The 542,211-nt window shown below is 43.0% G+C and overlaps 3 protein-coding genes across 8 annotated transcripts in view; 1 reads left to right on the plus strand and 2 right to left on the minus strand.

Moving 5' to 3' along the window:
* Window positions 1-773, minus strand: part of LOC129034925 (uncharacterized protein encoded by LINC01587) — a 998-nt gene extending 225 nt beyond the window's left edge. Inside the window, exon 1 of the mRNA XM_054484775.1 lies at window positions 611-773. Within this exon, the coding sequence (XP_054340750.1) occupies window positions 611-773 (163 nt within the window). The remainder of the gene's footprint in view (window positions 1-610) is intronic.
* Window positions 774-26,914: 26,141 nt separating this feature from the next.
* Window positions 26,915-470,647, minus strand: STK32B (serine/threonine kinase 32B). 5 transcript variants are annotated; one of them, XM_054484777.2, is made up of 12 exons: window positions 470,121-470,647; window positions 380,791-380,846; window positions 351,838-351,989; window positions 183,916-184,089; window positions 118,871-118,908; window positions 100,305-100,394; window positions 76,824-76,927; window positions 66,585-66,701; window positions 63,307-63,432; window positions 56,475-56,606; window positions 55,254-55,318; window positions 26,915-28,939 (listed from the first exon to the last, which is right to left on the minus strand). In XM_054484777.2, exons 1-12 carry the CDS (start codon window positions 470,170-470,172, stop codon window positions 28,801-28,803), a joined length of 1,245 nt encoding a protein of 414 aa, XP_054340752.1. In that variant the 5' UTR covers window positions 470,173-470,647; the 3' UTR covers window positions 26,915-28,800. The 5 variants fall into 5 exon arrangements, with proteins under 5 accessions (XP_054340752.1, XP_054340756.2, XP_054340755.1 ...); XM_054484781.2 differs by having other exon boundaries at window positions 469,912-470,150; XM_054484780.2 differs by lacking the exon at window positions 470,121-470,647 and adding an exon at window positions 380,934-381,053.
* A 34,280-nt stretch (window positions 470,648-504,927) lies between these two features.
* Window positions 504,928-509,868, plus strand: CYTL1 (cytokine like 1). 2 transcript variants are annotated; one of them, XM_054484782.2, is made up of 4 exons: window positions 504,928-505,133; window positions 507,234-507,278; window positions 507,447-507,575; window positions 509,211-509,868. In XM_054484782.2, exons 1-4 carry the CDS (start codon window positions 504,981-504,983, stop codon window positions 509,292-509,294), a joined length of 411 nt encoding a protein of 136 aa, XP_054340757.1. In that variant the 5' UTR covers window positions 504,928-504,980; the 3' UTR covers window positions 509,295-509,868. The 2 variants fall into 2 exon arrangements, with proteins under 2 accessions (XP_054340757.1, XP_063519567.1); XM_063663497.1 differs by having other exon boundaries at window positions 504,936-505,133; window positions 507,422-507,575.
* Window positions 509,869-542,211: the final 32,343 nt, after the last annotated feature.

Here is a 542,211-nt window from a genome sequence, read left to right on the forward strand (position 1 = left end):
TCCTGAAGGGGCTAAAATATGCTATTTTGGTAGGTTGACTATTTCAGTTAAAGGCACTTGAAAAACAGCAGGTGCAAACAGATCAGTCTGAACTTCATTTTCTTAAAAGCAAAAGATGAAATTCCCATGTGAAAGATGTCCTCCCTACACTAGAGAAAAAGCAAGGTTGTTATCATTAAGGACAAGAAAGTTGAAGTGGAACGAATTTTGTACAAACAAGCCTTGTTCAACTAACATTTGTCATGCTGGCTACTTCTCTATCCAGTTAGCCACCCTAGCCTAAGACCCTTTGCCTGATCACATGTTTACAGTTTATAATTCTTTGTCATATCTGGTAAAGAATTAACTGACTTTGACAGCTTCTTTGTGTCTTTATTTCTTTATGAGGCTCCTATGCTATGTAAAACTTGTGTTGTGCTTTGCTCCTGTTAATCTATGTTATGTCAATTTAATTCTTGGACCCTCCTGGGACCCTAAAAGGGTGAAGGAGTATTCTTCTGTCCCAACAGTTTCTGTCCTAAAAGGCTGAGCACCTTCCGACTCACTCTGGAGCCTGCAGATGGGATCCTGAGGGGCCTAATAAACGATGGAAGAAAGTAGGAATTCTTACCAAGGTCAGCTCTCCTGGATTTCTGTCCGTAGTGTCCAATTGAAAGAAGAAGGTAAAAGTTTTTGCTTGTTCCTTCCTTCCCAAATTCAACTGACAGGAAAAAAATTGTAAAAAATTGATTCTTTGAATTGTGAGTCTTGTGAATTTGCTTCTGGGTGTCCATTGGTAATTGATCCACAGCCTCCTAGGAAGTCCTTGTTTTTCTTATCTCTGTCTTTTGTGTGGGTTGTCATAAGGAGGAAAATTATAATTAATTAGATTTGAGGTAGGAGGCTGGCAGGGCTTGTTTTCTGGTCATAACCCCGCTGATCTGGTTTGAAAGGATATGGTTGAAACAGAATGCAGTGAAGAAGCCAGCCAAAATAAGCAGATGGCCATGAAAGTGACCTGTAGTTGCCCTCACTACTCATTAGCATAAAGACATTCCCGTGGGTGCCGTGACAGTTTACACATGCCATGGCAATGGGCCATAGCAATGGCCTGGAAGTTACCATATATGGTTCTGGACGCTCTCTGCCCCTTTTCCAGAATGTTCTGAATAATCCACCTCTTAATTAGCATATAACTAAAAGTGGGTATAAATACAGCCGCCAACTGCTTATACACTGCTGACTCTGGGCACACTGCTTATGGGTTAGCCCTGCTCTGCAAGGAGCACACTGGCACCATAAACACTGCTTTCTCTCACCACTGGCTCACCCTTGAGTTCTTTTCTGGGTGAAGCCAAGAACCCTCTCAGTTTGATCCCCAGTTTTGAGGCTCACCTGTCCTGCATCAGACTCTCCTTCATCTTCTTTGAAGTCATAAGAGCTTGGCTTTGTAATCAGTGAAAATGTGCTCTTTGGTTTCTATCAGCCTAGGGCCCAAGCTGTTGGGATTGTGCCCAGCAGTTAGCCAGCTCTCCAGGATTCTGAAACATGAAGTGTCTCTTTGTATGAACTGCGCCAGCTCTCAGGAGAGTTTGTCATAATTGTGTCAGCCTTTGTTGCCCTGTTAACAATGAGGGTCTTTACTTTCTTAGGTATCCTTGGAGGAAACTTTGGATCTGGGGGGGTGGGACTTTTGTACCCTCTTTATGGATGCCTCTTTTGTCCATGATTAAACCATAAAAAGATGATCAGTTTTGAGTCAAAACTGAAGTAGGTATACCTTTGAAGATTTGGACTTTTGTATCTAAAAGTATTTTTTTTTTAAGAGAACTCTCATCCTAAGTAACTGTCCTATTGGTACCTATGTGAAGATTTGGCTTAAAAGAAAAAAAAAACTTATATAAATTGTTATCTCAGAAAAAGAGAAACTAACCTAAGTGTTTTTCAGGTTCACGTGGTTTTAGATAATCTTTGGTAAATAAAAACCTACTTAAAGTTTGCTGATTTAATTAAACCAGGCACGTTTTCTGCATTGTCAACATTAAATATAATGCACACATACAACTTCTTATACCTGGACATACTAATCTAAAAGCTTATGTATGTTTAAGAGTGTAAAATTATAAATTCAACCTAAGAACAAAATAATAAATAATAAGTTGCTTGATGTATGAAAAACATGACAATTTAAAAATTGAAAAGAGCCATATGTTGTACCTTTCTTTGTCTTTGTTTCTGTTTTTTTTTTTTTTTTTTTGATACTTGGCTGATTTGTCTATAAGAAAATAAGATAATGACTAGCTTTGTTTAATGTCTCATGAAGTCTTCATTAACAATTCAGACATAATTGTTAAAATCAAGTAGACTTAATAAATGTAAACAGGGCAAAAGTTTATAAATGACCCTTCCAACAATGATTATGTTTTATAAAATATGTGTACTTAAAACTAGTTTCTAAAATATTTTTTGCAAGTTAAAACCTTAAAATTATACGTGGTTAAATTAAATAATTGACATTTGTTGAATATCTTGATCATTTCCAAATAAGATATAATGCTGAAACATTAATTGCTGAACATAAGTTTAAATTTCTATTCTTTTGGCTTCTTATTACAGAATAACAAAAGATATTTGGGTCTGTTAATAAGTATGTCCTGTGCCACACTGAAAAATTGTACAACAGTGAAGCATATATATTTCTAGGAGTAACAAAATAATGTATTCACAAATCCATAGAAGTTTACAATTGCTTATTTCCTGGCTTTCTAGTTTTTACTAGAACTTAAAGTCACTAAGACTTAAGAATTCTAATACAAAAAATGCTAGAAATCATAAAGGAAATACCTCAGTGCGAAAAGCTACAATGAAAGTGAGATGTTATAAGGAATAAAGTTGTGTTTTTTTGCTATCGTTGAGGAAAAGAATAATTTTGTCAGTTTTGAGGTTCAAAAGGTTGTTTCAGGATGAATCAATGAATAAAAGATAAAAACTGGATGCACATAAAATGTTAGAGAGAGATAGAGAGCTAAAGAGAGAATCGTATTTTTAGTCAGTCAAGCTGATTAAACTGAATGAATTTATTATAAGCATTTTAAAAATGACCCTTAATATCATAAGCAAACTGATGCAAAACTAGAATTTTGTCTTCTCAATGAAAACGACAAAATTTTTTGACCATTGATCTGCTCTTGATAAGAGATTTATTAAAATGTTTTTTTTTCTTTTGAAACATACTCTCACTTTGTCACCCAGGCTGGAGTGCAGTGGTGTGATCGCTGTTCACTACATCCTCCACTTCCCGGGTTCAAGCAATTCCCCTGCCTCAGCCTCTCGAGTAGCTGGGATTACAGGCGTGCACCACCCTGCCCAGTTAATTTTTCTATTTTTAGTAAAGATGGGGTTTCACCATGTTGGCCAAGCTGGTATCGAACTCCTGACGTCATATGATCCACTTGCCTTGGCCTCCCAAAGTGCTGGGATTACAGGCGTGAGCCACCGCGCCTGGCCAAAGTGTTTTTCTTTATGCTTGAAGTAATTTGCCTAGAAAACAGAGATTTTGTGTTTAATTAAAATAATTTCCTGTCCTTCATATTGTCTTTTTTTTTCTGCATCTTGTTTTTCTTTTTTTTTCTTTTTTATTTTATTATTATTATACTTTAAGTTGTAGGGTACATGTGCACAATGTGCAGGTTTGTTACATATATATACATGTGCCATGTTGGTGTACTGCACCTATTAACTCATCATTTAGCATTAGGTATATCTCCTAATGCTATCCCTCCCCACTCCCCCCACCCCACAACAGTCCCTGGAGTGTGATGTTCCCCTTCCTGTGTCCATGTGTTCTCGTTGTTCAATTCCCACCCATGAGTGAGAACATGTGGTGTTTGGTTTTTTGTCCCTGTGACAGTTTGCTGAGGATGATGATTTCCAGTTTCATCCATGTCCCTACAAAGGACATGAACTCATCATTTTTTATGGCTGCATGGTATTCCATGGTGTATGTGTGCCACATTTTCTTAATCCAGTCTATCGTTATTGGACATTTGGGTTGGTTCCAAGTCTTTGCTATTGTGAATAGTGCCGCAGTAAACATACGTGTGCATGTGTCTTTATAGCAGCATGATTTATAGTCCTTTGGGTATATACCCAGTAATGGGATGGCTGGGTCAAATGGTATTTCTAGTTCTAGATCACTGAGAAATTGCCACACTGACTTCCACAATGGTTGAACTAGTTTACAGTTCCACCAACAGTGTAAAAGTGTTCCTATTTCTCCACATCCTCTCCAGCACCTGTTGTTTCCTGACTTTTTCATGATTGCCATTCTAACTGGTGTGAGATGGTATCTCATTGTGGTTTTGATTTGCATTTCTCTGATGGCCAGTGATGGTAAGCATTTTTTCATGTGTTTTTTGGCTGCATAAATGTCTTCCTTTGAGAAGTGTCTGTTCATGTCCTTGGCCCACTTTTTGATGGGATTGTTTGTTTTTTCTTGTAAATTTGTTGGAGTTCATTGTAGATTCTGGATATTACCCCTTTGTCAGATGAGTAGGTTGTGAAAATTTTCTCCCATTTTGTAGGTTGCCTGTTGACTCTGATGGTAGTTTCTTTTGCTGTACAGAAGCTCTTTAGTTTAATTAGATCCCATTTGTCAATTTTGGCTTTTGTTGCCATTGCTTTTGGTGTTTTAGACATGAAGTCCTTGCCCATGCCTATGTCCTGAATGGTATTGCCTAGGTTTTCTTCTAGGGTTTTTATGGTTTTAGGTCTAACATGTAAGTCTTTAATCCATCTTGAATTAATTTTTGTATAAGGTGTAAGGAAGGGATCCAGTTTCAGCTTTCTACATATGGCTAGCCAGTTTTCCCAGCACCATTTATTAAATGGGGATTCCTTTCCCCATTGCTTGTTTTTGTCAGGTTTGTCAAAGATCAGACATTTGTAGATATGCGGTGTTATTTCTGAGGGCTCTGTTCTGTTCCATTGGTCTATATCTCTGTTTTGGTACCAGTACCATGCTGTTTTGGTTACTGTAGCCTTGTAGTATAGTTTGAAGTCAGGTAGTGTGATGCCTCCAGCTTTGTTCTTTTGGCTTAGGATTGACTTGGCGATGCAGACTCTTTTTTGGTTCCATATGAACTTGAAAGTAGTTTTTTCCAATTCTGTGAAGAAAGTCATTGGTGGCTTGATGGGGATGGCATTGAATCTATAAATTACCTTGGCCAGTATGGCCATTTTCGCGATATTGATTCTTCCAACCCATGAGCATGGAATGTTCTTCCATTTGTTTGTATCCTCTTTTATTTCCTTGAGCAGTGGTTTGTAGTTCTCCTTGAAGAGGTCCTTCACGTCTCTTGTAAGTTGGATTCCTAGGTATTTTATTCTCTTTGAAGCAATTGTGAATGGGAGTTCACTCATAATTTGGCTCTCTGTTTGTCTGTTATTGGTGTATAAGAATGCTTGTGATTTTTGTACATTGATTTTGTATCCTGAGACTTCACTGAAGTTGCTTATCAGCTTAAGGAGATTTTGGGCTGAGACAATGGGGTTTTCTAGATATACAATGATGTCATCTGCAAACAGGGACAATTTGACTTCCTCTTTTCCTAATTGAATACCCTTTATTTCCTTCTCCTGCCACATTGCCCTGGCCAGAACTTCCAACATTATGTTGAATAGAAGTGGTGAGAGAGGGCATCCCTGTCTTGTGCCAGTTTTCAAAGGGAATGCTTCCAGTTTTTGCCCATTCAGTATGATACTGGCTGTGGGTTTGTCATAGATAGCTCTTATTATTTTGAGATACGTCCCATCAATACCGAATTTATTGAGAGTTTTTAGCATGAAGCGTTGTTGAATTTTGTCAAAGGCCTTTTCTGCATCTATTGAGATAATCATGTGGTTTTTGTCTTTGGTTCTGTTTATATGCTGGATTACATTTATTGATTTGTGTATGTTGAACGAGCCTTGCATCCCAGGGATGAATCCCACTTGATCATGGTGGATAAGCTTTTTGATGTGCTGCTGGATTCGGTTTGCCAGTATTTTATTGAGGATTTTTGCATCAATGTTCATCAAGGATATTGGTCTAAAATTCTCTTTTTTGGTTGTGTCTCTGCCAGGCTTTGGTATCAGGATGATGCTGGCCTCATAAAATGAGTTAGGGAGGATTCCCTCTTTTTCTATTGATTGGAATAGTTTCAGAAGGAATGGGACCAGCTCCTCCTTGCACCTCTGGTAGAATTCAGCTGTGAATCCATCTGGTCCTGGACTTTTTTTGGTTGGTAAGCTATTCATTATTGCCTCAATTTCAGAGCCTGTTATTGGTCTATTGAGAGATTCAACTTCTTCCTGGTTTAGTCTTGGGAGGGTGTATGTGTCGAGGAATTTATCCATTTCTTCTACATTTTCTAGTTTATTTGCGTAGAGGTGTTTGTAGTATTCTCTGCTGGTAGTTTGTATTTCTGTGGGATCAGTGGTGATATCCCCTTTATCATTTTTTATTGCATCTATTTGATTCTTCTCTCTTTTCTTCTTTATTAGACTTGCTAGCGGTCTATCAATTTTGTTGATCTTTTCAAAAAACCAGCTCCTGGATTCATTAATTTTTTTGAAGGGTTTTTTGTGTCTCTATTTCCTTCAGTTCTGCTCTGATTTTTAGTTATTTCTTGCCTTCTGCTAGCTTTTGAATGTGTTTGCTCTTGCTTTTCTAGTTCTTTTAATTGTGATGTTAGGGTGTCAATTTTCGATCTTTCCTGCTTTCTCTTGTGGGCATTTAGTGCTATAAATTTCCCTCTCCACACTGCTTTGAATGTGTCCCAGAGATTCTGGTATGTTGTGTCTTTGTTCTTGTTGGTTTCAAAGAACATCTTTATTTCTGCCTTCATTTCGTTATGTACCCAGTAGTCATTCAGGAGCAGGTTGTTCAGTTTCCATGTAGTTGAGCGGTTTTGAGTGAGTTTCTTAATCCTGAGTTCTAGTTTGATTGCACTGTGGTCTGAGAGACAGTTTGTTATAATTTCTGTTCTTTTACATTTGCTGAGGAGAGCTTTACTTCCAACTATGTGGTCAATTTTGGAATAGGTGTGGTGTGGTGCTAAAAAAAAATGTATATTCTGTTGATTTGGGGTGGAGAGTTCTGTAGATGTCTATTAGGTCCACTTGGTGCAGAGCTGAGTTTAATTCCTGGGTATCCTTGTTAGCTTTCTGTCTCGTTGATCTGTCTAATGTTGACAGTGGGGTGTTAAAGTCTCCCATTATTATTGTGTGGGAGTCTAAGTCTCTTTGTAGGTCACTAAGGACTTGCTTTATGAATCTGGGTGCTCCTGTATTGTGTGCATATATATTTAGGATAGTTAGCTCTTCTTGTTGAATTGATCCCGTTACCATTATGTAATGGCCTTCTTTGTCTCTTTTGATCTTTGTTGGTTTAAAGTCTGTTTTATCAGAGACTAGGATTACAACCTCTGCCATTTTTTGTTTTCCATTTGCTTGGTAGATCTTCCTCCATCCCTTTATTTTCAGCCTATGTGTGTCTCTGCATGTGAGATGGGTTTCCTGAATACAGCACACTGATGGGTCTTGACTCTATCCAATTTGCCAGTCTGTGTCTTTTAATTGGAGCATTTAGTCCATTTACATTTAAAGTTAATATTGTTACATGTGAATTTGATCCTGTCATTATGATGTTAGCTGGTTATTTTGCTCATTAGTTGATGCAGTTTCTTCCTAGCCTTGATGGTCTTTACAATTTGGTATGTTTTTGCAGTGGCTGGTACCAGTTGTTCCTTTCCATGTTTAGTGCTTCCTTCAGGAACTCTTTTAGGGCAGGCCTGATGGTGACAAAATCTCTCAGCATTTGCTTGTCTGTAAAGTATTTTATTTCTCCTTCACTTATGAAGCTTAGTTTGGCTGGATATGAAATTCTGGGTGGAAAATTCTTTTCTTTAAGAATGTTGAATATTGGCCCCCACTCTCTTCTGGCTTGTAGAGTTTCTGCCGAGAGATCCGCTGTTAGTCTGATGGGCTTCCCTTTGTGGGTAACCTGACCTTTCTCTCTGGCTGCCCTTAACATTTTTTCCTTCATTTCAACTTTGGTGAATCTGACAATTATGTGTCTTGGAGTTGCTCTTCTCGAGGAGTATCTTTGTGGCACTCTGTATTTCCTGAATCTGAATGTTGGCCTGCCTTGCTAGATTGGGGAAGTTCTCCTAGATAATATCCTGCAGAGTGTTTTCCAACTTGGTTCCATTCTTCCCGTCACTTTCAGGTACACCAGTCAGACATAGATTTGGTCTTTTCACATAGTCCCATATTTCTTGGAGGCTTTGTTCGTTTCTTTTTATTCTTTTTTCTCTAAACTTCCCTTCTCGCTTCATTTCATTCATTTCATCTTCCATCACTGATAGCCTTTCTTCCAGTTGATCACATCGGCTCCTGAGGCTTCTGCATTCTTCACATAGTTCTCGAGCCTTGGCTTTCAGCTCCATCAGCTCCTTTAAGCACTTCTCTGCATTGCTTATTCTAGTTATACATTTGTCGAATTTTTTTTTCAAAGTTTTCAACTTCTTTGCCATTGGTTTGAATTTCCTCCTGTAGCTCGGAGTAGTTTGGTCGTCTGAAGCCTTCTTCTCTCAACTCGTCAAAGTCATTCTCCATCCAGCTTTGTTCCATTGCTGGTGAGGAACTGCATTCCTTTGGAGGAGGAGAGGCGCTCTGCTTTTTAGAGTTTCCATTTTTTCTGCTCTGTTTTTTCCCCATCTTTGTGGTTTTATCTACTTTTGGTGTTTGATGATGGTGACGTACAGATGGGTTTTTGGTGTGGATGTCCTTTCTATTTGTTAGTTTTCCTTCTAACAGACAGGACCCTCAGCTGCAGGTCTGTTGGAGTTTGCTAGAGGTCCACTCCAGACCCTGTTTGGCTGGGTATCAGCAGCGGTGGCTGCAGAACAGTGGTGGCTGTAGAACAGCGGATTTTCGTGAACTGCAAATGCTGCCGCCTGATCGGTCCTCTGGAAGTTTTGTCTCAGAGGAGTACCCGGCCGTGTGAGGTGTCAGTCTGCCCCTACTGGGGGATGCCTCCCAGTTAGGCTGCTTGGGGGACAGGGACCCACTTGAGGAGGCAGGCTGCCCATTCTCAGATCTCCAGCTGTGTGCTGGGAGAACCACTACTCTCTTCCAAGCTGTCAGACAGGGACATTTAAGTCTGCAGAGGTTACTGCTGTCTTTTGTTTGTCTGTGCCCTGACCCCAGAGGTGAAGCCTACAGAGGCAGGCAGGCCTCCTTGAGCTGTGGTGGGCTCCACCCGGTTCGAGCTTCCTGGGGTCTTTGTTTACCTAAGGAAGCCTGGGCAATGGCAGGCGCCCCTCCCCCAGCCTCGCTCCTGCCTTGCAGTTTGATCTCAGACTGCTGTGCTAGCAGTTAGTGAGACTCCCTTGGCGTAGGACCCTCTGAGCCAGGTGCGGGATATAATCTCCTGGTGTGCTGTTTTTTAAGCCCGTTGGAAAAGCGCAGTACTAGGGTGGGAGTGACCCGATTTTCTAGATGCCGTCTGTCACCCCTTTCTTTGAGTAGGAAAGGGAACCCCCGGCCCCTTGCGCCTCCCGAGTGAGGCAATGCCTCTCCTGCTTCGGCTCACACACGGTGCGCTGCACCCATTGTCCTGCACCCACTGTCTGGCACTCCCTAGTGAGATGAACCCGGTACCTCAGATGGAAATGCAGAAATCACCCGTCTTCTGCGTCGCTCACGCTGGGAGCTGTAGACTGGAGCTGTTCCTATTCGGCTATCTTGGCTCCCTTCCATATTGTCTTTATTGTCTTTGATTACTTAAGTAAATTAAGTTTTCTCAATATTAGGAAAGCTAAAGTTTTTTTTTTTTTTAATAACTATGTAACTTTCTGTATTTGCCTCTGAAATCTTTTGTCACTTTGGTATTATTTCACGATCTATGATCGTGTTTTAATTAATTATTTTAACTTTTTGACATTTTTGATAAACTTTCCAAAACCAAATTCTAAATAAAATCTATTTGACCTTGAGCAAACTTTAGAATTTTGCAGATGGGCATCTGGAGGATTACAAAAGATTTGTTTTCTCTCCTTACACAAAGAAAATTAGTAAACGAATTATGCTTATTTGATATATTAAAGTATATGGAAACATAGTCAAAATGATATTTAACCTTCATGTTATATTTATATGAATGTATGTCATTCATATAAATGTTCTAAAAATTATATAAAATTCCTAGAAATGTGATATGTTCTAATACATTACCAGCAATGATTCTAGTTAACATGTTAAAATGTTGTATGTCGTAGAAGTAACCAAATTCCTTGTCAATTTAATCATCATTTTAGTGAACTCTTATCAGATCCTTAACCATGGCCATTTTGAGTCTTTCATTATTCACAGACAGCTGTTGTTTATTTTCATTCTTCCTGACGGCATTTACAATCAGCTACTGTCTAAAGTTGCTACTCTTTCAAACAGAGTCATAGAAAAAGCCCCTGACAAGTACTCTAAAACACAGGTTTCTAGTAACTTTAAGACCCTATAGCCAGACGGGGTAAGAATTCCCAGAACTCCAATGAAGAAACCAATGGGTTCTTGAAAGTACTTTCACAAAATCAAGCAGAATAAGAGTTAATTACATGGGACTAAACAAACTGATGAAGATAACTTTTTATGACTTTTGTCTGAAACACTGATGATTCTTTAACATCATGCTTTACAGATTTAACAAAAGTTTTCTCTTTTTTTATCTTAACAATGTATAGCTTATAGCAAGTTAGTAAGGCATACCTTAGTAAACATAAAAGAGACATTTATCTTTTTTTCCTACCAGATCCTTCCCAAATTTAGAAACCGTCAGTGAGTATTCTTATTTTCATGGCAATGTGGTTGCCTACATGAGTTCAGTAAGAATCTGTTCTCATTATAACAGGACATAATTGGAAACATAGGTTATATTATTAAGGCTTTGACTGAATATCACATTTCCAGATATGACTAGATAACTTTAAGGAACTAAGGTTGACTTTATGGAGCCAATGCTCATGAAGCTTACTTAGAAAAGCTGGCCTGGTACCTGGCTTTAAAAGACTCTTGGCTTTATAGCTGAGTAAGGAATGTCACTTTCCGACAGGCCCCAAGCCCTCAGGATATTTTGGGAACCTCAAGAAGAGAGGAATTTACCAAATCTACAGGTATCACAGATGAAGTCTAATGCTAAGTCCTGGACTTGGCTTCCTGGCCTTTAGAGGCTTCTAAATGTACAATCTGAGATTCCAGCAAAGTAGACTTTTTAAAAAGCCTAAATGATCCATCACTGTTCTTGCTGCATTTATGTAAATAATCAGGCCAAGTTTAATGAGACTACATTATTTGACTAGCAAATCAGTTTTATGTTGATTACCTTTGGTAAAAATGTGGAAACTATGTTGCAGGACTTCGCCTTAGTTCAGCTAAAGACAGGGGTTCTTATCACATGCCCGTGAAAATTTAAGCTTGCAGACAGATTGAAGGGTGAGCAGGGCAGGGTTTTATTGGGTGAAAAGAAAAAAAAAGGGGAAACAGGGACTCTCTGTAAAGCCAGAGTTTCTCTCGTGTACAGCCAGAGTTTCTCTCGTGTACTTCCCACCTCGCAGCTTGAATCGCAGGTCTCAAACAGGAAGAGGAGGGGCCAGGCTCCTCCCCACTGCAAAGGGCATGAACTTCTGTGGCTCCATGCCAGTGCACATTCCCAGTGCACAGGCCAGTTGGAATTTTTCCAGGGCCCCCGCTCCCACCTGGCTGTCTCAATTTTAGAGAGAAAAAATTATATTTCAGAAGAAAACTATACAGTATCCATTATTAGATGGATACATTAGTCCTACTCATTGTTTTTGAGGTTTTTATTTATCTCTAATAGTGACTAGATTCTAAATTCTTCTAGTTTCCTCCAGTATCTGGCTATTAGTATCCAAACTACTATTTCCAATTTTCTCCCACCCTTCTGACTTGGAATCACTAAAAGTTAAAACTATCCTTTTCTGGAATTCTTGTAAGCTGAAACTGGACCCTTTGATACAGACTTCAGAGAAATTACTGTAACAGCTCATATATGAACAACCATTTCAACATGCAAACAGCAAACCAGGGAAACCTGCCAGATGGTCACTGCCTGTCCCACTCCAGTTGGAGATTCTTTGAACCCACCATCTAGACATCTCAACCACTGCCCTCTGGACTCCAAAACTTAAAAGCAGAAGATGAGATTCCCATGTGAAAAATGTCCTCCCTACACTAGAGAAGAGGCAAAATTCTTATCATGAAGGACAAGATAGGTGAAGCTGAAGGAATTCTTTTTTTTGTTTTTGAGAAGGAGTCTCACGTCTCACTCTGTCGCCCAGGCTGGAGTGCAGTGGTGTGATCTCAGCTCACTGCAAGCTCCCCCTCCCGGGTTCACACCATTCTCCTGCCTCAGCCTCCCGAGTAGCTGGGACTGCAGGTGCCCGCCACCACGCTCGGCTAATTTTTTGTATTTTGTTTAGTAGAGACGGGGTTTCACCGTGTTAGCCACGATGGTCTAAATCTCCTGACCTCGTGATCCACCTGTCTCAGCCTCCCAAAGTGCTGGGATTACAGGTGCGAGCCACTGCACTCGGCTGAGGCTGAAGGAATTCTGTACAAACAAGCTTTGTTAAACTAACCCTTGCCATCCTGGCTACTTTACCCAATTAACCACCCTAGCCCAGGACGCTTTGCTTTATCACATGTTCACAGTTTGCTATTCTTTGTTCAATCTTGTAACTGACTGTAACTGCCTCTGTGGGTCTCTGTTTCTTTATGAAGTTTCCCAGGCCATACAAAACTTGTGTTAGCCTATCTTCTTTCAGTTTAATTCTGGAACTCAGCCAGGCCCTTAAGAGGATGGAGGTGAGTTTTTCCCACAACAGTTCTGAATGGGATAAAGTGAAAAATAAAATCTCCCCATTGCCACTACACTACCTCCAGATGAGTCCTGCAGCAGAAATACTGTTTAACTGTTTCTGCTTTTATTTTTTTCTGATTTTTTTATCATCCAGTTTTATATGTTCATATCTGTGTGCTTTGATAATTATATATACATACTTTTTTGATATTACTTACTCATTCTTTACATTGAAGAAGAACTTGCTCTATAATCTACATTTCCTTCCCTCCTACATTTTTTTTAGTTTTCTTCATTAGGTTTCTAATTGAAACTAGAGGTAGACTGACTGTAAATAGAAAGTTGTTTCAGCTTCAGGACCTTTAATTTCTCAGGCTCCTTCCAATGTTCTGGACCTAATTTCGAATTTGCAATATGTGCACTCATGTTCTTTAAAGAGAACCCCCAAGTTATACAGGCTCCAGCCATTCAAAATCTAGATCTGCCCCCATTAACTTTATTAAGTCAGTATAACAACACTAACAAGATATAATCTCCATAATATAATGGGCATGATAATAAACTCTACTTCTTATTTCATCACCTTGAAAACGTGCCTGTGGACTCCCATTGTGAAAAATGAGTTGGTTAGCACATTGCCAATTCTTTCTCTTTACTCCATACCCCCACTCCTGACTTCCATCAGCTACCTCAGAAGCACATCCTCTTTACTGAATACAAGGAAAGCATCTGTGCTTTGTCCATGGTTTCATTCTAAAATTTTTAAGCCATTAAAAGCTTTTGCAATGTTATGTTTATATGAATATAATTTTTTACTGATGTGGTTTGGCTGTGTCCCCACCCAAATCTCAGCTTGAACTGTAGCTCCCATAATCCCCACATGTTGTGGGAGGAACCTGATCGGAGGCAATTAAATCATGGGGGCGGGTTTTCCCATGCCGTTCTCATGACAGTGAGTTAGTTCTCATGAGAACTGATGGTTTTATAAAGGGCAATTCCCCTGCACACACTCCCTTGTCTGCCATAATGTAAGAAATGCCTTTGCCCCTCCTTCACCTTCTGCCATGATTGTGAGGCCTCTCCAGCCATGTGGATCTGTGAGTTCATGAAACCTCTTTTTCTTTATAAATTACCCAGTCTCAGGAATTTCTTCATAGCAGTATAAAAATGGACTAATACAGTAAGTTGGTACTGGTAGTGTGGGGCACTGCTATTAAGATACCCAAAAATGTGGAAGCAACTTAGGAACTGGGTAACAGGCAGATGCTAGAACAGTTTGGAGGGCTCAGATGAAGACAGGAAGATGTGGGAAAGTTTGGAGCTTCCTAGTAACTTGTTGAATGGTTTTGACCAAAAAGTCCAGGCTGAGGTGGTTTCAGATGGAGATGAGAAACTTGTTGGGAACTGGAGTAGAGGTCACTCTTGCTATGCAAAGAGACTGTGGCATTTTGCCCCTGCCCTAGAGACCTGTAGAACTTAGAATTTGAGAGAGATGATTTAGGATATCTGGAGGAAGACATTTCTAAGCGGCAAAGTATTCAGGAGAAAGCAAAGCATGAAAGTTTGAAATATTTGCAGCCTGAAGATGCAGAAGAAAAGAAAATCCCATTTTCTGGGGAGAAATTCAAGCCCATTGCAGAAATTTGCATGAGTAACATGGAGCCCAATGTTAATTAGCAAGACAATGGGGAAAATGTCTCCAGGGCATGTCAGAGACCTTCATGCCTCCCATCGCAGACCTAGAGGACTAGGAAGGAAAAATGGTTTCCTGGGCCAGGCCTAGGGCATTGCTGCTTTGTGCGGTCTCAAGACTTGGTGCCCTGCATCCCAGCCATGGCCAGAGGAGGCAACATATAGCTCAAGCCATTGCTTCAGAGGATGCAAGCCCCAAGCCTTTGTGGCTTCCATGTGGTGCTAAGCCTTTGGGTGCACAGAAGTCAGGAATTTAGGTTTGGGAACCTCCATCTAGATTTCAGAGGATGTATGGAAACACCTGGATGTCCAGGGAGAGGTGTGCTGCAGGGGCAGAGTCCTCATGGAGAACCTCTGTTAGGGCAGTTGCAGAAGGGAAATGGGGGGTGGGAGCCCCTGCACAGAGTCCCCACTGGGACACTGCCTTGTGGAGCTGTGAGAGAAGAGGGCCACTGTCCTCCAGACCCCAGAATGGTAGATTCACCAACAGCTTGCACCGTGCACCTGGAAAAGCCATAGACACTTAATGCCAGACTGTGAAAGCAGCCAGGAGGAGAGCTGTACCCTGCAAAGCCACAGGACCAGAGCTGCCTAAGACTGTGGGAACCCACCTCTTGCATCAGTGTGACCTGGATGTGTGACATGGAGTCAAAGTAGATCATTTGGAGCTTTAAGATTTGACTGTCCCACTGGATTTTGGACTTGCATGAGGCCTGTAGGCCCTTCATTTTGGCCAATTTCTCCCATTTGGAATGGGTGTATTTAACCAATGCCTGTACCCCATTGTATCTAGGAAGTAACTAACTTCCTTTTGATTTTACAAGCGCATAGGCAGAAGGGACTTGACTCATCTTAGATGAGAGTTTGGACTGTGGACTTTTGAGTTAATGCTGAAACAAGTCGAGATTTTGGGGGACTGTTGGGAAGGCATGATTTGTTTTGAAATGTGAGGACATGAGATTTGGGAAGGGCCAGAAGTGGAATGATATGGTTTGACTGTGTCCCCACCCAAATCTCATCTTGAATTGTAGCTCCTATAATCCCCATGTGTTGTAGGAGGGATCCGGTGGGAGGTAATTGAATCATGGGGGCGGGCCTTTCCCATGGTGTTCTCATGATAGTGAATAAGTCTCATGAGATCAGATGGTTTTGTAAAGGGCAGTTCTGCACACACTCTTACCTGCCACCATGTAAGATGTGCCTTTGCTCCTCATTCACCTTTCACCATGATTGTGAGACCTCCCCAGCCATATGGAACTATGAGTCCATTAAACTTCTTTTCTTTATAAATTACCCAGCCTCCGGTATTTCTTCATAGCAGTATGGAAATGACTAATACTTGTACTGAGCCAAGTAGTTCAGTTAGACCCAAGGAGACGAAGCTGCTGGTGAGAGTAGCAGAGTAGGAAAGTGGCTTAGGCCTAGGTTTGAGATCTGGTGTTTTCCTTCACTAGCTGTGTGAAGGAAAGTCATTCCGCAGTTCTGTGCCTCAGTTTCCTTTTCTATAAAATAGAAATCCTGACTTCATGTGTCTCATTGAGTTGTGAAAATTTTGTGTGTATGTGTGCGCAAAGTGCTTAGTACACTGCTTAGCATATAGTGAACACTCAGTACACCTCACTGTTATTATTAATATTATTGATCTTCTGTGTCTCAATTTCCCAATCAGATTTTTCTCATAGTCCCTTTCTATTTCAACTTTTATTTTAGATACAGGGAGCATATGTGCTAATCTGTTACATAGGAATATTGTATGATCCTGGGGTTTGGAGCATGGATTCCTTCACTCTGGTAGTGAACATAGTACCCAAGGCGTAGTTTTTTCTTTAACTCATCCACTCCTCCACCCTCTAGTAGTCCACAGTGTCTGTTTTTCCCATATTTTATGTCCATGTGTGCTCAACACTCAGCTACTACATATAAGTGAGAACATGCAGTATTTGGTTTTCTGTTCTTGCATTAATTTGTTTAGGATTAGGGCCTCCAGCTCCATCCGTGTTGCTACAAAGAACATGATTTCATTCTTTTTTATGTCTGCATGGTGTGGTATTCCACAGTGTATATGTAGCACCTTTTCTTTTTTCTTTCTTTTTTTAGAGACAGAGTTTTTCTCTGTCTCCTAGTTTGGAGTGCAGTGACATGATCTTGGCTCACTGCAACATCCACCTCCCAGATTCAAGCCATTCTCATGCCCCAGCCTCCGGCGTAGCTGGGATTACAGGTGTGAGCCACCATGCCCAGCTAATTTTTGTATTTTTAGTAGATACGAGGTTTTTCCATGTTGGCCAGGCTGGTCTCAAACTCCTGGCCTCAAGTGATCCACCTGCCTCATCCTCCCAAAGTGCTGAGATTACAGGCATGAGCCTGTACCACATTTTCTTTATCCAGTCTACTGTTGATGAGCATCTGGGTTGATTCCATGTCCTTGCTATTGTGAATAGCACAGCAGTGATATATGAGTGCAAGTGTCTTTTTGGTAGAATGATTTGTTTTCTTGGGTATACACCCAGTAATGGGATTGCTGGGTTGAATGTAGCTCTGTTTTCAGTTTGTTTGTTTGTTTATTTTTTTGAGAAATCTCCAGACTGCTTCCCACAGTGGATATACTAATTTACATTCCCACCAACAGTGAATAAGTGTTCCCTTTCTGCTGTAGCCTCACCAGCAACTGTTGTTGCCTGGCCTTTTAGTAATAGCCATTTTGACTGGTATGAGATGGTATCTCGTTGTGGTTTTGATTTGCATTTCTCTGATGATTAGTGATGCTGAGCATTTTTTCATATGTTTTCTGGCTGTATGTCTTCTTTTAAGAAGTGTCCCTTCATGTTCTTTGCCCATTTTTTATTGGGGCTTTATGTTTTTTGCATGTTGATTTAATTTCCCTATGAACTCTGAATATTAGGCTTCTGTTGGATGTATAGTTTGTGAATATTTTCTCCCATTCTATAGGTTGTCTGTTTGCTATGTTGATAGTTTCTCTTACTGTGCAGAAGCTCTTTAGTTTAATTAGGTGCCACTTGTCTATTTTTGTTTTCATTGCAATTGCTTTTGGGGACTTAGTCAAAAATTGTTTGCCAAGGCTGGTGTCGAGAAGAGTATTTTCTAGGTTATCTTCCAGGATTTTTACAGTTTGAGGTTTTACATTTAAATCTTTAATGTCTTTTGGGTTAATTTTTTAATATAGTAAAAGGTAGGGGGCTTTAATCTTTTGCATATGGATAGACAGTTATCCCAGAACCATTTATTGAATAGGGAATCCTTTTGTCATTGCTTCTTTTTGTCAGCATTCTTGAAGATGATATGGTTGTACTTGTGCAGTTTTATTTCTGAGTTTGCCATTTTGCTCCATTGGCCTATGTGTCTGTTTTTGTACCAGTACCAGGCTGTTTTGGTTACTGTGGCTTTATAGTATAGTTTGAGGTTAAATAGTGTAATGCCTCCAGCTTTGTTCTTTTTGCTTAGGATTGCTTTTGGCTCTTCGGGCTCTTTTTTGGTTCCATATAAATTTTAGAATAGTTTTTTTTCCTAATTCTGTGAATAATGATGTTGGTAGTTTGATAGGAATAGCATTGAATCTATAAATTGCTTTTGGCAGTATGGCCATATTTATACTGAGTCTTCCAACTCATGCACATGGAATGTTTTTCCATTTATTTGTGTGGTCTCTGATTTCTTTCAGAAGTGTTTTGTAGTTCTCCTTGAAGAGATCTTTTACCTCCTTTGTTAGCTGTATTTCTAGGTATTTCATTTTCTTTGTGGGTATTATAAGTGAGGCCATGTTCTTGATTTGGCACTCAGGCTGGACATTGTTGCTGTATAGAAATGCTACTGATTTTTTACATTGATTTTGTATCCTGAAACTTTACTAAATTGACTTAACAATTCTAGGAGCTTTCAGGGAGAGTCTTCAGGATTTTCTAGGTATAGAATCATGTCATCAGCAAAGGGAGATAGCTTTGCTATTTGGATGCCTTTTGTTTCTTTCTCTTGCCTGATTGCTGTGGCTAGGACTTCCAGTACTATGCTGAACAGGAGTAGTGAGAGTGGGCATCCTTGTCTTGTTTCAGTTCTCAAAGGGAATGGTTTGAGCTTTTGCCCTTTTGGTATGATGTTGGCTGTGGATTTGTCATAGATGGCCTCTTATTATTTCAAGGTATATTCCTTCAGTCCTCAGGATGTTGAGACTTTGTATCATGAAGGGATGTTGGATTTTATCAAAAGCTTTTTCTGTGTTTATTGAGATGATTGAAGTTCTGTGGGATTTCTCTTACGTATTCCTTCAGCTCTTTTATTGAATTTTCTATTTTGAAAATAATTGAAAAAACTTTTACTGATGCATAATAGATGTATATAGTCTTTCGGTACAAGTGATAATTTAATACCTCCATATAATTTGTGTGGTTTCTGTTTTCTCCATGTACTCAGGATAGCCATCATCTTTCAAAAATTCCTTCATATTCTTTCATTCTTTTTCAGAGTAGTTTGTTCTATTGTTTTATAGCTGCAATGTCTTCTCAAATCTTTTTGAGGAGATGAATTCAATCTTTTAAAGTTCTCTTCTCTTCCCCAAATCTACTGTGTCCTTTGTGGAGAGCTTCTCTGTGTGTATCTTGCCTGCTCCCTTTCTTTTGTGCTACTGATTCCCCCCAATGCCTGAGTGATCCTGGCCTGTGCTTTCAATTGATCAATAAAGGACCAAGCTGATGAACATAGGTGGCCCCATGGATTCTGCCATGCTTGCGTGGCTGTGTATGGTCTCTCAGCTTCCCCAACAAGGGTAAGGTTGACTGAGTTTTCCACCTGGGGATGGGGCCTCTCAGCCAGCAGGCTTGATGTCAGTCTGTACAGACCAGGACAGACAGAAGGGGTGATGCTTCTCCTTGCACATGTGAGCTCCACCAATACCTACAATTAGAAAGTTTGCCCTTCTCAGTAGTATCTTTCTGTTTCTTTAGAAAGCAGAATTCCAAGGTCAGTCTTAGAAAAAAATGATCCTACTGCTTGGGTGAGGATAGAGGGAATGATGTCAGGGGGGGCTGATGCCAGGCAGTTCTGCAGACATTTTTCAAAAACTTTTTATTTTAAAATAATTTTAGTTTTATCAAAGAGCTCCAGAGATTGCACAAAAGAGTTCTTATATACCCTTCATTCACCTCCCCCTAATTCCAGCGTCTTACATAACCATGGCACATTTGTCAAAACTAAGAAATTATCATTGAGACATTACTGTGAACTAAATTATAGACTTATATGGATTTCACCAGTTTTTGCACTAATGCACTTTCTCTGTGGCATGATCCAATGCAGGGCACCTCATCACATTTAACTATCAGGTATCCTTCGTCTCTTGTCATCTGTGTAATTTCTTGTTTTGTTGTCTTATCTCTCATGATTTTGATACTTTTGGTGAGTGATGGTTAGGTATTTTGTAAAATGTTCTTCAATTGAGGTTTAGCTGATGTGTTTTCATTAAGAGGCTGAAGTTGTGGATGTTTTGGAAGTGTATGACAGAACGGAAGTGCCCTTCCCATCATATCTTTTCAGGGGATAGATGATATCAACGTGACTTTTTCTGTCAGTGGTATCTTTGATCACTTGGTTAGGTGGGGTCTGCTGGGTTTCTCCACTGTAACATTACTTGCTTTCCTTTTCCATGCTCTATTTGTTAGAGGTGAGTCTCTGAGTCCAGCCCATAGGGTTCCAGGATGACTACCATGCTTTTCCCTGTACATCCCCCTGGCAACTCCTGATTGGTAGATGGATTGTTTCCTCAACCAAGTTGGGTAATGAGTGCATTTTCTGAGACTTTGGACATGGAAGACACAGTAGACAGTCTTTCTCTCTCTCCAGGTGCCTAATTTTTAGAATTAGAAACCCACTGAGGGCACTTTTTCAATTCATCATGTACAGAAAGCTACTCTGTGATATGAGAGAATGGGTCTGAGTTTCCTTCTTTGTGAAAAGGAGATAACAATATTGACCTTGCAGAAATCTGAGGATCAAATGAAATGATCCAGGCAGAGCACCTGGCCCAGGGCTCAGCACGTTGTTGGTTCTCAATAAATATCAGTTTCCCTTTGTCCAAGCTCTTCATGGGTCCTCCACCTCTGATGTGCTGAAGCCTGGCAAGTTATAGTCACCATAGAGCATAAATGACTATGAGCTAATTGTGTTCACAGAAGGGGATTTTATGTGATGAAATAATAAGAGAACACAAAGTTATCATTTCTGTGCCTTTTGTCCCTCTTTAGTAAATCAAAGCTAGAAAGGTCTATGTGGGGACCATTGCTAACAGAACTGTAATGATTTCTCTCAAATCCAATGAAGTCTCAGTTTCCCTCTGTGAAGAGCTATGTGTTTAGCCAACATGTCTTCTCCTCTTTCCTTACAGAACTTCAATGTTGGCCACATGCATCTCTCATTTCCACATCAACAGGGGAAGGGGAGCCCCTCTCCTGGTTAAGAGAGTGGATTATAATTGGCATAAAGCAATCATAGCAATCCCAATCCCCACGCCTATGATTGGTTCAGGACGGGCATGTGACCCAAATTTGACCAATGAGTTATGAGGGAAAGTCTGGGGCACTCTGGGACAAACTTCTCTTCTTTGAGAGAGATCCATAGGAGGGCAGAGCCCCTTCTATGTCCCCTGAGTGCCTTTGTGTCTGGATAGTGTGTGCATGTCTGTGGCACCACCTAAAACCACGAGGGCTGCCAGCTTGAAGACAATGCCAGCACATTAAGGACATCACCGCAGTGAGATGGACCAACCTGGGCTCCCATGATGTTGATGTAAACCCCATTCTGTGCCACGGATTTTCCCTCCCTTGGACTCATTGTTTTGTTGTTGTTGTTTGTTCATTTGTTTAGAGATCAGGTCTTGCTCTGTTGCCAAGCCTGGAGTGCAATGACATGATCATAGCTCACTGCAGCCTCAATCTGCTATGCTCAAGTGATCTTCCTGCCTCGGCCTCCCAAGAAACTGAAACTACAGATGCATGCCACTGTGTCCGGCTAATTTTTAATATATTTTTTTTTTTTGTAGAGATGGGGTCTTAATTTGTTGCCCAGGGTGGTCTTGAACTCCTGGCCTCAAGGGATGCTCTTGCCTAGGCCTCCCAACATGCTGAGGTTACAAGGGTTGAGCCATTGTACCTGGCTGGACTCCTTATTAAGTGGGATAACACTTATCCTCCTGTAAGGCAGTCGGAGTTGGGTTTTCCATTGCTTGTAGCAGAAAGCAAATAGATATAGTACACCTTTAGAAAAATCCTCTTGCAAACAAGCAATCTTTTCAGAAGACCTCAGCAGAGACTCTTACTAAGATCTCCTTTCCGCAAGGCTGATGTTTTTGTCTGAGAGGTAAAGTGTGGGAATCAGGGGGTGAAGGGGAAGAAGAGGCAGTGTATGGGTGTTGGGCAGAGAGAAAGTCAACTCCTTAAGAAGAGAAGCAGATAGGAGAAAAGAGCTCAACCCAAAGCTTCTAAAGCTTTTATTGCTCTTGCAAGAGAGATGGAGAGGAGAGGATACGTCTCACAGAGTGTATATTGCATGTCAGGCAATAGGAGCTCGAAATACATGATTTTATTTAATCTGCATGTGGTTTTCTAACATATTATTACTGGGGCTCAGAAATCTCAAATTACTAGTCCAAGGTAACACAGCCAGGTCAGTCTGACTCTAAAGTCCTGCTTCTTTTCTTTATCACCCGAATCCAACCTTCAAGTTCTCCAGAAATGTCTCAAATCCATCTATTTGAGAGCCACTGTGATGTAGTGGTAGCTCACTGTGATGTGCTCTACATCACTGATCCATCTACATCTTCAGGGTTCCCCCCTGAGCCACCCCACAATGGTGTCTCTCCTGGATTGCTGTATCATCCATCCAACTGGTATCCTCCCAGTTTCTGCCCTTGTCCCTACCTCTACCCCTTTGTATTTTGTCTACACAGTAGCCACTCCCCTCCCTAAACAGTTCAAGGGCATCTCATCACACAAATCCAAACTCTTCCACGGGTTTCCCTAGGACTTCCATAATCTGGTCCTGCTTGGCTGAGCGGCCGCCTCTATCACTTTTCACTCAACTCACTAAGTTCCAGCACCTTGGCCTCCTTACTGTTCTTGGAAGAACTGAGGGTAACTCTGAACTCAGGGCCCTTTGCCTGTTGGTCTTCTTTGCCTGGAATGCATCCTCCATCATCTCTTTTCCAACTTGCTGGTCTTGACAAAGGAGGCATTCATTGAGCACACCAAGGTACCTCCCCTCTCTGGGTCACCCTGTTATTGTGCTGGCAGGTGGGCCAGTGTCAAGACCTTAGTAACATTCCAAGATGGAGGCTTGGAGGGCTCTGGGGCTAATACTTCAGAGGATAGAAAAGCATATCTACCAATACATTCTTGTCATGACCACAAAGAGTGAGTGGGGAAATTCTATGGAATAAGATGTCTGGAAGGCAAGTGAATACATTCTGAGTTTATTTGATTTTGGTTTCTGTGAGAGAGCAGGACTCTCTGACAGCTTAGTAATACAAAGAAAAAGGGAATCTTTGCACATTTTCCTCTGCCAGGCATGTCTGCACCCTTACTAATTTCTCCCACAGTGAAAGAGAAATGTCCCTTCTGACAGGTCTGAACCTGAGCCATTGATGGGGTCACTATTACTAATAGATTGGGCTGCTGTGCTTGGCACCCTTGAGTCTGCTGGTGCCAAGGCGAAATTTTGGGAAGATTCCAGGACCTTGCTAAGGCTTTGATATTGTGCTTCTTGCTTTGACTTGACCTTCTAGCCGGGTCGTATGTTGGGGCTTCAATATTGATATAGTCATTTTGATTCCTATTTTGCAGTTTCCCTAACTCTCTTGGGAACATGGTGTGGTGTGGGGAACAGAAGAGAGCCTTGAGAAAGATGGAGAAAGCTGATTGATCAGGCAGGACTCAGATTTCTCTTGGTCTTGGCCAAAACTCTGTTAGAGAACTTCCCAACCTCACTCTCAATTGTCAAGAATTGATTAAAAATATGATGTGTGTCTTAGTCTGTTTAAACTGCTATAACAAAATATCATAAACTGAGTAGTTTATAAACAGCAGATATTTGCTTTTCACAGTACTAGGGGCTGGGAAGTCCAGGATTGTGGCTGATTTGGTGTCTTGGCAGGATCCACTTTTTGGTACCTTTTCCTTGTGTCCTCACATGGTAGAAGGGGCCAGAAAGCTCTCTGGGACCTCTTAGGGCACTATTCTGTTTATGAGGGCTCCACTCTCATAGCCCAATCACCTCACAAAAACCCTACTTCTCAATATCATCACCCTGGAGGTTGACATGTCAACATATTAAATTTAGAAGGACACAAACATTCAGACTAAAGAAATGTGTGAAATTAATTTCTATTTAGAAAATGCTATTGAATTAAGCACAGAAGGTGGTTGCACAAATCGATTTTTAGAATTAGGATGATGCAAGTATGGTAGCTATGCTGCCTGGAAAAGGTTCATGTGTGACTCACCACTCTCCCTGCTGGGTGGAAAGAATTAGAAAACATGTGTTGAGAGAGGCAGGGGATAAACATGAAATGCAGAGACACCGAGAGGGAAATGCATTAATCATGTTTGTCTGTGATCACCCAGGAAGAAACAGAATCTGTTCTTTGTGGCAGTCGCTAATTAAACATGGAAGAGACTGTGCTGTGATTTCATGTTTGAGATTGGAAGAGGAAAGGGGACAGATAGCAAATGATGCCACAGGAGAGGCACAGTGCATGGGCTGAATCATCAAAGTGACGGGTGTTTGCTAAACGTGGCTCAAGCTGGGGGCTGGGGTGAGCGTGTCTGTGCAACTTCTATATCGACTGAGGACCGGCCTTGAGGCAGCTCTGTGCTGGGGGCTGCCTGTGCATAGCCCACCCTATGGAGCCCACAGCCTGCAGTGGGGAGAAGTGGGACACAAAACCATCAACTGGGCAGTGTGACAAGTGCCATGGAAACCAAACTACATGAAGCAGAGATTGTGTAGGACTTCTGGGAGGGCCTGGTTACATGGGAGGAGGGTCACAAGAAGAGGGTGACTGATATGATTTAGATTTATGTCCCACCTGAATCTTACTTATTTATTTATTTATTTATTTTGAGACAGAATCTCACTCTGTCACCCAGGCTGGAGTGCAGTGGTGTGATCTCGGCTCACTGCCATGTCCATCCCCTGAGTTCAAGCAATTCTCCTGCCTCAGCCTCCTGTGTAGCTGGGATTACAGGTGTGCGCCACCACTCTCGGCTAATTTTTTTATATTTTTAGTATAGATGAGGTTTTACCATGTTGGCTAGGCTGGTCTCCAACTCCTGACCTCAGGTGATCTGCCCACCTTGGCCTCCCAAATTGCTGGGATTATAGGCATAAGCCACGGGACCCGGCCCCGAATCTCATTTGAAATTGTAATTCCAAATATTGGGGGAGGGGCCTGGCAGGAGGTGATTGGATCATGGGGGTGGTTCTCCTGATAGTGAGTTCTCTCAGAAGATCTGGTTGTTTAAAAGTATGTAGCACCTCCCCCTTTACTCATTCTTCCTTTTTCTCCAGCCATGTAAGACATGCCTGCTTCCCCTTTGCCTTCTGCCATGATTCTAAGTTTTCTGAGGCCTCCCCAGCCAGGCTTCCTGTACAGCCTATGGAACTGTGAGTCAATTAAATCTCTTTTCTTTATAAATTACCCAGTCTTAGTTCCTTATGGCAATGTGAGAACAGACTAATACAGAGACTTTTAATAATACTGACCTGGGAAGTGTCATTGGTTAATGCTCTAGTTCAGAAAAAGCTCAAGGGTCAACTGGTGAGGGCAAATCGGCCATACATTGCCCTGCAAATTCTTCCCCCTAGGAACCCACAGGACTGAATTGCCAAGCTGTGGGACCCCCTGGCTTTTGCAGGTGAGCGAAGCAAATGTGCATTTGCCATCTACGCACTTAAGTGTCCCAGATGTGTCTTCTAGATCAGGGCTCTGCAACTTGTTCTCTAAAGGGCCAGGTGGTAAATATTTTCGCATTGTAGGCCACAGGGTCTCTGTTGCAGCTGCTCAGCACTGTAGTTGTAGCAAGAGAACAACCACAGATTATATAGAAGTCAACAGGCACGGCTGGTTTGACCACAGGCAGAAGTTCTAGATCCTTGCTACTCACAGCGTGGACCCTGACTCGGTATTGTCAGCATGTCCTGGTGCACCCACTGGTCTACAGCTGGCCCTGATGCACCTGAATTTCCACTCATAAGGTAAATCCTAACACAAATTCTTGCATGGGAATGGATTTCTTTAATCAGATTGCTTTCTTGCCAGTGCTCTACTGGGAGGCGGGGTTCGGATGAGGGAAGGGCGAAACTCATTTGGAACTTGGAGATCATGGAAAGGTGGTTCTGAAGGGGGTGAATGGGGACTGGGCATGCCACTGGAGGGTAGCCCCTGGGAAAACACTGGGACCTGCAGAGGAAAAAGCTCTGGGAAGTGACCATGGAGCCAGGTGGAAGAAGACAGAAGGGTGCCAAAAGTAAGTCGTCCCTAAGCAGAGAGTTTGTTGATTGCTCCTTAGGAGCCAGGCACTGTCAGGACAGGAGGATGGGATGAGGAGATGGATGTGAATCTGACCCGGCTTCTTTGAGGGAGCCTGAAGGTAAGGAGGGTGAGGCATGGGCGAGAGTAACGCGATGTTGGTGCAGTTGTCAGCAAGCAGAGCCGTGAGTGACAGCAAGTGTGCACGAGAGTTCATGGAGGAGGTGGCATCTAGCTTGGGTGGGTGGTGCCATAAGCCCCAGAAGACATCATGGGAGAAATGGAATTGGCCTTTGAGAAAGGGGAATTTTAACAAGTGCAGATGAGAGCTGAAAGGCATCCCCAGTAGAGAGGACAGGACAAATGAAAGCAGGAAAGTAGAAAATCAAGAAGTCTGTATGGAAAGGAAAATACTGGTTCATTTGCACCTGTGTGTGTGCTGTATGAAGGTTTGAGTGGTAATTTGAGGGAATGTTAAAGAGTGTCTTTCTCTGGATGAAGAATTTTCTGTACTTTTTCCTTAGTGAATAGATGGTACCTTAGGAAATACAAAATAGTAACAATAATCATGTAGATTGTGATCAAGTTAGATAGAGCCTTGAATTGCCAAGCTAAGTTTGATTTCATCTGTGGCTTGGTGTCCATACCACCAATCAAAGTGATTCCATCATTGGCTTGGTGTCCACACCACCAACCATGCCCATTTTTGTGTTTCTAATTAAACTTGAGTCTCTTCACGCTAAGAGGAATGTGGCCCATCCCACCCAACCCTGAATTAAGAACAAAGTGGTGAGAAGGAATGTCCAAGAAATAGTTTATTCCAAACAAGAAATGCCAGCTTGAACAGAACCAGGAAATCTGGTGTTCCTAGGGCGACTTCCAGCTCCTGCCCCTAATTCGTGAACTCAGCCCAATAAAAAAAAACATCTTAAGAGCCTCCAGGGTCACAGTGAGGAGAGGAGCAGGCCCCTTATTTCCTGGGGGAGGTGGGGAGCAGGACGGTTGTTGATGGGAACATGAAGTAAAGAAAAGTGTGCAAAACAAGTCAACTGACAAGGAGCACACAATCCAGAAATAGCCTCGGTTCAAAGGAGGAAAACTGACTATTTCTTTTTTAAAAAATAAAAATATAAAACCTAACCATACATTAAAATGTCTTTTAAGAAATCTAAGAGATGACATGGACAGCCCCAAGGATTGAGTAATCATGTAAAAAGTGAAAATGGAAGTCGGATGAAAAAATAAAAACACAATCAAACTTCAGCAGGATGTAACAAATATCAAAGACTCCAGGAAGAACATTTGGAAGAATCCTAAACAGAAGGCTTGTTTGCACAGAAAACTGACCTGCTGGGTGAGTGAAGGAAGAAAGTATCTAAATAATGATGATGATGATGCTCACAAAAAAGGCCATTCAATGAGTCATCCAATGCTTGGGGTTACACACAGGCTCTTATTTAACCCTATAACTCCCCTGCAATGTTAGTTTTATTATCCCTGTTTAAAAATGAGGAAACTGCCATTCAGAGCGATTGCATGCTTTGCCTAAGGTCTCCCAGTTAGTAACCAGCAGGGCTGGATTCTGAACACAAACCTGACTCCAAAGTCTAAGCTTTCCCTGCTCATCCCAACATCTTCCAGTTCAAAGGCAAGCTTCTCCCTGAGCAGATCAGAATGTAGTTTGCTTTTTGTGTGAACCCATTTTCCTTCTGAAATAAACTTTCTAAGCGCCCATGCTTCCTAATGTATAAATAGGGAGCTGCCCCTGGGTACTCTCTGTAAGAAGAATCTGACAAGCTGATTTTACACCCTTCCCAGGAGAGAAAACCCTGAAAGCTGATAGAGTTGGAGAGTTCTGCTGCAGGTCTGGGCTTTCGGGCCAGTTGGATGGGGTGCTGATTACACTCTGCAGGAGTAACCAACGCTCAGTGACCCGACTCTCATCTGAATGGACACCTGTGTGCCATCCCAGCACTGGGGATATGGTGGTGGTGAGGACTGCTGAAACTAAAAGGTAAAGACAGTCTTCTTAAATGAGGGGAGGAGTGAGACCGCAGCGCTGAGACCTTGGGGACAAGGCTGGTCTGCATGCTGCACCATCTTACAAGCTCAGAAGGACTGTGGCCTGCCAGAGAATGCACATGAAGACACTTCAGGTTTTGCTCCAGGATTTGGCAGCGTTGTTTCCATAGAAGGGGCCAACATATCAGACCTTTATTTTGCTGTCAGGGCTGTGTTTTTCGAAAGTGCCCTCTAACAAGCTAGGATATGCCAAATTGCAAAGTCATGACGGTTTAATTGCTTTGGGAAATGGGGGTCACTTCAAATATTAAGGTTATATTTTGCACGTAAAAATGATTTTATAAATATCAAATGTTTTTCATGTTTCCTACCTAATTGGGTTCTCCCCATAATCTTGTAATTTGAAGTGGGGCAGAAGTGTTTAACCCCTTTGGCAGATGCATAAAACTGAGGCACAGAGAGGGCGTGACTTGTCTGAGGTCACACGTGAGTCAGTCATGGAGATGGGACCAGAACCCAGGCTTCCCAGCTCCAAGTCCAGGGCTTTTTCTGCATCTGATGTTTTCAGGGGTGAGACAGGGACCATCAGGGCACAAAGAGGGGCTCTGGGTGGGCAGGGCAGAGACGAGTGCAGTCCTGTTGAGCAGCAACAAGTGTGGGCTTAGCTGCTGCAGCCGCGGGTGCAAGTGTGGGTGAGGAGGTTGTTGTTGCACCCGTCCTGGAGCTTGCTCTGGGCCTGGCCTCCAGCTCGGCTGTCGGTGTCCAAGAGCTGGCTGCCCTGTCCCTGCTGCCTCCTGAGCCTGCAAACAAGCACAGATGTGAGTTAGTGGTGCAGCATGGGGTTGTGGAGGCATGTCCAGGAGAGGCAACTGTGGTGTCTTCAGCTCAAACCTTCCCCTGCCTGGGAAAATTGATTATTAAGGCATCCAGGGTGCTGTGCACTGCAGCCAGCCAGATGGGCCTTGGATCAAAGCACAGCTCAGGCGCACTTGGGTGAGTTACTTAATGCATAGTAATTTCTCTGTCTATAGAATGGAGATAATAATTCCCATCTTGTGGTTCCTTGTGATGTTTACTTGAGATCACATATTTATATTTTTGTATATACTGTATATTTATATTGCCCAAGCTCACAGTCAGTAAAAGTGGTGAGTCCCAGGTATCATTCATTCATTATACATGTATTAAATGCCCACTAGTGTACCAGCCACCATGCCTAGGAGCAGGGGATCCTCTGGCAAGCCAAACAGTCATATTCTTTGTCCTCAAGGAGCTCAATGTCAAAAGGGGAGACAGGCACTAATCAAATAATCCCACAAGTAAATATCCAAACAGTTAAACACAGACTTACAAAATATCCTATTACAAACTATGTCGAGAGAGTATGATTCCGAACATTGCATTTCCTAGCAGTGGGCCACTTGGTCACCTTTCACATGTTGGAAGATGTCAATATCCCTCTGTTTCTGATCTTCAAGTTAAAGTTCATTCACTATACCACAGCTGTCACTGCATGTGGATGGTGGCAGCAAGAACGGAATGGAGACGTTTAAGGAGGCAGTGAGAATTTTTAGAGCAGGGAAGAACTCAACTCACATCCTGGCTCTCAACACTTTCTACTTGAGTTATGTTAGTCAAGTCGCTTTATCTTCTTAGCCTCAGCTTTCTGATGTAAAACTAGGGATTATATTGTTCACTTTGCAGGAGGCTAAGGGGACCATAGAGAACACATGTAAAATATCTAGTATAGGGCTGGGAATAATAATAATTACTATTAGTTCTACCTTGTTCTCAAAAAGAGGTTTTAGCCTGAATTTTAAAACTAGTATGTTTCTTTCCAACAGAACGCAGAGCAGGTTGTCAACACCTGTTGTCTTGATTTAAATGAAAGAGCTGTTTCACCCAGCAAGCCTCTGTATATGCTTGTTATATGCAGGGTCCTGAGGGTTATCCTAAGATGACTGCAACAGTGTATGCCCTTAGACAGGTCACAGTTGTGTGTGTGAATGTGAGTGTGTGCACAGTGGGAATGCCTAGTGTTTGCAACAATGCTGGTACTTGAGTAAGTCCTTCAGATAACACTGAAATACCAGCAGCAACACTGTGTTTCATAAGACAGTGAATTGGTGGTTCCTTCCCCCAACCCTTCATACAAAGGCCCAGGACCAAGGTGGGCAGTTCCTCTGCCCCCACGGCTTGCAGCTTTCCAGGTAGGGCAACTGGGAAAGGTGGTCATGGTTAAAATACATCATCCTAGTGGAGTGGGCAGGAACCAGAGGACAGAGCTGGGAGGCTCCCTTTGGGCTCAGGCCTTGGTGATGGGATATTTTCTCTTACCCTCAGTTGAAGACTTGGCTTATCATCCTTCTTAGTAAATATATACTTTATTTTCTGTCTGTGTTTGCATTTATTTGGACTTTTTGCATTCAGCACTTGTGTTTAATTGGCTTTTGTGTATTTGACATTAGACCAGAACATTCACAAAACAGGGCTCTCAAAATTCAAAGGCATGCCAACATATTTTCTGGGATTCCAGCTGGTAACATGTTCAAATATTGCAGGGATTAGTTAAAGAGTCTGCATTCTTAAAACTGAATTAAAATACCATGACTATAAAATCATGGATTTCAAATAAGATATGATAGCTCACTGATATCTTGAGGCTAAAAAAAAATTGTTCAAAACTCAAAGATTGCCTCATTAGAATATACTGTCTTAAAACTAGTTGAAACTCTTCTCTCTCCAGAGCTCCCCCCATCCTTCTCACAATTTCTTTTCTTTATCCTTCTCTAAGCTAAACTCTCTTTGTCCAAAACTTCTCTAAAACTCCTTAGCTAGTCTGACATAATATCTATGAAGAACACTTGCAAACCAGCAGAAATGAAATAAAATCACTTTGATCTTCATGCTGTTTTTTTTTTAAAGCAAAGAAAAAATTTCCATGTAAAAGACATTCTCTTCATACTAAAAAGGAACAGCAACATTTTGATCTTCAACGACAGAGACTTAAGACCAGGAAAATGGGCCTGGAGCCAAGATGGTCAAATAGGAACAGCTCCAGTCTACAGCTCCCAGCGTGAGCGACACAGAAGATGGGTGATTTCTGCATTTCTGTCTGAGGTACCAGGTTCATCTCACTAGGGAGCGCCAGACAGTGGGTGCAGCGTACTGTGTGCGAGCCAAAGCAGGGCGAGCCATTGCCTCACTCGGGAAGCACAAGGGGTCAGGGAGTCCCCTTTCCTAGTCAAAGAAAGGGGTGACAGAGGGCACCTGGAAAATCGGGTCACTCCCACCCTAACACTGCGCTTTCCTGAAGGGGTTAAAAAACGTCGCACCAGGAGATTATATCCTGCACCTGGCTCAGAGGGTCCTACGCCCACGGAGTCTCGCTCATTGCTAGCACAGCAGTCTGAGATCAAACTGCAAGGCGGCAGTGAGGCTGGGGGAGGGGCGCCCGCCATTGCCCAGGCTTGCTTAGGTAAACAAAGCAGCTGAGAAGCTCGAACTGGGTGGAGCCCACCACAGCTCAAGGAGGCCTGTCTGCCCTTGTAGGCTCCACCTCTGGGGGCAGGGCACAGACAAACAAAGAGACAGCAGTAATCTCTGCAGACTTAAATGTCCCTGTCTGACAGCTTTGAAGAGAGCAGTGGTTCTCCCAGCACGTAGCTGGAGATCTGAGAACGGACAGACTGCCTCCTCAAGTGGGTCCCTGATCCCCGAGTAGCCTAACTGGGAGGCACTCCCCAGTAGGGGCAGACTGACACCTCACAGGGCCGGGTACTCCCCTGAGACAAAACTTCCAGAGGAATGATCAGGCAGTAACATTTGCTGTTCACCAATATCCGCTGTTCTGCATCCTCCGCTGCTGATACCCAGGCAAACAAGGTCTGGAGTGGACCTCCAGCAAACTCCAACAGACCTGCAGCTAAGGGTCCTGTCTGTTAGAAGGAAAACTAACAAATAGAAAGGAGATTCACACCAAAAACCCATCTGTACATCACCATCATCAAAGACCAAAAGTAGATGATAAAACCACAAAGATGGGGAAAAAACAAACAGAGCAGAAAAACTGGAAACTCTAAAAAGCAGAACGCCTCTCCTCCTCCAAAGGAACTCAGCTCCTCACCAGCAATGGAACAAAGCTGGATGGAGAATGACTTTGATGAGTTGAGAGAAGAAGGCTTCAGACGACCAAACTACTCCGAGCTACAAGAGGAAATTCAAACCAAAGGCAAAGAAGTTGAAAACTTTAAAAAAAATTTAGACGAATGGCTAACTAGAATAACCAATGCAGAGAAGTGCTTAAAGGAGCTGATGGAGCTGAAAGCCAAGGCTCGAGAACTACGTGAAGAATGCAGAAGCCTCAGGAGCCGATGCAATCAACTGGAAGAAAGGGTATCAGTGATGGAAGATGAAATGAATGAAATGAAGCGAGAAGGGAAGTTTAGAGAAAAAAGAATAAAAAGAAATGAACAAAGCCTCCAAGAAATATGGGACTATGTGAAAAGACCAAATCTATGTCTGCCTGGTGTACCTCAAAGTGACGGGGAGAATGGAACCAAGTTGGAAAACACTCTGCAGGATATTATCCAGGAGAACTTCCCCAATCTAGCAAGGCAGGCAAACATTCAGATTCAGGAAATACAGAGAATGCCATAAAGATACTCCTCGAGAAGAGCAACTCCAAGACACATAATTGTCAGATTCACCAAAGTTGAAATGAAGGAAAAAATGTTAAGGGCAGCCAGAGAGAAAGGTCGGGTTACCCACAAAGGGAAGCCCATCAGACTAACAGCAGATCTCTCAGCAGAAACTCGACAAGCCAGAAGAGAGGGCCAATATTCAACATTCTTAAAGGAAAGAATTTTCCACCCAGAATTTCATATCCAGCCCAACTAAGCTTCATAAGTGAAGGAGAAATAAAATACAGACAAGCAAATGCTGAGAGATTTTGTCACCACCAGGCCTGAAGATCAAAAGAGCTCCTGAAGGAAGCAATAAATATGGAAAGAAACAACTGGTACCAGCCACTGCAAAATCATGCCAAATTGTAAAGACCATTGAGGCTAGGAAGAAACTGCATCAACTGACGAGCAAAATAACCAGCTAACATCATAATGATAGGATCAAATTCACACATAACAGTATAAACTTTAAATGTAAATGGACTAAATGCTCCAATTAAAAGACACAGACTGGCAAATTGGATAAAGAGTCAAGACCCATCAGTGTGCTCTATTCAGGAAACCCATCTCACGTGCAGAGACACACATAGGCTCAAAATAAAAGGTTGGAGGAAGATCTACCAAGTAAATAGAAAACAAAAAAAGGCAGGGGTTGCAATCCTAGTGTCTGATAAAACAGACTTTAAACCAACAAAGATCAAAAGAGACAAAGAAGGCCATTACATAATGGTAAAGGGATCAATTTATCAAGAAGAACTAACTATCCTAAATATATATGCACGCAATACAGGAGCACCCAGATTCATAAAGCAAGTCCTGAGTGACCTACAAAGAGACTTAGACTCCCACACAATAATAATGGGAGACTTTAACACCCCACTGTCAACATTAGACAGATCAACAAGACAGAAAGTTAACAAGGATATCCAGGAATTGAACTCAGCTCTGCACCAAGCGGACCTAATAGACATCTACAGAACTCTCCACCCCAAATCAACAGAATATACATTCTTTTCAGCACCACACCACACCTATTCCAAAATTGACCACATAGTTGGAGGTAAAGCACTCCTCAGCAAATGTAAAAGAACAGAAATTGTAACCAACTGTCTCTCAGACCACAGTGCAATCAAACTAGAACTCAGGATTAAGAAACTCACTCAAAACTGCTCAGCTACATGGAAACTGAACAACCTGCTCCCGAATGACTACTGGGTACATACCGAAATGAAGGCAGAAATAAACACGTTCTTTGAAACCAACGAGAACAAAGACACAACATACCAGAATCTCTGGGACACATACAAAGCAGTGTGTAGAGGGAAATTTATAGCACTAAATGCCCACAAGAGAAAGCAGGAAAGATCGAAAACTGACACCGTAACATCACAATTAAAAGAACTAGAAAAGCAAGAGCAAACACATTCAAAAGCTAGCAGAAGGCAAGAAATAACTAAAATCAGAGCAGAACTGAAGGAAATAGAGACACAAAAAACCCTTCAAAAAAATCAATGAATCCAGGAGCTGGTTTTTTGAAAGGATCAACAAAATTGATAGACTGCTAGCAAGACTAATAAAGAAGAAAAGAGAGAAGAATGAAATAGACGCAATAAAAAATGACAAAGGGGATATCACCACCGATCCCACAGAAATATAAACTACCATCAGAGAATACTACAAACACTTCTACGCAAATGAAGTAGAAAATCTAGAAGAAATGGATAAATTCCTCAACACATACACCCTCCCAAGACTAAACCAGGAAGAAGTTGAATCTCTGAGTAGACCAATAACAGGCTCTGAAATTGTGGCAATAATCAATAGCTTACCAACCAAAGAGTCCAGGACAAGATGGATTCACAGCCGAATTCTACCAGAGGTACAAGGAGGAACTGGTACCATTCCTTCTGAAACTATTCCAATCAATAGAAAAAGAAAGAATCTGCCCTAACTCATTTTATGAGGCCAGCATCATCCTGATACCAAAGCCTGGCAGAGACACAACCAAAAAAGAGAATTATAGACCAATATCCTTGATGAACATTGATGGAAAAATCCTCAATAAAATACTGGCAAACAGAATCCAGCAGCATCTCAAAAAGCTTATCCACCATGATCAAGTGGGCTTCATCCCTGGGATGCAAGGCTAGTTCAATATACGCAAATCAATAAATGTAATCCACCATATAAACAGAACCAAAGACAAAAACCACATGATTATCTCAATAGATGCAGAAAAGGCCTTTGACAAAATTCAACAACGCTTCATGCTAAAAACTCTCAATAAATTAGGTATTGATGGGACGTATCTCAAAATAATAAGAGCTATCTATGACAAACCCACAGCCAATATCATACTGAATGGGCAAAAACTGGAAACATTCCCTTTGAAAACTGGCACAAGACAGGGATGCCCTCTCTCACCACTCCTATTCAACATAGTGTTGGAAGTTCTGGCCAGGGCAATTAGGCAGGAGAAAGAAATAAAGGGTATTCAATTAGGAAAAGAGGAAGTCAAATTGTCCCTGTTTGCAGATGACATGATTGTATATCTAGAAAACCCCACTGTCTCAGTCCAAAATCTCCTTAAGCTGATAAGCAACTTCAGCAAAGTCTCAGGATACAAAATCAATGTCCAAAAATCACAAGCATTCTTATACGCCAATAACAGACAAACAGAGAGCCAAATCATGAGTGAACTCCCATTCACAATTGCTTCAGAGAGAATAAAATACCTAGGAATCCAACTTACAAGGGACGTGAAGGACCTCTTCAAGAAGAACTACAAACCACTGCTCAATGAAATAAAAGAGGATACAAACAAATGGAAAAACATTCCATACTCATGGGTAGGAAGAATCAATATCGTGAAAATGGCCATATTGCCCAAGGTAATTTATAGATTCAATGCCGTCCCCATCAAGCTACCAATGACTTTCTTCTCAGAATTGGAAAAAACTACTTTAAAGTTTATATGGAACCAAAAAAGAGCCCACATCGCCAAGTCAATCCTAAGCCAAAAGAACAAAGCTGGAAGCATCATGCTGACTTCAAGCTATACTACAAGGCTACAGTAACCAAAACAGCATGGTACTGGTACCAAAACAGAGATATAGACCAATGGAACAGAACAGAGCCCTCAGAAATAATGCCGCATATCTACAACTATCTGATCTTTGACAAACCTGAGAAAAACAAGCAATGGGGAAAGGATTCCCTATTTAATAAATGGTGCTGGGAAAACTGGCTAGCCATATGTAGAAAGCTGAAACTGGATCCCTTCCTTATACCTTATACAAAATTTAATGTAAGATGGATTAAACACTTAAATGTTAGACCTAAAACCATAAAAACCCTAGAAGAAAACCTAGGCATTACCATTCAGGACATGGGCAAGGACTTCATGTCTAAAACACCAAAAGCAATGGCAACAAAAGCCAAAATTGACAAACGGGATCTAATTAAACTAAATAGCTTCTGCACAGCAAAAGAAACTACCAGCAGAGTCAACAGGCAACCTACAAAATGGGAGAAAATTTTCACGACCTACTCATCTGACAAAGGGCTAATATCCAGAATCTACAATGAACTCCAACAAATTTACAAGAAAAAAACAAACAACCCCATCAAAAAGTGGGCGAAGGACATGAAGAGACGTTTCTCAAAAAAGACATGTATGCAGCCAAAAGACACAAGAAAACATGCTCACCATCACTGGCCATCAGAGAAATGCAAATCAAAACCACAATGAGATACCATCTCACACCAGTTAGAATGGCAATCATTAAAAAGTCAGGAAACAACAGATGCTGGAGAGGATGTGGAGAAATAGGAACACTTTTACACTGTTGGTGGGACTGTAAAGTAGTTCAACCATTGTGGAAGTCAGTGTGGCGATTCCTCAGGGATCTAGAACTAGAAATACCATTTGACCCAGCCATCCCATTACTGAGTATATACCCAAAGGACTATAAATCATGCTGCTATAAAGACACATGCACACATATGTTTATTGCGGCACTATTCACAATAGCAAAGACATGGAACTGACCCAAATGTCCAACAATCATAGACTGGATTAAGAAAATGTGGCACATATACACCATGGAATACTATGCAGCTATAAAAAATGATGAGTTCATGTCCTTTGTAGGGACATGGATGAAATTGGAAATCATCATTCTCAGTAAACTATCGCAAGAACAAAAAGCCAAACACCGAATATTCTCACTCACAGGTAGGAATTGAACAATGAGAACACATGGACACAGGAAGGGGAACATCACACTCTGGGGACTGTTGTGGGGTGGGGGGAGGGGGAAGGGATAGTTTTAGGAGATATACCTAATGCTAAATGATGAGTTAATGGGTGCAGCACACCAACATGGCACATGTATACATATGTAACTAACCTGTCCATTGTGCACATGTACCCTAAAACTTAAAGTATAAAAAAAAAAAAAGACCAGGAAAATATGGTACAGGCTCTGCTATAATAAAATAACTTATCTTTTAGGCCTCCTGACATAATTTAGTCACATTATTCTTTGTCCTATTCAGTATATTGGCAACCTAGTCAAACTGCCTTACCCCAAATTTGGTTGACAGCCTTCATAAGACTGCCTGATAGGCCAGGCGTGGTGGCTCAAACCTGTAATCCCAGCACTTTTGGAGGCTGAGGTGGGTGGATCACCTGAGGTCAAGAGTTCAAGGCCAGCCTTGCCAACAAGGTGAAACCCCATCTCTACTAAAAATACAAAAATTAGCTGAGCATGGTGGCACACACCTGTAATCCCAGCAACTCGGGAGGCTGAGACAGGAGAATTGCTTGAACCCAGGAGGTGGAGGTTGCAGTGAGCCAAGATCATGCCACTGCATTCCAGCCTGGGTGGCAGAGTGAGACTGTCCAAAAAAAAAAAAAAGATCTTAAAATTTAGCCTTATCCCTTTCTTTCCAAAAAATAATTTGGATCCAACCATCATTTGTAAACCAGTGAGTTTGTATTACTATCCCATGACAAAATTCTAAAATAAAAACTACAAGATCTTCATTTGTATGTATATATGTCTATCTAGATGTATTTATATATATATACGTGTATTACACTGTATCTTCTGTTTACATAATAAAATCTGATGTAGCCAGCCAGAAATCTCTTAAGAAATTTTATTTTGATTGATTTCAATAAATGAGCACTCATATAAAATATACAGTAATTAACCCATTTTATAAAGTTCATGTCACTTAAGTAAATCTTTGGTAAACTAGTTGGTTGAGGCAGGGGAATCGCTTGAACCTGGGAGGCGGAGGTTGCAGTGAGCCAAGATCATGCCACAGCACTCCAGCCTGGTGACAGAGCAAGACTCCATCTCAAAAAAAAAAAAATAATAATAATAAATAAATAAAATAAAATAAAAATAAAATTGTTAATGAAATAAAATGTAAAATGTCTTCATAATTGTCTACATACTGTTTTTTTGCCTGGGTTTACTTATCAGACAGTTTTATATTTTGCTTTTTCTATATGTTTTCAGATCATAAGGCTATGAACCCAGCCTAAAACAAAATGATCTTCCTGCAATTACTTGATGAATAGAATTAATTTAGTATTGCTAATTTAATCAAAACAGCCATATTTTCTGAGTTATGGACAGGACACCATGCATTTAACTTTAGGGTTCTTGCTTAGGTAAACAATTGATATTTACAGGCTAAAAAATTATTAATAGAGAAAAAACTTGAAATGATGATTAGCTTTGTCTAATATCTCAATTCTTATAGGTAATTTAGGTAAGCTATTAAAAATTAATAAAGCAGATAAAAATAAATTGGACAAATGTCTATGAATAAATTTTTCATGTGATTTGAAATCTTAAGGTCATGTTTAATTAATAGGTACTCATTAAACGACTGGGTCATTTTCAATTAAGGCTTCAAATTATAAACTGGTTCTCGTTCAAAATATTGATACATGACAGACAATTAAAGATCTTCAGTCCTAGAGTTTTACTAAAATTCAAGGTTAACTGAGAGTTAAAAATTTTAATTAACATATAACATTCTGTACATAAAATATAAAAATATGTTTTTAATAAGAATTATAAGACATGAAATATATTTATTGAGAAAAAAATGTTTTGTCTAATTCAGAGGCTATTTAAAGGTGGTTGTAAAACATAGATCTAGCAAGAAAATAGAAACAAGATATAAAAGAACTGGTAAGTAGGAGAGAAAGATGTGAAGAAAGTTATAGATATGAAGATAAATTTTTGGTAAGGAAGGTTGCAAAGAAAAGAGACTAATTTTGAATGAGAAAGAATCTTGTGTGGTAAATTTTTGTCCTAAAATAAAATGACTGAGTTATTTAAGAAGGAGGAGGCAGAAGACAAAGCAGAATATTTAAGGCATGTCATGCATGGTCTGTGTGAGTCACAGAAAGGCTTGTGAAAGGGAAATTTATGAAAGTAATGTTGTGTGTGATCAAGTTGACTACAATTAAAAGGTAATTATTTATAACCTTTCTAATAATTGAGTTTTGATATTCAAAATACATTAGTAAAAAACTAAAAAAAAAAATTCCCTATATTTAAATAAAAAAGATGTTTTTGAAGTATTGATCTGCTCTTAATAAAATTGCAAGATGTTTTGATTTTTAATTCTGGATTCCAAGTCCAGAGTGCTCACCATTACACCATAAAATCTTACATTCATTTTGTTTTCTTTTTCAGACGGAGTCTCACTCTGTCACCCAGGCTGGAGTGCAGTGGCGTGATCTCAGCTCACTGCAACCTTCGCCTCCCAGGTTCAAGTGATTCTCCAGCCTCAGCCTCCTGAGTAGCTGGGATTACAGGCATGTGCCCCCATACCCAGCTAATTTTTGTATTTTTAGTAGAGACAGTGTTTCACCATGTTGGTCAGGTTGGTCTGACATATAAGAATAGGGTTATCGGGTTGTAACTCTGTACATTGTTTTTGAATTCTTGTTATCTGCCTATAGACCAGCCTAGGTCCTAAATTACAATTCTTCAAATTCAGCTTTCTTTTTTAAATAAAATTACTAAAATGAGACTTGCTTTGTTCCTAAAGCCTGATACACTGAAACTAGATATATTTTAAGGAGCAGGTTTCATGCCTCATGTGTAAGCCACAAAGAAAGTTCACCAAGCTTCCTGATGCCATAACCAGAGACATTTAAACTGCAAACCAAAATAAGAAGGGGATGTTTTCCACACTGTAAACAGCTTATCCTAAGGTGTCAGAACGAGACTCCATATCAGAATGAGACTCCTCCCCTCCTCAATGCTACCTTTTTCATTTGGCAGGATAATGCTATAATTCACATTTCACAATAAGTAATTGCTCTAGGCAACTTTGACAATAACCCTAGCACAGCTTTTTGGTCAAGTTGTATTGGTGATTTCTTTTGTCAGTTGACATTTTCTTCTTTAATTCAACCCAGTCATAAAATGCGACTCAATGGCTACAACACGTCTCACCCAGTTTCCTCCACAGTCTTTAGATTTTAGTTTATTGCCCTTAGGCTTCGGCTGTGAGTTCAAAATCATTGTAGAAACTAATTGTATTGTATTGTTGTTAATCATTTATCATATTATAATTGTATTATAATTTTTAAACTTTGCTCTTATTGCCTCTCCAATCTTTGTGATGCCAACTCTCCTAACAGGATAAAGTTAACTCAACACTTCAAGATGATTGCTCATGCCCATGGACTAATTAGATGGAAATCAATACTAGACCACAGACAAACCCATTCTGGGAAGATTTTTCCTTCTGGCCTTTTTGTTACTTTACTGTGGTTTGGGTCCCTGACAAAGACCCACATATCTTCCGCGCAACATGGGACAGAGACAACTGGGACAGATCCATTCTGGTGCTGAGGGATAATTAAGCCTAACTACAGCATGGTTGATCAACAACACTTTCAGAGAAAGAGCTTGACCAAAAAGGGAACTTGTAAAAACCGATATTATGAACCGGGTCATTCTTGTCATACCCAACTGAAATACAGTAAATGACCTGCTGCAATCCTAAGACTGGTTTTGCCCACTGCTATTACTTACCAATCAGAACTTGCCAACTCCTCAACATCTTACTAGTGCCAGTAAACTTTCTCTAAGAGCAATATGTAATATTTCTCCTTCTTATGAAACCTCTAACCTTCTCTTTGTTCTTTGGACATACTTAAAGACCAGCCAGTCTGCATGTATGCCGTGAACTGCAATTCTTTCCTCCCAAATAAAACATTTTAAGGGGGTGGAGCCAAGATGGAAGAATAGGAACAGCTCCAGTCTACAGCTCCCAGCGTGAGCGACGCAGAAGATGGGTGATTTCTGCATTTCCAACTGAGGTACCAGGTTCATCTCACTGGGGAGTGTTGGACAGTGGGTGCAGCGCACCGAGCGTGAGCTGAAGCAGGGCAAGGCATTGCCTCACCTGGGAAGCAGAAGGAGTCGGAGAATTCCCTTTCCTAGTCAAAGAAAGGGGTGACAGATGGCACCTGAAAATCGGGTCCCCCCCATGCGAATACTGCTTTTCCAACAGTCTTAGCAAACGGCACACCAGCAATTATATCCCACGCATGGCTCGGAGGGTCCTACACCCATGGAGCCTCGCTCATTGCTAGCACAGCAGTCTGAGATCAAACTGCAAAGCGGCAGCGAGGCTGGGGGAGGGATGCCCGCCTGCCTCTGAGACTCCACCTCTAGGGGCAGGGCATAGCCAAACAAAAGGCAGCAGAATCCTCTGTAGACTTAAATGTTCCTGTCTGACAGCTTTGAAGAGAGTAGCGGTTCTCCCAGCACACAACTGGAGATCTGAGAACGGACAGACTGCCTCCTCAAGTGGGTCCCTGATCCCCGAGTAGCCTAACTGGGAGGCACCCCCCAGTAGAGGCAGACTGACACCTCACAGGGCCGGGTACTCCCCTGAGACAAAACTTCCAGAGCAATGATCAGGCAGCAACATTTGCTGTTCACCAATATCCGCTGTTCTGCAGCCTCCGCTGCTGATACCCAGGCAAACAGGGTCTGGAGTGGACCTCCAGCAAACTCCAACAGACCTCCAGCTGAGGGTCCTGTCTGTTAGAAGGAAAACTAACAAACAGAAAGGACATGCACACCAAAACCCCATCTGTACATCACCATCATCAAAGACCAAAGGTAGATAAAACCACAAAGATGGGGAAAAAACAGAGCAGAAAAACTGGAAACTCTAAAAAAGCAGGGCGCCTCTCCTCCTCCAAAGGAACACAGCTCCTCACCAGCAACGGAACAAAGCTGGACAGAGAATGACTTTAACGAGTTGAGAGAAGAAGGCTTCAGATGATCAAACTACTCCGAGCTAAAGGAGGAAGTTCGAACCCAAGGCAAAGAAGTTAAAAACCTTGAAAAAAAATTAGACGAATGGCTAACTAGAATAACCAATGCAGAGAAGTGCTTAAAAGAAGCTGATGGAGCTGAAAACCATGCCACGAGAACTACGTAATGAATGCACAAGCCTCAGTAGCCGATTTGATCAACTGGAAGAAAGGGTATCAGGGATGGAAGATGAAATGAATGAAATGAAGCGAGAAGGGAAGTTTAGAGAAAAAAGAATAAAAAGAAACGAACAAAGCCTCCAAGAAATATGGGACTTTGTGAAAAGACCACATCTACGTCTGATTGGTGTACCTGAAAGTGACGGGGAGAATGGAACCAAGTTGGAAAACACTCTGCAGGATATTATCCAGGAGAACTTCTCCAGTCTAGCAAGGCAGGCCAACATTCAGATTCAGGAAATACAGAGAATGCCACAAAGATACTCTTCGAGAAGAGCAACTCCAAGACACATAATTGTCAGATTCATCAAAGTGGAAATGAAGGAAAAAATGTTAAGGGCAGCCAGAGAGAAAGGTCGGGTTACCCACAAAGGGAAGCCCATCAGACTAACAGCAGATCTCTCGGCAGAAACTCGACAAGCCAGAAGAGAGTGGGGGCCAATAATCAACATTCTTAAAGAAAAGAATTTTCAACCCAGAATTTCATATCCAGCCAAACTACTAAGCTTCATAAGTGAAGGAGAAATAAAATACTTTACAGACAAGCAAATGCTGAGAGATTTAGTCACCACCAGGCCTGCCCTAAAAGAGCTCCTGAAGGAAGCACTAAACATGGAAAGGAACAACTGGTAGCAGCCACTGCAAAAACATGCCAAATTGTAAAGACCATCAAGGCTAGGAAGAAACTGCATCAACTAACGAGCAAAATAACCAGCTAACATCATAATGACAGGATCAAATTCACGTGTAACAATATTACCCTTAAATGTAAATGGGCGAAATGCTCCAATTAAAAGACACAGACTGGCAAATTGGATAAAGAGTCAAGACCCATCAGTGTCCTGTATTCAGGAAACCCATCTCACATGCAGAGACACACACAGGCTCAAAATAAGGGATGGAGGAAGATCTACCAAGCAAATGGAAAACAAAAAAAGGCAGAGGTTGCAATCCTAGTCTCTGATAAAACAGACTTTAAACCAACAAAGATCAAAAGAGACAAGGCCATTACATAATGGTAAAGGGATTAATTCAACAAGAAGAGCTGACTATCCTAAATATATATGCACCCAATACAGGAGCACCCAGATTCATAAAGCAAGTCCTTAGAGACCTACAAAGAGACTTAGACTCCCACACAATAATAATGGGAGACTTTTAGACAGATCAACGAGACAGAAAGTTAACAAGGATACCCAGGAATTGAACTCAGCTCTGCACCAAGCTGACTTAATAGACATCTACAGAACTCTCCACCCCAAATCAATAGAATATACATTCTTTTCCGCATCACACCACACCTATTCCAAAATTGACCACATAGTTGGAAGTAAAGCTCTCCTCAGTGAATGTAAAAGAACAGAAATTATAACAAACTGTCTCTCAGAGCACAGTGCAATCAAACTAGAACTCAGGATTAAGAAACTCACTCAGAACCGCTCAACTACATGGAAACTGAACAACCTGCTCCTGAATGACTACTAGGTACATAACGAAATGAAGGCAGAAATAAAGATGTTCTTTGAAACCAACAAGAACAAAGACACAACATACTAGAATCTCTGGGACACATACAAAGCAGTGTGTAGAGGGAAATTTATAGCACTAAATGCCCACAAGAGAAAGCAGGAAAGATCGAAAATTGACACCCTAACATCACAATTAAAAGAACTAGAAAAGCAAGAGCAAACACATTCAAAAGCTAGCAGAAGGCAAGAAATAACTAAAATCAGAGCAGAACTGAAGGAAATAGAGACACAAAAAACCCTTTAAAAAATCAATGAATCCAGGAGCTGGTTTTTTAAAAAGATCAACAAAATTGATAGACTGCTAGCAAGACTAATAAAGAAGAAAAGGGAGAAGGATCAAATAGATGCAATAAAAAATGATAAAGGGGACATCACCACCGATCCCACAGAAATACAAACTACCATCAGAGAATACTATAAACACCTCTACACAAATAAACTGGAAAATCTAGAAGAAATGGATGAATTCCTCGACACATACACCCTCCCAAGACTAAACCAGGAAGAAGTTGAATCTCTCAATAGACCAATAACAGGCTCTGAAATTGAGGCAATAATCAATAGCTTACCAACCAAAAAAAGTCCAGGACCAGATGGATTCACAGCCGAATTCTACCAGAGGTGCAAGGAGGAGCTGGTACCATTCCTTCTCAAAGTATTCCAATCAATAGAAAAAGAGAGAATCCTCCCTAACTCATTTTATGAGGCCAGCATCATCCTGATACCAAAGCCTGGCAGAGACACAACCAAAAAAGAGAATTATAGACCAATATCCTTGATGAACATTGATGCAAAAATCCTCAATAAAATACTGGCAAACGGAATCCAGCAGCACATCAAAAAGCTTATCCACCATGATCAAGTGGACTTCATCCCTGGGATGCAAGGCTGGTTCAACACATGCAAATCAATAAATGTAATCCAGCATATAAACAGAACCAATGACAAAAACCATATGATTATCTCAATGGATGCAGAAAAGGCCTTTGGCAAAATTCAGCAACGTTTCATCCTGAAAACTCTCAATGAATTTGGTATTGATGGGACGTATCTCAAAATAATAAGAGCTATCTATGACAAACCCACACCGAATATCATACTGAATAGGCAAAAACTGGAAGCATTCCCTTTGAAAACTTGCACAAGACAGGGATGCCCTCTCTCACTACTCCTATTCAACATAGCGTTGGAAGTTCTGGCCAGGGCAATGAGGCAGGAGAAAGAAATAAAAGGTATTCAATTAGGAAAAGAGGAAGTCAAATTGTCCCTGTTTGCAGATGACATGATTGTATATCTAGAAAACCCCATTGTCTCAGCCCAAAACCTCCTTAAGCTGATAGGCAACTTCAGCAAAGTCTCAGGATACAAAATCAATGTGCAGAAATCAGAAGCATTCTTATACACCAATAACAGACAAACAGAGAGCCAAATCGTGAGTGAACTGCCATTCACAATTGCTTCAGAGAGAATAAAATACCTAGGAATCCAACTTAAAAGGGATGTGAAGGACCTCTTCAAGAAGAACTACAAACCACTGCTCAACAAAATAAAAGAGGATACAAACAAATGGAAGAACATTCCATGCTCATGGGTAGGAAGAATCAATATCGTGAAAATGGCCATATTGCCCAAGGTAATTTATAGATTCAATGCCATCCCCATCAAGCTACCAATGACTTTCTTCTCAGAATTGGAAAAAACTACTTTAAAGTTCATATGGAACCAAAATAGAGCCCGCATTGCCAAGTCAATCCTAAGCCAAAAGAACAAAGCTGGAGGCATCATGCTACCTGACTTCAAACTATACTACAAGGCTACAGTAACCAAAACAGCATGGTACTGGTACCAAAACAGAGATATAGACCAATGGAACAGAACAGAGCCCTCAGAAATAATGCCGCATATCTACAACTATCTGATCTTTGACAAACCTGAGAAAAACAAGCAATGGGGAAAGGATTCCCTATTTAATAAATGGTGCTGGGAAAACTGGCTAGCCATATGTAGAAAGCTGAAACTGGATCCCTTCCTTACACCTTATACAAAAATTAATTCAAGATGGATTAAAGACTTAAACGTTAGACCTAAAACCATAAAAACGCTAGAAGAAAACCTAGGCATTACCATTCAGGACATAGGCATGGGCAAGGACTTCATGTCTAAAACACCAAAAGCAATGTCAACAAAAGCCATAATTGACAAATGGGATCTAATTAAACTAAAGAGCTTCTGCACAGCAAAAGAAACTACCATCAGAGTAAACAGGCAACCTACAAAATGGGAGAAAATTTTCGCAACCTACTCATCTGACAAAGGGCTAATATCCAGAATCTACAATGAACTCCAACAAATTTACAAGAAAAAACCAAACAACCCCATCAAAAAGTGGGCCAAGGGCATGAACAGACACTTCTCAAAAGAAGACATTTATGCAGCCAAAAAACACATGAAAAAATGCTCACCATCACTGGCCATCAGAGAAATACAAATCAAAACCACAATGAGATACCATCTCACACCAGTTAGAATGGCAATCATTAAAAAGTCAGGAAACAACAGGTGCTGGAGAGGATGTGGAGAAATAGTCCCACACTGTTGGTGGGACTGTAAACTAGTTCAACCATTGTGAAAGTCAGTGTGGCGATTCCTCAGGGATCTAGAACTAGAAATACCATTTGACCCAGCCATCCCATTACTGGGTATATACCCAAAGGACTATAAATCATGCTGCTATAAAGACATATGCACACATATGTTTATTGCGGCACTATTCACAATAGCAAAGACTTGGAACCAAGCCAAATGTCCAACAATGATAGACTGGATTAAGAAAATGTGGCACATATACACCATGGAATACTATGCAGCCATAAAAAATATGAGTTCATGTCCTTTGTAGGGACATGGATGAAATTGGAAGTCATCATTCTCAGTAAACTATCGCAAGGAGAAAAAACCAAACACTGTATGTTCTCACTCATAGATGGGAATTGAACAATGAGAACACATGGACACAAGAAGGGGAACATCACACTCTGGGGACTGTTGTGGGGTGGGGGGATGGGGGAGGGATAGCATTAGGAGATATAGCTAATGCTAAATGATGAGTTAATGGGTGCAGCACACCAGCATGGCACATGTATATATATGTAACAAACCTGCACATTGTGCACATGTACCCTAAAACTTAAAGTATAATAATAATAATAATAATAATAATAAAAGAAAACCTAGGCAATACCATTCAGGACATAGGCATGGGCAAGGACTTCATGTCTAAAATACCAAAAGCAATGGCAACAAAAGCCATAATTGACAAATGGGATCTAATTAAACTAAAGAGGTTCTGCACAGCAAAATAAACTACCATCAGAGTGAACAGGCAACCTACAGAATGGGAGAAAATTTTTGCAATTTACTCATCTGACAATGGGGTAATATCCAGAATCTACATTGAATTCAAACAAATTTACAAGAAAAAACCAACCCCGTCAAAAAGTGGGCAAAGGATATGAACAGACACTTCTCAAAAGAAGACATTTATGCAGCCAAAAGACACATGAAAAAATGCTCATCATCACTGGCCATCAGAGAAATGCAAATCAAAACCACAATGAGATACCATCTCACACCAGGTAGAATGGCAATCATTAAAAAGTCAGGAAACAACAGGTGCTGGAGAGGATGTGGAGAAATAGGAACACTTTTACACTGTTGGTGGGACTGTAAACTAGTTCAACCATTGTGGAAGTCAGTGTGGTGATTCCTCAGGGATCTAGAACTAGAAATACCATTTGACCCAGCCATCACATTACTGGGTATATACCCAAAGGATTATAAATTATGCTGCTTTAAAGACACATGCACAGGTATGTTTATTACGGCACTATTCACAATAGCAAAGACTTGGAACTAAGCCAAATGTCCAACAATGATAGACTGGATTAAAGGCATGTGGCATATATACACCATGGAATACTATGCAGCCATAAAAAATGATGAGTTCATGTCCTTTGTAGGGACATGGATGAAGCTGGAAACCATCATTCTCAGCAAACTATCGCAAGGACAAAAAACCAAACACTGCATGTTCTCACTCATAGGTGGGAATTGAACAATGAGAACACAGGGACACAGAAGGGCCTGTTGTGGGGTGGGTGGAGGGCGGAGGGATAGCATTAGGAGATATACCTAATGTGAAATGACAAGTTAATGGGTGCAGCACACCAACATGGCACATGTACACATATGTAACTAACCTGCACGTTGTGCACATGTACCCTAAAACTTAAAGTATAATGAAAGAAAAAAAATACTTGGTCTCCAAAATCCTTTATCTTAACCTAAACATTCTTTTCCATTGATCCCAAGTCTTCAGATAAACTCAACGAATTGTTAACCAGAAAATGTTTAAATTTACCTATAGCCTGAAAGCTCCCCCACCAACCCTGCTTTGAGTTGTCCTGCCTTTCTGAACCAAACCAATGTATTTCTTAAATGTGTTTGATTGATGTCTCATTCCTCCCTAAAATGTTTAAAACCAAGCTGTACCCTGACCACTTTGGGCACATATATGTTCTCAGGACCTCCTGAGGGCTGTGTCATGGGCCACGGTCACTCATATTTGGCTCAGAATAAACCTCTTGAAATATTTTACAGAGTTTGACTCTTTTTGTGAACAGTGTGTGTTGATTTAAAAAATGAAAAGAAGATAATGTCTGACACAATGCTTAACTGAATGGCAGTATATCGGTCTGATAATTTTGTACATAATTAATATTACTAGCAAACATTGGGTAGTGCTGTCACCGAGGCTGTTAAATGCTTAGCATGTGTGCCATTTGTTCTTACAACAACCCTATGAAGTACATATTAACACCCCATTTTACAATTAGAAAGCTGACGCACTAGTTTGAGGTCTAAGGCCACAAAGCTAAAATCAGGATTTGTACCCAGGCAGTCTGGTTCCAGAGTGTGTGCTTTTAACCATTTACATATCCTGCCTCTCTGTAGTTAAAAAAGAAATGCCCTAAAACAAAACCCCAAGAAACCACAAACACAGAGTTGAAATTACTGGAAAGTTGTGGGAGGACACATACCAAATTGAATGATGGTAATCGATTTGGAAATGGAGGGTGGATATTGAAAGAGAAAAAGGCAAAAGTCATTGAGTTCCATTGTGCATACACTGCAAGAATCCCTTCTCTAGAATCCCTGGCAGAGACCCAGCCAGTCTTACCCAAGCCCTGCTCCCACCTCCCAAGGCAGCCCATCCCATCTGGGAATAGCTCAAGTCCTGAGAAACTTTTCCTTCACATAGAATTGAAATGGAGAAATCTGCTGCCCGAGAGCTCCATCTCCACTCCACCTCCACTGGCCTTAGGTCTGCTTTCTGGAACTAATAAATATTTGGATGATTCCAGTTTCTTTCTCATGGGATATTCCTCCAATTCTTAGAACTCCCCTAGACTAGGCCAGGCATGGTGGCTCACGCCTGTAATCCCAGCACTTTGGGAGGCCGAGGCTGGTGGATCACCTGAGGTCGGGAATTTGAGACCAGCGTGACCAACATGGTGAAACCCTGCCTCTACTAAAAATACAAAATTAGCCGGGCGTGGTGGTGGGCGCCTGTAATCCCAGCTACTTGGGAGGCTAAGGCAGGAAAACTGCTTGAGCCCGGGAGGCGGAGGTTGCAGTGAGCCGAGATCATGCCACTTCACTCCAGCCTGGGTGACAGAACAGGACTCCATCTAAAAAAACACAAAACAAACAAAACAACAACAACAACAAAAAACGAAGAAGAACAAAGAAAAAGAAAAAAGAACTCCCCGGGATTAACTGTCTCCTGCCTCCCTCTAGATCTGCTTTGCACCACCTCCACCTCTTGTCAGCCTGGGAGTCTGACTTGGAGGAGCCATAGCCTAGGTGCCCATGCCTGTGGGCTTCCAGCTGGGCGTGGCCAATGGGAAGCCCCAGCAGAAATCATAGAGAGCAAGCAGTGCCAAGTATGGGCACTGGTTCCCTAGCTTCCTCCCCACACTGCCGCCTGGGGTTGCTGGGAACATTGGAGGTCACTGCTCCAGTCAAGGCAGCCCCGTGATTGAGGCTGTCCATCCCCTCATCTCCAGCCTCCAGGGAGTAACACCTTGGCTTCTATGGAGCCCCAGGGTACTGCAGAGCCTCTGTGGTGTCTCTGTACCCACTCCATGTAAACGATTCTTTGTAAGTAAATTATCCTTTGAGTGTTTTCTCTGGGACTCTAATACAACATCTTTCCAGTCTCCCAGAGATTTCTCTTTTCTAAGTAAAAACTCAGTATAACTGGCAGTTCCACTTTTAAACCTCAACAGTTATTGGGAGATAACCTTGTAGGCAATTCTGATATCACGAATTCAATAACAGCCTTTGGCCAGAAGCATTAAAGTTCTGCCAGTCTTATCAGCTGTTGCCTGAAGCAAAACGCATTTGAGGGAGTCTTTGGTTGGATTCAGCCAAACCCTGGGTGCTAAATGCAGAAAATGCAAAAACGCAAGGGAATCTCTTACCATCTTCTCCTCTCCCTCTCTCTGCCCCTTTGCAAATGAGACCGCTCTGACAGAACTGAAGGGCAGCAGTCTCTGGTTTCTGAGTCATGGGGGATTGATATTCCCTATTTGTTGAGTGTCTCTTCATTCCACAACTTCTCATTTAATACCTACATCCCATCCTTTGGGAGAAAAGTGAACCAGGCCCATTTTTAGGGTGAGAATGGATGGGCAACTGGTAGTAGGTCACATGGCTTTTCAGAGGGGAGTCGAGCGTTCAAATGCAGAACTCTGCTCTTCCCCTCTTCCCAGCTACGCATTCTTTTCACGGCCCCATTCTGGGCACTGGTACCAGTTGATTTCTCCCTAGACTCAGAGGTGAGGCTGAGCTTTTCCACTTCAGCTGGCTTAAGGGTGAAGTTTGCTGGGTCCTCCGTGGTGTGGGTGGGGGCACTGGAAGGACCCGCACTGGGGGCCTGACGGATGGGCAGTCACTAGGGGTCCTTACCACACACTCTGGCACCTGTTCCCAGCACACAGCAGGATTGAAGTTCCGGGCTCCCTTGGTGTTGAGGCCGTGTGACTAGTTCCGGCCAGTGAGCATGAATGAAGTGCTGTGTGCTACCATCAGGCTGGAGCATGTAATTCCCAATGGCAAAACTCCCCAGAGGGCTCTTCCCTCTGTCACAATCACTGCCATACGGAGTGGAGTGAGAAGCAGCAGGAAGATGTAGGAGCTGCACTCCAAGCTGACCTGCCATGGACATACAGCGTGAACAAGGAACACACTTGGTTGTTGTTAAGTCACTGAAACTGTGCGTTTGTACCTGGTTATGTGCTCAGAGAGGGGATCTGGGGATCCAGATGCTGGTGGGTGGTGAATAATGGACTCTGAGCCATTCTGAGCCAGAGCTCCCATCAGGACCTCTAGACTGTGTCTCTAGACAGAAAATGAGGCATTTGAGGGTTTTAAGCCATTTGAGAGGACACAATTCAGTTCAACACAGGGGTCTCAGAGAGTCTAAGGCTTTTTCGTAAGAAGCCAGGGTGTGTGATAACAGCTAGATTAAGCAGTGAAAATCAACTTTAAGGACCCAGAAGAGAAGTTACTAGTTGCCCCTGTGTGCTTATTTCAGAACACCTCACTGCTTGTATTCTGTATTTTACATGAGTTAGCCGTCCACTGTGGGGCTGCTACCTCCGTGCCTGGGCAGCTGGCCCTCCCTGCAAGTTCTCCTTCCCCACACCCCCATCCATCTCTAGTTACTGTGTTCCATCTGCCCAGAGCTGGGAGCAGAGGGGCCAGGTGAGGAGACCACCTGCCTTCTCTCTATTACCTTGTCCAGCCCTCAGCATCTGTCGCTCTCTATTCTTTCATCTCCTGGACACCATGAACCGTACACTAGCATCTTTATTTTCCGAGTGGAGTGGACTGCCATTATTTTGTCTTTCTAACATTGGGTTTAACAGGAGCTGCCACCTTTTCATAGACCTTCCCTTCCAGGTCATAGCACCTCTTCTCTTGTCAGGACAGACACCAGTCATGTTGGATTAGGTGCCCACCCTACTCCAGTCTGACCTCATCATAACTCATTACATCTGCACCCACCCTATTTCCAAATAAGGTCACATTCTGAAGTCGTGGGGCTTAGGGCTTCGACGTATCTTTTTGAGGGACACCATACAACCTGCAGCAGGTGCAGTATCTCTAGATGCTAACAGGCCCTCTGATTACCCCCCTGGGACTGTGGCCCTCCTGTGTGATGTGTGATTTATCTTTGCAGCCTCCACTATGCAGGGAGCCTGCATCCCCCTGCATATTCTGCAGGAGCAATCGGTGTCAGGCTGATGGCCAGGTCTGCAGAGATTGAAAGGAGGCAGAACTGCTGGGGACCAGGGACGTGGTCCAGGCGGAGCACGATGACAAGCCTGGCTTGATGCTTGGCTCCCCCTGACCAGCCCTCGACTCACCACACTGCTCAAGTGGGGAAGAAGGTGCTGATTTAACTTTCCAGCTACTCAAGTGCCAGCAGTGCCTCTAACATGGGATTCCAGACACAAGTGAAGGATAAACAGGTCTCACTTTTTTTTTGATTTAAAGGAAAAATGCTTGTTTTGAGGCAATCATGTGTCATGCATCAACTTCTCATAGGCATTTTTTTTTTTTACTGCTGAGAAACTGCAGCAGGGAGGACTGTGGGTAGATGGAGCATGGCTCTCTTCCCACAAGATGAGGTGGGAATGGGATCGGCTGATGCATCTTGGGGGACACAGCAAAACCCTCTCCTGGACACCTTTATATGGCAGTAAGCCTGCACGCCTGCTGTGACAAGAAGCCTATCAGCCATCAGGGCCGCAGAGGAAGCACTTAGGTAAGCAGAGACAGGATGGAGAAGCAGGAACTGCAGCTCAGACCCCAGCCAACAGCTTCCCCCATGGCCATGCTCTCCGTGGCTCCCCATTGTCAGAAACACATGATGTCTGCCCTCTTTCTTTATTTTGCCGACTCCTGTAAACTATGCCAGCCTCACTTCCAATTCCCGATGCCAAATCTCAAGGGCGTCCATAGGCCAACTGCATTTCCCTCATGAATTCCCATTTCCACGTGAGGAAGAAAACATCTACTTGGTTGAAGCTCCTATATGGTGGGGTTTCTGCTAAAAGCAGCCAGACGCAACTCCTAAATGACACAGGGAAGGATGTCTCATTCTCATTTCCTTTTAAAAGGAAGAATCCAAATTGAAGCATGTTCTGGCACACAGCAAAAGGTGAAATGCGATTGCTGTCTGCTTGGGTCCCACACAGCTTAGCTTTTTGCAGGCTCACGTTTGCCAGCAGCTGCTCTCATTGGACTCCATGGCCCACACACAGAGAATGAAGGCTGCCTGAACCAAAGATCACTGATGCTCTTTGAGCAGAAGTTCCTGGGTCTGGGTTTCTAAGTCTGGGGGAAGGGCCATGAGCCTCAGAGCAGGCAGGACCGCAGGGAAATTGGGATAAGCTCTGAAACCAATCACGATGTCAGCCCCCGTCTTCTCCAAGTCTGATAGGCTGTGGCTGCAGAGGCCCTTCCTGTGTTGTTGGCCAGAGCTGGGAGACCCCCAACATGTGGTCCCCTAGCAGGTGAGGCTTGCTGCCCAAGCCTGGTGTGTGTGTCTGTGCTGATCTGGACACCCATTGGCCCTCAGAGGTATAGCCACTTAGGGTCAGTGAAAGGCTGCTGCCTCCTTTGCCTCCCCAGCGTCGACTGGGACTGGGGCCCTGTCCTGCCCACTGGCCCATGGCTGGAACCCAAACACCCAACCCTGCCCCATCCCTCACCTCTCCCCACTCTCTAGGCTCTGGTAATCCAAGCCTCCTAACCAGCTGCAGGGCCCTGCATCAGCCACGCTGTCTTCCTTCTCTGTGCACTGTTCCCACTCCTGGAATGCCACGTTTTCCCCTACATGTCCCTTAGGACTTGGCCCAGCACGCCACCTAGAGAATTTCCCCAACCACCCAGGCTGAGCTAGGTGTCTGCTGTGACACGCACTGCCCTGGGCAGCCCTTGGCCTTAGCACGTGTCCCCTGCGCTGTTAACATCTGCTGAAAGCCAAAACGGTTGAATACTAGGGGTTGCATAAGGGCCTGCAATCAATGAATTTTTGAGTCAATCAATATTTGAATCTCCTGGAGGGTAGGAAGCCTCTCTGATTTGCCTCTACCAACCCAAAGCCTGGCTTAGTGTGGGTCAAATGGGGCTCATCGGCTGCCCCTGCTGGAGCCCCAGCTCTGACAAGTCAGCCACAGCCACAAATCCCATATATATATATATATATATTTTTTTTTTTTTTTTTTAATTTTTTTTTTTTAGACGGAGTCCTGCTGTTTGCCCAGGCTGGAGTGCAGTGGCGTGATCTCGGCTCACTGCAAGTTCTGCCTCCCGGGTTCACGCCATTCTCCTGCCTCAGCCTCCCGAGTAGCTGGGACTACAGGTGCCCGCCACTGCGCACAGCTAACTTTTTGTATTTATAGAAGAGATGGGGTATCACCATGGTCTCGATCTCCTGACCTCGTGATCCACCCGCCTAAGCCTCCCAAAGTGCTGGAATTACAGGCGTGAGCCACCGCGACCGGCCTCCCCTAGATATTATCATTGGCTGGAACCGAGCCTGAGGTGTCTGCCTGCTTTGTTGACCAGCCCCTTAGAGGGCGGTCCCATGGCCAGGGCACATCCCACCTAGCCCCTCCCAGACTCCCTGTGTCTCTTTTCCCATCCCAGGCTACTGAGGTTCCAGCATCCCCCACCGACCTTACCCAAGTAAATATTAGTAACAATAGTCACCTTCCCGTGTTGAGAACCCCTTCCATACCAGGTGCTGTGGGACAACAGCCTCATTTAATTTTCACAGCCCCGCGTGTTAAGGAAGCCTCTCCACTGGGCTGATGCTGACGAGGAGGCTCAAGCAGGGTAAGGTCACTCTGCAGTGGCAGAGCCAGGACTTGGCCCCAGACAACTTGACCCCAGCGCTCTTACTTTTCATCACAGTGAGGCTGCCTCTCCGCCTGTGTTCCTGTGTGCCCGCGCAGGGATGCTGCAGCCTCCCCATTCTCATGGGAGCTCCCACAGACTGGCTCAGGCCACACAGCAGAGGCAGGATTAGAGCCCTAATTCAAAATCCAGGAGTTTCATCCCCAGCAGGGCCCTGTGTCTCACCTCAGTGATACCTTCCCTTTCATCATCAAGGCTGGTTTGGGGGACAAGGACTGTGATTCTGCCAGGGGGACCTTGGATCACTTAGGACGGGCTTTGCCCAAGGGGTACAGTGTGAAGGACTTACTTCTCTCTGTTGAATATGATGAATTCCTTCCGGACAGTCTCCAAACACTGCTGCAGGTGTCCATTCTGTCAAAGAGCACAGAGAGGTGACTAAATGACAGGGCATGGTCCAGGGACACATGGTAACGGAGCATCGGAGGACGGCAGATTGACCTAGATGGAAACCTCAGATGCTTGGGACCGGGACAAGACAAGCTAAGTGTCTGGGGCTGACCCTGACTGCATGGGTGGCTGTGTCCAAGGGTAGCCTGGTGGACAAAGATGCTTTTCTCCACGTTAAGCCATTAAATCCAACTTAAAAACCATGTTAGAATGGAATATGGGCTGAAATTCAGGAGCTTATTTTCCTGACCACTTAAGGCCCACGTGAGAGGCATGGAAAATTCACAACCATCATGCCAGGGGCTCAACTTTTAATAGACTTTTATAGGGGAGGGGGGTGTTGTGTGTTGAATTGTGTCATCTGAAAGGTATCTTGAGTCTCAGCCCCCCAGTACTTATGAATATGACGTTATTTGGAAATAGAACCTTTACAGATGTAACCCAGTCAAGATGAAGTCACAGTGAATTAGGCCCTAAGCCCAATGACTGGGGTCCTTATATGAAGGCCATATGAAGACATGCGAAGACACAGAGAATAAGGCCATGCAGAGATGGAGGGAGAGACTGGAGGCATGCAGCTGCGAGCCAGCGAAGGACAAGGGGGCTGGCCGCCACTGGAAGCCTGGGGAGCCAAGGACAGCCCCTCCCCTACAGCCTTTGGAGAGAGCTGGGCTCTGTGGAGACCTTGAGTTTGGACTTCTGGCCTCTAGAACTGTGAGAGAATAAATGTGGGTTGTTTTAAGCCACTCAGCTTGTGGCAGCCCCAGGAAACGAATACAGAGGCCCACAGAGGCAAAGTGCCCAGGACCCACAAAAGTCATCGTGCAGCCCTGGAGGCCTCTGCGGTACAAAATCGTTCTCAAGGGTGCAGCAGGACCGCTGGGTCCCTCCCTGTGCCTTAGAGGTACACAAGCTTCCTCCTGTAGGAACAGCGCTCAAGGAATGCCTTACTTCACTCTTTCCCCCTACTTGTTTGATGGTAGCATTTTATTTACTGCAAAATAAGGAAATTGGAAGGGAGAAGTGAAATGTCCCCTTTTTGCTAAAAAGTGGCCTGGCTCAGTCATTTCCCTATGAGCACAGGATTTCTCTCCTGGAACGGCTCCCACGAAGCGCTCACCAGCGGGCAGCTGTCCTTCGTGCCATCCCTGGATCTGTTCTTTGCCAACCGCTTCTTCTTTTTGTGAAGTGGCTTGGATTCTAGAATCATCTCTTCAAGCTCAAATGTGGGATCGCAATTCAACCTCCCTTTCTAAAGGGGAGTAGAAAAGAAAACATGGTCTGTCTGCATTCCACCCATCACTGAATTTTCTTTTCATTAATTCAATCATTCATTCATTCAACAAGTAATGATGAACTACTCTTGTTGGATACACGGGTTACCTTTGTTTCTGTTTTCTGATGATAAAAAGCAACACGTTCTCACTGTGTACATCATTTATTTACACACATGGTCCCCCTGGGGCAACCGCACTCCTGTTAACATCCAGGTATTTCCTGAGGCCCCTTTCTATGCCTGTTTTTCATACTAGGTTGAGTTCAGTTTTCGAATCTGATTTTTTCACTTATTATTTTATCCTATGCACATTGTCCTGTCATTACTATCTTTTTTATAAAAGTCATTCTAAATAACTTAAGAATACAATTTCAGCTCAAAATCTGCCCAACTTCCTGCCCTGGTTCCCTGCTCCGTACCCCCATCTCCCGCCCCCTGGCAGCTAGAGTCAGCTGACCCTCAGGCCTGGCCCTGCTCCTGGCCAGGGGCTCCTCCCACTGTGATCAGGAGGAATTTAGGTCTTCCTGACTTCTGGGCCTTGGACCCAGATTCCTGGTAGCCACTTTCATTCCTCAGCTGTAGCCCAGATGATGGCCCCAGGTGCCAGTCCCCAAAGGCAATGCAGCCCAGTGGCTATAACAGCAGCTTTGGAGCAGCACAGGGGAAAAATCCCAGTTCTGCTACTTCCTGATCTTGTAAGTTTCATGACTTCCTTGGGACTCAGTTCATTATCTGTAAAGTTTGGGTAACAATAATTCCCAAATAGGGAATTAATAATATAATATCTATAAAGTACTTCAAGTAGGGCCTGGCATGAAGCAAGTCCTCCCTACAGTGGTGGTCCCTGGGCCTGTTAGGACCTGGGCCTGCTGTTACTTGGCCAAGAAGGAGAGAGGCGAGGCACAGCCTTGAGGTCAGCCAGCCTTGCCACTGGGCCCTGTGTCCTCTCCTTTTACCTGTGTGATGCTGAGGGAGATTCGTAACCTCTCTCTGCCTCAGTTTCCTCATCATTGTGAAATATGGCAGGCTCAGAGTTTGTTTAGGGATCAGATGATAAGAGTTTGCCAAGCTTCCAGAACAGTGGCTGCCTGACCATGGTGGCCGTTCCACAATTGGCCATTCTCTCTGCTTCTCTGCTGTCCCCTCACCTCCCTAGGATTACTGGCCTTGAACTCAACTTACAAGAAAGGGTCTTGCTACCTAAAGCTGAACTTGCCTTGGCCATGCTGCCTAATCCGCTTGATGCCAGCCAGTGCCTTTGCCATGACCTGGAGGCAGGAGGAAGACAGGGACTTTGCAGACAGAACTGGGGAAAGTCCTGGCTTCCCTAACTCCCAGGAACTCCCTAAACCTCTATGGGCCTCAGTTTCCATATTGTAAGATGAGGGCACTAGTGCAAGTTTGTGAGGCTGACATGAGAAAATGCAAGAAAAGCTCCTAGCCCAGCCCCTGCCACACAGTAGTTGCCCAATAAATGCTACCGAGTTGTCACTGTGTCATTTGTGGGCTGATGGAGTGGAGTCCTATGTCCTTTGCCCCCTGCTTTCTCAGTCCTAGAGCCTGGGCCTCATCCTTTCTGTTGTGACCTGCTGTGGACCCTCCTTGGGTTCGCGGTGCCAGTGGCCTCTCCCTTCCCCTGCCTGGCACTGGGCTTTGTCCATCATCACCAACTCCTGGAACTCAGCTATGATCACCTTCCCTGATTTCACACATCTGTCCTCCAGAAGTTGCCCTCCCCTAAGGAGCAAGTTGAATCTCAGGCCCAGGTCTCTCCAGACCTGTTTTACCTGCCACTCATTCATTCATTCATTCATTCGTTCATAAATATGCAGGCTCTGCCTTGTTTTGCCTGCCACTCATTCATTCATTCATAAAAATGCAGGCTCTGGATCTAGACCATCTGAATTCAAACTCTGTCAATTTCTCACTGAGAAATCTTGGGCAGTTGCCTAACCTTGCTGAGAATGCCATTAACAGGATCCACTGCCCAGGACTGGTGTGAAGCTGACACAAGATGAGGCACACAAAGTTATCAGAACAATGGCAGGTACACAGAACACGCTCAGACCTGTTGGCCATCATCATTCGTTCATTCACATGACAAGCACACACTTAGGCCTTCTAGTGCCTTCTATTGTCACCCATTGTTCTGAGGTCTGGCTCAGGCAGAGGTCAGCCAACACTTCGGGGCCCCCCCCCTCCGAAGCTCCCAGCGGGATGGCAGGCGCACTGTAACAGAGTGTTCTCACCACTGATGTATCCCTAGGCACTCGTGCAGAGGGTTGCAGGAGAGGCTGAGGCCTGCTCTATGCAGGGAGGTGGTGGCGCTGGCTGGGAATGTCCCACAGGAGGCCAAGCTTGGGCTTGTCTTTCATTCAGAAGGTGACATAATTTGCATGTCCCCTGCAAATCTCATGTTGAGATGTAATTCCCAGTTTGGGAGGTGGGGCCCAGTGGGAGGTGTTTGGTTCATGGGTACGGATCCCTCATGGCTTGGTGCTGTCCTCACAATAGTAAGTGAGCTCTTGTGAGAGATCTGGTAGTTTAAGAGCGTGTGGCACCCCCCACCCCCACTGCTGTTCCTGCTCCTGCCACGTGACACACCTGCTCTTGCTTCACTTTCCGCCCTGACTGGAAGCTCCCTGATGCCTCCCCAGAAGCAAAGCAGATGCAGGTGCCATGCTTCCTGTACAGCCTGCAGGACTGTAAGCCAGTTAAGCCTCTCTTCTTTATAAATTACCCAACCTCAGTTATTCCTTTATAGCAATGCAAGAATGGCCTAACACAGAAGGCTTCTGCTGAGACTGGCGACTGGGCCAGTCCTTGCTTTATGCTGTCTTGAAGGATGGGTAGGGGACTGCCTTGTGGACAAGGAGAGGAAGGGATCACCAGAAGAGGAAGTGGCCTGTGCAAGGTTCCAGCTAGGAGACAGCACAGCCAGAGGGGGACTACGGGCCTGTGGGTGGGGCTGAGGCTCACAGCCCTGTAGGTGAGCATGTGGTGGGGAGCTTGCTTGTGTGTGTGTGTTTGTATGGGAGTGTGCCTGTGTGTGAAGGTGTGTGTGGGTGAGTATATATGCAAATGCATGTGTTTGTGTAGGGTGAGTAGGTATGTGTGTGAGACTGTGGGGGCAAGTGTGCATATGCGTGTGTGGGGGAACGAGTGTGTGTGTGTCTGTGTGAGTGTGACTGTGAGTGTGTGAGTGTGCATCAGTGTGTGGGTGTGTGCGGGAGAGGGGCTGAGGAGGAGCAGCAGGCGAGGGTGGTGCAAAGGCAGGCACCTGCCAACAGGCTCAGGCACACAATATGGCAAAGCCACAGGCTGGCCCCAGGTGCCCCCCAGGGCATCCCAGCACACAGCCTCGGGGAAGGCTCAGACACCACGCGAGGAAGCGTTAATTAGGCAATTTGTGCCTGATGTGCAGGACTGCATGGAGATTCCCAGCCTTCGTCAATCTCGCCCTGAGTTTGGCAGATCAGAGCCGGTGAAGAAGGTGGACTGTCCAAAATGCGCAGAAGTCAGCCAGGGTCATGCGCACAGAGCCGAGGCTTTGGAAGCCTCTGGGCACTACTCCCCAGGCTCTGTGAAGGGCCTGGTTTCTCATCTGATCTGTGAAGAATTGGGGTGCAGCTGCCTGAGGTCACAGAGATGGCAGAAGAGACCCAAACTTTTATTCCCGGCTGAGCAGAGCCTGCTGGTCTCCTTCCGAGGGCTCTGCCCTGTGGTTTATTTTCTGTCTTTGTAGGTTTATTGGCTTATGGCTCCACAAAACCCTACCCTTGTGGTTGTCAACTGGGAACAACTTTATCCTCAGGGGATGCTTGGCAATGTCTGGAGACATTTTTGTTTGCACAACAGAGGGGATGCTAATGGCATCTCATGAGTACAGTCCCGGGGTGCTGCTAAACACTGTACAAGGCAAAGGACAGTCCCCCATCCCAAAGAATGGTCCCTCCCCAAAGGTCGACCCGCAGTGGGGGCTGCCTACTGTTGTCTGCCTACTGTTGTCTGTAAGCTCCCTGGCAGCTGGCCCCGGGGCTGTTTTCTTCCCAGGAGTCCAGCTCCTGTGCAGCACAGTGCTGGTGGGTGTAGGTGCTCGGGGGACACAGATGGTGACAGTAAGGTCTGTGCTTTTCACTTTCTCATTGGCCAGCGGAATAGGGTGGGAAATGGGATGGAGACTGCCTGCCCCCAGCATTGAGCCATTGCCCCTGCAGCTGCCCCTGCTGGCCCCAAGGCACACTTGCACACCACAGACACACACAGACACACAGGCACACAGACAAAAAACACAGGCATGCACACACACACACACACACACACACAGATGCACAGGCACACACAGACATATAGGCACACACACAGGCACACGGACACATACAGACATACAGACACACAAGCAGGTACACACACACAGACACGCACACATAGATACACACACATACAGACACAAAAACAGAGGCACACACACACAGATACACAGGCACACACACACAGATGCACAGGCACACACAGACATATAGGCACACACACACGGGCATGCACACAGACATACAGACGTACAGACACACAGACACACGGGTACACACAAATGCACTGGCATGCACACACAGACACACGGAGATACACAGGCACACACAGATGCACAGGCACACATAGACATATAGGCACACACACACGGGTATGCACACAGACATACAGACGTACAGACACACAGACACATGGGTACACACAAATGCACTGGCATGCACACACAGACACACGGAGATACACAGGCACACACAGATGCACAGGCACACACACACACACACTTCCACACATACCCACACAGGCACATACAGCTCCCAGTTGGCCAAGTGAAACCCTAAAATAATTATATTGGGAGAACAGCGGAGAGCTCTACCTGAACAGCCACTCTATGCTAAGCCTGCCCTGGACACTTTGTCCCCATGGCCTGTTTCCACAGCAATCCGAGGGGTGTCTGAAGAGCCAGGGAGCTTTGTGAACTCAGAGGCAGCACCATGTCCACTCCGGGGTCAAGGAAGCCTTCCAGCCAGGCAGAGTCCCTAAGGTCAGGCAGGTCTGGGTGGGTAGAAGGAGGTCCAGGCAGTGGGAACGGCACATGGCCAGGCCTGGAAGACAGGGACAAAGCCCTGTGCGACCTGCCATTCCATAGCCTGTCTGGAGCCCTGCCTGGGAGGGAAGTGGGGAGAAAGGTGGGCTCAGAGGAGAGCAGGGCCAGCCCTGGACCAGGTGTACTGGCTAAGCAGGTGGGGATGCAACGCTGCTCACAGGGAGAGGACGGGAACAGACTAGCGTCAGCCAGGCTTGGCATCGGTTGGATTCAGTGGTGAACACTGGGCAGGCTGTGGGGAGGGTCTGTGTTCAGAAACGTGTGTGTGCACTGCTACCACAGTTTGTGAAAAGGGTCTGGAAGCCTGGCACTCTTGGAGAAACTGATGTGGGGAAACATTATTTTTGCACCAAAAGGAGAGACAGAAGTCTTTAAAATAATCTGACATGAAACACTAGCCGGGGAAGTCTGAGGCTCCCCAGGAACCAGCCTAGAAATCTCTTGCCTTCCAGGCTGGAGTCTCCACCTCTATTCACATAATACGGGGCTGGAACAGGCAACAACAAAGAGCAAATGTTGTGGTCTCTTTGCTGCTCACACCACTGCTACCGGGCAGGGCAAGGACAGGTGAGCGGTTGGGGTGTGCTCTCCTAGGTCACACATGGCAGAGGTGGCTGAACTGGAATGTCACCCAGGATTTCCGTCCCAATTGTCACTATTCCTCAGGTGCTCTCTGCAATTCCTCCAAGAGAAATGCAACTGCTCAAAGGAAGGGACCACAGGAGGCTTCCAGGCAGGTCCAAACTTTCAGCGTCTCTCCTGGAGGACCCAGGAGCCTCCAGATCCTGCCAGAAGCCTCCTTTAAAATGTAAATCCAATGCTTTCACTTCCCTGCCTTAAACACTCCAGTTTCCAGGGGACAAAACCTAAAACCTTGACCGTGGCCTCTGGAAGCCTTTTTGGTGTAGCATGTGTTCCTTCCTGGCCCCATTTCCTATTATATTCCCTCTGGTTCATTCCCTTAAATGCTATAAAATTGTTCTTTGAAACCCAGGCTTTCTACTGCCTTCAAGAGTGTGATCTTGGCGATCCCTTTGCCTGGAAGGCTCAGTGCCCATCCCTGCGGTCCTGGTTCCCTCACTTCACCTCTAGGTCTCTGCCGACCCTCCCTAAAAGAAGCCCCTGCCTCTGCCCCTCCCATCCCACCTCTCTCTCTGCCGAGCTTGTGCAACAAGTACTGACTGCCCTGTCGGGGTAGGTCATTGCCTGTCTTCCTCTACTCAGCAGTCAGCTCTGTGGAGGCAGAAGAGTAGATCAGCCTGCTACTCCCACACCTGGACCTGAGCACCTGGGGGTGGGATTCAATGACAGACAGAAGGCTTGGCACCCCCAAAGGACCTACCACAAAGAGGGAAGCTGCACGGCTGGGACACTGGAAATCAGGCCCAAGTTCACCCCGAATTCCAGGAAGACATAAGCCCTTGGTGCTCAGGTGGCCGTGGCCAGCAGAGGGCTCACTGGCCAGCTGCCAAAGTCTTGCTTTGCACCAAGGCGGGAACCCTGCAGAGGGGTGGCATGACATCAGGTGGGACTTCCACTCACATTGGGCACAAAGCCGGGCATCAGTGCCTTCTCGAACACCGCGTCCCAGTTCATGTCGGCCAAGTAGGGCACGCTCTGTATGTCACGAAGGCTGGACAGGCGGCTCTCAGGATCCTTGGTCAGGAGCTGCAGTCAGAGGGCAAATGAGTTTCTGTGAATTGGGCATCCCTCAAGGTTAGCGGGGACTCTGAAGGAGGGAGTCTCAGGGCAACTAATGTACCTCTGTTCTTCATGCTCTATTGATGTTGTGCCCTGTCTGGGTCGCTGTTGTTGGAAGTGCCATCTGCACTCATCTCTTTATAGCCAGGGAGAAACTGAGAGGTCAGACTGCTTCTGCAAGGTCATCCAGTGAGGGATTGTTAGGGCAGGGACCAGACTTTCAGCCCCCATGTTCCTTTCTGGGACTGGAGCCTGTAACAGGCTGCCTCTCTGATGTCTGGAGAAGCATCAAATTACAAATAGAAAGAATTAGCTGCCTCATCTTAGGATTTCCAACTTGGTAATGGGAAGCACCAAACTGTAATAAAATTTATTCCTGGACAGCTACGAGGTGACCTCTGTGACCTAATGAAGTGGCCTCATTTCTAGCCAAGGGGACACTTTTTAGCTTCTAATTGAGTTTCAGCTAATAAGGAGTGATGTAGCAAAAGAACAGCTGAAGACTATCACCTGGCATCCCTGCAGGGCTCCCAACTTGCCAAAACCCTGTAGCTTATCTCTTGAAAAAGCACAGGGGCCAAGAATGAAAAGACAGAGGCCTGGCCCCGGGACTGCCATTTAACAGCTGTGACCTTGGGCGAGCTGCTGGGTGCCCTGGGCTCATTGCCTCCCCTGAAAGCAGGGGGAATAATGGAGACTTCTCCACTTCCAGCTCATGGTAGGATGAGACCAAATGGGACTGGTAAGGACCTGGCACATACTTAGAAAGGGAGGGGGGCACACCAGGGTCCCCAGGTGGAGCTGGAAGTCAGAGCCCCCTGCCAGTTCACACGTACCTGTCGCTGCAGAAATCTCCCAGCTATGCCCATTGAGTGGCTGGAGTCACAGCCCACAGGGATAGCTAGCAGGAGTTGCATCTGCTGATCATGGCTGCCACTCTTTAGGGGCTGTCCCAAAACAGTGGGTGCCAACTTAAGCAGGTTCCACTTCAATGCCATCTGGAAGTTCACTGTTCAGGGCAGCTGTTCTGAAAACATGCTGATGCCCAGACCCGAGGGCCAGATTCTGAGTCACTCGGGTGGGCTGGGAGGGGCAGGCATTGGTGGTATGTAAGGCTTCCACATGCTTCTAATGAGCAGTCAGGGTTAAGAGACACTGACTTATAAGAACCAGGTAATGGGATGTGAGGGTGATCTGGCTGTGACACCTGTCACGCCATTGATCGCCAGGGTTGATTTGGCTGATCTGGCTGGCTAGGCAGGTGTCCCCTTTGCTCTCTCATAGCTCCATGTGCGTCCCTCCGAAAGCTGTGCACTCGGTCAAAGAGGACGACCATCCCCAATAGAGGAGGATCGGTCTTTGGTCAAGGGTATATGAGTAGCTGTGCTCCCCTGCTAGAGCCTCCAAACAAGCTCTCAAGAACCAGGTGGTGGATTTCCTTTAAAGTAATATAACAGATTAATAATTCAACAAGCCATTATAGCCATGTAGGGATTAAAAGCTGGGACCTGGAGTTAGGAGGGTTTGGATTAAAACCCTACTTCTGCCTTTTAATAGCTCTGTGGCATTGGTTGAATGATTTTGGTTTCCTATGCCTCAGCTTTCTCATCTTTGGTACTGGGATAATGACACTCCCCCTGCTCACAGGGCTTGGGAGGAGTAAGGGAGAAGAGCCATTATATGGCCCAGAACACAGGACCCTCAACAGTGCTGGCTGCTATTGTCATCATTCCTTTAAAAACAACTGGGTGCCAACCTCACGCAAGACTCAGCTCCATGCAAGACTCAGCTCCATGCAAGACTCAGCTCCACGCATCGTGGAGGATGTGAAGGGAGCCTTGAAGGCAGGGCACCAAGATCTCCTGCCCATGCTGGACTGCAGTGCACACCAGAACCACCTGGAGAGCTCATGGAGACACAGACAGTGGGACCCTCCTCAGGCGTCTGATTCAGGTCTGGGTGGAGCCTGAGGATGTGCATTTCTAACAGGCTCCCACATGACGCTGATGCTGGCTGGTCCTAGGCCCGTACCTTGAGAACCACTGCTTTAGTCTAATAGCAACAGTTCCTGCGGAAAGTCAAGGAGATTCCTTCCTTCCTTCCTTCCTTCCCTCTCTCCCTCCCTTCCTTCCTTCCTTCCTCTCTCCCTCCATCCCTCCCTCCCTCCCTCCCTCCTGCCTCGCCTCGCTTCTTTCAGAGTTTCGCTCTTACTGCCCAGGCTGGAGTGCAATGGTGCAATCTCAGCTCACCACAACCTCCGCCTCCCAGGTTCAAGTGATTCACCTGCCTCAGCCTCCAAGTAGCTGGGATTACAGGCGTGCACCACCATGCTTGGCTAATTTTGTATTTTTAGAGAGATGGGGTTTCTTTATGCTGGCCAGGCTGGTCTCGAACTTCTGACCTCATGTGATCCACCCACCTCAGCCTCCCAAAGTGCTGGGATTACAGGCGTGAGCCACTGCACCCAGCCGAGATACCCAATTTCTTAAAGGCCATGGAGTGAAAAGACTATGTGCAGCAGATTTAAAAAACCCACATGCAGGCTGGGCGCAGTGGCTCAAGCCTGTAATCCCAGCACTTTGGGAGGCCGAGGCTGGTGGATCACAAGGTCAGGAGATTGAGACTATCCTGGCTAACATGGTGAAACCCCGTCTCTACTAAAAATACAAAAAATTAGCTGGGCATGGTGGCGGGTGCCTGTAGTCCCAGCTACTCTGGAGGCTGAGGCAGGAGAATGGCATGAACCCGGGAGGTGGAGCTTGCAGTGAGCCGAGATCGCGCCACTGCACTCCAGCCTGGGCGACAGAGTTAGACTCCATCTTAAAAAAAAAAAACAAACCCACATGCATTAAGTATTTCTGTTTATTAGGAGCTTGTAGCAGAGTGACAAGAGCCTAGGGGCTTGCTGTCACAGCCACCACTGTCCTCCGAGGTGTGCTGATCTGCACGCATCCCCATAACAGCGCTTATTCCACGGCATTTGGCATTTGAGCGCAGCTGATTTGATCATTTCTACCTCTGGTATGCCATTTGTATTCTCACCCCTTCGTTTGCTGATATGGCTGTTTCTACACTCATTGTAGCTCCCTGGTGGGGCAGGCTGGCAGCTGCCTCCTTACCTTCCTCAGCAGGGCCACCATCCCCTTGCACCACGTGGAGGAGTAGTGGACACGCTCCACCTTGAACATGTTGAGGATTTCATCAATGGGCGTGGCTGAGTGGATTTCGTACGGCCTCTGCAATCAAAGGACAACAGCCAGAATCAGAGACAGAGAGAGAGAGAGAGCCATTGGAAGGCACCATCCACGCATTTTAAGATTGTATGATTATGAGGGATGGTTTATTCTTCCTCTTCAAGTAACAGTGGGTGCTGCTCTTTCACGGCAGAGCAGGTGGCCCGAACCCATGTGCCAACAGTAACCAGGCCCAGGGGGCAGTGCAGGACCCGGCAGGTGGGTGCTGCTCCTGTGGCCACAGGATGTTAGGGGTGGCTCACCGAGGTCACACAGCCCATAAATGCCAGAGGTAGGACTCATTCTCCGCAGCTTAACACCAGAGTCCCTGCTCCAGTCACAGGCTTGGGGGCTGACTCTTGCCATCCACCAGGCACCCAGGGACACCTCCAGTAATAGCCCCCACCTGCTGGGCCTTGGCCACCACTTTCCCTGTCCTGGCCGAACTGGCCCATGGCTGGGACAGAGCTGAGATGGCCAGTGTCTGGGTGTGGTTGGGGTGAGGGATGGAAGGACTCCAGCCTCGTCCCCTGACTTCTCAACTGTCCTCCCCTCCCCACGGTGAGGATGTGTAAGCTCTGCTCTTCCCCCAGTTTCCAAACTTGGCAGAAAATGAAGCCTCCTGACCACATTTTCTCAACATTGCCATGTGCAGTTTCTTGCTTCTAAGCCCCTCTCAAAGCTTGGGAAGATTTTCTTGACTATGACCCTGGGGACAAGGCTTGGAGTGCTTCTAAGCAGCAGTGCACTCCCGGTCCCCGCTCCCCCTGCCCTGACCCCCATGAACGTATCTCCCGGAGCCTCTCCAGCTGAACTGCGGCCCAAGATGTTTTCAGGTTGGTATTATGGCCACATGCTTTGGGATGACAAAAGCAACAGTTTCCCTGGCACGTGTGGTGGTGCAACAAACTGATCCTGGAGAAATCTGAGCGATGAATTCGTGATTAACCTAAATGAAGTTGATTGCCATTAGTATGTGCCAGTAAAATTATTGCTGTCTGTCTCCTCCACGAAGCTGTGGGTTGCTCAAAGGGGGAATTTGACCATGCTCATTTCTGTGTTCTCGGGGCCCCAGTAGTGTCTGTCATCGAGCAAGGTCCCAGAGCACGGCGACAGTGAACGTCTCAGTCCCTCCGCAGGTACTGAGCGCACGCTGACCCTGAGTCAGACGCCATACTGGGATCCCACTGCCACCTTGGTCCCTGGGTTTGGGGTTTCCAGGTACACACTGTGAAAAAGCACTCACTTGTACTGGCTGCACCTTGAGTTCTTGCTTCAGAAAAGTTCCAAGAAGAAGCCCAGCCCTGCAAACCAGTAGGATCCGGAGATGCCTGAGTTGGGAACTAACTCCCCTTATCTCCATGCTGAAAACCGCACCCGGGGAGGAGCTGATTTCCTACGCATGCAGCGTATATAGAAGCATGATCTCCTTGCACTGACCTTACTGGCCACCCTCCCAGGTTGTGGTCACTGGACTGTCACCCACCATGTGATCAAGCCCACACATTGTGTGGGTAACACCGTGGCACTTAAGGCTCTGGCTCCAACCTCATGGAACCGCAATTCCCACAGGGCTGCTGCAGATAGAAGGCACCAGCCCAAAGGGGAAAGGGGTCCCGATCCCTGGGAGGGCTACAGTTCCCTGGAGTGAAGGGACACCTTTACCTTTACCAAACAGGGGGCCCTGGAGAAGATGTTGGCCCTGAGGGGTGCGCCTGTGCCCCCTCAGATGTGCACACCCAGAAGGGAGCTTTTTTTTCCCGACTGCCACCTTCTCTCTTATCTGTTAATTGAGTGAGGACCTGTCCATTTCACCGTATTAATAGGCAGAGCAAAACCAAAACCCGTGGGCTCTCTAGAAAGGCTAATTAACTTGATACACTAACATTTAAAAAATCTTTCTTCAATTTTTTTTAGTCTAATGCAAAGTGGTTACTTCCATGAATGAAAATTTCCTGCCCACTGCTGCGTGTGTGAGACCCCTTTGCACTTTGCCAGAAACAACTACCATAGTTAAAATGATGAGAGTCGATCTTAACTGAAAATGTCCCTTATGTGACACAGAGCTCATAGAATCTTTATGAGCTGGTGACTGTTAGCATGACCATTTCACAGAAGACAAAACCAAGGCACTATATCCTGGAGCTGGGCACAGAGGTGAAAGGCCAGGCAGTGTGAATCGCCAAGGCTCGCCTCTGACCACTGCTGTTACAGGGGAAATTGTGTCCCCCAAATTCATATGCTAAAGTCCTAGCCCCCAGGACCTCAGAATGTGACCTTATTTGGACACAGGCTCTTTAAAGAAGTAATCCAATTGAGTCATTAGAGTCGGTCCTAATTCTACATAACCTGAGTCCTTATAAAAGGGGGACTTTAAGGCACAGAAAGACATACAGAGGAAAGACAATGTGAAGAAGACAGCCATCCACAAGCCAAGGAGAGAGGCCTGGAACAGTTCCTTCCCTCAGCCTCAGGAGGAACAAGCCCTGCCAACCGCTTCATCTCACACTTCTGGCCTTCAGAACTGTGAGAGAATAATTTTTGTTTAAGCCACCCAGTATGTGGATCTTAGTTACGGCCATCACAGGTAATGAACAGCAGCCCTCACCATCCACACACAGAGCTCTCACTCCAGGAGGTGGCTGACTTTGACTCTGCTCCTGTGATGAACTGGTGCCCTCTGTAGATGGGGCCCGGCATGAGCAGGACAGACATGGTCCCTCCTGCACTGAGCTCGCTGTCTTGGAGGGAGACGGGCAATAAAGAGTGGTCGGGGGTGGAATGAGTGCTGGGGAGGGAATCTATGGGGCTGCTGGGCATGTTTGGGGAAGGGGAGTTCTCTATAATCTCCACAGGTGCAGGGGCAGGAGACCCAGAGCTCAGGGCTACCACTGGGAGATGAGCTGGGGCTGAGTTCAGTTTTGGACATTTTTTTTTTTTTTTTTGAGACAGTTTCACTCTTGTCGCCTAGACTGGAGTGCAATGGTGTGATCTCAGCTCACTGCAACCTCCACCTCCCAGGTTCAAGCGATTCTCCTGACTCAGTCTCCCAAGTAGCTGGGATTACAGGCCCTGCTAATCTTTTGTATTTTTAGTAGAGACTGGGTTTCACCATGTTGGCCAGGCTGGTCTCGAACTCCTCACCTCAGGTGATCTGCCCGCCTCAGCCTCCCAGAGTGCTGGGATTACAGACGTGAGCCACTGCACCCGGCCGTTTTGGACTATTTATAATTGCTCCTTCCTGTCTTTTTTGCCTTTTAATAAAACAGTTCTGCCCAACACAGTCCCACCCCTACCCTGAAAGCCCAGCTGTTGGAGGTGCAAAGACCCTGGATAATGATGCGGCACTTCGTCCCTCATTTCAAACGTCAGGAAACTGAGGCTCGGAGATGAAAAGAGACTTTCCCAATGTCCCCGATTCTCATCCCCTGGTCTTTCTGCGGTGCCACCAGAGACCCAGAATCCAAGCACCCAACTTGAACACCAGCCAGAAACAAATGTAAATGTTTTCTTATCATTTACATTTCATTCCCTGTTTCCTTATTGGTCATTCAAGGTGCTCATCAATTCTGCTTTTCCACTGGACTTCCACGTGAGCTACTCTCTCTCTCTCTCTCTCTCTCTCTCTCTCTCTCTCTCTCTCTCTCTCCCCCAATCTCTGTAATTCTCTCTCCTTCCAGAGGCAACCGGACAAATTACAAAAACAATGATGATAATAATAACTCCAATGCGCTAGGAAGTCAGTGCAGGAAATACATTTAGAAATGAGTTTGGAACATGATGACTAAAACAAGTTCCACAGCTTTAGGCTCCAGGTTCAGCCGTCATCTGTTTGAGTGGTTGTAGAAAAACGTAGGTTCTTTTATAAGATGACTGGCAAATATTAAGATCAATATCCTGTCTGCTGGTACTGATGCTGAGTTCTCTCACTCGCTGGCCTTAGGATGTGCTGCGTCAGAACACCAGGTGGTATTTATAAGGTAAAGTAATTCCATGTACTGCTGGTAAAAGCAATTTTAGCAGTGGGACATTGGATATACTTATTATGGAGTGTGGGTGTGTCTCTATTCCAGGAAACTTGGTTTCCAAAAAAATTTTGCCAATTTACCAAAAAATAGAAGACAGAGGAAAAGAATTGCCGGATGTCTGTCATTTTAACTGTTAAAGTTGAGCTGGGCCTTGAAGACCATCTAATCCAATTTTTTTTTCCCAAAATATTTTTACTCAAAATCCCAAACACAGAACAGATGAAAGTGAAGAACAGTTCCTTCGGCAATTTAAACCTCCAAAGCCCAGAGAAACACTTTCCCTGCCTCTGGAACTATTGAATCATCTCTGCAGGGTCCTAGAGTCTGGGAAACACAGATTGAAAACACTGAAAAATTCACAAAGGTCCTTCCTCCTCCTTTGAATGGAGATCACAGACTCCATTACCTCCCAGGCTTGTGACTCCTGGCACAGTGCTCTACTGGCTCCCTTGGTGAGGTTACATGGTCCTGCTTCTCCAGGTTCAGCCCACCCAAGCCTTGTACATCCAGCGGTACTCAGTGCTGCACTCTCACCTCTCGGGGGAGCTCTGGGCACCCTCTCTCCACTCGCTGGCCTCTCTGTACCCTCAATCTTCTCTGTCTACCCATTCCTAAGGAGAAGTGCTGACTGGGGTCAAAGGCAAGGGTAACACCAGGTCAGGGAGGTGGTTGGTGGGTGAGCAAAGAGGGTAAAGTCCTCATGTCCCCATGGAGTGGACACCAAGAAGCACAGAATGTGGATGGGAACCCATCTCTGCTCATGAAGCCCACAGGCCTTACATGCTAACGGTCAGCAAACAGGTATGATCCAGCCTCTGCTCTCAGTGCCTGTCTCTAGTGCTTGAAGGGTGCTAAAGTGGGAAGGATGCAGGCTTTCAAGCAGGTCCTCCCAGGGTAGAAGTCCTAGGGGGATGTGAAAGGGGCAAGGGGTCCTTGAAAGCCCACTCCATGGGGGTGCAACGCAATGTGCTAATGGCCTCACATGCAGGATCCCACTTAGTCCTCCTGGTTGTTCTACGGCTGTGGTTCTCAATCAGGGACAACTGTCCCCCAGGGGATATTTGGCAATGTTTGGAGTCATTTTGGGTTGTCATAACTGGGTGGGGAGTTCTGCTGGCATCTGATGGGTGGAGGCCAGTGATGTTGCTGAACATCCTAACAACGCACAGGATAGCCCCGCACCACAAAGCATCATCTGGCCTCAAATGTCCGTAGCGCCGAGGTGGAGAAACCTGTGCCATGGGCCTGTACTACTATTCTCCCCATTTTATAGATAAGAAACAGGCTCACTGAAGATGACTGAGAGTCTAGGTGGCAAAGTCAGGATTTGAACCCAGACATACGTGGTTCTATGTATAATATGACCACTGTGCTGTCACTTTCCTGCTTAGGTACCATGGATAGTACCACACTACCTACAGAGTAAAGCCAAATGTCTCCAGCTGGCCTCAGGTCCTTTATAGACTGTCCCCTCACTATCCTTCTGACAGGTGGGTAGGCCAAAATGTTTGTTGAATCAGCCCTAGCTTCCACTTCTCTACCTGCGCTCACACTATTCCTTCCAACCATTCATATGTGACCGAACATCAATGTCTCCTCCCCCTGAAATTCTCCTCTGCTCCTCTAAACCTAAGTCAGCAGAGCTTTAGCTGCATTTACCAGTCTTCTGGAATCATCACTGTGTGTTTATTTACTTATTTGCATAATAATCCGCATGTCTCCTGTGTGCCAGACACCGCCTATGCCCTGATTACATTTTCTCATGTAATCTCACAGTGACCCTGCAGGTGGGCCTGATAAACCTTCTTTTATGAATGAGGAAGCCAGGGCTCAGATGAGGTAAGTGACTTAGCCCAAATCACAGCACCAAGAAGCACAGAGTATGGATGGGAACCCATCTCTGCTCATGAAGCCCATTGGCCTTACTTGCTAATGGTCAGCAAGCAGGTGTGATCCAGCCTCTGCTCTCAGTGTCTGCCTCTAATGCTTGAAAGATGCTAAATCGGGAAGGACACAGGCTTTCCAGCAGGTCCTCCCAGGGTAGAAGTACTAGGCGGATGTTTCCTGAGTGCCAGCCATTCATCAGTCATGGAGCTGGGTAATTAACATAATCAGAATCATTTAATTCTCAAAGCAATCCTATTGGGTAGATATAATTACTAATTTCTTCTTGTTAACACAAAAGGATTCTGAATATTCAGTCTGTTTAAAAGCCTTGCTTAGGAACCCAGATGGGGTACCTTGTTAGAGCCAGGGTTTGAACCTGTGAGATTCCTCTAAGATTATTTTTCTCTATTATAAGGTAGCAGCTTTTGACTGAGTAAGGGGAAAATAATTTCTAGCCATTAGAGCTGTCTAAGAGTGAAAAAGATTCTTTCTGAAGGTACGGCACTCCCTGGATCCTGAGGATAATCAATGAACAGATGGGTGCTCACCTGTCAGAGAGACTTTGAGGTTTGTTGGGACAATGGCTGGCTAAAGATCTGTCCATCTCTTCTCTGTGGATGTGGTCAGGGGAAGGGAGATCTCCTCATACCTCTTTCCATAGTGTTCTCTGGAGAGGCAGTAGTCAGAGTGCCAGGGTGACTGGGGCACCAAAAGGAATTCTGACAAGTGGCACCTACTTGGGCCTTTTTCTTTCACTCAGCAGGCCTGCCAGGATAGCTCTCTTATCAAGAGCTAAGATTCTAGTTTGGCTCAGAGAGAAGTTGGATCCTATTTATGTCTCTTGTCTAGCCTACAAGCTCCAACCAAAAGCACAGGGTTCTCTGCATCAATGATTCCCAATGTTTTTGGCACCAGGGACTGGTTTTGTGGAAGACATTTTTTTCCATGGACTAGGGTTGTGGGGATGGTTTCAGGATGATCCAAGTGCATTACATTTATTGTACACTTTATTTCTATTATTATGATATTGTAATATATAATGAAATAATTATACACCTCACCATAATGTAGAATCAGTGGAAGCCCTGAGCTTGTTTTCCTACAACTAGGCAGTCGCATCTGGGGGTGATGGGAGACAGTGACAGATCATCAGGCATTAGATTCTCATAAGGAGGACGCACCCTAGATCCCTAGCATGTGTAGTTCACAAGAGGGTTCACGCTCCTATGAGAGTCTGATGCTACTGCTCACCTGACAGGACGGGGAGCTCAGGTGGTGAGCCAAGTGTGTGAGTGGTGAGTGACGGGGAGCAGCTCTAAATACAGATGAAGCTTCCCTGGCTCACTTGCCATTCACCTTCACCCCCTGCTTTGCTGTGCGGCCAGTTCCTAACAGGCCACAAGTCTGGTACCCAGCCCCAGGGGTTGCAGAACCCTGGTCTGCACTGTGGTCTCAAACCTGCCAATGGGACTTGGCCCCTCTGCTGTCCATAAAGCGTGCTTGGCTCCTCATGAGGAGAAACAGCTGTTTTCCTGGGTCCCTGGCTAACAAGCCATATTAATATCAATTTTCCACCCCTTATTTTCAATGCGTTCCAACTTTAAGATCCTAGAACAATATTGGGAATTCCCACTATGACCTTTTTATTTGAGACAGAGTCTTGCTCTGTCACACCCAGGCTGGAGTGCAGTGGCACGATCTTGGCTCACTGCAACCTCCGCCTCTGGGGTTCAAGCAATTCTCCTGCCTCAGACTCTCGAGTAGCTGTGATTACAGGCACCCGCCACCATGCCAGGCTAATTTTTTTGTATTTTTAGTAGAGGCGGCGTTTCACCATATTGGCAAGGCTGGTCTCGAACTCCGACCTCAGGTGATCCGCCCTCCTCAGCCTCCCAAAGAACTGGAATTACAGATGTGAGTCTATGACTTTCTTTCCTCTTTTGGACATAAGGAGCTCCCTGGATCCTACCCAAGGATGTTGTCATTGACATCACTGAGGAATTGCAAGAGGAGGGGATAACTCCTAAATTTACATAGTCCATGGATAAATATGAGTGTTTTCCAGCACAGCTTTTTGACTAAATCAACTGTTTCCAGTATGAAAAACAGAGAATAAATTATTTGCATAAACCTGTTGTCCTTTGGGTCAAAGAAGAAGCCAGTCAAATATATCTGGGAGAAAGATTTACAGCAGTACATAACAGGCGGTGTTCTTTCATTCTATTACTTTGTCTCCACGCTAAAGGCCTAGATCCCCCATCATTTGCTTCTTCCTCTTCCAAGAAGCATTGTCCTTGAAAATAGCATCTGGATCTTTCAGCAGAAAACTCAGAAGAATTAAAAAATAAAATAAAATAGTTTATTTGTGAATCAGCAGGGACCACTCCAACCTTGGGGCTTTTTGCGAAGCTATCATCTTTGATTGTACTGACCCATGAGGAATGACTGCCAATATCTTTTCTGTTGGCAGGAGCCCAGTCACGTTTAGGGCAACCGCTCGCCCAGGTCATTGCTGTGATTGATTACATAAGATTAACAGCCTCTGGCGGATGCCTGTGTGCTCTGGTTCCTATGACATCGTGGACCCTCATATTCCTCCTCTGAGCATATATATCAAAGGAAACAGCTGACAAGAAACGAACAGAGCAGGAACACCACACAGGCACCTGTCTTACACAGCCCCGCAGCAGCTCACAGGTAAACCTGTGGGACATTAATTCTCTTCATTCAGTGAACAAGCTCATATTTGCTTTGCATTCTAAGAATGCAATGTATAATAATTATGTTTTTGAGGAATTCAGGGGAAATAATTGAGATCAAGAGCAGAAAATTGTTGCTTAACTACAGGGTGACAATACTTATTTGCACTCACAGTGTTCATGGTGTACAAACTGCTCTCATCACTCATTCATTCATTCATTTATTCATTCAACAAACATTCAGTCAACACCCATTATAACCATACAATGGGACACCCACAATGAATAAGACACCATCATGCCCTCAAGGAAGGTACCTTCTATGGGCATGAATATGCATGTATGCAAATGACTTAAACAACATTATAATTGCAGCCTGTGGGAGAATCTGGCTCTTTGCTTCTGTCAGCTCTGTGCTGGGCACTGGCGCTATGGAGACAAGTCTCAGGCAAACCATGTCTCCCACAGTCCAGGAACCCAGGAATCCTAAAACTCCAGCTCCACTAAAAAGACAGAAAGGATCTTACTATCCCCGTTGGACCAATGAGGAAACCATGGTCCTGAGACATGGTGAAGCGACATCCTTTTCAAATGATACTTGTGCAAAGAAATAACACCTCAAAATGAATTTTAGTCAAAGTTCTTTCTTTTTCTGAGACAGGGCCTCACTCTGTCACCTAGGGCTAGAGTGCAGTGGCGCCATCATGGCTCAATGCAGCCTTGACCTTCCAGACTCAGGTGATTCTCTTGCCTCAGCCTCCCAAGTAGCTGAGACTACAAGCGAGTGCCACCACGCTCAGCTATCTTTTTTTTTTTAATTATTATTATTTGGAGAGATGGAATCTCCTTATGTTTCCCAGGCTGGTCTCAAATTCCTGGGCTCAAGCAATCCTCCCACCTCAGCCTCCCAAAGTGCTGGGATTACAGTGCTGAGCCACTGCGCCTGGCCTAGACATAATACTTTCTGCTCAAATAAAAAAATGTGTTATTACAGCCACCAAATAGCCCCATTAATCATCTTCAGCTAGTAAATTTAAATGCAGTAAATACAAATACGTACTGAATGTCCCATTTTTATAGGACACTGAGTTACATATTCAGGGAAGATGTGAAACAGAAAAAAGAAGCATGGTCTTCACCTTTAAAGACTTCCCAATCAGCTAGAAAATCAGACATGGAGACCTTGTGTTGTGGGTTCAAAGAAGACAGTGTTTGAAACCACGAGGCCAAGGCGCTTTGATGTTTGACCTTGTCACTGATCCGCTGTGGGCCTTTGTGTAAGACCCTCCCCCTCTGGATGCCTCTTTCCCATCTGTACAATGAGAGGGTTGGACCAGAAAGCTCAGGGCATTCATAGGCGGCACACAGGCATCAAGACTGAAACCTGGGGGGCGGTGACTCCACCAGTGCTCCTTCCTGCACTGTGTGCCCTGCCGACTCTGCCTGTCCAGGTACAACTTGAGCCCCCACTGCACAGCCCCTCGTGTGCACCGCACAGGTGCCCGTCTTACCCAGCCCCGCAGCAGCTCATAGGCTGTGACGCCCAGGGACCACCAGTCGACAGGGTACGAGTATCCAGGGCCTCCGTCCATGTACACCTGGAATACTTCTGGAGCTGCCAACGAGAGGACAAAGAGAACATCATTGTGTGTCCCAGTTTATGGCCACCACCCCTTAGAGAGGGGACAAGCAGAGAAATCGAGCTTGGTTATTTTTTTTATTTTTATTTTTTGAGATAGAATTTCGCTCTGTCGCCCAGGCTGGAATGTAGTGGCGCAATCTCGGCTCCTCTGCCTCTTGAGTTCAAGCGATTCTCCTTCCTCAGCCTCCCGAGTAGCTGAGATTACAGGCACCTGCCACCATGCCTGGCTAATTCTGATATTTTTAGTAGGGATGGGGTTTCACCTTGTTGGCCAGGCTCGTCTCGAACTCTTGACCTTAGGTGATCTGCCTGCCTCAGCCTCCCAAAGTGCTGGGATTACAGGAGTGAGCCATCGCATCCGGTCAGAAATCTAGCTTTTTTGGACAGTAAAACCTGTACTTTTTTCACTATGCCATGTGGTTTTTATCCTCAGTAAGCCATGAGCTGTCTGAGAACAAGTTACAGGCATCACAGGAAGCACTGGCGTGACACTGCCGGGTGGAATGCAGATGGGATGCCCTGAGGGGGGCATGAAAGGGCTGTCCACTTGGCGAAAGGGAAGACATGCCCCTGGAGGGGCTAGATTGGTGGAGCATGTTCGCTGGGAGAACTGGTGGGGTAAACCCAGAGTGAAGAAGAGGAGGAACAGAGCCCCCAAGGGGTTGAGAACCTTGATAAATGGACACTTAGAGCTCTCTGTGCCTGGGGCCTATCTCACGGACAACTATATTTTAGCATAGGTGACGTCTAACATGAACTACCCACAATGGGTAAATCCACAAGACAGAAAGCAGATTGGAGGTTGCTAGGGGCTGTGGGTGGGGAGGGGAGGGTGGGTGCACCTCCTTCATGGGCACCGGTTTTCCTTTGGGGTTGATGAAAACAGATGGGTTGGAACTAGACAGAGGTGGTGGTCACACAACATGGTGAATGCACTAAATGCTACTGAATTGTTCACTTTCAAATAGCTAATTTCATCTTATGTGAATTTCACCTCAATAGAAAAAATACAGCGAAGGGGATGGAGGCCCAAGAGTGGTGGACCCTTATTCTTCAGGGTACTGCATTTGTCCTGGGGTCCTTGTCCCTCATCACTCTCCAAGGGGCTGAGTGGTGGGTTATCTCAGTGCCTCACCCCCGCCTCACTAAGCCAGGAGTGCATTGTAGGGTCTAATTGTCTATGTGAGCTTCCAGGAACATTTTGTGAAATGTTGATTATTTCTAGTAAATTAATTTGCAGGCATAATTCCATTTTACAGTTGTCAGAGCAGCCGAAATCTGCCTCGGGGAGCCACAACCTGTTGTGATTAAAGCTGTCTCAACTCAGTTTCTAGATGGGCATTCACTCAGCATGGAAAGAAGATCCAGGATGAGTTGACCTGGGGGCGCTGGCTGGGCAGCTTCACACATAAGTCTGACCAGCAGCCACGTTCTAGTTGCCCCCTGGCGATATTCTCCATTTGCTTCACATTTTCTAAGTGCACTTTCACCCACGGGTTCTCGTTTCCTCTTCACAACAGCCTCTGGGACATGTTTTACAGGGGAGGTTCAGAGAAGGCCAGCAGTATGAAGAGGTCACACAGCCAGGAACTGCAAAGCTGAGATGCACATTACAGGTCTGCTGAATTCCTGTTTGAAGTAAGGTTCATCTCAACATTTCATTCAGCACAAACTACATACTCAGTGCCACATGGTGGAATGGTGCACTTGGGAATTTGAGAACATGTCCCTTAGATTATTTGGTCCTTACAAAGGAACTGACATTGTGCCCTGGGAAACAGGAAGATCGCTGGTGCTGCTGGAGTTACTTGTTAGTAATAAGCTACTTACCTTCTCTTTGCCTCAGTTGTGTAGAATGTAGATAATAATAATGGTTTATTCATTGGGCTGTTGTGAGGATTAAGTAGATTAAATAAGATAATCTATACCAAGAGTTTAGCAGGATGCCTGGCCCGTAGTGAGTGCTCCATGAACACTAGGCATTACTAACAGTCAAATCACTCCAACCTCTGCTTCCTCTGCCATGCTTGGCCTCCCCATCGTCCATCAGTTACCCAAAACAGAAATCTGGGAACCCTCCTAAATGCCATCCTCCTCAGCCTCATGAATGATCAGTCTCCGAATTCTGTGTGTTTTGTATTTTCAGCATCTTTTTGTCTGCCTCTTCCTATCGGTGATAGATCATCCTGGCTCCAAAGTCAGTGATCACACTTGTTCATTAAGCATTGGATGAGTGAATATTTAATGCTTTCCTAGTACATGCTGGGCACTGAGCTGTGCTATTCCGAATCCCACCTGGATCCCACCACTGAGCCCAAAGCTGGGCTTCAGCCTACAGGGACTTCCTTCCCTGCACCAGAGCGTGTGCCTGTTCCTCTTCTCAGTCCTGAGGGCTTGAGAGAAAAGGAGTCCCGTCATGCTGGCCCAGCCCACAAGCTCCAATAGCACAGGGTGCACCCAGCAGTACAGAATGGCTGTGTGTGCCGAGGTGTTCCCCATCAATCCTTGTCATGCCTGGCAGCCCCAGGTCCATTCAGAACTCAGGGTAGAAGCAACAGCAGAATGATCCTGTCCTGGCTGTCATGACCAGTCAAGTGACAAATGTCTGCAGTCCTAGAGAGGGTGACATTCCCTCCTCCCCCATACACTTGGAGCTGATGACAGAACACAACAATATTGATGTCATAATCCCTATGCCACCAAAATGATGTCACTGGCTGCTCAGAATCCCAGCACTTAGACGTGAGAGAACTACACAGGTTTAGAGCTGGAAGGACAGGTATGAGCCACATATCTGAACAACAGCAAACGTGATTTACCAGGTGCCATGTTAAGGATTATATGTGTATTACCTCTTTAATTCCCCCAACCACCCAACAGGATAAATGCTACGATGATCTTCATTTTTCTGATGAGGAGGCAGAGGCATTTGGAGGTGTAGTGGGCCGAATCATTGCCCCCTAAAAGCTATGTTCAAGTCCCAACTCCTGGGACCTGTGAATAGGGCCATATTTGAAAATAAAGTCTTTGTAAATGTAATCAAGTATCTCAAGATAAAATCATCCTGGATTTAGATTGGGCCCTAAATCCAAAGACTGATGTCTTTATAAGAGAAAGGAAAGATCTGAGACACAGAGAAGACGGCCATGTGAAGACAAAGGCAGATTGGAGCGACGTGGCCACCAGCCAAGGAAGGCCTGGAGCTGCTGGAAGCTGAAAGAGGCAGGAAGAATCCTCCCGTGGGGTCTTCCGAGGGCACATGGCCCTGCTGGCCCCTTGATATTGGACTTTCAGTCTCCACAACTGTGGGAAAATGAACTTCTATTGTTTCAGGCCACTCAGTTCGTAGTAATTTGTTTCGCAGCCACAAGAAATGAATACAAGGGGTAAGGAACTTGCCAAGGTCACCCAGCTAGCACAGCAGAGCTGGGATTAGCATCTCTTGGTTTTCTGACTCCAGGGCCCTTTCCCCTGTACTGGGCAACTGCCAGGAGTAATTGAGTTACCCGGGGATTAGTGCCCTGGTGCACCCTTCCACCCTCCTTCCTTCCCTCCCAGGGCCTGGTGCTCAGCCCAGTATACAGAAGGCACTTAATAAATGTGCGGACTGGCTCTTTCACCCTGATGCCACAGGGCTTGTCTGGCTCACTGATGTCTGCATCAGAGGTGGAAACAGCTCATAGCATCTCGAGATGTCAACATCGTAGGGCTGAAGGGTCCCTTGAAACTCATCGTGTTCTCCACACCTCCTTGTTAGAATTGGACATTGGGCCTGAGGAGGAAGAGTGGCTTGCCTCAACCGCCCAGTAGTACCACTGAGGTCAAGTCTAGAAATCTTGGTCCTGACTCCTAGGTTCAGGGAATTCCCATGACTGTCACAGTGATATTCGGCTGCCAATTCTGCATGATTCTACCTCCTAATAACGTGTGTACCCTCCCCTCCTCACCTTTGCTCACATACTGCTCATGTTCTGATGCTCGTTTTCCCTTCTAGTCCCGTAGCAGCAGCATAGCTTCCCAGCTGGGCCTCTGGACCCTGAGACTCCTCCAATCTGTCCTTCTCACTGCTGACCAGGGAGTCAGTTTTCTGACATGCCACAGATGATGGTATTTCCCTGCTAAAAGATCTTCCCATCACGGTGGCTGTTTCATAAACTGTGTTCCTTGCAATGCCACTGGCTCCATGTCCTTCCAGCTCTAAACCTGTGTAGTTCTCTCGCATCTAAGTGCTGGGATTCTGAGCAGCCAATGACATCATTTTGGTGGCATAGGGATTATGACATCAATATTGCTGTGTTCTATCATCATCCTCAGAGCCTTTCGTGTGCTGATGTGCTTTGGTGATGTTCACAGGGGTCCAACTCAGTAGCAGGCATGGCTTGGAAATGTATTTGACTTTATCCTGGAATCTTTCCTATTTTTAATTTTTGGTGGAACACAAGGTACTAGGGCTGGGGACCAGTCTGGCTCAGAGGGCAGTTCAAATCCATGGCCCAGCACTGAGGCCCCAAGCTGTCTTGTGCTGCCCCGCTTGCCTATGGCCACCCTGGCTCCATGCTGCATGCTGTTCCTGGAACACCCTGTCTCTGTCTCTGTTCCTGACACTCTTTCCCAACTCACAGAAGGTGCAGCCCTAGGGTTTCGTCCTCCAGGAACCTACCATGTGCCAGACAAGGCTCTTCACAGGTACAGTGGACTCCTCAGAATAGGTCTCTGCTATTACCACTTCCTTACCGTCTCCCTCCCGCCCAGGCTGGACAGGGGCTTCCTCATTTCCCCCATGCTCTTCATCTCCTCATGCATTTTTGCTTAGTTGTCTCCCTTTTCTCTTGACTCCAAGCTCCTTGAGGGCAGAGACTGTCATGTTCTCTCTGGTGCCTCATCCCCTGCCTGGTACCAAGAGGATACGCAGGAAGAATTTGTTAACTGACTAAATAAATAAATGGTCATAATAAAAATAGCAAACACTTCTATTGCCCTTGTTGTGTGCCAAGCACTGTCTAAGCTCTTTACATCCTGCTAATTAAAACAGTTAATCTTTAAGGAGCATCTGCTCTGTGCAAAGTCTTGTTTTAAGAGTACTGATTCATCTTCATAACATGGGCTTTGAGCTAGCTGCTCAGGATTCTTGCAGAGGAAGGAGCCAGTTGCTCTGGGATGACACAGAAAAGGCTGGGACTGAGGACCCCCTGGGGCACGTGTGTGATAAAGACAGCTCTAGGGGCAGCCCTGGCTTACCAGGGCAGCAAACAACAGATCAAGCAGATAATCGTGGTAGGCTGTGGCCATGCCCAGAAAGGTAGTCCAGGGTCCAAAGCTTAGTTACACCTGCTTAGATTATAAATGAATAAAATTCCCCAAGGCCTTCCATGAAACAACAACAACAACTAAAGCTTCTTCCAATGTTTTGGTAAGGGGAATGGCCAACCCTGAATCTATTTATCAGCCATTGGAAATGCCAACTGTAACTGCCATCATGTCCACAGCATTCGTGCAGGGCTTTGTGGGGAACAGATGCCTCCACATGTCAGTCTTCCCATCCTTGAAGCACCATAGGCCATGGATGAAGAAGCTGAGGCCCACAGAGATTAGGGGGTATGTTCAGGGCCATGGAGATAATGAGTGAAGGAGCCCAGACCGGAATGTCAGTCTTGTAACTTTAAGGCCAGGGCTCAATACAGCTGTTCCGCTATTGTTATGAATAGTGGCTTTATTGACAATGCCAATAGTTGCAATATTAATGTGGCCATTTATTGAGCCTACTATGTGCCAGAAGCTCTTCTTAATTCTTTACATATGCTATTCATGTCTTGGAAAAGCTAACGTTTAGAGAGCACTTCTAGATGCTAGGGACTGTGCTCAGTGTCTGTGTGTTATCTCATGAGGGTCTATGTGTTATCTCGCGAGTGTCTATGTGTTATCTCACAAGGACCTTGTCAGGTGGGTACTACCTCCATTTCAGGAAACAAAGGCTTGGAGAGAGTAGGTACTACATCTGAGATGACACAGCTACTAAGGCTTATTTGAACCCAGTTCCACTCCCCAAGATCAACCAGAATGATGACAACCTAGTTCTGTCTCCTTCAAAGGCCATACATTTTCCAGCAATTATGCCATCTTTATAAACATGCTGAATATAAAAATCATATATCATATATATATATATACATGCACACATACAGCATATACTCTCTATGTTTTATATTCCAAAATTTCCTGATGTTCATAAATATTCTTAGTTTTGGTTGCAACTGAATTAGTCATCTATTAGTTTTGGTTCCAACTGAATTAGTAGATAAAAGAAGGATAATAAATGTGGTTTTACTATTAATAAAAATGATTTAAAATCCTCTTGAAACTGGATCTTGATTCACATTCCCTGACAGTGCCTGCTTTCTTGCCCATTGTCTTTCACTGCATGGGGTGCATGGTGCATGCTCTATGGATTCTTGTGAGTCCAAAATACACTGGGCGGACACTGGGCACCGGGGAACTCTGGCTGCCCTGCAATGGCCTGGAAAGATCAGCCTCACCTCCTGCTAACCATCTCTACCAATGGTTGAGCAATTCTGCCAATGAAAGTTTGAAATGAAAAGTGAGTTTTGATGCCAAGGAGCATTAGGGCATCATATAATGGGCCTTCCAGAAAAGCAGGAACATGGGGCGTGAAATGAGAGATCGCCTTTCTTTCCCTCAGAAATGTAGATGTGCGTGTGGTGGGATTTGCCCCCTCACTAACCACACAGAGTTTACTTCCTCATTAGACTAAAAATATGAAAAGCATACAATCACCTCCTAAAGTATAATTATTAGCCTGCTGCAGTGAGCTCTATGAATATTGCTGAAGGTTTTGATATTTGCGGTGGAGTGTGAAATGCTATTCAACATCTAGCTTGCGAGCTGACAGCCTTCCAGGATCTGTTTCCACAGGTGTTTGCTCTCTTCTTGACTGGGAAAAGAATTACTAAATTTTGGCCTAGAGGGGGCCTTCAAGGTAATTTCCTTCCTCTCTTAAATGTTATAGACAAGGAGGCCAAGTCCGAATGGAGGAGTTAAATGACTTCTGGCCCAGCTGGGACTAGAACCCAAGTCTCCTACCCACTGATACTTTCTTCAAGGCAAGACCATGTCTCTAGCTTGCACATCCTGGCTGGCAGGATGGCCAGATCTGGGTAGCTAACACTCACTGGACACTTACACCTACAGGTCCCAAGGGTATAACTCAACCTGTCTGAAGCAAGCTTTCAAACTGCCCCTTCTCCTGGGTTCTCATTCTCAGTCACAGGGGTCTTTTCAGCAGCACAGTCAGAAACCTGGGAGTCAACTTCGACTCTAGGACTCTTTCAGCCTTTGTATTTGATCATTCGATTGGTCACCAAGACTTATTTTCCCTTCCAGAAACTTCCTCTCTATCCTCTACTCTGGTCCTTTTTCATCTCTGTCTGGTCTCATCGTTGCTCCCTCAACCACTTGCCTGTCTCCAGCCTGGGGCTCTTCAATCCCAACTCCAACTGCCCCTGAGAGACTTGTAAGTAGTAGAATCAGTGAAACAGAGGGGTTACAAAAGTGGTAATTACTCAGGCCTGCAACTGAACCTCAGCTCCCATGCTTACTGGCACAATGACCTTGGGTAAACTGCTTAATCTCTTATATGTACCACAGTTTACTCATCTGTAAGAAGGAATAACAATGTCTGCTACAAAATCTTATTGTGAAGAGAAAACGGCTATGTATATCTTGATTAAGCACATAGTAAGTGCTCAATAAACTGTATCTAGTATTATTGTTGTTATTATTCACATGTTCAAACTACTTGCTCAAAATCATTCCAAGTTTCCTATTTACTATGAATAAAGTTCAAGCTTTTTAGCAGGAAAACTTCCTAAAAACAGGCCCCAGGAACCATCATATTTGGCCACTATTCTTATTACACCCATTGTACCAGCTTCAAAGAATAGGATATACTATATTTTGAATCATCAATGACTTTACCCTGCTTTTCATACTCATGAACTCCTATTCATACTTCAAGACTCAGACCACATTTCACTATGGAATGTTCATCAAGTTCCTTGCTATTCCTGTTTCCCATCTTACCCTCTCTCCTGGCAAACTACTAATACATCAATCTACGGTCTAGATTCTTACTAAACCTTTGCTAGTTCCTTATCATGCTATATTTTAATTAATAGTTACATGTCCATCTCCCCCACTGGGTAGCTCTCTGAAGGCAGAAACATGACTAAGTCAGCTCCAGATTCAAAGGGATTAGCATGTAGCTGATCTAGAAGTAGATGCTTAATGCATCATAGTGGCAAAGAACTTAAGTCACAGAATTCCGGCTTTGAATCTCAATGGCTACCTTTGCTGGCTGTTTGTCACTGGGCAAGCATTTAACTTTGAGTTTCAGATTCCATGGACTAATACTAGCCCTTACCCCATAATGAGACAACTTATGTGACGCATTTACTTCAGAGATTGACACAAAGTAAGTTCTTAACAGATGTGAACTAGTTTTTGTTATAGTAATTCATTATTACTGAATGGACAATGAAATGAATGCATAAATGGAAGCCCAACTCATCAAGGTAATGATTCAAGAGCGCTGTCATAATTCATTGCATTAAAGTGTGCCGAGAAGCTGTGGAAAGAAGAGATAAGTAGCATGCCTGGCCTCTCTCTTAATCCTTTGGGGGGTAATTTATATTTCTTTGGCTCTTGGCTAGTCAAATGAACTCAGGTGTCACATGCTTACATATTAATTTGAGATAACATGAAACCACTGCATCAGTCTGATAATTTCTCTTTTTGGGAAGATGCATTGCTAGCAACAGAAAACTCATTTCACTCAAGTATGCAAGAAACTGTTCAGCTGTTGACCATTAGTATTTCACAGTTATGCACAGGAAGAAGAGGAAAGAACATTTAATTGGCTAATGGGTAAATAGGTAAGCTCTGATAAAGGGCGGAAATAAATGATGCACCAGTATCAGAAAGTTACTTCATGTTAAATGTGCCCGATTCAACCACTAAATTAAAAAAAAAAAAGACTTTTGGAAGTTTTCATGGAGAAATGATGTTCTAACTGAAAGCACAGAATTAAAATCAGTGTATTTTACAGTCAATATGTGAAACTTGAGATGAACTTCTAAATAGCATATGAGATGACAGAAAAGTTAAGTTTATCTAGTACCACTCTCTTAAAGGATTCCAAATTCTCTATTTACCCAAGACAATTAATGTTCTTTAAAATTTTCCATTGAACTTGCTATAAAAAACCAAAAGCTATAATGTAGCACACAGGTAATACATGATCTGGCCCTACACACTTCTCAAGGGTTATCTTTCTTGCTGACTTTGCTCAGGTCACACTAGTTTTCTTTTGGTTCCATGGGCCAAGCTTCTTTTGCCTCAGGGCCTTAGCAAATGCAGTTTCATTTCCCTGCCATGATCCTGGGATCAGACCATTGGTGGTTTCCTATTGCTGGGAGAAAGATAGGTTCAATCTGAAATACCCCTAAGATCCACAAGACCCATTGACACAGAGCCTACCTAAGACAGGCTGAACCAAAGCAGCAGATAACATTTACTCTCCCCACCCTCTGCCACATCAGCAAGTGTCAAGGAACTAGAAACAGAAGCTTATTGCTAGAGAACAGGAGCACAGAGAGAGACCCTATTTAAGGCACAGATTCACAGAGAAACCCTAAGTCAAAGGTGGAACAGGAACATTGAGGAAAACACTTTGGTAACCACACTAAAACCCAACTCTAAAGCTGGTATTTTGAAAATAACCACAGAACAACAAAACTCAAGTCAAGCTCAACTCCTAATTAGATTGACTCAATGCTACCTCCTCCTCCAAAGAAAACTAAATGCGTAGTAGTAAAAGAAACATGTCCATTTCCAGGCATAAACATTTTCCTTTACATCATGCAAAGATTTTAATAAAAAATTATCAGACACAGGACAAAAAAACAAAAACTCACTGTGAAGAGACAAAGAAATTAACAGAATCATACTCAGATATGAACTAGATGTTAGACCTAACAAACAAGGAATTTAAAACATTTCAAAGGCTCTAGTGGAAAGGTGGACAGCATGCATTAACAGACGAGGATTTCAACAGAAAGATAGAAACTATAAAAGCAGATGGAAATGCTAAAAACAAACAAATGCCAAAACATAGTGCCAGAGATAAAGAATGCTTCCAATAGGTTTATCAATAGACTTGAAGATAGGTAAAAAAAAATTGCCTGAAGTGAAACACTAAGAGACAACAGTGTGGTGGGGGATGGGGAGAAGAGGGCATGCAAATATTGTGAGGGAAAATATCAAACATCTCACTTCGGGTTTTGAAATCCCAGAAGCAGAGTAGAGAGAGAATGGGTCAAAAATATATATATTTGCAGAGATAATGACCAAGAATTTTCTAAATATGATGAGTAATCAAACCACATATCCGAAAAGCTCAGAAAACACCAACCAGAGTAAACATAAAAAAAAAAATCCAATAGGCCTTGGTACATCATATCTAAAACCAAAGAGAGGGAGAAAATCTTGGAGTCAGCTAAAGGAAAAAAGCATATTACCTACAGAGGAACAGGGATAGAAATTACAGCAGATTTGTTGTCAGGAATACTACAAATCAGAAGCAATGGAGTGGCAATATTTAAGTGACTAAGAAAAAAAAAAAAAAACACCCTCTTAACCCAGAGTTCTGTATCCAGTTAAAATATCTTGTAATAATATAAGGAAATAAAGATTCTTTTCCTTATATAAGCAAACCAAAAAAAGAAAGAATTCATTACTAGTAGATTTTAATACTCAGAATTGTTAAAGGAAGTCCTCCAGGTAGAATGAATATAATAACAGCTAGAAAATTGAAGCTACACAAAGAAAGAATATGAAAATAGCAAAAAGAAGGTAAATGCAAAGTTTTTTTTTATTTTTAACCACTACAAAATATATTTGACTATTTGAAGCAAAAATAAATTCAATGACTTATAATATTTATAGTAAAAAGAGATGAATAGAATGAATTTGGGTGTAAGATTACACATGCTGTAACAGATTTAAGGTATTTTCTGATCAACTGAAGATGTATATTGTTTTTTAAAGAGGTATAAAAACTAAGCCAATGGAGAAGTTAAAGTGGAATCATAAGTAAGGATCAACTAATCCAAAATAAGGAAGAAAAAGAGGAACAAAGACCAAATGAAACAAATACAAGAAAAGGCAAGATGATAGATTTAAATAAAATTATCTCAATAATTATATTAAATATAAGTGGTCTAAATATCAATGAAAAGACAGATACTGTTAGACTAGATTTAAAAGACTGCCTACAAGAAATGTACTTTAAAAATAAAGACAAAGAGATAGGTTAGAAATAAAAGGATACAAAAAGATATTATCAGCAATGTACTAGAGTAGGGTTATACTGGCTCACAAGAGCATACTGTTAGCATCTCTTCCCAATTCTGTGTTTGATGATGTCTCATTGCTAACTTGAAATCAGTCATGGTGGAGTCCTTATATCATGGAAATCAAAATCTATAAATTAGGGGGATTTGTTTCTTCTTTACCAGAGAACTAGCTGTTAGACATTTACCAGCACACCACTGGATATGTCGTGTAAACACTAACCAAAGGAAAGCTGAAGTGGCTGTATTAATATCAGGCAAAGCACACTTTAGAACAAGGAATAAGAAGGACATTATATAATGATAAATGGGGCAATTTATCAAGAAGACGTAATGATCCTAAATGAAAAGCAAGGAAAAACAGAAATTTACAATCATAGCTGGGAATTCCAACACTCATATCTTAGTAATCGATATAAGAAGTAGACAAAAAATCAACAAAAACATATACAAAACCTGAGCAATGTTATCAAACAACTTGACCTAATTGACATTTATAGAACACAGGAACAAAGAAGACAATACATATTTTTGCAAGTTTGCATGTAATATTAACCAAGATAGATCATATCTAGACCATAAAATAAACCACCAGTTTTTAGAAAAGAAATCATACAAAATATTTTCTCTGATCATGACAGAATTAAACTGAACATCAATGAAAGATATATTAAAAATTCCCAAATATTGTTAGAAAAATGTTTTTTTTTGTTTGTTTGTTTTGCTTTTTTTAGACGGAGTCTCACTCTGTTGCCCAGGCTAGAGTGCAGTGGCGCTATCTCTGCTCACTGCAAGCTCCACCTCCCGGGTTCACGCCATTCTCCTGCCTCAGCCTCCCGAGTAGCTGGGACTACAGGCACCCGCCACCACACCTGGCTAATTTTTTGTATTTTTTAGTAGAGACGGGGTTTCATCGTGTTAGCCAGGATCATCTCGATCTCCTGACCTTATGATCCGCCCGCCTCGGCCTCCCAAACTGCTGGGATTACAGGCGTGAGCCACCACATCTGGCCTAGAAATGTTTTTAACTGAATGAAATTAAAAGCACAATATATATAAATTTGTGGGATACAACTGAAGCTGGACTTAAAACAAAAGTTATAGCATTAAATGCTTATAGTGGAAAATAAGACAAGTCTCAAATAAATTATCTAAACTTCCACCTTAAGAGACTAGAATAAGAAGAATAAATTAAATTCAAAGTAAGCAGAGAGAAGGAAGGCATAGAGATAAGATAGAAGAAATCAGCAAAATAAAAAATAGAAAAATAATAGAGAAAATCAATAAAGCAAAAACTGGTTCTTTAAAAAGATCAATACATTTGATAAACCTGTACTCTGAATGACCAGGAAAACCAGAGAGAAAACATCAATTACCGATTCAGGACTGAAAGAGGGGACATCACTACAGAATTTACACTCATTAAAAGGATAATAAGGGGATATTACACATAACTGTATGCCCTAACATTTGAAAAGTTAGATGAACTAGCGAAATTCCTTGAAAGACATAAACTACCAAATCTTATTTAAATTTACTTAGTTCTTGAAGAAATAAACAGAACAGTCCTATGTCTATTAAAGAAATTGAATCCATAGTGAAAAACTTTCCTTCAAAGAAAACTCCAGGCCCAAATCTCTTCACTGCATAATTCTACAAAATATGTGTAGAAATAATACCAATCTTCGGCATATTTTTTTTAGAAAATAGAAGGGGAGGAAACACTTCCCAACTACGCTGCCAGCATTACTCTAATACCAAAGCACACCAAGTTGTTACAAGAAAATAGAACTACAGACAAAAATTCCTCAAGAACCTAGATGTAAATATTATGAATAAGATATTAGTACACTGATTCAAGGATTATATGTAAAAGATACTACGTTATGATCAAACAGGGTTTCTTCTGGGAAGGTAAGGCTGCTTCAACATTTCAAAGTCAGTCAGCAGTATTTCAACAGACTATAGAAGAGAAACCACAGGATTATCTCGACGGATTTAGAAACACTATGTGACCAAATTCAACATGCATTTACGATTTTAAAAAACTGAATAAATTGGAAGTAGAAGGGAACTTCTTCACCTTATAAAGAACTGCAAAAACCTTATAGTTGACACAAAATGAAACAAAATAATTCAGTAAAAGTTTTTTTCTTTTCCTTTTTTTTTTGTTTAGATGGAGTCTCGCCCTGTTGCCCAGGCTGGAGTGCAGTGGTGTGATCTTGGCTCACTGCAACCTCTGCCTCCTGGGCTTCAGACTCCTGAGTAAGTGGGATTACAGGTGCACGCCACCACACCCAGTTAATTTTTTGTATTTTTGAGTAGAGACAGGATTTCTCCATGTTGGCCAGGCTGGTCTCGAAATCCTGGTCTCAAGTGACCTACCTGACTCAGCCTCCCTAAGTGCTGAGATTACAGGCATGAGCCACCACACCTGGCCAAAATAATCCAATAAATTAACGGGCAAATGATTTGAACATATATTCCACACAGAAAATATATGGATGGCAAATAGGCAAGCGAAAAGATGCTCAACACCATTGGTTACCAGGGATTTGCAAACTGAAATCACGACTGACCTATTAGAATGCCTAATGACCTCAACGGTGGGACAATACCAAGTCCTGGCGAGGACACAGAACAACTGGGTCTCTCATTCGCTGCTTGTGGGAATGTAAAGTGGTCCAGCCATTCTAGAAACCAATTTGGCAGTTTCTTACCAAATGATCCAGCAATCTCACTTCTAGGTAATTATTCCAGAGAAATGGAAATTTAAGCTCATATAAAACCTGTATGCAAATGTCCAGAATGGCTTTATTCATAAATATGTAAAACTGTAAACAACTCAGGTGCCCTCAACTGATGAACAGATAAACACGTGTATGTATATCCAGCAATAGGAAGGGACTACTGATACACACGCCATGAGTAAATCTCAAATATATCATTCTAAGTGAAAAAGCCACATTCAAAAGGCTGTATACAATATGATCTCATGTATGTGACTTTCTGAAATAGGCAGAATCATAGGGGTAGAAAATCAACTGCTGGTTGCCAGGGACTGGGAATGAGGAACTTTTGCAGGGGTGATGGAACCCATCTATATCTTTATAGTGGTGGTGTTTATCTATGACTGTATGTGTTTGTCTGAATTCAGAGAGCTATACACTAAAAGAGTACATTTTATTGCATGAAAATTATTCCTCAAAATTAAGCATCTCAAACTCCATATTTATCAGTTTGGTGATTTTTAAACTGACCGTCTCCCTCACAAACAGCCAAACCAATGAGGGTAGGAATACTTATGTTTTATTCACACATGTGTTTTCAGTCCATAGAACACTGCCTAGCATGTAGAAGGTGCTCAGCAAATCTCTGTTGAACGAATGAATGAATGAATGGTTCTCAGGAAAGATAATGGACATTGGAGCCTCACTGACCTAAGGCCAAATGCCAGCTTTGCCACTTTCTCTGGGAAGCAAACTTCACTTTCCCTGGCCTCAATAACATCTACAAGGAGAGCACAGCACTGCCATGGTGGCCCCACTGTCACAGGATCCTTGGGGTGTTGCTTCACCAGCCGGAAATTTCTGTGGCTGGTGGCACCTTCACCTGCATTTTGCTTGGGCCTGAATGGCTCATTCTTCTCACTTGGCCTGGCAGGCTGCACTCAGCTTGTGCTACTGGTCCAGATCTCAAGCCTGCCAAGGGCAAGCCAGGCACAGAGCCATGAGGGTTGTGTGTGTGAGCGAGCGAGCATGGGGTCCGGCCACTGCACACAGCTAGGCATGCTGGCTGTGGCGGGGTGAACAGCTCTAGGCACTGGCATGAACACCGGCTCCCTGCCAGGCTGCGTCTGGACCAGGCATACCGCAAGTGGCTTCCACTGTGGGCACTGGGGAACTTGGTGGTGCCCAGAAGCTTGGAGATGCCAGGAACTGCAGAGCCCCAAAGAGGGCATCACAGCCCTGGCTTGGGGAGCTCCTAAGTCTGGGCTCCCTGTAGCGCTACAGCTCTTCTCTCCTTCTCCCTTCTCTCCTTCTTGTGTTCACAACGTGGTGAGCAGGGGGGCATATTTCAGCCCTGTTTGTGTTACAGCTCTTTCACTCCCACCATTCGGCAGGTCCCGAGTTCTTGTCCTGTGTCCAGGAAGAATGAGGTACATGGACAACTGGAGGGTAAGCAATGCAAAGAGGTGCTTTATTGAGCTACAGTACAGCTCTCAAGAGACCTGAAGTGGGTAGCTCCTTTCCACAGGCAGATTGTGCAGATGTCTGTTCAGCTCTCAGCTGGGAGGAGACCTACAGCGGGTAGCTCCTCTCCGCAGGCAGGTTGTCCCAACATCTGCCCCAGTCTGGCTCAGTTTGGGGTTTTTATGGGCTTCAGAAGGGAGGAAGTATGTGCTGATTAGTCCCATGGGTGGCCACGGGTGGGCCTGGAAAAAGCATCACAAGTTCTCACTCCAGTCAGTGGAACTGGTGACCCAGCCCCCAGGCTTCAGATCATCCCTGGCTTGAAAGTGGGGCTTCATGGGGACCCACTCATTTCCACCTAGTAGCCTGTCTGCCTCCTGCCACTGTTCATGGTGGCCAGGCTGTTTGTGCTGATGGGCTCCTGCAGGCCAGTTCTGAGCTACCCTCAGCACCCCTTCAGCCTCTCTCTCATGCTTGTTGGTGCCCAATGTCCAAAGGGGGCCAAGGTAGCAGGGGGCTGGCATGTCAGTGCTGCCCTGAGCATGTGCATACCTGGCTGGTATGTACCCAGGATTGGCCACAACCCCACTCTGAAATCCGAGTGGGTACCAGGAGCAGGGAGAGTCCAGGCAGCAGGAACAGGTGCCCCTTAGCCTACGGGGGGAATGGGGTTTCCCTGAGAGCACAGGGATGCCCAGGTCTGCAGCTGCAGCTGAGTAGCTACAGCTGCACCCAGGAGGGCAGGGATCCCGCCTCTCCAACTCAGAATGGGGTGGCGGGGCTTCCACCTGTTCCTGGCTCCTGTTGGCTCTGTGGAGCATGGAGCCCTGGCTGCGCCTCCTGCACTGCAGACAGGCCTCTGCTTCCATCACCACCACCATCCCTCTGGGCTCACTGCAGTGTCCTGGGGGAAGGGAACTGACATTTGGGGAGCGCTGACAATGCAACAGCCCCATCATCTCCCTAGTGCACCCACCATCCCCTGGCCAACCCAGCCCCTGCAGTGAACTGGGATTTGGTTAGTCTGTTTCTGCAACTAGAGTGTGAGCTCCGTAAGGCAGGGGAATGTTGGATTTGGCTCTGTGTTCCCAGTATTTAGCATACACTAAATAATTATCAAACTATTAGCAATCAGAACAACAACAACATTAATATTGGCTACTGGTTGTGAGTAGTTACCTTTCATCAGGCATTATGCTATATGCCTTCTATAATTAATGTCAATAAATCCTCAAAGCAACCTCCTGAGACTGACTGCATAAGCCATTAATCCCATTTCTCAGACGAGGATTCTGAGAGGTCCTGTGGTTCGGCGGCCAACATTTCCTGAGTGTTCATCATGGTAAGTGCTTTATGTGCACTATGTCTGGTAATGAGAATCACCCAGGTTCACTCAGCCACTGAGTGGAAGACACCCAACTGCCCCATGCTGAAGCCCACACTTTACCTGGACCCATCCCCCTTGAGCCTGACCCCTAATGCTTTCCTGTTACTCATCTGTTTCTCCAAGGTCACCACCCTTGAGGCCCTAATCCTATGAGTCTGATCGTAGCGGTCTCCAGCATTGAACCTTCCACTGGTTCCCTGGGCTCTTACCACAGCATTCAAGACTCCTGTGCTTTGCCCTGTCTCCTCTCTCCCTCCCCACCTCCTCTTGTCCTAGAAGCTGTAAAACAATGGAGCTGCCAAGTTCTCCCTTCACACAATGGTGCTTCACTCCTCAATGCCTTTGTATGGGCTGTTCCGTCTGCCTAAATGCCCTCTCTCTATCGTTACCCAACAGAGCACATCCTTAAAGTCTAATTCAGACTGTCACCTTCTCCAGGAACCTGTCTTAAAACTGTCCAAAAAGATCTCATCTCCCCCTCTTCATGCCAGAAGCACCTCCTTCCAATAGCCACACACAGTCAAGGTCCTTGACTGTGACCTGTGTACAACTATGTTCATACAATCTGTGTGAGGACTGGGAGAGCAGTATTCCCCTCTGCAGCCCCAGTGCCTAACTAAGCCCTGTGCCTCCTAAACACTCTGTAAATGTTTACTGAATGAATGCCTTGCTCTTCATTTCACCTCAAATTAATAAACTCTGAAGCCCCACGTGGCTGCTGGAACATTCTGACTTCTAATCTGGCACATTTTAGAGAGATCTTTTTTTTCTCCAATTGCAAATTCCATCTGCTCTTTCAATTAATGAAAATTCAGCCCTATGCAAATTTTTCTTCCGGGATCATCTTTTGTGAGTTACCTCTGGGAGCTTACTCATCAGCCCATTTTCTGAATCTGTGTTGGGAACATTCTGGGAACTTGTTATTGGGCCTTTGAACTGAACAGCTCAAGTGAGTGAAATAAACAAACCTGTCACTTGGCATTAGGAATTTACAGCCTCAGGAGCTGCAAGATTTGACTTTATTGAGAGAGCTCTCCCTTAACCCCATCTTCCCCACTAAACTCCCACTGCCTGGTGCTGTTCCCCAACTACAGTGTCTGAAAATACAACCATTAGGAAAATCAGCTGTGTCCTCTAAAGCCTATAAAAATCTCTTCCATACATTTGGCCACTAAGTCAGGCCTGAAGCTTTTCTAATTGGAAGGACATCAGTAACCCCGACTCTGACATACAGCTGGGACAATGAACTTATTTCTTGGCTGAGAAAGTCGTCTTTATAATTCAGGAGCTCAGTGTCAAAAAGGCAGCTTGGTGTAGTAGCAAAAGCATAGACTTCAGATCAAAATAGACTTGGCTTCAAATTCTGGCTCCTTCACTGACCAGCTGTGTGGCCCTGGGCAGGCTAATTAACCTCTCCAGACCTCCACACATAAAATAAGAGATGTAGAAACGTCGTGTGAATCTTCTGAGGATTAAATGTGAAGACAGGCAGGTAGCGAGGTCCCAATACAGGTCAGATTTCTTCTCCTTTTGAAAGCAGGGCCATGGAGGAGAGTGCCCAGCTGGGTCCCCATGGCTGTGCTTTCCTGGAGACCAAGAACCTGGACTGGGCTGCCTCAGACAGTGTGAGGCAGGAGCAAGGTCAGGAAGCCTGAGTAGAGCCTTTGAGGAGGCTCGGGTGAGTCCGTTAGGCATGGCGCCACGTGCAGGCAGAGACATCAGGGCTGGTAGAAAACTGCCTTGAACTTGGCCAGGTGTGGTGGCTCACGCCTGCAGTCCCAGCACTTTGGGAGGCCGAGGCAGATGGATCACCTGATGTCAGGAGTTCAAGACCAGCCTGGCCAACGTGGTAAAACCTCGTCTCTACTAAAAATGCAAAAATTAGCCAGGCATGGTGGCTCATGCCTGTAATCCCAGCACTTAGGGAGGCCGAGGCTGGTGGATCACGAGGTCAGGAGATCGAGACCATCCTGGCTAACACAGTGAAATGCCATCTCTACTAAAAATACAAAAAAAAATAGCCGGGTGTGGTGGCGGCCTCCTGTAGTCTCAGCTACTTGGGAGGCTGAGGCAGGAGAATGGCGTGAACCCGGGAGGTGGAGTTTGCAGTGAGCAGAGATCACGCCACTGCATTCCAGCCTGGGCAACAGAGCAAGACTCCGTCTCAAAACAAAAACAAAAACAAAAACAAAATACAAAAATTAGCCAGGCGTGGTGGCATGTGCCTGTAATCCCAGCTACTTGGGAGGCTGAGGCAGGAGAATCGCCTGAACCTGGGAGGCGGAGGTTGCAGTGAGCCAAGATCATGCCATTATACTCTAGCTTGGGTGACAAGAGTGAAACTCTGTCTCAAAAAAACAAAACAAAACAAAAAAACTGTCTTGAACTTCTCCAGTGGTCCAGGATCTATACTCCCTGACATCAATTTGCTTTTTGGAAACAGCGTGAAAGCAGTCAGAACGAATCGGTAGGAATACAGAGGAGGCTTCTAATGGGAGCTGCTGCCCTTACCTGGCATCTCTCTTCTCAGCACTCCCCTGTGGGATGTCCCCCTCGGCCTCCACGTGCCCCTTCCAGCACAGCATTCTTGAGCCTCAGAATTGGTTCTCTGCCTTCCTGCATCCTCCTTGAGGGATCCTGTCCACTTCCATGGCTGCGCTGCATCTCAGTGCTGGCAGGTTCTCCATCCACATGTCCAGTCTGCATCATGCCACTTCACAAACCTACTGCTCTTGCTGTGTCCCCTACAGAGTGAGCACCACTCTGCTGCACAATCCAGAGACCTGGGAAGTCGCCTTTGCCCCCATTCTCCATCCCATCAGTTGCTGAATCTCGCCCAGTTGATTCTCTTGAGATTCTCTTGAATCTCAAGGCAGTGACCTCTTTGGTCAGACTTGCCCCAGCTCCAGATCCTTCCAGAAAGGGATCTCAGAAAGGTCGTCAACAAAAAAAGCCTTGTTGGAGTAAGTGTTCAGGCTCCCATGAAGACTACTTGTAAGTGAATGAATTCACTTATATGGATATCTGCTAGTATTTTTGCTAAAAAGGAGTTGGTGTCATGGGAGGCCAGGTTGAGATGTACTTCAGAGCTTGGGTTTTGGAGGCACATTGACCTGGGTCTGACTCTTGCCAACAATGTCAACATGGGGAAGTCACCCAACCTCCTAAGCCTCCATTTCCTTAACTGTAAAATGGAAAGAAATACTTGTGTCTATTTCATGTTCGAGGGCATTAAAAGAAGTTATAGGTTACAGTTAATGTGCCTGTCTTCATGTTAAATGAAATTATAGGTGGAAAGCACTTAGCTCAGTACCTGACATGTAGTAAATACCCAAAAGCAAGTTGCCTATTATTTATACCATTGCAGGTATTTATAGCCAAACTTCATTTATTCAATTTATTTAATAAATGAAAGATTAATGACATGAGTAGTGGATTCTAGGGAGATGATGGTATAGATTTTGAATCTCCCCAAATCTGCATATAAAACAGAGCAAATAGATCGCTAAACCAAAAACTCATGGATGCATTTGCTACAAAAATAAGTTGTCCCCACAACCCTCAAAATACAAGTGGGTAGCAGCAAAACACCAACAGTGAGAAGAAGCGCACGGTAGTGATTTCTACATGGAAAGAAACCAAGAGAAGCAACAAGGCAGCATTCTAGGGACCAGAAAACAAAGAACTCCAAAATATGCAGCAGGTATTCACTGGGAAACACAGATGACCACTTTGAGAACAGCAGCTGAAGCTGGTAGGAGTTTGCCCAGTCTAGTATCGGGGGCATTGAAAGGGCTCTTGATAAATTCTGAAGGAGACGGAAGAGTCTGGGACATCAAAAGTCTATAATCCACCCAGCCACGACTCCTTCCAGGAAAAAGCCCCAAAGAAAAACTGTGTGAAGTAGAACCAAACTGCATCAGGACAGGGACCCTACAGACAAAGGAAAGAGGAACTCCAGATAAAAATGGAGAGGAGAACAAAGCCAGGAAACCTGGATAGCAAGCTGCCTTAGATTTTGGCACTTCACCAAACAACACAAGAGATAGGTCTGTTAAGTTAGGAACACTATCCTGAACCACACCATCTTCTAAAAGTTTAGAAAAACAAAGTTCACATAAAATGAGCAATTTCTACCCCTCTCTCTTGCTGGAGGCCTCTCAGCTGGCTCTATTTTGATCTCAAGTTTAAAGGTAGAATTTATCCTTTCAGGGAAATAGTCATTTTTTTTTTTTTAATCTGTAAGGAAGACAATAAGAAGGTTACAGTGGATCCCCAAAAACCTAGTGTTCATGAAGACAGATTGGAATGTAGGCTTTGCCAAGGGCTCAGGGAGGTCTCTTCTTCCTCAGGCCATGTGGAATTCAAACCCTCCACCAAGTGCAAACTAAGCCTCCTCCCCCACTCCAATACCCACGTGCAACTCTAACTCCTCCAGGCGGTGTTAGGCACTGTTTATGAGGTCGGGGAAGAAAGATTTTGGTTGTTTAATTCAACATACAGTGCCCTATAAGGCACAACCTGGCCAGAGTTAAGTGAGGCCAAACTGGCAACAGGGCATTTTCACTGCTGAATGACAGACAGCAGCAGAGAGTTCAGCCAAGATGGTGGACTTCTCATCCCAGTGGTTAATTTTCTGTGGCAAAAGTTGCACCTCTGGTTTGGTACCGCCTATAAATACTTCATCCAGTTATCAGATGCTATGCTTCCTAAGGCCTCCTTCTTCCATTTGAAAAAGGAAAATAAAAGGAAAACATTAATAGCAGTAACCTTTGGAAGAAAGATATGGAGAAATATGGGCTTTAAATGTTTGTGCACCTTTGTGCAGCACTGATTACATTTTCTAGCCTTAAACATGTATTTCTTATATCATTTGCAATGGTAAATGAGGATTATCTAGGCATAAAACTCATGCATATGATGTATTAATAATCATCAACAATTACTGAAACAAAAGAGCAACAGAAAAGTATCAAAGTCAAATTCCATGCCAAGTTATTATAAGTAAAAGGAGAATGAAGAGCAGAATAACGTCATTGCAATAAAAACACACAGAAAGATGTGCTGATAAAACAGAACGAAACTATAGCCTACGTTTCAAAAGGTCAAAAGACACAGTAATGAGTTGCTTCATTAACGGTTCCCCAGTGCATCAGCCTTCTGATACCCATGCTCCATGCAGTTCCCTTCCACGTGGTTGGCTATGTGACTTGCCTTGGCCAACCGAACATCAGGAAATGTGAAGCAGGCAGAGTCCTGATAAGCATGGGGGAACTGGCTCTACCATCTTGAAACTACATGTGAGGAAGCTCACTCTAGCCACTTTGATGATGAAAGACCACACAGAGAAAGAGTGATATGTTCATCTCAGCTGTCCTAGCTGAACCCAGCTCCCAGCTGACCTACTAGTTGAACGCATCTTCATGAGTGAGCCCAGCCAAACCTGAAGAAAAACCACTTGGTCAACCAAAAGAAATGTGAGAAATAATGTTGTGATTGTCTTAAACCACTATGTTTTGACACAGTTTGTTACACAGTAATTGATAACAATATAGACATTCAGAATTAACACGTAATAAAGACATTAACAAAATTATATAAGACATGAAAAACAACATAAATTAGAATAAAAAACTCAGAAATCGGTGAGAGAACTTAGGGAGAAAGAAATAAAGGGAAAATGATTTCAGAAATGAAGACTTCAGTAGAAAACACACAAAACAAATAAACACAATAGATAATGCCTTGGGAGAAAGAGAAATATAACAATGAGAACATTTTTAAAGAAATGAAGGAAGAGGTAATAAAGATTTGAGGGACAGTGACAAATGTTGAAGACTGGCAAAGAAGATCCAGCATTTAGATAAGAGGCATCCATAACCAAGAAGATAAAAAGCAAGAGAACAGAATGCAAACTAAAAACGGTAATTCCATAAAAATTCCTTAAAAAACCGTTTAAAACTACACATTGAAAGAACATTGTGTGCCTAGGAATATAGACCCAGAATGACCACCACCAAGTTAAATTCTGGAAAATACTGAACATAAATGGAAAAGAAAATACTTGTTTTGTTTGCCACCCTCTCAAGCCTGAGCCATGGCTCTCTGGCTGAGCAGGAGTTCTCTAGAAAACCAAGAGGAGAGGGGTTGTCTAGCAGCGGAGACGGCTTGGAAAAGGTCCAGAGCTTCGAGAGAGTATTGTATCTACTGGGAACTGTGGAACCTCATGTGAGCATGGGAGGAGGGTATGTGGCAGCGGGCAGTGGCAGATGAAACAAGAGAAGGATGCTGAGTCTTAGGCATTGAGCCTGATCACATGAAAAAAAGGGGACTGGAACACTCACCCATGTAGGGCTTGGTGCCAGCCATGGAGGAAGCCCTTTCTGCTCCTTTCACTACCGTCGCTATGTTGAAGTCTGTAATGTGAACATGTCCTGCAAATACAGAAACAGAAACTCCAGTTAGCATGGGCTGCAGGCAGCTGGGTTATTTAAAGCTGTGGTTTGCAAGGTGGGATACCGTGAAGAAAACGTTAGAACTTCTATTTATAATACTATCGTATCTGATACTTTAAAAATGTTTATTTTGTGTGCATGTTTCAGAATGTAAATTCATTTGGTAACATATGCATATTATTTTTACATAAATATATTGAGGGGCAGGATATATTTTTTATGGATTAAAAGTTTGGAGACAGTGATGTGGAGAATTAAAGCTCCTAGAAATAAATGAGACAGGTCACTCCAGATGCCTTCTCTCAGGAAAACTGTAGGTGGGCTATGGCTGGGGCAGGGGTGGGTGAAGAGGATTCTCCCACCCAGAGGACACTGCTTGTTCTGCTGTTTGTCTGCTATGGTCATTGGAGACCTTGGTACTGTACATGAGGAATTTAGTAGGGAGAAGGCTGGGGAGTTGAGACCACCTTCCATCCAGGCTGAAGTGATGGCAGCAGATGGGCATGGATAGGCTGGGTGCACCTACAAAGTAGGTGTTCAAGAAACATGACAAGGAAGGAAGAGGGAAAGAAAAGAAGGGAAGGACACTAAATGAGTGCAGGTAAAAGAGGGAAACAGAAGAGAAGGAAGGAAGGGGATAGGGAGGAAGGAAACACCCAAATGGTCAGTACCTGTTTTTTGGGAAATTTTGGTCAGTACTTGCTTTTTGGGGAATTTGGTATATATAAGACTCCAGCTCAGAGAGCCTTGGATAATAGTTATAACTGCAATTACATTTCTCTCTATTTGTCTGTCATCACATCATGTGAAAATGGCTGGCTGGATTTTCACCAAACCTGAGAGTGGCATTTGGCATGTGGGACTTAAAAGCATAGATGAGTGGCACATGCAAAATTGACTTTGAGGGACTTGGAAGGCATCACCAAGAGATGGGAAAACACATTCTGGAGCAGGTGCATTGAGGCATGCTGAGAAGCCCATGGGACTACATATGGGAGGGGCATGCCTGATGTGAACAGCTACAGTGGACAAAAAAAGCACTAGCCGTTTAACATACAACCCTCTAATCTCAGACTCAACTGCCAGCACTGATGTGTGAGAGTGCTGCTCAGCCAGCTATCTGTCCAGTGATCGTAGGTGAGACGCAGCAGCAAGGTATTTATTCAGTGAGGATCCATAATACTCTTCAGGTACTTGTGGATGAAGTTTAAGTCACCCAGCCAGGTCTTTGCTGGGATGCACAGTATTCCTACATAGGCAACATTCCTAGAACATACCCAGGCTGCTTTAGCCTCTGGGGCTTCTTCAGGCCCCTCCCTGTGGCTGCAATGAGTATGTCTCCATTCAACCATCCACGGTCCTGTCTGAAAAGTGGCAGTGTGTAGTAGTAGTTGGGTGCACACACTCTGAGCCAGACTGCCTTGGTTTGGGCCTCAGCTTTGTTGGGAGTAGCTGTATAACCTTGGGCAAATAACTTAATCTCCCTGGGCTTCAGTTTCCTCACCTATAAAATGGGATGATGATAATAAAATACCCATCTCAGAAGGCTGTTGCAGAAATCAGGGAGTTTCTACACATGAAATGGATAGAGTGATGCTGACATGCAGAAAGTAGGGAAGCTTCTCATAAGGGTTTGCTCTTAGCATTTTATCCTGCCAAGGAGTGGCTCAAAACCCATCTTCTCCAGCAAGGACCAATCTATCCTTATTGGTCTCCTATCCAATCTCCTATTCCCTTATTTCTAATGCCAACAAGAAAGCAAACTCATTACTGTTTTGCACTTTGAGGCATGTGAAGGTGAGTGTATGTTGTAGTCATTGCTGTACCCCACACCCACATAGTTCCAAACAGAGTGGCACATGTCAGCATTGTAAGAGGACTATGAAGCCTTCGAATATGGTTTTTGTTTGCTTTTCTTGCACCTTCTCCCTCTTTCAAAAGTTTGGTATTTTCATTATGAAAGTGACGCCAGCTCATTAAAATAACTGAAAGAATACAGACATGTTTTTGGGTTACCCCTTTAAGGCCCTCAATGTCTCTCCCACTCCCATGTAATCCATCACACAATTCATCTGGCTCCTCCATGATTTCTCTTTGCTTATGCAAATGTATATCCATATATATGGGGGCTTTGGTTTGTTCTTGCAATAATGAGATCATACTTCATGGGTCACTGTAAAAGTTACTTTTGAATTTAGCCATGTATCATGGAGTGTGCCTGAGAATATATACCCAGAATGTCCCCCAATGTCCCCCAAGCTAGTATACATAGGTCTACCTATGACATCCACAATCCTTTATCCTCCCTTCTAAGTCCAATTTTTTCCACAGTTATTTTGGTGATAAGATGTGACCTGAAACATTCTTTTTTAGTTTTATTTATTCCATTTTGGATGAATATCCATGTTTTGCTGTAGAAATATTAATATATTTGATTACAAGGTGTTCTCCCAAACCTGTATGGAGTATTACATAGTATAAAAATATATTACTTAAGATATTATTACATATTGTGTTAAACACATTATTTTATATTATCATATATATTATTTAATATAAATGAATTTTTACATCTGAAAAAAATTCTGAATTATGAAAACATATCTGCCCCAAGGGTTTCAGATAAGAAGCCATGGACCTATAGTTACACAGTATTCCATAGGATGTCTGTATCATACAATGTATCATTTATTCAGCAATTCCCTATTATGGGTATTCAGGTTGTTTCCAATTTTGCTTGCTTAATTGTTTGTCTTGTTACTATAGAATATGTGACAAGAATTCCTGAATATATATCACATATTAGTACTTTTATTTTGACTGAGTAAATCCCCAGAAGTGGGATTGCTGGGTCCAAGGGTACGCATATTATGTTCCAAAAAGTTATAATTCGTGGCACTATAAACAGAATATGAGGATGTGTATTTCTCTGCACTTTGCCAGCACTAGTTGTTATCAGTGATTTTATGTTTTGCAAGTTATATGCTGAGAAATGTTATCTCGCTGCAGATGAGGCTGCCCGTTTCCCACATGATCAGCCTCTCAGAACCTTGGTCAGTTTTCACTGGGAGCTCCTTGTCTTCAAGATACATTTGCCCTTTTCTCTGCTATGTGTATTGCAAATATTTTCTCCTAGCCTATTGTTTGTGTTTTGACTTTGTTTATAGTACCTTTTGCTATAAAGACGTTTTAAAAATGCAAATAATCTGTTAATTTTGTTTTAAGTGTTGTTTCTCTTATAATTTTCCAATTTTCAGGAGCTACCCAAAATGATATTCTTTGTCTTTGGACAGTGTCATGCATGGCTATGATTCCCTAGAACTGCAGAAGCTATTTGCGACCACAAGGAAAAACAGTATAAAGATGTAGGCTGTCCATGGAGAAGGCACAGCTTCAAGTATAGCAGAGAAATGTTGCCAGAGCCTGATCAAACCCTGCCTGAAGGCTTATTCCACTGAACTTCAGCTAAAAAAAAAAAATACCCTTTACTATTTAGGACTGTTTAAGTTGGGCTCTTTGTTCCTTGCCACTGCTGGTATCCCAACTGATGCAGACCCTTACTGACTGACTATGTGACTTAGACAGGTTATTTAAGCTCTGAAAGCCTCAGATTCCTCATCTGTAAGAAGGGGCTAATATTAATAGGGGCCTTGTGGGGTAGTTACAGGGCTAAACAGTATGGTTAGGAACTGAGAACATGATATTTGAGCAAAGATCTGAAGAAGAGGAAAGCAAGCTGTCAACAGAGTTTCTGGAGGAAGAGGGCAGCTGGCAGAGGGGACTGTCAGCACAAGGGCTGTGTGAGGAACCAGCAAAGATGTCAGGGAGAAAAAGGGAAGGAGTAGGAAAGGAGCTCAGGAAGGGAAGGGAAAAATGTGTCAGGCCTTCTGGGCTGAGACAGGATGGTGGCTTTACTCCAAGTGAGAGGGTTTTGATATGATCAGACTCAATTTTGAATACTCTTTCAGCTGCTGTGAATGGATTACAGGGGCAAGGACCAAAGCAGGGAAACTCACAAAGAGGGGGAAAATGCAACCCCTGGCTCCTTTAAGCCACTGTTATTTAGGGTTAATAACTGGTGCAGAATAGGTGTGAAATCTCATCTTAATCCTTCAAGTGCTCCTGAGAGGAGGGTATTACTATCCTTGTCTTTACAGAATAATAACTTGAGGTTCCAGTCACTAGTGTCAGGGCCAAGGTCTCAAGGCTGATATATGCAGAAGCCAGAGTGGAGCTTTTCCCCCGTCCCACTCTCCTCCCACAGAGCTGGGTCAAACAGTCTTGATCTCGTTACCTCCTGGCCTTCAGGGTTGCTCTGGAACAGACGTGCTGTTTCCACCCAGGAATTCAGGTACAGTGGGCAACACCCTGCATGACAGACAGCAGGATTCCACTTCTGCTTTCCCCTGGCTGTGCTAATTGATGAGCTGTGACTTCCCAGTGGGCCTCATCTAATTGGCAACCGAAGATGCAGGAAAGTGAAAATTAGTGCCCAACAAGATTTCCTATGAGTTCCTTCTCAGGAGAATGAAAGTTTACTATAGAATGTGAAAATATGAACTGGTTTACTTTCCATAAACTGAAAACATCCAAAAATCAAAGAGAAGGAGATCAGGACATTGTGTATGACACATTAATACAAATGCTAATGGAGTATCGATAATCAATAACCATGCTCCCAGGACTGTTTATGTATCCTGTACTCCAGACATGCATCTCTCCTTTCTTTGAACACATGGAAATTCATCTCATCTCCAACTCTTTGACACTCCTTGGAATGTTCTTCCCTCTTGACTTCCTGGTAGATTTCCACTAATTCTTCAAAACTGACCCCAGGACTTACACGATTGATAGACTAGCTTTTTCTACTCTAGTTTTTGCGCTCATACTTCCACTACCAGGAAATGCATTACCACAGAGAGTGGTATCTATGTCTTAGTCAGTTTGGGCTGCTACAACAAAATGCCGTTAACTGGGTGAGTTAAACAACAGACATTTCTTTCCCACAGTTCTGAAGGCCAGTAGTCTGAGATCAGGGTGCCAGCATGATTGGGTTCTTGGTGGGGGCTCCTGCTATGGTTTAAATGTATTTGTCAAAATTCCTATGTTGAAACTTAATCACCGATGTGATAAGTTACAGCCATGCCTCAGTATTCACATCAGGAACTGGTTCCAGGACATCCCAGGAATACCATAATCTGTGGACAGTCAAGCTTCTTATATAAAATGTCTTAGTACTTCATTTAACCTGTGTACAACCTCCCACATACTTTAAATCATCTTAGATTAATTATAATGCCTAATACAATGGAAAGGCTATGCAAGTAGCTATTTTTAGTTGTATATATTGTTTGTATTTGTATTATTTCTTATTGTTGCATTGTTATTTTTTGTCTGCTACGAAATCATTTTTGACCATTTTTTTTATCCACAGCTGGTTGAATTGAACCCATGGATACAGAGGGCCAACTACATTAAGAGATGGTGTCCTGGCTGGGCACGGTGGCTCACACCTGTAATCCCAGCACTTTGGGAGGCTGAGGCGGGCAGATCACGAGGTCAGGAGATCGAGACCATCCTGGCTAACATGGTGAAACCCCTTCTCTACTAAAAATACAAAAAATTAGCTGGGCATGGTGGCGGGCACTTGTAGTCCCAGCTGCTTGGGAGGCTGGGGCAGGAGAATGGCGTGAACCCAGGAGATGGAGCTTGCAGTGAGCTGAGACAGCGCCACTGCACTCCAGCCTGGGTGACAGAGTGAGACTCCATCTCAAAAAAAAAAAAAAAAAAAAAAAGAGACCCTTAGGAGGTGACTGGATTATTCACCTCATGAAACAGGCCTCACACTGCATTCACCGTTTTGATCTTCCATCTTCTGCCATGTGAGGACACAACTACAAGATATCAACTTGGAAGCAGACAGCAGCCCTCACCAGACACTGAATCTGCCCACATGATCTTGGACTTCCCAGCCTCCGGAACTGTGAGAAATAAACCTCTATTATTTATAAACTACCCAGAAATGAAAGAGACCTTTGAGCAGTCAAATCCTATCACCTTTCTTCATTCCTTATTGTTTGTAGGGATATCATAATAGTCACAGGAGTATTGACAACATTCCATTTTAACTCTTGACTTTTAATACCGCAGCAACCTGATGGAATAACCCCACGTGGTGTTTATCAAAGGAATTCGAGCCTGGCTGTAGCCTGGTATGGCAGTCTTACTGGGACCTCCAAGGCCACAGCCTGGGAGAATAGGACGTGTGCTTGTAGGGGCAGGCCTTGCTCTTTTTATGAACACTTTTATGGGTGCCATGCTTCCCTAGAAATTCCTGGGAGTGGGTGCAAATATTGCTCCCTCTAGAGGAAGGAAGACCAAGAGTTAGGATGAAAGGGAATCTACACGCGGTCATCTCCTTTCAAGTATTCTCTGGCTGGTTTCACTTTCATCATTCTTGAATTTGGAATAAATCTCAGGTGATCATCTCTCCCCATCTCAGCTGGTTTACAGGACCCAAATTATGCCTAAGCCAGAGGTCAAAGTGGTGCTGCTTCAAAGAAGCAGCTGAAGCCCAAAAGAGATGAGAATCAGGGCTGTGGGCCCTTCAGCTCCCTCCCCTGGTAGGCTCCAGCCGTTTCCAGCAACCCTGGCTCTCTGCTAATAATAATTGCACTTTGGAGCTGTGGGTGCTGATTGTAACACTGGCTGCCGCTGTTCGACACAGGATCAAACATTCTGGGCACCACACAGAACTATTCTTTTCTTCTCATTCATCTTCATGGAGATCACAGCAAACTTATCACAGGACAATGGTAAAAAGAAAAAAGAAACCCAATCAAATTCCATGGCACTAGCTTATCCAAGCTTCTTTTGGCTTATGACAGTAGGAAGACTATGTTTTCAGCATGTGTCTTTGCCTGATAAAGAATAAAATGAGCCTTTGATTTTCTTTCTGTTGCATTTAATTTGGCTTCCTTCTGTACCTTGGTCACCTTGGTGGTGGGGTAGGAATGCAGGGCCTTAAAAAATCATCTGTCTGTTCCAGGCTGCCCCCATGCACAGGTGAAGAGTGGAAAACAACAACCAGTGACAAGAAATGCAACATTTCTGGGCTTTACTGAGCTCCTTCACTGAGATTTGGGAGGGACACTTCCATCCCCAGCTAATTCTGGTGCCCCCATGTCCTGTGATTCCATAAAGCTTGCCAGGCATGTGCCCCCAGTTTGAGCTGATGCTGTACAGAAAGCACGCAGTCCAAGCCTTTTGAGAGAGCTCAGAAATTTTTAGTGTTATTCCACCATTTCTCTATGTCCATGATTCTTAATGTCAAGCCAGTAGCTTTTGACATTCATTAGTGCTGCGGAGCCAAGGCTCCCTGACTAATACACTTCCTTTCTATCTTACAGTATTGAGCATGAGATTTTATGAATCATATTAATCACAATTAGTAACATTTTGGAGAAGTTTTTGCAATGCTTTCCCTACTATGATCTACTCCTTGCAATGACTCCAGGAGGTACCATGCTGGACACTAGATTCTCACACTTAGCATCCTCTCCCACTCCTTTCTTTGCTACCTCCTATATCACAAGAGCCAGAAGGGGGAAAATGCACTTCCTAACTCTCTTGCAGCAAGGGTTCTGGCCGAGATTTTGATTCCGCTGATGAGATGCACTCAGGTGAGAATTCATGAAAGGCAAGCAGAGGCCTTCTTTTTGGTGGCAGAGCAATCTCAATAGATGGAGGAGTTCACTGGGGCAGGGCCTGTCTGAACATTGTCTAGTCATCCCATCCGTGGTGTAAACAGTTGAGAAAGTGACTGTCTCATGCAAACTCCTGCAGCCAGAATTCAAGCCCCAGGTAGGTTTCACTCTGAGCCCCATTGTCTTCCTACTTCTTTAAGCCATTCTCTCTTGAGGGCAATGAAGCTCTGACAAGTAAAATGAACTAAGAATAGGCAGCTGCCCAAGGATGGCACTGCCTCCACCCTGGGTCATGGGGTGGCAAGACTACTGCTTCCTCTACTCTGCTCCTGACTCATTCCATCATATGGGGCTCTTTTCCAGACAGGTGTGCCTCATGAAGACAGGGGCTAGGTCACGTTTCTCCAGATCAGTATCAAATACTGTCCTGGGAACAGTGCATAATTAAGATTATTCTTACCAGGCCGAGCTGGAATTGGACCTAGTGTTAGTAGCAATACAGCAGGGAAGGACTGTCCTTCACTTTCAATTTCCACGAGGAGAGTGCATTAGTTTGTTCTTGCGTTGCTATAAAAGGATACCTGAGTCTAGGTAATTTATAATGAAAAGCTGTTTAACTGGTGGCTCATGGTTCTACAGGCTGTGCAGCAAGCATAGTGGCACCTCCTTGGCTTCTGGAGAGGCCTCAGAAAATGTACAATCATGGTGGAAGATGAAGGGGAGGCAGACAAGTCACATGGATGAAGCAGGAGGAAGAGAGACGGGGGAAGGCTCTACATGCATTTAAACAACCAGAGCTCACAAGAACTCACTCATTCATGAGAACACCCCCAGGCTCTCATCAACTCCCACCAGGCCCCACCTCCAACATTGGAGATTACAATTTGACATGAGATTTGGGGGAGGACACAGATCCAAACAATACCAGAAGGATTTGTCCCAAGTACCTTATTAGCTTCTTTCCAGCCCTTCACTCCCCATCTCAGCCCGTTTGGGCTGCTGTAACAGAATGTCATAGACTGATTAACAACAGACATGTGTTTCTCACAGTTCTGGAGGCTGGGAAGTCCAAGATCAAGGCCCTGACAGATTTGGTGTCTGTGGAGGGCCTGCTTCCTGGTTCAGAGGTGGCAACTTCTTGCTGTGTTCTCACATGGTGGAAAGGGTGAGGGAACTTTCTGGGGTCCCTTTAATAAGGGCACTTATCCCATTCATGAAGGTTCTACCCTCACGACCTAATCACCTCTCAAAAGCCTCTGACATGGTTTAGGTCTGTGTTCCCACCCAAATCTCATGTCTGATTGTAATCATCAGTGTTGGAAGAGGGACAATTGTAATCACCAGTGTTGGAAGAGGGACCTGGTGGGAGGTGATTGGATCATGGGGTTGGATTTTCCCCTGGCTGTTTTTGTACTAGTGAGTGACTTCCCACAAGATCTGTTTATAAAAGTGTGTAGCACTTCTCCCCCACACCCCAAACTCCTGCCAGCCATGTGAAGACCTGCTTACTTCCCCTTCACCTTCTGCCATGATTATAAGTTCCCTGAGGCCTCCCCAGCCATGACTCCTGTACAGCCTGTGGAACTGTGAGTCAATTAAACCTCTTCTTCATAAATTACCCAGTCTCAGGTAGTTCTTCATAGCAGTGTGACAACAAACTGATATAGAAAATTGGTACCAGTAGTGGGACATTGCTATAATGACGCCTGAAAATGTGTAAGCGACTTTGGAACTGGGTAACTGGCAGAGGTTGGAAGAGTGTGGAGGGCTCAGATGAAGACAGGAAGATGAGGGAAAATTTGAAACTTCCTAGAAACTTGTTAAATTGTGACCAAAATGCAGAGTGATATGAACAATGAAGTCCAGGCTGAGGTGGTGTCAGATGGAGATGAGGAACCTACTGTGAACTGGAGCAAAGGTAGCTTTTGTTATGTGTTAGCAAAGAGGTTGGAGGCCCTAGAGATACGTGGAATTTTGAACTTGAGAGTGATGATTTACAGCATCTGGTAGAAGAAATTGCTAAGCAGCAAAGTGTTCAAGATGTGGCTTGGCTGCCTCTAACAGCCTATGTTTATATTTATGAGTAAAAAAGTGAACTGGAAATGGAACTTATATTTAAATGGGAGGCAGAATGTAAAAGTTTGGAAAATACAGCCTGGCCATGTGGTAGAAAAGAAAAACCCATTGTCTTGGGAGGAATTAAAGCTGGCTGCAGGAATTTGCATGAGTAAAAGGGAGCTGAAGGTTAATAGCCGAGACAATGGGGAAAATGCCTCAAAGTCATTCCAGAGAGCTTTGCAGCAGTGCCTCCCATCATAGGCCTGGAGGCCTAAAAGGAAAAACTGGTTTTGCTGCCAGGTCCAGGGCCCTGCTGCCCTGACTAACCTCGAGACACTGCTCCCTGCATCCCAGCCACTCCAGCTCCAGCCATAGCTAGAAGGCCTTAGATACATCTCAGGCCACTGCTCCAAAGGGTGCAAGCCATAAGCCTTGGCAGTTTCCATGTGGTGTTAAACCTGTGGGTGTTCAGAGGGTAAGAGATGAGGCTCGGGAGCCTCCACCTAGATTTCAGAGAATGTATGGCAATGTCTGGGTGTCCAGGTAGAAGTCTGCTGCAGGGGTGGAGCCCTCATTGAGAACTTCTACTAGGGAAGTGTGAAGGGGAAATGTGGGGTTGGAGCCCCCACAGAAAGTCCCCACTGGGGCACTGCCTAGTAGATCTGTGAGAAGAGGGCCCACCATTATCCAACCCCCAGAATGGTATACCCTCCAACAGCTCGCACCGTGCACGTAAAAAAGCCACAATCACTCAATGCCAACCTGTGAAGGCAGCTGAGGGGGCTGTACCATGCAAAGCAACAGAGGCAGAGATGCCCAAGGCCTTGGGAACCCACCCCTTGCATCAGTGTGGCCTGGATGTGAGATATGGAGTCAAAGATTATTTTGGAGCTTTAAGATTTAATGACTGCCCTGCTGGGTTTTGGACTTGCATGAGGCCCCTTTGTTTTAGCTGGTCTCTCCCTTTTGGAACAGTTGTATTTACCCAATTTCTGTAATGCCCATTGTATCTTGGAAGTAACTAACTTGTTTTTGATTTTACAGGCTCATAGGTGGAAGGTACTGGTATTGTCTCAGATGAGACTTTGGACTTTTGAGTTAATGCTCAAATGAGTAAAGACTTTGGAGGACTGTTGGAAAGGCATGATTGTATTTTGAAATGTGAGAAGAACATGATATTTGGGAGGGGCTGGAGGTGAAACAATATGGTGTGTGTCTGTGTTCCTGCCCAAATCTCATGTCTAATTGTAATCCCCAGTGTTGGAAGAGGGTCCTGGTGGGAGGTGATTGGATCCTAAGGGTGGATTTCCCTTTTGCTGTTCTCATAATAATGAATTAGTTCTCACAAGATCTGGTTGTTTATAAAAGCGTGTAGCACTTTCCCTGACTCCTGCCGGCCATGTGCTTGCTTCCCCTTCACCTTCTGCCATGATTATAAATTTCCTGAGGCCTCCCTAGCCATGCCTCCTGAACAGCCTGTGCAATTGTGAGTCAATTAAACCTCTTTTCTTCATAAATTACCCAGTCTCAGGTAGTTCTTCATAGCAGTGTGAGAATGGACTAACACAGCCCCACCTCCTAACACCATCACCTTGGGGATTACAATTTCAACCTCTGAATTTTGTGAAGACACAAACATTCAGACCATAGAACTCCTTCACCAAGGGAGGTGAAGTGATGATGTGAAGGGTGAATTTAGGGTGAGCAAACTGGCCCTACTTAGCTTGGCTTTGCTCAGGTTCCTCTTACCAGGAATGTGACCTCTCTCCTGGTCCTCCAAGCTCTTGGTCTGACTTGGGCAGTCCCTGAATCCACACAGGCAGGGTTGGGGATCTCGGTGGTGAATCTGCCTCTGTCTGAGTCCTGGGCTAGGAAGCCTTTATTAGGTCTCACACACATCCTAGCCTATTTCTTATTTGTGAAAATCCCCACTTTGGGAGGCCGAGGTGGGTGGATCACGACATCAGGAGATCGAGACCATCCTGGCTAACACGGTGAAACCCTGTCTCTACTAAAAATACAAAAACTTAGCCAGGTGTGGTGGTAGGCACCTGTAGTCCCAGCTACTCAGGAGGCTGAGGCCGGAGAATGGCGTGAACCCGGGAGATGGAGCTTGCAGTGAGCCGAGATGGCACCACTGTGCTCCAGCCTGGGTGACAGAACGAGACTCCATCTCAAAAAAAAAAACAAAAAAAAATCGCATACAGAGAACACAGGCAGTTATGAATTTAATTGAGCCCCTTTTCCTCCAAAATTCACATACCAAAGTCTAAATTCCCATTACCATAGAATGTGGCCTTATCTGGAAATAGGGTCATCACAGATGATGAGGTCATTATGCCCCCAAGTGTCATGGGCCCGGAGCGAGGAGGGTAACACGCCTGAGTGGGATGATGATTTCTCGGAGGTTGGTACATTAAGAGACCAAAATATGGAAGGGGATATCCATGTTGATGAGGGTGGATTTGACTGAAATGTGCTATGTCTAGTGAATGAATGAATGTACTATGTAATGTTAAGGATTTTCAGTACTGGTCGATATTCATGTGGGATTGATTTGTATGCAAGTGTATTACAGTTGATTGAGGGATAACTAATACTTGCTTATATACACACATTATGATGAAGTCATATTGCAATGGGGTGGGCCCCAAATTCAGTATGATGGCTGTCCTTATCAAAAGGAGAAATTTGGACGCCGACATGCACACAGGGAAAATGCCACGTGAAGAGCAGAGTTATGCCGCCACAAGCCAAGAAGCTGCCAGAGCTAGAAGAGGGCCCCGGAGCAGAGCCTTTCCCACCCACTTCAGAGGAAGCAGGGCCATGCTGACACCATGATCCTGAACTTCCAGCCTCTAGAACTGTGAGACAATACGTTTCTGTTGCTTAAGCCTGTCAGCTGTGGGGCTTTGTTATGGTAGCCCTAGAAAATACAGGGGCTATTTGCTGGTGTCCTCAGTGTCTCACATACCATGTCTTTAGGACTTTAATACCCTCCCCTGGCACAGTGCTGCAGCAGAAACCCCATTTCTGGCAGCTTGCTGGAAATAATCTCACCACAATCTTCCTCAAGACACGTAGAACAGCTTTAAAGTGCATTACTATGTGCTTATCCTTACAGTCTTGGGACCCATATGGTTCCAAGACATCCACCACTGGCTCCTCAGGCTTAACAGAAACATCTCAGCCTTCCAACTTGTATGACTGGCTTCCTCTCCCTTCCTTCTCAACTGCTACAGTCCTCACATCTGATGCTTCATAAGCAGTACATGCCCAATTTTTTAATTTCCTGGAGTCTCTTCCTCCTGGCATGCTGGGGGTAGCACATACAATGCTTTGACAAGAGAAAAGTGGGTGTCAACATGGCTGGCCATGGCCATTTTGGGGAGCACTCATCACATTTATCAACAAATATGTTAGCAACAGATGGAAAGGCAATTCTTTGAAACGAGTTCAGTTAATGAGTGTTATAAAATACAGTGTATTACTAGAAAATTTGAGGTACAATAAGGCCACCAGATCAGGAGATGACTGATAGTTTGTTACAGTTCCCAAGAATAAGGGGCAGGCTATGTCATGGGCAAGGGAGACAGGGAAGCATCAGGGCCACTCAGGAGGATGGGGCGTGGGGAAATGTGGGCCAGAGCCTTTATTGTGGTTTCCATGGTAAGGAATGGGTGAGGCAAGGTTAGCAGACTTATGATTGACTAGTCTGAGTAATTTCAGTGGGCTCTGGGTTTTAGGGGCTGTCTCTAGTTGTCTGATACCTAGGGGAATTAGGGGAGGTGAAGAGGGGCCCGGAACATAAAATTCCTAGAAGAGCGGATAAAGGAGGTGTTGGGGGTATGGCTCTGGATTGGTTGGTTGGCATCTGAAAAGTGTGCCTTGGGGCAGGTTGTTTACCAGCTCTAGGATTGGCCAGCCCTGGGCAGGGCAGTCCATCAGCTTAGCAAGGCTCCAGAGGCCAAAGCTTCAGAAGACAGAAAATACAAGACATGGAATATTAAATAAAGAAAACAAATCCACTCTGACCACGTGGCTGCTGCATTGCCAGCTGCTGAAGATCCAGGTTAGGTTTCTGAACCCCACTGTACCCATCCCACGGCCACAAGAAATGAATGTGTACCTCTGGAATGCCATCCCTCAAAGGCTCTACTGACCTCTGGCATGCTTCAGAATCCAATGTACATGTCCATTCCTCCAGGAAGCCCTCCTGCACTACTCTCCTGGCCTCAGTGACCTTCTGCTGCCCCACAGCCCCATGCTTGCTCTGTCCTGGCCTTGACCCCAACGGGTCATCATCAACTGTTTACATTTCCACTCCTCCCACAGCCTTGGTTGCAGATTAGATCCACCTGGCAACTGTAAACGATCCCACTACTCAGCACTCTGTCCCGTAAGAGGAATCAAATGAGAGCTTCTCGAGGTGAGGTCTTGGGACCCAGGTGATGTGCCACCAGGACAGAGAACAGCCACCCCAGACCATGAGGTCCTCGACCACAGGGACTCTGCCTTCTGTGGTCACTGGACACAATGCCTGACCATGGCAGGTGTGCAACAAGCGAACCACTTCCCAAAGAGGACGAGGACTACATTCTTTATTGTCATCATAAATGACCTTTGAACCAGGGCCCTCAATGGCACTTAAGGGCAAAATATAGCCTCTTTCTTTCTGTCTCTCACTCTTCTCTCCTTGCCCACCTTTGGGGAAGTCCACCTCCCGTGTGGAAAGCACTAACCCACCGGCCTGTGCCTGTGGCTCCATCCATTCCATTTCCACTGGCCTCTTCCATCATCCTCGTGGTAGGCAACTGCATTAATGGCCTCAATTCTTCACCCCTCTCTGGATCACCCCATTGCCATGTGCCTTTGCAGTGTCTAGTCTCTCTGACTCTAGGTTTGGCCAAGTGACTCGCTTTGTCTCCTGCATTGGTGGCAAACACGACGCAGGTGGAGGCTTGAGTGGCTGGGCAGAGGGTTTAGCCAACATCAACAGTCCTGCCTACCCAACCTTGGTCTTAGGAGCAAACCTAGCCAAGATCAGCCAAGCCCAGCCTAGAGCCCCTCAACCCCAGGATGCTGTGAGCTAACGGGATGTTTTTTGTTTATGCCATTTAAGCTATGTGGTTCATTACCCAGCTTTATTGTACCAACAGAAAATCAATACAATTGCTTCCCCCCTCCCTCCATGTCTTTAAATTCCCCATTGTCTTGATCTCATGATCCTCAGCCTAAAACGCACTCAGCTCTTTTCCCTGCCTTGTTCTGAGATGCTGTATCTTCCTTCACTCTATTTTACCTCAATGCGTGGTATCTCTCTGCTTTTGCAGCTGGCTCAGAGACCTCAAATCTCAGAGCAGAATTAAAGTGTCCATTCTAAGACATAAAACCCTGAAAGATCAGAAAGAAAGGCAGACACTAGGGAAGCAGAGAAGCTTGTGAGAGATGCTTGGATTCTGTGTAACTAGCAGATCTTGGACATCATTAATAAAATTTTAATGCATTTATTTAATTACGTTTATATTTCATTTGAAACATAACTGACCAATTTGTTCTCTGAGAAGGTATTCAATGCAACCAATGATGGAACTCTTGAAATAGCAATACACAGTTATTGGTTTGTAAAAGGTTTTGTCATGCAGTTTACAAAAGGTGCAAGGAGATGCCAGCACGAATGGGGTGCCCTTAGGACTCATTTAGGAACACATACTGTCCTGCTCATCTTATGGCTAGGTCATGTTTCATAGTGAAGGGTTTGAAGGCATAAGATTCACTTTAAATGTTATAAACCTACAAAATAAACTGCTGTTGTATTCCTCAAACAGCCATTTCCCTCTTGTTTCTGCAGTTCTGCCCCACTGTCTCTACCACTTGTCCATCCAGGCACCTTCCTCTGTTTGGCCTTGTCAGGCCTTCAGGATCCCACTGTCATGGGGCTGCCTCTAAGACAACCCCTGCACACACCTTTCCCTCTCCCCTTTGCCCCCGACCTCTCCTGAGCTTCCCCACACTCTCCCCAACACCATGAAACCCACCAGCATTGGGACCCTGTTTGCCTTGTTCATCATTCTGTTAACCAGAACTTGGCACACAGCAGGTGCTCAAGAGATGTTTACTGAGGGAAAGACAAAGGCAAGAATGGCCAGCTTCAGGCTCTGCTCAAAAAGCCTATCAGCTCCCCTCAGAAGAGCAGGTAAAGGAGGGCCGTGGGCACAGACTTCTCTCCTTCTCCTCTCTCCCCAGAAAGGAGACTCCTTTTTCTGAGCGAAATTCCCTGCTCCTAAATTTCTTTTCTGTACCACCTGCAAAGCCACTCATTGAGTGTTGGAGTGGGGAAGGGTTATCAGCCATTCACCTCATAGTATGAAATATTATGTTCAATGCTCTGTCCCACCAGCTAGCAGAGACTTTTCGATGAAATGGGAGGCTGGAGAGGGAGAAGACTGGATGCAGGGGCACTTGGGGAGTGTGTGGGGTGCTGCATAGCCAGAAGGCAGGGCTGGGACACTGTGAAGGCCAAGCAGGGGGTGGCAAAAGATGAGGAGCCCAAGGGGGCAGAACAAGATGCAGAAAGAATGTGGGGAAGGCTGAGGTGGAGGCTGAGAATGGGTGCAGAAAGGGAGGTGGAATGGGATGGATGGAAATCCAAAAGGCAGGAAAGAGAAAACCTAGGGGAGGCTGCCTGGGAGCAGCCCGCCTGCCTGTATCTTTTGTGCAGCAACTTCAGGGGAGCTGTGGCCAAGGTTTGTGAGGATGGAGCCAGAACTATGAAGCCAGGCAGTCCTGGGTTACCCCCATACTCTCTGTGTCACTTTTCCTAATCAGTGCAATGGCTGGCTTATTGCTATTAATGTTTCTGCCTGAATTTTGCTTCTGGACCGCTTTGCAGGGCCTGGAAGTCTCCCCCTAGCAGTCTCTCTTAATCAATAGGATAGAGCCTTGAGGACGCTGCCTGGAACCCAGGCTTCCAGACTCCTGCTTTCCAGACAGCCAAGCAGAACCAGCCTCTGTGTTTTCTCACCTCCTCTTTACCCTGCTTCTGTGATTTGACCTTGCCTGGCCCTGAGCAGAGAAAGCGGACAGGAAGAGGGCGAGTTATCTACCCCTTCCCGAGCACTTGCGTACTGTGATGGGTGGCTGACCTTTGAGTCTCACCCAAGACGAGACATTCATCACCCTGCAAGGTGGGTCAATTACTTCTGCGTCGCTGCTGGGAAGGCTGAGACACGGAGGTACAGCCACTGGCCCAAGGACATTCAGCTGGCTGGGGGCTCAGCTGAGTGCCACATCTGAAGATCCTGACTTTTAGATACAAACTGGAGACATTGCTTTTGCTTCCTTTCCAGCCTTGATTTGGATCCTCAGCTCTGTCCATGCCCCAGGCATCTTGGGGCTGCTGCTGACCTTCCATTCAGGAGCACAGTGAGTTCAATCCTACCACCCCCCAAAGCACTTAGTCTGGTTCCAGCATCTGATGCAGAGATGCAAATGGTCCCATCCACCACTCCTGTACATAGGGATGCACACTATGAGGTTAGGATGCCCCAAGCTATGCTGCTGGCGCATGGAAGGTTCGAGAGGAGCTCTGAGATAGAACCATGACCTCAGCCTGCAGAGGTGGGGAAGGAGGGCGGGGGAGCTGCATAGAAAACGTGACACATTCATCCCTGAAGGCCTCAGCAGGGATGAGAATCCCTACTTCAGAAGAATCCCCACCTGCTCCCTCCAGCCAACCCCATGTTAGGCCCTGAGAGACAGGCCCCTGAAGCAATGCCAGTGAATTTAGTTTTCAAGGCTGTAAGGCTCCTGTTGGCATCAGCCGCAACTGATTGTCAAGTCCACTGAGCATTCTTGGTCTGAGCCCTAGGCTCATGGTTCTTAAACTTTGTGGGCATTCCATCCCAACACAGGACACAGGATCCAGAACACAGGAGCCCAGGCTTGCTGAAGCAGGACCGGGCCTGACCTCTGATTTTTACCAGGTCCCCCAGGTAATTCTGGTAAGACCAGAGTTGGAGAGCCATTGACTTGGTGCCTTGCTACTCAAAGTGTGGTCCATGGACCAGCAGCATCAGCCACCTGGGAGCTTTGCAGACTCTGGACTTTGCAGAGTCTAGTCCCATCTCAGACTTACTAGATCAGTTTGAGAAGATGCCTAGAAGATCTGTGTGCACATAAAATAAATCATCTGACATAGCCGATAGATGAGTAAATGCTTAGTGGATTATCAAGTATTAAGCTCTGCTTGCTAGAAATGAGTGTGTACTCTCATTTCATCCCCATGATCACCCTGCAAGGGAGGTGACTTTTCTCTATTTTACAGAAAATTACACTGAGGCTCAGAGAGGTGGGTGACTTCTGAAGCCACACGTTCATAGGTGAGGGAGCTGGGGTTGGAACCCCGGACCCCATGCTCATCCTCACGGCGGCCCTGTCCTCCTCACACAGGGATATGAACAGCAATGACTTCAGATGCAAACACTTTAAATAACTTTGATTCAACTTACCACGACAGGACATGGACCAGAAATTTACACAGATGTTCATCCACCAGGATTGAAACAAGAGAAGGTTTCTAGCCAATGCTAATGTCCAACTCAGCAAGACCCAACCCCCACCCCCGCACCATTTCCCAGTGCCTCAAACTTTCCACTGAGAGTCCCCGTAAAGGATTAGTAGCAGGCTTACCATGTTCATCCAGCAGGATATTGTCTGGCTTGATGTCTCTGTAAAAGAAAACAAAGAAGCTGGCAATGTGGTTCCTGAGCCCACAGATGAGCACATCGACAAGCACCACATCAGGACAAATGCTGGAACACCCAGGCTGCTCACCTCTCCCTGACCTGAAGCCTCAGACAGGCAGTGGGAGAATAATGGGTAAGATAATGGGACACCTGTGTTCTTATCACCTCTTCTCTTTCCTGGAAGTGCAAGTAGATTGTTTGAATATTTTTTCCTGAATATTCTTCATTTTTAGCCTTTCAGCTCCAGCTGTAATGGTAACAGCAGTGACTGCTCACTAAGCATGTGATCAGCACCAGCAAGGGGAGGCACCTGCCCACCCTGAGGTAGTTGAGCCATCTCGCCAGGGCTCCCTGCAGGTGTCATGGCATCCACTCGAGCTCAATGAGGGTTTGGAAGTTGTCGTGGTCAGAGATGGGCAAACTATGGCTCTTGGCCAAATCCAGCCCTGGGCCAGTTTTTGTATGGCCTGGGAGCTAAGAATCACTTTAACATCTTTAAAGCACTGTAAAAACAAAACAACATATACACATATACACACCCACGGACACACAGAGGAGCATGCAACAGAGATTAATGTGGTCGTCAAAGCCTAAAGTGTTGATTATCTGCCCTTTATGGAGAAAGTTTGCTGATCTCTTTTAAGGGTAACATAGTGACCCACATGGGGCAAAATCTGGGCTGAGGAGTTTCTGGAAAGTTCTGCTCTACATCACCATTACAGCAAAAGGCCTCTCAATTCCAAGTGAAACATTTTGAAGGCTAAGGCTTTGCTTTCTTTATGTCCACATGCCTGTACCTAGCACAGTGCCTGGCACAGTGGTAGACACACGTGAAACACCACTGAGTATAAGGATGGAGGAATGAAAGTGAGAGAACAACAACTTCAACCCCAGCTTACCTATTATTGACATGTATACACTTGGTGAAGCTCTGAATTAAAACCATAGATTTTACAAATGCATAAATTTTCACTCATTTATAACAAATGTCAAATCTACTGAGACTAATGATAGCTTTCTTCAAAATAAAGAGCAACTGCTCCTGAGTTTATCAAATATTAATTCTACCTGAAAACACACTGTGGTAATTTGTAGTAATGCAATGCAATGTCTACGGGTTTGGGGATGAAAGAAGCGCTCAACCTATACATTTAAATTTTTATTTTCATTGTGACTTTTCAAGCCCATGAGTACCGAGGAGCATTGAGTACGTGGGCCCCTGCTGCCGAGGTCACAAAGTCTCCACTGTGAACAAAGAGATTATTGCAGAGACCCATAGGGAGCCACATGGGAGGGATGAACTTGAGAACTTATAAAATTAAAACAAAAGGCAGAAGACCTAGAGTCAAGTGCTTGTGGATGAAGTCAGCAAATGCTTGGTCCCTGCCCAGGGTGGCTCCCAGCAGGGTTTCTCAACAAAAGATGAGAAAAGAGATAATAAAATACATGTCAAGAATGAAAACACAGCAGCAAATGTTCAAGCTTATCTCTTAAGGTATCACCGGGACTGAGATGATTTAATGTGTGGTGTGGGGACCAGGGAGGAGGTGGCTGTGGCCCAGGGAATGTGAGCTACAAAATGCCTACAAGGGCCACAGCCTACAGATAGAGTTAGAGTCAGGACACAGGTGAGGTGAGGGTGGGATGACAGACCCAAGAAGATGTGATCTGGCATACTGTGTTGAATGGTGTCCCTTCAAAATTCATGTCCACCCAGAACTTCAGAATGGGACCCTATATGGAAATGGAGTCTTTGCAGAGGTAATTACTTAAGGATCTCAAGATGAATCATCCTGGATTTAGGGAGGACTCTAAAGACTCATGTCTTTATAGGAGGAAAGTAGGGGGAGGGATTTGGATGCAGGCACAGGAGAGAAGGCGGCCATGGGGAGATGGAAGCAGAGACTGGAGTGATGCAGCCATGAACCAGAAACGCCTGGAGCCACCTGGAGCTGGAACAGGCCAGGGGCGGATTCTCTCCTGAACCTCCAGAGGAAGCACAGCCATGACTCCACTTTGATTTTGGGCTTTTGGCCGGAATTATGAGAGAATAAATTTGTATTGTTTTAAGCCACCAATTTTGCAGTAATTTGCTGTGGCAGTCCCCGGAAGCTAACACAAATGGCACAGTGGAAGGAGAGCTGATAGAGGGGAGGGCAAACCTCAAAGGGCAGCTAGGGCCCCACTAACCACAGCACGGCCTTGGACAAGCCCAGCACCTGGCCACGCCCCCACATCCACATTGCACTGGCGCACAGTGTCTCATATCCTGAGAACAGAATGGGGCACAGATGTGGCCAGCTTGGTCCCTAGACCCCAGAGAGCCAAGGAAAGGGGCTGTTCTGTTTGGGAGAGTTCAGACCATGAGCTAGACAGTCTGGGTTCCAACTCCAGCCTCACTTTTGACTATCTGCATGATCCCTGCCTCTGCCTCAGTTTCCTTTGCTGTGTGGATTAAATACCTGATACATAACACACATTGCTTCTGTGCTGGTTCTTCGCACAGAGTGGAATCTCAAGCATTTGCAGGGTGTCCCCTTTGCGGTCATGAAGGACAAGTCATGAACAAGACAGACCCAACTGAATGGAGCTTGCATTCTAGGAGGAGAGCAGGCCAGGAGGCACATTAATCAATGGCAGGATTGTAAGTTGTGGCAGGTGAAGAAGGCAAACCAGAGTCTAGAAAAAAGACTAATAGAGGGACCCTAGTTTTGGTAGATGCTCAGGAAGACCTTTAAGAAGAGGTGACATTGGGTTGACATCTGAATAGCAAGAAAAGGCCAGCTGTGTACCATCTAGGGAGCAAGTTCTCATTTTGCAGATGAGGAAGTAGGAGGATGACAGAATAAATGATCTGGCCTGTGACATGGTTCTAGTCATGGAAGCTGACAAAGGTGATGGGTGCCACCCCCTTAATTCGGTTATGTTACAGGGCAAAGTTGGTGGGATGGCAGTCCCAGGATTATGTTACATTATATGACTCTGTCTTGGCAGACAGGAGTGAGAGCTCAAGACACGAGCTGCGGTGTGGGAGCCAGCCACACGGTGGGGAATGCAGGTGTCCCTGGAAGGGAGAGTGACTGCTGGCCTATATGTAGCAAGAAAACGGGACCTCAGTCCTGCAGCCACAAGAGCTGAAATCTGCCAACAACCACAAGAGCCTGGGAGAGGACCCCACCCCATGTTCCAGAAAGGAGTGCAGCCCGGTGGGCATGTGGATTGTAGCTTTGTGAGATCCTATGCAGATGATCCAGTTAAGCCCACCTGGACTCCTGGGCCACGGAAATGGACAGAAAATAAATGTGAGTTATTTTAAGTTGTTAAGTTAGTGGTAATTAGTTGCACAACAATAGAAAACTAATTCTCTAGCTATATGATCTTGGGCCACTTACTCTCAGCCTTGTTTTCCTCATTTGGGAAATGGGAACAGCAGCAGCCATCTCACTGTTGCTGAGTGTACAATGAGATGACATTTGTTCAGCACTTCACACAGTCCCAGTGCAGTGTGGAAGAAGTGCTGAAATAAGTCACAGTGATGGGACTGTCATTGCTCTTTCAAAAGGAGCTAGGGAGAACTCAGAGGCAGACTGGCAGATTCTTGAGCCTTTAGCAAATTAGGTCTCTTTCACAGGAGACTGCTGGGCAGATGCCTGCAAAGCTGCGTGGAGGAGATGGAGAATCTGAATCACTTGGGATTTAATAAGAATAGCATTTTATGGGTAAAGCATCTTAGCAGAGCCTTTAGTTTAGCCGGTTTCAGGACCATTTCCTCCAGCTCTATTTTTCACATTGATCGTATCTCAGCTCCAGCGCGTCATCCTGTTGAAAATGGGTTTGAACGTTCAGAAAGGGCATCAGGAGCATTGCATGGATGGGAAGGCGGTGATGATGTTTTCTGAGGACAGGCCCATAATTTCAGAGTTGGGCAAAATGACACTTAGATGGAAAGTATGCATGCAGGGCTATAAAACCCAGTGCTGCTCTTGAATTATTCCCCAGCCCTCAAATAAAACAAAGCATAAAATGTCAGCTGGGATATTTTAAAAAACAGCATAGAAATGGCTCTGATCCAGAGGTTCCCATGCACAGACTGCAAAGCAGGGCCACCAGGACGTTTCTGCATGTGTCTCTTGGCAGGGGGCTTCTCAATATTCTATGCTGGCAATCTTATGCAGCAGTAAAGAGAAATACAAAAACCTGAAGGGGAAAGCTAGACTAAGTGAAGTAAAAATCTGCGGCTATTTTATAACTAGTGAAGGGAATATGCTATCCATATGCATGCAAGAGGGAGAGGGAGGTAGCAAAGGACAGAGAAGAGAGACTTGAGATCCAGTCCTGAGTCTGCCTCTTGCTGGCCATGCAGACAGGAGAACCCTGCCCTGGGTGAGTGATAGGGTTTGGATCCGTGTTCCCGCCCAAATCTCATGTCGAATTGTAATCCCCAGTGTGGGAGGTGGGGCCTGGTAGGAGGTGATTGGATCATGGGGGTAGTTTCTCCTGAATGGTTTAGCACCATCCCCTTGGTGCTATTGTCATGATAGTGAGTTGTGGTTGTTTAAAAGTGTGTAGCACCTCCCCCACTGTCTCTCTTGCTCCTGCCATGTAAGACGGGGCCTGCTTCCACTTTGCCTTCTGCCGTGATCGTAAGTTTCCTGAGGCCTCCCAAGAATCCAAGCAGATGCTGCCATGCTTCCTGTACCGCCTTCAGAACCATGAATCAATGAAACCTCTTTTCTTTATAAACAACCCAGTCTCCAGTATTTCTTTATAACAACATGAGAATGGACTAAGACAATGAACATTAGCTTCCTCACTTATAAGTTGAATAATAATGCCCTCTCTAATGGCTACAGTGAGGATTGGATGAGATGGTTCTTATGACAGCAACCAGCACAGGGCCAGGCACATGGAAAGGCACGATTGTTAATAATAACAGAGTGGGGCAAAGACATTTCAGTAGGAGGTTGAGCCAACAGAACAGGCACTGGGGAAAGATAACCAAAGGCATTTACTGGGGGCTGGGGAGGAATGGGAGGGCTTCACCTTGGCTGTTGACCTATGCCTTAGCCAATTTGAATGGGACTTGGCATCCATCCATCAGCAAGCTGATGTGGGATAGGATGCTTAGAATCTGTCATTGTATTGGCATGGATCATTCTCCTAGAAACTGAGTGACAATTAAGAAATGACAACACATCATCTCTACTCATTAAACATTACTTCTTTCTCCCTTCTGTCTCCTGCTTCCTGTGGAGGTGGGGACCAAGTACAAACAGCAGCCCCCAACACGATGCTTCAGTGTTAATAGCAGTACTGACAGTATTAACAGCTAAACTTTACTGAGTGTTGGTTGTGTGTCAGGGACAATCTGAATTGTGTTATGTGGATTTAGCCATGTGCAGTGTGGCTATTTGTTACCAGGTGCTGGGGAGGTACTCCATATGTCACTATCTTGACACAACTCTTAGAGATAGGTATAGATACTCCTATTTTACTGATAAAGAGAGAACTATTTACAGAGGGTCAGTGATATGTCTGCTTCCTCCTTGTGATTTGTCAAAGGTCAAACACTGGTAGAGGTAAGACCTACTCTCATGTTGGTCTCTAGATCAATGTTCTCCCTCTGTGGGTAGGGAAATGAAAAAAAAAATTAAGAATAAATTAGGGTTCCCAGAATTCTAAAGTAGGCAGTAATAATCTGAGGAACATGCTTATAATAAAGATCTGATTTGATTTTTAAATTAATTAATTAATTATTATTTTTTGAGATAGAGTCTCGCTTTGTCACCCAGGTTGGACTGCAATGGCATGATCTTGGCTCATTGCAACCTCCGCCTCCCGAATTCCAGTGATTCTCATGCCTCAGCTTCCCAAGTAGCGGGGATTACAGGCGTGCACAACCACACCTGACTAATTTTTGTATTTTTAGTAGAGACGGCGTATCACCATGCTGGTCTCAAACTCCTGACCTCAAGTGATCCACCCGCCTCGGCCTCCCAAAGTGCTGGGATTACAGGCGTGAGCCACCATGCTTGTTCTGATTTGATTTTTAAAAATTATGTTACTCACATTTCAGGAAACTTACCATTTATTACACCATCCACGTGCAAGCTTGCATTTCTTTTTTAATATGATTCAAATATCCTTACAAAGCACAAATCTGACCCTGTCCCTTCTCTACATAAATCCTAATGGCCCTGTAGTGCCTATGGTGCTGGTGTGAGACTGCAGATTTGATGTTCCAATGTAATCTCAGAGATGAAAAGTGAACACTGAGATGTGCCTGTCAACTTTAAAATCTGACAACTAAGGTCAACAACGATAACCGCCAAGTGCTACCATCATACATGCACGAGAGGGGAGGCAGAGGGAGCCATTCTAGCCCAGAAGAGTCACAAAGACACAATTTTAGATGGAAGCACAGTTGTCACATGCCCCAGGCCCATTAGGGTCAAGTGTTTAGAAAGCACTGATCCAATGGCCAGACTCCAAAGGCCTTCAGACATTTCCCGATCTGGCCAGTAGGCTTGACCCTCTGCGCCCTGTGGCCCAGCCAGGCCAGACCATCTTGGGTGCTCCGGGTGCCTCAGTCTTTCCCTGGCCTTATCTCCGGATGGCACATCCTTTTCCCTACTGAACTCTGACCCAAGTTTCAGGACACAGCTCAGCTGCAATCTCCTCCTGGGATATTGTCAAGGGTTGCAAAATTCATGTCTACCCAGGTACCTAAGAATGTGATCTTATTTAGAAATACTGTCTTTGCAGGAAAGTGTGTGTCTATATGTGCCAGCAAATAGTGTCTTTGCCGGAAAACTATTACTTTGCTAGTAAGGTAGTTCTGTCTTGCATCTAAGTTAACAGAAGTTGTCCTGGATTAGGATGAGCCCTAAATCCAGTGACTGGTGTCTTTATATGAAGAGGGAAAACAGGCCAGGCACGGTGGCTCACACCTGTAATCCTAGCACTTTAGGAGGCCAAGGCAGGTAGATCATGAGGTCAGGAGATCGAGACCATCCTGGCTAACATGGTGAAACCCCATCTCTACTAAAAATACAAAAAAAATAGCCAGGTGTGGTGGCGGGTGCCTATAGTCCCAGCTACTCCGGAGGCCAAGGCAGAAGAATGGTGTGAACCCAGGAGGTGGAGCTTGCAGTGAGCCGAGATCGCGCCATTGCACTCCAGCGTAGGCAACAGAGTGAGATTCCGTCTCAAAAAAAAAAAAAAAAAAAAAAAGATAGAAAAGAGACACAGGTAGACACAGAGAAGGCCACATAAGGACAGAGGTAGCGTGTGAAGTGATGCATCTAACAGCCCATGGCATAGCACAGATTGCCTGAGACCACTGGAAACTGGGAGAGAGGCAGGGGACTTCTCTCTCAGAGCTTCCAGGAGAACCAATTGTACCAACATCTTGATTTTGGCCTTCTGGCCTCCCCTCCTGAACTGTAAAAGAATACACTTCTGCTGATTAAAGCCATCCAGTCTGTGCTACTTAAAGACCTCCTCTGGCCCCCTGCGCCTCCCTGCTTTCCTATGTCCTGATACTGATGGTACAGCTTGACATTGTCCATTTACTCTCTGCTGCCAGGAGACCAGGTACACACAGAGAAGAAGGCCACACAAAGACAGAGGCAGAGGGACCAGGAGAGCACCAGCCCTCTGAGCAGGGCCAGGCTGATGTTCAGAAAAGGGTTACTGAAAATATGAAAAAATGAAAGACCTTACATAAGGGCTGAACACGGCCTCCTCCAACTTTGAAGCTTGTGAAGCTCCCAGGGTCCTCAACCCTCTGGGACCTTGACTTCACCCTGACAAATGGGGCAGGAAGCATCAATGTGAAAGGGGAAATTCTGCAGCTCCTGCCGATGGACCCTCCACCCAAACTGCCCATTATCACTGGGATTGCTGTGGCTGGGCCATGGCCAGCAGAGCTGAGCCCTACTGAGTGTGTCTTCTCTGCCAATGACTGTTTCAGGCACTTGGCATGTGCTCCTTGTGTAATCCTCACAACTACGCATATCAGGGACTCACCACTGCAGTAACAATCACTACAAATGGAGTGAGTCCAAACAACACACCTTCATTCTCTCACAGTTCTGGAGGGTGGAAGTCCAAAGTGAACCTCAGGGGCTGAGAGTAAACCGGCTGTGTCTCCTCCTTCTGGAGCCCACAGAGGAGCTCTGTTCTTTGCCTTTTTAGGTTCTGGAGGCTTCCCAGGTTCCCTGATTGCTGGCACCTCCTTGCGGCACTTCCTACTCCTTCTCCGACCCTACTACCTGCTCGTTGGCAGGAGGGAGCCTTGTGATTCCATTGGGCCCACCTGGATAATCCAGGAGAATCTTCCCACATCGTGATCCTTACCTAAATCACATCTGCAAAGTCCCTTTTGCCCTGTAAGGTGACACAGGCACAGGTTATGAGGATTAGGACGTGGCATCTTTGTGGGGAGCATTTTCAGTCTATCGCACAGCCCTTCCAGGTAGTGTGATGGATTGAATGGTGTTCCTCCAAATTCCTATGTGGAGGTCCCTATTCCCAGTGTCTCTGAATGCAACCATATTTGGAGACAGGGCCTTTCAAGAGGTGATTAAGGTAAAGTAGGGACATTAGAGTGGACTCAAATCCAATCTGACTGGTGTCCTTGTAAGAAGAGGAGAGTAGGATGCATGGAGAGACATCAGGGGCCTGTGTGCAGAGGAACGGCCTTGTGAAGAGCAGCAAGAAGGCAGCCATCTGCAAGCCAAGGAGTGAGGCCTCAGAGGAAATGAAACCTGCTGGCACCCTTATCCTGGACTTCCAGCTTCCAGAACTGTAAGATTAATTTCTGCTGTTTAAGCTGCCCAGCCTGTGGTATTTTGTATGGCAGCTTTAGCAGACAAACACAGGTAGGCAGTATTGTTACCCCTATTTTACTGGACAATGAAACCAAGGTGAGAGGAGTCATCACGGAGTCTGTATGTGGGACAGCCAGGATATACCAGTTAGAGATCCATGACTTAATTTGAAGGCATGGAAACACTTTTTTAAATGTACACACAGCCTAATAATGTAGTTCTGTCTTATATCTATTGTAAAACCCCATGCTGCTACTCAAATCATTTACTTCTTGCTTTGTCCTTTGGGAGAGAAAATGCATCCAGTCAAGCCATGCTTGGGGGTTGTTGATTTTTTTTTAATCCTGCAAAGAACAAACATTAGCCTGGATGACAATGATTAATTCAGTTCAAAAGCTCTGCCACTCCATGGGGCCTGGATGTTAACTTGGCTACTAAGGTAATTGTATTCAGCTAATTATTCCCAAGTATATCTCAGGGAGATTTCAAAGGTTTTGGGATTCACAGACATGTGCAAGGATGCACCAGGCTCAAGTAATTCCTTCATGAATGGGTGAGCCCCGTGACACACCTCCCTTGGCCCAATGAGGGAGTCATCTTCTTAAGAAGCTTGGACCTTCTCAGTCTACGCAGCCTGCACAGACCCACCCATCTCAGTTTTCTTTCTTTCTACTTCCAACTAGAACACTATATTGCAACGATAGATCCGTGAGTCAGCCTGCTTCACCAGCCCCTGAGCTCCCCAAGGCTGAAGCCATGGTAATAGCATATGGAAAACAATAGAAGGGTGTGGAGAGCTGGGGTCCTACAGTCCTGCAGTGACTGCAAGGCAGCCTGTGAATATGGGTCATGCATTGAAGCCCCTCACACACGAACAGCAGTTCAAATCCTTACTCCAATACTGTGTGGGTCTCAGTTGTTCTCATCTGTAAAATGGGAATAAAATGAAATAATGTATGTCAAGGACTTACTCAGTTCCTAGGATATAGAAGATGCCCAATAAGTGATGATTAGTTCTCCCATCCCCTGCACCCATCCCTACTTAGCAGGGAGTTTAGAAGGAAAAGGAGGTGGCAGAAAGAAACATGGAGGAGTTGACTCCAAAATGATGATGACCATTTGTCACATTTGTGCAGTTTTGCAGTTCACAAAGCCCTTTCCCATACTGTGATTTATTTAATCCACCTGCCAGCCCTAGAGACCCAGCATTATCTTCTTTTTGATGGATGAGGAAACTGCAGCCTGGAGAGGTGAAGCGACTTCTCCATGATCATAGTTAAAAAGTGGCAGAAATGGCCGGGAGTGGTGGCTCACGCCTGTAATCCCAGCACTTTGGGAGGCTGAGGTGGGTGGGATCACCTGAGGTCAGGAGTTCGAGACCAGCCTGGCCAACATGGTGAAACCCCATCTTTACTAAAAATACAAAAATTAGCCGGGCGTGATGGCAGGTGCCTGTAATCCCAGCTACTCGGGAGGCTGAGGCAGGAAAATCACTTGAACCCAGGAGGCGGAGGTTGCGGTGAGCCGAGGTCATGCCATTGCACTCCAGCCTGGATAACAAGAGAAAACTCTGTCTCAAAACAAACAAACAAACAAATAAAAAAAAAACAAAACCGTGGCAGAAGCATGATGTGAGACCAGCTCCTCTGACGCCCATCTGGTGCTCTTCCATTTCCATCCTCTGGGTGGGGCAGAGATGTTAGGGGCAGAGTCGCTTGACCGACCTGTGCATGCTTCAAATACACCAGAGTCCTGTGTCTGCGTGCATGGCTGGAGCGCCCTCCTCCAGCCCCCAATCTCTGCCTGGTCAACTCCTCTGCACCCATCAGCTCTCAGTTTGGGCATCACTCCCTCTGAGAAGCCCTCCTTCAAGCCCTGGGTGCACCAGGTTGCAGTCTGTGTTTTCCCTGTATCTCACTGCATGTCACTGGCCTGGCAGTGAGCACAGGGTATATGTGCTTGTGTGATTATCTGACTGAGGCTTGTCCTTCCCAGTAGGTGCTGAGTTCTATCGAATCAGGGCCCATTCCTAGATTTGCAGCCCTGGCACAGCACCCAGCATCCAGCAGGTGTTCAACAGACACTGGTGGCATTATCCCGTCTGTAAATTTGTCATGAGGCACCCAGAGAGGCCCAGGCTTCCATACAAGGCCAATCAGCATCAGGTCCTGGCTTGGGGCTCAGGCCCTGGTCCAGGCTGGGGTCCCCGAGCGCTTCCTGCTGACAGTTAATCATAGTTAATTGTGAGCCCCAGCTTTCCCAGGGGCCACCGCCCAGCTCTCGTCTGATGTCATTCACTTTCAGCAGCGTGCATCTTGCCACAATCACGTGGTCTCTCATTTTCCTCCTGGATCCGGCCTTCCCGGCGGGCTCCAAGTGGCCGGGCCTGCGAGATGCTGCGACTCTTCCAGAGCTTCCTGTTTCTGAGAAGATGCTCAGGCCACGGCCTCATGTCCCTCATCCAGCTTTCTGAGGACAATGCGGGAAAGATCTCAAGTCCGTATCAAGGCTGAATCCGCCTCTATCCATGTGACTTCTATTGGAATCCGAGAGTTGGACCCAATGGAGGGTCCAGCCACCACCTGGAACGACCTGGTCATTTTCCAGATGAGGGGACCTACGTTTAGATGAGTTAAGTAACTTCCTTTGAGTTGTCTGGGAAATTAGTGCCAGAGCTGGGATTTGAAATTTGCTTTCCTGACTCTTGTAAACTTCTTGACAGCGTGGATTTTATCTGGGTCATTGGGAAAGGTATTTTAGAGCCAAAAGGGATCTAAGAAATAATTGTGTTTCTCCCTCTCCTTACAGATGAAGACAATGAGGCTGAGAGATGTTCAGTTACTTGGTCAAATTACAAATATGTGCGCTTCAAACTGGGCTCAGGTCTGGATCAATCGTTCTCCATGGCCAGTGCTCTTGGACCATCAAGAATTACCTTTTCCTGCTTCTGCCATGGTTCCCAGTGCCCCTCCCTCTGGCCCACCATTTCCACCCTGCACTATGCATGGGCTCTGGACTCACACCAGCATTCAACATACACTTACTGAGACCTGCCTTCTGGAGCTTACCCAGGAGCTAAGAAAACAAGAGACAGTCAAAGATAAAACTGCATAATGTGATATGCTGAGGGAAACAGAGGGGGAGAGTGAGGGTGCTGTGTGAGAGAGAGACAGCTGGGAAGAGTCCAAGGAGTACAAAGGCCAGGAGCTGTGGGCCTAGAGCTGTGGGTGGCGCCTGTGGGTGGAGCTCTGCATGGGAACTCTGGGTAGGGGCTATGGGTGGGGCTGTGGGTGTTGGTGGGGCCTGCGGGTGGAGGCTGTGGGTGGGGGCTCTGGGTAGGGGCTGTGAGTGGAGCCCTGGGTGGGGGCTGTGGGTGGAGCTTTGGGTGGGGGCTGTGAATGGGGGCTGTGGGTGAGGCTGTGGGTGGGGGATGTGGGTGGAGCTATGGGTGGATCTGTGGGTGAGGCTGTGGGTGGGGGCTGTGGGTTGGGGCTGTGGGTGGAGGCTGTGGTTGGAGCTATGGGTGGGGGCTTTAAGTGGAGCTGTGGGTGGGGCTGTGGGTGAGGCTGTGGCTGTGGCTGTGTGTTGAGGGTGTGTGTGGGGGCTATAGGCCAGGAGACGTGGAGCAGCACAGGAGGCTGTGTGGGTTCCATGAGGATGGACTGAGTGCAGGAGCCTTAGATCTCTGCTCTAAGTGCAACAAACGACCTGAAGATCTTTGCAGAGGAGAGGGGTTACACGCCACACCTGTCTTCACAGCAGCCCTGGGAGGAGTGTGGTTATTTCATTTCCCAGGTGATAAAATTCCAACCTAGTAATCTTGCCAGAGCATGCCTGGCCTCTGGAAACACTACCTTTCCTGATGTAGCCATCTCCACTTGTGGGAGCAGAGGGAGCCAGAACCCCCAGCTAAATGCCAAAACCCCCCTCCCTCCAACACTCACATCAACACTCAGCATCGTCACCCACCTTGGGACCATGAGACACATCTCACTCTGCCCTTTATCCCTTTACATTGGGCATGGGGCTTTGGAGCCACTCTTGTCTCCTGGAATCCTGTCCTAAGCACAGGCACATCCCCCAATCTGACTTCTTCCCTCATCTGCCCTGACACCCAAACCTTCTTCTGTCCCCCCGGAATTCATGGTCAGCATCAGGTCCCTCTCTTCAAACATTTCCCCACCCTCTTGCCCTAATCGAAACCCGCCTGTTCTTCTCCCCCATTCTCTCCAGCTCTGGCCAGGAGGGAAAGCGTCACCCTTGCTCCTTCCTACCCAACCCCTACCATCTTTAGAGTTGGGGCCATCATGTCACCCGTCTCTTCCTTCCTTGTTGTGGTCTCCTGTGGACACTCGGAAAAGACCCACCACGCCTCGAGGGTTTCACTCCTGGTCACTGTTGCCATCTGCAACACAGCTCCAGCAATGACCTTGGTGATGGCAACAACCGTGTGACTGGGCATCTGGCCGCTTAGGTTCTTGACTCCTCTTCCTCCCAGGATCTCGATCTCCACCTGCCTCCGCCACTCATTCCATGGCCACACCTGGCCTCTCCTGTCTCCTCAAACATCCCACTCTGGAATCGTCACAGCCCCTTCCTTCTGTTTCCTGCAATTCTTCAGTCCCACGGGCACCCACAATCTACCCACCTTTTACCTCCTTGCTATCCATCAGGGTCACCACCGACTCCTCCAGCCCACACTCCATGGTCTCTCACTGAAGTCACGCCTTCCCACATCCTCAACTCCCTCACCTATTCACCTGGCGGAACCCAAAGCCTGGTTAATTTCTACTTCCTGATGACTCTGCACTGTGCCCACCCAGCTGAACATGGCTGCAGAAAAATACAACCAGGGAAGTGAGTTTCCCTCTAACTAAATCCCCAAACCCTAACAGTGTCTCTGTGGGTCCTTCAAGCTGCCCCAACCCCGGGATATCCTCCTTGTTCATTCATTCTCTATTTTAGAGGGCATTCTCTCTTTTTTCAAACCTCCAGCACCTTTTACTCCTGAAGTCTTGGTGTCACCATTGACTACACTGTCCACACCTGACATCCCCCTGAATAGCAAACCCTGCTGCTTCTACCTGCAGAGCACTTTCCCTTCCAGAGTCCCTGCATCTTCCCTTTCCTCTCCAGCCCATGCTCACCAGGGCAGAGCTATCAGCCTTTGCCCACACCCTTCTCGGGACTTCTCTGTAGAGTAAAACCCAGGTACTCTCAAAGGCTTCCAGGGCCCTGATGAGCTGGGCCTGCCCCCTCCATCCTCCCTCCACTCACTTCGTCTGGCTGCACTGGTCTGCTGAGCCAAGCATTGTCCCACCCTATGGCCTCTGCCTTGCTGTTACCTGGCCTGGAAGGCCCATTCCCCAGATGTGCACAGGACCCCTCCCTCTCTCCCTGTGATGATCGCCCAGCTCCCCAGCACTCCCTATCACCTCCCCTCCTTCATTTCTCTACATGCCCTTATCATGCCTGACGTTGTATCCACATGTTGTGTCTCTCTCCCCATTAGGATGTAAAATTATGACAGCAGAGACTTTATCCCTCCATTGTTGTATCACAAGGACTTACAACAGCGTCTGACACAAAAACATTCAGTAAAGAGCTGCGTGGATAGTTGCATGGATGAATCAGACACAGCCCCAGAAGCCCAGGACTCAGGATGGCCCTGCCCCTGCTGATGCCTCATCACCTGTCTTTTCAGGGTGAGTCCACTGCCTAGCGGTTTCAGAAACAAGGGTCCCTATTACCAGTGCAGCACCCCAGGCCGGTCACAGCCTCCACCTCTGTGTCAGGGCCTGGTACCTGCATTTCCCACAAACCCCTGTGCAGTTCCAATGCCTCCTGGGGACTGAGAGCCCTGCTCTGCTTCTGGGCAAGAAAGATCATCTGAGCTGGCTCACAATGGGATGCTACCAGTCCTGGGCTCGTGTAGGGGAGGATTTTGTTTGGAATTCTTAGTCGCCAACCCCTGGCACACAGGCATAGCCTCATTAAAATATGAAGCTCCAGTGGTCAGCTCGGATTCCTTTGGGAGCCGGTTGGGATGACTGTCATAGCTGTTGAATCCCACGGGTAGGTGGAGCCAGGAGCCAGGCATGTTCAGTTTGACTCGTGTGACAGGGAAGGGGGCAGGAGCATCACCTCTTGAGGCACAGCATGAATACGCATGTGTGAGTCAGACAAGCTGGTGCGGTGGGCACAGATCAGCGGAAAAACATGCACCCTCCAGGCCTGGACACACACACTCACCTACCCACGGCTGAGTGCAGGGCCCAGGGTGGCCCCACAAAACCAGAGATTTCTCTTTCCTGATTTTACTAGAAATGTGGGAGCCCTGGTTTGAAAGCAAAGTCGACGTGGAGACCTTTCCAGTGAATTAATATTTTAAGAATTGCTATTTTTAGGGCCCAATCTCTCTGTAAGTATCCTCCAAGGGGACATGCTGCCAAAACGCATAAGAGTCAGAGAGCCCTGGCTGTTGACACTGGAAGGGACCTTAACTCTGTCTGAAGCAATAGCTCCGGGTCTCTGACCTCTCTGAGCCTCAGTTTCCTCATCTGTAAAGTGAGCTAATCATGTCCATCTGTAACGGCTGTTGTGAGAATTAAACGCAATGATGCATAAAAAAGAATGAGTCCAGGCTTGGCATATGGTGAGAGCTTAATGAATACATCAAACATTTAAACATGTTCAATTTCCAAATACGAAAACCTTGCTCGGGAGAAGAGAAATACCAGACAGAGTCTTACAGAAAGCAGTAAAACTGAGACCGGGATAAAAGCTGGGGTATTTTTACTGAGAACTCTTGGGAATTTTGCTCTTTAGGAAGACCACAGAGAGGGACCCCTGATCACAGAAAGGGACCAGGGGACCTTCTCACACCTCCCTGCATTCCTGCCACCCAAGGGGAAGGAGGACACAGATGAGAGGGAAGGAGCCAATTGCCCTTGGAGGAATGTGGATGACCCACGGCGACATGGTGGCTGTATGGTCCGGCACCGTTCACAGCACTTTACATGTATTATTTCATTTGATTCTCATAGCAGTTTTGTGTGGTATAGGATCTGCTGACTCATTTTATTTATTTTATAGCTAAGGAGTCTTATGCTCAAGGAATTTGAGTGACTTTCCCAGGGTCACCAGCGGGATGGTTAATTTTATGAGTTAACTTGACAGGGCCACAGTACCCAGATATTTGTGCAAACATTCTTCTGCATGTTTCAGTGGGAGTATTTTTGGGTGGGATTAACATTTAAGTCAGTTGACTTTGAGTAAAGCACATTGCCCTCCATAATGCGGGCAGGTTCATCCAACCAGTCAGAGGCCTTAACAGAACAGAAACTGGCCTCTCGCAAGCAAGGGGGAATCATGCCAGCAGATGACCTTTGGATTTGAACTGCAACATCAGCTCTTTTCTGAGTCTCCTGCTGGCTGGCCTGCCTGCAGATTTTGAACTTATACCTCCATGATCGCATAAGCCAATTTCTTAAAATACATCTCTCTCCCTCCTTCCTTCCCTCCCTCCTTCATACGCACACATCCTGTTGGTTCTGTTTCTCTGGAGAATCTTGACTACCACACTCAACTAGTAAGTGCTGGAAGAGCCAGGATTAAAAACCCAGACAGCTGCTTCCAGAACCCATGCCCATTACCATCTTTACAGGGCCCCAAGGACACAGGGTGGGAGCAAGGTGGGGGCAGACATGGCAGAGCCACTTTCAGAAAAAGAATTGTATTACAAATAATCCATGTGCCATTTCCTGAATCCACACCTCTGGGTAGCGAAGGCAAGAAGTAAACAGAGTCCCATATAGGATGGTGGAGGGACAAAGGTGGCCAGCCCCTAGCATGTGTTGACCACATTTTCCATGCCACACTGAACTGGCTACTGCACAGGCATGATCTCATTCAATCTAAAGCCGCTTGGGGCTGTGGGGATTGTTACTGTGCTAGTGCTGCAGATGAGAGGGCTGCTGCTGTCTTAGTTGGTGCTCGGCTGAAGACATCACGAGAAAATGCTCCCTCCAACAGCATCAGAGACACCTGGGTTCTAAGCCTGGCTCTGCCTCTTATTAACAATCTGACCTGGAGACTTAAATCTAAGTCTAGCTTCCTCATCCATCAAACAGGGACAGCAGTTCTTCCTTGAGGTGTAGACCTAAAGAATAATGAAGATAAAGGACCCAAGGTCACAGCACAGTTCCTAACCAGGGAGTCTTGGGAAATCATCTATTTCCATTCATGCTATCACATATTCAGAGCTTACTGTGTGCCAGGCACTACTGTCTACTTAAAATACAGTGGATGAAACTCAGGCAAGTTCTTACTCACATGGAGATTACATTCCAGTAGGGAAAGACAAGGAATGGGAGGAAGACAAATGATCAGCGTGGTCATTTACACTGTGTAACTGCTCTGTAAATTGTTTCCCGGGGGTGGGCCAGAGAGCTGGGAGGACGGGCGGGCTGCTGGAGAGGATGACGATGACGTTGGCACTGACAACTATGATGAGCTGCAGGACCTTGAACAGGCGCCTTCCCTCCTCTGAGTCTTAATTTCTTTACCACACCATGAAGATCTAAGCTCTACCTTATAGGCTGTTGTAAGGATTGCATGATTGTAGGTAACAGCAGGGTCAGCTACATAATGGGTGGAGCCCAGTGCAAAAAGAAAATGCGGGGCCCTTTGTTCAAAGCTTTAAGGATTTCAAGATGGCAAGTGCTGGGCATTAAATCAAACATGGACCGTCCTTCATGTGGGGCCCTGTGCCACCAGCCACCCTGGCAAAGGCGTCTGCATGTCATGGGTGCTCAGTCCCAGCTGCTCCTGTGAGGTGAGACTTGCACTTCCTGCTTTGCACACCATCAGGGGCTTAGCGAGAAGTCGCTGGCTCAAGGTCCCATTAGTATGGTGCTTGGACAGGATTCTTGTCCTGTGAACAAAATATCTGTTCACAAAATTAGACATAGCATCAGGAAAATTCCTGTACCTCTTCAGAGTAATGCTCTTCTATTTCATAGTATAATTTTAAATGCAGAAGCCTGGCCTTTTGCATTCTCTTGGGTAGTGTTGGAGAGGTTCGGGAGGAGGGCTGGGAGGGAAGCAAGGGCCTGGATTAGACAGATCAGGGTGCGCGTGGCCATGGGGATGGGGTTGCTCTGCCATAGCATGTTCAGTTCCATTTTCTTTTTTATCTGCTAAGTGAAGAGATAATGAAATAGCTTACAGCCAGCTGCAGGATGGGTCTGGTTAGGAGCGGCTTCAGCAGAATAATAAACATATTCAAATTGTCCCTGAGAAGCAAGCCTTGGGCTGGGGAGATGCTCTGCGCAGTGAGCATGGCCCCGTGATCCGGGCAGTGGCTTTCCTCAGGGCCTGTCTCTGACGGTGGTGGTTCCAGTTGCAACCCTGGGAGTCATAGTGCCATAGGCTTAAGCTGCTCTGAACTGTTCCCAGGTTGGTAGTCATCGCTAAGGTGATCCCAAAGCAAGGTGATCCCAAAGTTTTATCACATGCAGCAGGAGGAGAACAGAATGCTGCCATATCAAAACACCACGGACCGGGGGTGTAAACAACAGACTTTTCTTTCTCACCATTCTAGAGTCCAAAAGTCCATATCAAGGTGTCGGCAGGGTTGGTTCCTTCTGAGGCCCTTTTCCTTGACTTGAAGGTGGCCATCTTTGCCTTGTGTCCTCCCACAGTCTTCCCTTTGTGTGTGTTTGTCTTCTAATGGCCTCTTGTTATAAGGACACCAGGCATATTTTATGTATTAGGGCCCATCCTAATGACCTCACTTTAACTTAATCACCTCTGTAAAGATCTATCTCCAAACACAATCACATTCTGGGGTACCGGGGATTAGGGCTTCAATGTATGAATTGAGGAGGGGGTGGGCACAATCCATCCCATAGCACTCTCTCACAGGACTTTTATGTGGAGAGATGGGAACCCCATGGACCATAGGGTACCAGGGTGGGGGAGCGTCCTGCTCTGGACACCTCCTGGGGAATAGAGAGCCCAGGAGGAGCTGTGTTTCTTGAAATCAAGGAGGGGAGCGTGCAGTCAGCACAAAGACAAGGCTGTTGGAGAGTGTGGGTCATGTGCTGGATACAAGGGGGCCCGGGTGAAAGTTCTGGAAAGAAAGGGAACGTGGGGAAGGGCAGCCAGGGGTAGCACAAAGGCCGATGCCACAGGCTTTGGAGACCTGGGCTCCAGTCCAGCTCCACTGACAGTCTCATAAGGAATACAGTAAGTGCCCAATCATTCACTACTACCAACCTCACTCATTGTCACTGACCAGCAGGTAGGGAGCAGGGGAGCCTGGTTCAGGGCTAAATTCTGGGATTTCTTTCCTTGGTGCTCCCTTCTCCCTGACCTTAGTGTTGACCCTGGAATCTCTTTCAGAGCTCACCATCAGCACAGCCAGGGCCTGACCTCTCTCCACAGAGCTTTTTGTCAGCCATCTCCTGGGGTCTCACAGAGGCAGGGTAGAAATGTCACCCCTTTTGCAGATGATGCCTTTAATGCTGCAAGGATGGCAGCAGTGTGCCAGGATCACAAGCCCCAGAGCAGTGAAGCCTGGGGCTTCGGGATGGGGCTCCAAGAAACCCTCCCCGTCACAAACTCATCTACCCAGCCAGCGTTTCTCAAAGAAGTTTCCACCAACCAGCAGCAGGTGTGCTGACTAAAATGCAGAGTCCATTCTCCACGATGTGCTTATTTCACACTGCATGTCTGTATCAAAACATCTCATGTACCCCATACATATACACACCTACTATGTACCCATAAAAATAAAAAAAAAATGGGCTTCCAAACCAGTGGAGAAGACAAAGGGCATAACAAACACTATCAATACTATAGAATGCAAAAAAAGAAGAAAACAGAAAGATAAAGGGCATAGGAATTAGAAAAAAACAAGTTCAAATGTATCAGGAATCATGATAATTGTAAATGATTTAACTCACGTAATAAAGGAAAAAAATAAAATAAAATGCACAGTCCAGGGCTACGACCCAGGCACAGGGCTTCAGAATCTCTAGGAGCTTGGCTACCGGTCTGCCTTTTGTTTAAAGAAGGTTCCAAGTGATGGATCTGCAGCCTCAAGTGTGAAAACCGTTACCATGGACTGTCATCCTCGTCCCCTCTCATCAGTTCCCTCCTTGCCCGTCTTCCCTCCCCTCTAACGCCTGTCTTTCATAAAGTGCCTGCTGTCACCAGTGGGTGCTACTGGACTGGACATGAATGAACACTCAGGCAGATGGGGAGGCAGTTACTCCTTTTTCAGTTCTTTTTAATTTTCCTAATTATGTCAGGAAGAATGTCTCAACTTGGTACTATTACGTCTTTAACATCTCAGTAACATTTGCTATTCCCACTACCCTTTTTAATACAAAGTGAGAGTAGAATCCAGCTCAAATCCTTGGTGGACACCCAGTCTAACTAGAATTTGGTACTACTATTTTGTTTTTATTTATTTTTTATGGTTGTATTAGTCCATTTTCACACTGCTCTGAAGACATACCTGAGACTGGGTAATTTATAAAGAATAGAGGTTTAATTGACTCACAGCTCCAAATGGCTGGGGAAGCCTCAGGAAACTGACAATCATGGCAGACAGGGAAGAGGCATGTCTTACATGGCGGCTGGCAAAAGAGAGTGAGCAAGAGCAAAGAAAACTGCCTTATAAAACCATCAGATCTCATGAGAACTCACTCACTATCACCAGAACAACATGGGAGAAAACACCCCTATGATCCAATCACCTCCTACCTGGGCCCTCCCTTGACATGTGGGGATTATGGGGATGATAATTTGAGATGAGATTGGGGTTGGGACATAGAGGTGAACCATATCACTGGATATCTTCTGTGGAAAGTAAGTGAGATTGGTTTGCCACTGAGGATACTGCTATAAAGTCCTCCTTTAAAATAAGTGCATTAAGTGAAAGAAAAAGAATTGACAATGAGAACACATGGACACAGGAAGGGGAACATCACACTTCGGGGACTGTTGTGGGGTGGGGGGAGGGGGGAGGGATAGCATTGGGAGATATACCTAATGCTAGATGACGAGTTAGTGGGTGCAGCGCACCAGCATGGCACATGTATACTTATGTAACTTACCTGCACATTGCGCACATGTACCATAAAACCTAAAGTATAATAATAATAATAAAAAAAAAAGAAAAAAAAAGAAAAAGAATTGACAAAAAAAGTAAGAAGGCGCTTATAGGTGTTGTGATAAGACAGACATTGAGAAAGAGTTTCCTGAATCTGAAATTGGGAACCATTTCTGTAACCATCTGCCAGCCTGGAACACAATGTGGGAAGCGAATCCCTTTGAAGGTAAGTTCTTAATACTTCACCCCTTTTGCTGTTATTTTTGAGATTCTTTCCTGTGCCTCAATTTAAAAGCGTGAATTTTTAATGGAGAAATGTTAGTGTTGGGGTTGGGTATTTTTAAAGTGGAGAATACTTCTAGATGCACCACACCACACCATATAAAAGTCCAATGACTCCCTCTAGAATCAAGATTCCTTTGGCCATAGATAGAGCACTGCAGTCCTCAGGATGAAGTGCAGAGAGCTGCCAGGAAGCTCTGGTGGCTGTGGGGAGAGCTGGGGGCAGGGATGTAGCAGTCGGGCCCTTCCTGGTAGGGAGGGCTCAGAGGGGACTTCCTGGAGCTGGGAACTAACCAGAAATTGAAGCAGGGGCAGAGGCCCTGGGCAGACTGCAGGGCACCATCAAACAGGAGAGCAGGTGGGTATGGCGGAGGTGGAGGCTGGGGCAGGCCGAGGGCAGAGCATGGGGCCAGAGGGGGTGTGGGAAGAACTGGCCCAAGAGGCTAGGCTTTTTGAAGAGAAGCCACTGGAGACTTTCTAACATGATGGTGACCTGTCTATTTGGCATTGGAGAGTGCGGGGTGGAGGTGTGGACACGAAGTCTGACCAACGACCTGAAAAGGGGCTTAATATCCTGGGGGTCCTCTGCTCCCTCCAGCCTCATTTCCATCATCCTGATGCTCACAAATCACCCTATTTTTGACAGTTCCTAGGGATCCGTGTGCCTTTATGGAGGAGTAAAGAGGTAAATCTCAGTAAGTGTTGGCCTTTCTAAGATGGGTAGGGTCCCTGGTCCCTGGGTCTTCCCAGTGCTCTGAGCGGATCCTCTCCAACCTGTTGTCTGGCAGGTGGAAGCCTAGGCCAAAATGGGAGCAATGAGAGGGAGAGAGGGGTCAGGAGAGAGAGAGAGGGAGGGAGGGAGGCGGTGGGAGAGAGAGAGAGAGTGAGAGTGTCCTGGCAGGCAGAGATTTTTGTATTTTTGCTCAGTGCTATCTGAGCACCTGTCATACAGTAAATATTTATTTGGCAATAAATGAGTCCCCTAGCAAGACTGTAAAAGAATAAAGGAAGCATAAATCCACAGGGACAAAGGAGGAACTCCTATAGCACATGTTTAAAAAGCAGAAGCAGATGGAGAACCTGGTCTGGTGGAGTGGAGGAACTCTGATTTTTGGGCTGTCAGAGGGGATCCCAGCAAAGCAGAGCACCCCCACAGGACCCTGGAAAATCTCTAGACCTGGAAGGGGAGGGGACCACTGAAGATGGGGTGTGCTGAGGGCTGGATAGTGGGAACTCTGCATCCAGAGTGTTGGACTCACAAATCTACTCTGCAGTCCTGTGGTGCTGGGACATGCAGAGATGAGGGTGGAGGTGGACATAGGCTGTAAATGGGTAGGGGAGTAAACCAAGGTCTGAACCGTGAGTGGTGTCTCCAACCTCTACTTCCTTCCCTGCCCTCATCATCCCACGGAGGAACCTGCCCTCCAGGCTCTTGCTGCTTGATTCTCCATTGCGGAGCACTCCCCACCCCGGACTGACCCATCAACTTTTTACCGTCTCATTCTTAATATTGAGGAACAGTCATCAGTGATCAGTAGACATTTGAGGAAATCCTTCAAAAAACAGAGGCCAAAACAAAGGGAGAAAAGGACCTCAGAGGAAACAGAAACAAAGGCAGCAAAGAGGAAGCTTCACAATAACTTGAGTTAATATCCTCAGAGAGGTAGGAGAAGATATTGTGTTCATAAAACACAGAAGATGTGATGAAAAAGAAGTAATTTTAGGACAAGAAAGAGCTCTTGGAAATCAAGTATATGTGAACTGAAAAAAAATTCATAGAAATGTTTGGAAGATGAAGTCAAGAAAATTTCTCAGAAAGCAGGGTAAAAAGTCCCAGAGATGGAAAAATAAGAGAAAAATGATAAAGAAAAATAGCAGATTTATCAACAAGTCCACTACCCAAATAATAGGAGTTTGGGGCAGAGAGCACCGTGGAAGCAGAGGGGTCTGTGTGTTCCTGGGTCAGTGTGGGGGCTCTAGGAGCAGGCTGTGTACAGGCATGGTGGAGAATAGCAGAAGGACATGGCTGTGAAATTGCAAGTGAGGTGGAAGGACTGGGGGTGGAACCAGCAGACAGAGTGGGGGACGAGGCTGGACAGCAGTTGGGGTGGCAAGATCACGGAAGGGTGTGCACGGCAGGCTGGGCGCCTGGAGTTTCAGAAGCCAGATGGTGAGACCACCAGGGGTGGGAGGGGACTTATAGGTGCTCACATTGACCTCACTCAGGTTCATTGGTTCCTTGGCTCATGGGAGGAGAAGATTCTTCTCTAGAAACTCCTACTTAATCCTTCTAATTACCTCAAAGAGGAGTCTCATTTGGATTCTAGTACCTCCTTAACTTTGGACGCTTGCTAATCTCCCCTTTGAGGGAAGAAAGACATTGTCAGGCACCCTTGGCAGGCAGTGGTGTTAGCTGGCACTTAACAGCATTTTTCTGGTCTCACTGTATTTATTTTTAGGTTCACTGCTGTGGTTTGAACGTTGGTGTTCCCCCTGGCCAATACTCATATGTTGAAACATGAGCCTCAATGCAATAGTATAAGAGGTGGAACCTTTAGGAGATGATTAAGCTGTGAAGACTCCACCCTCGTGAATGGATTAACACCCTTATAATACCCTTATAAAAGATGCTGAAGGGAACTGCCTTGCCCTTTCTACCACGTAAGGACATACAGAAGCACCTTCTATGGGGAGCAGGCCCTCACCAGACACTGATTCTGCCGGTGCCTCAGTCTTGGACTTCCTCCGTCCAGAGTTGTGAGAAATAGGTTTCTGTTGTTTATCAATGAACCAGTCTAAGGTATTGTGTTATAGCAGCCTGAATGGGCTAAGACATCAATCCATTCTATTATTAGTCCTTATATTTATGACAAAACTCTTTCCTCTTTAAGGGACTGATGTGAAGCGTCTTTTTGAAACACATTTATCTTAGCAAAAAGCATTTTGTCTATTATAGAATGTTATTCAAATAGTAGTACAGATGGTTTCCAGATAAAGCAAAAATCATAAAGATAGAGAATTAGTTTCCTAGGGCTTCTGTAACAAATGACCATGACTGAGTGGCTTCAAAATACAAAGGCCAGAATTTCAAAGTCAAGGTGTTAGCCTGAAGTTCTAGGGGAGAACTCTTCTTGCCTCTTTCAGTTTCTGGTGGTTCCTGGCATTCCTTGGCTTGTGGCTGCATCACTCACTTCCCTGCTTCTATTTCGCACGGCCTTCTCCCCTCTGCATTTCCTTTTCTGTCTCTTATAAGGACATCAGTCATTGGATTTAGGGCTCACTGTAATCCAGTATGACCTCATCCTCATTCTTACCGGCAAAGATCCTATTTTCAATTAAGGTTGCATTTTGAGGTCTCAGGTGGACATTACTTTTGGGGGAACACAATTCAATTACAGTAGGTAGTATTTGATGGTGTGTGGATAGAGCAAAAATCATAAAGGTTGAAACCATCTTGAAAGCATGATCATGGGGGACCCACATACTCAGATTGCAGAGACAGCACTTTGCTGTGTGGAGTGAGAATGGCAGGGAAGACTGCATCAGTCAAGATCTGGAACAAAATTGGTGGGATGGGGAGGGAGGCAGATTCCTGAGATATTTCCTAGGGGCCCCGCAGATGGGAGATAAGGGGGACACAAAGGTGTGTGGGCTGCTATGCAGGTGTCTGGTCCCAGTGATTGCCAGGTGTTTGGATGAGATTCATAATTAAATTGGTGGACTGGGTAAAGCAGGCTGCCTCCCTTAAGAGGGGGTGGGCCTTGTCCGAGCAGTTGAAGGCCTGGCTAGAACAAAAGGTCTGATCTTCCCCTGAGAAAAAGGGAGTTTTTTCTGCCTGACTGCCTTAAAACTGAGATATCGGCTTTTTACTACCTTCAGACTCAAACTGAAATGTGGGGGTTTCTCTTGGGTCTTGAATCTGCCATCTTTCAGGCAGAAACTACACCATCGGCTCACATGGGTGTTGAACCTGCTGGCTCCCACTGTGGATCTTGGGACTTGCCAGTCTCCACAGTCATCTAAGCCAATTCCTCCTGATAAACCTTTCTTCTTACACACACATCCTATTGGTTCTGTTTCCCTGGAGAATCCTAATATAGCTGGGTGAGCTATACACATGAGTGCCTAGAAACCAGAACATCCTTTCCTTACTCTGTTTTCTGTGTGAGTCCCACTTGTGGCCAAATCACAGTTTCAAAGCTTTCTCCCCTCCCCACCCTCAACAAAGCTTTTTCTGGCTTTATAGGCTGACCCCACAGCAATTCCAATCACATCTCCCAACTGCTGTGAATGAAATGCTTGACATATATTCAATATTCAATCTTTACTGACTTCAAATGAATGAAATGAGGATTCCTCATTTGGGTCATGGGTCTTATGTCTTGAAGAGGCTCAACCATGCTGAACCCAATCATAAACTTTATTGGGCTCATGGCAGAAAACTAGGCTTTCATGCTCCATAGCATAAAATCCCTTGCAAAAATCAATCTGAATTCAAGAAAGAAATACTGATGCATGGCAGAAAGGAAGAGCCGGGCCTATTAGTCTGAAATAACTCCCCTCTCCCTTTCTCCTGCTGAGGCCATGAGCTCGAAGTGTGTAGATGCAGTTATTACTGTAATGATAGAGGTGAAGCTGAAATTTTATTAAATAGTCCATTGACCCAGAAAAGATGGGAACAGAGTTGTCATCTTCTCCTTTTTAAACCTTCTGAAATTTTTGGTCTAGTGTGTGATGAAATATTAGATTACTGACACTTTCCTTAATAGGATGGTAATATTGAATAGTAATGGCCGTGCCTCAAATGTGAATGTGTGCTAAGGGAGTGAGGTCGGGAGTCCTTGGCTACCTGAAGCTTCAGGGCTCCTGCACAAAGAATGACAGCACCATCATGGCATTTTCGGTAAATTAACCAAGTCCACCTCCAGCCCGGCTGGACAGAGATGGCAGGACCCAGGGGAGTACCCAGGGCTACAGCGTGATTCAAAAGGTGCTGCTCCTTCTTCACTCATGGGTCAGACATTCATCAGAATCTGCACCTGACTCTCTGCTTCCACATTTACTGTTCTGTTGCTGCTTGCCACAGTCCCCAATCCTTTGACTTTACTTTCTCACATGTAAGCCCTTCTGACTGCAGGTATGCATTCTCCTCCAACGGATTGCTCAGCTGTTGGCTGTTATAGTGTTTGTTCCTTCTGTGCCATCTGCTGTATCTGCTTGCCTGCCTGCAGGCGTGAGTGTGACCAACGCAGCCCACATCCTGGCCTGTTTCCAGGGCTGGAGAGAAGTGGCTTGTGCCCAGAAGGACATCTCTGCAGTCATCTGTGTGTGCTCTGCATGGAGGTGCTTTCAGCCCCATGGGGTATTGCCACCACCTGAGAAATGAGCTTACACAGTACTTTTGTCTGAATTGGGAAAAGTCTCCCTCCAGAGAGAGAGGTCAGCAAACTCTGTCCTGGGGCTCAAGTCTTGCTTTTGGAAATACAGTTTCATTGGAACTCAGTCAATGCTGTTCACAGATGCACTGTTTATTACAGCTGCTTTCTTGTTGCAGTGGCAGGGTTGAGTAATTGTGACAAAGACCGTGTGGTCTGCAAACCTGAAATATTTATGATCTGGCCCCTTTGGCAAATGTTTGCTTGGCGTGCAGAGCACAGCCAGGGCTGGATTCCAGCCTCCCACCTCCCCTTCGGCTGGCTGGGCCTGGTGTTGTCTTTACAACAACCGCGCGAGGGAAATAAGACAAGAATCAGGCTCGGGAATGACAAAGACTCTCTCCTTGACCAAACTTTAGACAGGCTCCCCTGAACCTGCTTTTCTCCTAGGCCTCATCCTCGAGACCCATCTTGGGTTTGCCAAATCCAGTTTTAGCAAGATTCCTGCTAAAACACTTTAGCAAGAAGCCCTCACCTTTGATACTGGATCACCCTCCATACCTGATCAAATTCCTCCTCCCCCACCTTTGATGTATAAGCCCTTGGCCTGTCTTTAGCAGGAATCCTGTTAAGTCAGTTTATTAAGACGCTCCCTACCTTGATGTCTCCTCCTAGTTATTTTCCATCTACTGGTCCCTCCTTCTGCTCATTGGCTGTAATCCCAGCTGTCTTTGCTGTGGTTCTGAGTTAAACTCCACCTCTCTGCGATACTGTGATAATCTTTACACTCACTGCAATAGTCCTGAATAAAGTCTTCCCCACCATTTTAACAAGTGTTAGAATATATACATATATTTTAGATAGTGTCTTGCTTCATCACCTAGGCTGGAGTGCAATGGCATGATCATGGCTTACTGTAGCCTCGACCTCCTAGGCTCAAGTGATCCGTCCATCTCAGCCTCCTGAGTAGCTGGGACTACAGGCATGCACCACCACATCTGGCTAATTTTTTTTATTTTTATTTTTTGTAGAGATGGGATTACTCCTAGGCTCAAGCAATCCACCCACCTCAGCCTCCCAAAGTGCTGGGATTACAGGCATGAGCCACTGTGCCCAGCTGTCAGAATAATTTTTTTAAACATTTTTTTTTAAACAGATGAGGTGAAAACCTCATCTGAGGTCCCATGGCCAGTACACAGCAACACCAGGGCTCCAACCCACGTTCTGTGGCAGTGAAGTCCAGTGATTTTGCTCTGTGTCACCTGCTTCTTGGAAGCATCAAGCCCAGAAGCTTCTTTTACACACTGAAGGCTGGGCTTGAATTTGGGGCTCCCATTTGCTTGAATAAGATTGTTCATCATCACGGAAGTGTAAACAAACCTCTGACTCACTCTTCACAACCATCTTTACCCATTGATGTCATTAGTCACTCTTCAGGATTTACTTCTCTCCAAAGAGTTTCTAAAGAATTTATTCATTCATTTGTTTATTCATTCACAAATATGGTGCAGCTCCAATGTGGCAGGTACCAAGTCGGCCAATGATAATACCACAGTGAACAAGATGTCTGCAAGGACCTTGCAGCCTGGTGAATTGCTCCATATAATTCTGCTTAATGTACTCTTTGATAGCTACCTTGATGATTAATCTTGGCCCATATCTGGAAACTGCACCTAATAGGATCATAATTGAAATCCTCATGTTGCCTAAGAACTGGCCACCAGGCTCAAGGAAGGGATGCATCAAATCGCGGCACAATTGGTTTGACCCCTGGCAACCATTCACCCCATACCCCAAACTCTCATGTATTAATAGAAAGACCATGAGGGCAGAGCAGAAACCAGCAGGCATGATGTGTCAGCATGGAGAAGGAGCTATACCTTTTCTTCCCCTGCCCATGAGCACGCCCACCTTCTGAAGCCAAGAGAGGGGCTAAAGAGTCCCACAGGTAGACATCAGAGCTGCCTGCAAGAACTGATGAGTTGCATTCTGTCCCCTGGCTGCATGGTTTCTTGGGCAGTGAGCCTGCTGCCTGCCCACTGCTGATCTAAGCAGCAGAAGAAAGAATGAAAATGAGATGTAGACAGATGAGCAAGAATTAGTTTTGGCTCCTAGATAACTGTGGCTTAACTAAAGGAAGAAGTTTACGTCTCTCTCACGTAGAAATCTAGAGGTAGCTTATTTGGAGCTGGTCCGTCAGCTGGGCACTGTGAAATCTTTGGGGGAACCAGGCTCACTCTGCCATGCTTAGGGTGTGGTTCTCTACCCACTAGGATGAAGCTCTGGGCCTCATACCTCCAATCCAAGCAGCAAGATGGAAGAATGGGAGGAGAGGCAAAGAGTAAGTGTCAGCCAGATCTTCAAGGAGTTCCTAGAAGCTGCCTTGCCATGTTTCTGCTCACACCTCATTGGCTAGGACCCAGTCACACAATCACAACTAATGCAAGGGAGGCAGGGATTGTGGGGTGCGATGTGGACAGCTGTGTGTCCACATGCCCAGCTATAATTCTAATACTACAGACCATGGGAAGGACAGCTGCTGGAGGACAGTCGCCATCTTTGCCACAGCAAGGAAGAGAAGAGGAGAGTGGGAAAGCAACCCCTCCTCTGCCCCAGCATCTGGTGTGGCAAGGATGCATGAGTTTCCTGCGGAGCATATGAAAGCATTTAGCTGGGCTTGCACAGTGTCCCCAGGCAAGAGGACACCAGCAGTGGATTTCTGGGGTGTTTTTCAGAGGACAGGAACTGCAGGAGGTGGAAGATAGAGGGTTCACCCTGGAATATTCATGCCAAGGAGTCCCTGCCAGCCCTCTTAAGAACTCACTCATGACTCATTAGAGATGAGGCCATCGACCACCAAGGCTACCTGGGTTTACATCCCATATGGCCTTGGGATGTACCTGAGTGCTCTCATTTATAATTAGAAATAATAGTAGACCTAACTCATGTTGTTGTTGTGAGGATTAGTGAGTTATTGAAAGCAAAGCCCTTAGAAGCAGACCTAGCAAGTGGTAAGTTTGCCATTGTGATTATTATTGGGACACCTCCGGGTAGAGGATGTCAAAATACAGTCATCCAACAGCAAAAGGACAAACATGGGTTTTGCTTTCCATTTCCTTTCCATCTCTCCCCTCTTTGACTTACACATTAGAGATGCAAGAAACCCAGAAGAGGTAGAAATCGGGGGTGGGTATCTCAGAGGCAGACCCTGACATCCACACTCACATTTCAACGGGAGAGACAGAGGGAAAAGAAACGACAGAGCAGTGAAGCCCCCTCCCCACCTCAGGTTCCTTAAGCAACCCCTAGGCGGCGATGTGGGCAGGGAGAGGTCTGAATCTTATATGAGGTTGGAGTTTTAAACTGGACTAGATTGGACTTGTAATTATTAAAGTTTTCTGGAATATGATGGAATCCACCCAAGATGGGCTCTGCTATCCAGCAGAGAAAAGACATTTGCCATGGCACAAAGGGGAAAGGATACAAGAAAAATAAAGACTATTTTATTTAAATAGCCCAGTGGCAGAGATCACATAATAAACTGTCCATGCACACATTTTTCTTTTAAAAGTTGACCTGTACTCAGCAGGGTTTAGCAGCCCTATGGGTGGCTTGACTGGGTTGGTATCAACAAGCCAGAGGGAGCTTTAGCATTGAGGCAGCTGAGTCTGCTGGCCTTCCAGCCCTGTGCTCCATCCACATATCCATCCTTTCTACAGCATCCAACTCAGTGATCCCCCAGCCTCCACTGACATGTGGTCAATAAGGAGCAAGCTGCAGTTTTGAAAGAGTGTTGGCTACAGGAATGGATAGCTCACAACCCTTCTCTACCTGATGCAGAGTCTACCCAGCATCCCCGTCACGTTCACCCTTTCGCTCCAGTTCTGTCTGTGCAACCACACATTTAAGCATCTTTCCTCTTCTGTTTGACAAATCAAAAGGCATAAAGAACTATCCTGGAGCTGCCCTGTGGTATTTCCAAACCATGGGGCTAACCGACCTTTCACTGGACAGTGACAAGAGCAACTTCAATGTCTTACAAAAGGCCCATGTGTTACATTTCTATTTTAGCTTAGTTCTAGGGGGAAATGTGAATTCTTTCCAGGAGAAAAAGAAGTTTTTCTTTTTTTTCTTCTGCAATTAAAATCTAAACATGGAGAGAAGGGGAGGTGGAGGACACTGGAGTTGGCAGATGTGAGTTTAAACTCCCTTCTCTACTTACTATCATTTTAATCTTCTACAACCTACTTAACTTTTCTGAGCCTTAATGCTCATAGCTGCTAAATGGGAGGGGTGTGGCTAAGAATGCTAACAAACCAGGTAGTGGTGGGGATTATATGAGAAGGTACACAGGATGCACCCAGTAGAACCCTGTAACACACTGGGTATGCAACAGATGGCAGCTACCATCAGGACCACTACTGATATCGTTTACTCGGATTTGCTTTCCAAACTCAGTAGTCAAGGAATCTGGCATCAAGCTCAACAAAGACAAGGTCAGGATTTTGACCCATGTCTGTTTTTGTGAAATGCCCATGGCTTTCACTCAATGTGATGTTTGCAAAGAGCCCATTAATAAGCCATTTGAGTCATCACCTGGGCCGGGTGACTGGGCCACCCGTGCCTCTTGCCCCCCTCGGTAGGGTTGCTGTGCACGTTTTTCCCTCAAGGGTGTTGCCTTGGCACCTCCAAAGCACCCAGAATCTTCTGTGTTGTCTTGTCTCATCTCCACTGTCAGCAATGGAAAAAAATGAGTATCCAGGAGATTAATAAGCTTGCTCCTGTGACTCAGAGATCAAGTGGCAGAGCCAAGCTCCAAGCTCAAGCTTTACTTAATAAATATTCCACTCTGTTTCAATTTTTCCTCCTTGTCAAACACTTTGGGAAGGTAAGAGAAGGAAGGTGTGAGCAAACAGACTGAACTGTGACGGGACACACCCGAGTCTCAGCACTCTTTCCCTTTATCGCTTTAATCCTCACAGCAATTCTGAGGCTGTCATCCCATCCCCATTTTTAGGGATGCCAACTCTATCAAGGCCCAGGGGATTGAGGCCACTTTCCACTAGGAGCACAGCCAACAGGTGGGGGATCAAGGGCCCTTGGCTCACCACCTCTCCTGCTCTCTTTCCATTGACAGGTTGGCCTAGTTTCTTTTGTAAGTAGGTTCCAGGTAGGCATGCATCCTACAGAAATAAATACACGGCAGGAGGATGTATCCAGAGTCTGCACAACTGTGAGTTGCCCATCAACTCTTCAGGCACATCTGTAAACACTGAGGAGTGTGGAGTGCTGAGTCACAATCTCTAAATCAAGTCCTTTCTCATGCTGCCCTTTAAAATCCCACACCCTCGGCCTGATTCTTAGCAGCACACCTTTGTGACATGCAAACACACACACGCTCGCGTTTGTAACTTCCTCTTCCAAGTGACTCACTCATCAGTCCCTTTTGAAAAATGAGTAACATCAACAGCAAAGACAAGCTCCCAAGTTAACTTTTCAATGCTCCACGGGAAAATGGGTGTTAAAATGCTGAGAATGCCACTTGCTTCCACTTTCAATAGAAATTCTTTGTACTTTCATGCAATTGGTGGGGTTGAAGGTTTGCAAACATGAAAGTTTCCTCTCCAGCCCAGACTCTAATTCACTGCTGTAAAACAGAATGTTATTTGATATGCAGCTTTTTAAGAATGCAGGTGAACAGAATGAATGGTGAGAACATTGACAGACTTCTAAAATAAGAATAAAAAGAGGTTATATTTAGTTTCCTTTAGAGAAATGTTAGAGGTTCTAATTGCTCAATTCCCTCACTTCCTCTGGACATACCAAGAACCTACTGTGTGCCAGGCACTGTGTGACACACTGAAGAGCGCAAAATGCGCCAAACAGTTCAAATGAATAAACCCTTGGTCTGGTGGAGGAGGCAGATATGTAAATAAATCTTTTCTATTACAGAAGTATGCAAAAGTTCCGTGAAAACATAGAAGGGGAAGTAATTACATTGTTCAGTAGAATTTGGTAAGGCTTACTAAAGAGATAATATTTTTTGGCCCGATGCTGTGGCTCATGCCTGTAATCCCAGCACTTTGGGAGGCCGAGGTGGGTGGATCACCTGAGGTCAGGAGTTTGAGACCGGCCAGGCCAACACGGTGAAACCCCGTCTCTACTAAAAACACAAAAATCAGCTGGGTGTAGTGGTGGATGCCTGTAATCCCAGCTACTCGGGATGCTGAGGCAGGAGAATCGCTTGAACCCAGGAGGTGGAGGTTGCAGTGAGCCGAGATCGCACCATTGCACTCCAGCCTGGGCAACAAGAGCAAAAACTCTGTCTAAATAATAATTAATAATAATAATAATAATAACATTTTTTTCCATGCAGGGTTGCTAGAATGCTAGAAGTGAGACATTCAGGCTGAAAGACCATTGTGAACACATGGAGGCCTGAAGGTATATGTGTGAGTTGGGACTGGAGTAGCATGTTTCTTCTGCTTAGCATGATTTCCTGCTCTCTTCTTCTAGCTCCTTTGGGGATCCCTCTCCCTACTGAATATGATTCTAGAGGGGCTGTCCCTGGGGCACAGCCCACCAGAGAGGCGGTACGTGGTTCAACTCATTCAGGGATAGTCACGTGACTCGGGCAGAACCAATCAGAATTTTCTCTAGGCTAGTTGTGTGACTCAAAAATAACCAATCAGAGTCTTCTCTTGGGTTGGTATATGAATTTAGTGAAAGAGAAACCCCATTCCACTGTAATGGCCCAGGTGGACACAGGCAGTGTGGGTTTGCTGGCAGGCATGTTGCCAGCCCACTGAAGAGCACATGTTTGACAAATGAAGCTAGCAGGGACCTGCAAAGCAGGATCTCTCTGTCTCTCTCCCCTTCTCTCTCTCTCTCTCTCTCTCTCTCTCACTGAGGCCCAATAATAATAATATCAGATATGCTAACCTTTATTTTTAAAATAAAATTCTTTTTTCTTAACCTGGCTTGATTTGGGTTTCTATCATTCTGAATTTTTGTGCAAACAATTATGACAAGATGCTGTACCCTGGTAGCTTACAGCACCAGTGGGAAAAATGAGAATTAAGGGTGTCAAATCTTGAAGGATTTGAATGACAGGGCTAAGGCATTAAGACTTTGTCCAGTGGACAATGGGGGGGGGGTCAGTGAATGTTTTTAAGAAGCAAAGTGATATGGTTTGATTTTTTTTTCAAAAGGATGTCTTCAGCAGGGGGATGGATCAATATATCTCTCATAATTCATTAGTTTATGTAAATATTGACAGAGCCTTAACCTACTTAGTAGGGATAGAGAGAGAATACATATTTTGAAACTGCTGATTTCATCTGAATATGCCAGGAGGCAGTTTTCCTTCTCGGTAACTAAGATTATTTAATTAGCAATGAAAATTGGATTCTTCTATGGCAAATAATGGGTAAACACTTCAAAGGAAAATCTCTCACACAGCAGAACCCCCATAGGTAAGAGGACATGTGTCACAATTAACAAGCACATCTATTAATAAAGAAAACAAAAAATAGTCACAATAGGAAGGCTCAAAAATGCTTTTCTCCACTCATAATTCTTTGGCTGATTAGAGCATGTTTGCTCCAGCTGATCTTCATAGTCTTGATCTAGAAGTCATTCTATTGTGGCCTAAAAGCCTCAGTCTTTGACAAGCTGTGTAATTTCTAAAAAAAGCAATGCCAGGCTTAGTAACTGAGCTAAGACATGAACCTAGCACCAAGTCTGGAGTCTGCCTTTAATGGTTAAAATCTGCCCAGAACCCACAGAACACAGCTCATCAAGGCTTTGGACTCTCAGTCACACATCAGTGGCAGGATCTGGTGCCAACCCTGGATCACCCCGTGGCCTTGGCAAGTCACAGCTTCTGAATCTTTATTTTCTACACCTCTAAAAAAAGTGGAATCATAAAATATAGCCAAAGTGAAATCATAGGTGCATAAATTAAATTAAATGATGCAAGACACTTTAAAGTTAAAATTCAAACTATTGAAACATCTATATAAAAGATGTATTTATAAAATTTGTATACTTTCATGACAGCATTCTATGCTCACCCTTTAAACATTCCTGATAGGCACCGTGTTAGGCTTTGGGGATATATTGATGATGAGAACATGGGATAGAAACCTAGTGGGAGAAATGTGTTAAGTGAAGACTGCAGGAGTGTGGTTGTGTATGAGATGCTTTGGCAGCAGAGAGGGAAAAGCACTGAGATCTCCAATGTGTTTCCTGTGAAGTCATGGTACCTATCATGGAGGGCATAATGCCTGAGTTTGAAGTGACAACACAACAATGTTTTTGAGAAATCACCCAGGCAGTATGGAGGTTGAATTGATGAAACCACTAAGTATAACCATAGAGACAAGGTTATGCTAGTCATGTGCCTGGTAGTGATCAGATCTCCAGTGTCCAGGGGCCTTTGCCTCAGGGAAGGCACAGATGGAAGACTAGAGAGTGGAAACTGGAGAGGATTCATGGTATTCACCCCAGCCTTCTTTGGGTATGCCTCTGGAAGACCTGCATCTCTTCCACTGCTGTTTTTCTAGCTTTTATCAGACAGCCCCTGCCTGTGTGGTGGCTACCCGACATTCACCAAGCAGGTCTACTGAAGGTCTAGTTTCCACTGCAGGGACCTGGCTGCTGCTAATCTCAGGGTTGTTCCATCATCCCATTTGCTCTACAATACAGAAGAAAGGCATCTGTGTCACTAATTTCTTGTACAAAGTGCCCTCTGTTTGAAAGACTCATGGTGGTTTCTGTCTTCTACCTGTACCCTTAGTTATCCAAAGGCACATCAATTAGCCCAAATGAGAGATGGTGATGCATTGAGGCAGAGAGGTGAACCAGGAGGGTTTTGAATTTCAGTGGATGTTGGAATGGGAGAGGAAGAATTGGGGCACTTGACAATTTGCAAATAGATCATGAGTGCATAAAGGTTGAAATTTATTCATTCAATGTCTGGGGCTTAGCTGACTGTCTATGATTTATTTGTGCCTTCATATCTGCGATTCCAACTTTAAATCGAGGAACACAAGTAAAAAAATGTCTATTTTCAGCACCACGGAGAGTTCCTTGCTCCCAACATACAATTTTTTTTCCTTAAAAAAGTGTTCTGTACATCTTGATGATGATGAAGTCTCTCATACATTAAAGTAAGCTTGTTTACTATTCCAGAGATAAATTTAATTTCTGCACCAAAACATTTATAATTTGCAAGTCTGTTTCATGGTGGTGAAAAAAGGAAGCAACCTCAATTAGTATGAATATGAAAGGTTAATTCTAATGGTTAGCATCTTCCAAATTGCAATACTGATTTTGAAATTATGTCTTATATATGTATCACATGATATTAATATTTGTAGCCATCTCCTAACGATCTATCCTGACCTAAAATCTTTACCCTCCTAGAATACCTGCTATGTGTGTCTTCCCAGAGTACACCATTGCTTTCCCATGGCCTATATAATAAAATCAGAATTCCTTAGTCCAGCAGTTTAAGCTCTTTATTATAGAATTCTAGTCCATTTTAAGCTCTTTATTATAGAATTCTAGTCCAGACGTTCTTCAAAAAATTTGAAATAGGCCAAGCACTATGGCTTATGTCATTGGTCATTGGTCGGAGGATCACTTGAGCCCAGGAGTTTGAGACCAGCCTGGGCAACATAGTGAGACCCCATCTCTATAGAAAAATTAGCTGGGCATGATGGCACACACCTATGGTTGCAGATACTCGGGATGCTGAGGTGGGGGGGTTGCTTGAGACTGGGGGGTCGAGGCTGCAGCAAGCCATGATCATGCCACTGCACTCCAGCCTGGATGACACCATAAATAAAATAAAAAATAAAAATAGAAATTTAAAATAGAATTACTATATGACCCAGCAATTCCACTTGTGAGTATATACCCAGAAGAACTGAAAGCAGGGTGTCAAAGAGACATCTGTACATTTAAGTTTATAGCAGTATTATTCGCATTAGCCAAAAGGTGAAAGCAAGTCAAGTGTCCATTGGCCAATGAATGGATAAACAAAATGTGATACATCCATACAATGCAATATCATTCTACATGCTACATAGATGTACACATGCTACAACATAGATGAACCTTGCAGATATTATGTTAAGTGAAAGAAGCCAGTCACAAAAAGGACGAAGACTGTATGATTCTACTTATATGAAGTACCTAGTACCCATAGTCAAAATCATAGAGACAGAGTAGAATGGTGGTTACCAGGGACTGAGTAGAGGGGTGAATTGTTTAGTGGGTACAGAATTTCGGTTTTGCAAAATGAGGAGTTCTGGAGATTGGTTGCACAGCATTGTGAATGGACTTAATACTCTTAAAAACTGTTAAGGTGCTAAATTATCTGTTATGTGTATTTTACCACAGCTTTTGTTGTTGTTGTTGTTGTTGTTGTTGTTTGTTTGAGACGGAGTTTTGCTCTTGTTGCCCAGGCTGGAGTGCAATGGCACAATCTTGGCTCACTGCGTCCTCCACCTCCCCGGTTCTGGGGAGCGATTCTCCTGCCTCAGCCTCCCGAGTAGCTGGGATTACAGGCATGGGCCACCATGCCCAGCTAATTTTTAAAAACCTCACATATTTATTCCAGCTTTCCAGCTTCATTCTCTCCCAGCTATAAAACCATCAAACATGCTGTGAACCTCTTGCATCAGTAATGGCCCCAACACCCCACATCTCCAATTATCAGACAACAACCAGCCCCTCACAGCACAGTGCACACACGGTCTATTCCACAAAGGGTTGTCTGATCTCACCTGCACTCCCTTCTCTGGCTGGTCCAGTGACATTCTCTTGACATAGGGCTTTCCCTCTTAAAGCACTTGGCACTGTCTTCCTTGTTATTGTAATCTGTGAGCGTATCTAGTCTTTTCCCTGCTGGGCATGGAGTACTTTGAAGGCTGGCATGGTTCTGCCCCCATGGAGTGCTTTTCAGGTTGGCATGGTTGTGCCCTAATTCTGTCATCCCAGAACGTGGCACTGGGTCTGGCACTTCACAATGGAATTTTTGAAATGGACAAGTGTTCTTTGAGTCTGTCTTTCCAGGCAACTGAACTGTGGCTGGTTTGGCCAAAAGAGGAACACGGTGGGTTATCTGAGCTTCCATTGGAATATTCCTCTGATCTCCAGCAAGAGCCTTGCCTTCTCATCACCTGTAGGTAGAAAGGCTGCTTCACTCTCCTCCTGCCTGTAGTCCATCTTCCACACAGCAGCCTGAATGATCCTCTAAAAAGCAGCCAGTGTGCTCCTCTATCGAAAGCATAGATCGAATCATGTTTCTTCACTGCTGAAAACTGGCAATAGCTTTCCACTCTCTCAGAGTAAAAGCAGAGGCTGATAAGTCCCTATTACCTCATGTCTCACCTTTCCCCCTGGCCTGGTCTCCTACCACTCTCCCAATATTCATGTTGCTCCAGCTGCACTGGTCTGCTTGCTGTTCCTGAAGCAACCAAGCACACTTCCTCTTGGAGCCTCCATACCTCTGCCTGGAAATGTTGCCCTGGATTGTCACACCTCACCCCTCAGTTCTTCCAGCTCTTTACTCACATGTCCCTGTATCAGAGAGGTCTTTCTCTGGTCTCTGTAACACAGCAGCAAAACAGACCCCCTCCTGTGGCCCTTTCTGTGCTCCTATAGTATTTCACAGCACTTATCACTGCTTGACATGTTACATACACAGATTTTTCTTTATTGTTTGCCTTCCTCCACTAGAACATATGCACTAAGATGGCGGAAACTTGATCATTAGTTCACTGCTGCATCATTAGACTGGCATGATGTAGGTGCTTGGTACATCACTATTGAGTGCACAGGTGGATGGATGGAGGGAGGGAGGGAAGGAGGGATGGAGGGAGGGATGGATGATGGATGAGTAGGTGGATGAGTGGATGGATGGGTGGATGGGTAGATGGATGGGTAGATGAGTGAGTGGATGAATGAATAGCTCAGCTTTTCCAAGACTGCACAAGCTGTCAGGTTGAGCAAGAGGAAGAGAACAGCAAGTTCCATGGTTAGTATCACCAACCTATAAATATGGAAAAACACACCATTTTCCTCTTTTATTTCCTGTTCTTAACCCCAATCTGAGTTTAAGGAATGGTTTCAAAAATCCTTGTGGCAATCATTACAAGATAAAGCCCACATTTAATAACCTTGCACTCAAGGTCCTGCACAAGAAGACTTGAAGTGAGCCCACGTAGAACATTTGCTGGTCAATGAATCTGCCAGTCCCTTTCCTGTGTTAATTCCTCCTCCTGAAAAAATGTTCTACACCATCTGTACCTGTCAAAATCCTATTCAGACTTCAAAGCTCAGCTTCTGTATGAGCCCAGGCAAAACATAAAGCATATGTGTTACCCCACTCCTTAGAAGTCTCAGAGCACTTTGTCACTACCTGTCTCTGTTATTATTCATACCTTTTCTAGCCCTACATTTTCCTCACTTTCAAGATGGGTAAAGGGAGGCTGCACTGGATTGCAATATGATATAAATATGTGCAACTGTGTGCCTTTGTGTGTGTGTGTGTGTGTGTGTGTGAATGTGTCCTGGCATGTCCTGGAGGTAACAGCCCAAATATGCTATCTGTTATTACTAATATCCAATGATCTCCTTCCACAAGGATTGAAGCCTCGCAAGGGTAGAGGAGTTTTTTTTTTTTTCCATCTTAATGTGTTTGTTCTTAATGCCCAAGCTTTGAAACGTTCCCATTATTGTGTATTGAGTGCCCAGATTAATGAATGAAAGATTCCACTGGGGGAAGGGATTCAGAGCTGGAGGGACAACACGGGAATAAAGCTTTAACAATCTTACTGTTCTCACTGTGTGCTGACATTTCCAAAATGCTGACCCGATTTACTGATGCCACATTCATTGTCTTGCTTTTGAACATCTTCTGTAAAACAGTTTCTAATTTATTGGATCCTTTTAAAGATTTGTTTCCTGCTTTCATATTCTGCTCTCAGATTTCATTCCAGTTTCTCTGACGTTAACTTAAGACCCAAGTCCCTATTTCCAAAATTTATTACCTAACATAAACACTCCCCACCCAATTGCAGGTACAATTTATACCTAGGAGATGGAACAATCCCTTTAGGGAATAAATTGGATTCTCTTGTATCTCACTTTTCTATCATCACAGAACCATAAATTCTCAAAATGCTAGCCTGCGACATAAGGGAAACCAAAGCTCTGTGCCCAGAAATGACAAAGTTGTGCCTTAAATTGAATTAGAATTTTCATCCTAAATGACACATCTGCATGTCTTCAATTTTTTTTTGTCTGAATACTTCTTTCTAGTTGATATGACCTCTGAACCACAGGGTAATGAAAGAGTGCTGCTTAAGTTGTTCTTTAACCAGATGACAATTGGCAATTTATTTTTGGTACAGTGATGGGAGATGTGGTGGGGAGCTATCTGGGATACAAAAATAGGTTATATCAGTTTTCCCCCTGTTTATTAATTATTACTATCTCATTATTGATCTTATTGAGGCTTAGTATGTGACAGACAAAACTGTGCTATGAGTTCTACATGAATCATTTCATTCCATTCTCACACAGCCCATTTCAAAGATGACAAAACTGAGGCATAATGAGATTAGCTTTCCTATGCTTTCACAGCTGGCTTCAGCGGTGGCACCAGGATTGCAATCCAGGTTGTCTAATCTAAAACTCATGGTTGATAAACACCTTCCCTTTAGGGAGACAGTTAATCATACTTTGAGTTTCTTTGTTAAAAGGATGACGTGCTTATTAAAAAAACCTTAGAAATAAATAAAAAAGAAGACAAGGGAAATTACATGGAATCTCTCTTTTACCCAAATGCATTGGGAAACTGCTTCTTAGTCTTTTTTGGTTTAATAAGCAGACATTTCCTTACACAGTCACACATTTTATAAGCTATAATTTTCTCTCAAGATTGTAAAAATAACCTTTTTCAATATTGCAGGATTTTCATAGTAAGCATTAGAGAATGATGCGTCACGGTCTCATAGTTGCTTAAAAGGATGTATATGACTTATTAAGCAAATTCCTTTCCTTTAGCTTATTTCAAGATTACTGGTTATCATAAACAATGCTGTAATAAATATCCTCATGCTCAAAACTTTCTATGCAGGCCAGACTGGAGCCGTTTGATACATTCCAGTGTTACAGTAGGTAGTTAATCAGGCATAAGGAGGGCAGAAAAGGGCTCACCCCGCCTACACATACACATCAGTAATGGCAGCCAACCGTCAGGTGATGGTCACGGGGTTGTTAACGGTCTCTAAAATAATAATTGATCACAGCTGGTGCCAGAGAACGGCAGTCTGCTAATAGAAAACACCTGAAACCGGTGATCAGTGTTTTCTGATAGGATCTCAGGAGATGGGCAAGGTGGCTCAAGCAAGCACATGCAGACAGCCCACCCCAAAGGAGGAATCCAATTCAGGGAGAAGTAATGCAAGACCCCGGAAGTATGCCAACGTATAAAACCATGAGTCAAAAGATCAAGCCACACACTTGATCTCTCAAGTCACCTGCTTGGCCCTCTTCCAAGTGTACTTTACTTGCTTTCATTCCTGCTCTAAAGCTTTTTAATAAACTTTCACTCCTGCTCTAAAACTTGCCTCAGTCTCTCCTTCTGCCTTCTGCCTCCTTGGTTGAATTCTTTCTTCTGGGGAAGCAAAGAATTGAGGTTGCTGCAGACCTGTATGGATTCACTGCCAGTAACACCAGAAAGTGAAACCAGCAGGTCAAAGCGTGTGAATATTTAAAAAGTACTTGATTCTTATTGCCAGATGTCATTCCAAAAGGGCTGTAACAGTTTCTACTGCCATTAGTAAATATATATTCAGACTGCCCAGAGAACATTTTTTTTTCAGAATGTTTTGTCTTACGAAACATCCCCTTCCCTCAAAATGCAAAACCCAATCTGGGTCATCATCTCCTAAAAGCCTGGTTGATCCTTGATGCCAAATTTTATCCTTGCTCCTTTGTGTTCTGTACTCTGACCTAGCACCTCCCAAATCAACTGTAGTTGTCATCACACACCTGCCTCCCTAGGCCAACTGTGAGCCCCATGGCAGGTACATGGTAGGTGCTCAATGCGTACTCACAGAGTGTCTGGGTTTTGAAGAAAGGAACCGCGTATTTATGCACTGTAGTTTCTACCGCGCTGTCTGGAACACAGTACATTCCAATTAAATGTGACTGACTGAATGTGAACCTGCCATTTGGTTTACTTCAGAGCCTACCAGGGTAGAAAGAACTGGCCGTGTGAGCAAATCCTTTCAATTCCCGGGGCCTCAAGCCTTCACTCAAGGTATATATATATATATATTTATACATGGAGTTTCACTCTTGTTGCCCAGGCTGGAGTGCAATGGCACGATCTCGGCTCACTGCAGCCTCCACCTCCTGGGTTCAAGCGATTCCCCTGCCTCAGCCTCCTAAGTAGCTGGGACTACAGATGTGCGCCACCACGTCTGGCTAATTTTTTGTATTTTCAGTAGAGATGGGTTTTCACCATGTTGGCCAGGCTGGTCTTGAACTCCTGATCCCAGGTGATACACCTGCCTCGGCTTCCCAAAGTGCTGGGATTACAGGTGTGAGCCACCGCACCCAGCAATATAGACTTATTAAACACCTACTGTGTGCTGAGACCTATAATAGGTAACCAGGAAACACAGGTAATTCCAGAAGGACCACCTGGTTGCAAATTTGGATGTGTCATATACACAATAAGCGACTGCAGGGAAGCCCTAGTGAAGGGGTGAATGTAGCGCATAATGAGGCTCAAAGAGGGGTCCACCCAGCTCTTCCTGGGGCAGCTGGGAGTCTTCGTAAAGCAGTAGTCCTGGATCCAGAACATGATTGTAGTGGGTTGAATGGTGTCTTCCCAAATCTATGTCCCAGTCCTAACCCTGGTGTCTGTGAATGTGACCTTATTTGGACATAGCGTATTTGAAGATGTAATTAAATTAGGTATCTGGAGATGAAATTATCCTGGATTTAGAGTGGGTCCTAAATCCAATGACTGGTGCTGTTTTAAGGGAAAGAGATATTTGAGACAGGAAGACAGGGAGGATGGGGTCATGTGAGGATGGAGGTAGAAATCAGAGTGATGCTGCCACAGGCTGAGGAATGCTACCAGAAGGCAAGAAAGGTGTCTCTCATCTGTCTCTCCCTTCCATGCAGTCAGATATAAAGCCACCTCCTCCCTGATCTATTTCTCACATTGCAGCCCTGCCCAGGGAGGTGGTCACAGCCAGGGTGTGAGTCTGCTCAGTGCTTGCCATGGGACCAACCAATCCCAGTGCCTGCCTCTCTCAGTGGCATCCTCCTGGGTACATTTGGCCTCTGGTCTGAAGGTGCTGAGTCCTAACTAGCTCAGCAGAATGAGGTTCCCTATCCTCCACTGCTGCTCCTAGAAATGTCTTCATCAAGGTTTAGGGCTCCAGCTCAGCTATAAATAAAGTGGTGCTTGAGGTTTCTGTAGGATTGTGTTCCTCAAGGAAGTTGAGAGGTTGCATAGCTGTGGTTCAGGGAAGGATTCAGGTATCATATCCTCCTAATGTAGTGATTCTCCTCCAGGGGTGATGTCACTCTCTGGAGCACATGTGATGATGTGTGGAGACATTTTTTATTATCACAACTTGGGGGAAAGGAGTGGGAGATGCTTCAGGCATCTAGGGTGGGGAAGCCACAGCTCCACCTAAACATCCCACAGTGCACAGGACAGCCCCCATAACAAGGGATTATCTGGTCAAAAATATCAATAATGTCAAGGCTGAGAAATTCTGCCAGTGCCTTCAGAATCTCACCCTAAGTTCTGACAGATAAGAAAAAGTTAACCCAGTGGATAGGACAAATAAAAGCATTTCTTAAAGAGAGATAATCATGCAAAGGAAGAAGAGAGGTAGAAAACATGTGAACTTGGAAGAAATGGAGGTAGTCTGGGCATGTAGACTACTAGGGTCTGTGCATGGAGCCAGATAAGGGTTGCAAGAGTCAAATCTGGAGAGATGGGCATGGGGCAGGCTTATATATAAGGTCCTCATATATTATAACGATAATAGCAGTGAGCATTTTCACAGTGGCTCACATTTGTTGATCACTCACTAGGTACTAAGCTTAAACATGCAGCACATGTTATTTCAGTTTGTTTTCTCAACATCCCTGTGGGGTAGAGGACTCGTTTCCTGTTGCTGCTTTAACAAATTACTCCAAACTTCACGGATAGAAACAACAAAATGTATCTGGAGGTCAGAAGAACAGCATGGAAAGTCAAGGTGTTGTAAGGGCTGTGTCCCTTCTGGAGGCTCTTAGGGAGAATGTTTCCCTCCCTCTTCCAAGTTCTAGAGGTGTCTGCATTTCTTGGCTCATGAAATCATCAAAGGCAGCTACAGCGGGTTAAGGTTTGAGTCTTTCTCATGTTGCATCAATTTGACACCCTCTTCTGCCTCCCTCTTTCACTTTATTTTTTAGTTTTTAATTTTTAAAAATTTAATTGATACATATTTGACCTCTTTATGGGGTACATACAATTTTTTAAATGTGCATAGAATATGTAATGTTCAAGTCGGAATATTTGGGATATCCATCACCTTGAGTATTTATGATTTCTATGATAAATATGAAGTATTTTAAGTATTTTAAGTTTTAAGGGAACAACTTAAGTTCAAGCTCCTAGTTACCTTGAAATATACAACATAATGTTGCTAACGAGCCACCCTTCTCAGCTATGGAGCATTAGAACTCACACCTTCCACTGGGGCCAGGCATGGTGGTCACGCCTGTAATCCCAGCACTTTGAGAGGTCAAGGTGGGCGGATCACCTGAAGTCAGGAGTTTGAGACCAGCCTGGCCAATATGGCAAAACCTTGTCTGTACTAAAAATGTAAAAATTAGCTGGATGTGGTAGCACATGCCTGTAATCCCAGCTACTCAGGAGACTGAGGCAGGAGAATTCCCTTGAACCCAGGAGGTGGAGGTTGCAGGGAACTGAGATGGCGCCATTGCAGTCCAGCCTGGACCACAGAGTGAGACTCCATCTCAAATTGTACACATAGATCAATTTTTCTTCACCCCTTGAAATCTACACACCCTCCCTAGCCTCTGGCTTCTACCATTCTACTTTCTGTCTCCATGGGATCAATATTTGTAGCTCTTGCACATGAGTAAGAACACTCACAATTTGTCCTTGTGTGTCTGGCTTATTTCACTTAACATAATGACTTCCAGTTCCATCCATGTTGCTGCAAATGACATGATTTCATTCTGTTTCACGGCTGAATAGAATTCCAATGTGTCTATGTACCACATTTTCTGTATCCATTTGTCTGCCGATGGACACTTAGGTTGATTCCATATCTTCGTAGTTGTGAATAGTGTGGCAATAAACATTGGCATGCCTGTATCCCTTTGATATACTGCTTCATTTCCTTTTCATAAACACCCAGTAGTGGGATTCCTGGATCGGATGGTAGTTCTACTTCTAGTTTTTTGGAAATCTCCATACTGTTTTCCATGGTGGTTGTACTAAATTACATTCCCACCAACAGTGTATCAGAGGTCTCTTTTCTTTACATCCTCACCAGCATCTGCTATTATTCTGTCCTTTTAGTAGTAGTCATTCTAACTGGGGTAAGATAATATCGTCTTGTGCTTTTGATTTTCATTGCCCTGATGATAAGTGATGTTGAGCAGTTTTTCATATACCTGTTGGTCATTTTTATGTCTTTTGAGAAATATCTATTCATGTCATTTGCCCACTTTTTATTTTTATTTTTATTACTGTTGAGTTCCTTGTATACTCTGGATATTAGTCCTTTGTCAGATGAACAGTTTACAAATATCTTCTCCCATTCAAAATGTTGCCTCTTCACTGTATTAACTGCTTCCTTTGTTGTGAAGAAGCTTTTTAGTGTAATATAGTGCCATTTGTCTATTTTCATTTCCATTGTCTGTGCTTGAGGTCTTAGTCATCAAATCTTTGCCTAGAAAAATATCCTGAAGTGTTTTCCTTGTTTTCTTCCAGTAGTTTTATAGTTTATTGTCTTACATATAAGTCTTTAATCCATCTTGAGTTGTTTTTTGTATATGGTGAGAGATGAGTCCAGTTTCATTCTTCTGCATATGATATCCAATTCTCCCAGCACCATTTATTGAAGAGGGTGTTGTTTCCCCAGGTACGTTCTTGGCATCTTGGTCAAAAATCAGTTACCTTAAATATGTGGATTTATTTCTGTATTTTCTATTTTTTCCCACTGATCTATGTGTCTATTTTCATACAAATAATATACTGTTTTGGTTATAATAGCCTTATGATATTCTGAAGTCAGTTATTTTGATGCCTCCAGCTTTGTCCTTTATGCTCAGGATTGCGTTGGCTATTTGGGCTGTTTTGTGGTTCCCTATGAATTTTCGGATTGCTTTTTCTATTCCTGTGAAAAATGATGTTGGTATTTTGACAGAGATTGCTGTGAATCTGTAGATTGCTTTGGGTAGTATGGTCATTTTAACAATATTAGCTAGTTAATTATTGGTGAATAGAAACTGATGATTTTTGTATGATGATTTTGTATCTAGCCACTTTACTGGATTTATTTATCAGATCTAAGAGTATTTTGGTGCAGTCTTTCAGTTTTTCTAGATATCATATCATATCATCAGCAAAGAGGGACAAATGACTTCTTTTTTAGTTTGGATTTTTTTTTTTAAATTTCTTTCTCTTTTCTGATTGCTTTGGCCATGATTTTCAGTACTATGTTGAATAGGAGTGGTAAAAGTAGCATCCTTGTCTGATTCCAGTTCCTAGGGGAAAGGATTTCAGCTTTTCCCCATTCAGTATGATGTTAGCTGGGGTTTTATCACCTATGGCCTTTATTTTGTTGAGGGATGTTTCTTCTATGCCTAGTCTCTTCAGAGATTTTATCATGAAGGGATGTTGAATTTTATCAAATGCTTTTCCAGCATCTATTTAGATGATCATTTGTTTCTCCTCCTTAATTTTGTTGATGTGATGTACTATATTTACCAATTTGCATATGTTGAACCATCCTTGTGTTCCTGAGATAAATTCTACTTGATCATGTGGATTAATTTTTTGATGTGCTGCTGGATTTGGTTTGCAAGTATTCTGTTGAGAATTTTTACGTCTAAGGTCATCAGGAATATTGGCCTATACTTTTCTTTGTTGCTGTATCCTTGTCTGGTTTTGGTATCAAGGCAATGCTGTCCTCATAGAATGTGTTAGGGAGAGTTTCTTCCTCTTCACTTTTCTAGAATAGTTTAAGGAAAACCGTGTTAGCTCTTTGGAAGTTTGGTATAATTTGGCAGTGAAGCCATCTGGTCCTGGACTTTTCTTTTTTGAGAGACTTTTTATTACTAATTCAATATCATTACTTGCTGTTGGTCTGCCCAGGTTTTCCATTTCTTCCTGATTTAATCTTGGTAGGTTGTATGTGTTCAGAAATTTACCTCCTTTAGGTTTTTTAGTTTGTTGATGCATAATTGTTCATCATGGTATCTGATGATCTTTCGTATTTCTGTGTTATCAGTTGTAATGTCTTCTTTGTCATTTCTGATTTTATTTGGGTTTCTCTCTTTTTTCTTATTTAGTCAAGCTAGTGATATATCAATTTTATCTTTTCAAAAAACCAACTTTCTTTTTTGTTGACCATTTGTATTTGTTTAGTCCCTATTTCATTTATTTAGCTCTGCTCTTTATTATTTTGTCCTTTTATTAATTTTGAATTTGGTTTGTTCTTCTTTTTCTAATTCTTTGAGGTAAATCATTTGTTTATTTGAAATCTTTCTACTCTTTTGATGTAGGCAGACACTTATTGTTATAAACTTACCTCTTAGCACTGCTTTTTCTGTATGCCATTCGTTTTGGCATATGTGTTTTGGTTTTCATTTGTTTTAAGAAGTATTTTGCCTTTCTCCTTAACTTCTTTCTTGAACTAGTGGTTATTCAGGGGCATGTTGTTTAATTTCCATGTATTTGTATAGTTTCCAAAGTTCCTCTTGGTATTGATTTCTAGTTTTATTCCATTGATGCCTGAGAAGACATTTGACATAATTTCAATTTTTAAGAATTTGTTGAGACTTGTTTTGTGTCCTAACATATGGTCTAGCCTGGAGAATGTTTCATGTGCTGATGTATTCTGCAGCTGTTGGATGAAATGGTCTTAAATGTCTGGTAGGTACTTTTGGTCTTATGTGGAGTATAAATCCAGTGTGTTTTGTTGTTGTTGTTGTTAATTTTCAGTCTAAGTGATATGTCTAATGCTGCAAGTGGGGTATTAAAGTCCCCAACTATTATTGTACTAGAGTCTATCTTTCCCTTTAGATCTAATAAAATTTGCTTTATATATCTGGGTGCTCCACCATTGGGTGCATATATTTTTATATTAAGCCCTTTATCATTATATAATGACCTTCTTTATCTCTTTTTATATTTTTGACTTAAAGTCTATTTTATCTGATATAGTAGAGCTACTCCTGCTTATTTTTGGTTTTTCTTTGCATGGAATATCTTTCTCTAACCTTTCACTTTCAGTCTATATGTGTCTTTACAGATGAGATACATTTCTGGTAGGCAGGATATAGTTGGGTCATGCTTTTAAATCCACTCAGCCAGTCTATATATTTTAAGTAGAAAGTTTAATCCATTTACATTCAAGGTTATTATTGATATGTGAGGGGATATTCCTGTCATTTAATTAATTGATTTCTAGTTATTTTGTATATCCTTTGTTCCTATTTTATTGTTTATCATTGCGTTTTGGTGGTATTCTCTACTGGTAACATTTGAGTTTTTCCAATTTTTTTTTGTGTGTTGTTCTACCAGTGTTTTTCATATTTTTGTGTGTTTTCATGGTGGGAGTTATCATTCTTTCACTCCCAGGGTTAGGGTTCCCTCAAGCATTTCTTGTAGGGCTGGTCTAGTGCTAATGAATTATCTCAGCTTTTGCTTGTCTGGGAAAGACTTTATTTCTCCTTTATTTATGAAAGACAACTTTGAGTGTAGCATCCTTGACTTGCAGTTTAAATTTTTTTTTTTCTGAAAAATCTGCTATTAACCTGATAGGAAGTCCTTTATAAGTGACTAGATGCTGTTCTCTTGCTGTTTTTAATTTCTTTGACTTTTGACATAATGTGCCATGGAGTAAACCTTTTTGAATTGTATCTATGCCAGGACCTTTGAACTTCTTGTATCTGGATGTCTAAATGTCTTGTTAGACTTGGAGAATTTTCATTAAATAGGTTTTATTTCCCTTTCATTTTCTATTCCCCTTCTGGGACACTGAAAATTTGAATATCCAATTGATTTATGGTGTCCCATATGTCACACAGGCTTTGCTCATTATTTTTTGTTCTTTTATCTTTATTTTTGTGTGACTAGTTTATTTCAAAAGATCTGTCTTCAAGTTCTTTCCCCTTCTTGATCTAGGCTATTACTGAAGCCTTTGAATGTATTTTGTATTTTATTAAATGAATTCTTCAGTTCCAGAATTTCTGCTTGGTTGTTTTTTATATCTATTTCTTTGGTAGATTTCTCATGCATATCCTGAGTTGCTTTTCTAATTTCTTTGCATTGCTTTTCAATGTTCTCTTATATCTCACTGAACTTTAGTGTCAATATTTTGAATTCTTTTTTTTAGGATTCAATACATTTGTTTTTGATTGGGATCTGTGTTGTCAGATAATCATTGTGTTCCTTTGGGGTTTCATATTTCCTTGTTTTTTCATGTTTCCTGTGTCCTTACATTGTTATCTGTGCATCTGGCATAATAGTCACTTTTTTCAATTTTTTGAATTTGCTTTCACAGGGGAAGACTTTTTCCTAAAGATGTGTATATTGTGTTGGCAGTGTAGAGAACTTTGGCTTTGGTTCTGGGTGGGTGCAGCAGTGTAATCTCTGTATGGTTTCTTCAGGTATAAAACAGCACTGATAGTGTCAGTTGTTTCCTTGGTGGCTTAGTATGTTGTTGTTTGTGGAGGCTCTGCTGAAGTTTTGCTGGGCACTGGGATACAAGATGGGCCAGTCTTTGGGCCACATTGGTGGCAGTGATGGAGTGTGTGTGCCTGTCCTTGGGCCCCAGGGTGGCATATACTGGCATTGGTTTTATTTGTTCCAGGCAGGTCAGCTTTTGGACCTCTAGGTGGCTTTCTCAGGTGCTGAGAATGGCAGTAGTGGGCCAGGAAGTTTGGTGGGTTCTCAAGCTCCTGGGCAGCCGGCATGACATGAATCATGGGCAGTCGCAATGGTAGAACAACCCTTTGGAACCCAAGCAGTCCATGCTGGTATTTGTAGTGGCAGTGATGGGCTGGGCAGGCCAGCCCTCAGACCTATAGGTGGCACATGTGGGTGGGTACCTGCTGTGATGGTAGTGGCAGGCCAACTAGGCCTGACCTCAGACTCTGGGAGGAGTGTTAAGGTGCCATCGCTGGTGGACGGGGTTGGATGATGACTCCCCCAGGCCCCTTGACTGCATGCTCAGGTACTGGTAAGGGATGAAGCTGGGAAAGGCAGAACTGCCCTCAGGCCCCCTGATGGTGCATGCAGATGCTCCCTATTGTAGGCAGGGTTGTGGTGATCCTCAGGCCTCTGGTGGAATGCCCAGGTGAAGGTGGCAGTGGCTGTGCTGAAGCTCTGTTACTGAGTAGTGTGGGGATGCTGTTAGTGGGAGCAGCTGTAAGCAGGCAACTTGGGGGTGTGCATTTTGCTTGCACTTCAGCCCCACAGCATCCTGCAGCAGTGGGTGGGAATTTATCCTCACGGCACATAAAAATGCGCAGCCACCCTTCTACTAGAGGTCGGGTGGTGTCACTGCCAGGTGCTCCCTCCTTGGTTCCTACAGCAATGGCTATGGGTGGGGAATGTCCATGGGATTCCAGAGATGCAAAAGTGCAAGGGGTGTTGGGCCCTACGGAAGAATGCAGTCTGCTGTGGCTGGGCTCTCAAAATGGCAGCCTGCTGCAGCTGCTTAGGACTGGGAAGAAGGTGTGGGACACAGAATGGACTCCCTCTCTGGAGCAGTGCCTTCCCACAGTCTCCATGCAGTTCCTTATGTTAGTCTCAGGGGCCAGAAAGATTGAGGGGCTCTCCCATGGCTAGGATTGTAGGAATCTGCTGTGGGAATTTTTTATTTTCCAGCATTAGGGAACCTCTCCTAACAGCCTATCCCAGCCAGATGGGTTGCCCTGCTTCCCTCTCCTTCCTTGCTTTTGGTGCTTCCCATCAATTTTCTGTTGAACTCCTGTGTTCTCTCTTAGATGATCTACTCAAAGAGTGATTATGTACTCATTATTTTGTTTTCTCTCTGTATTATTCCATTATCACACTGCTATAAAGAACTACCTAAGACTGGGTAATTTTTTTTAAAAACAGGCTTAATTGACTCATAGTTCTGCATGGCTGGGGAGGCCTTAGGAAACTTACAATCACGGTGGAAGGTGAGGGGAAGCAAGGCATGTCTTACCATGGCAGAGCAGGAGAAAGAGAGCAAAGAGGGAAGTGCCAAACACTGTTAAACTATCAGATCTTCTGAGAAATCACTCAGTATCATGAGAACAGCAAGGAGGAAGTCCACCCCCATGATCCAGTCATCTCCCACCAGGCCCCTTCTCTGACATGTGGGGATTACAATTCAAGATGAGATTTGGGTGGGGACACACAGCCAAACCATATCACTCTCCATGGATGAGGTGATTACCAGATGTATGTAGTCAGCAATCTTGAAACACCCCTCTTTCAGTTTTAAGGCTCTTTGAGTACATAAGCTCTACTAAAATAATCCAGGATAATCTCCTCCATCTCAATAATGGCAGATGAGCCACCCTAATTCAATCTGCACCACAATTTCCCTTTGCTGTATAACATAGCATATTCCCAGGTTCTAGGTATTAAAATGTGGATATTTTGGGGAGATCATGTTTATGCTCACTGTAGATAGTATTTTTATCTATAGAAAATAAACCAAAGCTTCAGGGAGATTAGATGATGTGCCTGAACTCACAACAAAGGTGCCAGCTGTCTTTAGCGAAATCTAACAGTCAGGCTCTGTTCTTAGCTGAATCCAGCTTCTAACTGTAGAGCTTTCCAGCTCCCCAAGACAAATGAGCTGCATTTGGTGAACACTTTTTATGGTGACGATATGGTTTGGCTCTGTGTCCCCACCCAAATCTCATGTCCTCACATTGTAATCCCCATAATCCCCACATGTCTAAGGAGAGACCTAGTGGGAGGTGACCAGATCATAGGGGCAGTTTCCCTCATGCTGTTCTCATGATAGTGCCGGGGTTCTCACAGGATCTGATGGTTTCATAAGCATTTGACAGTTCCTCCTTCACATGTGCTCTCTCTCACTTGCCACAATGTAAGACATGCTTGCTTCCCTTGCCACCATGATTGTAAGTTTCCTGAGGCCTACCCAGCCATGAAGAACCGTGAGTCAATGAAACCTTCTTTCTTTATAAATTACCCAGTCTTGGACATATCTTTATAACAGTGTGAAAATGGACTAACACAGTGACTGACAATTCAGTTTACTCAATCCCTCAACAACTCTGTGGGAGGTAAGCACTCCTCCTTGTTAATAGAGAAGCAAAATCATGTCCAGAGCAGTCATTGACTTACCCACAGTCTCTGAGCTAGAACCAGATGTAAAGGTTCTTAGCACTGCTCTTTACAGTGGTGAGTGGCCAGGCCTGGACCCTGTCTACACACAGAGTGACTCCAATCCCTCCCTGCATCAGTTATGCAATCTGGGTTTTGTCCGCTTCACAGTCTTGCTCCTATGTCCCACTATTTTGGGAACTAAGTCAGAGGTTTGGGTTTGTTTGTTTACAAACTCCACTGCTCATCAGAAGGAACCCAGACTTGGACCCAGAGAGGGTAGGATACTTCCCAAGGCCCAATTTAAGCCACTAAAGCCACTGTTTGAGAAAATCTGGACTCTTACATTCCTTCACGTACACTGCTATTAAATGAGTGATGAGCCTTTGTCAAAAAGGTCATGGGACCAGAAGCCTGATCATACTTGCTACTTGGTATAATTCTTTCCCCACAGCTTGAACACACTTGATTTCTCAGCAAGGTAGTATTGGCAAATGGGAACCACTACCACAGCCCCAATCTGCAATTAGTTTTCTAATACAGACAGAGAAAATTTTGCCAAAATATCAGGAGTCAAGATAGTTTGCCTTTCCAGGATTCAGGAGGCACAAGCTCAAAATCTGTATGTGAAAATAACCATACACCCACAAGCATTTCAACATAGGAACACAAATGATATTCCCATCAGTTCATGCAAACTCAACGGGAAAGGGCCACTGTCCCACAATATGACAGGGAATGCCAAGAACTTCAGAGAGGGAGGATGTTGAATAGTGTCACTTAAAATACATATTTATTTTCATGCACAAGCAAAAGCAAAAGAATTTCATTTTTTCATGAGAGTCATCCATGTGATGTTTCTATCACGAAAGCTTGGATAGCAGATCAATTCTATGGATACATGTTGTTGGAGAACTTGATTACCATAGGTTATCAGAATAGAGATAGTATGAGCTTAGGCCCTCAAGCTGGGTGACTTGGGGTGGCCACTTCCTGTTTGCCCTTAGGCAAGTTATTCACCCTCCAGGAGACACTGTGGTCTCACCTGTAAAATGGGACTACTAATAGGACTAGGTGAACCCACACCTGCAGAACATTTAACACAGAACCAGGCACGTGCAAAATGCTCAGAAATGTTGGTTATCATTATGGTCTAATGTCTCATAAACAATTTTGTTTTCTAATTTCCAATAACATATTTCAAACATGCATGTGCTTTTACTGTATCCTTTATTTGCCTTTTAATGTGTTAACATTTTAAAATTAAGTGGTCCATGGGAAAAGGAATGAGGAATTTAAAGACAGAGTTTGAAGCATCTGCTTTAAATTCATGAAAATGCTAAAAAAAGGAGAATTATAACTTATTTTTCATGTATAACATTTGAATCTTTTAAATTTTATAATGTACACATATTATCTATTTAAAATAATATCTGGGCTTAAACCCAGTTATACTGTCATAGCAAAAAAAAGAATTTACTTTAAAATTTTCTAATTGAATTCAATAAGATGATGAAAATGATAAATTGTATAAAAATAAGCATTTCTATACTTTCTCTTAGACAATTTTGTAGAGAAATGGGAAGCGTTTTTGTTTTCTCTTTTTTTTAAATTATATTATTTAATCTTTTTCAACTGTCGCCCAGGCTGGAGTGCAGCAGCACTATCACAGCTCACTGCAGCCTCGACCTCCCAGACTCAGGTGATCCTCCCATCTCAGCCTCCCACGTAGCCTTGCGGAGACAGGTTTTTGCCATGTTGCCCAGGCTGGTCTTGAACTCCTGGGCTTGAGTGATCCTCCTGCCTTGGCCTCCCAAAGTGTAAGCCACCGCACTTGGCCTTGAGAAATGCGAAGTGTCTTTGAATGCTTGCATAGATAATACTGTTTTAACTAAAGAAAGGTGTTGGCTAGTGTTTTGGAATTAATCTATTACTGCTCTTAATGATTAAAAGACAAAAAAAAAATTTCTGATAAAGCTTGCCAAAAAGAAAAAAATGGAAAAAAGAAAAAACTCAGATAAGGTTCATAGTTCACTTCAATAATAAAGAAGCCTTCATAAATAATTGACTTAATAAGCAGATATTTTCCCAAGACTGCAATCAGCAACTCCAAGGCAAAGGTTTTCTTATACGTGTCAAGGTTCCTGCTTTGTAAAAAAAGACTGTGGGTCTGATGAAGTGAGTAGGTCATCAGGACTGAGACGGTTAGTTAATTTACATGGGATGCAAATTCAGGGTCAGGAGCAAAATACAGTGCATCACAGGTCATCGGACTTCACTGGAAGATGTTTCCCAAGATAGTAAGAGACATTATGTAATAGGTTTCAGGTATTTCAGACATGATTTCATGTAGGTAACGCTACTGGTAAAAATTTTAATCAAAAAAGCCTGAAAATGTACCAAACCCACTTTGATTAGTATTTACATCAGTGCTCTGTTCAAAACAGTGAACAAATGGTTGCTGTTTATAGCTTCATATTTATGTGACTCTGAATTGGATTTTAAGAGGCCAGAGGAAAGGAAGAATTACTGGGTCCTACACTTCACAGGAGGCATGAGTTCTCTTCGAATCAGCTCATCTTCCTCAAATTGATGGATGCAATCCAACAGCACTGCCTATGGACTGTGGAGACTCTGAACAGCCTTCATTGTTCATTTGCTCTATTTTCATATGAATCATAGCTTAAAGCACTCCTTTATATATTAAAAGAATCATGACTACATAATGGAGTAGAATGCAAAACTTAGAGAAATTTTTAACATAACATAAGACTTCAAAGGAATGTCATTCTTGTGATAGGCTACTTTGCACCCCTCCCTCACAAAATTTTCAGGAGCTAGCTTCCCATATATCAAAGAATATTTGTAGGTTGCCTGTTCACTCTGATGGTAGTTTCTTTTGCTGTGCAGAGGCTCTTTAGTTTAATTAGATCCCATTTGTCAATTTTGGCTTTTGTTGCCATTGCTTTTGGTGTTTTAGACATGAAGTCCTTGCCCATGCCTATGTCCTGAATGGTATTGCCTAGGTTTTCTTCTAGGGTTTTTATGGTTTTAGGTCTAACATTTAAATCTTTAATCCATCTTGAATTATGTTGGTGGGAGTGTAAACTAGTTCAACCATTGTGGAAGTCAGTGTGGCGATTCCTCAGGGATCTAGAACTAGAAATTCCATTTGACCCAGCCATCCCATTACTGGGTATATACCCAAAGGATTATAAATCATGCTGCTATAAAGACACATGCACACGTACGTTTACTGTGGCACTATTCACAACAGCAAAGACTTGGAACCAACCCAAGTGTCCAACAATGATAGACTGGATTAAGAAAATGTGGCACATATACACCATGGAATACTATGCAGCCATAAAAAATGATGAGTTCATGTCCTTTGTAGGGACATGGATGAAGCTGGGAACCATCATTCTCAGCAAACTATCGCAAGGACAAAAAACCAAACACCGCATGTTCTCACTCATAGGTGGGAATTGAACAATGAGAACACATGGACACAGGAAGGGGAACATCACACTCTGGGGACTGTTGTGGGGTGGGGGGAGGGGGGAGGGATAGCATTAGGAGATATACCTAATGTTAAATGACGAGTTAATGGGTGCAGCACACCAACATGGCACATGTATATATATGTAACAAACCTGCATGTTGTGTACATGTACCCTAAAACTTAAAGTATAAAAATAAAAAAAAGAATATTTGGTCAGAAAAGTTCTAGGAAGAAGTTCAGGGTATCAATATTGATTTATTAAATGTGAACTTCTATTGTCAAGTAATTTCAAGTAAGGTAGGCTCTTACTTTATTATTTCTTCACTGATTTAACAAACAGTTCTAAAGCACTTACTATGTGCCAGGCATTATATTAGGTGTTGAAGATACGAAGATGAACAAGGTAGAAAAAGTGCCTGCCCTTAGAGAATTTACAGACTAGGCAGGTGATATAGTTTGGATGTGCATCCCTGCCCAAATCCCATGTTGATATGTAATTTCCAGTGTTGGAGGTGGGGCCTGCTGGGAGGTGATTGGAACCTGGGGAGAGATTTCTCATGAGTGGTTTAGCACCATCTCCTTGGTGCTGTCCTTTTGATAGTGAGTAAATGATCACGAGACCTGCTTGTTTAAAAGTGTATGGCCAAGTGTTCTCATTGTTCAGTTCCCAACTATGAGTAAGAACATGCGGTGTTTGGTTTTCTGTCCTTGCGATAGTTTGCTCAGAATGATGGTTTCCAGCTTCATCTACGTCCCTACAAAGGACATGAACTCATCATTTTTTATGGCTGCATAGTATTCCATGGTGTATATGTGCCACATTTTCTTAATCCAGTCTACCATTGATGGATATTTGGGTTGGTTCCAAGTCTTTGCTATTGTGAATAGTGCCACAATAAACGTACGTGTGCATGTGTCTTTATAGTAGCATGATTTATAATCCTTTGGGTATATACCCGGTAATGAGATCACTGGGTCAAATGGTATTTCTAGTTCTAGATCCTTGAGGAATCGCCACACTGTCTTCCATAATGGTTGAACTAGTTTAGACTCCCACCAACAGTATAAAAGCGTTCCTATTTCTCCACATCCTCTCCAGCACCTGTTGTTTCCTGACTTTTGGCATCACACACTGGGGCCTGTCATGAGTAGGGGGAGGGGGGAGGGATAGCATTAGGAGAAATACCTAATGTAAATGATGAGTTAATGGGTACAGCACACCAACATGGCACATGTATACATATGTAACAAACCTGAAGGTTGTACACATGTACCCTAGAACTTAAAGCATTAAAAAAAAAAGTGTATAGCACCTCCCCTGTCTCCTTTGCTCCTGCTCTGGCCATGTAATGTGCCTGCTCCCCCTTTACCTTCCACCACGATTGCAGGTTTCCTGAGGCCTCCCCAGAAGCCAAACAGATGCCAGCAGCATGCTTCCCCTGCAGCCCGCAGAACCATGAGCTAATTAAGCCTCTTTTCTTTATAAACCTCTTTTCTTTATAAATTACTCAGTCTCATGTATTTCTTTATAGCAATGCAAGAACAGCCCAATATAGCAAATTTATTCCTTGGTTGCCTAGAAGTAAGTTACCGACGAAATCATTATCAATTAGGATTACATGCCAGGAAGAAAGTAGACAAAGTGCTTTGGGAAAGTATGTGGTGAGGAATAAAGTGAGAACCTAGCTAGATAAAATGTGGTCAGGGATACTCGGTGAATAAGTGAGCATCTGGTTCCTGTTTTGGGTATCTATGAATAATTAGTGGATGTGACTGTGAACAGGACATAACCTTAGTTTTGCTTTTGCATCTGGGGAGGCAACAAGGTGTAGTGGAGAGAGCCTTTTACTACAAGTCACGTTCCAGTTAAAAGCTCCAATTCCACTGCTAACTAGCTGTGTGACCTTGGGTTAGAGGCTTAGCTCCCAGAAATGCCTGCTGCCTCATCCACACCATGGGAACAGTGCCTTCCTCTGGGGCGGATGTGAGGAGTCGATGAAATCCATATGTGCTCATTTGTATGTTAATATATGCAGGCACTCACTCTCTGAGCATTTTGTAAACAGTTCAGTGCAATTTGAACAATAAGGGAGCTGTATGCTCAGTGGTCATCAGCCTGAGATCTGGGGTTTGAACGCCTTGTTTCAAAGCCAGGGTTCCATGACCTGCCAGCTGTGTGTCCTGGGGCAAATCACCCAATCTCTCTGCAAAATGGGGTCATTATACTACCTAGCTCATTTTATTGCTGTGAGGATTAAATGAGATATTCGTGTGTGTGCATGTATGTGAGTGTGTGTATTATATATGTGTGCGTGTTTATATTTATATATACTATATATACTATATGTGTACATACACATGTATATACCCCATGTGCATATATACACATATGAAAACACATGTATGTATATGTATATAGTTTAAAGTAGTGTCAACACATTTTAATAAACTTGATTCATTGTTTAATAAACTTGATTCATTGTCACTGTTGTTATTTATTTAGTTTTGTATACCCTGGATACCTAGCCAAGGAATCCTGCCTTGGATAAAGATCCATCTTGGGATGCACTTCTAGGGCCTTCAGAAAGATCATTCTCAATGACAAGTTAGACCACGTCACTCCGAAGCTTCAACCCATCAATAAACGAGAAAAGCAGGGTCTGTTAGGGTATGCTCCCTACCACCCTTGACCCTTGCAATACAGGGTCTACCCACCTGGGGCATCTCAAGCTTGGGCCCTTCTGCCCAGTGCCTTCTGCATTCCTTTTCTTAGTTCTAATTCCGAATTATCCTACAAATCACAGACTGAGTGTGGCAGAGGAAGCCTTCTCTGCCAACTTGGCCCCTGCCCCACTCCCCAATTCAGGCTGGCTGGGCGCCCCTCCTTGAAGCTCCCACTGGTGCTGTGTAGTGCTCTGTCATGGTCATCATCCTTGGCTGCAATCATTTGTGGGGGTGCCTGTTCCACCCAGAAAGTTGAGTCTCATTCATCATTTTCTTCCCAGGAGCTGGTACACAGCCTGGCCCAGATGTGCATTTAAAGTATGAAGGGCCAATTCAAATGCTATGAAAAGTAAATCTTCTAATTGCTTTAAAACAATTTATTTTGGACGACAGTGGTATTTCCCTGCTTGGGCACTATTGAAGTCACTGGGCTATGCCCTAAAATACCTTTTGTTTTCTAAAGATCTATAACACCATCCTGAAAGGATGGAGTTTTGTCACCCAGAGTATATAGGAAAAATTGAACATCAGATTTCAAGGCCAGTTCCCCCAGACAGAGGAAATAAGAATGAGGCATCTAAAAGAAGCCAGGCACAGATAAATTCTTTATGAAAATTTTCTCATAAAATTTGCATAACAGCCCAAGTAGGTTTAATCAGGAGCATTTTTCAGGTTAGAAAATTGAGGTCCAAAAAGTTGACCAGAGTTTAGTAGCCCACCTAAGCCCAATGAGATGGAAGATAAATATCCTTGGCAATCCAACCCAGGCTTGCATTTGTGGGATAATTCCTCCACTTCCAAGTGTGGCTACTTTGAAAGAAGCAACACTCATCTGAGGGTATAAATATGGCATTGAAAGTGTCTGGTACATACGCAGTGGAGGATTCATAAATTCAGCTCTTGAATTGATGCAAAACATTGCACAGCATTTCCATACATCCTTACACATGGTTGTGTTCAGATACATAGTTTCAAATCTACACATACACACATTGAAAGGGGGATTTATGAACCATATGGAAGGGGGTAAAAAAGGCTGACTCAAATCTCTGCCAACTTCATAATTTTAGAATTGGGAAGGTAATTCAACTGCAGTAGTCAGGGTTCTCCAGGAAAACAAAAGAAATAGAATACAGATATACATATATAACAGAGATTTATCATGGGAATCGGCTCCCGTGGTTTTGGAGGCTGAGAAGTTCTATGATCTGCTATCTGCAAGCTGGAGACCCAAGACAGCAAGTGGTGTAATTCAGTTCAAGTATGAAGGCCTGAGAAATTGGAAGCTGTTAGTGTAAGTCCCAGTCTAAGCCTGAAAGCCCAAAGACCTGGAGCAGCGATGACTGAGGACAGAAGATGGATGATTCAGCTCAAGTAGAAAGAGTGAATGGCTCTAATTTTTCATTCTATTCAGGCCCTCAGAGGAATCGTTGATGCCCACCACACTGGGGAGGGCCATCTGCTTCATGCAGTTCACTTATTCAAATGCTGATCTCCTTTGGAAGCATCCTCACAGACACACTCAGAAGTAATGTTTCACCAGCAGTCTGGGCATCCTTTAGCCCAGTCAAATTGACACAGAAAATTAATCATCACACATTTGCCTAGTAGACTTTAAAACATTCCCATAAATTACTGGATAGCTCCTTTTCCACAGGGTAGATCTGGAATCTAAGAGCAGATGATCTCTACCAGAGGACTATTTGAGAATGACTTAAAATTTTTTCTGAAATCCGGTGAATCATAATGAAATGGCTCCAGCCACCCATGCTGTCACGCAAAGGTTCCATTTCCTGCCTTGTTCATCCCTGGCTCAGCTCTGAAACATTGGCATTTATCTCACCAATGTCCACATGACTTAGTGTCTCAGGGAATTTGAACACATGGATCATCTATCTATTGCATTCTCGTTCATGAATGGCTGCAGTAATTCATGAATGACACATATACAACTGATCTGTAAAGAACTCTTTCAGCACCTTCAAAGAAGCCCCATCAAGGAACAGAAGCATACTCTACCCTGGTGTGACCTTCTTTAGGAAGTACAGCATCGCACTTAAAAGAACAAATTCCAGAACCAGAATGCCTGTATTCATTCAAAAGCTAGGGAATGACTGAGTGAATGAACAGTTGTGTATTACGCTGAACAATATCTTTACTACTACTATTCTCCTTCTCCTCCTTCTTCATTTTGCTGTGTTTGTTTCTGTTATTTGTATCAAAGTTATATGCAAATAGTTCAAAGAGCCAATAGTTCTGCAAATTTTGTTACAACAATCCCTATCCCTTTCTGTTACAAACACATTTTGTTACAATAGCATTAATCCTATCACTTTCTCTCCCATTTATCCTTCTCTATCCACTCATCTGTTCCAGGTTATAATTTTGGTATCTAACTCCTTATCTCTAAATGATAGACTTCTAATGACTCTTTCACTTTTTAACTCCAGGCTTTCCCTGGAGACTGGACTTCCTATTAGGGAAGACAAAGATTTAGCCGTGTTTCTCCAATCCCAGAAGACTCAGTCATCTTTCCCATTTCCCCAGTTTCTCGACGGAGTATAATTGAGTTTTTGGTTAGATTTTCAGGGTTTAGGTGATAGGATTAGGTATTATATACAGAGCTGACTCATTTAGTAAGCTGTACTCTACACAGATGTTGTCCTGTGCAACATTTTCCTTCCCTAAAATTAATAACGTTATTTTTACTGAGTTTTTTTTCCCCAAACCTCTCATAACTCAACTTCAGATTCTTTCCCAGCTAAATAAATCTCTCAAGGCCAGGTGCATCAGGAATCCTATCAGTTCATTTTCCTGAAGAAGTCTCTCCCAGGGTCTCTGATCCACGCTAATCAGAACTGGTCACGGTATACATGTGAGGCACAACTGACAGCCCATCAGCACCATCCTGAAGATTTCCTATGCCTATTTGCTTTGCTGGAGTTCCAGCTTTCTGTATTCCATTTCTTTATCCTCTTTGATTCATTCATTCATTTTGGAGTCCATCTCATTTTCCTAGTACTTGAGAAAAGGTATTTACATGGGAGGACCACTTTTTGAGACCTGGAACTGAGGAAAATGTATACCCTCACATATGGTTGAGTAGCATGTCTGCACTACCTTCTAGCATTTAAGAAATTCAAAACTGGCTAGGCACTGTGGCTCACACCTGTAATCCTAGCACTTTGAGAGGCCAAGGTGGGTGGACTGCTTGAGCTCAGGAGTATGAGACTGCCCTGGGCAACGTGCTGAAACACTGTTTTTACAAAAAAAAAAAAAAAAAAATTGGCCAGGATGGTGGCGTGTGCTTGCGGTCCCAGCTACTTAGCAGGCTGAGTGAGAGGATCACTTGAGCCCAGAAGATTGAGGCTGCAGTGAGCCATGATCATACCAGTGCACTCCAGCCTGAACGACAGCAAAACCCTGTCTCAAGAAACGGAAAACAGGGAAGTGAGGAGCGCCTCTGCCCGGCCGCCCCCTCTGGGAAGTGAGGAGCGCCTCTGCTCGGCCGCCCCCTCTGGGAAGTGAGGAGCGCCTCTGCTTGGCCGCCCCGTCGGGGAAGGGAGGAGCGCCTCTGCCCGGCCGCCCCGTCTGGGAGGTGAGGAGCGCCTCTGCCCGGCTGCCACCCAGTCTGGGAGGAACTGAGGAGCGCCTCTGCCCGGGCGGCCCCGTCTGGGAAGCGAGGAGCGCCTCTGCCCGGGCGGCCCCGTCGGGGAAGTGAGGAGCGCCTCTGCCCGGGCGGCCCCGTCGGGGAAGTGAGGAGCGCCTCTGCCCGGGCGGCCCTGTCTGGGAAGTGAGGAGTGCCTCTGCCCGGCTGCCCTGTCTGGGAGGTGTACCCAACAGCTCCGAAGAGACAGCGACCATCGGGAGCCGGCCATGAGGACGATGGCGGTTTTGTTGAAGAGAAGGGGAGGAAGTGTGGGGAAAGGAAGGAGAGATCAGATTGTTGCTGTGTCTGTGTAGAAAGGGGTGGGCATAGGAGACTCCATTTTGTTCTGACTAGGAGAAATTCTTCTGCCTTGGGATGCTGTTGATCTATGTATGGCCTTTCCCCCAGCCCCCTGCTCTCTGAAACATGTGCTGTGTCAACTCAGGGTTAAATGGATTAAGGGTGGTGCAAGATGTGCTTTGTTAAACAGATGCTTGAAGGCAGCATGCTCTTTAAGAGTCATCACCACTCCCTAATCTCAAGTACTCAGGGGCACAAACACTGCAGAAGGCCGCAGGGTCCTCTGCCTAGGAAAACCAGAGACCTTTGTTCATGTGTTTATCTCCTGACCTTCTCTCCACTATTATCCTATGACCCTGCCATATCCCCCTCTCCGAGAAACACCCAAGAATGATCAATAAATACTTCAGAAATTAAAAAAAAAAAAAAAAAAAAAGAAACGGAAAACAAAAACAAAAACAAAAGAAACTCAAAACTATTCTGATTCGTCAGCCTCTATGACCTGTGGCTCTTCTCTGGAAGCTTATCAGATCTGACATTTGTTTTGGTATGTGTCTGTTTCTAGCCATTACTCTGTGCCCTTGGTAGGCTCTCTCAATATGGAAAATCATGTATTTCAGGTCTGGGAGATTGTTCTTTCATTGTTTCATTGATGATTTCTTCCTCTATGTTTTCTCTTTATTATTTCTTGTGTTGAAAACTAGATTCTTTAACTTTGTTATGTTTTCTCTCATATTTTATTTTTGTCTTTTTACTCTACTTTATAGAAAAGTATAAAGACTTTATCTTCCAGCATATATTTTGAGTTCTTTAAATTTCTGCTTTCACAATTTTGATTCATAAGAGCTCTGATGTTTGTTCCCTGAATTTAAAAAAAAGCTACTTCTTGTTTCACACATGCAAAATTCTTCTTTTATCATCTGAAAATACTGATCATAGTTATTTTGATGTTTCCAGAGTCGCTGTTTAGTCTAAGCTTTATTTTTTGTTTCCATTTTGTTGTTTGGATCTTGATGTTCAAGTTAGAAGATTTCCCTGGATGTCTGATAATCCTATGATGTCATTAACTTAATTGGGAGTTGATAATGAAGGAATGGGGCTTGTTTACTATAACCTACACTCTAAGGTGTCCTGGAAAACCTTTGATGGCACAATCTCTTTCCTTCGGGCTCAGTCACATTCCCATTGAAATCACTTGAGTTCCCTGTGTAGAGGATGAAAGCATAAAGACACCATTCTTTGATCTCAGTTGTGTGTGTGTGTGTGGGGGGGGGGTGTCATTTCAGCATCTAGTACATATATGTTCAGATAATCTTGCCATTGTTAGTACAGTATCCCAACCCAGGCAGGCTTGATGTCCTTTAGCCCAGACACTCTCCATTTTACCCTCATTAGCAGACTAACCTTTAGTCTTCCTTTTGGGTAAGGAAGGGGGCAACCACCCGGCTCTGGAGAGTTGGGAAAGAGGTCTGTATTTCTCAATACTACTTAAGAAGTTTTCAACAATTCACCTTAGATCCATTCCATAGATACCAGGTGCTGCCAATTCCTAAGCTTTTGGGGAATTCTTTAGCATCTATTAGTTCTTGACTCTCCCCAGTAGCAACATTAAATTCAGTTTCTGGTATCCTAAGTCATCGATCACTCTACATCTTTCTTTCCAGCTTCCCCCACTGTTTTCACTGTAGTCCCCTTTCAGTGTTCCCTATCTTCATAACTTTATCACTTTTCAAATATTCCTTACTGTCATTTAATGGAGTTTAACAAGGGAAAAATTTAGACATATATGCTTAATCTGTCATCTTTACCTAGAAGTTCAAGTCCTCATCTTTTCCAAATCTTCCAAAATTAGTTAAGTTACAAGGAGAACAGCTAAGCACAGTGCAAGACCATGGGTAAACCAACTTGGAGCCCCTCACACCAGCTGCCTTTTCTGGGGTCAGTGAGAAGAGTTATGAATGATACAATCACTTTCCAAAGCCCCTCATTGAGTTCCAGCTTCTGTAGGCAAAGTCACTTTGCTCACCTGTGTAGGACATGGCACTGCTGTGCATAGCAGGGAGAAGCAAGGTCCCTGAGGAGGCTACAGAAACTCAGAGCTTTTATGCAAAGCCCAGAGCCAGCACTGAGACTTCCCAAGAGAAAGAAATCCAATGCACAGCACTAATTTCTAATCACGGAAAAAAAGAGAGTAGAATTCCTCACACTCCCAACTCACTAGTATAATAATGCTACTTTAATTTTTCTGACTTGAGACAAGAGGGACAGAATGTTCTAGCTTCCCCAGGCATACTGGAGCACAGAAGATAAGGCCAGCCACCCGCCATGTCTCTAAGCAGTAGTGTATGGGTACAGGATGGGAGGTGTAGGTGCTGGTTGTAGAGAACATAAAAAAATAGGAAGAAAAGTGTTCTGCTTTTTTCCTCTCATGCACTACCACTTTTAAACCATGTCAAGGACAAAATTCTCTCCCCACTACTGCAGACTTCTCCTGACACCCTAGCCCATGGTCCCTCTGTCCCAGGCATCCCGCCAGCAGCCCAGTTACCTGTGGATGATGTGGTACCTCTGAAGATACTCCAGAGCCAGTGCCAGCTCACAGATGTAGAGTTTCACAGTCCCCTCTGTGAAATGCACATTCTGCTGCAGATGGTAGCGCAGGTCACCTCCCAGGAGCAGGTCCACCACCATGAACATGTCCTCCTCGTCCTGGAAGGAGTACCTAGGAGCACAGAAGGACAGAGAAGATTAGGGGTGGAGGCACCTTCAGCACTCTCAAGACCAATGCCCCCATTTTACAGAAGAGCAAACTGAGGCTCAGAGAGAGGTACTGAGTTGCCTGAGTCATGGTGCTATGGGAGTAGAGGGGAAGGGGCAAAGGCTTCCAATCCTCAGGCTGCCTCCACATTTGTTGGGGTTTCCTCATTTCTTACATAACAAAGGCAAGCAGGAGTACCCAGCATTAGTTCCCAGGCTCTGGCAGACAGATGACAGTTTAACTACTACCGGACTCCAGCATGTTTCTTCATCCGTTTTTAGCAGGTGCTTTAATTAGATGGTGTCAGTGTTTGTAGGAGCTAGCCTCCAAAGACACACTCCCCTCCCAAACACTCCCTCCATTCCCTGCATATGCATGCTGCTCTCCATATGGAGCTTGTCTCTGCAACTCTTGAATGCAGTGGTGTTATGGGACATCCAAGTCTAGGCCTTAAGGGAACAGGCAGTTTCTAATTTTTACCTCTTGGAACCCAGCCAGATGCAAGCCACATGGAGAGGCCAAGAGAAGGAAAACCAGATCCCCAGCTGAGTTCCCAGTGACAGCCAGCACCACCGCCTGCCACGCGAGTGAGCTGCCTTGAGCATTTTGATATTTCATGGCAACCCCAGATATCACATGGAGCAGAAGAACACCCCAGCTGAGCCCAATTACCCTACAGAACATGAGATGATTAAATGGTGATGTTTTTACACCATTAAGTTTTAGGGTGGTATTTTGTTTTGTTTTTGAAACAGTAGAAAATTGATACAGTACCAAATTCATTTAACAAAATGCATTTGGGCTTTCTAAGGACTGAAGAGCCAACACATAGAATGTGAGATTGTTGTTAAACAATTGTAGTATAGCATCACATCACAAACTGTTGTCAAGTTCTTTGTAGATTCACGGGTATAATAATGGAATCATGTAATATAATCACAGAATTGCATAATGTAATCATGGAAGCTTAGACCTGTGTCTTAGATCCTCAGACATTAGACCGAATCAGCCAGGTCCTTCCCCTCACTTAACAGAACAGGAAACTGAGGCCCAGAGGGAAGAAGGGACTTGGTGAGTCAGTGTAAGTGTGGGGACAAGAACCCAAATCCCCTGACTCTCACTCGCTGCAGTGTCCTGATGACCATACACTGTGGGGATGTTGCTGTAATGCACCCACACTATGTTCCAGTATCCTGGGTGTGCAGCCCTGGGGAGGGAGCCTGGTGCATGATTTGGTCCCAGGACAGGCAACAGAACCACATGCTTACAGGACAGGGAATTCCAGGGTTGGAAGGACCTCAAATCCCCTCCAGCTCTCATTACAGAGACTGGGGTCCAGGAAAGAGGAGATGGCTGGACACAAGTCATATCCTCTTTGTGTATCTTACCCATTGTTTATAATTGTTCAGAATTAAGGCAAGGAAGGGGGCTGTTTATTGCATCCCCAGATCATGAATTTACCAGAGGCTTATGGAACACCTACTGTCTGATAGGCACTGGGCTACATGCTGGGGACACTGGGACAAAGAAACTGTCTTCGCCCTGGAGGCGTGCACAGTGCCCTGGGAGGGGCTGGGCTGACAGTCACTGACAGTGCACGGGCTGGCATTCTAGGAGTCTTTCCAGGGTGCAGGGGAGTGTGGGAAAGGAGGAGGCCAGTGCTCCAGCAGGTGAAGGTGGGTGGGAGAAATTGGGAAAGTCTTTACCCATGAGGGGTTTACTGGGTCAGGAACACACAGGCTGTGTGACTCACACAGAGAGAGAAACAGCATAACCCACGGCGGGAGGCTGGATCATGGCGCAGTACCCACAACCTGCACAAACAGCGGAGGGCCACCTTTGGGAGTCACCGTGGTGACATGGATGGGCAGGAGTGGAGTAAGATACAGTCCCTGCTCCTCATGGAATTAGAGACTGGAACAAACCTCACGGGATGGAATGAAGTGCCTTCTATCAGAGACTCACAGGAAGTGCTGCGAGGGTGGAGGGCACAGGGCTGAAGATGCCATCTTTCTCCCAGGCTGTTCTGTGCTAAAAGGCCCTTCCGCCTTTCTAGGCAGAGGCACCCGGAGTACCCAGGACGTTCCCAATATTCCTGTCACAGTTTCAAGGCACTATTTCCAGAAGTATCAGTGAGAATATTTTTGTTTGCCCAGAAAGTTTTTATTATTGTTGATATTATTAATTATTATTCTCACTCTCACTCTTGGCCTCCCGAAGTGCTGGGATTATAGGCATGAGCCACCATGCCCGGCCACCAGCTGGACTTTAGATCTGTTTCAGGGCCAGTATAACCTCATTCATGCTCCTCCCCCTCAACAAAGAGAGGAGCATGTAAGTGACACAGCCTCGCTGGGAAGCACAGGACTACCTTGTTTTACTGCACTTCACTTTCTTACAAATGGAAGGTTTGCGGCAACCCTGCCTCTAGTAAGTCTATCAGTGTCAATTTTCCAATAGCACGTGCTCAATTTGTATCTCTGTGTCACATTTTGGTAATTCTTGCAGTATTTCAAACATTATTATATCTGCTATAGTGATCTATGATAAATGGTCTTTGATGTTACTATTACAATTGTTTGGAAGCTCCGCAAATGGCATCCATATAGCACCCAAAGCTTCATGGATAAAGGTTGGATGTGTTCTCATGCTCCACTGACCAGTAGTTTCCCATCTCTCACTTTCTCCTTGGGCCTTTCTATTCCCTGAGGAATAACAATATTGAAATTAGGCCAGTTAATAACTCTACAAAGGCCTGTAAGTGTTCAAGTGAATGGAAGAATCGCACATCTCTCACTTTACAACAAATACTAGAAATAATTAAGCCTAATGAGAAAGACATACCAAATGCCAAGACAGGATGAAATCTAGACTCTTACACCGCAAAGTTAGCCAAGTTATAAATGCAAAGGAAATAAAAATTGCTACTCCAATGTACGCACGTAAGACATGAAAGCCAAACAGCCTTATTGCTGATATGGAGGAAATTTTAGTGGTCTAGATAGAAGATCAAATCAGCTACAACATTCCCTTAAGCCAAATCCTAACCCAGAGCAAGGCCTTAACTCTCTTCAGTTCTATGAAGGCTGAGAGAGGTGAGGGAGTTGCAGAAAAAAAGCTGGAAGCTAGCAAAGGTTGGTTCATGAGGTTTAAGAAAAGAAGCCATCTCCAGAACATAAAAGCACAAGGTGAAGCAGCAGGTGTTGATGGAGAAGCTGCAGAAAGTTACCCAGAAGATCTAGCTCAGATCATTGGTGAAGGTGAATACACCAAACAGGAGATTTTCAAAGTAGAAAAAATAGCAAATAGCTTTATAATGGAAGTAGATGTCATTTAGGACTTTCATAGCTGGAGAGGACAAGTCAATGCCCGGCTTCAAAGGTTCAAAGGACAGGCTCTCTTGTTAGGGAGGCTCTCTTGTTTTAGCAGCTGGTCACTTCAAGTGGAAGTCAATGCTCATTTATCATTTTGAAAATACCAGGGCCCTTAAGAATTATGCTAAATCTATTCTGCCTGTACTCTATACATGGAATAAAAAAACCCTAGATGACAGCACACCAGTTTACAGCAAAATTTACGAAATATTTTAAGCCCAATGTTGAGATCTACTTCTCAAAAAATATTCATTTCAAAATATTACCACTCTTAGTCACCCAAGAGCTCAGATGGAGATGTACAAGATTAATGTTGTTTTCATCATAAAACAACAACCGTCCTGCAGTTCATGGATGAAGGAGTAATTTTGATCTTTGAGGCTTATTAAGAAATACATTTTGTAAGACGATAACTGCCATAGATAGTGATTCCTTTGATGGATCCGGGCAAAGTAAATTGAAAATCTTCTGGAAAGGATTCGCCATTCTAGATGTCATTAAGAACATTCATGATTCATGAGAAAAGGTCAAAGTACTAACATTAACAGGAGTTTGGAAGAAGTGGATTCTAACCCTCATGGATGACTATGAGGGGTTCAAGACTTCAGTGGAGGAAGGAACTGCAGATGTGGTAAAAGTAGCAAAAGAACTAGAATCAGAAGTGGAACCTGAAAATGTAACTGAACTGCTGCCATCTCATGATAAAACGTTAACAGATGAGGAGTTGAGTTGTTTCTCCTAAGGATAAGGAAGAAACGAGCTTCTTGAGATGGAATCTGCTCCTGATGAAGGTGCTGTACACATTGTTAAAATGACACAAGAGGTTTAGAATATTACATAAGCTTAGTTGATAAAGCGGCTGTAGGATTTGAGAGGACTGACTCCACTTTTGAAAGAAGTTCTACTGTGGGCAAAATGCTGTCAAATAGCATCACTTGCTATAGAGAAATCTTTCATGAAGTGAAGAGTCCATCATCATGGAAAGCTTCATTGTTTTCTTATTTTAAGAAATTTTCACAGTGACCCCAACCTTCAGCAACCACCACCCTGATAAGTAAGCAGCCATCAACATTGAGGAAAGACCCTCCACCTGCAAAAAGACTGTGATTTGTTGAAAGAAGGCTCAGATGAGTGTCAGCATTGTAGCTATCAAGTATTTTAGATGAAAGTATGTACACTTTTTAGACATAATGCTGTTGCACACTGAATAGAGTACAATGTAGTATAGTATAAACATAACTTTTAAAGGCACTAGAAAACAAAAAAATGTCAATATACCTGTCTGGGGAGAGAACCTGCAGAGAGGGAAGCAGGGCTGGGAGCTAAATGCAGAAAGAGGCACTGCTGGAGGTACTGGCTCCCACCTAGTCAGAAGAAAGATCCATTCCTGAACTTCATATTTACATGGGCAATGACTGTTTTTATTTTTTTAAATTAAGCTACTTTACTTTGAATTTCTGTGACTTGGAACTGAGTTACAACTTTTCATGTATTTGCTACTGGATAGAAGAATATAGATGCCCCAAAAGAAACCACAGGAATCAAATATAATATGCCTACTACAGATGCACAATTTGTATTCTAATAGTTGATGGACTATTGAAACATTACATTAATAACCAGCGAGTTCTGTACTCTCAACTCACAGCTAAACTGTCAAAGGGCATCTCATTCAGTATTCCATCAGAACTCTTTGGAGGAGCAACATGAATTTTCAGAGGGAAACTTGCATACTGGAATGAATTCCAAAGAGGAAAATCAAAATGCTAAGAGAACAGTAATTTAAGCAATAATTCAGGTTGTGGCTTTTTCTTGCTGCAGATTCACATTCTTCTCCAGGCCACAGACCCTACATTCCCAGGGAAACTCAATATTGTTACTGGAGAAGACAGAATGACTTTTCATTTATCTCTCTGTAGTTTTGCACTATTCCACAGCTTTGTGACATTGTCCCTTTTGCTTCTTCTTGTATTAGAATTATAATTATATTCTCATAATAGTGCTGAACATTGTCATGGAAATGATGGAGATCACAAATAAGAAAGCTAAGCTCTATCACAGTAACTCTGACCTATGGAAAAATCTGGAAAATTAGGCTCTCCTTGCAAGAGCAAAGAAAATTGTGTGCTGTGAAGGCATAAATCCTGGCCTGGCTATTGCAAAAGAACTGCATAAAGAATGCGATTTTCCATGTTTTATTTTTTTTAAAATTATTAATTTCCTACTTTGTTCCAGAAAGGATTCAGGTGACTTGTAAAATGTATATAACATAATAGAATTAAAAATAAGACAAAGATCAAGTCACAAAATAAAAAAGGAATCCAATAAAATAGAATCAGGGAAAAATACCCCAATTTATGCCTCAAGATCCTGTATGCTTGCCTGAAATATGCCATCAATGTGTCCCAAATCTCCCCAGCACACAGAGCAAAAAGAGAAACATGATCAGCTACATGATTCAGAGCTGATGTGGAAAAAAACCAATTGTTTAGGAAAAGCAAGATTTTTGTCCTGGTACTGAAATCAGTGGGAAATTTCTTCCACTGGATTCTTATGAAGATGGTGTTCTGTAATGTGGTGAACCATGAGTCCACATAAAATAACTCTAAACACAGTAATAAGTGGAACAGGAATTTTCTGCATGATGTGCTTTAAGGTAGGCTGAAGGCATTAAAAATCCAATTTCATAGAAGCAATGCTACATGGGGCAAAGCAATGAGGCTGTGTGTCATGCTCACGGATGAACTTTCTTCATACCAGGATAAATTTAGAGCAGAGCACGAGGTGAATGTTCTTCAGGGACTACTTCACAAAGACAGGCTCGCACACACAGCAGCAAGTACTCAGTAGGCTTCTCCCACGCATTTGGTCCTTGCAAGAAGCCAAGGATTTAGTGGGAGAAGTCAGCACATGAGTGCTCACCTGGGCTTAAGATTTCATAAGGGAGCCCAGATTTTGCTGTCATGTTAGGACAAGTCCCTGGATGGACCCACGCTCTCACAATTCTACACATTCACCCACAATATTCCTTATTCCTAGTGCACCACTTCTGTCCTCTTGTCCATCACTCACGTCTCAGCATAGTGCAGGGTTCCCAAACCCAGAGCAGTTTTGCTCCCCTGGGGACACTGGACAATGTGTGGAGACAGTTTTGGTTGTCATAATTTGGAGGAGTGCTGCTGTCATCTAGTGAGTTGGAGCCAGGGATGCTGCTAAATATCCTACAATGCACAGGACGGCCTCCACCACAATCACCTACTGCAAAATGGCAACAGTGCTGAGGTTGAAAAACCCTGGTTAAGACTGATGCTCCCTCCTTTAAGAAGCCTTCCCTAACCCTGGGAACTGAGGCAGGTGACCCCCTAGTCCCTTATAATAATAACAGTTAACACTCATGTGGTACAAATTCTATGCCAGACACCATTCTTTTATTATTATTATTATTATTATTATTATACTTTAGGTTTTATGGTACATGTGCGCAATGTGCAGGTAAGTTACATATGTATACATGTGCCATGCTGGTGCGCTGCACCCACTAACTCGTCATCTAGCATTAGGTATATCTCCCAATGCTATCCCTCCCCCCTCCCCCCACCCCACAACAGTCCCTGAAGTGTGATGTTCCGCTTCCTGAGTCCATGTGTTCTCATTGTTCAAATCCCACCTATGAGTGAGAATATGCGGTCTTTGGTTTTTTGTTCTTGCGATAGTTTACTGAGAATGATGATTTCCAATTTCATCCATGTCCCTACAAAGGACATGAACTCATCATTTTTTATGGCTGCATAGTATTCCATGGTGTATATGTGCCACATTTTCTTAATCCAGTCTATCATTGTTGGACATTTGGGTTGGTTCCAAGTCTTTGCTATTGTGAATAATGCCGCAATAAACATACGTGTGCATGTGTCTTTATAGCAGCATGATTTATAGTCCTTTGGGTATATACCCAGTAATGGGATGGCTGGGTCAAATGGAATTTCTAGTTCTAGATCCCTGAGGAATCGCCACACTGACTTCCACAAGGGTTGAACTAGTTTACAGTCCCACTAACAGTGTAAAAGTGTTCCTATTTCTCCACATCCTCTCCAGCACCTGTTGTTTCCTGACTTTTTAATGATTGCCATTCTAACTGGTGTGAGATGGTATCTCATTGTGGTTTTGATTTGCATTTCTCTGATGGCCAGTGATGGTGAGCATTTTTTCATGTGTTTTTTGGCTGCATAAATGTCTTCTTTTGAGAAGTGTCTGTTCATGTCCTTTGCCCACTTTTTGATGGGGTTCTTTTTTTCCTGTAAATTTGTTGGAGTTAATTGTAGATTCTGGATATTAGCCCTTTGTCAGATGAGTAGGTTGCAAAAATTTTCTCCCATTTTGTAGGTTGCCTGTTCACTCTGATGGTAGTTTCTTTTGCTGTGCAGAAGCTCTTGAGTTTAATTAGATCCCATTTGTCAATTTTGGCTTTTGTTGCCATTGCTTTTGGTGTTTTAGACATGAAGTCCTTGCCCATGCCTATGTCCTGAATGGTAATGTCTAGGTTTTCTTCTAGGGTTTTTATGGTTTTAGGTCTAACATTTAAGTCTTTAATCCATCTTGAATTGATTTTTGTATAAGGTGTAAGGAAGGGATCCAGTTTCAGCTTTCTACATATGGCTAGCCAGTTTCCCCAGCACCATTTATTAAATAGGGAATCTTTTCCCCATTGCTTGTTTTTCTCAGGTTTGTCAAAGATCAGATAGTTGTAGATATGTGGCATTATTTCTGACGGCTCTGTTCTGTTCCATTGATCTATATCTCTGTTTTGGTACCAGTAGCATGCTGTTTTGGTTACTGTAGCCTTGTAGTGTAATTTGAAGTCAGGTAGTGTGATGCCTCCAGCTTTGTTCTTTTGGCTTAGGATTGACTTGGCGATGCGGGCTCTTTTTTGGTTCCATATGAACTTGAAAGTAGTTTTTTCCAATTCTGTGAAGAAAGTCCTTGGTAGCTTGATGGGGATGGCATTGAATCTGTAAATTACCTTGGGAAGGATGGCCATTTTCACGATATTGATTCTTCCTACCCGTGAGAATGGAATGTTCTTCCATTTGTTTGTATCCTCTTTTATTTCCTTGAGCAGTGGTTTGTAGTTCTCCTTGAAGAGGTCCTTCACATCCCTTGTAAGTTGGATTCCTAGGTATTTTATTCTCTTTGAAGCAATTGTGAATGGGAGTTCACTCATGATTTGGCTCTCTGTTTGTCTGTTATTGATGTATAAGAATGCTTGTGATTTTTGTACGTTGATTTTGTATCCTGAGACTTTGCTGAAGTTGCTTATCAGCTTAAGGAGATTTTGGGCTGAGACAATGGGGTTTTCTAAATATACAATCATGTCATCTGCAAACAGGGACAATTTGACTTCCTCTTTTCCTAATTGCATACCCTTTATTTCCTTCTCCTGCCTAATTGCCCTGGCCAGAACTTCCAACACTACACTGAATAGGAGTGGTGAGAGAGGGCATCCCTGTCTTGTGCCAGTTTTCAAAGGGAATGCTTCCAGTTTTTGCCCATTCAGTATGATATTGGCTGTGGGTTTGTCATAGATAGCTCTTATTATTTTGAGATACGTCCCATCAATACCGAATTTATTGAGAGTTTTTAGCATGGAGCGTTGTTGAATTTTGTCAAAGGCCTTTTCTGCAACTATTGAGACAATCATGTGGTTTTTGTCTTTGGTTCTGTTTATATGCTGGATTACATTTATTGATTTGCGTATATTGAACCAGCCTTGCATCCCAGGGATGAAGCCCACTTGATCATGGTGGACAAGCTTTTTGATGTGCTGCTGGATTCGGTTTGCCAGTATTTTATTGAGGATTTTTGCATCAATGTTCATCAAGGATATTGGTCTAAAATTCTCTTTTTTTGTTGTGTCTCTGCCAGGCTTTGGTATCAGGATGATGCTGGCCTCATAAAATGAGTTAGGGAGGATTCCCTCTTTTTCTATTGATTGGAATAGTTTCAGAAGGAATGGTACCAGTTCCTCCTTGTACCTCTGGTAGAATTCGGCTGTGAACCCATCTGGTCCTGGACTTTTTTTGGTTGGTAAGCTATTGATTATTGCCATAATTTCAGCTCCTGTTATTGGTCTATTCAGAGATTCAACTTCTTCCTGGTTTAGTCTTGGGAGGGTGTATGGGTTGAGGAATTTATCCATTTCTTCTAGATTTTCTAGTTTATTTGCGTAGAGGTGTTTGTAGTATTCTCTGATGGTAGTTTGTATTTCTGTGGGATCGGTGGTGATATCCCCTTTATCATTTTTTATTGCATCTATTTGATTCTTCTCTCTTTTTTTCTTTATTAATCTTGCTAGAGGTCTATCAATTTTGTTGATCCTTTCAAAAAACCAGCTCCTGGATTCATTGATTTTTTGAAGGTTTTTTTGTGTCTCTATTTCCTTCAGTTCTGCTCTGATTTTAGTTATTTCTTGTCTTCTGCTAGCTTTTGAATGTGTTTGCTCTTGCTTTTCTAGTTCTTTTACTTGTGATGTTAGGGTGTCAATTTTGGATCTTTCCTGCTTTCTCTTGTGGGCATTTAGCGCTATAAATTTCCCTCTACACACTGCTTTGAATGCATCCCAGAGATTATTCTAAGTGGCTTATTTTCTTATTTTTATTTTTATTTTTTGAGACTGAGGCTCCCTCTGTTGCCCAGGCTGGGGTGCAGTGGTGCGATCTTGGCTCACTGCAACCTCTGCCTCCTGGGTTCAAGTGATTATCCTGCCTCACCCACCCCAGTAGCTGGGATTACAGGCCCATGCCACCATGCCTGACTAGCCTTTATATTTTTAATAGTAACAAGGTTTCATCATGTTGGCCAGACTGGTCTTGAATTCCCGACCTCAAGTGATCTGCCTGCATCAGCTTCCCAAAGTGCTAGGATTACAGGTGTGAGCCACCGTGCCCGGCCTAAGTGCTTTATGTATATGCACTAATTTAATGCTCCCAACAATCCTTTGAGATAGGAGTTATTACAAACTGCCTTGGATAGCTCAAGACCTTGAGGTTCAGAGAGATTAAGTAACATGTCCAAGATGACAGCCAGGGAATGGCAGATCTGGGACTGAGCCAAGATAGTCCATGTCCAGAACCTAGACTCTGTGCTTGATGCCCTATAGCACTTTCCTTGCGGCCAAGTCACCATCATTCTTCTGGTCTCTTTTCCTCACCAGCCAGTGAACTCTGAGTGCAGGGACCTAGCTAATTTAGCACCATCCCTTGTATTTAGCACATAGCCAGGAGCATCCCACACACTGCAGAATGAATGGGTCACAAACACCCGAAGCACCCATATTCTGTGTGGCACACTGGGTCAGTCAATGACGTCTACACAAAAGTGGGGCATTGTACAGAAAAAAGACAGAGGGTAGAGGGTTGACGGGGAAGGAAGGGTGCTAGGCCCTGCTGTTTATGTCACTGCCTGCAGGAACCTCCTTTTTCTCTGGCCTCTTCTTGTCACAGAGACCAGGAACTCCCATTACCCTGAGTGACTCACCAGTCTCTCCCCATAGCTGTCTCCCTCCCTTGCAGGGTGCAGAAGTGACAGATCTGATGAGTGAGTCCAGAAGAAGCAGCCGTGCTCAGCAAAGCCCCCTTGGGCTCCCCCTCTGCTTCAGGACCTACTCATAGTGGGCTTACACTCCTGTCTGCTCTCTGCAACAGCCAGGGCCTGGCTGGTGGAGGGGGACTTGCAGGTGATCACCGTTTCCTGTGCCTCGGAGGTGATTCCATTTCAGAACTCAAGAGTTAGCAAGCCATTTTGGCTACCAATCTAAAGTGGGTTTCTCTGATTGACTGTTAGCATGAAGTGGATACTTCCACCTCCACCTGTCAGACTCCTGTCTCTCAATTAGTCCTAAAATCAAGAAGGGAGGAGGTGCTCTTCACAGACCCCCTGCTCATCCCTTAACACTTGTCCCAACTAACCATGGGACGTGGGCATTATCACCCTCAATTGCCCAATGGAGGAAACCAAGGCCAAGAGAGGTTGACTGGTCCAAGGTCACTAGGTCAGTTTTCTTGGAAAGCATGTCATGTACTCAATCATCAGCCTTGGAGGCTGCTTACAAACTAAAGGTCAGCCATGCTAATAACACATGAAATACACGTGAACACATATGAGGGAGGTAGTGCCTGTTGCTGCGGGAAATCTGGAGTTGGAACAGCTTGGTCCAGCTCCTCCTCTTACCTGATGAGTGACTGACTCTCCATCTCACCTTGCCCAGGGCCTGTCAAACAGTGGAACATCCACAAACCTTGTGCAGTTGTTAAAGTTAGGGGAGGGCTGGAAAGGGAAAGGAAGAGTCTGGAGGAAACCCTAAACCTTTCTTAGTCTCCAGGCAGCACAATGCCACTTGAACTATTTGAAACAGCCACCTTTCCCCACTTCTTCTTCCTGAGGCAAAAGTCACTGGGTGCCCAGAGATGACTCTGTGGGATTCAGAAAATCTCTGCAGCCAGGACAAGCCACATGTCTACAACACTCATCTCCTGTGTTTTTACTGTGTGGCATCTGCAGGGGCAATGAACTGAGCATCTCCTCAGGCCACTATCCATTCCATCTGACCTCCGAGGGGAGCAGATGGAGGGGAGGTCTCACTCACTATGCTCACCTCCAGCGATTCTTAAAAATGTAACAGCCAGCAAGAGAGGAGCTAAGAATAGCCTCATAGGCTACAGAAATCCAACAATGGAGCGCTGGGCTTTCTGACAGCTCATATTGTACAAGGAAAAAAGAGCTTATCAAGCCTGACTTCTGCCTGATACATGTCTTTAATAACATTCACAATGGTAAGCTTATTATTTTTTTTTTATAGACAAGATCTTGCTGTGTTGCCCAGGCTGGTCTTGGACTCCTGTCCTCAAGCAATCCTCTTGACTTGGCCTCCCAAAGTGCTGGGATTACAGGTGTGAGCCACTGTGTTCAGCCAGCCCAACCCCCTACCCCCACCCCCACCGCTTTTTTTTTTTTTAATTTGACTTGAGGCACAAGAGTCTTGAAGCCACTCAAACATGATGACTCTCATTGTTCTTCACACTGGACTGATTCTCCTATCTCCTTCCCAGGAAGCCGAAGGAAGCTGGTTAGCTTCCAATTGCCTCCCGTAGACCAAGGCGACAAGATGAGAACCTCTCAAAGCCATCCAGCACCTCCAGGCAGAGGCAGTTTGGGGCAGGAGCAATCGTGCGATGAGGCGAAGGCAGGCTTCAGGTCCACGGTGCCCCCATCCCACTGGAGGGGCTTTGCAGACTGTAAAGTGCTATCTATCTGTATAAATGCAGAACATTGCTCTTGTGGCTTCATGGTTTTATTTATTTCAATCTATATCCTTCATGCTTCTAAAGAATTTGCAGTGTCTGACAAAGGACAGGTAAGACTGATAGAGGAGATAGTGGGAAAAATGTACAAGGAAGGAGAGGCACACATACTGTTCACGGGGACAGACAGTGAGCCTGAAACAGTAGCTCCAGCTCCCTTAGCAGTGGAAAGAAAGCAAAGGGCAATGTAGAATGACCAACACAGCTCTCACCACTTGATTAAATAAGATGAAGCCAAACTGCTCTTCTTGGGCCAAATTCCAAAAGACATTTATAACTTGCATTCTCTTACAAGGGGCATTGAATGAAAGAATGGGAAAGGATAAATGATAACCCACATATGCTAAGTGCTTCCTATGTACTAGCCATGGTCCTAAGTGCCTTTTTTTTAATACCATTGACCGAGGCTCCTTGCTCTATGTGAGCTCTTTACATTGGAGATCTCACTTAATCTTCCAACACTTTGGTGTAGGCATTATTATGGCTATTTTAGAGGTGACAGAACTGACGTTCAGAGAAGCTGAGTAACTTGCCTAGAATCGCACTCAGCTTTGCTCCAAACCCCTCCCTCTGAAATCCTTTTGCCAACCACATCTTCAAAGCCCTTTTGTACTCTCTCAAAGACCCTTCCCTTCAAGTACACAGTGCATACCCGTCTGAATCTACAGTGATGCACTTCTCATCATTCAGAATACATGCAGCATCTATTGAACATAATCAACCTGTTCCTAAAAACCAGTCATTCTGTTTGAAGACACTAAGAATGTATTTCCCATTATTTAAGTGGGAAAAATTACAATGCATCACTCTTCAACCCAAATTTCTCAACCAATTTCTTAAAATACAGTGTAAACACAACAAAATAGATAGGAGATCCATCTGCTAATATGTCAAGTGTTTCCATTCCATCCTCATGATCAAACACTAAATATAGTTAATGATGTTTTAGTTTTGGGTTTTTGCAGTAACATGGTCTTGTTTACCCTCAGCAGTGTCTAAGACCCACATCCCTGTGGCAATACTTAATGTGATTTTTCGAACTGACTACACTTGGTTCTGACATTTCACTAGTTGTATTTGAAATGTAACTTGAGACTTGACCTGATATCATTGTTAAAAATGTTATATTGAGTTTCAAGGCTGTAAATATAATTGTTTTCAATGTAAACAATAGCTGAAAAAGTATTGATAGATACACACAGGGTTGAGCCATGTGAAATTGCCAATGCTTACCGTTTTGACTAAGGAATAACAATTTCATATGGTTCAACCTAATACAGTCCATGCAGCCTTAGTAATAAAAATCAAGAGGCACTGGACCAGGAAAATGTTAAGTGCAGAAGCGTTCTGCAGGGTGAATATGCCTGAATGTTTGTTGAACACCTACTATGTACCAGGCCCTATCACGGGAAGGGGAATCATTCATCAACCAGATGTGGCCACTGTACTCAAGGTGCTCATTGTACTCTAGGAGGGGAAGGATAAGGTAGTGTAGAAACACATAGGGGAGGGACCTATCAAAAAAGAGGAGGGATTCTCAAGGGGAAGAGACGTCTAGGTAGAGTGGAGACTTGAATTGGCTCGTAAGTGTCTGTTCCACCCTCCTGCAAGTGTGCTTTCCTGTAACTGCAAAGGCTAGAAATCTGCCAAGTTCATGTCACAGACTCCCTTGCAGCTAGAGTTCCTACATGATTTAGGTTTCTCAGTAAGTTGCATCCACGTAAGACTCGGCTAAGTGGGGCGAGGTCTGAGGTCTCATTCTGGGAGGCAGCTTCTCAACTGCAGCAGGGGCAGCCACATCCTCTGCAGGTCAGTTCTCCCTGTGACTTTTGGTAGAGCTCTCAGAGTTTCAGCCCAGAGTCAGCTCTTCTGCCTCCCAGGCATTCTGAGAAGACATTTCATACCCAGTAAAAAAATCTCTTTCTTCTGAACTAACAAGACTGTATTCTCTTCCTTGAAGCTGAGCCCTGGTTGATACAACCAGAGAAGAGCAGAGAGCAGGGACAATGGTCCAGAAATAAGGAACAGCATGAACAAAGGCTGAGAGGAGTGGTGAGCATGGGTTCCAGCTCTGGATGCCTGGGGTGCATGCTGGAGAGGGGTAAGATGGGAGTGAAGAGAAGACTCTTCAAGAAGGGCTTTGTAAGTCATGATAAGAAGTTTGGACTTTATTCTTGCACAAGGGGAAGCTACTGAGGATTTGGAAACAGGAGAAAGTCCTGGTCAGATCTGAGTTTTGGAACAGCTGCTCTGGTGGCTACATATCCAATTAGTTGGAGGACCTTTGCTTTAGGCAGGGGAGCAGTTGAGGCAATATTGCTTCATTGGTAAGCAGTGATGAGCCCTATTCAGGAGAGCACACAAACCCTTTTGAAGTGTACAGGCTCTGGAGGCAAAGTCCTAGGTTCTGGGCCCCATATCCTCATTAGTCATACAGGAATTATTGTGGTGTTTACGTCCTGGTGTTTCAAAGATTTCAGGAGTTATTATGAGTCAAGGGACTGGAAAAGTGACTGACACATAATGAGTGCTTGAAAAATACTTGCTATTTGTGGCCAGGCATGGTGGCTCACGCCTGTAATCCCAGCACTTTGGGAGGCCAAGGTGGGCGGATCACGAGGTCAGGAGATCGAGACCATCCTGGCTAACACAGTGAAACCCCGTCTCTACTAAAAATACAAAAAAAAAAAAAAATTAGCTGGGCATGGTGGTGGGCACCTGTAGTCCCAGCTACTCAGGAGGCTGAGGCAGGCGAATGGCATGAACCCAGGGGGTGGAGCTTGCAATGAGTGGAGATCACGCCACTGCACTTCAGCCTGGGCGACAGAGCAAGACTCCGTCTCAAAAAAAAAAAAAAAAACTTGCTATTTTTATTATTCTCAAGATCTTTTGCCATGAATCCAGCCCACTGCATCCTTCTACAGAATGAACTCTTTGCTCTGGTCATCCTGAGGGACTTGGAGTTAGTCAAATGTGCTTTCTCTCTCATACCTGTGTAGCTTTTCTTATGCTGTTCCTTTGTCTGAAAGTACCTACCCTGTGATTCTGGGTCTAGCTGATTCACCATTTAAACCACTGCAGTGATGTCCCAATATATCTGGAATAAATTCAGGATCCCTTAACCTAGCCTACAAGACTCTGTGTGATCAGGACTCTCCAATCTCATTTTATCTTGCTCCTGACTTTTTTTTTCTCAATCTATTTATTTTGGCTTTCATTCTTCTTTCTGTTCCAGGGTTGAGATCTTTGCACTTGCTAGTCTCCTTGCCTACAGTTCTTTTCCCTGCTCCATCTTCCTATCACTCCTTCTCATCATTTAGTCTCAGTTCCTAAGACAACTCCCCAGGCAGGCCTTCTTTCACTGCCTGTTTTTAGAAGCCCCACTTCTTTCTGACATCCTATAATTTTCTCTAAGCCCCTTTAAACCTCTCTTCATAACATTTCTCCCTACATGAAATAATCTCATTTACTCACCTGTTTTGTTGTGTGCTGTCTGCCCTTTCCCCCAATCACACACACACGTGCATGCATTCACACAAGCGTGCACACACACACACATACACACGCATGCGCACAAGCACACACAAATGCAAGCCCTGAGAGCCAAGGCTTTCTCTACCAGTGGTTCTCAAACTTCAGCAGGCATTCAGAAGCATCTGGGGACCTTGTGAAAACACAAATTGCTGGCCTCACCTCAGAGTTTCTGACTTGGTAGGCCTGGGACAAAACCTGAAATTTGGCAATTCTAACAGATTTTCAGGTGATGTTGATGCTGTTGGTATGGGGACAGCACTTCGAGAAGTGCCGATCTACATTTTTCACAGTTCTATCCAAAACACTTAGATGAATGCCTACTGAACACAGCAGCTCATCAATAGATTTTTAAGTCAATAACTCTTAACTCTTTGTTTACCCTTCAAACAAGGAAATCACTTGTCACCTTCTCCAAGAAGCCTCCCAAACAAGAATAGGAGCTCTTGTCTGAACTCCCTGGAATCCTCCAGCATCCACTCAGGGCCTGGTCCAGGGCAGGAGTGTTCACTGAGTGTTGCTTCAGTGGTTAAGCCTAATGTCTTCCTTACATATTTCTTTCAAGTTATATTTTTTATATATATATATATATATAACTTGAAAATGTATATATATATTTATACAGAAAGTAGCATAACAGACACATATATATTCTCCATCAAAACTAAACAGACATTACATTTTGCCTTATTAATGTCAGCTCTCTTTAAACAATAAAATACTCGGCCAGTCCCGGTGGCTCACACCTATAATCCCAGCAATTTGGGAGGCCGAGGCGGGCAGATCACCTGAGGTCAGGAGTTCGAGATCAGCTTGGCCAACACAGCAAAACCCCATCTCTACTAAAAATACAAAAATTAGCTGGGCGTGGTGGCATGCACCTGTAATTCCAGCTACTCAGGAGGCTGAGGCAGGAGAATAGCTTGAACCCAGGAAGCAGAGGTTGCAGTGAGCTGAGATCGCACCAGTGCACTCCAGCCTGGGCGCTGGAGTCTCAGGGCAAAACTGGAGTCTGGGTGAAACTCCGTCTCAAAAAAAAAAAGAAAAAGAAAAAGAAAAAAGAAAATACTCAAGAATTGCCTTACTCCATCTATTCCTTCCTTCATCTACTCTTTCCAGAGGTATTAATAATTAGTACTTGATGTTGAGATATTCCTTATTTCTTTTTACTTTTACTACAATATATACATCCATAAATCATATAAAATTGTAAAACAGATAAACATAACATACAGTTTTAGATAATATTGAGTTTATGCATATTAATTACTTGAAGCAGTGTTTGACATATAATTAAATACTCAGTAAGTGTTGCTGAGTATTATTGTTACTGTTTTGTGGTTTATCTTCCCTCTTAAAGAAATTCTTGTAAAATTTATCCAAGATACATATAGATCTGTTTGTTTCACTTGATGTTATCACTATTTTTAAGTTAGCCATTCTGACAGGTGTGTAGTCACATCTCATTTGCATTTCCCTAATGGATAATTTGCATTTTAATTTGCATTTCACTAATGGAGAAGGAAAATGAACACTTTTTCATGTGTTTATTTGCATGTTCTCTTCTGTGAAATGTCTGTTCATGTCTTTTGCTCATTTTTAAATTGGATTAAAAAAATTTACTGTTGAGATTTGAGAACTCATTATATAGTCTAGATACAAGTCCTTTGTCAAATATGTGGTTTGCAAATATTTTCTTCTCCTCTGTAGCTTGTCTTTTAATCTTCTTCACAGAGTCTTCTGCCGAGCATAAATCTTCAATTTTAATGAGGTCCAGTTTATCAATTTTTACTTTTATGAAACATGTTTTTGGTGTCAAGTCTGAAGACTCTTCACTTAGCTCTTCACTCTTCACTTTTTGTATCAATGTTATATTTTTTAAATAAAATTTGTATTTTTATTTTACCTCCTTCATTTAATAGAAAGTTTTAAAATACCCTGCAAATTTCCAAGCCCATTTTGCTATTTTGTTGGCTATGTGACTGGTTCTATCTATTTTCTCCTATGATATTTTTTCTCAAAAGTTTTATAGTTTTACACTTTACACTTCAATCCATGATCCATTTAGAGTTTTTGTTTAAGATGGTGCCTTGCTCTTATCGCCCAGGCTGGAGTGCAATGGCGTGATTTCAGCTCACTGCAACCTCCGCTTCCTGGGTTCAAGCGATTCTCCTGCCTCAGCCTCCCGAGTAGCTGGCATTACAGGTGCCTGTCACTATGCCCAGCTAACTTTTGTATTTTTAGTAGAGACAGGGTTTCACCATGTTGACCAGGCTGGTCTTGAACTGTTGACCTCAGGTGATCCACCTGCCTCAGCCTCCCAGAGTGCTGGGATTACAGGAGTGAGCCACAGTGCCCAGCTGAGTTTTTTAAAAATATGTAAGGCATGAGGTTTGGTGATGGTTCATTCTTCTGCTTACAGTTGTCCAATTACTATTTGTTGAAGAAGTTATCCTTCCTTCATGATATTGCTTTTGAAACTTTGCAGTTGGGCATATTTGTGTAGTTCAAATTCTGTTCCATTGATCTATGTGTCTGTTCCTATGCTAATACCACATTGTCTTGATTACTGTAGTTACATAATAAAACTTAACATTGAGTAGGCTGACTCCTTCTGCTTTATTTTTCTTTTTCAAAATTGCTTAGCTATTATAGACCCTGTGACATTTCACATTAATTTTAAAATAAGTTTGTCTATGTCTGCAAAAAACTTTTCTTGGACTGTCATAGCAATTGCATTCAATCACTTAGAGGAGAACTGTTATCTTTACTATGTTGCATCTAAGAACATGGTGTGTTTCCCCACTTATTTAGGTCTTCTTTGATTTCTGTAATCAGCATTTTATGATTTTCAGCAAATGAATAGTGTAAATGTTTTCATTACATTTATATCTAGGTTTATTATGTATGGAATGATTGTAAATGGGATTTCTAAATTGTTGCTTTCCACATTTGTTGTTAGTATACAGAAATGTGATTAATCTTTGGATGTTAGTGCTGTATACTGTAATGTTGCTGTCACAGTTCTAGGTTGATCTTTATGCATGAATGTTGTAGACCACAACCTTGCTGTCACAACTGCACATACACACATATACATATACATGCTTCTTAGTTCCAGGATATTTTAATTTTAATAAATTCTTTTTTTTGTGTAAACAACTATGCTATCTGAAAATAGAGACAGTTCTATTTTCTCTTTTCTAATCTATATGTCTTATTTTTCTCTTGACTTACTGCAGTGGCTAGAACTTCCAGCAGTTTACTAAATAAGAGTAGTAAAAGCAAAAATCCTTACCTTGTGCCCAATCTTAGGGAGAAAGCATTCAGTCTGTCACCATGATGTTCCTTATAAATAGAAAAAGTTACCCTCCATTTCTAGTTGCCTGAGAGTTTTTATCATGAATGTTTACCACAGATGTTAGATGCAGGGATGCTCTTTCTTCATCAATTGATATAATAATAGGATTTTTTCTTTAGCTTGTTGAACATGGTAGATTACATTGACTGCTTTAAAAATATTGAACTAGTGTTGCAAGTCTACAGTGAATCTCAATTTGTTGTGGTGTGTAATTCTTTTTGTACACTGGTGGATTCTACTCAATAACAGGTTGGAGCAAAAGTAATTGTGGTTTTTGCAAAAAAACCACAATTACTTTTGCTCCAACCTAATAATATTTTTGTTGAGATTTTTGTATCTATATTCATGAGCTATGTTGGTCTTTCTTTTATCATACTGTCTTCATCTGCTTTTGTTATCAGGATAATACAAGTTTCATAAAATGAATTTAAAAGTATGCACTTCTCTTCCATTTCCAGAAGAAATTGTGTAAAACTGGTGCTAATTCTTCCTCAAATGTTTGATAGAATTCTCTCGTGAAATCATCTGAGCCTGATTTAATTTTCAGGAGCTACTGTGAATTTAATTTATTTAACAGATATAGGATTGTTCATTTTTTCCTTGGTTGAATTTTGGTAGTTTGTGCTTTTTGAGGAATTGGTCCATTTCTTCTAAGCCATCAAAATTATGAGTAAAAATGTGTTCACAATATTCTCTTTACCTGTTTAATGGCTGCAGAATCCGTATTGGTAGCCTCTGTTTCATTCCTGGTTTTCATTATTTGTTTTCCTTTCATTTTATGTTTGTCAGTCTTGCTAGAGCTTGATCAACTTTCTTAAATATTTTTGAAGAATCAGCTTATTCTTTCATTGATTTTCTCTATTGCTCTCCTGTTTTCAATTTCATTGATTTCTACTGTTTATTATTTCATTCTTTCGGCTTGCCTTGGGTTTATTTTGCTCTTTTTAATTTTTATTATGTTTAATTGACCTATAATAATTGTACGTATTTATGAGGTACTGTGTGATATTTTGATACATGTATGCAATGTGTAATGATAAAAATCAGAGTAATTAGCATAAGCATAATCTCAAATGTTTATCATTTCTTTGTGTTGGTAACATTCAAAATCTGCTCTTCTAGGTATGTGAAAATATACAATAAATTGTTGTTAACTAAAGTAATTCTATAGTGGTACAGAATTTTTTCTATATCACATCTACAAAGGACTTATTTCTCCTAGGCAGAGGTATTTTTGTATCTGTTAACCAAGCGTTGGCTATCCTCCCTCCACGCCAATTTTCCCTGCCACTTTTCCCCACCATTAGTAAACACTGTTTTACTCTCTACTTCTATGAGATCAAATTTTTAGCTCATGTGTAAACATGAGTGAGAATATGTGACATTTTCTTTTCTGTGCCTGGCTTATTTTATCTAACATAATGTTCACCAAGCTCATCCATGTTGCCATGAATGACAGAATTTCATTCTTTTTTATGGCTAAATAGTACTCTATCATGTACATATACCACATTTTCTGTATCCATTCATCCCTTTGTGGACACTTAAGGTGATTCCATATCTTGACTATTGTGAATAGTGCTGCAATAAATGTGGGAGTGCAGATATTTCTTCTGCATATTGATTTCTTTTACTTTGGATATCTACCTAGTAGTGGGATTGCTGGGTAGTATGATAGTTCATTATTTTTCTATTTTTTTAGGACCCTCCATACTGTTTTCCATAATGGCTATACTAATTTGCATTCCCACCTACAGTGTGCAAGAGTTCCCTTTTCTCCACATCCTTGCCAGCATTTGTTATTTTTGTCTTTTTGATGATAGCCATTATAACTGGGGTGAGATGATATCTCATTGTGGTTTTGATTTACATTTCCCTGATGATTAGTGATGATGAACATTTTTTTCACATACGTTTGCCATTTATATGACTTCTTTTGACAAATGTCTATTAAGTTCATTTTCCCATTTCTAAATCAGATTCTTTGCTTGATTTTTGCTGTTGAGTTGTTTGAGTTACTTTTATGTTCTAAATATTAATCCCTTGCCAGTTGAATAATTTGCAAATATTTTCTCCCATTCTGAAGGTTGTTTATTCACTCTGTTGATTGTTTCCTTTGATGTACAGAAGGTTTTTAGGTTGACATAATCCTATTTTTCGTTTTTGATTTTTGAGATGGAGTCTCGCTCTGTTGCCCAGGCTGGAGTGCAGTGGTGTGATCTGGGCTCACTGCAATCTCTGCCTCCTGAGTTCAAGCGATTCTCCTGCCTCAGCCTCCTGAGTAGCTGGGACTGCAGCAACTTGCCACCACGCCCGGCTAATTTTTGTACTTTTAGTAGAGATGAGGTTTCACCATGTTGGCCAGGCTGGTCTCAAACTCCTGACCTCAGGTGATCCACCCACCTTGGCCTCCCAAAGTGCTGGGATTACAAGCATGAGCCACCGCACCTGGCCCCATTTTTCTATTTTTGCTTTTGTTGTCTGTGCTTTTGAGGTCCTCTCCATAAAAATCTTTCTTCAGACCAATGTCCTGAAGCATTTCCCCTATATTTTCTTCCAGAAGTTTCACAGATTCAGGTATCACATTTAAATCCTTAATCCCTTTTAAGTTGGTATTTTATAATGAGAGATAGGTGTCTAGGTTCATTTTCTGCATATGAATATTCAGTTTTTCTGGCACCATTCATTAAAGAGACTGTCCTTCTCCCCAATAAATGTGATTGGTACCTTTGCCAAAAGTCCATTGGTTGTAAATATGTGAATTTATTTCTAGATTCTCTATTCTGCTCCATTGGTCTACATGGTTTTATGTCAATACCATACTGTTTTGGCTACTATAGTTTTATGGTATATTTTGAAGTCTGGTAGTGTGACACCTCCAACCTTGTTCTTTTTGCTCAGGATTGCTTTGGTTATTCAGCATCTTTTGTAATTTCATAAAAATTTCAGGATTTTTTTTCTATTTCTGTGATGAATGTCATTGGTATTTTGATAAGGATTCCATTGTAGGTCACTTTTTGTAGTATAGTCATTTTCACAATATTACTTCTTCTAATCCATGAACATGAGATAACTTTCCATTTTTCTGTGTCTTCTTCATTTTCTTTCATCCCTGTTTTATAGTTTTCCTTGTAGGGATCTTTCACCTCCCTGGTTAAATTTATTTATAAGTATTATTTTGTAGCTATTATAAATGAAATTGTTTTCTTAATTTCTTTTCCCACTAGTTTTTTGTTGGTGTATAGAAATGCTATTACATTTGCATGTCGGTTTTTACCTGCAACTTTACTGAACTCATTTATCACTCATAAGAGTTTTTTTGTGGAGCTTTTAGGGTTTTCTACATGTAAGATCATGTCATCTACAAGCAGAGACAATTTGACTTCTTCCTTTTCAATTTGGATGCCCTTTTTTTCTTTTGCATAATTGCTCTGTCTAGGACATTTAGTACTAAGTTTAATAACAGTGGTGAAAGTGGGCATCCTTGTCTGGTTCCAGATATTAGAGGAAAGCTTTTCCATATTCAGTATGTTGTTGACTATGGGTTTGTCATGTATGGCCTTCATTTTGTTGAGGTATACAAGATAATTTATCAAACAAATATTCATTGAATACCAACTACATGTTAGGCACTGGTTTTAGGTGCTCTGGATACATTATTAAGTAAGAGGAATCATGTCCCTGCCTCCATGGGGTTACCTAATTAGAAGAAGTTACCTGGCACATATGAATGAGTGACTAAATGAATGACGCTAACTTTCTGATGCTAAGCACACAGAATGATTGACACATACCATACACTTACTCCTATAATCTTTATAATAACTCTAGAGGAATACACAAAAATAAATATTTTACTAAGGAAGAAACTGAGGCATCGGAAGAGTGTAGATTACTTAAAGTCACATACTTGGGGAAAATGGTGGATAGGAGGCAGGACTAACTTGCAGCTTCCACTTGGATGGACAGAGTAGCATGTGGAGAACCACTCATGAACTTCTGTTCCAAGAACTACTGGAGGAACATACCAAGAAAGCCAAGAGAATCCACAGACCTTTTCAAGCAAGTGGACTGATGCTGCAGGCTCTGTGGGACAGCCAAGAACTCTGAAGACAAAGGACATAACCTCTTGGGAGCTCTTTGGCCCTGCCCATCACCTCATCCTCTCTGTACAATCACAGCTGATGCGCTCTTGAAAGCGACATCTCCTGGCTGGAGGCCAAACAACACAAAACCAGCACACTTAACAAAAATACAACCGAGGACCCTCACAGAATCCACTTCACTCCCCTGCTACCTCTACTGGAGTAGGTGCTCATGTCCACGGCTGAGAGACCTGAAGATGGATCACATCACAGAACTCTTGCAGACACTCTCCAGTACCAGCCCAGAGCCTGGTGGTTCTGCTGGGTGGCTAGATCTCGAAGAGAAATAACAATCACTGCAGTTTGGCTCTCAGGAAGCCCCATCCCTAGGGGAATCCCTAGGAGAGCACCACATCAAAGGAGCACCCCCGTGGGACAAAAAAATCTGAACAGCAGCCCTTGAGTCCTATAACTTCCTTCTGACACACTCTACCCAAATGAGAAGGAACCAGAAAATATGGTAATTCTGGTAATATGACAAAACAAGGTTCTCTAAAACTCCCAAAAGATCACACTAGCTAACCAGCAATAGATCCAAATGAAGACAAAATCTGTGAATTGCCAGAAAGATTCAGCAGGTCAATTATTAAGTAATCAAGGAGGCACCAGAGAAATGTAAAGTCCAACTTAAAAAAATTTTAAAAAAAGATAGAGAATATGAATGGAAAATCTCCAGTGAAATAGGTAGCATAAATAAAAAACAATCACAACTTCTGGAAATCAAGAACACACTTAGAGAAATGCAAAATGCACTGGAAAGTCTCAGAAATAGAACTGAACAAGTAGAAGAAAAAACTTCAGAGATTTAAGACAAGGTTTTCAAATTAAACCAATCTGACAAAGACAAAGAATAAAGGATAAAAAATGAACAAAGCCTCCAAGAAGTTTGGGATTGTGTTAAATGACGAAACCTAAGAATAATTCGTGTTTCCGAAGAAGAAGCAAAATCTAAAAGTTTGGAAAACAAGTTTGAGGCAATAATGAAGAAAAACTTCCCCAGGCTTGTTAAAGATCTAGACATTCAAATACAACAAGTTCAAAAAACACCTGGAAAATTCATCACAAAAAGATTATCACCTAGGAACATAGTCATCAGGTTATTTAAAGTCAAGACAAAGAAAATAATCTTAAGAGCTGTGAGGCAAGAGCATCAGGCAACCTATAAAGGAAAACCTATCAGATTAACAGCAGATTTCTTAGCAGAAATCACACAAGCTAGAAGGGACTGGGGTCCTATCTTTAGCCTCCTTAAACAAAACAGTTTTCAGCCAAGAATTTTGTGTGCAGCAAAACTAAACTTCATAAATGAAGAAAAGGTAGTCTTTTTCAGACAAACAAATGCTGAGAGAATTTGCCACTACCAAGCCAGCATTACAAGAACTGCTAAAAGAAGCTCTAAATCTTGAAACAAATCCTCAAGATATACTAAAATGGAATCTCCTTAAAGCATAAATGTCACAGGACCTATAAAACAATAATACACAAAAAAGCAAGGTATTCAGGCAACAAACAGCACAATGAATAGAACAGTACCCCACATCTCCATGCTAATGTTGAATGTAAATGGCCTCAATGCTCCATTTAAGAGATACAGAATGGCAGAATAGATAAGAACTCACCAACCAAGTATCTGCTCTCTTCAAGACAATCATCTGACACACAAGGACTCACATAAACTTAAGGTAAAGGGGTGGATAAAGATTAAAGCTACAATAGTTAAAAAAGACAAAGAGGGACATTATTTAATAATAAAAGGACTAGTCCAACAGAAAAATATCACATTCCTAAATATATGTGAACATAACCCTGGAGTTCGCAAATTCATAAAACAATTACTACTAGACCTAAGAAATGATATAGACAGCAATGCAATAATAGTGGGGGACTTCAATATTCCACGGACAGCACTAGACAGGTCATTAAGACAGAAAGTCCACAAAGAAACAATGAACTTAAACCGTACCCTAGAACAAATGGACTTAACAAATATTTACAGAACATTCTACCCAGCAACTGCAGAATATACATTCTTTTCATCAGCACATGGAACATTCTCCAAGATAGACCATATGATAGGCCACAAATAAGCCTCAACAAATTTAAGAAAATCAAAATTACGGCAAGGACTCTCTCAGATCGCAGTGGAATAAAACTGGAAATCAACTCCAAAAGGAACCCTCAAAATGACGCAAATACATGGAAATTAAATAACCTGCTCCTGAATGATCATTGGATCAACAATGAAATCTATATGGGAATTTAAAAAATTATTTGAACTGAACAATAATAGTGACACAACCTATCAAAACCTTTGAGATACAGCAAAAGTAGTGCTAAGAGGAAAGTTCATAGCATTAAATGCCTACATAGAAAAGTCTGAAAGACCACAAGTAGATAATCTAAGGTCACACGTCAAGGAGCTAGAGAAACAAGAAAAAATCAAATCCAAACCCAGCAAAGGAAAAGAAATAGCCAAGATCCGAGCAGAACTAAATAAAACGGAAACAAACAAAAAACAATATAAAAGATAAATGAAACTAAAACGTGGTTCTTTGAAAAGACGAATAAAATTGATAGACCATTAGTGTGATTAACCACGAAAAGAAAAGAGATCCAAATAAGCTCAATTAGAAACGAAATGGGAGGTATTACAACTGATAAAACAGAAGTACAAAAGATCATTCAAGGATACTATGAACACCTTTACACACATAAACTAGAAAACCTAGAGGAGATTCCTGGAGATTCCAGATAAATTCCTGGAAATACACAAACCTTCCTAGATTAAACCAGGAAGAAACAGAAACCCTAAACAGACTGATAACACATAGTGAGATTAAAATGGTAATTAAAAAGTTACCAACAAAAGGAAGTACAGGGCCAGATGAATTCACAGCTGAATTCTATCAGACGTTCAAAGAAGAATTGGGACCAATCCTACTGAGACACTATTCCAAAAGATAACGAAAGAGGGAATCTTCCCCAAAACATTCTATGAAGCCAGTATCACCCTAATACCAAAACCAGAAAAGGACATAACAAAAAAAGAAAACTACAGACCAATATCCCTGATGAACATAGATGCAAAAATCCTCAACAAAATGCTATCTAAGGGAATCCAACAGCATATCAAAAAAAATAATCTACCAGGATCAAGTGGGTTTCATAACAGTGATGCAGGGATGATTTCACATATGTAAGTCAATAAATGTGATACACTACATAAAGAGAATTAAAAACAAAAACCATATGATCATCTCAATAGATGCAGAAAAAGCATTTGACAAAATCCAGCATTGCTTTATGATTAAAAATCTCAACAAAATTGGCATAGAAGGGATATACCTTAAGGTAATAAAAGCCATCTATGACAAACCCACAGCCAACATTCTACTGCATGGGAAAAAAAGTTGAAAGCACCCTGCACCCCCGATAACTGGAACAAGACAAGGATGCCCGCTTTCACCACTTCTATTTAACATAGTACTGGAAGTCTTAGCCAGAATAATCAGATAAGAAAAAGAAATAAAGGGCATCCAAATTGGTAATGAGGAAGTCAAACTGTTGCTGTTTGCTGATGACATGACTGTATACCTAGAAAACCCTAAAGACTCATCGAAAAAGCTCCTAGAACTGGTAAATGAATCCAGTAAAGTTTCTGAATACAAAATTAATGTACATAAATCAGTAGCTCTGTTATAAACCAACAGCAACCAAGCTAAGAATGAAATCAAGAACCCAATCCCTTTTATAATAGCTGCAAAAAAAAAAACCCCATTAAATACTTAGAACTGTACTTAACCAAGGAGCTGAAAGACCTCTACAAAGAAAAGTAAAAACACTTCTGAAAGAAATCATAGATGACACAAATGGAAACACATCCCATGCTCATAGATGGGTATAATCACTATTGTGAAAATGATCACACTGCCAAAAGCAATGTACAAATTCAATGCAATTCCCATCAAAACACCACCATCATTTTTCAGAGAACTAAAGGAAACAATCCTAAATTCATATGGAATCAAAAAAGAGCCTGCATAGCCATAGCAAGACTAAGCAAAAAGAACAAATCTGGAGGCATTGCATTACCTGACTTCATACTATACTGTAAGGCCATAGTCACCCAAACAGCATGGTACTGGTATAAAAATAGGCACATAGACTAATGGAACAGAATAGAGAACTCAAAAATAAAGCTAAATACTTACAGCCAACTGATCTTTGACAAGGCAAACAAAAACATAAAGTGGGGAAAGGACACCCTATTCAACAAATGGTACTGGGATAATTGGCCAGTCACATGTAAAAGAATGAAACTGGATCCTCATCTCTCACCTTATACAAAAATCAACTCAAAAGACTTAAATCTAAGACCTGAAACTACACAAATTCTAGAAGATAACGTTGGAAAATCCCTTCTAGACATTGGCTTAGGCAAAGACTTCATGACCAAAATCTCAAAAGCAAATGCAACAAAAATAGAGATAAATAGATGGGAATTAACTAAACTAAAAGCTGCTGCACAGCAAAAGAAATAATCAGAAGGTTAAACAGACAACCCATAGAGTGAGAGAAAATCTTTGCAATGTATACATCTGACAAAGGACTAATATCCGGAATCTACAAGGAACTCAAACAAATCAGCAAGAACAAAACAAACCAAAAAGTGGGCTGAGGACATGAATAGACAATCATAAAGAGACAGTATACAAATGACCAACAAACATGTGAAAAAATGCTCAACATCACTAATTATCACGGAAGTGTAAATAAAAACCATAATGCGATACCACATCACTCTGGCAAGAATGGCCATAATCAAAAAATCAAAAAATAATAGATGTTGGCATGGATGTGGTGTAAGTGAAACACTTTTACACTGTTGGTGGGAATGAAAACTACTACAACCACTATGGAAAACAGTGTGGAGATTCCTTAAAGAACTAAAAGTAGAACTACCATTTGATCCAGCAATGCCCCTCCTGGGTATCTATCCAGAGGAAAAGAAGTCATTATACAAAAAAGATACCTGCACACACGTTTATAGCAGCATAATTCGCAATTGTGAAAATATGGAACCAGCCCAAATGCCCATCAATCAACTAGTGAATAAAAAAATGTGATATACATACATACATATATATACACACATATATATATACACACACACACACAGACACACACACATATACCATAGAATACTACTCAGCCATAAAAAGAAATGTAATAATGGCATTTGCAGCAACCGGGATGGTATCGGAGACCATTATTCTAAGTGAAGTAACTCAGGAATGGAATACCAAACTACATAGGTTTTCACTCACTAGTGGGAGCTAAGCTATGAGGATGCAAAGGAATAAGAATGATACAATGGACTTTGGGGGCTTTGAGGGAAGGGTGGGAGGGAGTGAGAGACAAAAGACTACACATTGGGTACAATATACACTGCTCAGGTGATGGGTGCACCAGAATCTTGGAAATCACCACTAAAGAACTTAATCTAACCAAACACTAACTGTTCCCCCAAAACCTATTAAAATTTGATAAAATAAAGGGGGAAGGAATATATTAACCAATGGCAAATGTTGATCTTTTCAGTAAATGGTTCTGTATTAATTGGGTATCCATACGGGGAAAAATAAATTTTGGTACAAACTACACATTATATGCAGATGATTTCAGATGGCTTGTAGATCTACATGTACAATGTAAAACAATAAACCTTCTAGAAAAAGCATAAAGGAAGATCTTTATAACTTTAGGGTAGACAGATTTCTAAACAGGATGTTAAAAGAACTAATAATAAGAATACGTTAATATGTTAAACTTAATTAAAATTAGGAATTTTAGTTCTGAAAACATACACACAGAATATAAAACAAATGAGGAAAAATGTTAATCTGGGGATACACTGAAAGCATATATAATTCTTTGTGTGTTTTTTTTTTTTACAATTTTTGTAATTTTGAAATTATATGGAAATAAAAAGTTGCTAAAACACATACACACATACATCAGACTGTTTTAACTCAAAAATGTTATTCCCAAAGTGACCAGTAATAAAATAACTCAAAAATACAGTAAAAGAAAGAACAAAGTAATTAAAATAGCATACTAGAAAATGTTTTTAGTACACAAAGGATAGAAGTAATGGAGGAATAATGGGGGAAAAACCACAAGACATATAGAAAAAATCACAAAGTGGCTACATAAGTAATACCTTATCAGTAACTACATAATATAAATGGACTAAACGCTACAATTAAAGGGAAGAGAGATCTTAATAACTTCTACCCTAAGAAACTAGAAAAAAACAAACTAAACTAAACCCAAACGAAGGAAATGATAAAGATTAGAGCATTTTCTATTTCAATGAAATAGAAGACAGGCTAACAGTTTTCAAAAAAAAAAAAAAAACACTAATGGAACTGAAATCTGATTCTTTGGAAAAGTGACAAAAATTACAAAACTTTCGCTAGACTGTCCAAAAAAAAAAAAAAGAAAAAAGAAAAGAAACTCAAATTATTAAATTCGAAATGAAAAAGAAAACACTACTACCAACTTTACAGAAATAAAAGGATTATAAAAGAATAGTATAAGAAATTTTATGCCAACAAATTAGACATTCTAGATGAAACAGACAAATTAGTAGAAATATGTAAACAATCAACACTATTCAAGAAGAAATAGAAAATCTGAAAAGGATTTTCATAAGTGAAAAGATTGAATTAGTAATATAAATAATAATTTAAAAATACTCACAAAGTAAAGCCCAGACTCAGATGGCTTCACTGATTAATTTTACCATTCAGAGAAGAGCTAATAACAATCTTTTGCAAACTCTTCCAAAAGAAAGAATAGAGGGAAACACTTTCCAATGCTTTCTAGCAAGCATTATCCTGACACCAAAACCAAAGACATCATAAGAAAGAAAACTAAATATCCTTCATAAATACAGACACAGAAATCCTCAACAAAACGCTAGGAACAGAATCCAGCAACATATACAAGCATTATACATCATGACCAAGTAGGATTTATGCCAGGAATGCAAGGTTGGTCTAACATACGAAAATCAGTCTAAAATATAATATTAATAGAATAAAAGATAAAACCTATATGATCATCTTAATATATTCAGAAAAAACATTTGATAAAATTTAGTACCATTTTATGATAAAAATATTCAACAAACTAGGAATAGGAGGAGATGTCCCCCTAATTTTGTGAAGAATGATGGGTAATTTAATAGAAAGGGGTAATTTAATAGAAATTGCAATGAATCTACAAATTGCTTTGGGCAGTATGGACATTTTAACAATATGAATTCTTCCAATCCATGAGCATGGAATGCTTTTCCATTTGTTTATGTCATCTATGATTTCTTTCGGCAATATTTTGTAGTTCTCCTTGTAGAAATCTTTCACCTCCTTGGTTAGATGTATTCTTAGGTATTTTATTCTTTTTGTGGTTATTATAAATGAAATTGCATTCTTGATTTGGTTTTCATCTTGAATGTTATTAGTGGATAGAAATGCTACTGATTTTTGTACATTTACATTTATTTTGTATCCTGAAACATTACTGAAGTCATTTGTCAGGGTTAGGGGTCTTTTGGAAGAATCTTCAGGGTTTTCTAAGTATAGAATAATGTGGTCTGTAAACAGAGATAATTTGACTTCCTCTTTTTCTATTTGTATGCATTTTCTTTCATTCTCTTGCCTGATTGCTCTGGTTGGGACTGCCAGTACTATGTGGAATAGTAGTGGGGACAGTGGGCATTCTTGTCTTATTCCAGTTCATAGGAGGCATGCTTTCAGCTTCTGCTTGTTCAGTATGATGTTGGCTGTAGATTTGTCATAGATTGTTCCTATTATTTTGAGGTGTGTTCTTTCAATGGCTAGTTAGTTGAGGGTTTTTATCATGAAGGGATGTTGAATTTTACTGGATGCTTTTTCTGCATCTATTGAGATGATCATATGGTTTTTTAATTGTTTATGTGATGAATCACATTTATTGATTTGCATATCATCCATGCATCCCATGAATAAAGCCTACTTGATCATGGTCAATTAACTTTTTGATGTGCTGCTGGACATGGTTTGTTAGTACTTCATTGAGGATATTAGCATGTATGTCTATCAGAGATACTGGCCTGTAGCTTCCTTTTTTTGTTATATCTTTGCTGGATTTTGGTATCAGAATGATACTAGTTTCATAGAATGAGTTAGTCAGGAATCCATCCTCTTTAATTTTTGGAATAGTTTCAGTGGATTGGTACCAGATCTTCTTCACACATCTGGTAGAATTTGGCTGTTAATCCATCTGGTCCAGGGCTCATTTTGGTTGACAGGTTTTTAAAATTACTGATCCAATTTCACAACATGGTATATGGAGCCAAAAAAAGAATGGATAGCTAAAGCAATCCTAAGCAAAAAGAACAAAGCAAGAAATGTCACATTACCTGACTTCAAACTATAGCACAAGGCTACAGTAACAAAAGCAACATGATTCTGGTACAAAAATAGACACGCAGAGCAATGGAAGAGACTAGGGAAATCAGAAATAAAGCCACATACCTACCACCAACTGATCTTTGGCAAAGCAGGCAAAAATAAACAATGGGGAAAGGACACCTTATTCAATAAATGGTGCTGGATAGACTGGGTAACCATATGCAGAAGAATAAAACTTGGCACGTCTCACAATACACAAAATTAACTAAAGATGGATTAAAACTTAAATGTAAGACCTCAAACTATAAAAATCCTAGGGCACTACTGTACCACTTTACTTGGGACTGGCCCTGGGCCCATGAAGAGGGAAGGAAATTCCTTTGTGCTTCCTGTTTCCTTCTCTTTTCACTGTTAAAAGATGATTTTAAAAAAAGAAAAAAAGAAGGATCTGGCAAGATGGCTGAATAGGAACAGCTCCAGTCTGCAGCTCCCAGTGAGACCAACACCAAAGGTGGGTGATTTCTGTATTTCTAACTGAGGTACCCAGTTCATCTCACTGGAACTGGTTAGACAGTGGGTGCAGCCCATGGAGGGCAAGCAGAAGCAGGGTGGGATGTTGCCTCACCCGGGAAGCAGAAGGGGCTGGGGAACTCCCTCCCCTAGCCAAGGGAAGCCATGAGGGACTGTGTGAGCAACAGTGCTATCTGTCCCAGATACTATGCTTTTCCCATAGTTTTTCCAACCCACAGACCAGGAGATTCCCTCAGATGCCTACACCACCAGGGCCCCGGATTTCAAGCACAAAACTGGGTGGCTGTTTGGGCAGACACTGAGCTAGCTGCAGGAGTTTTTTTTGCATACCCCAGTGGCACCTGGAACCCCAGTAAGACAGGACCATTCACTCCCCTGGAAAGGGGACTGAAGCGAGGGAGCCAGGTGGTCTTGCTCAGTGGGTCCCACCCCCACAAAGCCCAGCAAGCTAAGATCCAGTGGCTTGAAATTCTTGCTGCTGGCACAGCAGTCTAAAGTCAATACCTGCAATACTCAAACTTGGTGGTGGGGAGGGGCACCTGCCATTACTGAGGCTTGAGTAGGCAGTTTTCCCCTCACAGTGTAAACAAAGACACAGGAAAGTTCAGACTGAGCAGAACCCACTGCAGCACAGCAAAGCCGCTGCAGCCAGACTGACTCTCTAGATTCCTCCTTACTGGGCAGGGCATCTCTGAAAGAAAGGCAGCAGCTCCAGTCAGGAGCTTATAGATAAAACTTCCATCTCCTTGGGACAGAGCACCTGGGGGAAGGGGTGGCTATGGGCACAGCTTCAGCAGACTTAAACATTCCTGCCTGCCAGCTCTGAAGAGAGCAGCATATCTTCCAGCACAGTGCTCGAGCTCTGCTAAGGAACAGACTGCCTTCTCAAGTGGGTCCCTAACCGCTGTGCCTCCTGACTGGGAGACACCTCCCAGCAGGGGTCAACAGACACTTTATACAGGAGAGCTCCAGATGGCATCTGGCAGGTGGCCCTCTGGAAGGAAGCTCCCAGGGGAAGGAGCAGGCAGCAAGGAGCAGGCAGCAATCTTTGCTGTTCTGCAGCCTCCGCTGGTGATACCCAGGCAAACGGGGTCTGGAGTGGACCTCCAGCAAACTCCAGCAGACCTGCAGAAGAAGGGCCTGTCAGAATGAAAACTAACAAACAGAAAGCAATAGCATCGACATCAACAAAAAGGATGCCCAGACAAAAGCCTCATCCAAATGTCATCAGCATCAAAGATCAAAGGTATATAAATCCACGAAGATGAGGAAAAACTAGTGCAAAAATGCTGAAAATTCCAAAAACCAGAATGCCTCTTCTCCCCCAAAGGATCACAACTCCTTGCCAGCCAGGAAGCAACACTGGATGGAGAATGAGTTTGATGAATTGACAGAAGTAGGCTTCAGAAGGTGGGTAATAACAAACTCCTCCAAGCTAAAGGAGCATGTTCTAACCTAATGCAAGGAAGCTAAGAACCTTGATAAAGGGTTACAGGAACTGCTAACTAGAATAACCAGTTGAAAAAAAAAAACATAAATGACCAGACGGAGCTGAAAAACACAGCACAAGAACTTTGTGAAGCATATACAAGTATAAATAGCAGAATCAATCAAGTGGAAGAAAGGATCAGAGATTGAAGATCAACTTAAAATAAAGTGTGAAGACAAGATTAGAGAAAAAGAATGAAAAGAACTGAACAAAGCCACCAAGAAATATGTGACTATGTGAAAAGACCAAACCTACAACTGATTGGTGTACCTGAAAGTGACGGGGAGAATGGAACCAAGGTGGAAAACACACTTCAGGATATTATCCAGGAGAACATCTCCAACTTAGGAAGACAGGCCAACATTCAAATTCAGGAAATACAGAGAACACCACTAAGATACTCCTCGAGAAGAGCAACCCAAAGACATACAATCGTCAGATTCACAAAGGTTGAAATGAAGGAAGACATGTTAAGGGCAGCCAGAGAGAAAGGTCAGGTTACCTACAAAGGGAAGCCCATCAGACTAATAGTGGATATCTCTGCGGAAACCCTACAAGACAGAAGAGAGTGAGGCCAATATTCAACATTCTTAAAGAAAAGAATTTTCAACCCAGAATTTCATATCCAGCCAAACTAAGCTTCATAAACAAAGGAGGAATAAAATCCTTTACAGACAAGCAAATGCTGAGGGATTTTGTCACCACCAGGCCTGCCTTACAAGAGCTCCTGAAGGAAGCACTAAATATGGAAAGTAAAAACAGGTACCAGCCACTGCAAACCAGCCATTGCAAAAACATACCAAAATATAAAGACCAACGACACTATGAAGAAACTGAATCAACTAATGTGCAAAATAACCAGCTAGCATCATAATGACAGGATCAAATTCACACGTAACAATATTAACCTTAAATGTAAATGGGATAAATGCCCCAATTAAAAGGCACAGACTGGCAAATTGGATAAAGAGTCAAGATCCATCAGTGTGCTGGATTCAGGAGACCCATCTCACGTGCAAAGACACATATAGGCTCAAAATAAAAGGGATGGAGGGATATTCACCAAGCAAATGGAAAGCAAAAAACAGCAGGGGTTGCAATCCCAGTCTCCATGATAAAACAGCCTGTAAACCAACAAAGATCAAAAAAGACAAAGAAGGGCATTACATAATGGTAAAAGGATCAATGCAACAAGAAGAGCTAACTATTCTAAATATATATGCACCCCAATACAGAAGCACCAAGGTTCATAAAGCAAGTTCTTAGAGACCTATGAAGAGACTTGGACTCCCACACAATAATAGTGGAAGACTTTAACACTTCACTTTCCATATTAGACAGATCAATGAGACAGAAAATTAACAAGGATATTCAGGACTTGAACTCAGCTCTAGACCAAGTGAACCTAATATACATCTACAAAACTCTCCACCCCAAATCAGCAGAACATACATTCTTCTCAGCATCACATCACACTTATTCTAAAATTGACCACATAATTGGAAGCAAAACACTCCTCAGCAAATGCAAAAGAATGTAAATCATAACAGTCAGTCAGACCACAGTGCAATCAAATTAGAACTCCAGATTAAGAAACTCACTCAAAACCACACAACTATATGGAAACTGAACAATCTGCTCTTGAATGACTACTGGGTAAATAACGAAATTAAGGCAGAAATAAATAACTTCATTGAAACCAATAAGAAGAAAGACACAACACACCAGAATCTCTGGGAGACAGTTAAAGCAATGTTTAGAGAGAAATTTATAGGACTAAATGCTCACATCAGAAAGTGGGAAAGATCTAAAATCGACACCATAACACCACAATTAGAAGAACTAGAGAACCGAGAGAAACAAATTCAAAAGCTAGTAGAAGACAAGAAATAACTAAGATCAGAGCAGAACTGAAGGAGATAGAGACACAAAAAATCCTTCGAAAAATCAGTAAATACAGGAGCTGGTTTTTTGAAAAGATTAACAAAATAGACCACTAGCCAGACTAATGAAGAAGAAAAGAGAGAAGAATCAAATAGATACAATGAAAAATGAGAAAGAAGATATCACCACTGATCCCACAGAAATACAAACTACCATCAGAGAATTCTATAAACACCTCTATGCAAATAAACTAGAAAATCTAGAAGAAACAGATAAATTCCAGGACACACACACCCACCCAAGACTAAACCAGGAAGAAGTCAAATTCCTGAATAGACCAACAACAAGTTCTGAAATTGAGGCAGTAATTAACAGCCTACCAACCAAAAAATGTGCAGGACCATATAGATTCACAGCCGAATTCTACTAGAGGTATAAAAAGGAGCTGGTACCATTCCTTCTGAAACTATGCCAAACAACCAAAAGAGAGGGACTCCTCCATAACTCATTTTATGAGGCCAGCATCATCCCGATACCAAAACCTGGCAGAGACGCAACAAAAAATAAGAAAATTTCAAGCCAATATCCCTGATGAACATTGACATAAAAATCCTCAATAAAATACTGGCAAACCAAATCCAGCAGCACATCAAAAAGCTTATCCACCACAATCAAGTCAGCTTCATCCTTGGGATGCAAGGCTGGTTCAACATATGCAAATCAATAAATGTAATCCATCACAAAAACATAACCAATGACAAAAACCACATGACTATCTCAATAGATGCAGAAAAGGCCTTCTATAAAATTCAACACCACTTCCTGCTAAAAAACACTCGATAAACTAGGCATTGATGGAACCTATCTCAAAATAATGAGAGCTATTTATGACAAACCCACAGCCAATATCATACTGAATGGGCAAAAACTGGAAGTATTCCCTTTGAAAACTGGCACAAGACAAGGATGCCCTCTCTCACCACTCCTATACAACATAGCGTTGAAAGTTCTGGCCAGGGCAATCAGGCAAGAGAAAGAAATAAAGCGTATTCAAACAGGAAGAGAGGAAGTCAAATTGTCTCTGTTTGCAGATGACATGATTGTATATTTAGAAAACCCTATTGTCTCAGTCCAAAAACTCCTTGAGCTGATAAGCAACTTCAGCAAAGTCTCAGAATACAAAATGAATGGGAAAAATTACAAGCATTCCTATACACCAATAATAGACAAACAGAGAGCCAAATCATGAGTGAACTCCCATTCACAAGTGCTACAAAGAGAATAAAATACCTAAGAATACAACTTAAAAGGGATGTGAAGAAATCCTTCAAGGAGAACTATAAACCACTGCTCAAGGCAATAAGAGAGGACACAAAAAAATTGAAAAACATTCCATGGTCATGGATAGGGAAGAATCAATATCATGAAAATGGCCATACTGCCCAAAGTAATTTATAGATTCAATGCTATTCCCATCACGCTACCACTGAGAAAAAAAACTACTTTAAATTTCATATGGAACCAAAAGACTGCCTGTATAGCCAAGACAATCCTAAGCAAAAAGAACAGAGCTGGAGGCATCATGCTATCTGACTTCAAACTATACTACAAGGCTACAGTAACCAAAACAGCCTGGTACTGGTACAAAAACAGATATATAGACCAATAGAACAGAACAGAGGCCTCAGAAATAACGCCACACATCTACAACCATCTGATCTTTGACAAACTCGACAAAAACAACCAATGGGGAAAGGATTCCCTATTTAATAAATGGTTTTGGGAAAACTGGCTAGCCATATGCCGAAAATTGAAACTGGACCCCTTCCTTACACCTTATAGAAAAATAACTCAAGATGGATTAAAGACTTAAACATAAGATCTAAAACCATAAAAGCCCTAGAAGAAAACCTAGGCAATACCATTCAGGACACAGGCATGGGCAAAGACTTCATGACTAAAACACTAAAAGCAACTGCAGCAAAAGCCAAAATTAACAAATGGGATCTCATTAAACTAAAGAGCTTCTGTACAGCAAAAGAAACTATCATCAGAGTGAACAGGCAACCTACAGAATGGGAGAAAATTTTTGCAATCTATCCATCTGACAAAGGGCTAATATCCAGAATCTACAAGGAACTTAAACAAATTTACAAGAAAAAAACAAACAGCCCCATCAAAAAGTGGGCAAAGGACATGAACAGACACTTCTCAAAAGTAGACATTTATGTGGCCACAAACGTATGAAAAAAGCTCATTGTCACCGGTCATTAGAGAAATACAAGTCAAAACTACAATGAGATACCATCTCACGCCTGTTAGAACGGCAATCATTAAAAAGTCAGGAAACAACAGATGCTGGAGAGGATGTGGAGAAATAGGAACGCTTTTACACTGTTGGTGGGAGTGTAAATTAGTTCAACCATTGTGGAAGACAGTGTGGAGATTCCTCAAGGATCTAGAACCAGAAATACCATTTGACCCAGTAATCCCATTACTGGGTATATACCCAAAGGATTATAAATCGTTCTACCATAAAGACACATGCACATGTTTTTTGCAGCACTATTTACAATAGCAAAAACTTGGAACCAACCCAAATGCCCATCAATGATAGACTGGATAAAGACAATGTGGCACATATACACCATGGAATACTATTCAGCCATAAAAGAGGATGAGTTCATGTCTTTTGCAGGGACACGGATGAAGCTGGAAACCATCATTCTCAGCAAACTATCACAGAAACAGAAAACCAAACACCAAATGTTCACACTTATAAGTGGGAGCTGAACAATGAGAACACATGGACACAGGGAGGGGAACATCACACACCAAGACCTGTCGGGGGTAGGAGGCAACGGGGACGGATAGCATTAGGAGAAATACCGAATGCATGCAGGGCTGAAAACCTAGCTGACAGGTTGATGGGTGCAGCAAACCACCATGGCACATGTATACCTATGTAGCAAACCTGGACATTCTGCACATGTATCCCAGAACTTAAAGTGTAATTTAAAAAAAAAGAAAAAAAATCCTAGGGCAAAACCTAGGAAGTACTCTGCTGGACATTGGCCTAGGCAAAAGTTTATGACTAAGTCCTCAAAAGCAAAGAGAACAAAAACAAAAATTGACAATTGTGACCTAATTAAACAAGAGCTTTTGCACAGCAAAAGAAACTACCACAGCAAAATATTAAACAGACAATGTACAAAATGGGAGAAAATATTTGCAAATTATGCACCCAATAAAGCACTAATATTCAGAATCTATAAGGAACTGAAACAAATCAACAAGAAGAAAAAAAAACCCCATTAAAAAGTGGGCAAAGGAAATGAATAGACACGTGTCTAAAGAAGACATACAAGCAGCCAACAAACATGAAAAAACTGCTCAATGTCACTAATCATCAGAGAAATGCAAACTGAAACCACAATGAGATACCATCTCACATCAGTCAGAATGGCTATTATAAAAAGTCAAAAAATAATAGATTTTGGCAAGGTTCCAGAGAAAAGGAAGCATTCATACATTGTTGTTGGGGTTGTAAATTAGTTCAGTCCCATAGAAAGTAATTTGAAGACTCTTCAAAGAGCTAAAAATAGAATTACTATGTGGTCTAACAATCTCATTACTGGGTACATATCCAAAGTAAAACGAATTGTTGTACCAAAAAAGACAGCTGCACTCGTGCTTTTACTGCAGCATTGTTCACAATAACAAAGACATGGCATCAACCTTGGTGCCATTCGCATGGAATCAACTTAGGTGCCTATCAGTGGTGGACTGAATAAAGAAAATGTGGTAAAACTACTTATTGGGTACTAGGTTCGCTATCTGGGCGATGGGTTCAATCAAAGCCCAAACCTCAGCATCATCCAATATATTCATGTAACAAACCTGCACATGTATCCCCAGAATCAAAAGAAACAAAAAAGGAGACAGAAAGGGGTTTCCTCAACTTAATAAAGGGCATCTATGAAAAAACAAACAAACAAACAAAAAAGAAAAACAAACGCAACCACATCAGACTTAATAGAGAAAGACTGAATGTTTTCCCCTTAAGATCAGGAACAAAACAAGGATGCCAGCTCTCACCACTTTTACTCAACACTGTATTGGAAGCTATAGTCAGGGAAAATAGGAAAGAGGAATAAACAAAAGCCATCTAGATTAGAAAGCAAGTAAAACTATCTCTGATCAAAAATTACTTGATTTGTATGTAACTTTTTTTAATCTGCAAAGGAACCTATTAGAACTAATACATGAATTTAGTAAGGCTGCAGCAAACGTAATTAATATACAAAAAATCAGCTGTATTTCTACACACTAGGAATGAATAATCTGAAAATATAATACAGAAAACAATTTTATTTAAAATAGCATTAAAAGATCCAAATTCTTATAAATAAATTTGGTGAAAGCAGTACAAGATTTTTACACTGAAAACTACAAAACATCATTGAAAAAATTAAATAAGATATACATAAATGAAAATATTCATGGATCAAAAGATTAAATATTAGCAATGCAATACTCTTGAAACTGATCTACAGATTCAACACAATTATTTTCAAAATTTCAGCTATGAGTTTTGCCAAAATTGCCAGTTGGTATTAAAATTCCTATAGACATGCAAGAGATACATGATCACCAAAATAATCCTTCAAAAAATGACAAAACTTTCAAACTTATTACAATGTTATAGTAACCAAGATAGTGTGGCATTGGCATAAATAAGGATAGGAAAATTGATCAGTAGAGCAAAATTGAGTCCAGACACAAACATCTTTATGATGAATTGATTTTGATCAGAGTGCTAAGATAAACTAATAGGGGAAAGAATGCAGCCTAGATTATTTTGGTTATTATGTATCTCTTGCATTTCCATATGAATTTTACTATCAGCTGGCAATATTGGCAAATATTATAGCTGAAATTTTAAAAATAATTGTGTTGAATCTGTAGATCAATTTCAAGAGTATTGCATTCCTAATATTTAATCTTTTGATCCATGAATATTTTCATTTATGTATATCTTATTTAATTTTTTCAATGATGTTTTATAGTTTTCAGTGTAAATGTCTTGTACTCCTTTTGCTAATTTATAACCTGCACATTGAGCACATGTATCCTTAAAGTAAAAGTAAAGTTCACATGTATGAACTTAAGGTAAAATTTTAAAAAAAATTAATTAAGTAATTAAAAAAATGCAGTCACGCACTGTGTAATGTTTCAGTCAACAATGGACTGCATATACCATGGTGGTCCCGTAAGATTATAATGGAGATAAAGATTATTATCAGCCAGTGATATCTTGATGATCTTGGCCCTGCACAGGCCCAGGCTAATGTTTGTGTTTGTGTCTTAGTATTTAACAAAAAAGTTTAAAAATGTAGGCAGAAATAGAAAAAATATTATAGAATAAGCATATAAAGGAATAAAATATTTTTGTTTAGCCATAAAATGTTTGTGTTTTACGTTGTGTTATTACAAAAGAGTCAAAAGATTTAAAATATTTAAAAGTTTATAAAGTTACAAAAGTTACAGTATGCTAAGGTTGATTTATTATTGAAGAAAGAAAAACATTTTAAAATAAATTTAGGGGAGCAAAGTGAGCCTTGGAAGATGGGTGTCTGTGGCTGTGCTCCACCGCAACAGGAAACTAATCCAGGAACAGAAAACCAAATACTACATGTTCTCACTTGTAAGTGGGAGCTAAACAATTAGTACCTATGAGCACAAAGAAGGGAACAACAGACATGGGGGGCTACTTGAGGGTGGAGTTTGGGAGGAGGGTGAAGATTGAAAAACTACCTATTGGGTACTATGCCTATTAGCTGGGTGATGAAATAATCTGTACAACAAAACCCCATGACACACAAGTTACCTATATAACAAACCTGCACATGTATCCCTGAACCTAAAACAAAAGCTCTAAAAAGAGAATAAAATAAATTTAGTGTAGCCTAAGTGTACAGTGTTTACAATGTCTGCAGTAGTGTCCAAGTGTACAATAATGTCCTTGATCGTCACATTCACTCACCACTCACTCACTGACTCACCAAGAGCAACTTCCAGGCCTGCAAACTCCATTCATGGTAAGTGACTTACACAGGTGTGCCATTTTTCATCTCTTATACCACACTTATGCTTTTTCTACATTTAGATATATAAATACTTACCATTGTGTTACAACTGCCTATGGTATTTAGTACAGTAACATCCTACATATATCTGTAACCTAGAAGTAATAGGTTATACCATATAGCCTAGGTGTGTAGTACCCTATATCATCAAATTTTGTGCAAGTATACTCTGTGATATTCACACAGTGCTGAAATAGCCCAATGAAACCTTTCTCTGAATGTATCCCTGTCAAGTGACATATGACTGTTTTTTCAACAAATGGTGCTGGAACACCATTTATTCATTTGCAAAGAATGAAGGTGAATTCTTATCTGCCACCATACAGAAACTTGCTTTAAACTCAAGATAAATCATAGACCTAAACGTAAAGCTAAAACTTTAAAACATAGTTGTTTTGTGCTGACAGATTATTTCAGAACAAAACATAGGTGTAGGTTTTCAAGAGCTTGGATAGGACACCAAAAGCACAAATGATAAAAGAAAAAAATAAAAAGTTGGCTGTCATTAAAATTAAAAACTTTTGTGTTCCAAAGGACACTATCAAGAAAGTGGAAAGACAATCCAGAGAATGAAAAACCTCACTTGCAAATTCTATATCTGATAAGAGATGTTTATCCAGAATTAGATTTAAAAACTTACAACTCGATAATAAAAAGACAAATAACCCAATTTAAAAAATAGGCAAATAATTTCAAAAGACATTTTCCCAATCAAAATATACCAAAATAGCCAATAAACCCATGAAAAGATGTTCAACATCATTACTCACCAGGGACATTTAACACGAAACCACAATAAGACATCATTTATACCCACTAAGATGGCAAAAATGAAAAAGATGGACAATAACACAGGTGCACATACGATTTGAACCTCCATGTATCGCTGATGGGACTGTAAAATGGTTTAACCACTGTAAAAACAGTCAGAAAAGTCTGGCAATTCCATGTTAAACAAAGAGTTACTATACCATCCTTCACTTCCACTCCTAGATATATACCTAAGAGAAGTGAAAACCATGCCCACACAAAAACCTGGACACAAATATTCCTAGTAGCATTACTCACAATAGGGAAACAATTGAAACACTCCATCAAGTATAAACAAAGTGTGGTAGATCCATAAAACGGAAGATTATTTGACCATATAAAAGAACTGAAGTACTGATACGTGATATAACATGGGTGAATCTTGAAAACATTATGATGAATGAAAGAAATCAGTCTTAATTGGTTATATGTTGTATGATTCAACTTTTATGGAACAAGCAAATCTATGGAAACAAACAGTAGGTTAGTGGTTTCTAGGGGCTAGGAGGGGCAGGGAATCAACAGTGACTGCTAATGGAGATCAGACTTCTTTTAGGGCAGATAAACATATTCTGAAGTTAGTGGTAACGATTGCACAACTCTGAATATATTAAAAACTCCTGAATCGTACATTTTAAAACGATGAATTTTATGGCAGGTGAATTTATACCTCAATAAAACTTTTACCTCCCCCACAAAGCAATATGCACAACAATGTTTAATATATTACCATTGAGTAAAAAAAAATAATTTTATAAAAAGGGGAAAATACCATATGTATTATTTACATGTACATAAAATGTCTTGAAGTAAATACATGAAAACTGATTGGGGCAGGAACGACACTAGATGGCTTGGTTTCAGGGATGAAAGAGAGACATTTCACTGTACACTCATGTCCATCTTTTAAATTGTGAACCATATAAATGTATCTATTCAAAAATAAAAAAACTTTAGAATTATATTCATCCACTTAAACTGAAAAAAATGGGCAAAAGGCTTGAAGAGGTTCTTTTAAAATGGATGTCCAATTGGCCAATAAATACATAAATATATAAAGAGGTGTTCAGCCTCATTAGATGTCAGAGAAGTGCAAATTAAAATGAAAATGTGATAACTCTTTACACCCAACAAAATGGCTAAAGAAAGAGTGACTGACAATATTAAGAGTTACTGAAGATGAAGATCAATTCAGTTGCCTCATTCACTGTTGACTGGAATGTAAACCACTACAAACCCTTTGGGAAATGACTTGGCAGTATCTACTAAAGCTGAACATATACATGCCCACAGATCCAATAATTTTACTCCTTAGAATATACCCAACAAAAATGTACACCTGGCCGGGCACAGTGGCTCACACCTGTAATCCCAGCACTTTGGGAGGTCGAGGTGGGCAGAACACAAGGTCAGGAGTTAGAGACCAGCCTGGCCAACATGGTGAAACCCTGTCTCTACTAAAAATACAAAAATTAGCCTGGCATGGTGGCGGGCGCCTGTAATCCCAGCTACTCGGGAGGCTAAGGCAGGAGAATCGCTTGAATCTGGAAGGCAGAGGTTGCAGTGAGCCGAGATTGCACCACTGCCCTCCAGCCTGGGTGAAAGAGTGAAGCTCCATCTCAAAAAAAAAAAAAAAAAAAAGTACACCTGTATTTACCAAAATACATACACAAAAATGTTCATAGCAAAATTATTTGTAAAGGTCAACAATGCAAAAACAGTTCTATTTTGAATTCCAACAGATTAAAAGTTCATTAACAGAAGAATCATAAATAAATTGTGCTATAATTATACAGTGGAAACCTAGTGCTACATGCAACAAAATGGATATATCGCACAAGTATTATGTTAAGGGAAATAAGCCAGATGAAGTCATTACATGATTCTATTTATAGAAAATTCAAAACTAAGCACAACTAAGTTTTGACATTAAAAATCACTACAGTGTTTGTCCTGGAGGAAGAGGATAGTAATTGGAAGGGGGCAAGAGGACTTTGAAGTGCCACTGATCTACATGGAGAACACTTAGTGTGTTCCCAGGTGAAACTCAATACGTACACTCAGTCATTCGTGCACTTCTCCATAGATCTTATACTTCCATAAAACTTATATTAAAGTATCTGACTCTCCACATCTTATAGATCACTTGTTAATTATTGAGAAGTCTAGTTTTGTGGCTCATCTGTTGGGTGTAAAATGGTTTTTAATGTAGTTTTAATTTTAATTTCTTTGATTAAGGTGGCTTAAACAACAGAAATTTATTTTCTCATAGTTCTGAAGGCTGGAAGTGCAAGATCAAGGCATTGACAGGGTTGGTTTGAGTGACCTCTCTCCTTGGCTTGTAGACGGCCGTCTTCTCACCACACAATCACATGATCCTCCCTCTGTGTCTCTGTGGGTCCTAATCTCCTCTTTCTATAAGGACATCAGTCATATTGAATGAGGGTCCTAATGACCTCACTTTAACTTAATTATGTCTTTAAAGAACCTGTCTCCACATACAGTCATATTCTGAGGTACAGGGGGTTAGTGATTTATCATGAGAATTTTGGGGAGAAAGCAATTCAGAGTGAGCTTGATGTCTACTGACATTCAGTTTTACTGCTTCATGTAGAGTTGTACTTCTATCCACTAGCTTGAATTTTTAAATTGTGTGCTACTTACCATTTGATCTATCTACTAATGAGGGACGTGAGTTAAAAATCTCTCACCAAATATTAGATTTGTTCCTTTTCCTTGTAATTCTGGCAATTTTTCCTTCATACATTTCTCAATTTTATGTGAGGAGCATACAAGTTCAGAAATGTGAATTGTTCTTATGATTGCTGTGGTTATTCTCAGGATCCTAAAAAATTCCTTTTGCTGTGCAGTCAATTTGTACTATAACTCTTTTCTTGGTTTACCTTTTTCTATCCCATTATGTCCTGTCTTTCACTATCTTCATGCTTTTCATCATGACGCTTGTAAATAGGCTACACATAGGTTTTTAAAATATTCAAACTGAGAGTTTGGGTATTCTTTAGTAAGTTCAGAATGTTTATAACTATCGTGGTCACAGATATATTTTTATCATTTTATATAAAGTTGACCCTTAACAACACGGGGATTAAAGGCATCAACCCCCTCCCCACACTCAAAAATCTATGTATAATTTTTGACTACCTTAAGACTTTACTAAGAGCCTACTGTCAACCAGTAGCCTTACCAAGAACATGAGCAGTTGATTAATACATATTTTGTATGTAATATGTATTATGTACTGTAATCTTACAATAAAGTAAGCCAGAGAAATTAAAATGCTATTATGACAATCTTAAGAGGAAATATATTTACAATACTGTACTTTATATTGATACTGTAAGTTTACATCTCTGTTTATAAGATGAACAATTTGTTTAAAATGGTGGGCAACCACAGCTGCAGCTGTGGTACATTATCAAGTAATTCAACTTTTTCTTGTAATGTCATGATTTTTCTGTTTCTTGGGAGCGTTTCTAGCATCACAAGTGGCACTTTGTATGGGTCCATGGTGTTATTCAAGGTTTATAGTATTGCACTAAACATGATGAAAAATACACAAGAGCTGCGAGAGATCACTTTTTCTGTGATATGCAATTTACTGGAAAGATGAGCTGCTCACGTGGAGATGATTACTATCATATGGTGTTTTAAGCAGAAGCAACACTTGAGCTCACTGCATTGGCAACAGAAGGTGGCTGTAAAATTATTACCGTCATACAGTATGTGCTACAGTGAGTTTTATGCAGTTATAATTTCACACTACATCTTTACATTTGTTTACATGTCTATCAACTTTGAATGTCCCCATGTACGGTCTGTAAGGGTCTGTGTGTAAGTTTTAATACATTTTAACTTTTTATAATAGATTAATGTACATTTTATCACAGTAATTGATAAGACAAAAAAACCATAAGAACCCTTGAGTAGTTTTACTATATCATCCCTTCTATTATTCTATCCCTTCCATTATTATTGTATTCTATCCCTTCTATTACTGCTGCCTAAGTCTTCTCTTAAACCTAGTTTTTAGAGTTAAAGTTTACTTTGGTCTTAATCTTGTTCAATTTACTTGTTGCCATTTAAAACTATTTCCTTCTTCTTTCGCTGTCTTCTTTTGTGGTTTGATGGTTTTCTCTTCTTATGTTTTGAGCAGCTACTATAATCTTTTTGCTTTGCGGGTGCCATGAGGCTTACATAAAATATTTTATCCTTATAACAACCTAATTTAAGATGATAAAAACATGCCTTTAATCACATACAAAAACTCTATGCATTCACTCCCTCTCCCTCTTTTATGATTTTGATTTCAAAATTTACATTCGTTTTTGTAATTTGTATCCCTAGACAATTTTTGAATAGTTTTGTGTTTTAACCCTCTGAGTAGGAATAAAATTGCTTTACACACCACCCTTATGGTACAATTAGAAAATTCTGAGTATGGCAGTATATTACTTATACCACTGAGTTTTTTTTTTACTTTCATTTTTTTTTGTTATTAGTTAGTGGCCTTTTGTTTCAGCTTTAAAAAATAAAAAATAAAAAATAAAAAAAACTCCCTTTAGCAATTTCTGCAGGTCTAATGGTGATGAACTCCCTTTAGCTTTTGTTTGCCCAGGACTTTTTACTTCTCCCTTATTTCTGAAGAACAACTTTGCCAGGTAAAATATTCCTGATTTACAATTGTGTTTCCTTCAGCACGTTGAATATATCATCCTACTCTCTCCTGGCCTGCAGGGTTTCTGCTGAGAAATCTGCTGAAAGCCATCTTGGGGTTCCCTTGAATGTGATTTGTTTCTTATGACCTGCTGCTTTCAGTATTCTTTGCGTTTAATTTTTGATAATTTGATTATGCAGTTTCTTGGTGAATTCCTCTTTGGGTTCAATTTGATTGGCAACCTCTGAGCTTCCTATACCTGGATATTTTTGTTCTCGTTCCTTAGATTTGGGAAATACGGGGCCATTATTTCCTTAAATATGCTTTCTCGGACTTTTTCTTCTCTTTCAGGAACATCTTGATGGTGTCTCATATTCCCATTGGCCTTCTTTTTTCTTTTTTATTCTTTTTCTCCTTTTTCTTCTGCTGACTGGGTAATATAAACAATGGAATACTATTTAGCCTTTTAAAAAAAGAAGGAAATCCTATCATTTGTGAGAACATTAATGACTCTGGAGCACACTATGCTCAGCGAAATAAGCCAGGCACAGGGAGGGAAATACCACATGATCTCACTTATATGTGGAATCTAATAAAGATGAACTCATAGAAGTACAGAGTGGTTATCAGAGGCTAGGGAGGGATGGTCAGGGAAGGACATGGGGAGTTGTTCATCTAAGGCTATGAAGTTTCAAATAAATAGGAAGGATAGGTTTTGAGACCCATGGAACAGCAGGGTACTATAATAAATAATAATGTATTATATACAGTAGTTTCCCTCTTATCCATGATTTTGCTTTCTGTGGTTTCAGTTACCCACAGTCAACTACGGTCTGCAAATATTAAATGGAAAATTCCAGGAATAAACCACTCATAAGTTCTAAATTGAGTGCTGTTCTGAGCAATGTGATGAAATCTCACACTATCCTGCTCTGTCCTGACCAGGACACGAATTATCCCTTTGCCCAGTGTACCTATGCTGTATATGCTACCCAGCCAGTGGTCATTGACATTGTCATGGCTTGATAATCCAGGATCACCTGAAGCAAATGATCCTTCTTCTGTCTCATCAGTAGGTCTATAGTAGCCAAATGCTACCTCACAATGCCTGTGTCAGTCCCCTCACTTCATCTCATCAACTTTGTATCATCTCACATCACCACAAGAAGAAGCATTAGTATAGCGCAGTAAGGTATTTTGAGAAATATCACATCCACATAACTTTTATTACAGTAGATTGTATAATTGTTCTTAGTGTTAGTTATTACTGTTAATTTCTTACTGTGCCTAATTGATAAATTAAACTTCATGATAGGTATATACAGTAGGCCCTCTGTATCCACAGATGCAGAACCCATAGATACGGAAGGCTAACTATACTGTGGCATTTTATATAAGGGACTTGCGAATCTGTAGATTTTGGCATCTGTGAAGAGTCCTGGAATCAATCCTCTGCAGATGCAGAAGGCCAGTTTCATGTATAGGTAAAAAACATAATATATACAGGATTTGGAACTATCTGCAGTTTCAGGTATCTGCTAGAGGTTTTGGAATGTATCCCTCATGGATAAGTGGGACTACTTTATACTAACTAAGAGAGCAAATTTCAAATGTCTCATCGTCAAATGATAGGTAAGTGAGGTGATGGATATGTTAGTTAGCTTAATTTAGTTATTCCATATTGTATACATATATCAAAACCTCACATTATAACCCATAAGTATATGTAATTATGACTTGTTAATAAAAATATTAATAATGAATTAAAAATAGGTAAATCAAATTTTTAAAAATATATTTCAAAGAATAGAAAAAATATGTAACATATGTATCTGTGATTTGTAAATATAATTAAATAAATGGTATAGCCATTACCCAACTTAAGAAACAGAACCTGTCCAATGTTATCTAAACCTTGTGTGTTTCACCTCAAGTATGTCCTCTTCCATCCCCCAGATGGAAACACTAATTTGAGTTTTGCATTTATTCTTGTCTTGCTTTTTTACAGCATTAATACAGTGGTGCATATCTCTCAACTTTGTTGCTGAGTTTAGCATGACTTAAAATTTACATCATGGTATTATTTTTTATTTGCTTATTATATTTCTTTTTTAAATTTTACTTTAAGTTCTGGGACACATGTGTAGAGCATGCAGGTTTGTTACATAGATATACATGTGCCGTGGTGGTTTGCTGCACCCATCAACCTGTAATCTAGGTTTTAAGCCCTGTACGCATTAGGTATTTGTCCTAATGCTCTCCCTCCCCTTTGCCCCCAACCCTAACAGGCCCTGGTGTGTGATGTTCCCCTCCCTTTGTCCATGTGTTCTCATTGTTCAACTACCACTTATGAGTGAGAACATGCAGTGTTCAGTTTTCTGTTCCTGTGTTAGTTTGCTGAGAATGGACATCATGTTACTAATATACCATAGTGACTGATATGGTTTGGTTGTGTCCCCACCAAAATCTCATGTCAAATTGTAATTTCCAATATTGGGGGAGGGACCTGGTGGGATGTGACTAGATCATGGGGACAGATTACCCCCTTGCTATTCTCATGATAGTGAGTTCTCATGAGATCTGGTTGTTTTAAGTGTGCAGCCCTTCCCCCTTTGCCCTCTCTCTCTCCTGCTCTGTCATGTGAAGATTGTGTCTGCTTCTCTTTCCCCTTCCACTATGACTGTAAGTTTCCTGAGGCAACCCCAGCCATGCCTCCTGTACAGCTTTCAGAACTGTGAGTCAATTAAACCTGTTTTTTCCATGAATTACCCAGTCTCAGGTATGTCTTTTTTTTTTTTGAGACAGAGTCTCACTCTGTCGCCCAGGCTAGAGTGCAGTGGCACGATGTCAGCTCACTGCAACCTCTGCCTTCCCGGCTTAAGCGATTCTCTTGCCTCAGTCTCCCAAGTAGCTGGGATTACAGGCGCCCACCACCATACCTGGCTAATGTTTTTTGTATTTTTAGTAGAGATGGGGTTTTACCATGTTGGCCAGGCTGGTTTTGAACTCCTGACCTCAAGTGACCCACCCACCTCGGCCTCGCAAAGTGCTGAAATTACAGGCATGAGCCACCATGCCCGGCCAGGATGTCTTTATAGCAGTGCGAGAACAGAATAATACAGAAAATTGGTACCAAAAAGGTGGGGCATTTCTCTAAAGATACCTGAAAATGTGGAAGCAGGTTTGGAACTGCATAATGGGAAGGGTTTAGAACAGTTTGAGGGATCAGAAGAAGACAGGGAGACGAGGGAGAGTCAGGAAGATGAGGGAAAGTTTGGAACTTCCTAGAGACTTGTTGAATGCTTGTGACCAAGATGCTGATAGTGACATGGACAGTGAAGTCCAGGTTGAGGAGGTCTCAGATGGAGATGAGGAACTTACTGGGAACTGGAGTAAAGGTCACTCTTGCAATGCTTTAGCAAAGACAATGGCAGTATTGTGCCCTGCCCTAGAGATTTGTGGAACTTCGAACTTGAGAGAAATGTTGAACAAAAAAATGACCAGAAACTAGAACTTATATTTAAAAGGGAAGCAGAGCATAAAAGTTTGGAAAATTTGCAGCCTGACCATGTGGCAGAAAAGAAAACCCATTTTCTGGGGAGGAAATCAAGGCTCAGAAATGTGCATAAGTAAAGAAGAGCCAAATGTTCATAGCCATTAGGAGGAAATGCCTCCAGGACACTTCACAGACCTTTGCAGCAGCCCCTTCCATCGCAAGCCTGGAGGCCTAGAAGGAAAATGTGGTTTTGTGGGTGAGGCCCAGGGCCTTGCTGCTTTGTGCAGCCTTGCGACAGGGCTCCCCGTATTCTGGGCACTCCAGCTGCAGCTGTGACTAAAAGGGGCCAAGGTACAGCTTGGGCTGTTGCTTCAGAGGGTGCAAGTCCTACGCCTCGGTGGCTTCCACGTGGCGTTGAGACAGCGAGTGCACAAAACACAAGAGTTGAGCTTTGGGAGCCTCTGCCTAGATTTCAGAGGATGTATGGCAACACCTGGCAGAGCCCTCATGGAGAACCTCCTTTAGGGCAGTCCACACAGGATATGTGGGGTTGGAGCTCCAATACAGAGTCCCCACTGGGGCACTGCCTAGTGGAGCTGTGAGAAAAAAGCTACCATCCTCCAGAACCCAGAATGGTTGATCACTGACAGCTTGCACTGTGTACCTGGAAAAGCCATAGGCACTCAATGCCAGTCTGTGGATGCAGCTGTGGGGGTTGTACCCTCCATAGCCACAGAGGCAGAGCTGCTCAAAGCCTTGGAAGCCCATCCTTTGCATCAGTGTGGCCTGGATGTGAATCATGGAGTCGAGGAAGATTATTTCCTAGCTTTAAAATTTAATGACTGCCCTACTGGGTTTCAAACTGGCTTGAGGCCTGTAGCCCTTTGTTTTAGCCAATTTCTACCTTTTGGAATAGGGGCATTTACCTAATGCCTGTACTCCCATTGTATCTTGGAAGTAACTAACTTTTCATTTCACAGGCTTATAGGTGGAAGGGACGTGCCTTGTCTCAGATGAGACTTGGGACTTGGACATTCAAGTCAGTGCTGGAATGAGTTAAGACTTTGGGGGACTGTTGGGAAGGCATGGTTGGTTTTGAAATGTGAGAAGGATATGAGATTTGGGAGGGTTCAGAGGCAGAATAATATGGTTTGGCTCTGTGTCCCCACCCAAATCTCAAGTCAAATTGTAATTGTCAATGTTGGGGTAGGGACCTAGTGGCAGGTGATTGGATCATGGGGGCAGATTTCCTTCTTGCTGTTCTCATGATAGTGAGTGGGTTCTCATGAGATATGGTTGTTTAAAAGTGTGTAGTGCTTCCCCATTTGCTCTGTTCCCTACTCCACCTTGTGAAGATTGTTCCTGCTTCTCCTTCTGCCATTAATTGTAAGTTTCCTGAGGTCTTCCCAGCCATGCTTCCTGTACAGCCTGTGGAACTGAGACAATTAAATCTCTTTTATCCATAAATTACCCAGTCTCACATATGTCTTTATAGTAGTGTTAGAAGGGACTAATACCATAACTCTCTGTAACAATATTGGCAATATAGATTCAGTCCTCAGTACTTATGAGGTATATGCCTAGGTTTTCAAATTCGCAAGTGAATTTTTTTTTTCTTACTAGAGTCCATTAGAGACTTTTTGTTGTTTCTTGTGCTGATGGACACATTTTTGTTGTTGTTCTAGTTGACTCTTTAATGAAAGCACAGTCTTTGGAAGGTCCCCAGTTTATGTCGCAGTTTCAGTTCATACTCCCTGTCTCACAAGGGCCCAAGGTCTCATCTCCTATGCCCACATATGCGCTGAACCCCAACTCCCAACATAACTGAGACCAGCTCAGCTCCTTGATCTGCCCCCTGGGCAGCTGCAGCATTGGCTCAGATCCTTAATGCTCTGGTTTTCAGAAGCCTCCTTCCTTCCTGGTGCATGAAGAGTTTTCCTTTCAAGCTCAGTTCTGTACTTAATTTTTAAATGTATTTTGTCCATCATTCCTCAGCAATTTTACTGAGAGGCTCTTCATGTCATAGACTAGCCCATCCCCTTGCCAGAAGTCAAAACCTCCCACGTCATCTTCTACCTGCCACCCCTGGAGCCTGTCATTAGTCACCTGAGTCACCTCATCACTGACTGCCAATGATAAGTACAACAAAGTGTGGCTTCTTGATCAATTACTTTCATTTAGGCAGCCTTATGGTGGCTACGTGGTAAAGTGTCGCATGCAGCATTAAAAACAGTTTCGTTTCTAGGTCACTCACTCATTTATTCATTGAACAAATGATAATGAACACCTGCTGAGTGACAGGCCAGGTTTAGTGTGGGTCAAAATATTCTTATGGATGGTCAAAGGCATATTCCAAAGGACGAGATTATAGGTTGCCAAGAACATACCATTTTTTAAAAAATCTGTATCTGTCAATGTAACCATTTCAGATATGAAAGAAAAAATAAAATGTAAAGGCTCTTAAAGAATCTGGCGATCTGAACACTAGGAAAACCATACAAAGATGAACTGCACAGCTATAAATGATGAAGTGCAGCTTTTAATATCTTTTAATTTTTTTTAGTGAGTAAAACACATCCTATTAATTTTCACATCACAACCGGGTAGGCAGGTGAAAAGAGATTTTTAACCGCATGTTACAAATGGAGACAATGAGTCCAAGAGCGCATTCATAAGCAAACAAAGAATCAGACACTTCAACTTTCCAATGTCTATTTTAGCTGATCCACTGAAACCCCATTAAAATTGCTACTGTCTGACTATCATGTTCTAACGCTTCTAAGGCAGTTTAAAAAGAATGAATTGGCTGCCTGAAAAAAAAAATACTCCAGACAGCTTTCTTGTTCTGGAAATGACCTGTTCTCTAATAGCTTCTCCATTGTCCTTTGCTGAAAAGAAAGAGTGTGTTATGCACTTGCACAAATAATGATTCCAGTGAAGGAGGCACGTTGAAGCCAATGCTAGAAAGTGCATGACTCTCTGCACCATTCTGTCCACAGCACTGTCTTCGGAAAACACACAATTAAACAAGCTTGTTATATCCTATTTTGAAAACAAACAAAGAAAAAAGCCCAAACAAACCAACGTGTTGTCTTTCGAATGCCCCACATGTATTATAAGGATTTGGAGTCAGGCAGAATGAACTCCATAAGATAAAAGTTCATCTGGAGAAACTGGTGCCCATTCCAAAATCTGGCATTCATCTTCAGTGGGACCCAGTCCAAATGAATGGCATTAAACACGTATTTATAGAGTGTCCTCTATATGACTCAATTAATGAGGAAATTGGAAAACCCTGCAGGCTCTTGTTTTCACTGGGAGGCAATTCAGTGCTGAGGCAAAAAACAAGGGCTGGGCATTTGGACAGAGAAGTGGAAACTGCACCCCACTATTGGCCAGCTGTGCCTCTCTGGGCAAGCACATCATGTTTCCGAGCTGCATTTCCCCTCTTGGTAATATGATTATTGTAAAAATCATAACAAATCCCAGCCTCGTGATGAAAAGATGCACGTGGCAGCAGTTCGTAACACGTGACGCCTTATGAAAAATAGACACAATTACTATTCCATTAAAATAAAAAAAATCTGCTTGTGTTTTCAGTCCTTTGGTTTTCTTCTCAGCAAAGAATCTGCAACATGATGTATTAACTACCCTTTTGTTTGAGTTCCTTCAGGATTTGACGTAAGAGACACTGGAAACATCACATTTTCTATCTTGAAGTCATAGCTCCAAGAAGTGTCTAGAACGAAACCCTTCCATGGCAAGGGTGGTATATTAGGAGAGGGCCCCTTGCTGACCTCCCCAAAGTAGGATGCACATTCTAACAAGTCTGGATAATTTTTTATAAGACATGAAAACGTGATAAACCTGGCTAAATGTATTTTTTTTCTTTTTTTGAGATGGAGTCTCACTCTGTTGCCCAGGCTGGAGTGCAGTGGTGCAATCTTGGCTCACTAAAACCTCTGCCTCCTGGGTTCAAGCGATTCTCCTGCCTCAGCCTCCCAAGCAGCCGGGACTACAGGTGTGCACCACCACGCCTAATTTTTGTGTTTTTAGTAGAGATGGGGTTTTTCCAAGTTGGCCAGGCTGGTCTTGAACTCCTGACCTCAGGTGATCCGCCTGCCTCGGCCTCCCAAAGTGCTGGGGTTACAGGCATGAGCCACCATGCCCAGCCTAAATGTCTTTTAAAATATAGGCTGGCTGTGCTCTCATTTTGTTCTTTGACAAAGAGATGACTTGGGGTCTACTAGCAGGTCTCCTAGCAGGTGACTGCATGCATGGCTCCAAAATAGGTCCTGTTTAAAATACTACAAATCTTACATGAGAGGTCACTGCCCCCCCCCCATTCTCCTTCCTCCTCTCCCCACCAGTGACCTCGGCACCACCAGCAGTACTCAGTGTGGGTCACTCTCAGGGTGGTTCTGCTCACAGAGGACACTTTCAGAACATCTTTAACTCAGCCTTCAATCCCAATTCATTCCTCCATCCATTCCCCAAGGTGTCCAAAGTACCCACTACACACCATGTGCTGCAGAAACTGATGGGGGTGCAATGATGGCAATCACTGAGACAACATCAAAGCCAAGATCTGAGGCACGAACAGGAGTTAGCAAGCAACGGATTCACAGAGGGTTCGAGGGGATGGTGAAGACGTGAAATGATCCTGAAAGAGGCTGCACCTTGTCTGAGAGCTTCTTCTCTTTCTCCTCCCTGGCTGGGTGAGCGAGTGCCCAGACATGAACCACAATAAAAAGATATTTGCATCAAAATTGATTAGTGGCAGTTTTAAATAAAATGAACAAAACAGATTCTTAAAATCATGACTGGAAAACAATTATCTACCATAAAATAAGATCTGCCAAACTGGAACAAAATCAATTCGTTCTATCTCTCTGTGATAGTGGAACAAAAAGGCCAGACAGGATATGACTAAGTTGAATCTACATCATCACTTAATATTATATAATTGGTTTTGTTAACTGGGTGGGGGGATCTTTGCTCCCAAAGCTCCCAAGATGGTGGCAGGCTGCTTCCATAATGGTGGCAGGTCACTTCCAAGATGACGGCAAGCCTGGTGTTCTCTGACCTGGGGTTCTTGGCCTCACGGATTCCAAGGAATGGAATCTTGGGCCATGAGGTGAGTGTTATAGCTCTATTAGAAGCCGTGGGTCAAGGAAGAGAACCGTGGCACCCAGTGACTAGTGTTCAGCTCAATTAGGATGAACCCAGGCACTCAGCCATGCAGGAAGAATGTCAAGCCTTTAGCCCGATCAGGAGTGGCAATGGGCGCCTCGCTGGATCAGAAGCACAGCGGACACCCTGCCGGATCTGGAGGGATGAAAGTCAGCGGCGGGTCTTCGACCGCGGCAAACAGCAGTGGTGGACGGCGAGTGAAAGCTCAGCTCGAGCCGTAACAAACACGGACCAGAGGAGTGCAGTTGCAACTCGCCGTCCACCACTGCTGTTTGCCACGGTCAAAGACCCGCCGCTGACTTAAGTCAGTATGGCAATTCCTCAGGGATCTAGAACTAGAAATACCATTCGACCCAGCCATCCCATTACTGGGTATATACCCAAAGGACTATAAATCATGCTGCTATAAAGACACATGCACACGCGTGTTTATTGCGGCACTATTCACAATAGCAAAGACTTGGAACAAACCCTAATGTCCAACAATGATAGATTGGATTAAGAAAATGTGGCACATATACACCATGGAATACTATGCAGCCATAAAAAATGATGAGTTCATGTCCTTTGTAGGGACATGGATGAAATTGGAAATCATCATTCTCAGTAAACTATCGCAAGGACAAAAAACCAAACACCACATGTTCTCACTCATAGATGGGAATTGAACAATGAGAACACATGGACACAGGAAGGGGAACAACACACTCTGGGGACTGTTGTGGGGTGGGGGGAGGGGGGAGGGATAGCATTAGGAGATATATCTAATGCTAAATGGCAAGTTAATGGGTGCAGCACACCAGCATGGCACATATATACATGTGTAACTAACCTGCACATTGTGCACATGTACCCTAAAACTTAAAGTATAATAATTAAAAAAAAATATTTAATAGAGTGAAATAGAGTGAAAACAGAACTCCCCTACAAAGGGAGGGGACCCAAAGAGGGTAGCTGTTGCTGGCTGGAATGCCTGAGTTTATATCCTGATCCTTGTCCCTCCCGCTGTGCTCTCAGGCAATAGATGACTGGCTATTTCTTTACCTCCTGTTTTTGCCTAATTAGCATTTTAGTGAGCTCTCTGATTGTTCCGGCGTGAGCTAAGTTGCAAGCCCCATGTTTAAAGGTGGATGTGGTCACCTTCCCAGCTAGGCTTACGGATTCTTAGTCAGCCTAGGAAATCCACCTAGTCCTGTCTCTCAGTTTGTTTATCTCAATATGGTCTGCCCCACCCTACCCCCCACCATTAAAAGGGCAGCTTCATGAGGGCAGAGACATTGTCAAAAATCAATCGATCATATCTTTGTGGTTCTATTTTAAAATTCTGTTCTATTGATCTATTTGCGTGTCTCGGCACCAATACTACACTGTCTTGATTACTGTGTATTTATAATAAACCTTGAAATTAAGTGGTTAATTTTGTAACTCTATTCACTTTTTAAAGTTGTTTTAGCCATTCCAGGTCTTTTGCATTTCCGCATACATTTTTGAAATAGTTTGTCAATTTCTACATAAAATCTTGCTGGGATTTTGATTGAGATTGTGTGGAATATATGGATAAATCTGCGAAGAACTGACAGCTTAGCAATATTGAGTCTTAAGACCCATCAATAAGGCATCCATCTCCATTTATTTAAGCCTTCTTTTAGGAACGTTTTGTGGTATTCAGTGTACAGGGTTTTTTTTTTCACATGTTTATCCAGATCTATCCCTATTTCATATTTCTGTTGTTATTATAAAGATATTTAAAAAATTCAGACTGGGCACAGTGACTCACACCTGTTAATCCCAGCACTTTGGGAGGTCAAGGTGGGTGGATCATGAGGTCAGGAGTTTGAGACCAGCTTGGCCAACATGGTGAAACGCCATCTCTGCTAAAAATACAAAAATTAGCCAGGCATAGTGGCATGCACCTGTAGTCCCAGCTACTCGGGAGACTGAGGCAGGAGAATTGCTTGAATCTGGGAGGCGGAGGTTGCAGTGGGCTGAGATCGCACCACTGCACTCCAGCCTGGGTGACAGAGCACTCCGTCTCCGGGCGGGAGGGGCGGGGGGTGCGGAGGGAAGAAAATTCAGTTTCTGATTATGTTGACAGTATATGGAAATAGAATTAAATTTTATATATTGATCTTGTCTGCAACCCTGATAAACTCACTTATTAGTTTTACTATCGTTTTGGCAAACTCTGATTTTTCATATAAATGACATAAGCATATCATTTGCCAGCAAATAAAGTTTTATTCATCCTTTCCCATCTTAATGCTTTTTATTTCTTTTTCTTGCCTTACAGAAATAGCTATGCCCTCCAGTACAATGTTTACTGAAAGTAGTGAGAGTGGATATTTGTTCCAGATCTCAGAGGGAATGCATTCAATTGTTTCTCATTAAGTATCATGATATCTGTAGTTTTTCTGTAGACGCCTGTGATGGTTAGTATTGAGTGTCAACTTGATTGGACTGAAGAATACAAAGTACTGTTCCTGGGTGTATCTGTGAGGGTGTTGCCAAAGGAGATCTGCCTTTGAGTCAGTGGACTGGGAAAGGCAGTCCCACCCTCAATCTGGGTGGGTGCCATCTAATCAGCTGACAGTGCTGAATAAAAGCAGGCAGAAGAACATGGAAAGACTAGACTAGTTTAGTCTTCTTAAAGTTGTTTTAGCTATTCCAGGTCTTTTGCATTTCCACATACATTTTTGAAATAGTTTGTCAATTTCTACATAAAATCTTGCTGGGATTTTGATTGAGATTGTGTGGAATATATGGATAAATTTGCGAAGAACTGACAGCTTAGCAATATTGCGTCTTAAGACCCATTAATAAGGCATCCATGTCCATTTATTTAAGCCTTCTTTTAGTAATGTTTTGTGGTATTCAGTGCACAGGTTTTTTTTTACATGTTTATCCAGATCTATCCCGATTTCATATTTCTGTTGTTATTATAAAGATATTTTAAAAATTCAGGCTGGGCGCAGTGACTCACACCTGTAATCCCAGCACTTTGGGAGGTTGAGGTGGTTTCTCCAGTGCTGGATGCTTCCTGCCTTCGAGCATCAGACTCCAAGTTCTTTAGCTTTGGGACTTGAACTGGCTTCCCTGCTCCTCAGCTTGCAGACGGACTATTGTGGGACCTCACCTGTGATCGTGTGAGTCAATACTCCTTAATAAACTCCTCTTTATATATACATCTATCCTATTCATTCTGTCCCTCTAGAGAACCCTGACTAATACAATGCCCTAAACTGGGTTGAGGAAGATCCCTTCTATTCCAAATTTCTTGAGTTTTTTTTTTACCAGGAATGAATGTTGGATTTTGCCAAATGTTTCTTCTGCTTCTGTAGAGAGCATCACATGACTTTTCTCTTTCAGTTTGTATATATACTGAATTACATTGACTGTGTTTCAAATGTTAAACCAACCTTAAATTTCTGGTATAAATCTATTTTTTTTATATATTGTTGAATTTGAATTTCTAAAATACTGTTAATAATTTTTGCATCTGTTCCTGAGGAATATCCGTCTACAGTTTTCTTACATCTTTGTCTGGTTTTCATATCACATGATGTTAGACTCATAGAATGAACTGGGGTGTATTTCCTTTATTGCTATATGTTTAAGTTCACTAATTTTTTTCTACAATGTGTAATATGCTGTGAATTCTATACAGTGTATTTTTCAGCACAAATATTGCAGTTTTAATCTCTAGAAGTTTGATTTCGGCCTTTTTTATAAAATCATCTCTATTTTGAACATGAGGAATACAGTTATAATAACCACCTAACCGCCTTCGTCTGCTAATTCTAACAAATTGTCTGTTTCAGTTGATTGCTATATTACCTCACAGTGCCTCACAATGCGTTGCTTCTATGCATGCCAAACATTGTATATATTACCTTTTTGTGTTCCTAATCTTGAGCCTTAATTTGAAGTGCAGTTTATTTAGTTGGAAATAGTTTGATGTTTGTAAGTCTTGCTTTTTGTTAGAGAGGATTTGCAGGAGTAATACTTAATCTAAAGCTTAGTACCCCCCATTCCTGAGACCCTTCTATGTTCTCTACTCAATTCCTCTTGAATTCTGAGGTTTTCTGGTCTGGCTGGTGGGCACAGACTCTTTTCTCAGCCCTGTGTGAGCATCATTTACAACTAGTCCTTTTGGATGGTCCTCGCACACATCCACTGATCAGCACTCACCTGAATACTCGAGGCAGGCCCTCTTCATATCTCTCGAGGTCTCTGTGCATGCACTGCTCTCTGGTATGCTGATCTATGAACTCCAGCTGCCTTGGTCTTTCCAGACTCTCAATCCTGTCTCTTCTACTCAGAGAGACCCCTGGGCTCTTCCTCAGTTCCTGCTTCCAGAGTCACAACCTGGAAACTCCCTCAAGTCAGTAATGTGGGGTCATCCTAAAGCTCCCATCTTTTACTTCTGATCTTTCAGGGATCACTGCCCTCTGTTGCTTGATGTCCAGTCCAGTGTCTTCCAAATTATTGCTTATTGTTTTTTTCCCTTGTTTGTTTAAGGTAGGAGGGTAAATCTGGTCCCTATTATCTCATTTCAACCAGAAGCCGAAGCCCTTAGCCTGCTTTCTGCTGCAGAGGAGACTTTTCAAAGGAATGTTAATAAAATTGACAACCGTGGCATGTGCAGGTGCAGGAATAAATCGTGAACAGGACAGAAGGTCCCTACATCCTTGGAGATTACAGTCTAGTGGCAGCCAACCAGCATAAAGCAAAACATAAAGCCAACCAACATAAAGCATATATATTTGCTACACACACACACACACACACACACACACACACAGACCACACCGAGCAACTCCAAATAGTGCTTAGTAAATCAGGGTAATGATAGTGACCAAAGGAGCCGGGAAAACAGCCGGACAAACATTAGTCAAGGAATGTGTCTCTGACAAAGAAGGATTTGAGCTGAATGATGAGGAGAAGGCGGCTATGCAAAGGTCCTGGGGCAGAGCAGTCGAGGCAGATACATTTGCAAACACTAAAGTCCTGAGTAGGGAATGACCTTAGCACATTTGCAGTATATAATGAGGCCAGAGTGGCTGGCATGTGGCGAGAGAAGCAGGCGTTAGATTGCTTGAACCTTCCACATCAGAGAAAAAGGTATGCAGCGGAGTGTGGTAGAACTGTGCCCAAACACACAAAGAAATATCAAAGTGAAACTTTCTTTACATTCCTCTCTCTAAAATGATGCTCAACAAACCTCAGAGAAGTTGGCTTACCTTTCCCTGCAATAGCAGAGCATTTTCAGCCCACAGGCTGCTGGCAAGCAGAACGGAATGGCTCCTGAACCAACTGCTGTCCTGTAACTATTCTTGTACCTTGTCCAAAGCAACCTCCCAAGAGCATGCCCCAAGCATCGCTGGCAAGCCCTTCTCAGAGTCGGTAACCATCCTCCCTACTCTCTATCCCCCAAAGAGAGGCAGCAGAGCTGTCAGCTTCTGGGCAGCCTCCAGAGATGGTGGAGCTGAGGAACAGATGAAGGATTCACATATTCTCTTTTCATTAGAAAATATGGTACAAGCAGCGTCTCTTTAGAGTGGGTTGCCATTTACAATAATAAATGGGACCATTTTTCAGTTTCCTTCCCCCGCACTCTCGGGTAATTTGTTCTCTCTCTACTCTTTGGCTGTGAGAGTGGATGAGACATCAGGAGACTTGCATAACCAGAATATATGAATAAACTTGATCTTCGTCCCAGCTGTGCAACTGACTTACTGTGTGCCAGACTTGCTGCGCGACCCTGGGCGAGTCACTTAATTTACTGGAGCTTTCATTTCTTTTCCTGAGATGTGAGAATGCTCTCATTTTCCCACACTCTCCTAGGGGAGCTGTTGTTACTCAGATTGATAATACAGGAGTCCCTCCCTACCTAGATACAAAGCTTAGGTACAAACAAACCTCCATGTAAGAAAATTAGGCACTGAGCTGAGAAACTCAGGGAAAGCAGGGAGGGGGCGGGTAAAAGCATCAAGGTCACAGACTAATAAATGTTTTTCCTTTTATTCAATTTTAAAAATATAAAGACTGAACTGAATTTAAAAGCATGTCAATGGCATTGCACCCAGCCTGACTCAGCTATAATGGACACTGGACAGTTCTTTGTATTTAATACCCATTGCTCACTGGGAATCTTTCAGATCGCCCTCACTCACAGTTTCAACAAGATGACTGCAAATGTGGTTTTCTCTTTTGCAAACAATGCACATTTTTAGTACAATGTCCTCCATCCAAGCATTGCATGCCACCCTGGTTTTATGATTCAGGAATTCACCTCCCAGGTCCTATCTTGGTCCATAGACCCCAAAAAGTGTAGATGTTTGAGATGGGGAGCCCTCTGGTTGGCCTTTATTTAACCGGTGCTGCAGTGGGCAAAAAGATATTTTAAAGTATATGATCAAGGTTCAAGCAAAAGATGCTACAGTTGAAAAGGAATTATGAGCAACTTTAAACTAATGTTGGAGTTAACCAGGCATTTCCCTACTCTTGCTCTCATTTAACTTTGCAAAGTAAATGTAACTACTATTCTCTGCAAAGGCACAAGAATCTGGATCTCAAAGAGGCCAAGGGGAATTGCTAAAGATCACCAAGATGAAAAGAAAGGACCCCCACCCAGATTCCCATCCCATACTCAGTGCTCCTTTAAGCAAGCTAAGCTAAGAGAGACAAGTGGCTGAGGTAAAATACTGAATTAATATGAGACTAAAAAATTTTGATTCAGAAAACTGCAGATCTTCAGATTCACTGTATGTTCCTTGGCCACTTCACAGAGTTCCTTCTCTAATTTCCTCACCTTTTCCCGGAGCTCACACCACCTCTCAATGGAGTCCCATGTGTGAATTTAATTAACCAGCTGTTGTTGCAAGATCTCCCAGATCATTAATTAAGATCTTTGTATACTGTTTTTGAAACCAGACCTAACCCTTTTACCCCCGGTCACTCCCTGGAGACATTTGTGCAGCTCTGAAGAGAGCTGTTTATTTTAATCCCACATTATATGCTCAGTTTGCAGAGTGAGTTTTATAACTGTGCTATCTTAAAAAGTTGATTTCTCTAGGGACAGACTGTGAGCCAGTTCGGAATACTGTTTGTCAAAATCCAAACAAAGAAATTGTGTCCGAATGATGGTGATGCTGTTGTTATTATTATTGGGTAATAAGAGAAATCATTGATAAAATTCACTGTAGCATTCTTGGTTTAAATCCTAAACTTACTAATGAATTTGATTATTGGGAGACTACATGTATATTAAGAGACTAAATGAATACTATCCCTTTCATCCAGGAAACCAACACCTAGGAATTTTCCTTAAAGAACTGAAACAAAATAACTGAAAATTTGTAGGTACAAAGATGCTCATCATTTAATATATCACCAAATATTAAACTTACCTAATCCTATTATCTAAAAATAGGACAGTGAGTAAATACATTTTAGTACATCCAAATTATGGAATATTATGTGCTATTAAAATCAACACTATGCTATGACAAGAAAAACACTTGGAATATCAAGCCTGAAATAAAGAGGATAAAAAATGTAAAGTTTACAACAACTAGATTACATAAAAGTAGGCCAAAGACTAAAATGACAGGGAGAAAGTGAAAACAGTCAATTTTGAGTTATAAGACATGGAAAGGTTTATTAGCATGTTTAATTTTAAGTTAATAAATATGCAACAAATAAAAGTGAGACTACCATAACTCCAAATATTTTAGAAACATCTTGACGTTCTTGGTGTGGTTTGGAATATTTGCATTAGTAGTTCTCTACAGCAAATGTGTCAGTGCCTGTCCATAAACCTGGGACCCCATCATTTCAGTTAGCTCTGAGGTGCTTCTAACTGCAGGTGGATGGATGGGGGCAGCGGTCAGGCAAAGCTTTGGGGCGTAGTCAATATTTGAGCCAAGTCTTCTTCCACATGGGTATCACATTTCTGTGTCTGAGAACATTTATCTGGACCTGCAGAAGCCCATGCATGCAGCAGGTTAAAAGGATTAAAGAATTAACACGAGGGGAGGAGCCAAGATGGCCGAATAGGAACAGCTCCGGTCTACAGCTCCCAGCGCGAGCGACGTAGAAGACGGGTGATTTCTGCATTTCCATCTGAGGTACCGTGTTCATCTCACTAGGGAGTGCCAGACAGTGGGCGCAGGTCAGTGGGTGAGCGCACCGTGCGCCAGCCGAAGCAGGGGCGAGGCATTGCCTCACTCGGGAAGCGCAAGGGGTCAGGGAGTTCCCCTTCCAGGGGTGACAGACGGCACCTGGAAAATCGGGCCACTCCCACCCGAATACTGTGCTTTTCCGACGGGCTTAGGAAACGGTGCCCCAGGAGAGTATAGCCCGCACCTGGCTCAGAGGGTCCTACGCCCACGGAGTCTCCCTGATTGCTAGCACAGCAGTCTGAGATCAAACAGCAAGTCGGCAGCGAGGCTGGGGGAGGGGCGCCAGCCATTGCCCAGGCTCGCTTAGGTAAACAAAGCAGCCTGGAAGCTTGAACTGGGTGGAGCCCACCACAGCTCAAGGAGGCCTGCCTGCCTCTGTAGGCTCCACCTCTGGGGGCAGGACACAGACAAACAAAAAGACAGCAGTAACCTCTGCAGACTTAAATGTCCCTGTCTGACAGCTGTGAGGAGAGCAGTGGTTCTCCCAGCACGCAGCTGGAGATCTGAGAACGGGCTGACTGCCTCCTCAAGTGGGTCCCTGACCCCTGACCCCCGAGCAGCCTAACTGGGAGGCACCCCCCAGCAGGGGCAGACTGACACCTCACACGGCCGGCCAGGTACTCCAACAGACCTGCAGCTGAGGGTTCTGTCTGTTAGAAGGAAAACTAACAGAAAGGACATCCACACCAAAAACCCATCTGTACATCACCATCATCAAAGACCAAAAGTAGATAAAACCACAAAGATGGGGAAAAAACAGAGCAGAAAAACTGGAAACTCTAAAAACCAGAGTACCTCTCCTCCTCCAAAGGAACGCAGTTCCTCACCAGCAACGGAACAAAGCTGGACGGAGAATGACTTTGACGAGCTGAGAGAAGAAGGCTTCAGACGATCAAATTACTCCGAGCTACGGGAGGATATTCAAACCAAAGGCAAAGAAGTTGAAAACTTTGAAAAAAATTTAGAAGAATGTATAACTAGAATAACCAATACAGAGAAGTGCTTAAAGGAGCTGATGGAGCTGAAAACCAAGGCTTGAGAACTACGTGAAGAATGCAGAAGCCTCAGGAGCCGATGCGATCAAATGGAAGAAAGGGTATCAGCCCTGGAAGATGAAATGAATGAAATGAAGCGAGAAGGGAAGTTTAGAGAAAAAAGAATAAAAAGAAACGAGCAAAGCCTCCAAGAAATGTGGGACTATGTGAAAAGACCAAATCTACGTCTGATTGGTGTACCTGAAAGTGACGGGGAGAATGGAAACAAGTTGGAAAACACTCTGCAGGATATTATCCAGGAGAACTTCCCCAATCTAGCAAGGCAGGCCAACATTCAGATTCAGGAAATACAGAGAACGCCACAAAGATACTCCTCGAGAAGAGCAACTCCAAGACACATAATTGTCAGATTCACCAAAGTTGAAATGAAGGAAAAAATGTTAAGGGCAGCCAGAGAGAAAGGTCGGGTTACCATCAAAGGGAAGCCCATCAGACTAACAGCGGATCTCTCGGCAGAAACCCTACAAGCCAGAAGAGAGTGGGGGCCAATATTCAACATTCTTAAAGAAAAGAATTTTCAACCCAGAATTTCATATCCTGCCAAACTAAGCTTCATAAGTGAAGGAGAAATAAAATACTTTACAGACAAGCAAATGCTGAGAGATTTTGTCACCACCAGGCCTGCCCTAAAAGAGCTCCTGAAGGAAGCGCTAAACATGGAAAGGCACAACCGGTACCAGCCACTGCAAAATCATACCGAAATGTAAAGAACATCGAGACTAGGAAGAGACTGCATCAACTAACGAGCAAAATATCCAGCTAACATCATAATGACAGGATCAAATTCACACATAACAATATTAACTTTAAATGTAAATGGACTAAATGCTCCAATTAAAAGACACAGACTGGCAAACTGGATAAAGACTCAAGACCCATCAGTGTGCTGTATTCAGGTAACCCATCTCACGTGCAGAGACACACATAGGCTCAAAATAAAAGGATGGAGGAAGATCTACCAAGCAAATGGAAAACAAAAAAAGGCAGGGGTTGCAATCCTAGTCTCTGATAAAACAGACTTTAAACCAACAAAGATCAAAAGAGACAAAGAAGGCCATTACATAATGGTAAAGGGATTAATTCAACAAGAAGAGCTAACTATCCTAAATATATATGCACCCAATACAGGAGCACCCAGATTCATAAAGCAAGTCCTGAGTGACCTACAAAGAGACTTAGACTCCCACACATTAATAATGGGAGACTTTAACACCCCACTATCAACATTAGACAGATCAACGAGACAGAAAGTCAACAAGGATACCCAGGAATTGAACTCAGCTCTGCACCAAGCGGACCTAATAGACATCTACAGAACTCTCCACCCCAAATCAACAGAATATACATTTTTTTCAGCACCACACCACACCTATTCCAAAATTGACCATATACTTGGAAGTAAAGCTCTCCTCAATAAATGTAAAAGAACAGAAATTGTAACAAACTGTCTCTCAGATCACAGTGCAATCAAGCTAGAACTCAGGATTAAGAATCTCACTCAAAACCGCTCAACTACGTGGAAACTGAACAACCTGCTCCTGAATGACTACTGGGTACATAACGAAATGAAGGCAGAAATAAAGATGTTCTTTGAAACCAACGAGAACCAAGACACAACATACCAGAATCTCTGGGATGCATTCAAAGCAGTGTGTAGAGGGAAATTTATAGCACTAAATGCCCACAAGAGAAAGCAGGAAAGATCCAAAATTGACACCCTAACATCACAATTAAAAGAACTAGAAAAGCAAGAGCAAACACATTCAAAAGCTAGCAGAAGGCAAGAAATAACTAAAATCAGAGCAGAACTGAAGGAAATAGAGACACAAAAAACCCTTCAAAAAATAAATGAATCCAGGAGCTGGTTTTTTGAAAGGATCAACAAAATTGATAGACCGCTAGCAAGATTAATAAAGAAAAAAAGAGAGAAGAATCAAATAGATGCAATAAAAAATGATAAAGGGGATATCACCACCGATCCCACAGAAATACAAACTACCATCAGAGAATATTACAAACACCTCTATGCAAATAAACTAGAAAATCTAGAAGAAATGGATAAATTCCTCAACACATACACCCTCCCAAGACTAAACCAGGAAGAAGTTGAATCTCTGAATAGACCAATAACAGGAGCTGAAATTGTGGCAATAATCAATAGCTTACCAACCAAAAAAAGTCCAGGACCAGATGGATTCACAGCCGAATTCTACCAGAGGTACAAGGAGGAACTGGTACCATTCCTTCTGAAACTATTCCAATCAATAGAAAAAGAGGGAATCCTCCCTAACTCATTTTATGAGGCCAGCATCATCCTGATACCAAAGCCTGGCAGAGACACAACAAAAAAAGAGAATTTTAGACCAATATCCTTGATGAACATTGATGCAAAAATCCTCAATAAAATACTGGCAAACAGAATCCAGCAGCACATCAAAAAGCTTATCCACCATGATCAAGTGGGCTTCATCCCTGGGATGCAAGGCTGGTTCAATATACGCAAATCAATAAATGTAATCCAGCATATAAACAGAACCAAAGACAAAAACCACATGATTATCTCAATAGATGCAGAAAAGGCCTTTGACAAAATTCAACAACCCTTCATGCTAAAAACTCTCAATAAATTAGGAATTGATGGGACGTATCTCAAAATAATAAGAGCTATTTATGACAAACCCACAGCCAATATCATACTGAATGGGCAAAAACTGGAAGCATTCCCTTTGAAAACTGGCACAAGACAGGGATGCCCTCTCTCACCACTTCTATTCAACATAGTGTTGGAAGTTCTGGCCAGGGCAATTAGGCAGGAGAAGGAAATCAAGGGTATTCAATTAGGAAAAGAGGAAGTCAAATTGTCCCTGTTTGCAGATGACATGATTGTATATCTAGAAAACCCCATTGTCTCAGCCCAAAATCTCCTTAAGCTGATAAGCAACTTCAGCAAAGTCTCAGGATACAAAATCAATGTGCAAAAATCACAAGCATTCTTATACATCAATAACAGACAAACAGAGAGCCAAATCATGAGTGAACTCCCATTCACAATTGCTTCAAAGAGAATCAAATACCTAGGAATCCAACTTACAAGGGATGTGAAAGACCTCTTCAAGGAGAACTACAAACCACTGCTCAGGGAAATAAAAGAGGATACAAACAAATGGAAGAACATTCCATGCTCATGGGTAGGAAGAATCAATATCATGAAAATGGCCATCCTTCCCAAGGTAATTTACAGATTCAATGCCATCCCCATCAAGCTACCAATGACTTTCTTCACAGAATTGGAAAAAACTACTTTAAAGTTCATATGGAACCAAAAAAGAGCCCGCATCGCCAAGTCAATCCTAAGCCAAAAGAACAAAGCTGGAGGCATCACACTACCTGACTTCAAACTATACTACAAGGCTACAGTAACCAAAACAGCATGGTACTGGTACCAAAACAGAGATATAGATCAATGGAACAGAACAGAGCCGTCAGAAATAATGCCACATATCTACAAGTATCTGATCTTTGACAAATCTGACAAAAACAAGAAATGGGGAAAGGATTCCCTATTTAATAAATGGTGCTGGGAAAACTGGCTAGCCATATGTAGAAAGCTGAAACTGGATCCCTTCCTTACACCTTATACAAAAATCAATTCAAGATGGATTAAAGACTTAAATGTTAGACCTAAAACCATAAAAACCCTAGAAGAAAACCTAGGCATTACCATTCAGGACATAGGCATGGGCAAGGACTTCATGTCTAAAACAGCAAAAGCAATGGCAACAAAAGCCAAAATTGACAAATGGGATCTAATTAAACTCAAGAGCTTCTGCACAGCAAAAGAAACTACCATCAGAGTGAACAGGCAACCTACAAAATGGGAGAAAATTTTCGCAACCTACTCATCTGACAAAGGGCTAATATCCAGAATCTACAATGAACTCCAACAAATTTACAAGAAAAAAACAAACAACCCCATCAAAAAGTGGGCGAAGGACATGAACAGACACTTCTCAAAAGAAGACATTTATGCAGCCAAAAAACACATGAAAAAATGCTCACCATCACTGGCCATCAGAGAAATGCAAATCAAAACCACAATGAGATACCATCTCACACCAGTTAGAATGGCAATCATTAAAAAGTCAGGAAACAACAGGTGCTGGAGAGGATGTGGAGAAATAGGAACACTTTTACACTGTTGGTGGGACTGTAAACTAGTTCAACCCTTGTGGAAGTCAGTGTGGCGATTCCTCAGGGATCTAGAACTAGAAATTCCATTTGACCCAGCCATCCCATTACTGGGTATATACCCAAAGGACTATAAATCATGCTGCTATAAAGACACATGCACACGTATGTTTATTGCGGCATTATTCACAATAGCAAAGACTTGGAACCAACCCAAATGTCCAACAATGATAGACTGGATTAAGAAAATGTGGCACATATACACCATGGAATACTATGCAGCCATAAAAAATGATGAGTTCACGTCCTTTGTAGGGACATGGATGAAATTGGAAATCATCATTCTCAGTAAACTATCGCAAGAACAAAAAACCAAACACCGCATATTCTCACTCATAGGTGGGAATTAAACAATGAGAACACATGGACACAGGAAGGGGAACATCACACTCTGGGGACTGTTGTGGGGTGGGGGGAGTGGGGAGGGATAGCACTGGGAGATATACCTAATGCTAGATGACGAGTTGGTGGGTGCAGCGCACCAGCATGGCACATGTATACATATGTAACTTACCTGCACATTGTGCACATGTACCATAAAACCTAAAGTATAATAATAATAATAATAAAAGAAAAAAAAAAAAAGGTTGAACCATAAAAAAAAAAAAAAAAAAAGAATTAACACTTTCCAAAGAGCAGCCTTCGGCTAGTCTCAGGAGTTGTAGAAACACCCACACGTTCTCACCTGTCAGGTGGTGTAATTCTGAGGTGGGTTTTTTGCACTATTGTCCAGATTCTAACGAAGGACCAAAGAAATTTATTAGGAAAAGATTTTCTGACATTTAGGACTGGAACAACTGATTATCTACATGGGATTAAAAATATCAATGGCTACTTCACACCATTCACAAAGATAATTTGAGATCAATAATAGATCTATTAAATATATTTTCTAGAAGGAATACAGAAGACTACCTTTGTGATATGAGGGAGGTAATAATTCTTAGGGGATAGGAAGCGATGAACATAAAGAAGAAAAGTGGCAGTTCATCCAAAGTAAAATCTTATTCATAATGGCATCAAGACGTCACTAATAAAATAAAACGCAAGCCATATGTTGGGATAAAGAATTCACAAAATACATTCATGACAAAGAACTTTCATCAGGAATATATAAAGGACTTGTATAACACAACAATTTTTTTTTTTTTTTTTTTTAGACAGAGTCTTGCTGTGTCGCCCAGGCCGGAGTGCAGTGGCACGATCTCGGCTCACTGCAAGCTCTGCCTCCCGGGTTCACACAATTCTCCTGCTTCAGCCTCCCGAGCAGCTGGGACTACAGGCGCCCACCACCAAGCCCGGCTAATTTTTTTGTATTTTTAGTAGAGACGGGGTTTCACTGTGTCAGCCAGGATGGTCTCAATCTCCTGACCTCGTGATCCGCCCGTCTCAGCCTCCCAAAGTGCTGGGATTACAGGCGTGAGCCACCACGCCTGGTCACAACACAACAATTTTTTTAAAAAAAGTTTTAAAAATAGGCAAAAGACTTAGACATATACTTCACAAAGGAAGATACATAAATACTAATAATTAGATTAAAAGTGCCCAATATCACTAGTCATTGGAGAAAAGGAAATTAAAACCACAAAGAAATACCAAAGCACAGTGCCTAGAATGGCTATAATTAAGAAAACTGACAACTACAAATGTTGATAAGGATATGGAGTAACCAGAACTCTAGTAAAATTTTATGATAACTTTTGGAAAACTCTTTGTCAGTTAAAAGCTAAAAATATGCTTACTCTATACCCAAACAGTTCCATTCCTAAGTATTTACTCAAGAGAAATGAAAGCATATGTTCACAAAATCACTTACACAGGAACGTTCACAGCAGACTTATTTATAATAGTCCAAACCCAAAACAACCCACATGTGTATCTATCGAAGAATGAATTACCAAATTGCAGTATTTTCATGCAGTGGAATACTACACAATAAAATGAAATAAACTGCTCCTATATACAATGATATACTTGAATCTCAAAAACATTATGCTTGTGAAAAAAGCCAGGCACAATATTTTCATTCATATAAAATTCTGGAATAGGCAAAACCAGTGTATGGTGATAGAAATAAGCCCAGTGGTTTCCTGGAAGGCAGTGATAATAGTGATAGGGATTAACAAGGAGGCTACATCAAAAAAATTTGGGGGATGATAGAAATAGTCTATAAAGTGAGTATGAGTTACAAGAGTACCTTTGTCAAAACTGGTCCTTCGTCAAAACTGATCAATCGAATATACACGTCAAAATCAAACAGGACACTAAGATGTCTGCATATCATAATATGTAAAATACTGTTTAGGGAAAAGAAAAGAATGAAGCCATCCAACACAAGGGCATGCTTTCCTGATCACTCTTAGCCAGTGTGACGATTTTCCAGGCCAGGTGATTTTGCATAGGTGGATGGAGGTGAGTTCTGTGGCAGTTGTACTTTGGGGATAATAAGTAGAACATCCTCTGCATTTCACTACAGAGATGGACATCAGTGCTCCAACAGACTCAACATTTCAGAGTTCTGCAGGGAGAGGCTAATGGGAACACATGGGATGACACCCCTGCTGTGGCTTTAGGAGACTGGGCAGAATGTGATCTTATCATCAGCTGGGACCACTGGCCCAGTGAAAACCAAATCAAGCCTCAGACACACCCAGATGCTACATGTGAATTATATGGGACTGCACTGATGATACATAAGAATTATATGGGACTGCATTGATACACATGGGCCGTCCTCCAGTGAGAGGTCCCTCTTTTTTCACTGCCTTAGAGAGCACCAATTTATATCCACAAACATTATCTAAGCCCCTCCCGGTGTTGGGTGCTGTCTTTTAGGAGCTCATAGTCTAGTGGAAAGAGAGCTCTACAAACCAATTCAATAAAATAAGATGCTAAAATAGAGGTATGGGCAAGAGATGCTCAAGTTTTTGGCATGGGTGGGAGGGTGATCAGGGAAGGCTTCAGGGGATAGTTGATATTTGAGCTAAGTCTTCTTCCATGTGGGTGTTACCCAACTCAATGACTTTACTTTCATTATTAATGTAATAACTATTTACTGTGAAAAATACATATAAAATAGAAAAAAAGCACTGAGTATTAAATGAACATCAACCAACAATTTATCACTCAGAGATAAGCTCTGCAATGATTATAATGGTGTCTTTTCTGCCAGCAAAGTGCTCTCTATGTATTTAATATGAAAATGAGATCACATTTACATGCTGTATAATATGCTTTAAAAAATTGTTTAATACTTAACCATATATTGTGGCTGTCTCTTCATATCAGTATGAGTCCACACTGCCATTTTTTTTTTTTTTTTGAGATGGAGTCTCGCTCTGTCGCCCAGGCTGGAGTGCAGTGGCGCGATCCCTGCTCACTGCAAGCTCCATCTCCCAGGTTCACGCCATTCTCCTGCCTCAGCCTCCTGAATGGCTGGGACTACAGGCACCCACCACCACGCCCAGCTAATTTTTTTTTTTTTTAGTAGAGACGGGGTTTTACTGTGTTAGCCAGATGGTCTTGATCTCCTGACCTTGTGATCCGCCCACCTCGGCCTCCCAAAGTGCTGGGATTACAGGTGTGAGCCACTGCGCCTGGCACACACTGCCATTTTTAATGGCTGTGTAGAATTCCACACTGGAAGCTATTTTATAAGCTTCGTTATTTTTCAGCAAGGGAGAGATGATGCTACATTCTCAAATTATGCCTGCCTGCCAGCTCCAGACAGGCAATGGGTACCTGCTCTTCCTCTGAGCTGCAACTGGATGCATCTTGGCTCCAAGAGAGTCCAGTTAATTAGACTTGTGTCTGCCAACAGAGAGAGTGGACAAACATGGGGAGGAAAGTGTTAGCAGCAAAGAGGAGGGGAAGGACGGAGGGAGGGTGGAGAATCAGCAATTTGTTAGAGGCAATGAAATGGAGCGAGTTATGCCTCCTGCTAAATTACCATATGTGCTAATTGTATATGCACCAGTAATTGTTGGCTGCCGCTCATTTACATTTGATTATTATATTTGCAGTTTTTAATTGCATTTGAATATTTCTGCTGCTAATACTGTCAAGATCATCATTAGCTGTCAGCAATCCTCAGTGCTTCTGCTAATAAAATGCAGATCTGGTACCGAGGCCTTGATTTTATTCAGATAATGTTGGCAATAGTAGTAGTCATAGTAATAATAATAAAGTAATAATAATTACTTTATTATTATAATAAAGTAACAATAATAATAGCAACTGCCGTTCTGAGTGTCCAGTGTTTGGGGGAGCTGTCCTAGGTGCTAGTTCATAAGAAATGGTGCAGAATTTTAAGGATGGAATTGGGGTTTATTCCTAGCTCAGTTCCTTACTACTGTGTAACCTTACGCAAGTTATTAAACCTCTCTGATCTTCAATTTATGTGTAAAAATGCAAACTTTGCAGAACAATTGGGCAGGTTAGAAACAATAGGTTAAAGAGTCTGATGTGTGACAGGGTCTTAATAAATGATGATTGTCATTACTCTCCTTTACCCACAAATCCTCTATGTCCCCATTGCCACCATCTTTGCTAAGGGTCTCACCACCATTCACCCAGACTGACACAATAGCTTCCTAACAGGTATTGCTGCCTCCTTCCTCTCTCCTCTAGCTGACACACAGCAAGTCTTTCTAATATACAAATCCGGATGCATATATTTTCCATGTTCACAGAATTTTGATGGCTGTCTGCAGCCTCAGGATAAGTTCCAAGCCTCATAATTGGTGCACAAAGCCTTCATGAGCAGCCACCTTCATGAGCAGGGCCAGGCTGTAGTGAAGGATGCCATGATGTGCTACCCGGACCCCCTTATAGGACTGCAGGCTCGTCTCCCAGCTGCTGGAGGTACTGAGAGGAGACAGCCTTCAGCTATCGGCCATGTTTGGAGTTGTCTCCACTAAAGAGCTGCCTTGACCAACGTGTCCCCCTTCCTGGGGCAGCCCACAGTAATTGGCTGATTGACATGGGTGCATAAGAGCCTGGCCCCCTCACCCCAACTCAGGACGACTCTGAAGAACCATCCAGCTTCAGACCACCCTGGGGTCCACTGAAGCCTCATTGAGACTGCACCAAGGCCAGCTACTCCCTCTAAACAACTCTGCCTCCTTCCTTTCTGTTGCCTTCCCCAGATGTTGGTTCCTAGGGCCTTCCTAATTAGGCACCCCCTAGTAGACCTCCTTCTTGCTAACTTCCACCTCAGAGTCTGCTTCCTAAGGAACCAACTTGCAACACAGGCTACTTCTCCAGATTTGTATCCCACCTCTCCCTTCTGACATGTGCCAGATGTCTTTCCTTCCCTAATAGGCCATTCACTTCTCACGTCCCTGCCTTTACTTATGCTTCTCTCCCTTTCCAGAAGGCCCTTTCAAAGTTAGTAGCCTAGTGTACTCCTATTCCCCCAGCAAGTTTTAGATCAAATGGTGCCTCCCCCAGGAAGCCTCCCCGATCATTCCAGGCAGAGTTAAAGGCTGGGTCCTTTGTGTCCTGAGGGGCCTGTCTGTGTCTCTGCGAGCACTGATCTTACTGTATTGTCATCTCCTGTTTAGCTGTCTGCTGCCCACACTAGCTGTGTGCTCCTTCTGGCCCCATCTCAATCACCTCAGTGCTCAGCTGGGGTCTTGTACGTGTCAGAAGCTGAGTAAATTTCTGTTTAACGTATGAAAATCTTGACATGCCCAGTGCTGGGAGATTAATGGACATTTGGTAAGGGTGTTGCTAATTTGCAATGTTGGGAAAACTCAGAGCATGAAGCATTTGGCAGCTTTCTCCCTTTTTCACTTAATATAATCTTGCAAAAAATCTCGTGAAGCTGTAAATTTTAGTGTGTATGGCTCCGTGTGTGTGTGTGTGCACGTGTGTGTGTGTGCATGTGTGTATGTGTTTGCATATGGTTTCCACATTGGAGGATAAGAGTCATAAGAAGCAGGTCGGCATGACTTGACACCCCCTCAGGTAGATTCCCCTAGCTCTGCACACTTATGCTCCTCAGTGTGGAAACTCTTGCCCCATCCCCACCTACCACACCCCCAGGTCTTGTTCAGGCAGCACCTTCTCCAGTAAACCTTCCTGACCTCTGTGAGCAGGATTATAAGCTCCAAACTCTGTGTTCTGAGACCCTCCTAAATATACCCCTTATTATTTTGCATTAAAATAGTCTGGTGCATCTGTCTCCCTGACTAGAGTGCATTCTCTTAAAAGAAGAGTTGGGCCTTAGATCTCTCATCCCAGCACGTGATTTCTGCCTGGCATTCTAAAGGCTATTAGAAAGAATGAGGAAGGAAGCAGGTTTTGAAAATTATAGTGAAGATAACACTCATTGAGCATTTACTGTGTGTCCAGCAATATTATGAGTGCTTCACGAATGTTACTCATTAAATTTTTATGTAACTGTGTGACATAGTACTGTTATTCTCTCTGCTCTATAAAGAGAGAATGAGGGAACTGAGGTCCAAAGATGTTGAGTAACTTAACGGAAATCTGTAGTCAATAGGCGGCAGAACCAGGATCAAATTCTAGCAGTCGAATACCAGAGCCTGGGCTCTAAATCACAAACCTACCCTGTCTATGCCTGCATTCTGTGAATATCCACCAAGTGACATGAACTTTCTGAGCACCTAATGTGTGCCAAGCATACCTCTAGGTGCCGAGAACATTTTGGAGAAGAAACAGACATAAGAATTCCTGTCCTCATGGAGCTCACACTCTAAATGAGGTAGCCAGTAAATAAAAAGGTAGACATAAATATAAATATATCATGTTGATTCTTGCTATAGAAAAAAATATAGGAGGTGTGTGGGTAATTTTTGAAGGTGGCAATTTTAGATGAGGTTGCCAGGGAAGGCTTTCTTGAGAAGGTGTTGTTGAGTAAAGACTGCAGGAGAAAGGGAGGTTGTCATGTAAAACTCTGGGGCAGAGCATTCTAGGAAGAAGGTGCAACAGGCTCAAAGGCAGGTGCCTGAAAAACAGGCTTTTACAAGCCTGAAAAGAAGTGAGTGAAGCAGATGAGGCTGGAGAGATAACTGGCACCGACCACATGGAGCCTTGTAGACGATTGCTGGAAATTCAGCTTTACCTCCGAGTGAGATGGGGAACCTCGGGCTGGTTGAGAAGACAGGAATGACATGACCTGGCTGCGGTTTTAATAGGATCCCCTGCAGCTGCACTGGGAATTGACTAACAGGGGCAAAGGGACAATTGGGGTAACCAGGCATGAAGCTGTTACAATCAGCCAGTAGAGAGGTGATGGTGATTGGAACCAGGGTGGAAGCTGGGGAGGTGGAGAAGTGGCTGGATCCTGGACGCGCTGAAGGAGGAGACAAGATTTCTTCATGGATTAGATGTAGGGTGGGAAAGGAAGAAGATAATCATGGATCACTGATGTTTGAGGGCTCACACGGGGGAGAATGGAGCAGTTCTGGGAGCAGCCAAGAGCTTAGCTTTATGCACGGAAAGCTTGCAACACAGAGGCAGGGCACAGGCTCTGTGAGCCCTGAGAGGCTGTGGAGCCTAATGAAATGAACATTCATCAGCAACATTTATTGAGAACCGGGGGTACGTTAGGTACTGTTCAAATTATGTTCAGACATTCAATCTCATAATTGTCTCAAAACCTATGAGGCACAAACTATTATCACCCCAATGTACTGTAAGGGCACATGGGCGGTAAGTGACACACTGGGACTTGAACCCAGGCACTGTCCCCCTGCACGTTTAACTCAGATGTGTCACTTCTCAATATCACTATAATTTTTTGTTTTATTCTGACTTGATCCTCACAACACTAATAATGAATAGCGATGAAGTCCCTGACTATCCGCTAGGTGCTGTTTTGAGTGTTTCCTATGAATTGAGCCACATAACATTCAGTGAGCCATCCACAGGTACAGAGAGTCAAGTAACTGAGCCAAGTCACAGAAAGGAGTGAGATTTGAACTCAGGAAGTCTGACCACAGTCCACATTTCCCCTGCTGTATTGTTTTTTTTTCTTTTTTCTTTTTCTTTTTCGAGATGGAGTCTTGCTCTGTCTCTCAGGCGGGAGTGCAGTCGCACGATCTTGGCTCACTGAAACTTCTGCCTCCCAGGCTCAAACTATTCTCCTACTTCACCCTCCCGAGTAGCTGGGATTACAGGCGTGTGCCACCACACACAGCTAATTTTTGTATTTTTAGTGAAGACAGCGTTTTGCCATGTTGGCCAGGCTGGTCTCGAACTCCTGACCTCAGGTGATCCACCCACCTTGGCCTCCCAAAGTGCTGGGATTACACAGGCGTGAGCCACCATGCCCAGCCCCCGCTGTATTGTTTAAGTGAAGTGGGAGTCACTGAAGGGATCGTGGCAGAGGCATGATGTGATATGATGGAAATGTGTCTCCTTAGCTGCTGTGAGCAGAGGATGCAGGAGCCCAAGGGTAGAAGCAAGAAGACCCATAGGGCTGATGATGGTGGCTGGTGAGATGGTTATGGTGGAATGGGGAGGAGCTGCCATGTTCTGGACAGTGCTCTGCATCCATCCACTCACTCACTCACTCCTTCACTCACTCACTTAATCATTCACTCATTCATTCACTCACTCATTAACTCACTCATTCACTTACTCATTCACTCACCCACTTACTTGCTCACTCATTCACTTGCTCATTCATCTACTCACTCATTCATTCATTCACTCACTCATTTACTCACCCACTTAATCATCCACTCACTCATTCACTCATTCAATCACTCAATCATTCACTCATTCATTCACTCACATAATTACTTGCTCACTCATTCACTCACTCACTCGTTCACTCACTCATTCACTCACTCAGTTGCCCATTCATTCATTCATCCACTCACTCATTCACCCTCACGTTCACTCATTCACTCACTCATTCATTCACTCACTTATTCATTCATTTACTCATTCACATATTCATTCACTCATTCACTTATTCATCCACTTATTCACTTATCCATCCACTCACTCACACATTCAGCCCCTCACCCACTTATTCATCCACTCACTCACTTATTCATCCACTCACTCATTCACTGGGTACCTGCTCTGTGCTAGTTGTCAAGGAGCTAGTGGAGTCAAGGCAGCCCCAATATCCATCCTCACAGCTCCATCTCACCAGGAAAGGAGACAAGAAATACACCTGACATAGTTCATTTTTAAGAAGTTCAGGGTTCCATGGAGCATATATCCAAGAAGCCTAGTCCATCTTGTGCCCACAGCCAAGTTCAGCTAATAAAAGGCTTCAGGAACACAGAGAGAGATACTCAGTCACTCAAGCTCAGACAGGAGGCAGGAGAAGACTTCCCAGGGGACAGGATGTCTGACTCAGGCCTTAAGGCTAGAAAAGCAGTGGAGGAGCATTTAGACAGACAGGGCAGCTGGTGCTTAAACCTGGCTGAGGGTTCAGAGAGCAAGTAATGCTTTGAGTTTACACTGATGGATATAGCTTATTTACTCAACAGGGGAAGCAGTGGGAGAGTGGAAAGCTAGAGCCGGGGAAGAATTACTTAAAGACTGCTTGCTCTAGGTGTGTTCTTTTAAGTACCAAACTCCTTCCAGATCCATACCCCACAACCACCACTTCCTTAGATGACCTCAAGCCCTTCTCCTGGGAGACCAAGCTTAAACACTCTATTGATAGTTTCTAGTCTATGATAAAATTTTCTGTGAAGCAAATATCACACATCTATGAAAGATGGTCTCTGGCTTAAAAGACACTAAGCTTGTGAGATGAAACATCTGCAAGTGCCATGTGGTGATCAGAGGCCACTGATGACTGTGTGGTCCCGGGAAGGTCATGTCCTCTCTCTAGGCTCAGTATCTGCATCTCTAACACGGATGGGAAGGTCTGATGAGATCAAACATCACCCTACAGCTCAATTCCCACAATTTCCTTCTTCTAATCTCAGAGTATTAGACAACCAAAGTAACCATTTAGATTCAGTATAGTCAATATAGTGCTTTGGGGCATGTGACAGCTTCATACATGCTATGGGCTCTGTGTGTGTCACTCCATTCAACAACTTTATGAGGTATAAAATGCTCAAGGGACATGCATGCGTATGTTCACCATGGATAAGGATGTGCACAGCAGCTTTAGTCATAGAATCCCCCAATTAAACCAACCCCATTGTCCATCAGCAGTAGAATGATTAAATAAATTAGAGTATATTCATATAGTAGAAGAGTAGACAATAATGAAAAAGAATAAACTTATATACAATAGTATATCAATGATATTATGAATCTCAAAGATATTATGTTAAGTGAAAGGAGCCAAACATAAAACAGTATTTATTATATGATTCCATTCACATTAAGTTAAAAAGAGGTTACGCAAATGGCTTGTGTTAGAGATCGGAATAGCAGTAGCAGCCTCTTGGTGGGGCATTGACTGGGAATGAGGCATGAGGGGCCCTCTGATAATGTTCCGTATCTTGATTTGGGTGGTTGTCACTGACATGCATATGTATGTAAGAAATGTGTTGAGCTGTCTGGTTAAGACCAATTCACTTTGCTGTATGTATGTTACCTAAATAAAAAATAAATTTTAAAAAACCTATGAGATACATATTAATCAGTAAGAGAAAATCAAATGGTTGTGATGATCTGAAAATAATACAAGAGCTTTGCAAGATGCAAGCAATTAATTTTTTTAGACATCAAATCTCATTAAATTTTCTACATACAATGACAACTTAATACATAGGTAAGAGAACTGCCCTCCTGAACCCCCAAAACCCTGAACAAGCAGGCAAGATTCCTCTGCTATATGCTCTCAGAGAAGCATGTTCATTTCCTTTAGAGCATTTATCTCAGTTTAAAGTAACACACCATTAATCTCAGTTTAAAGTAACACACCATTCTGCTGTTTAATTGATTAATATCAGTCTGCCCTACTGGGCTGTGAGATCTGGGGTGATGTCTGATTGTAATCACTGTGAAATACCCAATATCTAGTTAAATGCCTCATGTGCATAAGATGCTCAATAAACATATATATATATATATATATATATATATATGAATGATATCAACTAGTAATAAGCTAAGAATCCTATATATGGAAAGTTTATTCAGGCTTGAGAATAACTCAAAAGAAAAACGAAGAACATCTACTTTATTTCTTGAGTCTCATCCTTTATTTTATTTTTTATAACCTTACAAAATGTATGGGTAAAACCTAAAAAACTGTGTCAAAGAACATAGCACCTGTGAGGCCAGAAAACAAGACCTGACTCTGGCCGAGTCCAATATAACTGTACAGTTTATGTTCTAGTTACAGTTAAATTAAGCTGGAACTCAACAAGAAAAAACTAAACAATCTCCAAATGTTTGGAAGTTTTTGTTTTTTTTTTGTTTTTTTTTTTTTTTTTTGAGACGGAGTCTGGCTCTGTAGCCCAGGCTGGAGTGCAGTGGCGCGATCTCGGCTCACTGCAAGCTCCGCCTCCCGGGTTCACGCCATTCTCCTGCCTCAGCCTCCCGAGTAGCTGGGACTACAGGTGCCCGCCACTACGCCGGGCTAATTTTTTGTATTTTTAGTAGAGACAGGGTTTCACCGTGTTAGCCAGGATGGTCTTGATCTCCTGACCTCATGATCCACCTGCCTCGGCCTCCCAAAGTGTTGGAAGTTTTATAATACGCTTCTCAAAAATTAGAAGTGGAAATTACTGTAGAAACTGGAAAATAATCTGAACTCACCTACAATGAATACATGGCATATTAAAACTTACATAAAACCATGCTGGGAAGAAAATTATCACCTTAAGTGCATTGTTAGAAAAAAAATGCTGAAAATCAACAATGTATGTATGTAAGTATTTATATACATAAATTAGGAAAAGAATATTAAAAACGACAAGTTAGGACATAATTTTTTAAGGGGTGGAATCAATGAAATAAAAACAAATAAGCAATATAGAAGATCAATAAACCCAAAAGCAATTTCTTGAAAACCACCAATAAAATTGATAAACCTGCAGTAACACTGATAAAGAAAATAGGAAAAAAACACAAATAACACTAGGAATGGAAAAGGGGACATTACAGAGCCTACAGACATTAAAAATATAATAAAGAGGTATAAATTTGCAAACATAGATAAATTTAAAAATTCTAGAAAAACATACCTTACTAAAGCTAACACAGGCAAAAATAGAATGTCTCAGTATTCCTTTATCTACAAAAAAAGATTCAGCTGGGCACAGTGGCTCACGCCTGTAATCCCAACACTTTGGGAAGCTGAGGCGGGTAGATCACGAGGTCAGGAGTTCAAGACCAGCCCGGCCAACATGGTGAGACCCCGTCTCTACTAAAAATACAAAAATTAGCCGGGCACAGTGGCTATAATTTTTTGAGCAGTTCCTAGTCTGGGGCCTGTTGCCTGGCATTTTACATACATTATTTCATGTAATGTTCATAACAACACTTTAGAGTAGATACCATTATCCATCCCCAGTAAAACTTTTTCTTTTTAGTTGTGACAAAAACATATAAAATTCATCATCTTAGATGTTTCCAAGTGTACAGTTCAGTAGTGTTAACTCTATGTACATTGTGCTACAGATCTCCAGAGCTTTTCCTTCTTGCAAAACCGAAACTCTGAAGGCCGGGCGCAGTGGCTCACGCCTGTAATCCCAGCACTTTGGAGGCTGAGGTGGGTGGATCACCTGAGGTTAGGAGTTTGAGACCAGCCTGTCTGACATGGTGAAACCTCATCTCTACTAAAAATACAAAAATTGGCTAGGCAGTAGTGGCACGCACCTGTAATCCCAGCCATTTGGGAGGGTGAGGCAGGAGAATCGCTTGAGCCTGGGAGGAGTAGGTTGCGGTGAGCTGAGATCGTGCCACTGCACTCCAGTCTGGGTGACAGAGTCAGACCCTATCTAAACAACAACAACAACAATGAAAATTCTAAACATTTTGCTAGATTCTGGAAATTTCAGATGAAAAAGTAATCACCTTTGCCCAAGAAGAACACCTGGTCTCAAATATATGTCTAGTTGGAGGCCCAGGTTTGGTTTCAGGTAGGCTTTCTTCAAGCAGAACTGAAGGGAACTCCCTCTAGACTGAGGGAGCAACGTAAGCTCTACCCAGGAAGCAACAGAGCATGTGGATCAACCCAATGCTGCTGGAGGGCTTCCCAGAGGCTTCCTGAAGACAGCACTGGAAAGAGTTGAGGCCAAATTTTGTAAATCCTGACAACCAAGGATGAAAGGTCTGGAATTATTTTAGTAGATCTTTTGGGGCCACAAAGAGCAAGGATAAGCCCTTAGGAAGAGTAAGTTGGCAGTGGTGGCAGAAGGATTAGAAGAGACAAATAGAACGGAGACATGGTGCACAGTGAGCGGGTTACAACAATCCTGGTGAGACAAGAGGAGAGAATCTCGCACATACTCAGCCCTTACTCAATGGCAGGCAACACACCAGGAACTTTATTAATCACTGCATGTAACCTTCATGCTGATTCTATGGTACTACTGCCTCCAGTTTGCAGATGGGAAAACCAAAGCGTAGGCTAAAAAGAATGCCTAAGACCACACAGGTTAGAAGTGGTACTACTGGGATTTGTGTTCAGGTGTGACTTCAAACAGCACAGGATCTTTCTCCTTACCTTTTTCATTCTCCTAAAAGTGGATAAGTGACAATGACAGCCTAGGGTAGAGGGGATGGCTAAGTGTAATAGAGTGGACAGGCTGAAAAACAGATTGACCAAACTGCAAGGGACAAGAGAACACAGAAATAAAGACCCGCACATGGGGCCACTCATCATCTGCCTTCCCAGTAATGCAGTCTGGGATGATGTGCAGCAGCACTGGCAATCATTTCCAATGGGTGCCACTGATGGTCCAGCTTCTTTCAATAGGAACAACTAATGGGACATTCTGCTATGAGCTTTAGCTTTATTTTCCTGTAAAACAGGAACACCGAAATTGATCTCACATTGTTCTTATAAGAATTGGAGGTTCTTTATCCAATGTGTCTAGCACTGGCCCTGAAACATGGTGGAGAGCCACTGAATAATGCTTTTATGGCCAATAATGACAAATCTTTGGCAAGTATTTATATGTGGGGAAGAGAATAAAAAGTAGTGACACTGAGCATAGAAAAGGTATCTCATCACAGAAACTACTCTTTTTAAATTTTCTTCCTAGGAGCACCTCAACTGAGACATCTGATGGGGGGTTGTTGCTGCCTGAGCTGGATTTCTTCAAAGACTGGTTGGGGATCTTCAGGTTGGAATAGTTCAAGGAATGTAAACTTCTTAACATAATCCTTAAACATATCCATTTACAACTGTACCTTCTCAAGTTGCTTTCATGGACATTGTTCTACCCCTGCATTACCTGCTGAGAAGCAGCAAGGACAGAATTGTCATTCAAGATGAAGAAATTGGTGCCCAGATGCAGTTTGACATATTATCAAATGTTACAAAACAAATTAAGATAAAAAAATGAAATACCTAGAAACACAGCTAACCAGGGAGGTGAAAGATCTGTATAACGTGAATTACAAAACACTGCTGAAAGAAATCAGAGATGACATAACAAATGGAAAAATATCCCATGCTCATGGATAGGAAGAATCAATATTGTTAAAATGACCATACTGCTCAAAAGTTTACAGATTCAAAGCTATTCCTAACAAACTACCAATGACATTCTTCATGGAATTAAAAAAATTCTAAAATTCATATGGAACCAAAAGAGAGCCTGAATAACTAAGGAACACTAAGCAAAAAGAACAAAACTGGAGGCTTCATGCTTACCTGACTTCAAACTATACTAAAGGGCTACAGTAAACAAAATAGCATGGTACTGGTACAAAAATGCCAGATCAATGGAACAGAATACAGAGCCCAGAAATAAAGCTGCACAGCTACAACCATCTGACCTTCAACAAAGTCAACAAAAACAAGCAGTAAGGAAAGGAATCCCTATTCAACAAATGGTGCTGGGATAACTAACCAGCCATATGCAGAAGATTAAAACTGGACCCTTTCCAGAAAGACTGAAACTTAACTCTTTCCTTACACCATATACAAAAACCAACACAAGATGGATTAAAGACTTAAATGTAAAACCTAAAACTATAAAAGCCCTTGAAGAAAACCTAGGAAATAGCATTCTAGACATTGGCCCTAGAAAAGGTTTCATTAGATGCCAAAAGCAGTTGCAACAAAACCAAAACTGACAAATGGAACCTAATTAAACTAAAGAGCTTCTGTGCTGCAAAAGAAACTATCAACAGAGTAAAAAGACAACCTACAGAATGAGAGAAAATATTTGCAAACTATGCATCTGACAAAGGTCTAATATCCAGGATCTGTAAGGAACTTAAATTAGCAAACAAAAAACAAACAACTCCATTAAAAAGTGGGCAAAGGAAATGAACAGACACTTTTCAAAAGAAGACATACACACTACCAACAAGCATATGAAAAAATGTTCAACATCACTAATCACTAAATAAATGCAAAAGAAAACCACAATGAGATGCCATCTCACACCAGTCAGAATAGCTATTATTAAAAAGTCAAAAAATAACAATTGCTAGAGAGGTTGAGGAGAAAAGGGAATGCTTATACACTGCTGGTAGAAAAGTAAATTAGTTTAGTCACTGTGGAAAGTAGTTTGGCAATTTCTTAAAGAACTTAAAACAGCCGGGCACGGTGGCTCACACCTGTAATCCCAGCACTTTGGGAGGCCGAGGTGGATGGATCACTTGAGGTCAGGAGTTTGAAACCAGCCTGGCCAATATGGCGAAACCTCCTCTCTACTAAAACTACAAAAATTAGCCGAGCATGGTGATACATGCCTGTAATCCCAGCTACTCAGGAGGCTGAGGTAGGAGAATCTCTTGAAGCCGGGAGGCAGAGGTTGCAGTGACCCAAGATCACATCAGTGCACTCCAGCCTGGGTGACAGAGCGAGATTCTGTCTCAAAAAAAAAAAAAAAAAAAAAAAGAACTTAAAACAGAATTACCATTCAATCCAGTAATTCTACCTTTGGGTATACACTCAAAGGAATACAATTTGTTTTATTATAAAGGCACATGCATGTTCACTGTAGCACTATTCACAATAGCAAAGACATGGAATCAAACTACTTGTCCATCAATAGCAGACTGGATAAAGAAAATATGGCACATATACACCATGGAAAAGTATGCCACCATAAAACTGAATGAGATCATGTCCTTTGCAGGGACATGGATGCAACTGGAGGTCATTACCCTAAGCAAACTAACCCAGGAACAGAAAACCAAATACTGCATGTTCTCACTGATAAGTAGGAGATAAACATTGAGTGTACATGGACACAAAGAAGGGAACAATCGAAACCAGCGCCTCCTTGAGGGTGGGAGGAGAGTGAGGATCAAAAACCATCTATCGAGTACTGTGCTTATTACGTAGGTGATGAAATAATCTGTACACCAAACCCCTGTGACACGCAATTTACCTATATAACAAACTTGCATGTATACCTCTGAAACTAAAAGAAAAACAAAAACAATAAATTAAGAGAGAGCCAGACTGAGAATCTGGGTTTTTAAGACCGTGGGAAATAGGGCTTTTAACCTACCTCTGTATTTGATATTTGGATCAAGGAAGAGTGTAATTATGCTGAGAAAATTATTTTAAAAAATGTTAAACCTATGTTTCACTATGAGTTCTATTATGCTTTGGGTTTTTGCTAACCCTTGCATATGCTTATATAATTAAGAAAGAAAAGAAGGAAGGAGAGAAGAAAAGTATAAAGGAAGGAAGGACAGACAGGCAGGCAGACATCAGACTCCTTGTCATAATCCATTCACTAATCTACGTATTCGACAAGATTTTTGACACTCAACTTTGAGCCTTCTTAGTTTTGAGACCTTAAACAAATTAACTTCTCTGAACCCCGTTCTATATATATCTTATATTTGAGTAATAGCAACTGATGGCCAGAATTCTTTTGAGAACTGAGTTAATGAAGATAGAAACCTTCCATAAACCACAAAATTCAGTAAAATGCTTGCCTGTAGCAGCAACAGCAGCAGGAGAGCAATGGTGTTAGCACACTACAAAAGTATTGATACAGAAAGCCATAGTATCTTTATTTTTTTATTGTTATACTTTAAGTTCTAGGGTACATGTGCACAATGTGCAGGTTTGTTACATATGTATACATGTGCCATGTTGGCGTGCTGCACCCATTAACTTGTCATTTACATTAGGTATATCTCCTAATGCTATCCCTCCCCCCTCCCCTCACCCCACAACAGGCCCCAGTGTGTGATATTCCTCTTCCTGTGTCCAAGTGTTCTCATTGTTCAATTCCCACCTATGAGTGAGAACATGCGGTGTTTGGTTTTCTGTCCTCACGATAGTTTGCTGAGAATGATGGTTTCCAGCTTCACCCATATCCCTACAAAGGACATGAATTCACCCTTTTTATGGCTGCATAGTATCCCATGGTGTATATGTGCCACATTTTCTTAATCCAGTCCATCATTGATGGACATTTGGGTTGGTTCCAAGTCTTTACTATTGTGAATAGTAAGGCACAGTATCTTTATATTCATCTTTTGGAAAACCTCTAAAATAAGTCACTGAATAGTAGTCCAGCAATAATATTCATCGCATAAAAAGACAAGTGTCTCCCAGGTGTCAAATTCGACTAACATGAAGAGTTAAATTGACCAGCACAGTTTTGCAATGGTGGCCCTATGTTTAGAAAGCAAATGGAAATATGTGTTTCTTTCTTAGCAAAATAATGAACATCTACCATAAGACACACCAGGGTACATTATGTCTCCAGGTCCCTTTCTTTGTAACATATGAGCTCTAGAAAGCTAAACGGCTATCCTTGGGGCATTACTAAAGCTGAAAGCCTAGGGCATCTACATGCCTGAATTCGTTACTGTAGAAAATAACATGTATTACAGAGAGCAGTGATCTTGGAGGCCTCTGAGTTCCAGCTCCTCCACTCACAACTGTGTTATACCGAGCAGGTACTTCATGTCACTCCAAACCTCATTTTCTCACTTATAAAATGGGAACACTAGGACCTCAGCAATATGGCAAATTGCATATCCTGAAAACACCCACTATGTTACCATACAAATGCTGCATGAAATAAACACACCTGTAGCTGAGGTTGCCAATAATGAAGAGTTGAAAATAAGAGTGGTAAGTTGAAGCTAACCCGTGGCTGCTCTGGGCATACTTGCTGATATCAGTAAAAAAGAGGCATGTGTTTTAATCACCCCAAGGAGATGAACCAAGACCCTGGGCCTATGCAAGTAGAAAAGCTGCAACTGAGACTGTAAAGCCAGGCATCTCTTAGAGCTAATGTCTCAGATATAGGGAAGTATGGGAAAAAGAAACAAAAAAAGCAAAAGAAGACACAAAAGAAAATGATCCTCCTTGGCTAGGGCTCTGGGTGGAAGAAAAAAAGGCTTCCTTAAGAATTTATAACCACAGGGGTGGAGCCAAGATGGCCGAATAGGAACAGCTCCAGTCTACAGTTCCCAGCATGAGCGATGCAGAAGACGGGTGATTTCTGCATTTCCAACTGAGGTACTGGGTTCATCTCACAGGGGAGTGCTGGACAGTGGGTGCAGGACACTGGGTGCAGTGTACCGTGAGTGAGCCAAAGCAGGGTGAGGCATCGCCTCACCTGGGAAGTGCAAGGGGTCAGGGAATTCCCTTTCCTAGTCAAAGAAAGGCGTGACAGACAGCACCTGGAAAATCGGGTCACTTCCACCCTAATACTGCGCTTTTCTGATGGGCTTAACACACCACACACCAGGAGATTATATCCCGCACCTGGCTCGGAGGGTCCTACGCCCACGGAGCCTCGCTCATGGCTAGCACGGCAGTCTGAGATCAAACTGCAAGGCAGCAGCCAGGCTGGGGGAGGGGCGCCTGCCATTGCTCAGGCTTGAGTAGGTAAACAAACTGGCTGGGAAGCTCAAACTGGGTGGAGCCCACCACAGCTCAAGGAGGCCTGCCTGCCTCTGTAGGCTCCGCCTCTGGGGGCAGGGCACAGACAAACAACAAAAGACAGCAATAACCTCTGCAGTCTTAAAGGTCCCTGTCTGACACCTTTGAAGAGAGTAGTGGTTCTCCCAGCACGAAGCTTGAGATCTGAGAACGGGCAGACGGCCTCCTCAAGTGTGTCCCTGACGCCCAGGTAGCCTAACTGGCAGGCATCCCCCCAGTAGGGGCGGACTGACACCTCACACGGCTGGGTACTCCTCTGAGACAAAACTTCCAGAGGAATGATCAGGCAGCAGCATTTGCGGTTCACCAATATCCGCAGTTCTGCAGCCACCGCTGCTGACACCCAGGCAAACAGGGTCTGGAGTGGACCTCCAGTAAACTCCAACAGACCTGCAGCTGAGGGTCCTGACTGTTAGAAGGAAAACTAAAAAACAGAAAGGACATCCACACCAAAAACCCATCTGTACATCACCATCATCAAAGACCAAAGGTAGATAAAACCACAAAGATGAGGAAAAAACAGAGCAGAAAAACTGGAAACTCTAAAAATCAAAGTGCCTCTCCTCCTCCAAAGGAATGCAGCTCCTCACCAGCAACGGAAAAAAGCTGGATGGAGAATGACTTTGACGAGTTGAGAGAGGAAGGCTGCAGAAGATCAAACTACTCCGAGCTAAAGGAGGAAGTCCAAAACAATGGCAAACAAGTTAAAAACTTTGAAAAAAAATTAGATGAATGGATAACTAGAATAACCAATGCAGAGAAGTCCTTAAAGGAACTGATGGAGCTGAAAACCAAGGCACGAGAACTACGTGACGAATGCATAAGCCTCAGTAACCAATGCGATCAACTGGAAGAAAGGGTATCAGCCACGGAAGACGAAATGAATGAAATGAAGGGTGAAGAGAAGTTTAGAGAAAAAAGAATAAAAAGAAATGAACAAAGCCTCCAAGAAATATGGGACTATGTGAAAAGACCAAATCTACGTCTCATTGGTGTACCTGAAAGTGACAGGGAGAATGGAACCAAGTTGGAAAACACTCTGCAGGATATTATCCAGGAGAACTTCCCCAACCTAGCAAGGCAGGCCAACATTCAGATTCAGGAAATACAGAGAATGCCACAAAGATACTCCTCGAGAAGAGCAACTCCAAGACACATAATTGTCAGATTCACCAAAGTTGAAATGAAGGAAAAAGTGTTAAGGGCAGCCAGAGAGAAAGGTTGGGTTACCCACAAAGGGAAGCCCATCAGACTAACAGCGGATCTCTCGGCAGAAACTCTACAAGCCAGAAGAGAGTGGGGGCCAATATTCAACATTCTTAAAGAAAAGAATTTTCCACCCAGAATTTCATATCCAGCCAAACTAAGCTTCATAAGGGAAGGAGAAATAAAATACTTTACAGACAAGCAAATGCTGAGAGATTTTGTCACCACCAGGCCTGCCCTAAAAGAGCTCCTGAAGCAAGCACTAAACATGGAAAGGAACAACTGGTAGCAGCCACTGCAAAAACATGCCAAATTGTAAAGACCATCAAGGCTAGGAAGAAACTGCATCAACTAACGAGCAAAATAACCAGCTAACATCATAATGACAGCATCAAATTCACACATAACAATACTAACGTTAAATGTAAATGGGCTAAATGCTCCAATTAAAAGGCACAGACTGGCAAACCGAATAAAGATTCAAGACATATCAATGTGCTGTATTCAGGAAACCCATCTCACATCCAGAGACACACATAGGCTCAAAATAAAGGGATGGAGGAAGATCTACCAAGCAAATGGAAAACAAAAAAAGGCAGAGGTTGCAATCCTAGTCTCGGATAAAACAGACCTTAAACCAACAAAGATCAAAAGATAACAAAGAAGGCCATTACATAATGCTAAAGGGACCAATTCAAGAAGAAGAACTAACTATCCTAAATATATATGCACACAATACAGGAGCACCCAGATTCATAAAGCAAGTCCTTAGAGACCTACAAAGAGACTTAGACTCCCACACAATAATAATGGGAGAATTTAACACACCACTGTCAACATTAGACAAATCAATGAGACAGAAAGCTAACAAGGATACCCAGGAATTGAACTCAGCTCTGCACCAAGCGGACCTAATAGACATCTACAGAACTCTCCACCCCAAATCAACAGAATATACATTCTTTTCAGCACCACAGCACACCTATTCCAAAATTGACCACATAGTTGGAAGTAAAACACTCCTCAGCAAATGTGAAAGAACAGAAACTGTAACCAACTGTCTCTCAGACCACAGTGCAATCAAACTAGAACTCAGGATTAAGAAACTCACTCAAAACCGCTCAACTACATGGAAACTGAACAACCTGCTCCTGAATGACTACTGGGTACATAATGAAATGAAGGTAGAAATAAAGACGTTCTTTGAAACCAACGAGAACAAACACACAATATGCCAGAATCTCTGGGACACATTCAAAGCAGTGTGTAGAGGGAAATTTATAGCACTAAATGCCCACAAGAGAAAGCAGGAAAGATCTAAAATTGACGACCTAACGTCACAATTAAAAGAACTAGAAAAGCAAGAGCAAACACATTCAAAAGCTAGCAGAAGGCAAGAAATAACTAAGATCAGAGCAGAACTGAAGGAAATAGAGACACAAAAAACGCTTCAAAATATCAATAAATCCGGGAGCTGGTTTTTTGAAAAGGTCAACAAAATTGATAGACCGCTAGCAAGACTAATAAAGAAGAAAAGAGAGAAGAATCAAACAGACACAATAAAAAATGATAAAGGGGATATCACCACCGATCCCACAGAAATACAAACTACCATCAGAGAATACTATAAACACCTCTACACAAATAAACTAGAAAATCTAGAAGAAATGGATAAATTCCTTGACACATATGCTCTCCGAAGACTAAACCAGGAAGAAGTTGAATCTCTGAATAGACCAATAACAAGCTCTGAAATTGAGGCAATAATTAATAGCTTAGCAACCAAAAAACGTCCAGGACCAGATGGATTCATAGCTGAATTCTATCAGAGGTACAAGGAGGAGCTGGTACCCTTCCTTCTGAAACTATTCCAATCAACACAAAAAGAGGGAATCCTCCCTAACTCATTTTATGAGGCCAGCATCATCCTGATACCAAAGCCTGGCAGAGACACAACAAAAAAAGAGAATTTTAGACCAATATCCTTGATGAACATTGATGCAAAAATCCTCAATAAAATACTGGCAAACAGAATCCAGCAGCACATCAAAAAGCTTATCCACCATGATCAAGTGGGCTACATCCCTGGGATACAAGGCTGGTTCAACATATGAAAATCAATAAACGTAATCCAGCATATAAACAGAACCAAAGACAAAAACCACATGATTATCTCAATAGATGCAGAAAAGGCCTTTGACAAAATTCAACAACACTTCATGCTAAAAACTCTCAATAAATTAGATATTGATGGGACGTATCTCAAAATAATAAGAGCTGTCTATGACAAAGCCACAGCCAATATCATACTGAATGGACAAAAACTGGAAGCATTCCCTTTGAAAACTGGCACAAGACAGGGATGCCCTCTCTCACTACTCCTATTCAACATAGTGATGGAGGTTCTGGCCAGGGCAATCAGGCAGGAGAAGGAAATAAAGAGCATTCAATTAGGAAAAGAGGAAGTCAAATTGTCCCTGTTTCCAGATGACATGATTGTATATGTAGAAAACCCCATTGTCTCAGCCCAAAATCTCCTTAAGCTGATAAGCAACTTCAGCAAAGTCTCGGGATACAAAAGCAATGTGAAAAAATCACAAGCATTCTTATACACCAATAACAGAGAGCCAAATCATGAGTGAACTCCCATTCACAATTGCTTCAAAGAGAATAAAATACCTAGGAATCCAACTTACAAGGGATGTGAAGGACCTCTTCAAGGAGAACTACAAACCACTGCTCAAGGAAATAAAAGAGGATACAAACAAATGGAAGAACATTCCATGCTCATGGGTAGGAAGAATCAATATCGTGAAAGGTAATTTATAGATTCAATGCCATCCCCATCAAGCCACCAATGACTTTCTTTACAGAATTGGAAAAAACTACTTTAAAGTTCATGTGGAACCAAAAGAGCCCGCATTTCCAAGTCAATCCTAAGCCAAAAGAACAAAGCTGGAGGCATCACGCTACCTGACTTCAAACTATACTACAAGGCTACAGTAACCAAAACAGCATGGTACTGGTACCAAAACAGAGATATAGATCAATGGAACAGAACAGAGCCCTCAGAAATAATGCCGCATATCTACAACCATCTGATCTTTGACAAACATGACAAAAACAAGCAATGGGGAAAGGATTCCCTATTTAATAAATGGTGCTGGGAAAACTGGCTAGCCATATGTAGAAAGCTGAAACTGGATCCCTTCCTTACACCTTATACAAAAATTAATTCAAGATAGAGTAAAGACTTACATGTTAGACCTAAAACCATAAAAACCCTAGAAGAAAACCTAGGCAATACCATTCAGGACACAGGCATGGGCAAGGACTTCATGTCTAAAACACCAAAAGCAATGGCAGCAAAAGCCAAAATTGACAAATGGGATCTAATTAAACTAAAGAGCTTCTGCACAGCAAAAGAAACCACCATCAGAGTGAACAGGCAACCTATAGAATGCGAGAAAATTTTTGCAATCTACTCATCTGACAAAGGGCTAATATCCAGAAGCTACAATGAACTCAAACACATTTACAAGAAAAAAACAAATGACCCCATCAAAAAGTGGGAAAAGGATATGAACAGACACTTCTCAAAAGAAGACATTTATGCAGCCAAAAAACACAGGAAAAGACGCTCATCATCACTGGCCATCAGAGAAATGCAAATCAAAACCACAATGAGATACCATCTCACACCAGTTAGAATGGCAATCATTAAAAAGTCAGGAAACAACAGGTGCTGGAGAGGATGTGGGGAAACAGGAACACTTTTACACTGTTGGTGGGACTGTAAACTAGTTCAACCATTGTGGAAGTCAGTGTGGCGATTCCTCAGGGATCTAGAACTAGAAATACCATTTGACCCAGCCATCCCATTACTGGGTATATACCCAAAGGATTATAAATCATGCTGCTATAAAGACACATGCACACGTATGTTTATTGCAGCACTATTCACAATAGCAAAGACTTGGAACCAACCCAAATGTCCAACAATGATAGACTGGATTAAGAAAATGTGGCACATATACACCATGGAATACTATGCAGCTATAAAAAATGATGAGTTCATGTCCTTTGTAGAGACATGGATGAAGCTGGAAACCATCATTCTCAGCAAACTATCACAAGGACAAAAAACCAAACACCGCATGTTCTCACTCATAGGTGGGAATTGAACAATGAGAACACATGGACACAGGAAGGGGAACATCACACACTAGGGACTGTTGTGGGGTGGGGGGAGCGGGGAGGGATAGCATTAGGAGATATACCTAATGCTAAATGACGAGTTAATGGGTGCAGCACGCCAACATGGCACATGTATACATATGTAACAACCCTGCACGTTGTGCACATGTATCCTAAAACTTAAAGTATAATAATAATTAAAAAAATAAATAAAAAAATAAAATTCAAAAAAAAGAATTTATAACCACAGACCTACCTATGACCTTATAGTTTTGGAATTCAAATGGATTCCACCTGTATGATCTTGGCTCAAGAATTTACTTAATGTTGCCCTCAGTTGTTTGCACTCCAGGTGCTGGTCAGATCCAACAACAAATACCTTTTGTAGGGACAGATGTTAAAGAAAATTATTATGCAATTTACATAAGTTTTTGTAAAAGAAAATAATGGGACATGGGGGAACAATCCTCAAATCTTTTTATTATACTGGTATATCATCTTGCTACCAAAACCCAGATAAGTGCAGCCTCATTTATAAACATAATTAACAAAAACAAATCCCTGACTTGGAAATCAAAAACAGCAGTGCAGACAAAAATAATACATCAGGAACAAGCTGGGATTGCTATAGCTATGCAGAGCTGGTTTAATATTAAAAAATCCACCAGTGAAATATATCACATTAGCACAATAAAGAAAAAAACTATGATATAATTTTAATAGATGAGGTAAAAATGTATACAATAAAACAGTAATTAACCTGATAAGAAGATTCTTCTTGAAGAACAGGATGGAAAGACTTACGCACAGAACCTACAATTTACTCTAAAGCTAAAATTAGTAAGACAGTGAGTTATTGATAGAAGGATAGACAAAGAGACCAAATAAAAAGATCAGTGAGCTCACATACAGATCCACACAAATATGGAAATAAGACAAATGGCAGAGATGGAATTTGTACATCAGGGAAGAAAAACACAAGCACAATCATCAAAGCAGAAAATTGATACATTTGACTGTATTAAGCCAGGCATAGTGGCTCATTCCTGTAATCCCACCATTTTGGGAGGCTGAGGTGGCTGGATCAGCTGAGTTCAGGAGTTCAAAACCAGCCTGGCCATCATGGTGAAACCCCATCTTTACTAAATATACGAAAATCAGCTGGGTGCAGTCGCACATGCCTGTAGTCTCAGCTGCTTGGGAGGCTGAGGCAGAAAAATCGCTTGAACCCGGGAGGCGGAGGTTGCAGTGAGCAGAGATCACGCCACTGCACTCCATCCTGGGTGACAGAGTGAGACTCTGTCTCAAACAAAACAAAACAAAACAAAAAAGAACCCTAAAACTTCTACATGTCAAAAGGTATCATAAGAGAGTGAAAAGTTAAGCCACAGACTTGAAGAACATATTTGCAACGTATCTGACCAAAGATTAATACTTAGGAGTTGTATCCAAACTGAAACACACACACAAGTGAAAAAAGCAGAAAAAAAAGATTCAAGATTGGAGGGAAAACATCAATTCGTTTAACATATGTGTGCTAGGAGTCTTAGGGATGATAGAATACTACAGAACTATTTGAAGAGATGAGTAAAAAAATTCCATGAACCCCAAGGAGAATAAATAAAAAGAAATTACATTTAGGCACATGGAAGTCAAACATGTCAAATCCAAAGAGAAAGAGAAAAATTAGAGAGAGAGAAAATAAAGGACAGGGGGAAAGAGAAAAAAAGGGAGAGAGAGACGGGAAAGAATGACAGTCAGGTACAGTTAATTTAACCCTTGTATGATTGGCCAGGTGAGTTAACCTTGCGAAGGATGGGGAGTCCCAGGCAGAGGGAACAGCAGAGATGAGATGCAGTGTGCAAGATGCATTTGGAACCGATCAAGTAGTTCATATTACTGGGGCCCAGATGTAAAGCTGGGGGATGAAGTTGAAGACCAGGGACCAGATTTTAACCTTTAGTCATTCATTCCAGAAAAAAAAAAATCTGACTCTTATTTAGAATAACCACATAAATAATTAAAGCTGCCAGCCAACACCCATCTTCTAAACTTGTCTCTGAGTCTCTTTCCACAACCCTTCTCATGCCTCTGGATTTTCTGAGAACACACACCACCTGTGGCTCAGCCCTGCCCAGCATCAGTTGGGTGCATGCTCAGTGCCAGTATCTGGGGTGCCCTGGAAGTAAGCCTCACTCTCCAGACCCAGCATCTCCCGCATGCTTAGGGAGAGCCAGAGCCCAGTACCTCACTGTAGCCACACTGCTCCCAAGGGGCTGAATCTTGGTCCCTGCAACTGTCTTCTCACCTTCAGGCCACAAGCAGGGGTCTGCAGGTAGAGAACAAATCACCTGGACAGACATGGTGCCGACCTCCTGCCTGCCTCCAATTCTACTGACTGCTTGGCTTCCCCTAGAGATCCCCCCACTGAGATAACCTCACTCCCACCCATGCATTATTTGCCCAGCAGCCAGAGGAATCTTTACAAAATATCTCTCTGTGCTAGTTCAAACCCTCCAGTGGCCTCCCAGAATGAAACCCAAACACCTACCCCTGCTCACCTCTCTGTCTCCTGTCCCCCTCTCCTCCTCTTGAACGCTGGGCTCCAATAACACCAGCCTTCACTACGCTCTCACCTCAGGGCTTCCCATGCACACACCTGCACACTTCTGCAGCATGGAATGCATCCCCACATCAAAGGGCTTTTCTGATTAATCCCTACTCCTTCATCCTTCAAAATGTAAGATAAATGTCGTGTCTTCTGGACACCTCCCAAATCTCTCCAAAAGCATTAAGGAATTCCTCTTCTACTTTCCGTAGTACCTCTTTTAATTGCTGTTACAGAACTCAATGTATTGCTTTTAAATTGTTTTCTCATCCATAGTCCCCCACTGGGCTTTAAACTCCTTGAGGGCAGGAACACTGGCATATGCTTATCTGTGCCTTGGGGTGCTGACACGCAGTGGACTCTGAGAACACAATTGTTGAGTGACTGAGTGAATGAATGAATGAATGAAAAATTTATCATGGCCCCACCTACCAGATCTGACTCTAAAGGCTGGCCTTTGTATTTTTCACAGTTAAATTTTAAATTGCCAGATTTGAACCCAGAATTTAAGCCAGAAAAGATACAAATGGATTTTTCCATCCACAGTTTAAACAATCCCTTTAAGAGGATGTCACTTAAAACTTCTGTAGCGGGTTGAATGTTGACTCCCTGGAGGTCATGTTCACGTGGAATCTGAGAAGGTGAATTTATTTGAAAAATGTAAAAAGAGTCTTTGCAGATGGAATTAAGTTAAGGATCTTGAGATGAGATCATTCTGAATTAGGGTGGGCCCTCATTCTAAGACATGTCCTTATAAGGGACAAAAAAAAAAAAGAAAAAGAAAGGAGAAGAAACAGAGAGGCCTGACGAAGAAGGAGGCAAGGAGGCAGAGATTAGAGTGATCCCATCACAAGCCAAGGAATTCCTAGAACCACCCATTAGAAGCTGGAGAAGGCAAGGAAGGAGCCTCTCCCACAGATTTCAGAGAAAGCACAGCTCTGCTGACACCATGGTTTTAGACTTCTGGTCTCCAGAACCGTGAGCGAATCCATTTCTGTTATTTGAAGACATCCAGTTTGTGGTCATCTTTTACGGCAGTCCTAGGAAACAAATACAACTTTTTATGCTTCCTATGTGTTCATCAAAGAATCACAATCATAGAATGTGAGTGTAAGAGCAATCCTGGATATTTTTAAATCAGACTCTCTCGTTTTCAAATAAGAAAACTACAGTCTAGAGGGGGAAAAAAAGGCCTCCAACTGTGATCCAGGCCAAGGTATTCTGATTCTGTTTCAATTTTATCCATCCAAATAAATCTTGAAAAATATTAGTCAGATGAGGAAACGGAGAGTCCTAGGTCCTTCACCAGAAAACTCACTGTCAATCTCCAGCATCCTCACACATGACACCTGGCAGTAGAGACATCCAACACAGACTCTGCGCCAGGTAGAGATGGCCATAATGGGGGGAGGCTGCTTTGTCATGGCGTGTTCTTGATGAAAAGGCACTGGCTATCTGCATCTGTGTGGACACACACCACGTTGCAATGATCCATTCTCATTAAGCCTCACATTCATTTCCTGCACAGATTTCCATTTCTCTTTTTAATAAGTCATTTCCCTCATCCTAGATTTGTTGTCTTCATATTTCTGATCAAGACTCAGAGAAAACATCTGCCAGTTCTTTATTTCCCAACAATAAAATCCAGCTGGGCCTGGAGACCTCATTGAAGAAGCTGGGTTTCTTTCTCATTAATATCCCGAGTATGAAAACTCTTCACAACAATAAATGAGATGGAAGCAGGACAGTAATAATGAACATCTGTAGTGTTTTCCTTGTTCACTGAGCATTTTCGCATCCAAGCCCTCCTCTGATGTGCCCAACAGTCCCCTGCAGGCAGCTGTCAATCACAATGTCCCACCCAGGAAAGAGCAGTAGGAATCTAGCGTGAGGTGAGCTGGCCAATCAGATGGTGCCTCCCTCCCATCACAGGGAGTGGCTCAGGGATGGGTGCATGACCCAGCCTAGCCAACCTTTTCAGGACTTTCAGGAGTTGTAGACTTTAGCCTTAATTCCAGCTGGATTTCGGCCTCCCACCTGGCAAACTCCTGGAGGCTCCAGATAATCTTTTTTCTCCGTGTGCCCCACTTCTCCTCCTACAAACCAAGTTCATCAGAGAGCTTCCTGTGCAGCAAAATCAGTGACAAATGCTGAAAAGAACAGTGGATGTTGGTACAGCTGCTTTGGCAAAATGTTTGACAGCATGTATTCAAACTACACATAAGCACAGCCTACCATCCAGTAATTCTACATTTGGGTGTAAATCCAACAGAAAGGTGTATATGTCTGCACCAAAAAGCATACTAGAACGTCCCTAGCAGCAGTAATTTTAATAGCCCCCAACTGGAAATAACTCAAAAGCCCGTCAACAGTAGAATGAATAAATAAATTGTGGTGTATTTGTGCAACACAATACCGTATAGCAATGCATGGGAGAAAACTGCAGCTGCCTGTGACAGTCTGGATGAATTTCACAAACACACTGTTAAACAAAGTAAGCCAAAGACCCTTGTCACTTTGTTCCGTGTGCCAGGCATGGTGCTGTGTGTACTTTATATACATCTCAGACCTACTGTATGATTGCATTATATAAAGTACAAAGGCAGGCAAAGCTAATTGATGCAGTTGGAAGTCACAATAGTAGCAATTTTTGGGCGATACAGCCTGGGGTTTCTCAGGGTGCCGATATGTTCTGATTCTTGTTCCCGTTTGTGCATGAGTGTGTTCAATGTTTGAAAATTCTTTAAGCTGTACATTTATCATAAGTGCACTTTTCTGTATGTATTTAAGTTTTTAAAGTAAGTTTAAAAAAAAAAGAACAAAGGCTATTCACTGGGGAAAAGGAGAGTCTTGGAGGGGACCCATGACTGTAGGTCTTTACATATCTGAGTGAGTGCCAGGTGAAAGGTGTAAAGCTCAGAAAAGCAAAGCTGGAATATGGTGAGAGTGACTGGCAGACACATGGAGCTCAGTGTAGGGTGAGTTTTTGAGAATTAGGACTTTTCCTCATGCAAGCTATGCTACCTTGAGAGGCAGCTCTGCCACCAATGCACAATAATTGACATGCCAGTAAGAGTCCAGATGCTCCCAGACACTGCCCCTGCAGACACCCACCCCCTCCTGGCTGCCCTGGCTGTGTCAGACCTTGTTTTCCTGAAGTCTAATCCCCTCCCATCCCCTCCTGCTGGTCCCCCATGTGGAAAGCTCAGTTTTCCCTGCTTGCTTTAAAGAGCTAGTAAGTGACGGGCAGGAAGCTGCCTCCCCCTCCGGAAAGACCATCTCCTCTCCTATGTGTCTACAAGCTTCTCTGTCCTCCCTTCTGCATCCCCACTTTCAGGAGGAGAAAGTTGTGCAGGAGACCTTGTTAAGCGTTATTAGCCTTGTTAAGCACCTGAAGTGCTGCTGGGTTCAAAGGTTCAAATTGAAGACTCTATTTTTAGCAAAATGAGGCTGGAGAAGACTGTTCTGAGCAGCCTCCATTCCACAATGACAAGTACTTTAACAAGTCATGGTGTAACTTGGATTTATTAAAGTAGGATGCCAACTTTTTAAGGATAGGCAAATTTCTGATATATTTGGCTAAGGTATAACCTTCTATTTATCTGAAATCCTCAGATAAAGTTGCTAATTCGATAGGCTATCTTGGATAATCTGTGTACCTTGTACTAGTCTAAGTGCTTGCCACATATTAACACATTTCATCTTCACCAAAGCAGTAGGAGTGGCACGCCATTGTCATTCTCTTTCCAACATGAGGAAATGGAGGACGGTGTGGCTGGGTAACTTACCCCTGGTCCTACAGCCAGTAAATGATGGAGCTGGGATTCAAAATCATGTATTTCTGAGAACATGCTCTTGAGACTCCTGAGAACACGCTCTTGACCATCACACTCTGCTGCCCAGTGCCTGCGGCGTGCACACATGTGCACTGTACACAGCATTTTGCACAACCACCATGTGCAACAGGCAGTGCAATCCCCATTTTATAGACCAGAAAACTGAAGTTTGTAGACATTAAGCTTCTTGCCCAAGGTGACCCATTAGTAAAGGATGAATCTAAGTCTATCTCATCTCCAAATCCACACATTTCCCACTCTATGGCAAGACTGCTTGAGAAACGAAATGTTCTGGTTTACTTAACATCATAATGAACTCAACTGTCATATGTAAAAATTCCTGGCACTGTGCTTGGTTTATGGAAAGTTCTCAGGAAGGGTACCTCCTTTTCTTCTAATTATGTGTTGTTAACATTCATTCTTTTGATTCAACCTGTGGGCTGAAAGTATTTCTAAATTATTTCAAACTTGTTGGACATAAAGATTTCTTAGAAAAATGTATCCCAACTGGGAGACCCAACTCAGCCATTTATGCTTTGTGTGCCCTTGGGCAAGAAAGGCAACTTTTCTGTTCCAATTTCTTCCCATTCAAAGATGATAGGAATATCCTCTCTGGCTAAGTCATTGGATAGCTGTGGCCCCAACACCAAAGCACAGGTAAAAGTGCTTGGAAAAAATAAACAACAAAGTCTGTAAGAGTGAAAAGAATCATTTTATCCCATATCCATCCTTTCCACTTATAATACAGAAATAAAAAGGAAGAAGTTCATAAGCCTATATAGTTATTTTATGAGCTTTGATTGGTACAGATTTAATTTTTTTATTGGGCCCCTTCTGGCATAATATGTGCCAGGCACTGAGCTAGGAAATAGAGCAGTGACCAAGAGAGACAAGTCTCCATCCTCATGAAGGTTCCTTAACCTTGTCTAGGCCAGTATCTGTAAAAGATGTGGGGTTAAGAAACAGCTTCCATTTTACCAAACTTTTCCTATGTGCCAGGCAAGGTGCAATGTGCACTTGGTATATAATAGCTCATTTCAGACATAATTATTATTTATTATACCTATTTATAGATGAGAAAAAACAAGAACAGTAAGAGTATCTAACTTGTACATAAGCTAGTTAGAAGCAGAGTTGATTCAAAAGAGCGGCCACTTGTACTACACAATGCTTCCAATAATCTAACCTCATTTCCTACTGAAGTATGATTTATATTTGTAAATGAACCACGTCAAGAACCTGGATGATAGTCCAGAACAGAACAAACCTCATCAGATCACATGAGGTCAGCTAAGTCAGGTCAGACTTAGCTGGAGTCAGGGCAGATCCAGGTCAGGGCAAGAGGGAGTCCCAAGGAGGTCCAGAGAACAAGACTAGGTTAGACTAGGTCCAGAGAAGGGGGCACTTGTGCACACTCCGGCCATCTCATTTCCAGATATTGCTCCTCCACCTTCCTGATAAAGACCCTTTTTCTTGGAGACCTCACTGCTTGGCTGCACCATCTGTTATTACTTCTTGTTTCTGCCATTTACCAACCTCCATGTTGTGTCCATGGATCTCACCTCCTGATCTCAGCTTTCCTCTCTATCCCAAGTCCCTCCTCCCGCATGGGTGACCCCAGCCTCCCATATGAATGGCTTGTCCACCTCTCTGGCCTCTGGCTTACTAGATGTCCCCATCCCCAGTGATAACTTCTCTCCTTCACTCCAACTATCCACTACCTTGGCTACACTTTGGAATTCTTCATCTACTTTAATTGCTCCAGTCTTGAAATACTAAATTTGAACTCTTCACAGCTCCTATCCTTCTAACTCCCTTACACCCTTCCTTCCCCTCTGCTTGAACTTGGACCTCATTGAGACTGCCAGTCCTTTAAGCACTCTGCTATATTCCAGTATATCAGCTGTCTCCTTTCTTTACAAACTCTCCTATTTGCCTGAGAGTCCTTGGTCCAACATGTCAACTGTTCTCTTGCTCATGACTTCCTTTCTGCCACACTTCCACAGAATTCCTCAGCACACGTCAATCCCATGATATTGGTAAATGACATCATGTAGGTTAACACTACTGGAAAATACCACATAACCTTGCCTTAGCATAAGTCAGTGGTCCCCAGCTTAATTCAAAATCTTAGTACTGCCCATAAACCTGTCCATTCCACATTGCTGCTACTCCAAACCTTCACAAGTCCTTGTAAGCCTCCCAAACTGTATAGTCAAGGTCATGAGGGCAAACAGATTGATGCATCACATTAGGTAATCTGAGGTTATTTTCGCAAAAGGACTATTTACAAAGATGTGGGCAGAGTTAGGGAAACCACAAGTAGCACAGCATTACATGGGACAGTAACAGAGGATGCACAATTACCAGGGACAACGGGAGCTGTGTGGAGAAAGCTGCTGTGACCTTCGGATGCACGGAACTGGGGAATAAGTGCTTCAATCCCATTCTCCTTCCCACCTCAATCTCCTGCTGGTATTCCCACTGGCCTGTCCCAAACAGAAGGAGGTATAAACAGAGCCTATTGGTGTGGGGCACAGGGCAGGAAGGAGGCAGGTGGAGAGTGAACCTAAAGGGGCAGAGAGCTGTCCAGCACCCAGACCATCCCTGCCATGCAGACCCTCGGCAAATGGCTTCATCTCCAGCTTCACATGGAAATGCTCTCACTCACTGCTCCCGACTTACCGACCATTGACACCACCCCTGACCATCCTGAAGGGTCTGCCTTCTAGGCCCAGGGAACAGGTGCAGTACATTCCATATCCCATCAGGGATTCTAGACCAGGACTCCTTAGGTATTTAGACAGAATTTAAGGAGTCCCTTAACTTGGAATTTAGTGAAAGTAAAGATGTATTTTTTCATATCCAACTGAAATTATCATGTCCTCCAATTGCGAAAGAAACAAATCACAGTTGCATTAGCAGTGTCTGTGATTCTGTAGAGTTGAAAGTGCAGATGTTTTCATTATCATGTTATAGTTATTACACATATTTCTAAATATGTCATCACTACTTTGCCATGCTCTTAGATCTTCTTATTTAATAGATTAATCAAAGTCCATATATTATTAAATCACAAATTTGTTTTTAAATATTTCAATAATGTTATCTAATAGACTGTCATCAATTTCCTTTGTAATTCTGTGCATTCTATTATATACAATTAAAAGCATTATTCTGAGAGTGGACCCCATAGCCTTCACTAGACTATCAAAAAGGTCCAGGGCACACCTGTTTAGAAATGTCTGGGCTGGGCTCTTAGCTCAGTGAAGGAAGGGACGTGCCTCTATTTCTCACTCCACCCCAAGCAACCAGCACAAGCACTGGCACGTGACAGGCGCTCGGCTAGTATGTTCTCAATGAAGGAAGGAATTTTTACCATTCATTATGGGATCCTTTCTTCTGTGTATCTTTGTCCTCTCTTTCTCTATTGGCTCTTTCATCTCAGCACAAGGCTCGCTAATCCTTCCTCCCCACCTCAAAAAATACCTGCTGTGGTCCCTTGATCCTCGTGGGCTATTGATCTCTTTCTCTTCAACTCTTCACAGTCAGGTTTCTTAAAAGATTTGTCACCCTTGTATCCTCTGCTTCCTCCCTGACCATCGGTCCTCAGCCCCTGGTCATCTGTTTTTTCTTTTCCAATCCCAACTATTCCATCTATTCCATTGAGAACTACTGTTTCTTTTTCTTTTCTTTGTTTTTTGTTTTGTGTTTTTGTTTTTGAGACAGAGGCTTACTCTGTTGCCCAGGCTAGAGTACCATGGTGCAATCTTGACTCACTGCAACCTCTGCCTCCCAGGTTCAAGCAATTCTTGTGCCTCAGCCTCCCAAGTAGCTGGGATTACAGATGTGCGCCATCATGCCTGGCTACTTTTTTGTATTTTTAGTAGAAATGGGGTTTTGCCATCTTGGCCAGGCTGGTCTCGAACTCCTGGCCTCAAGCAGTCTTCCCGCCTCGGCCTCCCAGAGTGATGAGATTACAGGTGTGAGCCACTGCACCGGGCTAAGAGCTACTCTAAAGTCAAGTCCATCCATTCATTTGGCCAACTGATATTTATTGAGTGTCCACTGCATGGAGGCAAGGCAGCCAGAGCATGGAAGAAGACATGTATGATCTCTTCCCTCTTGGAGCTCCAGGAGGCAGACGTCAAACAAGTAATAGCAAGAGTGATGCAAGATATCAAAGGAGGGCATAAAATCCTTGTGAGAGTGACAGCGGAGTTTCTCACATGCAGTGGGGTCCTCACTCTGGCAGGTGATGTGAGCCACTGCACAACCCCACGGGGAGCTCTGGGGCACCTGAGCCATACCTACATCTGCAGGTTATCACTTTCTTCCTTGTCACTGTCTGCAGAAGTGTCTGTATCCTTTTCCATAGACTCAAAATTGTCTGTTGGCAATTTCACACCCATCTCTGGGACATCCAATTCATTCCATAAATAGTGAAGGTCTTGAAGACCTTCACTATTCCATTCAGAGCACTTTTCTCATCTTATTCTCTCTTATCCCCTGTTGTTCTGGGGAAATTTTCTGTGGATTCATCTCCCCTCTGTAATGGTAGCAGCTAAGGTTTCCTGAGTGCTGTATGCCAGCATCTGCACTGAGTGTTTTCCACATGTACATGCACACAGGTGCTGCTTCAACACCACATCTCCAGTCCAAAGTGTGGTAATATCAGACTCAAAATGTGGCTTTTGGGGCCATCCCAGACCTTTCCAGGGTGTCCAGAAGTTCAAAATGATTTTCATAATAAAAAGACTTTATTTGCCCAAACCTTCACACTCTCGTGAGTATATAGTGGAGTTCTCCAGAGGCTACATGACATAGGACAATGTCCTGTAAAAGTGGAATGTGGACGGGTGCGGTGGCTCACGTCTGTAATGCCAGCACTTTGGGAGGCCAAGGCGGGTGGATCACCTGAGGTCAGGAGTTCGAGACCAGCCTGGCCAAATATGGTGAAACCCCATCTCTACTAAAAATACAAAAATTAACCGAGCGTGGTGGCAGGCGCCTGTAGTCCCAGCTACTCTGGAGGTTGGGACAAGAGAATTGCTTGAACCCAGAAGGCAGAGGCTGCAGTGAGCCAAGATCACGTCACTGCACTCCAGCCTGGGTGACAGTGCAAGACTCTACTAAAAAAAAAAAAAAATAGTGGAATGCATGCTTGAGTGTTCTTCTGTTTGCTAGAGTTTTCTAAAGTACTAGGTTTTGGGAGGCTGAGGCAGGAGAATCACTTGAGCCTGGGAGGTGGAGGTTGCAGTGAGCCAAGATCGCGCCATTGCACTCCAGCCTGGGCGACAAGAGTGAGACTCCGTCTTAAAAAATAATAATAAGATAAAGTAGTAGGTTTGGGGCATAAACGTGCATATTCAAAAATGATCTCAGATTGTTCTCAGAACTTCTACTGTGTCCTTATTAGCCATCTTCAGTGTAACTACTTGATCTCTGTAATCTCATCATCATCCCCAAAAATTGTTCATTTGAAATTCTTTAATTTTCCTTATACTCACTTAGAAACACAAAAATGAAACGCATTTTGCCATTTCGTTTTGTGTCAAAGTTTAAAAAATAATTTCAAGATAACTTCCAGAAAATAATATATATAATTTTAAATTTGCCTAAAACCATTATTCTATAATTTAATACATTTTACTTTACAATAAATAAACATTTATTTACAGTGTATTTTTCTCATCTTAAAGGATAGTTCACTAGCTTTAGAAAATCTAAAATACATGCCCCCTCAGCCCAAAGCTGTAACATCCATGTCTAACCCTGCTGGAAAAGGTGAAACTGACATATCAGGGAGTTCTGACTTTGGAGTAGAGGAAGCTAAAAGAAACCAGGTCAGAAAACAAAGAAAACTACTTTCTTTCCTCCAGCATCATAGACACTAATAATTTATCTCACTGAATTTTTATACAGATTGAAGAGGTACCAATGCAGTTTTGTTACATGGATACATTATGTAGTGGTGAGGTCTGGGCTTCTACTATAGCTATAACCCAAACAGTGCATTTTGGAATAATACTGTGGTACTAGTTAAGTTGTGGCATTATTTTGAGACCAATTTTTTCAGAGTTTAAAAGGAAAAAAAAATATATAGGCATACCTCATTTTATTGTTCTTTGCAGATGTTGCATTTTTTTTTTACAAATTGAAAGTATTTGGCAACTCTGTGTCAAGCAAGTCTATCAGCATCATTTTTCCAAAGACGTGCTGACTTTGTTAGTATATTTTAGCAATAAAGTATTTTTAATTAAGGTATATACATTGTTATTTTAGACACATTGCTGTTGCACACTTAATATACTACAGTATAGTGTAAACACAACTTTTTTTTCTTTTGAGATGGAGTTTTGCTCTTGTCACCCAGGCTGGAGTGCAATGGCAGGACCTTGGTTCACTGCACCCTCTGACTCCTGGGTTCAAGCAATTCTCCTGCCTCAGCCTCCCGAGTAGCTGGGATTACAGGCACCCACCACCATGCCCATCTAATTTTTGTATTTTTAGTAGAGATGGGGTTTCGCCACGTTGGCTGGGCTGGTCTCGAACTCCTGACCTCAGGTGATCCACCCTTTTTGGCCTCCCAAAGCGCTGGGATTACAGGCATGAGCCACTGTGCCCAGCCTAAACATAACTACTATATGCCCTGGGAAACCAAAGAATTATTGTGATTCTCTTTATTGTGATATTTGCTTTATTGCAGTGGTCTGGAACTGAACTGCACTATCTCCAAGGCAAGTTTCTATGTTAAATACAGAAAAAACAAGATCCATAAAAGACAAAAAAAAAATTATTACAGCTTTTCAAACCATAAATGAAGAAGCCACTGACACATATTCAGGATAAGCTATCCATTGCACTGGCTGACGAAGCTCAAAGGGTGGCTCAGAGGCTGATGAAGCCTTATGTGGGTGTCCCTGCTGGGTGAAAAGTCAGCAGAAGAAATTGCAGCATTGCCAGTTTCCAATGACACTGACATATAGCAACCCTTCCAATTAAAGATTTAATTGCAAATATGAAGACTGACTCAACCACTCATTGTAGAATTTCACTCGTCTTACAAACGGACAAGTCAACAGATACAACTGGACTTGCAGTTTTGCTTGTATTTGTCTAGTATCAGCAGCAACTAATCGCCAAAGACGTTTTACGTGAATACCTTGCACAATCACAGTGGTGGTGAAATATTCAAGGTGCTGAATAACTTTTTAATCTCAAGGTTATCATTTATTCTTGGAATTTTCTTGGAATATTCATGAATATTCCAAGAATAAGTGATAAAACAAATGTTCTCCCAGATACTGTGAACTCAGTGATGGGTGAAACTGCTGGCTCCTTTGCACCTATTCAAGCAGTGGCACCAAACTGCTTTCCAGGTAGTCATTGGATTTCTCACTACCTCAAATTCATAAATAAAAGCCAATTTCACTTAAGAATGGCACTGACGAATCAGGATAAAAAATTACTGAATTTTCATCCTTTGAGTATGCTTTTTAATATTCTGTCTGACAAAATAGAAAGTACGTATAAAGTACTTCTCTCCAGGGGGAAAGAAAGCACTTTTGCAATTGAGTTGTAAGCTGAACTAGACACTTTTTGCATGCTACATCATTTTTACTTCACAGAATGTGTGACCTGCAAACCTGAATAGGAATGAAAGAAGCCTGTCATTTCAAGAAAAACATTTGAATATATTTGTTGCCAATAAAATTTGAGTTTTCAAGTGAAAATTCACCTTTTAGAAAATTTGTGTCTCATATGAATTAGACGGCTTTTCAATTATTTAAAGACTTTCCTAATGAGTTCGATGGTGGTATTAATAAATTAAATTTTAAAAATTTTATAATGGAATATGCCAATACATGGAAAGTCTAAATAAGTCAGTGGCTATTTTTCACATTACCAACATATTGTGTTACAAAAATCACGCGTGAGTAAAAGAACCACTTAGATTTCAAGACAGAATAAAGGATTTTAACGTGAGAGAGAATGAAATCTCATTGACATGATGTCGGATTCTGTAACTCAAATAATCTTTAAGAAAATACTGCTTGTTGGGTTTTGGTGTGGTATCAAAGAATGTTCAAAATGACCTGAAAAAACAAACTATTAAAATATTTCTCACTTCTTCAACTATGTATCTGTCAGAAGTTGGGTTTTCTTCATATATTTCAACCAAAACATGACATGCAATTGAATGCATGATGAAGCAGATATAAGAATACTGGTTTCAACAAAAACAGGTATTAAAAAGATTTGCAAGAATGCAAACAATGGCATTTCCTCTCTGTATTTTCATTTTGAAAAAAATAAGTATTTTTAGTTAAAATGTTACTTATGTTAACATTGTGTTACAGTAGTCCCACCTTATCCACGGAGTATATGTTCCAAGACCCCCACGGAATGCCTGAAACTGCAGATATTACCCTATATAACCAGGTTTCTTTCTATACATACATACCTCTGGTAAAGTGTACATTATAAATTAGAACCAGTAAGAGATTAACAATTTCTCTTTGGCATATATTTGGCTTCTTTTTGGCATATCCAAATTGCCACCTTCACATCTCTTGTGCTTTGGGGCGGTTATTAAGTAAAGTAAGGGCTACTTGAAAATAAGGACTGAAAAACTGTGACAGTTGATCTGCTAACCAAGACTGCTCCTAAGTGACTAATGAGCAGATAGCACAGATGGCATAGATACAGTGGACAAAGGGATAATTCATGTCCCAGGTGGGATGGATGGGGAAGGCATGAGATTTCATCATGCTTTTCAGAATGATGGGCAATTTAAAACCTATGAATTATTTACTTCTGAAATTTTTCATTTAATATTTTTGGACCATGGTTGACTGTGGGTAACTGAAACCATGGAAAATGAAACCATGCAAAAATGGGGGGCTACTATACTTGCATCCTGGATGTCCACGTGTAAGGATTATACAGTGATTGCATATTAAAACAAATGCAACGTGGAGGAAAGAAAAATTATTAAAACTTTAAGAAAATAATGGCATCTGCAAAAAATAGCAACTTTTGTAGCCCTAGTCAGCAATTAGCTTCAGAACATAAAAGCATGTCATTTAAGATTTGGTTTGCTTACATATGATATTCCTTCCTCACATTTAGAACCTGAGTGCATCCCTTCGCAACTGAAAATGTCCTTATTTAATCGATTTTAAAAGCAGAACATTTTGTAACAATGTTAAGAGTTATCACACACAGTGCTGAGCACATGCCTGGGTTTTATGAGATTCTTGGAAGGAGACAAACTTGAGAACAGAAGTCTGAAGAAACCGAAAATATTTGAGAGGGAAAAACAAGAACCCAAAGCTTTTTGGATAAATTCTCATGCTTCCCACTGTCCAGCACACCTCCTAAGCACTCATTTTCAGAGTTACTAAGGAAAAGACCAAACTATTTCCCTCTTCCATGTGGAAATGGAAAATGTTCTGGCTTGGTGCTAAAATATTTCTAAAACTCCGTTGGTTAGGGGTGCTCTTGTTCCTTCCTTGAGCCCTTCCAGCTAAGAGGATATGAAGCCTCTCTTGTCTAATGTCCACAGAATTTTACACACAGGACAAGGCACAGAAAGTGCTGGCTAAATGCTGTGAAAATGGCACCAAATCACCAGCCCTCTAAGGTTCTGAACCTGTCAGCCATTGGGAGGGCCTGCAGCCCTCCTTCCCAACCAGAAGATAAAGACGGGCTGACTGCAGGTAACTGAAACTATGGAAAGTGAAACTGCTGATAAGGGGAAGCTATTTTAAAATGCATTTATAAATAAATATTTTCTCAAAATTTCTCAGTTTTTATTTATTTGTTTTATTTTATTTCATTTTATTTTCGAGACGGAGTCTCACTCTGTCACCCAGGCTGGAGTGCAATGGCGCGATCTTGGCTCACTGCAACCTCCGCCTCCTGGGTTCAAGCGATTCTCCTACCTCAGCCTCCCGAGTAGCTGGGATTATAGGCACCCGGCTAATTTTTTTAATTTTAGTAGAGACGGGGTTTTGCCAAGCTAGCCAGGCTGGTCTCGAACTCCTGATCTCAAGTGATCCACCTGTCTCAGTCTCCCAAAGTGCTGGGATTACAGGCGTGAGCCACTGTGCCTGGCCCAGTTTTTATTTATAAAATTGTAATTATCGGTAGATATATTCTACAAAAAACAATCTCTTCGAGGTCCTCAATAATTTTTAACAGCATAATAGGTCCTTGAAACAAACATTTTGCAAACCACTGCTTTAAAATGCCTATTTCATGTCTGCATGAATGACCACGAACACTTCAAATAGGCATTCCTAAAATCCCACTTTAATAAAAATTAACTAACAATTCCTGAATTTTTACTATGTGCCAACTGTTGTAATAAAATGCTTTATAAGCATGATTGTATTTAATTCTCAAAACTCTGTATTATTAATCATATCAACTCTGTAAGTTAATATGATTTATACTCATAGAGTTGATATGATTAATACAGCACCATATATTATTTGTCATTAATATTAACTAATGATTAATTGATACAATTAATATCATATTAATTAACATTAGTGACATTCCCAATCTTTGTTTTGATTCCCCAGTAGCAGGCCTGAGATTCGTCTGACAGTAGCTATTAGTAAGCTCTCCTGGGAAAACCACCAGGGAGTAGAGAAGTGGAACCAGGAAGGAAAAGACCAGCAGCAAATATGTGCTATCAAGCCAAGTCTCCAGCAAAATCCCAAGGGGGAGCTTGGGGACAGTGAGTCACTCCTCAGAGGATCCTTGATTGGGCTACAAGGGAGCTGGAGGATTTACAAATTTATACTCAAGTGTCTCCAGAAGCAATTCCAGCTTTTTATGCATCAAACAACGTTCTAGTAGGCTAAGAGAAGCCCTCCAAAAAAGATATGCAGGTTCTGACAAGCTGGAGCTAAGTGCATTGGGAGGTTACATGACGAGCCCTCATGTAAGCCCTTAATCACTTCTTAGTATCATCACATTGGCAACACCTGAATTTTGGGAAGAACACATTCAAACCACAGTATTGCACCCTTGGGACTCCAAAATTAATATTCTTCTCTCGTACAAAATATAATCATTTCATCCCAATAGGACCCCAAAATCTTAATTCATCCCAGAATCAACTTTAAAGTCCAAAGTCAAGAATCTCATCTAGATATCATCTAAATCAGATATGGGTGAGATTCAAAGGTGAGATTTACTCTGAAGCAAATTCTCCTCTAGCTGTGAGCCTGTGAAATCAAACAAGTTATGTGCTTGCAAAATTCAATGGTGGGACAGGTATAGGCTAGACATTCCCATTCCAAAAGGAAGAAATAGGAAAGAGGAAAGGAATACACGTCTCAATAAGTCCAAAACCCAAAAGGTAAACAACATTAAATCTTAAAGTTGGAGAATATTTATTTATTTATTTATTTATTTATTTATTTATTTATTTATTGAGATGGAGTCTTGCTCTGTCGCCCAGGCTGGAGTGCAGTGGCAAGATCTCAGCTCACTGCAAGCTCTGCCTCCCGGGTTCATGCCATGCTCCTGCCTCAGCCTCCCGAGCAGCTGGGACTACAGGTGCCTGCCACCACACTTGGCTAATCTTGTTTTTGTATTTTTAGTAGAGACTGAGTTTCTCCGTGTTAGCCAGGATGGTCTCGATTCCCTGACCTCGGATTCGCCCACCTCGGCCTCCCAAAGTGCTGAGATTACAGGCGTGAGCCACTGCGCCCAGCTGAGAATAATCTTCTTTACCTCCCTGTCCCCCTTCTGTACACACTGGCTGCAAGGGACCCCACCCCCATAGCTTTGCTGGGCACAACCCACGCCCTAGGTCTTACAGGTTGGAGTCTACAGCTCTCCCAGGCTGCCATTTTGTGCTAGTGGTTCTACAGGTGTGGGGCTTCAGGGGAGACCTGCCTTCATGATTCCACTAGGCATTGCTCCATTAGGGGCTCTCTGCAGCAGTTCTGCCCCTGCAGCAGATCTTTGCCTGAGTCTCAGGACTCTGAGACATTCTTTGAAATCTAGGTGGAAAAAGTCATGCCTCCATAGCTTGTTCACTCTGCAAACCTGCAGAATTAGCACCACATGGATGCTGCCAAGGCTCACCATCTGCACCCTCAGGGGAAGCAGTCCAACCTGCACTTGGGCCTTCTTAAGCTATGGCTATGGTAACCAAAGAGTGCTGTACAAGAATGTGGGGAACCAGAGACTTGAGATGGTCCTGAGCTCTAAGACCCCACATAGGCCTTGGGACTCTCCCTCAAAACCACTCTGCCTCAAGGCCCTGGTGCTCTGGGCTTGTGATGGGCATGGCTATCCCAAAGATTGCTGGGTCGTTTTTCTATTATCTTTGTGAATAGCACCTGGCTCCCTTATATCCATACTAATCTTCTTATCAAATGATCTCTTGACCATTCCCTTAATTTTGTTTTCCTAACCACATTTTTTTACTGTACACATGGCCAGGCTAAGAATTTTCCAAATCTTTACATTCTGCTTTCATTTTGATTATAAATTCTATCCTTAAATAGGTTCTTTTTGCATTTTATTATAATCAATTAAGAGAAGTTATCAGCACTCTGAACACTTTGATGCTTAGAGATTTCCTCCAGCAAATATTCTAGTTCATCACTCTTAAGTTGTGCTTTCCCCGAAGTCCCAGGGAACAGACACAATTCAGCCAAGTTCTTTGTCATTGTGTAACAAAGGTTGTCTTTCCTTCAGTTTTCAATAAGATATTGCTCATTTACACTTAAGAACTCATCAGAACAGCCTTTACTCACCATACTTCTACCAATATTCTGATCATGACCACTTAGGTAATCACTATAAAGACTGAAGCTGTTGCTACAGCTTTTCTCTTATTCTGAGCCCTCCCTAGAATTGCCCTTAATGGTCAATTCTGGACATTGTAGAGTTTCTACAGTATTCACTTCAAAACTGTTTCAGCCTCTACCCATTACCCAGTTTGAAAGCTACTTCCACATTTTTAGGTATTTGGCATAGTAACAGCCCACTCCTGGTACCAATTTCTGTCTTGGTCTGTTTGTGCTGCTGTAAAAAAATACCTGAGCCTTGGTGGTTTAGAAATACTGAAATTAGTTTTGTCACAGTTCTGGAGGCTGTGAAGTCCAAGACCAAGGCATTGGCAGGTTCATTTTTCTGATGAGGACTGCTCTCTTCATCCAAGATGGCACTTTGATGCTGCATCCTCCAGAGGGGTGGAATGCTAGATCCTCAAACAGAAGGCAGAAGTTCAAGCTAGCTGACCACTGTGTGAAACCTCTTTTATAAGGGTCTTAATCCTGTTTGTGATGGAGGAGTCCTCATGGCCTAATCATCTCTTAAAGGCTTCACTTAATATCCACTTAATACTATCACATTAACAACACCTGAATTTTTTTTTTTTTTTTTTTTTTGAGACAGAGTCTCACTCTGTCTCCAGGCTGGAGTGCAGTGGTGTGATCTCGGCTCATCACAACCTCTGTCTCCCCGGTTCAAGTGATCCTCCTGCCTCAGTCTCCTGAGTAGCTGGGACTACAGGCACGTGCTACCATATCTGGCTAATTTTTGTATTCTTAGTAGAGACAGGGTTTCACCATGTTGGCTAGGATGGTCTCAAACAACACCTGAATTTTTGAGGGCACATACTAAAACCATAGTAGGCATCAAAGCAACCATGAACATGGACATGAAGCACTGACAGCATCTGCTATATCCCCATTTCACATCTGAGGTTAGTTATTTCTCTCCCACCTAAATATGTCTTCCCTGAAAAGACAGATTATCTTTATTAGCATCTGTATTATCCATCCCAGCAAACAATAACACCATTCCAAGCCTTAAACACAGGTATTATCTAAGAGTCCATCTCTTCCCTATCTCCTATATCCTATATCCTATATGAATTTGGCCACCAACTCCTGCTAATTTTATTTCCTTGACATCTCAGGAATGCATGCCCATTAAAAATGCTGAGTGCATCTTATTGCTGTAAAATTGGTGTGAAGAATATAGTTCATTCTACTTGTGAAGGTAGAGGTGCCACCTATTACCGCCTTCCAAAAGTGGATGTGGGAACATTAAAAGAATTGGATCTATAGAGCAGATTCTTAACCCATCAATCTAGGGGAGGGAGGAAGCAACAGGGAGAAGAACATCAACTGCTCCCAGGAAGAACATCTCTGAAGAACTGAGAGGTCCAGGCACCCTCAGAGGAACACTCAACTTCAATATGACAATTATTTCTAAAAGACAAAGGACACTAAGTTATGTTAGATACTCAATCACTCAGAAACCCAATAAGGCTATGAGAGGTAGAAAGAGATGGTAGCAACTTTCCCCATTAAGTTCCTAAAGAATAGAATACTCAGCAGAAATTCCTGAGCAGTCAACTTGATAAAGAGGAGAGGAAGAAAATGATTCTCCTCATACTTTTCATCCCCACTGCCACCACCTTAGTTGATTACTGCAACAGAGATCTCACTGACCTCCTTGCCTCTGTTCTTTCTGCCTCCACTCAATTCTATGCTGCCATGGAGATCTAGCTAACAAGATAGACATCATCCCATGTCTATCTCCCTACTTAAAATCCTTCTGTGCCTCCTCATTGTCTGCAGGATGAAATCTAAATTCCTAAGGCTCACATATAAGGTCCTTGGTGACCTTCTCCCTGCCTTTCCAGCCTCAATTCTAGTCATTTGACCTTTTGCATTTTATAATTTTGTTACTGCAAGCTGTTTGTGGAGGAAATACCTTCTCCCCGACTCTTTATAACCCAGACACCTGTCATTAATCCTTCAGTATTCAGTTCAAAGGTCAACTTCATCCAAAAGCTGTATCTGAACTCTTCATGCTGGCCTAGGTGTCCCCTTTGTTTACTCTCTATCTTAGCACTCATCACACTGTCCTAGGATTTCTTGCCAATCATCACAAAAGTACTGTGATCTCATTGAGAGCTGGGACCCTGTCCTACTGGTCTGTATACTCCTAGTATGTATCATTGTGTCTGGCACAAAGCCAGAGATTGCTGGATGGATAAATGGGTAAAGCAGAGTGAACGCTGCAGGACCCTGGATAGTTCTCAGGCATGCTATGGATCTAATGGTTACTAGGCACACTTGGTGTACATCATCTTGTTGGGACTCTAAACTTACATTAGGGATCCCTTAAATCCTTTAGACAGGAATTTGTAGTCTTTTTTTCCTTCAAGCAAAATTAAAAGCTTTAGTGTGTAGAATAAAATTGAACGTGCCCACAGCCTTATAATTACAGCACGTTTGTACAACCTGAACGTGGGTTCATTCCCATCCTGCCTTTAGCTATGAATTATCCTGCAGACACATTTATTCTTTCAACCACCGTCCTGTTCCAGAGGGTCCGCTCCCTACCAGGCCTGCACCAAAGCAACAATCTCCAAAAAGCAGCTAGTGACAGAAATAAGCCTGCAGATCCTGAGGGCCAAGGTATGCTAACAAATGAATTAGACAAGACAGCATCCCGGGGCAGTGCACACAGTAGTGAGCTGGAGTTGCTTCTTGAAGTCCTGCTGTCAATGACAACTATGCAGGCAGGTGCTGGTCCAGTCCAGCCCTAATAGGGACTTCTTACCGTGGGTCAAGGTCATAGGGCCTGAAAGGCACTGCCCTGAGGAGGGCACCCAGAGGACCAGCTCGGAAGTTGGGCCGATTGTCCTGACACTCACTGCTGTGTGACCTTGGTGAAGTTCTCAACCTCTGTGACCCTCTGCTGTCTGTCTTCACAAACACCACCAACTTCAGCAAGCTGAGTGAATTAAGTAACACGCAAAACACAACAAGGAAAGCTTGACCTTCCTCAAGGCTCTTCTCTTTTTCTGGGCTTCCAACTTTTAAAACTGATAACTCGAAAAAAATGTAGTGTTGTCAGGCCCACGTTTGCTGGGTTCCTCTACAGGAAGGAGCTGGAAGGTCCCAACTCCACACACCAAAGAGATGTCCAGTCCTTTCCCATGAGGGGGCCTGGCCACCCAGGGCCTCCAGAGGCCAGCCTCGGCCCCAGGACTGTGGCCCCTCCCGGGTGTAGGGGGAAAACCATTCTTCAACCAGACTGCTGGGAGCCCTCATGGGTTGAAACATTGGTCAGACTCCACCTTGGAGAAGCTTTCTAAGTGACATCAGAAAAAAGACGTGGCATTCACAAGGCACAGAGCCAACAGACACAGCAGTGGGGGCCACCATCAATGGACCCAAGTGAACCAGGGGGCTTTTCGGACCCCACAATCTGGGGCTAGTCTGGAGTACCGAGGACAGCATCGGGAATGCGAGCCTCCTTGTCTGGCCGAGAAAACAAGCTCAGAGCCCGGTGGGGCCTGTGCCACCTGTGGCCCGGCAGGGGCCCGGCAGACAAAGGGGAGCAGGCGGTGCCCAGTCCCAGCTCCCAGGCCAGCAGGGAGAGCCAGAAGCCACGTGCCTGGCAAGAGCACGCCAAAAGCAGGAGAACACTTGACCGTTTTCTTGGCCCAGCAAGGAAACCGCCTTCTACTCTGCATTTTAAAGGAAAAAGAATGTGTTACTGGTTTAAGTTTTAAGAACTTTTCCAGAGAAAGGCTGACTAGCAAGAAGGGGTGCTAAAGGAATCCACCTCGCCTCACCTCTCCTACGAAATTGTAAAAGGAATTAGCGCTTGAATGAGGAGGCCAGCGTGTCTGGAATGAGAACCAGCCAAGCACGCAGTTTGAGGGTAGGGTCCCGGAGCCATGTCCTCCCCCTTTCAGGCTACAGTCTTAACTACAGGAATTGGCCGAAGAAATTTGCCGTCTTACCCTCAAGAACAATCCATTAGTCAGCTCTAAATATATCTAAAATATATTTCAATATATCTACTTTCCATTTCTTCATTACAAGCCTATTCCAAGATATTATTCTTTCCTGCACCATCACAGAAACTTTCTAAATAGGTTACGTGCTTTCATATCTCAATCCATCTTCCACATAACAGTCAGAGTGATCTTTTAAAACTACAAATCAGCTTGGTGGATGAAAGATGGCCGCAAGATTCTTTGCCACTACTCACATCAAGAAGTGGAATCAATTTACTTTCCCTTTGAGTCTGGCCGGCCCAGTAGCCTGTGTTACCAGTGGCATGCAGCAGAAGTGTCTCTGCATAACTTACAGGACTGGGTCTTGAATGGCAGGTGTATAGATGTAAGCAATTTAAAGAGTCCTGAAAGGTTGGTAATGAGGCACTTGACCCACTGATACATCATACAGGAAAAAAACAGCAAGAGTAATAATAATAATAACAGCTTTTAAGAAGAATTCTTAGAAAGCCTGAGGCCTTCTATGCATAATTTTCATTATGTGACAGAATCCTGTGAGGTTCATAGTAGTTTCACCGCATGAGAATACTATAGTTCTGGTAGACTAATTTTCTCAATAAACAACAGCCAGCATTCAAATGAAGGGCTAACTGAAGCTGACACTTTTGTTCCTTCCACTGTCTCTTCCTGAATGAGAAATCCCCAAGTCCTCCTCCCTTTCTACTGGGGACTCTGACAAATGTTCTTCCCCAAGTCCAGACATTAGACTTAAGAGACAAGTTCCACTGTTGGCAAGATCTTATGTTCTCCAAATTATTAAAACAATAAGTCAGATGGCTCTTGGATGCCACATTGTATGACTATGATATTTGTTCTGCCCTAAGCAACTCTCCATAAGTACAAAGGCCGAATCTTGTAATTGAAACCATATGTTAACCAATGCCCTAAACACACTTGTACATTCTCTCTTTCCAAATCTCAATGCTCTCGAAAAACTGCTAATGAGATAAAAGGGGACTGGCATTCCTGTATCACTTCAAAAACAGCAAAATCTGTGGTCAATGTCATTTTTAATGCTTCCTCCCCCACCGCCTCCTTCACCTTCATTGCTCTGCAGACTTCCTTTCTCATAAAATGCAGAATGACCTCCTGGCAAGGAAGAACTGAAAATATTTCAGTTCTACAGGTCAATGGTATTTTTATGGACTTTAAATTATATCAGTCAATCATAATCCTGCCTCTAAGCCTGAAATAATGAAAAATTATGCCTCCTCTAAATCATTTTAGTCTATAATTCAAATTATGTATTGTATAAGGGGCCCAGAGCCATGGTGTTACCCACAAGGCAATGCATAATCGGCCTCAAGGAAGCTGAGCATTGGCAGTCCATGCTACCACATAAGTTCGGTTTGCTGAGCCTAAGGTATTTATTTCCTGTGTCACTGGCACACACCTACACATGGATGCCTAAAATGCTGCCTTGTTCAACACACACCCATATACATATCATGTGAGATGATTAATATTTATCGAGCACTCACCATACACAAGGCAAAGAGCACTTAAGCTCCTCCATGCACTTATACTTACAATGATAGGCACTGGAAACAGAGCCAAATAAGGCTTTATTTCATAAACTAACAAATCTGTTCATATCATACCCACCACACCTGGTTTAAAACCTGTGGGGTTTTAATGGCTTCGTTTTAATGGCTTCCCATTAACCTGGAAGTACAAACCCAACCCTCTTAAGCTAGTTCAGAAGGCACCTCCAGCTCCTTCAGCCTTCCCCGCTGTGTTCTGCATATCCATCGCACTGGCTATCTTTCTGTGCCTTGTACAGACTGCACTGCCCATCTTCCCTCTGCTGTGCCCTCATCCATGCTGTTCTCATCAGAGCTTCTTTTTCTCCCCGCCCACCCTCCTCTTTTCAGTCATACAAACTCCTACTTTTCAGGTTTCTGCAAGAAAGCTTCCCTGACTCAGACCCTGATGCCAGATAAGTTCTCCTACTTTATATTCTCAGAGCTTCTCAACTGCTGTTTGTCATAACAAACACTTCACTTCATTGCTTATATGTCCAGTAAGTTCCACTGGACCATACGCTCCATGAGGGTAAGCACTGTGTCTGCTGTGTCTGTTTCTTCATCCTTGGCCCCTAACAAAGTGCCTGGTACCAAGATAAAGGGATTATCTTGGTCTTTAACAGCAGTTCTTAAAGTGTGGTTCCCCAGACCAGCAGCATCAGCATTTCCTAGAGACTTCTTGGAAATGCAAGTCTGCTAGTTCCAAAGCCAGATCCACTAAATCAGGAACTCTGAGGTGGGGTCCAGTGATCTGGTCTTTAACAAGCATTCCAGGTGATTCTCATGCACACTGAGGTTTGAGAACCACTAGTCTAGAATATCAAGGCACTCACAGTCTAATAGACAAGACTTTCACTCTGCAACCACAAAAAGCAAAACTAGAATCAATGGGTAGACATTCTTTGCAGACCAACTTTGGATAAGGGACAGGCAGGATTTTCTCACAATTAAAAAAGTTCTATAACAAAACAGACTGAGTAAAGTGAGCAGACCACCACAGGCACCTAATTGTGGAGGTCCATCTTCTGGCCGAGAGGCAGCACTCAATGGATATTGACTTGAACACCAGAGAAGGGAGTCCTGAGTCAGGCAAGGTGAGGTGTGTCTAAGTTCCCATCCATCTCTAAGACTCTTAAGAGATTCCACAATTTTGCCTGCTCTGAGGGTTTAAAGGATTGTAATAAAGCACACACTGGCTTTGGTTTAAATAACATCTAATGTTGCATAAATATGACAAAAATCATTAACACTCCCCCATCTCATCCCAGCAGAAGCCAAGCAACAAGGATTTTATAAATGACTGTAAATAAAAAACCCAGTTAATTCCAAATAGGAAGCCATTTGACAGAACAAAGAAGCCCCTGTCTCCAGGAGACTTAAAGAGGAGAAACTGCCTCTATTGGAAATAAAAGGAAATTGTTCTCATGTGAAAGGTGCCCCTTCTGCGTTTACCCTCCAGTTCTTAACTGAAGCTGACTGAATAGGTTCCTTTGGAGGCAAAATGATGTTGGAAGTCCTGCAGTAAAATTAGGGATAAAAATAAGATGTGATATCTGACTGAAGTGACTAAAGATCTTTAAACTCCCAACCAACCATAATCAACACATCAACTAACTGTTGAGAATTGCAGTTCACATCACTATCCCTGCAGATTCTAAGAAATTTCCTTTCTGACTTAGAACCCAGTTAAAACACTATGTTCTCAGAGCTCTGGGTCCACTGCAGAAGGGAAAGGATTCCACATATTTTTATGTCATTGTTTGTTCCCAAAGAAATAGTTCAATGAAGATCCCATTTAGCAAATGGCTCACTCCCATCTAAAAAACTTGAAAAGCAATGTTTAGATTTTCAACATATCCATCAATTCCCAATGTCTTTGTGTTGTTTTTTAAAAGCAATGATCCATCTCTTTTCATGTATTGTCATAGCTCATTTGTCAACAAGAAAATACCTATGTAAAATATATAGTCTAGAGACACAAAATCTTCTCAGATTTCTCCCAAGATAAAAATGCTCTCTTGCTTCCTTTTAAAACTTTAACACTTTGTTCATACCTCTCTCATAATAAAACAAAAATTTGGAGCATTTGGCAATATGTGCCAAAATCTAATGTTAAGGAAAAATGAAAATTCAAATCTGTATATACAGTATCTTCTGAAAATAAGCAAAAGACTAAAAGGAAATGCCAAAGAAATTGAGACAGAGATAGTCTTTAGATTATGAGATCATGAGTGATTTTTAACTTCTTAAGTTTCTTGTGTTATTGTCCAGTTGTAATAATTAAGACAGTGTGTGTGTAGTGCAGGGTTGGATAAATAGAGCACTGGAACAGAACAGACAAACCCACCCAGAGAAGGAAACGACAGATGGCACTGCAGGTGCCTGGGGACCATGAATGTCTATAATAAATAATGCTGGAATAGTGAGTTGTCTGTAAGTAACAAAATGAACCTGGACCTACACATTACTGTATTAGTCTGTTCTCACACTGCTATAAAGAACTACCCGAGACTGGGCAATTTATAAAGAAAATAGGTTTAATTGACTCACAGTTCCACAAGCTGTTACAGGAGGCATGGCTTGGGAGGCCTCAGGAAACTTACAATCATGGCGGAAGGCAAAGGAGAAATAAGCACATCTTCACATGGCGGCAGGGGAGAGAGTGTCAAGGGGGAAGCACTACACACTTTCAAACAACAAGATATCATGAGAACTCACTCAGTATCATGAGAACAGCAAGGCGGAAACCCACCCCCATGATCCAATCACCTCCCACCAGGTCCCTCCCCCAACATGAGAATTACAATTCAACATGAGATTTGGGTGGGGTCACAGAGCCAAACCATATCAATCACCATATACAAAAATCAGCACCTCATACCATGCACAGAATCCTGAATTTAAATAGGTGAAAGCCAACCTTCAAACTGTTCAAAGAAAATTTAGGAAAATATCGCTGTGACCTCAAGACTGGGAGTGGTTTTTCAAAGCAGACATAAAATCACTATCTTTAATTTAATTGGTAATTTAATCTCATTAAAACATTTTTTAACCAAAAGTCACCATAAAGTATAAATACAAGCTACAAACTACAAGAAGATATTCATCACATATAAATCCCCCCATAAATCAATAAGGGAAAAGGCAACCTTCTTAAAAAGAAGCAAACGGCTTAAGTATCGGTGGGAGGGTTGCAATCAGAAATGAGACAAGAAGCTTCTCTAAGAAGGAAGCATTTGTGATTTTAAAGAAGCAGATTTTTACTAAAGGGGAAAAAGTTTAATCAAGGCGCATATAAGAAATCCATTTCCTAAGCAGACCCAAGCCATGTTCATCAATAACCTCTTCACCAGTAATAAACATGATAGATTGATCTCTATCTGCTTCACTTCCAGTCTTATTTCTCAACTGTGTCTAAGCTGGAGAAGCTAAAAGGAAGTGGGGTTTTAGTTATTAGGCTCCAGTCCCAACAGAAAGGATTCTGGATTTCATTCTGGATGGTTTTGAACAAGTGGGGCATGGCCTGACTTAAGCTTGTTTGAAGTTCAGCCCGGCAGCTGTATGGAGAATAGACAGTATGAAACAAGGATGAAAGCAAAATGATCATTAGTCGGCTTCCACCATAACCCAGGACAAGGCTGATGGCAGCTTGGTGGCAGGAGTAGAAGAATCAGAAGGTGTCAGGGCCAACAGCATTTGCTCTTGGATTCAATGAGGTGATGGAAGAGGGAAAAGAAGGAATCAAAGAGCAGCCCCAGAATTAAATCACAGTGAAAAGAAATAATGGGTTAAAAGTGTCTTGAAAACAGCAGTGCTAATGCACAACAGCTCCTCGAGATTATCTGTATGTACATATATATTATTTAAACACAACTATTTAAGTGAATTCATGCTGATTAGGTTTTATCTGAGTTTTAGAACGTAGGATGCAGAGAATATATTCTGTAGAGACAGAACCAGAAAGCCCAGAGAGCAGACACTTGATTTAAAAAAAACAATGCCGACCTTCTGCCTGCGATCATTGATTTACCTCCACCAGGGTCATAAAAAGCGTGTTTCCTCTCACTCATCGAGATCTCTTGCAGGCCAACTCGTCACTCATGAAATTTTATTCTTACAGCCAGCAGCCCCAACCTCGTGCAAATATGACATTTATGTCCAAATTGAATGCACATAAAATGTCATCCTACCCTCACCAACACAGCAACTTCCAATTATATAATGTTTTAAGGGACGATGACAAATGTGGGAGAAATTGCCTGGTGGCCTTTGCTAAGATAACAAAATTGGAAAGTTTGGATGAAATCACAGGATGTGGAGGGCATTCTGACTTCACGAGGTGCCAGTTTACTTTGATTAAGCAGCCATGGGGTGCTTCTGCAGGAAAACCTTTGTGGGGACTGCGGTTCATCCCCCATTTTCGTACCGTTCACATGATTCACACAGTCACCTCAGTGCAGAAAGTCATGACTTACATTTTGAGAGCTCTTTAAAAGGCTGACAGTAAGGCCACAGACTGTAGGGAAAAATTGCTTGTTTTGAGAGGTGTCACATCTGAATATTACTTGCACAAATAACCCTGACTGCTCGGGTCTGAATCCTGGTTCTGACTTTTGGTAGCTGTGTCATGTTGGACATGTTTTTCTACATGCTGTGCCTCTGTTTCCCCACCTTCTAAATGTCTATAATAATCATATCTACTTGCTTACTAACTGTGAGAATTAAAAATGACGGCCTGTATAAAACATCAGAGCGGTCCCTGACACACAGTAAATGCTTAATAAAGATTAGTAAGTAATAAGACCATTAAATAAAATCACCTGTGTCCTGCTCTGTAATAGCACCTGGCACACAGTAGGAGCTAAACAATTATTTGCTGCACGAGTGTTGAATGAATGACCGTTAGCCCCTCAGCTTCAGTTTTCATTGGTGAGTCTTAACTCTCAACATTGTCAAGAAGATAAAATACTATGGCAAATACCCAGTAAATAGCAGTTTATAAAATGAACTATAAAAGCCCCATTTACTGAAGTAAAAACAAAATCAGAGAGACTTGTCACTTGATCATTTTAGAGCTTGTGTGATTCACAGTGTAAAATGCGAGTTTGTTTACTTTTCAAATGAACAAATGTGCATTTTACTCTGTGAAGCACGACTGTTTGTTTGCTTGTTTGTGTTTGTTCTTTCTTCCCCAGAGAGGATGATGCTGACCTCATAGGGTCATTTCACATGGTGAGTTAACAGAAGAGAGAAGACTGGCATGGAGGAGATGGGCCATATTTCACAGCCTCTTATTCCCCAAGCAAATAAGCTTTGTCCCCCTCCTCCCCTAGTCCTACCTCCCTGGACAGAGTCCCAGACTCACACACAAGTGCTTTCTCCCTGGTCTTCCTGGGGACCTCCAGTGGTTTGGCTCTTTCCTTGTAGAAGTAACTCTTCTGGTCATCCCATTGTTGACAAGACTACCTCTGGGAGCTCCTGATACTGCTATTTCTCCCCAAGTGGTAGCTGTACTGCCAGGAAGCTGAAGATCCCACTCTTTCCCTACTTCTCTCTCCCAGAATTACAAATCTTTTCCATTAGCCTTGGACCAGGAAGGCCTTGTCTTCTTAGTTTCTTACAGCATACCTAGGGAAGAGTTCTGAGGAGTAATGTGTATTTGTGGAAAAGCAGGCTAATAGACAAATATGTTTGGTTTTTACTAGTTTAAAAAGTGAAAATGAAGTTCTTTATTGAAGGAATTCTCAGAGCTTTTGGTATGCCACTATTCATAGGACTCTTCAAGACAGGGGATATAAGAAGTATTTCTGGCAGGGCATGGTAGCTCACACCTGTAATCCCAGCACTTTAGGAGGCTAAAGTGGGAGGATCACTTGAGCTCAGGAGTTTGAGACCAGCCTGGGCAACGTAGACCCCATCTCTACACAAATTTAAAAATTAGTTAGGCATGATGGTGCATACCTGTAGTCCCAGCTACTCATGGGGCTGAGGTGGGAGGATCATTTGAGCCCAGGAGGTCAAGGCTGCAGTGAGTTGTGATCACACCACTGCATTCCAACCTGGGGCATAGAGGGAGACTTTGTCTCAAAAAAAAAAAAAAGTATTTCTAAAACTTAATTTACTTTACCAATATTTGGATAGAAAACACTTTTGCAACTGTACTGTAAGTGTTCCAAGGAATAGATTTTAAAATAGATTAAATGCCCATTTATCTGTTTTTGAATGCCTGCCAATGCCTTCTCTAGGGCAGGGCTCATAACAGCAGACTTCACACCTGGTCCCTGCCTTCACGGAATTTGACATCTAGTAAGGGAATCACGGACATAAGCCCACAAGTAGAGTTCATAATGCATACCATAAGAGGACACAACAGTACAACAGTGCAGGTTTGTCTTGGGTGAGGGCAGGACAAGAAAAATCTTCAAGGAAAACGAATTATCTGTGATACTGATGAAAGACTAGCTATGCTGTGAATGTGCAGAGATGGATGGATGAAAAGGGACAAAGAAGGGCAAGAAGACTGGGAACACCAGGCCCAGGCTGTTGTGCATGGCCCGAGGAGAGGGGAAGGGCAGAAGGTCAGGTGGGTAAGGTGTGAACAGTGGGCGAGAGACCTCATATGGAAAGCCTTGAGGAGGAGGAAAACAGGAGGAGGAGGAGAAGAAGAGGAGGAGGAGGAGAAGAAGAGGAGGAGGAGGAGAAAGACAAGTGGAAGAGGACACGTAGCACACACAGGCTGGAGATTCAGTCTTCAACATTATGCCTTTGTAACAAGATGCTAATTTCAAGGAAATGGCTCCTGAATTGCTTATGTGCTGAACTGTGGGTGTCTGTTTGACATTTCAACTTTCCAATGGAAGAGATTCAATGACGCATAATTTAAGCCTTCCAGGAATTGTGCTGTTACATCCAAATCAGGAAGTTGGCCTCTAGAAATTCACATATTTGACCCAAATCCCTGTGTCAGCAACAGGAAATCTATTGTCCTTGAAGATGCAGTGGTATAGAGGAAACAGTCTAGGCTTTGGAAGTAGACAGTTGGGGGACCACATCCTGATTCTGTTTCTTTTCGATGTTGCAGCTTTGGACAAGGTTGTTAAAGTATCCAACCTACGTTCTCAAATATCAATGGCGGTATTATAAACGCTTCCTAGGCCCAGGTACTTTACGATAATTAGGCAAGATAATGTCGATGAGGGATCTAACACAGAGACCAGCACAGAGGTGCTTGGTGTAGATGGTAGCCGCTGGGATTCTAACATCATCATTATCAATTCAGTTCAGCTGAGGGGATAAAGCAATTTCATGGAGTTACTCTCTTGCACACTATTCTTTCACTGTCTTCAGAATTTTGACCACTGGTTGCCCCATTCAAGAAATTGTAAGCTCTAGGCTGGACACAGTGGCTCTCACCTATAATCCCAGCACTCTGGGAGACCAGGGTAGGAAGATCACTTTAGCCTAAGTATTTGAGAACAGCTTGGGCAACATAGCAAGACCCCATCTCTACAAAAATACAAAAAAATTAGCCAGGCATGGTGGCACATGCCTGTGGTCCCAGCTACCTGAAAGACTGAGGTGGGAGGATTACTTGAACCTGCGATTTTGAGGCTGCAGTGAGCTGCGATTGTGACACTGCACTGCAGCGCGAGTGACAGAGCAAGACCCTGTCTCAAAAGAAAGAAAAAAAAAGAAATGTAAACTCTATTTCCTGACACATAAGTCTCCCAATATCTCTCCCACTTCATCCACCCTACTGTTAATATGTTAGTCCAGACTCACAATTTTCTGTTACCTGAATCTCTCCATGTGCAGAAGTGCTGAGGAGAGGCAGCTGGGATGGAAGCTCCAGACAGAGAACACTGGACAAGGAAAAGGGGCCATGAGAGGGGCGTGTGCCCAACTGGGCAGGACTTTGAAAATCAAAGAAAACTAGACTTCTTCCTGAAGGCAATGAGGAATCACTGATGAAGCCCACTGAGCAGGGAAAAGGTTTATAAAGAATGAGGTTTTATGAAGATTGCTTGTGAGGCATCGTGATCATTTATCTGACACAAGACAAAACAATCATATTTACCAGATGGGCTTGATTTGGGTGAATCAAGCCAGAATGGATTTATCCAAATTAATCTCTCATCTTTTCCCTTCCCAACATGGGGCGATCATTGAATTCTTCCCTACCCAGAATATCTAAGAGACCCCCAGACTACCGTATTGATCAGTGGCATTGAGGATGACATGGGTGGAAATACAAGGTTCAGGTAGGGAGACATGAGTCCTTGGGGCACCACACAGAGCTCATACTTTGAAGCCAGAATTTTGCCTTCAAGTCCTACCTCAGTGATGTTAATAAAGTCATTTAGTTTTGCCAGGACTAAGTTTTCTGCCCTGAAATTGAAGTTAGAAAACTTCTCATGACTAATGTGAAGATCAAATGCCATAACAACTACAAAGTGTTGTATATGCAGTAAGAACTCAATAAATCATATATGAGACTTGGTTCTCCTCCAGAGCCCAGACCATAGTTTGTTCTTATTTACTTCCATAGCACCAGTGTTTGATGATCAATCATTCTACTCAGCAATATCTGGCGCTCCTTCCTTTCTAGGCAAGGGGTAGAAATTTATTTTCTGACTCCCTGTGGCTGGAGGAAGCCATGTAACTAACTAATGGGGAAAATAAATGGGTGTGAGCCACTTCTGGGCTGAGTTCTCTTTCCCTCAGGCCCTCACATGGTCAGGGCTCAAGAGGTACCATCAACCTACATTCCTGAATCACCTGGTGAGCAGGGCCTTCTCCCAGTCCAGGTTGGACACACTGTAGTATATCCAACAAGAAAGAGACCTCTGTTCTTTTAAGCCATTGAAAACTGGGGGTTGTTTTTTACTGCAGCATAGCTTAGCCCATCCTGACTGATAGATACAGCCATGCCTGTAACATAACATCAACCCAGAAAATGTTTCCTTTGTGAATAAATGTATAGAGAAGGAAATGTGGATGTTAAAAAGAGAGGAAAAGCAAAAGAAAAGAGAAGTAATAAAATGAAATGTCCAGAAGAGAAAAAACAAACATATGGCACAGGTCATGCAACTCCATCTTGGAACTCTCAGAGCAGGCAGCAAAAAGTGATCACAGTCCTCTTTCCCAATGAGGGACCTTTCTTCTTTTCAGCTGCAGTCTCAGACACTTTCTTAAAAAAAACGCTGGAGCTAAGAAAGTGTCTGAGACTGCATCTGAGACTGCATTTTTGAGAAAATAGTATTTTCCCTTTCTGATCTCTGCCACTCTCCCGGACTGGGACAGGTGTCCCAGGGTGTATTAGTCAATTTTCATACTGCTATGAAGAAATACCTGAGACTGGGTAATTTATAAAGAAAAAGAAGCTTAACGGACTCACAGTTCCACATGGCTGGAGAGGCCTCACAATCATGGCAGAAGGTGAAGGAGGAGCAAAGTCACGTCTTACATGGTGGCAGGCAAGAGAGCATGTGCAAGGGAACTGCCTTTTATAAAACCATAAAACCACCAGATCTCATGAAACTTATTCACTATCACGAGAACAGCATGGGAAAACCTGCCTCTGTGATTAAATTAGCTCCCACTGAGTCCCTCTCATGACACATGGGGATTATGGGAGCTACAATTCAAGATGAGATTTGGGTGGGGACACAGCCAAACCATATCAAAGGGTTAGGGTGGATCCAGAGGAATACAGTTCAGAAGGAACTGGTTCAGGCTCTTGGGTCATCCTGTCTCTGTCCCGGCTGTTCCACACTGCCATGGCAGCACAGAAGCAGTCACACAGGATACATAAATGAAGGCATGTGACTGTGTTCCAACAGGACTCCACTTACTAAAATGTATGGCACTCCAGATTTGGCCCATAAGCCATAGTTTGCTGACCCCACAAAGACTAATAAAGCCCAGAAGCATCTAAAGCAGTTCAGAAACAATTGGGTCAAGAACGGGTTGAGTCTGGAATGGCACTTTGGGTGGGAAGAATGATACAGAAGGAGTTAAAGAGAAAATAATTATTTGCATAAGTAGGAGAGACGATGGAGGCGCTCCAGGCCCAAACCCCAGCCCTTGAGCTTGTTCTCTCCCAGACCCAGGGGCAGGCTCCTTCTTGGATGTGTCTTTGTCTTCGTGGGTGCAGAATGGTTCTGGCAGATGCTGTCTCACTTCAGCAGAAACAGATCTGGGTTTATGGAAATGTTTTGCAGATGGGCCTTTTCATATCCCCCTCCGCAGCTACTCCCACTCTGCTTGTGTGTGCATGACTCACCATTCGTCATTTCAATTACTGAGGCCTCCATTCATCGGTCTATCCATCTGCCAGGCACTCTCTCGCCAGCCAGCAGCCACCACTACTGAGAGGTAATGACTGTTGTTGGAAGAAGTCACGCCTCTGTCATTAGCTCAAGACTGGGGGATTGCTGTGATCTCTTCAAGCAATAACCGCCATAAACTCTTGACCACATTATTGTTTCCGAAGGGTAAGGAGGCTCTACAGAGCAGTGGAAAACAGTGGAGGATATTGAAAGTTGAATATTTAGTGGGCTGTTCCTGCAAATACCCTCCCATGGAAGCCACTGCCTGTCCTAGGACCATCCTACCATGTAGGGGAATCAGGAGTGAAAAGGAAGATTCTGATTAATTATCCTAAGAGAAGAGAGTCATCACTTTCATTAGCTTCTAAGGGTTATTTGCGGTTTTTGCTTTTTTGCTGGGTATGATGACATAGAAAGATATTTGACTATGACCCATAACGACTTCTCTATCACTGTCACAGGCTTGAGAAGGAAATAGCAAAGGGGACACTCTAGACCAAATCTGTTGGTGTAGTACTATAAAGATTTTTGGTTCAACCTCCAGCTGGAAAGTCTTGGCCCCACATTGACTGGACTAGGCTAGGGGACCTGGTGCCAAGAATATTCCTTTTGACCTTGGTAGAGGCAGCCCAAGTGGACTAATTAAAGCCTCTTCCATTCCTTTGGCCCAGGATCCTGCCGTAACCTTTTGTCCCAGTAACTTGAGACGGAAGGAGGAAGGGAGATGAGAATCAGCAAAAGAGAATTCCTCTAAGGCAAGAACAGATATCTCCCCAAGGCCCAGAGTATAGAACATGGGCATTGCCCAATCCCAGGCTTACACAGTTCAAACAACCCTAAATGCACGTGCGCACACACACACACACACACACACGCCTGCTCTAGAACTGTCACTGCTGCCACCTCACTCACTCCTCTGTCACCTCTACCCCTCCAACCCCAAATCTCTGAAATTACAGCTCAACCGAGATGGAAAACCATATCTGCCACAGCCAGAGCCTGGGGAGACTGAGAGAAGCCAGCCAGGGAGGCCCTCAGGCTCCACACACCCACAGCGCTGTCAGTGAGAACTGGAGCAACCCCTCCTCCCTGTCTCTGTGTGCCCTGGACCTTGCCTTGTCTTTGGAAAGAATGAGGGAGGGGAGGTGTATTAGTTAGGGTCCTTCAGAGAACCAGAAACAATAAGAGATACATAGATACAAGAGATTTATTATAGACATTGGCTCACAGGATTATGGAGATTGTACTGCCTCCATAGTCCTACCATTGTCATCTGCAAGCTGGACACCAGAAAAGCTAGTGTTGTGATTCAGTCTGAGGGAGGACCAGGAGAGGCAATGATATAAGTCCCAGTCCCAAGGTCTGAGGACCTGGAGCTCTGAAAGTCCAAGGGCAGAAGAAGGTGGATGTCCCTGCTCTAGAAGAGAGGGAAAATGTGCTCTTCCTCCTGCTCTTTGTTCCACTCGGGCCCTCCAGGGATTGGATGATGACTTCCCACATTGGGGAGAGTAATCTTGTTTACTCAGTCTACCGATTCAAATGCTAATCTGCTTTGGAAACACCCTCACAGACACACCCAGAAATGATTTTGCCAGCTACTGCAGCAATCTGTAGACCAGTCAAGTTGATAGAAAAAATTAGCCATCAAGAGGCAAAGAGGCAGGAGCCCTGAGAGCCCCTCCCCACGAGTGGTCCATAAAGGAGGATGAAGAACCGGAGCTGAGACTATATTTTGCTTAAAACCCAGGACACGCCGGGAGCAGTGGCTCACACCTGTAATCCCAGCACTTTGGGAGGCTGAGGCAGGCGGATCACAAGGTCAGGAGTTCGAGACCAGCCTGGCCAATATGGTGAAACCCCGTCTCTACTAAAAATACAAAAATTAGCCAGGTGTGGTGGCGGGCACCTGTAGTCCCAGCTACTCAGGAGGCTGAGGCAGAAGAATCACTTGAACTCAGGAGGCGGAGGTTGCAGTGAGCCGAGATCATGCCATTGCACTCAAGCCTGGGCAACAGAGTGAGACTCTGTCTCAAAACAAAACAAAACAAAAAACCTAAAAAACAAAAGCAAACAAAAAACCCCAGGACACTCTGTTGTCTTGTCACTATCACTCACATGTTCTGTGACCCCAGACAAACCACTTCCCTTATGTGAGCCTCAGTTTCCCCATCTGCAGCCCAGCACAGTCCCAGCACAGAACACATGTTCAATAAATGAATCATGGAGATCTCTAGTTAACCTGTAGGACTCCAGCCAGCTCGAGAGATCTGTTAATACAATTCTACCCACGATTCTGCTCTTTCGAAAGCGCAACCTTCTTAGTTGAGTTCTTCCAGATGCAGACCTTGAGATGAGGCTTCATCTGCAAGCGATTTATTAAGGAGTGCTTCCTGGAGACCAGCAGGGAAAAGAAGCTACAGTGTAGTGTCAGCAAGACCCAGCCTCAGCCTGATCAAACCAGGTGCTCTGGAGAATGCGTTATGACTTTGCGTTATGCAGAATGCATATGACTTTGTACCTCAATGCAAGACAGCTGGGCTCTCACAGTTCTGGCCCCACCAGTCACTGGCTATGGGGCCACCTGGGAGGGGTGTGTGACTTCCCAGGCACTTGCATCTCTGCAGGAGTGCAAGGACGGCCCCCTGAAGCAGGTTTAAGTGATTGCTCTTGGAGGTGATGCATAATGAAGCTGGGGGAGGTGAGCACACGGAAGCAAAGGAATGATCTGAGGGATCTGGGTTGGAATAGAAAAATTAGGAATGACAACAAAATTAGGAATGAGAACTTCTAGGCTGCAGTGAATAAAGATTGAGTACTGTATGCCAGGCACTGTGGTAGGCACTGAGGAAATAACAGTGCAAACGGAACTTGTTGTTGTCCTCATGGAACTCACCACGAGAAACAGGCACTAATCAAAAGCAGGGCCCAACCCCTGTACAGTCACAACAGTGCTCAGCACTACATGGGAGACAGGAGCATGTACTGGAAGAATGTGGGAGGGGTGAGGCCAGGAAATGGGTGGTCAGCTGATTTTTGAAAAAAGAGACATGTAAAGGAGACACAGCTACAGTGGGTGTGGAGGGGAAAGAGCTGCATTTGAGGGAGGGGGAATAGAATGTGCAAAAACTGTTTATTAAATGAATGAATGAGAAGATGAATGAATGAATGTCAGAAACAAAAATTTCAGTAATTTAATTCCTCCGGGGGGAAATCATCAAAAGAAAATCTAAAAAGGTGCATTTGAGAAAGATGAGATGAGGGATGATCTTTTGTTGAGCACTTGTGTCCTAAGTAGGCTGCACTATTTATACATTATTTTATTTACTCATTACAGCAACAAGAAATACTTTCATCTTTTTAGAGAAGAGTGAAATTGAAGCCAGAGAGGTTGGCTAACTTGCCCAAGATCACACAGCTTCTAAGTTGAAGAGCTGGGATTTCATTTCAGGTTTCCCATTTGGCAACATCCAAGCCCTTTCCATAATTCCACACTGTGAATTTGCTTCCCAAACCAAGGTATTGTTGCCCATAGGAGGTGTTCTAAGCTGAGGTTAATATTAATAAATAGCTATTTCTGTTGACATCCACCATGTTTATGTGGCACCATGCCCAGTCATCCACTTCCAAGATGCACATCAATAGTTACATTTTACCCAAAGTTCCCAGAGAGGACTCCTGAAATTATAGACATGAGGAGATGGAACCAATGACACCTGGGGCTGCCATGCAGTTTAGAGGGTGCCAGCCCCAAGCTTTGGCAGCTTATATGTGGCAATGGGCCTATGAGTGTGCAGAAGATAAGAGTTGAGGTTTGGGAACCTCTCTCTAGATTTCAGAGGATGTATGGAAATGCCTGGGTGTCCAGAAAAAAGTCTGCTGCAGCAGTGGAGCCCTCACGGAGAACCTCTACTAGGGCAATCAATGCAGAGAAGAAACATGGGGTTGGGACCCTCTCACAGAGTCTCCACTGGGGCACTGCCTAGCGGAGCTGTGAGAAAAGGCCACTTTCCTCCAGACCCCAGAATGGTAGATCCACTGACAGCCTGCACCGTGCACCTGGAAAAGCTGCAGGCACTCAACCACCAGCCTGTGAAAGCAGCCATGATATTTGGGTGGGGTCACATGGGGACTGTACCCTGCAAAGCCACAGAGAAAGAGCTGCCCAAGGCCTTGGGAGCCCAACCTTTGCAACAGCATGCCTTGGATGTGAGACACAGAGTCAAAGGAGACTATGTTGGAGCTTTAAGATTTAATGATTGTCCTGCTGGGTTTCAGACTTGCACGGGGCCTGTTGCCCTTTTGTTTTGGCCATTTTCTCCTATTTGGAATGGGAGCATCTACCTAATGCCTGTACCCCCATTGCATCTTGGAAGTAACTAACTTGCTTTTGATTTTACGGGCTCATAGGTGGAAGGGACTTGCCTTGTCTCAGATGAGACTTTGGACTTGGACTTTTGGGTTAATGCTGGAATGAGTTAAGACTTTGGGGGACTGTTGGGAAGGCATGATTGTGTTTTGAAATGTGAGAAAAACATAAGATTTGGGAGAGGCCAGGGCCAGAATGATATGGTTTGGCTCTACGACCCCACCCAAATATCATCTCAAATTGTAATCCCCACATTTTGATAGAGGGACCTGGTGGGAGGTGATCTGATCATGGGACCAGTTTACTCCATTCTGTTCTCAAGACAGTGAGTGAGTTCTCAGGAGATCTGATGGTTTAAAAGTGTTTGGCTCTCTCTCCTACTGCCACCATGTAAGATGTGCCTTGCTCCCCCTTCACCTTCTGCCATGATTGTAAGTTTCCTGAGGCCTCCCCAGCCACATGTAACTGTGAGTCAATTAAACTTCTTTCCTTTATAAATGACCCAGTCTCAGGTAGCTCCTTATAGCAGTGTGAGAACAAACTAATACATGTCCTGAACCGGAGCACTTTGCTTCCTTTTTCTGCTCTTCTCTATTTTTTAGGAGGGGGATACAATTAACTGGGGAGTGCAACTCATCCCTCAATCACTGATCTGAGTATAGATATCAAAAGAAACATTTCCTGAAGCAAGACGCTGAGCTGGAAGCTTCCACGGTTGTGCCTATACTGTGGCAGTCCTGCACAAATCTGTCAGGCCCTATGGAAACCTGCAGGGCTGAGGTCTCCCAGGGCAACTGGGGCTGCAGGATGCTCACTACACCCCCAGAAACAGGAGAACGGACAAGGACACAGTGCTGTCTGTGAGCAACACTGACTTTCGGCACAGGAGAGATCCCCTGCCTCTCCTCACTCCAGAATATTGCTAAGAACATAATTGATCTCTCTCCTTCCCATTCACTCACATCTCCCAAAACAAAGGAACAGAGAACCAATCAACTGATCAGGGCCTGACTTCCCATTGCTGAGCCATGTTTTACTATTAAAAGCAACTGCTTTAAAAATCCATTTGTTGGTGCATTTTCTTGCCAGCTATTTCTTCATTTACAGGGTTCTGAGAGGCCTGGCCTCTGCTTCCTCCGCCCATCCAATATGTACCACCTGTCTGCTGAGGGACTCAGTGGCTTAGTTGTTTCAACCCTGGCTACACCGTGGAACCATCTGGGGAGCTTTCCAATTACTGATGCCTGAACCTTAGTCTCAGATTAATGGAAACCTGAGGAATGGGGACCCATGACCTGGAGTCTGTAAGGCTTCCCCATTGATGTGGTGCTTGGTGAAATCTGTTTGGGTGAGTACATTCAGTGGCCACTTGCCATGACTTTTCCTATCTCTATAGCTACATCTGGGTCCCTGGATCCCTGCGACTGGATTTAAGCTGGAGGAAGAAGTTTCCATTTTGGCATTGAGCCTAAGCCAAGTTTTTCAAACCTGCTTTTGGCAGAACAGTGCAATGAGGCATGAGAGTTTTGCCAATATACTAATAAAGCCGTGCTCTCCCATCTGCTGCAGGATCCCTGTGGGCCTGCTCTACTGTCCTGGACCTGGAGGAGAAGGGGAGCATGTGGGAGGAACTGGGAGCCACGACTCCCTGGCAAACAACACTGGGGACTTTCAACACCATTTTAAAAATAGAATCACTTATTTCAGTATATCTTGGCCAGTTCAGCAAATGACTTTAGGTGGCTTACACTGTAAATGTAGAAAACAAAATGAGGATAAAATAGGAATAGAGATTTTGGACCAAGGAATTATAATGGCAAGTAGAGAGCAAGGCAACTAAAAAAAAAAAAAAGAGCAGAGGAGTGCAGATCAAAAACAAAGCAGGTAGTGTATATACTGAGGTACTTCAACCTGTTAAGAGTAATTGGGCATTGCTTGATTCAATAACACACATTTTGAGTGTAAGAACTAGACGCTATTCCCATTTTACAGACGATGAAACTGAGACTTAACAGATTGTCTGAAGCCTGGCAGCTGGTGACCCCAGAGTCACATTCAGGCTGTCTGTGGTGGAGCCTTTGTTCCAATGGCACCTCATGACCTCGCTAAAGTGGTTTAGCCCTGAGCTTCCTTTCAACCAGAGGGAAGAAGACTGACACAGGCAGACACAAACATATTCATTATCAGAAAATATGAAGCATTCCAGTTCCCCAGGAAAAGCAGTATTTCCCTCAATCACTCAATTCAAAAATGGCATTCCTCAGATGGGAGGAAGACTTCACAGATGAGCAGAGGGCAGGGTTTTGTGGCGTAAGTGGGAGTTCACCAGGTAGGCAGAGGTGGGAGAACATTTAGGAAAATGTACGGCACATGTAAAGACCTGGACAATTATAAGAAACCGTCTGGTGTTGGAGGCTACAAAAAGGCCACAGTTTATGAAGCACAAAGTGAGGTTAACTAACTTAATAACATTTTAAACCTTAGTCAAATTAGAAAACCAAAGGGAAGTGAAAAGAAAATTTAATTTAAAGACATAGAATACAATCTTATCAAGGTAGGCTTCACTAATGTGGAACATGCAGTGATTCAGAGATGCAAAAAAAAAAAAAAAAAAAAGCATTCACAAAGCTGATTTATAATGTAAGCAAGATTGGAGGCAGCAGTTCAAAGCCACATAAGGCACCAATAGGTTTTCAAATATTCAGGAATGCATGGTCACATAGCAACAAAGATATGCTAATGACAAGCACTTAACATATTCATTACAATAGGTCCCTGTGGTCCTGTGGTAGCACTCCTGGCTACACCTTATTAGTCCTTCTACTTTCTGCACAAAGTTCATGCACAAGCCTGCCTTGCTTGGCTTGCTTCTGTACAAACAACCACCTTGCATCTTCAATTAAAGTAATACTCATTTTATGTGTACCTTTACCTGGAATTGTGGCTGAGAAGGGCAGCCTCGGTCACCAATCTGCTTTATAATGTCCTGTAAAGGATCTCTGTAATGCCCAGGACTCCCCGAGATTAACCTCCACAGGCAAAACCTGGGAATGGGTTGTGCTTTATCAGAAATCTCATTACCTTCAGTACAGACCTGAAGGGTGTGGACAAAACGGAAACTGTCAGAGTGGCTTAGGCTGATGTTTCCTTTCACTGCACCTCATACAAAAGTGCATAATTAGGAAGGAAAGACAGGATCAGCCACCTCTGTATAAACACTGTGCACGGCAGGGATTTTAAGCCAGCCTGACACAAAGAACTGCCATTGTGACTCCCACACAACCAGTGCCACTGAAATGTGACACGAGGACACAATGTTTGGATGCAGTAGAGCATGAAGGCCAAGCTCCCAGACCTTTGTGCAAGTCTAGCCCTCTGCCAGGTGCCGCCTTCCTCCTTTATCTGCCTCTTGAAATCCTCCCTCGTTTAATAGAGAGTGTGGCATCACCACCCCATGGATCATCAGGATTCCATGTGGGTCGTGGGCCTAAATATGCTGCAGAGAGAGTGAGATGGGTCCATTTCTACCCTTCACTCCTACCAGACAGACCAACTCCCCCAGATGGTGAAGCGTAGCAGCTTTCTACCCTCTTGTCCTTCAGTACCCAACTCAAACATTCGTGCAGAAAGCATTGGTTGAACAAATGGCCATTAATCCTCTGAAAAAAAAATTAGTATTATTGGGAATCAAAGGCACACATATTAAAACAAGTATAAGCTACCACCTTCCCACCACCATGCCCCATCAAATTACAAATTAGTTGGTGAGAAGGCGGTGAAAGAGGCATTTCCACAGGTAGCATGTCAAGTGGTATAAATTCTGAAATGCAATTTCACAGTATGTTTCAAAAGTTTTTTGATAGAGTGTTGGCTGACATCTAGACATTTATATTCTATGCAGATAATCAGGGATGCAGACAAAGTTTGATCATCATCATAATAGCTAACTTTGAGAAGTATCCATGGTTAGGCAACATGTCCTCACTTTATATAGATTTTGTGAAGTTCCTACTCCGGTGAAATAAGAACAGTTCATTATAGGGGGTAGTTTGCATGGCATGAGCTAGCACATTTCAAGCATTTTGAAGAAAAACTCACATGCAGAAAAAAATGCAATGAATTCTAAATATTTTCATTATTATCATTATTATTTGCTGGAAAAAAAAACATGTTTTACCATGAAACATAAATGGGGCTTATTCCAGGCAGGATGGCTCACTATTGATAAATTGAATAATGTCATTAACCATAACTGAAGAGCAAGGAACCTAAACATCTGAGCATTTTTATAATTTTTCAAAAAGCTTCTGATAAAATTCAAAATCACTCCCAAAGATAAAAATCTCTTAAGAAAACAAGAATAAAATGATAGCATCCAAAGATTATCAATGCACGAAACAAGGGAACTAGTTAAGAGGTATAACTGTTGCAAAAGCAGACTATGTTCAACTATTCATTCAATTATTCATGGCTTCTACCAATATTTCTCGAATGAATTCTTTGTGATGAAATCTGGCAGCTCAGAAATAGTGCATTCATTTTGGTGGAAATAAATAAGGAACTAAGCAAACAAATGAACAAGATAATTTCCAATGGTGACAGATGCTCTGAAAAAAACTGATACAGAGTGACGAGGAACAGACTGAAGGACTGGGTGGTCATAAGAGGTGCCCACTGCATATGCTCCCTGACTCTTGCTGCAGCAGCTAAAGGAACTCCAATCAAGTTCAGCTTGAAAACGATCAGTCAACTGAGTCATGCTATGCAGCAAAGTGATTCCAAGAGGATGACAAGTTAGCACAGAGTCACCCAGACATAAGTAATCTACAGAGCTGGGCACCTCCTACCAGCTCCACACCAAACCCCACCCTGAACACTTCCCACAGAGTGATGATGTGCCAAGGTGAGCTCTTTGCTAGCCACAGTCTCCACCACTCCCTATTGTCCCTCCCTATTGTCCTTCTTCATTGTCACCTGCCTGCCCCTGCAGACATCTGAGTATTTGAGTCCCAATTTGGTACAGCTCTTGGGCCCAAAGACCTGAAGGTGAAGACCATTTCTAAAGCCCACCTGCTTGGAAGAAACCAACTGAGGTCCTGGCAGGCTGGATACCTGATGCTTCTAGAGATTTGAAAGGAGAGGATGGGGCATCATATCTGCCATGGCACCCACCCTGACTGCACCACAGATGGTCACGACCGACAGCAACAATGCAGCTGCCTAGGGCCATGGAGTGCTGTGCTCACCTGGACCTGGATTTATTCCTGGCTGAATTTTCATCCCCTACGTGTGTTCTTCCTTTTGTTTTCTCACTTAGTAGTAATATTTCTTATCTCTTTTATTTTTTTGAGACAGAGACCTTGCCCTTTGCTCATCCTCATCCTCAGATCCCAACACAAGACAGTGCCCTTTGCATGGGTGATAAATTACCCCGTAACATGCTGAGTTTACTATGAAAATGTATGCACCAGAGCAATTGAAAGATGAACTTCAATGCGTCTTGATCTCAGGAATTCTCCTTAGTTTTTATTTTTAATTATATTCTCCATAATTCATAGTAGAAGTGTGTATTAGTCGCTCTGTCGTCCAGACTGGAGAACAGTGGCACGATCTCAGCTCACTGCAACCTCCACCTCACCTCCGCCTCCCGGGTTCAAGCAATTCTTCTGCCTCAGCCTCCTGAGTAGCTGGGATTATAGGCGTGCGCCACCATGCCCAGCTAATTTTTGTATTTTTAGAGAGGGGGTTTCACCATGTTGGTAAGGCTGGTCTCAAACTCCTGACCTCGTGATCTGCACACTTTGGCCTCCTAAAGTGCTGGGATTACAGGCATGAGCCACTGCGCCCGGCCCTTATCTTGAATTTTAAAATATTTCTATTAGTGGTTTTATGTAAGTTCAGAACAAAACTATGAGGTGGGCCCCCAACTACCAAAAAAAAAAACAAAAAACTGAAGAACGAAGAGAGGGGAGGACAGAGAGGGAAAAGGAAAGAAGAAAAGAACCTCACGGGGTGGCATCAGCCCATGCAGGCCCTCAGCATTCAGTGTCATCGAGCATGCAGGCTATGCACCACCTGTGCTACCCATGAGACGATCCCAGGTGCCTGTGGAACGCAGAGCAAGAACGCCACTCCCTCCCTCTCCACCTGCATTTTCATCTTGATCATATGGAGGAGGAGGTCTTAGTTTAAAGCTAGCCTGTCTTTAATACTTTCCTACTCCCTGTCAATCTCCATTTTAAACAATGAAAGGCCCGGTCTCAGGCCATAACTTTGGCAGGCAACAGTGTAAGGTTAGAATTTAATGATGCCATGTAAGTTTCATATATATATATGTTTAGGGTTGCCATCTATGTAAGACAACTGAAGATTGTTTTTTACTTACATTGGTAATACCAAGTTTTAAGAATCCAGTTCAAGTGAGTTGATAAAAAGGTCAAGTCCATAATAGTGCAGGTGGTTCTCAGACAGGAAGGTGGTACACATATGACCAAGTGAGGTCACTGCGATGTTAGGCCTTCCCAACTTTCTTTTCCAGTACGTCACAGAATCAATTATCATCTAATCATCTAGAACATAGGTAATCACTTTCCAATATGCTTTTTTTTTTTTTTTTTTTTTTTTTTTGAGACGGAGTCTCACTCTGTCGCCAGCCTGTAGTGCAGTGGTGTAATCTCAGCTTACTGCAACCTCCGTCTCACAGGTTCAAGCGATTCTCCTGCCTCAGTCTCCCGAGTAGCTGGAATTACAGGCACCCACCACCATGCTCGGGTAATTTTTGTATTTTTAGTACAGACAGGATTCCACCATGTTAGCCAGGCTGGTCTCGAACTCCTGACCTCAGGTGATCTGACTGCCTTGGCCTCCCAAAGTGCTGGAATTACAGACATGAGCCACTGCACCTGGCCCATTCTAATATTCTTTTACCGGTTGAAAAGTGCCCAGGAGCAGCAGGTTGCTGGCCTAAGGAGGAGGAAGGGGAGGAGGTAGCAGGCACAAATCTGATACATTTTATAAATGCCTCATTTCCCTACTTCTGTGTGAGCAAACAGCCATAGCCCTATCTTGAAGAATATATTGGCAAATCAAAGGTACATGTCCTGCCAATCACAAAGAAAATACAGTCTGAGGCCGGAGGACTGCTTGAGCCCAGGAGTTGGAGGCTGCAGTTGAGCTACGATTGTGCCAATGCACTCCTGCCTGAAAAAACAGAATGAGACAACCCTGTCTAGAAAAGCAAACAATCCCAAAAAGAAAAAAAACCACACAATTTGATATGGTTTGGATCTGTGTCCCCATCCAACTCTCATGTTCAATTATAATCCCCAATGTTGGAGGCAGATCACGGTGGATCACGAGGGCGGCTTCTCATGAATGGGTTAGCACCACCCTCTAGATGCTGTCCTTGTGATAGTGAGTGAATGAGTTATCATGAAATCTGATTGTTTAAAAGTATGTAGCATTTCTCCTCCTTCATCCTGCTCCTGCCATGTAAGACATCTTTGGTAACGCTTCACCTTCTACCATGATTGTCAATTTCCTGAGGCCTCCTCAGAAGCAGAAGCAGCTACAGTTTCTGTACAGCCTGCAGAACCATGAGCCAATTAAACTTCTTTTCTTTATAAATTACCCAGTCTCAGGTATTTCTTTATAGCAGTGCGAGAACTGCCTAATACACACTTCTACTATGAATTATGGAGAATATAATTAAAAGTAAAAACAAAGGAGAATTCCTGAGATCAAGACGCACTGAAGTTCATCTTTCAATTGCTCTGGCGCATACATTTTCATAGCAAACTCAGCATGTTATGGGGTAATTTATCACCCATGCAAAGGGCACTGTCTTGTGTTGGGATCTGAGGATGAGGATGAGCAAAGGGCAAGGTCCCTACCCTTGAGAATCTCTGCCCAATGAGAGGACAGATGGCTCCTCATTTCTTCCACCCTATTCTTTCTGAACATACTAAGTCCCAAGCTATGGACCAAGTACAAATATCTAATTCAACATAAAAAACATATGATCAAATGCTTACATGCACCAGATACTGTTTAGGGGAACACAGCAGAGAACAATATACACAGGACCATTGGTCTCAGAAAGCTCATATTTTTTTTCTGGGGATGGAAAAAATTTCTATAAAGAAGTAAGAAAACACATTAACATCAGAGACGAAAAGGGGCTGTGCTGAAATCAAACAGGCAAGTGAGAGAGGGAGAAGGCCTATGAGTGGACAAGGCCAGATGGTTTGGGACGGCCTCCCTGAAATGAACAAACTGTGGACCCTCTTTAAGAATGCTCAGATAGAACATGTGCAAAGCAGAGCCTGAGAGATACAGGAGCATGAGACGCACGCCCTGCCAAGACAGCGGGGTAGGGAAAGGATTTCTGCTTCTGGAAGGAGGTGCCCAGCACAGATGACTCTGAAGGATGTGGGTTCCTGAATGCAGCAGTCTCTATAAGCTTTCAGTTCAATGTGTCCACCATCCCACAAACACACTTGTGTTCTGAATCAGCAAACACTCTGAAATTCTCGCACATTTGTTGGGAACAATGGCCCTCATGTCATCACCTTCCAAGATATTTCTTCTAGTTTCACATATGTGGCTGGAAATAAAAACCCAATCTCACTTGTGAAGAAGCCCCTGAGGCTATGGGCTGTTCTGCAAGAGCAGGGGCCAGGACATTGGCCCCGATTCTTCCAGGATGCAGAAGCACAGCCGGAGGAGAAGCAACTGGCACACCTGTTATCTCTGCTGACCATCTCTGCAGGCTGCATGACGCAGAGGCTTCCATGGTGCCTGGGAGGCAAGGTCCATGGTGGGAGATGCTCAAGCTTGGAGTCAAACAGACATAGGTTGAAATACTGACTCCTCCGCATAAAGGCCTGAGGATCCTGGGGGAAGTACTCCACCTTTCTGAGCCTCAGTGTGTTCATCTACTAAGCTGAGCTACCGGTTCACAGCATTCCCTTTCATTCACATTTGCAGGGGAAGAAGGTTCATGATCTGCCGAGCAAGGAGGATGAGGAGCGAGGGAGAGGAGATGAGACCCAATCCTGCAGAGCAGCAGTGACACAAACTAAGAGCAGATTCCAACATGCTCTTAAGGGTCAGGTTCAGAGAGAGCGTCAGGAGGCACGAGAGGACAGTGGCCCACCCCGGAGCTATCACCTCATCACCCTACTCTCTGCCCTAACTCCCCAGGGATGGGCAGCCAGGCCTTAGAAAGTGCAGTGGCGGGGGGCTCTTCTTCTTCATGGGCCATAGGGAGGGAAGGCATTGGGAGGCATTGGGGACCATCTCCCCATAGCCGACAGGAGGAAGAAGAGGCGATCCGAAGGCCGGACTGGGCACTTCCACCTATGCGTGTTCCTAAAAACGTCACACTCATAGAAGCAGAGAGTGGAACGGAGGGTGCCAGGGACTGGGTGGAAGGGAGATGCCAGTCAAAGGGCACTATAAACTGTCAGTTATAGGAGGAGGAGGCGGCCCTGGGCTCTAATCTACAGCATGGTGACTGCAGCTGATAAGAATGACTTGTGTACTCGAAATTTGCCAAGAGAGTAGAACTCGGTGTTCTCACCACACACAAAAAAGGTGACTATGTGAGGTGATGGATGGTTTAATCAGCTTGAGTGTGGTAATCATTTCATAATTTGCACACATATCAAAACATCATGTTGGATGCCACAAATATATACAATGTTTATTGGCCAATCCTACTTTAATAAAGCTGGAAAAAAATTGTTTCATTTAAAAATAATATCCTATTGTGATCATGTTTAAACTGATGCTGTGAGTCAGCTTCATTATTTCCCTTAGCGATCTGACTTTCTGTAGTGTGTGTGTGTAAATGTTATGAACTCAGAACAGCCTGGGGCTAGTGTCTTCTAAATAAATTGCACCTTCTGCTATGTTTTTATTAATAAAGCACCATTATTACTTTGGGGTGGAAAAGTCTTGAGCTTGATCTTCCAGGGCCCCGAGGACCAGGCTGCTGTGTTGTACAAGGTGTCCTGGAGTTGCACACAGCAGGGGTCTTGCTGCGAATTCAATAACACGAGGAATGTCTCGAATCCACAACATTCCCTTGTGATGGGTTTTCTAAGAAAATATCATCATTTTAGACTCAAGACCTTGCAATGTGATCCTTAAACTGATCCTGTCATTCGGTGCTGGCATCTCAAAGTGTTCTCCACAATAGAAGCCCAGGCGGCCATTTATCAGTGAAGCATGCCTCCCTGGCAGTGGATGTTCACTCCGTGCTGTTTTCTATGTCTTTACAGTTGAGCATGAGTCCTGATGCCCTGAGGCACTGTGCGGCCTCTGGTTGAACAGGGAAAGTGTGTGGGGTTGCAGGGAGCATGTGCCATGCCCCTGTTGTATTCCCCCTCCCTCAGCCTGTGCTGGTCATGGACCTGGGAGCACAGTAGTTAATATGGATTTGGAATAGGACACTTTTCTTTAACCATTCATGTGCTGCCTTCAATTTTACAAATTGCAATTTATTTTGTTAAGCCCGTAATTCTTTTTTGATTTGATCACATAGTCTGAGTCATCTATCTCCACTCATCAAAGTCGGCTGTGCTTGGGCCCAGTTCTCAGCCGACAAAGCAAGCTGCGGGTGGTCAACTTTCAGACTCGCTGAGCAGGAGAGACTATCTAGGCTACCAGCTGTCAAAATGTTTGAGAAGCAGAAACCCTTCCTTAAATGAAATCAAATGTAGAACACCAACAGGTTAAAAAAGGAATGCAGGAGGCCAGGCGTGGTGGTTCACGCCTGTAATCCCAGCATTTTGGGAGGCCAAGGTGGGCAGATCACGAGGTCAGGAGATTGAGACCATCCTGGCTAGCATGGTGAAACCCTGTCTGTACTAAAAAAATACAACAAAAATTAGCCGGGCGTGGTGGTGTGCGCCGGTAGTCCCAGCTACTAGGGAATGTGAGGCAGGAGAATGGTGTGAACCCAGGAGGCAGAGCTCGTAGTGAGCCGAGATTGCACCACTGCACTCCAGCCTGGGTGACAGAGACTCCATCTCAAAAAAAAAAAAAAAAAAAAAAAGGAATGAAGGATAAGGCAAGGCAGAGGCCTGGTCCACAAACTCAACCCCACTGGCCCCCAGGCAACCCTAAGGAACTTCCTGGACCCCCTATGGAACCATGGGAACCAGGGAAAACCAGAGTTTAAGGTTTTTACTTCACAGCAGAGAAAACGGAGGCCCAGAGAAGGAAAAGGTCAAAATCCAAGTTAGCAGATAAGATGCCACTGGCTGGGGTCAGTTTTCCCTCTGAAATTCCTTACAATTTCAAACAACTTTTATTGCATCAGGAAGAACAGTGCAGGCCGTGTTTATGTTGTAGAGAGTGCAGGCTCTGGAGGCACAAAGGCTGGCTATGAATTGCAGGCCTGCTTCCTGCAAACTATGTGGCCCTGGAAAATCATTTAGCTTCTCTGAGCCTCAGTTTCCCCATCTGTAATAGCACCTGCCTTGGAGACCTGCTCCGAGTATCAAATGTCACGAAACCCAAGAGGTGCTACTTCTTCAGGGAGCCGCCCCTGATGTCTGTAAGGGATGACAAGGTTCCTCTTACTTCACAGTCTCAGCGTTTCCTGTGAGCATCCTTATTTGCACCGGCCGGAATTCTGAATTATAGCTCTGTTTATAATGATTTGAGTTTTGCCGATCTCCCTGTCCAGAATGAGAAAGCGGGCACTCTTCAGGGTGAGCTATGATTTTTTTGCTCTGCATATGTCACCAGTACTTAGGACAGTGCCCAGTACATAGTAGGTGCTTAATATGTTGAATAAATGAAACCATGACACCAAATGCAGTGTGGTGTCCTGGCACAGGGCACTCTGATCGCACTAGTCAAGCACGTGGCCCACTCCTCTATAGGTTTTCTAACCTCCCTCTGCCTCAGTTGTCTCCTCTGCAAAATGGAGAAGCAAAGTTCCAGCCTAACAGGGGTCTGGTGAAAAACAAATGAGATGATGCCTGTGAAATTTTGGCAGAGTGCCAGGTACCCCGTAAGTGCTTAATAAATGTTAGCTATGAAAATTGTCACCATTACTCACCAACATATACAAGGTTACTTCCCTTCCTTCCCTTCACAAACTTACCCTGAATCAGAGGTATGGAGGTCAAAATCCCAGTTTTTTCGTCAATGTACAGGGTAGCAAAACATTTCTGTTGGGTTTAGAGGACTAACATGTTCTATTCTGATTCTGGTTTCCAGTTCAGTGTGGGTCAGTGTGAGTGAGGAACCAAGTGAGCTGATCATGTACAGCTCTCCACATATGATTTGTGGGGAAGACAAAGACATTTATTCTTTAAATTGGTTCATTCGACAACCACTTACTAAGCAACTACTAGATGCCAGCCATGGTTCTGAATGCTGGGAATAGAGTGGTAAAAATGCAGAGGACATGCAAATTGAAAAAATGGAATACTACTACACGCCTATTGGAGTGAACAAAATCCAAACACTGACAACACCAAGCGCTGGCAAGGATGTGAAAGGAGCAGCAGGAACTCTCATTCCTTGCTGGTGGGAATCCAAAATGGCACAGCCATTTTGGAAAACAGATTGGCAATGTCTTACAAAACTAAGCCTACTCTTACCATACAATCCAGCAATCATTTTCCTTAGTATTTATCCAAAGGAGTTCAAAATGTACATTTGCAGAAAAACTTGCACACAGACGTTTAGAGCAGGTTTGTTCACACTTGCCAAAACATGGAAGCAACTAAGATGTCTTTTGGTAGGTTACCGGGTAAATAAACTGTAGCATGTACAGATAATGGAATATTACTTGGCACTAAAAAGAAATGAGCTATCAAGCTATGAAAAGACATACAGGAAACTAAAATGCATATTGCTAAGTGAAAGAAGGCAATCTGAAAAGTCTACACACTGTATGATTCCAACTATGTGACATTCTGGACAAGGCACAACTCTGAAAACACTGAAAAGATCAGTGGTTGCCAGGGTGGAGGGGAGCAAGGGATGAATCAGTGGATCACAGAAGGTTTTAGGGCAGTGACATTGCTCCGTATGTCACTACGGTGGTGAATACACGTCATTATGCATTTGTCCAAACCTACAGAATGTATAACACCAAGAGTGGACCCTAATGTATACCATGGATCCTGGGTGATAATGATATGCCACTGTAGGTTCATCAAAGGTAAAAATTATACCACTGTGGTGGGGGAGGTGCTGCATGGGTGGGGGCAGCAGGTGCATGGGAAATCTCCTCTTAATTTTGCTGTGAACTTTTACATCTGTTTTTCTTTTTTTGTTGTTTTTAATTATATTTTAAGTTCTAGGGTACATGTGCACAACGTGTAGGTTTGTTACATAGGTATATATGTGCCATGTTGGTTTGCTGCACTCATCAGCTTGTCATTTACATCAGGTATTTCTCCTAATGCTATCCCTCCCCCAGCCCTCCACCCCCTGACAGGTCCCTGTGTGTGATGTTCCCTGCCCTGTGTCCATGTTACACCAGTTTTTCTGAAATAAAGTCTTCTTAGAAAATAAAAAAAGAAGACGGCAGTTATCATCCTCATGGAGAGACATCTTTCTTCTAGTTGTGTGTGGGGGGAGAAAGGGGCATAGAAAATAAACAAGACAAGTAAAATGTATATTGTGTTCCCAGGTGAAAGTGTAGCCACACAGGAAGTGGGTTAGGGACAGCCAAGGTGGGGAGCAGCTTACAATTTTAAGTTAAGAGGTCCGAGAAAGACCTGAAATGTAAGCTGACAGTAGACAGAGATCTGAAGGAAGCAAAGGGGTATGCGTTGCAGATTTCCAGAGAAAATCACCCAGGCAGAGAGAACAGTGAGTGCAAAGACCTAGCAGGGGTGGGGGGCAGGTCGGAGAAGGGGCGTGTGTGCCTGACGTCAGGGAAACCGTGGGGAGCTGCCATGTGACTTTCAAACACTTGAGAATCAAGGGCGCCACAGTTTCCAATTTAATTAAGCTCACTACAGCAGGTGAATACTTCCCATTAAAATGTATTACATTCGAAAGCTATTTCTGCGGCTCTTTGGGATGTGAGCTTCACATAAAATTGCTCGGTCATTGAGCATCGTGGCCTCCATCTGCACAGTCGCCTCCTCCCACTAGCAATTTCATGCACATGAAGAACTCTCCAGCAAATGTATAGGATATTATTCACACTTTGGTTTTTCTCAGAAGGAAGAGTAATAATGTATGCTGCTCCAGCAAATTATCTTTTCCACAGGGCTTTCATCCACGGGGTCTCCTTTAACTTGAAGCTCACAAAGCATGAAAGGGAGGGAGCTGTAGGCGCGCCCTACACGAGGAAACTGAGGCTTTCAAGGGGTACACACCTAGGAAGAGGAAAGGCCGTTTTCCACGTCTACTACATTGTTGAGTATAATCACCATGCTTCCTTCCTCTCCCTCAGAGTAGCATCCATCACTTACTCATCTTGTTATTTTTGAGGCTTAGCTTTGGGCCCAACTCACAGAAGTTGGCTTTAGAAAGAGCATAGGCTTTGGTGTTAGATCTGAGTCCGGCAGGGTTGTGCTGTAGCCAGTTTATACGAGCTCATCATAATCAAATGCTAAATTTTCAGAAATGTTGCAGGCTGGCTGACACCACACTGTTAGTTTGAAATCAACCATTATGAGAAACTATTTACACCATGGAAATTGGCAAACAAGGCTTGTCCCCCCGGCCCCCGCCACCCTGCCCCGACACACCCCATCCTGGAGAGCTGGTTGTTAAGCATTTATCAGCACACCATTGCTTTTAATCCCAGTACTGACTCTTGTTGGCTATATATTTTGCACAAATAATCCACTAGTCTTCATCTTTTCCAGCTGTAAACTGGAGATAGTAACATCCACCTTGCACGATGGTTCTGAGGATTAATCCAGATAAAATACGAAAAGAGCCATGTGCTGTAGGTGATGGACAAATGGTACTGGTACTACTATTACTGAATAGGTGTGGGATAAATTTACTAATTCCCCATGGACCAAGAGAGTCCTGGTTCAGAAGACCCTTGGGAAAGCATGAAGAGTAGTCAGGAAAATGGGCACAAGAAGGTACTGTGTTGTGGTGAGGGAGAAGCAGAGTACCCCACACACAGCCCACAGGTCTGGAAGAGTCCTGGCTCTTCCACATGACCCTGGGTAAACCCCATGGCTTCTCTGACTACCGGACAGATTCCCTCACTCACCTGCAGGAACTGCCTGACACACTAGAGCCAATCCCCCCCAAACCCAGCTGTGTTTTCCCTAATTCCTGTTTTTGCACTGCATGTCCTCTGGCTCCTCACGCAGCCCTGTGAACAGCACAGCACAGGCCCCCTGAGTGTCGGAGTGCAGGCAGGTGCATCCTGTGACCCACACTCACAGCCCCCAATCCTGCTCCCTGAAGAATAACAAACTCATGTCACTTATAAAGAAAACATTACACACCTGGTATCTTTAAAGCATAAGATGAAGTTTCCATGGTGCTACAAATGCTGGAATGGTCAAGAATGAGAGAGGGACTCTAGACAGGAGAGCCTCACCTCTTACCCCTCTATTTATGGGTGTTACCATGGTGATGGGCGTGTCCAGGAGGCGCTGGAGACTGATGAAGACGTCACTAATTGGAACTGGGAAAACCCCAGGGACATTCTCCATCTCTGTGTGTTGGGGATGGACCAGGATATCACTTAACCCTCCAGGGCATGGTGGGTGTTTGAAATCTCTATAGTTTTTAAGTTACCCCAGGATGCAAAAGCACGATAACCATCACAGATGGAGGGAAGAGAGCAAGCGAGATAAGCGACTGCTGGTTAGCATCTGTCTTCTCTCACCTGTAAGACAGGGAGGAACTGTCTTCCTCACAGTTCTGCCACCAGGGTCTAGCACAGCATTTGGCATGTCAGGGGCCCTTAACAGCACTGCATAAATTAATCTACTAAACGTCAGACGCTAGGGAGACAGAGATGAATAAGGCATGGTCCCCTTCCTCAAGCGGCCCACTGCTCATGGAGAAAACACATACCCCTGCAGATAACCGTGACAGAGCTGCCTTTATGCCATAACAGGATCTGTGAGAAAGCACCACTGTCTGGGGCTGGTGTCCCGAGGAGGGCTGATGGAGGAGGTGAGGCCTGGACTATGAACTCCAAGAGGACAGGAGCTATACTGACTGTCTTCACCACTGCACCCTTAGATATTAGAACAGTGCCTGGTACCCAATAAGAGCCCAGTGAATATCGACTTAATGAATGAATTCCTGTGGAGGATGAGCAGGAGTTCTCGCAGTGAACGAAGAAGAGACGGTGTTCCAGGCAGAGGGCACAGCCTGAGCAGAGGCCTGGAGAGATGAGAACAGTAGGATGTATGACAGATCACCCACAAACCGGTTAGTATGGATGAGAACAAAAATGGCCCAAGACGGTAGTAGGGGTGGGTGTCAGGGGATGAGACTGCACATGGTGTCACAGGCTGGGTCACAGAAAGACGTTTATTCTGAGGGCTTCGGGAGCCATTGTGGTATTTTATGCAGAGGTGTGGTAGGCACAGACTTACGCTTTGATAAGACCTGTCCTGTGAAGGGCACGTGGGTGATGGGTAACTGGCTGGGCATTGAAACAGTAGTTAGGAGCCTATAGCAACAGTTCAGGCTAGGGACAATTGCTTCTGTGGAAATGACACTGCTCAGCACCTAGCAACTGTTTGTGTAGGGCTGAGAAGCTTTGTCAAAGGTTTCCCTGAGGCCTTCCAGTCTCTGTCCTCCCCCAAGTCCCTTTCCCTGCCCTCCACTGCTTCAGCCAGATCAGCTCTGCCTTCAAATACTTAATATAGTTTTATTTTAATCAAAGCTCTCAACATTTAAAATGTAGCCTCTGATTTAAGTGATTGTTTCTTGGCTTAGACTGGCATGTGGATATCTGTGTATGACTCAGTCCATCACTACTCAAAGATGATTCTAGAAACCTACACTGCCCTGAGAGCCATTTAAACTGACTCCTGACATCTGTTCTCATCCTGAGAATGTTCTTTCATTCTCTCGGTTGTTTAGGCAGTAGACAGGGACAGATGTCTCCCTCCTCCAATTTTAAACAAAACAGATTATCAGTGAGTCTAGTAAATATAGCCAATTAGGTAAGTAGAAATGGATTTTGAAAATACAGTCCGAACACATGAATGAACTACTGACCCATTAACATTCAATCAGGATGACAGTCTAATGCTAAAAACGCAAGACACATTTTCCAAAAGGCCATGTCCTCACGTCTGACACTGGAGGAGAAGGAGAGAACACGTAGTCACACGGAAAAGGGGAGCAACCTCACTTGAGGTGCTCAACCAGCCAGAGGCCAGCCTCAAAGGACAAGTGCTAACACAGGCACACCTAATTTTCCTGTGCTTCTCTTGACAGCACTTAGCAGATACTGCATATTTTACAAAGTGGAGGTGCGTGGCAACCCTGCATCAAGCACATCCATCGGTGCCATGTTTTCCAACAGCACATGCTCACTTTGTGTCTCTGTCACATTTTGATAATTCTTGGAATATTTCAACCTTTTTCATTATTATGATATTTGTTATGACAGTGATCGTTGTTTTCTCTTTTTTTTTTTTTTGAGACAGAGTCTCGCTCTGTTGCCAGGCTGGAGTGCAGTGGTGCAATCTCAGCTCACTGCAACCTCCGCCTTCCGGGTTCAAGTAATTCTCTTGCCTCAGCCTCCCAAGTAGCTGGGATTACAGGCGTGTGCCACCATGCCCAGCAAATTTTTGTATTTTTGGTAGAGACAGGGTTTCACCATGTTGGCCAGACTGGTCTGGAACTCCTGACCTCAAGTGATCCACCTGCCTCAGCCTCCCAAAGTGATCAATGATCTTTGATATTACTACTGCAATTGTTTTGGGGCATCATGAGCTGCACCCATATAAGAAGGTAAATGTAATCAATAAATGTTGTGCATGTTCTGAATGCTCCATCACTGGTCGTTCCCCTATCTCACTCCCTCCCCTTGGGTCTCCCTATTCCCTCAGACACAACAATACTGAAATTAGGCCAAGTAATAACACTACAATGGCCTCTGAGTGCTCAAGTGAAAGGAAGATTCCTGTGTCTCTCAATTTAAATCAAAAGCTAGAAATGATTAAGCTTAGTGAGGAAGGCATGTGAAAAGCCAAAATAGGTTAAAAGCTGGGGCTCTTTTGCCCAGCAGTTAGCCAAATTTTGAACGCAGAGAAAAAGTTACTGAAGGAAGTTAAAAGTGCTACTCCAGTGAACATACCAATGATAAAGAGAAACAGCCTCATTGCTGACACGGAGAAACTTTGAGTGGTCTGGATAGATAATCAAACTCGCCACAACATCCCCTTAAGCCAAAGCCTAATCCAGAGCAAGTTCCTAACTCTCTTCAATTTTATGAAGGCTGAAAGAGGTGAGGAAGCTGCAGAAGAAAAGCTGAAAGGTAGCAGAGGTTGGTTCGGGAGGTTTAAAGAGGAAAAAAACTGTTTCCAGAACATAAAAATGCAAAGTGAAGCAGAAAGTGCTGATGGAGAAGCTGTAGCAAGTTACTTAGAATATCTTGCTAAGGTCATTGACAAAGGTGGCTACACCTAACAACAGATTTTTCAATTAAACAAAACAGCCTTATACTTAAATAAGGAGGCGAACTTAATAAATGTTGTGTGTGTTCTGAATGCTCCACTCACTGGCCATCCCCCATCTCACTTCATAAAAGTATTGGAGGTAGATGCCATCTAGGACTTTAACATCTAGAAAGAATTCAATGGCTGGTTTTATTTTATTTTTTAATTTAATTTTTTTTTTTTTTGAGATGGAGTTTTGCTCTTGTTGACCAGGCTGGAGTGCAATAGCACAATCTCGGCTCACTGCAACCTCTGCTTCCTGAGTTCAAGCGATTCTCCTGCCTCAGCCTCCCAAGTAGCTGGGATTACAGGCACGCGCCAGCACACCCAGCTAATTTTGTATTTTTAGTAGAGACAGGGTTTCTCCATGCTGGTCAGGCTGGTCTTGAACTCCTCACCTCAGGTGATCTGCCTGCCTTGGGTTCCCAATGTGCTGGGATTACAGGCGTGAGCCACCATGCCCGGCCAATGCCTGGTTTTAAAGCTTCAAAACACAGGCTGACTCTTGCTAGGGGCTAATGCAGTTGGTGACTTTAAGTTGAAGCCAATGCTCACTTACCATTCAAAAAATCCCAGGGTCCTTAAGAATTTTGCTAAATCTAGTCTGCTTGTGTTCTATAAACAGAACAACAAAGCCTGGAAGACAGCACATCTGATTACAGAATGGTTTTCTAAATATTTTAAGCTCACTACTGAGAAAACAATACTACTGCTCAGAAAGCAAGATTCCTTTCAAAATATTACTGCTTGTTGACAATACACCTGGTCACTCAAGAGTTCTAATGGAGATGTACAAGACATGAATGCTGTTTTCATGCCTGCTAACATAACATCTATTCTGCAGCCCATGGATCAAGGAGTAATCTTGACCTTCACGTCTTACTATTTAAGAAGTACATTTTGGGGCTGGGCGCAGTGGCTCACATCTGTAATCCCAGCTCTTTGAGAGGCCGAGGCAGGCAGATTACCTGAGGTCAGGAGTTCGAGACCAGCCTGGCCAATATGGTGAAACCCCATCTCTACTAAAAATACAAATAGCTGGGCATGGTGGCGGCCACCTGTAGTCCCAGGTACTCAGGAGGCTGAGGCAGGAAAATCACTTGAACCCGGGAGGCAGAGGTTGCAGTGAGCCGAGATCGCGCCACTGCACTCCACCCTGGGCAACAGTGCGAGACTCTGTTTAAAAAAACAAAACAAAACAAAAAGGACATTTTGTAAGGCTACAGCTGCCAGTGATCATGATTCTGCTGATGAATCTGGGCAAAGTAAATTGAAAATCTTCTAGAAAGAATTTGCCATTCTAGATGCCATTAAGAACATCTGTGATTCACGGGAGGTCAAAATATCACCATTAACAGGAGTTTAGAAGAAATTTACTCAACCTTCAGGGGTGACTTTGAGAGGTTCAAGACTTCAGCGGAGGGAGTTACTGCAGATGTGGTGGAAGTAGCAAGAGAACTAGAATTAGAAGTAGAGCCAGAAGATATCACCGAATTGTTGCAATCTCATAACCAAACTTGAACAGGTGAGGAGTTGATTCTTATGAATGAACAAAGAAAGTAGTTCCTGAAGATGGAACCTGCTCCATATGAAGATGCCATGAATATTTTTGAATCAATAACAAAGGATTTAGAATATCACATAAACTCAGTTGAGAAATCAGCAGCAGAGTTTTAAAGGATTGACTCTATTTTTGAAAGAAGTTCTACCATAGGTAAAATGCCATCAAACAGCATCTCATGCTACAAAGAAATCTTTCGTCAAAGGAAGAGTTAATCATTGTGGCACACTTTCTTGTTGTCTTATTTTAGGAAGTTGCCACAGCAATCACTGCTCTGATCAGTCAACATCAAGGCAAGACACTCCACCAGCAAAAAGATTAAAACTTGTTGAAGACTCAGATAATCATTAGCATTTTTGGCAATAAAGTATTTTTAAATTATGGTATGTACATTGTTTTTTAGACATAATTCTATTGCAACTTAATCGACTACAGTATAGCGTAAACAACTTTTATATGCACTGAAAACCAAAAAATTGTGTGACTTGCTTTATTGTGATATTTGCTTTGTTGTGTTCTGATACTGAACCTGCAATATTTCCGACGTATGCCTGTAATGGCAGTAACAGTGGAGACCTTTATTAGTCACCTTAGGTTATCATACATAAAACCATAGATTGGGGGCCTCCAGCAATAGAAATTTATTTCTCACAGTTCTAAAAGCTGGATATCTGAGCTCAGGGTTCCAGCAGGGGCAACTTTCTTGCTGCATCCTTAATAAGCTCTCTCTCTCTCTCTCTCTGTGTCTCTCTCTGTCACTCTCCATCTTTCTCTCTTCTTTTTATAAGACCACAGTCCTATCAGATTAATGCCTCACTGTTATGACTTCATTTAGCTGTAATTACCTCTTAAAGACCCTGTCTCCAGATACAGTGACATTGGGGGCTAGGGTTTCAACATATGAATTTGAGGCAGGGGGACACAATTTGGTCCATAGCAGCATCATAGCCAGCAAGAGGCAGAGCTAGGATGAGAACCTGGGAGGTCAGACTTCAAAGTGTTGAAACACTCATGCTGCTTTTCTCCCCTCACCTCTCCTCCTCTCCCACACCCATCCCACCAGGGCTCCCACTCATGGGACACCCTCACTCTCTGGGGTGTGGCTTTTCTTTCCCTCTCTCCTTTGCCTTCGTTGTCTTAAACCCAAGAGAGTAAAACAGCTTTGCATTACAACAAGTGAAAATATTGCACTTGACAACTCCACTTGGGTTATCACAGGCTTAGGAGCACAAATCATTCATTCTTTAGAGGCAAAAATTGCTATGAAAATTAATCAATGCAGGCCTTTGCCTCTGCCAACTGTAGAGCATGTCAGCAAAAAAGAATAACGAGAAGGTGTACAGTCAGGGTTTCCAAGGCTGCAGTAATTCACCCTCCATGTAATGCGATGAAAAGCTGATGTATCATTGATATAAAGTGGTGGTGTCATTATGACCCCGACAGGCAATTCCACACTGTGTCCTCTTCCTGTTGGGGTGAGAGAGGCCACCAAAGAGAAGCACAGCTAGAAGAGATCCATCAGGGAAGAGGTAGGGTGTGGTACCAAGCAGGGAGGGGCCAGGGCCCCATCACAGCAGCTGTGGTAGAGGGGTGACCAGAGTGGGCCATGAAGCCAGACAGCCTGGCTTCATGTCCCATCTCCGCCACTTACTAGTGGCATGACTCAGTTGCCCCATCTATAAAATGGAACCAAAAATAGTAGGATAATAGTAGGAAATGAAAATAGCTGTTGGGAGAATTAAAGAAGTTCAGTAGGACACATATCAAGTGCCCAGGAGATGTTAGTGGCCAGCCATCTGTAAGAACTGGAAGCATTAGGACATGGTGGGTCTGTCTGAGTCTGAATTGCAAATCACATGGTTCAGGCAAGATAGCGAACTGCTTGGGGCCCTGCTTTCTGTCTCTGAGAAATGAGCAGGGCTGATATGGAGTCTCCTGGACAAGGACATGGCATGTGGGCAGCAGGCACCAGTCCTGGGGCCGCACAGACTCTACTTGTTTTCTTCTGGAAACAGCTCCGAATTTCCCTCTGGAGAGCTCCTTCCCTCATTGCCTGTCCATGAGACTCAATGGGACAAACCTCCTGCACCATCCTCCACTGTGTCAGGAATGGGCGCGTGACCAGAGCCAGGTCTGTCACTGCCCACAAGCCTCAGCCTCTGCTGGGGCTGTTCAGCTGGCAGGAGAAATGGGACCTGCCAGGGCTCAGTGACTCGTGGCTCTGAAAATAAAGCTAACACAGGGGAAAGCAAAAGAAGACAGCGCAAGACCAACATCAGCTCTCAGTCTAAATGTTTTAGTTATAAAAGCCAATTCCCTTTTGTGCTTTAACAAGTTTAGGTTTTTCTCCTTCATAACAAAATAAATCCTGACCCCTGTAGTGTGCAAAGTTCTGAGTACTGACCAATGATCTGGTGACCTTTCTCCTTTTAACTTGTAGCTTGAAGGGCCATCGTCTATCAATCTACCTATCAATCATCTATTTATCTATCATCTATTTATTTATTAATCATCTATCATCTATATCTATCATCTGTTAATCTAGTCTATCATTTATCTATCATCTAATATATCCATCTATCATTTGTCTATCATCTATGTATTTATCTATCATCTATGCATCATACATATAGGCATGTATAGATGATAATTGGTGGATACTATATAAATAAGTGATAGATACACCTATTTATCTGATATGGCTGATATGGTTTGGCTGTGTCCCCACCCAAATCTCATCTTGAATTATAATCCCCATAATCCCCATGTGTCATGGGAGGAACCCAGTGGGATGTATTTGAATCATGGGGCAGCTTCCCCTGTGCTGTTCTCGTGATAGTGAGTGAGTGAGTTCTCACAAGACCTCATGGTTTTATAGGCATCTGGCATTTTCCCAACTGGCACTCACTCCATCCTGCTGCCCTGTGAAGAAGGTGGCTGCTTCTCCTTTGCCTTCTGCCACGATTGTAAGTTTCCTGAGGCTTCCCCAGCAATGCAGAACTGAGAGTAAGTTAAACCTCTTGTCTTTATAAATTATCCAGTCTCAGATATTTCTTCATAGCAGCGTGAGAACTGATGAATACAGTACATTTGTACCGAGATAGTAGGGCGCCGCTAAAAGGACACCCAAAAATTTGGAAGCAACTTTGTAACTGGGCAACAGGCAGAGGTTGCAACAGATTGCAGGGCTCAGAAGAAGACAGGAAGATGTGGGAAAGTTGGAAACTCCTAGAGACATGTTGGTTTTGCCCAAAATGCTGATAGTGATATGGGCAATTAAGTCCAGGCTGACATAGTCTCAGATGGAGATGAGGGGCCTGTTGGGAACTGGAGTAAGGTCACTCTTGCTATGCTTTAGCAAAGAGACTGTCAGCATGTTGCCCTTGCCCTAGAGATCTGTGGAACTTTGAACTTCAGAGAGATGATTCAGGGTATCTGGCAGAAGAAATTTCTAAGCAGCAAAATGTTCAAGAGGATGCAGAGCATAAACGTTTGGAAAATTTGCACACCGACAACGTGACAGAAAAGAAAAACCCATTTTCTGGGAAGAAAATCAATGAGGCTGTAGAAATTTGCATAAGTAATGAGGAGCCAAATGCTGATCACCAAGACAATGGGGAAAATGTCTCCAGGACATGTCAGAGACCTTCACAGCAGCCCCTCCCATCACAGGCCCAGAGGCCTACAGGGGAAAAATGGTTTCATGGGCTAGGCCCAGGGCCTTGTTTTTTGTGCAGTCTTGAAAGTTGATGACCTGTGTCCCAGCTGTAGCTTAAAAAGGCCAAAGTTCAGCTCAGGCTGTTGCTTCAGAGGGTGCAAGCCCCAAGCCTTGGTGGCTTACATGTGGTGTTGGGCCTACAGATGCATAGAAATCAAGAATTGAGGTTTGTGAACCTCTGCCTAGATTTCAGAGGATGTATAGAAACACTTGGATGTCCAAGCAGAAGTCTGCTGCAGGGACAGAGCCCTCATGGAGAATCTCTGCTAGGGCAGTGCAGAAGGGAAATGTGGGAGCAGAGCCCCCACACAGAGTCCCCACTGGGGCACTGCCTAGTGGAGCTGTAAGAAGACAGCCACTGTCCTCCAGACCCCAGAATGGCAGATACACTGACAATTTGCACCATGCACCTGGAAAAGTCACAGATACTTAATGCCAGCCTGTGAAAGCAGCTGGGAAGGAGACTGTACCCTGCAAAGCCACAGAGGCAGAGCTGCCCAAGACCTGGGGAGCCCAACTCTTGCATCATCATGATCTGGATGTGAGGCATGAAGTCAAGGAGATCATTTTGGAACTTAAAGGTTTAATGACTGCTCTGTTGGATTCTGGACTTGTGTGGGGCCTCTAGCCCCCTTGTTTTGGCCAATTTCTCCCATTTGGAATGGGTATATTTACCTAATACTTGTACCCCATTGCATCTAGGAAGTAACTAACTTGCTATTGATTTTACAGGCTCATAGGTGGAAGGGACTTGCCTTGTCACAGATGAGACTTTGGACTTGGACTTTTGGGTTAATGTTGGAATAAGTTAAGACTTTGGGGGACTGTTGGGAAGGCATGATTGTGCTTTGAAATGTGAGGACATGAGATCTCGGAGGGACCAGGGGCAGAATGAGATGGTTTGGCTGTGTCCCCACTCAAGTCTCATCATGAACTGTAATCCCTATAATGCCTACATGTCATGGGAGGGACCTGGTGGGAGGTAATTAAATCACGAGGGTGGTTTCCCCCATGCTGTTCTCATGATACTGAGTTCTCACAAGATCTGATAGTTTTATAAGCATCTGGCATTTTCCCCACTGGCACTCAGTCCATCCTGCTGCCCTGTGAATAAGGTGCCAGCTTCTCCTTTGCGTTCTGTCCTGATTATAAGTTTCCTGAGGCCTCCCCAGCCATGCAGAACTGTGAGTCAATTAAACTTCTTTCCTTTATAAATTACCCAGTCTTGGGCAGTTCTTTGTAGCAGTATGAAAGTGAACTAATACACATACACACATATATAACCTCTTACGGTGAACAATATTTTTACTTACAGAAAATATACTTTCATGTCTTCTTTTCAGTTAATTCTCAAAACACTCCTAGCAGTAAACAAGGCATTATTATGTCATTATGACAAGTGAGGAAGTTGAGGCCCACAGAGTCTGAGAGGTGACTCCAAAGTCAAGCAGTAGGCTAACCCCTTTCTTACTTATGATGGAAATAAAATAAAAGCCACCAGAGGCTCACATTTGCAGATAATTTTCTTATATACCCAGCCCTCTCATGTAACCAAACAGCATCTGTCACTAATCCGTTAGTGTCTTGGGGACCATGAAGAGAGGATTAACAAATGGTGCCTAAGGCTGGGCACAGTGGCTCATGCTTGTAATCCCAGTACTTTGGGAGGCTGAGGTGGGCAGATGACCTGAGGTCAGGAGTTTGAGACCAGCCTGGCCAACGTGGTGAAATCCTGTCTTTACTAAGAACACAAAAATTAGCTGGGTATGGTGTCAGGTGCCTGTAATCCCAGCTATTTGGGAGTTTGAGGCACGAGAATCACTTAAACCTTGGAGGTGTACGTTGCAGTGAGCCAAGATTGCACCACTGCACTCCAGCCTGGCTGACAACAGTGAAACTCCATCTTAAACAAACAAACAAACAAAAATGATGGCCGAATAGGAACAGCTCCAGTCTATAGCTCCCAGCGTGAGCAACACAGAAGACAGGTGATTTCTGCATTTCCAACTGAGGTACCGGGTTCATCTCACTGGGGAGTGCCGGACAGTGGGTGCAGGACAGTGGATGCAGTGCACCATGCGTGCATCGAAGCAGGGCGAGACATCGCCTCACCCGGGAAGCGCAAGGGGTCAGGGAACTCCCTTTCCTAGTCAAACAAAGGGGTGACAGACAGCACCTGGAAAATCGGGTCACTCCCACCCTAATACTGTGCTTTTCCAATGGGTTTAACAAACAGCACACCAGGAGATTATATCCTGTACCTGGCTCAGAGGGTCCTACACCCATGAAAACTCACTCATTGCTAGCACAGCAGTCTGAGATCAAACTGCAAGGCTGCAGCGAGCTGGGGGAGGGGCTCCCGCCATTGCTCAGGCTTGAGTAGGTAAACGAAGCAGCCGGGAAGCTCGAACTGGATGGAGCCCACTACAGCTCAAGGAGGCCTGCCTGCCTCTGTAGGCTCCGCCTCTGGGGGCAGGGCACAGACAAACAAAAGGCAGCCGTTACCTCTGCAGACTTAAATGTCCCAGTCTGACAGCTTTGAAGAGAGTAGTGGCTCTCCCAGCACGCAGCTTGAGATATGAGAACGGGCAGACGGCCTCCTTAAGTGGGTCCCTGATCCCCGAGTAGCCTAACTGGGAGGCACCCCCCAGTAGGGGCGGACTGACACCTCACACAGCCGGGTACTCCTCTGAGACAAAACTTCCAGAGGAACGATCAGGCAGCAGCATTTGCGGTTCACCAATACCTGCTGTTCTGCAGCCACCGCTGCTGATACCCAGGCAAACAGGGTCTGGAGTGGACCTCTAGCAAACTCCAACAGACCTGCAGCTGAGGGTCCTGAGTGTTAGAATGAAAACTAAAAAACAGAAAGGACATCCACAACAAAAACCCATCTGTACATCACCATCATCAAAGACCAAAGGTAGATAAAACCACAAAGATGGGGAAAAAACAGAGCAGAAAAACTGGAAACTCTAAAAAGCAGAGCGCCTCTCCTCCTCCAAAGGAACGCAGCTCCTCACCAGCAACGGAACAAAGCTAGATGGAGAATGACTTTGTCGAGTTGAGAGAAGAAGGCTTCAGAAGATCAAACTACTCCAAGCTAAAGAAGGAAGTTTGAACCAATGGCAAAGAAGTTAAAAACCTTGAAAAAAAATTAGACAAATGGCTAACTAGAATAACCAATGCAGACAAGTCCTGAAAGGACCTGAAGGAGCTGAAAACCACGGCATGAGAACTACGTGACGAATGCACAAGCCGCAGTAACCGATGCGATCAACTGGAAGAAGGTATCAGTGATGGAAGATGAAATGAATGAAATGAAGGGTGAAGAGAAGTTTAGAGAAAAAAGAATAAAAAGAAACGAGAAAGCCTCCAACAAATATGGGACTATGTGAAAAGACCAAATCTACGTCTCATTGCTGTACCTGAAAGTGACAGGGAGAATGGAACCAAGTTGGAAAACACTCTGCAGGATATTATCCAGGAGAACTTCCCCAATCTAGCAAGGCAGGCCAACATTCAGATTCAGGAAATACAGAGAACGCCACAAAGATACTCCTCGAGAAGAGCAACTCCAAGACACATAATTGTCAGATTCACCAAAGTTGAAATGAAGGAAAAAGTGTTAAGGGCAGCCAGAGAGAAAGGTTGGGTTACCCACAAAGGGAAGCCCATCAGACTAACAGCGGATCTCTCGGCAGAAACTCTACAAGCCAGAAGAGAGTGGGGGCCAATATTTAACATTCTTAAAGAAAAGAATTTTCCACCCAGCATTTCATATCCAGCCAAACTAAGCTTCATAAGGGAAGGAGAAATAAAATACTTTACAGACAAGCAAATGCTGAGAGATTTTGTCACCACCAGGCCTGCCCTAAAAGAGCTCCTGAAGGGAGCACTATACATGGAAAGGAACAACCGGTACCAGCCACTGCAAAAACATGCCAAATTGTAAAGACCATCGAGGCTAGGAAGAAACTGCATCAACTAACGAGCAAAATAACCAGCTAACATCATAACGACAGGATCAAATTCACACATAACAATATTAACCTTAAATGTAAATGGGCTAAATGCTCCAATTAAAAAACACAGACTGGCAAATTGGATAAAGAGTCAAGACATATCAATGTGCTGTATTCAGGAAACCCATCTCACATGCAGAGACACACATGGGCTCAAAATAAAGGGAGGGAGGAAGATCTACCAAGCAAATGGAAAACAAAAAAAGGCAGGGTTTGCAATCCTAGTCTTGGATAAAACAGACTTTAAACCAACAAAGATCAAAAGAGACAAAGAAGGCCATTACATAATGGTAAAGGGATTAATTCAACAAGAAGAACTAACTACCCTAAATATATATGCACACAATACAGAAGCACCCAGATTCATAAAGCAAGTCCTTAGTGACCTACAAAGAGACTTAGACTCCCACATAATAATAATGGGAGACTTTAACACCCCACTGTCAACATTAGACAGATCAACAAGACAGAAAGTTAACAAGGATATCCAGGAATTGAACTCAGCTCTGCACCAAGCGGACCTAATAGACATCTACAGAACTCTCCACCCCAAATCAACAGAATATACATTCTTTTCAGCACCACAGCACACCTATTCCAAAACTGACCACATAGTTGGAGGTAAAGCACTCCTCAGCAAATGTAAAAGAACAGAAATTGTAACCAACTGTCTCTCACACCACAGTGCAATCAAACTAGAACTCAGGATTAAGAAACTCGCTCAAAACGGCTCAGCTACATGGAAACTGAACAACCTGCTCCTGAATGACTCCTGGGTACATACCGAAATGAAGGCAGAAATAAAGACATTCTTTGAAACCAACAAGAACAAAGACATAACATACCAGAATCTCTGGGACACATACAAAGCAGTGTGTAGAGGGAAATTTACAGCACTAAATGTCCACAAGAGAAAGCAGGAAAGATCGAAAATTGACACCCTAACATCACAATTAAAAGAACTAGAAAAGCAAGAGCAAACACATTCAAAAGCTAGCAGAAGGCAAGAAATAACTAAAATCAGAGCAGAACTGAAGGAAATAGAGACACAAAAAACCCTTCAAAAAATTAATGAATCCAGGAGCTGGTTTTTTGAAAGATCAACAAAATTGATAGACTGCTAGCAAGACTAATAAAGAAGAAAAGAGAGAAGAATCAAACAGACACAATAAAAAATGATAAAGGGGATATCACCACTGATCCCACAGAAATACAAACTACCATCAGAGAATACTATAAACAGCTCTACGCAAATAAACTAGAAAATCTAGAAGAAATGGATAAATTCCTTGACACATACACCCTCTGAAGACTAAATCAGGAAGAAGTTGAATCTCTGAATAGACGAATAACAGGCTCTGAAATTGAGGTAATAATTAATAGCCTACCAACCAAAAAAAGTCCAGGACCAGATGGATTCACAGCCAAATTCTACCAGAGGCACAAGGAGGAGCTGGTACCATTCCTTCTGAAACTATTCCAATCAATAGAAAAAGAGGGACTCCTCCCTAACTCATTTTATGAGACCAGCATCATCCTGATACCAAAGCCTGGCAGAGACACAACCAAAAAAGAGAATTTTAGACCAATATCCTTGATGAACATTGATGCAAAAATCCTCAATAAAATACTGGCAAACCGAATCCAGCAACACATCAAAAAGCTTATCCACCATGATCAAGTGGCCTTCATCCCTGGGATGCAAGGCTGGTTCAACATACGAAAATCAATAAACATAATCCAGCATATAAACAGAACCAAAGACAAAAACCACATGATTATCTCAATAGATGCAGGAAAGGCCTTTGACAAAATTCAACAACCCTTCATGCTAAAAACTCTCAATAAGTTAGGTATTGATGGGACGTATCTCAAAATAATAAGAGCTATCTGTGACAAACCCACAGCCAGTATCATACTGAATGGGCAAAACCTGGAAGCATTTCCTTTGAAAACTGGCACAAGACAGGGATGCCCTCTCTCACCACTCCTATTCAACATAGTGTTGGAGGTTCTGGCCAGGGCAATCAGGCAGGAGAAGGAAATAAAGGGTATTCAATTAGGAAAAGAGGAAGTCAAATTGTCCCTGTTTGCAGATGACATCATTGTATATCTAGAAAACCCCATTGTCTCAGCCCAAAATCTCCTTAAGCTGATAAGCAACTTCAGCAAAGTCTCGGGATACAAAAGCAATGTGCAAAAATCACAAGCATTCTTATACACCAATAACAGACAAACAGAGAGCCAAATCATGAGTGAACTCCCATTCACAATTGCTTCAAAGAGAATAAAATACTTAGGAATCCAACTTACAAGGGATGTGAAGGACCTCTTCAAGGAGAACTACAAACCACTGCTCAAGGAAATAAAAGAGGATACGAACAAATGGAAGAACATTCCATGCTCATGGGTAGGAAGAATCAATATCATGAAAATGGCCATACTGCCTAAGGTAATTTATAGATTCAATGCCATCCCCATCAAGCTACCAATGACTTTCTTCACAGAATTGGAAAAAACTACTTGCAAGTTCATATGGAACCAAAAAAGAGCCCGCATCGCCAAGTCAATCCTAAGCCAAAAGAACAAAGCCGGAGGCATCATGCTACCTGACTTCAAACTATACCACAAGGCTACAGTAACCAAAACGGCATGGTACTGGTACCAAAACAGAGATATAGATCACTGGAACAGAGCCCTCAGAAATAATGCCACATATCTACAACCATCTGATCTTTGACAAACCTGACAAAAACAAGCAATGGGGAAAGGATTCCCTATTTAATAAATGGTGCTGGGAAAACTGGCTAGCCATATGTAGAAAGCTGAAACTGGATCCCTTCCTTACACCTTATACAAAAATTAATTCAAGATGGATTAAAGACTTAAATGTTAGACCTAAAACCATAAAAACCCTAGAAGAAAACTAGGCAATACCATTCAGGACATAGGCATGGGCAAGGACTTCATGTCTAAAACACCAAAAGCAATGGCAACAAAAGCCAAAATTGACAAATGGGATCTAATTAAACTAAAGAGCTTCTGCACAGCAAAAGAAACCACCATCAGAGTGAACAGGCAACCTACAGAATGGGAGAAAATTTTCGCAACCTACTCATCTGACAAAGGGCTAATATCCAGAATCTACAATGAACTCAAACACATTTACAAGAAAAAAACAAACAACCCCATCAAAAAGTGGGCGAAGGATATGAACAGACACTTCTCAAAAGAAGACATTTATGCAGCCAAAAGACACAGGAAAAAATGCTCATCATCACTGGTCATCAGAGAAATACAAATCAAAACCACAATGAGATACCATCTCACACCAGTTAGAATGGTGATCATTAAAAAGTCAGGAAACAACAGGTGCTGGAGAGGATGTGGAGAAATAGGAACACTTTTACACTGTTGGTAGGACTGTAAACTAGTTCAACCGTTGTGGAAGTCAGTGTGGCGATTTCTCAGGGATCTAGAACTAGAAATACCATTTGACCCGGCCATCCCATTACTGGGTATATACCCAAAGGATTATAAATCATGCTGCTATAAAGACACATGCACACGTATGTTTATTGCGGCACTATTCACAATAGCAAAGACTTGGAACCAACCCAAATGTCCAACAATGATAGACTGGATTAAGAAAATGTGGCACATATACACCATGGAATACTATGCAGCCATAAAAAATGATGAGTTCATGTCCTTTGTAGGGACATGGACGAAGCTGGAAACCATCATTCTCAGCAAACTGTCGTGAGGACAAAAAACCAAACACCGCATGTTCTCACTCATAGGTGGGAATTGAACGATGAGAACACATGGACACGGGAAGGGGAATATCACACACCGGGGACTGTTGTGGGGTCGGGGGAGCGGGGAGGGATAGCAGTAGGAGATATACCTAATGTTAAATGACGAGTTAATGGGTGCAGCACACCAACATGTCACATGTATACATATGTAACAAACCTGCACATTGTGCACATGTACCCTAAAACTTAAAGTATAATAATAAAATAAAATAAAAGGTGCCTAAGTAAAGGCTGCTCCAACACATTCCTCTCCTTTAACATACATCATACAAGCTCCACTAGGCATCTGATCTTCTTAGTCCACCTTAAGGAGTCCCACCTGAAAAACTTCAGGTTCAAAGATAATCATCTCAGCAGTATTTACATTGGCAAAATAATTAGAAACAGACCAAGTAACCTACATGACAGAATGAAGTTTGATTAGATGGCTTATTGTGCTTTTCCTTAGTGGAATATTATGTAGCCATTAAAAATGATTTACAAAGAGTTTGCAGTAATAAGGGGATAGTGCTCCTGCCAGATATTAATTCAGAAAATAAAACAGAATGCAAAATTTCTCTGAATGTTTACATATCAATAACACATACAGCTATATGTTATTGATATGAAAAAAAATACAAGAAAAGGAGTATAAAAATAATTACACACCAAAATTTAATCTGAGCCTGAAGAGCTTCTGGGTAATTATTATTTTCTTACGTATTTTATTTTCTATATTTTGCCAGGAACATATGTTGCTGTTCGGACTAAAGATTTACTTTAGAAAATTCCCTTGCATAGCAATAAAAACACGACGGGGTTTATTTCTCCCAAACAATCAAAGTGTTTAGATCACTGCAAAGAGACACGAAGAACTCTCAGTGGATACTGAGACTCCAGCAGACAAGATTTGGTTTGGGTTTTCTCCATGGCAATGCCCACGTCTGTGGCACCTGGCACGCACACCTTGATTTTCTCAGATGCGACAATCTGTGTTCCTCTTTGTTCTCCTATGATCCAATGTTCAAAGTGCTTCTAAGTGTGCAGGGCAACTGAAATCAGTGGTGGTAAAGTATGTGCAAAGCTAGACTTACCCCTCCAGGGCGGCCATCCCAACTCTTAAGGTCAGTGGGTCAACTGAGCCACTGAATGAAACAGTCAGAATGTGTTTCCTAAAGCGGCCTGTCCTCCCTCTCCCCTTCAACACAATCCAGCTTAGGAAACATTTGCTAAGTCCCTCCAATGTGTCAGATACTGTGTTAGACTCCCCAGAAACAAGCAATTTCTGTGTGAGGACAGAGAAGTAACCCAATAACCTGGGTTCACTGTGATAAAGATGGCGTTAGGTCAAACACAGGACAAGACTGAGGTCATGAGGGGCACTCAGCTGGCCTGTGGGTCTTCAAGGGCTCTTGACCTAAGGGTTTCCTAAGCTGGGTGCCAGGAATGCACAGGTGTTGGTTAGGGGACACTGGAGAAGGGGACATGAGTGTTTTAGGAAGGTATTTCACATGCAAAAGCACAGAAGCAGGGAACCACCAACAGGATGTGTTTCTAGGATGCAAATTTAAAGTGAAGATAATAGCCAAGGATGGGTTGGAGTGAAAGTTCTGAAACATGGGTCATGGCAGGTTTTGGGGGCCGGATAGAGAATTCCGAATTTGGTACGTCGTGATGGGCAGCCATCTGTACTGAAGTAGAATACTGGTTCCCAGTTGCCCTTCCTGCCATCAGCTGTATGGCTGTGACTTTCTGAAACACTGAGCTCCCCAATCCCTTTAGTAGCCTATCTTCGGCATTCTCTTATAACGTTCCACATATCTTCTCAAATACACAAAACACTTCTCCATTTATTTTCAACTCTGATTCATCAGATAAAAGGACAGAATTAAAATGAAAATGAAGCATATGCCTAAAGACTTCATCAGAAAATGTACTCTACAAAATACTTAAGAATAACTGAACCCAGAAAATTTCATCCCTTTCTCTTTACAATGTGGAAGAGACCTTCTAGCAGAGCCAAATTTGCATTTGGCTCCCCACAGAGGAACCCACAGGAGCCCTGGATGGAGCCACACTCACCACAGATTGACCAGGAAGGGGTGCTCCAGCCCTTGCATGATCTGCAGCTCCCGGAAGACATTCCGAACCTCATCCCTCTCGATGCACTTCTGCTTGTTCATGTACTTCATTGCATACATTTTCTTAGTGTCTCTCTTCTGCACGATGCATACCTGAGCGACAGCCAAAGGAGAGAACAGTCAGGCCAACAATGGAAAAGGAAGACAAAGGAGAAAAGTCACCCCGCACTGCATTTTTACTTCTGGATTCACGTCCCTGTTGTTAAAATCTGCTAGCGGAGCAGCTCTGCTAAGTTAGGCACAACCTCTCTGCATCTGCAGAATGGAGGAGTTGGACCAGATTCATCCGTTTATTAAATTTTTACATGAGCATTGGCCGTGTACTAAGTGCTGAAAGAGGAGATGCAAACACAGAAGATGGAAGAAGCAGGCCTGCCCTCAGGGGGCTCACAGCCCATGAGGAAAATAGATAAAAGCAAAAAGCACCAGTGACTATAACCCTGACATGTGTGGCGTGCACAAGTGTTGCAGACTCTGTCTGTGCTCACCTGAATCTCCTCACCTTTCCCACTTCTGCACCCACCTGCCTGACTTCCATCCACCAGTCCTGCATTTCTCTCCCTGAGGACTCTCTTTTGCCAGTAGGGCCCACTTTGCCGCCCATGTAGCAGACCAGCCAAGCCAGGGAATTAATATCCTCAGAGCAACACTCGATCCACGACTGTTAGAAACTGGAGTATCAGTTCCCCCACTCCCTTGCCCGTCACCTGGGATGAGACTGAGGCCAGTGTTTACACTGGCTCCCGGAGTTTTAAGTTTGCCCAGCCCCACAGTGGGGTAACAAGCTTAACAGCACACCCTTTCCTGGCTGTCTTCCTTCCTATCCTTCCCTGTGTTCTTTCTGCCTCTCCCATGCCCTGTCCTCAAATTTTTGCCTTGGAGCCTGATTCTGGGGAAACCCAAACTCAGGCACATGGGTTCTGGGGGAGCACAGGAGAAGCTGGGGACAGCTATGATGACAGTGATCCTGTATTGAGCACTTTACTGCAGGTCAGACACCGAGCAAATCATCTCCTTGATCATCTCACTGAATCCCTATAAGAACCTTATGGATAAAGCATGAGAAAGCTGTAGCCCCAAGTGTACTAATTAACTTGTTCAGAGTTCAACAAACAACCAAGTGGCAGGGTGGGCGTTCAAATCCATGAGGCCTGGACTTTTGAGTGACTGCCTTACCTGGGGGCAGTTGGGGGCAGGGTGGGAGGACAGGAGCTGTCAGAGAAGGCTCTCCACAGGATCAAAACCAGGGGGCAAGCTCTAAAGGATGGGAAGATGGTAAGGGTGAAGGAAGAGGCTTTGAGGGAAAGGGAATCCTGTAAAGGAGGGCGTGGAGCTGAGGAGACACAGCAAGCAAGGCAGGAAAAGTGAGCAGGGCTGACATGCACATGTGGCATGGACAGTTAGCAAGGATTGTATGAGCTAGTCTTCCCAACACCCCAAGGAGGGACTGTATTGGTTCCTTGGACAGTTAGCAAGGATTGTACGAGCTAGTCTTCCCAACTCCCCGAGGAGGGACTGTATTGGTTCCTTGGATGGTTAGCAAGGATTGTATGAGCTAGTCTTCCCAACACCCCAAGGAGGGACTGTATTGGTTCCTTGGACGGTTAGCAAGGATTGTACGAGCTAGTCTTCCCAACTCCCCAAGGAGGGACTGTATTGGTTCCTTGGATGGTTAGCAAGGATTCTATGAGCTAGTCTTCCCAACATCCCGAGGAGGGACTGTATTGGTTCCTTGGACGGTTAGCAAGGATTGTATGGGCTAATCTTCCCAACACCTTGAGAAGGGATTGCGTGGGTTCCTCAGGTTGCTATAACAGTACCTCAAACTGGGGGATTTAAATAACAGAAATTTATTGGCTCATAGTTCTGAGGGCTAGAAGTCCAAAACCAAGGTGTCAGCAGGGCCCTGCCCCCTCTGAAGGCTCCTGGGGTGATCCTCCCCTGCCTCTTCCAGAGTGGGGCAGCTCCAGCAACCCCTGGTGCCCTTGGCTTGCAGCTGCAGCACTTCCGTCCTAGCCTCTGTTGTCACATGGCATCCTCCCCTATGTCTCTGTGTCATTCATCTTCTTATAAGGACACCAGTCAGAGTAGACTTAGGGCCCACCCTAATCTAGTATGACTTCATCTTAACTAATTACACTTAAAATGATGCCATTTCCAAATAAGGCCACATTCTGAGGTTCCAGGAGGAGTTGAATTTGGAGGGGGTGGGACACTGTTCCATCAAGGACAATGACTATTACTATCCCCACTTTACAGGGAGAGGAAAGTGAGGCCTAGAAAGGTTTTAGTGCTTTCTCAAGGCTCAACTCAAACCCAGGCTCTCTGTCTCCCCAGCTGTCACTTTTCACCCACAGTGTGGCCTTCCTGAGAAATGGGACATGCTGGAAAACGCCAGCAATAACACTGTTGGCCTGAGGACCCAGCGAAGGAACTCGGGGTTTTCTCCTGGCATCACAGACGCTCTTCTGTTGGAAATTGGACCCCGCTCAGCTCTGACACGTTGCAAAGCTATTCAAGGCAGATACAGGACGATGGCAGAAGCCTGAATTCCAACTCCAGCTTTGGTTCTTGCTGCCTCTCTTGGCCTCAGTCTCAGCATATGTCTGAACTGAGTCAGCAAAACCCACCCGGCACCACTGGGGTGAAACTAAACAGGACCGGGAAGTGGGAGTGCCAGGCGGCACTGAGGGACGATAAATGTCAACTGCATTTCAATGTATTAGATAGCACGTTTCATGAAATCTCCAAAAAGATGTTTTTTCCACAGAGTAAAATTTGCGGCATGAGGTGGAAGGCCCACAGAACACCCATTTCCAGTAGTGAACGTGAGAATATAAAATGCAAGGAGGCAAAGGTATGACGTGCAAACATACCTCAGGGGTCCTGGCTTTGTGGGAATCCAAGCAAAGACTTCTGGAGGCCCGGGCACCAGGCCCTGAGACCCACGTCTGAAGCCAGACATGTCGTGGGAGGATAATCCCACTAATTAGAATTTGTCATCTCTCTCACTTCTCATTCGCCTTCTCAGAAGAGACAGCAGGCACTGCCTCTGCGGGGCTGGGACCTGGCTGTCAGCTGGCTGCATCGCTGTGAAAAGCTTAGGCTGGGAGAGAGTCTGTGTAGTGCCCCTGGGGCTGTGTCCCTTCAGATAAAGACATCCATGGCGCTCCTGGGTTTCAAGGGACAGCTCTCACCTCAGCTCAGAGACATTTTAGGAATTGGAAGAGACTCTCCAAAATTAAATTAAAACTGGCTTTCAAAGGAGAACTAATGATTTCAATAGAGCTTGGAAGTTTGACTTTTCAATTCAAGCAAAAGCAGGCGGTTGATACAGGATATTGGATGCAGCCTGGAAGTTTTGATTTACAAATAAGAGAGGCCAAGGATCAGGGGTCTTGGCCAGCTTGATGCAGAGACCTGAGTGTGGCTGGGATCCATTCATCATCTGGGCCTTGACTACCTCCTCGGTAAATTGAGGGCTAAGACCTCATGCTCTCTAAGGCACCTCAGAAAAATTCTATGTTTCTCAGGAACACAGAGCAAAGAGGGCTAGACCAGGAGTCAGGAGAACTGAGCTCTGGGCTTAGCCCTCTTGCAGACTATGAGTGGGGCTGTACACAGACCTCGGCCCCTCCGGACTTGCTTCCTCACTGACCAAGAAGGGTTGGTAACAACAACTTAATTAACCTGACCAGGAGATAGAGGCTAAAAAAGAAAAAAAACAAAAAAACAAAGAGCTAAGCTAAATCTAATGCACTGAGTGGAAACAAGGGTCTTCCAGGGAGTCACAGAGAGTTTGAGCTCAGGGGCTACAGCTGAGCAGGGCTTAAATTCCAGCTCTTTGCTGTGTGACCATAGGCAAGTCGCCCACCCTCTCTGAGCCTCATTCTGCTCATCGGAGCTCCTGCTGTTCAACCTGTGATAATACAGTGTGAAGCTAGCAGCCTGCAACCCGGAAAAGGGCCCACTCCAGAATCTGACCATGCTGCCACCTTAATATGAGACTTGCAGCTTCTAGAACTGGGAGAGATAAATCTTTGTTTTTTAAGACACCCAGTCTGTGGCATGTGTGATAGCAGCCCAGGCAGACTAAGACAGTGCCCTTATTTGGATGAGGGTCTTTGCAGATGTAATTAAGTTAAGGATCTCAGGATGAGATCAACCTGGATTAGGACAGGCCCAAATCAAATGACAAGCGTCCTTATAAGAGAAGGGAAGGGGAGGAGACACATCCAGGGGGGAAGGCTACGTGAGGACAGATGCAGAGGTTGGAGTGACCAATCTACAAACCAAGGAATGCCGAGGCTGGCCAGCAGCACCAGAAGCTGGGTGACAGCATGGGACAGACCCACCTTCAGAGCCTCTAGAAGGAACCTACCTTGCCCACAGCTGGATTCAAGACTTCCGGCCTTCAAAACTGTGAGATAATAAATTTCCACTGTTTTAAGCCACCCAGTTTAGGAAGAGATCACAATCTATAAGGGTCCACCACTGCCACCCTCCAGTGGCTAAATAACCTGGCCAAACACTCTGTGGTCCTCAGTTTCCTCTACTGTGAAATGGGTCTACAGAACCGGCCCTACCAGGTCCATAGTCAGGTCTCCGTGGGACAGAGTGGGAAGAGCCAGCCATAGCATGTGGCCCACGTGGGGGAGCAGGAAACACAGGCTGGTGGAGTGAGGGGTGGACTGATGCCTCGACCCAAACCCTGAGCCTCTGGCAAAGTGTCCTCTCTCCATGGGTCCCTGTAACTAGAGTGATTTCTGGTGTTTTCAGGTTTAATGTTTGGAATTTCAGAAATAGGGAGAATTCACTGATAGCTTCCAAAGTGGCCACCCTACCTCTGCCCTGGTCTCTGCAGATATCCTTTTGCCTGGTGAGAATGTCTGAAAAATCAAAGACTTAAAGCCTTCAGGGGCATTCCTTTGCCTTCAGAAAATGTTCCAGGTCAAGGTCTTGGCATTCAAAGACCTTGTCCCCTCCAACCTCTCTCTCTCTCTCCCTCACACACACACACACACACACACACACACACACATACACCCTTCACTCTATCTCAAACTCTTTAGAATTTCTTTGAAGAGTTTCTCTATCACCAACCTCTCCTGCCCTTGTTACCTCTTTCCCTGACCTACTGCCACCCAATTTACATCTTCCAGAAACTTCCCTTTAATCCTTGAAGCTGTATGCGGTGCCCTTCCCACTGAGCTGCCATAAGTCCTGTTTCTACTGTAAGGCTTGACACACTGTATTATAAACCCCCGTTTTTACCTGGCGGTCAGACTTCAAGCACCCTGCAGATAGAGGCCATGCCAACTCAGTTCCTGTTCAGGGGCTCACACATGTGAAAGTGTCACCTTCACTCATGACTCTCCGCATTAGCATATTTCACTTAGTCTGCCTGGAACACCTTCCCTGCAAGCCTTCTCCTGCCTCACTCCTTGCCCGCCACTGCCTGACCTCAATGCTTCCCCGGCCCTGACCTCCAAGTCTGAATCTTCAAAGCAGCTGAATTTCATACATGCTGGGTCTATCATGTCCCACATGGCCCGGGGCAGGTCAGTGGTCCTCAGTGACTCCATGTTTACAGTGTAGGAAGAAGTTTCCGTTCTTCCCGCTCAAAATCCCATGACAACCACGTGATTGAGGGATCTACTGAAACTGATGTAGCATTTTGGCCTCACAAGCTCACAAGTGTTCTAGAAGGAAGCTGAACACTTTTCACCAACAGCAAACTCTATCTAGGTCCTGGGAACCTTCAACTTCAAAATAGAAGAGCTAGGTCTCAAGTGGCACCTCGCCTAAGTTTGGGATCCTTGGCAGAGCTGCTCAGAGCCCTTTTCCACAGGAAATCACAGTTAATGAGGTGACAACAAGCAATTTGGCCAAAGCCACCCAAGCTGCTACTGAAAGGCGAGTACCCAATTAACATTCCTCATTAGTCTAATTCAATTAGGACCTGATGTCATCATTATTAATTACAACTTAATGGGACAAATAAATAAATGCTAGCTAGCACGGATTTCAGCTGATTTGCTGTAAGAAAGGCATGCCAAACACAGTGAGCATCAGAAATTTGGGAATGGATCCTGAGTCAGTGGAGAAGGCAGCTGGAGCATACTGAGAACCTGCAATGCACCTGCACGCGGTGGTCACAGTCCTGACTTTACAGTATATTCGGGGAGCTGACAATGTTGATTCTGCAGCACACCCAAAGCTCTGGGAGGCCCTGGGATTTTGTATTTTTCTAGATGTGCCCAGGGAAGGCTGAAGTACAGCCAGAGTTGAGAATGATTTTACTGGAATCTTCAAGAAAGTCCTTGTTTGGTGTCTTCACAGTGTCCTTTATGGTCAGGACTCTAATCACTGGTTAGCACCTCAGGCAACCCAGGCTCCAGGAGGACAGACGAGTACAGAACAGAGAGGCTAGAGCTGTGCTGGAACCCCAGGACTATGGGGTGCAAAGTCTCAAGGATCCTTTCATAGTGAGCCTGGGCTGTCCTCTTCTCATCTTGCTTACTGGGCAGCTGCGGGTCTGACTCTACCCCATCAACGGGACCTGAGGCAGACACTGCGCTAGTGCTTCTCTGTGCTGCCCACCTCTACCATCCCCCAGCTTGAGAAGCACTCAGCAAATACTGTTGAATGAATAAACAGCTACAGTGTGACATTAAAAGACGCTGGTTATGCTTGCAGGGGCAAGATTCTGGGAAATGACCGATTTGGGGTGGGCGGGGGTGGGGGGAGAAAAACAGAATTAAATATGGTTACTAAAGAGATGATCAAGCTGGCTACTATTGCTCAAATAATTCGCTGAAAGAAGACTATCTTTGGCAGATGAAGCTTTTTACTATTCAATATGCATTCTCCCCTTTTCTCCTTTATAGCAGGACCATTTACTTCAAGAAAGCAATGTGATCCCTTCTATATGCACTTACAGCCAGCAACAGCCACAGTTCTAGCCAACGAGATGTTAGTTTGCTAGACGTTTCTAGGGAAAGTCTTGCGTTCTGCATAAAAGAGAATAACTACAGATGGTCTCACCTTTTTCTCTTCTCCAACTTTCTTCCTGTCCTTCCTACCTTGAACACGGATGTAATGTCTGGAACAACAGCAGCCCCTTGTGCCCATGAGGCCAAGAAAGTCTCACAGATGCTGAATCTGCTATCGTGGAGCCACCTGCCTTCAGATTTCTTGTTATGTGAGAAAAATAAGCCCCTCTTTAAGCCACCATGAGGCAGGTTTTTTGTCCCTTGCTGCTGAGTCCAGCACAACTGATACACAAATTACGACTTTTCACAACACATAAATCCCATGTGGGCTCTGATCAATGGTGGTCTCATTGGAGGGATCAAAAGTTGGTCTCAAGAAGAATACTTATCTGGATGAATATTTCACTCAATAAACATGTATTAGGTCCATGCCATGGGCCTGGTACCATGTCAGCCATGAGGATATCTCTCTCCCCTGGGAACCCGAGGTATAATGGGATAATCAGACAATATATAGGAGTAAAGGCCAAAGTCCTTCACTGTGGATCCCCAGGCCCTAAGTGGCCTGGCCCCAGTTCCCCTCCCACTTCCCACAGTGACCTCTGCTCCTTCCCTGTACCCACCATGCTCTTCTCAGGCATCCACAGGTCTTGGGCCCTTGCCTCCTTCAGGCTGTGCTCACAGGTCATGTTACCAACTAAGCCACCTCTGACCTCCCTGTGTGAAGGGGCGAAGCCCTCCCCAGCACCCCAGCCTCCCTCTCTGCTGTGCTCCCATCACAGGACATGCTTCCTGCTTCGTCCATCCATTGTCCACTTCCCCTACTGAGTTGTGAACCCCATGACAACGGGGATTTTTCTCTTATGTTCACTGCATCATCCTCAGTGTCTGGCACATAGCAGGCACCTAGCTGATAATTGTGGCTGAATGAATGAATGAGTCATTACTATTTAGAAAACACATGGCAGAGGTGAGCACATGGGGCTAAGGGACCCCAGAAGGGGGATCCTAAACCAGATACGGGATTTGGGAAAGGCAATCTGGAAAAGGTAGCATCTGAACCTTAGCACAGTCACCCACGGTTGGTCTCATGAGGACAGAGGTGTGGGGAGGGGGAGAAGGAAGGGGGTTACCAGGAGAGGGTACAGCCTCTGTGTAAGTTCAGAGAGATGAGACATGCCATGGCACATGTTGACACATTGGTAGTTTTCTCAACTTCCTCATCGGTACAATGGGGATAAGAGTGGTATTTGCCTTAATAGGCAGTTATAAAGGCTGCATGGTAAGCCCTGAGTATGCTGTTCATTATGGTTGTGTCATCAGCATCCATCTCTCTTCTGAAGAGCACAGGACATTGTGGAGATATGCAAAGTGGCCCAAGAAGGGCCTCAGGAACGGGCTCATGGTTGTCTGGTGTGATGGTTAGTTTTCTGTGTCAACTGGGCTGCACCATGGTGCCCAGATATGTGGTCAAACATTCTGAATGTGTCTGTGCGGGTGTTTTGGGGTGAGGTTGATATTAAATTGGTGGACTTTGAAGACAGGATTGCCCTCTGTAATATGGGTGGACTTCCTCCAACCTGTTGAAGGCCTGGATGAAGTAGAAGACTGACTTCCCACGAGAGGACGGGATTCTGCGGCAGACGCCCTTCCGACCTGACCTGCAGCTCAGCTCCTTCCTGCGTCTCCAGCCTGACTGTTCATCCTAAAGATTTGGATTTGGCAGCTTCCATAATCATATAGTCAATGAAATCAATCAAACTCCAATAACATATATATATATATATATATGCTCACATGTATGTGTATATATATATTCATATATATATTCATATATATGTGTATATATATGTATATATAGTTACACCCCATTGGTTCTGTTTCACTAGAGAACCTCGAGTAAAACATCTGGTAATGAGCCAGTCGGGATTACAATTCACCTCAATTCAACTTCCTACCAGCCTAGGGAGCCACTGTAGCCACCAGTACTGGCATTTGGCATTTCTCCATAGTGCCTTAAAGAGTGAGCACACAAAGCTCAAACAGCTTGTTACTTGATTCCAAAATATGTTTCCTCAGTCAGCGTACACAGAGAGACTGCACCATGGGGCACCCCCTTGGTAAGCACAGCCCTACAGTGTCCCAGCCGTGCTCCAGCCAAGCAGGCCTGCCCATGGGGAGCTGAGAAGCAGTGTCCTCCTGCCCCTTGTCAGTGAGTTCCAGCCCGTGTTGGCCAAAGCTTGCTGGTATTCACCTGCAACATTGTACAACTGATGTCATGGAGATGAGATGACAGAGGTGAGTGATGGGGTAGGTGACAGATGGCTTGAAGGACATGTTTAAAGGGTTGGTGCTATGGGCTAAGCTGTATGTCCCCCAAATTCATATGCTGCAGTCCTAACCCCTAGCACCTCAGGATGTGACTGTATTTGGACATGGAGGCTTTGAAGAGGTAATTAAGGTAAAATGAGGTCTTTGGGTGGGCCCCAATCCAATATGACTGTGTCTTGTAACAGGAGGGTCAGGACAGAGACACACACAGAGGGATGACCATGTGAGGACGCAGGGAGAAGACGGCATCTGCAAGCCAAGGAGAGTGGCCTCGGAAGAAGCCAACCCCGCCAATTCCTTGACTCAAACTTCAGCCTCCGGAACTGTGAAAAATCATTTTTGTTGTTCAGCCCCCTACTCTGCAGTGCTTTGTTGTGGCAGCTCGAGCAGACTAACACTGTTGACTTTTGTTCTGAGAGCACTGGGGAGCTGTTTTAAAAGAGGATCCTAAGTATACAATTACGAATGAATGAATAAAGAAAGGAATAAACAAACAACGTGGAAAATTTGGCTTCGGGGTGGGGAGCTCTTTCTGGAAGCAGGTGGAGGGGAACAAAGAGAGGTGATGGCGTGCTTTAAAAATAAGTCAATGCCCCTGCTCACCCACACTGAAGGACATCACAGTGTCAGGAAACTTCACAGCAAGGCAGGGCACAGGGACCCCAGGACCACTGCTGTGCCACTGGCCCCCTTGGTGCCCTCAGGGTAAAGGGAGCTGGGAAACACTCTGTAGATGGGCAAAGGCCTGAGAACGCTTGGCTGCTGGATGGAAGGAGACGTCGTTATGAGAAAATGCTGAGAAGTGCAGATGAGCAGTGAGGTCCACCAAGCTGGTCAGTAATGGATCATCTGCTCTGGCCGATGCTTGCAAGCCATTCGTGAGTGAGCCTGCATTTCCTGTGATATTTAGCTCCTAATAAAGTGATCCCCAGGAGCTGACACATTCCTCCAAAGTATGCCTCAAGCCAAACACAACCTAATTAATATGAAATGAATACATATTTCATTAAAAAGAAATGGATTCCAACCTTCATGAAGATGTCTGCACAAACAGTGAAGGCTTCTACTAAATGCATCATTGTTAAGAATTCCAAAGATGATTCCTACATAGGAATAGCAGCTAACTTGGGGCTCAGAGAAGTTAGGCAACTTGACCAGAGTCATGGGGCTGGGCCAGAATTCCAACTCGGCTCTGTCAACCTTTGCAGTCAAAACTGTTTAACTAATAAGCTCTAAGCTAATTAACTCATTCAGTTCCCTACAAAGAGCAACCACACATTCTGAGTCCTCGCTTGTGGCAGACACAGTGCTGGGCACTGGAGATACACAGCCTGCTACATGCTCCACTGCTAACTCTGTTCCTGCCTCAGAACCTTTGCATCTGCTGCTCTTTTGGTCTGTGATAACCTTTTCCCCAGATCCCCACATGGCCCATTTCTTTCTCAGCAGTTGGGTCTGAGCTCAAATTTCTCCTCTCGGAGAAGCTGTCTCCGTTGCCCTCACCCCACTGAAGCAGTCCCACCCTTGCAGGTCACTGCACTACACATTTTCTGCAGAGCAGCTATCATCAATGGAAATCATCATGCTTATTGTTTATATGTCAGTTTTCTCCTTCTACTAAACTGTCAGTTCTTCAGTGTCAGGAACCTTGTTCAGCTTTTTTTTTTTTTTTTTTTGCCACATCCTCACAGGTAGCTAGAATAAGGCCAGGGCAGAGCAGTGATCCGTGAACATTTACTGTTGAACTCAGTATCCTGCTGTGCATTCCAGCATGCTCCCATTATCTTGGAGACCCAGTACCTTGAAAGATCAAAAAGATTCTAAAAGGATACATTTTTAAGGAAAACCCTGATAAGCCAAATGCTTTTGAACATTGAAACTTACATATATCTAAAATCGAATCCCTGCTTAATTCCCAAATGGATTTGTTACAGTCTGGGCACTAAATTGGTTACTCTGCTATTAATCAAATCTTTTTTTTTCACACTCTGAATTCACATGCAGCTGTGAGAGCCTGGAATGAGGCTTTCCTCATTCTCATGTGGAATGAGACAAGTAATAATATGCTTGAGTCTGGAAATGATCATCATTGCATAATAAGGCGGTATGGAGTCTGGAATTATCATTTGTGCAGCTCTTGCTCAAGTTTATCCAGAATCTTCCTTTGAGGGGCATAAAGAGCTATTATCATATAACACTGTGCCATCTTCTGCCATTTTACATGCAGACTGCCTCCAGCTATCCCATGAATTTTAATTAACTCCATGTTTACTTCACTTTGACCCTGCAGCTCTTCAAGCAGAGGGCCCACGTGCCAATCCAAGAAGACACTTTTGAAGCTCACTCCTCAGAGTCCTCCCAAAGGTATCCTCCTCCTTCCCTCAGAAATAACGAAGCCCTGCTGACTACAGAGTTAACTCAAAGTGGAGCACTTTGCCCTGGACGCTCCTGCTGGCTCAGCCATCAAACGGGTCAAGAGGAGCCAATGGAGAGTGGAAAGGAGGGGCTGGAGGAGGGCGAGTGGAAATAGAGGAGTGTCTGTGAGAAGCAAATTGCATGCAGAGGAGTAGGAGAAACTCACCTCTGAGTGCTAACCCTGAGTCAATCAATATAATCCACATGTCAAAATCGTATCTGTCGATTGGTTAATTGTTAAGTTCTTCATTCATTTATATTTATTTATTTATATAATATTCATTCATTTATATTGTATATATTATCTGTATGATAAATATATGTGTATATGCTATATGTGTATGTGTGTGTACATATAGACCACTTTAGTGGTGTATGAGTGCATATATGTATACACATACACACGAGTGCGTATATGTATACACATACACACGAGTGCGTATATGTATACACATACACACATGAGTGCGTATATGTATACACATACACACATGAGTGCGTATATGTATACACATACACATGAGTGCGTATATGTATATGTATACACATACACATGAGTGCGTATATGTATATGTGTATACATACACATGAGTGCGTATATGTATATGTGTATACATACACATGAGTGCGTATATGTATATGTGCATACATACACATGAGTGCGTATATGTATATGTGCATACATACACATGAGTGCGTATATGTATATGTGCATACATACACATGAGTGCGTATATGTATATGTGCATACATACACGAGTGCGTATATGTATATGTGTATACATACACATGAGTGCGTATATGTATATGTGTATACATATACATGAGTGCGTATATGTATATGTGTATACATATACATGAGTGCGTATATGTATATGTGTATACATATACATGAGTGTGTATATGTGTATACATATACATGAGTGTGTATATGTATGTGTTTACATATACATGAGTGTGTATATGTATATGTGTATACATATACATGAGTATATATGTATATGCATATACATGTGTGTGTATCTATGAATATGTGTACTGTATGTGTTTTATGGTGGATTTATAAGTATATGTACGTATATACTGTTTAGTGGGTATATATATTGAGAGGTATATATGTATATGCATATCTATGTATATGTATATGCACGTGTACATATTGCTTAGACACTGTGTATATATGTGAACTGTTCAGTGGATATATTAGTCTGTTCTCACACTGCTATAAAGATACTGAGACTGGGTAATTTATAAAGAAAAGAGGTTTAATTGACTCACAGTTCCGTTTGGCCAGGGAGGCCTCAGGAAACTTACAATCATGGTGAAAGGTGAAGGGAAAGCAGGCACCTTCTTCACAAGGCAGGAGGAGAAGGAGAGCAAAGAAGTGCCACACCTTAAAACCATCAGCTCTCGTGAGAACTCACTATCATGAGAACAGCATGGGGGAAACCGCCCCCAGGACCTAGTCACCTCCCACCAGGCCCCTCCCTTGACATGTGGGGATTACAATTCGAGATGAGATTTGGGTGGGGACACAGAGCCAAACCATATCAGTGGGTATGCCTAATGTATATGCATATACATATGTGTGTCTCTATAAACTGCTTGATAGGTGTGTATATGTACATATATGTGCATGTCTGTGTGTGTGTGCATGTATACTGCTTAGCAGGAACTGGGGATAAAACAGGGAACAAGAGGAAACATTGCTGCCCTCAAAGAGCTTATGTTCTGGTGCATGAGACCCATAACCAAGAGGACATCTGAATAAACACATAATAGAATCACAGGTAGTTACAGCTGCTATAAAGAAAAGGGGAAGAGAAGGGCAAGGGAATATGGAAGGCTGAGGTGGAGACGAAGAGGGTGGGCATTCTGGGAAGGCGCCACAGAGTGGACATCTGAGCAGAGCCCTGTATGCTATTAAGTGAGCCTTGCAAACACCTGGGGGAAAGGTGACTGAGGTAGAGAGAAGAGCAAGTGTGAAGATTCTGAGTTAGAAATAATTCCAGTATGGTCAAGAGACTTGAAGAAGGGCTGGAGCAGAATGAGTAGGAAGATAGAGAGGGTAGAAAGCAGAGTCAGAAAAACAGGCACAAGCCAGACTGCATGACCTTGTGGCCTGGCATGGAGGGACTGGCACATATCCCAGTCCCTCCCAGTGGGAGGGAGGCAGCAACCAGGCAAGCTAATTCATGATTTGCGCACATCCCTGGCTGCTGTCTAGACCAAGACTTGCTGTCCTCTTCCCTCTCTCACCTGAGCACTCACTAAGCCAGCACTTACTGAGCCTTTACCACATGCTGGGCACCAAGCTAAGTGCGGATGGGCATGATCAGGTCCCAGCCCCTTGGGAATCTAAGTCACATGGAGAAGGCAGATCAGCAGCCTGGAAGCCATGCCTGGCACTGCTGTGTGGGAGAGATGGTGAGGATGACACTAGGAGCACCAGACACAGGAAGGGCCTCAGTCCCAGGTCTTCTCCGTGGCATGTTCCTCCATGTGGATACCCAGATCCTTCTAGAACCCACCAAGCCAAGTAAAATCCTAGCCATGCTGGTTTCAAGAAGACATGGAAGGCAGTCAAGCTTGGTGGCTCACGCCTGTAATCCCAGCATTTTGGGAGGCTGAGGCTGGTGGATCACCTGAGGTCAGGAGTTGGAGACCAGCCTGACCAACATGGTGAAACCCCATCTCTACTAAAAATACAAAATTAACTGGGCCTGGTGGCACATGCCTCTAATCTCAGCTACTTGGGAAGCTGAGGCAGCAGAACTGCTTGAACCCAGGAGGTAGAGGTGCCAGTGAGCCAAGATCGTGCCATCGCACTCCAGCCTGGGCAACAAGAGCGAAACTCCGTAATGAAAAAAAAAAAAAGACCTGGAAGGCACTTGAAAAAGGCCATCCAGCCACCGATTAGTAGGACTCTCAAATTCCATTATTATTCTTTCATCAATAACATACTGTCTCAATCATTGTAGGTTCACAGTAAATCTTGATACTGGGTAATATACCTCTACAACTTTGATCTTGTTTTACAAAATTGTTTTAGCTCTTCTAGATCCTTTACTTTCCATATAAATTTTAGAATCTATTATTGATAACTATAAAAAATCTTCTGTGACTTTGATTACAGAATCAAAATCAAATCTGTAAGTATATAAGTTTGCAGAGAATGGCCATCTTAATAAAAATAAATATTCCAAAGCATAAACATAGTTTTGTATATTGACTTTGTATTCTTCAAGCTTGCTATACTCATATTTTCATTCTAGTAGACATTTTGTAGTTTCTTTGATGTTTTCCATGTAGAAAAAACATAAGTCTGAACAGAGACAGTTCTGTTTATTCATAGTAAATCTGTACGATTTTATTTATTTTCTTATTGTAATAGCTAGGACATTTGTTGATGTGTATAGGTGTGGCAAGAGTCATATCTTTGCCTTGTTTCTACTTTGGAAAAGCATTTAATCTTTCAGCATTATATAAAATGTTTTTGTATGTTTTTGGTAAATGCTTTTTATCAGGTTGAGAGAGTTCCTTCTAGGCCCTACTTTCTTTAGAGGTTTTTTTTTTTCCACCAATGAATGTTGAAGTTTACCAAATTAAAAAAAAAAAAAAAAGAAAAAGGCCATCCACATGCCAGGTACCATGCTGAGGGCTGAACATTGTTTGTCCCCTTATTCTCACATAAGAACCTAAAGTCCATTATCCATTATAATCATTACTTTTTCTCAGAAGACAAAAGGGAGGGTTGCAGGAACCACATGATTGGTCCAAGTTTCCATGACTGGAAGAAGCAGGCTCTGACCCAGAGCCAGACTTCCCCCATCTGGAAGCCTGTACCCTTTCCTCTATGCCCTGTTGCATCCAAAACCAAATGTCTGTCATTGGACACTGATGGACATTTTCCTCCCGACCCCACTGGTTTCCAGCAGATGTGCCTGTGATAGAAGCCAGTTTCAATGTCACTTCGGTATCTGGGAGGGACATTTGAAAATAAAATAGGTTGTGCATGGCAGTGGGGTCCTCTCCAGGCCTCAGATTCATCATCTGTAAAACGGGGATAATAACATCCATCATACTGGGCTATTAGTGGGACAAGGTAGACAATGGGTCTCCAGTTGCCAGGACCATCATTGTTAGTTTCTGATTAGTCAGGACTCTTTAGGTGGCAAATACTGGAAGCCCAACATGATCTCACCGAGCAGAAAACGATGTTAGTTTCTGTAGCTGGTAAGGACAGTGGGTAATTCACGGGAATAGGAAAATAAGAAGGTGGCAGTGCTGCTGTGTCCACCCAGGTCTCTCTCATCACATCCACACACCTCAGGCTTACTATGACACCTGTAATGGCCTGCAAAGAGCAAGCCAAAGGTGCAGGAAGGACAGCAGTCCACTGTCACTGAATAAGAACTGCGTATCCGTGCATTAGCTTTTCATCTACAGCCACCAGACACACACTCTGCACTGTCTCCTAGATACCCTCCATGGAAGTAGGCTCCAGAAGCCCACCGGGGTGAGTGGCTTGATCAGAAACCCTTTATTGGCTGCCTTCCTTTCTCTGTCTCACTCCTCCTGTCTCACAAATATTTCCTGGGATCATCTTCAAATGAACAGTTTGCACTAAATTCTTTCTCTCAAAATCGACTTCTGGAGGAATCCAAGTCAGAGCAGTTATCAACAGAGCCAAGACCAGGGTAAGGCTAGTGATGTGCCCAGGCTGCAAAATATAAGGAAGCAAGTGTCAAGCCTGCGTTTGCAAAATTTTAGAAAGCAAGGCACATGTTTAACTCACTTGCCTCACCTTACTCTCAACTCTCACCAACAAAACACCAACGCTTCACCCACCTCGTATATCTGTTTCTGATTCTTTGCTTTAAGCTTCATTCTTTTCTTCTACAGATAAACCTTCATCTTCATCAATTGCTGAGGAAAATGACCAAAAAAATGCAGACCTGTTTTCTTACAGTGCGTGATAACTGAGAGCAAGTTTTTCACCTCTGATTCCACAGGAGGTTTCTGAATGGTTGGGCTTGGATCACATGGCCACACCTTGGACCAGGCACTATGTCTGGCTGAATATGGTCCATGTGGCTGGCACAGGCACACATATGGTCATCTCAAGTGACTTGGGGACCACAGCGACATGAGAAGGGGGCGGTGTTATCCAAGAGGAAGGAATATCATTATAATAAGAAAAAGGGATCCAAAAGCATGCTGGAGAGTCAAAAACAGTAGCCACTCCAGTGTACTATGGTTCTCCATTCCCTTTCCATTTTACAGATGAGAACACTAAGCTGCAGAGAAGTTAATTTACTTTCCTAGGTATCCACCACTAACATATTAGCATCAGCCTGACTCCAAAACCTAAATTGTTTCCACTGGTTATATAGAAATTAATCTGGTGTGCCTCAACTGTCCCAGAATTTAGTCATAAAATGGTTATTTTAAACGTGAGTAAATTACTGCTAAAAATCAATGGATTGCCAGCAGTTGTTTACTTTGGTGCTATACTAGGAGGCACAACTTCTTCCAGCATGACAGTAAAAAGATTTCTGTGAATTCACATGTGTTCTTTCCTGATAACCAATGCTATTATCATAGTTTAACAATGAAACGTCTTTCTGGAAAACTCTTAATAAATGTCAGATATCAAAACTGCCAAAGGCAGACAGCAAAGCCAAAATATTCATTCAATATTAGGAGGATGGTTTTCTTCATCTTATGCCAGCCTCCCTCCAACTTAACTTTAATAATAGTCATGTAGACTTCACCTGCATTTATTATGAAAGGCAGTGATTATTTAGCATTTTGACCAGAACAAAGCTATGCTTTATTCCCTTAAAGTAGGCTAACCTCATGCTGAATACTAGACATTTGTGTATATTCTATATGAATTTGCATGTCATCAAGAAATTGCTACAACCCAAAAGCAACTTAGAAATAGACCTTCTAGAAAGCTTATATTTCTCAAAATATCCATTAAATTTTCAAGGGATGATGACAGGCTACAGTAAATTTGAAAATCTTGAGGCCACACGCTAACAGATTTGGTAGTATGTCATGAAGGAGTACAAAAGGTTCAGGAACAAAACTCAATGACATGGGGGGAAAGTGGTATGCCTCTTTGTGATGCTAACTGTGTCGTGGATTGAAAAGGAATGCCTCAATTTTCCTGAAGCCATAAAATCTCAACATTAAGATGAGCCACTACTCTAAAATATTTTTGTTTTGTTGTTTAAGTTCAGCCACTGTTCATGAGATTATGGGCAAGCCTACTAACTTCAATGGGCTACAACTCTTTCTAAGAAATCCAAGAGTATCCAAGAGGAGAAATCCAAGAGGAGCCTCAAATGTGGTAAATAACCTCTGACCAAATCTATTGCTGACTCCTAAAGATCACAGACATAGAACAAGCTGAAAGCAGTCCAGTTAAGAAAAAAAAAATGGACTGAGATTTATGTGCCTGCCCAAGAGGCAGAGTATGCAGTGTAAGTCCAACCAAGTTAACTGCTTGTTAAAAATAAGTTTTAAAAAAACACAATAGAATTCAAAGTTTCTACAAAATGACACCCACAATGTCCAGGATGTAAGACAAAACTACTTAATATATAGAACCAGGAAAATGTGACCCATTCTCAACAGAACAGATAATCAATGGAGGTGAATCTTATGATGACCCAGATGTTGTAATTAGCATAAGGACAATAAAGCAGTTGCTATGACTATGCTACATGATATAAAGGGTAATATGACTGAAATAAAGGAAAAGATAGGAAACCTAAACAAAGCAAGAAAAACTATTTTTTTAAGTCAAGAGTTTCCACCTATGCATACCATAGGTAAACTTCTAAAAGTCAAGTTTTAAGGGACTTTTTGAAAGGAGGGAGACAAAAGTGACACATTCCATACCAAACAATAATGATTCAAAGTTTAATGACTTCTCATCAGAAATTGTGAAAGTTACATGACGACAAGACAAAATCTTTAAAGTAATGGAAGGAAAAACACCTGTCAACCTAAAAATCTGTATCCAGTAGAAATATTCTTCAAGAAAGAAGGTGAAATAAATACATTTCAGATAAAATAAAATAAAGACAATAAATTAAGAGGAGACATGCTCCACATAAAATACTAAAGGAAATTCCTCAGGCTGAATGGAAATGATACTAGAGAGAAACTTAGATTTTCCTTAAAAATATGAATAAATATCCAAAACTATTTTCCTCCTAATTTTTAAAAGCAAAATCTTACACCTAATAACAATATATTCTAGTTATTTCTATTTAATTATACATATATACTTTTAAAGCAAAAACTATAACATTGTATTAGAGATTTATAATTTAAGAAGCTGCAATACATTTGACACCTATACTATAAGGACAGATAGGGTGGTAGATGGGCCTCTACAGTTGTAAGGTTTTTACATTTTATATAAAGTGTAAAATATTAACCCTCAGCAGACTGTGAAATAAATTAAGAATGTACAGTATAATCCTTTAGAGCAACAATTTCAAAACATAATACTGGAACGTTTACTTACAAAGTCAATAAATAAATTAAAAGGTAGTTTTAAATATTCAACTAATCCACAACAATACAGGAAAGAAGAAACAGAGACAAGAAAAAAAGAAGAAAACAAAACAAGATCTAAATCAAACCATATCAATTATTACATGAGCTGTGCATGAACTAAACAATACAACTAAAAGGCAAAATCGTCAGAATGGATTTTTTTTAAAGCAAGACCTAACTATATGCTGTCCTCAAGAAATTAATGTTAAATATAAAAACAAAGAATGAAAATAAATGCATAGAAAAATATATGTCATGCAAACAGTAAGCATAGGTAGGTTAGAACGGCTATACAAATTCATTTGTAAATCCTATCAAACATTTTAAAAAGTAACACCAACTTTACACAGCGTTTTAAGAAAATGAAGAAAAATGTCTGAACTCAATAAAGCATAAGTAGATTAGAATGGGTACTCTGATCTCAAAGAAAATCAGTTTCAAAATAAAGAGTACTAGAAGAAAAAGAGAAGGATATTTTATAATAATAGGGACAATTCATCATAAGGAAATAATCATAAATATGTATGCATCTAACAACAAATCTCAATGTATAAGAAGCAAACATTGACAGACTTAAAGGAAGAAGAAATAATTCCACAATCATAGTTGGATATTTCACATAACTGTCCAGAAATAAAACAACTAGATTTTAAAAATCAGCAATGACAAGGAAGCTCTGAATAATATTAACTACTTTGACTGGACTAATATTTACTGAATCTTACACCTAACAACTTTTAAATACACATTCTTTTCAAGTGGGTATAGTGTGTTTACTAAGGTAGATCATAAGCTGGGCATAAAATGAGTCTCAATTAATATAAATGAATTGAAATTGTACAGTATGTTCTTGGACCACAATGAAAAAAATTAGAACCAATAACAATAAAAACCTTCAAAGACCAAATATTTGGAAGTTAAACAACACATAACTAAATAATTCATGGGTCAAAGAAGCAATCACAAGGGGAATTATAAAATATTATTAACTAAATAATAATCAAAATACAATATATCAAATTTTGGGGGTGTAACTAAAGCAGTCCTTAGAGGAAAATTTATAGCTTAAAATGCTTATATTAGATGTCTAAAATCAATGACCTAAGGTTCTATCTTGAAGAGCTAAGATTATAAACTGATCAAGAAAATAAGAGAAGGCAAACTGCTAATATCAGAAATGAAAGAGAAGTTACAACCACAGACACTACAAAAATTAAGAAGATCCTATGATAACATCATGAATTACTTTGTGCCAACAAATTTGCCAACATAGAGAAAACTGATTAATTTCTTGAAAAATATAACTTACCAAAAGTTATATACAAAAAAACACAAAATCTGAGTGCCTTATATCTACTAAAGAAGGTCATTTTGTAGTCAAAAGCCTTACTAGAAAGAAAACTCTATACCCAGATAATTTCATTTGTAAATCCTATCAAACATTTAAAGAAGTAACACCAACTTTACACAAGTGCTTTCAGAAAACAGAGAAGGAAAATGACTGAACTCATTTTTGAGACTACTATAACCCTGAAAACAAATTTGATGAAGATACTACAAAAAAGCAGACTAATATTCCTTATGAATGTGACGTAAAATTCTCTAATAAGATATTAGCAAATCAAATTCAATAAAACATAAAAACAATAAGGTATCGTATTCAAGTGGGATTTATCTCAGTAATACATAGTTGGTTTAAAATTTGGAAATTAATATAATTTAGCACAGTAACAAAATATGGAGAAAAAATATGATCATTTCAATCGATGCAGAAAAAGTATTTGATAGAATTCAACAAGACATGATAAACACTTTCAGAAAACTACAACTAAAAAGGAGCTGCTCAATTTGATAAAGAGCATCTCTGAAAAACTTACAGATAAAGATGTTCTTAATGAAGAAAGACTGAACAATTTTTTCCCCTAAAATTAAGAACAAAACAATGATGCTTGCTCCCATCACTTCTCCTCAATATTGTACTGAAGGTTTTAGCTACTGCAATAAAGATTTAAAAAGCATAAATAAAGGGGAAAATAGGTAAAACTACTTTTATTAGCAAATGGAATGATTGTTGACATAGAAAATCTCCAGAATACTATAAAATAACTATCACAACTAATTATTTAATTAGCAAGGTCTCAGGGTGTGAGATTAAGATACAAAAATTTTATTGTATTTTTATATCTAGTAGAAAACAATTAAAAACTAAATTAAAAACAATTTCATTACAATAGTGTCTTCCCCCTGTCCCCCCTACCCCCAAAAAAACTTCATGAACAATTTGGGAAAATCATTAGTGCAAAAAAGGGCAAAGCCTCTACCCTAAAAATGACAAAACATCACTAAGATAGAATTTTAAATACCTAATAAAAATAGAGATAAATAGAAATAAAGAGATATACCATGTCCATGGATTAGAAAACTCCCTACTCCTAAGATATAATTATTTCCAAATTGATATACAGATTTAATGTACCAATTGTAATTCCACAGTTTTTTGTAGAATTGATAAGCAACTCCAAAATTTGTACAAAAATCAATGATCTAGAATATCTAAAACAATCTTGAAAAAGAATAAATGTGGAGGACTTATACTACCTGATTTTAAGACACACCAGAAACCTGCAGTAATTAGACTAGTACTTGCATAAGGATCAACAAGTAGATCAAATGAACAAAACCGAGAGTACAGAAGAAGACATACAAATCATCTAATTTTTCGTATGAACCCCAAAGCAATCTGTGATGGTTAATATTAAATGTCAGCTTGATTGGATTGAAGGATGCAAAGTATTGGTTCTGGATGTATCTGGGTATGTCTGTGAGGGTGTTGCCATAAGAGACTGACATTTGAGTACGTGGACTGGGAGAGAAGACCCATCCTCAGGAAGACCCACCTGCAACATGTGTGGGCACCATCCAATCGGCTGCCAGTCCAGCTAGAAAAAGCAGGCAGAAGAAGGTGCAAGAAACTGACTTGCTGATTCTTCCAGCCTTCATCTTCCTCCTGTGCTGGATATGCTTTCTGCCCTACAACATCAGACTTCAAAATCTTCAGCTTTTGGATTCTTGGACTTACACCAGTGGTTTGCCAGGGGCTTTCAGGCTTTCGGTCACAGACTGAAGGCTGCATTGTCAGTTTCCCTAGTTTTGAGGTTTTGGGACTCGAACTGAGCCACTACTGACTTCCTTGCTCCTTAACTTTCAGACGGCCTATGGTGGGGCTTCACCTTGTGATCATGTGAGGCAATTTTCCTTAATAAGCTCCCCTTCATATATACATATATCCTATTAGTTCTGTCACTCTACAGAATCCTAGTACACAATCCAATAAATAAAAGAAATCATTTTCAAGAAATTGACGTCCATACTAGGAAAAAAAAAAAAACTTGACCCTACCTCACACCACACAAAAATTCAAATCAAAATGAAGTATAGAACTAAATTTATAAGCTAAATCTATAAAACTTTTAGAAAGTAAACACAGAAAAATATCTTTGTGAATAGAGTATGTTTTGGTGAGCCAGGTTTTCTTATACAAATGGCATAAAACAATGACCCTAAAAGCAAAAACACTCAACAAATTAGATCTTATCAAAATGGAAAACTTTCATGTATCAAAACACACCACTAATAAAATTAACAGGTAAACCAGTCTGGTTGAAAATAGTCTCATGTCTGACAAAAGACTGGTATCCAGATATGTATCCCACAATTAAATAAGACAAACAACCCATTTTTTAAACAATAGCAAAAAAAGCAATACAAATGAATCTCAAAAAACCTTATGCTGAAAAATTTATATAAAATGTAAAACATTATGAAGCTTTAAACAAAAGACTATATATTGTATGATCCCATTTTATACTAAATTTTAGAACAGGCAACTCTAATCTATAATGGATGGAGTAGTTGACTTTGGGATAGGTTTTGACTGTTAAGGGTCAAGAGGGGACTTTTGGATGGTGATATTCTATATTTTGGTACGAGTTTAGGTTACTCAGATGCATTTATTTCTCAAAAGTTGTGTGCATTCTGTTGTTATGTACATTTTACATCAAAAGAAAAACTACAGGCAAATCTCTAGGCTGAAATATTTAAGGAGAAATGTACAAATATTTGCAATTTGCCATAAAATGCATCAAAAAATAAGACGGATTGATGTGTGGGTAGAAGGATAGGTATTTCATAAAATAAGTTTGGTAGAATGTTAATTGGGAATGTAAGTGAAAGACATTGGTGCTTAATGTAAAATTCTTTCACCTTCACTGTGTGTTTGCATATTTTCATACTAAAATAATGGGAAAAAATCACATGGGTATGCAGTCAACAAGGGCATCACAGCTTTTGAAGTTTGAATTAGGCATCCTCCACTCCATCCCTGTACACCCATAAACTGGGAGTGTTCCTCCCCTACCATGCTTTTCAGAGTGGACTATAGTTAACTGTTTATTACTCTGCCTCCTGCATGTATCTGAGAGATCCTCAAAGGCAGGCACCATATCTGGTTTATTTTTGTAACCTCAGTACCTAGAATAGGGCCCAGAGCAAATTGGTCCTCCGTATGTTGGATGGATGGATGGATGGATGGATGGATGGATGAATGAATGAGTGAATGAGTGAATTAACAAATGAACCTAAGATGCCTGATTTTATATAAACTCCACACAAACTTCCAATAACCAGACAAGACACAGACTTAGAGAAAATACAAAGACAATGTCAGTGCTAAGCCCAGAGCTGTACAGTTTCCAAGAAGAATGAGTGTCATGCAAGATCATGAGTCTTGCCAGGCCTTATCCCACCATTTATCAGCAGTGACAGATGTCACACGGTGAGATATTCTGGGAACTTAAGTATACACAACAGCCCTGCCTGTCCCAGTACTATATTTGTGTCCAGACAGGTGCCCCTCCAAGCAAGAACTCTTCACACCACAAACTGCCAAAAAGCACATTCAGTTAAAGTCTCCCTTCCTCGCTCCCTGCTGCGTAGGGGAAAAAGAGCCTTAAGCAACAAGAGAATAAACATTTATTGAATATCAGGTTGGATTCTGTGCTAGACACTCTACTACACCATCTCATTAACCTCTCACAACAGCCCTACGCAGAAGACACCAATATGCCTATTTTACAGGTGAAGACACAGAGGCTCAAAGTGCGTGCATGAATGGCATTTGAATCCTTGTTTTGTCTAGTTTTCAAGCTGCTTGCTCTCTGTGCTGCGCCACGCTGCCTTGCACTCTCATAAACACTTGCTGAGCTGAATTCCCAGTGGTGGTAACTATCCCAAGGGAAATTTGTGTCTGCCCAAGGTATTATGTAAGAATGAGCTACTCCTTATAAACACTGACTAGCCGATCACTCCTCTGGAAACCACTCTAAAGTAGAGGCCAAATTCCAGCCGGGTCAGGGGAGTAGGTGGAGGTACAGATGGTGAACTTGCTTCAAGGGGGAAAATGTCACAACATCCTGGCTGGTGGAGGCTGGAGTGGGCATTCAAAATGCAAGTTATTCATTGGAGACACTTTTTTAGAAGGGTGCTAATGGAGGAAGAAGCCAGCATGAATGATGGAAGGTCAGGGACAGAAGTAAGGGGAAGCTTTGCTAAGATCCACCTTCTGGAGAAAAAGACAATTCCAGAAGGCAGTGGGAGCACCTGGGTCCACCTTTGGGAGGGCAGCAGGGACCACCGGGCAGCCTGAGGCCCCTGGAGTTCTGGGGATTCTGGGATCTTGGCCCTGACTTTGCCTGGCACTTCCTTCCACTTAGGAAGTGCAGGTAAGAAAGGAAATAGGAGACCTAGAGTCCGGGTCCTCATGCTGGCCAGTTTGGAGGCAGGGAATTCTAAGGGATAGTGTGAGTGCCAGGCAGAGAGGACAGCAGGCTGGGAGCAAGGGCCTGTGGAAAGACAGTGGAGGTGAGAGGAAGGGCTGAGAGGTGTGTCTGTGAACTGGTCCTGAGATCTGTTTATCAGTCTGCAGGACCATGTGGCTCCTCTCACCATACAAGGGAAACTTAAACTCTTCACCCATACAATCCAAGTCTGGAGAACTGAACATCCTCCCTTCCTGACCCACGACGAAGTGTGAGGAGGAGGAGGAAGTGAGGGGCTGGTGTGATGCGTGGGCTCCAGAATAAAAGCAGGCATGGGAGGCTCACCAGGATCCAAAGTGGCACCTGTCAGATATACAACATGATTTCTGAATAATCATTTGCGGAGAGTCTGAAGCACCAAGGAGACAAGAGTAAACTCATGTGAAACAGTTTGCTGTACATGTGAACTCTTTTCTCTTCGGCTCTTTCTAGAACCCTCCTTCTCCCTACCTGGGCTGGAGCCTGCACATGCTCTTGTTGTCCCACTATTTTGCCATGTATCAGTCAGGGTTCTCCAGAATACAGAACCAACAGAATATGGATGGATAGATAGACAGACAGACAGACAGGACAGACAGAGACAGATTTATTTTAAAGAACTGGTTCACACAACTGTAGGGGCTTGCAAATCTGACTTCTGACTTTTACAGGGCATGCGGGCAGACTGGAAATCCAGAAAAGAGTTGATACTGCAACTCTGGTCCGAAGGCCACCAGGAGGAAGAATTCCTCCTTCATCAGGGGAAGTCAGCCTTTTTCTCCTAAAGTCTTCAAATGGTTGGATGAGGCCCATCCACATTGTGGAGAATTAACTTCTTTACTCAAAGTCTACTGATTGAAACGTTAATCTCATCCAAAAAAATACCTTTGCAGTGACATCTAGATCGAGGTTTGATCAAACATCTGGGCACTATGGCCTAGACAAGTTGATACATAAAATTAACCATCACGTACTGTGTCATAATTTACTGTTTTTTATGTCTGATTTTTAAACAAGATTTCTGCCCTCAGCAAGTTCCAAGTCTTGTCAGGAAAACAGTGTCTAATGCAGCACATGGCCCCTTCAGTGGCCCAGTGAATGTCTGTTAAATTATCCAGTGACCCAATTCACTTGACAACATAAATGCCCAACACTGTTAAATGTGCATGTAGCGGAACTCAGGAATGAGATTCTGAAAAGGCAGGAAGCTCTATGGTGCCTCCATGTGCCTACAGTGAAGTCTGGATTGTGTAGAAAAGACAAATTAAAGTTGCAGAACTCAGCACATCCCAATATCATTCTGGTTAGTGATTTAATCTCAAACGTGTCATGTTTAGAAAGGCTTCTGTAAGAAGGTCCACATAAGCAAAAGAGAAGCAGAAATCATCAGAAAATACTCCCCAGGGAAGAAGATATTTTTCCCAGGAATAGAGTTGATCATTGAACATATTGGTCCATACAACTGTCTACCCCATAAGACGATGAGTTTCTGGTCAGTCGAGACCATGTCTTACTCAACTTTGCTCCCCAAGCAGCAAGCACAGGATAGTTAGTATACTGGACATTCCCAAGGGCACTTTTCTGTGCCCACCCAAACTATCCTCTTGCCCTTCTCTACCAGAAGAGCTCGTCTCCCAGCTACAGGCTGAAAATGGAAGATGCTTCCTTCAGTAGCAAGCGGTGGTCATGTGACCAATTATAGCCAATAAAACAGGGGTTGGTTGCAGAGGTTCCAGGAGGGAAGTCCTTCTCTAACAAAGTCACAGAAGTGAGGAGCAGTTGTGTGAAGATGTGATACACAGAACTCGGCAACCTCTAAACCATTAGATAGGAAACCGGAGGAGAAAATCTCATCCCACTAAGGAAGGTGGAGGGGGTGGATGAAAAGTGTCCAGACCTGTGATGACATCAGACAGCCCCTGAGCTACTGCAGAGACCCCCTACCTATGGACCACTTGATTTGGTGACATTTTCAAAATATATCCAAAATCTGACTATTTCTCACCACCCCCAGCACCGCCATGTGCCCCAGGCCACCACCTCCTCTCCCCACAGGGCTCCCTGCTGCTGCTGTGGCCCCTCCCAGGCTATTCTCCACATGGCAGCCAAAGTGAACTTCTATGAACTTCTACAAACAGATCATGCAACTCCTCCCCCAGAACCCCCCAAGCCTTCTCTTCCCACTCTGTGAAATGGCCAAAGCCTTTACCACATGGATGAAATCCTCTGAGACCTGGGCCTTGTCGACTTCACTGACCTCACCTTGCACCACTCCCATTGCCTGGAAGCCCCTCAAAGACACAGAGCACACTCCCTTCGACGGAATTTGCACTTGAAGTTCCCTCTGCTTGGAACTTGACTGCCTTCCTCCTTTGCTTCCTTCAAGTCTCTGCTCACATGTCATCTTATTATCAAGGATGTCCCTGACACCCTGTATGAGAGCACTGTCCTGCAGAACCATCTATGATATGGAAATGTGTTATAACCTGAGCTTCCAATACAGTAGCCACTGGCTACACGTGGCTACTGAGCACTTAAAATGCAGCTAGTGTGCTGTGGAACTGAATTGTTACCATTTTACTTAATGTTAATTAATTCAAATTTAAATATCTACATGTGGTTAGTGGCTACCCTATTGATAGCTCAGCTCTACAAAACAGCAACTTCTCCCTGCTACTCTCCCATAACTCCATATTCCCCTTACCTTACTGTATTTTAATGTACTTATCATTATCTAATGTACCATAAAGGTATATAATTATCTGTTTCTCATCTCTCTCATTTTTTAAATGTAAGCACTACGAGAAAAGACACTTGGGTCTGTTTTGGTTACTACTGATCAACAGAGTCTAAAATAGTGCCTGGTACAGGGTTTGCATTCAATTAATACGCATGGATTGGATTAATAAAACTAGGGAAGGAGGGAGGGAGGGAGGTTGTCTGGGTCTATCCAGCTTCTTAGGTCACATGCCTCAGTTTAGCTCTATGAGTTTTAAATAGTCTAATCAAGAGTGTGGGTTGAAATAGCAGGTCCCTGGTCAGCCTTCAGTTCAAATCCCAGTTTTGACACTTCCCGCCTATGTGGCCAAGGGTAACCTGCTCCATCTTTCTGAGTTACAGAGACTACATTTTACATCTAAGGTTTTCCATCTCTAAAATGGAAATAACAATAGCTATGAAAAAACATAACAATATCTGGCCTTCAATAGGTACTCAAAGAAATTATTGCCAGAAAAAATTTCTGAGTATGTGGGAACAGACTGGGGCTTGATTGGGGGAGTATTTTTGTTTTCTAAAAACTCCTGCCATCTTCTCCTAGCCTTCTACACCCTTTCAAAAAAAATAGTCAAAGATCACAAATACGAACTTTCCAAAACAACAAATGTCTATGTTGCTGGAAAGAGCTGCCTTTGTGATGTTTATGGGTTTTTTTTCAACTCTCCTCACTTAGATTCTCAAGGAACAAATGGCATTGGCAATCTTGAAATAATTACCATTGTAATTCACCTAAACCAGGGCTGTTGTGGTAATTTAATTTTCAGAATAAAATTACACCAGATCCAAAGGAAACTATTCAGACTTCCTTTCACATTTCAAGTTTGTCAAGTCGAAATCTTACTGTCAAACAGAACATTCCCAGTGCCCAGCAACCAACACACAGACACACAAATATACACACATACTTAAGCCCAGTGGTCTAGACATTTACATTCTTACCTTTCCAAAACTCCCTTTACCAATGGCCCGCAGAATCTGAAAATGGTCAAAGTTGACTGCAAAAGAAAACAAAAAAGGAAACAAGTCAGATTTGCTAAACCTGGTATTGCTCCTTGAATATCCTTACCTATGTACCTACCCACCTATTCCAGAGGCTCTTGGGTCAGGTGCACTATACTTGCCAGAGCAGCCAACCGCCCTTGAAGGTATCCACAGCAGAATTTGCAGCACATTCCATTTTTTCCCCAGCACACAAATTGTCCATCTGAAGCCTTCCCTTCACACCACACTTCTTGATGGGGCTCTGCAGTCTTGCTGCTTCACTCTCCACCCCACTTCTGCCTGGCTTCTACATGCTTCCCTACACCAAGACAGGTCAATAATGCACAGCCTTGCCAGTAAATCCCATGGACATCCTCCCCTCCTTTGACTTGTTCACTCTCTCAATTCTCCCCTTCACGCTTCACTTCCTTCTGCACACTCAGCCTTATCCTCCCAGGCATTAAACACTAGAGTCTGTCAAGCCTTTTGTCCTACAACCGTTCTCTTGTCATGGGCTCCAAAGGCTGCAATGACCACTTAATTGGCAGTGGCTCTCCAAGGTGTCTCTAGCCTTGGCTGTATGTGTCAATGCCTTCTCACAGGTCCTCACGGAGGTTCCAAAGCCACCATGAACTCAACAGATCCAAAGCAGAATGCAGGATGAGTGGTCTCAACGTTCACTGGCCCTATATGTGCAAAACCTGGGACTCATCCTTGACTCCTTTCTCCCCTTACCCCATATCCGATCTTTCATCAGGTAGCTCCATGTTGTCTCTGCACAGTGTCTCACACCTGTCCACCCCTATGGTCACTGCTCTGGTCTAATCCACCATCTTCTGTCTCCTGGACCACTATGGTGGCCTCCCAACATCCTCACCTGACTCTTCCACTCAGGAAAATGTGTGAGGAGCCGGGTGATCTTGCTTGTCCGCTGCTTTCTCCCCTCTGAGGTCCCCTCCATTGCTCTCAGTGGAAAAAGGAAATCCTTCCCCAGGGCTGCAGGGCTCCAGCTACTTCTCCTGCCTCCCTTCCCTGCTCACTCCCATCACCTACTGAATGCCAGACACGTTGACAGCAGCTACTCCCAGGCCTTGAGTGCTCTCCTCCTTGCACTACCCTTGTTCTCTCTGCATCCTCAGAAGGCTGCCCTCACCCTCCAGACTAGGTCTGGCTCTCTACGATACACTCTCATGGCACTGTGGAACTTTCCCCAAAATACATTGCTTTGTGTAATTTTACCTTTGTATATTTCATTAAGTTCACTTTTCCCTACTAGACTCTAAGCTCCCTGAGTTCAAGGGCCATGTTTATTTTTTTCTGTTGTACCCTTAGCACTCAGCACAGTGTTTAGTACACAGTTAGTGTTCAATAAATATTCATTAACAGAAGGAATGATTGAATGAACTAATCTCCATATTCATAGTGCCAAACACAACTCCTGGTACATAATAAGTGTTCGGTAAATATTTTTGAATTAGACTGAATTACAGCCAGTTTCCAATAACTAGAAAAGACATGTTATTTACAAAAAAAAAATGAAGTGAATTGATTAGTTCACCACATAATGGAAGCAAGGATGTGAGGAAGTAAATGAATACAATTAGTTCCTTGTATATTAAACTTATGCAATGGAGGATAATTATGTTGAGTTGTGTCCCTGCCAAGCCAAAGTCAGAATCCAGCATGCGGTCGAATGCCTAACGTGCTTAGAATAGAGAGATGGAGTTAATGGTTAACTTACTAAAACCTTGGTTATTTGATTTAGATTTATTTCCTTTCAGGATAACTTGCCAAGAAAGAGATTTCATATTTTCACCTCTTACTCATTCACCAAAGGTCAGAGAAGAGGAAAAAAAAGCAATGAGCTTGAACTGCAGCTTGTTATGTAACCAGCAGCAAGCTAGGAAACGCACATGTCCTATCGAGAAGCTCCAGAGGTCCCCACGGGGCAGGTACCACTGTCGGGTCCTCAAATCAGCAATGAACATCATGGGTTCCCTGAAGGCACCATGCTGCAGCACGCTGCCATATCTTCATGCTGCCTGTTTCCCTTGCTGCAAGACCATTTCTCCAACACCCCTTATTTTGGGAAAAACTTTTCATTGGCCTTTGACACGCAGCTCATGCGCTTGCTCTCTTGGGAAGCTTTTCCCCAACCCCCAACTAACCATTTTTTTCCTTAGAGGTAACTCTGAATCTTCTGTAGACATCTAACAGTTTGGGAGAACATTCCCTGGAGTCCGTCTGCTCAGGTCCACAATACAGCTCTACTCAGTGTGTCCTTAGCCACATCATTTAGTCTCTGTGTGCCTCAGTTATCTCATCTGTAAAATAGGGAAAATGGGGCCTACCTTCCATAAAGAGCTCAGAATCATGCCTGGCACACCACAACCTTTCAAAAAGTGCTAGCTCTGTGTTAGGGGGTGAGGAGCAATTCCCCTCCCTCTTTTCTGGTTTCTTCCTGTTGGGATATTGCCTTACACATCCGTGGCCTCTTGCCCCATCCAAGGTGGTGCAAGTTATCCAAGTGGTGGACTGGAAAAGGAATGGCACCAGCATACTGATGCTCACTGTGCCCTCTCTGTGGAGTCTGACTTTAGGGAATGGCCTCTCTTCTGCTCCTTCTTGCCAGAAGCTTATCAGGACCAGCTGCCATGAGGAGAGGTCTGTGGGGTCCAGATTTAGCACTGGCCAGGTGGGAAAGTTCAGCTAATCCTGGGCTTCAGCATTAGGGAGCACATGATTACTGCCTTCCTGAGTTATATTCCTTGGCCGCAGCTTTATAGCTGTAGAGGTGAGACTTGGTTCTCTATCAACCTCCTCCTCTGTCTTGTCTCCTAACTGGAGGGAAGTGTTAATTACTGAACAAATGGTCAAATGCCAAAAGCCTTTATTCCTTTAATAATTAGTGTTATAACATTGTAAATATTCCCACTCACCCATGTCATCCATATCCCCTACAAAATTGTGGGCTCCTTTGGGGAAACTAACAATGTATGTGGCAAAAAGGCACTTAACGAATGCTTGTCTGCTTATTGGACTAGATTGGATCTAGATGACTTTGAGCACACAGCCTGTGGTTCCTATTTATTTGGCATCTCCCTGGGGTGTACTACACTGATACTGACATAATAGCACCTAAAAGAAGACACTTTGAATAAGTGAAAAGTTAACACTTGGTTGATGAACAGATTAAAATGGCGTCAGTCAATGAAAATGCCAAGCCAATAATGGGTCCTAGAATCGCACTGTCACGTGAGGTTGTTTGCTCAGAGTAGGAAGAATTGGCTGGGGGGTGTGAGAGGGTTGAAGAGTGGTTTCCTTGGGTGACCATCTTGTCCTGGTTTCCTTGGAATCTTCCTGATTTTAGCATGGGAAGTTCTGCATCCTTGAAAACTACCCAGTCTGGGGAAAACCAGTTTGGCACCCTTGGTTTCTGATCATGAACCCATTCCATCTGAGGACGCCACAAGCACTGCTTGGGCTGGCAGAGTGATTGGATTGGAGGTGAAGTACATTCTTGAAAAGTGGTGTCTTATCACCAGACTCAGAGAGAGTTGCAAAGGGTGACACTGCTACAAGTGTACCACTAGGGTAGAAATGGGAAACGCACTGCTGCAAAGGCAAAGACAAGGAATGTCAGTGTCCTTGCCAAAAACACAAGGACAGTGGCACCTGCCTTGCCAGGCATCATGAAGACAATGCAACAACACATCGGGGGCATTATTTGCTCAGCCAGGCTCAATTCTCCCTTCTTTCTTGATAACAAAACCCCAGCTCTCCTTAGGGATCACTGTGGCCAGCCCCAGGCAATGAATGATAAGTTGCCCATCCCCAATAAAGTCATAATTGATCAAATCCAGTGGCGTTTTCAGAATCACCTGGAACCTTGTTAAGAGATTGGTGGGTACCACCTCCTGAATTCACCTCCTGAATTTCTAAGGAGGCATTACAGAATTTGCATTTCTAAGAAGTTTCTAGGTGGTGCTGATGGTTCTGGGACTGCACTTTGGGAACTACTGATCTAATTAATCTGGACAATTGTGTTCCCCACTTTTCCAGCCACTGTGCAGCCAGCAGTGACCTTGTGATCCAGATCTAATCAACGAGATCTAATCAATGAGATGGAGACATTTTTGGGAAAGCATTTTTTGTGTATGTGACGAAAGGGGCACACTGAGCTGGAGTAGCCATTCCACTCTCCCGCTTCTTCCTGCCTTCAATGTAGACGTGATATCTGGAGCTGCAACAACCATCTTGTGACTATAAAGCCAAAAACATGAGCAAAGGACCAAGACAGATGCAGGGAAGCCACTCCTTCTTGTGAGCCTCTGAACACAGGCCAGCAACCACTTACCTTGGGACTTAACATATTAGGAAAAATTACAAAACAATTTTATTTGTTCAGTGGGTCAGGTTGGCTATTACTAGAAGCCAGAAACATTCTTTTCTGATACTCAAAGCCAGGCACACAGCAGCGGCTTAGTAAATGCTAACTATTTTATTGTTAAATTTCCAGCCCCACTGCGATTTTACTAAGAGGCCAAAGAACAAGACTTATTTGGGACAACAACATAGGAGCCAGGCTGCTTGGATTTGGATTCTCACTCCAACACTCAGTGGCTGGGTGATGTTGGGGAAGTCACTCAGGCTCTCTGTGCATCAGCCTCCACACATATATGATGGGTAAAATACAATACCTACCTCATAGTGTTGTACATGGTGTGTTAATAAAGGTTAAGCATTTAGAATAGTACCAAGCATGAACTAATGGCTACAAGTATTAGGTATTGCTATGAATATTATTCTACATTAGCAGCTTTTCCTCGTATTTCACCCTTGTGATAGAACACCAGTCTGATTGAATCATGACAAAATATTCCACGACTGATAAATCTGGAAGTGTATTAGTGCTAATTAGTTATTGATGGTGATTGATCGCACTGGGTAAATCTGGTTGTCCTACTTTACATTGCCAGTGGGCTCTTTTCTCGTTTCCACTAGACCAGTTATTTCTAATGAATTTCATAGCACGCTTTCAACACTGCAATATTCATGAAGCTGTTTATTCAAACAGCCAAGAGTGAACTTTCAAGATGGCTAGTAACTCTTTCAAACAATCTCTAATGGAAAGTAAACCACAGTCCACATCCTGTACAAAGACATGCATTTAAGCACTGTGGGCATCAAGCAAGAAAAGTAAGCAAACATCCCGTTCCTGCCCTCCTAAAAACCTGAAACCTGCGGCTCATTCCTTGCAGAGTTGGTGCTGGGCACAAGATTGCACATGGGTGGGTCATGCGTGTGTTTAGTCTGGCTAGTCCAATGATTAAAATTGTTTTGAATAAGTTACAGTATTTAAAAATTAGACAATGTCACCCTCAAATTCTGGTTTCTGACATGCCTTAGTCTGTTTTGTGTTGCTATCACAGAATGCCACAGACTGGGTAATTTATTTATTTTTAATTATTTTTTCACAGTTCTGGAGGCTAAGAAGTCCAAAATTAAGGTGCTGGCATCTGATGAGGGCCTTCTTTCTACATCATCCCACAGAAGAAGGGCAGGAGAGTGCAAGATAACAAAGAAGCAAGAGGGGGCTAAGTTTGCTTTTGTAACTCACTCTTGTGATAACTAATCTACTCCCATGATAATGACAGCAGTCCCTTCATAAGGGCAGAGATTTCATGGCCTAATCACCTTTATTAGGCCCCTCCTCTCAACACTGTTTCATTAGAGATTTAGTTTCCAACACAAACTTTGGGGAACACATTAAAACCGCAAGAAATTGGAAGATTTGCCAAAAAAATCTTGGGCTTGCCATGCCCTTCCACAATATTCTCTCTGATTCACCACTGTCACACCTGGCCCAGTTTATGCATCTCTGTTTCCTGCCTGATTCTGTAACCATCTGAGGTATGGGTCATTGGGCTGCAGCAGAGAGAAGTCCTATCTGTTGACGGGGAGACAGTCGGGCCATGGATGAAAAGGAGGGTTTGGTGTTCACTGGACAAAGGTTTAAACAAAGGTTTAAACCCAGCCCCACTATTTGAGTCAGTGTGAACCTGAGGACATAAGTTAACTTCCAAGCCTTGATTTTCCATTTAATAAAATGGGAGTAGTGATGCCTGCATCCCCAAGTCAGGGTGAGGGCTACAGACAGTGACGTAGCAAAAGGTCAACTCAGCAAACAGAAGCTACTGAAGAGTGGCCACCCAATCCCCTGGTCCAGCCATGGGCCTTCCACCTAGTCACTTAACATCTCAGAATCTCAGTTTCTTCATCTGTACAATGAGGTAACACCTCTCTGCTAAGATTTTTCTTGGAATAAGACTATTATATAATCAGCATATAATGATGGCGATTATTTGTTTTTGAGTTTGTCTCTCCTTAGTACAGAAATAATCCAGGTAACCAGATGACCCCTTAAGAGCCACAGTCCTGTTCATTGCTGAATCCAGGTGCCAGGCAGATAGTGCTGTGCTAAGTACTCAGTCAAGATAATGACATATATGCATGAATGAATGACCTACATTGAGTTGTGGGAGAATGGGTAGGGGGCTCTCCGAGGGAGTGGGAAATGAGATCACCCTCTCTACAGGAAATTGTTGATGTTTACACAGAAAGGGGGCTGACCAAGCTGTGGCAGGCATCTACCATGAAAAGCTTCCATTAGTCGCTCATTCAAGAAATATGTTGGGGAGAATACATACATTTTTACTGAGTGGGTATACACTTGTTGAAAGGATGACTGAGTGTATGCTGTCTTCCAGGCCCTGTACTACGTACTGGGAACCAACGTGAACAAAACACACAATGAACCTACATCGGGGGAGCTGACCTTCTGGTGCAAGGAGACAAATCTGCAATTCAATGGTAGAAAGTGGTAAATTCTGGCCAGGTACGGTGGCTCATGCCTGTAATCCCAGCACTCTGGGAGGCTGAGGCAGGTGGATCACTTGAGGTCAGGGGTTCCAGCCAGCCTGGCCAACATGGCAAAACCCCATCTCTACTAAAAATACAAAAATTAGCCAGGAGTAGTGGTGCATGCCTGTAATCCCAGCTACTTGGGAGGCTGAGGCAGAAGAATCACTTGAACCCAGAAGGCAGAGGTTGCAGTGAGCCAAGATCACACCACTGCACTCCACTCCTGCCTGGGTAACAGAGCAAGACTCTGTCCCCCCCCCAAAAAAAGTGGTAAATTCCATGAATGAAAGTAAATCCAGGTGTATGAGTTTCCAGGTGCTGCTTTAACAGATGGCCATATACTTGGTAGGTTAAATAATACCAATTTATTATCTTACAGTCCTGGAAGTCTCCCTGGACTGAAATCCTGCTGTCAGCAGGACTGTGTTTCTTCTGGAAGATCTTGGAGAGAATCTGTCTCCTTGTCTTTTCAGTTTCCAGAGGTGTCACATTCCTCGGCTTGTGATCCCATATTACTGAAACTTCTGCTTTGGTTGTCACATCGTCTCTCACCCTTATGCATCCCCTTTTATTTATTTAACTTTTGTTTTAGATTCCGGGGTGCACGTTCAGGTTTGTTACTTAGGTAAACTGCATGTCACAGGGCATTGGTGTATAGATTATGTCATCACCCAGGTAGTAAGCATAGTTCCTAATAGGTAGCTTTTTGATCCTCTCCCTCCACCCAGTGTTTGTTGTTCCCCTCTTTGTGTCCATGTGTTTTTATTGTTCAGCTCCCACTTATAAGTGATACCCAAATAAATATAAATCATACTATAAAGACATATGCACACAAATGTCCATTGCAGCACTATTCACAATAACAAAGACATAGAACCAACCTAAATGCCTATCAACAATAGACTGGATAAAGAAAATATGGTACATATACACCATGGAATACTACACAGCCATAAAAAGAGGAAGATCATGTTCTTTGCAGCAACGTGGATGGAGCTGGAGGCCATTACCCCATGCAAACTAACACAGGAACAGAAAACCAAATGCCTCCCTCTTATGAGGACTCTGATTACATTAAAGGCTACCTGTATAATCCAGGATGCTCTCCCCCATCTCAAATCCTTTAGTTAATCTCATCTAAAAAGTCCCTTTTGCCATGTAATGTATACAGATTCCAACATTTAAGACATAGTTATATTTGAGGAGCAGTTATTCTTCCTTCTACATCAGGTAAGGTGATAGTGATTGTGTTGGGGGCAGGAGCTGCAATTTTAGACAGGGTGGTCAGGGCAAGCCTTTCTAAGAAGAGGATAATAGAGCAGATCCATAAATAAAGTGACAGAAGATGCCATGCTGATATGAGGAGGATGGTTATTTCAAGCAGAGAGAACAGCACGTGCAAAGGCCCTTGGCAAAAAACATGCATGACAGTCCCCAGGAGTAGCAGGCAGGCAAGGATGGCTGGACTGCTGTGTAGGAAGGAGAGAAAGTGGGAAAGCCAGGGTCAGAGGAGAGGTCATGAGCCTGCCGTGCAGGGCTTCACAGGATGGGGTAAGGGCTCTGGGAAGTTTTTCAAACATGATGAGAAGGTACTACAGGGTTCTGAGGAGAAGAACGAAAAATGTGGTCTGTTGATGTTTGTTTAAGCTGTTTGGAAATATTCAAACTTCAATCAAAGCATCTTAGATGTAATCAGGTGGAGATAAAATTGCCACATGACAGTAACTAGGGAAGCAGGATCTCAGTGATTATACAGCGATCTCAGCCTGCTTGATGAAAGCTGATTGAAAAGACGGGGTGAGTGGTCACACATCAGCCAGGAAAAGGGGGAGGCAGAGCAAGCCCTTAGTGCTGGTGCAGCCTGTGCACACGTGGGAAGCAGTGAAAGGGGCATTCTAATTACTGGATTTAGGTCTGTTCTCCTCAAATTTTCTGAGTTCCCTGATAGGAGTGGAGGACTTCAGATATGATGGCTCTGCTCCCAAGGATCCTCTGCCTAGCAGAGGCATGCCCAGGTCCTGGCAGACATCAAAAGAGGGTGATGGGTGCAGCGGCAGAGTCAGGCACAAGGTCAGGGAGAAAAATCCACTCCATCCTGTTGGGACCATCAGGGAAAGTTTTGAAAAGCACGAGACACTGAGCATAGACATGAAGAATAACAAAAATTTCCCAGGGGATGAGAAGAAGAAAGGATTTCAGGAAAATCTTCAGCAGTGGCATGAAATAGCAGGATGAGTTCCAGGAACAGCAAGACAGAAGTATGAGCGGAAGAGATGAGTGGGGCAGGGTGGAGGAAGGCTTAACCCACTGGATTGGTAGACATTTCCTCAGGCAGGAGTGGGTCAGGCCTCAGCAGAGCCTTAAAAAACCATTGCTCAAGGGGCCCCACCTCCCTTTGTTTACCAAGTTGCTCTCCAATGCCTGATTTGGCCTCCCAGGGACTTCAGGTTTTGGAAAGGGGTTATTTTGGGCAACAGATTAGACCACCGCAGTTCTCAGGAAGGTGTCCTCTTGGTGTGAACCTATTGGTTCCAGGGTGCTGAGTTTGTTCACAGGTCCAAGGCCAAGAGATTACTTTCTTTGCCTTTTGCCTACCTTCTCAAAGCCGACAGCCCAAGCCTGGTTTGGATTCTTCAGTAGCATCGCATTGTGCATGAAATAAGATCCATGCTCCCCACCATGGCCTAGAAGAACCCAGTCACCCCTCCCGCCAAACCTCCCCACCGTCCCTCTCCTTGCCCTCACCACAGTGTGTGTCAGCCACACATGGCTCCTGGCTGTGCCCCACAGCCCAGGCACTCTACTATCATAGAGCCTTTGCCCTGCTGTCCCTCTGCCTGGAACGCCTGGCCATGGTGCCCCAGTGCTGACTCCTTCCCATCCCCCAGGCCTCCCTCCCCTGGAGAAGGTGAGAGGTCTTCCCTGACCACCCTATTTGGGTCCACCTCCTTTGGTACTCCCTACCTCACTGCCATTTCTTTTGTATTTTTTATTTCTGTTTTAGGAATTGTCATGATCAGAAACATTTATTGTTCTCCTATTGACTTGTTTATTGTCTGCACCTCTCCTCTGGGATGTCAACTCCTTGAGGACTATGAGTTTTGCCTGTTTCATGCATTTCAGCATCCCAAGCACCTAGAACAGTGCCTGGCATATAATAGGCACTCAATAAATATTTACTGAATAAAAAAAGAAAGAACAAGTGAATGAATAAATATTGAATGGGAGAAATCCAAAGGAGTGCTGGCTGTACACATTTGCAATGAGTGGGTCACTTCTGCCTAGGGGGTTAAGGATATCTTCAGGAAGTATCTCACCATAGTCATTGATAAAATAGGCACAATGATACCTACTTCTTAGGGTTGTTAAGGTGATTAATGGGGTAAGGTACTAAAGGTTGAGGCACACAAGAAGAGATATGTCAGTTCCTCTCAAGTTCGTGTTCACATTTAACATAATCAAGGTTGTTCCCCAAAATTGACAAAATTATTCTTAGGAGAATAAATAGGTGAGAATAGGTCACATGTTCTGCCAAATAAGTTTTGAAGAGAAAAGTTTCATCCTACCAGATGTAAGAATACATAGTTTATTCATTCAACAAAGTCATTGCACAGGATAAGACGCCTACAATGAACAAAAGAGACAATACCTCTAGTGATGTGTATTCTACCAGAAACTAAGTCACAAAAATGTCCACCAGAGCTTGAGGAAGGTGGAGGGAAGAAAACAGCTTTGGACGTTAACAGACCCAGGTTGGACTCCAATAAAGAAGAGAAGAGTTATTCAGTGAGCAGGGCAAGAACTGGCTAGCTACTGGGTAAAAATAAAATAAAATGAATGTCTCTCCCTTCACTAGACACCAAAATAAATTCCTGAGTGGATCGGAGTTACTTGTAACGACATAAAAGCCATAAAGCTCACGCCTAACATGAAGAGCATTCAATAAATATCAGTCTCTTGCCTTCCCCATAACTCATGGAGACGACTATTTAGGTGTGTGATTTTGCCTCTCAGCAGATAATCTATTAGTTCAAGGCCACAGTCTCACAGGCTACACAAGGGCTGGAATCGACAGCTCTCCAGGCAATACGCACTGAGAAACTACGTGTATGTCCTTTGCTCCAAATGCTGAAGGTGACGTTTTACCCCAGAAATTCCAACTGCACCCTGTTCACAGGTCAATACTAACATTCATGGCTCTGATTAGAGCAGTCTGCACACAGCTTCCCTTTCTCACCTCATTCATATTCACATCCTGAGCCAATAGCAGCCAGAGAGAGATTCAGCTCCTGGCCAGTGTCCATTCTGGCTGGCCAGGGCCAGTAGCCGATCAGTTGTTCAGAAGGGACTTTTCCTCCACTCCCTGTTTACTCCCCATGTGCCTGAGGCACTGCCTGGTATGAAGTAGACAGCCAGTATTTGCTAAGCTGAGCTGCAACCACCTCTTGTTGCCTCATTAAAAATTGTTTTGTTTTCTAGTTGATTAATATGCTTTGTAAAGCCTTAAAACCTCTTTTTACCCCTCGCTCCACACTCTTATCAGCAAAAACACTGAATCTATAAGCATTCAGGAAATCACATGCCTAATTCATACAGGAAAATACTACACAGTGATAACCTCGGGACAGAAGATAATTTGGATGCTGGTGGAAATGTGGAATTCAGGACAAGAAAAGAATCAAACACGTTTGAGAGACAATAAGAATTAAACTATTGATTCCTCGAAAGCAAACACTGCTTTATGCATACCTCCTTCTTGCATTCCCAATGTGTACGTTTCCTAGGACAGTTGTAACAAGTTACCACAATTACATGGCTTAAAACAACAGAAATTCATTGCCTCACAGTTCTGGAGGCCAGAAGTCCAAAGGCAAGGTGTCCACAGGACCACTCTCCCTGTGAAGGTGCTAGGGGAGGATCTGTCCTTGTCTCTTCTGGCTTCTGGGAGTTGCCAGCTGTATTAGTCTGTTTTCACGCTGCTAATAAACACATACCTGAGACTGGGTAATTTATAAAGGAAAGAAGTTTAACTGACTCACAGTTCCACATGGCTGGGGAGGCCTCACAATCATGGTGGAAGGTGAATGAGGTGCAAAATCACGTCTTACATGGTGACAGGCAAGAGAGCTCGTGTAGGGGAACACTCCTTTATAAAACCATCAGATCTCGTGAGACTTATTTACTATCACGAGAACAGCATGGGAAAAACCCACCCCCATGATTCAATTACCTCCCACCAGGTCCCTCCCACGACACGTGGGAATTATGGGAGCTATAATTCAAGATGAGATTTAGGTGGGGACACAGCCAAACCATATCATCAGCCATCCTTGGCCATCCTTGGCCTTCCCTGACTTGCAGCTGCATCACTCCAACCTCTGCCTCTGTCCTCACATGGCCTTCCCCTTTATGTGCCTGTCTCTATTTTCTCTTCTTATAAGGCCTATTCTAAATCCAGGATTTTATCTCAAGTTGCTCAACTAATTACGTATACAAAGACCCTATTTCCAAATATGGTCGCATTCTGAGGTTCTGGGTGGGCATAATTTTGAGAGAATTGCTCACCCAAAACAGCACCTGACATGAATAAGAGGTTCAATAAATGATGACTGGATGTAACTGAATGAGCCACATCTGTGCCACCGATGAAGAATCAGGGCAATTAATACTATCAATTCACCACAGCCCCAAACTCTTCCCTCTGCCCCCTGCCCCCTGAACTCAAGAGCTGCCTGGTTATCAGACCCTCACACCAGGCAAACCTCACCAGGAAAGATTTGGTCCCAGCAGTCAGTTGTTTAAGTACTTAATGTGGTTAATATCCATTCTACACAACGAGGACATTTAAATTTTCTGGGACGCTCAATTGTATGGCAGCTAATGGAGGATGTTTGTTTATGTTTAACGGAAAGATAAGTAAAAATGTAATCACCGGCATCAAGATCCTAGCTTGTTTATTCTCATCTGGTTAAGCCCTCTTCACGGCTCATGAATAAAGCACTTAGGCAGCACCAATGTCCATGGCACCTTTATCTCAGCATTGAGCATTCTGAGCATTATGTGAGTAATGCTGTCATCTGTGCAAAAGGAGAGGGAATAGACATTATCCCAACTATTACCTATCACCACTCCCCTTTCTGCTGCTCAGTATTGAGCTGAAAAATATCAGTAGACTCTAAACCACAAATTTGGTCCCAGACCCTGTATTATTCATTCCCTAAAAAGATCAGGAAATTGATAACTGGGTTTTCAGTAGAAATGGCCATGCTTTAGATATTGCAGAGCTGCCTGTCGAATCATTTGTTGAGAGACAGGCGGCCTTCACAGGTGATATAGTCATATTACTTTCTATTCACCTGATTTGTCCTAAGTTGCACTGCTGAGGGTTGGTTTAAGAAGTAACTAAAGCTATCTCACCTGGCGCTGTCAGTCTGATTCTACTCTACCAGAATGAAGAGCTAAATCACAAAATTTTGTTTCCAAAGTATCTTTTTATTTCTACACAGGTGCTCATCTACTTTGCCATGGGAAGATGCCCAGGCAGCACTAGACAGTGAGACCTTGGGCAGTGTTAGTAGCACAGCTGTCCTGGCGAAGACACCCTAGACTATCTGACAACCAGCCAACTCCCAGATAAGTGAGCGAGCCTAGCCAAGCTCAGCAGGGCTGGCCTGCAGGGCAGTGGGGGGCTGAAGGCTTGCTGGAGTGGCTGCTAAGTAGTATCACTGACAAGAAGGTGGAGAGAACAAGAGAGGGATGGAGGGACAGAAGAAAAATGACATGAAGGGATAGAGATAAAGGGCACAAGGACTATCCTAAGATGAGCCGGGTATTTTAGCTACAGGAGAACTAAAACAATTTTAACAAAGAAGAAGTGGAGGACCCACTCTACCCAATAGTAAGGCCTTCTCTGTAGCTCCAGTACTCAAGACTGGGTGGTATGAGAAGACAAACAGACATATGGAGGAATGGAACATAATGGAGAACCCAGACCCACATGTTGTGCCCAGCTGGCTTTTGACCGAGGTGCAGAAGCAATTCAGTGGAGGGAGGATGGCTTCTCAACAAATGGTGCCAGGGCAACTGGAAAATCACAGGCCAAAGTGAAGCTCAGCCTAGGTTGAGGCAAGGGCCTCCGGTAGATCTGATGGGGGCAGATCACTGAACAATTCTCCTAGATGGGAATGAGAGGCAGCCCCTTCATGGGGGTCTGTGGGAGAGGGAGGTCCACAGGAGGCAGAGTTACAGATGCAGTGAAGTCACTGGGTTTGAAGCAAGGAGTTGAGGAGTAGCTATTTTCACTGTGAAGGAGGAAGCAGACCCCTTGGTGAAAGCAGAAGCAGATGGAGAGTGAGAGAATAGAGGTGCGGTGATAAGAGTAGACAGGAAAACCAGGGAGATGTGTCCCAGATGACCCTGGAGCCCAGACATATGCATGCGGCCCGATAGCTTCCAAAAGCCAACACTGGGTGCAGCAGCAGGTTCAGCCTGCTGGGCATCTCCCTGAATCGCTGGCCTCAGGCCAAGTAAGGCTGCTCTGGTCCACCATGCCCACCCACACCAGGTGCTGCTGCAGCTGCCCCCATGACTCTGCCTGAATCCCTTGATTCCTGTCTCTAACCATAAGCTGCTCAGGGAGGGGGGCTGGAGGGACCTGTCGCATTAATTTCTACATTCTCAGTTCCTAGCCCGAGGCTACACGTAGGAAAGCCTTGTATTAGTTTTCTATGCTACAAAATAAATGATCAAAAATTCAGCAGCTCTCAGCAACATGCATCTACTAGCTCACTGTTCTGTAGGTCAGAAATCTGAGCAGGATCAATAGGGTTCTCTGTTTAAGGTATCAGAAGACCAACATCAAGGTGTTGACCAAGCTGCTCTTGTTGGACATCCTGGGGAAGAATCTGCTTCCCAGATCATTAAGATAATTAGCAGGATTCTCTTTCCTGCAGCTGTAGGACTAAGGTCCCTGTGTCTTTGCTGGTTGTGAGCTGGGAGTCTTCTCAGCACCTACAGGCTTGTCTAGTATACTGCAACAAATCCCTCTTCTGCTTCAAATCCACCTTACTTTCCTTCCTGCTACTAGTTGAAGAAATCTGTCTGCTTTGAGAGAGTTCCTGTCATTAGATTAGGTCCACTTGCTTAATATCCTCTTCACAATGTAATGGAACATGACCCAGGAGTAAGATTGGAGGGGAAGGTTCATGATGGGCCATCTTAACATTCTGCCTCCTACAGCACCCAGTAGGCGATGAATTCTTTGTTATGAACAGCCAAAGAGTAAGGATGTCCCCTAAAACACACACGTGCATCTATATGCATGCTCACACATAAACACACACATGCATACAGATGCATGCACACACACATATGTACACATGTGTGCACACATACACACAGTCTTGTTCCCTTAGTAGCCTAACACAAACTGGAATAATAAAATGGGAAGCCTCATTGAGACCCTTTATATCTATGGCCTGTGGTGTCCCTGTAGAGTTAAGATCTTCTGTTTATTTTGTATTTCTTTTCTGACCTTCCATGAGGATCTGGCTCTATTCCAGGCCCTGAGCCAGGAACAAACCAAACTCAGTCCTGGCCACCCAAGCCCTCACTTTCTGGTGGGTTAGGAAACACTGCATGAGATGTGGGAGAAGAGAGGGACCCTCAGGAGGCAATGGGCTGGGGGCCAAGAAGGGAATGTTCACCCACCTCTAAGAGAGTCAGGGAGGCTGCAGAACTAAGAAAATGCCGATGGTTTTACAGAGAAGAGCAGAAAGCACACAGCTCTCAGCAACACAGTGAAACCTTTTGCTCACTCGCACATCTGATGAACTTAGAACAGCCAGAGATTTTGGGACTTTTTCTCTGTGAGAGAGCAAAATTATGTAATTTGAGGAAGTGAGCTCAACTTAACAAGCTGATGGGGTTTGTGATAGTTCCCCTGGCCAACAAACTGGGAGGATGCTGACATTTTGGCAGAACTAGGGCATGAGAGACCTACTTTTTGAATAGATGATATGAGAATTTACCTTACCTCTCTTCTCCTCTGCTCCTATAAAACAGAAGTCACAGGTGTGTTGTGAAAATTAAATGAGATCACACATGAAAAGGCTAACAGGCTTTGATCTGAGCCCCACACATACTAAGTGATCAATAAAAGGCAGGAGGGAGGATGGTGAAAAGGTGAAATGACATGAGGATGAGGAGGTTGATGGTGGTGGTGGTGGTAATCATAGTTGTCATGGATCAAAATGTATCCCCCCAAAACTCATGTGCTGAATCCTAATCCCCAGTACCTCAGAATGTGACTGGATTTGTATATGTGGTCTTTAAGGAGGTAATTAAGGTTAAATGGGTCAAAAGGGTGGGGCCCTAATCCAATATGATTGGTGTCCTTGTAAAAAGAGGTGATAAGAACACAGATGCACCCAGGGTGGCCACATGGAGGACACAGAGGGAAGGTGGCCGTATAAGCCAAGGAGAGAGGCCTTGGAAGAAATCAACCCTGCCCACACCTTGATCTCAGACTTCTTGCCTCTAGAACTACAAGAAATAAATGTTTGTTGTTGAAGCCCCCCAGGCTGTGACACTTTGTTACAGCAGCCCCAACAAGCAAATATGATAACAATGATGCTAGCATTGTGATTGGAAAAGCACAGGGCTGGGTGTCATCAGGACCCCGGGTTATGGAGGAAAACTCCTCCTTCAATCCTCATTTTTGCCGGCTGCATGAGGCTCCAAGGAAGATGAAGCCGGGTGCAGAGAGAGCAGACGGGAGGCATGTAGGATCCAGGCAGTGAAGAAATGAGGGAAACTTGAGAGACACATGGGAAACTGACCAGCAAGACCACAGGACACAGCCAGAGAAGTGTGGAGCAACACCTTCTGTCTCCACAGCTTGGGGCATGAGTGACACATGGACAGCAAGGCCTCAGGGAGCAGAGCCCACAGGAGAAAGAAGAACCACTCTGCAGGGAGGTGGGGAAGTTGGCTTGGGTCCTGCTGAGTTTGAGGCAGCTGTGGTGATAAAGAAGGAGACCCAGGAGTGAGAAATGAGAAAGGGAGCTGGGATTTGGGCTCCACAGCCACAGGAGGAAATGCATGAGCTGGTGCAGGTGGAGCAAATACAGAGTCAAGGCAGGGGCTGAGGGTGGAAGAGCACCAATAGCTGAAGTAGGTGGAGAAGGGACTCAGGCAGAGAAAGGGTGCACAGACAGATGGGAGAGAACCAGGGAGAATATCATGGAACCCAGGCAGGAGAATGCAGCAAGGGAGTGGTCCAGCAAGGCCAACACCAGATGCAGTCAGCCCAGCAACCTCAATGAGAGCCAGGACCTGCACATAGAATGAGAGCCAGGACCTGCACATAGTAAGTCCTCCAAGCATTGGCAAAGGAAAAGCTGAGTGAGTAAATGAGTGAATGAGTAAATGAATGAGTGAGTAAATGAATGAGTAAATGAGTGAGTGAGTGAATGAGTCAGGGAATGAATAAGTGAGTGGGTGGGTGAATGAGTGAGTGAATGAGCAAGTGAGTGAGTGAATGAGTGAGTAAAAGAATGAGTGAACGAATGAGCAAGTGAATGAATGAGTAAATGAGTGAATGAGTGTGTGAACGAATGGGTGGGTGAAGGAGTTAACAATTGAATGGATAAGTGAGTGAATGAGTCAAGTGGGTTAATGAGTGAATGAATGAGTAAGTGAGTAAATGGGTGAGTGAATGAATAAGTGAGTGAATGAGTGAACAAGTGCATGAATCAGTGAATGAAGAGTGAATGGGTGACTGAATGAGGTAATGCATGAATGAGTGAGTGAATGAGTGAATGAATGAGTAAATGAGTAAATGTGTGAGTGAATGAATGAGTGAGTAAATGAGTAAATGTGTGTGAGTGAATGAATGAATGAGTGAATAAGCAAGTGAATGAGTAAAAGAATGAGTGAATGAGTGAGTGAAGGAGTGAATGAATGAATGCAGGAGTGAATAAATGAGTGTGTGAGTGAATGAGTGAATGAATGGGTAAGTGAATGAGTAAATGAGTGAGAGAATGAGTATGTGAATTAGTGAATGAATGAGTGAGTGAATAAATGAGTGACTGAATGAATGAATGAATGGGTGGACACTGTGAACACACAATCACTCTTGCATGGTTCTGTGGAGGTTGATCTCTTCTGTCCCATTTCCCACTGACAGTGAGATCTGCATGGACAGGCCTAGGCTGTGTTCTCCTCAACTTTTCTGGCCCCTCAATTGTGGCTGGCAGCCAAGTGGTGCCCAGGACAAGTCTCCTGAACAGGATGATTGTCCCTGGCCTGTCCCTGGGGGCAGCAGTCTCCTTAGCTGTCACAGCGAGACTGAACACAGACTTTGGTGCCAGGCAGGCCCCACTCCAGCCTCATCCCTTCCACCCACTAGGACCTGAGGCTTTGTTTCCATTTCTGTGAAGTGGAAACAATAATATCTCTTACCTTCAGAAGTCATTAACACCCAGTCCAGTACACTACCTGGCGGATCAAACCTGCTCAACAAATTATGCCTGCTGTTATCCTTTGCCCTTGGTGTTATTGCTATCATAATTATGATTACTGCTGATTGGTCCTATTCTCATTAATATTATTATAATGACCTGATTGCACAGCCAGAATTGGAGCCAGCTTTTCCTCTTTCACTAGTTTTATGATCTGTTCCCTAATCCTTAATAGAAGAATCATAACAACAGCTATATAACAGGGTCGTTGTGGGACCAAATTCTTTAATACATGTAAAGTGCTTACAATTTGCCATTGCAAGTAAATGGAACCAACCTAAGTGCCCATTGACCAAGGACTGAATAAAGAAAATGTGGTATATATACACCATGTAATACTACTCAGCCATAGAAAGGAACAAAATGGATTCTGCAACAACTTGGATGGAGCTGGAGGCCATTATTTGAAGTAATTCAAGAATGGAAAACCAAATATCATTTGTTCTCGCCTATAAATGGGAGCTAAGCTCTGAGGATGCAAAGTCCTAAGAGTGATACAAAGGACTTTGAGGAGGTTGGAAGTGGGGAGGGATAAAAGACTGGATATTGGGTAAATGACTAGATTGAATGTACACTACTGGGGTGATGGGTGCACTAAAATCTCAGAAATCACCACTAAACAACTTATCCATGTAACCAAAATCCACCTGTACCCCAAAAACTATTGAAACAAAAAGAAATAAAACCAAATATTCTTAAACAAAAATATATTATAATTTTATAATATAATTTCTTAAATGAATGTTATATTATTTTATAATATATAGAAATTATGTATATTTTTCTATATGTATTTTCTCTATATATTTCATACATATATGTAAAGTGCTTAGAAAAAAGCTTGGCATCAGATACCTTCTCAGTCAGTCATTAGGCTTTTAGTGGTAATTTGTCACTAACACAGGAAATCTCAAAAATTCTCATGATTACACACATCATCTCTAAACATTACATTCACTCCACAAGTATTTTGTATAGTATTTCCGCCTTATACAAGGGAGATACGTTCCAAGATTCCCACTGGATGCCTGAAACTTTGGATAGTACTGAATCCTATATATACTGTTTTTTTCCTATAACACACCACCCTATGAAAAAGTTTAATTTATAAGCACAGTAAGAGATTAACAACAACTAAATATAGAAAAATTATAACAGCATACAGTAATAAATGTTATGTGAATGCTTTCTCCTTCTTTCAAAATCTCTTCTTGTACTGCACTCCCCCTTTCCCTTCTTGTGACAATATGAGATGATAAAATGCCTACGTGATGAGATGAAGGGAAGTGAATGACGTAGGCATTATGACAGAGCGCTAGGCTACCACCGCCTTCTGCTGTATCGATCAATCTGATTCAGGTGATCCTGGATCATCAAGCCACGATGATGTCGATGGCCAGATGTCAAGAGCAGATTATGTCAATGATTACCAGTGTCATTGGTGCAGTGTCTACAGCGTGGATCCACTGGACAAAGGGAGATTCATGTCCTGGGTGGAACTGAGCAGGACGGCATGAGATTTCATCATGCTACTTAGAAGAAGGGCATGCAATTTAAAACTTAAAAATTGTTCAATTCTGAAATTTTCCATTTAATATTTCAGACCATGGTTGACCAAGGTTCACTGAAACCGAGGAAAGCGAAACCACAGATAAGGGGGACTAATGTACTTGAGTCCTGAATGCCTATGCGTAGATTGCATATTGAAATACATGCATGTAGAAAAGAGAAAAATTATTAAAACTTTTTACAAAATGGAGATTGTGCAAAAAAATAGCAACTTTTGTAGCTCTAGTCAGCACATTAGCTTCAGAACATGAAAGCATGTCATTTGAAACTTAGGTTGTTCACATATGATGTCCTTCCTCATGTTTATAAGCTGGCCGCATTCCTTCAGAACTAAAAATGTCCTTATTTAATTGATTTAAGAAGCAGAAGGAAAAAAAAGCAAAACGTTTTGCACCAGTCGTAACACAAATTGCTGAGCGTATGCTCAGGTTTTGTCAGATTCTTGGAAGGAGATAAACCTTGAGAACAGAAGCCTGGAGATACTGACAATATTTGAGAGGAAAAAAATATGACATGAAAGCTTTCTGGAATTCTCATGCTTCCCATTGTCAAGCACAGCTCCCAGGCATTCATTTTCAGAAGGTTGCTAAGAGAAAGGCCAAACTATTTCCCGCTTTTCCATGTGGAAATGGAAAATGTTCTGGCCTGGTACTAAAATGTTTCTAAAGCCCCGTTGGTGGGAGGTGCTCTAGTTCCTTCCTTGAGTCCTTCCAGCTAAGAGAATACCAAGCTTCTCCTGTCTAATGTCCACATAATTTCACACACAGGACAAGGCACAGAAAGTGCTGGCTAAACGCTGTGGAAATTATGCTAAACGCTGTGGGAATTATGCCAAACCACCAGCCTGTGAGGGTGCGGGATCTGCTAGCCATCAGGAGAGCCTGCAGCCCGCCTTCCCAGCAAGGTGAAGGCTGGCTTTGGGGGACACAATAACCTTACCCTTTTATGTGGAAAACACAGATTCATACAGATTACATAAACAGATATGTAGTATATCTATGGCATCCAAATTTTATGGTAGGTAGGGAAGACAATTAGGAAAATAAAATGTCTAAAAAGGCTCCTGGGTGTGGGGTGGGGGTGATAAGGAAAGAAGGGCTGAGAAGCACTAGTCTATGGTGCTGAGGCTGGCATGGGAGGAAGACAGCACAACACAGGTCCTCTGCTGCCCCTTGGCCAAATGTGTGTGAAGTCACCCTAGTTACTGGTGAACAGGTACTTGCCATAATGGAGAGCCCACCTGGGTCAGATATGGGATAGGTGCTGGGGAAAGAGCAGTGACCAGGGTTAACCAGATTCCCAGTTCTCTGTGGAATTTACCTTCTGAGCAGGAAGACAGAGAGGAAGGGAGCAAATAAGTAGAACAACTGTGAGTGGCAACTCTCTGCAGAGGGAGATAAAGTGGGGGTGGAGTCAGCGAGTCATGCAAGGGAGGTGGCTCACCACAGGTGGCCGGGGCAGGACTCTCTGAGCATATGGCTTCTGAAACAAGACCTAGAAGGAGAGAAGCCCCCAGCCATGCCTGATGAGAAGCTCATTCACGTTCAGCACAGAAATCTGCACGGGCAAAGGCCTGGGGCAGGAGTGAGTTCGGTATTTTTGAGAATCAAAGAAAAGGTTTGCGTATCTACATTACAACTGATGCCACAGAAATACAAAGGATCATAAGAGACTACTATGAACACTTACATGCCAGTCAAAATTGGATAACCTAGAAGAAATGAATACATTCCTAAAGACACACTATCTACCAAGACTGAGTCATAAAGAAAAAAAACATGTGAACAGACCAATAACAAGAAGAAAGATTGAATCAGGAAGAAAAAATTCCCCTAGCAAACAAAAGCCCAGGACCTGACAGCATCAATGGTGGAGCCTACCAAACATTTAAAGAAGAATTAGGGCCAATCCTTCTCTAACTGTTCCCAAAATATTGAAGAGAAAGGAACCCTTCCAAACTCATTTTACAAGTCCAGCATTGCCCTGATATCAAAGCCAGACAAGGATGCTACAAGAAAATAAACTTACAGGCCGACATCCCTGAGGAACACAGATGCAAAAATCCTCAACAAAATTCTAGGAAACTGAATTCAACATCACATTAAAAGAATTGTTCACTGTGATCAAATATGATTTATCCCTGGGATGCTGGGATGGTTCAACATACACAAATCTGTAAACATGATACACCACATAACAAAATGAAGAATAAAAATTATATGATCTAAAATCTCAGAAGAAAAGAAACATGAAAGAAAAAACTAGTGTATTTGATTACATAACATATACGATTTTAGATTTCAGTCCTTCAAAAAATATAAACTTATTTAAAAAGCAAATGTTATGCTAGAAAAAAATATTTGGGGCAAACATGACAAGAGGTAAATATCCCTAAAATACAAAGCAGTCTTAGAAACCAATTATAAGAACTCATCTCCCCATTGAAAAAATAGGCTAAAAATAAGGCCAACCACAAAGGAAGAAATACGAAAAGCCAATAAAATGAACCACACAACACATATTTAGTCCCACTAATCAAAGAACTGCAAATTACAAGTACAAGGAAAATTACTTTTTCTCATCTGGAGTTGACAAAAATTTAAATAAACGTAATTCAGTGCTGGAGAAAAAAAAATCATATGATCATCTAAACAGATGCAGAAAAAGCATTTGACACAAGTCAACATTCTTATAAAAACTTTCAACAAATTAGGTATAGCAGGAATACTTCTCAATATAATAAAGGTTATATATGACAAGACCACAGCTTACATCATACCCAATGATGAAAAGCTGAAAGCTCTTTCCTCTAAGACCAGAAACAAGACAAGGATGCTCACTCTCACCACTGCTATTCATCTTAGTGCTGGAGGTCCCAGCCGGAGCAATTAGACAAGAAAAAGAAAACGCATTCAAATTGGAAAGGAAGTTATGAAACTGTCTCTGTTTTCACATGACATATATCTTATATATAGAAAATTCTAAAGACTCTAAAAAGACTGTTAAAACTAACAAATGAATTCAGTAAAGTTGCAGGATACAAAATCAACATGCAAAAATCAGTTATTTTTCTATACACTAACAAGGAACTATCCAAAAAAGAAATTTAGAAAACCATACTATTTACAATAGCATCAAAAGTAATAAAATACTTAGGAATAGATTTAACAAAAGAAGTGAAAGATTTGTACACTGAGAACTGTAAGTCATTGATGAAAAGAATTAAAACACAAACAAATGGAAGAGTAAACATTTTAATGGATTGGAAGCGTCAATACTGTTAAAATGTCCATACTATCCAAAGTGGTATGCAGATTCAATGCAATTTCTATCAAAATTCCAAAGAAAAATGTTCACAGAAATAGAAATCCTAAATTGAATCCTAAAATTCAAATGGAACCACAAAAGACCCCAACTAGTTAAAGCAACCTTGAGCAAGAAGAACAAAGCTGGAGGCATCACACTACCTGATTTCAAAATATACTACAAATATATAGTAATCAAAATAAGAGCAGATATTAAGTGTTCTAACCCCCCAAAATAAGTACATGAGTTGATAGATATATTAATTAGCTTGATTGAGCTATTCCACAGATATATGTATATCAAAACATCATGCCATAGACTAAATATATACAGATTTTATTTTTCTATTAAAAAATAAAATGTACAACAAGAACAAATTATTAAAAAGTGTAAGATGGTGATGACAGAGCATTATACCAAGCACGAGCCCTTCTAAGTATAGAGCCTGTGTGACTGCCCAGGTCACACACCCATAAAGCTGGCCTTGCTTGCAGGTAATATAGGAAAATATCCCGTGCGCGTGTGTGTGTGTGCGCACATACATCTGAGTGAGCATATAGAGCAGCTGGTGCACCGGCAGTGTTTAATAGAGTCAATAAATGGAAACCATGTTACTCTAATTTGGGTCCACTCACCCTCTCTAGTCTGAGGGTCTGACTCTCCCGCTTAAGGAAGGAAAGCAAGCCAGGGAGGGAGAGAATTAAGGTTACTAGCAGTCCTGCCACGTAGCAGAAGATTTACATTCTTATAAAAACCTGGTGAGGTTTTGATTATGCCCAATTTTACAATGAAGATGACTGAAGCTTGGAAAGGTTAATTAATACTATCAATTTCATAGAGATAATAATGTTTCATGCTGCTGTCGTTCTCTCTGGTTCAGAAAGCATTTTCACCTTTATTTGACCCTCATGGCAGCCCTGGGAGGGAAAAAGAGCAGAGATGCTTGTCCTTGATTTAATGAGAAGTCAAATGAATTGCCAAGTTTCCACCACCAGCAAAGCACCAGCTCTCCTGAGGACGTGTCCTGTGGCACCCCTAGAAGAAACTCCTCCCTGGGCTGGGGTCAGGAGCTTCTCTGCACTGGGACTGGTTTCCCTGTGTGGATAACTGCCCAGGTTACACTTTTCCAGTTGCCCTCAAGGAAGCTCAAATCTGGCTGAGGGCTTTTAAGATGCACATTTCAAGCTTTGCCCCTGACACACTTCTGTCTTTGCTTTTCTCCTTTGTCTTTGTTCAGATGCTCATATGTGCCATCCTGTTATACTTAAAGTGCCTACCAAACCAATTTAAATGCTTCGTGTAATGCTGTAGGAAAGCAGTTTTTCAAGCTCACATATGTGTGTCTACCCCACAAACTCTGGTTTCTTTTTCAGGGCAGGGGCTCTGGGAAGTATGCTGATGCAGAGATTAGAACTGGGCTTGGGCCTAATCCAATGTGTGCAAATCACTGTGTGAGGCCCTTGGGGCATCAGAGTTCCAAGTTGGAGAATGAGTTCCTCCCATCTAGAGAGTGACAATCACATTTGGATAATAAGCCAACACAGCAAACTCAACCAAAAATGCAGGACAGCTTGAGATCTCACACTCACAGAGAATTGCCCAAATCCTATAGCTTCCAACAAAATGAAGTCATAATTTCACTATTATCTTTGCAAATAGATGACAGAGTCTGAGAGAATGTCTCCAGGGGCCCTCCTCCATGTCGAGCAGGTTTCTTGCAGCCAATAACTTTACAAAGTTGTTTGAACAGTGGCTCTCTCCCTGCTCTTGTTCATTATATGGGGTCAGGGTGTGGGAAGAGGCTTGGGCTGCAGGGTGCTGAGGAACAAAGGACAGGCTCCAACCTGTGACATGCAGCATGGCACCACCCCGTAGAATAATGAGCCTGGGCTCTCCCAGTTAGAGCACTACTTGGCTTCCTGAACAGCTAGATGGCCCCTGTGGGAGGAACAGCACGTTCTGAAGATGTACTGCTTGGATATGAACGTCTCCTTTTTATTGGAAGACGGGAGCGAGTTGTTTGAAAAGATCTGAACTGAATAAAAGTAAGTTATATGTTATATGTCTCTACTCGAGACTCCCTTTAAAAGAAAACCTGGCATTTAATTAAAGCAGTCTAGTGGGAAAGTGCCAGAAGGACCTTTTATTTATTCATTTAATGCATATTTACTGGGAGCTCATTCTTTGTCACTGTCAGTGCTATGTTCTGGGGACACCAGGAGAAATAAGACAGACATCATCTGTCTTTGGTGAGCCTGATAGATGAGAGGACGCCTGACACTAAACAGCAATTTCACCTGTGATTTGGAGAAGGGGTGCTGTAAGAAGATGTTTTATGGGAGGAAATATATCTGGGTCTAGAAAGGCTTCTTTGAAGAAGTGAACTTTAAACTGAGACCAGAAGGATGTGTAGGAGTTGGGCAAAGTCAGAAGGAAGGGCAGGAGGGGTGGAACTGGGGAAAGTATGAGAATCTATTCCAAGCAGAAGGAATAGCAAGTTCAAAGACACTGAGATGGGAAGGAGAGTGACAGGTTCAGGTGGGACTGGCCTGGAGAGAATGGGGGTGGTTGAAGACATGATGCTGACGAGGTAGTGATATGGTTTGGCTGTGTCCCCACCTAAATCTCATCTTGAATTGTATCCTTCACAATTTCAATCTGTTGTGGGAGTGAACCAGTGGGAGGTAATTGAATCATGGGAGCGGGTCTTTCTCGTGCTATTCCCTTGATAGTAAGTCTCATGAGATCATTTTTAAAAAGGTTTTTAAAAAGGGGGGGTTTCCCTGCATAAGCTCTCTTTCTTTTTGCCTGCCACCATCCACGTAAGATGTGATTTGGTCCTCCTTGCCTCCCACCACGGTTGTGAGGCCTCCCCGGCCATGTGGAACCGTAAGTCCATTAAACCTCTTTCTTTTATAAATTGCCCAGTCTTGGGTATATCTTTATTAGCAGCATGAAAATAGACTAGTACAGGTAGGCAGAAGCAGGCGATGAGGGGCTGTGGAGGCTTTGATAAGGATGTTATTTCTTATATCAAGGGCAATGTTGAACCCTACAGGGTTTTAGTAGTAGAAGAACGTGTGTGTACGTAAAAGAAATGGAGTGATATGATCAGTTTTGCCATTTAACAACATAGGTCATCAGTCAGTATGGCTAGGTTACGCTCTATAATAAACAAACCCAAAACCTTAATAGCTCATAACAAGAAATACTTATTCTTTACCCATACTACGTGTCCACACAGATCAGCAAGCAGCTCTGTGTGCTGCATTCACATGGTGTCTTAGTCCATTTGCACTGCTATAACAAAATATCATAGACTGGGTGACTTATAAACAACAGAAGTTTATTTCTCACAGTCTAGAGGCTGGGGAATCCAAGATCAAGGCATGGCAGATTCAACGTCTTGTGAGGGCTTGCTTCCTGGTTCATAGATAGCCATCTTCTTGCTGTGTCCTCACATGGTGGAAGAGATGAGGGGTCTATATGGGGCCTCTCTTATAAGGACACTAATCCCATTCATGAGGTTTCCACCCTCAAGATCTCATCACCTCTCAAAGGCCCCCACCTCCTAACACCATCACATTGGGGATTAGGATTCAATGTAAGAATTTTGGGGGAATACAGACATTCAGATGACAGCACTCAGGACCCCAACTGACAGAGGCTCCATCTCATCTACTATACATTTTCCTTCTTTGGTTATTGTCAGTCTCTTCCCTTAAGAAGTAGCATATTTGCCTGTTTGGCTCATTCTCTTATCCCCAGTGTCTGGCACAGTGTCAGTATTCAATAATATCTTTTGAATACATGAATCTTGTGCACTTTGATCAGTCACACTCATCTGTCAACCCCCACAGCAAGCCAAGCTCTTCTCTTCCCTTCTTTGGAAATGTTTTTCACCAGCTCTTTGTGAAACCACTGTGGTTCATTTTTCCAATCTCAGCTTAGATTTTTCCTCCACAGAGAAGCTTTCTTGGACTAGCTTTGTGATGGTTCATTTGTATGTCCATTTGACTGGGACATGGGGTGCGCAGATACTTCGTCAAACATTATCTTGAGTGTGTCAGTGAAAGTGTTTGGAAATGAGATTAACATTTGAGTTGGTAAACTGACTCCCTATGTGGGTGGCCCTCTTCCAATCAGCTAAAGGTCCGAAGAGAACTAAAGGCTGACCCTTCCTCTAGTAGAAGGGGACTCCTCCTGCCTGACTGCCTCGAGCCAGGACATCAGCCCTCTTTGGACTCAGCTTTGAAATGTCAGCTCTTCTTGGGTCTCGAGCCTGTAGTCTTTCAGACTGGACCTACTCCAGCAGCTCTCCTGGCTCTCCAACTTGCCAACTGCAGACCTTGGGATGTCTTAGTCTCCTGAATACATGAATAAATTCCTTATAATAAATCTCTTTTTATATAGATCTACATTCTATTGACTCTGTTTCTCTGGAGAATGCTGACAAATACAATCTCACAGCAGACACCCCCGCCCATCTCCCCTCTATCCTTACTGTTTCAATCCACAGACTGCAAGCACCTGCCTCTCTTTGCTGTAGGGCGTTCTCTTGTAGTGAGAACCCCTTCTGCCCTGCACAGCAGGTGAGAAATGTCTGGGATTAAAGTACTCTGAGAGCAGCTCTTACCTGGTGACTGATGGGCATGGGTGGGCCAATATCCCAAGTCTCTTAAACAAAGGGTGGGATGATCTTAAGACATGTTATGCACTGCTTACTAAAGTGTGCACATGCCCACAGTGGTACCTGCATGATAACACCTCCTTTATTTGCTGCTTTCCCTTCCCTGTCTCACTTCTCTTCCTATGTTTCCTGAGACCACATCTTAAACAAGCTATTTGCACATGGATCCTTGTCTCAGAATCTGCTTGTAAGGAAACCCAAACTGAGATACAATCATCAAGGAGGTCCATGCACATCGTTTATTTTTTTTTTAATTTTAGATTCAGGGGTACATGTGCTTGTTTGTTACATGGGTATCAGATGCATAATGACAGGGGTTGGGCTTCTAGTGTACCCATCATCCATATATTGGATGTTCTACCCAATAGATAATTTTTCAACCCTTCCCAACCCCTTTTGAAGTCTCCAGAGTCTATTATCTCCATCTTTATGTCCATGTGTAACCTTCATTTAGCTCCCACTTATAAGTGAGAACATGTAATATTTAATTTTCTGTTTCTGTGTTAGTTCACTTAGGATAATAGCCTCCAGCTCCATCTACGTGGCTGCAAAGGACACGATGTTTTCCTTTTTATGGCTGTATACTATTCCATAGTGTGTGTATACACACACACACACACACACCACATTTTCTTTATCTGATTAACTGCTGATGGACACTTAGATTGGTTCTGTGACTTTGCTATTATAAATACTGTTGCACTAAACATACAAGTGCCAGGTGTCTTTTTTGTGTAATAATTTATTTTCCTTTGAGCAGATATCCAGTAGTGGGGTTGCTGAGTCAAATGGTCGTTCTATTTTTAGTTATTTGAGAAATCTTTATACTGTTTCCCATAAGGGTTGAACTAATTTGAATTCCCATCAACAGTGTATGAGCATTTGCCTTTCTCCACGTCCACATCAACATCTGTTGTTTTTGACTTTTTAATAAAAGCCATGCTGACTGATGTAAGATGATATCTCAATGTGGTCTTAATTTGTATTTCTCTGACGACTGGTGATGTTAAGCATTTTTATGTGTTTGTGGAAGCTTATATTTCTTTTTTTTCAAAAATGTATTTTCAGGTCTTTTGCCCAGCTTTTAATGGTGTTGTTTATTTTATTCCTCTTGAGTTGCTTGAGTTCCTTACAGATTCTGGATATTAATCCTTTGTTGAGGGCATAACTTGTAAATATTTTCTCCCATTCTGTAGGCTGTCCGTTTATTCTGTTGATTATTTCTTTTGCTATGCAGAAGCTTTTTAGTTTAATTAAGTCCCATTTGTCTATTTTTTTGTTTTGTCACATTTGCTTTTGAGGTCTTTGTCATAAATTATTTGCCTAGGCTGATGTCCAGAAGAGCATTTCCCTAGGTTTTCTTCTAGGACTTAAATAGTTTCAGGTCTTACATTTAGGTCTTTAATCCATGTTGAGTTAACTTTTGTATATGGTAAGAGATAGGGGTCCAGCCTCACTCTTCCACTTAATGGTCAGCCAGTTTTCCCAGCACCATTTATTGAATAGGATGTCTTTTTCCCATTTTTTATTTTTGTCAACTTTGCCCAAGACAAGTTGGTTGCAGGTATGTGGCTTTATTTCTGAGTTCTCCATTCTGTTCCATTGATACACGTGTCTATCTTTGTGCCAGTACCATGATGTTTTAGTCACCATGGCCTGGTAGTATAATTTGAAGTCAAGCAACGTGATGTCTCTAGATTTGTTCATTTTGCTCAGGAGTGCTTTGGTCATTTGTGCTTTTTTTTGGGGGGGGGGTTTCATATGAATTTTAGGATTTGTTTTCTAATTTTGTGAAAAATGACATTGGTAATTTAATAGGAGTTGCATTTCATCTGTAGATCACTTTGAGCTATATAGTCATTTTAATGATATTGATCCTTCCAATTCATGAGCATAGGATGTTTTTCCATTTGTTTGTATTGTCTACAATTTCTTTCATCAGTGTTTTGTAGTTCTCCTTATACAGCTCTTTCACCTCCTTGATTAAATGTATTCCCAGGTATTTTTCTGTGGCTATTGTAAATGGGATTGGTTCTCGGTATGAATGTTATTGATATACAGAAATGGGCTACTGATTTTCATACATTAATTTTGTATCCTGAGACTTTACTGAAGTTGCTAATCAGGTTTAGGAGTCTTCTAGAGGAGTCTTCAAGGTTTTCTAGGTATACGATCATGTTGTCAGAGAACTGAGATAATTTGACTTCATCTTTTCCAATTTGGATACCTTTTATCTCTCTCTCCTGCCTGATTGCTCTGACTAGGACTGCTAGTACTATGTTGAATAGTGGAACTTGTCTTATTCCAGATTCTAGGGAAAATGCTTTCAACTTTTCCTCATTCAACATGATGCTGGCTGTGGCTTCGCCATACATGGCTCCCATTATCCTGAGTTATGTTCCATCTATGTCTAGCCTGTTGAGGGCTCTTATCATGAAGGATTGCTGGATTTTATAAAATCCAGATTTTATCAATCTGCTTTTTCTGCATCTACTGAGATGATCATACGGTCCTTGCTCCTAATTCTGTTCATGTGGACATGCATGTCATTTTCTATCACAGCATTCTGTATTTTTCTTTCCTAGTACATATCATATTTGCTAATTTTTATGTATTCATTTGTTAGCTCCATTGTCTGTCTTTAGCAAGAGCATTCGTCCATGTTTGTGTCCTTTGTGACTATCATAAAAGAGTTGTTCAATAAATATTGGATGAACACATGAATGAATGAATGAATAAATAACTGGCCCTGGCCATTTGCCTTCCCATTCTCTTAAGTCAGTTTTCTCATTAGAAAAAATGAGGCAGCTGTGCATGACACCTGGAAAGTTGCTTCTGGGTCTTGTATCCTGAGATTCTGAGATGTCAGGGCTCACAGGATAATACAGCACATAGTTTTGTTGCGGGACAAGGCTCTGGATAAGAATGTGGCTTTAGTCTGCATTAATTAGACAAAGAAGCTGAGGAGACTATGGCAATTAAGAAGCAGAGAGAAAAATTCTCCTTAGCAGTGGGCTTTGGCAGGTCAGTAACGGAGTGCAGCCTTGTGCAGCTCCAGCCTTGGGAGTGTTTGCATAGAAATTGCCATTTCAGGTTTCTGTTATTCAAGACTAATGAGTGCTGCAGATTTAACATAACTATTCTTCCCTAATTATTGTTTTAGCCACTCTCCTGTTTTTGCTCATGATTTCTACTTGTGATTTTAGAGGGTAGAAAAAGAGCCTACTTTGTGGAGTCAACAGACTCACAGCATCGGCAGATTTCAGGTTTTCAGGTGATCCTGAAGTCTAAGACAGGTGGAATGCCACATGAACTTGAACCACCAACTCTGCAAGTCACTGGACCACTTAACAAAAAAAAAACTGTAGAAAATATGAATAGTCCTCTACCTGGAAGTTGAATCTAAAATTAACTATATTGCCACAAATAAATCTTTAAGTTCTGATGGCCTCAATGGAGAACTCTTCCATTGAAATATTAAAAACGACAAAATTAAGTAAACTCTTCCAGAAAACAAAAAAGGGGAATATTTCCCAACGTGTTTTACGAGATCAGCATAACCTCAACACCCAAACATGAGAAGGGCACTTTAGAAAACTATTTAACAGCGCCAACCAAGACTGGGAATTTACACATTACCTGGCAATTCCCCTCCAAAATGAATATCCAAAAAATTGTAGGTACATCAAAAAGCATGTGCAGGACATATATGAGATTTATTCTAGCCTCAAACTGGAAGCAATCCAAATTGCCTCAGAAGCAAAATGGATAGACTGCAATATATTCAAACACTGGTATATAATGTAGCAGCAAAACTAATCTACAACTATGTGAATCAGTACAGGTCATCATCATCGAAAACATATAAGATACAAAAGAAGACACAGCACAAGTTTCCATTTATAATGTTCCAAACCAGAAAATTGCTAAATAATGGTGGTAAAATCAGGGCAATGGTTACCCTGGGAGTGGCTACATGGAAAAGAGTATGAGAGGGACTTCTTGTGGCCTGGTAATGTTGCATTTATTGATATAAGTGGTGATTATAAAGGTGTGTTCACCCTGTGAGGACTACCTCAAGCTGTAGATTGATAATTTGTGCAATCATCTGTGTGTTTGCTATGTTTTAATAAACATTTATATAAAAATAAGATTGCAATTTATTAAAATGCATAGAATTTACAAAAAGAAATGAGTCCACATGAGCCTCAATTTTAAAAGAGAAAAAAACTCATTGGATAACACTGGAATTTGTAAAGGCACCAATTTCTTTGAAATTTCGTCAATAAAGGGAAATACTTAAACATTTATTCTGCCATTCTGGAATGAATTTTATTTCAGGGTAATCAAATAGCAGACGATGAGGTAGGGTTCTTTCACTTACTAAACATAGAAAGAATGATATATTAAATGTTACCATTTTGTAATTCTTGTTAATTATCAATTCTAGCAATGGTCATTGATGGCTTGTAAAATTACCAGGTGGAAAGTTGATGAGGGATTTTACCATCCTAAGATTGTCTCTACCTAACTCCCTGATCAATCCCTTAGCACAGTGGTCCCCAACCTTTTAGCATCAGGGACCAGTTTTGTGGAAGACAATTTCCACAGATGGGGGAAGGGGAGGATGATTTCAGAATGACTCAAGCACACTACATGTATTGTGCACTTTATTTCTATTATTATTACACTGCAATATATAATGAAATAATTATACAACTCACCATAATGATCAGTGGGAGCCCTGAGCTTATTTTCCTGCAACTAGATGGTCTCATTTTGGGGTGATGGCAGACTCTGACAGATCATCAGGCATTAGATTCTCATAAGGTGCTTGCAACGTAGGTCTCTTGTATGCACAGTTCACAATAGGGTTTGTGCTCCTATGAAAATCTAATGCTGGAGCTAATTTGACAGGAGGCAGAGCTCAGGTGGTAATGTGAGAGTCATGGGGAGCAGCTGTAAATACAGATGAAGCTTCACCTGCCTCTCACCTCCTGCTGTGCCGCCGGGTTCCTAGGGGTTGGGGACTCCTGCTTTAGGATCATGAAAAGGGATACAACTCAACACTGGATACAATGTATAGCAAAAGTGAAGAATTTGTGCTAAAAATTATTCAATTTAAATCGAATCCACACTTCACATATAATTTAGATTCAACAGGACATTTAAGGGCCAGGGGAACAAATTAAAAGACACCACAAGGAAGCAATAATAAAATCTAGTAAATGAAACATTTTTTCAGGACAACTGCTCTCTACACAAGTAAATATCATGGAAAAGTAATATTTAAAGAGAGACAACTATTATAGATTAAAAGAGACAATAAAACTTAAGGAGCAGGATCTCAGAAACAGAATGGATGGACCTATGTTTGGACTTCATTTCAATAAACAATCTATAAATGGCATATTTCAGGCAATGGAGGAAATCTGAATATGGACTGAATGACATGAAGTAACAATTATTTATTTTATTAAGTGTGATAAAGACCTCTATTTTAAACCTCTGCAAAAATCTATTCCAAGTAGGTTATAGATCTGAGTATAAATAGTAAAACCAAAGTTTTCTAGGGGAATACTGAGAATATAGTAAAGTTCTTTAACATAGTAATAGTTGACAATAAAAAAAATCTTAAACATCATTGCAAATGTTAAAACTTTAGAAGCATTTTCATAAAGAATAAGACAAGGATGTCCTCTATGATTACAAAAAAAGAAAAAAGTTTTTTTTGAGACGGAGTCTCACCTGTCACCCAGGCTGGAATGCAGTGGTGCGATCTTGGCTCACTGCAACCTCCGCCTCCAGGTTCAAGTGATTCTCCCGCCTCAGTCTCCCGGGTAGCTGGGATCACAGGCACACACTACCATGGCCAGCAATTTTTTATTTTTTTAGTAGAGGTGGGGTTTCATCATTTTGGCTAGCCTGGTCTCGAACTCTTGATCTCAAGTGATCCCCCCTCCTCGGCCTCCCAAAGTGCTGGAATTACAGGAATAAGCCACCACACCTGGCCAAGGATATCCTCTATGACTGATGCTACTCAATATTCAGTCTATTGGGGAAAATGGGGCAATGCATACAAAAGGGCTATACTTCTGTTATTTGTGATATCTTCACAACGTTAGAGCAGGCAAAACAATCATTAAGGAAAAATTAATTCATTAGATTAACTTAAAGAACATCTGTTCGGCCAGGCATGGTGGCTCACGCCTGTAATCCCAGCACTTTGGTAGGCTGAGGCGGGCGGATCACAAGGTCAGGAGATTGAGACCATCCTGGCTAACACGGTGAAACCTCGTCTCTACTAAAAATACAAAAAATTAGCTGGGCATGGTGGTGGGCGCCTGTAGTCCCAGCTACTCAAGAGGCTGAGGCAGGAGAATGGCGTGAACCCGGGAGGCGGAGCTTGCAGTGAGCCGAGCCACTGCACTTCAGCCTGGGTGAGAGTGCGAGACTCTGTCTCAAAAAAACAAACAAACAAAAAAAGACACCAGCAACTGAGTAAAAATGCACAATATAGAATAGGAGCAGATATTTCTATCACAGAGCCAAGATCTCAGTGATAGAAGTTATAGCCAGAGTATACAGAGGACTCCTGTTCATCAACAAGAAAGATAAACTCAGTAGAAAAATTGGAAAAGAGACTAAACAGGTTTTTCACTAAAGAGGATATCTAAATGCAAATAATCATATAAAAAGTTATTCAACATTATTTTAAAATTATTTTTTAGTTTTTCAGTTTTTATTTTTGTACAGATGGGGTCTTGCTCTGGTATCCAGGCTGGTATTGAACTTCTGGTCTCATGCAATCCTCCCACCTCAGCCTTCCAAAGTGCTGGGATTACAGGCATGAGCCACTGTACCCAGCCTTCATCATCATTAATGATAGAAAATGTAAATCAAAACTGCAATGAGATGTCATTACACACCAACCAGTAGCTAAAATTTAAAACGTCAGACAACAATAATTGTCAGTAAGGATATGGAGCAAAGGGATCCCTCTTATGCCGCAAGTGAAAATGTAAATTCCTGCAACTGCTTTAGATAATTGAGCACACACATACTCTATGACCTAGAAATTTCACTCCTAGGCATATACTCAAACAATGAGTGCTATTCTATTATCAAATACATATTGAGAGCAGAATAGAAAAATATAATGTAGTATAGTCCTACAATGGAACATAACTCCAATGGAAATAAACAAACTAAAGCTACATGCAACATGCATGAACATTACAAACACGTTGAAAAAACAAAGCCAGGCACAAAATAATATGCATTCATAATTCTATTTACATAAAGCTCAAAAACAGGCAAAACTAAGCAGTAGTGTTACAATTTGTGGTAAGAATGACCTCAGAGAAGACACAGAGTCATGAAAGGGGCTTCTGAGTTATACTGTTAATGTTCTGTACTTTGATTGGCTGCTGATTACATGTATACGTTCACTTTCTGAAAATGTATCAAGCTTTATACTTATGCCTTATGCACTTTTCTGTATGTAACATTTCATTTAAAAGTTGGAATTACTATCCATTCATAATGCTTTATGAAACACTTAGCAAACTAGAAATAGAGTTAACTTCCTTAACTTAATAATTATATTAGTCTGTTCCCATGCTGCTAATAAAGACACACCTGAGACTGGGTAATTTACAAAGGAAAGAGGTTTAATGGACTCATAGTTCCACATGGGTGGGGAGGCCTCACAATCATGGTGGAAGATGATGGAAGAGCAAAGGGATGTCTTATATGGCAGCAGACAACAGAGTTTGTTCAGGGAAAACTCTCCTTCATAAAACCATTAGATCTTGTGAGACTTACTCACTATCATGAGAACAGTATGGGGGAAACCACCCCCACGATTCAATTATCTCCATCTGGCCCCTCCCATGACATGTGGGGATTATGGGAGCTATAATTCAAGATGAAATTTGGGTGGGACACAGGCAAACGATATCAATAGTTAATATCAAAAACCTATAAGCAACATCATCCTTAATGTTAAAGCATTCGAGGCATTTCCACCAAAGTCAGGAATAAGACAAGGATGTCTTTTATTATAGATGCTTCTCAACAATTCCACCTATTAGAAAAAAATGGGCAAGAATATGGTCAATATCCTTTGCCATTTGAGGTATCTGAGTGAACACTAACTGTTTCACAAAAGGCTCAATTTCACTAGTATTAGGAAATGCAATTTTAAAAATATGTAATGAGATACCATTGCATACTCATCATACTGGCAAAAATAATGGAAGTCCTAAATCATTCACATGTGGGCTACATCTATGTAAATGACAGCTACTAAAATTGTAGGTGGACATGCAAATTACCCCACTATGGAGTAACTTGTTAATATCTTGTAAATTCCAAGATGGGCAAACTCTGCGGCCCAGGAATTCTACTCTTTCCCAGCATGTATCCTACAGTATGTACCCTACAGAAACTCCCATGGATGTGCAGAAGGAAACCCAAACAACAATGTTCCCATCCTTCGTCAATAAGGGAATGAGGCAATAAATTATGCCATAATCACAGGTCATACTGTAAAGCAGTTAAATTAAATGAACTGCATCATATGAGTAAACATTAAAAATAATGGGGAGTGAGAAAAATAAGGTTCAAAATGATCTAATTTCAGTTTGGTAGAGTTTAAAAATAAGACACATCCTTCTGGGTTATATAACACTAGGCAGAAGAATAAAAACCTGCATGGAAATGCTCAAGGTAAGCCCCGGGAAGGAAGAAGGATTCGGATGTGGCAAACATGGAGCTTTAACTGTGTCTATGTTTCACTTTGTAAGCTGAGGGCGGGGTATACTGGTGTGTGTTATATTATTTCTATACTTGTCTTTGTGTTTGACACATTTCATTTTTTTTTCCTTTTTTTTATTATTATACTTTAAGTTTTAGGGTACATGTGCACAACGTGCAGGTTTGTTACATATGTATACGTGTGCCATGTTGATGTGCTGCACCCATTAACTCGTCATTTAGCATTAGGTATATCTCCTAATGCTATCCCTCCCCCATCCCCCCACCTCACAACAGGCCCCGGTGTGTGATATTCCCCTTACGGTGTCCATGTGTTCTCATTGTTCAATTCCCATCTATGAGTGAGAACATGCGGTGTTTGGTTTTTTGTCCCTGTGATAGTTTGCTGAGAATGATGGTTTCCAGCTTCATCCATGTCCCTAACAAAGGACATGAACACATCCTTTTTTATGGCTGCATAGTATTCCATGGTGTATATGTGCCACATTTTCTTAATCCAGTCTATCATTCTTGGACATTTGGGTTGGTTCCAAGTCTTTGCTATTGTGAATAGTGCCGCAATAAACATACGTGTGCATGTGTCTTTAAATCAGCATGATTTATAATCCTTTGGGTATATACCCAGTAATGGGATGGCTGGGTCAAATGGTATTTCTAGTTCTAGATCCCTGAGGAATCGCCACACCAACTTCCACAATTTAAAATCTTCTACAAAACAGTAATTTTATTCGTGGATCCCCAAATCCATGAAGGATTCTAAGGGCAATTTTACTTGATCACACTTGGGGTATCACAATTTCCCCACAAATGTAGAGATATTTGGAGTGGTACATTTGAATATTTCTCCTCCTATGAGCTGGTCAAAGCAGCCAGTACATGGATGCTGGTGGAAAGAAAGAAAAGGAAAGGAAAGGGGCAAAAAGGACAGGAGGGGGAGGGGGGAGGAGAGGAGAAGGGAGGGGACGGGAGGGGAGGGCAGGAGAGGGTAGGGGAGGTGAGGGGAGGGGAGCGGAGGGAGGAAGGAGGGAAGGAAGGAAGGGAGGGAAGGAAGGAAGGGAGGGAGGGAGGGGGAGGAGAGAGGTCGAGTGCGGTGACTCACACCTGTAATCCCAGCACTTTGGGAGGCTGAGGTGGTCAGATCATTTCAGGTCAGGAGTTCGAGACCAGCCTGGCCAAAATGGTAAAACCTTGTCTCTACTAAAAATTAAAAACAAAAAGTCAGGAAACAACAGGTGCTGGAGAGGATGTGGAGAAATAGGAACACTTTTACACTGTTGGTGGGACTGTAAACTAGTTCAACCATTGTGGAAGTCAGTGTGGCGATTCCTCAGGGATCTAGAACTAGAAATACCATTTGACCCAGCCATCCCATTACTGGGTATATACCCAAAGGACTATAAATCATGCTGCTATAAAGACACATGCACACGTATGTTTATTGCGGCAGTATTCACAATAGCAAAGACTTGGAACCAACCCAAATGTCCAACAATGATAGACTGGATTAAGAAAATGTGGCACATATACACCATGGAATACTATGCAGCCATAAAAAATGATGAGTTCATGTCCTTTGTAGGGACACGGATGAAATTGGAAATCATCATTCTCAGTAAACTATCGCAAGAACAAAAAACCAAACACCGCATATTCTTACTCATAGGTGGGGATTGAACAATGAGAACACATGGACACAGGAAGGGGAACATCACACTCTGGGGACTGTTGTGGGGTGGGGGGAGGGGGGAGGGATAGCACTGGGAGATATACCTAATGCTAGACAATGAGTTAGTGGGTGCAGCACACCAGCATGGCACATGTACACATATGTAACTAACCTGCACATTGTGCACATGTACCCTAAAACAAAAAGTATAATAATAATAAATAAATAAATAAATAATTTAAAACAAAAAAAAAATTAGCTGGGTATGGTGGTGTGTGCCTATAATCCCAGCTACTTAGGAGGCTGAGGCAGGAGAATGGCTTGAACCCGGGAGGCGGAGGTTGCAGTGAGCCATGATCACACCACTGCATACTCCAGCCTGGGAAAGAGGGCAAGACTCCATCAAAAAGAAAGAAAGAAAGAAAGAAAAGAAACAAAGAAGGAGGGAGGGAGAGGGAGGGAGGGAGGGAGGGAGGGAGGGAGGGAGGGAGGGAGGGAAGGAAGGAAGGAAGGAAGGAAGGAAGGAAGGAAGGAAGGAAGGAAGGAAGGAAGGAAGGAAGGAAGGAAGGAAGGAGAAGAAGGAAAGAAAGAACTTTGTCCTCTCACAGCAGTGCTCCTACAGGGCCTCCTCTCTAGCCAGTGGCCGCCCTCTCTTGGTTTGAACACCTCCGGTGGTCCAGATGCAGGAGCTTGTTCACCTCTCAGAGGAGCTCATGGTGGCCATGGAATCTGCAGGATCAAGAGCCCAGGATTGTTTACTGTGCTTGCTCTGCCACTTCTCAGATATAACTACCTGCATTTTACAAATGAGAAAACTGAGGCACAGTGATGTGAAGTAACTTGCCCGGGGTCAGAGGGCTATGAGGGGGTTCTACCAGGAAAGGACAGGGATCATCCGACTGGTTCACTCCTTATCTCTGGGCTGAGAGCAATGCCACCATAAACAGCATGGCCACACACTTTATTGTTTGAGCCAGGACACAACTGAGAACAGAAGAGGACATGAACCTGAGGGGACACTGGACAAACAGAAGAGGACACGAACCTGAGGGGACACTGGACAAACAGGATGGTCCTAGGCGAACCAGGATGGAAGATTACTTTATAAATAAATATCTGTTGAATGAATTAACTCAGGCCTGTCTTACTTGAGGGCCTGGATTTTAACTACCACATGACATTGAGCAAGGCATACTTACAAAACTGAATTTTACTGACAGGATGCATTTGCTTAAAAGGCATGCTTCTAAGTGTTAATCTACAATTCACATTGGACAGGAATTTTGGTTGCGGTTTTATCATCACACAGCTTGTTAGTCAGCCCCAGAGGGTGGAAATGCAAATTAAAGAAATGCTTTGAATTAAAAAAAAAAGAAAGAAAGAAAACTCTTTCAGAAGCCTAAGTCATTATAGCCTGTAATCGGGGTACAAGACGGGATAAAATTTCTATTGTATCAGAAAAAATGATAAAGGAATAATTTCTATCATTCCCTTCTTGAAAAAATAACAGCATTTCCAATGAACTTTCGTATCAATGATGGTCTTAATTACCCATCCCCTTCTTGTGAGCCAAATGCCTTTTCTTCAGGCGTTGACAAAAGAAGTAATTTTCTTTTATTTTTCTTCTTCTTCTCCTGCCTCTTCCCCCACTTTCTCCTTTCTTTTCTCCCTCCCCTCTCTCTTTCAGAAAAACAACTAGAATACATCCATCCCTAAATCAATGTCCCCGATGGCATGCTGCAGAACAGCGCAGACCCTCCCGGGAAGCCACCATGTGTGCCCCAAATATTCCTGCAATGACAGCATTTCTGAGGGCTGAAAAAAATCTTGTCCTCTGGAATCAGGCTCATGCCATTAATTCCAGCAACTTGGGAGGCTGAGGCAGGAGCATTGCTTGAGGGCAGGAGTTTGAGAGCAGCTTGGGCAACATAGTGAGACCCCCGGATCTCTACAAACAAATGTTTTTAATTAGCTGAGAGTCCCAGCTATTCAGGAGGCTGAGGCAGGTGGATTACTTGAGCCCATGAGTTCAAGGCTGCAGTGAGCTATGATTGTGTCACTGCACTCCAGCCTGGGGGACAGAGTGAGATCCAAGAAATGAAAGGAAAGGAAAAAGGAAAAGAAAGGAAGAAGGAAGGAAGGAAGGAAGGAAGGAGAGGAAAGAAAGAATGGAAGAAAAGAAAGGAAGGAAGGAAAGGAGGGAAGGAAGGAAGGGGAAGGAAGGAAAGAAAGAAAGAGCAGGGAAAGAATAAACGAAGGAAGAAGGGAAGGAGGGAGGGAGGAAGGAGGAAGAGAAGGAAGAAGGGAAGGAGGGAAGGAAGGAAGGAAAGAAAGAAAGAAAGGGAAAGAAAAAGCAGGGAACGAAGGAAGAAAGAAAGGAAGGAGGGAGGGAGGCAGGCACGAGAGGAAGAAGGAAGGAAGGAAGAAAGGAAGGAAGGAAAGAGAGAAGAAAAAGAAAGAAAGAAAGAGCAGGCAAGGAAGGAAAGAGAAGAAAAGAAGGAAGGAAGGAAGGAAGGAAGGGAAGGAAGGAAGAAAGGAGGAAGGAGGGAAGGAGGAAGGAAGAGAAGGAAGGAAGAAAGGAGGAAGGAGGGAAGGAAGGGGGAAGGAGGGAGGAAGGAAAGAAGGAAGGAGGAAGGAAGGGAAGGAAGGAAGAAAGGAGGAAGGAGGGAAGGAAGGCAAGGAGGGAGGGAGGAAGGAAGAAGGAAGGAAGGAGAGGAAGGAAGGAGGAAGAAGGCAAGAAAGGCAGTGGGGAAGGAGGAAGGAAGGAAGGAAGGAAGGAGAAGAAGGAAGGAAGGAAGGAGAAGAAGGAAGGAAGGAAGGGAGGGAGGGAGGGAGGGAGAAGGGACGGAGGGAGGAAGGGGTAACCTTGTCCTTCCGCAGCAGTGCTCCTACAGTGCTGCCTCTCTAGCCAGTGGCCACCCTCTCTTGATTTGAACACCTCCGGTGGCCCAGAGACAAGAGCCCGTCCATCTCTGAGAGGAGGCTCACGGTGGCCGTGGAATCTGCAGCAGCATCAAGAGCATCAAGAGGGATTGCTCACTGTGCTGGCTCTATCACTTCTCCACTGTGGGGCCTTGGCAAGTCATTCCACCTCTCTGTGCCTCATTTCAGAGGTTACAAATGGAGACCCTCTGATTTCTATTTGACCTATTCAGTGTTGTTTTTTTTTTTTAAAGAACTGAATTAAACATAAACTTTTAAAATCCGAATATTTCAAATAAAGATGCAGATTTCTGGCTTCTTCAGAAAACCAAGCATCTGGTCACTCCTGCCTCATGTTCCTGCAGGACAAAAGCTGGGTGTTGGCTGCCCACCCTGGCTCAGACAGGTCCCGCTTGGAAACCCGGGAGCTCATGAGCAGAATGGGCGCAACTCTCATTCCTGTGCCTGCTGTCCCTAGAAGGCAGCCGAGCTGGGTATCACCACATATACCTACAGTACAGCACTCATTCTGTTGGTAGGAACTGTGCTTCTGGGATATTTCCCCTGCCTAGAATGTTCTCCCAACCAAATTTATTCTTTCAAATCCTATCTGTCCTTCAAGGCCCAGTTCATAGACCACCTCCATCACAAAGCTACTGTCTACCTTTCCACCACTCCAAATTTGAAGCAATCTTCCTCCATGACCTTCCCCTAACTCCTGGGCATAACCCTGCCACACCACTTTTCACAGGCAGCCTTTTACTCCACTTGGTTGTGAACACATCACATACGCGCATACACACACACACACCACACACACACAGAGGACTACAGAAATCTTGCTGGTAGACGCTTCAATTCATCTATGTTTGTCAGTTTAGCAGAATCTCTCTATGGTGGGTAGAATGAGGTCCCCAAAGATGCCCACATTCTATTTCCTAGAACCAGGGAAAGGGGACTTAAGGTTGCAGATGGAATTGAGGCTGCCAATCACTGACCTTCAGATGGGGAGATTATCTTGGATTATTTGAGTGGACTCCATGGAATTGTAAGGGTCTGAGTCAGCGTGATGGGGTGTGAGAAGAACTCAAATAGCCATTGCTGGCTTTGAAGACAGAAGGTCATGAGCCAGGGAATGTGGGCACCTCTAGAAACTGGAAAAAGCAATGAATAGGTTCTCCCCCAGAGCCTCCAGAAAGAACTATCCCTTCTGACACCTTGATATTAGGCTAGTGAAACACACTGTAGACATCTGACCTCCAGAACTGCAAGAAAATAAATGTGTGTTGTTTTAAGCCAATGAAGATGGCAGTTTGTTATGGCAGCAATAGGATACTAATATTCCCTCTTTCCATACAGTAGTGCTCAACATATTCCAATAGATGCTGAATCTGATAGCATCTTCTTTCCCTGGGTCCCATAATCACATCAGGACAAGGCTGTGTTATATACATCACCCCATGCTGTTTAGTTACTAGGGTACATAACTGCACTCCTACTAACAAAGCAGCTTGTAAAAGAGAGAACAGCTGGGAGACCAGGAAGAGGGCAGAGTCTTTGGTTTCAGAAACTGGATATTAGAATCATGGCCTACACTTAGCTATGGTGACCTTAAGTAGTGATTTCACCTTGAGAAATGTCAATCTCCTCACCTGTAAAGTGGAGCTAGCAGTACCTCCTTACAAGAACTCTTGTGAGAAGTAACTGGTACACTCTAAGCATGCGGTCATGAGATTTATTTCAAATGCTTAGCACACACATGCATACCACATACTCATGAAGAAACTTCTAGGACAGCATTTCTACCCACTCTCTGCTGCTGATAGTGGGTTTTGTAACCAAGGAAATAACTTTCATTCTCAGCCAAGAGATGCTGGGGTGGTGATTAGCCCCAGGGCATACTTGTTCCCAGGGTCCTCCTGTTACATGAATAATACATATAGAGCCCAACTCCCGGTTTCCTTTCCTGTAGTACTGTAAACATAACAACTCCTTTTGCTCCAAATCACTGGCTTTAACACTTTTCACTGCTTTCCATACCACACCCTGTGCAATGCAACTTTTCAGGTCCTCACATCAAGAGATGGGGTCTATTTCTGCATTACTTGCATTTGGGCTGAATTGGAGACCTGATTTGACCAATAAAATATAATGGGAGTGATGTTTCTTGGAACCCTGCCACTGTCTACGGCCAAGCACAGGCTAGCCTGTTAGCAGATAAGAGATCACGTGGAATAGATGATCCATCCCAGCCAAGGCCGTTATAGACTGGCCAGTACCTAGCTGAACAACCAGCTGACTGCAGAGACAGGAGTGAACCCCTCTGAGGTGATCTAAGCCTAGCCCAGGTTAGCATAACACCCCAGCTGACTTGTAGACACATTAAGCAATGTTAAAAGGTTATTGTTTTCAGCCATTGGGTTTTAGGGCAATTTGTTAGGCAGCAATAGCTAACTGATACACTGCCCTCCTTACTTAGCAACTGAAGATACATCTGAATCACATATCGACATGATTAACGAGTTAGTGATCAGGGTCCTGTTAACCTTTAAGTCTTTCAGAAACCATAAAAAATGGCCCTTCTGAAGAGTCTAATTGGAGTCACCCAAGTTAGAGACTAAGATTTGCATGTCACTTCATGAAAAGAACCAAGCTTCTGACCTCCCCTTCTTGGCTGTCTGGTGTCTGGAAGCTAAAACATCAAGGACAACACATGAGAGAGAGATGTTTGGTAAGACCCTAACAATCTGCCAAGGAACAAGTAGGGGGGATCTTTCTTTCTTGATGTGTAGACATTTCTGCTGAAACAGCATCCTTCTAAATGAAGCTAATGTGTTCTCTTGAGCAAGAAAGAAGTTGGATGGATTCATTTAAATTCAGCAAACTGTGAACAAAGAGTAAACTCAATACAAGGAATAACAAGAAGTGTCACTCGTGCCATTTTCAAGGTATATGCATTTAAAGTGTATCATTCATTCATTCCCTATTTAGTTAATGGCCACTTTTACGTTCCCTTTTCCATTCCACAATAAAAATACCATGGGCAAGAAAGTACATTTTAAATAAATAACTGTTCACATTCATAAAGCAATAGTCGGGACAAGAAGAAGAATCAAAGTCTTTAGAATTGGACCAATTGGGGTGCAAATCCTACCTCTGCCTCTTGTGAGTTGGATAAGTTTCTTATTTTCTCAGCTTCGATTTCCTCTTCTGTAGAGGAAGAATAAATAGTCTTACCTCCTAGGGACAATGTGATGATTGAATGGGCTTCCATGTGGAGTGTCTGGCACTTAGCAGGAGCTCCATAAATGTTAGTGTTTTCCTCCTTTAAAAATGGCCAACATCATGGAAATCAATCTTAGTTATTATGAGTGTTAATATCTGCTCCTTTCTTTTTGCCGGTTGGCAGTCACCCAGGCTCTTTCTTTGGTGGCACAGAAGTGCCCATCTGTGAAGTGGGCTGGGGGTCTCTGAATGTGGGCTGACAAATGTAAACGCCACCCTCCCACTTCCTACAAGCTCAGGTAAGCCTCATGGTGTTCCTGACTGGCCCCAGTAGGTGCCATAGATGCCAAGGTCTTAAGAATTAGCAAACAAAAAACGCCACTAAAGTTGTTGCTGACCAAAGGCACACCTAGAATTCAAAGTAAAGATCTAGAAATAATGTAGCCCCTCCAACAGATCCAGGGTGGGAGGAGGGAGTCTAATTGAGAGGATGTGTGTGGTGACTGTTGGAATGTTTGCTTTTTGTTGTCAAAAGGCCATCTGGAGTGCAGGAAACATAGAGATCAATTTCTTTGGCTCGCATGGCCACTCCCAACGGTGGGGATGCAGAAATGCTGACCACCTGCGGGCTCCTGCAACGTTACCAACAGCCAGTCATGCCAGGAGAGGAGAGAATATTTTATTATTTTTTTTAACAGGAAAGTGCAGAAAATCTGAAGCACTGAGACACTACTCCCTTTACACTTCACCCTAGCTGTCTGAAAATTCTAAAAGGATATTTTAGGGTAAACCCAAAGTTTTAGCTGTCTTAGAATGGTGTTTTAAACAACATTTTTACTATGTTACAGCACATGCTCACTGTGGAAAATATTCTTAGAATGTTTTCAACAATTTTTTTAGTATTATAGCATATGCTCATTGTAGAAAAATATTTCTCTAATAGAAAATACAGAAACAGACACAAAAGACAATGAAAATCTTCATAATTCCACATCCCATGAAATCACTAATATCCAGTAGTATTTTTTTCCAGTTCATATGTAACCAGCTTTTTCACTTAAATCTTGAACATATTACATCAAAATTGTCAATGAACACTACTTTGAATGATTAATAACATTCCATCATATTATGTCCCCAAATGACTTAACCACTCCATTGGCATTGGATACTGAAACACATCGTGTATGTTGCTCATTGTGGGCCATGCTACCACAGACACTTCTAATCACACAATCAAAGGGTTCGTCATGCAGGTGGTGACAATGTCTCTTTTACTCTCCAACATTTACCCAAAGCCAAGTACAAGGTCTGGAACCCAGAAGAGATCAATATGTATTATTTTAATAAATGAACCCTGTTACATTCTGTTTGTTGGTTTTTCAGACCGAGTCAAGCTGTGTCACCCAGGTTGGAGTGCAGTGGCACGATCTCGGCTCACTGCAACCTCTACCTCCCAGGTTCAAGCAATTCTCCTGCCTCAGCCTCCCAAGTAGCTGGGACTACAGGTGTGTGCCACCACGCCTGACTAGTTTTTGTAGTTTTAGTAGAGGCAGAGTTTCGCTATGTTGGCCAGACTGGTCTTGAAATCCTGGCCTCAAGTGATTCGCCCACCTCGACCTTCCAAAGTGGTGGGATTACAGGTGTAAGCCACTGCACCTGGCCTCCCTGTTACATTTTTAAAACGTAATTTATATTAATACTCTTAAAGCCATATCACCTTAAGCTTACCATTATATCACAGTCTAAACCACCAGCCTGACATGTGGAGTCTGGGTGATCTCTTCCCAGCCTGCACTTACCCACCTGAACCTGAACCCCAGCCATAAATAAATCCTCATGAAAATGTCCCTAGCCCTCATTCCTACAGCCCTCTCCTCCCAGTCAGAGCTGTAGCTGCTCCCCTGAATTAATCTCTAAAGGAGCACCTGGTCTCAGTGCCATTCGCACCACCTTACGTCACTCACCTGCCAGGCAGTGAGCTCTTCAAGGAAGAGCCTGCATCTCATTCCTCTCTGAGCCCACAGTGCCCAGGGCAGGGCCTGGCAGCTAGTAGTGTGCAGTAATGCAGGTTGGGTGAATTAATGAACTGCCATACTTGCCCTAAGATTGCACTGTTGATTCAGACATCATTGAGAGCAGAAAATAAGTTGACCCTTGAACAATGTGGGAGTTAGGGGCACTGACTCCCTACACAGTCGAAAGTCTGTGTATAACTTTTGACTGCCCAAAAACTTGACTACTAGTAGCCTACTGTTGACTGGCAGCCTTACCAATAACATAAACCATAGATTAACACATATTTTGTATGTTATAAGTATTGTATACTGTATTCTTTTATAGCAACAGGGTCTCTCTCTGTCACCTAGGCTGGAGTGCAGTGACGCAAACACAGCTCATTGTAGCCTTGAACTCCCGGACTCAAGCGATCCTCCTGCCTCAGCCTTCCGAGTAGCTGGGTCTGCAGGTACACACCACCATGCCCAACTAGTTTTTTAAAATATTCTGTAGAGACAATATCTGGCTATGTTGCTCAAGCTGACCTTGAACTCCTGGGCTCAAACAATCCTCCCACCTAGGCCTCTCAAAATGCTAGGATTACAGGCATGAGCTACCATGCCAACCAATGATTTTCTTAATGGCATCTGAGAACTCATCTGCTGGCTCTTGGTTGGCAGAAGCACTTCTCCTGTTAACTTGACATTTTTAAAGCTAAACCTCTTTCTAAAATTGTCAAACCATTCTTTGCTGGCCTTAAATTCTTTGGTCTTAGATCCTTTGCCTTCCTTTTGCTTTAAGTTTTCATATAGTGACGGCTTTTTCTTGAATCATTACACTCTATGGGTATGCCTTCCTTGTAGCAATCCTGCACCCATATAACAGCTGCACTTTCAATGTAAGATAAAGAGGTATTTCACAAAAAATGCAAGGTTTTCATGCCTGCCAGTGTAGCTATAGCAATGGCTTCACATTGGTCTTTACCGTGGATTCATTTTCTTGAAATGGCAGGCAACCAACCGCCCTGCAGACCTCAATTTATGGTACATATCAAGCAATTCAACTTTTTCTTGTAATGTCAGGACTTTTCTCTGCTTCTTGGAAGCACTACCAACATCACTCTTACCACTTCGTATAGGTCTCATGGTGTTTTTCAAAGTATTGCACTAAACATGATGAAAAATATTCCAGAACTGCAAGAGATCACTATTCACAGGTGATACACATTTAGAGGGGCAACAAACTGCTCGCCTGGAGATTATTAGCATCACATGGCATTTTTTTAAATTATACTTTAAGTTTTAGGGTACATGTGCACAACGTGCAGGTTAGTTACATATGCATACATGTGCCATGTTGGTGTGCTGCACCCATTAACTCGTCATTTAACATTAGGTATATCTCCTAATGCTATCCCTCCCCCCTCCTCCCACCTCACAACAGGCCCCAGTGTGTGATATTCCCCTTCCTGTGTCCATGTGTTCTCATTGTTCAATTCCCACCTATGAGGGAGAACATGTGGTGTTTGGTTTTTTGTCCTTGCGATAGTTTGCTGAGAGCAGATACTTGAAAAACTTGAGCTCACCACAATAGCAACAGGAGGTGGCTATGAAATTTTTACAGTAGTACAATATATACTAAGTTTCATGCAGTTACGATTTAATACAGCATCTTCATATTTGTTTACATTTCTTTTGACTTCAAATGGCACCATGTACAGTCTGTGTCTGTGTGTATGTTTTGATAAATGTTAATCTTTTATAATAGATTCGTATACATTTTATGGTAGTAAGTGATAAACTAGTCTCTACATATATTTTAGGTATTCAAGAAATATCTTTTTCTTAATTTTTTTGGTATTTTTAGGCCACACAAGTTTTTCTTCTGCAAGTTTTTTTCAAATTGTTGAAAATCTCCAAAAATTTTTCCAATATATTTATTGAAAAATACCTACATATAAGTGGACCTGCACAGTTCAAACCCATGTTGTTCAAGGATCAACCATATATGGTGTTTGTTTACATTTGTTGTTCTTTCCTTTGCCCTCGTTTTATTATTTTTCCAATATTTTTATTGAGATATAATTCACATAACGTAAATTCACAACGTGATACAGTTTGGATCTGTGTCCCCCACCCAAATCGCACGTCAAATTGAAATTCCCATTGTTGGAGGTGAGACCGGGTGGGAGGTGACCGGATCATGAGGGCCGTTTCTCATGAATGGTTTAGCACCATCTCTTTGGTGCTGTTCTTGGGATAGTGAGTTCTCACGAGATCTGGTCATTTAAAAGTGTGTAGCAACCCCACCATCCCTTGCTGCTGCTCCCGCCAGATGAGACGTCTTCCTGAGGACTCCTCAGAAGCAGAAGCAGAAGCAGCAGCCACCATGTTTCCTGTGGAGCCTGCAGAACCATGAGCCAATTAAACCTGTTGTCTTTGTAAATTGCCCAGTTTCAGGTTTTCTTTTTTTCTTTTTTTTTTTTTTTTTGAGACGGAGTCTCGCTCTGTCGCCCAGGCTAGAGTGCAGTGGCGCAATCTCGGCTCACTGCAAGCTCCGCCTCCCGAGTTCACGCCATTCTCCGGCCTCAGCCTCTAGAGTAGCTGGGACTGCTGGTGCCCGCCACAATGCTGGGCTAATTTTTGTATTTTTAGTAAAGACAGGGTTTCACCATGTTGGCCAGGCTGGTCTCAAACTCTTGACCTCAGGTGATCTGCCTGCCTCGGCCTCCCGAAGTGCTGGGATTACAGGCGTGAGCCACTGCACCCAGACTCTGGTATTTCTTTATAGCAGTGTGAGAATAAACTAGTATACCATTTTAAAGTGTACAATTCATTGAACTTGAGCATATTCACCATATTGGGCAACCATACCTCTATCTAATTCCAGAACGTTTTCATCACTCCAGCAAGAAGCACTGTACCTGTTAGCAGTCACTCTCAATTCCACTCCCTTCTCCAGCCATTAATCTACTTTCCATTTCTATGGATTTGTTTATTCTAGACAGTCCATATAAATGAAATCATACAATACGTGACCTTTTCTGGCAGACTTCTTTCACTTAACATAAAGTTTTAAAAGTTCATCCATGTTGCTGTATGTATCAGTACTTCATTCCTCTTATGGCTCAAAAATATTCCATTTAAGGATACACCACATTATGTTTATCCATTCATCAGTTGATCAACATTTGCCTAACTCTTTCTTGTTGGCTATTATGAATAATTCTGCATGTTTTTGTATGAATACTTGTTTTCAATTCTCTTCACCATATACCTAAGAGTAGATTTGCTAGGTCATATTGTAATTCTATCTTTAATTTTTTTAGGAACTGTCAAGCTGTTTCCACAGCCCCTGCACCATTATACATTCCCACTAGCAATGTATAAGGATTCCACTATTTCCACATTACCGCCAATATTTGCTATTCTGTTTTATTATTCCATCCTATTGAGTATGAAGTAGTGTATCATTGTGGGTTTGATTTACATTTTTGTAATTACTAATAATGTTGAGCATCTTTTCATGTGTTTATTGATCATTTGTATATATTCTTTTGAGAAACATTTATTCAAATCCTTTTTTCATTTTAAAATTGGGTTGTCTATTTATTGTTGAATTATAGATTTCTTTATGCATTCTGTTTATTAGGTCCTTATCAAATATATGATTTTTATGTTGCTTCTCCCATTCTATGGGTTGTTTTTACCTTTTCTTGATAGTGTCCTTTGATGCATAAAAATATTTAATTTTGATGAAATCTAATTTATATTTTTTATTTTTACTTTTTTGTTACTGTGTTTTTGAAGTCAACAGTAAGACGCACTTGCCCAAGGCGAAATCTGGCATTGATATCAGGGTAATACTGGCATTACAGAATAAGTTAGGAAGTGTTTCCTCCTTTTATATTTTTCAAAGAATTTGAGAACGATTGGTGTTGATTTTCATTTAAATGTTTGTAGAATTTACCCATGAAACCATCTGGCCCTGAATTTTTCTTTGTTAAAAGTTCTAAAATTATCAAAATCTTTTTACTTGTTATAAGTCTATCTAGATTTTCTATTTGTCATTAAATAAGTTTTGGTAGTGTTTGTGTTTCTAGAAATTTGTCTATTTCATATAGACCAACAGAGCAGAACACAGACTTCAGAAATAACACCACACATCTGCAACCATCTGATCTTCCACAAACTGGACAAAAACAAGCAATGGGGAAAGGATCTCCTATTCAGCAAATGGTGCTTGGAAAAGTGGCTAGCCATACGCAGAAAACTGAAACTGGACCCCTTCCTTACACCTTATACAAAAATTAACTCAAGATGGATTAAAGGCCGGGAGTAGTAGCTCACGCCTGTAATCCCAGCACTTTGGGAGGCCAAGGAGGGTGGATCACGAGGTCAGGAGATCGAGACCATCCTGGCTAACACAGTGAAACCCCGTCTCTACTAAAAATACAAAAAATTAGCCAGGCACCTGCAGTCCCAGCTACTCAGGAGGCTGAGGCAGGAGAACAGCATGAACCTGGGAGGTGGAGCTTGCAGTGAGCCAAGATTGTGCCACTGTACTCTAGCCTGGGTGACAGAGCGAGACTCCATCTCGGAAAAAAAAAAAAAAAAGATGGATTAAAGACTTAAATGTAAAACCCAAAACCATAAAAGCCCTGGAAGAAAACCTAGGCAATACTATTCAGGACACAGTCATGGGCAAAGACTTCATGATGAAAATGCCAAAAGCAATTGCAACAAATGCCAAAATTGACAAATGGGATCTAAATAAACTAAAGAGCTTCTGCACAGCAAAAGAAACTAGCATTAGAGTGAACAGGCAACCTATAGAATGGAAGAAAATTTTTGCAATCTCCCTATCTGACAAAGGTCTAATACCCAGAATTTACAAGGAACTTAAACATATTTACAAGAAAAAACAACCCCATCAAAAAGTGGGCGAAAGATATGAACAGACACTTCTCAAAAGAAAACATTTACGCAGCCACCAAACATATGAAAAAAAGCTCAACTTCACTGATCATCACAGAAATGCACATCAAAACCACAATGAGATACCATCTCATGCCAGTCAGAATGGTGACTATTAAAAAGTCAGGAAACAATAGATGCTGTGGAGAAATAGATGAGGTTGTGGAGAAATAGGAACGCTTTTACACTATTGGTGGGAATGCAAATTAGTTCAACCACGGTAGAAGACAGTATGGTGATTCCTTAAGGATCTGGAACCAAAAATACCATTTGACCCAGCAATCACATTACTAGGTATATACCCAAAGGAATATAAATCATTCTACTATAAAGACACATGCACACATATGTTTATTGCTACATACTACATACATACATACTAGCTACAATACCAAAGACATGGAACCAACCCAAATGCCCATCAATGATAGACTGGATAAAGAAAATATGGTCCATACACCATGGAATACTATGCAGCTACAAAAAAGAGTAAGATCATGTCCTTTGCAGGGACATGGATGAAGCTAGAAGCCATCATCCTCAGCAAACTAACAGAAGAACAGAAAATCAAACAATGCACAATCTCACTCACAAGTGGGAGTTGAACAATGAAAATATACGGACACAGAGAAGGGAACAACACACACCAGGGCCTGTTGTGGGGTGGGGTTGAGGAGAGGGAACTTAGAGGATGGGTCAATAGGTGCAGGAAACCACCACGGCACAGGTATATGTATGTGACAAACCTGCATGTTCTGCATGTGTATCCCTTTTTTTTTTTTTAGAAGAAATAAAGAAAAAAAAGAAATTTGTCTATTAGATCTTGATTATCTAATTTATTGGCATACAATTATTCATAATATTCTCTTACAATCCTATTTATTTCTGTAAGGTTAGTAGAAATGTCCCCACTTTTATTCCTAATTTTAGTACTTTGAGTCATCTTTCTTTCTCAGTCAGTCTAGGTAAAGGCTTGACAATTTTGTAGACCTCTTCCAAGAGCAAACTTTTGGCTTTATTGATTGTCTCTATGTTTTAACCTTCTCTAGTTCCTTTATTTCCATTCTAATTCATAGTATTTCCTTTCTTCTGCTTGTGTTGGATTTAGTTTGTTCTTCTTTGTCTAGATTCTTAAAGTGAAAGATTAGGTTATTGATTTGAGATCTTCCTCGTCTTTTTAATGTAAACATTCAGCTATAAATTTCCCTCTGAGCACTGCTTTCACTGCATACCACAAAGTTTTTTTTTAACTTTTAATTTTTATGGGTACATAGTAGCTGTATGTGTTTATGGGATACATGAGATGTCTTGAAACAGGCTGCAGTGCATAATAATCACATCATGGAAACTGAAGTATCCATCCCTCAAACAGTTATCCTTTGTGTTACAAACAATCCAATTATACTATTTTAGTTATTTTAAAATGTATGGTTAAATTATTTTGACTGCACTCACCCTGTTGTACGATCAAATGCTAGGTATTAATAATCACATCATGGAGAATGGGATATCCATCCTCTCAAGTATTTATCCTTTGAGTTACTAAAAATCCAATTATATTCTTTTAGTTATTTTAAAACATACAATTATTATTGATTACAGTCACCCTGTTGTGCTGTCAAATAGTAGGCCTCATTCATTCTTTTAAACTATTTTTTGTACCTATTAATTATCCTCTGGTAACCATCCTTCTACTCTTTATGTCCATGAGTTCAATTGTTTTGATTTTTAGAGCCCACAAATCTATGATATATGCATACCATGAGTTTTGATATGCTGTGTTTTCATTTTTATTCACCTGAAACTATTTTCTAGTTTTGGTTATTTAGGAATGTGCTGTTTAATTTCCACATATTGGTGAATTTTCCAGTTTTCCTTTTATTATTGATTCCTAACTTTTTCTGTTGCGATCACAGGCATACATTGTATAATTTAAATATTTTTAAACTTATTGAAACTGTTTTATGGTCAAACATTTGGTCTATCTTGGAAAATGTTTCATGAGCACTTAAGTAGAATGTGCATTTTGCTGTTGTTAGGTGGACTGTTATATACATGTCCATCAGGTATAGTTCATTTATATTGTTCAAGTCTTTGATTTCCTTGATGATATTCTGTCTAGTTGTTCTTTTCATTTTTGAAAGTAGAGTATTTAAGTCTCCAACTATTATTGTTCACATGTTCATTTCCACCCTCAATTCTGTTGCTTTTTGCTTCATACATCTTGGGGTTCTATTATGAGATGCATAAATATTTGTAATTATTATGTCCTCTTGGTGGGTTGACCTTTTATTATTATATAATATCCTTATTTACTCTAGTAATTATTTTTTCTTAAAGTCTATTATGTTTGATATTAGTCTAGCCACTCTGATTCTCTTTTGTTTATTATTTGCATGGAATATCTTTTTCTATCATTTATCTATCTATCTATCAAATTATTTGTCCCTTGGAATTTAAAATGTTTCTTCTAGATAGCATATAGTTGTTTTTTATCCATTCTGCCAATATCTACCTTTTAATTGGAGAGCTTAATCCATTTACATTTAATGTAATTACTGATAAGGAAGAATTTATTTTTGCTATTTTTATTTGCTTTCTATAAGTCATAACTTATTTGTCAGTTCCTCTATTACTGCGTTCTTTTTGTTAAATAGATGTTTTATAGTGTACCATTAGTAATTTCTTTTTTGTTTCTCTCTATATACATTATTATTTTTTGTAGTGATTACCCTGGGTATTATAATTAGCATCTCAATTTATAATAATCCAGTTTCTATTAATACTACTTAATTTCAAATATATACAAAATCTATGCTGCCATATCTCTTCATTCATCTCCTTTATGCTGTTTTTACCACACATTATAGCTTTATTCATTATGTGCCTATCAATATAGATTTAATAACTTTATACAATTTTTAAAACACATGGGATAAAAAGAATTGCAAACAAAAACACATTTATGCTGTGTCTCATTTATTCATGTAGTTAACTTTACTGGTGTTCTTAATTTCTTCATGCAGCTTTCAGTTACTCTATACTATCCTTACATTTCATTTCTGAATGACTCTCTTTACTATCTGTTGCAGGACAAGTCTGCTAGTGACAAACTCAATTTTTGTTTATCTGGAAATGTCTTAATTTCTTCTTCATTTTTAAAGATAGTTTTTCAGATATACAATTCTTGATTAACAGTAGATTTTTTCAGCACTTTGAGTACGTCATCTCACTGCCTTCTGGCCTCCACAGAGTTTGATGGGAAATCAGCTGTTAATCTTACTACACATGATGAGTCACTTCTCCCTTGCTTCTTTCAAAATTCTGTGTTTAACTGTGACAGTTTAATTAATCTCGGTGTGGTTCTTTCTTAGTTTATCTTACTAGGGATTCACTGAGCTTCTTGGAAGTGTAGCTTATTGTTTTTTGTCACATTTGGATTACTTTTTACCATTATTATCTTCAAATATTATTTCTTCTCTTTTCTCTTTTCCTTCTACTTCTGGGGTTGCCATTATGGTTGCTACACTTGATGGCACCTCATGTGTCTCTAAGACTTTGTTCATTTCTCTTCATTCTTTTATTTCTGTTCCATTAGCTTAGTGGTCATCTAATGACTATAAAGAGATTTCCTTAAACTCTTAGAACCAAGAAATCTTCCACCATTTGCAGAAGAGCTTTGTGTCTGTTAGAGCACACCCTCAACACTCAGCCAGATAGTTGACAGCTCTGCCTTAGCCTTCACTTCCTGCTAGCACAGACCCTCAAGGTTAGGCAGAGGTGAAAGTCTGGGGCTTCCTCAAGTCTTTCTCGAGGCAGGTGCACAAGCCTGGGCATGCACATGAACCTATAGATTCCCAGAAATAGACAGAAGCTTTTGAGCCCTATTTCCCTAAGTATCTCATTTCCCAGCATTTCTTCTAAAGCTTTTTAGTCTATTGTTTGCACCAACTATTATCTATCACTTCATGCAGTAGCGACTGGAACATTTTCCTGTAAATGTTTTAGACAATTACCCTTCTCCTCCTAAGTAGCACTGGGAAAGTTCCAAGTTGAGTAAAATAAAGATAAGCCTTTTCAGCTAGTCTTCTTCCAGAGAGCCAACAAACATACCGAGTAATTATAATTCTGTATGAAAAAGGTCTCTTCTGCTCTCTCTGGTACAAGGCACATAGGTTGTTATTTTCAAGGCTATTGCTGAGCTAGTAAATGGGGAATGAGACTAGGATAAGTTAAAATACCACAAAGCTTACTGTTCTCAACAAAGTTCGGCTGCTTGAATAAGTGCCTCTTGGGTTGTCTAAGCCTTTAGTTAATCTCCAGAGTTCAAAAAAAGTTACTTCTAACAATTTTATCAATGCTTTTTAATTGCTTTTATGAAACTATGGAATTTCAGAGTTCCTTACTCTGCCATTTTCACTAATGTCCTGTTGGTGTTTGTTTTGAACATAGTAGAGAATGCACCTGCGTGTTACAGGGGGCTTCCTTAGAACCATCCAGAGCCATGCTTCCAATGTGTGTTTTCTAGAACACCAGTTCCATGGGGAAATAACCATTACAGCATCCTGTGGTGAAATGCTTGTGACATTAACCTTAAATAAAGTGAAACATGTCTCCTTACTGCACAATTTATCAGAATCCTTAATATGCTATATTGTCAATCCTATTCAGCTTCAAGAAGAGGAAAGAGTATAAAAATAATTACAGTAGATAATTGTGGGCCAGGCACTGTGCCAGACATTTTACATTTATTATATCATTTGTTATTCATACCACCATACAACATATTTCCTATTTTATAGACAAAGAAACAGAGGCATAGAAATTTTAAGTAAAAATTTCCAACGAGTAATTTCCAGAATCAGAAATTTAATCAATTAGCTTCCAGGCTGTCCTGTAAACCATACGGCAGGATTTCCCAGACTTAATTTGACCACAGAAACATTTGTTCAGAGAATCTTGAAAGTTAATGTGTCTCAGAGTACATTCTGGAAAATGCTGAGTTAAAGCACAGTTAATAACTGGGGAACTGATTTGTGCTTTTCTCAACACTTTTACTGTCATGAATCATGCCAGAGGCCCTTGCTACATTAAATATTGATTGAAAAATGGGGCATGGAGCTGTTCAACCTACAGATTATCATTACAAAGGAGCTTCTATATTTTAGTGTCTCCTCTGGCATAAGCATTAAAGGTTGTCTTTAAAAAACAATTCTACTCTGAGACAGTTTAAAAATATAATTTTAATTTATGAAACCATATAAAAACTAAGTGGACTAAGTTGATCTTACAGATTTGCTTTCCTCAATTTTTTACAGAAGTTACTTTTTCCAACAAAGAAAAAAAATTGTTCTTAGCACAGAAATATTTGAAAACAAAAATATTTAAAGAAATACAAAATAAAAATCTGAAAACCTTGCATTCAGAGCCAGTTTCTGTTAGCTAACTCAAGCATTCTGAAGATCTTATTTCCTTTTCATACTTAGAATCCTGCCATAAATATTTTTATTATAATCATTTTATCACCATTACAAATTCTTCATAAATATCATTTTTTTCATGTCTTCAAAATATTCCATTTTAGGGAATTATCATAATTTACTGAATATTTCCACTCATGTTAACTATCTAGGTTATTAACCATCTTTCACTGTTGTAAATAACGCTGTTGTCTTTTGTAATACAGAAGTTTGGCAGAAGGCGCTCAGCAAAACACACACAGAGATGCCAGTCGACAAGGCTACATGCCAGTCAACAAGGCAGCCAGTTCTCCAATACAAAGAAGTGAAGTCAAAATGGGGTAAATATGATATAGGGAAGTTTGTGGAAATATTGAAGAAATTCACTAATTCACCAGAGCAAATTATATCTAAAATATGAGATATCCAAGAAAACTACAAGGATTTAAATACAGAGGTTAGAGGGACAGCAATTACTAAAAAGTAGTGTTGCAGAGAGAAACAGACATAGAAAGTATAACAAATCAGGTAACAGACTGGGCATGGTGGCTCACGCCTGCAATCCCAGCACATTGCGAGGCTGAGGCCAGTGGATCACCTGAAGTCAGGAGTTCAAGACTAGCCTGGCCAACAAGGTAAAACCCTACATCTACTAAAAATACAAAAATTAGCCAGATGTGGTGGCAGGTGCTTTTAACCTCAGTACTTGGGAGGCCAATGCAGCACAATTACTTGAACCAGGAGTCGGAGGTTGCAGTGAGCTGAGATCGTGCCACTGTACTCCAGCCTGGGCAACAGAGTGAGACTCTGTCTCAAAAAAAAAAAAAAAAAAGGTAACAGAAGAGCAGTCTATATCTAAGGAAGCAAAATAGATACTATCTCTTCCTTTTGTCATTGAAACAACAGATGAATAAAGAGTGGCCCAATTATTACTTACATACATACTGAATACTGGGAATAATTCTAGCCTTTAATAGTTTAAAATAGCAGTAATGTCCATGTCCATTTATTGAGCATGTACTATTTGCCAGTCTTTGTGTAAGGGGCTATATGAAGTCCATCTGATTTAACCCTTAAAACAAAGCAGATGTAATTATAAACAAGTGACACATTCAGAAAATTAGGCTCAAAAGTTGAGTAACTTGCCCAAGGTCTTTCAGAAACATGTGAATGAGCCAAAGATGAAAATACAACTCAGTCAAGAGCCTGTTTCCTTCCACAATCAAGTGGACTTTGTTCAACACACTCCATAAACCAAAATGAAAACATCTCCCAAACAACATGAACCAAAGAGGATATAGATTTCTAAATCCATTTTGAAAAGGAACTATTAGCTAAAGCTAAATTTTAGTCATCCCAAGGTCTCTCCAAACAAAGTCTTAAAGTTGAAAAAATGTTAGAGCCTTAAAACTGCTCATAATCATTTTCTACTTTAGAAAATCAAGTTCAAGAAAATTATCTGAAAGACAGAGACAGTGATATGCACTAGAATATTCATCACACTACTTACAGTGGCAAATAAAATGGAAATAACAGAGCCAACAATAAAAACTAGGTAAAATAAAGTGTTCATTTATGGTAATATTTTGAAATCACTGAAATATTATGTAAAAATTGCTATTGTTCATGGAAAATACACACCAATCAATGGAAAGTTGGAAAGTGGAATGTGAAATCGTATTGCACAATGAACACATTTTCAAAATATCTATGCATAGGAGAGAAAAAAAATTTTCCTGGGAAATAAAGCAAAATTTAACATTGGTTCTCACTCAAAGTTAAGACCAGAGTAGTGGAGATTTTTACTTTGTGATTTTTGGACGTTTTCCAATTTTTTTTTTTTTTTTTACTATGAACATGTGCTACTTTCATGATAGAAAAAAATTTAATCAGTATTCCAAACAAAAAACCACAAAGAACCTGGGTAGACAATGCCCTGAAAAGGAAATGCACATGTATTCATTTATTGTCAAAAAGTTAGAGCTCTCATTACATTTCCAGCAGGTAATAGATAGGGATATAGGAGTGAATCAGATAGACAAAAATCCCCACGACAACAGGGCTCTCTCCTTAACAAAGGACTGCAATTCCTACTAACTGCTTCACAGACTTCATCAAAAAGTCTTCTCACAGACTGTTCGGAATACTTCACCGGTGGATTCCTCAATTAGCACATGGGTACCTACAATGCTCCATCTGCCTCATCCCTCTCTCCCTGCCGAGGTTGGCCACCTGCATGCACCTCCATGGACTTGTGCAAGTGTGAACCTCTGCAGAAGACTCACGAGCACATGCAGACAGCTGACCTGACTCTGTAGGATTGAGAAAAGTCACAAAAACTTGAGAATTTCAGGATACCTCCTTCGGGACAACAAATGGGAGGCTCTCAGTACCTGGCCTGAATCTGCAGGATTAAGAACCCAATCTTAAGAAATCCCTCCAAGGGAGGAAAAAAAACATGTAGAGCAGGCAGACCTGTATAAGAGGTCTAAGAAAGCCTAAAAAATCCTAGCTGGGCTGACTAGTGCAGGTGTTTCTCTGCTAAAATGAGACACTAAAAATTGGAGGGGACTGCTTTTTCAAATGCAAAGACAGAAAGGCAAGGGTGCCAGAAACAAACAAACAAATTTAAGAAAACACAATTCTTCCAAAGAAGCACAATAATTTTCCATTAATGAACCCCAAAGAAATGAAGATACATACATTGTCTGACAAAGATTTCAAAATAATAGTTTTTAAGGAAGCTCAGTGAGGTATAGGAGAACACAGAAAACTCAACGAAGTCAGGAAAACAATACATGAACAAAAACTGGAAGTTTAACAAAGAGATGGAAATAATATTTTAAAAGCAGAATTCTGGAACTGAAGAATATGATGAACGAAATGAGAAATGCAACAGACAATAGCAACAGCTAACTTGATCAAGAAGAATAAAGAATCTTTGAGCTAGATGAAAGGTCTTTTGAAATTATCTGTTCAGAGGAGAAAAAAGAAAAAAAAGAATGAAAAGGAATAAAGAAAGCCTAAAGAATGTATGGGAAAGCACCAACAGAAATAATATATGGACTATGGGAATATGGGAATACCAGGAGGAAAAAAGAGAGAGAAAAGGCCAGAAATCTCATTTAAAGAAATAATGGCTGAAAACACCCCAAATATGCGGAGATATACAGATATCCAGATACATGAAGCTTAAAGGTTTCAAATGGTTGAACGCAGACAAGATTTTACAAAAACACACTGCAATCAAACTATTAAAAATGAAACACAAAGAGATAATTTTGAAAGCATCAAGAGAAAAGATACTCACTACACATAGGGAACTCCAACTTCTGTGTCTGTCGATGGAAAAATGAATGAAGTAAATTTGGTATGTACATATATATTAAACATATTAGTCAGCCCTAAATACTATTCAGCCTTTAAAAAACAAAAAGAAGGAAATATTGCCATTTGCTACAACATGAATGAAACCGATGGACATTATGCTAAATGTAGTAAGCCAGACACATAAAGACAAATACTCCATGATCTTACTTATCTGTGATCTCTAAAAAAAGCCAAACTCACAAAAACAGACAGTAGGATGGTATTTAAGAGGGGTTGGGGGTGGGGGAATATAGGGAGCTGTTGACTAAAGGGTACAGACTTTCCCATATAAAATCAAACCATTCTGGAGACCTAATGGTACAGCATGGTGACTAGAGTTACCAGAGTTACTAATAATGTATCGTAGGCTTGAAATCTGCTGAGTGAGTAGATCTCAAGTTTTCCCACCATATACACAAAAAAGGTCACTATGTAAGGTGATATATATGTTAATTAATTTGATTTTGATAATCATTTTGCAATGTGTATATATATTGAAATATCACGTTGTACACCTTAAATATGTACAATTTTTATTTGTCAGTTATCTCAATAAAGTTGGAAAAAATATCTGCCTTATAATAGCTTAATTTTAGTGGGGTTGTAAATGACAAGATAAATAAGAAAAGCATATATTACCTAGGTGCAAGGTGAAATATCAGCAAGAGCGAAAAGCTGAAAGGACTCTTTGAGAAAATGACGTTTCAGAAAAGATCTAAAAAAAGCCAGGAAGAAGTAGTCATGCAAGTATCTGGGAAAGAGCATTTCAGGCAGGTGGAGAAGCAGCAAGTGCAAATGTCCTGAGGCAGTGCCTGAGTGTTCAAAGAACAGCAAGAAAGCAAATGTGACAGCAGCAGACAATGAGATCAAAGGTCCTGAGGGAGGAATGGCCTTGGTATACACAAGGTCCAGCAAGAGAGTGATGGGGAAAGCAGAAGACGATGGTGTCTGAGAGGTGGCAGGGGGCCTGATCATAAAGGGCCTTAGAGAATTTGATCCTTGGGCTTCTTCACTGAGAGTAATAGGGAGCCACAGAGGGTTCTGTGCGCTGGAGTAACATGATCTTAGTTACGGTGTAATGAGAAGACCCTGGCTGCTGTGCTGAGACCTGGCTACAATACATTATTAGTAACTCTAGTAACTCTAGTCACCATGCTGTACCATTAGGTCTCCAGAACAGTTTGATTTTATATGGGAAAGTCTGTACCCTTTAGCCAACAGCTCCCTATATTCCCCAGCCCCCAACCCCTCTTAACTACCATCCTACTGTCTGTTTTTGTGAGTTTGGCTTTTTTTAGAGATCACAGATAAGTGAGATCATGGAGTATTTGTCTTTCTGTGTCTGGCTTACTACATTTAGCATAATGTCCATCAGTTTCATTCATGTTGTAGCAAATGGCAATAGTCTAGACTACTGCAGTGACTCAGACAAAAGAGCACAGTGGCCTGGCCCAGCTGGGAACAGTGTGGGTCATGCAGAGGGATTCATTGTAGACTGAGTGAGAAATGAGGGTTGGAAGAGAAATCAAAGCATCAAGGATGACCCCAAAATTTTGACCTGGGCCTCTTGAAAGACAGGGTTTCCATTAACTGCAGGCAGCAGCTATTTAAAGGTGAAGATAAAGATTTCAGTTTTAGACACATAGTAATAACCATGTATGAAAATTTTCTAACTCTCTAAGCAACAAGAATCTCATTTAAACCAATGAGATTGAAATTTTGCCTTCTTAATGAGCAAAACTTTAAAATATGTCTCTTTCCTGGCTAGGATGCGGTGAGCCAAGCACTGGCACAAATTTTATGAATAATAATTTGGGAATAAAGTCAAGATTGATAAAAAATGCTTATAAATTTCACCTTGTATATTTTCCTTCAATAAATTTATTCTAAGAAAACAGCAAAAAGTGCAAAGTTTTATGTACACAATTTATACATTCTTATTTCTAAAAACAAAACACTGGAAAGGGCCCAAACATTGAAAAATAGGAATATAGTTAAATAAATTACTGTATGCCCCAACGATGGAGTATTCTGCAGCCATTAAACATTTTTAAGAGTTTAAAACACATTCTGGCAATACAAAATGTAATGCAGTATGACTAGGATGTAAAAAAAGCTTACTAAAAAAAGTTTGGAGAGGAATTGCTAAGGCATAACAATTGTCTCTGGGTGATGAGAATGCTTTTTTCTTCTAACTGCAGCGTTTTCAACATTTTTACTTTCATTTTATATTTAAAAAAATTTTACTTTTCACGGAGATAGTTATTCTAATTTCATGGGTTGTTGTGACAGAAACTGAAATACACTAAAACCAGTGCTAGCACCAATTCCACTATAACTCCACTTCCCTGTGCTAGCCCCCACTTCTCAAAGGCAGAGTTTGATCTTCTGGGAGAAGAGTAATAGAGGGAGGAGGGGGTCTTCTGGGAAAGGTGGGCAGGGGAGAGAAGGGGAGGCCAAGACCAGGCAGGGAAACTCTGGCAACCTTGACTTGGGAAGCAGGTAGGTGGAGGGTGCTCCATCAGTTCCCAAAATTCTCTCTGAATCCAACAAGGAGGCATCCCAAGTAATACTTAAATCAGAGTGAACAAATGCCACCAGGAGATGCCAGACAGAATCTGGAGCTCAGACAGTTTCGGACGTAGTTGAACCCCCAACATTCTAGACCCCCAGAACTTATCAATACTTGGCTAGTGGCAAAGACCCACCTTGCACATATTAACTTCACAATAATGTGGCCTTGCATTTTACTTGAATTTTTAGCTTCCTCTTTTCATATCACATCAGTCTGTTTTGTTTTGTTTTGTTTTAGTCTTTGTTTTTTTTTTGTTTTTTCAGGCTAACAGACCCTAGTTTTTCTACCCTAAAGCCATTCTAATTTCTTCCTGGTTTTCTTTGACAAAGTTCTAGAGAGTGAATCCTTATTGATCCAGGACATACATGGAAGTCCAGCACATTTTGGCCATTGATTGGTCCAGGGTGTGGACACATGACCTACTTATGACCAATGAGCTACAAGGGGAAGTCTGCACATAGCTTCCAGGAAGTATTGTGCCCCCTGATAAAAGAGGCAAGAGAAGAAAAGGCCCGTTTCCTCCTTTACGCTCTTCCTGCTCTGGACACTATCATGTGGGGATTTGTGGGAGCTGTGTCAGCCATGTTAAGACGTTGAGAGAAGAGATGTGTGAAAAAGCCCATAATCAGACAACAGTGCCGCAGGACAGAAAGAACCAGGGTTTTCAATGACATTATTGCACCCTGGGCCACTTCCTTCCGGACTTCTTGTTAATTACACAAGAAATATCCTCACAGTTTAAGTTATTATTTGTTGCCTTTTCTATTACCTGAAGACAAAAGCATCCTACAGGATAGAAGCTCCTGCCATAGAGTCTGCCCTAAAATAGGCTTGAAACTGTTAAAATGTTTGGGATTCTCCAGGGCTCTAAGACTCCCTGATGTTATAAGGGAAACCTGATTTCCTGCCTTCCCCCGCAGCCTCTTTGCTATGGATTGCATGGTATTGGAGTTGTTATATAAACCTGCCAGGTGTCTTAGGCTAGGAAATAGGTAAGAGGTATTTTGAGCATCTAACCCTGGCTGCAAGGGAGAAGAGAAGAGATCTTGGGAAAAGGGCTGGGAAGGTGGACCCACAGGAAGGCTGTGCAATGGGGTCAGCCAGAGAGAGGCTCTACCTCAAGCACCCATTCTGATTGCTGCAGAGAAGCTGCCTGGAAGTGTCTTAAAGAGAATTCCAAAGCTGTTTTGAGTTCAGTGGGTGCCTGCCCTCACAGCTGGTTGGGGAAACTGTGGCAACGGCAGTGACATCTGAGTGCCTAGGGTGAGACTGGGAGATAAGGAAGCACCACCAAGAGGGTTGGACTGTAAAAGGAAATGCCTGTGTGCAGCAGGGAGATGGACAAGGTAGTGAGATAATATTTCTGCTGATATTCCACTTTGTCTCTCTTTGGTAAACTGACATGGGGGACCATATTAAATGTACAGTACGCTAGCAGACTCGTTTATTCAGTCAACAAATATTACATAAAAAGGAATGAGTGCCACACAGTTTTCTAGTTGCTGCATGTACAGAAAGAAATGTGTCAGAAAAGGTTCTTGCCTACATGGAGCTTACAATTCAGGGATGTATCTCAGATAATCTGGAGTCCTTCACATAAAAGCATAGTCTGTCCAGAGCCTATCACTGCAGATGATGAGGCCTGAACCAAGGAAGCCTCCCTTTGTCTCTCCTCCTTGAACTTCTTCCCCCAGTGACCTAAACTTTCCATAACAATACAAAAGGAAGAAAATTCACTGCCTAGTAAAATTTTACAATGATGGATTCAATATTTCTCTTTTGATCCAGACTTATTTATAAAAAAAAGTCCAAGGATCCTATGATATCAGTATCTACTCTCGAAATTGTGGCCACTATAACTGTGGCAAAGATTTATACATGCGAAGTTTATCATCATTTCCATTTTTCAACCTGTAATTACCACGTACAGAGTTCATCAACTTAAAATTCAACAGCTTTTTCGTATATTTTCCACAGCATTAGCTGAAAAGATGCGAAATGCAGATTATGTTGGTATAGATCAACCTTGTGAATATGCAGTATTTACTAGTCAGTGAAAAAACAATGTAGAAAAAAATGTTTATCAGCAATAAAGAGCAACAAATTGTGATTCAGAAGACATTAAAAATGCCCCTATGCTTTTGTCTAGTAATTCCACTCTGGGGAATTGACAACTGTAAGGAAATTATCATGAATGCAAGGTAAAAAATTTATAAGCAAACATGGTCAATTTTGCATCATTTATGAGAAAGAGGAACTAGGAATAAGCTAAATGCCCCCCAAAATAGGAGACAAGTGAAGAAAATCACAGTACCTCCTCAGGATAATATGCAATTGTTAAAATATAATATTAATTTTTTATTATGGTAGATTGGATTATTTGTTCCAATTCTTCACTCCTCCTTAGTTGTACTCTACATTCACATGGATGCCATCAACTCTTGGTTAGCACAGTATGCTTCCCCACCTTTTGACTTTGGGTTCTCTTGGTCATGTGACTTTATTCAGCCAATGAAATGATAACAGACATGATACAAGCAGAAATGTGAAATGTCCCGTACAGCTGGGCTTATCCTCTTAGCACTTCTGCCATTGCCATGAGAAGGACTTAGTCCATGTTAATTCTGCATCTCCAGCCAGGGCTGCAGTCCCATAGATGCATGAGCAAGAAATAAATGCTTATTGCTATACGCTACTGAATTTTGGACTCGTATGTTATGCAGCAAAAACTGACTGAAACAATCAGGCAAACATGTAATTACATGGACCCCTGCACTGTGCAAGGTAGAGACAAAGTAATACATATTTATTGAAAGAACAGGAGAATGTTTATATGACATTGTTAAGTGGAAAGTAGAATAAAAAGTGAATTTGCAGAATAAAGAAAAAAATCTGTTCTTGAAAAGAGAACAATAAGAAATCTATCAAAATGACCATTATTGACAATATTTTCAGGTTTCCTAAATTTTTCAATTTTTTTATAATAAGCAAGTATTTTAATAAAAGAATCAAAATGCTGCACCAAAATTGAATTTGGTTAAGATTCAATTTATCCAAAAATAAACCAATATTAAAAGGAGGAGAAAATAAAATTGGGCACAAGGTGGACACAAGGGTTAATGGCTGAAATGAATTATGAACCTAGTTAGATATATTTTTAAAAAATCAAAAACACAGCAAAAAGATTGAGAAACATTTATAAGGCGATTTTCACAGAAGACATATAAAAAAGTGAATAAAAGTGACATTGTCAAGGAATCAATGTCATGGACATTAATAAAACCTTCAGGTTTCATTTCAAATCCACCAAATTAAGAAAACAAATTCAACAATGTTAAAATGTTTTTGAAGAGAAGTTATAGCAGAATGATCACATTTGTGCTGTACTAGTGGCAACAAAACTTAAGAAAAATGGAATGCCAATGTCTTATGAGTTATAAATTATAAATACATTTACACCCTTTATTCCAATAATCACATTGTTGGGCATTTATACTAAAGAAATAACAATACACAAAAATTAATTTCAGTGCCCCAAAATGTGCATACAAGCTCCCCTCAAATCCCTGGTGGTCTCTTGAAATGGGCATGAATGGGGTGAAAATCCAAGGAGCCCAGTGAAACAATGGGTGAAAAATTGAAAGAGCTTAGTAGAGATTTCAGTTGCTGCCCAGTGTTGGAGACATAGAGTTTGAAGTTCAATTTAAGTGTAGTAAAAGTAAGTACCAAGCCCAGAAGTGAAGGATACACTCTAGAATGAAAAGCAAAACCAAAAGAGACCCATTCTAACAAAGCCTAAAACCACATATCTAAAGATCAAAATGAACTTCCAGAAATTGATTTTCCTAGTGGAATAAAATTGAACACTCTTCAGAGGAAGATAACCAAGTAGAAATCACCTAACTGAGATATACAATATCTGAAATAAAAAGTTCATTGAATAAAATAGTGTAGTATTCATTAAAATATTCTGAAATGATAATGCTAGCTAATATTTATTGTGCCAGACATGTGTTTACTGCTTTACACATGCTTTCATCTATATATACCATCTACAATATCTAGCATACAAAGAAAATTACTAGATGTCTAAAGAAACAGAAGAATGTGTTCCATAGTAAAGAAAACAAGATCCATAGAAAGAGACCCAACATGACTCAGATGTTGAAATTAGCAGAATTTTTAAAGAATTTGTAGGAAAAAAATAAATACAGTGGACAAAGGCATGAGGAATTTCAGCAGAGATATAGAAAATTTGGGGAAAAAAAATGAAAGTCCTAGAACTAGAAAATATAATATCTCAAATTTTAAAATTCATTGACTAGAAAGAGAAGGGTGGACAATGCAGAAGGGATCTGTGAAATTGATAGATCAATAAAAACTGTATCCAAACTGAAGCCAAATAAGAAAATATATTTCATGCACGCGCACACACACACACACACACACACACACACACACACACATACACAAATGAACAGAATCTCCAGTAGTCTGTGGAATGCTATCAAGTGGTCTGAAATACATGTTACTGAAGTTCCAAAAGGAGGAGAGAGACAAATAAAAGGGGTGGATGTGTGAGAGGAGAGAGAGAATGTGGTAGAAAATAGAAAAAATATTGGCTGAAAGTCTTCCAAATGTGATTTAAAATATCAATCCACAATCCAAAAGGCTCTGCAAACCCTAAGAAGAATACAAGCAAAGAAAACCACATCTTGATATATTATAGGCAAACTGATAAAAGATAAAGAAAAATTCAGGAATAAAAAAACACATTAGCTACAGAAGAGCAACTATTTGAATGATGGCTGACTTATCAGAAAAAACAAAGTCAAGGAGATAATGGAATGATATCTTTAAATTGCTAAAAAAAAATGTCAACTGAGAATTCCATGTCTGGTGAAAATATTCTTCAAAAATGACACTGAAATAAAGATGTTTAATTAAATAAAAGCTGAAAATATTTGTTCCTAGCAGGCCTGTACTACTGAAAGAGTAACAGAAATTATTCAGGCTGAAGACAAATAATATATGATAAAATTTTGAATCCATAGGAAGTAATTAAGAGCACCGGGAACATTATATATGTGGGTAAATACAAAATGTTTTTCTTTTCTTAAAGAAAAACCTGGTACTTAAAGAAAAAATAATAATCACATACCATGAGTTTTATATTACATGCAGAAATACAAATATATTACAAAATAAGAAAACAAATCGGAAAATGGAATTATACTATTATAAGTTTTTAAACTTTCATTTGTAGTAGCATAATAATGCAAGTAAGAGTGTGATAAAGTAAAGATGTATATTATAAATCCCTATAGCACCCTCAGCTTAAAAGCCAATAGTTGTGATAGAATGTTTAAAAATCATTAGATTAACAAAAACTACAAAAAGGCAAAATAGAGCAAAGAACACAGAAAACAAATAGAAAACAGAGAGAAAGGTGGTAGAATTAAATCCAACCACATCAATAATCATATTAAATATAAATAAACCAAATACTCTAATTAAAAGGCAGAGGTTTCCAGGCAAAATACAAAAGGAAGAGCCAACTATATGCTATTTAAAGTGATGTTTGTATTCAAAGATACAAATAAATTAAAAAGCTGCTGTGATCCTATTAATAGCAGCCATGTCAAATTCAAAACAACTAATATTTTCAGAGATAAAGGGAATAGTTTATAATGATAAAAGGGTCAATTCATCAAGAACACAAAGTAATCCTAAATGTGCATATAATTATTAACATAATTTGAAAATACATAATCACTAACAAAATTAAATATAATAGAAAATTCACAATCATACATAAAGATGTTAACACTTTTTTCTCAGTAATTATCTTTTTAAAAAGCAACAAAACTCCATAAGGATATGGGAGACTTACCCTAAGTGAGATTTATGAAACATTACACCAGTAACAGAAGGATATATATTCCTTTCAAGTGTAGATGGCATGTTTACCAAGGTAGATCAAATGCTGAGTTATAAGTCTGAATAAACTCCAAATGATTGTAAATAAACAGAATTGGGAGTGGAAGCCTGAGACAAATGACAGCAGTGAGTCTGTTTGGATTCCTGTTCTAGATTTCTCAGTGTCTTGGTGTTGAAATGATGAGGTTGAAAGATGAGAGTGAAGGGACATGAATGACAAGAGCACAGGTAAGGGGGTTTTTGCAATGTGCAAAGAAGAGAAAAGTCAAGGATGACTCTAAAGTGTGAGCCTGAGCAATTGAAGGAATGTAATCTCTACTTGCTGAAGTAGGAAAGACTGAGGAAGGGGTACATTCAGGGATAGGAAGAGAAGCAGGAGTGCAATTGGAGGTTTCTACTAGATTCCCATGTAACAATGTAAATGTGGGGTTGCCAATTAAAATTTTGAGTCTGCAGGGTACAAGTTGAGCCTGCAAACAAACAACAACAAAGAGAGAGTTGTCAGCGTAGAATATACTAGTGGTATTTTAAATAACTATTAGTTTAAACTCATCCCAAACTAATACCCTATTTGAAAACCTCTGCCCTATAGGTTTCAGCCATAAATTTATATCAGAATCTAACACCGTATTCCCATTAATTACAAACAGATAAATGCATCCAGAAAGATGAGGAGTCGGGGCATCTCACACAAGGGTCACGAGGGGGTATAAGACAAGAAACAAATCAAATTGGCAACCTGCACGCCATGGCCTGATCTTGTGTTTTGTTTTCTGGCTAAGAAAGAAAAATGTTTCTAAATTATAGTTTTGTTTCTCTCCCATCATATCACAGAAATTAAAGGAATTGGTAAAATATAAGTTCTGAAAGATTTATAGCCACAGTTTAAGACCATGATACCTCAGAAAGATCAGAAACATTTGTTATTTTCTGGAAGAAATAAAATGCCAGTGCAAATCACTTTCAAATGCAAATCTTAAGCAAACATAATTCTGGTTAATGCATGAAAGGTGTGTTCTGATAAGCTCCTTTGATTCTCCAGGAAGATTGATGGCATAATTATACTCTGGAGAGAAGGGTTAAGAAACTGTGTTGAAACTTATTAAATATGACATGCAATGACTTTCCGATTTTGTTTGGAAAGTGTGCTTAAAAATAATTACATTTTAAATGGAATTTATAAATATCTTATACCACTTAAATGAACGGTAGAGGATTCTGCTGCAGCACAATTATATTGAGTCTGATAAGCTTTGTTTCCTACAAGTGAGAATTCACTGGCATTTTCCACAGGATCAAGGAGATGGAAGGTTTGTAAAGCATCTGTAGGCATATTTTTGTGTTCATATGTACATCAATGTATAGTGGCTAAAAGTAACTGTATACATATATGCAAACATAGCCAATAGTATGGGCATTTGTAGCCCTCCTCTTTCTTGTGAAGTAACATGTTTTCCTGGCAACCAATTTCTTCCCCTGCCAAACCATCCTTCAGTCTGCACCTAGCGTGATCATTGCAAACTGAAAACCTGGTCACATCACTCCCCACATTAAAACCATTAAGTGTCTCCTCGTCTTGTACTAATAGAGCCAGCTTCAGGGACCTGCAACATGTGCATACAGCATTCTGCACTCAGGAGGGCCCGGTGCTTGTTTTAATGATCTGCTATTGCTCTTTTGTCTTTGAGATTTTGCTCTGGAAGCAATTACCACGGAGCATGTACAGGAGCAGAGGTTATACGCTCAGTGCACCCATCCACCATTCCTCCATTGTCATGCCTAGGAACGCCTTCTTGTGGGACGGCCTTTTGTGGACTCAGGAGGTTCCGCCAGATACAAAGGGAGTGCAAAATGAGTGGGTTTTATCTACAGCTGGGTGCTCGGAACACTGATGGCCCTAAAAGGCTGCATGTTCTGTTCCAACCAGAATAACTTGCTTCAAACACAGAAAGAGAGCGACGGTGCTCTGAGAGAATGGAACTGCCAAGGAACTCTACCATATCCTTTCTTACTTGTGTCTTTGTGTCCAAATTTCACCTGTTCACAAGGACACCACTTGGACTGTATTGGGCCCACCCTAACGACTTCATTTTAATTTGATTATCCTGTATCTCCAAGTAAGATCATTTCCAAAGTAATGAGAGTTTGGGCTTCTACATGTCTTATTTTGGAAGACACAATTCAACCTAGAGCATTAGGCATCCAAGGACTTTTCTTGTTTTCCCCTCAAGCCCCTAAAATGACAGACATTTTCTAAAGGACAGGGGCTCATTATCTAGTCCTCCCTAAGTTCCCATTCCGGCCCCCAGTCTCTCCATAGGGGCTGCCAAGAAATACAGCAAAAACAACACTCCAGGACACGAAAGTCAGCTTGATCCACATCAGCAGCAACAACATGACAAGAAGACGCTGCTCCCCAACCACTGGTTCCACACGACTTGCCAGAGTCAGGCTTCTAAGAACGGGCGTCTGCCTTCCTGACAGGTAGCATGAGGGTTCAGCCAAAGAAGCTTTGAGGGCAGAGTCCATCAGAATGTGCTGTTTCCTAGGAGAATGGAAATGAGAAAGAACCACCTGACAGCTGGGATGGAATGTTAGCTGGGAGGAAGCCAGAGCCACCTTCTTCTGGCTGAATAAACAGCAGCCCCCTGTCTGCCTTCTCTCCATGTTTTGTGCCTCCTGTGTTGAGCCAGGCATCCTCCTGAGTGCTGCACACTATATGATGAAGCCATTGACATATGGTTACCTCACTCCATCCTCACAAGGACCATGTCAGAGTGCATCCCCATTCTTCAGAAGAAGCTGAGGCTCGGAGAGGATAAGTAGTTGGCCCAAGGCAACACAGCCAACACACAGAAAAGGCAGGATTTGAACCCAGACTTGTGTGACCCCAAAATCTGTGCCTTTGACCTCCAAATAGAATCTTCAGTCATAAAATTTTAATAACTCTTATATAGTACTTATTACTGCCAGACTGTGTAAGTACTTTACATACATTAACACATTTAGTACTGACACCAATGTATGAAGTAAGTACCATTTAACCCTCATTTTACACATGAGGAGACTGAGGATCAGAGAGGTGAAGAAACTTATTCAGATCACTCAGCTAGGAAGTAGCAGAGGCAGCTTTCGACTCCAGGCAATCTAGCTTCAGAGTCTGTGCTCTTAACCACCATGCTATGTCAGGAGCATCCCTGCTGAAAGATTCCATGATGGACCTGGACAGGGGTCCTGGTACATCTCAGATACACATAAGCACAAGGCCCATAGCCTATCTCTAAGCTGGGCTGGAAGGTGGAACGTAGTTTAGAGAGCTGCCTAAAAGAGCACATGCTGCAGCTCCAGTGTCGAAAAGAAAGTGTGGGGCTCAAACTCCCTCAAGAACCTGCCATTGTGAACCTGGGAGGTGGAGTTTGCAGTGAGCCAAGATTGTGCCACTGTACTCCAGCCTGGGCGACAGAGAAAGACTCCATCTCAAAAAAAAAAAAGAACCTGCCATTACCTTGAACTAAAACACAAACCCCTAAGCTGGGCATACCTTGCAGACCTCTCCAGAGCTCCAACCCAGCATCTGTACAACTGCCATGCAGCACTACTGCTCATTCACACATTTACAAATCCATTCCAAAATTATCCATGGAACAAGTTGCAAACTAAAGGTCTACAAAAAGTTAACAATATCATTGGTGACTGTTGTTAATAATAACATACTATATACTGGAAATTTGCCAAGGGAGTAGGTCTTACGTGTTCTTGCCGCATACGTATGCACACACAAAAGGTAACTATGCGAATAATGAATGCGTTAATGAAAAACATCTCACTACGCTGAATATCATTGTTTTGCATCCATCTTAATTTTTATTTTATCTCATTTTCTATTTATAGTAGTCACAATCTGGCTCCAATTTAAAGCAGAAATATAAAGTTTCCTTGCAAAAAAATTCCATTAAAGTCATGGTCAAGATAGAGAAAAGTATTAAACAACAGTACAGGTAGTATATGGCTATGGTAAAAAAATTATAATTCTGCAGGTGGGATGCAAATTATTGAATCTTGGGAAAGGCCGACATGAGGGAAAGATCTTTTCAGTTATACAGAAAGGAGACCAAGCACCATAATTATATCACCTAAGACAACTTAGTTAACTTCTTGGAAATCCCCATATCTCCAGATATAAAATGGAGCTAACAAAACCTCTCTCACACTGTTATTCTAAACATTAGATATCAGCAACTTGGCTGGAACTGGGGGCCATTATTCTAAGTGAAGTAACTCAAGAGTGGAAAATCAAATGTATGTTCTCACTTATAAGTGGGAGCTAAGGTATGCAAAGGCTTACAGAGTGGTATAATGAACATGAGACTCAGATGGGGGAAGAATGGGAAAGGAGTGAGGGATGAAAAACTACATATTGGGTACAATGTATGCTACCTCAGTGACTGGTGCACTAAAATTTCAAACTTCACCATTATATTAGGTTGTTGCAAAAGTTATTGCAGTTTTTGCCATCGAAAGTTAACTTTCAATGGATGAATTGTATAGCTTGGTGCAAAAGTTATTGTGGTTTTTGCCATTGAAAGTAACCTACACAATTCATCCACTCTGATATGGTTTGGATTTGTGTCCCTGCCCAAATCTCATGCTGAATTATAATCCCCAGTGTTGGAGGTGGGATCTGGTGGGAGGTGATTGGATCATGAGGGAGGACTTCCCACTTTGGTGCTGTTCATATGATAGAGTTCTCATGAGCTCTGGTTGTTTAAAAATGTGTGGCACCTCCTCCCTCTCTCTTATCCTCCTGCTCCAGCCATGTAAGATGTGCCTGCTTCCCCTTCGCCTTCTGCCATGATTGAAAGTTTCCTGAGGCCTCCCTAGAAGCCATCATGCTTCCTGTACAGCCTGCAGAACCATGAGCCAATTAGACCTCTTTTATTTATAAATTACCCAGTCTCAGGTATTTCTTTATAGTAGTGTGAGAATGGACTAATACACACTTGTACGCTTAAAGCTATTGAAATAAAAATAAAAATAAAGATCATATAATGTTATGTATAAAAATGTTTGGCCCATAGTAGGTGTTTATTAAATATAATTTTATTTTCCCTTTCCCTAGGCTTTCTCCTTTAGATACTGGGAAGGAACCTGTAACCTTTATAAGGTTACACGGTGATTTTCCTTAGTCTTTTCTGATACTCAAGAACCAGCAGCTATAATGAAAGACACTTTCTAAAGCAGTGAGGCCCACAGGAGACACCTCAAGAGCCATAGACCCCGTCCTTGTGGAGTCTACAGTCTTGTGGGGGTAACTGACTGATATGGTTTGGCTGTGTCCCCACCCAAATCTCATCTTGAATTGTAGCTCCCATAATTCCTATGTGTTGGGGGAGGGACTAAGTGGGAGATAACTGAATCATGAGGGTGGTTCCCCCATACTGTTCTCATGGTAGTGAATAAGTCTCACGAGATCTGATGGTTTTATAAGGGAAACCCCTTTCACTTGGTTCTCATTTCCTCTTTGCCTGCTGCCATGCAAGATGTACCTTTTGCCTTCCACCATGATTGTGAGGCCTTCTCAGCCACGTGGAACTGGAACTGTGAGTCCATTAAGCCTCTTTCCTTTATAAATTACCCAGTCTCAGGTATGTCTTTATCAGCAGTGTGAAAACAGACTAATATACTGACTTAATGAAAGAGCCACAAGAGCAAATGAAGAATTACAACTGTGTTCAATGCTATGAAGGAGCACGTGATAATTTCAGGGGACCTTCTAGGAGGAATTACCCAGTCTAGGAAGCAGACAAGGCATCTTGAAGCAAGATAAGTGGGAGATGACTGAGTCAAATGGGATAAGATGGAAAGAGTGTTTCAGGCAGACAGAACAACATACAGTAAGGTCCTGGGGCAGGAGTAACCTTTTTAAAAACTGAAAGAATGGCCGTGTGGTTGAAGAGTAAAAATAATAACATTGATTACAAGAGGAAGAAATAGCTACGTCTATGGGACAGTTGTCATGTGCCAGAGATTTGGCTGAAAACTTTAAGTGCAGTGACTAATTGAACTCATTCAGTGAAGGGGAACACAGCTTGTGGTGAGTTGGGAGAGCTGGGCAGGTTTTAGACCATACAGGGTTTTGAAGGATGTATTACAGGTTATAATCTTTGTCTGGAGAGCAATGGAAGCCATTGAAAAAATGTTAAGCAAGGCACCGACATGATCATACTTGTGATTTGAAGCTATTTTCTAGCTGTTGAGTGAGGGATGTTCTGAAAGTGCAAGAGAAGACAGGGAGGCCAGTCAGGAAGCCCAGGAGAGTCCACATGAAACGTGATGTTTGAACTGAGGTTGGCGTGGCTGGAAAGACGGGCAGATTTGTGAGCTATTTAGAAGATAAAATCAACATAGCCAGGTGCTTAAGTGGATTTGTGGGGATAAGAGAAAAACCTGAGACATGCTGTCTTCTGTAACTGAAGGGATAATGATACTATACACTAAACTAGGAAATTCTGGAAGAAAATTAGTTTGGTGAAGTTGTGTTGAATTTGAGATAATAATTCTTTTGAGATATCCAAATGGAACTATAAATAGGAAACCAGAGGTTTGGAAATCAGAGGAGAAATATGAATTAAGGTAAAAAATTATTGAGTCTGGCCAGGCATGGTGGCTCACACCTGTAATCCCAGCACTTTGGGAGGCTGAGGCGGGCAGATCACTTGAGGCCAGGAGTTTGAGACTAGCCTGGCCAACATAGTGAAACCCTGTCACTACTAAAAACACAAGAATTAGATAGGTGTGGTGGTGAATGCCTGTAATCCCAGCTATTTGGGAGGCTGAGGCAGGAGAATTGCTTGAAACTGGGAGGCAGAGGTTGCAGTGAGCCAAGATCACGTTACTGCTCTCCAGCCTGGGCAACAGAGCAAAACTCTGTCTCAAAAAAAAAAAAAATTACTGAGTCACTGTCATATAGAAATACATGTCAGTTATTAATTTATTGACTCTCAGCTCCAAATCAAATTTGTGATATTGGAGCTGGACCCTGTAGACATTTCTCCTTTTCCAGCTGGCCTCGTGCTAGGCATTGCCAATCGAGGCACAGGCGAGACACTGCAAGATCAGAGTGAGAAGAAGGACTTTTCTTCTTCCTCCAGTGTGCTATTTTCCACGTGGCATTCAGCGGGTTGGTGTCCAGGGGGCCTAGTAGCCCTCATCTAAGTGGCACTCATGGACCACTTGCAGCCACTCAGTGGGCTGACTATTTTGGCAACAATGCCTTCTCCAGAGACATCTGAATCACAGACTTCATGGAGAAGGGGGCCACCTTCTAAGTTTCTGAGTTCTTTTACGTGTTCACTCTTCCTCAGCCCTAGAGACACTAGGTGTTTTGCTGAAGTTGCTGCTTCTATACCTCCTAGAGTCCTCTTTGACTCTACTTGGTAGTTAAGCTTTTTATTGGTTGACATTTCTTGGAATTACATTTTCCCTTTTTGAAAACTGGTGTAGGTTCTGGGTCCTGACTGCACCCTGACTGATACAGAGTGATTGAACATGCAGGGGTTGACAAGATCACCTAGGGACATAGTACAAAAAGCTAAGTAAGAGGTCCAATTGCTCAGTCTTGAGGAACTCCAGGCTTCGTTGCAAGTGAGAGGAAGCCAGCCTTGCGAAGAAGGAGGAGAAGGAACAGCCAGAAAAGCAGGGAGAAACCTTGGAGGGTGTAATGTCACCAAAACTAAGAAGAAATATCGCATCAATAAATAACATGCATAAATCTTAAGGTGGAGAAGGTTTTCTTATGGAGAAATATATTTTTATATATTATATAATTATATATGCATATTTATAATATATGTATATAAGTATATATTTATGTAATATTATATTATGTTTATATAAGTATATAATCATATATTATAATAAATATATCTTTACATTTAATATATTATATATCATATATAATTATATTTTTATATATTATATATAGTGTATAAATATACATATTTATGCATATAAATATCTATACACAAAATATAAACCACAAGGAAAGTTTAATAGGTATGACTAAATTAAAATGAAGGCATTTATGATGTCAACAGATATCATAAAGGGCTTGAAAAGTGAAATTGCAAAACAGAATGAAATACTTGCAGCACATAACTGACAAAGAAATGTCATGTAGACTATACAAAGAGCTACAAGTCAATCAAAGAAGACAGACTTCTAATTAAAAAATGAACAAAGTTATGAACAGCAACTTCACAAAACCAGAAACATGACTGGGAACTGAATATATAAAGACACTTCAACCTCAATAGTGACAAAACGCAATTTAAAACAATGAAATACTATTGTATGCTCAATCAATTGGCAAATATGAAAAGTCAACAGTAATAAATATTGGCGAGGAAACAAAGGTATGCTGTTCGATAAGTTAGCTAACAGCCACATGTGACTTTTGAACACTTTAAATGTAGCTAACCCAGATTAAGACATGCTGCAAGTGTAAATATGCACTGAATTTCAAAGACACAATGTGAATAAACTAATGTAAAATATCTCAATAATTTTGATATTTATTACACACTGAAATGACAATATGTGGCCAGCACTTTGGGAGGTCAAGGCTGGTGGATCACTTGAGGTCAGGAGTTCAAGACCAGCCTGGCCAACATGGTGAAACCTCGTCTCTACTAAAAATACAAAAATTAGCTGGGCATGGTGGCGGGCAGCTGTAGTCCCAGATACTCGGGAGGATGAGGCAGGAGAATCACTAGAGCCTGGGAGGTGGAGGTTGCAGTGAGTCAAGATCGCACCACTGCACTCCAGCCTAGGTGACAGAGCGAGACTCCCTCAAGACAAAAAAAAAGAAAGATAATATTTGGGGTATGTTTGGTTAAATAAAATGTATTATTAAAAATTACATATGTGGTTCACATTTGTCAACTGAGTCACATTTCTATAAAACAGTGCTGATGTAGAGCAATGGAAATGCCTAGGCATGGCTTGTCAGAGTGTAAATTAGTATGATCACGTTGGTAAACAATTTGCCGTCATCTTATAAAATTTGGACACACACCTACGCTATGACCTAGCAGCTCTCCTGTGGCATATATCCTAGAGGAAATCTGATATATGTGCAACAGGAGACATACACAAAATTGTTCACAGCCGTATGGTTCATAATAGTAAAAAACTAGAAGCAGTACAGTACAATCAGTGTCCAAAGAAAAAATAAATGAGTTACACCGTAGTAACTGAATGGAACAGTAATGAAAATGAATAGATGGCAGCAACTCACAGCAGCATGGATGAATTCTAGAAGTGCAATCTTGAGTGGAAACACCAAACTATACAAAAACACATAAAACATGCTACCACTTTTATACATTTCAAAAACAATAAAAAATGGCCGGGCGCGGTGGCTCATGTCTGTAATCCCAGCACTTTGGGAGGCTGAGGCGGGCAGATCATGAGGTCAGGAGATCAAGACCATCCTGGCTAACACGGTGAAACCCCATCTCTACTAAAAATACAAAAAATTAGCCGGGCGTGGTGGCAGGCACCTGTAGTCCCTGCTACTCGGGAGGCTGAGGCAGGAGAATTGCGTGAACCTGGAAGGCGGAGCTTCCAATGGGAGCCGAGATTGTGCCACTGCACTCCAGCCTGGGCGACAGTGCAAGACTCCGTCTCAAAAAAAAAAAAAAAAAAAAGGAGAAAAAAAACCTAAACATTGTATAGTTTAGGAGTTCAAAAACACGGGAAAGGGAATGGAGCATATTCAAGGAGCTTCAGGGGAACTCTACATGCTCTATTTCTTCCGTTGGATGGTGAGGTTCATGAGTTGGCTCATTTTTTGTGTGTCCCAAAAAGACACGACTTACAGTTACCTGCTGCCTTCAAAAACAAAAAGATCACGATGACCCTAGTGAGAGCTACTTGATTAAAATGAGGAGAAGTTAGATGTAGTGATTTGAGGAATATGTTATCACTGAGAAAGTGAAGACACCAAGTGTGGGCTGCTTTTTCATGAAGCTCTGTTATGAAAGTGAGGAGAGTTGGGTAGTAGATCTTAGGTAGCATGGGGATTAGGGAGAGCTTATCTTTAAAACAGAAGGCGCTCGTGTACAGAAAAATACTGAGGAGAGGAGTTCTGCTTCTGGTGGATTGGAATATTTTTGGTCAACCTTCCTGCTAAGTAAAACTGTAACTGTACAAAATATACTTTTGAAAAATCTGTTTGGAGGAGTTACAGAGCTATCAAGGGAAGAAAGAACTTTGGGACAAATATCCAGGAGAAAGGAAAGTTCAAAGAAATGGGCACAGCAAGTGGAACCTGCCAATCAGGAAAGCAGATTCCAAGAAGCTGAGGAGCTACTTTGGAAGCACTCGCAGGCTTCAGGGAGGGGACAAACACTGAACATCAGGAACTACCAAAGAGGAGGAGGCTTGGTAAACACCCAGGCTTTAGTAAGAACACCACAGAGCTACATTCTAGCAGTAAGTGTGAAATATAGACCAGCCCTCACAGGACTCCAAACCATTTGAATCTCTGTGAGGATTTAAGATGAAGCATGATTCCTATCACCTCTAGCACAGATGCCTGCAAAGACCAGAAGGAAAATCTTTCTAGGAAATATAATATCATTCGAAGCCTCAAATTATCTCTATACTAGTTCCTATATAATACCCAGCATGTAATTTTTTTACAAAAAGGCAAATTAGAGAACAAGAATGCTTATACTGAAACAATAGACAATGGAAATAGACCCACAGGGTTACCAAATAACGGAGTTATCAAACATACCTTCCAAATGAACTTGGTTAATATGCTTAAGACATTAAAAGGCAAGTTTTGAGAATTTCAGCAGAGATTTGAAAGCCATAAAAGAGAACCCACGGACAATTCTAGAACTAAAAACACAATGAATAATATTAAGAAGTTAATGGCTGTACTTAATAGCAGACAGTCCTGAGGTGACTAAAAAAGAGATAGGCCGGAAGAAAATATTCAGACTAAAATCAAGGAGAGAAAAAAGAACAAAAGGCAAAGAAGTATTGTAAAAGCCAGATAGGGCATAGCGATAAGGTCTAATGCTTTTGCAATTTGAGTTTGATAATGTAAGGAGAAAGGGAAAATGTCAGAACCAGTGTTAAATGACAAAATAAAAATCCTCCAAAACTAACAAAGCCACTAAGATACAGATTCAAGAAGCACTAACAACAAGCAGAGATGGCCGGATCATCATACCTATATGCACATCATCGTTAGGTTTCTGAAAGGGAATATAAACTCTTAAAAGCAGTTTGGCAAGAAAAACATAAAAGCTTAAAAGGAGCAAAAATATAACTGGCAGCTGTCTTTTGCTCAGAAACAATGGAGGGCAAAAGACAATAAATCATATCTTCAAAATGCTGAAGAAAAAAACCTGCTGACATAGAATTTGATAACTGGCAAAAGACTCACTCATAAGTAAAGTCTAAATAAAGTCATTTTCAGACAAGTACAATGTGAGAAAATTTGTCACTACAAAGCATGCAATAAAAGAAATGATGAAGAGAATATTTCATCAAAGGAAACTAATTCCATTGGAAACTCCCAAGTGAAATAAAAAATAAAATGTAGAATACGTGAGTAAATATAATCAATGATCTAAGGCTCTATCTCAAAAACCTAGAAAAAGAACAGTAAATGAAACCAAAAAGTGTACAGAAGAAAACTATTTTTTTAAATCAGTGAATCAAAAAGAAAACAAATAAAAATTAAAGCAAAAGTTATTTTTAAATATAAAAACTGATAAACCAAGAAAGGCCAATAAAAAAAATGAAAAAGAAAGCACAAATTACCAAAATCAGAACTGAAAAAGGAGATATCACTACAGATCCTACAAACATTGGAAAAGATAATAAGAGGATATTGTGGATAACGTTATGTCAATAAACTTGAAACTTATCAATAATAACAGTCTTGGTCGGGCGCGGTAGCTCACACCTGTTATCCCTTACTTAGGGAGGCTGAGGCAGGCAGATCACCTGAGGTTGGGAGTTCGAGACCGGCCTGACTAACATGGAGAAACTCTGTCTCTACTACAAATACAAAATTAGCCCGGCGTAGGGGCACATGCCTGTAATCCCAGCTACTCGGGAGGCTGAGGCAGGAGAATCTCTTGAACCTGGGAGGCAGAGGTTGTGGTGAGCCGAGATCACACCTTTGCACTCCAGCCTGGGCAACAAGAATGAAACTCTGTCTCAAAATAATAATAATAATAACAGTCCTTCACAAACTCTCCCAAAGTTTGGTATACTTCCTAATTCTTTTAATGAGATCAGTATAACATAGATACAAAAACTTAATAAAGCCATTAAAAAATGTCTCTTCCTTCCTATTCTCTGATAGCGTTTGTAGAGGATTATTATTATTTCTAATATTTGGAAGAATTTACCTATGAAGACATCTGAGCCTTGACTTTTCTTCACGGGAAAGTTTTATTACAGATTTAGTTCTATTCTGATATTTAAATTTCTCCTGTATTATTTTCAGCAAGTTGTGCTTTTATAGAGTATTTTGTCCATTTCGAATGTATTGGCATAAGGTTTATAATATCTTCTTATTAAAAAGTTATAAACAAAATGTTGGCAAATCAAATCCAAGAATGTATCACATCATGATGAAGTGGTGTTTACCCCAAGAATGAAAAGTTGATTTAACATTTAAAAATCAATCAGTATAATTCTTTGTCTGATCACAAAAAGAAGAAAAGTCATATATCATCTCAATAGATGCAGAAAAAGGCATTTGTTTACATTCAACTGCCATTAACAATAAAAACTGTCAGCAAATCAGGATAGAAGGAAACATCTTCAGTGTGATAAAGGGTATCTACAATAACAATGCAGCTAATATAATACTTAATTGTAACATAGTGAATGCTTTCTCCTTGAGGGTGGGCTGGTTTGGGTAGGTGTACCAGTCAGGATAGGCGTGGTTACACTGTGGTAATGAGCAGCCCCAAATCTCAGAGGCTTAAGACAGCAAAAGAGCAGTAGCTCACACCTGTAATCTCAACACTTTGGTAGGCTGAGGTGGGAGGACTGCTTGCACACAGGAATTCAAGATCAGTATGGGCAACATAGACCCCAAAATCCCAGCTCTACAAAAAAAAAAAAAAATAGCAGCTGGGCGTGGTGGCTCACGCCTGTAATCTCAGAACTTTGGGAGGCCAAGGTGGGCAGATCACCTGAGATCAGGAGTTCGAGACCAGCCTGGCCAACATGGTGAAACCCCATCTCTACCAAAACCCCATCTCTACCAAAAAGGTGCTGGGCATGGTGGCACCTGCCTGTAATCCCAGGTACTGGGGAGGCTGAGGCATGAGAATCGCTTGAACCTGGGAGGCAGAGGTTGCAGTGAGCCGATACCACGCCACTGCACTCCAGCCTGGGAGACAGAGAAATTCTATATCAAAAAATAAATAAGTAAAATAAATAAAAAACAAATAAATAAATAAACTAGCAGGGCATGGTGGTGCGTTCCTGTGGTCTACTTTGTAGGCTGACATGGGAGGATTGCTTGAGCTGGGGAGGTTGAGGCTGCAGTGAGTCACAATCACACCACTGCACTCCAGCTGGGTGCCAGAGACCCTGTCTCAAAAACAAACAAACAAAACAAAACAAAAAAAGATGGCAAAAGAGTCTGTCCCACTCATGCCATGTCTCACTGCAGGCTGGCTAGTAGTGAGTGTGATCTCTGATCCATGTTGTTCTCACTCTGGGAACCAGACTGAAATAAGTTCCACCATGTAGATCATTGTGGTTGCTCCAAGATGCAGTGATATAAAGTGAAACTCACTAGGTCTTCAATACTTTCTCCACGATGTGACATATATCATCTCTGCTCAAATGGACCAAAACAAGTCACATGGTCTCACATAACTTCAAGGGGACAAGGAGGTATAATTTTGTGTGTGTGCATGAAAGTAAAGGGGAACAGGATGTTGGTGAACAGTGATAATGTTCCCACATTGAAACAGGATAATGTCCCACATTGAAAGAACGAGATATTTATATTGATGACTTCACAGATGGAGCACTTGTGGGAGATGAAGTAGAGGCCAAAATCTTCAATGCATAAGGGTACTCCAAGGAGGTCACAAAAATCAAGGACTGAGAAGAGGAAGACTCCAGGATTGCTAACAACGTTGACATCCATCTTTTCCTTGGTTGGCTCTAGCTAAGGGAATGACCTCAGTCTAATAGAGTGTGTTGTTCTCTTCTTATGTAATTCAGGTCTGCCTGAACTAGAAATTCTCCTCTGGTATCCTAAACTATGTGTCCTCACTGTTCTCTCTGTTCTCTAAACTAGAATATCCCTTTAGGGTGTTAGGACCCTCAACGTTCTTTGTAGAACAGTTTCTTCATCTCCATCTGCCATTTCTCAAAGTCCAGATTTTAGATAATGGTGTAATGCTAAGAATATCTGTTTCTTCCAGTTCTCCCAGAAAAATGCCTAGGCTTAGCACCAGATTATGCTGTTTGATCCTGCTAAAATACTGATCCTTTATCTCTTGAGGCATTTAAACCCTTCCCTCAAGACTCAACATAAATCCTGCCTCTATCCTAACACCTATTCACTTCAGCTCATACTGTTGAAAAGCCAACCCCCAAGCTCTAGGCCCCTTTACGATCCCACAAAGCAGGAATTTTGTCTTACCTAGAAAGGAGCAGGGAAAAGCTTTGCCTTCTCTCTCAGTGGGAAGAGTGGTGACATCCCGAGTCATGCTATGCAAGAGTCAGAAATCATCACAGGCTGCCATTTAGCTATGTCCTATCTCTTTTTGGGAATTCCTTGGGAGTTCTCTGTGCACCATGATTAAGAGCTGCCAAGCTACTGGCAGTGTAGGGTCCACTCTGAAAAACCAGTTCTCTGCTTAAGCAAGTCTCAAGGTCAAAATTGAAGGACAGGAGTAGGAAGGCCATTCTGGTCTCAAATCCAAGGCATAGTCTCCAATGACCTTGCTGGAAATAAATCCGTTTGTTTCTCAATAGCTCCAGAACCCAAAGGAATGCAAGAAATTGGCCCCCAATAAGTGATTGTTTTCATCTTCCATTCAACAAATGGCCACTCTATGCCCTCGTTGGCCTTATTCTAGACTTTGCAGACACAAAGGTGGAAAACAACTAAGTGCTGTTCTTTAGGAGGTTGCAGTCTAGTGCAAAAGGTGGATGTGGAATCAAATGATTAAGTAGGATACACCAAAGGGTCCCAACCTGTGCTCCAAGGAACACAATAATAACAGGTTGGGGGGGGATGGTTGTTTTTTGTTTCTATCTGCCTACCCAGCGTCCACTTGCCCTTTTTCCGTTGATACTCCAATATCCCTTGGGAAAATTCTTCACATAGACCCTTATTCCAAATGCCTCAAGTGAAGCTGACTCTACCCCATGAATCCAAAAGTGGGCATGTGACACAGTCCAGCCAATTAGAGCCTCAAATCTCCCTGCTCACAGTAATTGATTCAAGAATACCCAAGACTCAATTAGAGCCCATCAAAGTAACCGTGGGACATTTTCTGCAACTACTACAAGAAAGATACTCTCTTTTCCATACTCAGAGTTCTGGAGCTATCAACATGGAGGTGGTGGGAGCCCCGTGAAGAGAAAGCCTGCCTGAGAATAAAGCACAGAATCCAGGAATGAAGATTCTTGATACTATGGGGAGCCTGGTTCCAGCCATGGCTGATGAGATTGACACCTTCACTCATTCACTCATTCATTTATTCACCAAAAAATTACCAGGCATCTATTATGTTACAGGTGTTATTTTAGGCCTTAGGGATACAGAAGTGAATAAACTGTGCAAAACTCCTACCTTAAGGAGCTTGCAATTCCTTAGGAAGAGACAATCACATAAGATCCCTGTATTGAAGGCAGTGGTCCCCAACCTTTTTGGCACCAGGGATCCGTTTCATGGAAGACAAATTTTCTATGGACAGAGGGAGGATAGTTTCAGTATGAAACTGTCCCACATGAGATCATCAGGCGTTAGTTAGATTCTCATAAGGAGTGCACAACCTAGATCCCTCACATGCACAGTTCACAGCAGGATTTGCATTCCCATGAGAACCTAATGCTGCTGCTGATCTGACAGGAGGCAGAACTCAGGCATTAATGCTCCCTCACTCACTACTCACCTTCTGCTGACGGCCCAGTTCCTACAGACCACGAACTGATAACAGTCCGTGGCCCAGGGGTTGTGGATCCCTGATTTAAGGTACTTGCACTGAGTGGAGAAAGACAGACAATAACAAAGAAAATAAGTAAAATAAATATTATGATAGATGGTGGTAATTTCCACAAAAAAAAAAAAATAAAGCAGGGAAAAGGATTTGGAATGACATTTTAAGTAGGGTGGTCAATGAGAGTCTACTGAGTCAACAACATTTTCCTGGAGACCCAAAGGAAGTGAGAGTGGGCTGGGGGGGAGATGCCCTCGGGCAAGAGGGGCAGATGCCAGGGCTATGGTGTGAGGGTGCAGGGCATGTCAGATGAGCAGGAAGGAGGCAGGTGAGCCGGGAGTGACAGAGGAAGGTGCAGTCTCAGAGGGTAGCACCTGATGGGCATCTATAAGGACTTCAGCTTTTATTTTCTTAACGATGCAAATTGTGCCTAGGGCTGGAGGGAGGATTTGAGGGTGGGCTGAACAGAGCAGAAGACTGATCTGGCCCATGGCATATTTTAACAGGATCACTCTGGCTGCTGCATTGAGGGGACAGTGACGGGAGCAAGGACAGACCATGTAAGGACTTAGGGAGGTGACTGTAATAATCCAAGCAAGAGCTGTGACCATGGCTTGGGCAAGAATGGTAGTGATGGAGAAGGCAAGAAATGGCCAGAGCCAATTTATTCCCCTAAAAGCACTTTGTGAGCTCGGGCAACAGAGTGAGACCTTGACTCTAAAAAAAAAAAAAAAGAAAAAAAAAATTAAAAATTAGCCAGGCATAATGGTACAAGCCTATTGTCCCAGCTACTTGGGAGGCTGAGATGGAAGGGCCCCTGGAGCCTGGGAAGTTGAGGCTGCAGTGAGCTAAGATCCCGCCACTGCCCTCCAGCCTGGGTGACAGAATGAGACCTTTTGTTTTTTAAAAACAAAAAAAGCACTTAATGTTGCTTTTCCATCATTTGCAACTGGAGGAGGCTCAGCTAACGTGCCCTTTTTCACCAAATGTTAGATGCCATCCACAGTAAAGCCACCATTATTTTATGCAACACTTCGAAAAAAAGCTCTGCCAATTAAGCTGTGGCATGATCCTTTCTCTGATTATTATATATCATATGAGCGTCAACAGCTATGACCACTTGCACACAATGAGTTAAATTTTGCCTTAAGAATGTGGATGACGGTCCTGTCACAATTACACAATGGCAAATATTTAGCTGTGGTTTAACATCAAAGTACTTAAAAATCAGACTTGTTCTGGTCAGGCAGGTGTCTGCATCTTCAATCTTCAACCACACAATGACTATGGTTTGGGAGAGCTTGTTTGTTCACTGCACCATGTCACTCCCTGCTTAAAACCCTTCAGTGACTCCAAAATGCCTATAAGATCAAGTCCAAACACCTGGCCATGGCCACTGGGCCCTTTAAGGCCGGCCAGGCATTCAGGGTTCATCTTTTGTGCCTTCCAGCTTCATACTGCACAATGCAGGAGTACTAAGCCCCCTCAATCCCCCTACATGAGCCAGGCTTACTCTTTACCATCTGCCTTTGCACATACTCTTCCCTTTCTCTGAAACATCCTTCCCCCTTCTATCACCCACTTCTTCCCCCCAGGTAACTCCTGCCATTTCTGCAAGATGCCAGTCTAAAAGAGGAGGCCTTTTCAGATCCCTCCCCCTCACTCTGAGTTAGGGACCCTCCTCCAGGATATCAGAGTCACCTGAGCTCACCCACGTCAGGGCACTTACACATCCTGTGTTGTCCTGGTGGTTTACTTGCTCTGGGAGCAAATTGTTTACACTTTGCCTTCATCCTCCTCATAGTCCTGGTCCCCAGCATAGGGATGGGTACAGAAAATATGAACAGTAAATGCCTATGAAATAAATGAGTCGGTTGGTGGTAAGTAACACTGTTTTACCTGTACTAGGAAATGTGTGAGAGATATACTGGCAAAATCAAACAAGTTAATGTTTCACTGGGATGGACAATGGCAAAATGAGGAGAGCCCTAACCTTATATTTTTATTTATTTATTTATTTATTTATTTTTGAGATAGAGTTTCACTCTTGGTGCCCAGGCTGGAGTGCAATGATGCGATCTCAGCTCACTGCAACCTCCGCCTCCCGGGTTCAAGCGATTCTCCTGCCTCAGCCTCCCAAGTAGCTGGGATTACAGGTTCCCGCCAACATGCCTGGCTAATTTTTGTATTTTTAGTAGAGACGGGGTTTCACCATGTTGGCCAGGCAGGCCTCTCCTGACCTCAGTTGATCCGTCCACCTCGGCCTCCCAAAGTACTGGGATTACAGGTATGCGCCACCACGCCCGGCCTCATAACCTTGTATTTTAACAAGCACAGAAACAGGCAGTTAACCTTAAGCCCCATCTGCTTATAGAATAAGGAACAGGAACAGGAAAATCAAAAGGTTGGCTACACCAGAGATAACTGTTTTGCCAATGAATATTTTCAAGCTGGGGATAAATGACAGAGACGGTTTTCAACATAAGGGTGGCAAATTTCCTCTGTAAATAAAAGAGAAAGATGCTAGGAAAATTAGCAAAAGCATGACCTTTGACCCAGGCTAGAACCACAAGCCCCTGCAATTGAGGGTGATGCTGCATAGTGTTCAAACTCTTATTGGGACATGCAAGAGCCTCCATTACCTCCGTGCCCACCTCTCCTCTGTCCACAACTGGCTCCTTACCTGCTTACCTGCACATGCTCCAGACTAAAGATCAGGAAAAGCTGGGGCCTCTCTGTGCCCCCAAGACCCTGCACTGGTTTCTCAATGCCCTTATCACCATGGACGGTCATTCAGGGCCACTAGACTAGGAACTCCTTTAAGGAAGGCTCTCGCGGGCCTGACACAGCAGGTGCTCACTTAACCTTGACTGTGTTCATCTATCTTTTTGAGAAGCGCCGTCCAGGTAGGCATCTGAGTAGCACTCACAGCCTTGGGAGTTCTAGAAGCCGTCCATGATGTACGCACACAGCCAGTGCCCTGGGTAATGATGACAGGCACAGCTTTCAAAGCAGACTGTCCTGCCTCAAGCCCAGCTCTACTTCTTATCAGCAGTGACCAGGGCAGCCCCCTTTCTAAGGTAGCCACCTCAAGGGGCATGAAAAGCATTGAGTGACCACTATGTGCTAGCGTGGCTGGAACATAGTAAGTGCTCAATATGTCTCAGCTCTTACCTGGGGCACAGTGGAGACTGCCGAGTCAGCACAGTAGGAAACCAGCTTTGAGAGGCTGAGGGCTCTTAACAGACTAAAAACGGCACAGCTCGGTACTGCTTGTATTTATAAGGCACTTTTCACGTGGATTACTAGTGGTTAAGCTTCAAACAACCCTATAAAGTAGCAAGTAGTATCATAACTCACATTTCATAGATGAAGGGACTAATGTTTCAGAGAGGTGAAGTAAGTTTTCCAGGGACACGCTGCACTGGAAAGAGGGTTCTGCTAGTCCAAATAGTGAGCTCTATCGACCTGAACCGCAAGGATCCAGCCAGGAAGTTGAGATGCGGTTGGACAGCCTACACCACTTCTGCGCCAGGGGGAGGCTGCCCAAAACAGGACGCCCTCCTAGGAACCACAGAGTTTAGCAAAGAAAAGTTTCCCTCTGTCCTGGGTGATTGAGGAGAGCTGCATCCAACAGGCCCTTGCACGAGACCAAATGCGTCGTGGGCACGCGCGCGCGCGCGCACACACACACACACACAGACACACGGTGCAATCCGCCCATCCAGGCCACCTCCGTCAGCCTCAGACTCTCAAGGAAACCTCGGTTTCCTGGGGAGCCCGAGCCTAGAAACATCCCGACTGGCCTCCGAAGTCAACTCCTCCCTTCCACACCCCCAAGTGCAGATTTCGGGTTCAACTCTCTGAAGCCGCCTCCCCAGTCCGGCGCTAGGCACCGTCCCGACTACTAAACGGCACTGGGTACCTAGGAGTTGCCTCAGCAGAAGCGCCGCGTCTGGCACGGGTCGGGCACACACTGCATTCGCTGGGCGAAGTGGCCATGCCTGGGTCCCCGCGCCAGGCAGCATGCGGTGCCCCGCAGGGCTCGGCCGATGGTGGTGGAGGGAGGGGATGCCCGGCCCCTGCCCGAGCGGGGCGGCGCGAAGCGGGAAGTCGCACCTCTCGCCTTCTTACCTTCCTCATTCTCGTCAAACACGGGGGGCTTGTGGGAGTGGTTCCCGCCCATATTCCGCCGTTGCTGCCGCTGCTACATGCCCGGCCGCTGGGATGCCGGATGCGGGATGTGGGACGCGCGCAGAGATGCGGGATGCCGGGGGCGCGCCCAGTCCGGGTTGTAGCCGCGCGCGGAGCCCGAGGGGGCCGAGCGCCGTGCAGGGGCGGGGACAGCGTCCCCCTTCTCCTGGACGCCCCTCGGACTACGCTCGCAGGGACCCCGCTGCCGTCGCGCCTTCCGCCGTGCCCCACCTCGGGCTGCGCTCGCAGGTCCTTACTCCGGTGCCCGCCCGGGAACCCGGGAGCTCCTCGCGCCGGGGCCAACGTGCGGCGCTCCTCGCCGGCTACAGCGGGCGGGAGACGCGAGGCGGCGCGGGAGCAGGGGAAGGAGGGGAAGGAGCGGGGGAGGAGGGGACGGGCGAAGGCAGCACGCAGTGGGCGGCGGCAGGGCGGAAGGAGCTGAGAAAGGGATCGGCCCGGAAGAATCTGAATCCCTGCTCGGCCCTCCTCCCTCGGCCAGGAGCTCGGTCCCTCCAAGCAGTAAGCGGTTTGTCATCACCCACTATGGCCAGGCCCCGGCTACGCGCTTTGTTAGCACCATCCCACATCCGCCTCCAACAACCCAGCAGTAAGAAAGCATCGTTCATATTTTAGAGCGCAGTAGACGGAGGTCTAGAGATAGAGGGGCTTTTAGGTCTGTGGTTAGTCGGCCCTGGCTGCGAAGGGAGTCCCAGGACTCCCCGCTAGCCTGTATTTGCCCATTCATATTGGGATGGGCAGTGGAGTGTCTGCTGGCTCTCCAACCGACGCTGTTCGTCTTAAGGTTTTTCTCAGTGTTTAATGAATGAAAGTATCTGTCTAGATACTTTCATTCTGGGACTAATCTGACCCCTTCATTGTACATGGGGAAACTGAGGCCCAAGACAGCCATAGTTTTCCCCAAACCATTCTCCCTGGGAATGGCTGGGCGTGAGTCTCGGGATTCCCCCAAAATCGGGCAGCATCGGCGTCCGATTTAGGGGCCAGGCTAGCATCAGGGTCCCTGGGCTCCCGCGGCGGGAGCTGGGGAGCCTGGATCGGGAGATACGCGCCACAGTTGCAGATGCCTAAGTAAGGGGTGCGGCAGATGCGCCCCGAGACATGTGGGGCGAGCGCGGGTTCCCAGGACGCTCCCTGAGGGACAGGCAGGTCCCCCTGCCTTGCAGTCCTGCGGGCCCAGCTCTCCGGGACTGCAGGGAATCTTTGACCACATCCTGCCATCTGCTGGGCGCCTGGAACCACTGTCCGTGCTTTGATAGAAAGCAGGGGTTCTTTGTGAGTCTCTCCATCCTATCTCGTCCCCTAGTCCCCATCCCCTACCTGGTCTCTCTCTCCAGTTCTCTCCCCTTCTTTCTTTTTCTTGGAGGAAGGATGAGGGAAGCCGGGGAACCTAATACAGAAAAACAAAACAAAATAAAAAAACTCCTAAAGGCAATGGGAAAGAACTGAGAAGGTCTGAGGCAGGCCCACCTACCATGACCCAGAGCTGGCTCTACCGTTTACTGGCAATGTGTCCCACCTTGGAGTTCTCATCTGCAAAGTGGGCTGATTGATATTAACTCCTTGGGTTGGCTGTGAGAATTATATCAGGTAATATTTATAAAAGCAGGCAACAGTGCCTGGCATATAATAAATGATGAATAAATATTTCTTGCCTTTCATTCCACCAACAAGCATACACTGCGTGGCCAGCGTGCAGCAGGCAATGCCCTGAACTCAGAGCTGGCCCCTAGCTCAAGGAGCAGCGGGCGGAATGTGGACAGGCATGGACTCTGGGCTCATTCTATCCAGGTTTCATTCCGCTTTGCCCCTCATTAGCCAGTTAACTTGGATAAATTACTTAACCTGTTCTGGACTCAGTTTCTTCATCTGAGTCCAGATGGTGCTAATAAGAGTACTTTCCCTTTCTAACATTGTTATGAGGAATATATGAATTGATATTGTGCTAGGCCGGGTGTGGGGGCTCACACCTGTAATCCCAGCACTTTGGGAGGCTGAGACGGGTGGATCACCTGAAGTCAAGAGTTTGAGACTAGCCTGGCCAACATGGAGAAACCCCGTCTGTACTAAAAAAACAAAACTTAGCTGGGTGTGATTGTCAGGCCTCTGAGCCCAAGCTAAGCCATCATAACCCCTGTGACCTGCACATATACATCCAGATGGCCTGAAGCAACTGAAGAATCACAAAAGAAGTGAAAATGGCCTGTTCCTGCCTTAACTGATGACATTATCTTGTGAAATTCCTTCTCCTGGCTCAGAAGCTCCCGACTGAGCACCTTGTGACCCTCGCCCCTGCCCGCCAGAGAACAACCCCTTTGACTTTAATTTTCCATAACCTACCCAAATCCTGTAAAACTGCCCCACCCATATCTCTCTTCGCTGACTCTCTTTTCGGACTCGGCCCGCCTGCACCGAGGTGATTAAAAAGCTTTATTGCTCACACAAAGCCTGTTTGGTGGTCTCTTCACACGGACACATATGACAGTAATGTCACGCACCTGTAATCCCGGCTACTCGGGAGGCTGAGGTGGGAGAATCCCTTGAACCTGGGAGGCGGAGGTTGCAGTAAGCTGAGATCGTGCCACTGCACTCCAACCTGGGTGACAGAGTGAGACGGAGACTCCGTCTCAAAAAAAAACAAAAGAAAAGAAGGCATTGGGCAAAGAGGGTGCTGGAGCTGAGACTGGAAGGGCAAGGAATCAACCGGGTAGGAAGAAGAAAGGAGGCTGCTGGTGCAAAGTTCTCCAGGCCTAGAGAGTGGGACACTTTGCAGAAGCTGGGAGATGTTCCACGTGGCTAGAATTAGTCTTGGAGTGCAGTGTTCAGTGACAGCGTGCACGTGTATTGAGAACTCTGCATGTCCAGCTCTGTGCTAACTCTTTGCAGGGTACTAGGACCTCCAGCAACCCCTGCACTCCTCTGCTCCCCATCCATAGAGAATATGCCAGGCTCTGCATGGAATTTTTCATCCTCACAGCAACCCTGAGAGGTAGGTGTGTCACCATCCTCACTCTGGAGGAGACTGGGGCACAAATAGGCTAAGCCAACTCAAATGGTTGAGAAGTGCAAAGACCTAAGATTTAAATGCAGAAACTGGCCAGGTGTGGTGTTTCACGCCTATAATCCCAGCACTTTGGGAGGCCTAGGTGGGAGGATCACTTGAGGTCAGGAGTTCGAGACTGGCCAACATGGTGAAACCCTGTCTCTACTAAAAATACAAAAATTAGGCCAGGCACGGTGGCTCACACCTGTAATCCCAGAACTTTGGGAGGCCAAGGTGGGTGGATCACCTAAGGTCAGGAGTTCGAGACCAGCTTGGCCAACACGGTGAAACCCCGTCTCTACTAAAAATACAAAAATTAGCCAGGCATGGTGGCAGGCACCTGTGACCTCAGCTACTCGGGAGGCTGAGGCAGGAGAATTGCTGAAACCTGCAGAGAGTTGCAGTGAGCCAAGATCGCGCCATTGCACTCCAGCCCCGGTGACAACAGTGTGACTCCATCTCAAAAAAAAAAATTAGCCAGGCATGGTGGTGTGTGCCTGTAATCCCAGCTACTTGGGAGGCTGACACAGGAGAATGTCTTGAACCTGGGAGGCGGAGGTTGCGGTGAGCCAAGATTGTGTCACTGCACTGCACTCCAGCCTGGCAACAGAGTGAGACTTCATCTCAAAAAACGAACAAGTAAAAAAAAAAAAACAGAACATTATTCCCTCACCATTCTGGAGGCCAGAAGTCAAAATCAATCTCTAGAGTCTCCATGCTTCTTCCAGCATCTGGTGGCTCCAGACATTCCTTGGGTGGAGGCTGGAGAACTCTGGTCTCTGCCACCATCTTCACATGGCTACCTCCTCTCTCCCTGTGTCATTTCTTCTCTGTCTCTTGAAAAGACACTTACTGGATTGAGGGCCCACCCTGATAATCCAGCATGATCTCTTCTCAAGATCTTTAACCATTTGCAAAGACTGTTTTCCCAGATAAGATCACACATACAGTTCCAGGGGTTAGGACTTCGACATGTTTTATTGGGGGCCACTGTTCAACCCCCACATCTACCCAGTGGCAAAGCTCCTGTCTCCAGGTCATGCATTGACTCACCACCTGGCACTGCTCCCTGATTTCTACCCAGCTTTCCTGTCATCCAGGAGCCCTGCAGGGCAGCCAGGGCTGTGTGCCCCCAGGGTCTTGCTCAGCACTGGTACAGAGTTGATGCTTCACAAATATACGTTGATGGAATGAGTGAATGAGAATGGTTTCAGATGTGTTGAAATGGAGATTTTGTGAGAAACATTGTGAGATGCCCCTCTCTATTAACCACCAATCAGACCTCTGGACTTTTATTTTATTTTATTTTTATTTTTATTTTACTTTAGGTTCCGGGATACATGTGCAGAATGTGTCGGTTTGTTACATAAGTAGACATGTGCCGTGGTGGTTTACTGCACCTATTGATCCCTCCTCTAAGTTCCCTCCCCTCATCCCCCACCCCCCAACAGGCCCTGGTATATGTTGTTCTTCTTCCTGTGTCCATGTGTTCTCATTGTTCAGCTCCCACTTATGAGTGAGAGCATGTGGTGTTTAGTTTTCTGTTTCTGTGTTAGTTTGCTGAGAATGATGACTTCCAGCTTCATCCATGTCCCTGCAAAGGACATGATCTCATTCCTTTTTATGGCTGCATAGCATTCCATGGTGTATATGTACCACATTTTCTTTATCTCATTTATCATTGTTGGGCATTTGGGTTGGTTCCACAATTTTGCTATTGTAAACAGTGCTGCAGTAAACATATGTGTGCATGTGTCTTTATAGTAGAATGATTTATATTCCTTTGGGTATATACCCATTAATGGGATTGCAGGGTCAAATGGTATTCCTCATTCTAGATCCTTCAGAAATCACTATACTGTCTTCCACAGTGGTTGAACTAATTTACATTCCCACCAACAGGGTAAAAGTGCTCCTGTTTCTCCACAGCCTTGCCAGCATCTATTGTTTCTTGACTTTTTAATAATCACCATTCTGACTGGTGTGAGATGGTATCCCGTTGTGGTTTTGATTTGCATTTCTCTAATGATCAATGATGTTGAGCTTTTTTTACATGTGTTTGATGGCTGCATAAATGTCTTCTTTTGAGAAGTGTCGGTTCATATCCTTTGCCCACTTTTTATGTGGTTGTTTGTTTTTTTCTTGTAAATTTATTTAGGTTCCTTATAAATTCTGGATATTAGACTTTTATCAGATAGGTAGATTGCAAAAATGTTCTCCTATTCTGTAGGTTGACTGTTCACTCTGATGCTAATTTAATTAGATCCCATTTGTCAATTTTGGCTTTTGCTGCAATTGCTTTTGTCATTTTAGCCATGAAATCTTTGCCCATGCTTATGTCCTGAACGGTATAGCCTATGTTTTCTTCTAGGGTTTTGGATTTTACATTTAAGTCTTTAATCCATCTTGAGTTAATTTTTTTATAAGGTATATGGAAGGAATCCAGTTGCAGTTTTCTGCATATAGCTAGCCACTTTTCCCAGCACCATTTATTGAATAGGAGATCCTTTCCCCATTGCTTGTTTTTGTCAGGTTTGTCGAAAATTAGATGGTTGTAGATGTGTGGTGTTATTTCTGAGGTCTTTCTTCTGTTCCATTGATCTATTTGTCTGTTTTGGTACCAGTACCATGCTGTTTTGGTTACTGTAGCCTTGTAGTATAGTTTGAAGTCAGGTAGCATGATGTCTCCAGCTTTGTTCTTTTTGCTTATGACTGTCTTGGCCATACAGGGTTTTCTTTGATGTCATATGATATTTAAAGTAGTTTTTTCTAATTCTGTGAAGAATGTTAATGGTAGTTTGATGGAAATAGCTCACGACTCCTATTCAACATAGTATTGGAAGTTCTGGCCGGGGCAATCAGGCAAGAGAAAGAAATAAGGGGTATTCAAATAGGAAGAGAGGAAGTCAAATTGTCTCTGCTTGCAGATGACATGATTCTATATTTAGAAAACCCCATCATCTCAGCCCCAAAACTCCTTAAGCTGATAAGCAACTTCAGCAAAGTCTCGGGATACAAAATCAAAGTGCAAAAATCGTAAGCATTCCTTTATGCCAAAAATAGGCACACAGAGAGCTAAATCATGAATTAACTCCCATTCACAATCGGTACAGAGTACCTAGGAATACAGTTAACAAGGGATATGAAGCATCTCTTCAAGAAGAACTACAAACCACTGCTCAAGGAAATAAGAGAGGACACAAACAAATGGAAAAACATTCCATCGTCATGGATAGGAAAAATCAATATCATGAAAATGGCCATACTGCCCAAAGTAATCTATAGATTCAATACTATTTCTATCAAACTGCCTCTGGACTTTTAAGCAGAGTGGTCAGGGAAGCTTCACTGAGCTGACACCAGAAGGAACTCCAAAAGGCAGTGAGGAAGTTGGCTGCACAGATGTCAGGAATGAAAGTACTGCAGACAGAGGAAGCAGCCAGTGCAAAAACCCCAAGGCAGGAGGGCACGTGACTTCCTCTGGGAACTGCAGGGGGTCACAGAGGCTAGAATGTGTGAAGCAGAAGATGGAGCAGATGAAAGAGATAAGAGGTACAGAGCCCGCCAGGCAGAGCCTGGCAGGTGGCTCAAAGACTCGGGGCTTTCTTCTGAATGAAATGGGCACACACTGGAGGGCTCTGAACAGAGCAGTATGACTGACATCTTCTTAAAGGACCCCTCCAACTCTGCTGAGAGTAGACTGAGGCAAGGCAAAGGTATGAAGGGGAACACTGGCTTTGAGGCTACTGCAATAATCCAGGCAAGAGATGCTGGTGGCATCAGCACAATGGGGGTTGGGGTGGTAGGGAGAAGTGGCTAGTCCTGGACGTATTTTGGGCTTTTGGTTTTTTGGTTGTGTTTGTTTTGAGACAGGATCTCACTTTGTCACTGAGGCTGGAGTGCAGTGGCACAATCATGGCTCACTGCAGCCTCAGCCTCCCAGGATCAAGAGATCCTCTCACCTCAGCTTCCTGAGTAGCTGGTACCACAGGTGTGTACCACCACACCTGGCTGACTTTTTATTTTAATTTTGTAGAGACAGGGGTCTCATTATGTTGCCCAGGCTGCTCTCAAACTTCTGGACTCAAGCAATCCTCCAGCCTTGGGCCTTCCAAAGTGCTGAAATGACAGGCATGAGCTGGCATGCCCAAACAGTCCTGAACATATTTTGGATAGAGGAAAACCTAATGGGATTTCCTGGTGGTTGGTTGAAGGAGGAAGGAAAAAGACAAGTCAAAGATGGCTCAAAGCTTTTGGCTTGAACAACTGGAAGGATGAAGACAGGGGAGGCTGAGGGTGGGGCTGGATCCCTGTGTTTTGGTGTGGCAGGGCAGAGGGAGGGGAGGTGGAGATTGGGAGTCCCCTCTGGGACATGTTAAATTTAAAGGGTCTGTGGTGGGTGTGTAGCAGTCCCTGGGCAGATGTGTCTGAGGTTTAGGAGAGAAGTTGACTATAGGAATTACAATTTGGGAGTCCTGAGCATATTGATGATGTTTAAGGCCCTGAGACTGGAGGAGGCTGTCTTGGAGATGCAACGATCAACCCTAGGACTCCAACAGGAAGAGGCTGGGGAGATGGAGAAGGCAGCCAGCTTAGACAGAGAGGGACAGGAAGGAAGAGCCCTCGCAGAGGCAGGGCTTGAGAGAAAGCTGGATCAACTGCCTCTGGCAAAGGAACACCTACCTCCGAGAATAGCTGTGAGAATTAAATGCCTAGAAAGATTACCAGCACCTGGTAAATTGTAAACCATCAGTGCGTGTTTGTTACTGGCCATGAAGACAACTCAAGAAACGGGCCTGATAAAAACCTACGTGGAGGCAATGGCTAGACTGCTGCCTGGGAAAGGCTTCCTTACTCTCATTTCTTCCTTCAGCCAACATGCCCTGAGCTTGTGTTATGTGTCAGACACTGGGCTGGGAGCCCGAGAAGACAGGTAGCCCTACTGGGATAGGGACTACATATTCCAACTGCCTTTGCAGGTGGGAGTGGCCATGGGACTAAGTTCCAGCCAACAGGATGTGAGAAATGGCGTGTGCACCGACTGCTTCTCCTTCCGCCCCGTAGGCTGTGATGTCAACCTAAAGCGCTGCTGGAGAGGACGGCACTCCAAGGAGTAGCCCAGGAACCAGATGGAAGTAGCCATGGTCTGGGACAACCTCATGTAGCAAAATGGCCCTCCTGGCCTGGAGTAAGTATATGCACCACCTCCTAAGAGAGCAGGCTGCTAAGATGTCATGGAAGCAGAGCAGGAGCTTTACAGGTGTTCTGGGTGTTCAGTCCTATATAAAGGAATCATTTGTTGCAAGGACTATGAAACATATAGCTAGATTTATGAGAGATATAAGCAAAACTATATGCACAGTTCAGAATAATACATAATAAATATGCTTGAAAACTAAGTAAATGTATGCATTGTCATTCCAAATAGAGTCCAGTTCTTAACTCTTGCAAGTAGAGCTCTAATATCCACAGAAAGAAATTTTCCAGGTATTATTGGAAAGGATTGAGACAAGAGAGACTCAATGAACCTTTGGAATCCAAAGCCTGCTACTAAAAGAAGACAGATAAGAGCTCCCTTCTCCTCCTGGTATCTGAGTGAAGACTCAGGTACTGCCTAGGGTATTCATGCTGCACAGGTTTGTAGCCTAGGAGCTATTGGCTACTCTATAGCTTTTTGTCAGGGACGGGATCATGCATTTAACCTGGCCACCCTAAACTGGGTTTCCTCCCATCCCCCTGCAAGGCTCATTTTCAATCAGGAAGCCTCCAGGTATGCAAAGGATGACAAGTGAAACTCTACCTCGCTCACCTTTGGTCTCCTTAGCAGACAGCTGAGAGTGCAAGCCCCGAGAAATGCGAGCCATGGCTCTTCATGGCTGAAGGAATTGGTCACCTAACACTGACACGATCTGGAAGAATTATTTTGAAGTAAGCACATTCCTTCTACTTCCTACACAGTGTTAAGTGTCATCCAGTCTCCGCAAGAGAGAATGGCGGAACTTGGGGGTCAGCTGTGCTCCAGATGAAGTCGGCTCCAGGTCTTGCCCTCTTGCCCGGCTCACAGATGGATGAAGTTTTATAAAGTTCTTCTAATTATGTGCAAAACAATAAAATATAAACCAACTACTTATATGTGCTGAGTCTGCTGGGCTTTCCCAGAACATAGACTATGGAAAGATCATGGAAATTATGGTTTAGAAGTTCTCCTGTGGCTCTAACAAGGGGTTGAGCACATGACTCTTGTTACTTCTCAAATCACAAATGTAGGCACAGAAATATGAACTGGGATTCTTTTTCTGACTTACATGTACATGAGTAGAGTCTTGTGGCTGCTATTCCTATTGCTGAGAACACAATCAAGTAATCACCATACTTTCATTTGGAGCCATAAACCCTAAAGCCATAACATTTAATTTTATGTAACACGATCGTGCTGTAGAAGCTAATGTGATTCCCTGGAGCAGGGCGTCTTCTGTGCCAAGCCATTTTGTAGAGTCTGCTGTATCAGGTTTTGTTATCGTTTATGTTAAACCTATTTTATTTAAAACTTGAGTCTGGTTTGCTTGGAGTAAATACCGACTGCTTGCACTCAATTTCAATATGTTCTGTTTGGCAGCATTGTGCATTGTAAAGAAAAAAAAAAGATAAAGGCTGTTTTGTGGCACACCAAGATAAGAAATAGTTTGCACATCCAGTTCTGTTGTTGAAAATCATCTCACTCAGATAGCAAATTATCCATAATGACCTAAAAATAATAACTTCAAGAGCAATCTTTTATTGTTAAGAGTCTTTGTGTGTGCGTGTGTGTGCGTGAGTGCTCACTCAAAAGAGGGGTCCATAAATTGCTACTAATGTGGTGTGTCTGCATTTCTTGGCATTATAAAACTTCCCTAGAGGCATTTTCATAGTTGGGAACTTGGTAGCCCAGCAATTCTGAGCTTCTTGTTCTTACATTAAAACAATTTGCATAGTAGCTCCATGGTGACCTCAGATTAAGTGTTTGTGGAGAATTCTAGCTGTAATGTGAACCAGGCTGGGTCAGAAGGAAGGCTCCGTAGCTGCCAAACGCAACATCCGTGCAATGTATTTCATTGTATTCTTGCCTGGGTTTATAGGGATTCTTAGGGGCTTAAGGGAGTCGTCATGAACACTCTGAAACTGTACTTGAACTTGTGTGTGTGTGCGTGTGTTGTCTGCTTCACATATTTGGGTATTTTTATAGGAAGAGAGTCAAAATCTGTCACAGCTCTTTAAAAGGCTCCATGAACCCACCCATTTCCCTGAAGAAAAGGACTGAGAAGCACTGATGTCAAGAATCGTTTCTATCAACGAGAAGAGACTTCTCTTTCAGAAAGCAGGAACCACACGTAGCAGAAGTGATAACAATGACTTACCAAAAGGCACTAGACACCGTCACATGACACATAACGACGTTTCCATCAAGGACGGGCCGCATGCCCAACAGTGGCCCTATGAGATGAGAACACTGTATTTTTCTGCACCTTTTCTGTGTGTGCATACACAAATACTTGCCATTGTGTTACAGTTGCCTAGGGTATTCATGCTGCACAGGTTTGCAGCCTAGGAGCTATCGGCTACACCACATAGCCTGGGCGTGTAGTCAGCTGTATCATCTTGGCGTGTGGCGACAATGCATATCTCAGACCATGTCCCATGGTGAAGCAACACCTGACTATATTGAGGTAGCCAGTGTGTGGCCTATAGGGCAGGAGACAGGCCTTAAAAGTTATACTGCTTGGCCGGGCGCAGTGGCACCTGTAATCCCAGTACTTTCAGAGGCCGAGGTGGGCAGATTACGAGGTCAAGCGATTGAGACCATCCTGGCCAACATGGTGAAACCCCATCTCTACTAAAAATACAAAAATTAGCTAGGCATAGTGGCACTCACCTGTAATCCCAGCTACTCGGGAAGCTGAGGTAGGAGAATTGCTTGAACCCAGGAGGCGGAGGTTGCAGTGAGCCAAGATAGTGCCACTGCTCTCCAGCCTGGCAACACAGTGAGACTTCGTCTCAAAAAAAAAAAAAAAAAAAAGTTCTACTGCCGCTGCCTCATCCTGTGCACTGAGAGAAGTCACTTCCCCTCTATAGGCCTCATTTTCCCCAACTGTAAACTGAAAAATTGAAGGAGTTGGGCGGTGCGGCAGAGACACCTACTCGTTCATGGTATCCACTTACCCCTTCTTTCTTTTCACAAATAGAACATACACCCCCAGTGTTAGCTGAGCGCATGGCCACCGGGCTAGGGACTACGTGTTCCAATTGCCTTTGCAGGTGGGAGTGGCCATGGGGATTAAGTTCCAGCCAACAGGATGTGGGAAATGACATGTGCACCGACCGCATCTCCTCCCACTCCTGCAGACTGTGATGACCACCTGAAGACCTGCTGGGGAGGACGGCACTCCAGGGAGTAGCAGAGCCACCAGACAGAAGTAGCCGTGGTCTGGGACAGCCTCATGTAGCAGAACGGCCTACCTGACCTGGACCGCCTGCCTGCCTCTGGACTGTTAAGAGAGGATAGACACTGTCTTGGTGATGCTGCTTAACAGTCGTGTGCAGCATCATGACATTTTAGGCAGCAGTGGACCACATGTACAGTAAGATTATCACAGAGCTCAACATTCCTATTTGCTGGTGACATGGCAGCCGTCATGACTTTGTAGCACAATGCATTCCTCACGTGTTTGCGGTGGTACTGGTGTAAACACACCTCCTGCACTGTCAATCATAGAATTTAGCACATAGAATTACATACACTACATAACACCTGATAATGATAATAAATGACTATGTTACCAGTTTATGTACTTACTATACTTTTATCATTATTTTAAAATGTGTGCCTCCTATTTATGAAGAAAAAAGTTAGTTATGAAGCAGCCTCAGGCAGGTCCCCCAAGAGGGATTCTAGAAGAAGGCATTGTTATCCTAGGAGATGACAGCTCCATGCATGTCATTGCCCCTAAGACTGTCCAGTGAGCAAGATGTGGAAGCAGAAATTGATGATCCTGACCCTGTGAGACCTAGGCTAATGTGTGTATTTGTGTCTTAGTTTTTAACACAAAGTTCTAAAATTTTTTTTAAGTAGAAAAACGCTTATAGATTCAGGTTATAAAGACAAAAAGTGGCCAAGTGTGGTGGCTCGTGCCTGTAATCCCAACACTTTGGAAGGCTGAGGTACACAGGAGGATCACTTGAGTCTGGGAGTTTAAGACCAGCCTGAGCAACATAGCAAGACCCCATCTCTACCAAAAATACAAAATATATATATATATCTGGGCATGATGGCATATGCCTGCCATCCAAGCTCTTCAGAAGGCTGAAGTGGGAAGATTACTTGAGCCCAGGAGTTGGAGACTGCTGTGAGCTATGATCGTGCCACTGCACTCCAGCCTGGGCAACAGAGTAAGATCCCATCTCAAAAAAAAAAAAAAAAAGAAAGAAATTTTGTATAGCTGTACAGTATGTGTGTGTTTTATGCTATGTTATTACAAAAGAGTCAAAAAGTTTAAAAATATTAAAAAGTTCATAAAGTAAAAAAAGTTATAGTAAGTTAAGGCTAATTTATTATTAAAGAAAGAAAATATGTTTTTATAAATTGAGTGTAGCCAAAGTGTACAGAGTTTATGAAGTCTGAAGTATAATACAGTCATGTCCTAGGCCTTCCCATTCACTCACTGGTTACTCACTCACCCAGAGCAACTTCCAGTCCTGCAAGCTCCATTCATTGTAAGTACCCTATCCGTTTATTATTGTTTCTTTTATACCTTATTTTTTTAGTCCCTTTTCTGTATTTAGATAGATTTAGATACACGAATACTTTGTGTTAACAAATGCATTGTGCTACAGTTGCCTATGTTGTTCAGTACAGTAGCATGCTGCACAGGTTTGTAGCCTAGTAGCAGTAGGCTAGACCATGCAGCCTAGGCATACAGTAGGCTCCACCACCTAGGGTTGTGTAAGTATTCTCTATGCTTTGTGCGGCAATGTTTGCACAATGCTGAAATTGCCCGACACACGTTTCTCAGAATGTATCCCCGTCATTAAGCAATGCATGACTATGTTTTGAATTTGGGGATTCCTTTGGTTCATCAGCTTAATCCATATCTAAACAAATGCAGACTCGTTGAGGCCAAGGTCATCATTGTCATCGTCATCCTTCCTTACCTCCAGAACAATATAGGTACATAACAAATGTTCAGCAAAATGAAAGAATGAATGAACAGCTGAATGGTTTTAATTGGCATGCCAGGAATTTTATGGGGATGATTCATGAACCAGCTTGGGTAGGGATGAGGTCATGTCTAAGCATTTTTCCAATACTGAAATTCCATCATTTTGTTTCTAAGAACTGAGAGTCACTTCAGAACACAGTGTTGGCTGGCATTTTCTTAGCCAAGGGTCTGGCAAAACAAGGATGGACGGGTGGGGAGGTCTTAGAGGGAGCAAAGAGAGGTAACACACACTCCCTCCCCCTTCTGTCCCTTCAGTTATCCATTTATTCACCCAACAAACATGTGCCCATTACATGCCAGGCACCAGCAGGAACAGAAATGAATAACAGGTCCCCATGCCTACCCTCCCAGCCCAATGAAGAAAACAGTGCAGTGGTAAATAAAAGCAGTGTCATAGCTGAGTAGAAGCTGAAACAGGCTGAAACATGGTGACATTTTAATCTTTGAGTCTTCAGTGTGTCCCCAGAGCCACTATCTAGAAAACCATCTTTATCTTCACCAACTTTAACACAGACAAGAAAGAGGGTTTGCTTTGGGGAAGTTCATTTGTCAGAGCCCTTTCTCGGAGTCCTCCAGGCACCCTCAGTCCAAATCCACTTCCTTTATCTGTAGAGTAATTGACATTTATTAGCAGTGAACCAGTTCTGGAGGGCTCAGGGTTCCAGCTAGGGAATCAGAAGAGCTGGTTGTGACCAAGACCACACTAGCTGTCAGACGTTCATTAATTTACTCAATCACTCAACTTGAACAAGTTACTTTCTTTCAGTTTCTTCATTTGTAAAGTGGGGACAATTTTTCCTATCTTTGTGAGCTTTGAATCAAAGTACCCAATAGAGTGTTTGCCGCCTACCAGGGGCTTAATAAAAATGAATGGGTGCTGATTTGTTAGCATGAGAAATATTGCTGTTGCCCAGTACTTCTCAACAGGGGTGATTCCCCACCCAGGAAACATTTGGCAATGTCTGGGGACATTTTTGATTGTCATGACTAGGATGGCGTGAAGTGGTGCTACTGGCGCTGGTGGATAGAGACCAGGGATGCTGCTCAGCATCCTACAGTGCACTGGACAGCCACCCACAACAAATAAATATCCCACCCGAAGTGTCAATAGGGTCAATAGCTCAGACACCCTGCCTCAGACCCTCAAAAATGCCAATTTCCACAGGATGCATCCACACTCTTGCTAGAGAGCTGTTGTGTGCAATTTTAAATTCCACCCTTGGCCAGGCACAGTGGCTCACGCCTATTATCCCAGCACTTTGGGAGGCCTAGGTGGGCAGATCACGAGGTCAGGAGTTCAAGACCAGCCTGGCCAACATGGTGAAACCCCATCTCTACTAAAAATACAAAAATTAGCCGGGTGTAGTGGCGGGTGCCTGTAATCTCAGCTACTCCAGAGGCTGAGGCAGGAGAATTGCTTGAACCCAGGAGGTGGAAGTTGCAGTGAGCCAAGATCACGCCACTGCACTCCAGCCTGGATGACAAAGCAAGACTCCGTCTCGAAAAAAAAAAAAAAAAAAATCCACCCTTGCCTTGGTATTTAATACATAATTATAAAACAGTGTTTCTGTGCCTTTCAAGTGGAATTTTGCAAGCTTTTGCCTCAACATACCAGCGACACAAGGTTTAGTTCCTTCTAGCTATATGTGAACTGTTGCTGGCAGAACCTAATCTTAACTTCTCAGGCCTCCTTGATGACTCAGCAAGAAACAGCAGCATTTTCTACTCTGGCCTGCAATGCGGAGTTTATTTTCTGACTTCAGAGAGACACCTGGACCCAATTTGCATAATCAGAACCAAAAGGGGCCTGCTGTGTCGAGGATGATGATTTCCAGTGCAAAGTGATGACTGAAGCATTTTTTCCAGCCAGTATTCACTGAGCACCTACTACATGTCAGGGTTATGCTCAGTACTGGGTACTCAGTGGGGGACAAAACAAGCATAGTCCTGTGCACACTGCACCCAGCAGCTTTCAGATTGGTTTAACATCTATAGTATTATTCTCTCTTTACACAAACTTTGAGCTAGGCAGGAGTGGTATTTGTTAAAGGTAAGGAAGTTACACTTTTTGAAAGCATAGATAAAAAAGCATTAAAATTTTTTTTTAGCCAGGCACGATGGCTCACGCCTGCAATCCCAGCACTTTGGGAGGCCGAGGCTGGTGGATCACCTGAGGCCAGGAGTTCAAAACCAACCTGAATAACATGGCGAAACTCTGTTTCTACTAAAAATACAAAAATTAGCTGGGTCTGGTGGCGGGCGCCTGTAATCCCAGCTACTCAAGAGGCTGAGGCAGGAGAATCACTTGAACCCGGGAGGCAGAGGTTGCAGTGAGCCAAGATCGCACCACTGCACTCCAGCCTAGATGACAGTGAGACTTCGTCCCCCCACAAAAAAAAAAATTTACAGATCCTTTAATTTGCATTTCTGATGAAAATACATTCTAATTGTACAGACTTTGAATACAAATGTTTAAAAAGATCCTTCAGCTCATTGAGTATGCATGCACATCTCTGCTGGGAAGTCCATCGCCCAGCCTCCAATGTCAGTGTCCACTGTCTCCTCATCTGGAAGTGACTCCACCCTAATCCCTGACTCTGACAAAGAGCAGAGTGCCTCTCCTGCCAGGGCAGCACTTTGGGCAGCCTATGGTTAGGTGCAGGCACATGTGTGGGTGGGGGTCTTCACCCAAATATTGAGGAGCCAGGCATAGTCGAGCATATTGTCCCCCTTTCATCCCTCCTGCCTCTCCTGCTGTGTGATGTGCCAGCCCATTACCCACTCATTGAGCAATTACTATGTGTCAAGCTCTATAATTAAGCATGTTGCAAACATCTTCTTAATTTAATCATTTACTCAAGCTAGAAAGATTATTGTTTCATTATAATATGTGCGAATAAGGCTAAGAAGTTGATTCACAGATTCATGTCTTCAATGAATGTACATGCAGACTATGAAACAGGCACTTCCAGGTGCTGGGGATAAAATGAAAAGGAAAAGGTGTGTGGTGCTTAACAACTTCATGATGCTATGAAGCAATGTGGTTCTGAAGTTCTGTTGCTGGAAGTGGCTGGACCAAGCATATCGAGCCAAGGCCTGCAGGGCTCCACATTCCTCTAAAATACCTCCCCATTGGAGCCAATCCATGGGGCACAGGTTTCCAGACATCAGGGAGGTACTTCTGGGACTTGTTAGATGTAGAACAAAATCTACATCTAACCGTGAAAATGCATTGTTAGCACCATTCAAAGGAAGTCGTTGATGGACAGTGGAGTGGCCGGGAGCAGATCCCAGCAGGGAAAAACCCAGTAAATCAAGCGCTACTGACATTACTCCAGGACTTCTATGACCAGGCTGCCATGAACATTCATTTAGAACCAGTGTCTGATGATGGAGCCTGGAGAAGAATCCAAGATGCCCCTCCAGCCTACCTGATTGATTTGTTCAAGGGCTGAGACCAACATTCCCATCAGCTGAATGAGTGTGGGGATGTCTGAATATATTGCTCAAGCAGGAAAATGTGAAGATTACTCTGTAAAACATCTGACATGTATCCAACAGGCAAAGTTGTTTTTAAGTGTTAAGATCAATTTTTGCAGAGCATCAGGCACAAACTGTGGTACTATTCATCGTGAAAAGGAAAAAGCCAAGACAGATAGCCCCGGCAGGAGTGTGGCGCTTTTGTAAACCATAGAAAGAATGTGTTCCTTCTGCTATTCCTTCATCAAATATTTGTAGGGAGGGAAGCACATAGAATATTTTTGGAGTGCTGCAGGCAGGGGAACTGTGTGTGCAGAGGCCGAGTGGCCAGCAGGAAAGTGACAGATGGAAGGCACAAGTTTTGTAAACATTAGACGCCCATGTATAAGAGAGAGGTTATATCCTTTGAAAACTGGCACAAGACAGGGATGCCCTCTCTCACCACTCCTATTCAACATAGTGTTGGAAGTTCTGGCCAGGGCAATTAGGCAGGAGAAGGAAATAAAGGGTATTCAATTAGGAAAAGAGGAAGGCAAATTGTCCCTGTTTGCAGACGACGTGATTGTATATCTAGAAAACCCCATTGTCTCAGCCCAAAACCTCTTTAAGCTGATAAGCAACTTCAGCAAAGTCTCAGGATACAAAATCAATGTACAAAAATCACAAGCATTGTTATACACCAATAACAAACAGAGAGCCAAATCATGAGTGAACTCCCATTCACAATCGCTTCAAAGAGAATAAAATACTTAGGAATCCAACTTACAAGGGACATGAAGGACCTCTTCAAGGAGAACTACAAACAACTGCTCAATGAAATAAAAGAGGATATAAACAAATGGAAGAACATTCCATGCTCATGGGTAGGAAGAATCAATATCGTGAAAATGGCCATACTGCCCAAGGTAATTTATACATTCAATGCCATCCCCATCAAGCTACCAATGACTTTCTTCACAGAATTGGAAAAAACTACTTTCAAGTTCATATGGAACCAAAAAAGAGCCTGCATCACCAAGTCAATCCTAAGCCAAAAGAACAAAGCTGGAGGCATCACGCTACCTGACTTCAAACTATACTACAAGGCTACAGTAACCAAAAAAGCATGGTACTGGTACCAAAACAGAGATATAGATCAATGGCACAGAACAGAGCCCTCAGAAATAATGCCGCATATCTACAACTATCTGATCTCTGACAAACCTGAGAAAAACAAGCAATGGGGAAAGGATTCCCTATTTAATAAATGGTGCTGGGAAAACTGGCTAGCCATATGTAGAAAGCTGAAACTGGATCCCTTCCTTACACCTTATACAAAAATTAATTCAAGGTGGATTAAAGACTTAAACATTAGACCTAAAACCATAAAAACCCTAGAAGAAAACCTAGGCATTACCATTCAGGACATACGCATGGGCAAGGACTTCATGTCTAAAACACCAAAAGCAATGGCAACAAAAGCCAAAATTGACAAATGGGATCTAATTAAACTAAAGAGCTTCTGCACAGCAAAAGAAACTACCATTAGAGTGAACAGGCAACCTACAAAATGGGAGAAAATTTTCGCAACCTACTCATCTGACAAAGGGCTAATATCCAGAATCTACAATGAACTCCAACAAATTTACAAGAAAAAAACAACCCCATCAAAAAGTGGGTGAGGATATGAACAGACACTTCTCAAAAGAAGACATTTATGCAGCCAAAAGACACATGAAAAAATGCTCATCATCACTGACCATCAGAGAAATGCAAATCAAAACCACAATGAGATACCATCTCACACCAGTTAGAATGGCAATCATTAAAAAGTCAGGAAACAACAGATGCTGGAGAGGATGTGGGGAAACAGGAACACTTTTACACTGTTGGTGGGACTGTAAACTAGTTCAACCATTGTGGAAGTCAGTGTGGCGATTCCTCAGGGATCTAGAACTAGAAATACCATTTGATCCAGCCATCTCATTACTGGGTATATACCCAAAGGACTATAAATCATGCTGCTATAAAGACACATGCACACGTATGTTTTTTGCGGCACTATTCACAATAGCAAAGACTTGGAACCAACCCAAATGTCCAACAATGATAGACTGGATTAAGAAAATGTGGCACATATACACCATGGAATACTCTGCAGCCATAAAAAATGATGAGTTCATGTCCTTTGTAGGGACGTGGATGAAATTGGAAATCATCATTCTCAGTAAACTATTGCAAGGACAAAAAACCAAACACCACATGTTCTCATTCATAGATGGGAATTGAACAATGAGAACACATGGACACAGGAAGGGGAACATCACACTCTGGGGACTGTTGTGGGGTTGGGGGCGGGGAGGGATAGCATTAGGAGATATACCTAATGCTAAATGATGAGTTAATGGGTGCAGCACACCAGCATGGCACATGTATACATATGTAACTAACCTGCACATTGTGCACATGTACCCTAAAACTTAAAGTATAATAATAATAATAATAATAATAATAATAATAATAATAAAGAGAGAGGTTATCACTACAGTGTGTTTGGTGAGAAAGGCAGGATTAATTTCCATATATTTTCTGGTTCATTTTTCAAAAGACTAATTCTGTAGTTGCAAGAGTCACAGTGGCTGCTTAGTAAATCTCTGCTGAACAAATGAATAAGGAACTTTACATAAGAGTCCAAAGCTCCAGTTAGGTGAAATGGAATTAGGAAAGCTGCGTAACAGCATGAAATCTATGTCCCCGCCTGGAAACGTATGCGACATTTCTCAATCTGCTTTTTTCCCTTTTCTTCTTCTTTTGTAAAGTGTCCATTACAGAATTTTATACCATGTTTAGGGCCTCATATCTCCTGCACAGCAGTGAATTTAGCTCAATTCACAAAACACCTTTTGAAAGTTTGTGAGAAGTACACAGCCGGTGTGAGTTTCCATGTATTTGCATGTCCCCAGCAAAAGAAGATGATTTAGACACCTCCCCTACCACAAAGAATGTTGGCTCTGGGATCCAGCAGGCCAGCCCATCAGTTGGCAGCTATGTGACTTTGCCACGTCTTGTCTACCTCTTCCAGCCTCAGCGTTTCAAGTATAATCTGGGGGGTTTCTTCTCATCTCCCAGGGCGGTTGTAAACAGAGGGTGCACTGGAAGTAGCGGCTGCAGTGCTCAGGAGTGCTTTCGCCCTTCTTGCCGTCCTTATTCTTTGCCACATGCAAGCCCCACTCTCAGAAACTATGGCCTCCTCATGAAGGAGAAAAAGGAACCATTCAAATTCAAAACAAAAAAAAAATTGCTCACACTTAACACTGCTTGCCGTGCCAGCAACAAGAAGAGGCTGAGCCAGTTTCTGAATTGCTTTCTGTCCAAGGTTTAAGTTGTTCTCGCCTACTTCCTGCCCTGGGGTGTGTGTTGGCTACAGGGCTTCCTGAAAGGACACAGGCCAAAACACTCAAAACGCTTCCCGAGGGAGGAAGCCTTACCTTCCCAGAAGCTGGAGTCCACAGGAACCTGGAGGGAGAAGCAGGGTTTCCACAGGCCATGGCCCAGCTGGGGAAATGCTTGTTTATGGTGACCGTGCTGCAGCTGTGGACGCCATGTCACCTACCATGTTGTAAGTGGAAAGGCAACCAAGGGCATCATTCATTCCCTCATTCCGCCAGCGTTCTCTTCCTTTCACGAGGCCCCTGACCCTGGGCCCCTCATAGGCTAGTGTGTGGGGTGTTTGGTGGTTGGGGACTGTGTTTGTGGGGCTGGAAGTTACATAAATAATAATAGCAAATCTCCAGTACTTATCTTACACCAGCAAGTAGCCTCGGGCCTTTGGATATACTGGCCATTCAATCCTCTCTCAGCCCCTGTGAGAGGTAAAAGTGTGGCCTCCATTTTATAGATGAAGAAATGAGATAAAGTCACACAGCTGGGAAGGGAAAGAGCTGGTCTGTGAGCTGTGAGAGTTCGACTGGCTGGTTTGAGTTTAAACCTTTAAATCAAACTGGGCCTCGAAAGGACAAAAAAATAGAAGGGTGGTTGCCAGGGTCTGGAGGGAGCAGGGAGTGGGGAGTTAGTGTTTAATGGGGACAGAGTTTCAGTTTGGGAAGATGAGAAAGTTCTAAAGGTAGATGGTGGTGATGGTTGTACAACAATGTGAATGTATTTAACACCAAATTGTAAAAATTGTCAAAATGATAAAGTTTACATTATGCATATTTTACTACAATAAAATTTTTTTTCATTGGTACAGGGGGAAAATAATATAGCTCTAGGAATTGGTCATCTTTCATTATAACAGAAATCATTAAAGATGGAAAATGCAGTTTAGGGGTTTTTTTCTTTTCTTTTTCTTTCTTCCTTTTTTTTTTTTTTGAGACGGAGTCTTGCTTTGTCATCCAGGCTGGAGTGCAATGGCACAATCTCGGCTAACTGCCTGCAACCTCCGCCTCCCAGGTTGAAGCAATTTTCCCACCTCAGCCTCCTGAGTAGCTGGGACTACAGTTGTGCACCACCACGCCCGGCTAATTTTTGTATTTTAGTAGAGACGCACCACATTGGCCAGACGGCTCTTGAACTCCTGACCTCAAGTGATCCGCCCGTCTTGGCCTCTGCTGGGATTACAGGTGTGAGCCGCTGCGCCCGGCCAGGTTTTTTTTTTTTTTCTTTCTAGGACCTCAGGAGTCATAACTGGCTACTGGTCTCAAATTCTAATTTCAAAGGACCTATATATCATATATGCAACTGATACAAAAAACATATTTGTTTAGCTAAGTCAATTCTGTTAATTTGTTTTTAAAAATCTGCTAGGTGAATCATTCAGCATTCTATTAGCAAAACAAAGGGGGAAAAACATACAGTCTGTAATGCCAGGTGGTATCTGCTCCCAGTTTGGGAATTTTCTAAGTGCTCTAGAGACACAGATCTGGGGAGAGCGACCAGCCTTGAGTGAGCAGCGCCTCTCTGTCTGAAACTGGGCCTCCACTTAAATCCTCACACCCACAACTGGGTGAGGGATCTGAGGAGGGGACTGAGGCCGTGGTGTCAAGCACCTTCTCGATATCACAGGCCTGCTAAGTGGGACCCCAACCTGCCCATGAACCCACATTCGGGCCACTGTAGCGTGCAGCTTCATATGTCCCTGTGCAAAGAGGACTTGGCAGTCTCATGATTGGCCGCTTAAAAGCAATGAATCACCAAATTTATAATGGAGAACAGACTCCAAACATCTTTATCTTTTTTTTTTTTTTTTTTTTTTTTTTATTTAGGAGACAGAGTCTCCTAGACTGGAGTGCAGTGATGCAATCACTGCTCACTCCAGCCTCAACCTCTTGGGGTCAGGTGATCTTCCCGCCTCAGCCTCCCCAGTAGCTAGGACCACAGGCAGGTGCCACCACACCCAGCTAAGTTTTGTTTTTTTATACCAGAGACGATGTCTTACTATGTTGCCCAGACTGGCCTCAAACACTCTAAATAAAGTCATCCCTCATTTTCCAAGAAAAGTAAAGTTCAAATATAAGTGAGGCACTTGCCCAGAGTCCGACAGTGTGATGGTTAATTTCATGTGTCAGCTTGACTGGGTCACAGTCTGTACTCAGGTATTTGGTCAAGCATTATTCAAGATGTTTCTGTGAAGGGGTTTTTAACATGAGATGAACATTTAAATCAGTAGATTTTAAATAAAGCAGATGACACTCCATAATGTGGGTGGGCCTCATGAAATCAGCTGAAGGCTCAGAGAAAGTCTGAGACCCACCGAGAGCAAGAAAATTCGGGCTCTGAATGACCTTCGGACTAGAGCTTCAACATCACCTCTCCCCTGGGTCTCCAGCCTGTCAGTCTGCCCTGCAAAATTTGGATTTGCTATATACCCAAAGGACTATAAATCATGCTGCTATAAAGACACATGCACACGTATGTTTATTGCAGCATTATTCACAATAGCAAAGACTTGGAACCAACCCAAATGTCCAACAATGATAGAGTGGATTAAGAAAATGTGGCACATATACACCATGGAATACTATGCAGCCATAAAAAATGATGAGTTCATGTCCTTTGTAGGGACATGGATGAAATTGGAAATCATCATTCTCAGTAAACTATTGCAAGAACAAAAAACCAAACACCACATATTCTCACTCATAGGTGGGAATTGAACAACGAGAACACATGGACACAGGAAGGAGAACATCACACTTCGGGGACTGTTGTGGGGTGGGGGGAGGGGGGAGGGATAGCATTGGGAGATATACCTAATGGCATATGACGAGTTGGTGGGTGCAGCGCACCAGCATGGCACATGTATACATATGTAACTTACCTGCACGTTGCGCACATGTACCATAGAGCCTAAAGTATAATAATAATAATAATAAGAAGAAGAAGAATAAGAATAATAATAAAAAGAAAAAAAAAATAAGAAGAAAAAAAAAATTTGGATTTGCTGAGCTTCCACAATCATGTGACTCAATTATTTAAAATCAGCCTTCTCTCTCTCTCCATGTATATGTATAGATGTGTGTGTGTGCATGTGTCTGTACACACACGCATTCTCTTTCTTAGGAGAACCTAATACACACAGCTTGTTAGCGTTCATGTAAATTACTTTTTTTCCTTCTTGCTTTCTCTCCACCCTTCAGTGAATACGTATTGAGTCCCTCGTCTTAAGTGGCAGGATGATGTGGTGGTTGGGAACACAGATTGAACCTAGCTGTCTAGGTTTGAACCTGGGCTTCACTATTAATTAATGGTATGACCTAGCAAGTTACTTAACTTCCCACCCTCTGGTTCCTCTTCTGTGAATTGAGGCTGTGATAATACCAACTCCTACCTTGTAAGGTTTTTATGAGGATTGCTTTGGTTAAAGTGCCTAACGCCCTAGGAAAAGCACCAGACACCCAGCTCACACTGTATCCACATTAGCTATTGTTCATTTCCAGGCACCCAGACCATCATGTCAGGATATGACAGCATGGCAGAAAAGTTTCATCAACTTCACAATGTTACCAGGTGCCACTCACATCTTCTAAAAGTATTCCATTCAGTATCCATGCCAGGTCTGGGGGATCTGGAGATGACCAGCTCAGCTCCTGCTATCAGGAAATCCCAAATCTGATAAAGAAATTGACATATCCTTAGAAGGCAGAGTGGGTAATATGGCACATGTGTTACTAGCTTGAAAAATCATCAATCTCAGTGAATAACCTCGAATAATACTGCATTAGTCCATGTACTGGTTTTCTAATGAGTTGCTGTGTGTATTAGTCCATTTTCACACTGCTATAAAGAACCGCTCAAGACTGGGTAATTTATAAAGGAAAGAGGTTTCATTGACTCACAGTTCAGCATGGCTGGGAAGACCTCAGGCAACTTACAATCATGGCGGAAGGTGAAGGGGAAGCAAGGCACTTTCTTCACAAGGACACAGAAAAGAGAGTGCTGAGCAAAGCGGGAAGAGCCCCTTATAAAACCATCAGATCTCATGAAAACTCATTCACTATCATGAGAATAGCAGGGGGAAACCACTCCCATCATTCAATTACCTCCAACTGGCCTCTTCCTTGACACATGGAGATTATGGGGATTACAATTCAAGATGAGATTTGGGCGGGAACACAAAATCTAACCATATTACTGTGTAACAAATGACCACCAACTTGAAGGCTTAAACAATACCATTTATCAGCTTGCAGCTCTGGAGATGGGCGCCTGGGTGGGAGTCTGCTGAGTTCCCTGCTCTGGCTCTCACAAGGCCACAATCAAGGTGTCAGCCAGTCTGGGCTCGTCTGCAGGAGCCGTCGGGGAGGACCTGCTTCCAGGCTGTATGGGTTGTTAACAGACCTTTCCTGGTTGTGTCAGATTGTTAACAGAGCCCCATTGCTTACAGCCCTAGGTCTCAGGTTCCCATTTCCTCGCTGGTGTCAATGAGGGGCCACTGTCTACTTCTGAGGGCCACCATCATCCCTTCTCTTGTGTCTCCCTCCACTGTCAAGCCAGCAACACTGGGTTGAATGTTTTCCACACCTGAAATTTCTCTGACTCCCTCATCTGCTACCAGCCTGCGAAACTTACTGTTTTAAAAGGGTTCATGTGATTGCATTAGGATCACCTGGCTTCTCTCTCTTTTGATTAAGTGACCTTTATTACAACTGCAAGATCCCTTTGCCATGTAACTAACCTAACCACAGGAGAGAGCTCATCCTATTCATAGGCCTACCCCCAACTCAGTGGAGGGGGTTCTGCAAGGGTCACTGGGGATGATACGGTTAGGATCTGTGTCTCCACCCAAATCTCATGTTCAGTCGTAATCCCCAGTGTTGGAGGTGGGGACTGGTGGAAGGTGATTGGATCATGGGGATGGTTTCTCCTGAATGGTTTAGCACCATCTCCCTTGATGTTGTCATTATGATAGTGAGTTCTCCTGAGACCCGGTTGTTTAAAAGTGTGTGGCACCTCCTGCCTCTTGTTCCGGCCATGTGATGTGCTGGTTCCCCCTTTGCCTTCTACCCGGTTGTAAGTTTCCTGAGGCTGAGCAGATGGCAGCGTCATGCTTCCTGTATAGCTTACAGAACCATAAGCCAATTAAGCCTCTTTTTCTTTATAAATTACCTAGTCTCAGGTATTTCTTTACGGTAGTGTGAGAATGAACTAATACAGGGGTCATTGTAGAATTCTGCCTGCCACTGTCAGGATGGGCTAGATTACACTGCTGTAACAAACAACTCCTAGTCCTTACCACAGATTGTCTGGGACGTCACTCTGGGTCTTCTCCACTACAGTTTGAGGCTGATAGAGCATCCACCACATGAATTGCTTTTCATAATCTCTGCCCAAAAGCAAAGCCCAAGCAAAACTTGGGTGGTCCCATGGCAGAGAGAAAGCAATAGCATCATAGAGCATGTAGAAAAGGAAGCACAGGCTCTTACAGCTGCTGCCTGGAAGTAAACCCATCGCTTTCTCTTACATCACTTTGTATAAAATAACCTATGTTGCTGTATGTAACTTCAAGGGGACAGGGAAACTTAATCCTGGCCTGGGTCCAGGAGAGAGAGAGAACTGAACATATTTGATGACCAGCACTGAGGATTCACACAAATAGAAAATCATCCAAGAAAAGTAACTAAGTTAGCTGGGCGTGGTGGTGAGCACCTATAGTCCCAGCTACTCCTGTAGTCCCAGATCCTCCTGAGGCAAGAGGATGACTTAAGCCCATGAGGTTGAGGCTGCAGCGAGCTAAGATCGCTCCACTGCACTCCAGCCTCTGTGACAGAAGGAGGCCCTGTCTCTAAAAACAAAGTAACTGCTGTAAGAACTCCAGCTCCGCGCCGAGCACTCTGCTGGATGCTGTATTGGTCAGACTCTTTCATTTGCGAGGGACAGAAAGAAACCTCGCTGATATCAGCTCAAGCTGAAGGAACTCTGCATTAGCTCTGTAGCCAGAAATGACTGCAGGGCAGCTGATGATGTCCAAGAAGGAGAAGCAGGTCTCAGCCTCTGAGTCTGGAAGCAGCGATGCAGCCCCTTCAGATCCTCTTCCTCCAACCATCTCCCAGCTCTGCTTGTGTACCTCCTGGTCTTGCACACTCCAGAGCAAAAGACTTAACTGCTGGCAACCACAGCATAGCCATGGTAGGGGCATGAGAGGGCAGCTCTCATCCTGTGTGCATCTTTCAACCCCAGGTAGAGACACTGATTAGTCCCTCCTGGGCCATGGGCCCATCATCATTCCTGTAGCAGGAGGGAGGAAGTAGAAGAGGTTGGGATTATGGAACAGGGTTGATAACCAGAAAGAACAAAAACAAAATCCACAGTCACTCCAGCTTTTCATGTTTATTTCTTCTTCACAAAAACTGTGCAATAAGTGGTATAAACCCCACATCAAAGGAGGATGAGTAATGGCCACATTTGCACAGCTGCATGGTAACATAAGTGAGATCTAAACTGAAGTCTGTATTACTCCAAAGCCCGTAGTCTTTCTCCTAGGACAAGCTGGGACTCTTCTTGAAGGACTTTCTCTGAGTCCTTTCTGTGTACCAGGCCTGGGGGAATGTTTGGGACACAGCTCCTCCTGCCTGCTGTTTCTCGTTAAAGTTCAAATCCATGTTTTGGGGGCTTATGAAGGAATCTCTCTTCTAAAACACGAATCGCTTTTCATAATCTCTGCCCAAAAGCAAAGCCCAGCCTTGGTGTTTGTGTTTATTCCTTCACTCTGGGCCGTGTGGGCCAACTTTCCACCTGGGTTTGCCAAGAGCAAAAGCAACAAGCTCAAAAACACATCACATGAACAGGGGAAGATGTGTTACTTTTAACGAGAGGAATACCAATATCAACAGGAACACCGGAGGCAATGTCCAGCTAGGTATTCAGTCTACCCCAACCCTAACACCTCCTGGCTGTCAGCTTGATTAGTGGCTCCTGACCTCAAATGCAGGCAGAAGTGAGGGAACAAGAGGTAGCCTCTTTGCAAGCGTTGATGTGTTCAGTGCTAGGCTCTTACCTTAGCACTCAGACTCTTCGTGTGGTCTAGTGCAATGTTTTCTAAAAAAGATGGAAGCTGCTGCTGGACTCTTCTAATCCTTGTCAAAGACAGCTATTGGCTGCAGGTTGGGCAACAGAGGACATTTGAGATTGGTGATGTCCATTTCAGCCTGGGTTTCCATCACAAGTAGGCACAGGATGGGAACACAGGTAGCAGGCAGGAGAGGTAATAGTCTGTGTTCCAGCCATGTCACAAGAGGCCAGAGCCAACCGCCGGTTGCTGTTTCTTATAGTTCACTGGTGATATGGTTTGGCTCTCTGTCCCCACCCAAATCTCCCCTTGAATTGTAATAATCCCCACGTGTCAAGGGCATGAACAAGTGGAGATAACTGAATCATGGGAGTGGTTTCCCTTATACTGTTCTCATGATAGTGAGTGAGTTCTCACAAGATCTGATGATTTTATAAAGGGATTCCCCCTTTGCTCGGTTCTTATTCTCTCTCCTGCCCCCTTGCTAAGAGATGCCTTCTGCCATGATTGTAAGTTTCCTGAGGCCTCTCCAGCCATGCAGAACTGGGAATCAATTAAACCTCTTTTCCTATAAATTACCCAGTCTTGTGTAATTCATAGCATCATGAGATTGGACTAATACAACTGGGGAACATCCCATAACCCCTCGGGACTGAAAACCAAGAGTATTTCCCTGGTTACCTGTATCACTTATATATTCCAATAAGTGTCTGAACAGCTTGCAGGAAAGGGTTAAATGCTCTTTCTCCTGAAATGATTTTTAAAAGTCTCAGATCCTGAAAATACTAGATCACAAGAAGAAAACAGAAGGTACTTAAGTAATGGGCAGCTGAGGTTTGGTATCTGCTGGAAGGATCTCCTCATCCTGTGTATGTCTGCTGCTGGGATAAGGTCTGCACTGGGAGGGAGTCGTGGAGGCCTGGAAGGGAGGTGGCTTAAGAGAGGTGTCGGTCATGGGGACATGGTGTCCTGGACCACCCTGGGCTGTGTTAGAGAAAGAGACAAGCGTACTTCACATTGTGGTAATGTCTCCGCCCCACCTCGCTTACCCCATCCCAGGGTGTCTCACCTTCATGGCCCATTAGTGGGCTAGGCCAATATGTGTGATCACATTGTTCTTGTCATAGTTTAGAGGGGACTCCTCTGTTGGGCCAGTACCATAGTCTCAGTTTGGGTTTCCCCAAAAGCTGACTCTGAGACAAGGATTTGAGTGCAAGAGGTTTCTTTGAGAGCGAGCCCGGAAAACACTTGTAGAGAAATGGGAACATGAGACAGAGAAGGGCAGAAAGCCAATACATCCATGGATTACCGTCAAGCAAGTTCTCACCGTGGACCCCTGGAGCTTGATCCTGCTGGGGGACTTTTGGAGACCCTGTAGAACTCACCTCAGAGTTATCCCACCAACAGGGTAAAGGAGTAGGGATATTTACACACCAATGAGTTAGGAGCTCAGCTGAGCTGAGACAGAGCTGAGCTGCAGGTGTCCGAGCAGCCAAGTTAAAGCAAGAACCAAAAATGAGAGTTAAGCCTTTGGTCACTCACTGCAATGGTCTAAGGAAGAGGCCAAACCAGAGGAAGCCCAGCTCCCCCGTTCCATCTGCCCCCAGGACGGGTGCATCCTCACATCCTCACATCACTATGGGGATCAAGTGGACCAGCACAGATGTGGAGGTGGGGGTCGTCTCACTGTTGAGGGAGCCCCAACAAAAGGTTCCTGCTGGTCTATGGACCATGGGGGAGGGGGAGGCAGGGAAAGGGCCCCGAGTAGAAAAGTGCTGGGTCCTGAGTCAGAGAAGGGGGAAGGGGTGTCAAGGATTACCCCCTCCCATACTCAGAGGTCTCTGCAGAGGCGCCTGGGGAGGACCTGGCCCAAGTCCTCAGATAAAGAGACCCACGAATGAAGGTGCCAGGCAAATAGGTAAAGGGTTTGGCCAGCCTGGGGGCCTGAGCATTTTACAGCAACTCCCTTCAGAGATTGTATGCAAAGCTCTGGCTGTGTCCCAAGCCTGGGGTTGCGGGGACAGCTCCCCCGATCCCTTTGGGGGCCTGTTGTGTAAAGCCGTCGTGACTGCCCATGGATGACACATAGGTTTTTAACCAGAAGTCAGACTCTTCCCAACTTTCATGAATCATCAGTTGAGGGTTACTTCTGTTAGGCATTAAGAGTCCCCAATACTCTGGCTCGCTCTAACATGGACAGAGCAGGCACCTATGGCCAGAGGAAGGCCTGAGGCAGAGGGTGGTGCTGGCAGGTGAAGCCTAGCCCACCTGCCCTTAGAGGTTGGGGCTGAGGAGGCGTGGACAGGGCATAGGCAGGGTCCGCTTCCAGAACAAAGCTCAGGACTTTCTTCAGTGGTCACAAGGGAGACCCTACTTCTCAGGACAGGGCCTGGCTTTGGGATGGAGCTAATGGTATATGTGTCAGTTACAGTTCAACCCAAGAAGCACGACCAGTGGCAGAGAGACATTAAGAGATTTAGTACGAGGAATTGGCCTCCATGATTGTGGACATTGGCCAAGTACAAAATTGTAGTAGGGTAGGCTTTCAGGGTGTACAAACTGGAAGTCACCAGAACAGGCAAAGCTACTCCACAGGCAGAACTCTTTCCTCCTCAGGGAAGCCTTGGCTCTGCTCTTAAGACCTTCCAACTGATTAAATCAGGCCCACCCAGAGTATCTAAAATCATCTCCCTTACATAGAGCTTATTGCATAAGGACTCTAATCACATCTACAAATACCATCACAGTAACATCTGGATTAGTGTTAGAATAACTGAGGATGGTAGCCTAGTCAAGATGACACATGAAAACACTATCACAATATAGAACAGAGAAAGAGATAATTTCTTAGTGACTTCATTGAGTTCCTGGATCAAACCATTCCTGAGCTCCACACTCCCTCTGTATTTTCAAATTGCACTTTCCAGAAAACCCAGGCTTTGGTGTCTCATGCTGAATTTTCAGTAACACGCAGCTTACAGTCCTAACTGACATAGGAAAGGCTCAAAACAAGGAGGTGATAGCTTCATTCTGACCAGATCTCCCAGGAAGGGTTGTGTTCCAGTCTGGGTCCCACATAGTGTAAGACTCCTTGACACACAGCAGGGTTTGTGTCTGGGAGCCAGGGAGACTTTGAAACAAGGAGGGGCAAGATTGAATTTCTGCTTTAGAAATGGCCACTGGGAGGAGATAGGGCTCTAGGTGGAGAGGTGTTAATCATGATGTAGTTGAAGGGTCTTAAGGCCACTTCTCATTAAAAGGGTTCAAGAAGTGGGGATGGCAGCTCCAAAAGAGAGTTGACTCTGTTTTGAGGGGCAGGGAGGAGTGGAGGTAGAGACATTGAAGAATGAGAATGGTCTTAACATTGCCACACCTCTGTTCTGTGTAAGAAGGTACAGGATTTGAAGGCCTGCACCAGGGTGTCATCACATCTCATCTCCACCCTGGGAAGAATTTGGAGCTGCCCAGAGACTGGAGGGAAGTTGTAAGAGGCAAAGAGCTCCCTGTCCAGGGAGGTATGCAAGCAGACTCTGGACAAGCACTTGACAGGGAGACGGTAAAGGAAGGAGAAGCAGCAGGCAGGTAGATCTGGATAATTTCTAGGTTCCCACATTAATTTCTGTTATTCTACCAAACCCCAGAGAGACGGTATGTTTGTTTCCTGTGGCTGCTGTAACAAATCACCACAAACCGAGGGACTCCAAGCATCACGAATTTAAGATCTTACAATTCTGGGCTCAGAAGGGGTCTAACTGGGCCCCTTTTGGAGGCCCTAGGCAGGAATCTTTCTTTGCATTCTCTGCTTCTAGAGGCCTCCTGAATTCCTTGGCTTGTGGCCTCTTCTTCCATCTTCAAAGCCAGCAGCACAATATCTTACAATCTCCCTTACTCTCTGTCTTTCACAGAGACACACACAGACACAAACACACACACATATACACACACATGCCTTTCATATCCACCCCACTTCCCCACTGCATTCCTCACCTCTCAGCTCTCACCTGATAGGGAGCAGCTGCCAGTGATGGGTTAGGGGCTCCAGAAACACCAGGATTTCTGCCGTCACACCACTTACCCAGAGTGTCAGCTGCCCTCATCAATCTCCTCCGAGACGACAGCAACTCTGTCTCTGTCATTCACTGTCTTTTCACCCATCTCAGTGCCTGGCACACACTAGACTCTCGATAAATAGATAGACATGCATCTGGAAAATGAAGAATCCATCCAAAGGTAATGGTTGATATCTACCTGAGAGATGTTCACCTGCTTGTTAACTCTGACTCTTCAGCTCTCCTGGCATAATGGGGTCCATGCCTGATCTAAGACATTAAGAAAACCAGAAGAGACCTTTTGGCGGAGACAAGGCCTTACCTGATTTGTGGGAAAATTCCTGCCTGGATTTTTAACATTCAGAGCAACCAACCAACCGCTGAAGGAGCCTCAGAAGGGGGCAGAGAAAAAGTTGGTGGGAGGATGCAGGTGATTCGCGATGAAGGAGACATTTGAGAACAGAACACACGTGCGGGGCTCCACCAGCCTGTATCCAGTGCAGCGTCTCATAGGGAGCCCCTGGTGGGGAGCCACGTCAGGCTGTCCTGCGTAGGTTTCTTAGTGGGCTTGTGCCGTAATCTCTGAGTAACATGAGTAGTCACCAACTCCATTCAGCCACACCTTACTGGTCATCCGCTCTACCTGGCTGCATGCGGGGTGCCGAGAAACAGATGAGAAAGACCATCCCTCTCTCTTGGAGAAGGGCATGGTCATTAAAGGAGACAGATGCCAGGAGGCAAGTCAATGTATCATGCTTAGGATACGGAGGAACCCTGGAGAGGCCCAGAAAGCAGACAGAATTCCCGGATGCACACTGGCATGCACTGGGCTCGGCCTGCAAGCTTGTGTGTGTTGGGCTCGGCACAGGCTGTTCCTCCTTGTCTCCATCTGCCCTGGGAATCAGCACGAGGCACCCTCTCCTCTGGGGTGCTTCATGTTCATCCCACTCCTGGCTTGGCGGAGCGAGAGGTGGCGATTCTCTTGCACCTGGCCCAGTGCACAACAGCCTCATTCCTTGTCTCCCCACTGCCTGTGACTCCTCAGGGGCCCAGCATCCACCATGTCTCAGTTGGTACCAGTGACAGCTTATGGCTACAGCCACTCACTCATTCATTCTCATGCTCAACGGGAAGGACTATAAGCCTCCTTGCAGCTCTGAGCTCAGCTGATTTACCCAAGAAGTCCCATGAATAACTGCACACGGTATTGCGGGTGGAACAAGGTCAATCTTCCAGCAGTACATTTATCTCACAAACGACTCCTGTTTTCCAGCACAGCAATGTCTCCTTGATCTAATGGTGCAGGACTTGTTTGGTCCATGGGCTTGTTTTTCTTCCCTGCTCTGAATTTAAGCCCATTCCATGAGCACATCCAGAAGCCCTGGAGCATTTTAAAGCAGACCTAGCGTCCCCAGCTGGGGCCAGCTAGTCTGCCAGGGAGGTCCATGCCCCAGGCACTATCACGGAGGGAGTGTGGAGACTCCTTCACCCAGAAGAAAACACATCTGTGCCTCCACTTGCCACCTCCAAGCACACACAGTTCTGCCCTGAGAGCCGCGGTCCCTATGTCATCTTGCTAAAGGTGTTTAGAGAACACATTCTCACCTACGAAACAGGAAGGCACAGCTTACAGTCCCTGCCCAGGGCTTTTACCACCAGAAACTAGATAAAGAAAACATTGGGGCTGGAAGGAACCTCAGACATCAGCCAACGTGATGCCATCCTGTTTACAGACAGGGAATGGAGGCCAGGTCGAGAAGGGATTTCTCCTGGCAAATACAGTGGGGACAAGCTGGAGCCGGGCTTCATCCCTGTGGTTGATCCTCAGTCCAGCCCTGTGTCCAGGATGCCATGCTCTGGTTCACCCATCTCTGTGGGCTGCATCTTTGGTTGTTTTGTTCTGGGAATGTGCAGCTTGCCCAGGATGCTCCCCTTTCCTCCCTTGTTGGAGGAAGCTTTGGAGACAGGAAGGTCCAGACATAGCTCCAGGGCTCCACTGCTCTTCCCAGCTTCATATCCCCTAAGGCCCTCAGTTTCCTTGCCTGGGAAATGGGAATAACCCCATTCACTTCATTGGCTGGCTGTGAGGCTCATAGCATTCCCAGTGGCAGCTGGCCTGGTGGCTGCTGGTATATAAGTCACGTTCAGTGTTAAGGAAGAATCTTCTTCTCCCTTTTGACAGTTCCTTCTTGCTTGTTGCCTGATCTTGGGCAGCCCGAGGACCCCAACTCATCTCTGCCTGCAAGAGTCCTGCTCCTCACCCATCCTGCACTGTGGGGTGGAAGAATGGCAGGAGGACAGGGCGTGAAGTCTCATCCCAACCCATGTGCCTCCAGCTTTGTGACCTCCAGCAAGTTGCTGGAACTCTTGAGCCTCAGTTTTCCCATCTGGAAAGTGGGACTCTTTTCTGTGGCACCTATCTCACAGAGACACTTGCTGGATTTAACAGAGACAGTGCTATTGCTCCCATCACTTGGAAACACACAATGGGCCTGGTATGAGGCTTGCTCAGTCATGCTGTATCCCACTGATTCCTCACTATGGCCTTTTGAGTGAGCCACTCTCACCATCCTCATCTCACAGATAAGGAGATGGAGGAAACATCTAAGAAACTTGCCCAAGGTCAAAGCCAGAAGGCAGTGACCCTGCTTTACACCCAGGGCGTCTAAGTGGAGAGCCTAGACCTTTACCTGCCACTGTCTTGGGAAGTCAGCACTGAGGGAGACGCACTTCTTGAAAACTAACCCTTCCTGAAGGTCTGCTCTCCATCGGGGCCTGTGCTGGGACCTTGAGGTAGAAGAGGGTGGGGGTACTCACATTCCCCACACATACGGCCGCTCAGTGATCCCGTCCTCCGGACCAAGAGACAGACACACACGGCTTCTGAGAGGCTGGGGGCCCTGGCCCAAGGCTCACCTACCTGGTTAGCGATTGATGGACGACCACACCAGTGGCCTGACCTCAGCCCTGCATCCCTGCTCCACTGCGGGCTGCCTGGAGGGAGGGATACTCAGTCATCCCCTGCTAGTCCCTTTCCCTCCTGGCACTATATCCATTTTGACAAACGGTGCCATCCAAACCCAGGCCTGGCTGCCCACTCCTCTCCTCTGACCCTCCCCTCCTTCCATCTCTGTCCTCCTCTTATCCCCCACCCCTCTCCATCTGCTGTTCCTGCCATTTCAGGAAAAGTCCCTGTGGAGAAAGAAATTTCTTGCTGAAAGTGTGGGGGAGGCAAAGCCACCCTCTGTCACCCCCTCCTCCAGGCAGCCCCTCCTCTTAACCTGGGGCTTTCGTGTCTGAGAGGATTCCTGTCCCGGCCCTGCCCGGTGGGCGTGCTGGCTTCCTCTCTGCCACCATGGATGGACGGCAGCCTGCGCTGGCCCCACAGGAAGTGGAGGCGTGGAGCCGCCCTGGACCACCCCCAGCCTGCATAAAGGGGCGGGCGGCGAGGCTGCACCAGCGCCTGGCACCATGCGGACGCCTGGGCCTCTGCCTGTGCTGCTGCTGCTCCTGGCGGGAATCCCCGCCGCGCGGCCCACTCCCCCGACTTGCTACTCCCGCATGCGGGCCCTGAGCCAGGAGATCACCCGCGACTTCCAGCTCCTGCAGGTCTCGGAGCCCTCGGTGAGTCCCCCGTCCGCTCAGGACAGGGGTGCATGGCAGACCTGGTTCTTAAACCCTTGCCTTTAGAAGAAAAAAAAAAAAAAGAGAGGAGAGAGAAAAGGATATTTTTCTTTTCTAGTAAATGTAAATCTCAAGAGTATTTGTGTTTTATTCATCTCCTATTAAATATGATACCAATGGTTTGCTTTCTTCAGAACACAAGAAAAAGTAAAGACATCACAATTTTTGTAACTTACTAGCAAATATCAAAGGATCTGTTGTAAAATGTAAAAAAAAGAAAAAGAAAAAAGAAAAAAAGGAGTGGGAGGAGGGGGAGAAAAACAGCTCCCCATCAGAGTTAAGGAGGACGGAGGAATGAAGCCTGTGTATTCCTTTTGTTAGGCTGGTGAGGAGTGTGCCCTAAGAGGTGGCTCACAGAACTGGCCTCCACCCCTCATCTGCTGAGGGACCCGGGCAAATTCCTCAGCCTCTGCCTCTCAGTTTTCTTGTCTGTAAAATGGGATGACAGTAGCACCCCTCTCTTTAGAGGGGCTTTGACGATCAAAGGCAGGCGTGAACACAGGAACGGCTCACAGAACCAAGCCTACAGGAACAAGTACTCAACAGATGCCAGCTGTTGTGAGCAGGATCTTCAGAGGGAGACCTGGGGACTCAGAGAGGGGAAGTCCCAGAAGGGCTTTTGGGGACTAGAACCCAGGCCTCTGCCTGCTTCTCCCTCGAAACGAAATGCATTAAACTTCATTAAAAGCTTTTGTAAAGTTTAAAAGTGTCTTTTAATCACTTGCAAATGCTTCAAACAAAACATAATGTTTCTCAGATGTTGGGGTTTACAATAGCCTAGCTAACACCTTCTTGGTATTTTCTTTTTAGAAGTTAAATAACATGTATTTTTTTCCTAATTACAAAAGTATTGTACTTTGTAGAACAGTTGGAAAATGTACAAAGTACAAGGAAGAAAATAAATCTTGCTTGTAATCCTACCACCTAGAGGTAGCTGCTGCTGTAGCGTTGTGGAGGATCATATTTCAGCTTTCTGTCTACACATAGGTATTCAAATATGTATGTGTTGTGTGTGTGTGTAAACAAAATTTGGGTCAACCAGCACAAGCAGTTTTGCAACTTACTTTTTAATGACACTATCAAATAAGCTAATTTTTGTTTTAACATTTTGTTGTACAGTTTCACCACAATTTACCCACAAGTTTCTTGTTATCGAATATAGACAGCAATCATCTTTTAAAGGAATCTGATTTTAAAAGGTTTAAACAATTCAGAGGCTCTGAACTGCAGAGCGGGAAGAAAGTGGAAAGATTATGCATTCTAATTCTCTAATTTCACAACTGAGGACTGAGGGAAGGCACTTGCCCATGGTCACACGGGGATTACTGAGAGGGCAGAGCACCAGGGCTTTTGCCCTTCAGCCCTGCACAAAAACAGAAGCCCAATATAGAAATATAAAAGTATGCATATATATGCACTTCGATATTACTATATTATACACTATATACAACTATATATTAGCCATAGAATGCCTATAGAACAATATGTATAATTACATATATCTTACTTATGTAAGTATATATAATGTCTATAATTACATGCAGTTACACAACTGTTATATAGCTAATATACTTATATGTTATTATATAAGTGTATTATTATATAAGTTACTATATAACTAACTTATACAACTGTTATATAACTAAATAGTTATAGAACTGTTTTATAGATGTACATATATACTGTGTATATATACTTGTATTACTGTATTATATATCACTATTTCTATATTACAGTTATAGGACTGCTTTTATGTATATACGCGTATGTATATTTCTGAATGGGTATGCATATAAAACAGCTCCCTAGTTCATAGCAAATGATATAAATGTTGTATTCTAAAAGTCTAATTCTGGAAGCGCAGTCGCCCATTTCTGGAGGAGTGTGACATATGGCACAAGAAAGTACTGTGCATGTCGTAGCATCAGGGAGGGCCCCAGGGATCTGGGCTGGTCTGGCTGGTGAGAGGGCCACCAGGGAGTCTTTTGTGACCAGGTGTGCCCCTGTGGGCATCCCAGAACCCCTTATCCCTTTCCACAGGAGCCGTGTGTGAGATACCTGCCCAGGCTGTACCTGGACATACACGTAAGAGGGCTCTCCCTGGGGGAGGGAGGTCTGGGGCTGAGGGACTCAGGTCTGAACCTCTGCTGCTGGCTGTGTGGCACAGTCAGGGAGAGATCTTATGCAGCTCAGCCCCTGTTCCTCTCGCTACTGACTTCTCCCACAAGCCCCCTCCCCATTGCCCACTCCCAGAATTACTGTGTGCTGGACAAGCTGCGGGACTTTGTGGCCTCGCCCCCATGTTGGAAAGTGGCCCAGGTGGATTCCTTGAAGGACAAAGCACGGAAGCTGTACACCATCATGAACTCATTCTGCAGGAGAGTAAGTGGATGCCATTGAAAATCTATTTTCTACTTGCTATCAGCCAAGACTTTCTGAGCTTTTCAAAGAGGAGGGTTGGGAGGAGATGGCGACAAGGAAGAGGAGCAGAGATGTTTCGCAGGTGCTTTCAGTTCACAAAGCCCTTCCTCAACCATGGTTGCCTTGTTCAGTGATGGGGTTCAGGACAAGGCCCTTTGTCTCCTTGAGCTGCACACTGATGCAGGGGCTACACCCCAGGACCACACCCAGCCACATGGATAGACTCTGCCAGGAGCCAAGTGAGGCAGGTTACAGGAGACTGCAGGAGGAGGTTCAGGTGTGCTCTGATAAGAGGATTCTGGTAGGAGAGGGGAAAAGGACAGAAAATCAGCAATAGTTAAAATGTGGAAAGTAGAGGCATGTGATTGCAGGGCACAGACTTCAGCATCAGGCAGCCCTGAGCTTGGGTCTGTATCTCCCTGCTTCCCGAGTGGGAGTGCCTGTCTTAGTCTGTTTCTGCTGCTATAACATAACACCACAGACTGGGTAAGTTATTTTTTAAAAAAAGAAGTTTGTTTAGCTTATGGAGGAGGCTGGGGGGGAGTCTAAGAGCATGGGCCGGCATCTGGTGAGGGCCTTCTTGCTGCATCATACCATGGCAGAGGTCATCACTCAGCAAGAGGGTAACAGCCAGAGAGAGTTCACTTTTTTAACAAAGCCACCCCTGCAATAAGCAACCCTCTCCCAAGGTGGTGACATTAATCCATTCATAAGAGCAGAGCCCTCATTAATCCATTCATTAAGTCAAAGCCTACATTAATTCATATACAAAGGCAGAGGGATTAAGTTTCCAACACATAAACTTTTGGGACCACATTCAAATCACAGCAGTGTCCCTTCACTCCTCTGAGACACAGTTTCCTCAGTCTTGAACTGAGGACATAGTAGTGCCCATCTCATGAGGTGGATAATGATAATTACACCCTTACCTTGTGTGGGCACTGCAGTAACTCCCTTGATCCTAAGAAGCCTAGTAGGGTGACTAAATATGGAATTGCTAGCACCATACCTAGCCCAGAGTAAGCTCCTCTGGAAACTGTAGTAATTAGCTATTAAGTTATAATTTCTTGATCCTGTATGAAAGATGTGTTATGAATTTCCCCCCACACCCAGTTTCCTCCTCCTCCCTGCTCCCTTTGGTTTGTGGGGGAAGATAGGAAGCTGATACAATTATGATAACAGTGTGATGAGTAGTGGTATTGACTGAAGTGAGGTCATTCCAATGCCTGACCCAAGGTGCTGCTCAGAAACTAAGGTTCATTCATTTATTCCCTCCCTCACCCATTCATCTATCCATCTAGTCAATCAATGTATGTGTGAATTCCATAAAACATGAAATTTTATTGGAATGTGAAATGAAAATTATGTGAAATGAAAATTAAATTTTATTGGAATGTGAAATGAAATAAAATGAAATTTTATTGGAATGTGAAGCAAGAAGTGACTAGCCCTTTTTGGGGAGAGTAAGGCATGGGAAGTTTTTACAGAAAGGGGAACAACTGAATGGCCTTCGAGGATAACCAAGAGCCCTACAGTTGCATATGGACTCCATGGCCACCTTCAGTAAGTTTCCTGCTCATTGCACATCTTTTTCAGGATTTGGTATTCCTGTTGGATGACTGCAATGCCTTGGAATACCCAATCCCAGTGACTACGGTCCTGCCAGATCGTCAGCGCTAAGGGAACTCAGACCAGAGAAAGAACTCAAGAGAACTGAAGTTATGTCGGCTACCCAGAGTTAATGGGCCAGAGCCATGACCCTCACAGGTCTTGTGTTAGTTGTGTCTGAAACTGTTATGTATCTCTCTACCTTCTGGAAAACAGGGCTGGTATTCCTACCCAGGAACCTCCTTTGAGCATAGAGTTAGCAACCATGCTTCTCATTCCCTTGACTCATGTCTTGCCAGGATGGTTAGATACACAGCATGTTGATTTCGTCACTAAAAAGAAGAAAAGGACTAACAAGCTTCACTTTTATGAACAACTATCTTGAGAACATGCACAATAGTATGTTTTTATTACTGGTTTAATGGAGTAATGGTACTTTTATTCTTTCTTGATAGAAACCTGCTTACATTTAACCAAGTTTCTATTATGCCTTTTTCTAACACAAACTTTCTTCACTTTCTTTCATTTAAAAAGAAATTAGTGCTCTTAAGATATATTTGCAAGTATTTTACGTAGTGCTGACAGGACCCACTCTTTCATTGAAAGGTGATGAAAATCAAATAAAGAATCTCTTCACAATGAGAAACACGTGTCCTGTTGTATCTGTCCAAGGTGGATGTCAGGGTTGTGTTTTTTTTCACACTTCTCTTGAAAACTCCTGCTCTAAGCATGATGCAACTTTCTCCTTCTTTCAGTCAAGCTCAGGTGTCTCTGGTTCTGCTTCATCCACCTGCATGAATGTCTGCTCTTTAAGTGTTGGGGATGCTTTGATTTCTATTGAAGACAGATGTTTCCTTTGGGGATATATGTTGGGAGCTGATTGCATCATACCCACAGGCAGTGCTTTGCTGCACTTATCACAAATATCAGCTATTGACTCCACACAGCAAACCCGGAGATGGGCACGGAAGGAGGCTGAGGCTCATGTAGGTCAAGTAACTTGCCTGAGGCCACTGGCTGCTAAGTGGGGAAGCCTGGATTGAACCCAAGCCTGTGTAACTCCAAAGCCCATGCCCTTCCCAGCGTGGCCACCCCGGATCTCTGCAGGTGAAACATGCTTGCTAAATTAATTTATGAACCCAACAATAAAATCTCAGTTAAGAAATGGGATTGTTGAAAAGGTATCTCAAATGTTGATTTTGCTAAATTCCACATGTTATATTGGAGTCTTTTGGCTTCTTTTCCTCTTTTCTCGACATATAGACCAGGATTTTCCACCTTAATCCTAGATGCCTCTAACTTATCAGATGATTTATGAGAAAGATTTATAAGTTTGTATTTTCTTTTTAGAAGCACAAGTCCACAGAATTATTAGTTTCTGGGGCTGCTGTAACACAGGACCACAAACTATATGGCTTGAAAGAAGAGAAATGTATTGTCTCATAGTTCTGGAGGCTAGAAGTTCTGAAATCAAGGCGTCATCGGGGACACACTCCCTCTGACGATTTTAGGACAGGATTCTTCCTCATCTCTTCCTGGCTTCTGGTCATTGGTGGCAATCTTCACCATGTCTCAGCTTTTAGATGCATCCCTTCAGTTTCTGCCCACATCAACATCTGGTGTTCTCCCTGTGTCTGTGTGTCTGTGTTCAAAATTGTTTCTTCTTATAAAAAGACTATTAAATTAGGAGCCACTCTAATCCAATATAATCCCATCCTAATCTGATAACATCTACAAGGACCCTATTTCCAAATGAGGTCATGTTAACAGTACAGAGGGTTAAGACTCAACATATCTTTTTGGGAGACACAATTCAACCCACAACAATCACTTTTTCAATAAATAACCTTTTCGCAAAGGAAAACAATGCAACAGACTGACTCTTTTTTTAATCACCACCACCACCACCACCACCATCTACCACTTCCTGGCTGATACTGAATATGGCGGCATGGAACCCAGCACACAGCATTCCTTAGCCCACTGATTCTTCACAAAGATGCTGCAGGATGGGGGCTATATGCCTTGATTTACAGTGGAGGAAACACAGTGGGGTTCAAAGGTTAAGTGATTTCTCCAGACAGCTAATATGTGGCGGTGAAGGGATTCCAGGCAAACAGGCAAGTGCCACAGTCATTTCATAGCTCTGCTAACCCTTTGCTAGTTCCAGGCAGTAAAAGCAAACCAGTGAAGACAAGAACTAATTAAAGCATTTCAGACATTTATTTGTGGTATTTAAAATTTTTTTTTTAAACTTTCAAGTTCAGGGGTACCTGTGCAGGTTTGTTATGTAGGCACACTCTTGCCATGGGGATTCGTTGTGCAGATTGTTTTGCCACCCAGGTATTAAGCCTAGTGTCTATTAGTTATTTTTCTGGATCCTCTCCCTCCTCCCACCCTCCACCCTCTAGTAGGCCCCTGTGTCTGTTGCTCCCCACTAAGTGTTTATGTGTTCTTATTATTTAGCTCCCACTTACAAATGAGAACACGCAATATTTGATTTTCTCTTCCTGCATTAGTTTGCTAAGGATAACAGCCTCCAGCTCCATCTGCATTCCTTCAAAGGACATTTATTTGTTTGTTCACTTATTCAATATTTACCAAGTGCTTACTATGAACTCAACAAACACTGAGATGAAAAGTAAAGAATTTCCCTTTTTAGGTTACCAAGGGAGACAAATGCAAAATCTGAAAGAGAGCAGAGGAAGACGTAAATAAGGGGCAGAAAGATTTCTTAGAGGATCTGCAATTTGGGCAAGGACTCGCAATGCGATAGGGGAGCTTGTTGAGCTGAAAAGGGGTGGAGGCAGAAGCTATAGCACCACCACAGGCATGGAGCGTTCCAGGGGAGGTGAATGGCATGGTTTGGATGCCATTGTGTGGCTGGGGAGGTTGAGAAGTGGAGCTGAAAATGTAGAGGGATCCAAATGTAAATGGCTTTGCTTGCGGTAAAGGCTGCCAGGCAGCGCATCCCTACCCCATCACTAGTTGCATGACCAGGGTCACGTAAAGAAGAATCCCTTTCTAGGAAGAAGGATTGGACATGGATGGAGGCTGTCACTTCCTGAAGGGGCCTTCTTGATTTGGGTTACAACAGTAACAAAACAAGGACACTGCTCCTCTCTCTGTGTCCCAGCCCATTGCCAACACCCTGGACTCCTTCTTCAGCTTTCTGCACAGCCAGCTGGTTATCCCTGTTTCCTCTGTATCTCTTGACTTCTCCATTGGCTTTTTCTGACTCAACCTTAGTTCAGAAGCTTCTCAGAACAAACACCGGGTTGTGTCTGTGCTTAGGACTCAATCCTCTGGTGGGTCTTACCCCACCATTAGTTCTTGTCCCAAGTGAGGGTCTGTCAATCACTGGTCCTTCTCCCCTAAGGCTTCCCCATCAGAAGTGGAACTTGCTTCTCATAGGCTTGTTAGTCATTAGGGCCTATGTTCTACTTCCTCAGCTGATTTGCCTCACCTTGTGAAACAAAGCACAGCCACGGAAGTGGTGAGTGCAGAGGTTTCATCCAGCTCTGCCGCTTCTTAGCTATATGTGAGTGCGCAATGTACTTAGCGCCTTTGTGCTTCAGTATTTCCTCTGAGAAATGAGGATGACAATAATACAAATGTCATAGGCTTATTTGGGAGATAACATGAATTGACACATTTCAAGCACTTATAGGAACTGATGGAAATAAGAGCTCTAATCAGCTCTAATTACCATCAAAAGCAAACACAGTAGTTGCTGAAGAGTCCAGGGTTACTTTTGGATGACAGTACCTGCAGTACAAAAGTCCATGCACTCCCTTTTCCAAGATAAGAGCACAGTTGAACATAAACCTTTGTTCCAGCCTCCCACCTGGACAACAGCAACAGCTTCCTCCTGTATGTCCTCATGTCTTCCTCCCTCCCTCCAAATCCACCCTCCACTCAAGCCAGAGCAATCTTCCTATGGTGCAAATCTGCTTCCAATATTCCTCTGCTTCATGCCCACCAGCTGCTCCCATAAAGACTCACCTCATCTGGCCTTGGCCTTCCCTGATCTCACCCACTGCTATTTCCCCCCTACACCCACACACATGCCCACTTCTCACAACAAAGCATTTTCTGAATGTAGCATTACCTCCATGTTTAAGCACGTGCCGGGCTGCCTTCCCACCTCCCACACCCTTGGAAACCCCTACGGTCTTTCAACTGCTCAACTGTAACTTGTACCCTGAAACTTTTGCAGAATACCTGATAGAAGGAACAACTCTCTTTTCTGGACTACCTTTCTCTCTTGTACTTATTTCATCCTTGTACATTCATCATACTCATCATCAAACCTGCCCCAGCTGATCGCTTCCTCCTCCTTGATGTACTTTTCTCACTTTGCGTCCAGGGCCCCACCTCTCTGATTCTTCCCACTCCGCTGGCTACTTCTTCTCCACCTCTGCTGCTAGATCCTGTCTTCCCACGACCTCTCGGCATTGGGGTGATCCAAGCTCAGCCCTCACTCCCTTCCTTTCCTCTGTGTGCTCTTTACTCTCTTTGGAATCTCATGCTTCATGGCTTTAGAGACCATCTTTGTGCTTGTACCAAAAAGCATGGTGTTAAATTTGACTCCTTTCTTTCTCCCATAACCTACTTCCAAGGCATCAGAAATCCTGCTCTCTCTAATGTCTAAATAACCCAGAATGTGACCAAGTCTTAGCATTTCCCCAGCTGCCTACCTGATCCAAGGTCACTCGAATTTGCTTCCTCAGATTACTGCAGTGGCTACCTAGATGGTCTCTGTGCTTCCATCCTTGCCCCGACACAGCTTATCCTCAGCACAGTGGTCAAGGTGAGCCATTAACATGGAAGACAGATCATGTCCTTTGACTGCTGAAATCAGCACTGCACCTTCACACCCAGGGGCAATTTAAACCAACTGAGAATTATTAGGCAAAAATCCTCATCATTTAAGCCTAGTTGATTTGCAAAAGTGCTAAAAATGCAAAATCCCCTTCTGCATTTGCAGAATGTTCAGTTCTGTAGATTGTCAGATCAAGAACACACAGGATAGAGGAAAGGACTGTCCTGACAGCGATTAAGGGTCAGAGGACAGAAGATAAAAAAAAATAGAGTACAATTATGTGGAAAATGGTCAAGTCAGCAGAGTCATAACTTAGATTATGTTTCTTCATGGTGAAGGCAACCCAGGCATTATTTGGGCACTTGATATGCATTTCTAAAATGTTTGCAATTAAATTCCTGAAATGCAAGTCTACTTATTTTTTCGATAATTTCCTGGCTGCCACACAAAGACAAGGAAACTTGCTCCAGAGTCATTGCTTCTTAATTCATTTGATTCCAATCCCACTTCTGCTGCCTCAGTCCAGCTCAAGGCATTCCTAAGTCAGAACATGGGCTCAAGTTTTTGTCACTTTCTCAGCATTGGGCATCCTTCCTCTGGCCTGGGCAGTTATACATATTCTGAGTTTAGAAATTATTCTCCTCTAGAGAGGAAGGGTCTGAAGTTAGAATAAGTGGATTAGGACAGTTTGTCTCTATCTTTAGATTTAAAAGTGAAGTTTCAAATAAATATCCTTTTATAGCTACAAACATGCTTAAAAATTCAAAATCTGACAATATCAAGTGTTGATGAGGACATAAGGCAACCAGGACATGACATACTGCTAGTAATATGGCTACATGGAAAAACAATTTATTGTTATCTAGAAAATTTAGAAATATGCATATCCTATACCCCAGCAAGTTTTAACCCTAAAATGTACCCTGGATGAATTATTTTACCTATGGACCAGCAAATATGTCTAAGGATGCTCATGGCAGAATGTTTATAATAGCAAATGACTGGAAATAACCCAAATGCCCATCAGTGATAGAGCGGATATATAAATTGGTATAGAGTCATACAATGATAATGATAATACATTATAATGACATGTAATGATATGGCTGAATCTCAGGTACATAAAGTGAGGAAGAAAATACAAGCAGCAGAAGAAGATATACAGAATGTAGAGAACAAATACAGGAAAAGCATAAAATATATATTTTGGGGCTAGAAATATGTGGGTTAAAACTTTAAAGAAGTTAAAGAGAGTGATTAAACAAATTTGAGGACAGAATCCACCTGAGGAGCAGAGGAAGCGGATGGGATAGAGGAGAACAGTAATTTTAAAGAAGGACTTTAAAATTAATAGCAATACTTTTTTCTTAAGCGGAGTTGTAGGTACACAATGGGTCACTGTTTTACCATTCATATATATACATACACATTTATACATTTATTTAATTATTTAGTTAAAATTTTATAATAAAAATGGATGGTATTCCCATAAAATATTAAAAACTAATTGGAAAATTCAATTTTAAAACTAATCTTATTTGTAATAGCAGAAAAAAAATAAGGTACCTAGCAATAAATATAAGAAAATATGTATAAAAACTTTATGGAGAAAATTATGAAACTTTGTTAAAGGACATTAAAAACGTCCTCTATAACTAAAGTGATAGTCATGTTTATGAATCTCAAATTAACATAAATTCTGTGTATCCAGTGGACATCTCAACAGGATGGATCTTGATGTACTCTAAAATTTATAGACAAATGTAAAAGATCAATAAGTTTTGAAAAGACGAATGGGAGGGAGAGGAACTTCCCTATAAGGTATCATGATTCCTTCAAGGTTACAGAAATGAATCAAATGGGGTATTGATGCAAACATAATAAATAACCAGTGAAACAGAAGAGAGATCCCAGAAAGAGACCCATAGAAATTCGGTAAATTGCTGAGAATACAAGACCAGTCAGAGGGAATATAATAGACAATACAATAAACGGTGTTATGACAATAGGCTATCCACTTAAAAAATAATTATCATATCTCTTCCTCACACAATAAATAAAAATAAATTTGAGAATGATGACAGAGTTAACAAGTAAAACAATATTATCATATAACACAAGATAATACCTTTGTGTATTTGTGTATTCCTTATGAAAACATCCTTAAACAAGACATAAACAGCACATCCATGAAAGAAAAACACTGAGAAGACGGTATAAAAAGACAGTATAAAAACATTTGAAGGACACAATAAGCAAAGCTAAGAAAAAAAAAACAGAAATTAGAAAGATAATGTGTTAATTCACAACTATATTTATCCAAATTGCCTACAAATCAATAAGGAAGAGAGAGAAAAATGGGCAGGATACAGACTGCCCCATCTAGAAGAATAAATTGTATGGCTGTTTAAATATATGAAAAGATGTTGAACATTTCTAGTAACCAGAGAGAGACATATTAAAACCATGTGGTAAAATTTTACACCCATCAAATAGGGAGAAAAAAAATACAGTCTGATAATGCCAACTGTTAGTGCAGATGAGAAACACAAACTCTCATAAGCTGCTTCTGAAATAGTAAATTGATACAAATTATTTTTTAAATTTTATTTTTTTAGATTGATAAATAAAAATTGTACCTATTTATAGTGTAGTACATGATATTTTGTAATATGTGTACATCGTGGAATTACTAAATCAGACTAATTAACATATCCATTATCTAACACAGTTATTTTTTGTGGTAAAAAACATGTAAAGTCCACTCTTTTCACAGTTTTCAAGTATACAATACAATAGATCTCTTGTCTAAATGAAATTTTGTATCTTTGGATCAATGTCTATGCAGCCCTCCACACCAACCTCTGGTACCACCATTCTACTCCATTTCTATGAGATCAATGTTTTCAGCGCCCACGTTTGAGTGAGATCACATGGCATTTGTCTTTCTGTGTCTGGCTTATTTCTCTTGGCATCATGTCCCTGAGGTTCATCCCTCCTGTCGCAAATGACAGGATTTTCCCCCGTTTTGGCTGAATAGTATTCCATTGTGTACATATATTACATTAAAAAAAATTTTTTTTTTGCAGTTGCAAGATTTAATAGAGTGAAAACAGAGTTCCCACACAAAGGGAGGGGACCCAAAGAGGGTAGCCATTGCCGGCTGGAATGCCTGGGTTTATATCCCGAGCCTTGTCCCTCCCGCTGTGCTCTCAGGCGCTAGATGATTGGCTATTTCTTTACCTCCTGTTTTTGCCTAATTAGCATTTTAGTGAGCTCTCTTTACTACCTGATTAGTCAGGTGTGAGCTAAGTAGCAAGCCCTGTGTTTAAAGGTGGATGTGGTCATCTTCTCAGCTAGGCTTAGGGATTCTTAGTCAGCCTAGGAAATCCAGCTAGTCTTGTCTCTCAGTCCCCCCTCTCAACAGGAAAGCCCAAGTGCTTTTGGGGAGGTTGGCTGTCAACCAATATATTACATTTTTTTAATCCATTCCTCTGTCGATGGAGAACTTAGGCTGATTCTGTAACTCTGCTGTTGTGAATAGTGCCTCAGTGAACATCAGAGTGCAGATATCTCTCTGACATACTGATTTTATTTCTTTGAAATCAAATCAAAAACTAATAATCAGAAGTGGGATTGTTGAATTATATGGTAGTTTCATTTTTTATATCTCTACTCTTGTGATATGGCTTGTATCTCTGTTCCTGCCAAAATCTCACACGGAATTGTAATCCCCACTGTTGGAAGTGGGGCCTGGTGGGATGTGATTGGATCATGGGGGTGGTTTCTCATGAATGGTTTAGCACCCTCTCCCTTGGTATTGTCCTCGTCATGGATAGTGAGGGAGTTCTCATAGACCGGGCTGTTTAAAAGTATGTAGCAGCTCCTTCCCTTTCTCTCTTGCTTCTACTCCGGCCCCGTGATGTGTGTCCTTCTTCTTTGCCTTATACCATGATTTTAAGTTTCCTTAAGTCTCCCCAGAAGCCGAGAAGCAGATGCCAGCATCACGCTTCCTGTACAGCCTGTGGACCGTAAGCCAACTAAACCTCTTTTCTTTATAAATTATCCAGTCTCAGGTATTTCTTATATGCAATGCAAGAATGGACTAATACGACTTATCTTTCATCTTTTTGATAAAAGCCATTCTTATGAGTGTGAGGTGATATTTCATTGTGGTTTTAATTTGCATTCTCTGATGATTAGCCATGCTGAGCACTTTATAAACCTGTTGGTCTTTTGTGTGTCTTCTTTCAAGAAATATCAATTCATTGCCCATTTTTTAATCAGGTTATCTGTTTTCTTGCTGTTGAGTTGTTTGGGTATCTTATATATTTTGGATATTAACCTTTTATCAGCTATATGGTTTGCAAGTATTTTCTCCCATTCTGCATGTTGTCTCTTCACTCCTGATGGTTTCCTGTGGTGTGCAGAAGCTTTTGCGTTTGATGCCATCCCATTTGTCTATTTTTGCTTTCATTGCCTGTGCTTTTTGGGTAATATTCAAGATGTTGCCCAGACCAATGTCATGGAGCTTTTCCCTATGTTTTCTTTCAGTTGTTTTACAGTTTCAGGTCCTGATATAATTTTTTTTTTTTTTGATGAACAGTTTCATGATAGTTGGAAAATCTACTTCATTTCTGGGGATATGTCTTAGACAAACTCTCACAAGCAGAAGGGAACAAGGATGTTCATCCTAGTATTGGCGATAATGGGAATAGGAAAGCAACAACCTAGAAGTCTATCCCAAAAAGTGAATAAATTTTGATATATTCACCTGTGAAATATCACACGGCAGTTAAAATGAATCAGATGCCCAAGATTCAATTTGCATTGATCTTAAAAACCTTTGCCTAATAAGAAAACCGGTTGTAAAAGTATATGTCCATTGAGTGAATGGACTGGAAACACATCACATACGTGAGACTAGTTGCTTCTGCAGAGAAGGGAGGAGGGGATGGTGCTGGGAGGGAAATGCGAAGGGTTTCAACTGCATTAGGAACTTTGATCTTTTTAAATTAGTGTCTATGACAAAATGTTCACATGTACTGGATCTGAGTGGTGGGTGCACGTGCTTGTTTATGGTTCTCTGACTTTTTTCAATGTTTCAATTATTCCAGAATTTAAAATGTTAAAATAACAATTCTATCCATTGGAATCACTGAAATAAACTTTCAATTAATGGCATAATCATTCAATTATTTCCTTTTTGTTTTTTCTGCTTTTTTTTTTTTTTAACATAAAGTACCACATCTTCCTACAAAGAGCATAGCTGAACTTTGACATCATTTAAAACGAAACCAGAGACAGCCTTTGGGGTAGAGTGATGCTCAAAGAGGTTCAGTAATTTGCTGAGGCCAGCCCAGCCATAAAAGTGATAGAATTCTGTCTCCAGACCCTGAGCTCCAGCTCTTTCCACGTGTGGAGGGATTCCCTGATGAGACCCTTTGGGGGGCTTTTCAGGACTGACATATGCCTTTAGGAGTTTGAGGGGCAGGCCTGGAGCTTAGACAATTGCTCACGAGGCTCAGAGAAGTAGAGAGACCAGCCTGGAGCCACACAGCTGCTCAGCTGTAGAATCTCCAAAGTGCGAGTCCCCTCCCCTAACCCACAACCCCCATCCCTCCTCAAGGTGTGTTGGGTTAGTCAATGGCCTCCCGGGCCCACCCCTCCCCTGCTGGCCATCCACTCACCCACTGGGCCAAAGCAGGGGTCTTGGGCTGATCTACCAGAATGTACCAGAAGAAGCTGTGGGAGTGAGAGACCTTCTCCTCACCTCCTGAGGGAAGAACATTCCCTGCCATCCTCACAGCCCCTCATCAACCACAGCAGATGCGAGTCCCAGCCTGGCATCCTACCTGCTCCCTGAGGAAAGGAGAAAAAAATAAAGGTTGAAGCATCCCAGGCTTCGAAATGATTCTCTAGGCATCCCTGCTGGTTTGTCTGTCCCTGCTGACCCCTGGCTCTTTATCCTTTGCTGTTGGGTGTGGATTTTCACTCTGTGTTCCCTTTGTGTTCACGTCTTCAGCCACTTGTGAGAATTCCCTTCCCCAGCCATGGACTCAATGGGCTGTTCCCACCAGACAAGTCCGCCACCCTCCCCTCCCTCCATCCTTCCTTTTTCCTCCCCTCTCCATGCACAAGTCCGTGATTCTGGACCAACCCTCTGAGTTCCACCCCTGTGTATCCATGGGGTCTCCAAGGCTCTGCCTCTTACACTTTCCAAACCCCCAGCACCTGACCCCCCCATGCTTCCCTCCCAAACCATCTCTCCTCTGCTCAGCTGCACATGGAAAGGTCTGCAATCATTCCGCAAGTTCACACCCTCAAGCAGCATATTTTATTTTTTTAAGTGTTCTTTTGATTAAAAGTGGGAAAACAATGAAGGAACCGTCTACTGTAAAATTAGTCAAATCCAGCAACTCCTCTTCTGAAGGCATAATATCATGGCTAAGACACTTATTTAGCAAAGAAAATTAATTTGTATGCACAGTTTTGATGCTGGATAATTTATCTGGCACCATAGTACCCAGGTGACAAATTGAAAACCTATTCTGAGGAGGATCAGTGCAGAGGGTCATGGGCCACCAGGGAGAGGATGCCCTCCACTCCTGTTGGCCTGCTGAGCTGAGACCCTGGTCAGCACAGCCTCATCTCACTCCCCGGCCCTCTGTGGCTCCCCACTGCCAGCCCCTGTGGTGTCGTCAGCCTCTTATCAGTGTTGCAGACCACCTGAAATCGCTGATAAGCCTCTCACATCTGGCCTGGCCTCTCTTGCACTGCAGCCTGGCTTGGGAGGGGGAGCCCAGACATCATAAAGCCACACGTGTTGTCTGAGTGACCTCTGTAAAATGGATTTATAGCTTCTGCTTATCTCTGGCCACAGGTGGTGCTTCCTCCAAGGAGATTGGGCCCGAGGAATAAGTTTCTCCTTCGGAGCGGGGATGCATTAGAGGAAGGAGCCGCCACCCCTCCCCAGTCCAGCCGTAGACCTGCGGTCCACCCCTATCTTCACTGCACCTCTATTTTTTCTCTAATGCTCTGCAGTTTACAGAACATAGACATGGTGGCTGATGTTACACCTTGTGTTTCAAAACGCAAAATGAATGAAAGATGTGTTCAGAACACAGTGGATATCTCCCATCCTAAAGATGATGATGAAATGGGATTTTTAGACAGTGATGTGGCTCACCTGAAAGCACAGGTGTCTGGCAGAAGCAGGCTTTGGACCAGTTCCTCTATTTTGAACACAAGGCTCTTCCCACCAAGCGCCTTGGCCTCTCAGCTGTAGAATAACCCTACTCCCTCCTGCCTCCATGTTTTCTTTTCTTTTCTTCTTTTGAGACAGAGTCTCACTCTGTTGCCCAGGCTGGAGTGCAGTGGCACAATCTTGGCTCACTGCAACCTCTGCCTCCCGAGTTCAAGCAATTCTCATGCCTCCGCCTCCCGAATAGCTGGATTACAGGTGCGTGCCACCATACCTGGCTAATTTTTGTGTTTTTAGAAAGATAGGGTTCTGCTATGTTGGCCAGGCTGGTCTCGAACTCCTGGCCTCAAGCGATCCTGCCTCGGCCTCCCAAAGTGTTGGGATTACAGATGTGAGCCACCACGCCTGGCCCTGCCTCCATGTTTTCAAAGATTGTTTTACAAAGTTCTCTTGTGTCCTGTGTTTTAGGAGTGAGATGGTTAAATGCTACCACCCCTAGGTGGGTGGGTGGCTGGGGCTGCAGGCAGAGGGGAGCTGGGGATACCACATGGGTTTCCACAGGAGGCATCCAGCTGCATGGAGTGAGGACTATTTTGACCCTGAAGTCTTCCAACCTACTGGCTGCTTCTTGGTCAAAAAACAAAAAACAGAAACAAAAACAAAAAATAGGACAAACCCATTGACTGTGCACCGGTATCACATAGGGGACAGTGGTATCAAAAAGTGGGCACACGTCAGGCCTCACAAAGTGGAGCGAACGCCTGCGGTGGGCCTGGCGAAAGGACGCAGCCGTTCTGTAGAGAGCAGTGTGGAAAGCAGTCTTCCTTGGTTGGATGAACCATGAGCACAGAACTCCCCACAGTTACCAACAAAGGGTCTGATGCAGGAAGACTTCCTGGAGGGGAGGACAGAAGAAGACACCCTGAATTGCCAGACAAATCAAAGAGGGGCAGGAAGGGCATAGTAGATGGACAGTGTGGCTGTGTGAGCCAGCCCGAGGGCTATCACATGTCTTAGTGCCAGCACAGGACAGCATCCAGACTAAGAAGCTGCACTCCTTGCTAAGGAGACTGGGAGGTTTGGACTGGGTGGAATTCACCCCAGCACGACAAAGCGGCTGTGGCCAGACTGCTTCTTTAGATTCTTCCTCACCGGGCAGGGCATCTCTGAAAGAAAGGCAGCAGCCCCATTCAGGGACTTATAGATAAAACCCCCATATCCCTGGGACAGAGCACCTGGGGGGATGGGCAGCTGCGGATCCAGCTTCAGTGGACTTAATCTTTCCTGCCTGCTGGCTGTGAAGAGAGCAGCTGATCCTGCCAATGGGGATTCTCCCAGCGCAGCACCCCAGCTCTGCTAAGGTCAGATTGCCTCCTGCCTCCTCAAGTGGGTCCCTGACCCCCGTGCCTCCTGACTGGGAGATACCTCCCAGCAGGGGTTGACAGACACCTCATACAGGAGAGCTCCAGCTGGCATCAGGCTGGTGCCCCTCTGGGATGAAGCTTCCAGAGGAAGGAGCAGGCAGCAATCTTTGTGATTTTGCAGCTGCCATTGGTGATATCCAGGTGAAAAGGGTCTGGAGTGGACCTCCAGCAAACTGCAGCAGACCTGCAGAAGAGGGGCCTGACCATTAGAAGAAAAACTAACAAAAGAAAGCAGCAACGACAACATTAACAAAAAAGATTCACACATAAAAACCCCATCCAAAGGTCATCAGCCTCCAAGATCAAAGGTAGATAAATCCATGATGAGGAAAAACCAGTGCAAAAAAGCTGAAAATTCCAAAAGCCAGAATGCCTCTTCTCCAAATGATTGCAACTCCTCTCCAGCAAGGGCGCAAAACTGGACAGAGAATGAGATTGATGAATTGACAGGACTAGACTTCAGAAGGTGGGTAATAATGAACTCCTCTGAGCTAAAGGAGCATGTTCTAACCCAATGCAAAGGAGCCAAGAATCTTGATAAAAAGTTACAGGAACTGCTAACTAGAATAACCAGATGACCTGATGGAGCCGAGAAAACACAGCATGAGAACGTCTTGAAGCATACACAAGTATCAATAGCTGAATCAATCAAGCGGAAGAAAGAATATCAGAGATTGAAGACCACCTTGCTGAAATAAGGCATGAAGACAAGATTAGAGAAAAAGAGAATGAACAGGAACAAGCAAAGCCTCCAAGAAATATAGGACTATGTGAAAAGACCAAACCTACAATTGACTGGTGTACCTAACAGTGATGGGGAGAATGGAACCAAGTTGGAAAACACACTTCGGGATATTACCCACGAGAACTTCCCCAACCTAGAAAAGCAGGCCAACATTCAAATTCAGGAAATACAGAGAACACTACTAACATAATCCATGAGAAGATCAACCCCAAGGCACATAATCATCAGATTCTCCAAGGTTGAAATGAAGGCAAAAATGTTAAGGACAGTCAGAGAGAAAGGTCAGGTCACCTACAAAGGGAAGCTCATCAGACTAACAGTGGATCTCTATGAAGAAACCCTACAAGCCAGAAGAGAGTGGGGGCCGATATTCAACATTCTTAAAGAGTTTTCAACCCAGAATTTCATATCCAGCCAAACTAAGCTTCATAAGCAAAGGAAAAATAAAATCCTTTACAGACAAGCAAATGCTGATGGATTTTGTCACCACCAGCCCTGCCTTGCAAGAGATCCTGAAGGAAGTACTAAATATGGAAACGAAAGACCAGTACCAGCCACTGCAAAAACACATCAAAATATAAAGACCAACGACACTGTGAAGAAACTGCATCAACTAATGTGCAAAACAACCAGCTAGCATCATGATAACAGGATCAAATTCACACATAGAAATATTAACCTTAAATGTAAATGGGCTAACTGCCCCAGTTAAAAGACACAGACTGGCAAATTGAATAGAGTCGAGACTCATGGGTGTGCTGTATTCAGGAGACCTATCACACAGGCAAAGACACACATAGGCTCAAAATAAAGGAATGGGGGAATATTTACCAAGCAAATGGAAAGCAAAAAAAGCAGGAGTTGCAATCCTAGTCTCTGATAAAAGAGGACTTAAACCAACAAAGATCAAAAATTACAAAGAAAGGCATTACATAATGGTAAAGGGATCAATGCAACAAGAGAAGAGCTAACTATCCTAAATATATAAGCACCAAATACAGGAGCACACAGATTCATAAAACAAGTTCTTTGATAGCTACAAAGAGGCTTAGGCTCTTACACAGTAATAGTGGGAGACTTTAACACCCCACTGTCAATATTAGACAGATCAATGAGACAGAAAATTAACAAGGATATTCAGGACTCAAACTCAGCTCTGGATCAAGTGGACCTAATAGACATCTCCAGAATTTTCCACCCTAAATCAACGGCATACACATTCTCAGCACCATTTAGCACTTATTCTAAAATTGACCACATACTTGGAAGTAAAACACTCCTCAACAAATGAAAAAGAATGAAAATAATAACAAACAGTTTCTCAGACCACAGTGCAATCACATTAGATCTCAGGATTAAGAAACTCACTCAAAACTGCACAACTACATGGAAATTGAACATCCTGCTCCTGAATTACACTTGGGTAAATAATGGAATTAAGGCAGAAATAAATAAGTTCTTTGAAACCAATGAGAACAAAGAGACAATGTACCAGAATCTCTGGGACACAGCTAATAGAGTGTTAAGAGGGAAATTTATAGAATTAATGCTCACGTCAGAAAACTGGAAAGATCTGAAATCGACACCCTGACATCACAATTAAAATAACTAGAGAAGCAAGAGCAAACACACTCAAAAGCTAGCAGAAGACAAGAAATAACTAAGATCAGAGCAGAACTGGAGGAGATAGCAACACAAAAAACCCTTCAAAAAATCAATGAATCCAGGAACTGTTTTTTTTTAAATTAACAAAATAGACTGGTAGCTAGACTAATAAATAGAGAGAAGAATCATATAGACACAATAAAAATGATAAAGGGGATATCACCACTGATCCCACAGAAATATAAACTCCCACCAGAGAATTCTATAAACACCTCTACGCAAATAAACTAGAAAATATAGAAGAAAGGGATAAATTCCTTGACACATACACCCTCCAAGACTAAACCAGGAAGAAGTTGAATCTCTGAATAGACCAATAACAGGCTCTGAGATTGTGGCAATAATCAATAGCTTACCAACCAAAAAGAGTCCAGGACCAGATGGATTCACAGCCGAATTCTACCAGAGGTACAAAGAGGAACTGGTACCATTCCTTCTGAAACTATTCCAATCAATAGAAAAAGAGGGAATCCTCCCTAACTCATTTTATGAGGCCAGCATCATCCTGATACCAAAGCCTGGCAGAGACACAACCAAAAAAAGAGAATTTTAGACCAATATCCTTGATGAACATTGATGCAAAAATCCTCAATAAACTACTGGCAAACTGAATCCAGCAGCACATCAAAAAGCTTATCCACCATGATCAAGTGGGATTCATCCCTGGGATGCAAGGCTGCTTCAATATACACAAATCAATAAATGTAATCCAGCATATAAACAGGACCAAAGACAAAAACCACATGATTATCTCAATAGATGCAGAAAAGGCATTTGACAAAATTCAATAACCCTTGATGCTAAAAACTCTCAATAAATTAGGTATTGATGGGACCTATCTCAAAATAATAAGAGCTATCTATGACAAACCCACAGCCAATATCATACTGAATGGGCAAAAACTGGAAGCATTGCCTTTGTAAACTGGCACAAGACAGGGATGCCCTCTCTCACCACTCCTATTCAACATAGTGTTGGAAGTTCTGGCCAGGACAATTAAGCAGGAGAAGGAAATAAAGGGTATTCAATTAGGAAAAGAGGAAGTCAAATTGTCCCTGTTTGCAGATGACATCATTGTATATCTAGAAAACCCCATTGTCTCAGCCCAAAATCTCCTTAAGCTGATAAGCAACTTCAGTGAAGTCTCAGGATACAAAATCAATGTACAAAAAATCACAAGCATTCTTATACACCAACAACAAACAGAGAGCCAAATCATGAGTGAACTCCCATTCACAATTGCTTCAAAGACAATAAAATACCTAGGAATCCAACTTACAAGGGACAGGAAGGACCTCTTCAAGGAGAACTACAAACCACTGCTCAAGGAAATAAAAGAGGATACAAACAAATGGAAGAACATTCTATGCTCATGGGTAGGAAGAATCAATATCGTGAAAATGGCCATACTGCCCAAGGTAATTTATAGATTCAATGCCATCCCCATCAAGCTACCAATGACTTTCTTCACAGAATTGGAAAAAACTACTTTCAAGTTCATATGGAACCAAAAAAAAGCCCACATCACCAAGTCAATCCTAAGCCAAAAGAACAAAGCTGGAGGCATCACGCTGACTTCAAACTATACTACAAGGCTACAGTAACCAAAACAGCATGGTACTGGTACCAAAACAGGGATATAGATCAATGGAACAGAACAGAGCCCTCAGAAATAACACTGCATATCTACAACCATCTGATCTTTGACAAACATGACAAAAACAAGAAATGGGGAAAGGATTCCCTATTTAATAAATGGTGCTGGGAAAACTGGCTAGCCATATGTAGAAAGCTGAAACTGGATCCCTTCCTTACACCTTATACAAAAATTAATTCAAGATGGATTAAAGACTTAAACGTTAGACCTAAAACCATAAAAACCCTAGAAGAAAACCTAGGCATTACCATTCAGGACATAGGCATGGGCAAGGACTTCATGTCTAAAACACCAGAAGCAAAGGCAACAAAAGCCAAAATTGACAAATAGGATCTAATTAAACTAAAGAGCTTCTGCACAGCAAAAGAAACTACCATTAAAGTGAACAGGCAACCTACAAAATGGGAGAAAATTTTCGCAACCTACTCATCTGACAAAGGGCTAATATCCAGAATCTACAATGAACTCAAACACATTTACAAGAAAAAAACAAACAACCCCATCAAAAAGTGGGCCAAGGACATAAACAGACACTTCTCAAAAAAAGACATTTATGCAGCCAAAAAACACATGAAAAAATGCTCGCCATCACTGGCTATCAGAGAAATGCAAATCAAAACCACAATGAGATACCATCTCACACCAGTTAGAATGGCAATCATTAAAAAGTCAGGAAACAACAGGTGCTGGAGAGGATGTGGAGAAATAGGAACACTTTTACACTGCTGGTGGGACTGTAAACTAGTTCAACCATTGTAGAAGTCAGTGTGGCGATTCCTCAGGGATCTAGAACTAGAAATACCATTTGATCCAGCCATCCCATTACTGGGTATATACCCAAAGGACTATAAATCATGCTGCTATAAAGACACATGCACATGTATGTTTATTGCGGCACTATTCACAATAGCAAAGACTTGGAACCAACCCAAATGTCCAACAATGATAGACTGGATTAAGAAAATGTGGCACATGTACACCATGGAATACTATGCAGCCATAAAAAATGATGAGTTCATGTCCTTTGTAGGGACATGGATGAAACTGGAAATCATCATTCTCAGTAAACTATCACAAGAACAAAAAACCAAACACCGAATATTCTCACTCATAGGTGGGAATTGAACAATGAGAACACATGGACACAGGAAGGGGAACATCACACTCTGGGGACTGTTGTGGGGTGGGGGAGGGGGGAGGGATAGCTTTAGAAGATATACCTCATGCTAAATGACGAGTTAATGGGTGCAGCACACCAGCATGGCACATGTATACATATGTAACTAACCTGCACATTGTGCACATGTACCCTAAAACTTAAAGTATAATAATAATAAAATAAAATAAAATAAAGAAGATTCCCATTCTAGTGGCTGGTCCTCTTAAAAATCAGGTTAGTTTAATCCATGTTCTGCTGAATGGGTTCAAGATACCCAGAGCAGGTAAAAAGATGGGAAATGTTCAAAACTCCCTGTGGCATATTGTATCAGGAGGAAAGTAGATTCACTGATGGTCCATTGGGTTAATATTTGTCGAATGAAATACTATTTTGCTAAATAAGCATCATTAGTGCTTAAATTTTAGACGCAGACAAATTAATTTAGATGCCTAGAAAGATACTTCTACCACCCCTATCATCTACATTATCAAAGTGCAAATTCCCCAGACAAATGAGGGGCATCCCATCACATCACTTGGCATAGTTTTGCTTTGTTGTATTTTAAGGTTGATCTATTAACTCTTACATACAAACTTACCACTGAACTAGCTGTGTGACCAATGCAAGTTGCTTAACCTCTCTGAGTCTCAGTTTTTCCTGTGAAAAGGAAATAGTACCTGATGCCTACTGAGTACCTACTAAACAGTAGCTGTCATCATCATTACCACTTTATTATTTTCACTATTTCACATCATTATTAAATAGGATTAAATCCTATTTTACATCATTATTAAATAGGATTAAATCCTATTTCACCTCATTATTAAATAGGATTTCTTTCAAGTTGCACAAAAAAGATAAAAATAATGGTTTGCCATATTGAGTGTTTCCTCCTATTTTAGAGAGGTTTCTTCATTTCTAATGATAAAGTACATGCACAATATATTCATTTTGTTTTCTTTTTCAGACAGAGTCTCACTCTGTCACCCAGGCTGGAGTGCACTGGTGTGATCTCAGCTCACTGCAACCTCCGCCTCCCAGGTTCAAGTGATTCTCCAGCCTCAGCCTCCTGAGTAGCTGAGATTACAGGCATGTGCCCCCATACCCAGCTAATTTTTGTATTTTTAGTACAGACAGTGTTTCACCATGTTGGTCAGGCTGGTCTGACCATATAGGAATAGGGTTATCGGGTTGTAACTCTGTACATTGTTTTTGAATTTTTGTTATCTGCCTATAGACCAGCCTAGGTCCTAAATTAGAATTCTTCAAATTCAGCTTTCTTTTTTAAATAAAATTACTAAAATGAGACTTGCTTTGTTCCTAAAGCCTGATACACTGAAACTAGATATATTTTAAGGAGCAGGTTTCATGCCTCATGTGTGGGCCACAAAGAAGGTTCACCAAGCTTCCTGATGCCATAACCAGAGACATTTATACTGCAAACCAAAATAAGAAGGGGGTGTTTTCCACACTGTAAACAGCTTATCCTAAGGTGTCAGAATGAGACTCCATATCAGAATGAGACTCCTCCCCTCCTCGATGCTACCTTTTTCATTTGGCAGGATAATGCTGTAATTCACATTTCACAATAAGTAATTGCTCTGGCAACTTTGACAATAACCCTAGCACAGCTTTTTGGTCAAGTTGTATTGATGATTTCTTTTGTCAGTTGACATTTTCTTCTTTAATTCAACCCAGTCATAAAACGCGACTCAATGGCTACAACACGTCTCACCCAGTTTCCTCCACAGTCTTTAGATTTTAGTTTGTTGCCCTTAGGCTTCAGCTGTGAGTTCAAAATCATTGTACAAACTAATTGTATTGTTATTAATCATTTATCATATTATAAATGTATTATAATTTTTAAACTTTGCTCTTATTGCCACTCCAATCTTTGTGATGCCAACTCTCCTAACAGGATAATGTTAACTCAACACTTCAAGATGACTGCTCATGCCCATGGACTAATTAGATGGAAATCAATACTAGACCACAGACAAACTCATTCTGGGAAGATGTTTCCTTCTGGCCTTTTTGTTACTTTACTGTGGTTTGGGTCCCTGACAAAGACCCACATATCTTCCCTGCAACATGGGACAGAGACAACTGGGACAGATCCATTCTGGTGCTGAGGGATAATTAAGCCTAACTACAGCATGGTTGATCAACAACACTTTCAGAGAAAGAGCTTGACCAAAAAGGGAACTTGTAAAAACTGATCATATGAACTGGGTCATTCTTGTCACACCCAACTGAAATACAGTAAATGATCTGCTGCAATTCTAAGACTGGTTTTGCCCACTGCTATTACTTACCAATCAGAACTTGCCAACTCCTCAACATCTTACTAGTGCCAGTGAAATTTCTCAAAGAGCAATATGTAATATTTCTCCTTCTTATGAAACCTCTAACCTTCTCTTTGTTCTTTGGACATACTTAAAGACCAGGCAATCTGCATGTATGCCCTGAACTGCAATTCTTTCCTCCCAAATAAAACATTTTAGGGCGGTGGAGCCAAGATGGCCGAATAGGAACAGCTCCAGTCTACAGCTCCCAGCGTGAGCGACGCAGAAGACGGGTGATTTCTGCATTTCCAACTGAGGTACCAGGTTCATCTCACTGGGGAGTGTTGGACAGTGGGTGCAGGACAGTGGGTGCAGCGCACCGAGTGTGAGGTGAAGCAGGGCAAGGCATCGCCTCACCTGGGAGGTGGAAGGAGTCAGGGAATTCCCTTTCCTAGTCAAAGAAAGGGGTGACAGATGGCACCTGGAAAATCGGGTCCCCCCCACCCTAATACTGCTTTTCCAATGGTCTTAGCAAATGGCACACCAGCAATTATATCCCACGCCTGGCTTGGAGGGTCCTACACCCACGGAGCTTCGCTCATTGCTAGCACAGCAGTCTGAGATCAAACTGCAAGGCGGCAGCGAGGCTGAGGGAGGGACGCCCACCATTGCCAAGGCCTGAGTAGGTAAACAAAGCAGCTGGGAAGCTCAAACTGGGTGGAGTGCACTGCAGCTCAAGGAGGCCAGCCTGCCTCTGAGACTCCACCTCTGGGGGCAGGGCATAGCCAAACAAAAGGCAGCAGAATCCTCTGCAGACTTAAATGTTCCTGTCTGACAGCTTTGAAGAGAGTAGTGGTTCTCCCAGCACGCAGCTGGAGATCTGAGAACGGACAGACTGCCTCCTCAAGTGGGTCCCTGATCCCCGAGTAGCCTAACTGGGAGGCACCCCCGAGTAGGGGCAGACTGACACCTCACAGGGCCGGGTACTCCCCTGAGACAAAACTTCCAGAGGAATGATCAGGCAGCAACATTTGCTGTTCACCAATGTCCGCTGTTCTGCAGCCTCCGCTGCTGATACCCAGGCAAACAAGGTCTGGAGTGGACCTCTAGCAAACTCCAACAGACCTGCAGCTGAGGGTCCTGTCTGTTAGAAGAAAACTAACAAACAGAAAGGACATGCACACCAAAACCCCACCTGTACATCACCATCATCAAAGACCAAAGGTAGATAAAACCACAAAGATGGGGAAAAAACAGAGCAGAAAAACTGGAAACTTGAAAAAGCAGAGCACCTCTCCTCCTCCAAAGGAACGCAGCTCCTCACCAGCAACGGAACAAAGCTGGATGGAGAATGACTTTGACAAGTTGAGAGAAGAAGGCTTCAGATGATCAAACTACTCTGAGCTAAAGGAGGAAGTTCAAACCCATGGCAAAGAAGTTAAAAACCTTGAAAAAAAATTAGACAAATGGCTAACTAGAATAACCAACACAGAGAAGTGCTTAAAGGACCTGATGGAGCTGAAAACCACGGCACGAGAACTACGTGATGAATGCACAAGCCTCAGTAGCCGATTCGATCAACTGGAAGAAAGGGTATCAGTGATGGAAGATGAAATGAATGAAATGAAGCGAGAAGAGAAGTCGAGAGAAAAAAGAATAAAAAGAAATGAGAAAGTCTCCAAGAAATATGGGACTTTGTGAAAAGACCAAATCTACGCCTGATTAGTGTACCTGAAAGTGACAGGGAGAATGGAACCGAGTTGGAAAACACTCTGCAGGATATTATCTAGGAGAACTTCTCCAGTCTAGCAAGGCAGGCCAACATTCACATTCAGGAAATACAGAGAACGCCACCAAGATACTCCTCGAGAAGAGCAACTCCAAGACACATAATTGTCAGATTCATCAAAGTGGAAATGAAGGAAAAAATGTTAAGGGCAGCCAGAGAGAAAGGTCGGGTTACCCACAAAGGGAAGCCCATCAGACTAACAGCGGATCTCTCAGCAGGAACTCTACAAGCCAGAAGAGAGTGGGGGCCAATAATCAACATTCTTAAAGAAAAGAATTTTCAACCCAGAATTTCATATCCAGCCAAACTATGCTTCATAAATGAAGGAGAAATAAAATACTTTACAGACAACCAAATGCTGAGAGATTTAGTCACCACCAGGCCTGCCGTAAAAGAGCTCCTGAAGGAAGCACTAAACATGGAAAGGAAAAACTGGTACCAGCCACTGCAAAAACATGCCAAATTGTAAAGACCATCAAGGCTAGGAAGAAACTGCATCAACTAACGAGCAAAATAACCAGCTAACATCATAATGACAGGATCAAATTCACATGTAACAATATTACCCTTAAATGTAAATGGGCTAAATGCTCCAATTAAAAGACACAGACTGGCAAATTGGATAAAGAGTCAAGACCCATCAGTGTGCTGTATTCAGGAAACCCATCTCACGTGCAGAGACACACATAGGCTCAAAATAAAGGGATGGAGGAAGATCTACCAAGCAAATGGAAAACAAAAAAAGGCAGAGGTTGCAATCCTAGTCTCTGATAAAACAGACTTTAAACCAACAAAGATCAAAAGAGACAAAGAAGGCCATTACATAATGGTAAAGGGATCAATTCAACAAGAAGAGCTAACTATCCTAAATATATACGCACCCAATACAGGAGCACCCAGATTCATAAAGCAAGTCCTTAGAGACCTACAAAGAGACTTAGACTCCCACACAATAATAATGGGAGACTTTAACACCCCACTGTCAACATTAGACAGATCAACGAGACAGAAAGTCAACAAGGATACCCAGGAATTGAACTCAGCTCTGCACCAAGCAGACCTAATAGACATCTACAGAACTCTCCACCCCAAATCAACAGAATATACATTCTTTTCCATATCACACCACACCTATTCCAAAATTGACCACATAGTTGGAAGTAAAGCACTCCTCAGCAAATGTAAAAGAACAGAAATTATAACCAACTGTCTCTCAGAGCACAGGGCAATCAAACTAGAACTCAGGATTAAGAAACTCACTCAAAACCGCTCAACTACTTAGAAACTGAACAACCTGCTCCTGAATGACTACTGGGTACATAACGAAATGAAGGCAGAAATAAAGATGTTCTTTGAAACCAATAAGAACAAAGACACAACATGCCAGAATCTCTGGGATGCATTCAAAGCAGTGTGTAGAGGGAAATTTATAGCACTAAATGCCCACAAGAGAAAGCAGGAAAGATCGAAAATTGACACCCTAACATCACAATTAAAAGAACTAGAAAAGCAAGAGCAAACACATTCAAAAGCTAGCAGAAGGCAAGAAATAACTAAGATCAGAGCAGAACTGAAGGAAATAGAGACACAAAAAAACCCTTCAAAAAATTAATGAATCCAGGAGCTGGTTTTTTGAAAAGGTCAACAAAATTGATAGACTGCTAGCAAGACTAATAAAGAAGAAAAGAGAGAAGGATCAAATAGATGCAATAAAAAATGATAAAGGGGATATCACCACCGATCCCACAGAAATACAAACTACCATCAGAGAATACTATAAACACCTCTAAGCAAATAAACTGGAAAATCTAGAAGAAATGGATAAATTCCTCGACACATACACCCTCCCAAGACCAAACCAGGAAGAAGTTGAATCCCTGAATAGACCAATAACAAGTTCTGAAATTGAGGCAGTAATTAATAGCCTACCAACCAAAAAAAGCCCAGAACCAGATGGATTCACAGCCAAATTCTACCAGAGGTACAAACAGGAGCTGGTACCATTCCTTCTGAAACTATTCCAAACAATCGAAAAAGAGGGACTCCTCCCTAACTCATTTTATGAGGCCAGCATCATCCTGATACCAAAACTGGGGAGAGACTCAACAAAAAAAGAAAACTTCAAGCCAATATCCCTGATGAACATCGATGCAAAAATCCTCAGTAAAATACTGGCAAACCAAATCCAGCAGCACATCAAAAAGCTTATCCACTACAATCAAGTCGGCTTCATCCCTGGGATGCAAGGCTGGTTCAACATATGCAAATCAGTAAATGTAATCCATCAGATAAACAGAACCAATGACAAAAACCACACGATTATCTCAATAGACGCAGAAAAGGCCTTTGATAAAATTCAACATTCCTTCATTTTAAAAACTCTCAATAAACTAGGCATTGATGGAGCATATCTCAAAATAATAAGAGCTATTTATGACAAACCCATAGCCAATATCATACTGAATAGGCCAAAGCTGGAAGCATTCCCTTTGAAAACTGGCATAAGGATGCCTTCTCTCACCACTCCTATTCAACATAGTATTGGAAGTTCTGGCCAGGGCAATCAGGCAAGAGAAAGAAATAAAGGGTATTCGAATAGGAAGAGGGGAAGTCAAATCGTCTCTGTTTGCAGATGGCATGATTCTGTATTTAGAAAACCCCATTGTCTCCGCCCCAAAACTGCTTAAGTTGATAAGCAACTTCAGCAAAGTCTCAGGATACAAAATCAATGTGCAAAAATCACAAGCATTCCTATACACCAATAATAGACAAACAGAGAGCCAAATCATGAGTGAACTCCCATTCACAATTGCTACAAAGAGAATAAAATATCTAGGAATACAACTCACAAGGATGTGAAGGACCTCTTCAAGGAAAACTACAAACCACTGCTCAAGGAAATGAGAGGACACAAACAAATGGAAAAAAAATTCCATGCTTGTGGATAGGAAGAATCAATATCATGAAAATGGCCATACTGCCCAAAGTAACTTATAGATTCAATGCTAGTCCCATCAAGCTACTATCGACTTTCTTCACAGAATTTGAAAAAACTACTTTAAATTTCATATGGGACCCAAAAAGAGCTGATATAGCCAAGACAATCCTAAGCAAAAAGAACAAAGCTGGAGGCATTACACTACCTGACTTCAAACTATACTACAAGGCTATAGTAACCAAAACAGCATGGTAGTGGTACCAAAACAGTCATATAGACCAATGAAACAGAATAGATAGCTCAGAAATAACACCTCGCATCTACAAGCATCTGATCTTCAACAAACCTGACTAAAACAAGCAATGGGGAAAGGATTCCCTATTTAATAAATGGTGCTGGGAAAACTGGCTAGCCGTATGCAGAAAACTGAAACTGGACCCCTTCGTTACACCCTATACAAAAATTTACTTGAGATGGGTTAAGGACTTAAATGTAAAACTAAAAATCAAAAAACCTTGAAGAAAACCTAGGCAATACCATTCAGGACATAGACATGGGGAAAGACTTCATGACTAAAATACCAAAAGCAATTGCAACAAAAGCCAAAATTGACAAATGGGATCTAATTAAACTAAAGAGCTTCTGGACAGCAACAGAAACTAGCATCAGAGTGAAGAGGCAACCTGCAGAATTGGAGAAAAATTTTGCAATCTACCCATCTGACAAAGGTCTAATATCCAGAGTCTACAAGGAACTTAAACAAATTTACAGGAAAAAAAATATCAAAATGTGGGCAAAGGATATGAGCAGGCACTTCTCGAAAGAAGACATTTATGTGACCAAGAAAGATATGAAGAAAAGTTCATCGTCACTGAGAAATGCAAATCAAAACCACAATGAGATACCATCTCAAGCCAGTCAGAATGGCAGTTATTAAAAAGTTAAGAAACAATAGATGCTGTTGAGGCTGTGGAGAAATAGGAACACTTTTACACTGCTTGTGGGAGTGTAAACTAGTTCAACCATTGTGGAAGACAGTGTGGCGATTCCTCAAGGATCTAGAACCAGAAATACCATTTGGCCCAGGAATCCCATTACTGGATATATACCCAAAGGATTATAAATCATTCTATTATAAAGACACATGTACATGTATGTTTACTGCAGTACTATTTTCAATAGCAAGGACTTGGAACCAACCCAAATGCCCATCAATAATAGTCTGGATAAAGAAAATGTGGCACATATACACCATGGAATACTATGCAGACATAAAAAAGAATGAGATCATGTCCTTTGCAGGGACATGGATGAAGCTGGAAGCCATCATCCTCAGCAAACTAACACAGGAACAGAAAACCGAACACCACATGTTCTCACTCATAAGTGGGAGTTGAACAATGAGAACACAAGGACACAGGGAGGGGAACATCACACACTGGGGCCTGGGGCCTGTCAGGGGGTAGGGAGCAAGGGGAGGGAGAGCATTAGGACAAATAGCTAATGCATGCAGGGCTTAAAACCTAGGTGACAGGTTGGTAGGTGCAGCAAACCACCATGGCACATGTATACCTATGTAAAAAACCTGCACATATTGCACATGTCTCTCGGACCTTAAAGTAAAATAAAATAAAATAAATAAAATAAAATAAAATAAACAAACAAAAAATTCTGGACGACTGGGTTTAAATTGAACCAGAAGTCTGGGTTTAAATCCTGATGCTGACTCCTCGAAGTATCTCTTGGCTTCAGTTTCCACATCTGTAAAAGGGGGTTAATAATAATACCTACTGAATAGAGTTGTGTGAAGAGCCATGTAAGTTATTTCGTGGAGAACATTTGGAGAAGAGGCTGGCACACACCAATGGCTCACCACCGATGGTAGCAACTGTCCTCAGGACAGTGCCCCCAGGAAGCAGGGAGGCAAGGCTGGTGGCAGACAGATCAAGGAGCATGAGCAGGGCCTGGACAGGCATCGCCTCTCAGGAAAAGGGTCAGGGAAAATGTGGTATAGCTCAGGGGAAGAGTGAAAGCTTGGCCTGGATACGTCGAGCATCGACAGCAAAAGCCAGAGCCCCCGAAGCCAGCCAGGCTGTGGAGGGGGAGCCTTGCCAAAAGTGATTAATTATAAACAGATTTACACTTGCAAATGAGGTTCTCTGCTAGCAACTATTTAGGCGGCGATTTTTTACACAAAGCATCAGTGTGACCTCTCTATGTGCATTTCTAAAGTGATTAACGATTCTCCAAGGTCAAGTTGCAGTGGTATGTAGATTCTTAAAAATCGATCTATGCTCGTTAATGCCACCAATAACTGAAGCTGAGAAACTTAACATTGTTTGCCTTTCGCAATTATTGCCCTCCAGTCTGGGCATAAAACGTAGGCCAGGACCTGCCAGCAGGCTGCTTCAGCCGGGTTCCTCTCCGACTGTTCGGGGCCCCTGCACCCACCTCTCCTCCACCCAGAAGGACCTTCTCAGGACACTGATCTAATCTGGTGCACCCAGCACACCCAACCCCACAGCCTTCCAAGGTCAGCTGTGCTGACGGAAGTCCCTGGGGTTACAGGAAAGGTCGCCTGGGAGAAGGGCTGGTGTGGGTCTAGCAACGAGTCCCCGGGGTAACCTTGGCAAACCCCTTCCTCCTTCTCTGCCTGCTTTCCCAGGTGTAAGTAGGGGGCCCAGGAGCGGATCATGCTGTGGCTCTCCACGGCCCTGTCCAGCCTCCCTCCTGGGTCCTCGAACGAGTTCCTTTCCTCTGGCTTGGGCAAGGGGTTGGGGTTGGTGGTGCTCATCGATCCTGTTCCTTAAGTTGCAAGGCCCTCAGTGGTGACCTGGGACCAGACGAGGCTGACTGCGGACGTTGTCCCAAACTTCATGCAGAGGGAAAAGCACCGCTGCCCTCTAGCGGCCTTTGGCCAGAATAACCTTGGGCCGAGGTCCTAAAGGGCTGCCTGTGGGGCTCAGTGAAATCCACATTTAACAGCGCTGAGTTCCCACTGCGTGTCAGGACCCAGTGTGCCCAGTGAGGGGCACATGCCTGCCCATGGGAAACTCACTCCTGGAGAGGGACAGGTGCATGGGTTGGGTGGGCGCCACACATAGCGCCTTTTAGCAATGTGACCTTAACCTTTCTGCATCCCTACTTCATTCATCGTTACAACTGGGCTAAAAATAAAATGACTTCCTTGCAGCAGCTGATCACCATGACTATGTCCCAGACCCAGCCCCTGCTCGCTGTTCCCACTGCCCCCAGCCTGGACCAAGCCTCCAGCCTCTCTCCCTGTTCTCCCGGCTCCCGCCTTGCCCCGCACCGTTCCTTCTGCACACGGCAGCCAAGGGACGCACGAAATCCCGCTGCAATCCGACCACACCATCCTCTGTCCACCACCCTCCAGTGCTTTCCAGCCCACCTGGAGGAAAAGCCGAGTCCCAGCTATGGCCTCTGGGATCCTACAGGATTTGGGCCGTCACCTCTCAGATCTCAGGACCTACCTCTCCCCAGCCCACCACAATGCAGCCACACAGCGCCCAGATGCCTGTCCTGGAACATACCAGCCTTCCCCGGGAGCGCCCTGCCCCCAGGTAGCAGCTCACCCGACGTCCTCAACTTCAGGTTTTCCCTCTGTGTATCCTCCCTGGACTTTCAATTTCAAATTGCAGCTCTCACCTGACAACTCCATCTCCACTTCATTGGTCTCCGCCACACCTGTTGCTATTACAGTCTACAGTTTACTTATTCATTTCACCTAATGGCTGCCTCCCCCAACCAGAATGTCAGTTCCATGGAGACAAGGACTTCTGTCTGTTTCATCCCTGACTGTGCCCTAGCATCTATTATAGTACATAACTCATTGCAGGTGCTCGATAAATATTTGTTAATTAAACAAACAAACACGTGAGTGAACAAGTTTGGATTAGTATCAGCGAGTGAATCTTGGGGGGGGTGTTGGCAAATGTTATCTCCTAGTATTGTTTCTCTGAGCTAACATCGAATATGAAATGACCAAGAGCGGGTGTCCTCACTGCTGTGGGGCAAAGAAATCCCTTTCTCATAGTTTCCTAACCTCAGCAAGGCTCTTGGGGGGTGGGGGCGGGCAGGGGGACATAGAAACTGAGATTCGAAATAAATAGGAGTTTTCCCAGGTGAGGCGATGTCCAAGCCAGGAAGCAGCAAGTGTAGAAGTCACCGAAAGGTGCACAGAAAGGGAGCAGGGTCACCAGGGTGGCTGGGACCAAGGGTGTGGGAGTCCAGGGACCCAGGAGAGAAAAGGAGGAGGAAGGCAGGTGGCCACTTGGCACATGACTTCGCATTAAAAGCAAGCTCTGCATTAAAAAGCTTGGGTAGGCTGGGCGCAGTGGCTCACACCTGTAATCCCAGCACTTTGGGAGGCCGAGGCGGGTGGATCACGAGGTCAGGAGATGGAGACCATCCTGGCTAACACAATGAAACCCCGTCTCTACTAAAAATACAAAAAATTAGCTGGGTGTGGTGGCACGTGCCTGTAGTCCCAGCTACTCAGGAGGCTGAGGCAGGACAATCGCTTGAACTCAGGAGGCGGAGGTTACAGTGAGCCGAGATCACACCACTGCACTCCAGCCTAGAAAGAAAGTGAGACTCTGTCTCAAAAAAAAAAAACAAAAACCTTGGGGGGGCTTAATGTATAGACCATGTGGCGGTAGGTTGGGGTTGGGCAGGGAGATGAGTGATTTTAGGTCTGTCTGTCGTAAGCAGATGGAGCTTGTTATGATTATGCCTCATAGGGTTTGAAGCCAGGGAGGTGAGTGAGCATTCTTGTGTTCTAGAAATGTTGCTCTGGCTGCTGTGCGGAGGCTGGAGGATCCAAGGAGCCCCCCAGAAGGCTGCTGCACTAGTCCAGGTGAGAGCCCATGGGCTGTGGGAGGCAGCAGCAGGGGGGCTGAAGAGGAGGTGACAGGTGGGGGAAGGGAAGCCCATGGACCAGAACAATCAGTAGAAGGGCAGGGGAGTGACAGGCATGATTCCTGGATCTTATATGGCCATGACCTGGATGAGTGGAATGGAATCTACCTCCTGTGTCCCTAAATCACTTTTTTCTTCTGGCATTTCCCCATGGTTTCTTGGATTCTTAGCCACAAATACGATTCAAGACCATGGAAAACCTGTTTTATTCCCACTTAAAAATAATTAACAGGGCCTTGCTAATATTGTTGTAAATGCTTTGGATGGTACTGGACCACATCAATAGGAGTAGAGCGGCCAGAATATGGGAGGTGATGCCCCCGGGATACAGCTCAGGGCACCTGTCCCAGCATGCAGTCCAATCCAGAGTGAACACTGACGTGTGTGCCAAGAGGAGGGACCCCCAAACACACACCCAAATAGCCACTAGGAGCATCAGATGAAGAATCTCGGGGTGCTCACCCTAAAACTAGGAAGACTTGGAGCGGATAAAATACCCAAGAGCTGGCCAGGCACGGTGGCTCACGCCTGTAATCCCAGCACTTTGGGAGGCCGAGGCGGGCGGATCACGAGGTTAGGAGATCGAGACCATCCTGGCTAACACGGTGAAACCCCGTCTCTACTAAATATACAAAAAATTAGCCGGGCGTGATGGTGGGCACCTGTAGTCCCAGCTACTCGGGAGGCTGAGGCAGGAGAATGGCTTGAACCCGGGAGGCGGAGCTTGCAGCGAGCTGAGATCGTGCCACTGCACTCCAGCCTAGGCGACAGAGTGAGACTTCATCCCAGAAAAAAAAAAATACCCAAAAGCTCTGTGGCTGCATGCCTTGCTTCCATCTGGGGCTGGAGGTGATTATTAGCTTTGTTCCAGTTGGTGCCAAAAAGTAGAATTAAGAGCACACGTGGAGGCCAGGCACAGTGGCACACACTCATAACCCTAGCACTTTGGGAGGCTGAGGCAGGAGGATCTCTTGCGTCCAGGAGTTCAAGACCAGTTTGGGCAGCATGGCAAAACTCTGTCTCTACTAAAAATACAAAAATTAGTCAGGTGTGGTGACACATGCCTGTAATCCCAGCTGAGGTGGGAGGATCGCTTGAGTCTGCAGGACGAGGCTGCAGTGAGTGGTGTTGGCGCCGCTGCACTCCAGCCTGGGCGACAGAGCAAGGCTGGAATCTGTCTCAAAAAACAAAAAACAAAAAACAAACAAACAAAAAAAAACAGCACACACGGAAGCCAGAGCTGTCCAGGCGTGTCCAGGAATGAAAGTGGCTGGCCTGGGCACAGGAGTGAGCCCCTCATCCCAGGCGCCACCAACGAGACACAATGTTACTTCTTGGGAAGAAAGTAGAGGGCATATCTGCATTTGAGGTTGGACAAGGTCACCTTTAGTCATCCTCCCAAAACTGCAGATTCACAAATCTGTGAATGAAATTTCCTGAGAAGGGAGCCGTGAGAACACCCTGAGAAGCAGCCACCCGCCCCTGCCTGGATTCCCACTCCCATCAGGAGAGACCTAAACCGAGAGAGCCAGCAGGCTTGAGGAGCCCGTGTCCACTGCCCCATTCCACAGACGGGAGCACAGAGAGTGGAGGCAGGATGGACTCACACAGCCTCACATATCTCACTCTTGCTCACTCCTGCCCAGCGGGCTGAATTCAAGACCCCTAACGCCTCCGCTCACTCTGTTTCCTTATATTTCACTTGTGATTTTTTAAAAGGTCAGTTTATTTCCTATGATCTGCAAGAAGGCAACTGGTATGTGAGAGGGTGAGTGTGGGTGGCTGTTTCCAGTTAAACAAGAGAAAGTTTTTCTAACTGTGTCAAAACTGTGGAGGAGAGACTGGCTAGGCTTCCTTAGGATCAGCCCGCGGCGCCCAGGCACGGCTTAGTCACTGTGGCTTCCTCACTCCTCAACACTTAACCAATATCTTTGGTCCCCCACCCCCAACCCTGACAAATCTTCAGGCTCTGCCTGGGGCTTGGTGGCAGGCGCCAAGGTTCTCCAGCCCTTGACAAAGGTCAGTCTGTAGGCCCATCACAGCCGGAGAGCGTGGAGGCTGTGCTCGGGCCCTGCTGACTCATGGGGCTGACAGCCAGCGATCCAAGGCTCCACGGGCACTGCTTTGCATCACAGGGTGTCAAGCCAGTGGCAGGGACCCACCCAGGCCAGCCAGTCTCCACTCCCAAATCCAATCCAACCCCACCCTGCTGCAGGGCTCTCAGCCTTGGGCACTGGGGGCGTTTGGGGCCACCTAGTCCTGTATCGGTGGCAGGGCTATGCACTGTGGGGTGTTTAGCCACAGCCCCGGCCTCCACCCACAGGATGTCAGCAGCATCACCAGATGATGGCCCAGTC

The sequence above is a fragment of the Pongo pygmaeus genome, chromosome 3, assembly GCF_028885625.2.
Source record: "Pongo pygmaeus isolate AG05252 chromosome 3, NHGRI_mPonPyg2-v2.0_pri, whole genome shotgun sequence".
Taxonomy (NCBI): Eukaryota; Metazoa; Chordata; class Mammalia; order Primates; family Hominidae; genus Pongo; species Pongo pygmaeus.

Coding starts and splice junctions, on each gene's coding strand:
- STK32B (XM_054484781.2), bottom strand. CDS start 470,014: ATGCTGCCTGGCGCGGGGACCCAGGCATGGCCACTTCGCCCAGCGAAT. Junction 351,990..380,790: donor GTAAAGGGAGTTTTGGAAAG/GTAAGAATGTAA, acceptor GCTGTCGCTCAG/GTATGCATCGTGCAGAAGAG. Junction 66,702..76,823: donor ATGAGCTGCTGCGGGGCTGG/GTAAGACGGGCA, acceptor CTTTGATTGCAG/AGGCCGTACGAAATCCACTC.
- CYTL1 (XM_054484782.2), top strand. CDS start 504,981: ATGCGGACGCCTGGGCCTCTGCCTGTGCTGCTGCTGCTCCTGGCGGGA. Junction 505,134..507,233: donor TGCAGGTCTCGGAGCCCTCG/GTGAGTCCCCCG, acceptor CCCTTTCCACAG/GAGCCGTGTGTGAGATACCT. Junction 507,576..509,210: donor TGAACTCATTCTGCAGGAGA/GTAAGTGGATGC, acceptor CATCTTTTTCAG/GATTTGGTATTCCTGTTGGA.